This window comes from Phaenicophaeus curvirostris, chromosome 1 (assembly GCF_032191515.1).
Source record: "Phaenicophaeus curvirostris isolate KB17595 chromosome 1, BPBGC_Pcur_1.0, whole genome shotgun sequence".
Taxonomy (NCBI): domain Eukaryota; kingdom Metazoa; phylum Chordata; class Aves; order Cuculiformes; family Cuculidae; genus Phaenicophaeus; species Phaenicophaeus curvirostris.
In genome coordinates, this window is record NC_091392.1 from 85,968,750 (window position 1) to 86,540,755 (window position 572,006).

General features: G+C 45.2%; 10 protein-coding genes across 18 annotated transcripts; 7 read left to right on the forward strand and 3 right to left on the reverse strand.

Annotated features, from left to right (window-relative positions):
- The first annotated feature begins 15,695 nt into the window (after positions 1-15,695).
- FSTL1 (follistatin like 1) lies at positions 15,696-72,770 on the forward strand. The gene is made up of 11 exons (XM_069866865.1): positions 15,696-15,753; positions 15,859-15,918; positions 57,411-57,515; positions 58,714-58,843; positions 60,382-60,414; positions 61,820-61,950; positions 64,893-65,011; positions 65,781-65,893; positions 67,292-67,402; positions 69,108-69,205; positions 69,466-72,770. Exons 1-11 carry the CDS (start codon positions 15,751-15,753, stop codon positions 69,508-69,510), a joined length of 948 nt encoding a protein of 315 aa, XP_069722966.1. The 5' UTR covers positions 15,696-15,750; the 3' UTR covers positions 69,511-72,770.
- A 5,132-nt stretch (positions 72,771-77,902) lies between these two features.
- Positions 77,903-97,551, forward strand: LRRC58 (leucine rich repeat containing 58). Its single transcript, XM_069851686.1, has 5 exons — positions 77,903-77,935; positions 79,186-79,919; positions 90,059-90,187; positions 91,472-91,749; positions 93,223-97,551. Exons 1-5 carry the CDS (start codon positions 77,903-77,905, stop codon positions 93,429-93,431), a joined length of 1,383 nt encoding a protein of 460 aa, XP_069707787.1. The 3' UTR covers positions 93,432-97,551.
- A 25,687-nt stretch (positions 97,552-123,238) lies between these two features.
- On the forward strand, positions 123,239-141,501 carry GPR156 (G protein-coupled receptor 156). Its single transcript, XM_069866877.1, has 9 exons — positions 123,239-123,376; positions 125,901-126,037; positions 130,275-130,410; positions 131,304-131,414; positions 132,588-132,713; positions 133,262-133,357; positions 136,610-136,846; positions 138,695-138,853; positions 139,449-141,501. Exons 1-9 carry the CDS (start codon positions 123,272-123,274, stop codon positions 140,607-140,609), a joined length of 2,268 nt encoding a protein of 755 aa, XP_069722978.1. The 5' UTR covers positions 123,239-123,271; the 3' UTR covers positions 140,610-141,501.
- A 25,324-nt stretch (positions 141,502-166,825) lies between these two features.
- GSK3B (glycogen synthase kinase 3 beta) lies at positions 166,826-326,307 on the forward strand. 2 transcript variants are annotated; one of them, XM_069867089.1, is made up of 12 exons: positions 166,826-166,991; positions 227,148-227,341; positions 254,744-254,827; positions 271,669-271,779; positions 274,667-274,797; positions 276,616-276,722; positions 285,947-286,044; positions 297,081-297,176; positions 306,450-306,488; positions 308,829-309,015; positions 314,877-314,975; positions 321,082-326,307. In XM_069867089.1, exons 1-12 carry the CDS (start codon positions 166,904-166,906, stop codon positions 321,147-321,149), a joined length of 1,302 nt encoding a protein of 433 aa, XP_069723190.1. In that variant the 5' UTR covers positions 166,826-166,903; the 3' UTR covers positions 321,150-326,307. The 2 variants fall into 2 exon arrangements, with proteins under 2 accessions (XP_069723190.1, XP_069723199.1); XM_069867098.1 differs by lacking the exon at positions 306,450-306,488 and having other exon boundaries at positions 166,827-166,991.
- Positions 326,308-333,128: 6,821 nt separating this feature from the next.
- Positions 333,129-368,224, reverse strand: CFAP91 (cilia and flagella associated protein 91). The gene is made up of 18 exons (XM_069867253.1): positions 368,066-368,224; positions 366,219-366,289; positions 363,973-364,130; positions 361,219-361,302; positions 359,213-359,269; positions 358,678-358,862; positions 357,840-358,017; positions 357,341-357,498; positions 356,898-357,080; positions 356,648-356,784; positions 349,109-349,225; positions 346,014-346,085; positions 344,330-344,476; positions 341,918-342,139; positions 340,512-340,660; positions 339,215-339,306; positions 335,743-336,059; positions 333,129-333,269 (listed from the first exon to the last, which is right to left on the reverse strand). The coding sequence occupies exons 1-17, from the start codon at positions 368,184-368,186 to the stop codon at positions 335,758-335,760; spliced, it is 2,433 nt and encodes an 810-aa protein (XP_069723354.1). The 5' UTR covers positions 368,187-368,224; the 3' UTR covers positions 333,129-333,269; positions 335,743-335,757.
- Positions 368,225-381,707: 13,483 nt separating this feature from the next.
- Positions 381,708-384,441, forward strand: COX17 (cytochrome c oxidase copper chaperone COX17). Its single transcript, XM_069867268.1, has 3 exons — positions 381,708-381,893; positions 383,735-383,845; positions 384,233-384,441. The coding sequence occupies exons 1-2, from the start codon at positions 381,772-381,774 to the stop codon at positions 383,817-383,819; spliced, it is 207 nt and encodes a 68-aa protein (XP_069723369.1). The 5' UTR covers positions 381,708-381,771; the 3' UTR covers positions 383,820-383,845; positions 384,233-384,441.
- Positions 384,442-390,109: 5,668 nt separating this feature from the next.
- On the forward strand, positions 390,110-402,650 carry POPDC2 (popeye domain cAMP effector 2). 2 transcript variants are annotated; one of them, XM_069867137.1, is made up of 4 exons: positions 390,110-390,984; positions 393,296-393,404; positions 396,451-396,952; positions 402,187-402,650. In XM_069867137.1, exons 1-3 carry the CDS (start codon positions 390,440-390,442, stop codon positions 396,904-396,906), a joined length of 1,110 nt encoding a protein of 369 aa, XP_069723238.1. In that variant the 5' UTR covers positions 390,110-390,439; the 3' UTR covers positions 396,907-396,952; positions 402,187-402,650. The 2 variants fall into 2 exon arrangements, with proteins under 2 accessions (XP_069723238.1, XP_069723248.1); XM_069867147.1 differs by having other exon boundaries at positions 390,486-390,984; positions 396,451-396,814; positions 402,187-402,639.
- A 626-nt stretch (positions 402,651-403,276) lies between these two features.
- PLA1A (phospholipase A1 member A) lies at positions 403,277-426,837 on the reverse strand. Of its 4 annotated transcripts, none has more exons than XM_069867019.1 (12): positions 426,757-426,837; positions 420,225-420,312; positions 418,273-418,474; positions 416,828-417,005; positions 415,415-415,523; positions 412,799-412,900; positions 411,908-411,997; positions 410,881-411,048; positions 409,767-409,856; positions 409,194-409,302; positions 406,702-406,866; positions 403,277-405,372 (listed from the first exon to the last, which is right to left on the reverse strand). In XM_069867019.1, the coding sequence occupies exons 2-12, from the start codon at positions 420,295-420,297 to the stop codon at positions 405,288-405,290; spliced, it is 1,371 nt and encodes a 456-aa protein (XP_069723120.1). In that variant the 5' UTR covers positions 420,298-420,312; positions 426,757-426,837; the 3' UTR covers positions 403,277-405,287. The 4 variants fall into 4 exon arrangements, with proteins under 4 accessions (XP_069723120.1, XP_069723127.1, XP_069723136.1 ...); XM_069867026.1 differs by having other exon boundaries at positions 426,767-426,834; XM_069867035.1 differs by lacking the exon at positions 410,881-411,048.
- A 46-nt stretch (positions 426,838-426,883) lies between these two features.
- On the forward strand, positions 426,884-461,258 carry CD58 (CD58 molecule). Of its 4 annotated transcripts, none has more exons than XM_069867189.1 (7): positions 426,884-426,947; positions 439,023-439,322; positions 439,890-440,144; positions 442,105-442,200; positions 443,466-443,518; positions 443,734-443,790; positions 456,122-461,258. In XM_069867189.1, the coding sequence occupies exons 1-7, from the start codon at positions 426,905-426,907 to the stop codon at positions 456,263-456,265; spliced, it is 948 nt and encodes a 315-aa protein (XP_069723290.1). In that variant the 5' UTR covers positions 426,884-426,904; the 3' UTR covers positions 456,266-461,258. The 4 variants fall into 4 exon arrangements, with proteins under 4 accessions (XP_069723290.1, XP_069723307.1, XP_069723315.1 ...); XM_069867206.1 differs by lacking the exon at positions 426,884-426,947 and adding an exon at positions 434,952-435,033 and having other exon boundaries at positions 442,105-442,204; XM_069867214.1 differs by lacking the exons at positions 426,884-426,947; positions 442,105-442,200 and adding exons at positions 434,952-435,033; positions 451,034-451,103 and having other exon boundaries at positions 443,462-443,518; positions 456,122-456,240.
- A 45,607-nt stretch (positions 461,259-506,865) lies between these two features.
- On the reverse strand, positions 506,866-533,266 carry ATP1A1 (ATPase Na+/K+ transporting subunit alpha 1). Its single transcript, XM_069866960.1, has 23 exons — positions 533,065-533,266; positions 526,357-526,464; positions 524,483-524,542; positions 523,286-523,489; positions 522,812-522,925; positions 522,176-522,310; positions 521,861-521,978; positions 520,662-520,930; positions 519,418-519,616; positions 517,872-517,981; positions 516,364-516,498; positions 515,634-515,826; positions 514,966-515,141; positions 514,285-514,421; positions 512,317-512,467; positions 511,773-511,941; positions 511,203-511,357; positions 510,708-510,831; positions 509,782-509,927; positions 509,525-509,655; positions 508,868-508,969; positions 507,666-507,757; positions 506,866-507,207 (listed from the first exon to the last, which is right to left on the reverse strand). Exons 1-23 carry the CDS (start codon positions 533,074-533,076, stop codon positions 507,179-507,181), a joined length of 3,069 nt encoding a protein of 1,022 aa, XP_069723061.1. The 5' UTR covers positions 533,077-533,266; the 3' UTR covers positions 506,866-507,178.
- Positions 533,267-572,006: the final 38,740 nt, after the last annotated feature.

Genomic DNA, 572,006 nt, shown 5'->3' on the forward strand with positions numbered 1-572,006 from the left:
AGGAGCAGAAAGTGGCTCTGTGCAGTCAAATGCATATTTACCCAGCATTAATGAAAGAAATGCAAGTGGATGAATTTGTAGAAAAGGATTAATGTACGTAGTTATGTATTTCCAGACAGCATTTTAGTTATTTTTAGTTTTGTAGCAAGTTACAATACTAATGACTGAGTGCAAAACTATATAATGACCGTAACTCCTAATTTGGAGCCATAGTATAAATTCAAGCTAATTCCCTATGTCAAGTAGACTGTTGTGCCAGCATCTCCAGCAGTGACTCAGGTCACCTGTGGACAAGATATATCCAGGTGCAGGAGGTTTCTCAGATCAGTCAACAGCTCCATTTCAAGTTACTGATCTCCTACATATGGAAACTCCCTACAGACTTTGAGGAACCTCTGTCTCTGGGAACACAGGAGAAGGTGAAGCTAAGTTTAGGGAGAACAGGAAAACACTAAAGGCTTCACTGGGACAGTGGTGTGGCGCTGGAACAGGTGCCTACGGCAGTGGTAGAGTCTTTGTTTGCAGAGATTTTCAAGATTTGGCTAGAGAGAGGCATGGTCAAGCAAATGTGTGATGGTGAAAGCTCTGCTTATGAGAGAAGGCTGAACTACGTGACCACCAAGGTCTCTTTAAAGCCAGTATTTCTGTGATTCTGTGATCACCCTGGAGAGACCCAGCCTAGGAGACATCACATGTCCTTTACTTTGGTAGTCAGTTCAGCTCTGCAAACAGCTGTCTAAGAAGAGGTTGCTGCCCAACTTTTGCCATCTAATCAAGTGCTTGAAGTATTTACCTGGAGTTGGTGAGACATGCTGTTAGGCTTAGAGTGGCAAAAATAGAGAGACCAGGAATTTTCCAATACTTTTGTTGAAATCATGGAGCTTGTGAGTGAGAATAAGCCAGACAATATCAAGCCAGTTGGCATGAGGTCTGGGCCAGAAAGTAAGGATCATGAGCTCTGTTCTTGCAAGCCTAGCCTACGTGTGCTTTTTGCTTCATGGACTAGCCCAATAAATGCAAAATATGGGGAGTAGCATAGCTCTGACCTGACCTCCCTTGTCCCAGGGTAGCCATCGCTTGTGGAGCAATAAAACTCGATTCCTTTCTGGTTAGGGTGGCAAATCTTCGTGCAGCGACAGAACTTGTACTTCTTTTACAACTCTGCTGTAGCTTTATTTCAGTTCCTACAGTTGAGTTGGCTGGAAAGGGCCTTAAGTGTGTGCTATAGGGAACTTAATTTCATTTCTGGATGGTTCCCATCTAGTGGCTCCTTAACCTTCTTGCAAACATGAAATAAGGTACTGCAGACTTTCCTTCTAAAGGCAGATGAGAGCATGATGTTTGGAGAAATTTCAGCAGAAAATTCCAGGGGCAAGAATGACAAAGTTTTGTGAAGATGCAGAAAGAGGCTTCATGGGTTCTTCAGATGGGCTCTGAGCCTTTGGTGGCCTCCTCTGCAGCTGAGGTCAACAGTATGAGGAGTTTCCAGAGTGGAGCCTGGTGCCATTCCAGCAGCTGATTTCTGTTCGCAGGGAGTTGCTTGGGTCTGTGCAGTAAGCAGGTGGACCATAGAATCATGGAATCATAGAATAACCAGGTTGGAAGAGACCCACTGGATCATCGAGTCCAACCATTCCTATCAAACACTAAACCATGCCCCTTAGCACCTCGTCCACCCGTGCCTTAAACACCTCCAGGGAAGGTGAATCAACCACCTCCCTGGGCAGCCTGTTCCAGTGCCCAATGACCCTTTCTGTAAAGAATTTTTTCCTAATGTCCAGCCTAAACCTCCCCTGGCGGAGCTTGAGGCCATTCCCTCTAGTCCTGTCCCCTGTCACCTGGGAGAAGAGGCCAGCACCCTCCTCTCTACAACCTCCTTTCAGGTAGTTGTAGAGAGCAATGAGGTCTCCCCTCAGCCTCCTCTTCTCCAGGCTAAACAACCCCAGCTCTCTCAGCCACTCCTCATAAGGCCTGTTCTCCAGCCCCCTCACCAGCTTTGTTGCTCTTCTCTGGACTCGCTCCAGAGCCTCAACATCCTTCTTGTGGTGAGGGACCCAGACCTGAACACAGGATTCGAGGAGCAGTCTCACCAGTGCTGAGTACAGAGGGAGAATAACCTCCCTGGACCTGCTGGTCACGCCATTTCTGATACAAGCCAAGATGCCATTGGCCTTCTTGGCCACTTGGGCACACTGCTGGCTCATGTTCAGTCGCTGTCAATCAACACCCCCAGGTTCCTCTCCTTCAGGCAGCTTTCTAGACAAAAAAGCTTTCTAGCTTTTTTTCTCCTAGTCTGTAGCACCGCATAGGGTTGTTGTGCCCCAAGTGCAGGACCTGGCACTTGGCCTTGTTAAACCTCATCCCATTGGTCTCAGCCCAGCGGTCCAGCCTGTTCAGATCCCTTTACAGAGCCTCCCTACCCTCCAGCAGATCGACACTTCCACCCAGCTTAGTGTCATCCGCAAACTTGTTAAGGGTGCACTCGATGCCTTCATCCAGGTCATTGATAAAGACATTGAACAGGGCTGGACCCAGCACTGAGCCCTGGGGAACCCCGCTTGTCACTGGTCTCCAGCTGGATTTCACACCATTTACCCCCACTCTCTGGGCCCGGCCATCCAACCAGTTTTCCACGCAGGAGAGTGTGCGCCTGTCCAGCCCAGAGGCTGACAGTTTCTCAAGCAGAATGCTGTGAGAAACTGTGTCAAAGGCTTTACTGAAGTCCAGGAAGATACATCCACAGCCTTTCCCTCATCCAGCAGCCAAGTCACTTTGTCATAGAAGGCGATCAGGTTAGTCTGGCAAGACCTGCCTTTTGTGAACCCATGTTGACTGGGCCTGATCACCCGGTTCTCTTGCATGTGCTTCACGATAGCACTCAAGATCACCTGTTCCATGACTTTCCCTGCGACTGAGGTCAGACTGACAGGCCTGTAGTTCCCTGGATCCTCCCTGCGGCCCTTCTTGTAGATGGGAGCAGCGCCAAGCTCCATACATGTGGCTCTGCCCAGCAGAGGGTGATGCTTTGAGGGGGAAAAGAGGAATCCAAACAGAAAGCCTCACTCGAGTTTTCTTTCCCTTCCTTCAACCCCTTTTGGTAATTTTCTTCTACAGCAGTGTCAATTTGACCCCCAGACAGGGTGGGTCTCACAACATAGGGGTAAGTCTCAAGGGTGCAACACAAAGGCCCTTTATGCTGTACGCTGCAGAGTTAATCGTCAGTTGCAGTTGTCTCCCACCAGCCTCTACAGCCAATTTCACACAGTGTGATTATACCTTATGAAAGTTACTTTTCCAAGCTGTTTAAAGGGCTGTGCAGTAGAGCGAGCGTCCTCCCACCACAGCATCTTTCTCAGCTGCTCCCCCACTGAGGGTGAATCAGGCTGGGTGGTCCCAGCAACACCCTGCAGCATTTTTCAGTCTTGTCAGCAGCCTGGAATAGGGTCCTTTCTTCTGAGCTCTTGGCTTCATTTCCCCAGCCTGAGTTACAGGAGTCCTGTGGAAAATGACTTGGAGGACAAGAGACAGCTCTGATAATGGGAAACGTCTGTGAAAGATTGGAACGTTGGCTTGTAATCCCCAGACAAAACTGCCTCATTCAGAAAAAAAAAGGGGGGGGTGGGGAGGGAGCATGCAGAACAAAGATCTTATTTCACTTCATGAAACGAACACGTGATGTTTTCTCTGGAATGCCTCACTGACAAATGGGCCCAAATTTTCCAGGGCCTACAGCTTTTATTTAGGCTCAGACAAGGCCAAAAATGGCTGAAATGTGTGTACATTCACAGCTTATGTTAATTTGTCATTTCCATGCTCGATATTAACTCAGAGTCAGGCTAGTACCAGGTTTCTCTTTCCTGGGGAGTGGGATGGTGGGAGAGGCCTCTAACATCCCCGGTACCAGAACTTCTGGCCAGATCTTGTGTACATCATGCACACCTTCACAAGGGAACAGAGTTTCAAATTGTGTCTCCATCCAGACCTGCCTCTGTCACCTGCCTGTAGAACATCTCCCACCAAACTATATAATATATATATAAAACTATGTAATAGCACCAAACTTCTATTTAGCTGCACCTCTTGCTGCAGGAACTTGTGGACACACGTTTAAACAGAGTCAAAGGTTCAGATCTAGTGAACAAATCCATTTCTAAAGGTGGGAGTGCTCTAGTGCTAAAGTCAATGATCTTCTAAGTGTTTACTGTCCTGCTGGAATTTGAGAAGGAGATGCCACACTTCCACCATGAATCTGTTCCTTCTCTCAGCCTCCCAGCACCAGGCAGGGCCTTCTGAATCTGTGCTTTTCAGCTTGAACTTGCCTGTCCCCCTTTCCAGGACCTCTGATGGGACTTTCATCATTTCCTTTCACTCATGGCTAGCTTTGCTCACCTCTTTCAGTCTGTTGTTCTGCCAGAAAGGTGTCGTCTCTCACCTCCTTTGCGTTTCCATCTAATGTGGTTTAGTGGTCTCTGCAGCATTTCACCAGCATAGAACCAGAACAATATGACATCTGAGCTTGCCTGCCCTGTTCTTCCAGTTTCCATTCGCCTGAGATAACTTGCCCAGTTTGCAGTCACATCTTCTTATACATTTTGACTTCTGTCACTAACATTTGCAGTCCAAAAGCTTTATCTCAAACAGGTTGAAAGTAGTGACCTTTTTCTTTTGGATTGGCTTTGTTTACAGTTATTTATTGTCTCCTCACATGTAAAAGGTTTATCATAAATCCTGACCCATGAGGGCAGCTTGGTTGCAGCAATTAAAGGCCAGTATGCTCAGATATGGATGTCTAAGGTCAGACACTTTCTCCATATAGACAACTTCATGCAATAGCCTGATTTTCAGGTGTTCAGCAGCTGCACATGCCAGTCTCTCTGGTGGAACTGAGGGTGGAGAATCTCCTAGGAACAGCTCTGGTTGAAGACAGGCATTACACCTCTTTGCGGGGGAAATGTGAAACCCCTTGGTTTCCACTGCCTAGCCCAGGACTGGGAGGGGAATATATGATTTCATAGCATTGCTAAGGAATGACAAAAGCTAGTCTCTAGGGTGAGTTGTGTTTACTAACTCATTGCACATTTTCTTGCTTAAGAGCACATTTTCTCATTTTATGACAGTCCCTGAGCTAATGCTTGTTTCCTAGATCAGCAGTCCAAGGTTACCCTGCCAACTCCCAAGCTTTCTCATGGACCACCAGAACAGCCGTCCTGAATTTGTGTAGTGAACATTGCAACAGTCTGTAGTTAAAAATGGTTGTCTGCATCTCTCCTCCTGTTCTCACAGGTCCCCTGGTTACTCACAGAGCTGCTGTTCCACACCCAGCCCCCACTGACCCAGGCATGATGCACGCAACTCAAACACATTTTGGGCAGCAAAATTCCTACACACAAAATTCCAAGCATCTGCTGAGAGCTGAGACAAATAGCTCAGTGTGTTCTCTGCTAGCAGGTTGCTCATCCTTGGAGGATGAGAAATAGCCAGCAAAATTTCTCAGAGTGTGGGTGGGAGAACCCAGAGACTTCTGTTCTCTGAGCTATAGGCCTGACCTGCACAGTCCATGACAAGTTTTAGTATGAATAACGTGAGAGTAAGGAGTAGGTAGCTACAGGCCATGAGTTTGAGATGCACTCTGACAGTCCTGTAACAGTGATGAGAACAAGGGTCTGCTGTAGCAATTGTTTGAATGTATCCATTGTCGTACCAATGTGGACAGGTTATGCAGGTCAAGATACATCTCCAGGCAGAGCTGCTCTGCAAAGGGTCGCCCCAGAGGTCTCTGAGCTCCTGTCTGTAACAGATGGATTGCATGGTACTGAGGCATAAAAAAGCCTTTACACGAAATCCACCCACATGTCACCAGGTTCATTGGCTTTGTGTCAATGCCTTCCCTTCCCAAAAAGGGGCTGGCTCCACATACCGCAGTATCTCCTGTGACGCCTATGTTAACCCAGGAGCAACCCAGCCCTGGTGCCTCTGCTGTGAGAGATCTGACAGACCTTTATTGCCAGCATCCTTAGTTTGAAGAAGCTGATTTTCCCAACAAATCTGTTCTCACTAACACTTATTCAGCAGAATGCTCTGAAGAACCCTCCTTCAGGACCCCTTCCACAGCACCTCCTCTGCCCAGTGCTGGAACAACTCTTCAGCTTGGGCTGCAAGCAGAGCTTGAAGGAGACTTAAATGCTGTGGGAAAGGGAGAAGAGCACAACTGAGAGAATGTGGGAAGTGGCTTAATCAACACATCCCCTTCAAAGGCCCTCTGGCTTTTCTGGCACTTGGCTCCCTGACTTGGTAGTCAAGAGCTGTGGGTCCCACAGTCAAGCAGCAAGTGATGAGTGTTGGTTGCTGAAGAGAAAGAGCGAGAGAGAGTGACTGTTTCTTTACAGTAAGGTGGCAAGTGTTGGCATCCCTGTGAGGAATTTTGCTGGGTATTCCAGTTAAATACAGAGCTTGCCCCTGCATGACAGCAGCAATTGAGAGGTGAGACAAGTGAATGGCACATAGAACTCTTGTGTTCTGTTGCAGATTGTGATATAATTGATGGATTATAATGCCCGAACTCAAGACATCCTGGGTTGATTTCCTGCTACGCTCATGAGCACAGATCTCCTACTGTTTCAGAGAATGTAAAAAGTGCTCTTAATTGTATGAGTGGGATTTGCTGGTGGCAAATAAGCACTTGCTCTGCAGCAGTAGTGTGTTGGGGATGGGGTGCCTGAGCTCATTGCATGGGACACGGCAGAACTGAGTACATCGTGTAGCTTGATGCAGAAAGACGAAGCAGCCAGGGAAGTCCTCGGCTTGACTGTGTGCTCTGCCAGAAGCAACTTTGACAACTTCTCAGTGAACACGTCTGCAGAATGAGGGAGATAGTGAGGAATGAAGTAGAAAGCAGGGGTGATTGTTTCATCACTTTTGGAGAATAATGTCATATTTAACAGCAGGTGCTGTAAAATGCATGCAACATTTGCAGGTGTGGAGATGAGTTGGGACTCTACCTAGAAGCGTATCTCCATGGCAGTACGTACCTGCATGCTGGTTTGTGATGTAGTGTTACACACTAGGCAATCCATGTTGTGAACCGAATGGCACTGTTCAGCTGCCTGTACAGCAGATAACTTGCTTTACATTGATGCCAGTCCCAAGGTTTATTTTACCAGACTCCAGCAGCCGCCTGTCTGTATTATCAGACCTCTCTGAGAGGCTTCCTGAGGTCAAAGCCCAACAAGCTGTGGCGGTAGCACTTAGACTAGGACCCCACAAAATAACTGTGGCTACGGGTGACATGCTAGCACCTACCTCATTTGGATTGGATACGGTTCTTGCCTGCCTAAGCAGACAAGCCACATCTCTGCATCTGTGTAGACTGGGTGGACCAGTCTCTGACCAGCCAGCATCTACACAACGGTGGAGGCACACGCCTGGCTGCTGGGATAGCCTTAATTCCATGAGAGTCCTGTAGGTATCAGTAAGGGCAACAGGACCTCTCAAGAGCCCTTCTTTCTTCAGGCCAGCAAATGGGTGAGCTGTGTTCATTGTGGATGAGGAGTCATAGTAATCTTGACAGGACTGTATCCACAGAGCACGGGTAATGGATTTGCCAGTTCTGAGCTCTTGGCCATGGGGCGGTAGCATCCTAGGGGCTCCCTCAGGGTGTGGCATCAATCTGCTTCTGGTTGGCTTGGGCTTTCTTTGTGAGAGAGTCTGTAGCAAAATTACAGGACCAAGGAAGTTAATTGGACAATTCTGGCTGGAAGGGCCCTCAGGAAGTCTCTAATCCATCCTCCTGCCCCCAAAAGGATCTCTTCTCCAGGGGAAACAAGCCCAGTGTCCTCAGCCTCTTCACACAGGAACATGTACAGCAGCAGAGTCAAAAGCAGGAGCATTTCACTTCCCATGCTACATCATGACCCGGCAGCAGCTGAAGGACTGTTTCCATGCAGAGGTTTTGAGACAGGTTCTCCTTTCTTGCACCATGACTTGGACCTGAGTGTAGTTCAAGGCTATGAGTCACGGTGCATAGCGAGTTACACCTGGCCAGGCTGTGGCAAACACAAAGTGGGTATGGTTCTGCAGGCTGGACACGGGTGCAGTTCTGTGCTTTGGATTCTGCTGGTGGGCATGGCTTACATGGGTTGTTGCACCTACATGCAGGGGCTGGATAAAGTCTGTGAGGAAATGATGCCTTGGGAACTTGTCTTAGGTTAGAAAACCCAAAAATCTCATCTTGAAAAAGGGATACCAAAAGTAAAGCTCAAGGGCCAGGCTGTCAAAGGTATTTAGGCGTTTTACTGCTCTAGCTACTGGAATATCCAAAAGCTTCTCAAAAAGCATTAACCATTAGAGAATGCATTTTATACAAACCACATAGCCTGCTAGCGCCAGTCTTACATGCCCTTTAGTAGCAATGTCCCAAGCCAAACCTGTAAAATAAAGACATCTGCTAGTGGGGAAGGAGGGGGAAGCGTACAGCACTTCAATATCTCAGGTCTGAAACAGAGCTTTGAGCATCATGATTAGTACAAACGCTGCAGCAGGAGCAGGAGCAAGGAATGGAGAAACCATAGTGAGGAAGAAAATTACAAGAGCTGGGAAATGAAGCAAAAATGCAAAGATAGAAGAATAGAAGAAAATAAAAAAAGTCATGTCTAACAAAGTGCAAGCTGGAAGGTGGCTAACTACAGGAAACTGATATAGGCCCAACCTATTTCAACTTAAGAATTTGAATGTTGCACATAAAGTAAGAGGCTGGGATAATGAGAATCATCCAGCATTTTCCAAAAATTCAGGGTAGGAAGTTGCCTCCTTGATTGCACACCATTCACTTATCAGTACATGTTCAGAATAGTTTGGGTTGGAAGGGACATTAAACATCATCTAGTTGTAGATTCCCTTCTAACAACTTGCTACTCCTCACTCACAGGCTGAGAGCAAGGTCCTGGTAAAGCTCCTTGGGGAAGTCAGGACACAGCACACTCCGGGGGAGATGAGAAGTCATCACTACCAAGTCAGGGGGGTACCTGGACAAGGTTGCTGCAGCCCTGAGCTCTTACTCAAGGTGGCAGGGTGTCTGAGTGATTCATATGTGACAGCCCTGGGGGTGCTCACACCAACCTTATGGTCATCCCAGCAATCATTCAAGTCTGATGCCTGCACCTTTTCACGTGTAACCATGCTCCTGTTTCTGCTATGAAGCCCAGGTATCCCTTGGCCCTTCCTCAGGCTCTGGTGCAGAATGCCAGTCTGGTCCATGAGGAGTCACTGGTCACCTCGCTCAAGAAAATGAAGATGTCTCTGCTCCCACATGAGCTGAGCCTTTTATACTACAACCTTAGGCATAATCTGAGGTTTAACAAGGCCAAATGCCGGGTCCTGCACTTGGGGCACAACAACCCTATGCAGTGCTACAGACTAGGAGAAGTCTGTCTAGAAAGCTGCCTGGAGGAGAGGGACCTGGGGGTGTTGGTTGACAGCGACTGAACATGAGCCAGCAGTGTGCCCAGGTGGCCAAGAAGGCCAATGGCATCTTGGCTTGTATCAGAAACGGCGTGACCAGCAGGTCCAGGGAGGTTATTCTCCCTCTGTACTTAGCACTGGTGAGACCGCTCCTCGAATCCTGTGTTCAGTTCTGGGCCCCTCACCACAAGAAGGATGTTGAGGCTCTGGAGTGAGTCCAGAGAAGAGCAACAAAGCTGGTGAAGGGGCTGGAGAACAGGTCTTACGAGGAGTGGCTGAGAGAGCTGGGGTTGTTTAGCCTGGAGAAGAGGAGGCTGAGGGGTGACCTCATTGCTCTTTACAACTACCTGAAAGGAGGTTGTAGAGAGGAGGGTGCTGGCCTCTTCTCCCAGGTGACAGGGGACAGGACTAGAGGAAATGGCCTCAAGCTCCACCAGGGGAGGTTTAGGCTGGACATTAGGAAAAAATTCTTCACAGAAAGGGTCATTGGGCACTGGAACAGGCTGCCCAGGGAGGTGGTTGAGTCACCTTCCCTGGAGGTGTTTAAGGCACGGGTGGACGAGGTGCTAAGGGGCATGGTTTAGTGTTTGATAGGAATGGTTGGACTCGATGATCCAGTGGGTCTCTTCCAACCTGGTTATTCTATGATTCTATGATTCTATGATAATACCCTGCTTTCCAATTCCCCCAAATAATGCTGCTGCAAATTTCTCACTCTTCATTGGGATAGTTTTCTGCTCTACCATGATGGCCATTTGCCAAAAAACTTGTTTCATTGGATTGTGACCTAAAACGCAGCACAGAGAAGGCGGTTGCTGACTGAAGCACAACACTGCAAGCACAACGCCATCCCTTAGGGTTGATGTGTCATTTGTTTGGGGGGAAAGAAGACATGGTGGAGGATGTGAGTGGTGGACAAGAATGAGGTAATGTGGAGAGGATGATATAGTGGTATAGCCATAAGGGCTGGGTGAGGGCTTGAGAAGTAATTTATTTTCATGTGTTTAGCCTAGCGTCCCTAGGAAATGAGGCCCACACAGGCATTTTGGGTGTATATATGTGCACATGCTGTAATAAGGGAGAGACTGTGGCTTCAGACGAATCCTCGTGAGACACCAGAGAGTCCAGCGGAGTTATGTTGACAGTGCCCCAAGAAGGAAATAGGTTCAGTTGGAGTCTGCACTTCATTAAACACAGGAGATTGTATCCACCCATGAGACGTACACGTGCATGAGTCCAGGCTTCATTTGCTCTGCTCCTTAGGCAACAACTTGTTACTGAATTTCAGTTGCGTGGCCGCTTGGGCATACATGTGTATCTCAAAACTTGTGATCCCCTATGTATAACAAAATATTTGTTTTAGAAGTAGTGGTGTCTGGAAAGTAAGTGTCAGCAGAAATGAAATATTGATGTATGTAATAGAATAACATCTTCCCTGTAGAGCAATGATTCCCAATTTCTTTGGCCCAATGGAGCATTGCAACCTTCAAAATTTCAGGCGAGCATCGTTCACCCTTATAATGAAGCTTTTAGCTGAAACCGTTTTTATGATACTGCTTTGGTTTTGTAGCTAGCAATGATGAATTACCATATCCATTATGGCCACAGCTTGAAACCACAACTGTAAACGCATTTACTTTCCCCTTATTCTAGTGCTTCTGATTCAAGCTCCCTGTTACGAGTCCATCATGAAAGAGCAACGACTGCCAGCAGATTTATTTCATATGCACTTACGTAGTACACACTGCTCCTTTGCAGTTTTAAATGGTGAAAGTTTGGAATAAAAGTAAACAGCTTGTCAGACATCGTGTATTTGGTTACAAAAAGTGTTCCTTTGTACACAGCGTTAAGGCTCTGCTGTGTGTGTGCTGGGAGTGCTTTGTGCTGCCTGTTACAGAAGAGATAACACACCTTTTCCCTCCCTTGATAAGTTTCCTGACATAACCAACCTCCACACTCCATAAACACCTCCAGCTCTGTCACTGTCATCATCTTTGCAGCGAAGGCTGAAGCTGTTCCCCCCTGTCTACCAGAGACACTCAGGCTTTGTCTGCACACAAAAGTTTTTTCTGATTCAAAGGGGTAGCTGTACAAATGTCTGTCACCCCTCTAGGGCACCTCTCCTCCTGTAGTAACACTCTCTGATGCTAGAATTAGAGATGCTTTTAGGTTTTTACCTCTATCCATTTCCACATGATAAAACCTAACTCAAAGAAATACGCTTTCGTGTACCTGAACGGCAGCACAGAATGGAGGATTAATCCTTTACCTTGTGTTTTGTATTCAGTTCTTTGATTACATGGAAAAAAACCCTAACACTCATGGTGACCTATCTAATCCAGCACAATCGCTAATCACACTTACAGGAGGTGACTGCCCATGTTATCAGGGAAGGAGAGTGGGAGCCAGGAGACCCCTGCTACTGCTTTATTCCCAAGAGTGGCATGAATCACTTTTACCCTCTGAAAATAGAGAACCTCTTCCTTTAGCACCGTTTGCTTAGAGCCAGGGGTCAAGAGGCCAGAAATTCTGGGCTAGAATGAATCTTCTAAAATGTATTTATCATTTGCCACTCATTTTTTTTTCTTATTGTGGCACTTGCATCAGGGTGACTTAGGGTGAGCCTGTTCCTGCGATGCTTCTGGAAACAGAGACCAGCTGAGTACAGCCCTAACTCCGCTTGCACTCTGTCATGAGGCAAGGCAATCAGTGATTCCAGAACAAAGAGGCACATTGAGAAAGGTAAGGGGTTTAAAAAAACCAGCCCTGCAATGAAAATCACATTGTTCAGCATTAGCAGTGAAATAATTAGACATCTCTTCAGGATACACTTGTAGGCTAGTACCACTCATAGATTAATGCAGAACTTGCTAGCGAGAATGCTTTATAAATGCATTAGTAATAATAGTCCTAAAACCAAAACAGAGTGAGGAAGCAGAGCCTGAGGAAGCACAGAAAAATGGCACTGCTGCTGTGAACAGACCAGATGTGGGCTGAACCAGGGTAACGTTTCCTTAGAATTTGCTCCTTCCAGCAGGATGCTGGAATAATCTTTGATGTTAGTAACAATGAGGGGACACAGGCCAGCATCTCCCATGGCACCTGCTTGCACTGAGGGCACAGAATGAAGCATGGCAAGGAGACAGATGGCCTATGGGTATGTATGGTGACAGAGTGAGATGAGATTTCAAAAGCAGCGGTGTCATTTTTGGTTACAACCAACCTCAAAACTCGACAAAAAGCCCTTGACAACTAGTGTCATGTGGTTGCTTGCTGTAACAGGGATTTCTGTATGTGCATAGGACAATCAGTCTCTTTGTCTGAACCTATCTTCTAGCTACCAGAGGCTTCTGGAATTCAGAGAGGAAGAGATTAAACGATAGGATCACAGGTATTTATATGTAAATAAGCACCAACAGCATTGTTCAAGACCTGGTTGGATGAGGATTTGAGCAACCTGATCGAGTGGAAAGCTCCCTTCCCATGGCAGGGGAGGTAGAAGTGGATGACCTTTAAGGTCCCATCTGCCTGTTCTGCTCAGCCAATGCCATTTGGATTCTAGCACTTATGGGCTTGAAACCTTTATTTTTAAACCTTCTCGTATCCCAACAGAAATGACACCTCCAGCCATGGCCAGGATTTTGGCATAGTTTCCGGGCTGGAGCACAGGGGCTGTGGGTTTCTACTGTCCCCTGCCTGCTGAGAAGCCACCCTGTCACTAGTTTCCCCTGTTTTAGAATCACTGAATCATACAATGATTGAGCTTGGAAAAGACCTCTAAGATCATCGAGTCTAACCATCAGGCCAACACCACTGTGTCTACTAAACCATGTCCCAAAGTGACACGTCTACACGTTTTTTTTAACATCTCCAGGGATGGAGTCTCCACCACTTCCCTGGGCAGCCCGTTCCAATGCTTCACTGTTGTAACAACATGGGGGATGGCTGCAACCCCCTCAAAGGGGGGATGCCCCTGCTTTTCCTATGCCCTCAACCACTGCAGGGCTTGGGGGTCTTCCCAATGCCCATCTCCTCTCTGAGCTGCGTAGGGCGGCAAATTCTCTCTCCCACCTAGGCACTTGCTGGGCCTGGGGTCCTGAGATGGTCCCCTGGATAACCCTCAGCCTCCAGTGGCCTAAAAATGGTGGTTGAGAAGCTGGACATGAGCCAGCACTGTGCACTTGCAGCCCAGAAGGCCAACAGTGTCCTGGGCTGCATCAAAAGAAGTGTGACCAGCAGGATGAGGGTGGGGATTCTGCTCCTTAACTCTGCTGTCATTATACGACACCTGGAATACTGCAACCAGCTCTGGAGCCCTCAGCATAGGAGGGACATGGACCTGATGGAGTGGGTTTAGATGAGGCCACAAAAATGTTCAAAGGCATAGAACACCTCCCCTGTGGAGAGAGGCTGAGGGAGTTGGGTGTGTTCAGCTTGGAGAACAGAAGACTCTGGGGAGACCTTATTGCAGCCTTTAAGTACTTAAAGCGGATTTATAAGAAAGATCATAGAATCACAGAATGGTTTCTATCAGAAGGGACCTCAAAGCCCATCCAGCTCCACCCCACTGCCATGGGCAGGGACACCTCCCACCAGACCAGGCTGCTCAAAGCCTCATCCAACCTGGCCTTGAGCACCTCCAGAAATGAGGCATCCACAGCTTCCCTGGGCAACCTGTGCCAGTGACTCAGCACCCCCACTGTGGAGAATTCCTTCCTAATGTCTAATGTAAATCATCCCTCTTCAAATTTAAAGTCATGCCCTCTTTTCCTATCACTCCATGCCCTTGTAAATGGTCCTTCCCCAGGTTTTCTGTAGCCCTTTTCAGTACTGGAGGCTGCTATAAGGTCTCCCCAGAGCCTTCTCCAGGCTGAACAACTCCAACTCTCTCAGCCTGTTCTCATAGCAGAGGTGCTCCAGCCCTCTGATCATCCTTGTAGCCCTCCTCTGGACCCGTTCCAACAGCTCCATATCCTTCTTATGTCAGGGATTCCAGAACTGGACACAGTATTCCAGGTGGGAGTCTCACAAGGGTAGAGCAGAAGGGCAAAATCCCCTCCCTTGCTCTGCTGGCCTCTCTGGTTTCCATGCAGCCTGGCATACAGTTTAGCAGTGCTTGTGGCAACAGAAAAAGGGTCTATGGTTTTTGATGCCGTGAAAAGACCAAACTCAATAATCAATGCCAATTTGATTATTAAGCAGGTGTTTCTTAATGCGATGTCGGACGCACACGGGAAGTTATTTCACCTTATGTGTGTGTCCACTGAGGCTGGTTACAGGATTTTTATACTGGTTAAACATACATATTCATATAGGTTGTGGGAAATATTTGTTATGTATTCTGGGAAATATTGGTTAAACATACATAGAACTCATTATCACATGTTATCAGCCCCCCTGTATGTACATTACAGCTCCTTTGTGTTTTCAGAATCCTCTGATGCTCTTTATTTTATCTCCTTCCTCATTGTGTCCTCTTGGCAAGCTCAGGTTTGTTCTTTGTTTCGGTCTTTTCCTCAGCTTGGAGCATCAGTCGGAGATAAGTTTCTTTCGGACAGTACAAGAGGGAATGGCCTCAAGCTCCACCAGAGGAGGTTCAGGCTTGACATCAGGAAAAACTTTTTCATGGAAAGGGTCATTGGGCACTGGAACAGGTTGCCCAGGGCGGTGGTTAAGTCACCTCCAGTGGTTGAGTCACCTTCCCTGGAGGTGTTTAAAAGACAGGTGGATGAGGTGATGAGGGGCATGGTTTAGTGATTCATAGGAATGGTTGGACTCGATGATCTGGTGGGTCTTTTCCAACCTAGTGATTCTATGATCCTATGATTCTATGATTAAGATACACAATGCTTGATTTGTTGCTTGTTTCAACTAGTGAACAAGCTAAACTATTACAATCGCATCCTTTCTTACTGCAGGCTGGCCGAGATTCGATTCTTATTATTACTTAAGCTAATTCACTCCCTTAAACATCATGCTTTATTCCTTCCTTCGTTTCAAACTAAAAGAGTAGAGAGGTTTAGAGTAGAAATTAGGGAGAAGATCTCCCAGGGAGGTGGGGGACGCCCCATCCCTGGACACCCCGGGGCCAGCTGCGATGCTCCAGCCGGAGCCAAAGGGGCCTGCGGGGTCCGGGGCGGGGAGGAGGCGGCCCGGGGGTCGGCCCGGGGGTGGAGCCGCGGGGGCTGGCGGGTCGGGGTTTGGGGAGCCCTCCCCCTTTTCCTCTCCCTTCCCTTCCCGAGCGAAGGAGCGAAGCCGGAGCCGGGGAAAGGCGCCTCCCGCACCGCCCGCAGCATGGTGAGAGCCGGGGCGAGCAACTTCGGCTGCAGCCCCGCTCGCCCCCGGCCCCGCTCTCACCGCCTTTCCCACTCTCCCCCCTCATCTTCTTCCCTCTCTTTCCAGATCTGGAAAACTCTGCCGCTGCTCTGCGCCCTGCTGGCCGTCGCCCGCCTGCGGGCAGAGGTGGGAGCGGAGCCCGGGCGGGAGGGGAGGGGAGGGAGGATGGGGAAGGAGCTGGGGGGCCTTTCTGGCGTTTCCCAAAGCGGCGCCCCTTCTCCCGGCACACCCGGAGCCGCCGGGATGGAGGGAAAGTAGCAGTCGGGCCGGGAGGGAAGTTGCGGGGCCGCCGCCCCCCTCCACCCCGCGACTCCCGTCCTGCTCCCTTGGCATCCCTGTCCTCTCCTGCTCTTTCTTTCTCCCTCTCTCTTTTTACCACCTTCTCTCTTTCTTTTCCTTCCCTCTCTTTTCCCCCTTCTCTCTTCCCCCCTCTCTCTCTCTTCCCCCCTCTCTCTCTCTTCCCCCTCTCTCTCTCTTCCCTTCCCTCTTTTTTCCCTTCCCTCTTTTTTCCCTTCCCTCTTTTTCCCCTTCCCTCTCTCTTTTTCCCCTTCCCTCTCTCTTTTTCCCCTTCCCTCTCTATTTTTCCCCTTCCCTTTCTCTTTTCCCCTCCTTTCCTTTTTCCCCCCTTCCTTCTCTCTTTTTTCGCTCCTTCCCTATCTCTTTATCCCCCTCCCTCTCTCTTTTCCCCTCCTTCCCTCCCTCTTTTCCCCTCCTTCCCTCCCTCTTTTCCCCTCCTTCCCTCCCTCTTTTCCCCTCCTTCCCCCTCTCTTTTACCCTCCTTCCCTCCCTCCCTCCCTCCCTCTTTTTCCCTCCCTCTCTCTTTTTACCTTCCCCCCCTCTTCCCCCTCCTTCTCTCCTTTTCCCCTCTCTTTTTCCCCCCCTCTTTCTTCTACACTCTCTTCCCCCTCTCTTTTACCACCCTCTTTTATCCCTCCCTCTCTTTTACCCCCTCTCTGTTTTTCCTTCCTCCCTTGTTCCCCTCCCTCTCTTTTTTCCTCCCCCTCTGTTTCTGTTTTTCCCTCGCTCTTTTTTCCCTTCGCACTTTTTCCCTCTCTCCTTTTCCTGTCCTCTCTTGTTTCCCTTCCTCTCTTTTTTCCTCCTCTTTTTTCCTTCCCCCTCTTTCTCTCTTTTTTCCTCCTCTTTTTTCCTTCCCCCTCTTTCTCTCTTTTTTCCTCCTCTTTTTTCCTTCCCCTCTCTTTCTCTCTTTTTTCCTCCACTCTCTCTCTCTTCTTTCTCCCCTCTTTTTTTCCTCCCCTCTCTTTTTTTTTATCTTCCCTCTTTCTTTTTTTTCCTTTCCCTTCTTTTCCTGCAATGACATTGAAAGCCCCCAGCTCACCCCCCCACACACCATGAAAGCTCTGTTGACAGAAAATAAGCGGTGCCTGAATTCCCGCTTGTGGTGGCCTCCGTAAAAAAAGTGAGGTCAGAAACAAAATATTTGATCATTACGGCAGGGGAAATGTGGAAGTGATTTGAGGAAAATGAACTCAAGCTGGGCTGGGGAGGGAGGCCGAGCCTGCTTTTCAGAGGGAAGCAATCCCGCTTCAGGAGGCGGGGGGCAGCTCATCCTCCCCTCCTGCATTTTTTCTCCCTACATATTTCTCCCAGATGGCGAGCCCCACCCTCGAGCATTGCACGAAAAAATGCATAAAAACATCTGATTTCCCTCCATTCCCTCTTTTTCTGCCTCCCACTCATGGACCACACTGTCTGGGTTATGGCAGCGAAGTGGGGTTTAGAGTGAAGCCCATCACTATTGCTCTGTCCCCCGTAAGCAAAGCATTTTGGCAAACTCCCCATGACTGCCAGCTGCTTGCTGAAGGGGTGAACAATGCGAACGCCGGGGCACGTGAGGAGCAGAGGTGAGAGAAGGCGACTGTAAGCCAATAATGTCAAGCTAGTTCTAGTCATGGCTGTCATGACAGCTGAGGGGAGCAGGACTGAGCCTAGAGCGTGAGCTCGCTCTTCACATCTGCTTGTACATGATAATATTGTAATACACTTTCTTCCCAAAGCGTGACATACTTATGTAGTCAGCATTTCCATGCATGCTCTCCAGTGCTGTCCTGAAAAAGCCAGACTGGGTTTATTCATTTTCTTAGGAACCCTAAGTAAACCTTAACCACTTCTGGTCCTGAAAAAGCCAGACTGGGTTTATTCATTTTCTTAGGAACCCTAAGTAAACTTTAACCACTTCTGGTCGATGTACAGCAAAACCTCTCTTGGAAGGAAGTGCACAGCAGTGCATCCATAAAATGAATTACAGTAACAGCTAAATAGTGATCTGGCAGTGGTCTGAGTAAAGCATTTTGGAGTCAGTAACCAGGAGGAACATAGCCAAGATGTCTTTAGTCCTTGGTTTCTGATTTCACTGGTGCCACTAACATTATGTTGATGCAGTCGAAGTGCTCAATCCTGCTTTTTGCCTAACGTACTCTAATTTGGAGGACCTGGATGGCTTCCAAAGTGTAAGTACTGTCATGTCTCTCTGCCTCAGTGTCCCTATCTGCAAACTGAAAGTAAGAAGAATGTGCAGCTGAAATGTTCAAAACATGGTTTTAAAGGCCAGTTCATGCTTGAGTGGATAAATTAATCATTTGACTGTTTTTAGGGGTAGCTGTCCATGTGTCAAACCAGTGAACATTTTGGTTCAATTCAGTAAAATGTGAGAGTGATGAGTCAGGTTTGGGTCTGGTTACAGGGAAAACTGACACCTCAAACTACTTTTGTTTTGGAGTTCAGTTTGATTCCTTGCTGCTAGTAGCTGCCAAGTTGTGACCGTCAGTCCACTCACAGGCAGTATCTCACCCTCTGGGATATTTAGACCTTCTTGTTTTCTAGGGAATGGGCTGTGCCTGAAGGTGAGCTGCTTGCATTTCAGAGATGACTTTGATGGTTGCCCACTTGTAAACGTTTCTTGTTACTGTTCTCCAGCATCACTGGCATTTAGTAATATCAGTGTGTCATTTTCCTGTGTGGTTTTCCCTCTTCCAGATTTTGGAAGTGGTAACCTCTTTATTTCTTCTGTTTCTGCTGCTGTTTGCACTTTGTGCCATGCAGTATGTTTCGAATATTAACACTAAAGTCTTAAGCTTCCAATCCTTTCATCAGCAAAACTATATCTGAACGGTACTGGGCTTTTTGTACAACACTCATTTCTACAACATTGTTGGGTGCATAAGTAGAGTCTTTAAAGAGAGAAAGAAACTGCTTCAGTAAATGTTCCTGGCATGACTTTGTGCAGACTGGAAAATCTGAGACGTGCCAAAACTTGGGGAGCTTTTCTTGGCCCAGTTCAGTAATAGTCACAAGAGCAATAGACGGTGAACTGTACTCCTCGGATGGAAGCCAACTACCAGCTTCAGACAGCCCTTTTTATATCTTTCTTCCTGGGTCAAACTCTCAATGAGGCAGCCGTTCACTCATATTAACAGGGATGCTGGAGAGGTTCAGTTACTTATGTTCTCAGCTGGGGCTTTCCAAAGCAGATGGAGTGGGGATTGGGAAGCATCCATCACGATAAAGGAAAAGGGAGAGGCTCGAAATGTCTGATGAATATATTAAAAGTTAATCAGTTGTTCATAGCCTGCTGGAGTAAGTTACCTAGTTAGCGTGGAGAGGAGTCCAATTACTGTTTGATCATGTCCATGGCATCTGAAGGGTGGCATGCGGGAGCACTTCCACTGATGGTACCACTGTAATTATACCAGCATTGTTACAGGTCTCACCAGGATACTTATTTCAAAATACGACTGAGGCGTTTTTTTTGTTTTCATTTTGATTTAAACCTGATTGAGAATCATCATAAAAATTAGTTTCACCATGAATTGTAGCTGTTAGCAAAGAGGTTTACACCAGCAGTGAGTATATTACTGTGGACAGAAGTCTTTTTCTGAATCCTGCCTTGCCAAGAGGAGAGGTCACTGCCCTGGCCTGCCCTCTGCTCTTTGCCAGTTTTCTGGCTGTTCATATTAATCCCTGGGACCTGTAACTATTCTCTTAACCCATTTCTGGCCAAATGAGGCAGCCTCTGGAAAGAGTAATATAAAAAGTTTAATTTCATTTGTCTCATTTTGGCTAAAAAGGGCTAGAGGAGGAGGGCTAGAGGCTCTCCTCTTGCAAGGAGATCTACTGACAGATCTGAGGGGGCTGTAAACCCTGAGCAACACAGCGATGACAAGCATCTGGAGGCAGATTAATAACCTTTTCTAATAGCAGTATTTGCAGTGTCTACATCTGTTGTAACCCTGGGATTAATTTTTTTCACTGCATCTCCTTTTCCCTCTATAATTTTTCTGTGTGAAAAGCTGAAAAGGGATGCTATGGGGGGAAGAAAAGGCAAGGGATCCTCTTGATCCAACTTGACTGCTTATGCAGATAGCGAGGGCAACACTCAACCCCTTCTAAGTATGTCAACCAAAAGAGGAAGGTTAAAGAGAACATACCCCCATTGATGATTGGGAATGGTGACCTCATATCAACAGACGAAGAGAAGGCTGGGGTACTTAACAACTTTTTTGCCTCCGTCTTCACTGATAATCACTCTCCTCATCCCTCGTGGGTCATGGGACAGCAAGATGGTGACCAGGGGGGTTAAACCCCCTCCCACAGTAGAGGAGGATCAGGTTCTAGACCACCTGAGGAACCTGAACATATATAAGTCTATAGGACCTGAAGAGATGCATCCCAGAGTCCTCAGGGAATTGGCCAATGTGGTTGCCAAGCCACTCTCTGTGATATTTGAAAAGTCATCGCAATCAGGAGAAGTCTCTGGTGACTGGAAGAAGGGTAGCATTGTGCCCATTTTTTAAAAGGGTAAAAAAAGACGACCCTGGGAACTACCAGACTGACATCCTCCCCTCTGTGCCTGGGAAGATCATGGAAGAGATCCTCATAGAAGCTATGCTAGAGGACATAGAGGTGATTAATGGCAGCCGGCACGGCTTCACCAGGGGCAAATCCTTTATGACCAACTTAGTGGCTTTCTGTGATGGGGCAACCGCAGCAGTGGACACAGGTAAACCAATGGATGTGATCTATCTCGACTTCTGTAAAGCCTTTGACACAGTCCTCCACAACATCCTTCTCGCTAAATTGGAGAGATACGGGTTTGATGGGTGGATCATTTGGTGAATAAGAAAATGACTGGATGATCATATTCAGAGAGTAGTGGTCAGTGGCTCAAAGTCCAGATGGAGACTGTATGAACTGGAAAGGGAAGATTTATGCTTGATATAAGGAAGAATTTCTTCACCATGAGAGTGGTGAGACACTGGAACAGGTTGCCAAGGAAAGTTGTGGATGCCCCATCCCTGGAGGTGTTCAAGGCCAGGTTGGACGAGGCCTTGGGCAGCCTGATCTAGTGGGATGTCCCTGCCCATGGCAGGGGGGTTGGAACTAGGTGATCTTTAAGGTCCCTTCCAACCCGAACTATCCTATGATTCTAAGTCCTGTACCCTTTTTGTCAGCAGAGTGCTCATGTGCCCCAGGGCATATGAAGATGGAGCCAGGAGTTCAACTGATCTTCATAAAGCCTAGTGTACTTCCTCCCATTTGCCTGTTCACAGAGGCTGGCTGGCATCGTCAGCTTGCTTTGGATAGGTTGTTCCTACATTTCTGCAGTGGTGAGGAGTAAAAACTGCTGTCATAATAAATTAAATGGAATAAAAGAAAGTTGAGATCCTAATGTAATAGGATGTATTTGGCCTGGAAGCTATCATTTTAAGAGGAATCATTTGCCTTGGAAATTGAGCGATAAGAGATTTAGTGGATAGATCAGTCCTCCTACTGATAATTTGTCCAGGGCAGTGGAAAGAAAAGACATTGTGGTGCCGATCAGGTGATTAGCTCAGGCTGTTCTTAATATGCCCTGGCTTTGTGCAGTAAGACCCAGTAACCCACTAGTGTAATCAAACTAACTTTCCAGGTCTAATCTAGCAGGCACACCTTCAGCCTCTAGTGGAAGGAAAAAATCCATCCATTTTTCTCCTCAAGCTGTTTTGGGAGTAACAAACACCTTCATGTTTGAAATCCTGCCCTTGAGTGCCAGACCAGGCATTTCTGGAGTTGTGCCTCAAGGCAATAAGCATATGGTGAGGCAGGGAAAACGTGATTCTATCCAGGGCATGCAGCAAAGGCTCATCTATGCAAAGCCTGGGGTTTGAGGTGCATGCTGTGCCATCAGGCAGCTGCTGTGCTGGGGATCAGAGTCTGGGAGATGAACCAAGCAGTTCTGTCTGAGGCACCTCGTGTTGTGCTGAAGTTGCTGGCCAAATGCCCCGTGTAGGAGTGTTCAAGCACCACACCCCCCAGCTGTCTTGAAAGGACCATAACTTCTAAACAGCAGCATGCGTGGCATAAGCTCTGAAGCAGAAGCAATGTCACGTAGCACATACTTGTGTGTGGCACCCTGATGCTGCTTCTCAGATGGAGCTGCTGTCAGATCCGAGCTGCTTTGTGCAAATGCACTGTAGCTGAGAGAATGACTTTATCTGCCAGAGTGCAAATTCCTTGCCGGTAATTAACAGGGGGCTGCCTGAGAGGCAGCTCTGCTCCCAGCACAAGAGGAAAGGACTGGCTGAGAGTCTCCTGTTGCATTTTCCAGCTGCTGTTATTAGTACAGCTGCTTACCCATCAGGAGGCACTGGGGCACCTTTGATCTTTCTTGTGTGGTGTTACATGAGCTGGGGAATGTTTCTCTTTGTACAGAAGAGAGTTTGTCACAAATCTCAGCTAGATGTGTCTTTCCAGGTTCATGAGACTCCTATTAACTAGGCTGTGTTTTTGCCACATATCCTGTGAGTTAGATGAGATTGGTTCCCAGAAATGCCTTATTTAGTTGGGTTGCATCAGTCTTCTCAGGGGGGTCAGCTTCTGCTGTACTATGATGTCTAAGCTAACCTATGAAAAAATGGCATTCCTTCAAAGAGATTTGTCCCTCACAGCATTGTCTTCAAGTTCAGCAAAAGAAAAGAGCAGACTGCTGTTATGCTGTGAAGCATAGTTCCTTCCAAAGCTGCATCTGGGAGGCACGCATGAGTTTATATACATCTAGACTTTCCCAGAGGCTGTAGATTTTGCCACAGCTTGTATGCTAAGTTAGATGTGAGCTGGTTAGAACAGGGGCTTATTTGCTTTCATCTGCGGGGCTCTGACTGTAATTCCTAGGTATTTGCAGCAGTAAACAGACAAATGGCAGATAAACAGGCCTGAAGGCTTCTGTTCTATCGATATTAAAGCACAGATAACTGCAGCACAAGCAGCAATTGCATGATGTTTTCTTACTACTTTCTCTCAAGTGTGCTCCAGTTCTGATCTGGGCTGAAGACATCAGCCAACTGTAATGAGTGACTATGTCCATTCTCTGCTTTACAAACCAGCAGTGACGTTCCTAAAAGCTCCTATGAACTCTTACTACCTGTGCTATTCCTTAGCACTCTCCCTTTTCATGATGTACTTCTCGGTTTTGAGACTGGGCCTGTGGTTGCTTGGGGCAGTGGGTTTGATATAGATTGACAGTGAGAGATGATGATGGAAAACAAGACCCCCCCCAGTCTGCATATGTGGAACGTCTTGAAGCACCCACACCTTGTTTGGAGCACATTGAGGGGACTAGTTGGAACAATTTGGAGGCTCCTCTCAGACCAACATATTTGGAAGGACAAAGGGTCTGGGGTGGATGCCTATAGAGGGATTTGGTGTCTCCTTGGCTCAGCTATAGATAGATTCCACATTTGCGCTGTTTGCAGCTAAGCAAATATTTGGGCAGAAGAAACTTAACACCGCTTGAAAACTGGAATCTGTTTTTTGTCTCACTGGGAAGAGGATGCCAGTGCTTCCGAGGAAAATGCCCAGTGTACTAGGAAAACCGTGAGGTTGAAAGACTTGTTATAACCCGTCTCATTCACCTCTGTGTGGGCTCTGCAGGATGGCTCTCTGTGCAGTGTTTCCCTTGGCTGTATCCTGTCAACTGCTGTTGCGGAGATGGACCTCTAGCCACTTTCTCTAAATACTGTGACACTATGTAATGGATCCCATAGGAACCAACTTTTCTTGTTGTTACTTCTCCTTTATCCTTCCCTCATTTCATTCTGCAGCCCCATTACACAGCAGTAAAGCTGTAAGCATATGGATTTGGGTTTTTTCCCCTCTTGATTGTATCTCTGTGGAGAGCCTTGCAATGCAGAGAGCAACAAACCAGCCTGAAGGAGCCATGGAGAGAAATGGATTAAAACACCAAGGCAAAGCAGCTGGGTTTCATTGGTAGCAGGAGAAGATTTGCACATCTTATGCTCCATGCAAAGAAGGACCGATTGAATGGCTTTTAGTCACCAGCTGCTAGTTGTCCCTAGCCAGTACATGTTCCTCCTGATCCCATTCCTGTTCTTCACTCAGAGTCCTGAGACAGGATCAAGAGGCCTGGGGGATATGGATGCTTGGTGGAGCTTCCTATGCTTAATCGGCTTTTTCCCCGACATGAAAGTTTTCAAGAAACAGCAATAGCTTCAAAGATGCTCTATAGCCAGAAACAACTTCTTTGTTTCTCTGTCTGTAAGGGGACCTGGGGAGGTAATGGAAGGACTTGCTGCAGAGATACCTGTGGCAGGAGTAAGACTTAAGCCTGAAATGGTTGGGGGAGGCAAGAAGAGGATGTTAAAATCTTGGATAAGAAGGAAGCAAGAGTGGGATGACAAGGGTGGGCTGCCTTTGATGGGGAGATGTACTTGTCTTAACGCAGGAACTCGTGGGCTGCATTCCTCCTGCCATCAGAAACACTGCCCTTAGCCACTCTTTCCTCATCACTCCACTGCCGGGGCAAGGCATTTTTGGCACGAGCATCGGAGGGGCAGAACAAGGAGTTTCTGTCCATCTGCCAGGTCAGACGAGAGAGGAAGCGTTTGACAGGCCCTGGAGAGGTGCCAGATTGGCCTCTAGCACCATACTGTCCAGAGATGGTTTTGATGGTGGAGTCTGTTGCTGTTTTCCCAACGATGAATCGATCAGGAAGATGGTGCCTGGCAGGGTGCCATCTCCATGCTAGAGTGGCCCCTGCCATTTAAGTGCTGGTAGTTGTAGCCTGAAGCCAAGAGCTTTCCTGCTGCATGATGTAACTCCACATATATGCTCCTTGCTGCTCTGAGACTTTCTTTCCCTTCTTTGTTTTGGCCACTTCTTTGTGTTTGTGTCTGAGGAAGCTTAAGTATGAGGGGCTGGAATTGTTGTCTTGTTTCCTTAGAAAGAAGAATTCCTTAGAAAGAAGGGATTTCTTTAGGGAAATTTTGCTATGTCTGGATCATTTCATTGTCTGGGTGAGTAAAATTCCTCAGGGATAACTGAAAAGGTTGTGACCCAGCTCCAGTCTACAGCTTGCACATTCAAACCCAGGGCTCTGGAAGATTAAGGTGGCAGGGGACCAGGCATTCACATCAAAAGCATTGCCTTCAACTTGGCGGAAAAGCCACAGTATTCCAGTCTGAGGGCAGTGTATTTGCTCTGCTTGATGCAAGCTCTGGGGTATTATTCTAGACCTTAGACGATGAATGCTGTGTATTATCACCTAATCTTCTTCAGGCAACACTCCACTTCTCCAGTTGCCTAGTGAGCAGAGAGCAGAGAAGATGGAGCAACAGAGGCTCCATTTTTCATGGAGGTCCATTTCTTCTGTCTCCCGGACTGAGTTTCAGCCCTGCTGGAAGGGGATGGTGTGTAAGGGTAAGGAGGCAGTTATTTTCAAAATTTTTTTTACTTTAACTGCCTGATTTATACCCAGCATGCAGATAAAGAATAAACCTTGGCATCCAGGCTTGTACATGGGCTGAACTTTGCTCACAAAGTGGCATATTGCCCTTCCCATGACCAAGGCTGGGCAAGTGGCCTGTGCTGTCCCTGGCAAGGAGATTTCCCGTGTTTGACCTGCTGCAGGGTCAGGGCTGCAGTGTGGCCAGTGGCACACACTGGTGGCTGCTTGCAGTGCCTCTTTGGACACATTGACTGCCGAGCTACAGATGGGGCAGTGTGACCAGCCCTGCCCAGCTGAAAGGAGCACTTGCAGGAAGGTGAGAGACATTTCCTTAGGCCTTTGTTCACCTGAGAAGTATATGTGGGAAGACACACGCAAACTTGCAGGGTGATTCTCGCTACCCATGTGTTTCGCCAAGCTTTTCAGAGGGGTTAGTGGCAAATGAGATAATGCTTTTTGAGATATAATGCTTTTCCACACCTCAAATACTGTGTTCAATTCTGGGCCCCTCACTGCAAGAAGGATGTTGAGGCTCTGGAACATGTCCAGAGAAGAACAACGAAGCTGGTGAAGGGGCTGGAGAACGTCTTATGAGGAGCTGCTGAGAGAGCTGGGGTTGTTTAACCTTGAAAAGAGTAGGCTCAGGGGAGACCTTATTGCTCTCTACAACTACCTGAAAGGAAGTTGTGGAGGGCAGGGAGCTGGCCTCTTCTCCCAAGTGACAGGGGACAGGACAAGAGGGAATGGCCTCAAGCTCTGCCAGGGGAGGATCAGGCTGGACAAGAGAAAAAAAAATTTCACGGAAAGGGTCATTGGACACTGGCAGAGGCTGCCCAGGGAGGTGGTTGTGTCACCTTCCCTGGAGGTGTTTAAAAGACGAGTGGATGAGGTGCTCAGGGACATGGTTTAGTGTTTGATAGGAATGGTTGGACTTTGATGATCCTGGAGGTCTTTTCCAACCCAGTGGTTCTGTGAGATCATTCAAAGCATCTCCCTTTAGAAAAGAAAAACCTGTTTGTTCTACAAGGTATCACTGGATGCCCTGGGATTAGTAGCTGCTTGTACAAACCGTAACCATTAGTGTCTTGTCAAATCGAGTTTTACACATCCCTGATAAGTGATGCCCCCTTCCTGTTCTGTGAAAAATGATACCATGCTCTGGAATATCTCAAAGTCAGTGAGTTTATCTTCGTGGTCCTCTTGAATGAACAAATATAGCATTAATCTTCTCATTCTGTCCCAATGGTCCTTATTACGCTCCCAGATTCAATGCTAATCAGTGCCTTCCCTGCACGATTACCTCCATGTTGTGTGCGTTGCCAGTTTATGGGGCCACTCAGCAACATACTTAACTCACCTCTTTTTAATCTTGTAGTATCCTTCCTCCTGTCAAAGCAGAACATTTTTCCCTGGCTACCTAAAGAAATAGAGCTTTATGTGATCTTACTCTCTGTTTGTGGTGTATCCACAAATAACTTTTAAATCCAAAAGCCAGTTTCAGCCCCGTTTAGTGAAGTTTATTAATTTCCTACAAGTACTATGTTTCTCTAAAGTTTGTAAAAATAGACACTGTGGTGGAGTAGTTATTGCCCTACCTGAGGGAAAAGCTCCTGTGTGAGTTCAGCTTTTGCTACAGACCAGAGAAGCATTTTATGAGTATTCCTCTTTGATCAAAGTTCATACCTTCGTAGCCACCAAATATGATCAGCCTTGAGACAGGAACCTGTGGGAAGCAACTTGTAGAGCAGCTTGTTGTTGCTCGGCTTCGCGCTTTATGGTTTGTCCTTCCCTTCTTGCACTCAGAGCTGTGTGCAGTCCCCCAGGAGAGTGTTGTGGTGGAAAGTGAGCCAAAACATGCTTAATCATGGGGCACAAAATGTGGTTGGTTGTCCCTTATGTGCACATATAGGCACACACACAGAGCCACCATGCTCAGCCCTGTTACGGAGCATCTTGCTAGTAACTCCTGCAACCCAGACCTGGGATGGGGAAGCAGAAGGGAGTGCAGGAAAATGTGCAATCAATCTGGATTATTTGGAGATTTTGGATGCTACTGGGTGAGTGTTGAATCTCACTGTGGTATAGGAATAGCCAGAAACCACAGAGTGTCAGTGCAGTGCCTGGGCCACTTCTGACTTCGCACACTTGAAAACCAAAAGAGACGGGAGAACAGCTGGGCATTAATACTTCCTCACAAATCACTGCCAAGCTCTTGTACCGTGCAGCAGCACACATCCAGACGCTGGGGTGTTAGGTCATCCTGGAGGCAGATGCAAGGTCAACACTAGAACACCATTAAACAGAGATGACTGTTGCTTTGGGTATTTTTTCAGGTTTAGATTTATGTGCTGTGGGGTTTTGGCAGGGTGGAGGGACTAAAGGAGACTGAGCATTTGTGGTTCAAAGAATTCAGAGCCTGTAAGCATCAAGAAAATGCAAATAGATCTTCTCTCCAGACCTATTGTTCTCCCTCTTAGCTTCATGCCATGATGTATGTAGGCTTTGGGCAAAGCACCTAATTCCTCTAAGCTGCAGTTTCACATCTGTAAAACAAGGATAACGACAGTGCTGTGCCTCTCAGATGGGTTTGTGAAGATGAATGCATTCCTGCTAAGAAAAGTTTTTAAAAGCTCTTATATAGAAGGTGCAGCGGGCACTGCAGAGGGTCATTATCCTTATCAACATTGATAACAATAGTAAGGAAAATGGTGATAAAATGTGGGTCAAAATTGCTGTGTGATGCAGTAATTTCTTGCCAGGCAGTAAAGATGTGCAAAAAGAGCTTGTATGAGCCATGTTTAAGATGAAAGCCAACGGCCCACAGATGGGAAGAAAGTAATGGTTGAATGCTTTTGTGGAGCCAGAGAGAAGGGCATAAGATGGGAGAGCTGGGGTCTCACAGTGGGATTGCATTTCTGGAGTGTGTTTGTTCTTGGAGGGGAGCAGCAAGCATCTTCCCAGCATTTGTAGCTCACAGGAGACAAACTGGAGATGTGCTGTAATGGGAGCACTTGACATTGTGGCAGTGTAGATTTCCCTGTGAGCTGTGTGTTGTGGTTAAGTAGAGAATCTCACATGGGCCATAGTTGCTTGCTTTCCGTGATGGGTCTTCCAAAGGTTGACAAAGGAGAGAAGATGGGTTAGCAATTTTCCATTGGTTGTCATGGTAACTAATGGAAATTACTTTTTTTTTTGTCTGTCTGTCATGTATGAAGATGTTTGTTAAAACAACTAGAAGACATTCTCTCTCTCTCGGAGGTTTTTATGTTATTATTTAACATCTTAACTGCTGACTTCTAGGGAGGTTACACAGAGTTTTTGAGCGCTGTAAAATATGTACTGGGGATCAGCGTCTGGATTAGGCAGCTGGTGGGCAGCACTTCCCACCCTGAGACCTGAAAGGCTCCCCCGTGAATTTTTTCTCACTGAGAGGCCTCAAAATAGGTGCTTAAGATTACAGGTAGCCTGTTTCTCATGCAAATAGTAAGCAGATGATTAGCTACTCTGAAAAAGTTCAAGTTGGATGAAAGGAGGATGTTAATGCCAATTTATTAGCCAGTGGGTTGTCAGGCTTACTGACACAGTGACAGTAAAGAGCTTGGAGAACTTCAGATTAGAGGTGTGAGTGAAACACAATGTATTATTATTACTATTTCATGTAAACATGAGCATGACTCACTAAAAATAGGGCTGTCTACCAACTCCACTGACAATAAAAGGGGCAATTATCCCCACAGATTAGTAGATGGTGAGGCCAGAAGGAACTGTTGTGCTTCACTTCTTCTGCCATCTTGCATAATACAGCCCATATATCCAGCCCTTTGATTAATTCCATTTGTTCTGGACTCTAAAGCATGTCTTAAAAAACATCTAGTCTTGATTAAGTAATTACCAGTAATGGAAAATACTACAGCATTTGGTATGTTGCTGCAGTGTTTAATTACCCGCATGCTGTTACATCTCATTTCTGGCTTGCATTTGTCTAGTTTTGGTCTCCGAATGCTGAATCTTGAGTTTAATCCACTGAACAGGAGAGGCCTTTGGTACAGCATGTCTATTCTCCACCACTGTAACTGTGGTCTGCAATAACGACTGCTTCCAGTCTTGTCTTTGGCAACCGAGACTGTCTGAGCTCCTCAAACCGTCTCCTGTTAAGGTATGCCTCCTAATTCCTTGCTCGGTACTGGGTCTTCACACATTACAGCCCCTTTCCCGTTCTCTTAGCCCTCCCTTGCCCTGTGATGACAGAGCATCTCCATGTGCTGTTACAGGGAATCCGTGCAGCCTTGGGCAATAGAATTTGTAACAAGAAGAAAGACAAAACCAGTATGATCCCTAATTTAATATTAGGGAGTTCGTATACATTAACAAAAACAGCACTAACCATCAGGAAGCATAACTGGTGAGGTTTTCATAATAGCAGTCTTTCCACAGTACACAAATGCGCTGCTGTCTTTACCAGCTAAAGTCTGGGTTTGAGGTTTCCTTTAATATGTGTGTAAGTTAAAGCTCAATATTTAGAGTTTTCTCAGCCCTGAGACTTGACCGGGGTTGGAGGTTAGTGGAGAGTGTGCACTCAGCACGGTTCGTGCCCTGCAGCAGAAAAAGGGCTGTGTTGCATCTCTGAGGCTGCCTGAAGCCTGTCCTCTGGCAGGCAGCTCCTCATTTGAGCCCTGCTAGGGCTTGTACCCTGCCGGATCAGCACCCAGAGCACGGTGTCCTTGCTGTTGCAGGATCCTTTGCACCAAACCAATTGGCTGCCGTCCTCATGGGCCAGTTTGAGTGCACAGGTTCCTGGGGCAGGGAGAGCAGCTAACATAGTCTGCTAATGCAGTAGTGAGAAAAATACGTGGCCTCTTGCATTCCTGCACTTAAAATACCTAAGCCAAGCAGTGACAGTTTGCAAAACTGAGGCTTGAGAGCTGTTAAAGGCTGCGTGACTGACGTCAGTGAGCATGTCTCCATGCACAGTGAAGTCCCATGTGAGCACTGGCACATAATGCTGTTGCTCTGATTCCTACTGCTTTTCTCACGGCAGGGACTGGTGGATGAACAAGGCTTTGACAGGAGGGAGAGCTTTTTCTTAGATCAGAGTCTATTTCTAGGCATGACTTGGGTTGTTTTGCACACAGGTGTCTGTCCTGGGACCGAGGGGGACACAAAGAGCGTGCAGGCTGCCCCTCCATGCAGTACTCAAGCCATGATCCATGAGTCTGACCCACATTGGATATAGTTAGAGAGTTGCAGGCAGAGCCAAATTTCTTGCTATTCACTTCATCTTTCTCAAATGATCCATTTCTACCCCAAATAACAATACAGGAATCTTTTCCAAGAGCAAATCTTGCTTGCTTGCTGTCCCAGGGGCATGGACATGAGAGGTCTTTGTAGAGGGTTTGTCATTGACTGGGCTGGATCTTGGTTTGGATCTTGGGAAGTTTCTAAAAATACTTAATAAAGATTCAGGGGTTCTTAAAATACCCCTTTTTTGTTTCTCTTTCCATTTCCAATATTGTCTCTAAATATGGATGTCGGGGGGCAGGGAGGGTGTCCTCCTCTCAGAGAAAGTAGAAAGCTCTCTGCATTTCTTGTTCTCAGGTCCCTTACAGTTCAAACCTCAGGAAGACTGACTAGGCTAGGCTGAAGTTTTGTGCTTTCATAGCTTTAAGGCATCTTCCTGCAAGACAGCCTTTTAGTCAGTGATGAGAGGTGAAATGGGGTGGTTCCCTCTCCTGAGATTATGTTTTTACCCTGTGTTATGCTGCAAGCTGAAAAAACATTTTCTAATAAAAGCTTGGCATGAGGCAACAAAGCCCTGTGTTCCTTGGGGCTGTGAGTTTTGAACTTGAAGCCAAACTTCCTTGCAACCTGCACTTAAAAGAGTGATTTTGCAGCAGGTGCGAGCCACTTTGCCCATGAGCTGCCCTGGAGAAAGGTGAGCACCTCCCATGCTGCTCTCTTTGGGCTGCCCCTTCCTCCTCCTCTGCCCCTGTGCAGCTGAAAACTGAGCTTTGCCCCCAGAAAACTCCGGTTGATGAGGAGGAGGGGGAACATAGGTTTTCATTATTTATCTTTGCACAGGCACAAGAGAAAACATGGGAACACAGAGCACAGGGAGGAGAAAGGAGGTGCCTTCCTCTCTGCCCTGTCCCATTCACTGCCACCGGCCACAGACCCTGCAAGAGAGGCCTCTTTGCTGGCTGATTATTTTTTTGGATGCAGGAGAGTGTTGATACTTTCTCAGGGAAGCTGCAGTCTGTCCCCATCATTTGTCTCATACAAAACCTGTTGGAGTCACTGTGGGTCACTAGGACAGAGAAGCATGGTCAAGCAGACTTCTCCTGTACCCACCCTCCTTGCAAGGGAGTGTGGTGGGCTCAGGGAAACAGGCTTGGGAAGGTTTCAACAGCTTTGGCAGCTCTGATGACAGGGCCTGGCCAGCGGGTGCTGGGGTCTGGCAGGGCAGGCAAGGAGTGCGGCCAGTGTGGCCTAAAGCTGTGCTAGAGCTTGTGCTGGATGCAGCCCAGGGATTGCTCACCCATCGCTGCTGTGGTCAGCAGAGCAAGAGGCTGCCCAAGCCCTTGGCTGGGGCTGCAGCGAGGCCTCTCCTTCACAGCTTCCAGCAGCACACAGCAGCGGGAGGGTGCTTTCCACCTCCCCAAGTGGCTGTCTGTCCATGGGTGCTTTCCCTGCCTGGACAGGGGAATTACCAAGTGCTCGTTTATTGCAGAGATGGGACTCCAGAGAGCACTAGGTAGTGTACTCAAGGGCCCAGGGTACCGCGACTGAAGGATGGATGCTTCTGCATCCATCATCTTAGTTGTGCGTGAGGGAGGGAATTTGTGTCCTTGCTTGTACTCAAGCAGTGTGTGAGCAGGGTGTTTTCATGGACTGGCCACAGCTGTTGAGAAGGGGTGGAGATAAGCTTACCTGCCAGGACTTTGAAGGCCCAGTTTTGCTTCCCACAGACTTCCTGTGTGATACTGGAAAAGCCACTGAAACCCAGGGAGTTGAAGACAGATAATGTATCTAAGGTTTACAGGCAACAGGGGAGTTAATCTCTTAAATGGTAATATAGGTCTAGGCCCAGGTACTTCAATGTGGATGTTGTGTAAGACCCTGGTCCTACATCATGGATGAGATTCCTGAAGTAGAGCTTTTCACCTCATGACTGTGTTTGGGTGATAAACTGGTGCTGTTCATGCCTGTGCTCAGGAAGCAACTCTTCGATACAGCAGCTGAAGAACGTGTCTATGGCCATCTAAGCTTTCAGACCTAGGGCTGTTCCTTTAGCCAATAGTTGTTCATACATAAAAGCATATATAAAAGTGTCCAAGGCCAGGTTGGGTGAGGCCTTGAGCACCCTAGTATAGCGGCAGGTGTCCCCTGCCCATGGCAGAGGGGTTGGAATTAGATGATCTTTAAGATCCTTTCTAACCCACACCATTCTATGGTTCTGTGATTGGAAGAACCAGGAGTCTCCAATTTGTTCATTTCAGCCTCTGTCCCATCCAGCAGCATTATGCGTTCCTGAGAGGTTGTTGAAAGCAATAGGATGTCTTGGGGAGGACTGCCTCTATTTGCATCATTATTTTTGATAGGATTTAGCTGTTAAAAGCCAGGCACACAGCGTACTGCTGGCTGCTGTCCCAGTATTAGTGTAGTCTGATCTCTCTGCAATTGCATGGTTCCTGTTAGGGAAGGAGGGAAATTACAGTGTCTTGGCTCAGATGAAGTTGCAAAACCCAGGTAAGATGAAGAAACGCAGTGAAGTCCATGTAATGAGCATACAGACGTAAGGCATGTATCTCATGGCCTGTTGCTTAGTGTGTTTGGTGACATAAGAGAAGAGGAAGAAATGACAAGATTTAATGGGACATTGGTGTGGCTGAAGGAACAGGGTCCCCATGGCAGGGCTTTGCTGACATCCTGATGTTTCAGAAGATATGAAGCTCATTAAATTCTTGTGGTTTGCTGTAACAGAGGACATGGAGAGTAAAACTTGTGCCTTGTGACCATGGACATTGGTTCTACCCTTGCTCCATCTCATGCCAAGTATGTTCTGAATCACTTATTGCACAGGGAGCATTGACAACTGATCTTAAGTCTGCTTTACTGTGGTGGATGAACCAGTGAGCTGCAACGCTTCACAAACTGCTTCACAGTTGATTTGGATACCTTTGCTGTAGAGCAAGCATTCATTCCTAGAGGGGAGAAGCAAGCAGCAAAAAGCAGTGTCCCTTGTAGATACTTGATTTTCATCTGTATGCTGGACTTGATGTTGCTGACCACAACACTAAAGGCTGCTTGTATCACTGCTGGGACTAGGCTGTGTTTATGTACCAGTTTCACAGAGTCAAAAGTACCAACTGCAAAAAGCAAGTGATACTTGCACGAATAAGGATTTTGTGGTTCATACAGTAAGTGAGAATCAGTGTCAAGTCACCATGAGTGAAAAGCTCTTACAGATCAGCACAGATGTGGTAGGCACTCATGTTCACTATGAGATACTTAGCCTCTCTTTTGTCAAGGCTATTTTCTTCTGAGTTAACACACTGAAATGACTGAGGTCTTGTAAGTGCTAGAGCGCTTAGAATGCAAGGAGAGGCATACAGCCAGCAGCTGAATTTGCGTAAGCTGTGGTAAAGATGTTAGATGTTGTGATTCTAGTAAATCTTTCATTGCAGGCTAAGATTATTTACCTTATCTTGCTTTTGCCATAGGCTAAAGGAGCACACGCACACCATTCCTTCAGCTCAGTGAGGTAACTTCCTACAGCAACTGTCTTCTCTGTGCATCTGACCTGAAATCTCTACACCCTCACAGGGTTTGGGCATTTGGCAGGGAAAGACTGGGACAATTTTTGGAAGTTTTATCCTACGAGGGCTGTTAGACATGCATAAAGGAGCTTTGGAGGGTTCTTTGAGTAGTGGAGTTAGTTTCTTTCTTTCATTCTCGGGGGTTTTTAAAAAATCTATTTCAAAGTGAGCTCACCTAAATTATTAGGGAGACGAAAAGTAAGGTGTGTTTTCTTTGAAAACCAGACCAATAGGTTTATTCAGAAACTGAAGTGCAGTGTTGTATTACCACAGCTTTCATTGCACGATATTAGACTTGAAAAAACTGTAAAGCCTCAAGGTGGCTTGCAGCACCTTACATCTGTTTACTGTGGCTTAGTGTGTTGTTATAATATCACGTTATGTCTAAAATCATGTAGGGCGAAACAATTGTGTTATTTCCTACAGCCTGCACGTTTGTACAGGTAGCATTTAGTATGACTTTGTTCGGCTTGGCAACCATGACATCCAGTATGTGAGAATAATGCGTACACATACATGATGATACATACTTGAGCAATTTGTTCTCAGTATTCAAAAGGCTTCCACTGATTTCCTGGTGTGCTTGAGTCAAAGCCAGCTCTAGGAACACATTTTAATAAATGCTTTGGGTGTGTGAATTTCCTGGGCTTTCTTAAATCTTTGTTGAAAAAGAAAACCTATTGTCCTTTCTGAGTTCGCTATCTTAATTTCTTTCAACACACACCGTTTTACTGAAATCTCTCCTTTGCATAGGAGAACAGAGTCTGGTTACATTGGGATTGTGAAAATAGACTGCTGATATATTCAAGTGATATCATTACTGGAGCCAAGTCCTGGAGAGGGGAGGGCAGTGTCAGAAGTGCAGGCCTTGGGGACAGGACAGCTCTTGGCTTCGCTATACCTGGTTCTAGCTGGAGGTGATAGACAATGCTCCTGCTCTCACAGTGGGCTCTGGGCTAGTGGGACTGTGAGCAGTGGTAGTTCCTGCAGACTGGCTTTATCCTCTGCACTTACAGCTCCCCTCCCCTCGGGTGGGCAGCAGATAGCCACACCAGCCTTTCCAACAGCAAAGGATGCTGGTCAGGCATTGGAACAGGCTGCCCAGGGAAGTGATGGAGTCTCTTTCCCTGGAGGTGTTCAAAAAACATGTAGACGTGGCACTTCAGGCTTCAGGACGTGGTTTAGTGGGCACAGTGGTGTTGGGCTGACAGTTGGACTGTATAATCTTGGAGGTCTTTTCCAACCTTAATGACTCTATGATTCTAAGGCAGGGGCTTTCAAGTCCCTGCTAAGCCATTCACAGCTAGGGAGACATTTCGTTCTGTTCTTGTCTGCTCTTCCAATCCTTGGATGTAGTGCTGCGAGTCTGCAATCGTACTGAAAACCAGTGATCGTCAGCAGTTCAGTCTAGCACATGGGGCTGTGAGCTGTAGTGGCTGAGGCACAAGCATGTATTTCTTTCTGCTGACTTTATTAGAGGAGCAATAAATTCTGGCTGGCTGACAAGGTGGACAGCCAAGGCTGGCAGACAGCTGTGCAAGCTAATGTCTGCAGCTGGTTTTGCCAGAGGCTGTCTCTCGGAGTTCATTTTTTCCCCTCTGAAAATAACGGCAAAAACCTGCTTGTCTTCACTGGGTGCTGTGAGAAAACCTACCCTCCCAGAGAAGTATCTCCTCTCACCTCCCCAGCACAGCCGCGGCTGCAAAAGAACTGTTTAACTTTGCAGACAGACTTTGGTGTCCTGTGCTTAATTGAATCTGCAAAATAGCATGGCCTTCTTTTCAGTTACTTGCCACGTTCATTAAGTGGGAGATTTTCTCTCAAATACCAAAATTGTTTATACTGCATTGAGTGAAGGACACTTGCCCAATATTTTTTGCTTGTTTAAATTAAAATACATCCAACCCCAGTGTGCTCCCCCGACTTTGATTTGATTTTGACATAAAGCATGTAAAACACCAAGTTTCAGCCTGCCACAGATGTCTCTGTGGCGTCTATACAGTTCCAGTAACAAGGGGATTTTTAGAGAAACATGAACTCAGCCATTTCTACGAGTTGCTGCCAAAGGGAGTGCGTAGCCATCACCCTCTCTTTGCAGAGCTGAGCACCCTGGAAAAGAGAATATTTTCAGTCTGGTGCTGTGGGCTGGGTTTCCAGCAAGGCTGGAGGCTTTTGTTTCCCTTTCTTATCTTTCAAGTGTTTCCAGTGTCTTTGCACATCAAGCTGTTGGAGGGGGAAAACTGCCCTGGCAGAAGAACCAAAGTAGTTCTGATGTTTTTAATCTTCAAGGCAGGAGGTTAGAGGGAGGTGTGGGTACAAAAGGTAAGTAAGAGAATATTAGTCTTCTGTAATGTAGTACCCAAAAGGCTGGGAAGCCAACCTTTATGTGATCAGCGGGGTCACCTCCAGTTCAAGGAGGAGCAGTATGTTGTGGGAACTCCAGTTGCATTGGTAGGCTTTGGTAGGGTTGTGTTTGCAAATTGTATCAGAGACACTGTCTAATAGGCCCCATGCTCCCTGTTCCCAAGCTCCAGGGTGTAAATCCACTGAGCTGCAGCTCCAGCTGCCGTGAAAAATTAATTTCTGTTGAGAGATAGGTGCTGCTTGGGTCATCAGGGCAAACAGCACTTGGAGATGGTGCCTTGTGTGGGCAAGACCCGGCTGCCTATAAGGACCCTGGCCCCTGTAGGAGTGAGTATCGTAAAGAGGTGCTGTTCTGCATTCCTCAGGGCTGTTTGCCTCTGTGGTGCAGAGCATTTGTAATTGTATTTTGCTGTCTGCTGCACCATTTATCTTAGCCCATTAGAACATTTGCTGGTTAATTACTTAAGCTGCCATCTAACCTCTGTAAGCCAGGCTGTTGCTACATCTCTCTTGCAGCAGACAAAAACAAGCAAATGATGCCATCACCTTAGGAAGTAGTCGGGCTCTGTCTAGAGGTGTGACAGCAAGCGTTGACTCCATACTTCTAGGAGCACAGGGCTATGCTTGTCTTTCAATAAAATATAAAGAAAAAAACAGTGGACGGTCAGGGATGAGGTGTGAGCCACCTGCGTGCTTGGTTCTTGGATCCACAGTGCTTGCTTACCAAGTGACTGAGAGAAACAGCAGTTTCATCAGTGGAGCAGCAGTAGCTCAACCAGCTTCACAGGCAAAAGGTCTGCAGCACCTGTGCCTCATTTGTGCTGCTGTACATTCAGGCTCTGAGCTGGATCCCACCATGCAGCAGGCTTGATGAGTGAATATACAACACACACTGCGACCTACTGCCACAGGATCCAGGTCCCACATCAGTCTTTAGCTCCAGAAGATGGTCATGTCCTACCTCCCCTGTCCTCTTCTCTCTAGTCTCAGTTATATTCTGAGCCTGACTCTTCTATGCAAAACATCTGCTGACTTGGTTCTCCACCCTTGTACTCTTTGTCCTAAATTACTGTTTTCTTCTGGCGTCAGTCCTGCTGGCTGTGATGACTGGTGACCTGCAAGGGACATGTAGTCCTCTGCCTTTCAGTTCATCACTCTGTGCTGCACTCGAAGCAGCAGCTGCCTGTGAAATCCTGCGATCCAGAAGAGAGCTTGTTTGGTCATTGCGTTCAGCTCGCATTTGGGCGACGTGATTAGGATCTGTGACCTGAAAGGGGAAGGGCTGCTTTTAGCAGGGAGTGAAGTTTCAGAAGTAAAGTCATGAGACACTAGGAACGTCACTGACTGTGTTTAAACTGGTGATTTCCATACACATACACTCACATACACTTGCTACAGCCTCCGAGAGAAGTGGCTATGGTCCCACAAGAAAGAGGCACCAGGGTGAGTCTTCTACCAAACCGACCCCTTGCACCAAGGACTGTTCTGTGTTCTAAGCTCAACTTTAACAATTCCTCAAACACAAACAAAACAACTTAATCTAGTTCTCAGAAACCACTGACCTTTTTCTGTTGATACTTTAAAAAGGAAAAGTCAGCCTGAGGCAAACACATGGCGTGAAAAATTTCAACCTGAGCAGTTCAGTGCTGGCAAAGTTCTTGGCAGAAGAAATGATGGGAAGTGGCAGGCTGCTTTTAAGTGCTTTTGGGGTGCTACCTGTTCTACCCATAATACGGAGTGACACTTTGACTTCTGTGAATCAGCTGGCTTGTCTGCTCTCCATTTCTCTGAGGACCTTCAGAGGAGGTCAAGCCATGAAGTACAAACCCAAGTGAAGCTGGAGGTCGGTTAGAGCTGTTGTTTCAGTGTGCCTTTGTCTTTTCCAGCCAGAATAATGTCTTGCAAATACCAGAGGCATGGAAAACAATGCCCATGTCTTTGCCAATACTAGATATTCTATCATGGTGCTTGATGCTTCGCCAGATGCAGCTGAGATTCTGCCATGACTTTGTGGATATCTGCATTAATAAATTAAACGTGCACGGGGCTGTCTGCTGCCTGTGAGGCCGAGTGAGACAGAATGGCCCACATCTTAACACTGATAAACTGTCTTGTCTCCTAATGAGAATGCCTGCGTGTGAATTACCTGTTGGTTACTGGTGGTCTGTGCTAACCCATAAGCCTTGTCTAAGAACTTGCAGACCACACCAATGGTCCTGCTCATCCTTTGACTGCATGAACAAGCGAGCTCAGGTGCCTGGGGTTTTCCTGCTAGTGCCTGGCCCTGTTTAATTTCCCAGGCTCTCAGCCTCAGTGCTCTATGCCCATCCAAGAACCACCCAGTTCCCTTCATTTTCCCTTTCTGCCTGGTGTTCAGGAGAGGGTTGCTCTCAATCAACCATTCATGGTTTCTACTGCTGCCTGGGGTTATTGCTGTCACTGACTGAACTTCAAGCAGCTTTGCTGGTATTAACCTAGACATGGAGGATTACTGAAATATCCAAGATATCCACTATGAATTCACTTCCTTTCATGCTTCAGACTCTTCCTCCTTACTGCTGGATTAGTAGTCTTAGCTATTTCTAATGAGTTTGTTAGAAACACTGGTATGGAGGCGAACTGAAGCTGATGGATTGACACTGTTTGATGTATGCCATGGAGGAGTCTTCAGATGGTTATGATTTCTAGTTTTTGGTGACACGACTGCAAGTAACATAGAGGCAAAAGCTCATGTAACTTAGTTATCCAGTGTACAGGTTGTGTCCCCGCTACAAGATCTATTCTGTTTCTGACCAATGGAGTTCTATTCAGTAAAATACATCTCCAGTGAAAGCTCTTGTCCTCCTGTCTCTCCATGTAAAATTCCCTCACCAACAGTTTCAAGGACAATATTGCATTGCTGAGGCATTTTGGCACTGTAGTATTTGTCTTGAGAAAGAATATAATTGTATTTTTTCATAACAAAGCCATTATACTGTCAAAAGCTTAACTTTCTGTTGCATTAGCCAACAGCCAGCAAAGATTGCTGGGAAAAGAAAGCGCTTAGCTTAACCTAAATTTTTTACTAGCAGGAAAAATGGAATGAAAACAAAATGAATTTATAATGAAATGGATTTATTTCTGGGCTTTCCTATTGTGCTGTTGTTTGCTTTCGTTGAGGGCATTTAGAACTGATTAGCAGCCCTGGAGACAGAAGTCCATTATTTACACAAAGAACAGCCAGAAGAGGAGAGACAGCAGTGCAGCCTCCCTCCCTTTCTCTCTACTCCATCCTCTGTGTCCTTCCTGCATTCCCAAAACAAGCTTCAGGTTCGTCCTGAAGTGATCATTCCTCAGTGGGGAGAGGACAACTAAGTCTGTGGTCTGCTGCCTTTTGTCCGAGATGCCAGCAGAGACAGAGAGGATTTGCTGATGGCCTCAGGCTTCTCAGGGTCAGATCCCTGTGCTGTGGAGGAACATGGGGAGCCTTTGTGGACTGCAGGCTGCAAAAGTCTGTTGTGGGTGTCTGAACCCATCTTCGCTTAACCAGCCTTCTTGGAAGCAGCATCTCAAGAAATGAGGAGGATGAATATGTGATAACACTCAAGAGATTTTGCGAAAGGCTGCACAAAAAGGCTGCACATGTTTCTTCCCATGGGAGTTAAGGCTGGGGGAACAAAGTGGGAGAGCCAGATGTGAGCCAGTCTTTGGCACATTCCTACCCTCCTCCTCCTCCTCCTTTCAAGAAGTTCCAGAGCCCTCCGCACACTCCATCTAGGGGGGCACAGGCGCTTAGATGTGTGAAGAGACCCCAGGCCTCTGTGTAATTGTTGCCTGTGATATAGTGAGTTTAATTGCAGCATGCATAGTGATTAATAGAGAGTATGTAGGGAAAATGCTGCCTTTCTTTCTTTCAGCTGTCCATTGGGGTAGCAAGATTGGTTAATAACGGCTACCTGCTCCAAAACAGTAGGGCATTTGGTTCTTGGGGGAGCTGCTCCCTCTCTGAGAAACAGCTAGAGCTGCCTCATCTTAGGACCTGTTCATTCCTAGGCTAATGCAATCAGTAATGTAATCTGTCTTGTGCGCATATAGTATCTGTGCAGTTTATGCACTTACAGAGAAAGTGCATGCCAGTAATTCAGCCCACCTCTGAGTCATGACAGTGGAGGGAAATAGGGGAGTACTTGCTTCAAACCAGGTGATGCACAGAACCTGCAAGGATATTGCTTTTCAGAGCATGCACAGAAGGAGCAGGCCAGCCCCAGCAATGGGGGCTCCCTTGCACAAAGAAATGGGCATAGTGGCCAGCTAAGGGGATTCTGTGGTTTTTTGAAGCGATCCCTGCTCCGGGCCTGTTGGTGTGACTCTTCCGCTGGCAGGAAGCAGCAAGGGCATCAAGATCCTGCCATGGCAGGGGAAGTTTCACCTCTTATTTCAATAAGGTTGAGATTTTTCCATTTGTATCCAGCTGGTTTGGTGGTTTCTCTTCCATGTTCTCTGATGGTTTGGTTTTTTCTTTAACAGGAAAGTGTTTGTAATTCCTTATCTTAGTATGTGAAGTAGTGAGGGCTGCAACCACCAGCCAGGCTCTGAGCTTATCTCTGCCAGCAGCCTCTGCCTCAGGCCAGTGTGATCCTCAAAAGCCACCTTCAGCTCTCCTGAGCTGTGCCAGCTTCGCTCTGCCAGAGGAAAAGTATGGGTTTGGAGGGGCACAGGGACACCACTTGTCTGGCTGGTTAGGAGGGTTATGGCTGAGCTCCTTCACCGGTGCCAGAATTTAAGTGAGAGCCTCTGTTGGGCTGAAATGCTGCCAGACCACTGGCAGACTCTGCTTTTAACACTGTGATGGGGCTGAGCTCTATACTGAGACCAAGAGCAAGTTTCCCTCCAGTGTTTGGGGTCAGGAATCTGGTTTGGCTTGTGCTAGAGCTGGGTGGGGGAAATGGGGTGCACGCAGATGACTGAATTGCAGCCCCTCCTCCCCCTCCCCACCAAGCTCCTGTTGGCCTTTCCAGTATTGCTCACACCCTGCAGTTTCTGCCCAAAGACCTCAAGTGCTCTTTGAGTTTCCTCCCTATAGCACGTGTCACCCAGAGGTGGGCAGTGATGCTTCTCATGCTTGCTCTGTGACGTGCTCTGGGAGCTGTGGGAACAAGAGAAATGAGAAACACATGTTGTAATTAATCAGGTTTGCATGCTGATAGCATCACGCCCTCTACATTTTGCATTGTGTCTCCTTAAAGCCATCGTAGTCTCTAGGGGAGACAGGGGAGCTGCCTTGTTTTCTGCTGGGCTGGCTGGGGATCCTGGAGGGTCACTGCTGGCCCCAAAGCAGAGGGGGTTGTGCCAAGACCTTGTAGTGTACCTGGCAAGCATGGGTTTGCCAGCCGGCAGAGTGGTAGCCTTCTCTCTGGGCTGGAAGGCAGCTCCTCCTCCCCGGCAGTGTGACCGCAGCTGCTTCGAGGAAAGCCTGTGAGCCAGGAATGTGTAAGGATGCCGGCATCTGTGTGCACTGATGGCCTTTCATCTCTGAAATGCAGCCTGGCCAGGCCACAGGGCAGAAAGCAAAACATCCTGGGAAGAGCTCAAGAAGTATTAGAGAATACTTTGTGCTTTTGGAGGTGGTTCAAGCAGTGATCCCTCTTCTAGGAACACTGGCTGCAGGAGGCATGGAGAGCCTCAGTGTCACTAGCAGGGCTCAGAGCTCTCTCTCTCTCTAGCCCAGGGCAGTATGTAAGTTCATAGCAGGGGCCCTAATACCTCATTGCTGTCTCCAGAGAAGTGAGGAAAGAGGGATGGGCAAGCATTTGTGTCATGATCATGGAATCATTAAGGCTGGAAAAGACCTCAAGTCCAACTATCAGCCCACACCACCCTGCATACTAGACCGTGTCCCGAAGCACCACATCAATGTTTTTGAACACCACACTACAGTGACTCCACCAGTTTCCTGGGCAGCCTGTTCCAATGCTTGATGACTCTTTCAGTAAAGCAATTCTTATCAATCATTGCATCTGGCTGGCACTAGTGGCCTGCCTTCACTGGTCTGGGCTCAGATAGGCTACCAAAGTTCAGAAGCCCCATTTAAGGTGGCTGCAGTGATACATTCAAGTTGTTTTACCTCTCTGCAAGTTGGGTCACCTCTGAATGCCTGCATAGGTAACAACAGAGAGTGTCTTGAAGTTGCCCATCAGAGAACAAGAGATCTGTGACGAAGACCCAGGCACCCTGCTCCCCAGCCACAGGCAGTAAGTACCACATTGTCTCTGTGTAAGTTCTGGGCCCCCTCTGCTTCTCAAGGCGAGCCTGAGCATCTCCATACCATTCCACAGCTTCCCGTTTGAGCTTCTATATGCAAACCTCCTGATGGCCGTTATTGCGCTAGCTAGGTTTGTCTGATGCCAGCAAGAAGAATGATAATCTCCTCTGCTGAGAACCGCGCAGCTCAGCCCAGACATGAGCATAGGCTCCTCAAGGTCTGAAGGACAGGAGGTCATGGGACAGGACCGAGTGTTCAAGAGGGAGCTGGAGCAGAGCAGAGAGAGAAAGGTGTTTGCAGCCCTGGTACAATTTGGGTGGGGAGCTGCCTCAGAAATCACTTCTGTTTGCTTTGCTGGACTGACTCAGAGGAGAGGATGCTTTCCCTGAAGCAACATCTATTTGGGTTATCATAACAAGCAAATGGAGTCGCACTTTATTTTTCTGTTTGTTTGTTTTTTTTAAGTCAAGTCATGGGAGTCAGCATCAACAGTCTTCCCAACCAGACAGGAAAAAATTCCATGATTGCAGAGAGAGGGGGAGAGAGATGTCTGCAACAGTTCTTCGTTATTTCCAGACATGGTCACAACGAGCCAGATGGAAGGAGATGAAAGAGTGAGAATTGGTTGCTTTAGACACCAAATAACGATGCTTTAGGAATAAAGCCATGGGAATATTGTTTTTTAAGTTCCCTAGCTGAACCAGAGAGTCAAACCAAAGATTTTATTTCAGGTCAGCTGAAACTCATTTGTTATTCTCAACAGAAAAAAGGAACTGACCAAACAAAAAGTTGCTAAGTGTATCAAAACATGATTTTGTTTTGCTCTCTTTAACTTTTAAGTTGACATACAAGACTTCATCAAGTATATTTCAACGTTTAAAAGAGAAAATAGTTCACTTCATCTTAGAAATAATTTCAGAATCAAAGCTGTTCCCCAAACTAGGCACAAATTTCCACATAGTTTTGGTCAACCTCAAATTGCATTTTCCAGTGAATTAGCACTCTGTCTGAAAAATGTTGCCCAACCTTATTTAGGGATTATAGGAAATCAATAATTGCTTCTATTGTTTCTAAGTCACAGAATTGCTTTTGGGCTGCAAATGCTGATGAGTCTGTGCTGTCAGATTGGTTCAGAGGCCATGGGGTGATAAAGGGAGGTCTGCTCTGTGAGAAGTGGGGAGTAACTGAAACTACATATGTGTATATGGGGCATGCTGCTTCTCATGGGAGCAGCAGAGGTTATTCCCTACTCGATTACATTTACCCTTCACTTCCTGCAGTGCTCTGCTGCTGTGAGAGGGAACCTAGTTGTAATGAATATATCATGAGAGCAACAGTTTGTAAGCTAGTGGTTCAGGGAGGTATCGAGGAAGTACCATCCGTCTTCCTCACTGATAGCCCACACAACATAGTTTATCTCCTGTTCCCCTTCTTTCTATGCTAAGTTGACTCAGGAATAAGATGAGGGACCTACCAAGACACAAAAATATGAGCACAAGCAGCTTGCCTGAGAAAAAAACTGGGTGTTTGACCAAGCATCTTGGGCAAGAGGGAGGTTCAGCAAAAGCTGCAGGAGCAGTGCAGGGACAAAGAGGCTGCAGGTGGCTGCGGCATCTATAGCCCAGTGTGATACCCATCCTTGGGGGGCAATGGGAAGGCTGGAAACCCTCCGACTTTGGAAGTTTTCTTCTTTCCTGCTATCTGTGGCAGTTACCATAGTGACTGGATTTTATAGTGTATTTCACAGTGATGCTACCAACTTTATCATGGCCTTCTTGTCTTATTAGTTTTCTCTGGGCTGTCTCAGTAAAGAGGTTAGCCATTAAGCGCAAGTCAGAGACTTACAGTGCTCTCCCTGTTGCAGAGGGAAGCCTCTTCAGGACAGACATGAAATGGTGTTAGCTCTGCACAGGGATGGTTTCAGGTGCTGGTGCCTGTGCTGGAGGCTTTCTGGGGGATAATGAGGACAGCAGGAGTTGAAAAGAAGTAGCTGGTCCTAACTCAAGGGTCACTGTTCACATTGCTCTGGGTCCTGGATGGCCCAACACCGCTGCTCTGTGATCACACTGTGGGGCTGAGGGGTGACTACCCTTGCAGTTTAATGGGATTTGCTTGTTGTTGATGTTTCTGAGAGCAGACAAAAACACATACACATCTCTCCCTGTAGTTTTTATGCCTGTGCAGCCCCCCTTGTGTAGTTTTCACAGCAAGGATTTTCACTTAGTTTTTACAGCGGTGTTTTTCCTCTCCTCTTTCCAATATAAATGAATAGGCGCACACACCCTTCTGCCATTTGTAAGGTCTTCAGTAGTAAAAGCTGAGGTTAGAACCTAGAGAGCTTTCTTTGCATCCATCCACCTCCTAAAATCGTAGTTTGCATTTTGGAGGTTGTACTATGACGGGGCATTGGCAGACTTGCTTTCATCTCCCTTTGGCTACAGGGACACAGTTTAACCTTTGATAGAGCTGTGCCTTTTTGGCAAATGTACCACTGATAAGCAGACTCCAGGTTAGTTCCCTAACCTTCCAAACTGCTCCACTCTTGCTTGTTTGTTTTACCCAGCTTGTGTTTTCAGATTCTCCCATAGTTATCAAACTATTCCTGACTCTGTAGTTTCAGGAAGGGGATGCTTGGTCAAGACCTCAAGCCAAGAAAAGTTGCCTAAACAAAATAATGCCTAATAATGGGATTTATTCTGACCCTTCCTTACTGTTTCCACTATTCAAAGGGGATATCATGACTTTTTGTGTAGTAAAGAAGCTTCAAAGGAGAGAAGTGAATGTGGCTGAGATTACTGTCACCTGGGGATTCACTCTTGCAGAGCCATCTCCAGCAGAGCCAGTGAGTGGAGTGGCCCTAAAGCTGCTCAGCATTAACGGGTAGCTGAGCAAGTCCTTGACCAAGGATAGAAGATAAAAACTGGCTTATGTCCATTTCTGTTCTTACTCTCCCTCCCACGCTGAGGCTGACTCAGTATTTCCCTCCAATTGCACAGCAATTTTCATTGGGGTTTTTTTGCAATGTGGTGGTAGAAAGCGGGTAAAGGAGGACTAAGGCACAGAGCTGGGAGGAGGGATCATCAAATCCATTGCATTAGTGATGGGAAGGAATCTACTGAGGTCTGTTGCACAAGAAGCTGGAGGCTGCTGGTAAACCTCAGCATTTCCTGCACTCCATGTTCCTCTTGCATATCCAGTTACTTGAAGAGGTGAGGAGATGCCATAGGGTTGTAAATCCTAACTTGCCTCCAACTGCTCAGCTCGCTCTTCCATTCCCTCCATTGGAGCCAGGTGATGACTGAGAAATGTGCCATATTTGGATCCCGTACAGAAATAAATCATCCCAGCTGGCTGGAAAAAGAGGCAACACGACTTACTGGCAGGGCCAGTAAAATCTGCAGGGCTTCTGAGTGTGGGAAGTTAAAGAGATGAAGGATGGAAAAAAAGAGGGTCTGCTGTGACACAGAAAGAGCTGTGGGTTACCACCGATTTAGGCTGGAAGGGAACATCTGAGGCTGGATATGCCATGAGCAGCATCAGATTGGACAGCAAGGGTGGGGGACCCCAAAATGGGGAAGATTATCTCAAGTCTCTGCTGCTGGGCTCTGTGGTACTTGGAAGAAGAGAGGGGTGACGGAGTCTGTGTTTAATGGCTAGGAAGAGTCTGTGCTCCACAGCTCTGCTAAGGCCTGGAGGCTGAGACCTCTACCTGCCCTTACAAGGAACTCCTCATTCTCCTCCTTCACACCCTCACGTTGGGAAGGTCTTTCTCTGACCACTTCTAAGGTGCTGTGACTTGTCTCGTGCTCAATGGCCTCTCCTGTTGAAATTTAGGAATCAATGGTGGTTGTGGTTTTATTTTTGTTTTAAACAAAACAGGATGGATAATTGAGGTTCCCAGAGGTGTAGCCATGGCAATCAGGGTCTAGGAAGGGTGGTTGTACCCCAACAGGGAATATGACTTGTGTGTCAGATTGTGAGATGGATTTGGCTCTGGATCAGGGAGCAAAGGGAGCTGAGCTGCTGCTTTCTGGTAGTTCTTGTGCAAGTTGTCTCCCTTGGACATTCCTTTTGTGATCTGTCACATGAGAAGAATGAGACCAATCTTATCCTGCAGATCCTGTGGGACTGACTTAATTTAGGACCTTTCGTGTGCACCTCCCCAGTGCATGAGGGTTATTTTCTTAACAAAATACAAAGTGATTAAATGGATTCCCCCCGTGAGAAACCACAGTGCATAACTAGCACCTCCTCTCCTCCCATGGGACTCCCTCTGCCCTGCTCACAGCTGAAGCCTCTCCAGCTGGCTTGGCATGCACAAAGCAGTGTCTGATCTCCTGCCTCTGTGCCTTGCCGGGAGCCAGCATGAGCAAGAAAGTTTCTGGTGGCTGCAGAGGAGCTGGCATTTTCACCGCATGATGCGGCAGGACAGACTCCAACCTCTTCTTCCAGAAAGGCTGCAGGGATGGGTGGAGGGAAGAGTGCTAAGAGACATTGCGGTTTGGAGCCGTTACATTCTTGAGGCTATGAGTGCAAGCAGAGTTTTAGGCTGAGTGGCAGAGGAAGGCTGCAGCAAGTAGAGCGCTACCAGACACAGGCTCCCTTCCTTCTAGCAGCCATTTTCCAGACTAGTTTGAGGTAGAGATTTCCTCTTCCCCAGACTCTCATGTCATTGTTCCCCTTATGGGGCCTCACCGGTCATTGCCTTGTGGTGGAAAATATGAGGCTGTGAGGCCAGAGCACAGACATTCCTTCCAATTTAAAAGGGAAAACAGAGTCCTCACACAGTGGAGTCCCCGCGAGAGGCGTGCCTGACTCCGTAACTGTTAGCAGCATCACATTGTAAGAGAAATCAGCTGTTTGGCAGACACCTTTCTCCTTTTGATTAGGTTGTGGGGAGAAAAGCCTCCTTCCTCCCAGTTCCCGTATCCCTTTGCCTTGCAGGCACCAGCTTCTGCCTGCTTGCTGTGGGACATGAGAAAGCCATGGCTGGTGAGTTAGGGCTGCAGTCTCTGTTGGGGGGCCAGGACACTGGGGTCACTGAGGAGGTAGAGCTCCCTGTATCCATTATGCCAATCTCTGCAAAGCAATACTGCCAAAGCAGTGTTTCTTGTAGGAGTAAAAGCATCAGATATCTTCATCTCTCCAACAAAGACACAAACAAATACCCACAAGCAGGCTGCCACGGGCGACGTTGTTTTTCCATGGCTCTGTGCAGACATCACTGACCTCAAGGACTCCACTCATCCCAGAGGTCAGTTAGAGCCTCAGTGCTCGAATATGGTGGACACGGCTGGTTCATGGGTCACAGACTGATTAGCCCACGAGGGTCACACGCAAATCATAGAATCACTAGGTTGGAAAGGACCCAATGGATCATCGAGTCTAACCATTCCTATCAAACACTAAACCATACTCCTCAGCACCTCATCCACCCATCCCTTAAACACCTCCAGGGAAGGTGACTCAACCACCTCCCTGGGCAGCCTCGGCCAGTGCCCAATGACCCATTACGTGAAATATTTTTTCCTAATGTTAAGCCTGAACCTCCCCTGGCGGAGCTTGAGGCCATTCCCGCTTGTCCTGTCCCCTGTCACTTGGGAGAAGAGGCCAGCTCCCTGCTCTCCACAACCTCCTTTCAGGTAGTTATAGAGAGCAATGAGGTCTCCCCTCAGCCTCCTCTTCTCCAGGCTAAACAACCCCAGCTCTCTCAGCTGCTCCTCATAAGGCCTGTTCTCCAGCCCCTTCACCAGCTTTGTTGCTCTTCTCTGGACTCGCTCCAGAGCCTCAACATCCTTCTTGTGGTGAGAGGCCCAGAACTGAACACAGCATTCGAGGAGCGGTCTCACCAGTGCCGAGTACAGAGGGAGAATAACCTCCCTGGACCTGCTGGTCACGCTGTTTCTGATACAGGCCAAGATGCCATTGGCATCTTGGCACAGGGTTGTTGTGCCCCAGGTGCAGGACCCGGCATTTGGCTTTGTTAAACCTCATCCCATTGGACTCTGCCCAGTGGTCCAGCCTGTTCAGATCCCTTTGCAGAGCCTCCCTACCCTCCAGCAGGTTGACACTTCCACCCAGCTTAGTGTCATCCGCAAACTTGCTAAGGGTGCACTCGATGCCTTCATCCAGGTCATTGATAAAGACATTGAACAGGGCTGGACCCAGCACTGAGCCCTGGGGAACCCCACTTGTAACTGGCCTCCAGCTGGAGTTAACTCCATTTACCACCACTCTCTGGGTAAGGTACAGTTTTGCAGAGAAGGAACCTCCTCTGAGCTCTGGGAGTTGTGGGCCCTTTCCTCTCTTGTCTGCTTGTCTCTGAATCCAAGTTTTCTGGGAAAACACTCCAATTCCCAGCATGGGCAGAGATGTATGATCTGGCTTGTTTCCCATTAGCAAAAGTCAGCTGTCATTAAATATTCATATATTAAGCATTCAAAAGCCTTTCAGTGGTTGCATTTTGTTGTGTGATGTATTTAGTGAGCCAGTCCTGGATGTCAGCTGAGAATAGGAAGAGACACAGGGAAAGATTTGGTAAGTGGAGTGGTGACTGGGTTCTGGATTGGGACATATGCTTCTCTATGGCAGGCATCCCACAGCAAGTGCAGCAGCTCCTGGCACTGTGTCTGGGTGGCTGTTCACAGCCCTGGATTGCAGCTGGCTGAAGTGCCTCAGCGGTGAAAGCTCCAAGAGATGCATGAAAGCAGAAGAGACATGGAGAGTCCATCCTCCAACTCAAGGAAATGTTGGGGACGGAGCACAAGGGTCAGCATGGAGGAGACTGAAACAGGGCTGCAGGGATGGCGGAGGGGCTGGGCTGAGCCGGAGGAGTGCTTCATGGGCCTCTGCAAAGGAATTACAGCCTGGATCCCCAAGGAAACAAAGCTATGTCAGCGGGCTGTTTCTGCGTGACTGTCTCTTGCCTCCAGTGAGTCTTGAATCTATCAGCCTGTTTCCGCCGCAGCTGATAAGGTGGTGGAGGCCTCCAAGATAATGGGATCCAGCTGGTTTTGTGATTCTAGGTGACTGGCTTAATGAGAGGGGCCTGCAAAGAACCCCCATCCTGAGTCTATACACTGCCCTGTAAGTAGCTGGCAGACAGGCCATGCAGAGAGCTGTTGGAAACTGGGCTTCATTAGTTCTGCTGCTTGCAGAATGGCTTTAAGATTTAGGGGAGGAGGAATCTTGAAGTTTTAATGGCACTGGATCCCTTTGCATCCAGTGCAGACCTCATGCTGGCACCCTTCAAACAGAATATTGTTAGGGTTGGAAACATTGCACTGGTCCAGACTTTGCCTCACAAACATCTTTTCTTTCTCTTTTTAATTAACTAGCTTGGGGACAGCCTGTTTCGGTGCCTTCTGAGCTACCCATCAACACCTTTGCTAGTCTGAGCCACGGGACATGGACCATGTGCCTCCCGGAGGCAAAGCGAGGGGGAGCTCCTGACAGCAGTGGGGAGCTCCAGAGGGTGCCACTTCGGGACTGGATAACACCAGACCTGAGGATGAGTGCAGCTGGGTTTTGATGTGGCCCTTGCAACAGTATGTTCGGCAACCTCTGATGGCAGATTTCCTTCCCAAGTAGAGGATATGGATCACTCCACAGCCCGCTGTGCCGTCCTAATAGCAATGATGTCCTGGGAGGCAGGTTTTATTGCAGAGCTCAACCAGAAATCAGGCATGGTTCAATCCCCACATGCTGAGCTTATCTCCATTTTTTTTTTAACAACTGAAAATCAAACCTTCCAAGTCAGACTTTAAGGTTATTTGTGTGGGGTTTCTTCCAGAGTTTGCAGATGTCTTTAGGCAATAGCCCTAAGGAAAAGAAATTGCAGTGTTCACCTTACCTATCTATTTATGGAAAGCCCAGCACTGAGGGTGCCTGCTTGTTTCACACTAATCTGCTCACTTTACGCTGCTGCCAAATTTCCACCCCATCACACCAGAGTGTTAGAGGATCCAGGGAGCTGCCACAGGAACTAGGTCAGGTTGGTGGGGAGGGATGAGTGCTTTTCTTGTTGGTCACAAACCAGAACAACGGGACAAACATGCTGCCAGAGCTAGTGGCACAAATGGCCAGAGGTTACAGGCTCTGCCCGTGTGTGAACTCCTGCATATGTAGGATCCTGCAGGAGGGCCATGCTGGAGAGAAAGAGCTGTTTCACCCAGAGGCACACTTGGGGAGCCAAATGCTTTTTCAGTTCCATCACTGTACAGGAATTACTAAGTTTTCCTGACACCCCCCACCCCCAAGCTGCACCAATGCCCAGCCCTCTCTTTTTGGATATTGCAGCACAGTGCATTGTTGACCTAGTGTTTGTGCCTGCAAATATTTCTGTGTTAAGAAGAAATCACTGCCAAGACCACGACTGATGGAAGCGCTAGGTTTCGTGGCTGGATATTGAGTTAGTTTAGAAATCGTGCAGGCAACGTTGTTTACAGGTGAGACCTTGGCATGTTCAGAGACCACTTAAATCCCTACTCCTGTGTCAGTGGTGGCAGGGAACAGGAAGGAGTGTGGATGGGAAGACATAGGGAAGACTGGCTGAAAAGATAATGGTTGCAAAGCTCATTTCTCCCTGTCTGTGTGGAGGGAATCTATTGTAAATTGTACTGGTCATATCTGAAAACTCCCTCCCAGCTTTTGGGGCGTGAGAATATGTGTGAGTCCTGCAACCCCAGATATCGTTTTGCTGTCCTTTAGTTCTGCCTTATCTGTGTGGTACTAGAGTTTGTATAGTACATGGGATTGCCTCCCAGAGGAGCTTTCATTGCTACAGCACTTTGGTTTCCTTGTGCATCAGGCAGGGCAAAAATGCAAAGTTGTGATTTTACAGCAGACAGCACAGAGCATTGTGTGAGTGGTCAAGTCATTTTGTTGATTTCCACAAGTGATGGCAGAAATGCAGAAAGGCCTGCAGTCACTGTTAAAAGCAGAAAAGCTTTTTCCTTGTGTCAGTAGGAGCAGGACAGTGTGTAGCATTCCTCCAGTGCAGCATGGGCAGCTGAGAAAGAGTTTTGAGATCTCCAGAAGGAGATGTTGTATGGAAGGATGCTTAGAAAGCAAAAAGCAGTCTGAGGAGTTGTTTTTTTGAATACATTAACTCCTCATCTTGTAGCAGGGTGGTCTCTCTGCTTTTTTCTCAGAGCATGCCTGATGGCAGAAATCCCTGCTGCTCCCTTCAGGCATGGGGCACGGTTGATGTGTAGCTGTTTGCACAGCTCTTTGCAGGTGGAAGCTCATTCTTCCTTACAGAGGTGTTTTGTTGCAGAGCTGTAAATGGTTTCAGCTTTCACAGTCTGGTTAGGGAAGTCCCCGTTTCCACCAAGTGACAGCAGGCGGCTGTGGCTCAGCAGGGGCCAGGGGAGGGAGCAGGCAAGAGCAAGCTCCGGTGAGGAGGCTCCCTTGCAAAGCCAAGGAGCCACAATACCTCTTTTTCTTTGTGCATGTGGTCACTCGTATACCTTGCTGAAGATGTAGATGGGCTGTCAGATACAGGCACGGGTTTTGTGTTTGGGCAAGCCCTGAGGCACAAGGGCATGCAGACGATCTCTACCAGGTGCTCTATGTTCAGAGACAGTTGTGGGTGGACATACATGCATGGACATGTTCAACAAGAGAAAATGACGTCAAGTTGTGCCAAGGGAGGTTCAGATTAGACATGAGGAAAAATTCCTTCACTGGAATTATCAGGCAATGGAACTGGTTGCCCAGGGAGATGGTTGGGTCACCACCCCTGGAGGTGTTTAAAATACGAGGTAGACAGGTGATCAGGGATAGGTTTTAGTAGTGGACAGGTGTGGTTGGATTCAATGATCTCAAAGGTCTTTTCCAACCAAATGATTCTACGGTTCTATGCTGGTGAAGGCGTGCTGCACTGTTTTTTGGTGCAGTCCTGCCAGTGAGGAGTAGGCACGGTCACCTGCAGGACCTCGGTCCCCTGCACAGACCTGGGCTGCGCCACACACAGCACCGTGTGTCGACACATTGAGCTGCGCTCAGTCCCAGACATCTGGGCACAGGCAGGGTCTCGGAAATGCTCCCAGCACTGGTGCATACACTGTGTTGGGGGTCCAGCTCCTCAGCGCCAGTTGCTGCCAGAGATGAGAAACAGCCCTTCCTGCTGCCTAATTTTAGCTCTCCACCTTGAGGCCCCGCATTGCCGGTTGCCGTGGTGATCCCTCACCTCCGGCTCTGCCGCTGGCAAGAAAAAAGCCAGCGGGATCCTTGGAAATGTCTCCATTTTCCTCCTTCCTCCCCAGGAAGCAACAGCTGAGGCAGAAGCAGTGCATGTGGCTCACTGCATTGTCAGTTCAAGTCTTCTACTTGGCACTTGCCCGTTCACATGCAATAAGCTTTCATCCACAAGGTTATGCTTCCCAAGCCCCTGAAGGTGGGGTGGATCTCTGTTCCTGGTCAGTTTACAGCCTGGACTGTGCAAACATGTCATTGCCCAGCTGCCCTGGGTTTCTGGCCCATGAGCCCTTGGCAAGCAGCTTTCTCCATAGTCATTGTCTTAGAAGATGTCTGGGGAGGTTGTGCCCCTGTGGAGGCCACAGGGTGAAGAGTCAGGAGTGCCCCTATGCCATGGCAAATGCTCCAGAATCCAGGCACACCTGCTTTGGCTTCGTGCTCGCAGCTGTTACACCTTCCTGCTTGCTCTTTAGGCAAAGGAGTAATTAAACGCATTGCCCAAATGGAGAGAGCTTGGGCACATCACCTGAGGCAGGAGAGAGGAACTGCCTTGTCACGGCTTGCAGTGTAAATGCCACCATGCAGCAATTAATAACGACTCCCTGCCCTTTCCCTTCCGCCTGCCCAAGCAAGCTGTGCACAGAATGAATGACGCTTCCCAAGCCCATGGTGACAGAAGAGGGAATGGCAGCTCACAGGGAGGAAGCAGTGTAAAAAAAACATGATTCCAGCCCCCAAATCCTGAAATTAATTTATGGCAATGACATTGAAACACTGTGGATCCTTTTGTGTGTGTGACCTTTTATTTAAACCTTTGCAGTTCATATTTTCAAGCTTTTGCAGGGTAGGTGCAAGGACAAGCTATTTAATATAGAAGTGGCAGATGCCATCCCTGCTTACTCACATGACTCCAGCAGATGGTGACAATGTCCAAGGTAATATCAGAATATCTGTCACCAGAAACTGTTTTGGCTCATGGTATCTGGGAAGTTGCCAGAGAATCAAGAGTGAAAATTATAAAGCCTCATTTGCAGACCCCCACTGTACTCATCCAGTCATCCACAGATCTTTCCCAATTATGCACAGGGGTTTGAGGCATTTTCTAGGAACATGACTGGAAGCCCTAGAGAGAGCTCCCACCCTGCAGCATTCCATGACCTGTCTCTGAGCTGTGTGGCCGTACCAAGCAGTGGTGACAGCAAGTGCTAACTGCATGTGTGTGCGGCTGGCAGCAGAAAGTGGTGTCTGGCTCTTGAAGGAGTTGAAGGCAGGAGGAGCGCACTTGGACCTGCAAAGCAGGTGCACTGGGTCAGGTTGCAGGGTGGGGTAGATGTAAGGGTAGGAGAGGTGATATCTGGTGAAGGAAGGACATGAGGGTCTTGGGGATTTTGGGAGGAGGACATACAAGTAGAAGGGACTACTGTTTGTAGGTTGTAGATGGAGGATGTATGGTTTGTGAGGTGAGCATTGCAAGGATGGAGGACACAGGGGGCTGAGGGAACCAGGATGGAGGCCGAGAGCTGCTTTCACTAAAGGTGAAACAAGCACCCAGCTTGATAGCTCCTGCCGTGGCTACTGCTACCAGGAGGAAGGATGAGCAAGCTGGGTGTGAGAAATGCTGTGCCAGAGTGAGAGGGCAGGAAGGGAGGCAGAGCAGCTTGATTGATTTATTTCTCTGGCAAACCCCTGGGGTGAAGACAACCGTGCCGGGATGTGACAACCAGCTCCAAGCCACTGTCAGCTTAGGACAGCTTAAAATAACAACAAAGAAGCAACCACCAAACCATCTTGCTTTGATTAGTAAGAAGAATCAGAATAACATGGCTCTCTAGCCTGCAGGAGGCAGGTTGTCCTCAGAGGCTGTTCTGGTGGTGTCACCCTGCCACTCGTGATCTCAGTGGGAGAGCTGCAATCTGCCTCTTGGGCTCTGGTGCTACAGGGGAGGGAGCTGTGGCCAGGACAGCCATGTCACAGGCCTGATTTCCAATGAGCTGGGGAGGGTCAAGGAGCCTTGCAACCCACGCTCAGTCCTTGTGTACACCTGCTCAAGGCCAGCTGCTGTTGTTGCAGTGCCATCTTGGCCCAGGAGGCAAGAGACATCAGTGGGCATGGCCAAGAGTCTGCTGCTGGCAATCCTGCCTGGTCATGGGCAGGGAGAGGCAGAGTACTGCCATCTATTGCCAGATAACTGGATTACAGACCTCAGTGGATGGCAGTTCAAAGCCTTGTCTAGCTCTGTTTTTGCTGGTCTTTGGCTTGGGTGGTCTTTGAAGGGTGGGCATGTTGTTTGAAACCCTTTAGAGAGATCAACACTTAGATGCCTACAGTGCGTTTTAGGTGTGGGAGTGCCCTCGCCAGATTCCAACCTGGGAGAATTTGGGTTTTCTTTGTGCTTTTTGCAAAATGAGCTTTTATTCCTTTCCTGTCCTAAGTTGTGTGAGGTTGCTTTTTGTGGTGAAGCACTCATGTTGTTCCATCCTAACCCAGAAACTCCTAAATAATTTAGCCCAGCCTTCCATCAGAAGACAGCTAAGGAGAGGTGGGTGCAGCAGAAGGGGCAGTGTGTGTCATAGCTCATAAACAATATGTGAAAGGAGAGCAAAGAGGCAGAGGGAGAATAACAGACCCTCATCATGGGATGAGCAGGTCTGGGACACAGTGAACATTTCTGAACAGAGGCTGGTGTGTATGAATACTGTATTTTTATTTTACAGCATGAGCAGTGAGATAGGAACTGTTGCACAGAGTAGGAGAAGTGTCATGCTATGCAAACCTGGAGGGAATCCTGCAGCGCTTTGAAAAGCCCTTCTTTGGCTTGATGACTATGCAGTAGGCCAGCAGACAAAATATTCTGAAAGCCAGGGGAGGGTCATTCAGAAAATGACCTGGCTGTCACTGCGGACTGTTGAGTAAAGACAGCAACTCACTGTGGAATTGTGGTTTAAAAGCAAAACAAAACCAAAAAAAAAAAACCAAACAAACAAAAACTCCCTGAAAATTAGGGTAAAGAAGCAGCAGGAGAAAAAATGTGCTCAGCATTTGTCATTATTTGTAACAATAATGCGTGCTCCTCAGCAAGCTCTGTTCCTTTTTTGATCACCTACTTTCAAAAGTCTATTATGGAGGTACAAAGATTCCACAAATGACGTTAAGAATAATACTCAGGTGAGAAGATAAAAAAAACCCTTTGTGTATTAGAGAGAAGAGTCACAGTAGATGTGACAACCTATCCCACTGATTGTTTTACATTCCTCAATCTTCTATGTCTACAAAACTGTTGAGGAAGCCAGCTGGCTCGCCTGAACCCAAATACTTAACGAACAGACGGAAAATGTTAGATGAAATGAGAGTCACAAAGGAAACAAGCAGTGAAATAACCAGAGTTTCCAAAGTCTGAACTCCTGGCACCATCTTCTCTTTTAAAGATCTAAGAAGAAAAAGGCATTAGACTGATAAAGTTAATGGTAGGTTTATTGAAAACATGGTTAACCTGTGGAAATCTTCCCTGCTAGGTGTCACTGATTCGGTCCCAAAAAGAAGGATTTGACAGTTACATAAACAACAAGAATACTTGCGCTGACTTTGTCGAGGAGAAAACTTATAAAGCATATAAACTGTGCCGCAGGGCATAAGTCAGCTGCAGGCTGTCAGGTACCAGGAAGAAATTTTCTCTGTGAGAAGTTTACTATATAATTATCTCTGACAGTGAGATCTTCAGTGACTCTTTTGAAGAGTTTAATCTTGACCAGTGAAGGCAAGATAGGAAGTCATGACATTTTGTGAAGGTTTTTTGTGACAGGGGCATAATCTGGTGCCTGATGACGATTTCTTTGACCTGTTCAGTATCACACCTTTCTCAGGGTTATGTTCACCTTCTTAAATGTCTTGAGTAAAGACATTTCTGCTCCCTACCCTCCATGATAAAAATTTTGAAGACAGCAGTCCTTGACACTATTCTTGTCATTTGTGCTAGACTTCCCCTTGCTTGCGCTTGCTCCAGTTCTCCTAGGTGATTTTCCAGGAATAACCTCAAGGAAGTCCTATATTGCTGGGGCTGTAGCCCTAACTCTTGCATCTGCTCCTGGTTCTCTGAGCTGTCCCATCTATTACAGTTATGTCTCTCTTGTTCTGCAACCTGTGCCTAACCACCTTGGTGCTCTTTGGTCTAGCCTACAAGTTGCCTGTGTTATTTTTTTAAAGTTGTGTTGCTGCTCATCTGGGTAACCTGATGTGGTTTGTGTCTCTTTGTGTCTTGCAGGAAGAGCCAAGGAGCAAATCCAAGATCTGTGCCAATGTTTTCTGCGGAGCTGGGCGAGAGTGTGCAGTGACTGAGAAGAGAGAACCAACCTGCCTCTGCATTGAGGTACGAAGGAACCACAGGTTCTACATCAGGGACAGGTGTTACCACCATCACCCCCTGGCTAGGTTTCAGCTACTGGAAGGATCTCATGATGGGACAAGGCTAAGGCTTTTTTGGAGCAGCTGCAAATTCACAGTAGCCCTTCAAACAGCAGGGCCTTTCCCAGTGTGATGTGAACAAAGAGTTCTGTAGGGTAGATATTGTCTGGGGCTTGCAGCTGCACTACTCACACAACTGCCTACGATCTTTACACACACAGGAGACTTGGCTGGAGGTCTTTTGTTGTGAGAACCTGGTAGGGTATTGGTATGCATTTGGCTTTGGAGGGCACTGTAAGGAGTGCCTACAAGCTCCAGTGAAGCCTACCCTCACTGGTGTCTCATTGGAGGAGGTTACAAGCACCCTGCTAAAAATCAGCTTTTGTAAAATGGAAGTAATTGTGGCAGAGTGCTGTGAGGATGAATAGGTCCATCCAGCAGGGAGCCAGAGATGATTAGAAGAGCCTTTCCCAGCTGCAGAGACACAGTGTCTCCCCACTCCACTCTGCCTTGTGCTTTCAAACCATTCCTGCCTGGCTCCTGGGAATGGATATGTGGCTCTTTGTTCCCACTTCCCTCAACGCCTGCAATTCTGACGGAGCTAGCCTGGTTGTTGGAGAGTAAAATGCCCTGTTAGCAGGAAGAGTGTCTGTCACTCTGGGTAGTCTTGGCCAGTCTGAAAAGGACACGGGAAATAAGTCCACACCCTGAAGACTGTCACTGGTGAACCCTCCCTTCACTATAGGCTGTGCTGTCTGCTTGTTGCTGACGGCTTATTCTACATTCCGTTGCAGAAAGGTGGGGCAGAATCTTACAGAGAGATGTAAAAGAACTGAGCAAGCAGAGGTGAATAGAAGAGATTCATAGAAACACTTCTGGGCAGGCACGTCCGTGGCACACAAAGCAGTAGTTTTGCAAGATTACATTCAGTATTTATGTTGGGCACTGATTTCTATGCTGGGTTCTCCTGTGGTGGTGGACTTCAGACTTCTGTGCAGGTTTTTCTGGGGTAGTGATGGATGAGTTTGGCCTGCTCCAAACACCTTTTGGGCCAAGGAGGCTGTTCCACGAGCTTCTGTTGCTCCAGACTGATACTGGAACTTCTATTGATCCAGAACTGATTGCTGGCAGGTAAAATGATGTCTTCTCTGGATCTCTCACAGAAATGCAAACCTCACAAGAGGCCTGTGTGTGGTAGCAACGGTAAGACGTACCTGAACCACTGTGAGCTGCATCGTGATGCCTGCCTCACTGGCTCCAAGATCCAGGTGGATTACGATGGCCACTGTAAAGGTAACCCTGTGTCAGGGAGTGGTGAGGGCTGGCTACTCTCTAAGGGAGGAGAGCTGGGACCCAAACACAATAACAAGGCAAGGCAGAGGTCTCGCCAGCCAGGACCTTGTCCCAGATGCTGAGCGGTCTAGCAGGGCAAGCCTGGGAACAGAAGACAGGTTCAACCAAGATTCCAGAGCAAATTTGTGGTGATGAAGTTGGCCTGAGGTTGAGCCATGAAATTGAGTCAGGATCAGGCCCAGTAATCAATCCAGATCAGGCACAGCCCTTTAATTGCCAGACCAGTCCATAGTGATGCAGTCTGAGCAGTCTGAGGTGGGAAGACATTCTCTCAGGGCCTATATCAACAGGATCTATGGCAAATACAGGAATAGTTACAACAGAACTGGAGACAGGAATACCTACAACATAATCCCAGGCAAGGACTAGGGGCTGAGGCATCAGCTGAAATAGGATCATGGGTAGAGAGTGTGGATGAGGCCCTAGGTAAGGTTGGGAGGGCCGTTAAAGCCCTCATGAGTCCACTCAGGGCCCTGACAATTTGGCTGTGGTGGGATATTGGAACTATATTTTCTCACTGTGTTGGTGGGAGGGAGGCACTCAGGAGAACAAGGCAACTTCTTGCTCCTGCCTGCCTCTCTCTGAGCTCAGGAATTCAGCCCAGCAAGTCTGTCAGTCTACCTGCTTAGGAAAGGTCAGGCTCTCAGGATAAAGCCCCAAAGCCTGTACTACTGCCCAAGTTCATGAGGGACCTCAAGAACTTTAGAAGCAAGGATTTTGCCTCAACGGTGGGGCTGTTTAGCTCACCCCTACGCCTTGGGTCCTCGCCTTGCACATGCCCATCTCTCCTGAATGAGAGGAGCCTCTGTGAAAAGAACTGTTCCAAGAGTAAAAAGATGATAAGGGAAAAGTAGCGCAGGCTCAAACTGCCCAACCTCCTTTGCTGGTTGAGCAAACCCTCTGCCAGAACCTCATGTAGCCTGTTGCTCAGAATCACAAGATCGTTGATGTAGGAAGGGAGCTCCTCTCCTGATGTCATCTAATCCAAGCTCCCCACTCAAACAGGGTCACCTAGAGGAGGTTGCCCAGGACTGTATCCAGTCTAGGGTTTTGAGTATCTCCAAGGATGGAGACTCCGTAACCTTTTCAGCCAATCTGTTCCAGTGTTCAATGAGCCTCATGTTGAAAGAGTGTTTCTTTATGTTAAGACAGCATTTCCTGTGTTTAAATGTGTGCCCATTGCCTCTTGATCTGTCAGTGGACACTACAGAGAAGAGTTTGGCTTGATCTTCATTTCCTCACTCCAGATTCATAAACATTGATGGTACTGCCCCTGAGCCTTCTTTTCTTCCGGTTAAACAGTACCTAGCCTCTCCCAGGTGACTCGTGTTTCAGTCCCTTAGTTATACATGTATCCCTCCTGTTTCCAAAGTCTCCCAGCTTCCTCTCCTCTTGCCCAAGTGGCACCCGAAGTGGGAAGAGATTTGTATTGCTTCATAGTGTGTAAGAAATATCATCTTCTGTCTTTCCATTAACAGAGAAGAAGTCTGAGAGCCCAGCTGCAAGTCCAGGTGAGAAGCCATCCCCTTGCGTGGATGGGTCCTCTGCATGTACTTAGGAAGTGAGGTGGGGAGGAGGGTCTGCTGAGGGAGCACTTTTTCACAGCTCTGTGAAAAAGTGATGCCTCTGCACTGGCTGTTGCAATCTGAGGTGGCAGATCGGTTGAAATATGATTGTCCAGCATTTCACTGCTGGGTGACCACTCCTGGGTAACCTTTCAGAGCTCAAGCATCTCCTGGGCCTTTCACTGTGCTGGAATGTCTCAGGGACTCTGAGCATGAACAGGTGCAGTGAAACCCAATTTGCCCCCAGGGACACAGGCTGTATTCGTCACCCAGTCAGGGGGAAGAGATGCTTTTTTGCATAGTTCATTGGGAGTCTAAGACGTGATAACTGTGGGGTTGTTGTCCTCAACTCCAAGAGCACTCTTTTGAAAGGAGACTTTGCTTCAGGAGTGGTTAACTGATAGGTAGAACTACATAATGAATGTGGCATTGTCTGGGAGGTCAGGAGGTGTAGCTGAACCACCTCTCCCATCAGCTAACAAGTGCGTTTGATTCCCTGTGCCTGGTTTATCGCCTTATGCCTTGCCTTGTGTACTGAGACTGGATTATGGGGCCATGGTCTGTGCTTCATTATCTATCCATGGCCTCTAAGTGCTGGAGCTGTATAATTGTCAACTTTAGCTTAGGACAGATGAGAGCAAACTCTTGTACAGATTTAAGGGAAAGGACCATGATCTGGGCATGGCCACCACCTCAAAGCAGCGTCAAGAAAGTTCAACATTAAACATGCAGAAACCGTCCGTCCAGTTGTGATTGTAGTCACTGGATTCAGAAGGAGATCCTTAGTGTGTGTAAGCAACGCAAATGCACACTGATTCCCCTTCTGGCTCCATTGGCCTCTGGGCAGGCGTGACAACTCACAGAAGCCAGAAGATCTAGGCTTTCAATTTTGCTTCAAAATATATAGTTCAGTGTTAGCACACAAGGTGATATCCACCTACAGAAACCTGGGACTCTGGAGAGCACTGCAAACAAGCCCAACCTGTTCTGCGTGGCATCGGGAAGCTTGGGGACCCTGTCAGTCGCCTTCCTCCCGCAGTATGGGGACTCTTCACACCAAGATGAGTCAGGCCTGTGTGGCCCTTCCACAAGTTTCTGGGATGGGAAGGCAGAAGGGCGTTGGGAGGAGTGTTGTTTTCTGGCCTTGCCACATGGTGTCACCCACAGCCCATCCGCTCTTCAGCACATGGCATCTCTGCTTTGATCTGCCGTGCATCTCCAGAGATGAAGGAGCCTGCAAACTGCCATCAGGGCTGGCTGGCTGGTTTTATTTCCATTTGTCTCTGTGGTCTCCCTGCCAACATCATTTCTCTCATCCTTAATTCTCCTGCTACATCCTCTCTCATGACAGTTGTCTGCTACCAGTCAGACAGAGATGAGCTTCGTCGCCGTGTGATCCAATGGCTGGAAGCTGAGATTATTCCAGATGGCTGGTTTTCCAAGGGCAGCAACTACAGTGAAGTCCTGGACAAGTATTTCAAGGCAAGTAGAGCAGCACCTACCTCAGAGGCCAGAGGACATTTCTTGCCCTGTCCCTGCAAAGCAGCTGTTGCGCCGCAGCCCAAGAGGCTCCATTGTCTGACGGGCCCATGGAGCTGGGGACCAGAGAGGTCTGGTGTGTCCTACAGCGTGGTATGTTAGGGGCTGCCTGCAGCAGCTGCTGACAGCCACTGATGCAGCTATGTGACAGCCCAGACCTGGAGCATCTCTAGGGATCTGACCTGCGCTGGGGTAAGAGGAGGAGGACAGACAAGTGTAAAGAGTGAGAGCTGATCTCAGGGGACAAAAGATAGCCAGAGGAGAAAAGGTGGGTGAAAGCATTGGAAATGCAGGTGAAAGGAACAGGAAGCCTGGGCAGAGGCTGCTCATTCTTTGTTCCAGACAGTTCCAAGATCATGTTGATATGGGGGTAGGGGTACTTTAGTGTTTCAAGGGGAATATTTGCTTGCAAGGAGAATGTCTCAGTTGTGGCCAAGACCTGGCAGTTCCCTAGTGCTCTACAGGGAGAGAGGAGCCGCCAGTGACTGTCAGGTCCTGCAATAATCCCATTCCTCTTCCCTCCTCCCTGTCAGTCTGTGCCTCAGCGATCCCCACCCCTTTTGTAACCAGCAGATCACACACTTCCCCCATGCTCCTGCCACATGCACTGCTGCATCCCTCCCCCTCACTCCCAGCTCCTGATAAAGACTTCAAAGCATTCAGGATGGAGCTGGAGGAGCAGGTGGGGAAAGGAGGAGAGTCTTTAAATCATAAGCTGTTGACAGCGAGAGATTAATGGTGCCTGACAGGAGTTAGCGCTCCAAGCAAATTTGCCATGGCAATGGCACCCCCTGGTGAGACAGACGAGCAGGTCCCCACACTCCAGAGAGCATCTTTGTCTTTGTAGCCATTATTGCTGGTCTGTGGAAACCCTCTTGTGGCCCACTGCCTCAGGCACCCCTGCTGGCACTTGCAGGCACCCAAAAGCTGCAGCATCCTGTGGAGCGGAGCTGCTCAGTCCCTCTTCCTGCAAACGTGCTGTCCCCAGCCACCTTCACAGAGAGTCTCCCCAAGCCATGGGCTTTGTTGAAGTGCCTGAGCCAGCCACCAGCTTGCTCCAATGCTGTGGTACAGCTTGTTTTCCCCTGCCAGCCCCACATCTGTCAGGGTGCTCACAAAATACTGTGGCTGCAGCTCAGAGGCAGACTCATGTTCTTTTTTTTCTTTTTTGTCCCTTTTTTTCTGGAGCACTGGTCCCAGGCACAAGTGGGTGAAAGCTATACCTTTTCTCAAACCAAAGGGGGAATTTCCTTCTCTGTCACATGGTCATCCACCATATCAACAACCCTTAAACTTTGAGATACGGAATTCAGAGCTTGGAGCAACCTGGGACAAAGCTAAGCAAAGCAAACTAACTGGGTTCAAACACACACCAATTTGTTTCACCAGTGAGGGCAGGTTGTCACTGGAGGTATCCTATGGTGCCCAACCCTGGAGCTTGGCACTTCTGCCCTGCCGATGGCCTGATTCCTGTTCTGCAGGTAATAAACACTAGAGACAAAGATGACATGAAGCTTTTCCCTTTCCTTGATGGGGAGGTTGTAGATGTAACCTTAAGCTTTTTACCACCTGGAAGGCTGACTTGTGTGTATCACCGGGCTGTAGGTTGGTTGTTGAGCAGGCCATGACCTTGAAGGGTGTTCTTTCAAGAGGAGTGAAGTCTCTAGTGGGAAGCTGCTCTGTTTTGGAGGGTCTCTGGGGGAAGACATAAATGCATTGACAAGCAAGAATACTAGCTTAACTGAGTCTAGATCACTAAGGGAACTGCAGCCACTGTCATGAGAAATAGCAGGTCAAGAGGCTTCAAAGTCTAGTGGAAGTTGGAACGTGTTAGAGGAGCAGTTAAACATAGGCTATGGCACACAGAATAATTTTCCTAGCCCTACAGGCTTCTCCTTAATCACACAGAGGTAACAATAGGCAGTGTGTCTACCAGCATTCCTAGAAGCACTGCACAAAGAGACCCACTGACATGCCCATGTCACACAGCAAAAAATAACTGGCAGCAGTCTGTGCGCAGAGTTCATTTTCCCCTCACTGCAATGCAGCTGTCTCTTGAGAGGGCCCAGCAGTTCCTGCTGAGTGCCCAGCACAGTGATGTGACATCTCCAAAGAGGAAGGCAAAATGCAATTACTTCTTTGGCAGTGCAGCCAGGATTTCGGAGCTAAAAATCCTGCTCTTCAGTGGCAGGAGTCCTGTCAGGACCTTAAGAAGTTGGTAGCGAGACATTGTGCTGTTGCATCAAATTGTTCCTTCTTTGGGATCAGCAGAAAATTGCTTCCTGTTATTTTCCTTTTTGTCACAGTCCAGGCACAGCTTTGGATTTACATGTACTGGAAAGCTGACACCTCCTTGAACGCAGCTGGTCTGCTTTACTGCAGGAGGTATATAAGAAGGCTAAGAGCTGGCTGGAACAAAGAGAAGAAATGGGGTTAGAGCCATAAATCAAGCAGCAGGAGATGACTGAGAGGCAGTGTATCTTATCGGTGAGAACAAGGCTAGGGTCATGTCTCCCAGTTCTGTTGCTAACATGGGTGTGTTGCTGCTTTTCTCTGAGCCTCTGTTCTTTATGCAAAACAGGGACGATGAAGTTTGTTTCCCTAAAGCTTCAAAAATGTGAAGTACATATGAAGACAAAATGGCCTCAAGTTGTGCCAGGGGAGGTTTAGATTGGATATTACGAAAAATTTCTCCATGGAAAGGGTCATTAAGCACTAGAACAGGCTGCCCAGGGAAGTGGTTTAGTGGTAGACTTGGCAGTGTCAGTTTTGTGGTTGGACTCAATGATCTTAAAAGTCTTTTCCAACCGAAATGATTCTGTGAAGAGGGAGAAGGAAGGACTGATAAATCAGACCGTCTCACATCTTCCTGTATTTCTCTACAGAGCTTTGATGATGGTGATTCTCGCTTGGACTCCACTGAATTCCTGAAGTTTGTAGAGCAGAATGAGACTGCTGTCAACATCACCACCTATATGGACCAGGAGACCAACAAGCTGCTCAGGTGGGCAATGTACAAGAGAGACAGATGTGGTAGAAAGGGGTGTGAGAAACTAACTCATGAGAAATAACAGTTAGGGCTTGCACTAAGAAAGATAACTACGTGTGAAGTGGCTCCTCACTTAATTAGATGTGAATACCGCCAAAAGGAGCGGTCCCACCCCTACCCTTCACGTTAGTCCATGCATTCTAGACTTCATTTGCATTAAATTTAGTAGGTGTGCAGCTAGGAGATGAGTTGGGTGACAGAAAATCTGTTGTCTTTTTCATTTCCTGATAAATTAGCTTTCTGGTGGACTTTACTTATCTTTTACCTGGCAGCTAGATCCAGTGCAAGGAAGATGGTGGGAAAGCACAGCAGGTGGGCAGTCTGCAATAAGAGCTCGTGCAAGCATCACATGGAAATGTAGTCTGAGAGGTTTCCGGTTTTCTGTGCGTGTGCCACAGTGTGAGACAGTGAGGAGAACAGGCTGCTTTTGTGGTTGTGCTGTGCTTGCCTCTCTACTTGTGTGACAGCATGTTGATGTCAGTAGAGTCTTATTCCGTTGTTCTGAATATCTCTTCACTTCTCAGCCCTTTACCAGAAAGGTAGCATTTTGTGCCTGTTTTAGTTTTGACTATGTGGTGAGGTTCCTTGGAGAAGCCACTTCCGCCAGGCATCTTGGAGCCTTCCTAGTTACTACGGGGTTTAGTCATCTGTACCATGGAGCCAGTAGAGGAGGGACCTGCCTGGTACAGCCCCGCACAAAACTTGTCTCTCTGTTTCATTTCAGGGGACTCTGCGTAGATGCCCTGATCGAGCTGTCAGATGAAAATGCTGACTGGAAGCTCAGCTTCAATGAATTTCTCAAGTGCCTCAGCCCATCCTTCAACCCACCAGAGAAAAGTAGGAACTCCTCACTTATATTGGGGAATCTGAGGGTTCCTGGGAAGGGATGAAAGAAAAAAGAGAAATGCTTTGGGCCAGATGTCAAATGCTGTAACTCCACCCCCAATGATAGAATCATAGAATCATAGAATAACCAGGTTGGAAGAGACCCACCGGATCATCGAGTCCAACCATTCCTATCAAAACACTAAACCATTCCCCTTAGCACCTCATCCACCCGTCCCTTAAACACCTCCAGGGAAGGTGACTCAACCACCTCCCTGGGCAGCCTGTTCCAGTTCCCAATGACCCTTTCTGTGAAGAATTTTTTCCTGATGTCCAGCCTAAATCTCCCCTGGCGGAGCTTGAGGCCATAATGTTGATACACTCCTACCCTTTTTCCAGCAGCAACCAAAAGTATTAGTTTCTCTGTCCCAGACTTTTCACAGCTCTTGTAATGAAAAAGGTTTGGATTTTAGAAGGAAGGGTGTAGGTCAAATGGATATGGTATGCTTGGAAGGTCAAGGTGTGTATTTAACAGCGTGGAGGTAAATCACGTGAGGAGTTCATGTCCAGATAACTTAGGAAAGTCAAACCAGACCAAAGTTCTGCCATGCTCTGCCTTTCACACAGGGAGCCTCACTGATGAACCGATATCTCAAAGTTCACTATCCTTCCAAGTCCTTCTTAGTGCTACAGTTCACCTGGAAGCAGCTTAGTGTTCTGCTAACCAGGCATGCCCAGCCATTCACCTGATTGGCTCCTCAGGGAAAGCTGCTCCAAAGGTGCCAGGTTTACCGCTACATCCCACTGCAGTGGAACCAAGGAGCAGACAGAGGCTGTGTTTCTTGGGGATTACAGATTGAACTCTTTAAGTTACCATTTCAGTGGGAAGCTAGGAATGCTGCACCTCCTTCAGAAAACACCATCAACTGGTTTTCACTTAACACCATACAGGCCCTTGAATGCTCTTGAGGTCTCAACTTAAACATACAGTAGAGCTGCAAGAAGAAATGTGAGCTAAAATGAGAAATACAAAATACACCACCCATTTCCTCAAGTTGTCCCCACTTGAAACAGGAACTGTTTCAGAGTAACCAAAACTTTGGGGGTTCTCTTCTGTGAATAATGGATTAGGAAATTCAAAAAAATCTATTCTTGAGATTTCATTTGGAATTGAGAAATTGAAATGTGTTCTTTTAAGGAAGAAAGATGAAGTGTTTGACTTTTCCAAATTATTTTTTTGCTGATTTCACACACACAGAATGAATATTTTAGTCATTATGAAGCTCTTGGTGTTGGAAGAAAGGCCTTCTCCAAGACCTTGTAACTCCTCTCTCAAGGTTTCTCCAACACATATTGTCTTTAGCCTGCTTGTTATCTCACAACCACTGCCCTTGTTTTATGCCTCTCTAGGGTGTGCCCTGGAAGACGAAACCTATGAGGATGGAGCAGAGACCCAGGTGGAGTGCAACCGCTGCGTCTGTGCTTGTGGGAACTGGGTGTGCACTGCAATGACATGCGAGGGTCCGTATGCTCTCTACACAATTATTGTATTTGGTTTTGCACAAAAGGGATTTTTGCTTCCTGTCTTCCTGAGGGCACCAGCTATCCAGATTTCTTCTCTCTCCAGCTTTTCCTCAGCGTCTTTATGGGTGGCTTCTGCATCACCCTCCTGTGGTCGATGTTGGTCAAACCTAAGCTGATTCTGTTCTAGAGGTCAGAAACCACATAACTGGGGTGGAGGCAGTGCTGCTGGGGTTTGTAGTCTGGATTTGGTGTCATGAAAATTAAGGACCTAACCTCCCAGAACAGGGCTACTCTGCATCCAGCTGGCTTGGGGTGTGCACAGGCCAAGTAGGTCACTGTCTGCAACCATACGTGTAGGTGTGTGCAAGTCAGCTTTCCTGTATGTGTGTTGCTGTCCTCACTGTATCTGTATTTATGGTATCTGTAAGACAGGAGCTAGGGTCTTGTGTTCCCTCAAAAGGGAGATAGGAAATTTCATCCAGTAATGCCAAGAAGGCACTTTAGCTGCTTGCCATAAAAATTGTCGAAGTAGAATAAAATAATGACAATGAAGGTGAAGGGAGCTGGTGCCCACTGTGAGGCAGGGTTGTTGGTCCCTCTGGAAGGCCCTTTTTAAGCTTTCACGTCCATGTTACAATTGTAACCAGTCATGGTGTGGTTACAATCAATGACTCTCCCTTTTGCTTTCTCAGGATGGCCCAGGGCCAGTGGAAAGCCAACATTCCCCTGCCTTGGGAAATCTGCGGGTCCTTTTCAAGGAGCCATGCACTGTGCTGCTTTTTTTCTGCCTTTCTTCCCTAAAAAAACAAGTCTTTGCACGAGCTTTGTTTTCAGTGCTGAGTGGGAGCTGTCAGCCATACGTTAGTTCAGATGTGTAGCCAGTAGCTTGGGCAGAGTAGGAGCGAGGGGAACTGCAACAAGTACGTACAGAGTTTCTGTAATGTTTATCTGGGCTGCTGCAGCAGAGGCTTCGGGATCACTGCCGCTCAGACTTAGCTGTGGCAGCAGGAGCTCACCTCAGAAAAGATAATTGCATTACTGATAGCGCTGCCAGAGAAGCTGTGGGCAGGTGTCAGAGGTTAAGCAACCAAACGAGAGACATTTTGCTGCCTCCTCTGAAACAACTTTCAAAGTTGCTATGCAACACCCAGTCTTGCTGCCTGCTTTGTCCCTTGCATCCATGGCAGAAGCATGCCATGGGACAATAATTCTTTGACTTTCTGCCCATGTGAGAGCAGCAGAGGGGTTAGAAGCTATTGTTAGAGGGATAATGAAACCAAAGAGCCAGATCAGATATATCAGCAGGTTGCATCTCCACTGAGCAAAATTACCTCTTTGCAAGGCATCAGTTATTGTACTTGGTTAGTCCTGAGCTTCCATTTATTCCCTACAAGAGGCCAAGACGTTTGAACTAACTATAGGTGCTTCTTTTAAATAATATTCCGCCTCTTCCTTGTGTTTTTATTTTTTTTGTCACTTGGGAGGGAGAGTCTGGGACGCAGGGACAGCCTAGATACCCAGGTTTTGAAGTGCCAAGCAGCCACAAGGCCCATTTTCTTTCTAAAATGCCAACCTATACCTTCGTCCAGCAGAGCCTTGCTAAGCTTGAGATGTGCTGTGGCTGGCCTGCCTCTTTATATTCTACATGGTTCATCCTCTGAAACTTTTATCCCCTTGTGATAACACTGAACTCCATTTGCAGGGAAGAATGAGAATATGCCTGCTCACAGACAGCGACCTGATCAAGAGTTGACTGAGGAGGAGCTGGCAAGATATGTTCAGGAACTGCAGAAGCATCAGGTTAGCATGAGGCTGGGAGGGTCTGCTTGCACTAAGTCTCTTTGCTAGAGAGGTTCCCTCTGCTCCTGTCTCTTGGAGACTTCTGCTAGGAGGGGGAGCAGAGTAAAGGGGGATCTCTGTTGCCTGTGGGGACAAATATAGGTGTGGGGCTCTGAGGTATAAGCCAGTGTTGGCGTGGCTCGTGGATGAGCCAAAGGCTTCAGGGCACTGCCAGCTCCTGTGTCCCTGCAGAGCTTCACTGTTGTGCTTTCTTTTTCTAGGAGACGTCCGAGAAGACCAAGAGAATGAGCACCAAGGAGATGTAAGGGACCTCCACACCGGAGGAGCCCAGGAGGTTGGGCCCAGCCTGCTGCCCTGTCCTCCAGAACTGATCTCAGTATGCACAAGTGTCTGCTACAGTTGCCCAGTCACAGATATTTACATTGTATAGCGATGGGTTATTTGTTTTGTAATACACAGAGAATGGGGGCCGGGAAAGGGGAGCAGAGCCCACGTGTCCAGGGAGCTTCATTGCTGGGGCCTTGGAAGGCTGGGAGGGACTTAAAGCAGTCTCTGGGACCCTTTCCCAGATCAGACAGCTGCTTACTCCAAGAGCTAAAGGGATTTCTTGTTCCCCTGGGTCTGGGGAAAGGATGGAGGTCAGTGCTGGATAGAAAAGGGGGTCTGCAATTGATAAAATTGTCAGCACCAGCCTTGGCTGCAGAAATACAGGCCCGGCAGTTGTGTGGCTAAGCACATGCGCTGCAGGGCATCACTAGCCTTGCTTGCGCTCCCCTTTCATTCAAGCTCCTCAAAGCTGGTCAGCCTGGTGTGACATCTGGAAGTCATGGTGCCATGCTGCTGGCATGTGTCCAGCATATTCCTCCTTGCTTTCCATCGGACTGTCCCCAGCAGCTCCTCCAGTACATTGTGGGCTCCAACACAACATGGTTCCTTTTGACCTCATCTCACTCCTACTCTCCCTGCCCCCTCCTTAGAGGTGCTATCATATTTTTTTTCTTATCGCATTCACATGCTGACTCCCCCTTTTGTTTTGTTTGTTGGATTTTTTTATTACTTTATTTCCTATGGTAGTAATTCAGCTTTTGTATGTTTCGTAGCTCTAGATCTTTCCAGAAAACCCAGCCTGCAGGGTTTTGTTACTGACAGTGCTGTAATGCCCATGCACAGTTTGTATCACACTGCACTTAGCCACCGCAAACACCACAAGCAACTTGTGAGCCCTGCACTACAGGGTATTTCCCAACTGGGGATAGCAATATTCCTCATGGGAAGAAAAGCCAGGGCTGGATACAATTAGTTTCACCAGACACAGATTGATGCTGCAGCTTCCTAGCTCTTGCTCCCTTAGCAAGGATTGGCCATGTGCTTAAAGCCAGTGTTCGTGCCCCTCTATATTGCCCAGGGGAAAGTGCCAAGTAATCTAGGGACAGAGAGATCAGGCAATCCTGTTAGTAGGGTACTTTAAAATGCTTAACTACATTGAAGTCTAGACTGTTAGCCATTATCTTGGGCTTTCTGTCTTCCTCTGGGCTGAGGCAGCAGCATTATTCTTTGATTCCAGGTTTGGGTTTGGCGACAGGGCTGGAAGTCTCATTGCTGACATGTTTCACGGTGTCTCTGATCAAACCATCTCTGACTACCCTCACATCCCTTCATGGGTCATTTTCATCTGATCCGTTTAGCAGAGCATTGGTCCTAGATGTAAATGGAATGTTGTTTTGTTGTTTGTTGACAATCACCTCTGTAGCCTCAAGCCCAGCTGATTTTCTCCTGCAAGTTTCAAACATACTTCATACACTCACACACTTGAATATCCTGTTCCCACGTTCCCTTCATGCCCCTGATGTGCATCCCAAGCAGTTGCACATACCCTGAGTTTAGATGACTGCTTGTGATTTCCATCTTCCTGTTCTTCAGGAAGATTCTTGCATCTTCCTGATGATTCTTTCCATCTTCCCGCAACTTCAGCAGTTGTTGCCAGGTGTCTTGCAGTGCTTACTTAAGTGACACTCCACTTGCACCTGCAAAAGCATGTTCTGCTTGAGTGAAGATCAGCAGGACTTTGGTCCCAACCTTCCCCTTTTTGCATAGTGCTTTGCTGGGAGAGGAAGAACTAGCCAGTGCCTACCAAGTGTAGAAGAAGAAGAAAGCTTGGTCCCTCCTGTGGTCTCACCCATTAGACAGATTTGTTAAAGGCTGTCTGGTCTTTGAGCTGTTTTTCTGATGTGAACCTAGGACTTCTGCTGACTTTGGCATAGTGCCACATTTCCAGTGAAAATCATAACCTGCCCTGCCATGCTCGGAGGTTTTGGCATAATAAATACAGAAAGGGGCTGGTTCTTTTTTGATGGTAGTCTGGATTTGAGAAGCTCTCAGCTGTGGAGGTGAGGGGAGTCCACAGGAACTGAGCATAGTGTGGACAGTGCCACACTGGGAATCAGTCATTTGTGTTCTGGTGCCGCTGGAGAAAGTGGTTGGTGGAATAGGAGCACCCATCAGACACATCCTCGCTCCTCAGCAGTCTGAGCAAAACAGCTTCATGTGCTGCATCTGGAGTCACGGGAACATTGTTAGTAAATGTTTTGCTTCATTCTGACCCTGCTCTGAAATGAAAGCTGGTCCGTGTCTCCCAGCTCACTTCCTTCCAGCTTGAATCATGAAAGTGCCTTAGAGAAAACATAACAGCTTGCCTTAAAGGCTTTCCCTGGATGGGGGTAACATCTTATTGTCCTGTCACGAATACCTCCAGCTGGGAGAACCAGAGCATGTGAAGGAAGGGGAGGCTAATCATGATGAAGGGCTTCTGTAGGCTGCATTATGCGATACCTTCTCTAGTCCCTTTCCCGTCTATGTGTAGTCTATGAGGATGGCTGCTGGGGACAGCTGGCAAAGTGAGTGCTGGCAGTTGAGGTTTACAGAACCTGCACTTGCACTGAAAGCAGAGGGTTGGGCTGCTATCTCGGGCAAGGCAAGCTGATTGCTCTGACAAGCCATACCACATATCCTAGGATAGGCTGGGGCAGTGGGGTAGGGGGGCAGTGGGGTAGGAGTGCAGCGAGTATGCCTCCATGGAAAGGGCTGCCACATGCTGAACCTTCTCCTCCTCATGCCCTCAAAGGGAAATGCAACTGTGGAAAGTGATGCCGGTTCTAAGGGCTACGGTACCCAAAGGGGACTTGAAAATCTCGCCTCCCTACACTGAGGGGAAGGGCAACCATTTGGTGAGCTGTGCCCAGGCAGCGGGCTGACTTCTGCAGGGTGACTTGGCTGCTGGGGAAGGATGTGCTGAATTCCAGCCATTGCCCTCCAGGACAATTGCTGTAAGGACTGCAGGGGGCAGGGAAGGTTTGGTTTGTTTTTTTTCCCTTTCCAAAAAGCCAAATTTAAGCAACAAACAGAAAAAGTCCCACTCCTCCCTCTCTATTCCCTCCTGTACATGTGTGAAATTTATCAGTATTCTGTAGGTTTCCTTAGTGCACTTATTTTACTTGATTTTGTAATTTTTTTGAAGCGGGGGGGTTGGATATTACTGCCAAATAAATGGAACAAAATTTTAAAAGTAGCATGTATTTTGTTTTATTTCCCACAAGCCACATTCTTTGTTTTCCTCTTCCAAAAAAAAATATATATATATATATTAGCTGTCTGTTTGCACATTTATACACAGATCTCAATGTGATTAACAAACATGAGACATGGCTGTCTCTGGTTTATAGCTGGGGAAACTGAGGTTCAGTGGGAAGTTTCCAACCTAGTAATTATATGATCCTATGAAGTTGCAGTCATGTGGCGACCTAGCGGCAGAGATGCAGCTGGCAACCACGACTCCTGCCTCATAGCCACACTCCTTTAATGACAAGATTGCCTCACAATCCTTTCAGTATTCCCCATTCACTCCCTCAGCATGCGCTCCACCTGTGCCTCTGGGAAAGAAAACCTAGCAGCTCTCTGCTTGTGATGTGATCGCAAGATAAACAACAGTTGCACAGTTAAAGAAGATCACAATGTTTGTATTCAGGTGGACGCTGCTACCAAGAAGAACTTACCCATCTCACTCTGGCAGGTGGGACACTAGCTTTAGTTGCAGCAGTCAGCAGATCTAGATGAGACATCAAGGAATGCTTTTAAACACCAAGGTTAAGCAAAGAACTGGAAGATACTTCCTTGGTATTTCACAGGCTTCCTCCCTGTATGAATTATAAGAACAGGCTAGAGCAACAGCTATCAGGAATAGACCAAGCATAGCTGATCCTCCCCTGGGAGTACTCTCCTGAGGTCTTTTCTGATATGACTCCATGAAGACACAACTTGTGAATTGCTCGAGTCACCTTCACTGAACTGAGCAATGAAATAGCCTTTAATGGTGCCCTATAACAGGAAGGTTGCATCTTACTGTTCATCTCCCCCCATAACTGTAATGGATTTTGTGACTTCTACCCCTGTGAGCTCTTGTGTGCAAATGGCAGTCCAACAGAAGAGACTCAGTATGGCCTTCCAAAGCTGTTTCAAAAAAAAAACCTGTTGCCTCTGACACACTACTTTTCACACAAACTGGCCCCTTCAGCACCTGCTGCATGAGCAGTCTTGCCCGCAGTGTTTCCTGCCTGCTCACTGCTCAGCTGTCAACTGGGGCTGCTTTGTTACTTTAACTTCTACTGGTAGTATTTCCCAAGATTTTAGGAAGGAATAAGAGGAAACGTCAGCTACAAATTTAGCTAGATGGCACTATAAATACTTTGCTTTGTGCATCATGCATGTTTATTGAAGTGAAATGATTTTGGAGTGGGGGAGAGGAAGAGCAGGAAGGCTGTTGCCCACCTCAAGCAGAGCCCTGGCAAAAACTCTGACCTGTCTGTTTATGGAGTTAAACACATCTGAGTGCTAATAAGTTGCTGCACTGCATAGTTACATGGCCTTAATCACTTCACTACTTTCCAGCACTGTTAAGCTTTGAACTGAGACATATGCTATTCAAGTGGTTGATCAAGCCCCTGAACTGCATTTGTAAGGTACTTATTAACTTTAATTCTGAGAAGGGAACAAACTAATCTATCATAAGATCGGGTTCCTGAAAAAAAATGAAGTAGATCACAGGATACAACTTTGGGAGAGCACGGGCTTAAAGCACCACAGGAGACGAACAAAATCCAGATGACCTTACTCTTGTGCTTACAAAAACCTCCCACAAACTATCCTGATCCAGCTGAGAGAGCACAACCTTTACAGAGCAAGTGAAACTATATTGAAAAGAAACAACTATACTTGTAAAGCATCTGGTCTTATGCACTATCTCTGGTTTGCATCAGGGGTTGCATCCGTGAATCCATAGAGACGTATAAAACAAACGAAACAAGTGCAATGGAAGGTGACCTGTTTACCCTCACCCACTACAGCTCATCCTTTCTTGAAGGCTGGGTGCAGCCGTGACAGCTCCCTGCCCTTGGAACAGGAGCTATCACTTCAACATATTTTTAGTGGTAAAATCCAGACTTCACTGGAGTGCCAAAGGCAGGACAAGTGGATCATGGGTTTCACCCACAATATTCTGAACACCTTCAAACTCAGCATTTTTGCTGCTTCATGCATTCTTTTTAAACTCTTGGCTGGTACAAACCACTGTTTGTGTGCATTTCTTCTACTCGAAGAGGACAGAGACTTCTGTGTATGTAGTGGCTTAACCCCAGCTAGTGACTAAGTACCACACAGCCCCTCATTCACTCCCCCGTGCTGATATGGGGGAGGGAATCAGAAGGGTAAAAGTGAGAAAACTCATGGGCTGCCATAAAGGCAATTTAATAAGTAAAGCGAAAGCTGCGCATGCAAGCAAAACAAAACAAGGAACTCATTCACTGCTTCCTATCGGCAGGCAGGTGTTCAGCCATCTTCAGGAAAGCAGGGCTCCACCATGCATAACAGTTACTTGGGAAGATGAAACACCATGACCCTACACACCCCACCCCTTCCTTCTTCTTCCCACAGCTTTATATGCTGAGTGTGGCATCATACGGTGTGTAAAATCTTTTGGTCAGTCGGAGTCAGCTGTCCCTGCTGTGTCCCCTTCCAACTTCTTGTGCACCCCAGACTGGTGGAGTGGTGTGAGAAGCAGAAAAGGCCTTCACTCTGTGTAAGCACTGCTCAGCAATAAGGAAAACATCCTTGTATTATCAGCACTATTCCCAGCACAAATCCAAAACATAGCCCCATAGCTGCTAGTATGAAGAAAATTATCTCAGCCAAAACCACCACAGTCTATAAGAGATGGTATAAGCAGGTGGGAGATTGCTGCTCCCTTCTTTTTAATTCCTGCATGCATCACAAGGAAACAAGCCTGTTTCTTAAGCCTGAACTTCGTCAGGGCAAAAGTTCCCTTGGGTTGTGAATATTCTCATTGTCACCACACATTGCGGCCACTTCTAGTGGGCTATTACTGATTACACCACTGTTAAAATGTGTTCAAGGGGCGATGAATTGAAATCATGCATCTCGAGTTGCCTGTTCGCAGATAGTACAACCAGGGGCAGCTCCATATTAATTTGTAACCTGTATCAGGCCTCTTTGCCTGGCAGGCTTACATGTTGTGCATTAACTCCTGCTAATGTCCTATCTCAAGACTAAAGCTGTATTTTTTAATCCGTACAAGGGAATACACCAAGATCATAGAATCATAGAATCATAGAATAACAAGGTTGGAAGAGACCCACCAGATCATCGAGTCCAACCATTCCTATCAAACACTAAACCATGCCCCTTAGCACCTCATCCACCCGTGCCTTAAACACCTCCAGGGAAGGTGACTCAACCACCTCCCTGGGAAGCCTCGGCCAGTGCCCAATGACCCTTTCTGTGAAGAATTTTTTCCTAATGTCCAGCCTAAATCTCCCCTGGCGGAGCTTGAGGCCATTCCCTCTTGTCCTGTCCCCTGTCACTTGGGAGAAGAGGCCAGCACCCTACTCTCCACAACCTCCTTTCAGGTAGTTGTAGAGAGCAATGAGGTCTCCCCTCAGCCTCCTCTTCTCCAGGCTAAACAACCCCAGCTCCCTCAGCCGTTCCTCATAAGGCCTGTTCTCCAGCCCCCTCACCAGCTTTGTTGCTCTTCTCTGGACTCGCTCCAGAGCCTCAACATCCTTCTTGTGGTGAGGGGCCCAGAACTGAACACAGCATTCGAGGAGCGGTCTCACCAGTGCTGAGTACAGAGGGAGAATAACCTCCCTGGACCTGCTGGTCACACCGTTTCTGATACAAGCCAAGATGCCATTGGCCTTCTTGGCCACCTGGGCACACTGCTGGCTCATGTTCAGTCGCTGTCAACCAACACCCCCAGGTCTCTCTCCTCCAGGCAGCTTTCTAGACAGACTTCTCCTAGTCTGTAGCACTGCATAGGGTTGTTGTGCCCCAAGTGCAGGACCCGGCATTTGGCCTTGTTAAACCTCATCCCATTTGACTCTGCCCAGCAGTCCAGCCTGTTCAGATACCTCTGCGGAGGCACCTCTGGTCTAGTCTTCCACCAGCAGCAAGTCTGAAAGGACCAAAGCAGACAAATCCCGGACAAAAGGCTGAAACAGCTGGGGTTGTTCAGCCTAGAGAAGAGAAGGCTTGGGGAGACCTTAGAGCCGCCTTCCAGTACTGAAAGGGGCTACAAGAAACATGGGGAGGGGCTCTTTGTCAAGGACAGGAGGATGGGGAATGCTTTTAAGCTGAAAGAGGGGAGGTTTAGATTGGACACTAGGAGGAAATTTTTTCCTGTGATGGTGTTGAGGCACTGGCACCAGTTGCCCAGAGAAGTCATGGCTGCCCCATCCCTGGAGGTCTTCAAGGCCAGGTTAGATGAAGCTTTGAGCAACCTGCTCCAGTGGAAGATGTCCCTGTCCATGGCAGAGGGGTTGGAACTGTATGATTCTATGATTGTATGATCTTTAAGATCCCTTCCAACCCCAACCATTCTATGAGTCTAAAACACAAGCCAACCAACTGCAAGGTTGGCAAGGCCACAGGTCGAGCTCTGCCACCTACAATCAGGTCAGCAGGAGGCCTTGGGCACAGAGCATCCCGTTCCTCTGGGCTCTGAGGGAAAATCATAGAATCGTTTGCTTGGAAAAGACCTTTGAGATCATAGAGTCCAACCACACCTGTCCACTATTAAACCATATCTCTGAGCACCTTGTCTCCCCATCTTTTAATACCTCCAGCAATGATGACTTGCCCACATCCCTGCGCAACCTCTTCCAGGGCCTCATAACCCTTTTGGGGAAGAAGTTTTTTCTGATATCCAATATAACCCTCATCTGGCACAACCAGAAGTCATTTCCTCTTGTCCTATCACTTGTTACTTAGGAGAAGAGACCAACACCCACTTTGCTACAACCTCCTTTCAGGTAGCTGTAGAGAGCAATATGGTTTCCTCTCAGCCTCCTTTTCTCCAGGCTAAACAACCCTAGCTCCCTCAGCCGCTCCTCATAAGAATTTTGCTCTGGACTTGTCACCAGCTTTGTTGCCCTTCTCTGGACATGCTCCAGTGCCTCGATGTCTTTCTTGTAGTGAGGGGCCCAAAACTGAACACAGTGTTCAAGGTGCAAAGAAAGGACAGAAGGAAGGTTATTTTTCAGCTAAAGAGACTCAGAGCTTCAGCATCACCCGACCTCCATGAGCTTGGTTGGACAGGCTTTGAAGGGAGCGGGTGCCATTTCCAGGCTCTCCATGGGCACCCGGCACCTCTATGGCAGCCAGACGGTACGGCAGGCGATGATGGTGCCTGGGGGCTATAAGGGTGTCCTGGGAATGTAACGGTGCACAGGGCTGTATCGTATCCCAGGCTGTATTCGTTCCCAGGGTTCTATCAGTGCCCCAGGGCCATATTGGTGCCCCAGGGCTGTATCAGTGCCCCAATCTGTGTTAGTAATTGGGGCTGTATCAGTGCCCTGGGGCTACGAGGTTGCCCTGGGGCTGTGTGGTTGCTCCGGGGAGGAGTGACGGCACTCTGGAGCTGTAGCGGTGCTGTGGGGCTGCATTGGTGTCCTGGGGCTGTATCAGTGGCCAGAAGCAGTATTGGTGCTCTGGGGCTGTATCAGTGCCCTGGGGATTTATCCATGCTGTGGGACTGCATTGGTGTCCCAGCGCTGTATTGGTGCTCTTGGACTCTGTCAGTGCCCCAGGTCTGTATCAGTGCCCAGGTCTGTATCAGTGCCCTGGGGCTGTATCGGTGCCCAGGGCCATATCGGTGCTCTTGGGCTCTATTGGTGCCCAGGGCTGTGTGGTTGCCCTGAGGGGTGAGTGACTGTGCCCTGGGGCTGTATTGGTTCCCCAGGGCTGTATCGATACCCTGGGGCTATATCGATAACCTGGGGCTATATGGATAACCCGGGTCTATATCGATACCCTAGGGCTATATCGACACCTTGGGGCTGTATCGGTGCCCTGGAGCTGTATTGATAACCCGGGGCTGTATTGATTCCCTGGGGCTATATCAATTCCCCGTGGCTGTATCAGTGCCCTGGGGCTGTATCGATAACCTAGGACTGTTTCAATATCCCGGGCCTGTATTGATACCCCGGGGCTATATCAATACCCTGGGGCTCTACTGGTGCCTTGAGCCTATATCGATACCCTGGGGCTCTATTGGTGCCTTGAGCCTATATCGATACCCTGGGGCTCTATCGGTGCCTTGAGCCTATATTGATACCCTGGGGCTCTATTGGTGCCTTGAGCCTATATCGATACCCTGGGGCTCTACTGGTGCCTTGAGCCTATATTGATACCCTGGGGCTCTATTGGTGCCTTGAGCCTATATCAGTACCCTGGGTCTATATAGGTTCCCTGGGCTATATTGATACCCACGGGCTGTATTGATACCCTGGAGCTCTATCGGTGCCTTGGGGCTGTATTGATACCCTGGGGCTCTATTGGTGCCTTCAGCCTATATCGATACCCTGGGGCTCTATTGGTGCCTTCAGCCTATATTGATACCCTGGGGGTCTATATAGGTTCCCCGGGCTATATTGATATCCACGGGCTGTATCGATACCCCGGGGCTCTATCGGTTCCCCGGGGCTATATCGATACCCCGGGGCTATGAGACCGTCCCGGGGGCACTGACACCGCCCCGGGGCGGCGCCGCCGCCTCCCTCCCGCTCGCTCCGGGGCCGCGGCCGCCCCGCAAGCTGTATAAGCGGCGCGGGGCGGCGCTTCCTGCGGGCCGCGCGGGTTCCGGGGCGCGGGGCGGGATGGCGGCGGCGGCGGCGGCCGAGGAGGAGGAGGCGGCGGCGGCGGCGGCGGGGCCCGAGGCGGAGCGGAGCCCGGCGGAGGGCGCGGAGCTGTTGGCGGAGCTGCGGGCGCGGCGCAGCGCGGAGGCGCGGCGGCTGGTGCTGTCGCCGCGGCGGCTGCCGGGCTCGCTGCCCGCGGGGCTGGCGCGGTGGTTCCCGGCGCTGGAGGTGCTGGACGTGAGCGGGACGGGGCTGTCGGAGCTGGGCGAGGAGCTGCTGGCCCTGCCGCGCCTCCACACGCTGCTGGCTAAGAACAACCGGCTCGGGCCGCCGGGGTCGCTGCCCAAGGGGCTGGGCCGGGCGCCGCTCGGCCGCTCCCTCCGCGTCCTCAACCTCAGCGGGAACCGCTTCGCCGAGGTGCCGCCCGCCCTGCTGGCGCTGCGGGGGCTGCGCAGCCTCAGCCTCGGCGGGAACCGCCTGCACGGCATCCCGCCCGACATCCAGGAGCTCCGCAGGTGGGTGCGGGGAGAGAGGGGCGGCCCGGCCTGGCCCCGCCACGGGCAGCGCGGGGCAGAGACGCGGTAGCGGCCTGCGAGTGCCTGAGGGGGCTGCGGCGAAGCTGGAGAGGGGCTTGTGGCGGCGGGACGGGGGATAGTGAGTGTAAACTGGAGAGGGGAAGATTTAGACCAGACGTAAGAAAGAATCTCTTCACTATGAGCGTGGCGAGACACTGGCACAGGTTGCCCAGGGAAGCTGTGGCTGCCCCATCCCTGGAGGTGTTCAAGGCCAGGTTGGATGGGCAGCCTGGTCCAACGGAATGTGTCCCTGCCCATCGCAGAGGGCTTGGAACTAGTGCTCTTTAAGGTCCCCTTTCAACCCAAACTATTTATTCAGCACTGGTGAGACCGCACCTCGAATCCTGTGTTCAGTTCCGGGCCCCTCACCACAAGAAGGATCTTGAGGCTGGTGAGTCCAGAGAAGAGCAATGAAGCTGGTGAGGGGGCTGGAGAACAGGCCTTATGAGGAACGGCTGAGAGAGCTGGGGTTGTTTAGCCTGGAGAAGAGGAGGCTGAGGGGAGACCTCATTGCTCTCTACAACTACCTGAAAGGAGGTTGTAGAGAGCAGGGTGCTGGCCTCTTCTCCCAAGTGACAGGACAAGGAGGAATGGCCTCAATGTCCGCCCGGGAGGTTTAGGCTGCACATCAGGAAAAAAATTTTCATGGAAAGGGTCATTGGGCACTGGCCAAGGCTGCCCAGGGAGGTGGTTGAGTCACCTTCCCTGGAGGAGTTTAAGGCACGGGTGGATGAGGTGCTGAGGGGCATGGTTTAGTGTTTGATAGGAATGGTTGGACTCAATGATCCGGTGGGTCTTTTCCAACCTGGTGATTCTATGATTCTATGATATTCTATGATACTATGATTCATCAGGTTGAGTTACTCAAAGCCACTCTTCGGGCAGACAGCAGACTTTCCGCACTTGCTGAATGGACAACTATCAGCATTTCCCAGTCCTCAGGCTGCCTTGGCAGTAGGGAGGCTCTCCTGATGACACTGTGGTGGTTGACATGCAGAAGGCACACCATGGCTTTGCTTTAGTACAGGTCTCTAGGTGAGAGTAAGATTGTGTCAGGCTCCCGCTCAGGGACTCTGTTTTGTCCACCCTCAGATGTCTCCAGGCACCACTACGGCTAACCTGTCTGTTCATCAGGTTGAGTTACCCAAAGCCCCTCTTCAGGCAGACAACAGACCTTCCACACTTGCCAAAATGGGCGACTCTTTCAGGATTTCCCAGTCCTTGAGCTGTCTGAGTGGCAGGGAGGCTGTCCTGGTGGCAGTGTGGCTGATGTGAGTGTTGACGTGCAGAAGGCGCTCCATGGCTTTGCTTTAGTACAGGTGTCTAGGTGAGAGCAAAATTATGTCAAGTTCCCACTCAGGGACTCTGTTTTGTCCACCCTCAGATGTCTCCAGGCACTACTACAGCTAACCTGTCTCTTTATCAGGTCGAATTACCCAAAGGCACTCTTCAGGCAGACAGCGGATCTTCCACACTCACTAAATGGGTGACTCTTTCCTGAAATGTTGTGCTGATTGCAGTGTGGTTGGTGTGAGTGTTGACATGCAGAAGGCACTCCATGGCTTTGCTTTAGTACAGGTGTCTAGGTGAGAGCTAAATTATGTCTCCCATTCTGGGAGTCTGTTTTGTCTACCCTCAGGTGTCTCCAAGCACTGCTGCCGCTAACATCTCTCTTCATCAGATTCAGTTACTCAAAGCCACTCTTCAGGCAGAGAAACGGACCTTCTGCGCTCGCCAAATGGATGGCAGTCAGAATTTCCCAGTCCTTGGGCTGATTTGGTGGCAGGGAAGCACTGTGTGGCTTTGCTTTAGTACAGGTCTCTAGGTGACAGCAAAATGGTGTCTGGCTCCCACTCAGGGAGTCTGTTTTGTCCAGCCTCAGGTGTCTCCCAGCGCTGCTGCTGCTAACCTGTCTCTTCATCAGGTTGAGTTACTCAAAGCTGCTTCTCAGGCAGGCAGCAGGCTTTCTGCTCTTGCTGAAGGGGCAACTGTCAGGATTTCCCAGTCCTCGGGCTGCCTTGGCCGTAAGGAGGCTCTCCTGATGACACTGTGGTTGGTGTGAGTGTTGACATGCAGAAGGCACTCCGTGGCTCTGCTTTAGTACAGGTGTCTAGGGGAGAGCAAAATGAAACCCACTGTCTCATCCCACTCACAGCTGCACAATGGACAGTAAAGCTCTGGTTGTGGCTTTTACAAACAATAGGGCCTTTCTGCTGATATGGCTCCAGTCTCACCAGAGTTCTTGCTGGCATGGGTGGGTTTTTGTTGTATTTCTCCCCACCCATCCAGCTACGTAGATCTGACAGATCAGTTGATGGATCTTCTGAAGCATAGAGCCTGAGGCTGTGCTCGGGTGCACTGGTATGTCCAGCGCTGGGGCTGGATCAAACCATTGCAGGCTGGTGACTAGAAACCTGTGGCTGAATCATGGCTGTTAGGAGCATTGGTGGGGTGGGAATGGATCTTAGGTAGGACTGGGTATCAGCTGCCCACTTTGGCCTCGGTTAGGTACTTCTGAAGCCTGCCACCCTCCTGGGAAAGCTGGGGGCCATGTTCTGACTTGCACTTTACATGTGAGCACCTGAGTGTGTTCTGCTGGTTCCCCAAGAGTTCCTACATGGCTCTGTGCTAAGACTTTGGGTCTGAACTTTCTTCTCTCCAGTTCTTGCCAGGGAACTTGCCAATGGCAGCCTTTCTTACGCAGATTCCAGCAACCTTGAGCCTTGTAGCTGGATTCGACCTGATGCTCATCAGAGCTGCACCCAGTGAAAGCACAGGATGTTGTACATGGGATGTTGTCTTGCACGGTCCTAGGTTGGAGGTACCAGAACTGCTTGAGTGCTGGCGGGCAATGGTTTTGTCCTCTGCCATGTAATGCAGCGGGGTATAGGGCTTCTACCCAGATGGCGCAATGGGCACCTGTTGAGGATCTGGAGCAGTGCTGTGTTAAGCTAAGTTTGAGAGATGCTGTGAGGCATTTTGAGTGCTAAAGAATCCTAGGGCAGTTGTGCATGGGAGATGATCTGTGTTTCTTCCATAGCATGCTTGGTGGCGTAGTGTCTGATTGTTGTGCCCACCTCTAAGGCAGAGCCTCCCTGCTGCTGCTTATGTGCTGCCGTCTGTGGCTGTGGTTTCTCTCCCTCTTATTTCCTTTCCCCTAAAAAAACCCAAACCTTAGCCCTGCTTTTTGTTATGCTGCTGACCCCCGGAAGGTACCAGGCTATGCAGCACTGCATGTGGTACCCCAGTGGGCTCTGTGCTGCATTGCTATCCGATTACTGCATGGTTACTCTGCCTTGTTCTTCTGGCCTGCCCTGAAGCAGGGCTCCTGGTTTTCCTGTCCTGCAGCTTTTCTTGTGCTGGTCATGCTCGAACCCCAGAATGACAATTCTGAGAGGGCAAATGTGGACAAGGCTATTTAACTATCAGTTTATTGTTAAAAAATGATGTGTCAGGTAGGAAAACTAGACTAGACCCAGCTTGCGTCTGCTGCCCGCATGATCTCTGCTAACTCGTTGTACTCCTGCTAACGTGTCACCATAATATAATTGACCTTTAGCTTGTGATAGCGAATCCGTGATCCGCCAGGGCTGTTGGCTTCTTTACCACTATGCCATCCGTGACTCTGCTGTATCAGGGACTGCTTAAGTAATGAAAAGGAGCAGCACATTTGCATGCCAGAGCTGGGAGAAAGCAATACTTTATAGTTTTAATATTCCTCCAAAGGGAGCGCCAAATCTGCTTGTTGGGAGCCAGATAACTAGTGACCTGACGCCCTCGCCAAAAGGATAGCAAATATGTACTGGAGAGAAACTGATGCAAGACCCTCCCGGCTCCTGCCAACAGGAGGAGTGTTCATGTAGTGAGTGTGCGAAGTGTTGAGTGAGTAAAATGAGCCTGAACAAAGACAGAGCAGAGCCAGTTGTTGTAGCAGGACAACACAGAGCCATCTGTTCATTTCCAAACTCTGAGACGGGAAGGTGGGACCTGGTGTAGGTGTTGGGACTTCATTTAACCTCACAGCTGAAGTTTCAAGTGTCTGTCTTGCTGTTGCTGGTAAGCCAAGACTTTGAGCTGTTTTCCATGTGCAGCTGCCCATAAAGAAATTTTTCTCATGTCTCGTGGCCTCCGAGACCACAAAGGAATGCAGGCAGCCCTTTGACCAGACACGTTCCTCCTGCTGGTACTAGAGTTCCTGAGGCCAGTAGTTCTCTTCCTGTGACCCTGGTAGCCTCCCTTTTGCTCCAGTCACTGATTATAGAGCTTAGCAGAGTTGCAGAGACCTCAAAAGACTTCTTATGTTTCCAGAGAATGTCTGAGCTCTGCGATTTTTTAAAAAAAGTAATTCTTCTTAACTAAGCCTCATCTTTCCTCTGTGCCCCATACAGTTTCCTGTTGTAGCTTCTGAAGGAGCAGAATGTTGGTTTTAGTGAAGGCGAGGAATACAGCAGGTAAGGACTCTACATGGTGAAGTTGAAAGAATAAAAAGCTCTGATCTGCCAAAGAAGAAGGAATGTGCTGGCAACTACAAACCCAAAGGCCCTACAATGTGTGACGTGTGCCATGTGTTGTAACTTGCATGAAGATGATAAAGCCACAACTTTGCAGCAAGCTGGGGTCAGGCATTTTGTACAAAACCTTTTCACTAGCATGTTCCTAGGGATCTGGCAAGTTAATGAACAGCAGTAAGAACCACAGCCAGTCCTGCTGCTGTCTGTCTTTCTCCTTCCAGCTTCAGCCATCTGCCCCATCCTTGTCTACACAAATCTTTGTGTGCAGTGCAAGATCCTGCACGAAAAGTCAGTGCCTTTCCCCTGATTATTAGTTACCTCCTAGGCCACTGCAGAAGGACCAGCTGCAGATGTCCTGAGGCTTGAATCTTCCTTCATGTGGCTTCATAAGTAGATGATCTTGGTTGCTCTGGTGACGACAGCAGAGTGATGCTGATCATAGCATGCCAGCACCAAGGACGAATAGCCTTTGCTTCATGTTTTCCATTAGGAGAATGCAGTGCTCTTTTATCCTAATTCCACTATAAGTGTCTGTGGTGACCTGGGACAGCCTCTTACCTTTTTGAGAAGGATAAGTCTGGGCCCTGCTGAAAGCTTTTTTTTGTTCATTTTGAGGCTGTGCCAGCTGCTTCCGTATGCCCACCACCCCCAGTTACTGTTGGCCGGTGTGTCAGCACAGTGCAAGACCTGAATTGTAGCACTGGCTGTTGCTGTGAATTTTAAGTAGAAAACATGCCATCTGGGTGAGAGCATTGCTTACCTGTTTGTTGCCAGGTAGAAGATGACACTCTTGACTACCTAACCTAAGCTCATCTTTTCTGTAGTTTTCCTTCTATCATTTGACCTTGCTGTGTTTTCAGTGTGAGGTGTTGTGGTCAGTCACTCTCTCTCAGACTCGATTCACAGGAGCTCCTGAACTGTGATCTGTGTAGACATCTGGCTGCCGCATCGGGTGGTGTGTGTCCTCTCTCTGCTGATCCAGCTGGGGATGTGCTAAGGGGCATCATGTATTATAGCTGGAGCTAAAATGCAGTCATCTACTTGTGCCCATTTGGGATAAGAGTTGTTTGGGAAGTCTGGTAAAGTGCCATCTCTGTGGCCTTTGGCTTGAGGATACAATGAATTGCCCTCATCAGGGTGCACAGTTGGGGAATGTCTTGCAAGAATCCCATAAAGGGAAACAAGAGCTTAGTAAATGCAGTCGGCACCTTGAATCTCCTGAGATGAATTTTGAGTTTACTCTTACTCTTCTAGTTAATACTCTGATGCTCAGTAGAGCACCAGGAGCAGGTGGAAAGAGCTTGGAAAAAAGCCAGGCCCTTTCCAGGCATCTGCTGTGCATGCTCCTTTCCCGCTTGCTTGGATTCCACTAGTAAAGCCCAGTTATGCAAGGGCTGGGATCAAAGGCCTCAAATGCCTAACTAGATTGATCCAAGTTTTGCGTAAAGGCTTAGATGCCATGAAAACCAGAGTATTTGCTTTTATTCGCAGGTAGTATTAAGCGTGTTAGACAAGCATATGCTTAAGAAAGGCTGTTACAGTGTGGGAAAAATGGCAAGGGAGGCTTTGATAAAGAGACAGCATTAGGAAATCTGCTTGCTGCCTCCCTTTTTCTTCCCCTCTTCAAACGTTTTGCAAATAGTTTTCTGTCGACTGTTTGATCTCAAATTTGCGTGTCAGCAAAGGCTGTGCAGTTCTCTCAGGAATTAGCAAATCGTAGAACAGGGTTAACAGGAGCGCATTGTGGGCTGCTTTTAAATTCCTCCCTTGCATGAGCCTCAAAACTGCCCTGGAAATTTCTTGCTGGAAAGTTTATCTTAAAAAGACCTGGAGCTATTTCAGGCTCCATTGTTTCTTTCTAGATTACCTGTTTAGATGCATCTGTTTGATGTCAGCTGATAAATTTTATCCAAAGAAGCATCTGTGGGGAAACAGGGTGGATTGAAAATTTGAGTATCTTCTATGCCAGAAGACATTGTGTGTTTGAAACATGACTGTGGAAGTGTCGTGGTAATTGATACCAAAAATACTTCTAGTGCTCAGAGTGGGCTCTTATTTACTGAGTGTTTGGGGGCTTTTTGATTTGTTTTGCTGTATATTATGACCTGGAAACCTCAGACATGCTCAAACAAGAATGTACGTGGCATGTTAAAACTTTGCTGCCACCACCTGACTTGATTCATAGTTGTTTGAACATTTCCCCACTCCCTTTCTCTCTCTCTATATATATATAATATAAAAAAGGTTTCACTGCCACCCTTCAGCCTGGTGGTATGAAATCCCTGGCTGGAGAGAAGCGATGCACAATGAGCTTTGTGACGCATGACGGGCCTTGCATGCTGGCTGCTGCTTGGCAGCAATCGGTACTGCTCTGCTGAGAAAGGGGCCTGCTGGATATGAGGCTGAAAGGCCTTTTATTCGTGTATTTGTAAACATCACTTAAAGGTGGGAGAGAAAGCGTCCACCTCCCTTAGTTATCCTGTCAAATGGAGGGAGGTTTGGGTTTTTTTGAGATAGATTTTGTTAGTGGTTGCCCTCTCTTGAAACTTGTTCAGCCAGAGGTTGGAAGAACATCATTTATTCTAGTTTCAAAAATAGGAGCTGAGCTGACATTCGTTTGGGGCTGGTTGTTCTCTGGCTTTTTTGAGATCCTGGGCTGACTTTTGAAATTACAGAAAGATTCTAGCTCTCCCTCTGTGTACACAATGATGCACAAGGCCTCAGCTGGCTGGTCCGAATGACTATGCAGATTAATGATTGTCAGAAAACCTAGGTCTTAGTGTGAAAGGTTAGTTAGAAGTGTTCGCTAAGCTCAGTCCTGTCTCTGCTATGGTCCTCCTGTGACAAACTATGGTAAACGTTGTAGATGGCCTTGTTAGAGGGGCCTTTTTGTGAGGAGGGCAGAGCTTGGCAGTGCTCTTGCTTGTCTTAAAGAGCAGCAAATTGTCCCCCAGGTGGGATGGTTCAAGAGCCAGCAATGCCTTAATGTCTAGGTACAGGCTTAGTACAACACGAAAGTCTGACCAGGAGCAGGTGAGCTAGGAATGAACTGTGGCCCCAGTGGCGCGTGATCAGTGCTCATTACGAAAGGATTGCATCTCTTGAAAGATCTTGCCTGTGTTGCGATTAGCTTGGCTCAGACAGCTCTTGACACTTTCATTTGAGGCAGAAATGGCTGTTATTAATTCTTCCATCTTGCTCAACCAGGACTAGACTAGAGATCCTTCTTTCTAGCAAATTGTATTTGGGGTTTGGGAGTTAGGGATTCCTTTTGCCTGCTGAGCAGTATTTCAGTGGAAACTATAAGAATATCTTTGCTGTATTTGAAATAAGTTTCTTTACCATTTCAAAACCTCCTTCCTGTGCCTTTTAAATAAATTTACTAATTTGTATCTTAAGTCAATGTTGGAAATTGAATTTGATGTATTAGACTAGGCCCCGTTAGTCTGCTGACCTCTAAAAGGCTATTCAGAAGATAGGTGAAAAGAAAAGTTTTAAAGAAGTCCTTTGTTGCCAGTGAAGGAATTAACTTATTTAGTGGATTTTTAGTTAGTGGCAGTTTGAGGTCTGACATTGGGGCTTTATATCCTAGCTGGTATAACTGAGTGTTCTTGTGATGCATACTTTACGAAGAATGGATTTGAAAGCTGTGAGTAGTTTGTAGGCAGTGTTTCCCCACACTTAGTTTGTGCAATAAACTGATCTTGCACATTTCACACCTTGAAACGAATTTCAAAACCACTATTGACTATATATTTTGCTCCTCTCCTCCCCTCCCTGGTAGTATCTGTTTTATGCAATGTGGTTTTACAGGCATTATTGTCTTTAAACACAGGGGATGAAGAGTTAATTATTCAGTTGTCCTAGGAAATGGAGGTTTGTACTCATCTAAGCCTCATTTAAACATTGAAATCCACATTAATAGAATTCCCTTGCCCAACAGTTTTCAATGCAGGCTCCAGCAATGGCATGGAGTTAAAATATGCCTAGAAATTCTATGGTCAGCAGTTAAGTTCCCAATGACAGCCAAGCAGCCTAAATCCAACTTGGGAAACAGTGAAGGTTGGAGGAGGAATTTGGTTAGAACTCTGGGCTTTGTTAGGGGATCAAAATTTAATTTGAATTCATCTCCACTGGACATGGTCTCTGCACAGTAACCTTCCTCCCACCTCGCCCACTGGCTGGCTGTGGAAGAGAGGCTACTTTTGATCAACAGGGGTTTGGTGGTGGGTTTTTTTCCCTTGCATGTACTTTCTTGAATGTTCAAGATTTCCAAATATGCTGTCCTGCATTATCTCTCATCTGAAGCAAGTATACTTCCTTTCTTTCATATAGTCAATTCAGTTTAAATCTAAGGCTTAGAAATGGCTTAATTCTGTACCCACTTTTTCAAATCTCAGGTCTTTAGCTTTCCTCTGACCATAGTGCAAAAAGGTAAGTGAATCCAGGGGAAGTTAAGCTTCTCCTCACGTTGCAGTGGTTTTTTTGTTCTGGGCTTTGTTGATGGGCAGGTAAAACTCTGTGCTGTCTTCAGGCATGAGAATGTGTTGTCTAGATCGTGATGAACCATGATGTCTTTCCCCAGCGAGAAGTACCCAAACTGAACCTGCCTTTGCTCCTCTTCCTGACAACGTTTGAGAACAAGAGAGGAAAGCTGGTTTGAGTCTGTGAAAAAGGGACTCGGTGCTAATACGTTGAAGAGAAGTGCTTGCAAATTTTTCTTCCTGGAAGGGCAGAGATGCACAGCAAATACTGGATAGTCAACCTGGTAAAAGGGATCTAGAGCCCCTATCTCCCATCCAGTGAGTTTTCACAGAACACCCAGTGCATTTATTTATTTGTTGGTTGGTTGGTTTTGTTGTTTCTTTTGTAATTTAGGCCGAAACTGCAGTTAAGCCCAGGTAATGTTTTTGGTAGCTTTGAGCTCCATGACTTCAGTATTACTGAAATCAGTCTGCCTGACAAATTGCATGCATATACTTGTGTGATTTAGATGCACATTGTGCTGTTGCAGCTGTGGTATTGTCAATATGTGAATTGTATCAAAGCTCAACTGGATGCCTCCAACTTCTGCTGAAGGGTTGCAGTTAGTCACCAAGGAGTCAAAGGATACCATAAAGAGTAACTTGCACTTGTGCAGGGCCGTGGTTTTCAGGGAGGGCCACTGACCTCTTGCTTAGCTCCTGTTGAAACGGAGAGGTTCCACTGGCTTCACCAGGAGCTGGGTCAGTGCTGCTGGCCAGGTATGTGCAGGCTGTTCTTCCTTGGAAGATGAGCAAGAGCTTTGCATGTGGGGTTGATGTAGGAATGCTTAGTTGTCTGGTATCTACCTACAAATATAGTGGTGACTGGGAGGTAAATCTCAATGTTCTCTGTTGTGAAACAGCAGTTCTGTTATAATTCCTATGTGCAACTTGGCTTCTTCCCCACACTCCCCCCCAGCAAATTATCTTACGCATAGTCATCTAAGTTTTCTTTATGAAATGAAGGAGATGAAGAACCTAGCGCTAAATGAAACTGGAAATGAACTTAATGAAATAATGCAGTGTTTTCTCTTTCCTTTTTCAGTTTAGAGTTCCTGTACCTTGGAGGGAATTTCATTACTTCAATTCCACCTGAATTAGCAAACCTGCCTTCTCTAAGCTATCTAGTTCTGTGTGACAACAAGATCCAGAGCATTCCACCGCAGCTGGCACAGTGAGTGTTTACTGTCATCGGCCACTAGCTGTTGTGAACTCTTCGAACTTCTTCTGCATGTGTGGATAAAAGCACCAGGGAGGATCTGTTTCTCTTTGGTTTGTTAGTGTGACTAGACTTGAACAAGAAGATCCTAATCATGGTGCGCTGCAGGTAGACCATGAATATATAATATGGAAATCACAATCAAAGTGTTATGAGTGGAAAAAAAAAGGTGTCACAGTATACACTTTAAGGTGAATAGATTCATACAGGGAGCCCTGAGAAGTACCCTGGCAATTCAGAAAATATGAACTGCCATGCTGTCATATTTTTCAGTGATGAATGCTTGGTCTGTTTTATCTTTCACTCAAAGCCTTTTTGTGTGTGCTTTTGTGTTGCACCATCCCCTGTGTTCTCTTGGCACTTACTTCTCTAGGATCTCAGAATGTTTTACTGTTTATTAAATCCTACAACACAGCTCTAGAGGGCAAGTTACTGCAGGACACTGCAAACTTAGGGTAGCCTGAGATGGGAGGTGAAGAATTCAGTATATAGCTGAAACCCCAAAAGCAGCTGAATGGCAGCATGGCGTTTTCCGAGTTGGAATTTTATGGTGCGGTGGGATTATTCTTGACGTGCGATGTTTAGTGACTCCAGTTGTCTTGCAACTTGTACTGGTTTGAGAGCATCCCTGGATACTGTGCTGGAGCATTGCTTTGTGCTTCCTGAGAGAGGAGAACACCTCCTTCAACAGCCAAGAAGCTCCTTGTCACCTGTGCTGATGCTTGCCTGGCCTGACTTTGCTTAGCTTTCGAGATCAAGTAGTATCACAGCACAAGGTGACATAGCCACAAGCAATGAAAACATGGGGTTTTCCAGGGTTGGCTGCCTACCAGCAATCATCTTTAATGCATGAGTGAAAGCAGGTGACTTATTCAAAGCATTGCATGGAATCATTCTTGATGCATGTGCTGGGTACAGGGAAACATAATCTCCCCTGAAAACACTCAGTTTGTATGCTTTTGTTCTGTGCTACCTTTTTGGAGGTTTGTAAGGGGGGAATACTGAGAGGAACAGCAGCACATCTAAGACTGTGTTTCTTCAACAGGTATTCCAAAGTTGGGCCAAGTTTTTTAGAGCAATGTATGTGTAACAGCAGCTCTTTTAGCATGCATTTATGCTTTAAAAGGAAGAAAAGCCAAAGGAAAATGAATTGGTGGGAGAGAGGAGAGTAACCAGGTCTGTGTAATGTGGAATGATTTTGCTCGCGCATCTTGACTGAGTTTCCATCTCCATTCTCAGGCTGCATTCCCTGCGTTCCCTTAGCCTACACAATAACCTGCTGACTTACCTTCCTCGAGAGATCCTTAACCTGGTTCACCTGGAAGAGCTGAGCTTGCGTGGGAACCCACTGGTGGTTCGTTTTGTCCGTGACCTGACCTACAATCCCCCAAGCCTTCAGGAATTGGCTGGGCGCACAATTAAAACTCGCAACGTTCCCTACGCTCCCAGTGATCTCCCAGAGAACCTTGTCCGGTACCTGAGCTTGGCCAGCAACTGTCCCAATCCTAAGTGCGGGGGTAAGTTCACCTTGACTGCTCTGCATCCTCCTCTTACCTGATGGGTTTTCTTTTTGCTTTGACTTGCCACAAATTTAGTAGATCAGTCAGGTTAGATGTGTTGTTGTATCCCAATTCTACCTGTGTTCCATTGGCTTCAGGTCTCTTGTAAACTTGTCTTTTAAGGAACCATGTTCATTTAGGAGCAATGCTCAGAGTTGTAATGCTGATTTACAGTGTTTGCATGGGCATGTGAGACAGTGCTTCTGTCCAAGTATTTACAGCTTATCCCAGCGCTCCGCTATGCTTTTGTAGCCTGAAGTTTCCCGTCCGTCTGCCCTGAAGTAGCTCAAACTAGATAATGAACAGGGGAACTTTTAAAAGCACTCTTGCTGAACAGCAAGCTTCATTTCTGGATGGAAAAGAGGAGGGAGGCTGTAGTGCTTAGCAGTTGCCAAGAGCGACTTCTTTAACTCTTGCTTGGGACTACTAGTATGTAGTACCTGGAAGGAAAGGACTTGGTAGTAAAGCCTAGAATGCTTGGGCGTAATTTGGCTTAATACTTAATCTTTATCCAGAGTAAATGATCTGCACATTTAGCCTTTAGAAGATTAAGGAAAAAAATCATTAATTAGTATCTACCCTGCAGACATAATGCGGGCTGTTATCTTATCTCCTTATATGACTATGTCAAAGAATGCTCCATAAGCAAAGATGGAAGGGCTGGAACTTGTGTTGGGAGGGAAATAAATGTTTCCTTATTTAAGGTTTTGCACAGCTTGGATGACAGTGGATTGGTTTTGCTCTTTTTCACTTTTCCTTATGAACTAGCATAGTACTGCACGGTTGCTCTAGCACTGCAGGAGGAAAGCTTACTGTACGCCAGCTAGGACTTAAAACACCGCTGGAAACTTCTGAAAATGTCAGTGTCTAGAATCACTTGCTGTGACAGGAAGAGAACCTAATTATGTGCTACAGCAACACTGTTGCCATGGAAAGTAGCGTCCAAACTCGGTATGGTGACTTCATCAAGCAGAAGAAAAGTAGAGCTATGAAGGTCTATTTATGAATGCATTTTTGCTAGCTGGTAAGAGAGGTTTTACGAGTTTGAAGATAAAGTAGATGAATTAATTTGATGTTTAAGAAGTTTGCAAGTTCCCAGCCTGAGATTTCTCCCTAATGGTTAGAAGAAATTGCCAAATTAAAGAATGTAGAAGTAATTGCTCTATGTGTTTTCATGTAGAGGGTACCGTTCTGAATCACCTACCAAATACAGTTTTACAGGACTGGGGGCTTCTTTACTAACACAATAAGTTTCTCATTTCCATAGGCGTCCTGGATGCTTCTCTTCTTCCAGTATCCTTTGTCCTTTAGTCTCTGTGTCAATTAAATCCTAATTCGACGCATTTGCAGCAGGCACAACAACCTCTCAGAGCCTACAGATTACTCTGCACGGGGTCTCATGTGTCATTACTGTTCCCTCTGCCCTTACAGGTGTCTACTTTGACAGCTGCGTCAGACAAATCAAGTTCGTTGACTTCTGTGGGAAGTATCGCATCCCACTGATGCACTACCTGTGCTCCCCCGAGTGCTCGTCTCCATGCAGCTCTGCCTCCCAGAGCTCTACTTCCCAGAGCGAGTCTGACTCCGAGGACGAAGCCAGTGTCGCTGCGCGCAGGATGCAGAAAGTCCTTCTGGGATAACAGGGAGCGAGAGGGGAAGACTGGAAGGAAAACATATTTGGAAAAGCAATAATGGAACAGCAAAGCCTGAGCCTCTGGTGTGAAGGGCTCACGAGAAACTATCCTCAAGTCCATGTAAGGGGCAGAACATCTTAGCAAGCCTAGACTTGCTTGGTGTAGTGCTACTTAGAACTAACTCTGTGGCGTTACTGCCTGTAGGGTGCCTGGGGTTGTTAGAAATGTCTGCTCTCTGAGAGACCCCCCCCCCCTCCCTCACAGAGGCTGGGGAGGGGCCTTTGTTCTCACTGGCGGATTGAGAAGGGTTTTAATATATGACACTTCGCTGGACTTCAGTCATCCTGCAGAGCAAAGGATACTGTCCAGACCTTTTAACACTGTGGTAAATCAGAAACAGGCTGATGATGCCATGTGAGTACATATGGACCCCAATGTTTTATATAGCATTATGATTCTTTGCTGTCTCCTTTAATTTCAGTTACAGATTTTACACCCCTCCACTAAAAATGGGAGTTGTATTTTGTTGTTGTTCAGGAGTAGATCTTTCCAAACTCTGGTTGCTCTTCCTTTGCCTAAAGGTGTAGGGTCTCTGTGCTGTTACAGACGTTACAGCCATCGTAGAACTGAGCCACCTTTTTTTCTCATTTGTTAAACCAAGTTGCTCTTAGTGTTTCCTCCTAACTGTATTTCTTACTTTTCCTCCCTCTTCCTCTTCTCATTACACCTGGAGCGTTACTGTCTTTATGGTGCCTTCAGAAAATAGATGAGTTGTTCTATTGAGACTTGATATTACTTCAAACTTGTGGCCATACACACCTGCAAGGGACCAGATGTGATGCTATGTATCATGGTTTTGATCTCAGCTTACTGGAGCAAATCCACTTTTATATCTTGTGAGTTGCAGGAAAGGTCTCAATTGACATTTCTTGTTTCTAAACAACCACGTCCCCTACTGCAGCCAGCTCTGCTGTGCTTGGTACAGAGTTCCTTTCCATCTTTAAGGCTGTCTGCTTAAAGTTGGCAGCAGCTTACTGAATTGGAAGTACTGAGAGAAGTGCCGTGGAATATGCATTTTTTTTCTTATCTAATAATGAGAGGAAAAGCTGGTAGGGAGGCTAAGGTGTGTTGTCTGAGCATCTTGCACAAGGTGACTTTGAAACCTCTTTCCTATTTATTTGTTTGCATTTGCTCTCGTTATGATAGATTTGGCAGTCTGTTGGATTGTTCAAATAACACATTCAGTTATCTTGAGCTAGGTTTAAAGGAAAGCTGCAGAAATCGGCTCATAATTTTTAAGTATCAAAAGAAATAGCTTATAAAAATTAACATTATGAATTGTCAAGTATCTATAAATCTACTTTATGGGGCTGTTTTGTGTTTTGCACTGTGAGAGCTGCCCCTTTATTAATATTTAATGGAAGACAGTCCTTTTGATGCGGTTTCAGATAAAGCAAATCCAACTGTGCCTTTGAATGCATGAGCAGAGCAAATACGTTGTGTTAAGAAGCTAAATGAACAAGAAAGGCTTTTCTTTACCCGCTTTGTGGAAAATGAAAAACCTGTGCTCCTCTCCTGCATTCAGAAAATGCATACTCATATTTGAATATCTTATGGCAGTTCTGTGTTAATGGTCCTGTTTAATTATATTTGACACTTTAATATATTAAAGCACTTTGATAATTCTACACTTTGTAACTAGCTTTAGTGATTTTTTTTTTATTAGACTACAGGTTTTCCTTTAATGTGACCTGAAGAACAAGGTCTGTGAAACATTGTATGTTCCAGTCTGTCTTGGTGTGCAGGTTGAACTTCTTTCCTTGCATTTCCTTGACAGCACTTCTCTTTTCCCTGGTTTCCTTTGGAGAGAACTGGAATTTGAAAGAAATTATCGTATTGTAAAATAGCACCCTGTCCATTATTAATCATTGCAACTTAGGCTGAAGATTCCCTACATGCACAGATCCACAAGGAACTAAATTGCACATGCTCTGCACCTTTCCAAATAGTTTAAGTATATTTTTAGGACACGATAAGGTGTCTTTGCCTATATATGCAAGCAACTGGATGTCACTTTAGCAAGTTCTGTGAGGTTTGCTTGGCAAGAAGAACCTACGGATTTTGAGAGAAACCAACTGCATGCTGTTAGCTAAATTGGGATCAGCAAGTGGCCTGTGTTTTGTTCTTCATCTCCTCTTTCATATACTCCCTGTCCCAAGTCAATATCGTCATGCTATTGCTAAAGGACAGTAAACTGATTGCAGAGTCACAATTTTTAATTGGCTGCTAGTATAAAAGTAGTGAGCAACTGAGTGATCTAGAGCTTGGCTCCTCTGCCAGTGAAAGTGAGCCACGCAAGTTGAGATCTCAAGATCTTTTGAGCTCAGGGCCATGAGGTACCACCTTCTTTTTTTCTCTTGAGTAGCAGCTGTCTTAGTCATGCATTTTTTCTCTTCATGAACTTAGATTTCACCATGGTTACTGTTTGCGCAGTAGCACCTCTCTGTGTGACGGGCTAAGACCAGTGGTGGTTGGCTCTCTAATTTAGCTCCATCCTTAACTGCATTTTCTTTCCTGACTGAACAGGCATCCCATTTCTGCCCCAATTCTAATAGGGCTAGTAGTGTAATCGTTTTTAGAGCTTCTTCACTGTAGCCGGATCAAAACTTGACAGCTTATGCAGTTGATATCTCTATGCGTTTTTAGATTTGATAGAATGTCTTTTAAAAGAAGTTGATATATATTTCAGAATATAGCTACCAAGTTTTCTTTTTGCTGCTGGGCATTAAAGTGCAATTCAAGTAAGTCAGAATTTAAAACAATCAAGGACTTGTAAGGAAAACAAACGATTTGTTGGTTGGGTTTGGCTTTTTATTTCTCTCAGAGGTGTATTTGAGAGGACGTGGGATGCAGGTTTGTACTGTAGTGCTTCATGTACTGAGCCTCGAGGAGTGACGTTTTTCAGCAGTTGTCTTCCAAAGACTGGAAAATGTACTGGACAATAAAATAGGTAAGACACAACTTGAAAATATACTGATGGATGATAGGGACTAGTTCCTACCATCCCCTTCTCAGGGGCCCTGAGAAGTAGACAGTGGCCTTGCCAGCATTTTAGCTCTCTTTGTCAGTTTTAAATAGTGGATTTCGGTTCCTACAGATGTGTCCCCGAGTGAAGTCTTCAGTCAGTGTTTTGGTATCAGTCCTCTTGTTGCTACAGCAGCCCAGCACGTCCAGCTTTTGAAACTGTTCTTAAGTCAAGACACAAGTGTGTGAAGCAAAGTTGCACATTCCCTCTTCCCTGCAGGGCCTGGGGCCCTGCCTGCATTCATCCTCTGCCCCACCATCTCTCTGCCAAGGGGAGCTGCTGGTGTGTTTCTGAATGCAGGTACTTAACGTGAACAGTGGGGTCATGTTAAAAAGAAGCAAAATATCAATTTGACTGAAAGCAACTTATACTGTTGCCAATTCTTTTATGTTTCTCTTTCTTTAGTAAGAGGTGAGACTTGAGGAAGTCAGTAATGAATATTTAAACATACTCTAAAGTGGCCAGATGCAGTTTTTCATGGTCTTCTGTCCTGGTCATTTTAAGTCTTTGAAATCTTGTGCTGAATTATAATGGGAGTGAGGGGGAGGGAGGGGAGAACCAGCTCCTTTTTGTTCCTTACTCTTGTTGGCAATAATGAATGGAAGGAATTTAATCCAATGAAAGTAATGAAACTTAATCCCTGCAATGTGTCTTTGTTACCCAGTTCAAAGAACTATTTTAATGCATCTTATTCACACCATGCACTTCCTCCCCAACTGAACATACTTCAAATAGACTACTTCAGAATGCACACTAATACAGCAGTAACTCTATCTTGGAAAACTTTCTATTGATTATTTCATTTGCTTGCCTGACTAGAGAATCAATCTTTTACTGACCTGAACATTAAGGGTAGAAAGGTTTCTCATCCAGCCCTGTTGTTGAATTTTTATTATGAGCATTTGTTTTAGGAAATCTTAATGTGCCTTATGTTTTTAAAAGTGTATTTTGCTAGAAATGTATGAATGTAGAATATCTTTAACAGTATTTCTTTGAGCTGTAAAACAAATTGCAAACACTAAACCAAAAATGTTATTTCTGCACTTGTCTGTCTGTTATTTGTTGGCATCTCGATTCTGGTATTTCTGCAGGCAGAGCCCTTGCAGAATTGTAAACATTAAAAATGGGGTTACACGTGGTTGGGGAACAGATGGAATTTGACCTGCTCTGTGCAAAACCAAGAGTAGGTGAGACTCCCAAAGGGACTTCTGACACTCTTGGCTTTTGGGGCCCACTTGTGACAGACCAGGGTGTGTTACAGACCAGACCCTGTTCTGCATCTGGTACAGTGTTTCAGAAATTTGCTCCACAGTTTAAAGGTAGAAATAACTCATGGGCAAGATGAATGTATGAACAAGCGAAGGCAGTGTCATGGTGGAGTTTCCCAGCAGTATGAAACAGCAGTTCTAAACTTTTTGAATTGTTTCCCTTTTAATACGCCAACCCTGAAACCTGTAAATGACTTTAGTTAACTTTCTGATCATGTTAACTGGTTGATGTGTTCCCATTTCTTGTGTAATCCCATGTTTTCTCCTACATCCTGAAGAGTTTTTGTGATCTATTGCCAAAATGTTTTAGATCCTGCTGTGCAATTACCAGTCGTCAGTGCAGAAATGTTTATTGGAAAATGGGGCAGTAGAAAACAAGAGTTACTTTGTACTAACTTCATCAGGAACTATTTCAGAGATGGTTCAACTTCCTACGTAATATAAAACCTCTCGAATTATGTCACAGCTCCATTTCAAATAACACAAAATACTGAGGAATGTAGTGACTTTGCTGTAAGAACCAGGCTGTGAATATTTGTGCTTCTTTTTGTTAATTAATTTAAAGATACACTCTTCTGTTTCATCTTAATATCTTTCTTACATTCGGAAACAAAATCCTAGAAGTGGTGGTTCAAAGGAACCTCTGGGCATCTCTGCTCCAACCTCTTCATTTAAGCGGCACTATAGCCAGCATCAGTTCAGGTCACTGTGGGTTTGTCTAGCTGAGTCTTGGAAACCTCCAAGGATGAAGAGTCCACAGTCTCTCTGTCTCTGGTACTATAATCTTCTCCTAGTGCAGAAGTCTCTCCAATTGTCCAGTGTCTTCCTGACATTAGTTGCCTGTCTTCTATCTCAAGAAGCAAGTCTTGACTCTCAATTTCTTCTCTGCTTTTCACACTAATGCAGTGAGGAGGGCGTAAATGAAACGTGTAATTAAGATGCTGGAAGCAGATGCTTAAAATGTCAAATTGACATTTTAGGCTCTTGCAGAATTACACACATGTAAAAAGGAGTGTTATGAAGATTACTTCAAAAGCATCGACGTAGAGCTATACATATCCCACTCAAATGGGCTGCCTTAGGTCATCAAGACAGCTAGGGCTGAATCTGTGTACCTGTTCCTCTCTACTAAGGTTGTGAGTTGCAGTTGCCAACCTTTTTAAAAGTTATTGGAAGAAGGTTACTCCTAGTGTCACACTGAAGGCGGCCAGGTCCATCTGCACCTTTAGTTGCGATATGGAAATGGAATCCTGTGTCCAAGTGTCTCTTACTTTTCCAGTAGCCGCTGCTCTGACTTAATCAGAGGAGGGTTGAGAGCATCCATTCCTGTACTACAGCTTGCTGTGGTCTCCTCTCTCACCAGTCAGCAAAGGGGAGAGTTTTGAAAAGGAGGTTTAACAGCAGCCAAGGTCCTTTTAGGATGGAGGGGACCAGTAATCCATAACAGAGCCCAAGTCCTGTTTCCGACTGGTCTTTCGTGGTGAGGTTAGGATGCAGCTCATCTGGTGTCAGCTGAAGGACTGATCTGCCTTTTACACCTCTCTGAAGGTCATTGCTGCTGTGTTGGCAAATGACTGATTTCACTAAGCTTGTGTAAGGGAACGTGAAAGACCAGGAGCGTTACAAGATCCTTGCCTGCGCTGTGACACAGACGCTGATGAACTGGTAAGTTGGGAGGGCAAACAAACCCTTCATCTGGATGACAGTGTGGGTGCAGGCAGGGGGTCACAAGCTGAAGCTTCGCGGTTTGGCACATCACCCAGCAAGGACAGAATCCTCTACCTGTGGCGAAAAGAAAGACTCGCATGAGAGGTGTGGAGTTGTTTTGTTGGGGGGTTGTCTCTGAAAGAGTAAATTTCAGCCTTATGGCTTTGAAAATGCATAGGAAAGGAAAACACCATTCTGGAAAATATTTTTCCATAATTCCTGGGGGTCCTGGCATCCACAGTAAAAACGAACTTTTAACAAATGTGCGTAATATTGAGTAAACGTTGTCCTTTATGCCAGGCAACGTTATGTGGTTGCTCTCCAAAGCCTTGCTTTGCAAATGCTTTTTTATTAACTCTAGGGAGGGCAGCCTTGTTGTTCCTCAGCAACATGGTTGGTGTAGATGACTTAATGGATTCCACTGTGAGCAGGATGACGCTGAACAAGTCCTTCACCAAGCTGGCAGATCAGGGGGATGGGAGGAGTGTGGATGCAGAGCTGGTCACTAGAAATAAGGGACCTTGTATTTCCCTTAGCGATAACCCTCTGCTACAGACACACAGGGCATTTTTTTTTGGAGGTGGGAGAAGTCTGGCCTCTGGAGAATGTCCTTTGCCTCAGGTAAATGCTTCACTGAAACTCTGGCACCTCCTTGGCAGTGGATCCCTCTGAGCCGCTCAGGGTAGTGCTTTGTTTGTCCGTGTATTGCTCTGCCCTCAGAGGGCCCATGGGGCAACCTGAACTCAACTCCCTGCTTGTAAAACCTCCCCACAGGCGGAGGGGACTGGTGAAAGCATGGGCTGAACCCAGCACTTTGTTTCTGTTGTGTGTAGTGCTGCAGAAAGGGGCTTGCTGGAAGATTTTAAATCATCCCTCGCATTTATATAACCAAACACCCTTTATAAACTAAATCAGACCAGAGTGGTTTGCAACAGTGGTTTCTATCTTCAAATAAACACTGCAGTGTGTTTTCCAAAGTTGGGTTCCTTGCTTACTCCCTTCAGATATTTGGGGTTAAATTGCACTTTTTTTGTTTGTTTTTCTTTCTTTCTTTAAAGCAGCTGTGAGTCTTCTACAGAGAGATGTAATCATGAAAGGCCTTCCCGAAACCCCATGTGACTGGGCTCGTTGAAACACGTTTTGAAACGGTCCAGGAACATCTGAAACTTCATGTTGGTCTTTCCCAACTTACAGCCCCATCTGGCTGCCTTGCACTTTGAAAACCTGTTCGGAAATGACCCTTCAGTATGGTTTGTAGGGAAAGCCCACCCTGAAAGCCTGGGCGCCTGCCTACAGCTGGTCCCTGGTCCCAAGCACAGCCCTCCAAGCATCCTGCCTAGAAACCCTTTGTAGTGCTTTTAGGAAAGCAGAATTTGTTTGGTGTGTATGTAGAGGGGAGAAGTATTGCCTTAAGGAGACAAAAGCGCTCCTAGATCGAGTGCTGCCAGCTGGCATACGCCAGGCTTGTCGTAGCAGCACGTATTTTCATCCCTGAACTCTGATGTCTCTATGATTGTGGGCCTCAAGGAGGAAAACTGTTGTGGAGCACGTCCAGGAGCATCTTGTTCACTTCTCCTTCTCTTGATAAAGGTTTTGTGGGCACCTTACGCTGTTCACGTGAAGTTTAAAAGCGTGTCTCTGCTCTGGTTTGTTGCTATGTGTTTGGCCCAGGCTCGTAGTGACCAGCAAAGCCTTGATGGGGTGTATTCCTGCTTCTGTGTTCCTCACTTCAAGCGGGGGATTGTGGCTAGTGAATTTTCCCCCAGGAAAGAGGGCAAAGGCAGGCAGGGCGTCTCCCAGGGCCAGCGTGTTCCCGCAGCGAGGAGGAGCTGGAGCTTGTGCTTGTTTACCTGCACCAGTTGCATCTAAATGCCTCCACGCAATGCCCTTTGCACAGTAAGGGATTAGTGAAGTTTGTCTTCCATCAAGAAGCATGGAAAAATGCAGCGTGCAAGGGGAAAGGGGGAGTTATTACAATTACTGCTGACCGTATGGGCAGCTCTCCTGAGAGCTGACTGGGCTGCTAGCAAGGATGGTAAAAACACGCATCCCTACGTGGGCTGGGGGAGGCACAGCCCTGACTGAGCAGCGCACATGGAAACAAGAGAGGCTCATGTGAGGTGCCTCCCAGGCTTAGGAATTATGCAGCTGAGCACACAGAAGGTTGTTTCTCTTGAAGAAAGAGGTTCTCCAGTGGCTGCATCCTTCTGGATCCTTCCTTGTCACAGGGGCTCTGCTCCCACAGTCACGGATCTGCTCCTCCAAGGTGGCTGCCTTGGAGCGTATTGAAAATGGGTGACACTGCCATGTCACACTACTGGTTACCTAAGTTTGGTGGGGGTTCTGCTTATGGTTGAAGGTACGTAGACCCCAGGATAATTCTTCAAACCCAGTACCACGGATTTCCAGACAGAGAACACCTTCCAACAACTCTGTGGTCTTCTGGCAAAAGCACAACATGAGGTGGTGATCTGTGCCATTTGTCACAGGGGACAAAGAGTAGGAGGTGCCTTCTGTCATAGATGAGTGAGAACATCACCTTTAATGGGATTTTCTGAATTCCAGTCCCTTTTCAGGCAAGCTGTAGCTTTTCAACACATTTCTGGAATATGGCTTCTATACCATCTTGTACATCGTAAGTGCCTCATAAGTCTCATCTGATGCTGTTTTAAAACCACCATCGCATTGTCCCCAGCTTTCAAGGGTGAAGCCTAATGACACTTTGACATGACGAAACGAGGCATATCTGCTCTGGTCTGACATTTCTTAAATGGGAATAGTGGTGCAATAGAGGGCCTAGGGATAGGGGCAGAATGTACTTCATCATGTGTAAAGGTAACAGACTTTACATCCTCATCTGTGGAAAAAGCAGTGAGTTGGAGGTGTGGAAACATGCCTTACAAATAGTTATGTCACACTGATTAATGCGCTGACAGATTAATCCTCTAGTAATACCTGGGATGGTGAGACAGTTCGTGATTATCATGACCCAGCAAATCCTTAAGATGATGGCTGGTTCGTCATCAGTGGAAAACCTTTTCACCTTTCCAAAGGCTCTCCAGACAACTCTAACAGTTGTAGCCCTGGTCCAGACAACCACAGGAGGTGGGCTTGGCTCTGTGGAAACTTTGTTCATGCGGTGCATTATTTTCTGAAGTCCACAGTAATAGCCTGGTGACAGAAAGACTCAAATAGAAAAGACAGTTCCAGTCATCTTTTTCTACTGCTCTTGGCACCAGGATACTGTATTATCCCAAGCCTTCTTCCCAGAAAGGTAGTACACCCCTGGGTTTAACTAGACCATTGCAGAACCTGAGTTGGTGTTTTATGAGAAGGCGTCATTGCTGGCACTCCTGGCTAGAGTGATAAAAAATTCCTCCATTGCCCAGGTTTTCTCCTCGCAGAAACATGCCTAAACATCCCAGATTTGAGAGGTGTCCACCTGGCTATTGGGTTTTCTATGGAAGTCCAACCATTTCAGCAAAGAGTTTGTCTTCTCCTCTCCCTTCAGTTTACAGAAACAACCTTTTCAAACCTGAAAGTCCTGTTGCTTTTGTCGTCTACTCTTTTTTTTCATAATTCTCCAGGGGAAAAAAAAGCTGACAACTGTCTTGTCTTTATGATCTTTTATCCTGTAATAAGTGTCTTCTCTATGCAAATTTCATTGGTAAACATCTAGTCATAAACTTTTTCAAAGCCTCTTCTTTTTTTTGTAAGAAAAGAAAGGTGTGTTTCTTTTATTTTTAAAGCAGGCCACAATTAATCGTTTTCAAAGCCTTCAGAGAGACTGAGAAGTTCACAGTGTCAGGGCTGGTGTGTGTTGCTCTATGAAGTCTGTGATTATAGTGCTTTTAAATGACAGCAAGCAAAAACTGTCGTGGGTTGTAAAATGTTTTCCCATTTCAGATTCTAAAGGTTGTGGTAAAGCAATCTGCAGCCACCGCTTTGAATTTCTTGGTGGCAACAAAGTGGTAAGCTTATTTATCAAAGTGCTTCAAAGCTCGGTTGAAAATTCTGCTCTAGAGGTCTGTGATTTTTGAGGTGCACGTCCTTGACTCAGCCTTAAAGGCCATGGAAAAATCTATCATATGATTTGTATTTTAGGTGTAAAGTGGGCATTGATCTAAGTATGTCCACATCAAGAATAAGGTGTACTTAAGCAGTTGTTAAATAGTGTTGTGTATCCAACAAAAGCTGCTGCAAAGCCACATTTGAAATAACAAAAAACAAGAAAAAGTTTTTCTTTGAAAATGTATTTGTACTGGCTTCTACAAAGAGTAAGAAACAACTGGTTCCTTGCAAGCCAGGCTTGCATGTGCCTTGTTGTGTCACAGACATCAATCCTCCTGTTCCTGCTCTGCTTCCTCTGTTACCTTCAGCTGACAAACTTCTGGCTTCCAGCAGCATTGTGGCCTATCTTAAAGCATGCACCTTACAGCCCACGGTGTTTAATGTCATTCAGCTATTGTCACTCAAGTCCTATAGCTCAACCTCTTCTTTCTGTAGGATGTGCTTGTCCTACCCACCATGTAAGTTCATTGTCCAACATCTTGTGTTGATACAATAAATGAATATTATATCCTGGGCATGAAGGAACTCTGCAGCAACCCTCCCTTCAGCTGCCTTTCCCTCTCCAATGCTACTCACCACCTCTGCATTTGCTGCTCTTGGCACATACTGATCTTCTGACTTGGCAGATTTCTTAAAGATATTTGCTGCCAGGCTATGTGTCAGTTCCTTCAGAGATACTAGACCTCTTTTTACCTTCCCATGTGCCCCAGTTCCTTTCTTGGACTCAAGTTTATGAAATTATTTTTGATATTACTGATATCAAAATGTGGATGGTGGTAACTTCCATCTCCTGACTCTATTTCTCATAACCAGTTCTGCCTTTGACGTCAACAGCCCTGTCCTTGTGAAAGTCGAGGCTTCACATTGATTTAGCAGATTGATTCATCTTTTCAGCCTTACTGGCCTATTTTTACTCCCATTTGCCTCCACACAGCACTCCTTTCTTCTCTCATCGTTCTCTCTTTTGCATAAGGATTTTTCCATGACCCTATCATACTCCTGTTCCTTTCCATTCCTCCTGTTGCAGTCCCTTCTCTGGCAGCCAACACATACATCTGCTCTGCTAAGAATCCCCACTGGCATAGATGCACTTTTCCACAGCGCTCGTGTAAGTGGTTGGTGGCCTTTCTTTCTTCCTTCTGTCTTTACTTGCATCCTCTTCTGCCTCCTAGCAAACCAAGAAACACCTTCTTCCGCCTCTGACTCCCAGCGTGCCATAGGTGTCCCCGTGGGGATGGGTAAGGACACAGCCTGCCGGTCTCTACTCCAGGATCACCCATTCATCCAAGAGCCAGCTCTGATGGATATGGGAACCTCCTTGCTTGACATCCTCCCACCAGCCTTAGAAGCAAACACTGCACGGTGGACATCTCCCACCAACACCATATGCTCCACGTGGTTGCCAGCCTCAACTGAGACCACGGTCTTGGTCTTTGTCTCTAAGGACTGCAAGAGGCATGGGTTTTCCTTAACTGTGAGGATCTGAAAAAAAGGGACAAGCAGTCCTTGCCTGACAGCAGAGCACTTAGCAGCCTGGGAGAGGAGTCCTAGATGCCCACTGTGACAAGGAACCACCTCCAAAGGAAGGTGTTGGCCTGTCTTTCCAACTCTTATAAGGAAAATACTTGATATGTGGCAGCCAGAGCCAGAAACGAGGGATGCCTCTTTTGTGCATTGGATGTGCATTAGATTTGCCTGAATAGAAAGGGGTTTGTTTTTGTTTTTATTCTCTATTGTTAGAAAGAAAAACATCTTCACAGTGCCAGGTAGAAGAAAGAACATGGTGAACGACTGAGGTGAGATCATTATATGACTTCATGAGTAGTCACAAACTGCCACAATTGAAGGAAACTATCATTTACCACCTGTTATTTAGCAGACGGGCACAGCTGAAACTCAGCTCTACTGGAGACTTTATTGTTTCCCTGTCAAATCCTAAGAGGCTGTGATACCTCCCAGAAGACCACTAATCACTGCTGGGGTTGGGTGTTGCTGGTAAGCGAACCTTGAAAGGTTTGGTGGTTCAGATTAGCATCAAAGAGGCTGAATGCTTCCCCTGGGTTCCAGGTCATGCTAAGCCTTTAATAAAATTCCTCTACTGAGACTTGGGATGACAGGAAAGAGTGGGCAGGATTATTTGCTGCATTGGGCATGACCAGTCACTTAACTAAAATTAGTTAAACTCCTGGTATCCTGTGTCAGCATGCACTCGGGCTTGGGCAAACCCTGGCTAGTCCCTCAGGAGTTCTGTTCACCACAGTCACTCCAAAGTTTTGGGGTGGTACACACAGCATAGTCTTTCACTGAAGCGCCATCTAACTTTGAATGACAGTAGTCACTCGTTCACCAACAATGGGGACCGATAAAAACCAAACTTCCAAGGAAAAACACAAGTAAAAAAAGCAACAAGCAGAAAACTTTGTGGTTTATTGTTTTTTCCTCATTTTCGATGTTATGGTAAAGAAAAAGCATCATTGGGGGTGCCTCAGTCTTCCCACCAGCAGACCCTTTGGTTTTTTTATAAGGTGTGATTCTGCCTGCCTGATCACATCCCTTTGAGAGGGATTTGCTGATGTCTAATAAAAGCTGTGCATCATGTTCCTTCCCTACATGGGAGTGGGAGAAGGAACCATTCACCAGGTTTCTCTCTCCTCTGATCAGCCACTGGCAATTGCAGAAACCTGATAGCTTTGAGAATCCCAGCTCACTGTTAAATTTGTCGTAATTTGCCAGGTGGTTTAAAAGTTGTTGGTGAAGAATGGATGTTGGATAAACGTGTACTGAATAAGTCTTGTTCCCTTAGGATATCACTCTAAAAATGGGAATGGTCCTAACTGGTTGGAGAAGATCTTGTCAAAGATGAGGCAGTTGTTTGTCTTAGAGTCCTGGGACCAAATCTGCATGAACATCCCTGTTTGCCAGAACCAGAGAGGTGCTTGTTGCCTCCTCCATGAGAAAGTTCGGTCATAACCTCTCTCGGTTCCCTTTCACACCGGCTACACATTGCGGTGGATGGTCAGTCTGCTGCTTTCTCAGAACCCTGCTCTGGCTCCCTTTTCCTTGGCATGGCACCTAATTCATAACCTCATGTTTTACTCCTGATGCCATCCCAAAAAAATAATAATTAGACAGCGTGTGGGAAACCAACTTACAAAACACTGGCAACCTCTCTCCCACATCTGACAGAGGATTTATGTACTATCCAGCTGCCCTGCTCTCTCGGCAGATCCAGCCACCCTTCCCCATCGGCAGGTGGGCTGGTCCCCATCCAGCGTTACTACTGACAGGGTTCAGAAAGTCTTCATGGAGTTTTTAACACTCCATCTTTCTGCCTAAGGGCTGGTGCAGGAAAGACCAGGGAGAGCTAAAGTACAGCAGCCCCTTGGGGAGCAAGACAAGCAGTGGCTGGAAGACAGTCATGTCGCAAGTCCAAGCCTCCTGTGACTTTCTGACTCCCTGTCAGGTGGATTTCGGATTAGCTTTATTTTGCATAAGAGACAGGCGGGATGAGTAGTGTGTTGCTAGCAAACCAGTTTCCACTGGTGGGAGTGAGCTTGAGTTCTGAGCATCATGAAAACCATGCTGGAGCTGATGTTCCTGCATTAGATGTGTTCTAAGTGCCATACCTTTTGTTTATAAGAGGATGTTGACCTCATGCCCTTAGAAATTGCTTTTCTTTAACCACATTGCTAAAGATTTTCCTCAGATTCCTCTGGTTCTCCACACATTTTTCCTATTCCTGTTCTCACCTGGGTCACTCCTAAGTTCTTGGCTTGTCTACCAAGCAACAGTGGGGTCCACATCAATCATACAAGGCTTGTAAGATCATCTTTGTGAGAAATTATTTCAAATCTAGGAAGATGTGGGACCATGTGTTACAAAGAAACAGTTTTATTCCTTGCCCTGGATGGAGCAGCACCAACTGGCCAAGTAATTTGCTGTGGCAGGAGTGAATTACAAAATCATCCTAAAGCAGCTCATGGAAGCAAAGAAAATAACTTTGAAAGAGAACTTGAAGAGCTCCATACATCTATCCTCAGCTGTACCTAACTTGTTTAGCTTGGAGAAGAGGAGGCTGAGGGGAGACCTCATTGCTCTCTACAACTACCTGAACGGAGGTTGTGGAGAGTAGGGTGCTGGCCTCTTCTCCCAAGTGACAGGGGACAGGACAAGAGGGAATGGCCTCAAGCTCCGCCAGGGGAGGTTCAGGCTGGACATTAGGAAAGAATTTTTCATGGAAAGGGTCATTGGGAACTGGAAAAGGCTGCCCAGGGAGGTGGTTGAGTCACCTTCCCTGTAGATGTTTAAGGGATGGGTGGATGAGGTGCTAAGGGGCATGGTTTAGTGTTTGATAGGAATGGTTGGACTCGATGATCCGGTGGGTCTCTTCCAACCTGGTTATTCTATGGTTCTCCTGGCAGAGACGTGACCGTCTGAAAAGACAGTCTTCCAGGATGTATTGAGAGGAATGGAGCAAGCAGTGGTGAACCTCCCCAGGTGCAGCTTTTTGGCTATGTTTGCAAAAGTGGTCCACACATGTCCCTGGTTGCCTTAACAAGGCAAGGAATTACAATGAGCAGCTCCCTTTAAGGAGAATGAAGAGGAGTTAAGAAGAGATTGTCTAGAAAGAATCACAAAGCCAACGGGATGGTGTGGGAATAACAAGAGGTTTTTCGAGATTTCAGGAGCATCAGAAAAGAAGAAAATCCAAGTGGTCACCTCAAAGGTCCTATTCCTGTGAGCTGAAGAAGAGGACGGAAGCTCCTGGAGGTCAGACCAGTGACTGGTGTTTGCTGAGAGGCTGTGTTGCATGGGGTAACTCAGCTCTGGTCTGAGTACGGAGTGGTGCTACGGAGTGGCCTGCCTGTCCAAAGCAAAGCCCAGCAGCCAGCCTCACAGCCTGAAAAAGGCAGGATGTTTTCAACAAAACCTGCAAAGAGAATCCTCAAACGGGCAGAAGCTTCAACAATTGAAACTGAGGGGACCACAGACTGAGTAGGTACGTGAAATGAAGAAAACAATTATTTAAATTCCTGAATAAGAAATTTTGTCATTAAGAGGGAAAAGTGAGAAAAATCTCACTTATAAGAATAAATCAGATGAAACTGGTATTGGCTAAGCCTGGCCAGATGCTTTTTTTCAACAGAGATATTGTACCTACTGGCTACCGCAGGCTGAGAAAGGAGATAGCGAGAGAAAGAGATAAGGGTGGTGTTTTATGCTAACGGCAACATTACCTGTTTTAGAATGGAGGAGTAACTCAAAGGAGACTGTATGTAGATCAACATGGTAATTAGTAAAGCCCAAGAGGGAGTACTCTGTGCACGCCCGTGTGTATAACTGACTACCTCGTCAAACAAGGCCCAGGACGGATGCCTCTCTACAGGCTGATTTGCAATGTGTGAAAAGAAAACTATATTTGCATAGGGAACTTAATTCTAGGACGCATCTGTGGAGATTGCCTGCAGGCCACAGCTAAGTCTCATGAGAGTTTCTGAGTGTGCTGGATGGTAATTTCCCAGCAGAGGATATATCCATCCAGCACACGCTGTCTTCCTTTTAGATTTCACGGCGATGTGTAAAGAAGAATTCATGGTTGAGCTACTAGCAGTAAGTTGCCTGATTACAGTTCATGTGAGCAAAGTCAGAATGGTTGCAGGTGGTCATATAGGAATCTGGATTTTCAAAGAGTCTGATATTCCTCAAACTGAAGAAACTACAAATTGCAATTCATCATGAAGAAAACTTAAACAAGTTTAGTGAAATCTGTCTAGTGAGTTGCTTAACATGAATTCAGCAGATGAACAGAAGCTGTTTTTAAAATAGTTTTGGTGGTGTACTGTGTGACGCTCTGGTTGAGTGTGAACTCTTGAGGATGGACTATCACAGAATCTCTAGGTTGGAAAAGACCCACAGGATCATCGAGTCCAACCATTAAATGCACATGTGCTAAATGGTCTGAAAAACTGCTACTTGCCAGACCCCAGAAGAGAGATGTTACTGCTAACAACTGGTAAGGGTCTCAGGCCACAAAAATCATGTCAAGGCCCACATTTCTTGATAGGATACTTGTAGTAAAATATAATATCATTGTTGAATTAATTGAATCCTGTGGGTGTAACACATAAATAGCTCCGCGCAGGGAAGAAGGGTGAACATGGTGCTGGGAATGAAGAGCTAGAGGAGCTCTCAGCTGATGTTTTATTCTTCCTATTGAGCTGTGAGCTGGTGGTTTGTTCTTCCTACCAGGCAGTGTTGTGATGGCCACTGAACCCTCACGGGTAGCTCTGCAGTCTCCTGTTTCAACAAGGTTTTTGAAAAGAGTAGAGATTAAGCCGTGGAAAACAACAGGAAAAAAGGCACATCCAACCTCCTGTGGCAATTTCAACTGAGTTCAGCTTTTGCTTTCCCTTCCTTGGACCTGGACTCGGGCAGAGCCATGATGCTGCTGGGCTCCAGCTATACCCCAGCATGGGGTGATGTGTTTGCAGTGTGGGGTTACTCACTGCTCTCTAGATGCAGCAGCATCCTTTGGGATGAAAGAGCCTTCATCTCTGCAGAGATAACAACACAATTCACCTTAACTATAGGCTTTCTGCCCTCACTTGTGCCTCTGCAGACTACTGTTCCTCCCTGCCCACCTGCATGAACCCTCCCTTGGTGCGTACCTGTAGTGTAGGACACACTTTCCTGGCTCCAGACAAAACACACAGGTGTTTTCACAGTGTTCCTTACATCCCGGCTGCAGCCGTGTGCTGCTCAACAAGGCTGAATGACCATCGGAGAGGCACACCAGCCCTCAGATGGCTGCAGAGCTTGCCAGGACAAGGCTGCAGTCCCGCTTCTGCTGGGTGAGGTGACGCACGTGCAGTTGCTGCGGAAATGTCAATACCCCCAGAGCTTTGATTTTTTTTTTTTTTTTTTTCAGAGAGCCTAAACCCAGGAGCAAAACCGAAGCACACACAAAGCAGTAATTTCTTGTTATCGCTGTTTACAGGGAGCTAAGTAATAAGCATGAGTCAGCGGGACAACAAGCGCTTTCTGTTATCATTGGGAGGAACCAGAAATAAGGCACTTTAGGTCCTGTTTCTGTGTGAACAGTCAGGTAACAGCTTCTTTCCCCACTGTGAGTCATTTTGGATTATGATATAGAATTTACCAGATTGGTAAATCCAGTTTTAAAACCTGCATGTTTTAAAAGAGATTGAATTTCCAAGGGTATTGAGATATGAGGGACCTTCTTCACTGCCATTATGAGCTACAGATGCTCTGTGCCCCTACAAGCTGAGGTGCTGCTTCCCCTGCTAAAATACAGAATTAATTCATGTTAGGGCCTCCAGCTCTCAGGCCACTGTCTGCCAAGGCCGGGCCTTGGTCTTTTAAGGCTTTCCAAAAGACTTTTGAATTCTCCTTTGAAAGTGGCAGTAAGAAAGCTCCAAGCTCCTTCACCTGCTCCAGACATGACTCTCCAGCCTACCAGCAGCTCCAGGACTGACCCCCGACACATCTGCCATCATCACTCATCGGTGCCCAGGCTGGAAAATGCTTTCCAGAGAACAGTATGTTTGAATCCCTGAGGAAGGGCACATCCCTCCATTTCCCCTCAGAAAATGATGCGGAAAAGGGAGTGAAGTGCCCCTACTGCAGCTTCCCCAGGTTCTCATCTGAGATGTCAGTCAAATCTAGTAAAAGGGGGTGGGAGCTGCTGCCAGAACCAGTGGCCACAAACAAGATGCTTTCACCAGGCTGGGGAACAAGTGGGTCTGTGTGTTTCTGACAGTGCCACGTGGCACAGCGTGCCTAGCGGGGCTGCGTGAACCTCTCTGCTTCTGTTTGGACCAAGGCTGCATCTGGTCCTGAGAACAGGAAGGAGCGATAAATCAGTGCTGTTCATACCAAGGCCTGGCAGAGTTGGGTGATGAAGTAAACAGAAGCACATAAAGAGAGAAAAGGTGCACAGCTTCATGCCTTGCTGCAAACAACCCCTTCCTGCAGCACCTGGTGCTTCACTGCAGGCTAGGAGAGAAACTTTGGTGCTGGAACAGAGCTTTAGGCTTTCAGAGTCGGGGAAGAAAATCCTGTAAAACTGAGTGGATGTCTGGTGGGGAAAGAGCAAGAAGTTAATGAGGCCACGAGGGCTGTGGGAGGCAGGAGCGGGAAACGGTTGGCATGAGGATGCCAAGAGAAGCCGTGGGCCTGTCCACATGACACTGAGTGTTGCTCACACAGACATACCTATTGCAGTAGTCACGTTGGCTACCACTAGCCATGGGGCTGCACGAGCAGGTCGCAGAGCGCAGGTTGGCCGCACTCACCTTTACTCACCTTCTCCGGCTGGTTTTGCCACAAGACGTGGGTTTTTTGTGCTGCCTCAGCTACAGGCAGGGCCGGAGCGAGATGACTTATTGCTGGCCAGGCTGTGTTCTCGTCTTCAGCAGCGCTGCAGGGAGAGGAGACGGGCACGGCCGTGGGGTAGAAGGGTGGCCCGTGGGGCTAACGGGACAGGTCAGGTGGGCCCAGAGGGGAGGTGGGCTGTGCTGGGAGCCCCACTCTCCCTGGCTCTGGCATGGGGTGTGGTTTTGGGAGGGGAGGGGGTCCCCACACTCCTTGGTTCAGGCACAGGGGGTGTTCTGGGGACGGGTTGTGACTGCCTTTCTAAGAAGCAGGTGCAATCCCAGTTTAGGGAAGAAGGCGCTGGCGTGAAGCAGAGTCCAATGCTGCCAGCACAGCCCCAGCCCCCGGGTTTTTCCTTGTTGCTAACAAGTCTTGTCCTGGCTTAGAGGGAATTTTTACCTATTGCTGCCAAATCTTGTCCCAGGTCAGAGGGAATTTTCCTCATCGCTGGCATGTTTTGTCTCGGGTCAGAGGGAATTTTTCCCTATCATTGATACGTCTTGTCCTAGGTGGGAGGAACTCTTCCCTATTGCTGACACGTCCTGTCCCAGGTCAGATGGAATACTCCCCATTGCTGACAGGTTTTGTTCCCGGTCAGAGGGAAATCTTCCCTATGGTTGATACGTCTTGTCCTAGGTCAGGGGAATTTCTACCTATCGCTGACATGTTTTGTCCCTGGTCAGAGGGATTTGTTTCTCCTAATTGCTGACACCTCTTGTCCTGGCTCAGCGGGAATTCTCCCTATCACTGACATGTGACTGGTGAGACCGCTCCTCGAATCCTGTGTTCAGTTCTGGGCCCCTCACCACAAGAAGGATGTCAAGGCTCTGGAACGAGTCCAGAGAAGAGCAACGAAGCTGGTGAAGGGGCTGGAGAACAGGCCTTATGAGAAGCGGCTGAGAGAGCTGGGGTTGTTTAGCCTGGAGAAGAGGAGGCTGAGGGGAGACCTCATTGCTCTTTACAACTACCTGAAAGGAGGTTGTAGAGAGGAGGGTGCTGGCCTCTTCTCCCAAGTGACAGGGGACAGGACAAGAGGGAATGGCCTCAAGCTCCGCCAGGGGAGGTTTAGGCTGGACATTAGGAAAAAAATTCTTCACAGAAAGGGTCATTGGGCACTGGAACAGGCTGTGCAGGGAGGTGGTTGAGTCACCTTCCCTGGAGGTGTTTAAGGCACGGGTGGACGAGGTGCTGAGGGGCATGGTTTAGTGTTTGATAGGAATGGTTGGACTTGATGATCCCGTGGGTCTCTTCCAACCTGGTTATTCTATGATTCTATGTTTTGTCCCGGGTCAGAGGAAATTTTCCCTATTATTGACAAGTCTTGTCTCAGGTCAGAGGGAATTTTTCCCCATCATTGACACGTCCTGTCCCAGGCCGGAGGAACTTCTCCCTGTTGCTGACCCCTCTCGGCCCGGTTCGGGGGAGTTTCCCGGCCGCGGCCGAAGCGCTGTTCCCCGTCCCCCCGGCTCTCCAGGGGCTCCGCGGCCCCGGGGCAGCCGCTCCCGCCCCACCCCGGCCCGGGGAGGCTTCTCCCCGCCCCGTCCCGCCTCATCCCGGCCCGGGGAGGCTTCTCCCCGCCCCATCCCGGCCCGGGATCCCGCCCCATCCCGCCGCTGAGCCGCCAGCCTGGCCGGTTGCTGCCCGCGCCGAGCCCGCAGGTGGGTCGGGGGGACGGGGCGAGGGGGCTGGGGGGGGGGGGGGGGCGGCTTGTCTCCCGAGTTGCTTTTCTGCCAGGATGTTCCTTGCTTTGCAGCGTTTTGCTCCCCGTGCACCCTTCCCCGCCGTGGGTGCTCCCCGTGACCCGCCGTAAGTGCCGTGGGTGCTCCCCATTCCTCATTCCCTGCTATGGGTGCTCCCCGCACCCCGCTGTAAGCGCTCTGGGTGCTCTCTGAGTGCCAGTTGCCCCGCTGTGCGTGCTCCCCATGCCCACATCCCTGCCATGGGAGCTCCCTGTACCCCTTTCCCCACTATAAGCGCCGTGGATGCTCCCAATGCTCCCTTCCCTGCCGTGGGTGCTCCCCCTGCCCTGCTGTAAGCGCTGTGGGTGCTCCCCATGCCCCCTTTCCCACCGTAAGCACCATGGATGCTCCCCATTCCTCCTTCCCTGCTGTGGGTGCTCCCCGTGCCTTGCTGTAAGTACTGGGGGGGGCTCCCCGTGCCCCCTTGCCCGCTGCGGGTGCTCCCCGTGCCAATTTCCCTGCCATGGGTGCTCCCCGTGCCCCCTTTCCCACTGTAAGCGCTGTGGATGCCCCCCATTCTTCCTTCCCTGATGTAGGTGCTCCCTGTGCCCTGCTGTAGATGTTGCGGGTGCTCCCCATGCCCCCTTGCCCACTGTGGATGATCCCCATTCCTCCTTCCCTGCTGTGGGTGCTCCCCTTGCCCCCTTTCCCACTGTAAGCACCGTGGATGCTCCCCATGCCCCCCTTCCCCACCACGGGTGCTCCCCATGCCGACTTCCCTGCCATGAGTGCTCCCCATGCCCCCTTTCCCACCGTAAGCACCGTGGATGCTCCCCATTCCCCCTTCCCTGCTATGGGTGCTCCCCATGCCCCGCTGTAAGCGCTGTGGGTGCTCCCTGTGCCCCCTTTCCCACTGTAAGCTCTGTGGGTGCTCCCCATTCCTCCTTCCCTGCTATGGATGCTCCCCATGACCCCTTCCCCGCTGTGGGTGTTCCCCGTGGCAGTTCCCCACTGTAAGCGCTGTGGGAGCAGCCCTGTAAGACCCCCACATCAGCAGGGCGCTGGGGCTGGGCTGGCAGTTGCTGGAAGGCAAACATAGCAGTACCCCAAGGTATCCCACTCCGTGGTAGATGGGTGACAGTGGCCGGTAGGCCAGGTTTGGTGTCGTGTTTTGGACATGGAGCGCTCCTCTTTAGTTCGGTGATACCTAGGGTGCAGCCCTGAGCTCAAAGCGGTGGTGGATGTGTGCTGGTGTTTTGTAGCTCTCTGGAAAACACCGTCCCAAGCACTCCAAGCAGAACCACAGGAGGAGGCTGTGGGAGTGGGAATCTGCTGGCGCTTTGCATCCTGCAAGACGGCCCTTTTCTATCGCAAAGATGTGAAGTTGCGGCACAGGTTAGTTTATTCTAATGAAGTGCTGCTAGCTAGGCAAGCCACACATGTTGCAGAGTTTAATTTGGAGCGAGGAAACGTTGCAATCATCCCCACGGTGCAACTTGTCCCCTTGGGGGAGACTGAGAGACAGGAGCCTGTGTGTGTCCCTTTAGTTCTGGATCCATGGTCCTGCTCCTTCTTGCTACGGGTTAGAGCTTCTCAGGAAGCGTGTTTGCTTCTCCTCGGCTGCCGGAGCTGAGCATCATTCAGCACCCCAGGGCTTGGGCATGGCTTGGAAAGAGTGGCTCATGGAGCTCTCACCCAGACCTGGATTTTCCGCTGGCCCACAGATGCTCTGCAGCCTGAGAGGTGCAGAGGGTAGGTTAAAGAAATTGGATCGCTGGTAACCAGGAGCTGTCAGTGTTGAGTTGCAGCTGGCATTTGTTATGCATCCTTGATGTATCCGCCGCATCGTTCACCTGCCTGGTGCCGGGGCATTGTGTGCTCTTCTCTTGTTGCAGACCACTGTGTTTGCGCAGTTTACAAGTAGCACTTTCCATCCAGATTTGGTTGCATCTGCGATTCTGAAGCAGCACCTCTCAACACCTTAGCAAGCCTCGCCACCATCTGCAGAGAGCTGTGGCTAGCGGACCTCGTGGAAACCTTGATGTCCCTGTCCCTTGAAGGGGTGAGGGACCACTGGATGCAGCCTGACAGCCTGAGTACCTGGGAGGTGACATAAATGAGCTGTGGACATCTCCAGCTTTCAGAGCTTTGAATGAAAACTGACTCCTGGGAGGAACTATCCCCTGCTGCTTGGTTGGCAGGGGCAAGGCAAAAGAGCTGCCTCCTCTTTCGGGGACACAATATGTCACTTGATTTCCAAAATCCTCCAAATATAACAGGAAAAAAAGAAATTAAAAAGATGCTGAGCTTGTTAGGGTTAGCAGCTGTCCTCATGCTTGTGGCTCTCAGGCTTTGCAACCCAGCCATCCTAGCCCTGCATGTGAAAACATAGGCTGGTGCTTTGAAGGCTGCGAGGGGCTGGTGTCTGGTTGCATGAGCTGTGTCTGCCTGCCAGCTTGTGAAACAGGGAGCTCTTGAGGGCATAGGCTCTACCTGAAATGTAACTTTATGAAAATATCCCCTCTGTGGCCTTTTATGCTCTGCGTTTGAGAGCTCAGCAGCAAAAAGCTTCAGTGGAGGTGAGCCTCTGCTTCTTGATGAAGTCATGCACACCTCAACCACAAGGTAGATCTCTCTTGTACGTCAAAATGCTATATCATTAGGCTTTTTTGTTCATGATGGATCTCTAAAGATGGTACAGTTAAGAGAGGAAAAACAAGTGCAAGTTATCCTTTCCTGTAAAGCTGTTTAGCCTGTTGCATTTCATCAGGCTGGTGCAAGCACCCTGAAGGCAGAGGGAGCTCATAGTGTGAGGATGTTGGAGCTGCGTGTGGTTCTCGAGGCTGATCCGTGCGTCAAAGCAGAGCATCTGGGCGCCACACAAAGTGAGAAGCAGTGGCATTTGATAGGCATGAGCTAGGAAAAGGCAGTTTTTTGAAGGAGATTGTGTCTGTGGCTGGAGGGTAGCAGAGGAGGACCGCATAGGCAATGTGAATGGACAGGCTCTGAGCAGGGAGACCTGATGATGCTGTGCCTGAGATGCTGTCACCCTGTCTCAAGTTGCCGTCCCAATGGGGAAGTGCAACATCGCACTCAATGGGATGTTCAGTGCTTGGGCTGGTGACCCTCCTGGTCTGGGGCTTAGGGACAAATGGGGAGGTTGCCCCATTGGAAGCAGGACAGCACCTATAGGTGTGATCTCCCACTAATAATTAAACCATTGATGATGAAGCTGTTATGGAGTAATAAAACCCCAAGATTTTACCCCAAATGGGGTAAAATCCCAGAGGCTTGGGCATGGGAAAGGCTTGAGGAGCAGCACCTCATCTTCTCAGAGCTGTGTGTGGGGCATGTCCCTTGCCCCATTTCTGGTGGGGCATCTATGCTCACTTAGCCTGGGTAGTGAGGCTGCTGTCTTGCAGCAGAGATCCCACCGCCTCACTTATTTGCTGCACAAAGGTGGACTTCCACCTGAGAGTACCAATGCCATCACTTAAATTTGGCAGTGCTTTCTGAGGGGTTTCTGGCTTTTCCCTCTATGGCTGGGCATTGTGTGGTGCAACGGGCGATGGGGTCCCGACCTCTGGGCTCCCAGCCACTTCAGAAAGGCAGAAACCTGGAGGTTTACACTCATTTGGTCCATGTGTGGCTTGGCCACTGATACAGGCGGGCGTGTGGGAAGGCTCCAGTATTTGCATGGCTCAGCAACAGTTTCAGGCATTTGGCTCACCTCCCCATCAGCTCTGGTCGTGTCAGTATGGTGTGTGGCATGTTCCTCCTGGGCTCTCCGTATTGCCTCCCAATTTTTCTTTGGGCATCTCCATTCTAAAGGGCTGTTTGTCTATCTTTGTTGCATGCTTATTGTATAGCAATTAAGGTTAGAGAGTTAAAAGCCTTAACAGCTCCTTAGCGAGTGATTGGTAAGTTGGCTGCTTGCAGGACTGTGTGGTGGTTCAAAAGAAGTCAGGATTTTTTTTGAACGGAGGTTTCTTTAAATTCAAAACATAAGCCAGAGAAGTGAAAAGAGCCAGCTGGGTATTTAACTTGGATTCAAAAAGTTAAAAAGACCAGACATAGAGCTAAAAGTGCCAGCCTGGTTCCATCCTCCTGAGCTGAGGGACCTGCAGTGGACAGGCACAGAGTGTTGATGTGATCAATGAGATTGGAGTTAAGAAGTGATCTTGGGAGATGCTATCAGAAGTGGGTAGGAGACTTCAGAATTGCAACTAGCTTCAGTCAACGTGAAATTACAGGTTTCGGAGTCACCTGATGAGCTCCCTGGAGAGAGATGCACCTTAGAATCATAGAATCGTTAAGGTTGGAAAAGACCTCTAAGATCATCAAGTCCAACCATCAACACAATACCACCGTGCCTACTAAACCATGTCCCGAAGTGCCACATGTATATGCTTTTTGAACGCTTCCAGGGATGGTGACTCCACCACTTCCCTGGGCAGCGTGTTCTTCTCTTGCATGTCCTGCCTTTGCATGCAGCAAGGTCCTGCACCTCCTGTTGGCTATCACCCATGCCTTGGATGTGGGTCACAGAGCAGGGGACACTGCTTGTGTGGGAAGATGACCCCACTTGGGCCTGTGACACAGTGTGGTGATGCAATGAGTGAGATGTCTGTCTGCCAGGGACAGAGAAATCTGAGAGGTCTGGAGGTGCCTCTGGATATCCCAGAGATGGGAAGAGGATGGAGCAAGGGCATAGCATGATCCCTAAGAAGTAGAATGATTGCTTTGCAGCTCTGCTGTGTTCCTGGGGATTGAGCTTTGCATCCCAGGTTTTAGGATTATGTGATGAGCTGAATTTCTTGGCTTTCGTTGTTTTTTCTTTCTTGATTTGCAGGGGAAACTGTGAAAACTTAGGTGCTGAAGTTTTAAATATAAATTAAAAATAAGCTTCAGATATCCGTGTGCTTTAACTACCTCCGCTGGGGGGGGCATTGCATTAAGCCAACCTGTGATTTTTTTGATTGCCTTGAGATTGGCAATATTGCAGGTTTCTCAGGCCAAACGAGAAGTGATCTTGTTGGACGAGAAGAACAGAAAGAAAAGCTGGAGCCTGTCTGAGAAGCACCAGCATTTTCTGAATTGCAAAACCCCATCTCGTGTTGTTCATCTCACCGGAACAGTTATCCAGACAACTTGGCATTTTAAATGTGTGACCCTGACATCCTGTGTAGCTGGGGCTGGTTCCCACCAGCAGACCTCCATCTCCCATCAGCAGTGGTAGTCGCAGCACAGATCCACCATGGGTGAGCAGAGTCCTTCTGCTCCTCTCTTGAGACAACAAGAGTGACTTTGCTCTCTGCACATTGCTCCTTTCCCACTGTTCCACCTCTGATTGTTTTTCTCTCTCTCTCTGGCATGCAGAAAAGCTGTGGGTTGCAGCTGGCCCCACAGCCATCTTCCCAAGAGGTTTTTCCCAACAGGTGTGCTTCTCCAGGTGTGCTTTGCTCTTCCCATGCAGAGGTGTAGATGTACAATTTCTCTGTGAGGGCTGATTTGACTGGACAGGATTGCAGGGCTTAGGAAAACTGGCACATTTCTGAACGCAATTGTTCTGTTTCCTCTGATTTGACATCTTCAGTTTTCTACTTTTTGATTCACTGAGCCTTGACTTAGCCTTGTTCTTTGGGAAGAAGTCTCTCTTTCAATGCTAGATCAAAAGGAACTGGTTGGGGTGAAATGTTCATTCTACCTGCTCTGGGCCCATACAGGCTGCATCAATTTTTCAGCTTCTTTAAGGTTTTTTTTTTCTGCTTTTTCAGAAGCAAGGCTTTGAAGGGAAGAAGAAACTTAGAGAGAGTCAAGATGTGCATTTAGACGTTAGCAGCTGCATCTTTTTTGAGGGATATTTGTGTGTTATACAATGCTCAGCACTGGTAGATAAGTAATCTTGGGTCTCAAAGAATCTGAAGAAACAAGTTTTCCAGCCCTGCAGGTCTGCCACAGAGATGATTGCAAACTGCTTTTATCTGAATATCGTTTTCAATAGTCAGTGCTTCCTTTTTACATTAGAAGATAATGGTGTTGATACTTTTCACGTGGTCCAGTCACTTGCTTTCTATTAGCTTCAGGCTTTTGGGATCATGTCCATGTGCGTGCCTATTCTCAGCTACAGCCAAAGACTAGCCAGTATGACCCAACCAGCCAGCAGATGAACTACCACAGAGACCAAGGGAAGGAAGGGGGAGAACAAGGCAAGGAGAGACAGCAGGCTGAGCAAGGGCTTTACATCCCCTGGGACTTTGACTGCTTCCATGGGGCGTGTGGGCTGTTGGAAACTGCTCTTGTTGTGTTGCCTCACGTGTTGTTTGAGAATCAAATGGCAGTATATTCCACTTATAGTTGGCATCACTCTCTGGCTTCCCTTTTCCCTCTGTCATGTTCAGGCTTACAGGAGCACAAAGAGGTGTTAATGCTCTCAGCCTTTCCCTTCCTCTTTCTACAAGCTGGATTTTCTGCTGAAAGCACATCTGCTGTGAAGAAAGGCTGAGAGAGTTGGGGTTCAGCCTGGAGAAGAGAAGGCTCCAGGGAGACCTTACTGTGGCCTTTCAGTACTTAACGGAGGCTTATAAGAAAGATGGGGACAAATGTTTTAGCAGGGCCTGTAGCAACAGGATGAGGGGTAATGGTTTTAAACTAATGGAGGAGGAGTTTAGAAGTTTAGGAAAAAGTCTTTTTCAGTGAGAGTGGTGAAACACTGGAACAAGTGGCCTAGACTGGTGGTAGGCGCCCCATGCCTGGAAACATTCAAGGTTAGGTTGAACAGGGCTCTGAGCAACCTGTCCGAGTTGCTCATTGCAAAGGGTTTGGACTAGAGGACTTTTAAAGCTTCCTTCCAGTCCAAACTATTCTCTGATCTTTGAAAGTCCCTCCTAATACAAACCCTTCTGTGATTCTGCTCCAGAAGCGATCCACCAGAATTACTGGGCATTTTGGCCTTAAAAAAACGCCAACCAATACCCCAAACCTCTACCCTCAAGAGGGTCTCGCATTTTAAGGATATGTTTTCTTTACTGTGTTGCCACCTGTCACCCCGGCAACTATCACCCAGCCTCACCCTGAAGGGCAGTGGCCCCTGCAGCACCAGTCCCCTTCGGATGCTCTCCAGGCCATGGAGCAGCATTCCTGCTGGCTCTCAGGAGGTGCAGGAGCTGGCTGGGAATGCCTGTTGCCTTTCGGCAACAATCACACTATGCTTTACAATGCTTTGTTGCATACTGATGAGTGTTAATTGGCCTTGGCTTGTTATCAACTTATGTGGGAGCTGGATTTGGAATAGTGGGTTGGGGGCTGGGGAGACACCAAGGGGCTGCTGCCGTCTGCCAAGGGGGGGCTTCTCAGGAAGATGGGGGCTGAACATCACTTTGAGTCTACGTCTCCTTGTGGAAACATCTCCATTTGTGAGCCATTGTAGTGCCTACTGGCCTCATGCAAGCCTTGGCAGTGGTCCATGTGGCAGGTGGGCTTCCCCTCTGACATAATAGGAGGTTACAGGGAGTTATAGGTGTTTATAGGGAGACCCTTTGTCCTGAAACACACAAGAAGTCAAGCCCTCTGGGAGGCTGAGTAGCACTTGCCAGCAGATCTGTTTAGTACCGAAGATTCAGTACCTTTAGCCCTTCCATGAGCTCTCCGATTTACCAGTGTTATCCCTGAACTGTTCAGCTGCAGCCTGTCTCCTCCTCTCCAGTGCCCTCCTACTGTTGTTGCAATACCTGGTGTTCACAGCATCAGTGGGGTATCTCCTGCCGCTATACCCCTTGTCCTATCACTCAACCTGAGCAATGAAGAGGGTGGGCTTGCTATGGGGAAAACACCACCATGGTTTGCTACAAGCTAGAGAAAGAGGGAGACTTGATGGAACTGACTTGCAACTGGTGCTCTTGAAAAAAAAACCAATACTAACGTGTGTGAAATCATAAGTCTGATTAGTGTGTAATATCATGTTTGTAGGACGTGGCAAGCCAATCTTGGCACAGGCAGAACAGCATCTAGACCCACTGTACACTGGGGCTTCTACCAGTGAGAGAACTGTGGTTGTTACTTCAGAGGTGGCTCTACTAATTTTGGACAAGTGGCCCACTGACCCTGATGTTTTCGGGCTGGGACTTGTAAGTAACTTCTCCAAAGCTGAAAATGATGCCTGTAGCTGTTCTGGTGGTTGAATCCTGATTATACGTAATGAAGAACAGCAGGTTTCAGACTGTGTCCCAGTGACCATGCTTCATTATAATTTACTTTTCCTTAACTTGTGTAAAATGGGATTTATTCCAAAGAAAGGACTTTCTGGGGAGAGGGGATCAAGGTGAGGCACTGGAACAGGTTGCTCCATCTGTGGAAGTGTTCAAGGCTGGATTGGATGGGGCTTTGAGCAACCTGGTCTGGTGGAAGGTGTCCCTGCTTGTGACAGGGGAGGTGGAAGAGGTGATCTTTAAGGTCCTCTCTGACACAAACCATTCTGGTTCTATGTGCTTTTATGTGTTGGGAACAGTGGTAGAGAAGGGTGGAGTGCTGGTCAGGCGCTGGGTGTGAGTGCAGGGGATGCTTGACTGGAGAGCAGCCCCAAGGAGCACGGTGTGGATAATTGTTTTCCTTCCACGTGTTGTTAGGAGCAAATATAGAGCAAGCTATTGCACTTCCTCCCTAGGAGCTAGCGACGAGAGACTGCTTATGGTCGTGCGCTGGAAGCTAATTAAAACCAGTGACAATGCTAATTGAGTAAGGATGCTTAAGGATAAGTATGACCTCATGTCTAAAATGGTAATGAGGCCTATTAAAATCCCCACCAAAAAGAGAAATGAAAGAGGGAACAGAGGCAAAGGTGGTGCGAGGGGAACAGACACAGGCGGGGACAATACCTGGCAGCTAGAGTGCCAGGAGGGGCGGGGAGCACAGAGGTGCCAGGCTTTTAAATCTGCTTAATAAACAGCCTGCTCCTCAGCTAGCCAGGCTGCCACTTTAGCCAAACCAGTCGAAACATCTTGGTACACGCGTCATTCGAGCGTGTTCCTCTCCTACTCAACCAGGCCAGGGTTTAAGTCCCATTAAGTGATGACAACGCTTGTTGCTGTTTGTTGTTCTCATCACTTGCTGATTCTTTGCTGGAAGAAGGGACCACTTCAGGGAGCCGGCAGTGGCTGCTAGAGCGAGGCATCTGCAAAGATCCAACCTGGATTTGCACTGATGTGGGAAAATAGATTGGCAGAGGAAATCTGCAGCTTGGGGTGCAGCGGTGTCATTCTCTGGCTCAGTCCGACGTGGCACCCAGTTTCGGCTCTGCAACTGCTGTGTAGGGGCCACCATGACCCTGGTATGTGTTGGTTTGCAGGGTGGTGTAGCCAGGCCAGTATGACGCAGTGCTCTGGGGGGACCCATGCCCTGTGCTGACTCACTTCACTGCAGAGGACACGCCAAGGGATGCCAGGATTCTCCCCATCCTAGCTCTGAATGTGCGCTGCATCACTTTGGGTAAGCTCAGCCTCAGGCTTCCAGACCCACCCCTTCCCTACACCCTGATGACGGCAGAGAGGTCTGGCATATGCAAAGATTTCTTCTAGCTAGAGAAAGCCAACCCTCATCCTTCCATCAGGGACGAAACTGCAACTGGATGACGGCTGAGGATGTGCTATGGAGCCAGGGTTCAACTGCTCTGAGCTCTGTGATGGCAGCTTCAGTTTTGGCAGCCGGGAGCAGCAGCAGCGGGCACTGCAGGAGCTCTGCACTGTCACGGTGGTACGTATGGAGATGGGGGAGCATTCTGGGGCACAAGATTTGTTCTGCAGTAGATTTGGGTGGAGGGATGGAAAGAGGGGGGCACAGGGATGCAGCCACCAATCAATTCCAGTCCAGCCAAAGCCTATGTGCTGTCGCCTTCTGAGGTGGTCTCTGAAACAAGCCCTGCCTAGATGACACTGAGCAGTTAGGTAGAAGGCGAGGAAGCAGCCACAACAGCCATGTCATTTCAAGCAGCCCTTCCCATATATCACTTAGGAGTGGCTCGGGATGGCCTTCTCTGCCTTTGACCTTTTCCATCCCCTAGAACTTCAAAGTGCTTTTCAAATATGAATAGAGCAGGATTTAATTAAAAGTCATCATCTATAATAAATGGTACCTTCCCCCGCCCACTAAGCCAGTAGAAATGACACCAGGGTGTACTTAGTTGCAGTTGGCTCCACGTGAGGCCACTGGATGGACCAGCGAGGCTTGGCCTGCTCAGCTCTTCACCATGTTCTGCACAACCATGGGCCTTTAATTAGAGGACCTTAAGCTGTTTGGCTTTGGCATCTGCCTTACAATTAATATTCCCCCTGCTAGGGCCAGGATTTACTCCGCTCAGCAGCAAATGAAGCGCTCCATCAACTTCAAGTAGCATCAACATTTAGGGAAACAGCAGCTGTGGGGGAGGAGTGGGTTATGTTGGGAAAGGAAAGGTGGAGATCATGGGGGTGTTTCTGATCCCTGGGTGATTGCTGGGAAGAGAGTGCAGTAATGCTTCCAGCAGCAGCCAGAGGTGGATAATGGTAGTGGAGGCAGCTGGGAATGAAGCGTGAAAGCCCCAGGATGTAAGTCCACCCTGCTCACCTTCCTGGCAAAAAACATGTGTTACTTGACCAGGGCTTGACCAGGCAGAATGCAGAAATAGGATGGAGTTACAGCCTTGTACCAGCCCCAAGCAGCCTGATCAGCCCCTCTGAACTCCAGGCAAGTGGGAAAATGGCCCTGATCCATGCTGAATGATGCGGTTTTTGCACAGCCAGTCCTAGTGTGAGGGGAGGGAGACTGAACTGGCTGACCGTCTCCACTGTCTGGTGTGGTCTTCATTTCTGAGTCCGAAGACCTCCCAGGGGATGGGGAGATGGAAGGGGAGGTGGGGGACCAATTTGTGGGAGCGAGATTAATATCCTCCCTGGCATCCCTCCATGCTGCTGGAAAGCAGGGCTGAGTTGGGCATGCAGCTGTATCCCAGTACAGCGCAGCTCCATTGGCTCTTGGCTGGCTGTTGTCTCTCGGACTGGGGTTGTCCTTACCCAGCAGTTCTCCAGCGTGGCACCAGATGGTGAGCTGCCAGGAGCCCATGGATCAGCCATGCAGGTCACACATTTTTGTGTGAAGACCTTTGTGTCCAAGCTGTGCCTTGTTCTTGCTCCTCCAGAAGAGATGGAGCCTGGCTGGGGAAGAGGGAGATGAAGCATTGGCTCTCCCTGCAGATTTATTTCTAGCAAGGCTGGAAGCAGTAACAGCTCAGACCTTGAAAGAAAGATTGAGAGTTTGGGGCAGTGGCAAAAAATAGTCTTCTGCCATAGAAATTTCAGGCAGGTGCACTGAAATACTTGAGAAATGACTTAGCACCAGAGGAGTGCTAAGTAAAAGTCATGCTTTTTATAGAGGAAAAAAAAAAGTACCAGTATCATGCACACACAGTACGTGTGAACGAGCCCACATATGCACACTGTGGAATGTTGCTGAAGTATTTCAGATCTGCAGTGGTTTCTTGTTTCACATAGGCTCATTTTATCCATCCTGTGTTAATAGGGAAATAGCAGAGACTGTTTTCAAATGGAGAGTTAAACACAAAAGGCCACTTATGTGCAAGGAGAGAGGTGCCTCTATCGTACCCTCATTGGGAGTGTCCCTCAGCTAATGTTTTCCTGGGACCAAATGAGTTTCCAGCCAGCTGGAAGATGGGTGGAGCTGAGTTTGGTGTGTCACTACGTAACGCACCTGAAAAATGCTGTCCCACTCTCTTTTCTGCATTTTCTGCACTGACTGGCAGCTGGTTCCCAGTCACGTCAGCCAGCTGGTTGGCTACCTGCTGCGTGTCAGGGTAAGAGTGGGAGCCAAGGATGCCCTACCCAGCTTTCTGAAGAAGCATGCTGCAAACTGGGGTACCACAAGGCCTTTCTTCAGAGTATTCTTTCCAGAGAAGGGCAGTGTTTTCCCCTGTCCCGTAGCCAGGTCTGCTTGAGGTTTATGAGTCACTTGTACTGCTTCATTACATGTTTGGCTTGCTGGCCATAAGAAGAGGGCTCCTGTACTGCCCTCTCTTCCTGTGCACTCAGAAAGTGGCAGAGTATGCATTCTGTCTACATGTCTCCTTAGCCCTGAGAGCAGGTCTTGGTCTAGTGCTAGGGTGTCTGCTCATGAGGAGGTGTTTGGGAGATGTGATTTTGAGGCCTTTTTGGCTGAACAGGAGCACCTGTGGGACCAGCCATGCCAGCAACGTCCTCATCCTGCTCATCCCTTTTACCTCCCACAGACGTCATCTGACCACAGTGGGAAGAGCTCCCCATCCTTCTCCATTGCTCTCCTGGGAGTTGTGTGGACGTTGCTGACAGGAGGAGTCCTGCTAGCACTCTTCTTTCTTGTCTTCACAATCCGCTTCAGGAAAAACAGGTAAGGGCTTCTCTCTTCTGCTGTGAGAGCTCTCTTGAGCTGGGGCAGTGGGGTTGGGCTCCTTCAGGGCCAGGCTCTGAGCTCATGGCCAACTAAGGATCAGGAGGGTACAAGCATGAAGGGGCAGCTTAAGACAGGCAAGGGCAATGCCAGGGTTCTTGCAGATTTCTCCATCACATCCAGTGTTGATCATTGGTAGAAACAGTCTTGCTTGGTCTACTCCCTTCCTCCCCAAGCCAGACAGCTGCAAACGAGACAGAGCATGGATGCCCTCTGGCACAGCACAGGTAGCGGTGTATGGTCTTATCTTGAAGGTGCTATTCAATAAAACCATCAACAGGAGTGAGCAGCAAGAGAGCTGATCTTCTCCATTCCACAGCCTTGAGAGCATCGCTTTGAGCAGCATAGCTCCACAAGCAAAGCCATCACGCTTTCCACAGGTCACACATATCCTTCCTGCTGTTAAGCCACTCATAGATTGAAGATATTGCTAATCATTTTTGATGTTTTTGTCCATATTGGTGGGGAACATGATCTCCATTGGTGAGAGAAGCTGGTGGTGAAGTGCAGGCTTTCATTGGTGCTGTTCAGTGTGCACAAAGGATGTCCAAACTCCTGCTCCTCTGAATGCAGCATAAATCAAGTAAAATGCTTGTTGATTCCTCATAGTTCAAGCTGTCTCAGCCAGCACTGAGCTTTCCTCAGCCATTCTGGACATTTTACGTGCCTTCTTGCCACCTTCTCCTCAGCTTCATTGGTCCGTTGGTCTCTCAACTGCTTCTCCTACAGATATACATCTGTCTCCCAAGCTGCACCTGGCAAAGCCTTTTTGCTCCATGTGCCATTGTTTTGTAGAGAGGTCCATTGCTGGGACTCAGGAAAGAAAGGAGAGTTTACCACTTTTGGAAGAAGGGGCAGGCAACTCAAGAAGAGTACAGGGATCTCATTATGTCATGCAGAGATAAAATTAGAAATACAAAATCCCAGCTAGAGCTCAATCTGGCCACTGCTGGAAGAGATAACAGAAAATATTTTTACAAATACATTAACAACAAAAAGAGAGCCAAGGAGAATCTCCATCCTTTATTGGATGCAGGGGAAACATTGTCACCAACAATGAGGAAAAGCCTGAGGTACTTCATGCCTTCTTTGCCTCAGTCCTTAATAGTCAGAACAGTTATGCTGAGGGTATTCAGCCCCCTGCGCTGGAAGATAGGGACAGACAGCAGAATAAATTCCTCATAATCCAGGAGGAAGAACTTAATGACCTGCTATGCCACCTCAACACTCACAAGTCTATGGGGCTGGATGCAATCCACCAAAGAGTACTGAGAGAGCTGGCCGAGGAGCTCCCCAAGCCACTCATTTATCAGCAGTCCTGGTTAACGGTGGAGTTCCCAGATAACTGGGAGCATGCCAGTGTTCTCCCATCTACAAAAAGGATTGAAAGGAGGATCTGGGGGGACTACAGGCCTGTCTGCCTGACCTTGGTACCAGGGAAGATTTTGGAGTGGTTCGTCCTGAGTGCGCTCACCAGGTGTGTGCAGGGCAACCAGGGGATCAGGTGCAGCCAGCACAGGTTCATGAAGGGCAGGTCCTGCTGGACCTACCTGATCATCTTCTATAACCAGGTGACCCGCCTAGTGGATGAGAGAAACGCTGTAGATGTTATCTACCTCAGTTTCAGTAAAGCCTTTGACACTGCCTCCCACAGCGTTCTCCTGGAAAAACTGGCAGTTCATGATTTAGACAGGTGTACACTTTGCTGGGTAAAACACTGGTTGGATGGCCGGGCTCAAAGTTGTGGTGGATGGAGCTAAATCCAGTTGGTGGCTGGTCATAAGCAGCATTCCCCAGGGCTCAGTGTTGGGGCCAGTTCTTTTTAATATCTTTATCAATGATCTGGATGAGGGGATTGAGTGCTCCCTCAGTAAGTCTGCAGATGACACCAAATTGACACCTGCTGGAGGACAGGAAGGCTCTACGGAGGGACCTGGACAGGCTGGATCGATGGGTCGTTTGTATGGGTTTAACAAGACCAAGTGCCAGGTCCTGCACTTGAGTCACAACAACTCCGTGCAACTCTACATGGGGAAGAGCGGCTGGCAAACTGCCTGGTGGAAAAGGACCTGGAGGTTCTGGTTGACAGCCAGCTGAATGTGAGCCAACAGTGTGCTCAGGGTGGCCTAGAAGGCAAACAGCATCCTGGGTTGTACCAGAAGTAGTGTGACCAGCAGGATCAGGGAAGTGGTCGTGCTCCTGTATTCAGCACGGATGAGGCCACACCTCACATCCTGTGTCAGTTTTGGGCCCCTCACTGCAAGGACATTGAGGTGCTGGAGCGTGTCCAGAGAAGGGCAACGAAGCTGGTGAAGGGACTGGAGCACAAGTCTTAGGAGGAACAGACGAGGGAACTGGGGTTGGTTAACCTGGAGAAAAGGAGGCTGAGGGGAGAGCTTATCGCTCTCTACAGTTACCTGAAAGGAGGTTGTAGTGAGGTGGGTGCTGGTCTCTTCTCCCAATTAACAAGTGATAGGACAAGAGGAGATGGCCTCAAGTTGCAACAGGGGAGGTTTAGATTGGATATTGGGAAACATTTCTTTACTGAAAGAGTGGTGAAGCAGTGGCACAGGCTGCCCAGGGAAGTGGTGGAGTCTCCATCCCTGGAGATACTTGAAAGACATGTAGCTGTGGTGCCTTGGGACATGGTTTAGAGGGCATGGTGGGGTTGGGCTGACAGTTGGACTGGATGTTCTTAGAGGTCTTTTCCAACCTAAATGATTCTATGATCTGTATGCAGTCTGAGCTGCTGCTGTTCCAGTGCTCTGGTTGTGTTAACTCAGTGCTTCCAGTAACTGTTGTACAGTCAGGAGGGCCTTGCTTGCAAGGGTTTATTTTGAGCTCTGTGCCTGCTACGGTGCAGTAGCTGCACGACCTGCATCCCAGTCTCAAGCACTTGATTTACTGAAGCAGAGTGGCATCGAGTTCGTTGGCTACCTTAATTGATGACCAAATTATTTAGGCCTCCGAAGATATTTTCAGAGCGAATCTGTAATGAATGCATGTTATTTATTTGCACTGCGGCAAATAAATATGGGTTTGCCTACTGAACCTGGGAAGGCAAAGGAGACGTTTTCCAGCATGTGGCTTGGAGGGTGAGCTTTCCATGGAGGCTGAGGCTTGGCGAGGAAGGCAGGGAGGGAGAGGGCCAGGTTGAATCCCAGTCTGTGAGACAGCAAGCCAGGAAGGAGCTCAAGGGTAGAGAAATGCAGTGACTTTGCAGCAGATCAAAGGGACAGAGCTACACGGGCGGATGGCAGGAACTACAGCTTTTTCTTGATGGGCTTGCTGGAGAACAACAACAGGTTGGGAGAGATCTGTAGGCTGATTCTCCCCTCCCTGAATACAGTTGCAGGATTATGAGTGATGGGGTGAAATTACAGAGAGGGAAGCTGTAACATGAACATTGCTGGCTACTTCCTGAAGCTGAGACTGTGCTGAGGGTGGAGGTATCTCCTCAAAGGAAAGAACAGTGGAAAGAGCCTGTTCCTGGAGGCATTTGTGGCTGCTGTATGCAAAGCTTACTGCTGAGGACAGTCAGCCTGGGCTGTGCTGGTGAGGTTTTCTGCTTCTGCAGAGGACAGTGGAGGTAGATGTTGGTCTTGAACCTAGGGGACCGAGGTGGATGCTGTGCTGTGCTTCCCCGTGGCTCTGTGCCTGTGTGGGGATGGGTGGCTGGAGCTTGTGCTGGCACGGCTGCACAGCTCTGCATGCCTGGCACAGGCACTGGTACCAGAGAGACCTGGCTGTGGGTGACCCTGTCTTCTTTGCTGCTAAAAGCCCATGGCCCCCCACAGTTTTGTCTGTAGAGATGCCAGCTTGAAGCTGCCTCAGGGATGCTTTTCTGTCCTGCAGATCCATGCTGGATGTAGAAGTGCCATGAGGCAAACCTGGTACCCATCTGTTTTGGGGAGAAGGGATCTTGCTCTCCCACAGGAGTGTTGGGGTAGGGCAAAACAAATATTTTAAGGATAGTGAAGCACTCCAGCAGTATAGGGAAGAGGTTGGGGTGTGCACCATAGAGCAATGGCTGAGCTTTTGGAGGAGCTGTGAACATCAGGGGCTAGGGGTGGGACAGTGGCATTCCTTGTGGCCGTTATCATCCCTGTAAGGGGGCCTTGCCAGTGGTCATGACACTTAGTAACTGTCACCGCCTTCCCTGCTTTGTTTCCTGGAGGATCGTGAAGATGTCCAGCCCCAATCTCAACATTGTGACCTTGCTGGGCAGTGGCTTGACTTACACTAGTGCTTACCTCTTTGGGATTCAGGAGCAGAGCCTGTCATCTGGAGACTTGGTGGAAAAGCTTATTCAGGTGAGCAGGGGGCTTTGCTGGGATAAGTGCCGTCACACATACACATGTGTAAATATACGTGCATGTTTGTACCTGCTCTCTCTTAGCTGCAGCCTGTCACCACCTCATTGCTGGGCACATCAAGCCAGCTTGTGGTTTCCACATACACAAAATGCAACCAGATGCTTTCCATCTGAATGGCCTTCACTGTCTGTGCAAACCACAGCCACGCCCGGGGGGGGGACCGCAAGGCAGTTTCCCAGGGGAGAGAGGGCAGCGCCTGTAGCAGCTGCCCCAGGGTCAGGGAGCTGGCTGGGCTTGTGAAAGTGCAGTAGGGAGAGGGCAGCCTGAAGGGAGATGGAATCCTCTGCACAGCCACTGCCCAACATGGCAAAGGTGCTGTGAGGTTGCAAGCAAGTTTTTTGGCTGCAAAGCAGATCTTTATCAAAACAGTGACCAGCATGACGATCCCCTGTGTCCTGCCCCAGGGCAGCCACCCTGCCAGGCTGGAGACTGGACATGCAGCTGCGTGGGAGAGTGGGACATAGGAGAGAGCTCACCCTGCCCTCCTGCTCAGCTGCTGGGCTGAGGATAATTAGCAGAGGTGCCAGTGAGTGATTTATTGGTGCTGGGATCCTCCGTGCCCCTGCTGCTTCCAAGCTGCCTGCTCCTCCAATGAGGGCCCCTTGGGGTGGGGAGAAAAAGGCAGGCAGCAAGCATGCCGGCAGAGGAAAACACACCTTTTAATTTATTTCACCCTGTGCTCAGCTTTCTAGTATCCGATATGACCTACCAGTTGACCATGGACATTCCCACCCATAGTTATGGCATCCCTGGGTGGGAGGGAGGGTGCAGGGTGTCCCTGCAAGCCCCACAGGTGCTCATTCAGCTCCCTTGCTCTGTGCCCCTGGCAGGTGCGGCTCTGCCTGCTGTGTGTGGGGACCTCCCTGGTGTTTGGCCCTGTCCTGGGGAAAAGCTGGCGGCTTTACAAGGTGTTCACCCAGCGGGTGCCGGACAAGCGGGTGGTAAGTACACAGCACCTGGGGAGTAGGGGGCAAACTCCCCAAGGGGGACAAACACCAGCAAGCCCCAAACTGGTATGGAATAGCAGATAAAAGTGGCACATGACAGGAATGGGTGCCGCAATCATAGGTCTTGTTTCACACCTAACTGGGTATGGGCTCCTCATTTATTCCTGTGCAGTGAGGCAGGAGGTTTTCCATTCTACAGGCAAGTGGGTGCCCTCTCAGGGCTGCCTGTTCCCTGATGGAGTCCCAGCCACATCACCAACCAAGATCTTGTTCTTATTTTACCTTGGCCGCATGCCTTCATTATGCTACACACCAGTGTTTGTGTCCAGGTCTGGGCTGATTGGTAAATCAATAAAAAAAATAAAGCAGGTGTCCTCAAGGGCATTTAATGTCAGGTCATCCCCAGATGCATCTGATCCCCTTTTGAAAGGCAAGAGCACTGTGTACTCCTCTGCAGCACTGAAGGAAGGGGATACAGCAGCTGGGAGGAAGATGGGAGCCACATATATTAATTTGTGCATGTAACAGTGCACTTAACAGCTTTCAGTGGCCACTTCCCAGCAGCAAAATAGTAGGTCTCAGATGAAAAGTGAGATGAGAAGGTTTTCCGGGGAACAGGGTGCCAACGAGGACACCCATTCCTGAGGCGCTGTGTTAGGTATTTAAGGGACAGGTGGAGGTGTTTAAGGGACGGGTGGTTGAGGTGCTGAGGGGCATGGTTTAGTGATTGATAGGAATGGTTGGACTCAATGATCCGGTGGGTCTTTTCCAACCTGGTGATTCTGTGATTCTATAAACTTGCAAAATTATAAACCTACCAGCCTTTCCCCCTCATTTTTTGTCTTTGCTTGTGATGTATTATCATAAGGGATGATACTTTTGTTCTGGAAGAGCTGTTTTCTGTTACAGCATTTGCCAGATAGCTACACTGTTGGGGAGAGCTTATAGCTGACCCCATGCTTGATTAGGTCTCCAAGACTTTGGGAGCTGTAGACAGAGATCCTGTGGCCAGCTCAGGTGTAGGTGAACTGTTGGATTCCATATTGGAGAAAGTATTAGGATGGACGTCTCCCTTGGAAGAAACAACCAGAAAGAGACTGAAGGGAATGGAGGATATTGGTGTCCAGTTCCCCTCCATGGCCACACTTACTTCTTGCTTGCTTGCAGATTATCAAAGACCTCCAGTTGCTGGCAATGGTGTCAGCATTGGTGCTGGCAGATGCTGTGTTGCTCCTGACGTGGGTATTCTCTGATCCAGTCCAGTGTTTCCGAAGCCTCAGCGTCTCACTGCGGGTAAAAGGATGAGGAGGGGTTGTGGAACATTGCTCCATGTTCTGTCTGATCTCTGTCGACAAAGTTGGTGATGGTCAGGCATTTGAAGGTGCTGTTTAAAAAAAAAAAATAGAAAGGAAAAACAAGACAGAAAGTCCTCTGGGTGCTCCGGGTTGGGTTTATGTCTGGCCTATTGCAGGGATAAGGGTCCGCAGCAAAATTTTGACGTTTGTACACCCAGAGCTGGCAAGAAATAGCTACTTGCAGGGCTTTGGTTTGCCAAGCAGTGCAGTCTGGTGGATGGTCTTGACCAGCCCTTGCAGGTCACTTAGGTTGCACAGGGGAGAGGTCCATGGCATCTGCAGGTGCTTTAGAGAAAGGTTTAACTGGCCCTGTTGGCAACAAAGTGTCAGAATCTTCCTCACTTTGACCCTCTGTCCCCGGAAGCACCTGTTTTAGCCTTTTCTTTTAGAGAGGGAACACGCTGAGATGCATAGACCTGTCTGTCCATCAGTCTCTGCCTGCCCCTGGGCTGCAGCCTTCACTTCTACCTTCCCCTTGCCTTCTAGGTGACAGAGAAAGGCATGACCTGCTCAGTGAGCCGGGTGCAGTCCTGCGCATCGCTTTATTCTGATCTTTGGCTTGTTCTCATTTTAGGGTTTAAGGTACGTAACTTCTTTATTGATTCTTGTGTTATATCTTGCCTCCTCTTACAGCCCAAGCTGTTCAGCAGCATTTGTAATTTCACTGCCCTTCCAAGCTACATGCCTATTGCACAATCCAGCTACTCCTGTTCATCGTGCGGGCAGTCCACAGTCTCAGTACAGAGTGGGGGATGATGTGATTTTGAGAGTTGCCCTGCAGAGAAGTACTTGAGGGTGCTAATTGATAAGAAGCTTGACATGAGCTGGCAGTGTGTGCTCACAGCCCAGAAGGCCAACCATATCCTGGGCTGCATCAAAAGAAGCGTGGCCAGCAGGGTGAGGGAGGTGATTCTGACCCTCTATTCCTCTCTTGTGAGACCTCATCTGGAGTATTGTGTCCAATTCTGGAATCCTCAACATAAGGAGGATATGGAATTGTTGGAACAGGTCCAGAGGGGGGCTACAAAGATGATCAGGGGGCTGGAGCACCCTCCCATATGAGGATAGGCTGAGAGAGTTGGGCTTGTTCAGCCTGGAGAAGAGAAGGCTCCGAGGAGAGCTTATAGCAACCTTCCAGTACCTGAAAGGAGCCTACAAGAAAGCTGGAGAGGAACTTTTTACAAAGGCTTGTAGTGATAGGACAAGGGGCAATGGCTATAAGTTGGAGAGGGGAAGATTTAGACTAGACATAAGAGGAATTTCTTCACGGTGATGGTGGTGAGGCACTGGCACAGGTTACCCAGGGAAGTTGTGGATGCCCCGTCCTTGGAGGTGTTCACGGCCAGGTTGGACGGGGCCTTGGGCAGCCAGGTCTAGTGGGATGTGTCCCTGCCTGTGGCAGTGGGGGTCAGAACTAGATGATCTTCCCTTCCAACCCAAACCATTCTATACTTCTATGATCTTGCAAGCCCACCCATCTCCAATCCTTCCCAACTTGATGTTTTCTTTCATTCCCTTGTAAAAGCCCTTTTCCCCTGCATAGCCACCACTTTTACACACTCCATGCGCGTACTGTCTCTTCAGTTCTCTCCCTGCAACTCTCCACACACCATACATCTCCTTTCTTAAAAATTGTGTCTTACTGTCTTCTAAAGCCCTCTTTTTCCATAAAGCCTAAGGTGACCATCCACCGCAGTGATGCACTTGGCAGCTCAGTCCCTCAGTCCTCTGACTCCAAGTCAAGGAGGTGCTGATGACAAGTGCTTGGTGTCTGCCTTTACGGGATGTGTATCAGCTTAATTATACCACTGAGATACACTTTCACTGGTGTAGCCTTGCATGTGGCCGTTCTTATTGCAGCAGAGTTAGTTATTCTGATGTAACTATGTAGGTATAATTATCGCTGTAATTATCTGTGGTCTCATGTGTCGCTGGGCTGGCAGAGGCTGGACGCATTTCAGAAAGCTGATGTTGATGAAGCTTGTGAGATCACAGCCTTTCTTGAGGAATGGCTCCATCTCTGCGTGCAGTACAGGCAGTTCCTTTCTGACTCACCATGATATAATGCTCATTGACCACCTGCCTCAAGTCCTAGGAAAAAGAGCACAGCTAAGTCCTTCCCCCCTCCACACTTCATTTTAAAGACATTTTTCTAGCCTTTCCTTAAAAGTCTTTTGGCACTAGGGACTGTAGGCGTTCTGTGGGCTCAGTACTGTGTTTCCACCTCCAGTTTTGTCCACAGTTTGTCTTAGGGTTTAGACAGGTAGCTCTTTTGCCTATGGCTCCTACAGATTGCTTTTTGGAATAAAACATCCCCAATCCCAGGTAGTCTTCGTTAGAGTTGTGTTGAACCTGACCCTGATCCGATCTACCTACTGGTCACGGGGGTCGGGGAGTTATTTCTTTAGTAGTTTCTCTGGCGTTAATCTGGATTTACACTAATGTGAGAGTAGGCTCTATTTGTGCATGCACGTAGCACTTCTTATCTTCCACAGCATTAATGTGCTCAGCCCTATGTGAAGCCGCTCAATGTATTATCCCGATTTTACTGGCACAGAGCAATGAACAGGAATGTTTTGCCAAGGACATGCCTGGAACTAGGACCAAAGCCCTCTGCTCAAGATTAAAACAAATAAATAAACAAACAAAAAATATAGTTCTGTGTTTACTGAAAGTCCTAGTTTACTGGACAGCAGTGCTGTTGTCTGTATCCCAGAACAGATTATATGAATTTTAAATAGGACTTTAGTGCTGTTTTGTTCTTGCTCAATGCTTGGGAGTGGGCTTGCCTCTGGGCCATGTATTTGGAAGTGCCCCGTGGTGAACATGGTTATGATACAGTGCAGATCCTAAGAATCAGGATTGGGCATAAGTCTAGTTCCTAGCAAGGCAGGTCTCACTATTACGACCCGTTCTTCATGGTGCGCTGAAGCTGAGAGTCTCACCAAAATCACATTCCCTGTATTCAGGGTGCTTGCATGAGCAGGGATTTTATTAGATAGTGTTTCCAGGGGATCCTGAAGGTAGACCATGCCCTGTGCAACAGAGATGGGCAAAAAGCACTCAGTGTTTCCTGTCAGTGTGCCCCAAGAAAGGAGAGATTCAGCCTGCTGCTTAGTTTAATCCTGAGCACACTGGAAAGGTGCCTGTGAGACACTTGAGGGGTGGCATGGTGAGGAAGCCTGCTGTAAAACAACTGACCCCCTCTGGGGTGGCAGAAGATCTCTGTGTACAGAGCAGTCCTTTTTGCCCCCAGTAGAATCAGGTAGGAAACGGCAAAGGGAAGGGAGAATCACAGACAGTAGTTTCCTGGTTTTCTGTTTAAAGAGGCACCAAGTACATCCTCTTCCTTCCAGTCTAAACCTCCACTTCCGCCTTGGTTTTTCTTTCTGAATTGTCTTTGTGCTCCTTCAGAGTTATGTGTTGATGGCCCCTCACCGCCACATCCCTCCCCAGGTCTGTCCATCTTTGCTGTTCCTGCTCTAGGCTGTCCAAGGAAAGATTTTCACATCTTGTCTCTCCTGGCCATGCCCTGCTCTGTGGCATCACCTGCTGACCTGACCCTCAGCTCCCCATGCTCCTCAGCTGGGACCCCCGTGGGCCACCAGTGCCATCATTCCTGCCCTCCCAGCTCCACCTCTGACCAGCAGCAGCGTGCTGGGCATTTGCTGTGGCATCACCACTGCACACTGAAAGTTTGCATTATAGATCAAAGAGCATTAATTAGGATTGCACTGAGTGTATCTGAGCTCACCAGGCTTGGTACAAGGTGGGGGTTGATGCCATCAGGCTGTAATTTTCCACGCTCTGGAAACCTCTTTTTTCTGCTTCCAGAGTATCCTCCTACTGTATGGGACCTACTTGGCCGGTCTGACCGAAAATGTCAGCTCCCCGCCAGTCAACCAGTCTTTGACGCTCATTGTCGGGGTCAACCTCGTTTTCCTGGCTGCTGGCACTGTCTGCTTAGTCCACCGCTTCTTTCGCACTTGGGACAACTTGCTGTTTGGTTTTACCTCTGGAGGCATCTTTGTGTGTACAACAACGATCAATTGCTTCATCTTTGTCCCACAGGTATGTTGCCACCTCTGTCCCACCTGGAAGCAGGCACATTTTGGAGTTTAACAACAGCAGCTGAGTGGGCCAAAGCACTTATTTTCCTGCTTCTTTCCCGAAGTGTTTGGGCTTACTTGCAAGTCCTGATGGCTTTGCTTTCCCAAGCAAATCCCCTGAATTTCCAAGGAGCTCAGGCGCATTGTAGAAATGTTGCTCAGAAACCTTCCTGCAAGAGCATGCTCTGGATAGCAGCCACACAGGGGACGTGCATGGAGGCGAAGCAGTTGCTGCTTTCCTCCTCTTCCATATGGGTGATGGGATTGGTCCTTTGTGCAGTTGTCCTCATACTCTACACGCCTGCTCCCACTGAGGATTTCTGCCCATGACAGGGGTGGAGATGGGCTCTGGCAATCCAGATGGTCTTGCTAGGCACAGAGGCTTCAAATCCACCAGCAGGTTCCCAGGAGAGGCTGTCCTCCTCTGCACTCTTGGAGGAGGAAGCTGGACTTCTCTGCAGGCGAGGGGGAGGACATGGGGATGTTTTAAGGAAGTCTTTTGTGGTGAGTCAAGGCTCTTCTGCTTCCTGTGTCCTCCAAGAGTAGCCTGGTGTGCCTGGCCATGACATAGAAGGGAAAATGCTCCCATTGTTGCAAGGAGAGGAAACAGTTGTTTACTCAGTGTTATGTTTGGAGGGATGTTTGGGCTCAAGGAAATGAGGTGAGAAAGGGAGGAAGAGGTGAAGCTGAAGAAAGAGCAGATCTGGGCATAGAAGGCTCGGGGGAATCTCACCGATGTGTATAAATACCAGTGGGGGTGGAGTGGGGAAGGGGGAGCCAGGTTCTTCTCAGTGGTGTCCACTGACAGGACAGAGGACAATGAGGACAAACTGAAACACAGGAAATTCTTTTTAAACATCAGAAAAAGGGGATTTTTTTTTTCCCTGTGAAAATTGTAAAACACTGGAGCAGGTTGCCTGGAGAGGTTGGGCAGTCTTCATCTTTGGAGTTACTCAAAACCCAACCGGACACAGTCCTGGGCAGCCTGCTCCAGCTGATTCTGCTTAAGCGGCAGGGTTGCAATAGATGATCTCCAGAGATCCCTTCTTACCACAGTTGATGCGGTATAACTGCGGAGTCCCAACTCACTAGATGACCAGCCCTTGGGAGCAGGGACCAAACCTCCTCTGAAAAGAACCAAGTCTACTGGCGATGCTCTGCCAAGCACGAGGTCTGTTGGAGCGAGGGCAGAGGAGCTGGTTAGCTGTGCTTGCATTCTGCCTGTACTATTTTTCTGCTGAAGCCTCGGGGCCTTGAACATTTTATTTAAGTTAGATCTTTTAATTCATCAGCTTGTTTTTCCTAATGGGCTTGCCCTTCTATTGCTCATCTGAGATCGATGAGCAGCTGGAGCTGGGCTGCGCAAAGCTTCAACACAGACACAATATGAAAAAACGGATACTGAGCGTTGCTGGTTTTCAGCTTGTCACTGGTGATTCGGGAATAAGGAGGCATGTGTGACACTGTCTTTGTCTGTCACAGAGTCAGGGAGTGAGGAGAAGGGGGAAGGGGCTTTTACAGCTTGCTTAGAGGTTACAGCACAGGCAGCCACTGATTCTCCCTGCATTAAAAGCCAGAGGCAGGGACAGAGTAGGGCTCAGATAAGTGAGAGACTCCAAGAGACGCTGCAGCCCCTTGCCCCGCTGTCTCTTGCCGTCTGTCTCTGCTCCTCCATCACACCCTCCCTGCCTTTGTGTTCTTTCCATCCCTTTCCATCCCTTTGTCTCCTTCACGCTCGAGCTGTGCCTGCCTCCTGCCGCGTCGGCAGGGGCTGTGCATGCTGTGTGGATAACGCCCTCTTCTTCCCCAGCTCAAGCAGTGGAAAGCCTTTGAAGAAGAAAGCCAAACTATGAGCCACATGGCAAAATATTTCACCAGCCCAAGCAGGAGCTGCCGCTCTGTGTACAGCGAGGAGCAGCTCTACCAGCTGATAGGGGAGAAAAATGCCATGAAGCGACTGCTCACTGAGGTATGGGGCTCTACCAACCCCCTCGGCCATGCCGGCTTCTCCCTTTCCCTTTTGTGGGCTGAAGGCTTTGCAGGGTGGCAAGCCCTTCCTTACCCCGTGGTCCACAGTGGCTTTCCTCCTCTGGCTTCTCTCCGGAGGGAAAGAGCCACTTTGTTTTGTCACATCACTATGCCCCCCACAGTGCCAAAATTTAGGCATGATCCAGAGGGTTTCAAAAAAACATGGAGAGAGAAGAGCAGGAGAGCCTGGTTTCCACAGCCCAGTCATGGTTAATTTAGAGGGGAGATGCTCTGTCTCAGGAAATCCCCCAGCCTCCTGCTCCCTTGCCCGCTGTGCATGGACAGGAGAGCCTGGCTTACAGAGCCACCTGCTGTGGTGCCTTGCTTCCCACATCTGCATCTGGAGGGCTCTGGGGTGCTCCAGGGGAGAAAGAGGTCACACGCACTGCCAGTGTGGTTCTTGTGGGCCAAACCTGCAAACCTGTCTCCACGCTGCCTCAGAGCACCTCTCTGTGCCGAGAGGGGCTGTTTGTTTTGCTTCTCAGGCAGCAACGTTTTTGTACCCTGCACTTGACAAACCTATTTGTTTGATGCAGAAAAATGCCATGATCGAAAGCCTGCAGGAGCAAGTGAGCTGTGCCAAGGAGAAGCTGATGAGGCTGATGTCTGCGGAAGGCAGCTGCGACCCCCCCACGCTGACAGCAGTTCCCTGCAGCCAGAGCTCAGGGTGGTGCAGGGATGCGCCAGGGGACCACTGCCCCGCAAATCCAGAGCAGGATGGGTGGCAGCCTCCCCGCTTGCTGGCTACACCGCCTCCTTGCAGTGATGCTCAGGACCTCCAGAAACATGCAACCCATCAGCCTGTTTGCTCTCAGACGCTGCTTTTTGACATTGGGGACAGCCTTGAAAATAGCCCAAAAGACACTGAGGAGCACAGGACACCAGAGCAGCTACGGGGCCAGGACGTCTCAGCTGGCAAGGCTTGGGAGTCATCCCCCAAAGTCAGCTATGTCAGCAGTGAGAAGCTGCGGGAAATCTTGCAAGAGCTGAGTCTGGATGGCAAAATCTACAGCCCAGCCTTACGTGGGGGGCCCCCATGCAGCCAGGGCCCTCAAGGCGAGCAGAGAGGAACGTGGAGGGGCCAGGAGGGCTACCCATACATCCACACGCCCCTCAGTCCATACCTAGCGAGGCGGCGGCGAAGGAACCCACTGCCTCCTGCCTCCACCCGCTTCCCTGGGCATGTATCTCCTCACGCCGGCCGTGAGATGAAGGAAGCAAGCGGCTGGGGCTGTGGGGAGTCAGCACGTGCCTCCTTGGGGAGGGAAGGGGAGATGGCTGGTGGAGGGCTTCTTCACTCACCAGCATTGTCCCCTCCAGCCATCCCCGAGGAGGTCTGCCTCCAGCCAGAAGGTTGGTCAGAGTGGCCAGAGTCCCAGGGTGCTTCCCCGTGCCTCCCACAGGAGCAGCAGCGACGGCAAGGTGCTCCAAGGGGACCCATTGAGCCCTCCCTGCGCTCACTATACTATTACCCGGACTCTGACTCCAGCAGCAGCACCAGCTCTGAGGAGATGTTCCACGGCTGCCACCGGCCCTGCTGTGAGGTCTGCTTCCAGAGCCCACGTGGCTCCCTGGCCAGCAGTAGCACAGACACGGACACAGAGCCCAGCGAGTGCCTGGGCCATCGGACAGAGCACCACAGTGGGCTCCAGCCTGTGGTGAATTTTAAAGAAGATCTGAAACCCACCTTTGTGTGACTGCAAGCACACTCTTGCCCCAAACGCCCCCCTGCCCCTGAAAATGTTGCTTGTTTTCAGCAATGCTAGAGCCATGTGCCCCTCTGAGGGATGCATCTTGCTCTGGCATCTGGGGGTGAGAAATGAATCTTGCCCTGCTTTGGGTTGCTGTCAGCCCCAGCCCAGTCAGCAGTGACTGCGTTTGACTGAGAGGTGGTTGATATCACTCAGGGAGGATGGCAGTGGTTTTGTCTTGGCTGCTTCTGGCAGCTGCCTGTGCCCTGCAGGTACCATGTCTGTCCATCCCTGTGCCAGCAGTGGGAAGACTGGGGCTGGCTGGCCTATGAGAGCCCAAACTTCATTTCAAAGAGGTTCCTCTGCAAGCACTGGGTGATTTGCACTGGTGGGGAGAAGCACTGCATCTCAGAAACATGCAGCAGACAGGCAGACAGACAGAGGACTCCTTCCCCCAAGGTAGCCGATGCCAAGCCTCCCACCAGCATCCCACCCAGCAAGAAACTGGAGACAGCCAGATTCTAGGAATAGCTGCAGGCTCCCACTAACCTGGAGTACTGCTCCCTGGCAAAGCAAGGAGCTCAGAGTGGGGATGGGGAGGCCTTTGGGGGAGGGGGTTTTGGTAGTGTCTGAGTGAGAAAATGGTGCCATCCCTGGACGTGTCTTTGCGTTTTGTCTAATTCAGCTGCGTGGTCATGGGTGAGACTTGGGTCAGAAGGGAAAGGCAAGCTAGCACTTGTAAAAGAGGACCTGAAAAGGTTTTCCCTTTTTTGCCTTGATTTCCTGGGGCTTGTGCCCTTCTGTATGCCTTTGTAAGGATGATGTAGTCTGGAATGAGGTTTGTTTCAATTAATATTATTGTATTTTTGTCTTGGAAATATCAAGAACAGTAAATCCAGTGTGCTTGCTTTTGTTGGGATATTTGTGAGGGCGTTTCAGCATATCGTTGCTTCCACAGGAGAGGTTTGGGATGCTGAGATCCAACACCCAATACCTAAAACAACTTCTGGAGAAAGACTTTGTTGAAAGGGCAGGTGATAGAAATCCCACATTTGAACTATGTGTGTTAGCTCTGCCCTCTCTGTTACCCTTTATAATGGTGAAATCCCTCACTGCTGGGTCCTAACAATAGTCCCATAGCCTCTTTTCATTCCTAAAATGAAAATACCCCCGAGGGTGATCCCAATTTTCTTTTTGTCATCTTTAGCTAAGAAAACCCAGTTTCCTTCATCATTTTTTCTTTCATTCTCTCAGAGCTCCCTGAGCCCCTATGGCTTGGGGCTGCCTGGTAGGCTCTGGCCTGGGTGAGATGCATTGACTGGGTGTCTCCTGCTGCTGTGAGGCAAATCCCCAGTGGGGACCAGAGCCAGAGAAGCCCAGACAGGGGGTGGGAGCGTGGAAAGATGTAATCATGGAAAGTTGTCCGTGGTCCCAGCAGAATGGAAAGCTGCAAGCTCAGCCCTTGCTGGTGCAGAAGGATGCTGAATGGCTTTAAATTGTTAGGAGGAAGATTGCTCTCTACAACTACCTGAAAGGAGGTTGTGGAGAGGAGGGTGCTGGCCTCTTCTCCCAAGTGACAGGGGACAGGACAAGAGGGAATGGCCTCAAGCTTTGCTAGGGGAGGTTTAGGTTGAACGTTAGGAAAAAAATTTTCATGGAAAGGGTCATTGGGCACTGGCAGAGGCTGCCCAGGGAGGTGGTTGAGTCACCTTCCCTGGAGGTGTTTAAAAGATGGGTGGATGAGGTGCTAAGAGGCATGGTTTAGCATTTGATAGGAATGGTTGGACTCGATGATCCGGTGGGTCTCTTCCAACCTGGTGATTCTATGATTAGGAAGGAAATCTTCAGGAGGAGGGTTGCCCAGGGAAGCTGTGGCTGCTCCATCCCTGGAGGTGGATGGGGCCTTGGGCAGCCTGGTCTGGTGGGAGGTGTCCCTGCCCATGGCAGTGGGGTTGGAACTGGATGATCTTCAAGGTCCCTTCCAACCCAAATCATTCTATGGTAATAGGGAAGGGGTTAGGAAGGCATTCTGCAGCTTGCCCATCCCTACCACTTCCTCAGGCACCCCGAAAAATCAGATTTCATCTTCTCAACCCACCCTGTGCCGCGCAGAAAGCGCTCACGTGGAGCCAGAAAACGCTAAGCCTTGTCCCCTTGTCGCCCTCGCAGAGCAGCAGCGCTCTGCGAGGGCGCAGCCGGTGATTTATTTATAACCATCATTTATTCGAGAGGTCGGGGAAGGGGAGGAGGGGGAGGTTCGCGGGCCCCTTCCCCGCTGCAGCGCTGGGGAAAAGCCGCTGCAGTTTCGCAGCGCTCGCAGCAGGGGCTGCTGCTGCCCCAGCGGGTGCTGCGAGCTGCGGCTCCGGGAGGGGCGCGGGGCAAGGTCCTGCACCTGGGTTGGGGCAATCTCAAGCACAACTACAGGCTGGACGGGTTATTGATTAAGAGCAGCTCTGAAGAGAAGGACTCGGGGGTGTAGGTGGATGGGAAGCTCAACATGAGCCGCCAATGTGTGCTTGCAGCCCAGACAGCCGACCATATCCTGGGCTGCAGCTAAGGAAGTGTGAGCAGTAGGGTGAGAGAGGGGATTTTACCCCTCTGCTGTGCTCTGGTGAGGCCTCACCTGGAGTCCTGGCTTCAGTTCTGGAGTCCTCAGCACAGGAAGGACATGGAGCTGTTGGAGCAAGTGCAGAGGAGGGCTACAAAGATGATCAGAGGGCTGGAGCACCTCCCACGTGAGGACAGGCTGAGAGAGTTGGGCTTGTTCAGCCTGGAGAAGAGAAGGCTCCAGGGAGACCTTATAGCGACCCTCCAGTACTAAAAGGGGCTATAGGAAAGCTGGGGAGGGGCTCTTGATCAGGGAGTGCAGGGATGGGATAAGGTTTTAAGCCAAAAGAGGGCAGATTTAGATCAGACCTTAGGAAAAAAATGTTTTCCTGTGAGAGTCGTGAGTCCCTGGCACAGGTTGCCCACCTAAGTTGTGGATGCCCGACCCCTGGAGGTGTGGAAGGCCAAGCTGGATGAGGCTTTGAGCAACGGGATCCAGTGGGAGGTGTCCCTGCCCATGGCGGGTGGGGTTGGAACTGGCTGATATTTAAGGTCCCTTCCAACCCAAACCATTCTATACAATATGGGCCAAAGCCACTTTTCCAAACAGGCTGATTTCTCTCCAGGCCAAAGCATGTTTAGAAGTAGCACTTTGCTCTGGGGCTAGGAAATACTGCTGCATGGTCATAGGAAATGATCAACCATGAAGCCACCTGGAAGCACCTGATATAAAAATTAACTCAAAATCCACTAGCAAATGCAGAGAATTTCTCCAGAGGACTTTGAACCTATGGTTTGTTTGGAAACTCATTACTGGAATTTGTGGCTGTTACTTTTCTGTCTAGTGACCAGTAGTCTCCAACTGAAAAGCACACATTGTGTGGATGCATCTACTATGAAGGCCAAGAGCATCCTTGTTTATATCAGAAGTGGTGTGGTGAGCAGGACTTGGGAAGGGACTGTCCCCTTGTACTCAGCACTGGTGAGACTGCACCTCAAATCCTGTGTTCAGTTTTGAGCACTCACTACAAGACATTGAGCTGCTGAAGCGTGTCCAGAGAAGGTCAATGAAGCTGGTGAAGAGTCTTCAAAAGTCTTGGAGCGCAAATCTTATGAGGAATGGCCAAGGGAACTGGGGTTGTTTACTTTGGGGAAAAGAAGGTTGAGGGGAGAGCTTATCACTGTCTACAACTGCCTGAAAGAGGTTGTGGCGAGATAGGTGTTGATCTCTTTTCCCAAGTAACAAGTGATAGGAAAAGAGGAAATTGCCTCAAGTTCTGCCAGGGGAGGTTTAGAGTGGATATTAGGAAAAATGCCTTCACCAAAAAGGTTGTCAAGCACTGGCACAGGCTGCCCAGAGGGGTGGTTGAGTCACCATCCCTGGAGGTGTTTAAAAGACATGTAGATGTGGCACTTAGGGACACGGTTTAGCACTAGACTTGGTAGTGCTAGGTTTACGGTTGGACTCGATCTTAAGGGTCTTTTCCAACCTAAATGATTCTATGATTCTACTTTCTACATATATGTAGAAGTCTGATGCAGTTCATATGTGCTCATGCGTGTACACACAAAAAAACTCAGTGGTGCTTCTGTTGACTCCCAGCTCTGGCTTTCCACTGTATCTAGCAAGAAATATGTGTTTCATTCAGGTGGAGAAGAGTCAAAGCACCACGTGATAGATTGGGCTGCCCGCCCAGAGTGAGACAGTGGGCTGCATTTCATTTCCATTACTGTTACAGGATCTTTGCATCAGGCATTGCATTGGCGCTTAGAGAAGCCTTCATGCTGCTAACTTTAGACACCTGGCTTAGGCACCAAATTTGGCATTTGATTCCCCCACAGCTCTTCATTCAGTCTTTGGAGCAGCCTGCCTCTTCCCATTAAGCTAATCAAAGCATCCTAATTAAAGCTTTGCCCTGAATCCAAGGTTTCTGAGCAGCTGTAGGGGCAGCAGTGCATGTTCTGCGGAGGTGGAGAGGTAGGCTGGAAGAGCCAAGAAGGTGGCTTGTGGTAGCACGACTGGGAGTGCCCTGAATTATAATTATTTTTCTTGTCACTGATGATGGAGATAGCCTGAAGAGAGCCAACACTCTTCCAGGTGCCTGTAGTATAAATACCCCATGTGAGCAATCCCCTCTCTAATGTATCTGTTCTTCATAGGAAAGGCTGTGCCTCTTTGCAGTTCAAGGCAGAAACTTTCATCTTACAGAAACTGAAATGAAAGATAGTGACTGGAAGAATGTCCCCTGCCTGCTCCCAGATGAGCGCTGGACTTGCCACCCCTACAGATGTGCTTATGGCACTTCAGGGCATGTCAGAAACTCCTGTGACCCAGGAGGTACAGAGCAGCCCTTGGTCATCCTGTACACTTTATCCCAGCACGTTGTCCCTATCCATGTAGTATCTGCCACCAGAGGCATTTCCTTTTCCAATGACATATGGGGCAGCCAAAGCTCTTAATGCTGATGAGGCACTTTGAATATTTTTAGCCTCCTGAGCCACGTTTCCAAGTCATCCTTCCCCTGTTAGCAGTGGAACCCCACAGGCTCCACCTCCACAACTCTGTCTACAAACTGTAGGAAGAGGTGATGAGTCCACCTCAGCCAGAATCCCTGAGACCTGCTATGCATGGTGCGATAGGAGATGCTCCACTGAGCAGAGCCTTTCCCTGCCCATGGGCCTGTTTACAGATACCGCTCTTCTGTTTAAAAGCTCTGTGGCTTCTGCCTGCCCCCGCTGACCCCAGTGGTGCACCAACACCTCTGTGCCCTTTCCTTGCTGTCGGCTCTTTAGAAAGGGTTATGTCAGAGCCGGTATGAGATGTCTCTCTGTGCCGGCTCACTGGGCCTTGGCAAGAGCCAGGAAGGCAGGAAGCCTTGGGGCACTTGTGCCACAACCACCTGCCATTGCTCCGTCTGCCTCTGTTACCCTGTCAGCTTGCAACTAGGAAATAAAAAAATTGGTCTCAGTTGTGATTCAGCCACCTGGTTTGAAAAAAAAAAAAAGGGCGTGGGGGTAAAAACCTTGTTAACCATTGCAGAGGGGAATTAAGCCAAGGTTTCTGAGAGAAGAAGGCTGGTTGTTGGTAGGGAAGTTTGCCATTGCCTTCTGTTGGTGTTAACAACTGGGTTCTGCGGGGAACCTCTCGCTCTGAAGGGCAGTTATTAGAAATAATGGGTATTTGAAAGTACTGCAAGAGGGAAAACCCATACATCCACCTGGTTCAAAGTAACCAGACTGTGTGAGCCATGGAGATGGTAGCTTTACGATGGTGCCACAACTGTGCAAGGACATTCCTGTGGCAAAGTGGGGAGCAGGAGTGGAGGACCCTAGGTCTCCAAGCAGCCTGGGCTGCAAGTTTTGAGGAGGTTAGGGAACACCCATATCTGTACATGACCCCCACAAGTCCAGAAGAGGCTCCAGAAAAGTCTACAAGTTCAGCAGCCGTGAAGGTTGTGGAGACGGGCTCTCCTCCTGAGTAATGTTACTCTCCTGAGCCCAGAAACCAAGACTGTTCCTTATTCAGTGTTTCATGGGTGCCTTCTACTTGGCCTTTACCTCTAACTATGTACTACTGAAACTGCAGCTGCTGCTCTTACTCCAAGGTCTATTCTGAGATCCGGGGCAGCGGAGCTGTAGATGTCCACCTGTGAGGCACCAAACACATCAGTATAAGCTGCATCCTTATTGCTGGCCTTCTGCTGCAGAAAGCGATCTCATCCTGGGGGAACTCCTAGGAGACAGGAAGAAACACCATCAAATAATTGTGGATCTTGGAGTGGCACAAAAAATGTGGGTGTTTTAGCATTTGATGTTAATTGCAGGAAGTTTCCGCTATGTTATATGATCATGCCCAGTGGAAATCATCCCTGCATACACCTGATTGAGGAATTGCTTGGGATACCTCCACACAGTCCCAAGCACTGAGTTTCCTTCCCACACTTAACTTGTTTATAGAAGTTGCTGGAGCGCGTTCACCTCGGAGCATGTACCTCAGTGTTTACAGTGAGGTCTCTTGCTTTCATGCCGACACCACCACCTTTCTCCTGTGTAGAGGAGTCTATAGCTCAGTTCATTTTCTTCTAACTCATGGATCTGTAGCTTTAGGCTTTGTGCTGCCAGAGCACAATCATTCATGTAAGATTTTTTTTCTTTTTTTTTGTCCTGCTGGTGCTTGAAGACAGGATGGATGCAAGGGACATGGTCCTGCCAGGCAGCTATATAAAACACTCGGTGATTCAGCATTTACTGCACCCTACACAGATTCCTCTGTTGTCATACCAACAGGAATGCGGCACTAGAAGGGATCTCCTAGTCATCATCATATTCTCCAGCTATGACAAGTACTGAGTCATAAAGTCCCTCTTGTTAATTTATCACAGTCCATCTTAAGAGTCATTGGGAATTTTCTTGGCAGGCTATTCCAGAACCTCGCTCTGACAGAAGGAAACTTGTTTCTGATTTGCAGCCCACATTTTTTCATAGCCTATTTTTATCTACTTGTGCTCATGCCAGTGCTGTCTTCTAGTTAGTAGTTGTTCTTCCTTCTCATTCTCTAACCTACTGTCTCACATACCAATGAAGAACATGTCCTTTTCTTCCCAGAATCCCTGGTCTACTTGGAGAAGAGATTGTCTATTTTTAGTTCCCTCTAGCAGCTCACACCTGCCCCTCTTCCAGTCTGCAGGAAGGCGTTGGGGTAGAGCCCTGGTTTCATCGCTGCCAGGTCATGCTCTTCCCATTGCAGCCGAGTGAGGATGACTTTACACAGCTCCTTGCCTCCAGCTGCAGAGGAGCCTGTAAAGGGATTGACAAGATGCTAGAACACGATCACACCTTTTGAAAAGTGCATGAGAAGAAAGACTCATTGGTAGTTAGGACTTCAGAAAGGCAGGCCAGAAGCAGGCAAATGTCCTGTTGATCAGCAGGAACTTGACATTTTCTCTGCAAGTCTGCAATGGACACAGGGTTCCCAGCAGCCATGGGGTGCTAGGTTTACCAACAGTGTTTTAATGCACTCAGAGAGTAAGTCTTGTCCATCCATGTTTCCTCCCACCACAGCTTCCTCCCGGCAAGTGTCAAGAGGTGCACCTGTGCCTGACAAGTGCAGAAACCCTGAAGAGCTTTTGCTTCTTGAAGCTTCCCATGGATTAGAAAATCCACAAGGATTCCTTAGGAACCCCCTGGTACCTCTCAAGGGGCCCAAAGGAAGGGAAAATGAAGGCACACCCTGCACAGTGTCCTGGTGACACGATCTGACAGAGGAATGGCATGGACATTTTATTGGACAAGGTGAATATAACTAGCTGGGCACCCTTCTGGAGCTGACTGCTGGTTTCCAGGCAATTACATCTTGTATCTAACCCAAATGAGCCAGGTGATATTTCAAACCAAAGAGAACTGCAGGAATAAGATTAGCTGATGCAATCGCACCTTGAGTTTACACCAGTGCTAGGCAGCTCCATGAATGGTGGGATACTCTGTACACGATTACAGCAAATTCAAGCCCTTGTTTGAAAGAAGCTGGGTTTTGGTTGTCTTTTTTTAACAGTCCCCCAAACACAGGTGCTGGATAAAGACCTTTCCTCTGACAAGTGAATCTTCCATTTGATTGTGGATTACGCTTTTGCAAATATTGGCTCATTTTCTCTCTATTACAGTCTTTTTCATACTAGTAAAAAAAATCCACATTCAGTGCTCTCCTGCTTCTGCAATCCATTCTTCACAACTCTCCAGTGGCAAGTTTTTTTCCTAGTTCTCTTAATACCTGATATCAGCACGCTGCAGCCAGTGAAAGAGGCAGGTTCCCCCATTCCGGGAAATCTGGCATTACTGGGTATGTGCTGTGCTGCAGTTCAGCACCTTTGGGCTAAATTCCATTTTTTTTAAGGAAAAAAGGCTCTCAGCCCCTGCCGCCTTCAGCAACAGCTGCTTAAGTACGTTGGAACCTAGCCCTTAATGCAGGCAAACCCAACAACAACAAAGAGTACCTGAGGATGACATAAGGTCTAATTTACTCAAGGGAAAGACTTGAGAGTCAAGAGAGTCATCTCTTCTACTGACCATTGTGCTCATCTCAGGGAGAAAAAACACAGTCTATTTTCTCTCTCACTGGTACCTCTAATCCAAGGGATCACACAGCCACCTGCATCAAAGATGCATCAAAGCTTCTTCACTATATGTCTGTGAAAAAAAAGACTTTGGGTGCTTCACCAGGAAGGCCTGAGAGACAGGTTGACCGATTAAAGAACAGGAGAACAAGAGCTGATACTCCCAGCTGGGCTCTGGTTAACTTCCACAGCTAGTAAGTCTCGAACCCCAGTGAGAATCCCAAACATCCTCTGGAAAAAAAAAAAGTGAGAGGGGAGCCAGAGAAGGTGGGGAAGATGTTCAGGCAGAAAGCTGGGGTATCAACTGTGGAGACCAATGTTTTTGCTGTTGACTAATCAGCACTCGTTCTATGTGGATGGTTTGTTCACAACAGCTGGTTTTAATGAATCAGGCAATACATTACACAAAGGGGAAACATCCTAGTTTCTCAGGATCACCCCACCACCTGGATTAATTGGAATTTGACAATCGTAGATTAAAAAGAACCAAGAACCTTGCTTCACATCAGCAATTCAAGCATCTGCTGAAGTGAGTATGGGATTTTTACCACTTAGTGGAGATTTTTCTAGATAATGACAGCATTGGAAACAACCCCACAAACATGTGAGATACGTCTGGTAAAGAGCTTAAATAATAATTAAAGAAACCCTCTTGCAGTTTTCCCCCTGGGAAAAATGAGAGCCCTGCTATGCAATCAGACCCTGGGCTGCAGGGGGGCCACAGTCCTACAAGGAGAGAAGATGACTCTGTGCTGGACACAGCAGGGGGCTATTTATATTGCAGAACTGGGCTATCCACCCCCGGATCCAGACAGCATCAATCTTGCAGCAGCAGCAGGAGGTAAGGTAGGTTTTGCGCTGACCACCTATCTCCTGCTACAGCTGGAAATCTAGGAACGATATAGCTTCAAACATTATGCATCAGGTTTCAAGATGGGTGCCAAGCCCTGTGCAGCTAACAGCTGAGCAACCAAGTTTTCGTCTTTCCTTTTACAGAATTATTATGAAGTAATTTCCCTCCGTGACCAGTTTAGGCTGTTCTAATGCACAGTCATAAATGAGACACTGACTTCTAAAAATCTTCCTACCCTGAGGGTGGCAGATGAAAGAATAGGTCACAGCTTTGTTCTGCCGCAACATGTCTGGAAGTGTTGAGAGACATGCTTTCATTACAGGGAAATTTCCACTGTCTCATTGTTTTTTGCGAGTCTGCAGCCTACGTGTAGAGTATAAAGGAAACGCTAGGCTGACTGAAATAGAAGACATTGATCTGCTCATGCTGTTTAAGCAGCAATATCTGTCCTACTGACGGCTGTGTCTGTTGGAAAGAGCACAGTGACTTCCACCTGTAACATAAACCTTGTGGCACTTTTCAGCCACTCAGCAAGCATGTCCAAACCCAGGATAACATCAATTCATTTAATAAACCTGAATATCATCTTTGCAAAACAAAGCGATCAGTGTATGAGAAGGCCCTGACACTGTGCTGGGAAGGATGTTGCTCAGACTAATCCAGCTGCTCAAGCAGATTGCTCCTTTAACTCTGCCTATGACTTAAGTCCCCAGTGTAATACCGCTATTTTAATGTAAGCAATGGTATGAATTAATTCAGGGGACGTTCAGGATAATGAGGAGTTTGTCCTGCAGCAAAAAGGTCTCCAATGAAGAGTAAAATCTAAGAGGCCCAGAGTATGCAGCAATTAGCAGATTTTGGTAATAGGTGAGAATGGAAAGGAGAAAAACAGAACTGAAAGAAAGTGAAATACTTCATGATTGCATTATCTAACAGTTAAGATCCCTATGCTTGTGGATGCATAATATACCTCACATATCAAGGCCGCACAGCATTTCCCATGAATATATCTCGGATTCACCTGCTTATCATTTTCTTAAAGCTTACACATTATATGAAATTTTTCATGCTGAGTGTTCTAGGAAGTTAAAATGAAAGTGAGTCAGGTCATTTCAAAGAACAAGGCTAATAAGAATGCATTTTTCCCGATTTCAAGGATGTCTGTTAGTTTTTTGCCTGAGACATTTTGCCTCCCTCATGCCACACAAACCGGAACTCTAGCTTCTACGGTCATGACAAAATCCATCCAAACTGGGCCATACTTTATGACTTTGAAAAATCATAGGCCATGCAGATCCATGGATGTTTCTTAGCAGATAGTTGATGGAAAGCCATCCCTAAATCATCCCTGGGAACTCCACCCTAGCTGAGTACACTACGTCTCTCTGCAGCTGCTAAAGCACCCTGCACCTGGGCTGTCCTTAGGTGGTGACCAAGCCCATCCCACCTGTGAGTCATTGCAGTTATCACTGTCAGAGGGTGCACTGAGCTAAGAGCTAATTGGATTTTCTCTCATAAAGGTGATGACTACCATGCTGCTGAGGAAGCAGCATGGCAAAAGGAAGTATTCGTGCAAGTCAGTTGCGTGAGGAAAGTGGTAAATTTGGCTGTTGTGACTAGGGCTGGACTAGCTATGAGATGGGGCAGCAGAAGAGGGAAAGACGGTGTAAATGGGGTAGAGGATGGAAGATGGGGAGCTTCATTTTCTGATAAGGACAGAGAGGACGATTAAGCCACTGAGGATTCGGGGTCTGGGAGCAGCTGACAACCTCTGCCTACTGCCACCTTCACTTTCATTAGCTGGAGAGGGCACAGTTACCTATGTTGCCTCTGGCAGGCCCTGGAAGATGTCCTCACAGGGCTGTCAATGCACCTTGTAGATGTGCATATCGTGACATCCTTGCTAGGTCGAGTTGGCTTTAAAACAAACTGACCAGGATTGTAAAAATCAGTGCAGTGTGATCTGTGCCAAGACTCTGAAATAATGCATTCAGGAATTACAGAAGGCTGGAATTAAAATAATTTGCGCAAACCTAATTTGGCTTAGTTTTGGCATGTGTGACTTTATTGGAAAAAAGGCCTGAAAGGAACATCAAGGAGCCATGTGGAGATTCTAGTCCATCTCTTTGTCCCAAGGCAGAACAAATTATTCCTAGACCATTCTTGACAAATATTTCTCTAATGTTCTCTTGTGAGACAGACATTAATGACATGATTGCATACTTTCTCTCAAGGGGATCCTGCCTTGGTTCATAAAATACACCAGGACCAAGCTGTGAAGGAGACTGGGAACACAGCTGGAGAAAGGACAGGCAGCTGGTGGACTGCTGCCCTGGAGAACTGTCTCTGCTTCAGAGTTCCTGGGTGGGCATTTAAATCAGGCTTTTCCCAAGTGGTCATTAATTGTTTTCTGGATGCTCAGCTTGAAAATCAGCTCTGATTTATTTGTCCCTGCTTGGCACCCTGTTTTGCGGTGTTAGGGATTTAATTTTACCACCACCACACAAATGGCACAGCCAGTGTTGCGTTGCTTGTCAATGGAATATAAAACCAAAATTCTTATGCACTGTGCTCAGCACTGGCTGTCATTAGTCACTCATCTCTGACTTCTCATCTGACCCTGCCCTGCGCACTCTGTCAGCCTCCATCTCCCCACACTTTGCTTATTCTGCTGAAAGCACATGTACAGAGCTTCAGAGCCACGAATGATGGTTCCCAGTTCCTGTATTTTGTTTGTGGACAATTCCACTGACTATTTAAGTTCAGATCCCTCCATAACACTTCATCCTCAGAGGTATATCAATTTAATGTAATTAATTACACCAGTCTATAATTACCTCAAGAAAAAGTCAATTAAACTAATGAGAACTAGCAGCATATAGGATGACAGGAACTCCTGTAGCAGATCACAGGATTGTAGAGGGTGGAAGGGACCTCTGGAGATAATCTAGTCCAATCCTCTTGCTCAAAGATGGTCAGTTGGATGTGGCTACCCAGGACAGGTTTTGCATGTTTCCAGAGATGGAGACTTTGTAACTTCTCAGGTCAATCTGCTCTAGTCTTTAACCATTCCCACAGTAAAAAGAGTATTTTCTTGTGTTCAGGTGGTGTTTCATGTGTTTTAAGCAGTGCCTACCGCTTCTTGTCCTGTCAGTGGGCGCCACTGAGAAGAGCCCACCTCCCTCTTCTTAATTTCATCCCACCAGATATTTATACGTATTGATGAGATTCCCCCAAGCCTTCTCTTCTCTAGGTTGGACAGCCCTAACTCTCTGTGTCTTCCCTCACATGAGATATGCTCCACTCCCTTAATGATCTTTGTGGTGCTTTACTAGACTTGCTCCAGTAAGTCTGTCTTCCTTGTACTGGGGAGCCCAGAAGAGGGCACAGGATTCTAGATGTGGTCTCATCAGTGCTGAGTAGAGGCGGGAGACCACTTCTCTCGACCTGCTGAGACTGCTTTTCCTAATGCAGCCTAGGAGATTGTTGGCTGCCTTTGCTGCGAGAGCATGCTGCTGACTCATGGCCAGTTTGATGTCCACCAGAATCCCTCAGGCCCTGCTCTGCAGTGACCACCATGTTCTGTTGCATTGGGTTATCCCTCCCTGGGTGCAGGACTTTGCATTTGCCTTTGCTGAACTTTGTGAGATTCCTCCTTTCCCAATTCCCCAGCCCGACCAGGTTGCTCTGGGTGGTAGCACACTATCATCTGGTCTATCAGCTCCTCCCAGCTTTGTATAATCTGTAAATTTGCCAGAGATGTACTTGGTCCCATCATCCAGATCATTAATGAAGATGTTAAACAGTATAAGACCTCGTAACAGAATACACCACTAGTGACTGGCCCCTAGCTGGACTTTGTGCCACTGTGCACAGTGCTCTGCATCTGGCCATTCAGTCATTTTTTGACCCACCCCGCTGTTCACCTATCTAACTGATACTTTGTCAGCTTGTGTACGGGGATGTTATGGGAGACAGAGCTAAAATCCTTACTACAGTAAAGGGAAAAGGCATCCACTGCTCTCCGCTCACTCACCAAGCCAGTCATCTTTCTGTGGAAGGCTCTCAGGCTGGTTCAGCCAAATTTCCTTTTTGTAAACGCATGCTGAGCACATGTGACTACCTCCTTGTCCTTCATGTGTCTGGAAATGGTTTCCATGATTTCTTGCTCCACCACCTTTTCAAGGACTGAGGTGGGGCTGACTGGACTGTAGTTTCCCAGATCCTTCCTCCTGAAGACAGGAGTGACATTTGCTTTCTTTTGGGTCCCAGGAGCCTCTCCTAATTGCCATGACCTTTTAAAGACTGGCATTTCAATGATAATAGCCAGCTCCCTCAGCACTTTTGGGACCCCTGCTCAGGGGCCTGGAGTTGCTGGAGGCCACTCTTACCAGGAAGACCTCATTCTGGGCTGCCTTCCCATGCCTCCAGCTTTTGTACATTTCCTTTTTATGTCAGTTTAGTCACGAGAACCTTGTTCATCCACACACACCTCCTGCCAGCTTTGCTTAATTTTATCCTTATCAGGATGTACCACTCTCGAGCATGGAGAATATGATCCTTATGTATCAAACAGCTCAGCCTCTGGTTTCTAGTCTTGTTCCCGTTCCTGATCATGTGTCTTACAAGCCTTTCCATGCTTGGCAGGTGGCTATATATCCCCCCCTATAGAAACAGAGTGATTTGACTTCAGATAGCACGCTTCATAGCAAGAAAATAGGGTTTAGTATTGCCTACTTCAGTGGTCAGTATTAGCTGGCATTTGCCAATCAGTGATATCCTGCACCAGCGACTTTCAGAGTCCAGTTAGAAATACAATTATCTTCCTGTCACCTAGTGGGAGACTTCTTATTGCAGGCCTCCCTTACTAAGCAGGTATTTCTAGGATCCTTCCAGAAAAGAGAGGGTCCTCTAGGTGAAGTTTAAGAGCAAACCCACTTGAGAAGTAGAATCATCTCCTGGAGAACTCTCTCACCTTCCAGTGACTAGAAAAAAACTTCCTATTTTAACTGCCCAATATATGCAATAAGTACTTAATTTAAAAACACTTCCTTCTGCTGCTTTGAAAGTGCCACCTTTCCTGTTAATTGCATTGTCCCCTTGCTCCCGTGCTCTAAGGCAAAGATAATATCTCTTTGAACTCATAATGGCATCATCAGCTTGATATGGCTTAAATCCAGGCCAATAAAAAATAAATAAGTGTAGCACTTCCCTTAAGTCAGATGTCCTAAAATGACTCCTCTATAAAAAGGCGTTGTTAATGCTAACAGGCTTTTTCTGCATGTAGGCTCTTTTCTTACGTGTCTTTTGGAGTGACTGCTGGTTCAATCACTCTAACGTTGTGCAAGCTCACCCGTTTCCCTTCTGTGTCCTTACGTGTTACTGATTGTTGCCTGTTGAGTTCGGCTTTGCTCCTCCTGCTGGCTTGCAGCCTCTTGCAAATCTGAGGCAACTGCTCATCCAAGTCTTGCAGAACAGCATGTGAGCGATAGAGGCTGGGCAAGATCAGGAGATAAGCTTTGTTGACCACTAGCAAAACAATGGACTGTACGCTCGGTGCTGTTAAATACACAAAACAAACAAGAAGGGGAAAAAAATAGGTTGCTTGTAACAATCATGGTCACAAAATGTTCAGGAGGAAATGAGATTCTGGAAAAAAAAGATATATTTTTTAAGGAATGCAATTGTTTCCATTGATTTCTAGGGCTTTTTGGTGCTTTCATGCCCCTGGTTTCTTGTCTCCAGCTAGTTAGGTCTTGTTGCCTGATCCTGAATCGTGCCTTGTAAGAAAGGCTGTTGAATTATGTCTAATAGGCTGAAGCAAAGGCAACACGGGCTGCTAAACTGATCAAATTAGGAGGTGTACTCTGTTGTGCAGAATGTAAAAGATTGTGCCATGTCAAGCAGTCAACAGGGAATTAGGGGAAACAGGCATTTTTAATGGGAAACACCCAGGACTCTTGTTTTAAAGATGCAGCAGGGAGTCTTTTCTGTTCTGATTCCTGTGCCTACTTTTAAGCTTTGTGTTTGCAGACCCCCTAGCCTGTCCACATAGTTGCTAAATTTTTATATTTGACAACTCAGTTTCAATGCCACATTTTCCCAGATGTTTTAGAGGTCTGGGAGAGAGCTCTCCATTTAAAAGCAGCTGCCTCTCCATCTCAGGGCAAGGACAGCTGTCAACACCAGATGTACAATGCAAGATGCAGCAACAATTAGTAACCATTTGCAAGCCAAAGATGAAGGAAGTAGTGTGCGAGGGTGATTAGCGAGCAGCCAGGGACAGGGATCATTAAATCAATTAGACTACTTGGCACAAACTCAATGAAGGAAATTAAAATACTGTTACATTTTTGGCCACTTCATAATTAACTGTGCATTTTCTCCCAGGTTCTGAGGACAATCACCACCATTAACTCCTGGCTGCAAATTAAAGACATCCAGTTCACAGGTAAGACATACAGCAACAGTGCAAGTTCACTGCTGTGGCTGATGTATGTACAATGACCATGGCTGGCTGTATTCAACCATTTTGCTATATGTTGTATGCTGCAGAACAATCGTTCCTCTCTGCAGACGTGACTGTATTATACTCCCCGTAATTCGTCTTGTGGATATCAAGAATGCTTCCAATCCACCAAGCACTGTTGTTCCTTTTCCTCCCTAGGGAGCTGGCTGTCCTGGGCAGACCCGTACCAATGCAATTATTTTCAGCCAGGGTAAAAGCAGCTGCAACAGCAAGAGCTGGATGAGCATTTCATTGCAGCTAAAGATGGTAATTTTGGTCTGCAGGGAGCCCTTGCAGCAAGGACAGCAACCCAGGCAGGCTCCACTAGGCATTACGCTGCTTTCTTTGCTTCCTTGACAATGCAGATGTCTATTCCCAATGGCCCTTTCTCCTTCTGCTGGCACCTTGCACTGCATGCAATGCTTTCTTTCTGGAAACTATTTCAATAGGAACTAGTGAATCCTCTTCCTGTATTTATAAGAAGGAGTTATCCCCATCACCCTGGTGCAACATCCCCCAGCTGCCTGAAGGAGGAAGTGGAGAAAATTCTCTTCTGTTGGCTGTCGTAGGTCACTGTGACAGCGTGGAAAACACAGCCTGGGTCTTCTACCCTGCCCATGGCTCTCCCAAATATCTACCAAGGTCCAGCTAAAGAGAAGTCCTACTCCCCTGTCTCAAGTTAAGGCTTGCTACCCCTACAAGATTTTCTTGAAGGGACTGAAGACCTCAGGGATCAGGATAGTTTTAACTCTCTTTATTCTGAAAGTCTCCTCAACAGCCAGTTCAGAAATCAATTGGTGAGACAAGGACATAGAGAACATGGGATATTTAGGGGCCCTTGCACCAGCACTGCAGAACAGAGAGCCCCAGTAAACTCTGGGGAATGGGGTCATTTTAATTTCCTGCTGTAAGACTGACCCATTTGCTCCTTGGTATCCCCTTTTCAGAAACAGATAGACCTGCTGACAGCAGGGGAAAATACAAATAGAAAGCAAGTGGGCATCAATCTTGAGTTGCTTGACTGAACCTAATGCAATGGTACACACAGAGAAGCCCAATAATTTTCTAGTTTTGGACCTTTTCACATGTCTGAGGAAACAGACACAATTTTTGTTTTCCAGAAAACAGATCTCTGGAAAGAAAGCTGGGGAGGGTCTCTTTATCAGGATGTGCAGGGATAGGACGAGGGGTAATGGTTTTAAGCTGAAAGAGGGGAGACTGAGATTAGATATTAGGAAGAAATGTTTTCCTGTGAGGGTGGTGAGGCACTGGCACAAGCTTCCTAGAGAAGTCGTGGACACCTCATCCCTGGAGGTGTTCAAGGCCAGATTGGATGAGGCTTTGAGCAACTTGATGCAGTGGGAGGTGTCTCTGCTCATGGAATGGGAGGTTGGAACTGAGTGATCTTTGAGATGCCTTCAGACCCAAACTATTCTAACCATTCAACAATTCTATGAAGACTTGTAAAAGGCTCATCAGACTGAGAGAGCTTCTCTGGCTCTGTACATGGAAGTTTTCCAGAGTCATTTATGAAGAAGGTGTGGTCAGACAAATGCTGGAGCAAGGGAAACTGCCCAATTGAACAAGATGTTCTCCTGGCACAGTGAGAAATCTGATGCCTCTTTCAAGAGCCAGTGGATAAGATCAACCTTAAACCTGTGCAGAACATCAGTGAGGACTTCCTCAGAAGGATGCATTTATCTGCTTAGTGAGTCACTGATGTTTTCTGTGTGTTGTGATGGTGCCATGAACCTGTATTTGGTGTCCCTGCTTGTTCTGCTGTGCTGCAAAACTGGGAAACAGAAGTTGTCTGTAGCTCCTGTGACATAAAAATATCGGGACCACTTGGCTCTATTGGTTTTGGCAAGCTGCTTACCTGGAGTCTTGCACGGCCTGGGTGCACCCACGCACATCCAGATCAGCAAAACATCAGCTGTTCTCTGAAGCAATTGTTGGTGATGACATATTTTGTGACAGGAAATCATTGCAAAATGCTGGGTTCTCAGGATTAAAAACTTCTGTCCTGCTTAGAAAAACAAATGCAACTGGTATGTTCTAAACATGGATTCCCTCAGATTTTCTTCTGGGACAAAAATCAAAATCACTTCTCAGGATTTATTGTCTAATCGTTAATGCCTGAGCACTTTGTAAATTTGTTACTGTTTCAATCTCTGATTTCTGCTGGAAAAAAAAATGAGAAAAGTTAAAGTTCAACCATATCCGTTGAGTTTGCCCATGCCAATCAAACGAGAGACAAGCCATTACAACATCTCACTGAATTATTCCATGGATAATTCCCTTGGCAATATAAAGGAATTAGATGCAAGACTGATAGATCCATTAATAGAATTTTGATTCACCAGCATAACAATGCTCAAAACAACCTTGAATGATTGCATCCTTATCAGGCTACAGGAGGTAGCCCTCTCACTGTGAATTCTGGTGGAACAACCTCCCCATAAGAGCTGCAAGGTAAGCAAACAGAAAATGTTCCCACTGATCACCCGTGAAGGAAGCAATGGAGAAAGAAAAAACAGGAGTTCCCTGTGCAGGAAATTGTCTACTGCTGCATGTTGGAGCAGACCTATTCGGCATCTGGTTTAAGTGACTGGATGTGAAGTTTATGGTGATATGTGAAATGTAAACAGACAAATGAAAACCTCTAAAAAAACCAAACCCAAAAGCACCTCCCCCCCACCTTCTGAGTTCCTTAAAGCTTTGTTCTACCCAGAAAGAGTTCTGATTTTCCAATTCACTGCCACCTTATGGCATTTTAGAGAGACAACACTTCAGTGATTTCTACCGGATGCTTCGTATTTTCAGGCAGCCTCCGAGGGAACTTGGATACTGCAGAAACACAGCAGCAGTAAAACTGCCCCTTGCATCCAGATTTGGAACAATATTAACACTGGATTATATTTGCTTGTGAAAACTGATGATTAAAATGTCGATTCTATTTATATTTGCAGATTGTAAAGGGAGGTCACTTCATCAGCCAAGGGGCCAAAAATAAATAAGAACTTTGCAATTTTGTCAAAAGATACTCTTTCAGTCTGGAATAGCATCTAGCTCACTCACGATTCTCCAAAATGATTTTGTCAGTCCGTTTTTGAAATTGAGGATGAAAGCTTAACATATGCCCTTGTCACGTGTTTAGGGCTTGTTGGAGAGTAGTCTTAGCTAAAGAAAGATCTATGAAAAGATTAAGACATCAGAGATGCTTTATAGTTTCCCATCCCTTCTACTAAATAACAATCCTCCTCTAAGCACACTTGTGTGGTTTCCTGGTAGATGAGAAGACACTAGGACATGAATGGACAAGCTTTGGAGAGCAGATCGGTTAATTACTACTTGGAAATGTGGGCAGGATTGCCTAATAGGAAATAGAGCAGCTGGGATTTTTGTAGCGTGCGTTCCCCAACTGGATGGGTAGGCTGGGTATTCAGAAAATCGAGATTAGTGGTAACCGAAGTTTTGGGTATGATAGGGATTGTTTTCTTAGGGGGATTTTAGGGAAGGGCTATACCAATACGCAGGAGGACAAGCACAAGGCTGTTCTCCTGAGGTAGCCTTGCTCTTTCTAAGTGAATAAAAATGATTTCCCGCTTGTATTATCAAGTTGGTGACTCATTATAAAGCTTTAAGGGACGTTTCAAACAGATACCGTCAGTATAAATGATGCATTGATCTGATTTTTATTTACTACTATTACAAGTGACAACAACTGCTAAAACAAAGAGCTCACCCTTCTCCATCTGCTGTTTTTCAGACTGCCAACTCTTTCAAGTGACAAAGCTCAGTTGTCTCATGATAATTTCAAGCTGGAATGTCTTGCGGTGCATTTCAGGTGGAGAAGACCTGGACACTGCCTAGTTGCATCTTCACTTTGTCTTTTTTTTATGCAAGAACACTCTTTAGAGGACTAACCCAACCTGTAGCCCTAATTATTGACAACTAGTTGAGGCTGGAGTCAACAGCTCTACCAAAACAGGAGAGAAGTAATTTTTGTGATTGATGGCTTATTGAGACTGTGTCTCAGCAACATTTGAGCCAATGGTGTCTCAGAGGGGGGCTGGAATGATGAGCATGGTGGGGTGGTTTGGGGTGTCTGCAGTGCCACTTTGGTACTGTCATTTCAGACTGTCTCTTTTACTCTTTGTTAGGGCACACCACCCTTAACTGTCAGGTTTCCAGCTGTATGGAGCTGCACAGGTAGCTCATGATGAATCAAACTTAAACAATACCACATCCTTTGTAGTAACTGAAACCATTCATCATTTATCAGGCAGAGGAAGAAAGATTTCCAGCAAACTGGGCACCCTGGGGCGAGCAAAGTGCTGAACAGGACCATTTTGAGAGACTATGTTTGTTTTCTGCTTTGGAAAACAGCTCTTGTAAAGGATACATTTTAGCTGCCTTTGGCCAGGTCTTTGTTTGCTCACATAGAATGTCTTTCAGAATGAGACTGAAAAAAAAAAAAGTAGATCTGGCAATATTTTGATTCCTTGAAAAGAAAGCAGCAGCTCTTAGTTAGACTCTAATGCTGGCAAAAAAAAGAAAAAGAACCAAAAAAAAGAGAAGTGTTTCTGCTAGTCCAAGTTATTTTGTTTGTGTTACAAAATATTCTGGCAAGAACACTTTTTTTTCCCTTTTTAATGGCATAAGCAAGTGGTGCTCAGTTTTTGCTGAGATCTGACAAGTAATTTTACTGAAGTCACAGCAGGGAGCAGTGCTGCTGCTTCGCCAGGGCTGGGAACAGACGCCCCTGGGGATACTCTAGAGCCCTGAAATAAGGGCTCTTCCAAAACAGTGCCTGGGACTCTGGTCAGGCCCAAGCAAAATCCAGTCATGGTGGCATTGAAATGTGGAAACGAGGGCCACTTCAGTGGCTCTGATACAAACTGTGTTTCTGATAACACCTGAATTTGGAGACCTTTCTAAAAGTCTTGACCTTTTCCTGTTGCTTGCCTCAGTTTCTGCAAAAGAGGTTTACCATCGCTTCATGTGTAATCTCTGCGACTTCCAGCACACCACTGCCGTATTTTTTAACAAGTCGCCTCGCCGCTGCACTACCTTTTTCCCACAGCAGCTGAGTCATCCCATCCACTGCACCAAAGGCCTACAAACAGAATCACAGAGTGGTTGGGGTTGGAAGGGACCTCTGGAGATCACCCAGTCCAACAGCTCTGCTAAAGCAGGTTCATCTACAGCAGGTTGTAACTGGTCTGGTGAAGGGTCTGGAGCACAAATCTTATGATGAGCATCTAAGGGAGCTGGAATTGCTTAGCCTGGAGAAGAGGAGGCTGATGGGAGACCTTATCGCTGAACACGAGCCAGCAGTGTGCCCAGGTGGTCAAGAAAGCCAACAGCATCCTGTCTTGTATCAGAAATAGTGTAGCCAGCAAGACCACATCATGCCCCTGCTCTTGGCACTGCTGAGGCCACACCTAGAATCCTGTGTTCAGTTTTGGGACCCTCACTGCAAGAAGGATGTTGAGGTGCTGGAGTGTGTCCAAAGAAGAGCAATGAAGCTGGTGAAGGATCAGGAGCACAAGTCTTCTGAGGAGCAGCTGAGGGATCTGGGGTTGCTTAGCCTGGAGAAAAGAAGGCTGAGGGGAGATTTATAGCTCTTTACCACTACCTAAAAGGGGCTGTGATGAGGCGGGTGCTGCTCTCTTCTCCCAAGTAACAGGTGATAGGACAAGAGGAAACGGCCTCAAGTTGTGCGAGGGGAGATTTAGATTGGATATTAGAAAAAATGTCTTTACTGAAAGAATGGTTAAGCACTGGCACAGGCTACCCAGGGGAGTGGTGGAGTCTCCACCCCTGGAGGTGTTCAAAAGAGACACAGATGTGGCGCTTCGTGACATGGTTTAGTAGGTATGGTGGTGTTGGCCTGACGGTTGGACTGGATGATCTTAGATGCCTTTTCCAACCTAAATGGTTCTATGACTTCCACGATCATCTAGTCCATCCCCCATAGGTGGAAAGGGTGGCAGGTTCACCTACAGCAAGCTACACAGGAACACGTCCAGGTGTGTTTTGAATATCTGCCGAGAAGGAGACCACACAGCCTCCCGGGACAGCTTGTTCCAGTGCTCTGTCACCCTCACAGTAAACAAATTCTTCCTCATGTTCAGGTGGAGCTTCCTGCATTTCAGTTTGTGCCCATTGCCTCTTGAACACTGCATGCGCCAGCAACATCCAGTTCAATGTCTTTGCCTTTCCCAGCTTGACAAGGCACTGAGGGCAGGCCCACAGGAACACAGTTCCTGCTGGTTTTAGGCACAAATCCTGTGTCATGGTTTTAGCTCCAGCCTGGATAAATTTCGGTAGCTAAAACTGAGCAGTTGGGCTCCCAAATCCAACATCCCCGCCCCTGCCAAAGGAAAGGAGAAAGGGAAATGAGAGGGAAAAGACTTGCAGGTTGGAAACTAAACTACAGCTTTAATGAAATTATAACAATAATAATAATAATAAAAATAATTATAAACTAATAAAATATATACGAATACATGACTTTCACCCCCACCCCTTGATCACTCTGCATCACCAAAACCACTGCAGAGCAGACACAAGGGAATGGGTCCAAGGCTAGGAGGGAGCTGAGCTCAGGAAGTGGATTCAGGAACACACAGATCTGGGATCAGGAGCAAACAGACAGACCAGGTCCTCACTGGATGTCAGCCATCGCAGAAGAGGGTGAGACCCTTGCGCATACCAATGACCTGTGTTATCACTTTGGGAGAAGAACACTCAAAAACATGCAGTGAGCTTTCAGAGAATGAAGTTACTTAGAATGCCTGAGTTGGGAGTCAGAAGTTTATACCAAAAACACTGGCAAATAAACTCTCGAAGACTTGCTTTGGAGTTTTAGAAAGCAAGCATCCTTTATCAGGACTGAGCAACATGAGAAGCAGTCTGCATCAATCATGGACGGGAGCTGAGACAGAACAGATTTCCCAATTACATGCAGGTGGATAAATTTTCCCAGAAAAAAAATATGCATATTCTATTATGTTCCAAGGTCTAACTTTAATGTTATTATGAACTTCAGAACAGCCAAATCTCTTGTTCATTTGGAGCTTTGGAGCCAGCTCTGCCTGACCTTGTGTTTGAGATAGTGAAAGACTGCAAACAGAGGGGACTGCGGAGGAGGAAGAGACACTTGTTCAGCAACAGATCACACTGAGCACAAGGCATTGTCATCTGGAAAAACACTGCTTGGAAGAAAACATGCTATCAGAGGGACATTGTCTAACTTTCAGAAAATACAATTACTTAGATGATGGGGAGGAACTTTGTAAAAAGGCTTGTAGTGATAGGACAAGGGGCAATGGCTATAAGTTGGAGAGGGGAAGATTTAGACTAGACACAAGGAAGAATTTCTTCACCATGGGACTGGTGAGGCACTGGCACAGGTTGCCCAGGGAAATTGTGGCTGCCCCATCCCTGGAGGTGTTCAAGGCCGGGTTGGATGGGGCTTTGAGCAACCTGATCCAGTGGGAGGTATCCCTGCCCATGTCAGGGGGGATTGGAACTGGATGATCTTTAAGGTGCCTTCCAACCCAAACTATTCTGTGATTCAGTGATTCCACGAAACTTAACGCTGCTTTAGCTTAAATAAAAAATATTCCTCTTTTTGTAATAGTAACCACTTCTTGTCTCAAACCGACTCTAGTTCAGCTCAAAACACAACACCCTGTGGCTGAGACCCCACTCCTGGAGGGATATAAAAGGCAAGTCGATGAAATACTTAGGGATCTGGTTTCATAGCAGACAAGTACAGTTGGAATTGATGATCTCCAAGGTCTTTTCCAACCTGGCAAGTCTATTTCGGGGCACTCAGGCAGAGAAGGACTGGTGGATGCTGGTTGATGAGAAGCTTGACATGAGCTGGTAATGTGTGCTTGCAGCACAGGAGGCCAGCCGTATTCTGGGATGCATCAAAAGAAGCGTGGCCAGCAGGGAGAGGGAGGGGATTCTACCCCTTTATTCCTATCTTGTGGGACTTCATCTGGAGTACTGTGTCCAGCTCTGGAATCCTCAACATAAGAAGGATATGGAGCTGTTGGAACGGGTCCAGAGGAGGGCTACAAAGATGATCAGAGGGCTGGAGCACCTTCCACTGAGGACAGGCTGAGAGAGTTGGGCTTGTTCAGCCTAAAGAGAAGGTTCCGCAGCGATCTTACAGTGACCTTCCAGTACCTGAAGAGGCTACAAGAAACCTGGGGAGGGATTGTTCACAAAGGCTTGTAGTGATAGGACTGGGGGCAATGAGTATAAACTGGAAGGGGGCAGATTTGGACAAGACATAAGGAGGAACTTCTTCACTGTGAGGGTGGTGAGGCACTGGAAGTGGATGCCCAGGGAAGCTGTGGCTGCCCCATCTCTGGAGGTATTCAAGGCCAGGCTGGATGGGCCCTTGGGCAGCCTGATTCCGTGGGAGGTGTCCCTGCCCGTGGCGGGGTCTGGAACTCTACGTTCTTTAAGGTCCCTTCCAGCCCAAACCACTCTCTGCCTCTAGGCCGGGGGCGGTGCCGGGTCCCCCCGGGGGCGGGGGAGGCGCCGCGCGCCCCACGAGGTCACAAGGGCGAAGGGCCCCGCCCCGGGATGGGGGGGGGCGGGGGGTGAAGAGGACGGCGCGGATTGGCCCGCGGCGCGGGGCTGGCGCGCGGGCTCCGGGCCGCCTCACGGCCGCCAGCCAATCGCGGCCCCTCCCTTCCCCCCCCCGGCTCCCAGCGGCAGCCAATGGCAGCGCGGAGCCCGCCGCCCATTGGCTCCGGCCCTTCGGCTCTCTTCGGGTTGGCTCGGCCGTAGCCGGAAGAGAGGGGGGGGCTCCTTCCCATTGGCTCCCCCGCCGCGCTGCTAGGGCGGCGGCGGCGCCTTCCGATTGGGCCCCGGGTGGGGCTTCGGGAAGACTCGGCCGCGCCCGCCATTGGCTACGACCGCTTACGGGCGTTTCCGTACCGCCTCCGCCATTGGTCCCGAGGACACTCGGGTGTTTCCGTGCGGCCTCGGGCTGGGCCCGGGGTGGGGGTTGGCGAGTGCGCCGTTCGCTTCGGCTGGGTATTCACAGAGGGCGGTTAGGGCCGTTGCGCAGCGCAGGGCGGCGGCGCGCATAAGCGGCTGCGCGGCTTTGGCGCACGCAGAGCGCGCAGCGGCAGGAGCCCGGCACGCAGCGGAGGCGGCAGCGGGGACAAAGGGACCGCTCGGCAGGAACGGGGAGGGGGGCCCGGCGGGGACGCAGCCGGCGCCGGGAGCGAGCCGGCCAGGAGGCTTCAGCCCGACGGGCGAGTCCCACGTGCCTCGGACTCGCCGGGAAGCCGCAGCGGCGGCGGCAGCAAAACCAGCAGCAGCAGCAGCGACGACCGCCGCCGCCAGCGCTCTGAAAGCCGGCTTGAGGAGGAGGAGCCGCCGCCGCCATGGCCTGCGCCGCCGGCCGCCGCCCGCAGTGCAGCCCCGCCAGCCTGAGCCGCCGCCAGCTGCCCGCGCGGGCGCAATGAGGAGCCGCGCCGGAGCCGCCGCCTCAGCGCCGCCATAAAGAACGACGAGAAGCCTTGAGGAGAGGCCGCCCGGGCCGCTTCACCTCCTTCCACCGCCTCCCGCTGCGGATCCCGCCGCCCGCTGCCGGATCCCCTTGCGCTCGGCCGCCTCTGCTCGGCGGAGCCCCCGAGATCCCTCCGCGGGGGAAGGGAGGAGAGAGAGAGGGGGGGGTGGGAAAAAAAAAGAAAAAAAAATAGTCCGCCTGCCCGCCGCCTCCCTGAGCGGCGAGGAAGAGGGGGGGAGAGGTAGATAGAGGGGAGAAGGGGAGGAAGAATAAGAAGAGGAGATAAAAGGAGGGGGAAGAAAAGAGCCAGGCGGGGTCGGAGGGGCCGTGCCGAGCGCCTCCGCCCCATGTGACTGCGCGCGCGGGGGGGGGGGCACGGGGCTCGCACCCCGCCGGGAGCGGGGGGGGGGGCAGCGGGGCGGGAGCGGCGCTCGGACCCACCGGGAAGGGAGCGGGGATGCCACTGTGAACCGGGGCACCGAGAAGAGGCGGCCCGAGAGAGCAGAGAGAGAGAAAGGGGGCTTCCCCGGGGCGGGGGGGTCCCGGCGTTCCATGTGGCGCCGTTCCTCCCGCTGAGCCAGCCAGGAGGGAGCCGGGGGGGGGGTGGGAAAGGCAGGGAGAGCAGAGGAGGGGGGGGGGGAAAGGAAGGGGAAAAAAAGGAAAAAAAAAAAAAAAAAAGGTTGATCGGAGTTGAGGGGGCGTGGGGGCAGGAGCAAAAAGGAGGCAGAGACCATGTCCGGGCGGCCCAGGACCACCTCCTTCGCGGAGAGCTGCAAGCCCGTGCAGCAGCCCTCGGCCTTCGGCAGCATGAAAGTGAGCCGTGAGTATCCCTGCCGGCCTCCGCGGGGTGGGGAGGGCCGGGGGGGGGCGGCTGGCTCTCAGTCTGGCCTTGCCGGGGCTTCTCCTCCTTCCCTTCGCCCCGGCGAGGCAGATCCTTTTACCTTCACCCCCCCCCTTAACCTTGAATAGGCGCACGCTGCCGCCTGGGCTTGGGGCCTGTTGGACAAAAAATGCTGGTGGGTTTGTCCTCAGCCCTCTGATCGCTGCCAGGCCTCTCTGCTAATCGCCCCCCTCCTTTATTTTTTTGTTATTTTTTTCCTGTTTTTTTTTTCCTTTTTCTTTTTTTTTTTTTTAATTTTCTCACTCCTTCTCTTTATGAAACGCACTGAGAGCTCCATATTTCCTTCTTTCCCCCCTCGAAAGGTGGGAACACAGGTACAGCCGTGACATTCACATTCCTTGTGTGTTTTTTAAGCACGTCTGGCTCTGTAGGAGAGAGAGCGGCCTGTATTTCCTTTTTATTTCCCCTCTCGAAAGGTGGAAACGCAGCTCGGGCTGCGTTTTTTAAGCGCTTCTGGCTCTGAAGGAGAGAGAGAGCGTGCAAGCTTGGAAGGGTTTTTTTTCTGTGCACCCGTAGGTCGGGCGTGAGCACCTTAATTTAGTCCAGCCCATTAAAAAAAAAAAAAAAAGGAGGGGGAAGGAGGCTTACAAAAGGTGTCTGTCTAATATCCTCCAGGCTCTGGTAAAATGCTCAATAGCAGGCAGAAGAAAATGGTCATTTTGACATGTGAGCCTATGGAGTAGTTCTGTCGAGCTTGCTGTGCTTTTTCCAGTTTTCCGATCAGAGGAATATTTTTTCGAATGAGGCCTGTGATTTGTTCTGCACAGGCGTGTTGGAAATTGTGTTTAATATGTGCCCATCCTTTGGATTTTAGCTTGTGGGATTAGCAGGTTTATGTGAATAAAAAATATGTATTAAATCTGAACAAATGTACAGTGTGAATGGAAAAAGGCCCAGTTCTGAGTTGCTGAAGATTTGCTATAGGCTTACAATAGGGAATTTATTAACTCCTAATTTTAATATATTAACTACTAAATTGTTCTTCCAGATTCATGTTAGTAGCATAATTTTAAGAGATATTTTTCTTACAGAAATGCAGAGTGGTATCTTTATAGGATGAGGAATGCTTGATATGCTTTACCGTTCAATTGATCTCTTTGATACTTGCGTGCAGCCACACCTGACATGGCTCTCTGTGTGCATGCGTGCATCTGTATCGCATCGTTTTATGCTTTTCGTGCCAAAGCACTGTAAGATTGTGAGCTTTTTGGCAGATAAGAAATGCTGACTGTTTCCTGCACCGAAATATCTTCCACTGCGGGTGAAGCCTTGGAGAGAGCATTTGGTGTGGGGTCTAGTCTCCCTTCTATCTGTATGACTGCTGTGCCTGCAGCACTTCAGAAAACATGGGTGCAGTTAACCCATATTAGCAGCATAAAAGCATGTGTTTGCATCAGCATTTATTAAGGATTCTCAGTTTGTATGGGTAAGACCTGTGGGTGACTCCATTTTAATTTATTGGTTTACTTTATGCGTGTGGAATAGGAGGCAGGTCTCGTTGATTAGTATTTCTGCAGGTGGCTGTCTAAACCAAGTAAGACCTAGACCTTTAGCTGCTCAGCAGCTAAATTTGTCTTATTCAAGCTCTGCAGCTTGATTCTTGAAAGGTCATTGATGCTCCTTTCCCGTTTATTTGAGGTCAAAGACGAGACAGATGCTTGCCTGTGAAGAGGGTGCTAACTGATGCAGACTAACAAGTTTGCAAATACGATTCAATCCCAAGTGTATTACACGGAGGGAGAAACAAAGGCCGTAGCATAAAGCACACGCACTTGTGATAACCCCCACAGTCGCTCTAGTCATGTGCTCCTGGTCCTTCTGCTGTCTGGAAAAAAATGTCAGAACAAAGCAAGAGAGCCACATACAAGGACTCTGTGGGGAAATCCAGCTTATATTTTTGATTAATCCCTCCATGTAAGACAGTCCAGGAAGTTAACTTTTTTTTTTCTTTGCTTTGTAAGGGAGATGCATTCCTAAATGTCAAAAAGGGTTATATTTTTTTGGTTCTCATCAGTTGTGGTAGCATCTTGTGGCATGATGTAGCAAGTTATCTGTTACCAGTGTTGAGTGCCTGGTGGAAAAAAACAATTACTTGTGTGGTGAACAGAGATTGCTTGGCTCTTTCATTTTGCTGTTTATCGACTTAGTTACATTCTGAGCCGTCTCAAATGAAAGCTGGGACAAGAGAGTCCTTGTGAGGCAGGTGAAAATTGATGGATCAGTATCTTCTGAGTCTCTCGGACTTCATTAGAACCTCTGTCTGGGTTCAGGTCTCTTCCAAGTCATCAGGGAGCAAAACTACTCATGTGATGTCAACCTCCTTGCTTTTATTTGTAAGCCCAGAGTAGTGGTGAAATTAAATGATGAAGTCACTCTTAACTCTCGTGTTTCAGCAGCTACTGCTGAAACACTACTGCTCCTGGCTGAGCGCTGCAGCAGTTATTTAGGAAGGACAGATGAGGAAAGGATTGATAAAGTAATGGAGGAGGGCTCACGGATCCTTGTGTTACCTGGGAGAAGTACTAAAAGCATATGGCGATTGCTCTTCTCTCCGGGCTATACTGGGGAGAAAGAACAAGCAAGCATTTTTTATCTCTTGTCTAATAAATTACACAGACTTAATTTATTAAGATTTTGTTCTCAGGAGATGGTAAGAAAGCCTAAGCCTTGAATGAAAGGATAGGAGATTACCAACACCTTCTCTGGCTCTTGGGAAAGGTGGCGGGTCATGTTTGCTGCTTTCATTGATCTGTAATAGACATTACAAGGGTTTTTAACATCTCTTTGCAGGAGTAGGAAACCTGTGGCCTTGTATCTCTTTCAAGCTATACTAGCATGAAGAGCGCCTTCTGAAATCTGTGTTTCTTACCCCTCTATATTTTGGTGATCTTGAAAACAAACCACCATTCTTTCCACCACACAAACCCACCATTCTTTCCACCCTACCATATGGATTGCTACATTGAAGTCATTCTTGGATAGGTTATTCTTTGTGCTGGTCTGTAGGCTTTCCCTGCACCACAAAAAAAGTGTGTGTGCTCCTTGTGTTGAGCCTGCCACTCAACAGGAAGGAGAGCTGAGCCTCCAGTTTTCCACTTGCTGATACTATCAACCTGCTGGTTATAGTAAAAGAGAAGAGGTATGAGCTTGAAGCTTTCTTTTGTTCTTCACCTAGTTGTTCTTGCATTGCTTCCAGATGTACATTGTTTCCCAAAGGAGACAAAAATAATCCTGAAATATAAAGGGTAGTCATGCAACACATGACCAAAAATATCTGTATAAAAATAGAAGTCTCAAAGTTTGCAGTTTGAGTGTTTTCATCTAATGACTGTGGAATTGATTTTATTATTTTTTTTCCCCTTCCCCGAGCTTCTGGAAAATAAGTGTTTCGGGTAACACCAAGTCCTTGTAGGCAGCAGTACTTAATATAAGCGTAGCCAAATATCTGCAGTAAATAACGTCATGGCTGAGGCTTGCCTTGAAGAGTTTTTTGTTGCATGTGTGAATGTCGTGGTTCTGTAATTGGTTATGCAGGATTTGTTAACTTGGGAGGGTGGGGAAGGCAAATTTACTTGCTTTAGCTAATTCCAAGGTTGTACAGATACTCTTGGTGCAAAATCTAAAGGACAATCTTGTATTAATTCATTTTGGACTCTCTGGAAGAATGTTATAGTGGTGCCAGAGTTGTTTTTTGTTGAAGTTTTCTTTTCTTTGTTGATTTAATTTTTTTTTTTCTTTTGTCTTGTACACTCTCCTGAAAGCACAATAGCTTGGTAACCCTATACCGCAGTGTGCTGTTCTTGCATGGTACTGCTACTGGCATGTCAGCTTGATTCCTCTTTCATTTGTATAACGACTCTTTAAGAAGTGGTTCATGAAGGAATAAAATGTGGGAGTTTGCTCTGCTCAAAGCTGCTCCAGAAGCCAGGACATAAAAGTGACTTCTTTTAGGTAGCAGGTGGCATCTTGGTGACAGTTTAACTTAATACTGTGTCATGTCCAGGTGGGTGTGTACACAGAGCCTTGGAAAAAGAGCACCCTGGGCAACTTCAGCAGGAAGGAATGAGCGAGGCCGTTGAGCCTGGCAAAAAGATTGAGATAACACCACTTTCTGTTTCTCAACCCAGTTAGGGTAGGGCCCTCTCTATTGCTTTGATAGCAGTTTCTGCCTAATTGGTTTCTGAAACTGGAAGCCGCCCATCCTGCTCTCCTTGCTGGAGAGAGGAAGATCACTCCCTTCCAGGAGCCTGCTGAGCACTATGTGTCTGGCCGTTGCTGATTCCAGCCCTGTCCAGCTTTCTTACTGCTGCTGGGTGAATGGTTTTCCTCGTGCCTAAACTTGACAAAAAATGTTACGAATGGGGCCAGCTAGTGACCATGTGCGCTACAGCAAAAAGTGTCTCATGCTGTAGTGCCCCAAAGTCTGAAAAGGAAGAAAACAGCCATCTGCTGTCCTCAATTCTGACTGCCAAATGATTTTCTCTTTATTCATGTTGTTAGGCATAGTTGAGCAGAAAAATAACTAATAAAAAAGTGAGGCCTGCCAATGGACCTGTCAAATGATAATTTGATTAATTATTCTGCTGTGTCCCTCATGTCTTATTTCTGTGAGTTGGTAGTTTGGTTGTTTGTTTTCTTTTAAGGTGTATTGGCGTTTATCCTGACCCTTTTCTGTTTGTTCCATTGCTGTTAAGTACTTTTCCTCTTCCCTACACTGCTTCCCAGAGGTGATCCCCTCTTGTATTATTGCTCAATTCACCTTTTGCGTTTCTTAGCAGTACTTTAACTGCCTTGTTCACCTGTTTACACAGCTGTGGAACCCCATACGGCTTATGGAATATGTGCCATCCTGGCTCTGGGAGTCATTACATGGCTTCATCCCGTCGTTCCCCTTGATAGGGCTTTACAGATACCACAAAGCAGTGGTGGTTTATGTACTTTGATCTTTTTCTTGGAGGATAAGAGAAGCATTTTATTGGTATCCATTGCTGAAGACCACCCCATAGGTTGAAGAGTTTGCCTTTGCTGCCCTGAGAGTTCTTTAATTTTGATGTATTCTCTCTAAGTGCTATAACATGGAATATAAAGGATTTTCAAGTATTGATGTTGAGTTTACTTACTGCAGGTCTTCATAATGCTAGAAATCTGTGGGCTCTTGGCTATCGCTGTTCCATTACGTTATGCTCTTACTTGAACTGGATGGATGAGTGAGATGAAGATGGCCCTGAAAGCCTGTGGGGAAGAGGAGTCTATGTCTGCAAAAAACCCTGCAGTTAAAGCTTTGTGCTGTGACCAGCTCTAGCATGTTCTGAAATGAGTTATTGCCAAATCCCTTAGTTATTTGACCACAGTAGCCAGTAACATGCAAGGTAGTTGGAGAACACTTGCAACCTCTTGGTTTGAGCTGTTGGGGTCTCTGTTTTGGTGACTTGATGAGTCCCATTTTGAATTGGAAGGTCTGCTACCTTTGAATTTCCATAAATTTCTATAGACCTAAGACATGGACACTTTTCTGGAGTTCTTTCCCTTTTGTTTTTGTTGAAAAAAGTTTAACTTTACTCTGAGGACTTTTAGTCACCCATAGCTAGTGTGGGAAGTGCTAAAGTGGCTGTCTCCTGCAGAAGCTGTGTGGCTGGTGGAGTTAGTTGGCTGCTTTCTGAATTGAATGAGCATCAGCACAGTGCAGCCTTGAAAAACAGCTATGAAAAGAAGTTTATTGAAAATTTAAATGCCTCGTGGAACAGTTATAATTTTTCTTTGACCCAAGCAATATGTAATCCAAAATGTTACCTTCTTTGTAAGCTGCACAAGTAGATGCTTCTTTCTTTGTATTGAAAATAAGTGCTAATTACAGCTTTTACAATGTGACAAGGAAAGATATTCCCACAGACATAAAGGCTCAAACCCCCTCTATTTAGGTGCAAAACTAGGAACCTCCTTGGTGCTTCTTGTCTGATAGAGGTTGTTGCCAAGGTCCTGCATGCTGTCATTAGGGAAAACAAACTTAGAGAGGTGGTGGTCTATGACATTTTATGGTTTTTTAATTTATTTAAAATGTAGCCATATGTCAGGTGCCTTGCAGCAACTTAAAGTGAGAAAGACATGAGACATGGTAGCAAGATACACCTCTGTGCGACATGGTTACATCACAATCAGGCTCAGATGAGATGTTCCTGGCCAATGCTGCTGTATACTATTACAGAAGCCTGAAGTGAAGCTCTACCTGGAGCTTTTGTAAACTAGATTTGGATGACTACTGTAGATGGAAGAACTGCTTTCACCCAATCTTCATAATCCTTGCTGCCCCCAGTGGCACTAACTTACCATGCTGCAGAGAGAGGGTCAGTTGTCTAGGGGTAGTCCATGAGACAGGGCACGTTCAACGCAATCCTATATACTTTTTAACAGTCCTGCTGTGTGATGTTCTGTCTGGAGTAAGAGAGATGAGGTGATTTCAACAGAAGTCTGTTGGGGACTTTACTGAAAGCATTTCTGTATCACCCTCTGAGAACTGTCAAAAACGTGGATGCCCAGAAATCATACTGATGTGCCTCTAAAAGATATGGACAGGGATTTCTCTTGTATGATCAGTGCTATCAAAGAATCTTTTCATTAGGTGCTCTTGCACAGATGACTTGTCTGTTGTTCAGAAGGGGAAATGAAGCAAAGCAGTTCATTCTGTACTTTTATCTCTTGCAGACGGGAAGTAGATCTAAGCGTTTAAGGCAATTTGTGTTCTCACCCTAGTCTGTCTTATAATGGAAGAAATGAGAGTGGTAAGGTAGCTTGTCAGTGTCGAGCACTGTAGGCTTTTTTAAACAATAGCTGTACAACAACAGCTCCTTCAGAAGGGGTGGCACTAGTCTTTGTCAGGAGCATTGCTACTTCTCCATAGCAGTGCACCGAATATTTCCTGGCTTAGCCTTGTCAGCTGAGGGGCTGTAAACTTAGCAGCAGTACCAGTGCTTCCTGCACGTGCACTTGCCTAGTGAGTTAATATTAACTGGGTGAAAATGAGTTGCCACGTATCTTCCATGTGTTTGATTTCTTGTTGATTTGCTAGGTTTCTGCGTTAGTAACATGGAATCAATTCAGTTGAAGGAATAACGCTGTGCTGTTGTGGAGGGCCTTGGTGGCTGCCATTGGAAATGCACTTCAGCTTGCTTCTAAGCGAGGACTAACAGCTAAGAAAAATGTAGTTTCATAACTTTATTAGGTCTGAAGATGGCCAAATGTCTCTTCCTTTGTAGGTTATAATTACCAGTGTAGTTATGTTGAAAGTAGCGATTGGCTGTTATGCTGGTATTATGAGAAGGCCGAGTTGTATTATTTGGATAGCTGCTAGTATTTTTCCTTCCTTTAGGTAGCTTCTGCTGATTTTACTTCTGAATCTGGAAACCATCTCTTAAACATAATGTATCACAGGAATGTGTAGTGGTATTGTTACGTTGCTTGGTGTGTCTCTTCAGGCGGTTGGGTGGATGTGAAGAAAGCTGTTAGAAGTCCAAATGCCTGAGAGTAGATGATTGTAATAAGAGACCTGCTGTTCAGAAGAGAAAGGGAAGATGTTCCTCATTGATACCACTGGATAAGTAATGCTGTAGAGGTTGTACGGGGCTTGGGAATACTGTCCAGCTGTGCATGCATGAAGTGTTGGAGCGCAACTGCAAAAATTGCTGCAGGCCCTTGGGTCAGAGCACTTGGAGAGAAATTGGGTGTTGGCTCTGAAGTTCTACCCAGAAGGGAAGCAGCAACTGAATTTTTCCAACCGAGGCAGACTTCTTACAGCCACAACTGTAGAACGTGGTCTGTTTTGGCTTTTTTAGTAGGAATATAATTCTTGTAGACTACAAGCCCTGCAGTTCAAAGAAGTATCTTTTGCCAGGAATGCAGGCAATTGTTTAGTTTTCAGACAGGCCAAGAGTATGTTTTGCAGAAAGATAAACTAAAGTGTGGCGGTTGCTGCGAGGAAGAATTTGATTTTTTTTTTCTTGCAGTGTAGGAAGAGGAAAGATTATTTAGTTGCGGCTGATAGCACCAATCTGATTTTCTTGATTCACAGCCTGCTGCAGTTGCATAGAGCCTTCGTTATTATTTGTATCCAGTCTCATGTATTTCATTTAAGTATCTACGTAAAAAAAAGATTAACACAATAAATTGACCTGTATGAGTGGGTTTCCTTGAGGGAGGAAGGGGACATAAATTCGTCAGCCTAAACAGACAATATTTGGCTGTTGTCCAAGTAAACATGAATCATTTGGCACAGATCTGTATCCCCGTGAATGAAGTCCATAGCCATAAATGAATTTACCCACATTTGTGGGAGGTTGAGTATCAGCATCAGAAAGAATATTTTGTGTCTTGCTGAGAGAATAAAAGCGTTTTGGCAAGGTGTACATTTTGCAAGTGAATAGATGTGAGGCTTCTGGAATGTTTTTTTCTTTATATGTACAATTGCTCAATTAAAACCTAAAGAAGGAGAAAATAGTATTGTCCTTAAGAGATCTTATCTGTTCACCATTTCACTTGCATTCTTACTCATGATTGTACACACTGGCTGGGAAGCCACGGGATATGTACAGTGTAATATAGAATTAGCAGCCTTCCAGTACCTGAAGGGACTGCAGGAAAACTGGAGAGGGACTTTTTACAAGGGCGTGGAGTGATAAGACGAGGAGGAATTGCTTTAAGTTGGAAGGGGAAGATTTGGATTAGAGATTAGGAAGAAATTCTTCACGATGAGGGTGATGAGGCACTGGCACAGGTTGCCCGGGGGAGCTGTGGCTGCCCCATCCCTGGAGGTGTTCAAGGCCAGGCTGGATGGGGCCTTGGGCAGCCTGGGCTGGTGGGAGGTGTCCCTGCCCATGGCAGGGGTTGGTGCTGGCTTTAAGGTCCCTCCCAACCCAACTCAGTCTATGATTCTATGGCAGTGTAGTAGTTTTAAATTAATTTATTTTGTTCCTCAGAGAACAGAGAAGCCTTACTAACAAAACTTCAGTTTTAGAGTCTTTCAAATACACTTTCAGAAATTGTTAATTTTGGATTACATGTTTTGGTAAACACAACAGTCTGCAGAGTTGACTTGAGTCTTGGGAAATGCTTTAAAGGCCCATGGAAAGTTAGATTTTTTTTTTTTTTCCTGTTTGCCTGGTTTTGTTTTCTGGCAGGTCAAATAGTGAATGTGCTAGAGATAAAAGCATGAGGTTTATGCAGAGTGGGAGAACTTTACTATTCCAGAATATTCAGATGATACTCATCACTGGGAGGGCAGAGAGGGCTTTGATGGGAACTCTCAGGAGGGAAGGTGCTGCTGTTTTTAGATTGAGCTCAACTTTCAGCTTGCTGTTCCTTGATCAGTGTGGTAGGCATGAGTTAGTTTGGGGTTGTTTATAGGGTTTTAATATGCAGGCAACAAGGGGATGGTAGTTGAGTATGTTTTTTGGACTCTTCATGTGTCTGAGTAATAAAGTTCACCAGCAAAGTCTCTGAATGCTGTTCAGTTGGAGTTCTAGGAATGTAGTAGGCTTAATAGAAGATCTTTGTAGGGAAACGAATACTACCAAATCTGCAAGTCTCTTCTGTTTAATGATGGGCTTAAATTCAGTGGACTGAAGCTTCTCTTTGGCAGGAGTTACTGCCTTTTAGTGTCCATGGAAGCTGACAAGGGCATAACTGGGATCTGTGACAGTGAAAGAATGGTGGCTGTTTTCCCAGGTGGCACGCCTGAAATGCCTGTGGGATTTTGCAGGCAGGTATTGATATTCATGAGGCAACAAACAACATTTTCTGTGTGGTGTCAATGCTTTGGCTTTATGAAATATGTATTTTTTTATACAATACACCTGGTTATTTTTTCATTGGTAATATTTGAGCAGTTCATGAACAACCACAGATTTTTGTTATAGTGGACCAACTCTAAGAGTGGTGCAGAGGTGTTTGTGCTGTGTCCGTAATGTCATAAATACTTGCATTTCCAGCTATCTATTGAAAGCCTAATTGCCTTTCTTACCTGGTGGCATAATTACAAAGTGTAAATTTCTTCTGGAGTTAATTGGGAACATGCAGTAGCTACATATACCTTTTAATTTATTCTGACATTATGGGGGCATTGTTTCAGGTGAGGTATTTTGTCTATTTTGTGGTTGGTTGGGTTTTATTAAGGGGCAGCTGGAACTGGGAAAGGGTTCCCAGCAGCCCAGGTCAAATTCGGTAGATTCCAGATGAGAACAAATGATGATAAATTGTCCTCCAACAACGATTTTCACTGTTACTTTTTACATGTGTTTGTGGGTGTAGAGAGACATGCACATATGCATTGTCAGAAGTATGATGTGGAGCAGAGGAGATGGTATAGGCTTCTGAGATGTGGAATTTAAACCTAGACCATGTGTGAAGGCTTTGCTTTAGAGTTTCTACTTTAAAGCCTTTACAGACTGCTTTAAAGTGTTCTGCCAAATCTGGTTGACTAATTATATTTCTGCAGACCAAACTTGGGAGTTAATGTTTTGATACTTGAACAATAATTGTTTTGTCAGAAATAGCGAACCTGTTTCTCATTTGACTTCACATGATACATTCTGTGACATGGTAATGTCCTGTCCTGGTAGCATTAACATTTAATTCTGATGCTGCTAAGGGAGCTCTGAAAGGAGCTGTGTTGCAATCTAATGTGCTGTCTTCTATTGCTCTAAATGCCTTGTTTCCTTTGGTTGTGACTATCTGAGATTTCTTTCCTGTTTGTGGGTTTTGCATTTAAGTTGCCATCAAGCTTGTTTTTAAAAAACATATTGGTAAGGTAGGAGATGGGGTTTATTGAATTTGGTAAATTGTCAAGATTTTTGTGTGTATGTGGCTATAAAATTGAGCATTTTTAAAACTCTTAAGAGGTTAGTTTTGAAGTATGGACATAATCACTCTGTGACTTTACAAAAAGACTGCTATCGTATGATGACTTGAAAAGCTTTTGGTATGGGGAAGGCTTGAGGCACGCTTTGCAAGCCCTGTTTAGCGAGCTTATAACAATCTGTACTGAACACTAGGATTCAATACACATGGATTTTTCAGGATATTATTGCAAAAGCAAGAAAATCAAACACCAAAACGCCCAAATCAATTGTAACCTTACATATCTAGTAGGTGTATATCTGTCTTTTTTTAAAGGAGATTATAGTTTATCTGTCACTTTTTTTGACTAGGTGATTTAAGCATTACATTGAACCGTTCTTACTGTAGGATTGCTATGATTAATATATGGAAAAAGTATAGGGATTTGACAATGCTTTTGATATTTCAGACTAGGTTTATGCTAGTGTAGCATGTACTGTCATAGAAATGCTGCAAACCTGTAGACTTCTCCTGTTCTGAATTTTTGGATAGGTTGATTTTGCTTCTTAATGTACAAGTACCAAAGTTTATATTTACTTCCAAAGCTGCTCATGGTATTCTTGTTTAAGTATCTGAAGAGGCTGGTAACGTGTTGGTTTTAACTTGCTGATTTTGGCTGTTCACGTGTAACTGGGCAGCCTGCTGTCTTCTGTACTGTGGTGCTTTCACCTCTCTGTGTTCTTGTGTACTGCTGTGCTTTCTGTGAAGTCCCAAAGTCATGATGCACTGGGGTTTGGTGTATAGGCTCATCTGCAGGACTGCGCAGCCCTCGCCCGGTACTTTGCAGGTATGCTTTGAGTCTGTATGAATGGAATAAACAATTTTGACGGGGACTGGGTGGGGGGAAGGCTAGTAGGAGTGGCATCTCTGTGTGGTATGCTAGTAGGCCAAATAGTTTTCAGGAAAATGAGGAAGAAGCATATGAAAAATGTATTACTAGTCCGTTAAACAGTACAACTGGTGCAGGGTGTTTATGCAATAAGGAGACCAAAACATCTGCACTGAAGACGAGACTTTCTAAAAGACTGCTGTGCATAGGGTACTACAGTTTTGCTTTGAGACTATAGATGCAATTTTTTACGACTGTAGTATATTTGAAAGACCTTTCAAAGACCTTTATTTCTAAGTACAGCAGAGAACAAAGGCAAGAATTTCTAAAAATTCTTACAACGTCCAGGATTTTGTCAGGAAAAGCAGTTAATAAAGGGGTGGGGAATTGATGAAGAGGAATAATGAGCTTTCATCTGACATTGAAGAGAAGTAACTGAACTCCTGCAGATTTGTTTGTCGAAATCCCTTGAATTGCTCTGGGCATCTCTTGTGCTGTTTTACTTTGATTTCTCATTCTGTCTGTATTGATATGAAAGCCATTCATACTTAAAAAAACTGTGCAGTGTGTCAGGTAGTGATTATTTGACCATTGTTGTTTCTTACCACTTCTTACCCTACAGTATGGAATTATTTTGTGTATGGAATTATTCTGCGGATGGAATCAGCTCTGCTGTCACTTATTATGAGTTTGTATGCTTGCATGGAAAATAAGTCATTAAACATTAAATATACAACTACCTCATAGTACCCTTCCCCCATTTTTTAATGAGAATACAAAGAGCTAATGCAACAATGTTGGCATTCCACCAGATTTGGGAATTATATATGAAATATTCTCCTTTGTAAAATGTACCTCTTTGAATGTTCTGAGATATACATAATATAGTGCATAACTCTTCAAATAATGTGAAAAATGGAGCTGAACTGTAGTGATGTATTGGAATTTGGGCAATCTGACTTGAAACTTGGTGTAGCTACTGAAAGTTCAAGAGTGTGCTTTCTTCTGTAGAACACAGGAAGGTAGGCTGGTGCAGTTATGAATCACTTTTACTTCTTGGTGAAATATTAAGAAAAAAATAAATTCCTTTGTGCTACCAGAAGAGAAGTAGCTGAAATCCTTTAGAAGTTGTTTGAAACTGCTCTTTTGAAAAATAGGGCACTCTTCAGATTCTTACCAAGTGGCCCACCTTATGGCTGTTCTTTGAAGAAAAGGGTGCGTAGACCACCTAACTGAAACCTCTTAAAACTATATCTGCCATGGAAAGTGCTGGTAAATGGACTCAGCTGTGTGGTGTGAAAGTGCTTGTTGAAAAACACATATTCCACTAAAAACTTTAAATAAGTACAGGAATTTTTTTTGAATACTGTTGTTTTTTCCTCCAGTGACTCAGTCATAGCATAATTTTAATTTTTGTGTCTTTATGCAGCTGAGAGCTCTTTGTTCTCATAAACTAATGTTAGACATGGCCAGCAAGATGCAGTGCGGGAGTACAATTTAATTTCTTGTTAGTAAATCTACTGAATGTGGTTAAAATATAAACATGCGCCATATATATATATAATTTAAGGCATATATCTGTATGCATACCTCCTGTTAATTACTGTGATGTTATTCTTTGGGTGTTTGTTTATGGCTGCTCTTGAAGACAGGAGAGTGGATTAGGCAATGTCTTGATCTGACCTGGTATGTCTGTCCTTGCAAATGAAATGTCTTTATATTGTCTGTGCTCACTTCCACACTGTTAACTGTTTTACATCCCCTGGCAGAAATTTAGGCTTTTCTTTCTCTGAGAAAGGTCTGCAACTATTATAAAAGAAATGTTCCTTTGAAGTTAGTCAGGAGTTGTGGTCAGATTAGGAGGATGGGTCAAGGAAGTTTTGCAGGGTTTTCTTGGATGTAGTAGTAAGTTTTTTGCATGTGACCCGAGTAAACTTTCTAGAATTGAGATTTACATTCCCTTTAAAGGTCCTCCAAGGACTGAAGAACATGTGTTCAAAATGATCTTTGCAAAGCAGTGATACTGAAGTAGGATGAAATTTAGGCAGTGCAGATGTAGATAGTCTCTTACTCTTCAGTAAGAGTTGGCTGTGCAAATAACAAGGTAGAGGGTAACTGCAAAGGCAGGAGATCTGCAGAAAAGGATCTGGAATTAGCTGTTTGCACAGTGGCCATGAAGCAACTGATGTTGCAGAACTGGTTAATGGTTTAATGAATGTATTGACAGGAATATTGTGTAAAACCCACGATATTAGCTTTCTCACCTCTTGGCATGTTAATAAGCCTAAGTTGAAGTGCAGCATCTAGTTTTGGTATTACGTTAGGAGAAGAGTTGCAGGCAAAGGGGAATGGTCAGAGATCTAGAAAATGGGCTCCAAGGGAAAGCTGAAAGTGCTTTGGATGATTTCTTCTGCTGATGTTCTCAAATATGTTAAAGATAGCTGGAATGAAAAGACTAATCTGTTATCTTCTGCACTGGAGATGTAATTTTTTGTGGGCTTAAACTGCAGCAAACGTGCTTTAAAGTTAGTTGAGTCGACTTTTAAGAGCAAGAGAGCACTGGAATAGATTAGGAATGCTGTCAGGTTCCTGGCAGTGGATGTTTTAAGAATGAAGATGTTTGCCAGGTAATTTATGTGTAGAAATTTGGAGAGGTTTTAATTAAGACAGCCTGTGGTCCCTTATGGTCTTATTTTCTGTCATTCTGGTTATTTCTGCACAGTCTTGGGATGAATTTCAGTTATAGCACAGTTCTCCCCTTGGGATGAAGTAGCCTCGTGCTCCTGGCAGCTGGCTGGCATTGTATGTGAAGCTGAGGATCTGTGAAACTGGCCACAGCTTTAACACTTAAAGACTAGATAGGTTATCTTGGAGAGGTTAACTTCAGTCTGGGAATTTAGCATATGCAGTGGTTTGTCCTAGCCTTGACATTTAGCTCTACTTTGGAAAGAACTCCCTTAGTCTTAGAGTTGAGGTGAAAGGACTGTATTTTGAAAAGCTTAGTATGTTTGGGGAGTCTGTATTTTTAGTCAGAGTTTTAAATCAGCTCTGAATTTTGTTTTGTTTTGCCATAAGCGTTCAAATGAAAGCTTGCTCTGATTTGGTGCTGTACTGCAGCTGAGAACCACAGACTTTCTGTGGGGGATGTCTGGAGCTTGCTTTGTGTGGGTCCTGAGGAAAAACAAAGCTTTCCTTTGATTTTTTGGTCCTTTCGTTCTTACTTCAGCACAAGAGTTTAGTGCAGGTGAAGAACTGCTCAGAGCTTCAGGCCTAGACCAGCACCATGTTGCAGTAGCTGTGTAAGTACCAAGCTTATGATGGGAGATGTCTGTGCAAAAGAACTTACACCAAGAAAATTATTTTGTAGCAGAATGCCAGTGCATGAGGAATATTAATCTCTTAATAGACAACTGTCTGATGACAGTCACTTTATTTTTGGTTTAACAAATGGGCAAATGTCAGGAGATGGTATGTAGAAACCAGATGTTACATAGAGCGTTAAACAAGAAAATAAATTCTTGGAGCTGGCACATCTGTGGATTGTAGTTAGATATTTTTATTTTATTAGCACTCTGATTCAAATGTCTAAGATTTGATGTGAACCTTGCAAATGAAAGTGTGCCTTTTGTCACTTCTAGTCTCTAGATTGTTTAGGGATTTTAATTGACTTACATCTAGCTTTCTGACATACAAGTAAGAGGGATGCATGAAACCGTTAAACCTGGACTTCTTACGTGAGACACTATAAAGATACTTTAGACCAAAAATGATTCTCTATACAGATGTGCTGTTTCCCATTTGGTGTGGAAACTTTGACTAGAACTAAACACATGCTTCTTTAACTGTGACTCTCAAAACTACAGTCTTTTTTAACGTACGTATGAGGTTACTGTGGAAGGCTGGAATCCTGAACTACTGTTAATATAACTTCTTTTAAAATGATAATCTGGTTTTATAAAATTCTTTTGACGCCTTGCTTCCATATTCCAAGTGATTACAAATATATGAAAATAGATGTAAAATTATTTTATTTTCTTTATAATCTGCTCAAATGAGAAAGAAAAGAAATTATAACCCTGAAGCCTTATGCTGAAGTCTCCTAAGGTACAATAATAGCCCAGAATGCCTTTTATTCTTCGGCTGATGGAAGGATTACACCATTAGCTGCAAGATAGGCTCTTGCTGGAGACTGTTGTACTTCATTTCTAGGCAGCCCTTTGCTTAAGGCTGTGCTTAGTGTTTGTTCTGGCTTTGAAATGCACAAAACAGTCCATCTCTTGGATGACTTAGACTGTCTGGGCATACAGTTCTTTTTTTGTCTGCAGCTGTCATCATCTGAATGATGGAAGAGTTTACAGCTTAGATATCGTGGAAAACTTGTTCCTCTTCCCTGTTGATAGCTGTGAGAGACTGGTGTGCTCCTGTTGACGTTTTTCAACTTCAGTGCTATGGTGGTGACAAGAAGTCAACAGAATAACCTGGTTTCAGAAATAGCTGCTAGGAAAAGAAGTAAGGTAGAGGCTAACCAAGAGGTCTTTTTTGCTTATTGGGATCATTCCTTTTTGAGTCTTCAGAAAATGGATAAAGCTTTAAAATGAATAATAACAAGAATCCCTTCTCTTCCCTGAGCTTGTTTTTAAGTTCAGGATTTGTTAGTTGAGCATGAGACAGTTAGTATGCTAACTGAAATTGTAAGTTAGTGCAGTTGTTGTTATTGAAGTATCTGTCTCATGGAGAAGACAAATGAGAGAAGTACTCATTTCTCCTTTTCTATTTTTAGTATATTCTAGATATTTAGTATATTTAGCAAAAGTATTTAGTAAATATTTAGTCTCTTTGTGTATAAAGACTCTTCCGGTTTAAGTGGTTACATCTCAGTTTCTTGCTCCTTTGCCTCAGAGGTGGCTGGTATTTGTGCTTGTGACCACATGGAACCACAGTTCTTGAATGGAGTTCTCTGGGAAATGTTATGCTTATTGTTTGCAAAGCCAGAATTTAGCTGGTGTTACGCTTGAAAGGGTGAGGACTGGTGGTGATGTTTGTGGGTTTCAGTTATGCAAATATGTTTTACGAATATAAAGATGTGATTTTGAGGGAAAAGAGTAAGTGGAATGGCAAACTTGAAAATGGGTCAAGTTTAAAGAATGTGGTGGTGTACCTTGAGATTAAAACAGAAAGCAATGATAATGTAATGTTTCAGATTGTACTAATGTCTTAAATAAGTTTTTTTAGATGTTTCAGAACTTTTTTGGTACTGGCTTTCTGAGCTTTTTAGAAGTGGTGGTAGAAGCATATATGCATGGGCTAAGTTTCTGTATTTGGACTGAAATTGATGTACAGATCAGTGGATCCAGCTGGGAAGTTTTTAATTAAGCATGCTAATTAAACCATGCGGTGTGCCGAAAAGCACCGTTTGGTTATAGTGGAAAAGAACAGTTGCTTTGGATTGAGTGAAGGAGAACTTCTTCGTTGTACCACCCTTAAGACTCTTACAAATGGGAGTAGGATATGAAGTCAAAACTCATTCAAGAAAATCTGATTAATGGCAGTAAAACTTATATTCTTCTTATTTTGTTGCATCTTTCCTTTTCTGTTCTTAAACACTCTTTAACACGGGACAAATTCTTACTTTCACTAATATGAGAGTACAATAATGTACAGGAATACTTCAGTGGCCATGAATTCAGGTGACTTGGAAATAGCATGCTGTAACTTGGAGAGCTCATACGTTGAAAGCCCATCATTTGGAAACGTGCATGGACAAAGTTTTGCACAAGGGTGTTGGTATAATAGGGACATCTGAACAATACAGTTGTAAATGTTGTAACTGATTCTGGGTAGTGCATTCCAGTTGAGGCAGGGACCTGAGTAAAGTCATGGGGTACTGTGCATCCATCTGATCACTTGAGCTCCTCAGAAGAGGAATTCAGTCTAAAGCACAAGCCAGGATTGTCAGGGTGAACCTGGAAGTGAAACTCATGATATTTGTCTTAATTTTAGCAAAATAGTAGCCGGAGAGACTTTGATTTTAATACACTACCAACAAAACCCTCAAAACCCCAACTTCTTCAATGCTGAGGGGAATGTTTTGACATGTCATGGAGGTGTCCTCTGTTGTGGCTTGAAGAGATGCCGTAGTTGCTTTTGTTAGGGAACAGTTGTGTGCCTTCGTCCAGGCCACTGAAGTGGCAAGAATAAAGCTAAGATGAATAAATAGAGACATACTAATTTAGTTGTTTGCGAATGTGTATGGAACATTTCTTTGTGGCTAGTGGTAACTAGAGCAGCCATGTAACTTTATCAGATGTTGAGTTGTCTTGACTTGCAGTGGGTTTAGGAACTTTCTGTACCAGCAGACTTGTTTTCCAGCTTCTCTCCTGCTTAAGATTTGAGAGTGGGACAAAAAAAAGCTTTTTGTCTATATATGATAACATAATTTTTTTTCGTCAATGGTTTCTGCCAGGAAAAAAGTAGTAAAAGAAATTCTAAGCTGTATTGAATTTGTCTATGTTGTCCGCGTTTCAAACATTCTTTAAGAGGCATTAGTCATTTTTGTTGTTGCCTCTAGCATATTAGGAATGTTCACAGATTGTTTAGGTGAATCCCCTTGTCATTTTAAAGTCCATAACTACTGCTGTTCTGGTTGTAATGCAAGCGTAGGAACTGAATGACTATTATGCAATGAATTATGTCTGTCTTGAACTTAAAATTGCTTTTAGCCGTCACCATTTTTGGAGCCTGGTTTGAAGGTGGATTATTTGAGGAATGTTGGAAGTAGTATCCAGCATGAGAGAATATACTAGCTAGCACTACATGTTAGGATGTAGTGGAAAACTAGTTAATTTGAACGTACTGTCAACGTGCCTTACCTTCTGAAAATGAAGGTACAATTAAATTTTTGGAATTCTTGAGAGAAATGGGTCATACTGTTAGAACAGTCTTCTGTAAGCCATCAGTGTGGTAGTGTGGATACTTGAATTGAGTGTTTTACAGTATTCATAGATCAAGACAACATATTGGAGAAGAAAGTGGGAGAACTACTTCAATCGTGTTTAGTTGTTTGTTTTTCTTAAGAGGGACAAAGTATGTATCAGTCCTTGTGTAGAAGATCCTTAACCAAATCATAAGCCTTATAATGAAGGCAGCTGCATAAACTTCTTTAAGTTCTCTTTTAAGTGCTTTTTTACCTCTGTATCCAGCTGTTTTTTGGTTGTTTTTTTTTTTTAATAATAAGTTTAAGTACCTCTTTTTGCTTTTAGCAAAGCTATTGTATATCAGGTGTGGGTAGAAGAGTTCGTTCTCTGGTCCTCTTGGCCACTTCTTCTCAAACAATTTTATGGGGAAAAAAAAAAATTGGAAACTGATTTTGGTCAGACTGCCACACCTATTTCCACTTACTATTCTTGAGTCTCTGACCTACTAATAGTAAAAACTTTTCTTGAGTGCTTTTTATTTCAAGACGTTAGCCAAAAATCTTGAACAAGTTAAGACTGTTGATGGTTGAATGTGGTTTGATTGTGAAAATGTGTTTTCTGATGCTTCTGTAAGTGAGGAGGTTCAGCATTGTGTATGCCTGAACCAGGTCAAAACCCTTCATTTTGACGGGGAGTTAAATCTAAAACTTTAAGTACATTTTATGTTGTGTTTCCAAGCATAGGGAGCCTTGATGAGCTTTTATTTGGATCTTGACTTTCTACGCTTCTCTTTACTCCAAGTCCTGTTGGACTTTGATAAAAGTGCATGCAAGTGTCTGCTTATCATGGTTTATTTCTTTTTAATGTAATGTTGAGGTGTGCCAGTTTTTCTTAAAGTACCTTTCTCTCCCTGTTCACTTTCCCGCCAAGGTTCTTCTGCGTTGAACGTTTTTGCTAAACTCTTGTTTGTTAATTTATTTTCCCTCTAACTGATATCTCTTAAATCAATAAGCACAGCTTTAAAGGAAACATTACAGGGAATTTTTTCAGCGTTGCTGTTATGTTTCTTCAGTAGTGTGGAGTGTATTGTGCTTGGATAGTTGAGCCCTATGCCTTAACCGTCCCAGTGACATTGTTACTGGTTGCATACATGCCGCTGATCCTACAAGATGCTACTGGATCAACAGCGTTAGGAAAGACCTTCTGTCTTCAGTGTGAATTCTTCTGTCTTCAGTGTGCTGAATTCTTGCTGAAGGTGTATGTCTGTTCCATGAAAATAAAATGCTTGCTTGTTCCTATCAAGTAGTTCAGAGTGTGTGCGCACTGTGTGTGTAGCAGATAAAAAGAAAATGTGATACAGTAAGTACCAGTTTAATCTGCTCTTTGAGGGTGTTTCTGCTGCTCTTGGTTATTGTGAAGCTTTAATGCAGCGGGGGATGAAATTAATAGTATTTACGAAGTCCTTGGTCATGTGGAGTAGCTCCCTCAGTATTTGGTAGCTTGATCACTTCACAGTTTAGAAGTGTGATTAAGTCTTGGTGCAACTGTGCAACAACTTCTTGAAAGCCTGGCAAGTCGTGTCTTCTGGCTTTGAGATGTCAGCCTCTTCCAGTGCTGTCACATACGTACAGTTTATAACCGGATGTAAACAGGCTTGAACTTCTAAACTGTGGCTTAAAGACTTCTTTGTTGTGGTTTTCAATTTTTTTTTTTTTGTGAAACCAGCATACTTGTCCTTTTTGATGTAGGACCATCTGGTTTTGAACTTGAATATGAGATTGTTCACCAAGCCTGCAGGTGGAATCTGAGGTGCTGAGACATGTGAGTTGCTGCGTATGTCTGACGGTGATGTTCTGCCTTGTAGAGAGGCCATAAAATAACCACAGTTGTAACAAAGGTGTTAAACGTTGCATGTGAATTTTGCATGTGGCCAGCCATGGCTTTCCTTGGTTTCTTCTGACCGCTAGCACATTTCCTGCTGGTGGGTCCACAAAGAGGAATTGAGGTCATTTTATCTGTATCTGTCGTGAACATGTGAATTCAAATGAACAAATTCAAATGTTCATTAACACTATAGGCATGGAAATACTTGGTTTTACCTGGTTTTTGTGAGTATACTTTGCCGTTTATTTGCTGACAAATTGGATGTTCAATCAGATTTTTTAAATGTAAAAATTGTACTTAAACATGAACTCTAATATTATTGGTTGATATTTTGAAATAAAAAATATTAGCTAAACATTTTAATTTTTTTTTTAATAAAGCAATTAGCTCTTACTGCAAATTATCTTGGTTAGAAACAGTATGGAGCACATGGACTGTGTCCCTCTACCTCCAGATCTTGGCTTTCATGGTTCTCTGTGTGTGTTCAGACTCTTCTTCTTGCCTCCATACTTCCCCCAGCAAACACCCAGATTACAGTTGTTATTTTTGGCTGTGATCTAGGGCTCAGAATTTATTGTTTTGCAGAAAAATAACATTTTTCTGCACAGAATTCCTTGAGCTATAACGTGGCTGCCATCCATTGTTCTGAATGTGAGGCTGATGCTGCACTTGAATAAAAATGCCTGCTTTCAACATATTCCGTTTTCCTCTGTTCCCAAAGGAAGTACAGTTAGATTGCCATCACATACTACGTAATGGTCCTTGGCGTTCCTCTGCATGGTAGACTTTAATTTACTGGGAAAACAGGTCATTTTGAAAGTCAGTGATCTACAGAGTTCTCTTTGGAGAGTTTTTTTGTTTTAAATGTTGATGTCTATAATGATGGCTGTAATTAGTGCTCTGGGAGAGTTTCAGGTCTTTCAGCCTAACTAGGAAAGAACACAAGTATATTTGAACTCTACAAACTGTCCTAAACAGCCGAGATAGTTGGGACCTCTGGCTTATGTATGCTGTTAGGCTTTTTGAGGGCTCTCACAGGACTCTCCTACTTTCCACATGTATAATATATCCATTTAAAAATTCTCAGAACATACAGTGTGCTTAGGGAAAGCCACTGTTAATTTGTTGAGGCAACAGCAGCTTATTTACACAGCAGAGTGGTTGAATCCTTGCTTTAACAGTAAAAATTTGGCTATATACTTTACTTAAACGTGTGGAATAACCAATGTTGCTTCTCTGCGCTTTAAAAATATCTCCAGTATATTTAGCTTGTCCTTAGGAAGCTTTATTCCAGCAATAAACATGGTGAGTTTCTGTTACGCTTAGTATATTGAAATAATGACGCACTTAACTTTCTACTATGGAAAGAGTTGTGTAAGTATGAATTGCTTTTTAAGAGTTGTTTCTTGCGTTGTGGTAACAGCTCTAAAGATGTTGCCTTTGGAGTTGTCAGACTATTACACAATTTTCTTTGAGCCTTTGTATGGCAGCCTACTTAACCAAATCTAATGGTTGATAAAATCTTGACTTCCATTCAAGTTTCTGTCTTGTGATTTAGTTCTCTGTATATGGGAGATGGAGGTCAAAAGAAGGTAAAATACATAACTCTTCTTTAAAGAAGAGTTGATGAGTCTTTAATGCAAAACTTAGTTTTCATCTCTGGGGTTGCTGTACAGTAGCTGCAAGGCTTTGGGTGGCGCTTGAGCTGAATGTATTGCTCACTGCCATGGAGCTGGTGGGCATGACTCCCTTTTGGCAGAAGTTAGTGTTCCTTCTCTGTGGTAGTATGTATTTTGATGCTGAAAGGAGAGTTGGAAGCTGTGTAGGCAGCGAACACCTTATTCGTAAGTACTGGAAAGTATTCTTTGAAGAGGCTCTGGTCTCCTGATTTTTTTCCATGTAAACTTGCTTTCCTTCAACAGTGACAATGTTCTTTCATTTCAGTTGAGCCCTGCTACAGGCAGGAGAAATGTGGTTGGACCTGGAGATGCTTAGTTTAAACTAGTTGTTCCTGAATTTGGGTTGCTGGATGGATTGATCTGTGGTTACCAGGGTGCTGTGCACTGGGGAGGTCCCAGCTCCAGTAAACCTCTGCATGGTTAATAAATTTTTGCTTAGCAGTAGTGGGGGGAACCACTATCCAGTGTTTTGTCTGGGTTTGTGGTAAAATCGCCTTGTGGTCATTGTTTTGCCTTTTTATGGAAGGGGAACATTAGAGTTTTCATCTTCCCTGCCAGACCATATATGTTTCTAATAAGCTAAAGACAGCAAGGTATTCTAAAATGCTGTGTTTTGTGCTGTGTTTTTCTTGTCAGGTGGTGTACATTTTTGTATTGGTTTTGTATAAATGGTGTAAGAAAGAGGTGTGGTGTATATGCCTTATCCCAACCCCAAGGCGTACTGAAGTTGTTAAAATGGATGTTGAGAATGAAAGGATTATGTGATGGGCCTTTTTTCCTGCATTAATTAAACAAGGCTTACTTGACTTAAAACTGCAACATGTTGGGTAAAACTGCATCTTTATTTAAAAGCAGATGGTGGTTCCTCTTTTGGTTTATAATCAGTTTTTTTTCTCCATCTGTTCACATGTGCCTTCTATAAAACAGAAAATGATATTTTACCACCTTTTGGGTTGTTGAGGTTCCAAGTCCCTTGTTAGAAGTGTTCGTGTTCTGTAATGGGCAGCCCTGTGCATTTTCTCTAGCTGATGGGAAACCATGGTGGTGGAGTAACATAAATCTATCCTTTTTCTGAGACACTTAATGATATGGCGTGCACTGTGTAGTAGGTTCTTCTGAGAAGTCTTATATATGACACAGCTCAGTGACTAAATCAATTAAGACGGTTGGACTCGGTGATCCGGTGGGTCTCTTCCAACCTGGTTATTCTGTGACTTTGATTTGAAGAAGCTAGGCGGAGTTCTGTAACAATGTGTTTATGAAATGAGTAGTTGTTCTGATATGTTTAGACACTGTTGTGCTCAACAATTAAATTGAGGTAAGTTCTGTCTTCTAACTGTGATTTCTAAGTCAACATTTTCTTTATTGTGGAGGTAAGCAGTTGCATTGATCTTGGTTGATCAAGTCAAAATGTATTAAAGGTGAGTTGTGCATACCTGATTTGGAGCAAGAATAGCTGTGTGTAACGTGTCTCACTTTAATATTAGCTAATTTACTTTGTCCTCAGCCCTGTTTAGATAAGCCCTTAAGATGATTTTTGTTACGTTTTACTAGCTCAGGTAGCTTGCCAGGGTGTTAATACAGAGCAGGTACGAGTGGGACAGGCTTTCATATGTGTGGCATAGGAGCTCACAATGGAGGAATCCAGAACGAAGTCATTCAGGGTAAAATATGCAACACGTACGGAGGTTTTCAAGTTACCAAGTTGTTTGACAAAATGAGTATAGTAAGCTAAATTATTAGGCCTGTTGAGATAAGTCAGTGTTCAGTGCATGGTTTTACTAGAAGTTCAAAAATAGCAAAGAATTGAAGGTATTGTCAGATGTCTTATTAACCTAATTTCCTTAAAACATTGACATATTCCACCTCCCCCCTTTTCTGGTATTCCTTCTATCTACAGATTACCACTAGAGGTGGAAAAAGGACACTTTCACATTAATGAACTAACATTCAGCTGTAACCACATATTGCTGTAGCTGCCTTGAATTGACCTGGACCAGTGACGTTAGCATGTGCGAGTGAGCTCATAGGCAGCACCACGCACTTCTAAGAATGCACCACTGTAGAGTCATTCATAGTTCAGAGTCCTCTCTGAATTTCACATCCTCCTACAAAATGTTTACAGGCAGGAGCAGCAGGATAGGCAGACAGAAATAGAAAAACAAATTTGTCAGTTCTGTAGATCTCAAGCACTTTAAAATATGTTGGCTTCTGCCAACAGCAGTATGTTCTGTTCTCTTGATTAGGAGAGAGTGGTTTGGGTTTTGTTTGGTTTTTTTTTTTTTTTGAGATTCGTTGCTAAAGGTTTCCTTCTTTCCTTTACCGCCCTTTCCTGTCTAATGGTGTCCGAGCTGTATTGTGTGCGAATGGGAGTCTCCCAGGCTCTGTTTAGGTTGGCCCCTGCCTGTCTTTAAAGTACTTCTCCCAGAAAAGCGTGAGTAATGGTGGATTTGTGGCTTCACTGTTGAAGCCCGTGAAATGGCAGCAGCATGAAGAAAATTAAAGTAGTCAGCCCTTCACAGCTGAGTTTTGATTTCTCCGTAGGATATAGAATTGTGGTAGATTTATCACGTATCTTATGTTAATGTAGATAGATATAACTTAAGATGTTACCAGGTTGTTGCCAGTTTTTTTTAAAAGGCAAAGATAACTGTACCATGTTACAGGCTATGGCTTGGAAATAAATTCTCATGGTAGAATTACATTTAGCCTGCACCTTGGGCCTCCAGAACCGATATGCTGACCTTTAATAAGACTTCTAGGACTAACAGCTTTAGAAGGTTTTCCAATATTTTTATCTCTCCCTGCTTTGATATGGCCTTTCATGCATAAATTCTGTGTAGGTAATTGGTGGCAGAGATGCCCACTGGTGTAACAAAAGCACACATGGGTTGTGCTTATAATTCAGTTTACAGTCTGAATACTTATAGTACAAATAAAGTATCTACTTCACATACAAATACATAGATGTAAACACAGAGACATTACTCCAAAAGATGTAGCTTTTGCTATTACAAGTTTGCTAAGGTGTGTTCTCAAGATTTCTAAGCAGGTTGGGTGAGACAGGGTGGGTGAAGAAATGAGGTCAGATGTAGGTGGAAGCAGAGCTCTGGAATGCTTTAAAGTGAAGGTTGAGGAGTTTGTAGACACGTATGGCACAGACTTCTGAGCGGTGGAAGTAAGGATGCCTCCTTTCTTAGGGATTTGTCCAATTTTATTTATTTATATGCTGTAACTCATTGACCTTGGTTTTTTCCTTTCACAGGCAGACAAGGCATGGATTTTGGCTTGTCTGGAGCAGAGCATGTTTTTGCAGGTTATACGTGTGCTGATGAGTTAGCTTCCTGCCGCCAACCAGTGTAAAAGAGCTAGGGGAGCGCTATCTGGTTTGGCAGGAGGTCCAAAATGTCCCTGAGATTTCTCCTCTTTCAGACTAGACTGATAATGGTCAATGAGGTCCAGGTCATTCGCTAGTGAAGAGGAAAAACAGATGGGCAAAATAGTGACCACATAAGCCTTAACTAGCCCAGGGAACAAGCTTAAAAGCAGTGGTAACCAAGATAGAGAATGTGCAGAGGAAACAGTAGAATACAAACCAGAGAAAAGTAGAGATGAACGTTGCTTATAACTTGTCCCTTCAGGCAAAAGTTTAATTTTTTTAGCCAGCATATCAATTTGCAAGTCATGTTTTAATCCCTCATTACACTGAGTACCTTGTAAGCATTGCTTAATGAACAATCATGGAGCATTTCCTCCTAAGGAAACTGTCAGCCAGGGATACTTGTCCACTATATGAGGCTTTCACTTCAGTCCCCAGGCTTATGTCAGGTTTAGTCTTACTCTACTTTAGTCACAGGACACTTTTTCATAAAGACAACTGTCAGCCTGTTGCATTATTCCTGTACTATGATGCCTTGTGTGACAGATGGAAGTCTATAAACAAGTTATTGGTTGCAGAGCTTCCCTAACTTCCAGTTCTGTCAGTGGTGGGGAAGAGACTAAGCAGAACAGGGTGAAGAGCATCAGCAGTATCTTCCAGGTGAAGGAAATGTGGGAACTGGGAGGTTGGGGTTGAGTTGCCACCACCTGCTGCTGTCCTAAGACACTGAATAAGCTGCGTATGCCTGGCTGCCATCCTGCTGGCTCTGAGTTTTTAAGTAGTATTTATTCTGCTGAAAGCTTGGATGTGGTGGGATTGTGCCAGTGTAGAGAAACTTTGTATTATCACTTGCAGTTCTTATTCTGTGTGGAAGTAGCAATGAAAAAATGCCTTTATGACCTTGTTGCTGTGTTCACGATAGGGTGTTTACTGTTCTCTCAATTCTGCTGTCTCATGCATGCAGATATTGCTTTGTGCTGTGCCCCACCTCAAAAATGTGATTAATGTCCTTTTCCTATCTCAGCCAGATATTCTGAGCACAGTTGGAGATAATGAAGCCCTTGTGTATGACAGTAATAATGACCCAAGGCCCTAGACATGTGAACAGTCGTTGCAGGTCACTTGAGTGAAACTCTGCTTTCTGGTAGCTCTGTGTGTGTTCATTCAAAGCCTGTACAAGGAAAACAAACTACAGTGAAACCACCTTAGGGTGACTGCAGATGGAAAGCTGTAGCGCACTGATTATTCCATAGTAAGTTCAATTATGTATTTGCCATGCTGTGGCAAGTTTGCATGTCCATGTTCTGAGGGAGAGGGTCACGGTCCACCTGTTCCCTTGCAAGGCTTTGGGAAGGGAAGCGTAGCAATAGATTACGAATGTTTTATGCGTAAGGACTTAGTTTCAGTGGTAGCAAGTGTGGGGGAGGATAGGTTCTCTTGTATGTAGACAGGAAAAGGACATTTGCAGCACTGCTGATACCTCTTAGGCTACACCCGTTCCTGGGACTGTGCTCTGGTTCTTCCCCTTGCGTGCAGAGGTATTGGTTGCAACATGTATAGCTGTATAGGATTTTCTGCGTGCAGAGATATTGGTTGCAACATGTATAGCTGTATAGGATTTTCTGTACAGCCAAGGGGATGCTCTCAAGGGTTGCTTAAAATACGTACACATCTACTTTTTCTAGAGGTCATAATGTAACTGTCAAGTAGCTTATAAATAATATGAATGGGGTAATAAAGTTTTTTGGTTTGGTCTTTTTAATTAAGTACTGAGGCACGGTAATGCAATGTGCGTTGTCTCATACAAGTGTGAAGTAATTTAGGTAGGAAGAGGTAGGGCAGCTTCATCTCGGTACTTCTGGGAGGTAACGACTAAACATCCTCTTCCTCCCTGCTCCTGCATCCCTGCTGAGTACAATTACTTCATATTCTGTGCAGTCTCCTCCCCTCCTTTCTCCCACATTTGTTAGTTTTAATGTGTTTGTGGAAGGGAAGAAGTCTTTTGAGTGTTTCTGGGGCGTTTGGGTGATTTCCTTTCAAGCCAAAGGCCCTGCCTACTCAGATTTGCCAGTAGAAAGCATCTGAATTCACAGCTTGACTGCTCAGTCCCTTACATCTGATTTCCATTTTTTCAGTCTTGCCAAACATGATTTTTTTTTGTTTTTGAGGCAGGAAGGTGCTTTTTGGGATTGTGATGGCTTTGAACTGAGCATGCAAAGACAGTCAATAAAATGCTCCTAAAAAGATGAGATTGTAGAATTTTTGTCTGCCTGTTTTCACAAGGCCACCCACTTCCTTGTCTAAATGACCCTTTCTTACAAGTTGATTTGAAGTAATTTCATTTAAGCACTTTAAAGCTCTAGTGAAGGATGTGTCGTTTTATTTTCATCCTTTTGCTTTTGTAAGAATCTTTCAATTTTCCTTTTTGGCACATTTACTCACTTTGTTTTCCTTCATTGTTCTCTGCTGCCTTCCACGAAACATGGTCTTTCTTTTTTAGGGTGGATAACACATTCTTTTGCTCATAGAATCATAGAATAGACTCATAGAGTCATTAAGGTTGGAAAAGACATCTAAGATGAATAAGACCAACTGTCAGCCCAACACAACATGACACAACATGTCTATTAAACCATGTCCCTAAACACTATGTTTGCATGTATTTCAAATACTTATAGGGATGGAGACTCCACCACTCCTGTAGGCAGCCTGTTCCAATGCTTCACCACTCTTTCAGTAAAGAATTTTTTTCTGATATCCAGTCTAAACCTCTCCTGGTGCAACTTGAGGCTGTCTTGTCTTGTCCTATCACTTGTCGGTGTTGGTCTCTTCTCCCAATTAACCTCACACCAGCCTCCTTTCAGGCAGTTGATAAGGTCGCCCCTCAGCCTCCTCTTCTCCAGGATAAATAGCTCCAGTTCCCTCAGTCGCTCCTCTTAAGACTTGTGCTCCAGACCCTTCACCAGCTTCGTGACCCTCCTACTCAGTATCACTCTTCAGGTATTATCTACTTCTGTGGCGACTTTACTTTCCCATGTTTGTCATCTGCACATCAGGTTACATTGATAATAATGAAGTTTCCTTTCTTGTTTCCTTGTTTCTGCTTTGTAAAGTGTGTGGGATGCAGTTTCTTTCAGAGCACTCTGTTTTGCGATTCATTGGCTGTAATTTCTGTTTTTTCTGCTAGTTGTTTACCACTGCAAGTAAAGATTATGAGAAGTGGTGTCTATCCTGGCTTGAGGATGAGTCATGCTCACACTTAACAAAGACAGTTTTTCATCACATGAGCTAATGAATTTTGGTCATAATATCTGTAACAAAACAAGTGATGTGAAACTTCTGATGAAGTCGGTTTTGATGAGCCAGCTCCCACAGGAATCAGTGAATTGTAATGAAATAAGTTACAACAACAAAATAATTAGCTACTTCTCTTTGTCAGCACCTCACTCACAAGGCAGGAGAAAGCCAGCAGGTTATTGTTGTCAGCCTTTCTTTTTTTTGCAAAATGTTGACCAAATAAGCAGACACCCTCGAGAGGGTGTTGAAATTAGAAGGCTATTGCCTTAATTACTTAGAGTTCACACCTCCAGTGTGTCTTAGGCCTAGAAGTTACTTCTCTAGCAGAAGTACTCAGATCAGTGCTTATTTGAGTTAGCCTTTAAAAGTAAGTCTTCTAAATTAATGAAATTCTGTAACAGGTATTGCATGATCTTCCCTGTTTTCCGTTTGGTGATTCTTTATGAAAAACAAAGTATAGTAGCAGTAACTTGTATGTGTGGTCAAGAATTGCCCTTATGTGTTCTTTAGCCCTTTGAAGCAAATTACATGTTTTTAGATAGATATTATATATTATGCCCTTGTATAGTGTCAGTGCATACATCCATACATGGGTGTTTGGCAGGGCTTTAATTATTCCATGGAAGTTCTAGGTCCTACTCTTATTTGGTGCTTCTTTTGAATGTAATTCCTTTTAACGTAACCTTGGAGCACATTTGGCTGTTAGTTCAGCAAAATTGTCTTGTTGCTATCAAAGTGGCGTTCCACTACTGATCTCATTCCTACTACTTCCTGTATCTGGTCTCACTGGAGCTTATATGACCACTCAGTGAGCTGGTTGAACTTGAAAGTTGACTCAAGGTGAGAGTAAACAGTTCTCTGCTGGAGTAGTGAGTTAAATTGGCTTATTTTTGTAGTTATGATCACAAGGATAGGACTATGTGGCTGTGGGGTTTAGGGAGCAGAAAGGAGTGTCGCTTTTGATGGCAGAGAAGCACTAAGTATGAGGTCACTGTAACAGCTTTGTCTAACCACACCCACAACAGCGTAGTTAAAAGACTAAAGGCACTTGCATGTTTGTCGTGGACTGCTGGCAGACATCCTTCCTTGAGTAGCAGTTTCCTTCCTTAGATGGAAACCTGCAGTCAGATCTTGGGACACAGGACTGCCTGCAGATGACTGTCCTTGCAAGATGGAGAGATGAGGTTGAAACTTTGTGCTTAGCACTGAGATTTGTTGTGACAGTGACTGGAAACACAACTGGAACAGTTCTTCACTCTTGCATTCCTACTGATAATTGAAAAAACTTAAATACAGCAAAGGCTTCATTTTAGTTAACGGCACTTGCTTTTATTTTATACGCTTTTACCTTCCCTCACCTGTAGCAACAGACAAACAAAAAGCTGTGAAGGATGAGGTGCTTGTTTCAGTTACCTATGAAGCCTGTGCATGGATTGAAGATATAAGGAAGGGAGGGGGATGGAATTTGGGCGTACTTGTTAAAGATATATTGGAAATATCTAGAGGTCTCTGTTGGCCTCACCATTGCTTTTTAAGATAGTAGAATAGATAAACAAGCTTCAGACAAGCCCTGGTATGTGGGGAGCTCTAGTTGGCATGTTACATGTTCCTGGAGTTTTCTTGGAAGGAGAGCTATTCTGGTATACCAGTTGACTTGTTGAGCATAGAAACTTGTGCCCAGGCTCTTGTGTTTAGGGATTGTCGTAAATGCAGACACAATGTCTAGTCAGATACTGCTGTCTGTAATTGTGACGTGAGAAAAATGTGGTTGATATTTTGTGTGTTCTTGTGACTAGTTTAAAGGTGAAATTAACAGCATTTGGGTGTAGCAATATTAGTTCTTTTTATAACAGTGCAAATAATTCTTGAGTGATTTTTACGGAGGAAGTGGTTTTGGTGCTTGTAAGCGTTTCAGATTTTCAGCTGTTCCCTTGCACGGTGGGCGTCTAGCTTAGTGGAGATTAGTTGGAAGTTAGCATTTAGAGTAATTGTATGCACACAAGGGGTTCACCTCATCAGCTGAAACTTGTCCTTAAGAGGAGGAAACAGGAAGCCTACCTTTCTTAAACCTCAGCCAATCCTAGTAGTGTTCTTGTTTCTTGTAACTGTACTCAGCTTGGAAAAATCAGTTGAAAGAAGCTGATTTCTGAAATTAAACAAGTAGGTCCAAAAATTATGCACAATCAGTTCTGTTGTTTGCCATCATCGAAGTAAACAGCTTCTCTGTTCCAAATTGGCATTTGGAGATGTGGGAATCCAGTTAAAAATTGCAGAGCCGTCTTAGTTTAGAGGCAAGCATGAAAATTGTTTTTCTGTAAGTAGTTGTGTTTGTTCCATGCAAGCAGCTAGAAAGTAGAGAGTGTCAATGCAAGATCCTGCTGTAGCAGTTTCTTGATGCCGCCTGCATGAAAAATTCAGCATGAAATCAGTTGACTTGACTGAGGTCTCTGTCCTGCTTGGGCACAGGTCTGATCTTTCCTCTCAAACTGTGCTGATTTCTGTTTCCACACAAGTAGCTTAAAATACATTCTCCTAAGATTGTTAGGTGTGTAAAATGCATGTTTGTATATTTTACAGAGTGCTGAATGCTGTGATGAGTGGAAAGGAGATCCGCCGTTGTGATAGGAGTGTGGTGTTGGAGCCTGTTGTTTTCATAAAACTTGTCTGCATTACAGAGACGTTTTAAACAGCTGTGGGAGTTACAGGACAAAGTGAAAAGTGTGCATGGGTACAGAGGTACTTTAGGTAAACAGTTCTAGAATTTAGTATCCATTTTGGGAGAAGAGTCGTGTGTTTTGCTGTAGAAGACTAAGAAAAGTTTTGAGTTGCTTACAGTCTGCATCTTATGTAGAGGAATAGTTTACCCAGTACTTTCTAGTCCATCTTTTCAAAAAGCGTGTATGCTGAAAGCAATCAAAATAACATTTGAAAGCTACTCCAATTGCTTGCATAAACTTGGATTAAGCTTTTAAATGTCTTATGGGTTCTGGAAATTTTACAAGCACTTACTCAACCTCTGAAGGAAGAATATTATGTTGCAGAAACCACCGTTCTCTTGGGCAAACACATGGAAGTACCAAAGTGACGCAGTGGGTGATGTACCTTGAGATGCCACTGTCTGGAGAGGAGACCAGTCTCACAAGCATGAATGGGTTATTGGCTGTCAGGTGGTTTGCCTTCAGGGATTGTAAGCATCTTTTAAAAGGTAGCCAGAGGCTAAAATTGAGTCCAGTTCTTTTAATTGAGTTGACTCCGATTTGAGTGTGATGGCAGGTTAATAATTAGCTTTGTGAAAGCAGTTTCTGGCCTGTTAGCTGGTGGCCTTCTGTCCGGTCCTGGTATTAGGCAGGTTGCTGCAGGTATGGTCTCTTATCCGCGGCTTTTGTGTTTCAGGAGCACCAGACCAGGTGAGGGGGCTCGCACATGTGCGTGCGTGTGTGTGTGTGTGTGTGTTCAAGGCAGAGCTGTTATCAGGGTGGGGTGTGAGGCAGTTATTATCAGGGGTTGCTTAGCCAGATGGGATTACAAGTGCTCAGAGACTCTTCAGCCACCCTTTCATTTATTTCTTTGTAGTGCTCTGCAGTTTGGGAAGTGACTTTCCATATCCCAGCTTTTAGGTTGGTGTTGGTTCTTTCCTGGCCACTGGATAAATGGTGCCTAGACCTACATTTGGCTGTGTGTGTATCTGGGCAGTGATGATTTGTACACAAATTCAGCTTTGCTTTATTTGCAGGGAGGCTGTATAGCTGCAAGGAAGACTGAAGTGACACCAATGACTTTGTCACTCACCTCTTGAGACAGAATAGGTGGTTGGGTATGAGGAGAGATACTTCTCCTATTTGAGGGAATTGAAGGGGGCAAACTAGGGACTGCTACTCTAATTCCGAGATACAGACAAAGTAGAAGGAGGAGAAAAGCTGAAAGGAGCAGAATAGCTCCGAGGAGGCAGTTGGAGTAAATGGAGAAAAGATCTGGGAATACAAATTAGGGAAGAGGTGTAATGAAACTAGGTAAAATAAGGTTCTATCAGCTGGCAGTAACTGGTCTGGAACATTGTGCAAGTATGCTTGAAAAAATAATTTCAGTTTAAGTTCAGTAACTCTATCAGGTTTGTGAAGCCAACGTAGTGCAGTTTTTTAGGAATTTGAACTTGTGCTTGTCCTCCAAGTAAACCAAAATGTGCTGAGCTTGTTGGCTGTGTTTTGCATTAAAACAAACAAAAACTGCCTCTTTTACCTAGTTTTGTAATTGTCAAGTGTTCACAAACAGTGCTGCCCAGAATTACAACACCTTCCTAGCCTGAGATGGGAGAAAAAAGATCTTGTCTTTAGGGTTGTGCCTCTTCATATTCCCCAGGATTCCTGCTTAACCATGAGATGAGAATGAGATGAGATGAGACTTGCTTTTAAGGAGAGCTGAGTTTACTGTATGATTAAGTGACTCCAGACTCTCTGTATAAAGAATACTACCTATTCAAGATGGTAATAATAAACACATGGCTTGTAGCCTCTTTAACTTTGAGGGATTTTATCACCTTTTTTCCTTAGCTGTGTTAGTTAATTGGCAGAAACTCAGTTCCTGGTCATCTCTGTTGTCTCTGCCCAAAACAATGGTAAATAATTCTTACGGTTTTCCTTTCTATTTTTTTGCTGCTTTGATTTTTTTTTTTTTTTTTTGAAAAGCCCCCAGACTGCCAGTTCCAAAAGTTCCTGAAACAATATGGTAAACTTCTCTTAAATAAGGGTTCTATAGAGACACTGCCTCACAACTAAAACAACCATGGACACGCTTCCTTCCCAGCTACTCCAGCTGAATATGTGAAGATAAAGGTGGTGCAAAAATAGATTATCTTAGAATCATGGAAACATTTGGTTAGAAAAGGCCTTTGAGATTGAGTCCAACTGCTCCTGTCCACTGCTAAACGATATCCCTGCATACCTAGTTTGCCCGTGTTTGGAATACCTCCAGGGATGGTGACTCAAACACCTCCCTAGGCAGTCTGTTCCAGTGCTTGACAGTGCTTTCAGTGAAGAAATGTTTCCCAATATCCAATCTAAACCTCCTCTGGTGCAACTTCAGGCTGTTCCCTCTTATCCTATCACTTGTTACTTGGGAGAAGAGGCCAACACCCACCTCACCACAATCTCCTTTCAGGCAGTTGTAGAGAGTGATAAGGTCTCCCCTCAGCCTTCTTTTCCCCAGGCTAAACAACCCTATTTCCCTCAGCTGCTCCTCATAAAACTTGTTCTCCAGTCCCTTCACCAGCTTTGTTTTCCTTCTCTGGACTCGGTCCAGGGCCTCAGTGTCTTTTTTGTAGTGAGGAGCCCAAAACTGAGCACAAGATTCAAGGTGCAGCCTCACCAGGACTGAGTACAGGGGCACCATCACTTCTCTGGTCCTGCTGGCCACACCATTTCTGATATTTCTGATACTGCTTTCTGTTCTTTGGAAGAATGTTGCTTCATGTCATGGAACAAACTGCTGTTTCTATTTGAGCTGTAATATTTTATTTTTTATATTCAGAATCCATTTTTTTGAAAAAAAGCTTGTTTTAAGTGTTGGAGGTAATCAGAAAATGTACGCTGTTGAACCATTAAAGGGTGTGTGGTCAGGCATAAGATACACGAGACAAAATAAAATGAGCTGAAGTCATGCAAGCATAAGATGTAGATGGCTTCTTGGAAAGGGTTCAGTGACTTTAGAATCGTGATATTGTAAACATTTTCAGGAAACTGCTTACATTTTAGGAGCAAAAATGTTCAACAGGTATAGTAAAGTATTAACAAGTCTGCATTTAGTGTTAGTATGTGGAAAATTCTGTGCTGGTGTAGTACTGATAAAATGACTAGGATACACTGCGAATAACATGGTCTTAACATTGTTCTCAACGGTCATCCATCAACACACTGAGGTTTTTAACATCCTGTGAATCTGAAGAACTGCAAAACTTGTAGAGCAAACAAAAATGCATATTTTTTCATGGTGCTTTTATTGTGTTCATTGATACAAATTTGAATTGTATGCATTTAATGGCCATGCACTGGACTTTGAACAGTGAATTCTTTTCATTGTTGTCTCTGTAACATCATGATTCTGTCTGCATACTTGTAAAGGAGTTGGGAAGGATGGGTCCTGGTCTGCAAGACTCAATATGGCCAAAATTCTTTTTAGCCTTAAGATTTGAAATACTCTTCCAAAAAATCTATATTTTGCAGCAATATTGGGGACGTAACAAACAAAAGTGATACCACTTAGTGTATCTTAATTTTAGCAGAGCATCATTTATGACTTTTCTTCTAGAGGGCAAGGGTTTTTTTATTCTTAGTTTGGTTGTTGCTTTGTTGGTTATTTTTTTTTCTTTTTTTTCTAGCCCTCGTACAGGCCGAAGAAAGACATTTAAGAGTGTATTTGTCTTAGTTCTATGTAGTGCAATGTCTGAGAAGTGTTGACTTTTAAGATACTGTAGTTTCAATAGCTGGACAGAACCTGGCTACTAATTTTAAAAAAGTTGTCTTAAATTCACTTAAATCGGTTAGTAAAACAAAACTTGTTGCTTTTATACCTGTTTGTTGCAAGCTGTGTGGCTATGTTGTTAACTGCTTAAAGTGACAGCTGAAATGTTTGAAGCCATTGGTCTTTTTAGTGCTTTTGTAGTGCTTAAGAGTATTCACACTGCTGTACCATGGTTGATCAAGTGCCGTTGTGCGTAAATACACTTCAGGTGGTTCTTTGTGGTTATAGTGCTTCAGGCTGGGTTATTCTTTGTTCCCAATTAAATGGATTGTTTTCTTTCACTTGGATCTGAAGACATGGAAAAGCCCCAAATAATTTTTCTTATAGTTCCTCTGTTGTTGCCATGGATGCTGATTCCTCACAACCTGCAAATGGAATCAGAGAGGACACGGTCTTGCAGCAGGTTCTGCTGGTGGCCAGTTTGGTCTCCCCACATCCTCCAAGGGCCCTGAAAGGTTCTGCTGAGCCCCATCTGCAGTGAGGCTTGGGGTGCTGACCCAAGGCAAGAATTGCACTGGATCTCTTGATCCTACATGCACCACTGTTTCCACATCCAGCCTGAGTGATCAGAGCATAAACCAGTTCAGGGTCTGTTCATGTTGCCAGGTCTCAGCTTAGCCTGGTGCTCCTGAACCATGAACTGTGATTCAGACTACGAGCACTGGGTAGCAGGGTGCTATTCTCTGCAGCTCCTATCTTGAGGCAGGAAGAGATTGCGTGCTCCAGGCCTGTCTTACAAGTTGTTCATCTTATGTATTGTCAAAAGCTGTTTCCAGGCCATCTTGTAAGGAACAAGAGACCAAAACAATGTTAAGGTATATTCCCTGGATGTACTAGCTCTGCACCGAGACGCCCCTTCCACCTCTGCTGCCCACAGGCTCAGCCCAAGGAGGAGACAGTTCTGCCTGGCTGTGGAGGATCCAGTAATAAAGCCCATCTGACATCACCCTAAGATATTTTCTCAGGGATTGTGTCAGTCTCTGTACTTTGACAGCCTGCTTCTCTTCTGCCATCCCCTGTGGCAGGAGTAGGAAGCAGTGAAGAAGAGCAGGGGGCTGCTTTGATGAAAACACAGGAAGGAGATGTCACCTGTGTCTTAGGTAGTCAAGAGGCATGGGTCAGAAAAGCTGTCTGTAGAGCAGAAGTTAGAACAAGAGCTTCACTACCATCCTGCTTCTGTGCTGTTTCCAAGGCAGGGAGGAATACCAGTAAAACTGCTGTATTTGCTTGTATTTGAAACCAGCCACATACAAATGCTTAACATAGCCTCGTCTCTTTTGGAGAAACTTCTGTGGCTGAGATACTGGGCAGTGAGCCGGTTCTTCCAAGCCTGTTTTTCTGTCCCTTCTAATTTAAGATTTGCTTGGAGAGGATAGGTCTTCATGGAGAAATAGATGTTGCCTTTTAAAGGTGTGTTTTACTCCAGGTGGAATTCCCTTGAGATGACATCAAGGAAGGAACCGTAACTACACTTGGTCATGCAGCTGGTGGCAGGCAGCCCACTTTTAAACTGGTCTGCCTTTGCTGACATAGAAGCTTTCAGAGATGGTGCCTGTGGCACAGATGTGTGTACCTGATTTGGAAGCAAGCTCTTTTTGACTCTTAGGTGTCCAGAGTAATGTGTAGTTGAGATTGCTAAGCTTCTAGTCTTCCAGTTTATTTTTCTTCATCCTGAAAGCCAAGGTACTTGCCACTTCTAACTTAGCATCTCAACTTTTCTTTTCCAAAGTGGGTCTCTTTGTAAGACTATAATGGAAATCAGGTCATTAAATTGTATTTTAAGAATTTTTCCTGGTCTTAAGTTAGTTTGAAATATTTCACATTAACGTTTTCCTCTCCAGTTTTGATTTAGAAGGTAAGTACCACCATACTGGATCAGGTTACTACTTCTTGTAACCAAATAAGTGGTCTTCAACAGTGGCAATGACATTGCTATAAAGGGGGAACGTGTGAACATGGCCACTCTGTGATTCTTCGTCCTCCTATTGCTCTAGCATCCAATCATCAGATTATTGCATTAGAGGCTACATCCTTGTCTGTTCACTATGCTGAGGTAGCAAATTCCCAAAGTTCCTTGCTGGCAATGTTGATCTTGCCTACTGCCATCAGGTTTTTGTAAGCTCTGAGTATATTACACCCTCCTACCCCTCACCATCTTGCATCAAAATTGTCCTTCTCCTTCAGCTTTGCCTTCCTTGTATGCCATTCTTGTTTCCACATCTTGGTTCTTAAGATCACGGGGCACTACGTCTTTACATAGCAGCAATGTCTCCTCCCTCATTCTCAATTCCTTCCATTGATGTCCAACATTTAGATGGCATTTTCAGTGAATGTTGCACTCTGAGCCAGGAACTTGAGAGGAAGATTGTCGACGATGACTCCAAGGTCACTTTTTTGAGTTATAAAAATCAGCTGTTAGTTAATTCAGCGTGTGGTTTTTTGGGGTTTTATTTGTGGGTTGTTTTTTTTCTTGTACATATGGTCTTGGATCTGTCTGCATTGAAGCTCACCTACCACGTGTTGCTTATTCAGTTTAGTGAGGTCCTTCCGAACTCATAGTCGCTGCCATTGCAGCTGGCTGACCTGAAAAACCTTAGCTTTACTTGCAGACCTGGAGAGTTTTGCTCTGCACTTTTATAGAATCATAGAATAACCAGGTTGGAAGAGGCCCACTGGATTATCGAGTATGCAGGTCACTGAAGATGTTTGATAAAATGAGACTTTGCAGTGCTGCCAGGTCAGCTACACTATTGACTCTTCTCTGTAGTGGAAAGTTGATGATTGAGTCTTACCTTTGCGTCTTAGTCTTAAACCAGCTTTCTACCTATAAAGGGATGTTTCCTCTCTAACCAGGCAACTTGACTTCTTGCCATAGACTGTGAAAGAAGTTGCCTGGTCGCTTTGGAAGTCCAAGTATGTGTTCTCCTTGGATCCCTTTTAACCTCTTGGCTTGGAGTGCCAGCAGGGTTTCTCTTTGGAAAGGCCATATTGACCTTATTCCAGCAGGTTGTTTCCTATGCGCCCGTATTTCTGTAATCTTGCCATGGATTGAGATCACGTTTACCGTTCTATACCTCTTAAGATTCCCCCTGAAGTCCTTTTTTGGAGAGCGCACCAGGCCATTTATCAAAGAACTTGAAAGAAACCTACAAGAAAGAGAAGTTTCCTCTCCTGCCCATGTGTTGCCCAGAAGCACAGGTTTGGGTAGTAAGAAGTGAAATCTCAGTTATAATTAGAGCAGTTCTGCAGACTTTACTGTGTGATAAAGCGTATTAGACCCAAATTAGGCACATGGCTTCCTGTAAATCCTGGGTGACTTACAGATCTGGTAAATTAAGACTGCATAAATGCTTTTTTAATAATAAAAGTGAACACGAATCTGCTCCTAGCACTTGGGTTTAAGGTAAGAGTGTTCTTATAGCAGCTAGTTCCCTGTGTGAAGGCGTGAGTTTTCTTAGTTGTTGGGGCTGGTTTTATTTTCCTGCCTGACTCTGACCCTGGCCTGTTCAATCCCCTACACTAGTTTCTTCCACAGCTGGGCTGTGAACTGGATCAGTGGGGGATGATCCAGGCTTGCAAGTGTATGTTTTTTTAATAAAAAACATAGCTTGGTTTCCTTCCCAGATTAGAATCATAGAATAATCAGGTTGGAAGAGACCCATCGAGTCCAACCATTCCTATCAAACACTAAGCCATGCCCCTTGGCACCTCGTCCACCCGTGCCTTAAACACCTCCAGGGAAGGTGACTCAACCACCTCCCTGGGCAGCCTGTTCCAGTGCCCAATGACCCTTTCTGTGAAGAATTTTTTCCTAATGTCCAACCTGAACCTCCCCTGGCAGAGCTTGAGGCCATTTCCTCTTGTCCTGTCCCCTGTCACTTGGGAGAAGAGGCCAGCACCCTCCTCTCTACAACCTCCTTTCAGGTAGTTGTAGAGAGCAATGAGGTCTCCCCTCAGCCTCCTCTTCTCCAGGCTGAACAACCCCAGCTCTCTCAGTCGCTCCTCATAAGGCCTGTTCTCCAGCCCCCTCACCAGCTTTGTTGCTCTTCTCTGGACTCGCTCCAGAGCCTCAACATCCTTCTTGTGGTGAGGGGCCCAGAACTGAACACAGGATTCGAGGAGCGGTCTCACCAGTGCCGAGTACAGAGGGAGAATAACCTCCCTGGACCTGCTGGTCACGCTGTTTCTGATACAAGCCAAGATGCCATTGGCCTTCTTGGCCACCTGGGCACACTGCTGGCTCATGTTCAGTCAGCTGTCAACCAACTCCCCCAGGTCCCTCTCCTCTAGGCAGCTTTCTAAGACAGTCTTCTCCTAGTCTGTAGCACTGCATAGGGTTGTTGTGCCCCAAGTGCAGGATGTCGCACTTGGCCTTGTTAAACCTCATGCCATTGGTCTCAGCCCAGCAGTCCAACCTGTTCAGATCCCTTTGCAGAGCCTCCCTACCCTCCAGCAGATCAACACTTCCACCCAGCTTAGTGTCGTCTGCAAACTTGCTAAGGGTGCACTCAATGCCTTCATCCAGGTCATTGATAAAGAGATTGAACAGGGCTGGACCCAGCACTGAGCCCTGGGGAACCCCACTTGTCACTGCCCTCCAGCTGGATTTAACTCCATTTACCACTACTCTCTGGGCCCGGCCATCCAACCAGTTTTCCACCCAGGAGAGTGTGCGCCTGTCCAGGCCAGAGGCTGACAGTTTCCAAAGCAGAATGCTGTAAGAAACTGTGTCAAAGGCTTTGCTGAAGTCCAGGAAGATACATCCACAGCCTTTCCCTCATCCAGCAGCCGAGTGACTTTGTCATAGAAGGCGATCAGGTTAGTTTGGCAAGACCTGCCTTTTGTGAACCCATGTTGATCATGGGTCTGATCATGGGTCTGATCACCCGGTTCTCTTGCATGTGCTTCACGATAGCACTCAAGATCACCTGTTCCATGACTTTCCCTGGCACTGAGGTCAGACTGTCAGGCCTGTAGTTCCCTGGATCCTCCCTGCGACCCTTCTTGTAGATGGGCACAACATCAGCCAGCCTCCAGTCCAGTGGAACTTCCCCAGTCTTCCAGGACTGTTGGAAGATGATGGAAAGGGGCTTGGCCAGCACATCCGCCAGCTCCTTCAATACCCTTGGGTGAATCCCATCTGGCCCCATAGACTTGTGGGTGTCTAGTTGGGCAAGCAAGGCTCTGACCACCTCCTCTTGGATCATAGGAGGCTCATTCTGCTCCTCTAGCTCCTGGGTTTGTACACAGCCGGAATAACTTTCTTTACAATTGAAGACTGAGGCAAAGAAGGCATTAAGTACCTCAGCCTTTTTCTCATCCTCTGTCATTGTTCCTTCTGCGTCCAATAGGGACTGTATGGTCTCCCTAGTCCTCCTTTTATTATTTATATATTTATAGAAAGATTTTTTTGTTATTTTTCACAGACTTTGCCAATCTGGTTTCTAGTCGGGCCTTAGCCCTCCTGATTTTTTCTCTACACAATCTCACTTCCCTCCTGTAGTCCACCCAAGAGGCCTGTCCCCTCTTCCAGAGCCCATAAATGTTTCTCTTCTTCTTGATATCACTTAAGATCTCTCTGTTCAACCAAGCTGTTTTTTTCCCCTGCCGGCTCTTTTTCCGGAACATGGGGATGGCTTTCTCCTGAGCTGCTAGGATTTCCTTTTTGAAGAGCTCCCAGCCCTCATGGGCTCCCTTGCCCTTAAGTACTATCTCCCATTGCTTCATTGATGTTTATAGCATAGCCACACGGTTTCATTAGCATGATTTAGTGCGTGAGGAATTATGGTAGTAGGGTGAAGAATAAGCTGCCACCGTGTGTGGGAGACCTTTAATCTGATTTAGCTGCTAGAGAAAAGCAACGAGCAACTACACATTCAACTGTATCTAAAACCAGTAAGGTAGGAGTCCTAGCCTTATTTTTCATACAAAAATACTTCGCTGTTGTGGCTGCTGTGATGATTGTGATATTGCTTGCATGAAGCTCACTGATGCCTTTTTGGTGCAGTGTCATTGTTAAAGTGCAAGTATGTAAAATGCAGTAAATGTTGACTTCTGGCCATAGGGTATAATAGCAGAATATTGAACTCCTGCAGCATTGCTAAATCTAGAAAGACTTCTGTGGGTGACAGTAAGTCATTACTGAATCCTGATAGGAAATACGGAAGATAGCAAATTGCTTTTCTGCTTGATATGACCTTTATGTTACATTTAGATAGTTCCCATTGATGGTAAAACTGAAATAATGGGAAGTAAAGGAACGTGTGCTTATAAAACTGAAACGCGTCCAACCAGCTTGTTGTTACATACTTGCAAGGGAGTTTCTATTGCTGAAGCAGAGCCATCCCATTGGAAATGGGAATGATGGCTGTAAAACCCTGGAGCTCAACTTGGCTGTTAGAAGTTAAGAGCATCTTTATATTAAACAATTTGTGTTGTAAGTGAAAAATCCTGTTCAATCTTTTGTTTCCGTAATCGGACTGGCTTAGGGTATTTTTAGGTGGTTAGAGTGGGTGTTTTTTTTTTTTTTTTGAAAGATGGATTGACTGAGTTAATATTTTTTCTTGAATGTGGCTACAGGGTTTTTTTTTCTCTTAATCTGAGTACGTCTTGCAGATCACGTTACAGTGGCCTGTCCTGTATGGCTTTTGTGGGGACTTGTGTATGCAGTGGGGCAGATAGTAGGAGGATGGATTGTGAAATAGAAAGGAGTAAACTTACAGCTATTAAAAACCAGTCTGTACGTAGTCTGTTTCTTATGTTTAAAACCACCAGAGTGGTCAGGATGCCTTTTTTTCAGTTGTGTGAATACCTATTACTGCTGAACCTGTGAATTGTGGTAGCAGATATTTTAGCTAGTGATGTCTTTTAGATCTGAGTGAAGAGCTAGATGCTTTATGTTCACAGTCAGTTTGCAAGGCCTGTATTGAGGGAGCATCTTCTTAGCTGTAGATTTTTCTTTTTAAATATATAATGGAAATAATGAGCTTGGTTTTACGAAATGATAGTGTAGTTTATTTGCCAGTGCTCTTTTTCTTGCATAAGCAACTCTCTACTTTCAAGTCTTAAAGGCCACAGGTCCTTATACTGACTAAGAGCATTTTCTCCTCAGGATACTATTTCTAATGCTATAATAAAATGCCCTGGCTTTCCACTATTCAGGCATAATTTTGAGTCTAGATTCTTTAGTGCTGAAGAGACTTTCTGAAGTGCTTGGAATTATAGAGGAAACCAATCTGTATTCATCCTGTGCAAGTAAGGTGCCTCTCGCCCATTTCTTCATCTGATTATAGCTTTCTGGGGAATAGTCCAGCTGCCTTGGTGGATGAACTAAGGGTACAGGTGGATCAAGATCCTTCGTTGGGAGAGATGGCGATCAATCATTAAATTAAAAGACCTTTGTATAATTTTAGTATTGCAGTAATATTTGTTATTGGAAAAGGGATGAGTTTGAGTTTGAATATTTTCCAACCATCTAATTTTAATGAACTCACACATTAACCCCTTTGAGCAATATATAAAAAAAAAATCTAAAGCTTTTTCTTCTTTCCTTAATTTGTGATGCAGGCAGCACGCATTACTTTGAGTAGTTCCTGTCTGCTGTATCAGCTGTCAGACTCTTCAGATATGACAACTGAAAGGAGCAATAATTGGATTAAAAAGTAGATTGTATTTTCAGGTCATCTTGCAGAGGAAATAAGGCTTTCGAAAAAATAATCGCTAATTCCAAAATTGTGTACCAACTCAACTGCATTTCACACTACCAGAGAAAATACTGGGATAAGAGCTGTTTTTACTTGATTGCACACTATGTTATAGTGCTGCTTGATTTATCAAGGATCTAAAGTGGAATGCTAGATGTTTCCTTATATGCCAAATGCTAAGGAAAAGAGAATGCTGGGTTCAGTTCTTGGCAGATGAAGGACAATTACTGATTTGAGTGTTAGAAATACATGTTTATTCAGACAAATGTTTTTACTAAAAGAAGAAAAAAGGTGTGGTTTTTGTAATAGTTTTATCTAAACTGAAACATGAGCAAACTTTTCTGCCTTTTTTGTTGGTTTTTGGTATACTTTTTTAAGATGATGAGTCTCATCTTGCCTTTGCCAAAAACCTTCTGTGGTAAGTCTGATTTATGCATTCATTATCTCTGCTACAGTGCCGGGCTGTAACATCTTAATATAATTTCACTGAGGGTTTGTGGGTGCATAGCTGCTACTGTGGAAAATGACTTCTATTCAAGACTTTACTTCCTGTCTCAGCCAAAATGTGAGCATTCGGGTGTATTTTATGTGCACCTTTCCAGTCTGGCTCTAGTGAGGATAACTTTATTCTCAACCCTTTAAGTCAACACTACTTGATCTTTATCTTATTTTTTTGAGATCTTCTCCTCTTCCCAAACTCGCACTGAGTAATTCTGATCTTATTTTATTTAGTATGTTCAAAGACATCAGTCTCTTTTACCTTATATTGTTTCTGTCCAACCCCAAGATGAAAGGTGACTTTCTGAACAAGGTGAAGGCTAATCCTTCATAGCAAAAAGCACCTGGATGCTGCCTAGTATGCACATGCCTTAGTTGTCCTGGACTTGGAACAGAATTGCAACTACTTGCTGGTGTAGATGTTGAGATAAAATGTCAGCTTGCTCCTAGGTAGTTCTAACACTGATACGCTTTAGAGATGTCACTTCATATGCCTGTTCAGAAGTGGTTGGTTGGCTTATTGCATGTAGTATCTTCACATCTTGTGCTGGAATTGCAAAGTCAGGAAGAAAAATTCACAGGTATTGCCTCTGGCTTGGGAACTTCCCAAGCCACCCATAGCTGGGGGCTGGGAGAGTGTGCTGGGATAGCTGTCCCTGCAAGCTTGTCCTGTTTTGTACTGTTCCCTAAGCACTTATTGTTTGCTTCCATAAGAGATGGGTAAATGGGATAGGTAAACGGGTGCTTTGTCTCTTATGTGCTTCTTTATTGTGATAGGTATAATTTCTTAGTATCTTTTCTCTATCTGAACCTTTCTGATAAAGGAATTGTATTGTTCAAAATGCTTTGTTTGTTTGTTAGTCACTGTCTTCTGAGCTAGGTAAATAAAGCTTTGTCTGCAGAAGAATATTAGACTGCTCCTGTCTTTATTCTGAGTTGAGTGTATGCATTATCGTATCGAAAGTAACCTCCTTCCCTGGATCAAGAGAAAACGCCCATTATTCACCAGTGGTAGCAGCAGTAGAGAAATAATAGGCTCTATTATCTCCTTCTAGAATTGGAAATCTTTTGCTATACCTATGTTGGTTTCATAATGCCTGTTTTATCTTGCTTGAGATTCCTAAGGTGAGGGCATGTGTAAGAAATGAAGGAAGAGCTATCAGTATTGAGACCTCAGTCTATTTTCTCTTCCCTCAAAGACCATCAAGCTCCTAATTAAGAAAACTTGCTGCACTGCTGGCAAGAAAGCCTCAGTTGCTTTCAAAACCTACACAGATTTGGAACTGCAGCCCTTGAAAAGCCTCCATTTCTGCATAAGTATGCAACCTGTGCTGACATATATAACGTGTATGTATAATTTCTCAGAATTTGCTATTGTGAGTTTATCTTCTACTTTGTATCACTTATTTTTGTGCTTCATCAGGTCTTCTAAACTGGCATGGAAACTGGCAGGATTTGGGAAAGGTCTGGTTTTGCTAGTCAGTTATTTTTTTCCTTTCCTGCATAATTGAGAGGAAGTTTTGCTAAAACAGTGCTGCTGTCCTCTCCCTGTTTGCAGATACCTGTCTCTATTTTAGGACTTCCATCTCCAGCAGTCTTCCTTGACAAACAATTACAGGAACAGGCTTGAGAATTTCAGCTATATATGTAGAGATTGTCCGCGAAAGCCTCAGTGTGCTCATATGCTAGCAGAAGGGAATGAAATCCCCATATGTCTGGGTTTACTCTTATGAGGAGAAATATTCTTTTTGTTCATGTTTTTCCTTGTGGAGAAAACTGATTCCCATTTGTGTAGGATTTGTTTTAGTGGAATCTGCCTGTCGCAATCAAATATTTGGAAGCGTCTTGTGTAGTTTGAATTACATTATTGTTCTTTCACTGGGGGAAATAAGTCTTACTGAAGTAGGTATGTTTATATTTCCTCTCAGAAACAAACCTATTAATAGGTTTAAGAAGCCTTAGGAGAAAATAATATTTTTCTTAGCTAAAGTATGCATTTTAAGGCAGGATAGTTACTGTCCAGAATAAATGCCATTACTGGTGTAATGAAACACTATTTTTAACAGAGTTGATGAATTATTCAGTTGTTTAACAGCCTGAGCTTGTGTTTATATTTGACTAAACACTGAATGGCAGTGCCCAGGTGCTATCACTTTGGTTCGCCTGGGCCTGCACTGTGGTGACTACGTCAGCTTACCTTTGACTCAGGCTGTCATTACAAGGAATGGCTCTGGCTTTATTGCCTGCTTCTCTTTCCTTCTTCTTGCCAGCCCCAGCGCTTGCATTGCCATGGGGTGAACCAGAGCAGGGAGTTTGTCCATCCAGAAGCCATTCTGATACAGTTCACCCTTTGATAGCAGCTGTTGGATACATGGTACCAGAGCAAAGCAGTGTTAGGGCTCAAGGAGGGATAGAATGGCCAGCACTGCCCTTCTGAAGCAGCCTCTTTTGCTGGCTGCAGCTCTGTCATGGCTTTGAGTCAAAGGGTGTGGTTTTATGTTGCACTTAGTGTGGCTTATCTGGGAGTGCAGGCAGTAAGAAAGAGTCTCATTCTCCATTCTTCCCCTTTTCAGATCTAAAAACTGCCTGTCCTCAAGATGAGTTGGTTCAGCTTGCTGATTTGAGGCTTGTTTTAGTTTGGGATGGATTAGTTTGTAAGATCCTTAAGCTAAACTGATTTATCCTCAGGCTACAAGATTGCCAGATTTGCCGTGGCAGGAGCGTGAAGGTAGGAATAAAGACCATCCTTTTTGGTGGTAGCCCCCACTTTGATCAGGATATGTAGAATGTGAAAATAAGCTGTAGATTCTCTGGTTAACATAAAGAGCCTTAGAGATGTCCAATGCTTAATCCTCTTGCTCTTCTTGCCCTAATATTTTTATTACTTAAGAAAATAAAGAAAACAAGACTTGCTGATGGTGAAAAGCTTACACATCTAGCTTCTAAAATGCTGCCTCATCTGTAATAAGAATCCTTCACCAACATAGCTGTTCCTTTAATGGAGAATATCTGCATTGCACTGATGGCATGCCTACAGCTTCTTAATGTTAGTTGAGATAATGCTCTGCTTGAATTCAAAACCACCTTTAACCTAAACTGACTTGTTCCATTTCTATGCAGTTCTATAGCACAGTCTGAAGCAGTGACTTGGGACAGATGCAGAAGGTCTGCAGCATGAATCAAACACTGCAGAACAGCTCAGTTTTGCTCTCCATAGAAATGGCTGCAGTGCCCTTTTCACTCTTAGAATGGCGTTTAACCATCACAGGGATTCATATTAGCTACTGCTCACTTTTTGACTTCATTTTTCCACTGATTCCCACCCAAGGTGGATGTTGGTTCTGGACAGCTGGTGATTTTCTTACTCCTCCTCCAACTTTAAAAGGCATCAAATGAATTCATTTTCCTAACTAGCTTCATCTGTCTTTCTGTTTGGATTTTGGCTGCTATATCGGGTTCCAGGCAATCTGTTTCTCACTGTGATTTCACTCAGTCTCATTCACTTTCTAGGTTGGATTCTGTGTCTGTGATGCTGTTCCCTTGTCTTACAGAGAATAGCATGACAAATACATGCTGTATTTCTGTCCTGTGTTTGGTGAAGCTGCAGAGCAAGAAAACATATTAAGGCCTAGTAGGGCAGAAACTCATAGTGGAGTACTTAGCAGAAGGGAGAAAATGCGAAGCAAGAAGCAGAGTCCTATGATCTCCTGGAGAGTACAACAATGTATGAGAATGCAGGGTTCCAACTTGTGGGGGTGAGGTCAGTCATCTTCTTTCTAGAAAAATTCTGCAAGTTGAGCTGGGTGTTAACTGTTCATTGCACCTGGGTTTTCATGGCCACTTGTGTTACCGTTAGTTACAGAAATTGCTTTGTTTTTAGACAAAAAAGTGGAGGTTTGAGGGTGCAGCGTTGCAACAGGGGTCAGATGCTGTGGCTGGTAAGTGCAGTAGTGTAATAGAAGGGACCCTGCTAAGGAGAATCCAGCAGATGTGGAACCACATGCTCCTTGCCCTGCTCCTTCCTCCACAGCCCCACAGTCTGGCAGGGGTTACAGAGGCCACAGAGAACTACCCGGAGGCTCTGCTGGCCTGGGCTGCCTTCAGTGGTGATGACAGCAAGTGCTTCTCAAATGCTTGGTGCGCTTGGAGAACTCAGTTGGGGGCTCTGTGCATCCAGTGTTAATCTGATAATAGTCCTGCTCCAAATTATCTTCTCTCTTTCAGTCTCCTGCTTTTGCTTCTCTGTGCTTTTTTTCTGTTTAGTATGGTTCTGATGTTGTTCTTGAATTTGGGGTATTTTGGATGGGTTTCCCTTCGTCTTTGCTGTTCCTCACCTTTACTATTTTTTGGGTTTTTTTTAGCCTGTTTCATTGTAGTTATTTTCTTTCTTCATTCCTTCCTTTCTTCTCAAATAGCTGTGGCACTTGCATGAAACAGCAGGGCATTACACGGTTTCCTCTGTGGGCTGGGCTGTCTCAGCTAGGTCGGTCTGTCTGTCTGCTCTTTGGGCCGGGCTGCAGGCACAGCGGGGCAGGAGCTGGCTTTTCTTCCTGGTGTTGTGCCTAGCACAGTGGGATCCTATTCACTCTTGATACTTAAGCACTGCTGTAATAAACACAATTGAAAGATTTCTTGTTTAAACCCCAGTAGAAGAACGGAGACTCCCTTTGAGATGTATTAAGAAGTTCTTAATTCGTTCAAGTACGTAGGGAGGGTCTTGGCAATTTGCAGCTACTGCAGGTGGCTTTTCTATGGGCTTTGCTAAATGGTGCAGTCTTGTGCATTAGAAACCTTAGTGGTGGATGCAGAAAGAACGTAAAGGAAAAGAGGTGATAATCTCTGCTGTTAAGGATCAGAGATATACTTGGCTAGATGACATGTGTACATGGGACGTATGTACAGGAATGGGGTGCCATCCAGAGGGACCTTGACGAGCTGGAAGAGTGGACTTCCTCATGAGGGGAAACCCTCATGAGGTTCAGCAGGGTGAAATGCAAGGTCCTGCACCTGGGTCAGAGCAACCCTCAGTATCGATACAGGCTGGAGGATGAAGTGATTGAGAGCAGCCCTACGGAGAGGGACCTGGGAGTCCTGGTAGATGAGAAGCTGGACATGAACTGCCAATGTGTGCTTGCAGCCCAGAAGGCCAACCATATGCTGGGCCACATCCAAGGAAGCATGGCCAGCAGGATGAGGGAGGAGATTCTGCCTTTCCGCTCTTCTCTGGTGAGACCCCACCTGGAGTCCTGCAGTCAGTTCTGGAGTGTTCAGCACAGGAGGGCAACGGATCTGTTGGAGCAAGTCCAGAGGAGATGACAGAAATTATCAGAGGGCTGGAGCACCTCCCCTGTGAAGAGCGGCTGAGAGATTGCGGGTTGTTCTGTTTGGAGAAGAGAAGGATTGGAGGAGACCTTATTGCAGCCCTTCAGTACTTAAAGGGAGCTTGCAAGAAAGACGAGGAAAAACTTTTTAGCAGGGCCTGTAGCAATAGGACAAGGGGTAATGGTAGATATTAGGAACACTTTTTTTATACTGAGGGTGGTGAGGCACTGTCACAGGTTACTCGGAGAAGTCATGGCTGCCACGTCCCTGGCGGGTATTCAAGGCCAGGTTGGATAAGGCTCTCAACAGCCTCATTGAGTTTAAGATGTCCTTGCTCACTGCGGGGGATTTGGACTGGGTGACCTTTGTGGTCCATTCCAACACAAAGCATTGTATGATTCTATGGTTTAACTGGATTCAAAAGCTGTAACAAATGCAGTTAACGGATCAGAGAGGCCTCCAGCAAGCAGACAGCCTCCTACTTGAGCGGCTTACAAGAAGCTACTTGAAAGTGGAAAGTTTACAGGTCATGCCACATGTTTTGATGGGAAGATTGTAGGCCTTCTAGGAATTCCCCGAATGTACTGTTTATCATTGTTGGTCTTGGAGAGGAGGGAGCTTAGGAATCTCTGACAGTGCTCTTAAAGTAGGCATGTCATTAGGTGCCCAGTGATGGACTCGCTTGTATCGGCCTTACTACAAGATGCTGTTAAGGGTCGCTGAGGGTCAGCTGTTGAATGGCACGAACAAGTGGTTACATACGATCTGTTTGTAACTTGGGGTTCTCCAGTGCTCTGTCAGGGCTAGGTTACAGGGCTTTTATAAGTTATTATGTGTCAGCTGAACTGCTATAGTTGTCTTTGGCAACTGGTTGCTAAATCATGTTCCCTGATGATGTAAGAGGGAGGAACAACTAAAGGAAACTTCAAGTAAGAAGTCCTAGCACTGTGTAGGCTGAATTTCTCAGCTACCAGTTAACTTGGAGCTGTGCAGCAAAGGGGTACTATTGAAGCTGCAGTCTCGTGCTAAAATGATGTCGTCATGCTGTTTCCGCACACTTCCTATCTCTGTCCTTGTCTCTTGTGCTGTGTTTAGTCTGTAAGCTCTTTGGGGCAGGAATGACCTGACCTGACATTATAAAAACAAATGCTGTTATGATTGCTCCAGTAGTTGCCTCCTAATCTGTGGAATCACCTTATCTAAATTTAAAGTTGATTTCTATAGCTAAATAAGTTTCATGGGGTGGGTTTGTCCATGTGTGGGTGGGGAGAGAGGAGAACAGAAGGAGTACATACTAAAAATAACTTGTTAACTAGCATGAGACTACTTATGAAACCCCACTGGCAGCCAGTGTTTAGATTACCTTAATTGTATGTTTCTGTGTTTTTTTTCTAAAGCAGAAATTTTAAGTATAAGCATTCTGGTGGGTATTTTGTTTGGTGACATGAAAAAAAAATCTTTAAATGCTGCTCACTAAGGTGATAGGACAAGGTTCCTCCTCCCGACACACACATTGGGGTTAACTGCAGCTTAAGAATAAATTTGCTTGTGAATTTTCTGTGTTGGCTCATGTTTGCTGTGATGGAAAGAATACTCGAAGCAAGCTACCTGTTAGAGAGATGGTTAAGACATCTAAGCCTTGTGTCTCAGAAAGGCATAGGTACCACCTTATGCAGTGGTAGGTTTTAGTGAGATGAATCTAATCTTCTGGAACTGCAAGTAAACATCCCTTCTGGATTCAGGTGCTTGGCTTGTTAGCTAATGGGATGGTGACCTGCTGGATTTCGTGATGTGCTGATTTAAGCAGCTGGCTGCAGTTTGAATTTTATCTGCTGCAGCTGGATCCAGGGGAGGTCATCTGATGGCCAATGTGATAGACATCCGGGCTACATCAATAGGGCTCTTCCCATTCTTCTTCCTCTTGCGGGTTTGTGTTTTTGGCTTTTTTTTTTTTTTTTGTTTCTTTTTTAAAATTGTTCAGAGTAACGCTTAAGTGTTGGCAATGTTGTGCTGTGCCTGCTTTGGCTTCCTTAGTTAAGATCAAAAAACCTGTAGGAAGTCAGTGTTTTAGAGCTTCATGTGACCTTGTAGTGGACATTTTAACAAGCTTGTCATGTGAATGTTCTAGAATTGGCCAAGTACCCGGTTCATATTTTAAAAGCTTGTTTATAGGCTTTAGCTAAGCTTTTAAAGAGAGTGTGTTTAATGCCCCCTCCAAAAGACTATGATTACTTCTAAAGGGAGACTTAAATCTCCGGTGGCCTTAGGAATGACTAAACTGAGAGGCAAAAAATCTAGATACTGTTCCTTTAGTTAAATGTTAGGGTTATTTTTCCCAGCACAACAGTTCCTTGTATCCTGAGGTAATATTGTTTATTACATCAAATACAGGCATATGAGGCTCATAATTCCCCATGCCGCTTTCCTGGAAATATATTTAGTTTCTTTTTGCTTGTGACATACTGACCTCAAAAAGGCGTGAAGACAGAAGTCAATTGAGTTACACACCACTTCATGTTTATAATAAAGTTGTGTTACCTTTCTGATCTGTTACTGCTTATTTTGAAGTGATGGTATAGTTTGTTTTACTGGACAGAAGTCAGTCACTGCTACTATGTTTACTTTTTACTCCATTTTCCAGTTGTCTTCTGCATAAACTTAGCACTTAGTACTTTGAATTTGTATTGCAGAAGCAGTCAGGGAAATTGAAGAGATACCAATAGTTTTTGGAAGGTTTTGAAATGGGTTTTTATCTAAAAAGCATTATTATTCCTTAGTGCAAGTGGTTTGAATATTTTCTTTTTTAATTCCTTTTCTTGTGTCCAGTTAGAGGCAATGGCAGCTTTTATTTCAGAGTGGAGTGTTTTAAAAGCCTTCTACCTTAGTGGTCTTTGGCTTGGCAGTTGTGGCTGAAAATTGTCCTCATTATTTGTCACTGGATTGAACCAAATCAAAGTGAATTGATACATAATTGACTATCACTTGATCATTAACAATAAAGCAAAGAATGACTGCTTTACCTTTTCCTAATTTATCATTTCACTATGTTTTTGTTTAAAATGGATGCAGATTTTGACTGTTGTGGAAAGCAGCATGTTTAGTGTTTAATTATGACACCATTGCGTTAGTGCTGGGTAGAAAAAAATGGTTTATGTAGGTGTTGAACCATTCTGGCCCTCTCAAGACCTGGAGAACCATCTTGCCGATTGCATTCATTATTCCTTCTTTCAAACCTAGCAGTTGTGGTTCAGCTATATTATATGCGTGAGAAAAGGTTCCAATATAAAATAAAAATGTGTTGCAAAACTAACCTTATCTTTCAGAGATTTTTAGAAAAGAAAATTCCTTATTAATTTTGTGCACTGTCAGTTCTTTCCCAAACTTTTGTAATTTCTTGGTCATGTCCTAGTCATTATGTGCAATATCTTCACCTGTGGATCAAAGCTCTCTCCGAAATGTCTGTTCCTTAAATGGTTATCTTTTAGATATAATACTCCAGCTTTCTCTGTTTGACTTGAATTGTTTGAGCTCTTGAAGTCTCACTCAAAAGTAATGTATTTTTCTGACCATATAATATCTGTGACTTCTTTCTGAACCTAATGTTTTTGAATCATCCTTCCTGAATTTTAGCATTCACGAGCATGCACACTATTCCAGTAGCTGTTGCATGGATGCCAAATAGGAAAAAGAGCTATCTGTTTCCTGGCTGATGTTCCCCTGCTTATACATCGAAGAATTGCTTTAGGTCTCAGTAGCAATGTTGTGCTTAGGCACTACTGTCTGTGCCAGGATGCGTTGCAAGTCAGAGTTGACGACTCCACTCTTTGAGGTGACTTTACTTTTGATTTGGCTATATGGCACATCACCTTGGGTCCTGGATCACTCTGCTTAGCTGGTGCCTGGGTTACAAAGGGACCAGCTGCTGCTTTGTTGTTCTCTACCATGTGCATAACTCTCTAAATCTTGTGTCTAAGAACTTGATAGCTTTTCTTTCACACTGTTGATAAAAGCACTAAATGTTAGGCCAAAAATTAATGCTGGTGGGACTCCTACTGTTATGTTTTATGAGATCATGGATACGTTGAAACTTATGTGCTAGTGTAGTATGATTTGACTGATCATAGAATCATAGAATAACCAGGTTGGAAGAGACCCACCGGATCATCGAGTCCAACCATTCCTATCAAACACTAAACCATGCCCCTTAGCACCTCGTCCACCCATCCCTTAAACACCTCCAGGGAAGGTGACTCAACCACCTCCCTGGGCAGCCTGTTCCAGTGCCCAATGACCCTTTCTGTAAAGAATTCTTACCTAATGTCCAGCCTGAACCTCCCCTGGCGGAGCTTGAGGCCATTCCCACTTGTCCTGTCCCCTGTCACTTGGGAGAAGAGGCCAGCACCCTCCTCTCTACAACCTCCTTTCAGGTAGTTGTAGAGAGCAATGAGGTCTCCCCTCAGCCTCCTCTTCTCCAGGCTAAACAACCCCAGCTCTCTCAGCCGCTCCTCATAAGGCCTGTTCTCCAGCCCCTTCACCAGCTTTGTTGCTCTTCTCTGGACTCGCTCCAGAGCCTCAACATCCTTCTTGTGGTGAGGGGCCCAGAACTGAACACAGTATTCGAGGAGCGGTCTCGCCAGTGCCGAGTACAGAGGGAGAATAACTTCCCTGGACCTGCTGGTCACGCTGTTTCTGATCCAAGCCAAGATGCCATTGGCCTTCTTGGCCACCTGGGCACACTGGCGGCTCATGTTTAGTCATGTTCGTGTTCAGATAATCATGTTTCTTTCAGTATTTGTGTTTCTTCATTAATTTAGGGTGTGATAGCAAGTCACAGAAACCCTATAGAAGTTGATATTTTTGCTTTTATGCTTTATTCCCCTCTTTCCTTTCTTGCAATGAACCTGTAATCTCTTTAGCCATGTGGATTCCAACAGTACAATCTCCATACTACCTTACTGTTAATTATCATGGTAGCTAACGTGATACTTAATCTGGAGTTGTTGTCAAACTTACAGGATCATAAGGATCATCCCATCCACCTTTGAAGCTCTCTAAGTGTTCTGATTCCTTTCAAAAATCAGTATCACTTCTCAGATTTCTTTGCTAGCTCTTCCAAAATCCTTGGATGCATATCGTGAGATTCTTCTGATTGTAAGTAATGTCTGATGGTCACTCTTTTATTGCGGTATTCAGTTACAGTCAGTAAGTCAGATGACGTTTCCTGTGCTAAAATGAGTGTGTGTGGATATATATATTTATTGAATGCCTCTGTCTTCTCTGGGTGATGACTGGCACACTTACAGGTTTTTGTTCAATGTTTGATGCGAGCTATTTTTGAAATTTCAAGGACTTGTTTTGATTGGGGTAAATTTAAAAACCAAACCATGTTGCATTTTGTTAGACTCCTTTCTTGGAATCCCTGAGTTTTTCTGACTTGGTCCTTGAATGTTCATTTTTACTGCTGACCGTGTATTGCCTCAAGCATATTTTATTCATACTGAAGACTCTCAGAGCAGATGATGCCTGCCTTCCTTCATTGCCATGGACAGGTAGCCAAGAAACCAGGTGTTTTATTTCATAGCCTAATCTAATGGTCAGCATCAGCTCCTTGCAGATAATTTTTCTTGTGCTTTCTATTAAGACAATTCAGATATTTTGACCGTCTCAATTATCAATGACTGAAAAAAATAGCGCAGTTCTGAATGACTTTCATCTCCTCCTGGTCACTCATTTCTCTATAGATAGTTGTCAGCTGCTGGCTGCATCCTGTTCAAATTGGCAGAGGCTGGATTCAGCAGTGTAGGGTTTCCGCGGAAGTGGCTTGTTGACTGTGTTGAACACTGAGCAAATTAAGATGAAAGGGTCTGGAGAAGCCTTAGACTTTGGGAGATGTAGTCAACATTGACTTAATATTGAGCCATATCTTAATAGGGAGATGAGACTGAGAATTAAAACAGATCAATGAAGATTCTTTAATTAAGTGGAAGCAGACAGCTACATGTCATCAGACATTGTAGAGTGTGTTGTAAGTCTGAGGTTTAGGACTTAAAAGCAATCTAAGTAATATCTAATGGGAGGACCTTTGTATGTGCTAGCAAGGAGATGTGTAGCCATTGGTGGAGGGAAGCAAGAGGAGATAGGTAAAGTCAAAAGAAGGAGGAAAAGGAGGAGTTTGTGGACAGCACAAAGGATTCAGGTTGCATTTAAAGTAGGAAGAAAGCAGCTGTAAACATCCTACTGATTCATTGTTTCTTCCTTTCAACTTCAGAACATGTATAAGAAGCAGAAGAGGGCACATATGTAGTTGAAAGAAAAAAAGAATCATTGATCTCTAATTGTATGTGCAGTAACATGTGTTTGTACTGCTCAGCTGGAAGCTAAATAGCTGAAGCTAAACAGCAGACGTAATTTTGGACTTTCTGTGGACTAATTTGGTAGAAGGCATGGGGGAGTTTTGATCAGTCGCACAGGATGTCTTTCATAGTGTCTGAAGGCTGAAATGAATTATATTGACCGACAGCTACGTTTAGGCACTGGCAAGAAGTGTATGTGCAGTGTGCTTGTAGAGTGGTCCACTTTGAAGCAGTAGGAATCTGCAGTCAGTGGGGCGTTTGTGTGACAAAATGCTTGTCCAGTAGCAGAAACCCTTGTCTCACCTGGGTAAACATCTGCCACTGTTTGAGATGCATGCAGCTTGTTCCCTAACCGTACTAATATTTCATCAAAATAGTATTGGTCTATTTTCATTTTGGTTTAGTTGTTGTGCTGTATAAACAAAGGAATTGAATATATTCAACTTTTTGAATGTACAAAATTGAATTGATACTTGACTTGAAAGGATAAATGGCCATTGATATTAGGTAAAATGGTGACATGAGCCATTCTAAAGTACTGGGAAAAGAGTTAGAGCTTGTACTGGTGCTCTGATAAACTGTAGTCTTGTAAATGGAGTATCTTCCTTTCCCACAAACTGAGTCTCCTCTGCTTTCAAACTGCCAACTTCACCTAATGCTTGTCATTTGTCCCATATGGTCATCATGTGCTAAAGATGGAAAGTGAGCTAGAAAGAGCGGAGCCTTCGGTAATTAAAATGTCTGGATTTTGTTTTCAGTTGCAGATCAGACATATGGAATAATCTTTTCATAAAACTACACCCCCAAATAGCACACAACAGTGGTCTAGAGACCAGGAAGGATGGGTGAAGATGTTGCCCTCTGTATCAGGGAGTGGATAGAGTGTGACGAGCTGTCCCTGAAGAATAGCTGTGAGCAGTTTGAAAGCTTATGGGCTTTTTTATGAGTTGGGTTTGTTCAGCCTGGAGAAAGCTCTGGGGTAGACCTTATAGCAGCCTTCCAGTATCTTGAGGGGACTGCAGAAAAGCTGTGGAGGGACTTTCTACAAAGGCTTGGAGTGCCAGGATGAGGGGGAATGGATTTAAATTGGAAGGGGAAGATTTACGTTAGATCTTAGGAAGAAATTCTTTACAATGAGGATGGTGAGGCACTGGCACAGGTTGCCCAGAGAAGTTTTGGATGCCCCCTCCCTGGAAGTGTTCAGGGCCAGGTTGGATGGGGCCTTGAGCACCCTAGTGTGGTGGAAGGTGTCTGTGGTGTGGGGAAGCCTTTAGGAGTTTTCTTGAAATGTACCAAGTGCAAATACAAATGTGTTTCAGTGACAGCTATTTATTTTCACTCGTGCTTCTGTCCTGGATGTTATAAAGGAGGTTTGCCTAGATGAGTGTTGTAGTGGCGCTTGAATCTGCTTTTTTATTACAGTAAAAATAGATCCTATTACCATCAGCCCCAGAAAGCAGCTTCTTTGGTCAAATAATAGTGACTCTTCTGATGTGAGCTATACTGTAAGAGTTGTTTAGTAGTTTGTTGTTTGGTCCTTCCTTCCTTAGTTTTTCAATTTAGTTTTCTATTTCTATTGTAGACTTGCAATTGAAGATGTTGAGAGTATTGTGTGTTTGACAATGCCTGCTTATCCACTGGGGCCATTAAGTCTGACAGTCCAAACAAAATAAGAGGTGAAAGGGATGACATGAAAACCGTCTAGGTTTCTCATTAGACTTGCTGTGGTATAATGCTTCTTGGTGTTTGCTCTTAGGAGTCTCAATTTGGAGGTACTGAAGATTGCTGGAAAAGGGTGTTACCTCTCTGCTATCTTTCATCCTGTTGAGGCTAAAACCAGTATTTCCCAAAGCTCTTTAGTGAACTAATTCCTTTATATGCTGTTTGGCTGGCAAGTCAACTCTTGCTGTGCAGACAATAAAACCTGGGATAACCATTCTGAACTCCTGTCTTCAGAACAGTATGTACATCAATGTAGTGGAACAAGTGGAGAAACAGGTTTGGGGCCCATGGATGCTGCTATGGTACAGATGACTATTACTTGCGTACTTTGAAAAGCAATGAGATGTTTTCAGGATTGAAGCTGCCAAAAATGCAGCTGAATTTTACCCCTGCAGTCCCACAGATTCAACTGTTCTGTAATGGAATATAGCTGAAACTCATAACTGGCTTCTGTTTTGAAAGCTTAGAGTTCTTACGGTGTCTTTTGTGGATGGGTTAGCAAGAGCTGTTGCTTATTGAAAGAAGGAAACTGAAAGAAGCATATAGGAGGCTTAATGTCCCGTACCTTCTAGTAAAGAAGCAAAGTGTTTCTTGGTGTCCAGTTAAATGATGTGCTTACCCTTTAAAGCACTTAATACTTCAGCAAGTTTAGTTGGGAGCTGGTTTTCAGTGCCCTTAAAAGAAAGTGTGTAAAGCTAACTGGCTTCTCATTTGAGCTCTGGAGAAGTCAGCCACATTGCTGCAGTGCCACGTTGGGAAGAACACTTGATGTGGCCTGAGATTCAGGGTTTGCTCTTGCAGTTGTGGAGGTCCCCAGGCTGATTGCAGCTGTGGAGAGTGTGCTATGAGCAGATCTCTCCATACAAGGTACATAAAACCCCAACCAGTATTGCTCAGGACAAGGGTGGTTTTTTTCTGTTCAGGTAGTCTTGATTTGGAGAGGGCAAGGAATGAAACTCATTGACTGTAATCTTGATACTCTGGTCTTGTGACCAACGCCGATAAAAAACAATGCCAAAAAAGCAAGGAAGTGGGGGATTACCTTTTAAATGACTAGAACTGTCACAGTAAAGCATATGTCACCTATTTATATGTGCTGAGTTAGAATGCTAATCATAGAAGAGTCAAACAAATAAAAATGCAGAGCCTGTGTCAGAAGTACACTTTCAGCTTGTTTACCAAAAAAAAACGGTTGGTTTCTTTCCCTGGCTTTCTTCCATTTATTTTTTTAACAAAGAGGAGGGTGAGTTTCCAAGTTTTTGCAGAATGTTTAAGCAATCTCACAGGATTCACTGGTTTTCACTTATTTGTTAGATAAACTTCATGTAGCATCGTGAAATGGGTGTCCTTCTTGTGGTGACATTGTGCTTTGAGGATGTAAGAAGCTGGCAAGAGCGTTAAATAACCTTGGATGCAGTTCGGTCAGGGCAAATGGAGAATATTAGGCTTTGATAAGAGTAATCAAGTGTGTAAGTGGAAAGTGGGCCAGGATTGGACAGGTGGCAGCTCTGCAGAGGAGAGTTTGCTGCACAAAGTTACCATGAGTCAACCAGGTTACAGCATTGCACAAACTGCAAATATTGTGCTGGGCTGTACAAACAAGCATGTTGTAAGTTGGACACAAGAAGTCACCAGGAGGCTGAGTAGAGCTGAAATAAGCTTCCTCTGCAGGAGTTGAGTTTGGGTACCGTACCTGAGAGGTATTCAGCAGTGAGAGGAGAGATCCCCTGAAGATAAATAACTTCTTAGCCATAGTAAATTTTTGCAAGAGTCCCTCGCATATTTGAAAGAAGTAGTGGAGGAAAGAAGGCAGCGGGGAACTGTGCAATTTTTCCATGCTTGCTGGGAGTAGAACAAGGAGTGATTTGCCTAAACTGCGCTAAAGGTGGTCTGAGCAACCTGTTAGAAAAATCCTTCTAAATGTGTGAGTATCGAAGGACTGGAAGAGGGTCCTTGGGCAATTTGTGGAAGGAAGGTTTCTTAATAAGCAGATGTGACAAGCATCTCTTGAGGGCAGTTTCTGTAGAGTTGCAGAGTGACCACTGCGGAACAGCAGATTCTGTTTTTCCTTTTAGCCCTATTCAGTTCTGTAACCTGAGCCATTGTAACTGAAAGGCAATAAATGCCCAGGGTGTGCTTGCAAAATGTTGAAAACTTTGGTCCTATTACACACAAAACCAGACTTTGAACAAGGGGAAGCCCTGTTGGTGATAACAGTGGTACTAAGAGTAGGTAATAGTGGCTTTGTCTCTTGATGGGAAAGTGGCTGGGAAAGTGTGTGTGTCTTGTCTGTGCACTACTGAAAGCCGGAGCTGCTGCATCTGCACCAAAGCACATTCACCTGTGCAGCATCCACTGTGATCTTGCATCTTGAGTGTGTATCCCTGTCTGCTTTCTGTTTTGCGTTGAGATGTGAGCTAAGCGCGTTCCATTGCCATCCTTTTGCCACTTTCTCCCCCTGCCCCAGTGAGTGCCTCCCTTCTTTGCAAGGAAGTCTGGGCATGGCAGAAGAGAGGAGCAGGACTGTGTCATAAGATGCAGCCTAGGTTTCACTTCAGATGCACGCTGCCAGCTTGGTCAAAGGTTTTGCTTCCTAATGCATGCAAGCTGAGTTTTTACATATAGGTAGGTTTGTAACAAACTTTGTCAGTGCTTCTGGTTTTTGTTGCCTATAAAGGAGAGAATGCTGCTCTGCAGGCTATACTGTCAGTTTGATTTCTTCAGTTACAGGAAAAGATGGGGAAATGCTTCATTTTGGTAAAACAAACAACACTGTGTTTAATAACACATTAATCAGATGTACAAGTTCGTACTTACGTTTATCATACATCACATGTTGCTGAGGTATTGGCTCCTGGAAAAGCAAAATTTTTGTTAGCAATGATCTAGATGAGAAATTTTTGCCACTTAATATATTTCAGCAAAAAAAGGTAGGCTCAGTGTTTCTTTGTCTTATGTCAGGGATTTTTTTTTTTTTCTATAATATTGCAATCTGCGTGCTGGTTTTAAATCTTTGCCTTACCCTTTTCTGTTTCAGTCTTGTTGTTCATCTTGTTTACACGTGTATGTTGATTATTTATCTATCTCTTGCTTCCCAGGAGACAAAGACGGCAGCAAAGTGACTACAGTAGTGGCGACTCCTGGACAAGGTCCGGACCGACCACAGGAAGTTAGCTACACAGACACCAAGGTGATTGGAAATGGATCTTTTGGTGTTGTTTACCAAGCCAAACTCTGTGATTCAGGAGAGCTTGTGGCCATTAAGAAAGTCCTGCAGGATAAAAGATTCAAGGTGAGCCTATGCATAAGTTTATACTATTTACTTGAATGTTATCTCATTTTCCAGGTCTTTGATGGCAACGGTTTTGATTTTCTTTTGATTTGTTTTCATTGGAGCACATAAATGCACATAAAAATTTCCAGCACTAAAGATTAAACAGATGGTTTATGATAAAGGGATATAGTTTAACTTGAAAATGAGTGAGTCACTGTTATGATTATTTGGATTAGTGCAAAACAGGAAGCTAAAAATCCTGATTTGATGTTGTGGTGCTGTTCCACCACAGGGTTGCACGCTAGATTTTTCAGACAATGAGCTATGGAAACAAGGGAAAAACTTGTCTTACGCTTAATTTTTTTCTAGCATAAACTCTTTTCCAGTCATTAGTAATTAGGAAGGAACAGAAGCCTTTGGGCTTTGTTCTTGATTGTTGCACCTACAACATGGAAGGCGGTACTTGAGTAAATCAGTAAGTCCCCAGGCCGAGCAAGATAATAACAAATGAGCTCAGGGCATTTTGAACTGAAGGCAAGTTACTTCCCGTAGTTATGTGATTTATAAACGTGGTCTGTTGTGGTGTTTTTAATAGACTAGTGATTTTTTATTCTAAACAAGTAACTTTCCACAATGCTGTATTTATTTGGTGATATTTAAACAAAACAAAAGTTGAAGACCATCAGCAGTCTCATCATGCTGTTAGTCTTCTGCTTGGTTCTTGGTGTGGTTTGACTGCTTTTCCTTATAGTCACGTGGCTTGCAGCTAAACTTGTACAAGCAGTGAACGATGACAGACGTGCTGATTTTAACATCTGAAGTGAGTGCTGTGGGTTTTAACACCTGAAGGCCATGGCTTTTACTATGGAATCATAGAATGGTTTGGTTTGGAAGGGGCCTTAAAGACCACCCAGTTCCACCCCCCTGCCCGAGACCGGGCTGCCCGAGGCTCCATCCAGCCTGGCCTTGAACACCTCCAGGGATGGAACATGCCCAGCTTCCCTGGGCAGCCTGTTCCAGTGACTCACCACCCTTGTTGTGAAGAATTTCTTCCTAATATCTAGTCTAGATCTTCCCCTTACAATTTAAAAGCGTTCCCCCTTGTCCTCTAACTACATGCCCTTGTAAAAAGTCCCTCCCCAGCTTTCCTATAGCCCCCTTCAAGTACTAGAGGCTGCTGTAAGGTCTCCTTAGAGCCTTCTCTTTTCCAGGCTGAACAACGTCAACTGTCTCAGCCTGTCCTCATAGCAGAGGTTGAGAGAAGCATAAGGACAACATATAGAGAAAGTGCCAGAGATAATCCTGTTGATGTGGTCTAGATAGAAGAACTTCTGAGTTTAAAAATAAGAACTTGAAGCATATTTAAGAAAAATCAACCATCTGAAAGTTCTCCATTTTCTCAGTAACGCTTCATGCATGGCTAGCTTCACTGGTAGTGTTTGTAATTTGTGTCGTGTTTTGGTAGGAAAATTATTCTTTTGAAGTGTTTTGAAGGAACTGGTGTAGGCCTTTTTGAGTCTTGAAATTGATGCTGTCATCACCACAGGCATCAGCATATCACAGATGCATTAGATGAAGAATGGGGAAGGAAAGATGCTTAAATGAATGTAATCATGCAGTATTGTTTAACTTGTAATTGAGAAAGGCGTGTAAAACTCTTAGATTGTTCTTACATCTGAGTTATTTCTGGACTGTATGATGTGTTGAAGGCATCTTGTACTGGGAAGTGTGTAATGCGATGTAGGAGTGGATTATTTTAGAAGAAAAGATTAACAGAAGCTCTAAACCTAGTGATTCTTAAAAGAGCTTTTTTTGCGTTCTTACCACTGAATAGTTTTAGGAGAAAGGCCAGGACATTTCTTACCATGTCATGCTTGGTGGATATCAGCTAGTGCTTTAGGCCAAAATCTTTAATGTCTTCAGTCTCGTGACTTTGAGGTTGTGTAGGGTGTTAGAATGAAAACCTGGCCAAGCATTTAGTTCCTGCCCGTCAAGCACTAATAGTTTGTGGTGTCTTAAATTTTTTTTTAATAAATCTGTGGTGACTAAGTAGAAGAAAATGTAGGTCTTTGATGGTTTTTGTTTCGGTGTTTTTTTAGTGGTGTTTTTTTATCTGACTGTCTTTATTTTGGAACTTTTCTTCAAGTGATTTGAAAAAAAAAGACATCTTTTGAATATTAGCCCTCTTATTGGTTAAGGAAAAAAGCTAAAAAGCCAAGTAGGGTGTTTCTAGTTTGGACTCTGAGCTAATTCTCTACATATGATGACAGAAGCTGAGAATGTCCAGTACCTGAAGGCTTTAATACCCATAAACTATGTGGAATTAATGGTAAGTGCATGTGTAGATTTACAGATAGGTAGCATTAATTTTAAAATACTTCATGATTTGCATGGGTCACATCTGCAGTAGTACCCAAGTTATGGATTTTTTTTCATGTTCTTATTCCAAACTTGTATCTCAACTGCACAACATCATCTATCTTTGGTCTCAACTCTCTTGTTTTTCCTGTCATTCATCAGTTTAGTCCTCCCTTTCTTTTCACATTCCAGTCTGGAAGGGTATGTTCTTTTGGCAGGAGGTATAAATTCATGCAGGCTGGATGAAAGCATCTGCCTGCATGAATTGTGGAAGCTAGAGATGTACATTTTCAAGAATAGCATGCAATTACTTCAAGGTTTGCTGCTCTTTGGGAACACCTGATCTAGGTTGTAAATGCTGGACCAGATACTTTACCAGTTAAACAGGGAACTTTGAATGTCTGTTGACCAGACCAGATGGCAGCATAAAAGCAGACCAGCTCTTACACTCAGAGAGCTGTGCTGTGGTGTGCAGTTCAGCTGGGCTGTTGTCAGCCTTGCATGCCTACTCGAGACCGGATCCAGGCCCTGGTAAGTGGAGTTCCTTAAGAAATCTACCCCTTCTTCCCTCTCGTTAATGTGCGCCTCTGCTTTGGCAAGAGAGAAAACCCTATTCTAGATGGCCAAAGGTGGCAGTAGCTTGTTTGATCTAAATGACATTTATCACCTTCTGAAGGAAGAGAGAAATATGTCTTCACTGATTTCGGTGATGGGGAAGTAACGAGAGGACAGTAACACATAGAAGCTGCTTCCTGAAGTGTTGCTCATCAATTATATTTTCAGCTGTATGCTTCAAGGTGGTACCTATCTCTGTATCCTGGTAGATTTATCTGGGTATAATTCTTTTGTTGTGATTTATCTATTAAAAATGCTTTTAGAAAAGGCAGCAGGAAGTCTTGAAACTTAAAGGGCATGATTTGGGAACTTCAGCAAGTCCCAAGAGAGTACTAACTTCTAGGCTCCTCCTGTATATCGTGGATGTGGAGGGACCTGATTGTGAAGATGTGGAAAATGCCCCACAAATGCCAGTTTTTAGATCTGTGTTAAGAAGTTGAGATACGTTTATCCACATTTAAAGCTGGAATTACTGGAGGGAGGTTGTCTCTTTTCTTTTTTTCCTTTTCTATTACTGTGACAAGTTTCTCAGCACCCTCCACTGAACTGGAAGCAGCATTGGTCTATGCCAGAATGAAGCAAGTGTAAAAATCTTTGCTAAGGAGTTGAATATTACTGTTTCTGTGATGGTAAAATAGTTTGCAACGTCTCTACTTCTTTCTACTCCCTTGTTGTAGTTTAGTCGTTCTGCAGCTTGGCAGTGTGGTTTCTGCATAGCTGTGTTTTAAACAGAATCTCTGAAGCACTCTGGGGTTTAAAAGGAGTTTGTCCAGAGTTCAGCGTTACCTGGAGCAATATTATGAGGACACTAGGGGTAAAGACAAATGGCTGAGGGCAGTGAATTGATTGATTGAATCTTGATTGATTTTATCTTGATTGCTATTAAGCATGAGGAATTAAGCAGGAGTTTTGGACAATCACATGACATTTAGGTTTACTTCACAGACTACATTCTTCTGTGAGACCATTGCATTTGCCTCTAGTCAGTATGGAGAGTCATATTTTCTTGGGGTTTTTTTAAATTAAAAGTTTAACAAAGGTAGGAGAGCCATTTCTCAAATGGTGCGAGACAGCTGTTCACAAGCTTTTGGGGCCCAAAAACCATTCAGATGGCAAAGTTTTGAAGGCTGTGTCCCAGCTTTCACAGACCTGTGCTGTGTTTCTGTTTGTATCCCACAGATGCATAGGAGTAGGTCCTCATGCAAGGCATTGCTAAAGATACCTGCAGTTAAATGATTATATTTTCAGCTACTTTCATCCATGTGTCTGCAGAGCCCCCTGACACAGCCTAATTATGATGCTCAAAAAGAAGATACTGGTAGCATAAATTTTCTTGCACTGCTTTTGTTGGAACATTCGCTGGAATATTTTTCAGAATAAGCGCTGGTCACATTGCGGTCTCATTCTGCAAAAAGCAATAATAAGCAAGCAGATATGTTAGCACAAATAGGAAATTAGTTGAGTTTTTATTTCTATCATTCCAAGGCCATTCTGAAGGAATCTTATTGGAAGGAATGCATGAGTTGCTAGAAATATTTCTTGGCTGACTGAGAATAAATACTTGAATTCTTCATCTGAATTGCCATCCTTTAATTTTTCTGCTTTAGCACCAGGCTGTCACCATCTGAATGATGAAGAGAGTTCTTAATAATCCTGTACCTTCTTCAGACAATCTAGATTGGGCATTGCATTTCTTGTTAATGGCTTACATAGATCTGAAGTGTGCTGCAAGAGAAAGCCAAATGACAACTCTTCATGCCATCCAGTCTGTCAAAACATTCAGGGACTGACTAGGTTTAGCAGTCTTACTGTGTTAGCTCATGGCTTAGTTGCCTGAATTATTTAAATAGGCAGATCTTCTGGAGTGTGAGAGGTTGTCAGGCTTGGGCCCTGATTGCCCATAAACGTGGAGCCCTGCGTTGATAAGAGTGAGACCACTGAATAGTAGGCAATGCTCTGGCCTCTTTTTAGTTATGGGAGGCATATATGTTGTGACAATTTGCATGATTTGCATGTAAAATCTCGGTGTCAACCTAAGCCTTAAAAACCAATAAAGCAGCAGGATGGAAAAATACATCTATGTTGACATTGTTTTCTCTCTTTCTCTGCTGGATGAATGTGCTTTTGTGATCTGTTTGAAATGGTTCCGAAAGAGCCACAGCTTCCCTTCAGTTCCTGCCTCAAATATACCAAGCTGCTAAGTATAAAAAGATCTTTTTTTCAAACTAGCCCATATCCGCTGTTTGTGTTAACTTAATTACAGCAACTTTGTAGCAGTTCACATGAAAAATGTAAAACTGCAAGGAAGAGTTCCTGCTGGAAAATGACTAGGTGTTTAGGTTCTTGCCTTCTGTTACATTTTCAAGAGGCTTTTCAGCATTCAGCAATCTAAAGCTGACCCATCTTTTTAATATGTTGTGCATCTCTGTTTGTGGTTGAAGGTGGCATTCTGTAAACATGCATGTACAAAAAGTATGAACCTGCTGACTAATGAGATATGTATATTTTGCTTTCAGAATCTAGTAGTTAACAGACCACTTTGAGAGTCCTACTTCAAGTCAGGTTTAATTATTCCACTCTTTGCTGACCCTCCCTGGCTTGTTTCTTGGCTCTCAGTTATCCTTGGCCCTTAAAATACAGCAGATAGTAGCTTTATATTGAAAGAAGGCTGCATTTTCAGGGTGCATTAGTCCACTAAGGTCACTGTTAGTGTAGCTGATCTGTTTTGAGGAGGGATGTTACCTAGTAACCTGGTAGAAGAGTTAAAACAAGTCTTTCTTGCATTCTGTAAGCTTGTGCTACTCGTAATCATGTCTACAGGCTGCCAGACAAATGAGTTTGACGCTCAGCCTCTTAATATGTGTTGGGGAACCCTGCTGTAAAGCTTTAAGAGATAAAGTATTATGGTCTCTTCAGTGCAGGTTTGGTCTCCCTCTGCAAGGTTCAGACATGATGGAAGAAGCATCTTGCCTTTTAATATTGTAGCCAATCCATTTTTCAAGCTCCTCTTGCTGTGTTTTATAGCTTTGCCATGAGAATTTTAAATATACAGTTGAAGAGAAGCTATTGCTACTGCTGAAAATTGAGATACCACATAGAACTCTTGACTCCCTTTGACTGTATGTGCCTGAGCTGTAGTCTCTTCGAAGGGCACAGTGTCTAAAGTGGAATACTTTACCCCTTTCCAGGGAAGGAATTGGAAGTTGTCACAGAGGCTTATAATACACACTATCTTCATCTTATGTCAGCATTTTAAGTCTTGAATACAGTGTAAATGTTGGACCTGCTCTGCTGTATTCATGACCACCTTTCTCTGTGACCTCTTACTATCTGCACAGGTTTCCATTGAACTAAAAACTTCACTTGCTTTGTTAATTTAATGTCTGTGTGTGAGCTAGTTGAGCTCTCTCACATCTCCATCTAGGGATCCTTGAATATTCAGACGTTAGTCTGTAAGGCCATCCCTCAAAAGATTGTCTTGTTTTCTGTACCCTATCAGTTGAGTTGGAAGCACCCATGGGATAAAAAGTCTCAAAGGAAAGATGTGGCAATGAGAAATCATAACATTTAAGCACCTTTCTACTAAGTCTTTGAGGACTTGCACATCTTAGCTACTTTGAAGATCTGAGGAATAGCGAATCAGTGTTCACAAGACGATTATGGAGGTGGCACTCTTTAAAGGGTGCCTTAATATTATTGTTAAATAGGTAGAAAGAGACCACAGAACAACAGACCTGTCTTCTGACTACTTTAATCTGTGGCTTGTGTATCACAGGTGGGGAAGGAAGGCTGACAATATTTTCCAGTCACTTTGGCAAATATTACAAGCATTTGTAGAACTAGCAGAAGGAAGATTATTGAGCCCAACTCAAAGCCTTTTCAAAACTATTCCTCTCGTTCTACCTATCTCGTCTGTTGGGACGCAGTTCCTCTTAAAAACTGGGGCTATCAGATATAATTTGCAGAACGGGAGGTGCCTGGGCATGTGTTCAGGGTGTTTTTCCACCTTCTAAAGAGCTGGAGGACTGTGTTTGGTTCCAGAGAATTTATTCAAGTCTGTGCTTTGACTCTTGCACAGAGGCTGCATTTATAGGTCTGGTCCAACTTAGTTTAGCTAGATTATCAGAGAAGTTTATGAAGATAATAGCATTTCTTGTGCAGTACTTGATCTGCCTGTCTCCTGAAAGCCAGCTTATTGGAGCCAATTCTGTCATTTAGCTGTAATTGCAGTTGCAGTGCCTGTCTGTCCCTGGCACAGCGAAGAGGCTGAGTAGGTATCTGAATTCTCACAACCTTGTAATTCGTTCCACTTCCCAGTTTTCACCAACACTGAGTTTTGCTAGCGAACCATCAATTTGTTTGTACCCTTGCTTTTGGCAGTCTTTAAGCAGTGTACTGTTGGTTATATCAGCCAAAACCTCCCTCGACGTACTTTTGTGGCCTAGAAGAAATCTAAGAGGGCTAAGAAGCATCTATTAAGTTAAGATCTGTATTATAAAATTATTTGTAGCTGTGTTTTGTCTGTTTCTACAGATTTTTAATTTGATAAATTAATTGGATGCATAATAGGTGTTAATACAAAATAGGTCTCCACTTTGACACATGGAGATGGACTGGAGTCTGTATTAAGGGCATTGATTTCAGTTTTCTTTTTAAGCTGGGGATTTGGACTGAAAATTGCTACCCAGGGCATGCATTGTCATCCAGCTGCAGTTGGTTTGGGGAAGAGGAGAAAGTGCTCTTCATCTGCAGTTGTGACTGCATCTTTGTGTAGAAATGTGTTTCCACATGATGCCTGTCTCCTGAAACCCCACGTTAGTAGGGAAATACCTGCCATTAGGAATGTGTTCTTGCAAATCGGAGGAGTCAGAAGAGCCCTTGAAGGCTTTTTTCCCCCCTCTTCCCCTGTATGCTGGGGAGCGTTTGTGTAGATACATGCTGCAGTTCAAGTGGTGCATTACTTTTGGATTTTGAGCTTTTCTGTCCTTCTGTGGTACTTCCTACATTAGGCCCAAAGATAAGTTTTTAATTTTAGTCTCAAATGATGCACTAGAAGTGGATGAGAAGAGAGAAAGTTGGCTAAAATGAAGCTATCTTGTTTTACAATCCTGTCTGTCTTATGTGAATCTATTGACTTAACAGAAAGAACCTTCGGATATATTAAATTTATTAAAAGTTTTTTGCCACGCTGGTCTGGAGAATTCACGTAGCTGCTGTGATAATGCTTTGGTTTATTTCCTGCTGTATCTCATGTCTGCTATGGAGGTGAGTTCATATGTCTGCTCTTCATGAAATACAGGTATTTATATATGTTCCATGAAATATATATTCCTAAATTAAGATGGAGACTGCTTTGAGGCACAGATGTTAAATAACATTGTAGGGATGCTATTCTGAAATAAAGACATTCAGAGTGCAGTTCAAAAGAATTCCAAAACTACCAAGGTATGGAAACGTGTAGTTTAAAGCACATAAATAGCTGTAACTGCCACATGCCAAGAGCACACTGTAGCTTATGCAAGCGTAGCTAAAGTTGCTGCAGAATTCCTGATCCCTGTCAAATTAAGTTCCATTTTTAAAAGATAATTTTCCTTCCCTTTGACTCTTCGACTTTGCTGCCTAAATGTCTGAGAGACACTGACACAGAAAAATAACTCTGCATGCAGTAGTGATAACCTTTATATTGTTCACATGTGTAAGTCAGTTTTACTCTGGCTCACACCTTCTGCTCCTTCCAGGAGCCTTGTTTATGGCACTATTTGTATGTCTGTGTAACAGGTGAAAACTGACTTAACAGTCTTCATCCTTGGGGTGCTGTGTCAGTGTTCAAAAGAAGTTGTGAAAAGTGTGGATGTGGTGTTCTGTGGAAAGATCTGTGCTGGCCTTTCAGGAGAACCATGGAGACTGTTGCTTGCCTGAGAATACATCCTCAAGAGTGGATGTTCATCTGAGACTGGCAGATTACAGGCCAGTGGAGCAGGTTTCGCTGTTCTCATTTAAAAATGAAGTATTGAGTGACTGCCACTGGTACGCCCTTAGCGTGGCAATACAGTAGCCTTTCTAAGTGCGCAGCCAGTTAGAAGTGGAGAATCGAGGGCTGCTCTTTGTTTTGAGAATGCAGCCTGAACTCATTTACAAAGAGAGAAGTCTAAAATTTCTGAAGACCTCCTGAAGCTCAGGGATTTAGTGATAGACTGTGGTGTGAGGTCGTACATAAATTCTAAGCTGGAGTTATTTTTCTCTCATCTTGCAGTTCTAGCTAAGATGCACAGGCAGAGTGTAGGCACGTCTGATGCTCTGGAGAGCCAGGTAATGCTGCTGCTCTGTTGAGCTTGGGTATTAAAGTGGATATGGTGTCCCAGTGGGAACCTTCTACACCTGTTTCCCAGATAGAAGAGTATTGTGTAGGATATAAATAGAAGATTAGCTGATGCTTGTTGAGATAAAAATTGTGATTTTGAGACTACTTGGATGCTTGATGCATGCAGTTACTTAAAGACTTTTTGTTGTACCGTTGTGTATTCTCTTTTAGAAGTCCTACAGCATGAGATTGCTGGACTATGGAAGACTTGGCAGAAATGCTTATGTCTAGCAACATGTGGTGCCTGTGGCTCTTGCTTACTTCATACTTGCTCCATTAAATTATCTTCAGTGCAATGCACCCTTCTTAGAGTACGATTAAACTGTATTGTCAAATAATTTGGCTTCAATTTTTGCCAGTGAACACCAATTTTTATCATTTAAATCTTTAGCTGCTAAGTCAGGCAGTGGCAAACTGTGCGTGCTTTTTCAACTCAGTATTTGCTATTTATTCAAATATTCTGCAGTGGTAACTATACATGTGAAGGGAAAGAAGGGATAGCTGATCAAATGTGAGAGACAGGGAGGATAGAAGAGATCCACCTGCTGCTTGACAGAAGCTTCCTGCAGCAAAAAGAGGGGACAGATCTTTTTGTTCATGTGTCACCAAGACAGCTGTGCTGTGCCCTCTGGTGCTGTCTTGTAGCTCAGCCCTTTCAGCTTTGCTTAAAAACTTGTAAATTAGCTGCGTTTTTTATTCCCGGTTCCCCCTTGAAGAAGGGTAACACAAATACAGCAAGCAATGATGAAGGTCTAAGGGGATGTGAAAGTGGGAATAATTTTTTTATTGCCACTTTTTTTTTCCTTGAATAGACCTGACATTTTAGAACTGACTGTTGTGTTCCTTTTGGGAAGTTTTGAAAGCTTTGAGAGCCATGTAGTTGATGATTGTTTTGTCTGCTGCTAAAGGCAGTATGCACTGCCCGTTGCTGCTCTGAAAAGTAGTGCCAAGACGTGGGAAAGTAAGCTATTTTAAATGCTTCAGACTGTCAGGCGTATTCTGGAATTAGCAATGCTGCTGGTTTTTCCTGTGACTTGGATACTTCTTGGTCCCTGAGACGCCTGGAAAGGTGAGATGTGAGTGACCAACACAATTATTTTTGGCTTACACAGTACAAGGAATTACTTTTCTGCTGCTTTACACTGCACGCTTTTGAGAAAAGCTTGTTTGGCTTTGTGTCCCGCTTTGGTTTTCCCCTTGCATTTCTGTCTGCATTATGTAGTGAAATTTGGCATGTGGTGCCCAAGACTAAATTTAAGGTGATGGAGACAGTGAGGCTTTGTTGCATGACGTAGACTCCTGTATGATCTACTGCAGGAAGTAAAACTGCATCTGATTTTCTTTGAATGACTTTGTAAGAGTTGTTTCATGTAGTATCTCCAAATAAGAAACTTACTCCATTAAAGAAAATTCTAATTACAGCGCTCGATGGTTTCGTATTGTGCTGATATTTGTTTTAAAGTACAGGGAGCAATGTAAATGAAGAGGTGGTTGTGCCTTCATACTGTGTTTTTGGTTAGGAGCAAGGAAGGAATCCACTCCTCTTTAGGGTGAAATGTGAGGTGTGGTGTTTATCGTATTATTAAATATATGTTACAAACTTTTAACTAAGTAGAATGCAGTCTGCTTTCTTCAGGGTGGGTTTTTGTTTATGCAGTGCCTGGTATAGCAAACCGGGATGAGTAATTGAGGCTCCTGCATGTGTCATGATGCAAATACCCAGACTATATGTATCTACCTGTATTCTGTAGTTCTAAAATTTAAAGCCAAGTCTAATTCTTACAGGCCCCCAAGGGTGGGTACTCATTTCACCTCTTCATTTGTGATGTTGCTTTGAAAGCCCAGCCATGGTGATTAGAGTAGTCCCCAGCAAACTAGTCAAAATACAAACATCCAGTCTGAATCACTGAAGCATAACAATGCATGTGGAAAAGAACAACTGGATCTTCTTCTAATTTTTTTTTTAATTCAAGATACACTCTGTCACAGAGAGCTAGAGTGAATTGCCCTCCTTGTTTCCCTCCACAAATTTTATCAAATGAGAGTGAGGACAGAATATCTGACTTGATGTCTTTTAGAGAGTCATCTGTTTCTGTTTCTTCGTTTGAAGATTTGTCTGAGGAGTTGCTTATCAGACTGAGTTTGGAGGCCTTTGTGCATTCATCTTACTTTAATGTCACCAGACACATGAGTCATAAAGGTTGCAGCAAGTTTTTTGGGCTTGAGAACAGGCATCTCATTTATACCAGATGAGTGTAACAGTGCAAGCATGTTGATTGATTAGAAATGAAATCATTTGTTGTAGGCTACTTAGTCCCCAAAACGGGACAGTGCAACGTTTCTGGGTGTTGTGGTGGGGCGTGCATATTTATTCTGAAGCTTCTAGCTGTGCTGTCAACCAGTGGCATTGCTCTCTCTGCAAGTATACAGAAGAGGATTTTTTTCTTTTCTTTTTTTTTTCTCTTTAAAGTAAAAAGGTCACGGTGGATATTCATGCTTCCTATCTGACCCCCCTAAGGCGTCTTAGTGGAAAAGTTTGATTTTTCTGGTATATAATAGAGAAAAATTTTAAAAGATGTGTTGCTGACTAGCATGGGAATTAGTAGTAAGTGTGCAAATGTGGAAATGAGCTCTTTGGAGTCTACTGCCATAAAATGTAACGCGTGGGCTAGGGCCATTAGGAAGGTTCATTTCAGTGTTTTCCATGAATGCCCTTGCTTTGCTTTGTGACGTTGAGCAACTGTGAGAGCACATTTCAGATGAAGCCTGACAGGGAATAACAGGATGTAGAGAAGGAGATCATAGGTAAGCACAGTTTTTTGAAAAAATTCTAAAAATAAGGATAAATACTGTTTTTCTTTGTGTTGCTTTGCAGAATGTACTTTATAAATAGCGAGCAGTTCTGACTTACAAAATTAGAAGGTGGTAAGAGCTGATAGTTTTTAGTTGAGGCAATGATGCTAGAAGCTTGGTAGTTTTTAAAACCACAATGCTGTATTCTTTCTAGGTTAGATTGTTCTGTCAGTGCAACATCACAGTAACCTGTATGAGAATTGCCTGTCTGTGAGACCCAGGGCTGGGTTAACACTATTCGCTTGCCATTTAGATACCGGCAAAAGCAGCAGCATGAGGGCAAGTGAAATAGAAATGCTGTTTCTCCAGTGTGCACGAAACCTCAGTAGTTCATTGGAGTCAGCATATGAAGAGCCAGAGCGAATAGTCAAGTACTTGGTACAATGTATACTTTTCCTTATAATTTTTTTTTTTTCTGTAAAGTCAGCGTAACTTCGGAAAGGGTGAAAAAGGACATGGTGTGCAGGTAATATAGCAGATTTCCTTCCTGATAGGCAATGACTTTGCTTCTCTAACTGTGCATAACAGGCATAAACTTTTATCTGCTTTCACACAGGGCTAACATAACTAGTAGGACAAGAAAGCAGCATGAGACAGAGGAAAACTAGGGCATGTTGAGGGTTGCCTGGAGTGTTGAAGACATAACAGAGTAGACATACTCATTGAGCAATTTCTGTGGCAGCACGAAGGCCATCAATTAGCAGGAAGAATAAACAGCACAAGGACTTGTTTGGAGCTAACCTGATGCGTATCTCTTGGAAAGGGTCTACCTTGCTAGTGGAAGCAGTCTGTACCCAGCGCAAATGCAATGCACTGTGTGCAGGAGGTAATAGTGATAGAAAGTCCCTTCCTGGTGGAGCATTCAACCGTGGCATCCTGTCCTACTGGCTTGTCTGCATTGGATCTGCTTGTGGGTAATGAATCTGTAGGTGTTTTCTTGAGCAGATAGTGGGCTTTCAAAGGGAATTAAACTTGGCTGAAACCTTTCGTAATTCAACTGTCAACTAAACACTGTTGGAAGCTTTAGCTGATTCACCTTTAAAATTCATTTGAATTAAATTTTCCTGAAAGTAAATACAGCTCAAGATATGCTGGCTCCGTCTTAACCTAACCTAGAGTGTAGTAAATACTAGAATGTGTAGGGAGTGATACTGTCTTGCCTACATATGCAGGCAGTACCTTGTCCTCAGCAAGAAGTTAATTCTTCAATATTTCATGCTGTTGGGATTTTGAATGCAAAAGGGTCTGGGATCAGACCCTTGATTTCAACAAAATGTGAAAAAGCATTGTTGCCTAGTCAGTGGTGGAGCAAGGATGCGAATTCAATACAGAAGGCACAATCCTGTGGAAGTACAAGGCAGTTCATAGTATTTCTTTTGTGTTTTCACTGAGCATATTGCTACTTAGTGCTCCTGTCAGTAGCGACTGTCCTGAGAACTTCCCTCTAAAAGCTCTCTCTGCTCTGGCTACAAAGAGCAATAGCGTAAACCTTGCTTCTGTGAGTGTTGATCTTGATCCACATCTGAAGACTAGCGCTGCGTGGTTATAGAGATGAAACTGCCGGCATTCGATCCTTGGTCTCTTCACTTCAGATAACCAGGATCTCTTTTATAGCCTGCTATTTCTTGAGCAGTAACTTCTAGCAACTGCAGTTCGTATGACAATAACATACTGTCGAGCACAAGATTACCTTCAGTTGCTTAGAACTGGATTAAATTATTGCTTACTGGGATAACAGGTTTCATATCTTTCTTCCTTGCTTCTAAAATACACAATTATAAATAGTCCATGAAATATAATAAAACAAACCCTCAAAGGGGTATTGAGACCAGTTGCGTTTCTATTGGCTTGTACTCATTTTGGAGAAGGCAATTCTGTAATTTTTTTTCAATGTGAAGAGAAAATGTTCAGAATTGTATTTCAAAGTGTTCAGGCAGAATACACATAAAGCATTATGGAGAAATTTAGTTTTTCAAGCTCACAAAACTGGCAGTAGCAAGCATTCCATATAGAAATGTGTAGTAGAGCGGCTGTAGTTAATCTGTCTTTTTTTTTGTCAACACAAGAAAAATTTCAGTTTCTCAGAAATGGCCTAGAAACCATCTTGACTGACACATGTTTTGACCCACTGGGTTTGCCTTCTTGTGCAGCAGTCCTCCTTGGTCGTTGCTGTGGAATAAAGCTGTGCTCCTTCTGAGATGAGGAGGAGAATATAAGGAGAGGCAGTCTTGTGCAAGTTCCATCATTTCATCTGGAGAGGGAATTTAGGCTGCTTTTGAAGGCAGCTAGGTTTAGGAAAATGCTGAAACTTGTGACCTGTTTGGTGCTCTACTGCTTAGGAAAGCTGTGCCATGTTTTGTGTATCCAACAAAGACTTGCTATAGGCATGTAACTCGTGGGAGTTGCTGATACAAGTTGAATTCACTGCCTTTGCTGTGATCTTTCACTGAAATATCAAGTAACACTTAATCCCTCATTTTAAGATGTGCTGTGGAATAAGGTAGGCCTTAACTTCTAGTCCCATGAAGAGTGCTGTACTAATAAAGGTGAGAGGTAGTTCTTGTTTCTTCGGGGGGTCATAACTTAAATTTTGCTGTTACTGTTCTAAATGTTAATGCCTTGGTTGTTCTAATGTATGTTTCTCAAGAACCAAGCAGATGATGGGAACAGAGAGGGTTTGCTGATTTTCATACCCTCCAATATCAGGGCAGTAAAGAGGACATATCAAGCAGAGAATTAATGTGTTGAGGAAAAAGCTTTAGTGTAGAGATATACACTACTGTATTTGGGTCTGGAAACTGTTATTTGCAATTATCTTGATTGCTTTAGGTAGCAGTAGCTTGGTGGTTTAAAAACTTTGTGTTTAGTCTTTCAAGTTCCCCTCTTTGTGAATAAGTTCTGTCAAAAGATACACCTTAACACTGCTATGACAGCAAGGGCTTCCCTATGGGGTGAATCACTGTTCCTCTGTTGTGGAGTGTTGTGATCTCGAAGGTGGTATAAGAGTCCTTAAAAGGCTTTTGATTTCACTGGAAGCTACTAAGCGTTCAAGAGATACTTGATAATTTTTTCATAGGCTTAGTCAGGGTCCTTCAGAAAGTCATTGTGGGGGTAATTGTGGACCTAGCTTCTTTGGCAGCGGGATGTCACCGATTCCCATGTTCCTTGTACCTCTAATGTATCTAGGCTCTTGAACAGAGCAGCAATAGAGATTCAATACCAAATACTGAGACTGCGTTTTTCTTTATTTATCAAATTAAGAAAATCATCTATGATCATTTTCAAAATAGCTCCCTTCTGAGTTGACACACAGCTGCGTGCGATGATGCCAACATTCAAAGCTATTCCACAGATCATTTTCTGAAAGGCTTTGAGGATCTCTGTTACTTTTGCTTTCATATCTTCTACCAACAAAAAATGGGTTCCTTTGAGCACCAACTGGATCTTTTGGTAGAGGGAGGTAGATCTGGTGAATAGGGTGGGTGCTCAAGCACAGGGATTTTGTTATTAGCTAAATTAGCTACTTCTCAGACAAAGCATTGTGGGCAGTACACACTGACATTTTCTGACTGAGGGTAAGAAAACACCTCTGAACACACGTCCACTTGTACTGAGTGAAGCTATCAAGGTGAGCCTTGTCTTACTGTGACGGGTTAGAACTTGTTCTGTAGCCATCTTGTTATTTATCCCGTCGCACTCTTGGTTCCCGAGCTCTAGAGCTAGCTTTGGTTTTTTTGTATTGGACCTAATACTTCTTCCATGTAGTCAAATCTGCATGTTTTCCACCTCATTGTGCATAGCTTGAATTTGGCACAAATAAAATACCATGCTCAGGGAGGAGAAGCAGAGCACCTGGTGAGAAATAGGCTGGAAGGCAGGGGGCTCTTGGCTTGCTTGGACAAGCCAACCTCATCTCATTGCTGCTGATGTGTGCAAGATACCTTAGGCCAGGACAAGTCTGTCTTTCTTGGTCATCTCACATTCTGTCTCTTGAGGTGATTTCTAAAGTGCAGACATTGGGAATTTTAGTAATAGTGGATGTTTTAATGAAGTTACCTTACAAGAATCTCTTCTAGGACATTGTAGGTGAAACATCAAAAAATGTGTAGTCTATTGAAAAGGTGGCAGGTAATGTAGGAAACACTTCCTGATGTAATTCATGTGATTGACTTGCATGCTGTCTCACAAAGTCATCGGATCTTTCATGTTTTACAACCCTGTTTTTGAAAATAGCCAAGTGGTTCAGTGAGGGAGTTTAAATGTCCATATCTTCTGGTTTTAGGGTTCCAGATGACTCAGAACTAAGCTTTTTTTTTTTTTAACCCTTCCTTTGAAAACGTGGTGCTGCTGTTGAACTGCTGGGTGATGTGATGTCAAGATGATTGGTCTGATGAAGTTATCTTTGTTCCCTTAGTCCCTTGGTTTCACCAGTTCTTCTGTTGACTTGCCACGTGGTCATGTGCAAGTTCTCACTTTGTTGTGGAAGTGAGATGGAAGCCAGGATGCCTCTGAAGCTACCATGTCTTTTACAGTGGCACTGTCAGTACTGCCCAAGTTACCAACTGTAACTTCAGCTTTTTGCTTTTCCTCCCCTGAAAACTTGCTGGTCTAGCATCAACTCTGTAGTTGTGCTCAGATATCTGACAGTGAGGCTAGAGCCTGGACACTTGGAAGAGGTGAAGAGAGAGAACTTACGGATGGTGACAGATGCAATGGCTATTGCACTCGTCACCTCTGCAGCAAGATGGCTCTGAATTTAATCCTACCCTAGGGTAAATGTCACAACCAGTGTCTTAGGAGCATGTTGCAATGAGCGTCAGCCTCCAGGCCCCAATTCATTCACAGCAGCAGCTTAAACTCGCAGGGCAGGAGCAGCCCTCCTTACCCATCTGCCCACCCTGGCGTAGGCTTAGATTCAGAGCTGTCTTATTGCTGGCAGAAAAAGGAGAAACTGAGTCATTAATGTTCCTGTGTCTTCACAGATATTGGGGCAGAAGAGCTGAGATTCACAGGGGTCAGGTTGCCCTGCAGGGACCTGACCCTTGGGAAACTGAGCTTGGAAGCTGATAAGGTGGAAGTATAACCTTTTAAAATGTGGTTAATGTGTGCCATTACAAATTCATGGAGCTTTCCTGATGTATGAAATAAATTCTCGCTGCTCATTTATTTTGGAGATTCATATTACTTTTTAGTATGATTAAGTGGTGAATCTAACCATAATACTGTGTCTCTACTTTTAAAATCTGTCAGAAAATCATGCTTTACTGTGCAAATAATTACTAAAACTTACTCTTCTTCTCTATATTCTTTCATTTGGGGCAATTTAGGCTAGAAGTGAATGTGAAGATTTCCTGATCTTTTCCTTTCAGTGCTGTGTCACCCTTTAGCCTAAGGAAGTGATTTCTTGAAAAATGGGACAGTGTTTAAAAAGCACTGGTGCTGACTAAGGGAAAATCCTCAAGCAAGAAGTCTGATAACCTGTTTTATCAAACTTGAGCACTAACTCTTCTACTAACTTACAGAGCATTTGTACTTTGACATAGCTGGCTTTCTCTTTCAAGTATACAAGATATTTCCCTTTCAAGATACAAGATTTCTTGTGTCTAGCAAAGGTCAACTGGTAAAACTGTTTTGCAGCTACCGGAAGAATGTGCTGCTGTCTTTTAATATTAAGATATGTATCTGGGGAAGTTTGAATTGGTTTTATATACAAAACTGTGGAGAACAGGTGTTGAAATGTTCTTTTACGTGTGTCGCTATCATCTGAAATTTGGTGGGGTATTTATTATCTTAGACTTATCTCAGACCTAATATTCACATAATTAAGTTATGGTGGTAACTAATAAGCACTGGTATTTGCTCATGACAAACTGACCAAACCAGGGGGTGGGGAGTGAGCAGGAATTCAGGGAGAAGGTCTTATTGTATATGTGCTTAAGATAAGGATTGTGAGTCCCTATTTTAACTTCAGTGTTGGAGTTGAGAGCTGGGTTCTTCTCCAATTGCACCACCTGTAGAGGAGGAGCTCCCCAGTCTCCCTCTGAATTGAGCAGGGAATGCTTAACCTTTTAAAAGCTCGGTCATCTGGGAGCTCATTATTAAGACTCGTACTTGTAAGAGATTTAATTCTGCTTGGCAAATAATCATCTGCAGGCAGCTAATTCCACCTGCCAGTTCCACTCCCTCTTTGCTCCCTTCTCAGTCTTCACCTGTCGTTTCCCCTTTCTTGTGTCCCTGTAATTTGGATCCTTCCTCGAAGGTCTTAATGTTGAGTCAGAAATTTTCATTTGGCTTGAAATTAAAGCCCCTAATGACTTCTAGCACCAGACATCTTCATGTGGCGTAACAATAGTCCTGAGGCAAAGCAAAAATCAATGTTGGAGGCACCACTTACCTGTTCTCTGAATAAATAAATAAAATTTTTTTGGAGGGTGAGGAGAAATTATTTTCGTTTCACGAGTACTCTGAAATCTGTTTGCATGAAACATTTGCTGCATCATATGTGAGAAGAGAAGGTAAAGAGTTATGAAGCATTTCATTAATCTTTAATAACATAGTGATTAGCAACCCAGCAAATGTCTTATGCCTGTGGGAGATTGGAACTTATTTGATTAATAGATTAATTGCAACCTGTTCCAGTTGTGATTGCAGGTGTAAGTTTCTGTGGATGTTGCAGACTCCCTGAGGACTGACATTATAGGTGTACTTATACTTACTTTATTCTTCCTAGCTGAAGAGTTAAAAATCAAAACACGAGGAAAAATCCATCTGCTGTTTCTGTGAAAGGAAAATTATTTTTACTGTAAGAGGTTTTTCAACAGAGATCCTCTGTGCTACCTCTGAAAAGGAATGGCTGTTATCTCTGAAAGCACAGGGTTGCCTTTTAGCAAATACTTTTTCCTTTCAATTATTCTTCTTCCTGTGCTTTATTGCAGTGTTATAATGGACTTCATCTGTCTGAGTTTCAGACCTAGTTCTGGTTTTGTAACTTTTATCTTGGGTATACCGTAATTCCTGCTGCATCTGGACTCACCGCAGGCAGAGCCCAGTAGATGCTGTAGGACTGAAATTTAGAACGGAGCTGTTCATCAGCTCACAACATTTGAAACAACCGCTTGAAAATGGTATAGTGAATTTCAGGTTGTGGTCTAGAAGTGACCTGATGCTGGAAATCAATTTGTGTTCCAAGTTTAGTCTCGAGCTTCCTGAGCTGGCAGGAATTTAGAGATGGTATTAAGCCTGTGAGAGGCTCTCAAGCTCCACTTCCATTTGAAGAGGTAGCTACGAGCTAATGAAGAGTTGGGCTTCTACCATTCAACTAGCTGCTGAGATACAGGGAGGAAATGAAGAGAGTGTCGTAATTTTTTTCTGGTTTTGCAAGAGATTGAGGCTTGTATGTTCTCTTAATACCAATAAGCCATTTCTGTCACCAGTTATAGGAAGCTATATGTAATAGCTGTATGAAGCTCAAGTTTTCTGCTTAGGGACTGTGTCCTGCATAGGCAAGAGCAGGGTGGAAATGACATCATGTAACACTTATACTTGCTGACTGCCTAAGGGGAGAGTTAGGAATTCAGAGAACTTGGTTGAGTCACCTTCCCTGGAGGTGTTTAAGGGACAGGTGGATGAGGTGCTGAGGGGCATGGTTTAGTATTTGATAGGAATGGTTGGACTCATTGATCCAGTGGGTCTTTTCCAAGCTAGTGATTAAGGCTGGAAAAGTCCTCTAAGATCATCGAGTCCAACTGTCAGCCCAACACCAACGTGCCCACTAAACCATATTGTGAAGTGCCATGCCTACATCCTTTTTGAGCACCTCCACAGGTGGAGACTCCACCATTCCCCTGGGCAGCCTCTTCCAGTGCTTAGCCACTCTCTCATTAAAGAAATGTTTCCTAGTACCCAGTCTAAACCTCTCTTGGCAAAGTTCAAAGCATATGGTCCCTTTGCGAGAAGAGATGTAATGTCCCGGTTTATTAGTGGTATTAATACAATAAAAAGAATTAATGGGGTGGAAACAAGGTGTGTGGTGATATCTCGTGTTTTCATCCTGTATGCCTTTGTCAGCTCCCACATTATACCGTATGGTTGGTGTTCAAATTTGTCTAGTTCTTAAGGGGTTAATGAAGTCTAGCCCTCATTTTTGGTGGCCATGGAACTTTCTGCTTCACTCGTTATTCTAGACCTTTAGTTCTAAGCACGCTTTTTTCCTCTTACTGCCCCTGTCTGCTCTTCAGTTTCAGTCGAGCTGGAATAAATCACAGGTTTGCAAGCTGGGAGCTTGCTGGTGGGCCCATCTACGCTTGCCTGAACCCTGTGCCGTCGGCTCGCTCTGGCCTAGGCCCAGCTCTGGCCTAGGCCCAGCTCCAGCCCAGCACGCTCTGCCCATGGCCTCCTCACGCAGGTCCTGCCTGCTGCCGCGCTCAGAGGCGATACTTTTTACCCTAATCTGTACCCATGCCAGGGCTGAAGGTCGCTGTGCTCAGTAATAAGTTCTGGCTAGAATACAGCTGACGCACGCGTTTTGCGCCTCTGACTCTTTCTACATGTTCACAGGCCAGGGTTTCAGCAACCCTTTGCGGTGCAGCCCTGCTGTGTGTCTCCATTGTTTGTTGCTTCATGATCTTAATTATCAGATTTTTACTTGTGGACAAATAGTGGGAAGTTAGGCAGTGTTGTAGAACTTGGTAGTGGAATGAAGCTGGGCTTGGAGCCTTTGCATTGCTTTTAGTTATGTGGTAAAATGGAGCATGATGTAACTGCAGTTCACTGCGTTGTGCAGAAATGCAGGCATGAGCATTCTGTACTTTGGCCCCTCCATCAGCTTCCTCCATTTATCCTGATTGCGTGGCACAGTGCATGTGAACGCATCAGTCTCATGTTGTACAGGCACTTAACGTTGTGGTTTTCCCTTGTATGAGGACTGAGATTCTTATGAATGGCAGGCTGGAAGGGGTGGAGGATGCAAGCATTTAAAGCAGCAATTTTGTATTTGTACTATGAACTGCTGATGGCTATCGCGGATATATCTATCTAATTTTTTTTCCTTAGGGAAGCCCTAAATGTCAGCAACATATTAATTAGTATTGTATCTAGGCCTCCAGGACTTTTAGGGTGATAGAAGTCAAAGTGCTTTTACAAATGCTAACCCTCAAAGCTGCTGCTTTGCACATGCATTTGTTACACATTGGTAGAGGCTGGAGCAGGTTGCAGGGGTGTGTGGACTTTGTGACCAATGCGTTAGGCCTGTTGGGCTGTAAGTTTTTAACAGCTGCTGTGGGACCAGCTCCGACTGGGTGGTGATTGTTGTGGCATTATAGCTCTCATAGATACAGATGTTTAATAAACAGTATTCATTTATTGGCATTGGCCTGTGTTTCCAGATTAAAGGTCGGGATTGTGTGAGTTTGAGACTAACAGGTGTGCAAAAAATGGACACTTGCCCAACTTAGATATGCTGGTGTTGGAAGGCAGGAGAGGGAGACTGGGGCTTTGTCTTAATCCATGCCTCAAATGTAAATGAGGAAGACTGTGATCCCTGTTGACATTTATCTCTGCTTGAAATTGCTTGCCTACAAAACGGACTTTTCATGGGTGGCTGGCTGTTGATGACTGGCATGGGCAAATTCCCAGCCCAGGCCCCTGTAGTTAAGCTGCTTCTGTACTTTTATCTCTAAGCGCTGATTTATTTCAGAGATATAATAGCTTGGGGCAAGAATGTAGGAATTGGCCTTTATTCTGTAAAATGCCTGAATTATCATGTATCTGTGAAAGGCATTTAGTTCTGTGAGCCACAGAATAATTTCTGTAATACTTTTGGTGACAAGACAGTGTTAAAAGTAGCCTTACAATTAATGGTGTTTGAAATCCACCTGTGGGGGAATGGATCAGGGAGCTTCAGGTGTTTTTAGAGATTATGTTGTACAGCTTTTATTTTGTAGTCTGTCCTATTAAGCTTAGGATAAACCAGACATACTAGAATTGGAACTTTAGCGATGATTTTAGGGAAAACATGCTGATCGTGGTGATCCCACTACCCCTTGTTAACCTGTCAAGTGCTATTTCTGTACCAGAGGCAGCTTATGGTGAGTACAAGGGCTTCAGTTGTGGTCTGAAGCGTTTGTCTCTACGTTTTGCAAAGCTGAGCCTAGGAGGTACAGCTCAAATGTTGTGCAAGCAGCTATTGCTGCAAGACATTGAGTGTAGCTGGGTAGGGTGACATTGAAAGACCTTTGTCAGCATGTGTCTGCTGCCCTGTGCTTGGAGTCCAACTTCTTTCTTGTAGTAGGAGCTGCTCAGGGTAAAGAGTCATCTTCCTACTATGTGAAAATGCTTTGCATCTCTCACGGTCTAAGCCTGAGCCTATTTTCTGGGCAGTGCAGTGGGTGAAGATGAGTGGAGGTGACCAGTTGTTCAGGCTGTTTAAAGTGGAAGGAAGCAGGGAAGGAAAAGAAGAAAGCCCTGGTGCTTCATTACTGCCTTCATGCCTGCTGTGGGGAAGCAAGTTTCTTCCCCTGCTTTGCCTTTGACTCCCAGCTTCAGCTCTTCACTATGGGAAAAACCTTTACTGAAGAATAAGAAATGTGGTAAAATGGAGAAAATTATGATGGAAAATAGAGAAATGAGGAGACTGTAAACATGATGTGCAGGAGGAGGAGGATTGTGTGTGCTGGGAAACTAGACTCTGCCTGTGCTGCTTCTATCCACCCAGAGTTCCTGTAACAATTACCCTACATTTTCTGGGTTTGTTTTGAACCTGATAGAAGAATGAGACATACTGAGCTTCAGCTTTTGAAGACATCATCCAGAGAAGAGTAAAAATCAGTCCAGAAGTGCGAAAATGAGGGTTAACTTTAGTTACTGACCTTATTTGTTTTAAGCATAAAGATTACTGCTGAAGTTGCTTATTGAAATTGATTGGTAGTTTATCCCTGCCTTTCCATCAAAAAGAGTATTTCTCTTAAAAACAAGACATACGCAATCTTATCCATTCACAAGAACCAAGGCCTTTGTGTGACACAAGGCAAAAATGCAAATTTCTAATTTCTCCCATTTCATCTGCTTTGAACATAATCCTCAAAGAAGTTTGAGATTTTAAACAGGCATTTGGGAAGGAAAAGAAAAAAAAAAGAGTAAAACCTAGCATGCCCTTTAGCCAAGGAAATTCTAAGGAAGTCTCTTCTGAACTGGATCCAGGTGATAGTTCCACACTTTATTGGTTCAGTGTTGATACATGTCATGCTGACACAAGCTATACCAGACCTTCCACCTTCATTTGCTCTGGTCCTGTTAAGGAATTTGGAGGTCCATAAGGCATCATCTCTGATGATCCAGTCATTTTATCCCCTCTTGTTAAAAGATGGGGGAAAAGGAAAGGGGCAGAGAGGAAAGAAAGGGCAAAGACCCATGTTAAGGGTGATCAATGCAAACTGACATAGCTCTGTAAATCTCTGGATGGGGAGGAAAGGGAGTGTGTGGGGGGGGAATGTGATGGTTATCATATTCTGTAATAGCAGATTACAGTAGTGAGGCAGAAATGATCTTGCTTTGGTGGTTTTATTTCAACTGAAGCATTAGCACAGCTGTGAGGAACTGGGTTCTTAACTTTGGAAAGAAGGCATGAGACTTCATGCATGAGCTTTATTGGCTATGTTTTGAAGTTTTAAATACGATGTTGTCTTGGCAGTCTCTAACCAAATCTTTAACATAGATGAGCAACTAGATTTCTTCAATATGATGAACAGATATAGGCAGTCTGAGCTAGGAAAGTTGTCTTCAGAAGCGATGAACAGGGGTTTGTCACATGGGGTTTGCTTCAGTAGCTAGTGAAGGGCTCAAACACACTGCTTGTAGTGCAGTCTTCTAGAATTGTGTAGCAGCAGCCCCATGCCTTCTAAATAAATAAACCTATTTTAGATAAATCAACGTATTTTAGAAAAATCAAATTGCAACAGATAATTGCTGAGTAATTTGTTCATAGTCCTGTTGGTTTGTGGCTTTGTAAAGGAACATGTGCTGCAAGAGCCCTGCGTTTCAGTGTGAACAGAAATCTGCTGCGGCCTCTCTTTCTTCAGCATTTACCAGACCTGGTACTCTCATTCAGCAAGAAAACTACACCCTTCTCTTCGTGTGAATGGGTGGGAGGCTGGGAAAGAGTAACAATATCCTCTTTGAGTCTTTGACTTTATATCCATGTGTCTTGGAAGACAAAGATGAGTTAAGGATAAGCACGAGCTTGATGCTTTCATCCACCCTCTATTTTGTTCACGCACTGTCAGCCTTTCTCATCAACGTGTTTTGAAATGGTTTTAGTTTGCATTATATTTAGGCATGCGTTTTCTCTTGTACTTGATGTAGGACATCTCTCACTGTTCAGTAAAGGCTCTCTGCTTAAATCTGATCCACACGCCTCCACAGTGCATTTTGGACTGGTAATTAATAGCCCACATTACAATGTGGAAAGGCTGTTATTTATTTAAGATGTGTACATGAAATACGTGGTAAAGTGAGACAAGTTAAAGTATTCATCTGAGAAAAAAATGAGTTATTTAAAAAGTCAGTCTGTTATATGAACATCAGTAGCTGTTCTCCCACCACATCCAATTCAAGCTTTCCAACTGTTCGAGTGTTTCCAGCTTTATCTCCACCAGGGAGTAGTGATTACAAGTCAGCTTGGTTTTAAGATGACCGAGGTGACTATTTGACTAAGATGACAGTTTAAATCGGTTTCCTTCTGTCTGGTCACAGGATGCGAGATATAGGTTACTGTGTAACTGGCTTATGAGTTATCCCTGATATTAACACCTCTTAAAGCACTGGTTGTGCAGCTGCAGCAGATGGTCAGGATGAGAGCTGAAGGAGGTGGATCACAGTGGAAGGCATCAAAGTGGGCACGGACTGTGCTTGTGCTAGGATGAGATGCCACAGGATAGATATAACTTCAGCCTTGCATTAGAGTAACTTCTGCTGGGTTTTATTCCCAGTATACCCAGTCAGTATATAGGCACTATCTAAAGAACAGAAGCAATGACCCAACATGGAGTATGTGTGTATTTTAAGAAGCTAGTAGGTATTGCGAAAATAATATTTACACATTCATGTTCAGTGCATTCATATTTCTTCTAGTAATTCCATGAGATAAAATATATTCCCACCTCAGAGCCAGTGGGAGAAGGAAAGGAAGAAATTACTTGCCTTACCTTGTCCTGTGAGTTGGTGGTGGGATATGATTGAGATGCTGGAACTTGCAGTGTCAGATTCAGTTCTGTAGTAATACTGGTATGTGCTCTAAAAGCCAACTGGAGAAATAAATCTGTCATAATTAGTGTTGCAGTGACCGGTGGGATCTAGAGCCACCCTTACTTCAGGTCACTAGTTGAAATGTGCCCCAGGTTGTAAAGTCCATGGAGATAGCACTGAGCCAGCAGTGGCATGCAGATCGAACAAGACAAGGTGATGTAGCATTTGTGTCAGTCTGAAGTCTGAACTGTGCCATGCATCACAGGAATACCAGCCATGACTGTCAAAATTGACTACTTTTTGATAGCGTTTAATAAAGAATGAATAAGTGGGGAATATTTGAGCTCTTGTTCCTACCAGGAGAATGTTTTTCTCAGAGATGTGAGGCATGTTGAGGAGATTGTGAATGAAGCCTATATTCCTCTTTCACACACTCACCCTGTAGGATTTAAGTAGATACATGAAAGCCTCAAAGATCTCTCCCTGCTTTCTCTTACTTTCTCCCTTCAGCTTTCAGGGTAGAACAGGCCTGTCTTGGTGTGCACCTAACGGACTTAAGCTTTAATCTGTTCAGAAGCCAGGCAGGCACAGGGAGCTGGGTAATTGCCAACTGATAATTGTGTGAGATGTCACTCGTATTTGTAAAGAGCTGACTAATACTGAAGTATTTTTTCAGTCAGCAGGTGGTGGGGATGGTAGGATTAATGATACTGCATCCTGTGTGACGCCTCTCTTTTTAAGGCTACACGGCTTAGGGGAATTAAAAGTGGAGTTTGTAGCTGTGTTCACATTAGAAGCTCTGAGTGTTTCTTGCAGAGTACCTTAAGCTTTAATCGTAGTGGTAGACACTATGCGTGACCCTCCAACGCATAGAACATGAAATCATTATTTCAGCAACAGCTCCGTACAAAGAAGGTGCTAGCTTTTTGCATTGAAGTATGAAAATATGTGGTGACTAAAGAGTTTTCTTCCCAAATATTCCTGGATTTGGCCAGAGTTCATGATGCTCATGGAACCAGCATAGTAGTCTAGTGTAATGGTCCTAGCTAGTTAGGCTGCGTGATCAGCAACCCCCTGATCCCAGTAAAAATTTGAATGCCTTCTATTTTTGAAGCTGCAGATTGTGTAGTAATTGAGGAAGGAATAACAGTGATGTGTAGATGTGACCACACGAGAAAGGAGTTTTGTAGCAACGGCAGTGGAATGAAATGTAATAAACATAGCTATGCTAACTTTACTTGCCATTCTTTATACATACTTCCAATTCAGTATTTCACTCACTTATCTCTTAGACTAGAACATCCATCATTTGTTTAGGCTCGGTTACAATGGGTATTGCAGTGAAGTCCCCAGTTTATCGTACATGTAATGAACTGATTTTATTTTAACAGCTTTTTCAGGGTTGATATAAAACGGGAAAATAACACTATTATTCTGACTGCCTAAACCTGGTTAAACCTTGGTTGAACAAAGGTGGGAACTGAGTTGCCTACTCAATTTCAGATGCTTTTTGTTGGTATTGCAAAAAGAATGATATGGGAAATCATCTTCAATCACAAGCCTTCTTTGCAGTGTGCAGGAGTGTAGGTGGAAATGTTACATTTGCTTTTACAATTTGTTTCAGTTTTTTTACAATATGCAGGGGAATAGACTTCCAGTCATTCTGGCTGATACATTTTATTCCTGTAAGGTCAGAAAATACAATGTTTTCATGCTGTTTACCATTGAAATTTTGGTAATGTAAGTTAATAATTCTTGGATTTTGTGGACCTTTATTTTTAGAAGGAGAATGTGCTCAGAGATTTTGGTACTCTCAGTGATAAAGTAATTGGAAGAAAGACTAACAGATGTGTGAAAGCTGTTGCCTCTTTCCAACCTCAGTTGTTCTTCGGTTTTATCAGCTCTTGTAGCCGTGTATTAAGGTGGTCAATATAGTACTCAAACTTTGTGAGGAAAGAGATTACCTAATTGTTTGGTTTTCTCTTTTGTTTCAGAACCGAGAGCTACAGATTATGAGAAAGTTGGATCATTGTAACATCGTCCGATTGCGTTATTTCTTCTACTCCAGTGGAGAGAAGGTAAGAATGAAAAACAATGCAATGCTTCTTGCTAACCGTCTGGACTATAAGAACTGCTTGAATTCCTAGGGACAGGAGTGTGAAGATAGTTGACATAATTACAGCAAGAAAATGCAGTAGCAGCACACCGCGGATCACACTGGAGCAGCTCTTTTTTGGCATGGAAGTGTCTGTTCCATGCAGAGTAGTGTTACTAGTACAGCACAGCAATTTGAATAGGCACTGCTGCTTTTGAATTTAGTGGAGCACAGCTGGGCTTCAGTTGCACTTTGTAGCACTACCTTTCCATATCTGCAGATATGTTTTCTAGGATTCTAAGCACTCTAGATATAAAGTTCTTATGTGATTTTTCCCAGACCTTGTCTCCGTGTTTCTGTTCACCTTCCTTGTGTGTCTGTCCCACATACAGACAGAGTTTTAAAGCCCAGAGAAAAGAATAATGTATGATCATGTGATTGTAGCACTTGTCAGAATGCTTATGCTCCAGAACAAGGAGCAAAGAGCTGGATTTAATAAATCTCAAGTAGTAGATACTGGCACTTATGTTTCCTTTCAGTCTAGATATAAAAATTCCTTGGGTTTTTTAAGAGGGGGTCACAGAGTTTTCTTTTAATGTGAATTTATAATGAATTGCTTGCCTATGCATGTATCAGCATTTTGGGAATCGTAGGAGAATTCAGGGTGAAATGGACCTCAAGATGGCATCTGGTCCAACCTCACATTTAAAGCAGGGTCATCTAAGAAGCTGGGGGAAAAGTCTTTCTCACCCCCATGGGAGTTAATTCAGACTGTGAGGTGGGGGAATGGGCTGGATGACCTTTTGAGCTTTCTCTGATCATTTTATATATTTATATAGTTATAAATATTTATATAAACTAATTTAACTTTTATATGGAATAGTTTTTCATGTTTTTAAAGCAGATTGCATTTTGAGTTGTTTTCAGATGCCAGTACATGTTTGTCTACAATGCTGTAAAGCACTGTATACAAAAGCTGATAGCTACTGGAAGGCTGTTAACCACTTCATGGTCTTTGGAGCTAGAGGAGGAGCTGACATCTCTGGGCTAGTGGCATGTCACTGCAGTCTCATGCAGTGCACAGAGGGATAATTGGAGGAGCCTTGTCGTTATCTCTCCAAGAGGTGTTTGGAGGGGACCTGACCCTGTACCTTGCCTGTGCCTGAAGGCTTGCAAAACCATTTTGCAGGAATCAAGGAGAAACATGATTTAATTTTTTTTGGGGGTGGTGGTGTCAGCCCTTCCCTTTCTTTCCTTCCCTTTGCCTGATGATAGCAAGCATTTCCAGTGATACGTGGCTGTTGATGTTTTGTTGGTAGGACAGTGCAGTTTACTTAAACTATATTGTGCTCCTTTAGCATATAACCAGAAATTATTTGAGCAGCCTAAGTACTATAATAGAAATACTGTGAAGGAGGGCTTGGTTGGGGGTCGTCTTTGTTTCCTTTTTTAACTGCCTTGTAACTTGGCTAGAAGGAAGTAGAATTTTAGGAGACAAGCAGAAGACACCTGCCTTGTCTACTGGCTTTCAGAGTCCTCCCGCAAACAGTGGAAGTGTTCAGACTTCTGAAGAGAGTTTAAAGAGTTTTCCAGCAGCCTTTGTATAACAGTAACTTGAGTAAAACTCTTTTTGGAAATCTTTAACTTGGTGTTGAGCTCAAGACTGGATTTTCCACTTCGCTGTGTGGCTGATTGATTCTTGGCAAGGCTAGTTTTGTTTTTAAAAGTGCAATCTCTATCCGTGACCCACAAATTCTAATGCTTCAGTGAGGAGTTTTATTTCACGTTCCTTTCTGCTCATCTCTTTTCATACCACTGCTCTGTGCCTTTGAGATTTGCACTGCTGTCCTGTTGCAAAGTGGGATGAATGTGAAATAGTCCCTAGGACAGAGGTGCATCCAGCAGAACATCAGCAGTGGTGATGCTGCAGTTCAGGTTGTGAGGTTATTTTGCAGTTCAGCACAAAATAATACGTAAGTGGATTGCAAGTATTTCCATGTTGGTGTCAGCTGTGAAGATAACCACATGTGAATCTGTTGGCTGCAGTTTGGGAAGAGGTCTCACAAATAGCAAGTTAGTGTTCTGAAGCTCATCTGGGAAAGAAGAATGATGTTTCTTCTTGTGTGTTATGGCTGAGGGAGTTGAGGTTCTTCAGCCTGGAGAAGAGGAGGCTCTGGGGTGACCTTAGAGCAGCCTCCGGTACTTAAAGGGGCTACAGGAAAGCTGAGGAGGGACTTTTTATGACGGTGTGTTGTGATAGGATGAGGGGGAATGGCTTTAAATTGGAAGGGGGACTACTTAAAGTAGACCTTAGGAAGAAATTCTTCACAGTGAGGGTGGTGAGGCCCCTGGCCCAGGTTGCCCAGGGAAGTCATGGATGCCCCATCCCTGGAGGTGTTCAAGGCCAGGTTGGATGGGCCTTTGAACAACCTTATCCAATGGGAGGTGTTCCTACCTATGGCAGGGGGTTTGAAACTGGATGATCTTCAAGGTCCCTTCCAACCCAAACCATTCTCTGATTTTATATTTTTGTCCGTTTGGGAAGCAACAACATCTTTTCCTTCATATTACTCTCATAATAAACCTGGCTTTTTGGAGTGAGGAGGAAAAAGGAGAAAGGTCCCATCTGGTAACCAGGAAAGACATGTAGGAAACAGTTGCAGATTTAAATGCCAGGTACCCAGAACTTTAAAGCGATTCTTGATGCCAATTCCAGTGGGAAGTGTAGTGTACAAATCCAAGGAATGTATTGCAGAAAATGTAGTACCATAGTGATGAATTTGCAGTTGTTGTCTGTCTTCATGAAGAGTTTAGCATAAACACAGATTAATGGCAAGGGGCTATTAATTAACTCAAGTCTAGCAGCGATAGGAAAATTTCAAAGGTAACTATTATACTGATGATCCCTTAATGAAATGGTTCACTGGTGAACTTAAATTTGATACCTACATATCAAGCATTCACTTGCATAAAGGTTGCCATGATCGCTCCATGTGTTTGTTCCAGCTAGAGTATTCTTTGGATTTCTGCCTTCTTCCATGGTGCTTGATACTAGTTCCTCACAGCCCAGAGACTCTTCTTTCTTTGTTTCTTCTTGGCCAACATCTGAGAAGCTTAAATATGTCTTGATTTAGAGATACCTCAAAGGATTTCTCCAAACCCAGTCAGACTGGCACTCCTCAAAATCACTCTGCCTAATGGTCACTTTAGTTCATTTTAACCACCAGGAATTTTTAGACACTGGGCAACCTGAAAACAGACTTCATTCTAGCAAAACAGGAGGGTCAGTTCTTTATTAGAAAACTGGAAACAACAAAAAATAGTATGAAAGAGAAAAACAATTCTAAATAACACTTGCTAGCAATACAATTCCTTAGCTGCATCAGTCATAGCTAGTTTGTAGAGACTGAGGTCTCTTGTTTGCTTTTCTAGTGTCTATGCATGAAACTGGTTGAAGCATTAGAACTCCCTATCTTTTCATTTTCATTGTGATTAACTCTCCTTTTTGTTTCCCATTCACTTAAACTGCCTTCCTGCCTTTTGCCCAAAGTAAAACAGGCTTAACAGCATGGAAGTCTTGTATCAAATGTGGCTTTGACTGATTTCTTCTCCCTCATTCTCTGTGACTGGGTGACTCCCTCTTGTCTGAGGGGGTCTTTGAGTCTGTATTTCCTTCATATAGGTGTACCTTCTATAGAGGTGGGCTTGTGGGTATAATAAATATGCACATACATGTGCATACACACATAGATTTATGCTTCTGTGTGTATGTGTATATATCTAAAAGTAGTCAGTACTCAGAACCACACATTAATCACATTTGACTAATGATTTCTAGTTTGAGAGCTCAAAGAGAGCGTGTAATTAATATGTTTTAATATGACAGTTGGCAGGCTTGGCATTCAGGTTGCTTCTATAAACTATTTCCTCCTCAATTCTTTCTTTTTGTGATTTTACAGAGGTTTGTCAGACATGTTGGATAGGTCAGTTCTTTCAAAAGTCTCTTCCTTAGTGAATTTGCCAGAGTAGGTTCCAATTTCTTTGTTTTCTGAGGCTGTATAAAATCATAGAATAACCAGGTTGGAAGAGACCCACTGGATCATCAAGTCCAACCATTCCTATCAAACACTAAACCATGCCCCTTTGCACCTCGTCCACCCGTGCCTTAAACACCTCCAGGGAAGGTGACTCAACCACCTCCCTGGGCAGCCTGTTCCAGTGCCCAGTGACCCTTTCTGTGAAGAATTTTTTCCTAAGGTCCAGCCTAAACCTCCCGTGGCGGAGCTTGAGGCCATTCCCTCTTGTCCTGTCCCCTGTTACTTGGGAGAAGAGGCCAGCACCCTCCTCTCTACAACCTCCTTTCAGGTAGTTGTAAGAGAGCAATGAGGTCTCCCCTCAGCCTCCTCTTCTCCAGGCTAAACAACCCCAGCTCTCTCAGCCGCTCCTCGTAAGACCTGTTCTCCAGCCCCTCGACCAGCTTCGTCGCTCTTCTCTGGACTCTCTCCAGAGCCTCAACATCCTTCTTGTGGTGAGGGGCCCAGAACTGAACACAGGATTCGAGGAGCGGTCTCACCAGTGCCGAGTACAGAGGGAGAATAACCTCCCTGGACCTGCTGGTCACGCTGTTTCTGATCCAAGCCAAGATGCCATTGGCCTTCTTGGCCACCTGGGCACACTGCTGGCTCATATTCAGTCGGCTGTCAACCAACACCCCCAGGTCCCTCTCCTCCAGGCAGTGTGATATATCCGAGAGCAGGGCACTGACTTTTGTAGCTGTAATGTGCTTTTCAGTAGTCCAGAACCTGTAATTATTCGTGTTGGAATGAACCAGACAAGAAGGAAGAACAGCCAAGAAATGGTCGGAGTTGTATATGGAGGATTGTCTTGGTGGAACTAGTCACAAGTGTTTTCCATGCTGTATCCTTGTGATTTGTCGTTTTTTTAGGTAATCTTTGGAGAAAATGGGCAGAATTACAGGGCTGTCCAATGCTGCTGCGATTAATAGTTTTGGTGTTCTCTTTAGGATAAGGTCTCGAATGATGCCTGGTTTGCCTCTCGCCTTGTTGCTGAGACATCAAGCCATATTAGGAAGGCATATATTTCTGGTTTGATTGTTGCTACTTTTCCTTAATTTCAGGGACTGCCTTGTGTTTAACATGATGTATAAATGTAAATGTTGATTTACTGATGCAGGGCGAGATGGTCTTGCTGCCTGTCCTTCTTTTGCCTAGTTCTGCTGAGAACCTTTTGAGCTGCCCTCCAAGGGAGGGCTGGACATGAACACACAGAGTAATCCCTCTTGCTCCTTTGAGAGTATTCTCCAATGTTTTATAGCAAGACCAACTTCTTAAATCAGTGACCGCTGAGTAAAATTATTCAGCTGTGTAAAACCTGAAATAAGCTCCTAATCCTCTTTTATTCCCTTCTGTATTTCTGGTTTAGATCTTTCTTCAGGGTATCTCATAACTGTTGGGTTTTTTTGTGTGGATGTTTTTGAGAGTTTAGTAGTGTGATCGATCCATATCTGTGCCCAGAAGAGGAAGAGAAGTCACTGGAGAGATTTGTTCCTACATCAAATCTCATAAAAGTAAAGTAAATACAGTTTTTGTCGAGTAATTGCGTCTCTGGTTATGTAACTTGTTTCCTTCCTCTTTAAGGTGGTTTGCTGTTCAGAGAAGTCAAAGAGAGCATTTATGGAAGCACAGAGAGATCAAATAGGCAATATGCTGATTTGTTTTTGGAGACTGAGCTAGCCCTCGCGTATGCTGTAATTGATTTCTAGTCTTATTTAGCCTTAGCTCTAAGGGCATGCAGCCAAAAGTCCATGCAGACTCAGGATGGAAATTCACTCCTGTAGACTTAGAGTGAGGTTTAAAATAAATGTGAGGGGAGAGTGCACAGCAGCTTATAGATGTGGCTCAGCATGTATCTCACATGGGCTTTGGCAGCAGTGTATTAGAGTTCAGTCAGAAAATCTGGAAGAAGTAAGCAACCGTCTGATTTGCAGGTTTTGGGCTTTGCTAAGGAGTTGGTGTTTCTCCAGGTTCATATCCCTTTTAGGAAGAGTTATATCCTCCTTAGTTATGGTATCCTCCCAGCAGAAAGCAATGCCCTATGCGCCCACCAGAATGCATGTGGCAACCCAGGCAAAGCTCCCACGAAAACATGCAGCCATTCGGGTCTCCAGCTGCATGGGGTGCCAGAGTCTTTCACTGGTGATGGGTGGCAGTCGTGAGACCAGCTATGTGAGCTGTGACCAGGTGGATGATCTACTCAGCCTGGTGTTGGAGCTACGAGAGGAAATAGAAATGTTAAGGAGCATCAGTGAGTCTGAGAATGAGACTTGTGGAGCCAGGCTCTGCCCTCTCTGCAACAGAAGCAGGAACAGTTACCAGAAAAAAAAACAACATCAAGGGGATCCTGTATTCCTTCCCCAGCAGAGTGAAAGCAGCACCATGGAGGACGAAAGTGAATGGAGTTGAGGCCACGCTCAGGTCAGCAGGCAAACCCTCTCCTTTCCCACCTCACCTTTCCAGGTGTCTCTGAACAATAGGCATGAGGCTCTGGATGTCAAAGGCCAGTCAATGGATGATGTAGATGAAGGTCCATCTACACCAGAGGTGTTGCCAGGGTTAGAAATGCCTAACCCCCTTGTCATGATCACCTCTAAGAGGAAGTAAAGATGGGTTATAGCTGTAGGTGACTCCCTTCTGAGGGGAACAGAGGGCCTAATATTCTGGATAGATGCTCCTCGTAGGGAAGTCTGCTGCCTCTCTGGGGCCTGGGTCAAGGACGTTGCTAGGAAACTTCCTAGCCTGGTACAAGCCTTGGACTATTACCTGTTACTGCTCTTCCATGTGGGCAGTGATGAAGCTGTAGCGCATAGTCCAAGGGTGGTCAAAATAGACTTCAGGGACTTGGACAGTTGGTGAAGTAATCTATAGCACAGGTTATTTTTTCCCTATCCCCTTCCAGTTGTGGGCCGTGACACTAGAACAGACAGACCCAGTCTAATAATAATTGGTTCTGTAGCTGCTGTCACTACCACAATTTGGTTTTTTTTTATATTAGGTGGCCTCTGTGGTACCAGTCTTTGCTGGCATCAGATAGGATTTACCTTTTTCAAAGTCAGTTAGTGGGACTCATTGACAGAGGTTTAAAGTAGGCTTAAAGAAGGGGAAGAGGGGGACATATCGGGCTTTCCTGTGACAAGCTGTGGGATGACATGCCAAGGATAGAAGGACAGGATGCTAGCAAGGGCCCTCAGCCTGTGTCTCCAAGACACACTGGCAGTGGAGATGAGCCAGGGGTTCCTGAGGTAATAGGAGCCAAGAGGGAAATGCCAGTGAAATGCCTCAAAGGAATTAAGGGGTGTGAAATGACTGACAGCCCAGCTGAAGTGCCTCAGCACCAGTGCACACAGCATGGGCAACAAACAGGAGGAGCTCAAAGCCACTGTGCTGCTAGAAAATCATGACCTGATTGCCATTACTGAAACTTGCTGGAACAAATCCCGTGACTGAATTGTCTGTTGATGGCTGAAGGCTGGTCAGAAGGGGCAGACAAAGAAGAAGACAGAGGCATTGCCCTCTATGTCAGGAAACAGTGAAGAGCTGTCTCTGAATAGCCCTGAGCAGGTTGAAAGTTTATGGATAAGAACCGGAGACCAACGCAACAAAGGGAATCTTGTGGTTGGTGGCTGCTTATAGGCCACCTGATCAGCAGGGGCCTATTTACGAAGGCTTCTTACTCCAGCTGCAGGAGGCATTGCACTTGCAGGCTCTCATCCTGCTGGGAGCCTTCAGTCACCCTGGCATCTGCTGGAAAAGTAGCATGGCAAGCTGTAGGCGATCCAGGAGACTCCTGGAAAGCATTGAGGATAACTTCTTAAGCCAAGTAACAGACAGCTCTACCAGAGGGGAAGGAATGCTGGACCTGATGGTCACCAATGCAAGTGAGGTAATCCATGACGTCAAGGTTGGAGGCAGTGATCGCGCACTGGGGGATTTTGCAGTCCTGAGGGATATGGGACAGGCAAAGAGTAAAGTCAGGACCCCAAATTTAGAAAAGCAAGCATCCATCTCTTTAAGGAGTTAGTTAATAGGACCTCCCTGGGAAACTGCCGTTAAGGACAAGGGAGCAGAATAGAGCTGGCAGATCTTCAGGATGCTTTCCATAGAGCACAAGAGTGCTCAGTCCCCACGTGTAGGAAATTAGAAACAGAAAGCAGGGGACTAGTGTGGCTCAGTTGAAACCTGCTGGTCAAACTGAAGGGCAGGGAAGAAATGCATAGGCAGTGGAAGAAGGGAAGAGAAGATCAGGTTTGTGACAAGATGCATCCCAGAGTCCTGAGGGAATTTGCTGATGTGGTGGTCAAGCCACTCTCCATTACATTTGAGAAGTCATAGCAGTAAAGGGAAGGCCCTGGTGGCTGCAAAAAAGGAAACATTGCACCCATTTTTAAAAAATCATGGAAAGGATGACCCTGGGAACTGCTGACCTGCCAACCTCACCTCTGTGCCTGGGAGGATCATGGAACAGATCCTCCTAGAAGCTGTGCTAATGCACACAGAGGACAGGGAGGGAGGTGGTTTGAGACAGCCAGCGTGGCTTCACCAGGGGCAAGTCCTACCTGACTGTCCTAGTGGCCCTCTATGGTGGAGTGACTGCATCAGTGGACAAGGGAAGAGCTGTGTGTGTCATCTATCTAGGCTTCTGTAAGATCTTTGACACGGTACCCCACAACATCCTTCTCTCTAGATTGTAGAGGTGTGAATGTTATTGGTGGATGAATAATTGGTTGGATGGTCCTGAGGGATCTGAACAGATTGGACTGTTGGGTGGAGACCACTGGCATGAGGTTCAACAAGGCCAAATGCTGGGTCCTGCACTTGGGGCACAACAACCCTGTGCAGTGCTACAGACTAGGAGAAGTCTGGCTAGAAAGCTGCCTGGAGGAGAAAGACCTGGGGATGTTGGTTGACATCCAACTGAACATGAGCCAGCAGTGTGCCCAGGTGGCCAAGAAGGCCAATGGCATCTTGGCTTGGATCAGAAACAGCATGACCAGCAGGTCCAGGGAGGTTATTCTCCCTCTGTACTCGGCACTGGTGAGACTGCACCTCGAATACTGTTCAGCTCTGGGCCCCTCACCACAAGAAGGATGTTGAGGCTCTGGAGCGAGTCCAGAGAAGAGCAACAAAGCTGGTGAAGGGGCTGGAGAACAAGTCTTATGAGGAGCGGCTGAGAGAGCTGGGGTTGTTTAGCCTGGAGAAGAGGAGGCTGAGGGGAGACCTTATTGCTCTCTACAACTACCTGAAAGGAGATTGTAGAGAGGAGGGAGCTGGCCTCTTCTCCCAAGTGACAGGGGACAGGACAAGAGGGAATGGCCTCAAGCTCCACCAGGGGAGGTTCAGGCTGGACATCAGAAAAAAATTTTTCACAGAAAGGGTCATTGGGCACTGGCAGAGGCTGCCCAGGGAGGTGGTTGAGTCACCATCCCTGGAGGTATTTAAGAGACTGGTGTACAAGGTGCTAAGGGGCATGGTTTAGTGTTTGATAGGAATGGTTGGACTCGATGATCCTATGGGTCTTTTCCAACCTAGTGATTTTGTGATTCAGAGGGTATTGGTGAACAGCTCAATGTCCAGATGGAGATCAGTGATTATACAGCGCATAAAAGAAACAATCAGATGGAATTCCCAAATTCTCTTCAAGAGTGACCTTCTTTTCTATAGTCTCTCTTCAGAGGGGAAAACTGACACTTTTTTTTTCTTTTTTTTAAATGAAGGGGAGAAGCTTAGTGCATCACCTAAAAATTGAGACTCTTTTAGTGATCAAAGATAGAGACTGCAAACCAACTGTCTTAGAACAAGACCCAGGAGAGTTCTTAAATCTGAATTCTGTTGGGAGGGTTGAGTTCTACCCTTATGCTACATCACAGCTGACCAAGTTGGCAATTCCTACTTCAGTCTGTGTTATGCTGGAGAGTAACAAGCATCACGGAACTATTTGAGAAGTTTTGATAAGTAGGTATAGAAACAGAAGTCTTGGGACAGATCTCAGTTTTCAAGCTCAGTCATGAACAGTGAGGGAATAGCAAAAGTGATTTTCTACCTAACATTTGCAGTACTAATAGAAAGTATTGGTCTCTTTCCAAACACTGAAGTTGAGTCTTTGACTGCTTTTATCTCCCTGGAGTTACCTGTGTGAAACTGGAGCTATGCATCAAGGCTTACAGTTCCTTTACTTTGATGGCAATCACAGCTCTGTTTTGAAATAGATGTGGCTGTAAACTGCAAGTAAAAACAGGCACATGTGGCCACTGGATGTCACCATTCCTTCACACAAATAAGGTCAGCTACAACATTTTTTTGAATTTTCAGATTTTTTCCAGTGTATCATGGCCACTCAGTAGTGGTTGGAGTAGGAAGGCTATGATTTCTCTCTTATTCTTTGCAAGAGGTTCCAAAGTCTTTGTATCTTTAACATGCCATGTCAGCCTTCTAGATAAGAGAAGGAAGGTGGGTCTCTCATGATACTTGATAAGGGTTATGCGTGCTGGTTGTAGCATTAAGAAAAAGTAAAACAACCTTTTTTGAATCTAGGATAAAACCGTGTGACTTTGAACCTTGAATGTTGTCTAAATCTAGATGGCTAAGGCAGGGTGAAGGGCATATCATACCTCATGCTCATGTTCAAATCATGTTCAAACAATGCACTCTGAAAGAAGGTGTAATCCATGTGAAATGCTAAAATTCGTTTTCTTACTTTTCAACTTGGAGTTATCCTTCCGTGGTTTTTGACAGGACCCTTGTGTAGCCACCATGCTGTCAGTAACAGCTCTCTGTGTAGCATCTACCTACAGAACATCGTCGGTGGGGTGCTGTCATACGGGAAAGAAAACATGATCCCCTTCAGTAAACTGCCTGGCTTACTTACCTTGCATAGCCCCAATACTGACGCCTTGGGATGGCTTCAGTAAGTGCATTCTGGAGGCAGTATTCCTTAATTTTAGGTTTATTGTTTATCTGGATGCTTTTAGCTTGAGTAGGCAGGTAAAGCAGGTTTCTTCATAGTGCATTTCCTCATTTATTTCTCCAGAGACAAAGTTAGTTTAAGAAACTCCTGTGTTGTTCATCTCCTCTCAGTTGTGTTTATACAGCTGATCACATGCAGTCCATTTGAAAACTAGCTCAGTTAAATTATCTGGGATTAAAACTCCCATATATATATAAAAGCAAAAGCCACCCATGAGGCACACCAGAACCACCCCTGCGTTGTTACTGGGCTGTCAGGAGATGGAAGCTGAAACAAGCTTGTTCATCACTCTTTCCAAATGCTGACTGGTAAATTTAGTCACCCTGGAAGAAAAAGTGCTCTGAGTAGTTTAACTTCTTGTATCCCATTTCTTGATGCTCAGAGAAACTTTCCTTAGAATCCAGGTGGGACTGGCAGTTCAGGAGAATTTCTAACATCTTACTACATGCTGTTGTATTCTTCAGAATATGCCCTGTGGTTTTTGCTTTTGCCCTTGGTGGGGCATTTGGCATGTATGATCTCCATGTCATCTATAGTTATGTTGGTGGTAAACAGGGGAAACAGCTGGGCTGCGGGTGACTGATGTTGATGGCAGTGTTACACGTGCATATTGTGAATGTAATGTGTGCAATATATGAAAAAAGTTAATGAAAGATGGTAGAAACCACCCAGGATTGATTAACTTGGAGTTTGTTGAGGCAGGACGTTCACAGAAAAGGAATATTTCTATTTTTCTTGCAAGGAACAATCCAGAAGAGTGAGGCTTTGAATTCAGTAGTTGTTGCTTTATATTGGCCGCAGTGAAGCCCCACTGGAGGGTCCTTATAACAGATTGCTTCTGTGGATTGAAGGACAGAAGAGTTTTAAAAGTGGAGTTTTAAACCTCCATGCAGCCTTTTCTATGTCAGTAGGGTAATGGTTTCAGTTTCACTCAAGTCTTCAGCCACGTAATGTGCAGTGCTTGTGTGCTAGAGTAGTTTTATTTGCAGGCTGTTTTATTGGCAATTTCTGATACAAAGGAAAAGATTAATTGCTAGAATGTGTTTTGGCTCTTGTGTCCTAAGCTTTCTCATGCGTCTTCTTGTGGTGTAGTCTGTGTTAGTATTTACTTACATGAAATGTTTCCAACCAAAGTGAAGTGGTGCCTAAATTGTTGGTTCTTGAGAAGCATAGAGCAGTGCCATGACAAAGTCATTAGTATTATGCTGTGGCTTGTTTTGAAGCAGTGTTTGTCAACTGAGGATTTGTCTGCCACAAAAAGTAGTTTCTAACCTTTGAGGGGATTGCAGGTACATGAACTGCTTTAAGTCAAAATCCTAATGGAATACATTGATCCTGCATGTCAGAATCTGGCTTCCTGCCCTCCCTTTTTTTCCTTTTAAAATGTACATGGTCATAACCTTAGCAGCAAGGTCAGGAGAACAGGATGCATATAAACATTAGACCTGATGAGGAAAGCTAATAATCTATTCAATCCCAAGGTCTGTAAGCAAGAGTGAGCTATTTAATGGCACCTTGTGCCTGTTTTCTGTCGTTTCTACGATGCAATCTCCCCTGGACGTTTCTGTTCTCCGTAGGGCTGTGTTAGACGTGTTCCTGATGATTAAGCTACCTTGTTTGGTTCCCAGCCCAGCAATTCTGAAACAGCAGTGTGGAAACAAGTCAGTTGTGGAATATGTAGTAAGGTTTGAAAAAGGCTTCCTGTAATGGGAAGATAAGCCTTGATCCTCCCGCTTTATCCTCAAGCAGTTGCCTTCATTTGGCAAGTTCTTTGAGCTACCCCTGTTTCCTATTGCAATATATCTGGGTCACTGGAAAAGTATGTGTTTAGGAGGAATGCATGAGGTAGTCAAACCAGGTTACATTATCCTGAGAGCTTGTCAGGCCGTGACTGCTTTCTAGCTTGTCCTGAATCTTGTTCAGGGGAATTCAGGTAACTTGGGCATTGTTTTCATCCAGCTCATGCTCGCAGAGAAGAATGAGGGCTCTTGAAAAACGTATTCTGAGCGTTTATCAGATTTGTGCCAGGTTACATCAGGAAGATGTGGGTCAGAACACTTGAATCATCTTTAATTCATGAAAGTAGTCATTTAGGGCACTTGTGAAGTGTTAGTTGCTTATGGTTGGAGTGGAGTATGCTGCTACTTATATAGCAATCACCATAAGACTTGCCATTGTAGTTCATAGAATAGTTTGGGTTGGAGGGGACCTTAAAGATCTAGTTCCGCCCCCTGCCATGGGCAGGGACACCTCCCACTAGATCAGGCTGCCCAAGGCCCCATCCAGCCTGGCCTTGAGCACCTCCAGGGATGGGGCATCCACAATTTCCCTGGGCAACATGTTCCAGTGCCTCACCACCCTCATGGTGAAGAAATTCTTCCTTATGTCTAGTTGTATAGTAAAGTTCTAGGTACAGCAAATGGTACATCAAAACTTGTTTGTAAGTTAGGGGAAAGGTGTTTGTTTGCCTTCGCATCTTCAAGGTGATAGTGTGCCATACATATTTGCTCAGGAGCTGTTGTATGAGATTCAACAAAGCTAAGTGCAGAATCCTACACCTGGGTCACAACAACCCCATGCAACGCTAAAGGCTTGAGGAAGGGTGGTTGGAAAGCTGCCTGGTGGAAAAGGACTTGGAGGTGTTGGTTGACAGCCAGGTGAATGTGAGCCAGCAGCGTGCCCAGCTGGCCAAGAAGCCAACAGCATCCTGGCTTGTATGAGAAATGGCGAGTAGTAGTGGGGAAGCGATCATGCCCCTGCACACTGCATCGGTGAGGCTACACCTTGAATCGTGTGTTCAGTTTTGGGCACCTCAGTACAAGGAGGACATTGAGGTGCCAGAGCACAAGTCTTATGAGGAGCAGCTGAGGGAACTAGGATTGTTTAGCCTGGAGAAGAGGAGGCTGAGGGAAGACCTTATTGCTCTCTACAACTGCCTGAAAGGAAGTTGTAGTGAGGTAAGTGTTGGAAAGAAAGAAGTGATAGGAAATGAGGAAATGGCCTCAAGCTGCGCCAGGAGGGGTATTGATTGGATATTAGGAAGTCTTCACCGAAAGAGTTGCCAAGCATTGGAACAGGCTGCCCAGGGTGGTGTAGATGTAGCATTTGGGGACATGGTTTAGTGGTGGGCTTGGCAGTGCTAGGTTAAGGGTCCAACTTAATGATTTTAGAGGTCTTTTCCACCCTAAGTGATTCTGTGAATGCTATGCAAAACCCATGTAGTTTGTTCAAGTACTGTGAGTAGCATAAAAACTCAATGATTGGTGGGTAGGTGCAAAACTTTCCTCTCTTCAATTTGGACGCATTGATCTTTCTGAGCTTGTCATGCCATGCCGTTGAATTAGTCCCGTTTCCAACAGAACATAACATAAATAAAGATCAAAATGGAGGAGAGAAAAGTAAAAAAGTGTTGTGAACTAAATAGAGGCCTATAATTCTCAAAACTCACTGTTGTGAAGTAGCATAGATGGGTGTTAGATCACACGTATTTTATCATGTTTATCATATTTTATCAGGTTTGTGTGTCGTCTTTTACTTGTAGTGTGAGAGGAGAAGGAAATTGCTGTCACTCCATTGCTACTCGTTTTTCTGTTTCTCTAGTGTCTTGTATAAATCTTTTTGATAACTGGAATGTGAATCCTCTGAATTGAAAGTAATTTACCTCAGTAATGGAGTACCCTCTGCAGTGACTTGTTACTAATGAGACTTGTCCATTCTCTAAGAGCAAACATTCATCGTTCATCAAGTTGTATCCACACTGAATCAAACAGAATTCATATTCATGAGACTGATTTTCTCTTGGTATAGAGAGGTTGCCTTACCAGACATAAGTTAACTTTGATTTCTTCAGGACGTTTATTTTCTGTATTTTATAATTAATAGCTTGAAAGCTCTGACCTAAGAAGTAGCAGTGGAATTTTATTGGCTTGAAGTGAGAGTCATGGAAAGAACTCCTCTTGTTGCAAAAGGGAAAGTGCTAAAATACAAGTGTATTGTTTCCTTGAATAACATTTGCACATCCATGGAGTTCCTGACCTGTCTGCTATTTTCTCTGCACTGCTAGTAGTTTTCCCTCCTCATCCATTTCAAATTTTTTTCTTCAGCCTGGTTCCTGGGTTCTTTCATGTTGTTACCCAGTTCCTGGGATAGCACTGGGAAAGTTACCAGCTAGGAATGTTTTCAGAGACTGCTGCTCCTTGCCTATGTTGCAGAATTACCATAAGAGCAGCTACAAGGTAGTGTGCTGTTGCTGGTGCTGTTACCACTGTCATTTAAGCAGTGATATTTAAAAAGGAGCATCTTTTTGTGGGGAATAGTGATGTAGGCAGGACCTTGTAAGGTTACTTGGCCCACTAGTAAGTATTGGTGAGAGCTATTAATATGTCCTGAAAATACGAGCATTTATTGAATTCTGGGCCTTAAACAACACACAAAACCATCATTTCTTTGCATATTGTATATTCAAGTTTTGTACATTTCTGTACATTTCATTTGTACATTTCATGTACATTTCTGTACTCGTTGGAAGCTGCTGCTCTTTGCTGAGGCAAGTGAGGAAAGCAGCACTGAGAGTAGCACACCACAGTCCACGCTCAAAGTGACATGTTAAGTCACAGTAGTATTATTAAATTGCTAAAAAAGGTTTGGGTAATAAGATGCATAGCCAGTGGACTGGCTGATGAGGGACCCCAACGCCCGCGTGGGCTGTACTGTTTCCATCCATTCTCTGCATTGTCTTTCTCTGTAGAAAGATCTAGCTGTTAATGCAGCAAGCACAGAGAAGTTACTTCTGGTTAATTCACCTAGCTTTCAAAAATAATTTTTTAGGTTGATATAGTTAAATATAAACCCACCCACCCCCAACATCAAATGTATTCACAGCCCTGAGAGGATTTGCACAGAAGACTGCGTTAAAGTATCAGAAGACTTATTAAGACCTGTTTTACTGCTGAAATTTCTCAGTTTCACAATTTGGCACTATGCGATTATAGTACTTTGACATTTAATTCCTGTTTGTTCCTTCTTTCCTTTGCTAATGCGTTCTGTAACAAATCACCTTATTCTAAAGCTACTTCTGTTGTTTCTCTGTTGTGTTGACACAGACCTCTAACCTGATCCTAGATATTAACAGTCATACATGAATCTTTGTTGTTGTCTTTTTCTATTTTGCCATGAATATGTTGGTTTAAGTTGGAGATAACTGGGACATGAAAATACGTGTTAACAAAATGGTTACGTAAAAATGTCAACACTGCCTTACTTTGTACAGATGGTTAATATATATTATTAATCCATTAATAATTAGGAATTTAACAAGATCAAAGTAACGTTTGTAAAAGATGCAAGGATTTGAGGCTTTTTGATGTGTAGCTGTGGGGGGTGAGTTTGGGACTTGTAAATTTGAACTTTTTGAGTTTTGGCAGGTAAGGGACTAGTGGGTTAATAGAGTGCTTTAAGTAATGATGCAGATGTCACCTTGAGATACTGCCTAATGAGAATACTTAATGGGCAGAACAGTTATATCCTTGTCCATGTTTATAACCAGAGGAATGCCTTATGTTGGAGACCATGTTAATTATTGTAACCTTAAACATAAGTTTGACTTGGGTATTAGTGCACAAGGGCAAAGCCTAAAGGAAAAAGGTTGCTGGCAGCTCACACGCCCACTAGAGAAAGACGCTTAAATGTCCACAGCTTTCTCCTCCTGTTGGCATCTCCAGGTGCTTTAGTTGTACTTCATGCTTCGAATCTGTTGATGATTTTTTTCTTGTGTTTTTCTTTCAGAAAGATGAGGTGTACCTCAACTTGGTGCTGGACTATGTTCCTGAAACAGTATACAGAGTTGCCAGACATTATAGTCGGGCCAAACAGACACTCCCTATGATTTATGTCAAGGTAGGTAACTGATAGATGGGGTTGGATGTAGAAGGATGCTATAGGGATAGATTCCGTGGATGCCTCTTCTGGTGCTTCAAGGAGTGCATATATCTTGAGGCAAGAAAAAAATATTAGAATGATTATTTGATATGCCGAAGGAACAGTAGAGGCAAGAGGCTTAAAGCAAGCACTCCCCATTTTTTGCTTTATAAAAATATTGGAATGGGTGGGGGAGACAGTGCGAGGGGAGTGGTTTGGATTTTAAGCGGTTTAGAGAGTGACAGCAGCCACATTAGCAGCTTCAGTTTCCTAATGTGATGAAGTTCCTAAGGTCAGGAACTCCAAGAGGATGTCAGAAAGAGTTGTGTCCTCATATCTGTTATTTTCTCCGTTTTCCTGGCATGTGACTAAGAGTTCATATGCTCCTGTTATGGGCATAAAAGGCATCTTTTTTCCCCACTTGGAGCTCACTGACTCTTGCCTTGAAGACCTGCATGGAGTAAGGTGTTTGTATGCACGTTGTAGCCTCAAAACCTCACTTCAGTTGCCTGCATCTGTTGTCATCTTTTGCAGAGCAGTTAAACTGATAGAACTTAATTTTTTTTTTCATTGTCAAACATGGGACTCATTTGGATCTTGTGTTCCCATATTGTGGTGACCACAGTCCAAATGCTAGTCAGTGTTTTCACGTGCCATTAACTTGTTACAATGCCATCCAGGTAACTTTAAATGGAAAATAGCAACAGATACTCCTGATTTGGCCTTGATTTCTCCACACTCCTCTCTAAAAGTATAGTGCTTAACATGAAGTGAGCTTAAGAAAAAACTTCTAATTTGATTGAAAAGATGAAAGCTGCAAATAGTAAATATTTCGGTAACGAAGTGTTGTGCCAGAACTGTATATGCATAACTATATATGCCACGTGTCTGCAATAGACAACACTGGTGCCTGGTTTTAAGAAAGCACAGAATCTTATCATCCAACGGTAAGAATTTCTGCTACAAGGTCACTGTTTTGTCTGTTGGTTGAACAGGGTGTCTTCAGGTTATATCATCTCCCCAAATTGTTAGCTTAGCTTTTGATAAATTGTTGGTATATTTTTTTTTCAGTATTCTTGCCCTAATTGCTCATCATTATGGGGACTTGGGAAAAAATTGTCCTTACTTATATTTTGAGAGAAAATTCTTCTTCAGCTCTTTGGTCTTGCTGGATACTTGGGACTTCACATTCCAGGTAGCCTAGAAGGCTGTTCTTATTTTTCCGGTGGTCCAAGCCTTTCTCATAATGCTGCATTTAAAAAGATCACATTACCTTGATGCTATTAAAACTTTTGCAATTTTCCAGACATCTTGGCTACACACAGGTCAGGTCATACCTATTTGTTTACTTCTGATTGATACCTAGGCAACAAGGAAACTGTTAAAGAACCCCAGGAAAGCTTTTCTAGTAATCCCGTTGTTAATTTTTGTTTGTAACTTCCAACATGCTGTAAGAAATTCTTGGAAATTTGGGGTTTGCTGCATGGAGATAAAAGGCATACTTTCTAAATCCCGCATGTGTTGACTCCTCAAATTGGAGCAATCTTTTGGATTATTTTGCAATACACTTGCACAACGCATACTTAGCATGTCTAGAACAGGCAATTCAGAAAACACGTTTGTTTGCTTTTCTTTGTGCAGAGTTGTGGTTTTGAGAAACAAATACTAAAACTGAAGAGCTAGAGCCAAAATTCAGGCAATTCTCCTCCCACTCTTGCCTTCCACCACAAACGAACAACAGAAAACAAGAGAGAGAGTGTAAAGACAAAGATAGTGATGAAAGTGAAGAAAACATGACCTGATACCAATATCTAGTAATTGCACCCAGTTTTACAGAATGTTAAAGGTGAACTGTGGGGAGCGTGCTTAGGAAAGCAGGGTGATGCATCTCCTGTACAACGTCCTGCCTGTAGCTTGATTTTAGATGGAAATTTGTAAGGGACGCAACAAAGATAACAAATAACCCTGCAGCTTCTTGTCAGCATTGAAACAGTACTTCCCATGTCTTTATGACTGTTATGCTATAAAGCCCTAATTGTATCCAGCAGCTCTTTATTCTCCCTAGCCAAATGGGTGTTGCTCCAGCAGCTGGACATCCTCCCCTTGCCCTGCAAAGCTCTTGGCTTCATAACATCTCCCATTGCTGTGTATCTCCTTACTAAGGGGTTAGCCAGCCTTGGAAAGGGGCTGGAGAAAACTCTCCCTCAGCATACTTGTTTGCTGTTCCTTGCATAAAATTGTTCTGAACGGTTGTTTCCATTTGCCTTCTCTTTTTGCCCAGAGATTTGCAATTAAAATGAGTCTGTCCCCTCACCGACAGAAACTGGGAGATTCACTCAAGTGACAGGCTGAAGCACTACCAGACTCCTTGGGCAGCATTTAATATGTGGTTAATAACCTCATCAACAAAAGGAATTTCTCGGGAAGGGGGGGCAGGGTTTTTAGTAGTTTGGGGTTGGGTTTGTTTTTTTTTTTGATTTTTTTAATAACCTGGAATACTTTTTTTCTATTAAGAAGCTGATTTATAAAGTGAACTGCTGGCTTTATTTTATTTTATTTCTGGTTTTTTTTGACTACCATTATTTATAAATGTTGGAAAGCTGACACAACTCTTTTTTCAATTGTGCTCATTTTTGAAAGGGCAAATGAACAAAGTTGAACTGCGCTTGTGGATACGTGGCAGAGGGCAGGTGGGCTTGGTACACAAATACCTTGCCCATCTTCATAGCACTGATATGCATTTGGTAGGGTCTTTTTTGAGTCCTGCTGTTTTTCTACTAATAAGAGTTTGAGTTTGTGCTAAGTTGATTGTTCACTTTTATTTTTTCTTGGAAAGCGTGCCTTATGCAGTGTTTCTGTGTTCCAGTTGTACATGTATCAGCTGTTCCGGAGTTTAGCCTATATCCATTCCTTTGGGATCTGCCACCGGGATATAAAACCACAGAACCTCTTGCTGGACCCTGATACAGCTGTTCTAAAACTCTGTGACTTCGGAAGGTAAGTAGATCTTTGGCTTGAAATCTGGTGAAAAACAGCTTCCTTCATAGTGAAACTGGCTGCAACTTTGCAAGGAAATCCTGTGTGTTCCTGAGAAGGTCTTCATTGGTAGTTTTGAGAGAGGAATTACTGATCTTCTGTTTTCCTTTTGAAATAAGCTCATATGAGAAGGGTGGAAAAAAGACCTCAAAAAGTATACCAAGAGAGAGAGAATTGAAGTTCAAGCCTGTTATATATGCAGATATTAGAAAAATAAAATAAATATGCAATCAGATGGGGAAAATACTGTGTAGTGGAAAACCGTAACCAAATATTAGGCTGAAATGTGTTAGGGGAAGAGAGGACAGGCACAGTTGCATAGTAGCCTAAAAAGGCTAATGTCACATTTATTAGTTTACTTTTATGTCCACCAGTTCACTTAAGATTTCAAATACTGATTTCAAGATCAGAAGCGAAACTTCCGGCTCTTAAGTAATGGTCATTTGTGTCCTAGTTTGCAATGGCGCTTTTATTTCCAGTATCCATTCAAGTGAATCACTTTTAGAGCCCAGCCGGCATCTTAAAACTGGTACAGAAATTCTGGGAATATGCACTCAGACAAGAGACAGATTTCTCTCCAGGAAAGTTCAGTCTTTAGATTGTGCTTTAACTTTACAGGCTAAAATAGTTAGGACATATATACAAGAGGTCACAGAAGCTGCTGTTGCTAAATTTGCTTGCCTGTAGTGAGTGGAAATGTCAGATGATAGCTATTCAAGTAGTGCATCATGCCTGCTGGCTAGGGAATCTCCTCAGCTCTACCTCACCAGTGTTGAGCCAAGACAGGAATCATACTGAAACTCAAAGCAGCAATGCTTAAAAAGGTGGTACTTCTCTGTGTTAACAATGAGGAATTAATTGTAGTTTCTATATATTAAAAAAACCCAAAACCTGAGACTTTTTAAAACAAACTAAATGGGTGATGGGAATCCTTCTTCCCTGAAGGCTTAGAAGAGATTTTGGATTTGGCTTTTTTGCCACTGTAACTGGGTCTGGTGCTGCTTTGTTGAATGCCCTCTTCCTGAAAGGGCAGTTTTGTCTTCCAGCTCCTTTCCATCTAACACTTAGTGTTAATTAAGACAAAAGTGTCTGTTCATAGACTCATGTTCCAAAAGTATCACACTCTTGTGTTCCTTTATTATCTTTGATTATTCCAAAGGTAGTGTTTAGCACAGTACTATAGGTCAGATTCTTTGCGGCTGATCTCTTGCATTGGAAGTGAAGCCTTCATGTTAATCATGGGCCATTGACATGTGACATCAATGGCAAAGTTTGTTTCCCGTTGTCTCCTTGTGCCGCTTATGCTTCCTTGTGTCCTTTTGTCTCATACCATGCTCCCTTAAGTAGAAAAGAGCCAGAATATTCTAATTGAAATTTAAAAAATAAACAAAAAAACATCCCAAATCTCACAGTTCTGGTGAGAATCCGGAGCATTTGTACCTTAAAAGGTAACAACATTTGACTGCACCATATTCTCTCCACTTTTTCTTTGTAAACAAACCTTTCTACCTGACAAAAGACTGCTAGACAAAACTCTGACCCCATTTATCACTTAGATTGTAGTCAGAACTTCCTTTGCTTTGTCCAGTATAAGGTAGTTGCTTGATTCAATGCTAAACCATTGTGTCTGTGGGTTCCATCAGCTGAGAAGAACATGGTACTACAGCATTTAGAAATTGGGAGTGGGTAAGAGTGAGTGACAAAGCTTAATGTTGGTCTGAGATGCAGTATTTTAAAACTATTCATTGTTGAAAGGTAATTCTTTTGTTTCCTTTGCAGTGCAAAACAACTGGTTCGTGGAGAACCTAATGTCTCATACATCTGCTCTCGGTACTACAGGGCACCAGAGTTGATCTTTGGAGCCACCGATTATACCTCCAGTATAGGTATGTGTGTGTATTTGTTGGAATCTAAACCAACTGCTTGAGTTTTTATTCTGTAGTTAAAGGTAAAGGTTTCCAGACATCCTGGATGTAACCTCCAGAGTCAGAATTTTATTGCAAATTGTGAGGTGCCACTTCTAAACAAAATATACACACTTTATAGATGGCTGCTGTGATTTCTATACTTTTTGAGATATCGGTGTCAGTTACATTAGGAAAGGGGCATTTTTAATGAACGTAGGGAGATCTGATTTCAGTCAAAAAAAATCAAATAATTTTGCTGTGTAGTTTAGAAGGAGGCATGAGATCTCAAGCCAGAAAAGCATTGTAACGACTTGAAATAACTGTAGAAACATCAACTGCTGCTTCTGATATGCTGTGGTTTAGAAACAAAAAATTGTGTAACTTGTTTACTTGGCTTTTAGTAAAGCATTTTTACTAGGAATGAAAATGTGGCCTAATCATTGGCTTTAAACTCTCCTTACGTTTTTAATGAATTGTGTGTGGCAGTCATTCTGGATTGACTTATTCTGTTACCTTTTCCTGTCCTTCAGTCATGAATTTTGAACACAAAGAAGACTTCCTTCTAACACCTAGCACGTAACTGTGTCATGGAAATGTTAGGGAAGCTGGAGACCAGGGAGTAGCAGGATTTTCTTATAGTGGAGTTCTAAATATGAACAAGCAAATGAAAAATCATAAAAATAAACTGCAGTGTGTTGGCTTGTTGTGGGTATCATCTCTTTTTTTTTTTTTTTTTTTTTTGTCAAGGTATTCCCTGGGCTCCTCTGGAGCACTAGTGCTAAAGAGACAAGATTTGGGTCTTGGGCTCCCCAGTATTGTGCTAAGCTTTTGCCTTGTTTATGGAGTTGAGCCACGTAAGCAAGGTTTAATATGTTCAAAAGGATTTGGAGACCATGACCAGATCTTGGCAGAATATGTTCATAACCAGTTAAAGTATGTTTAAAGTTGGTATGGTAGTATTGCTCAGGGACATGGTTTAGTGGCAGATAGGAATGGTTGGACTCAATGACGTGATTCTATATTCTACCTAGTGTTAATGGATGGATGGCTTGTTTCATCTCTGCAGTTCTTTGAAAAAAGAAGTGCTTCTGGATACTTGCCTGCTCTTGCTGGTTTTTTTTTCTATTGGTTATTCATTGGTATGTGTTGTAGCAACACTTGCATGTCTCCTCAGTAGAAAAAAGGAGGCAGAACCATAAGTCTGGGGAAAGTAATGGCATGATAAAGATAAAAAGGCAAAACTTATTTAACAGGTAGCTGCTTTCAAAAGTGGCAGCCCTAGCCCTACTTTCTTGCCCCAGATCCCCTGGATCTCATGGTGTACTACACCAATTCAGCTTCAGTTGACACAAGACTTTTATTTTGGTTGGGTTAACTTTATGCTGTGTCACTGAGCTAGATCAACATTACTGTGTAGTCTGATAAGCAGCAGAGCCCAGGTGAAAGCAAAATGGCAGGAGCTCATGTGTGAGAGGAAGGCAGCTGATCCTGCTTGACATCTTTTTGCCAGCTGAAAGCTAATAGATTGGCTCAGCTGCGTTATCACAGCACTCTGAGACAACTTGTTCCAGAGGATAACTGCATAAAACAAGTATTTTAGGTGTCACCAGAGGAGACTGCTTTATAGATAAGCCTGTGAAATGTCTCTTGCTCCAACTATATAATGACTTCAGTCTTGCACTTTTCTGCAGAAAACCTTTTTAAAGTTGCTCTTTCCACTTTTGTTTTCTTATCTGCTGGTCTCTAAAATAGTTCTAATAAAAATACCATTCCGAAGTGAGGAGTCCATTTTCCGTTTGCCAAAAACCGTCATGAATTTCAGTTGTTGCCATTCAGACTTTATCATGCCCCCCCTCAAAAAAACCCTGTCCCCCAGAGTCCCTTCTCTGAAATTTGCACAGAATAGCTTGAAAACGAAGCTTGGCAAATATTCCTTCCTTCCTGTCTTTTCCCCCCTCCAGTTGCAACAAAATCTTTTCGTTTGGCAGCTAAGAAATAATAAAATGCTTTTACAAACTGACTTTGCAGTTCCCAGTGTTCTGCAATATGTTAGAAATTCTAGGGGTTTAATTTTGTGATGCTGCTGTTCCCCGCAGTGGTAAATACCAGGATATTCCTTAGTTCTTGCTGTATAGGCAGCAACAGCGCTCTTCTGTTTTGCATAGGATTGCTCATCCAAATTCAACCAGCATTGGTTGTACACCAGCCAAAAAGCACAAATAAATTTCTTTAAAAGAAGGGGAGAGGAAGGAATGCTTAATTGTCAGTACTTTATCCGTAGCTTAAAATATAGGGAACTGTTAAACGATTTAGCATTGTAATCCTGCATTTTAAACATTCTGTTTGTAATGTGGACATGCCTGTGTTTTCTAGTTCTTACTTTCTTCTGAATTGTTAGCACAACAGCCTTTCTCAGCTATAGAGTCTTTTTCTGTATGTAATAATCTACTTATGTGAGTGTGTGTGCGTGTGTATGTGTCTGGTAACAACAACTGAGCTTAAATGTAGGGTAGCGATCTTCTCTCTTCTGTTTAAATATACTATCTTAAAACTGCATTAAAAATAAAATCAGTGAAGCATATGAACCCACTAAGTTCTAAGTAGAACTTTTGTGTATATTATCTGAGACATCCAGCTGTTTTCCCAAGGTTTTTTGTAGTTTGCTAATGTTACTGCAGGGCTTATGATTGTTACACACTGCAGTATAGTAATTATTGGAAGTATTTCTGAGCTAGAAGTGCTTTTTAGGCCTAGACAGTGACTCTGTGGTGGCCCAAGACCAACAGTGCAGCCAGCCTGGATCATGGCCGTTGCAGTAGTTAGTCATCTTGTTTAGCATAACCAGGAGTTGCATCAGGCTGTCTGGCTTCATCTGTGTTGTCTTTTAACACATTTGTCCTTGCAACAATACTTGCTCTTCAATGTACAAGAAACTAAAGTTGGTTCCTGGATGTGTCTTTTCATCCTGGATGTCACAACAGAATTTTCAACTGGCTTTTAACTTCTAGATTCTTGATGGTTTCATCAAATTATGTGGCATAAATTCTGACCCAAAAGGTCCCTTGAAAAATAACTCACAGCAGAGGGTAGCATTTGCTACGCTTTTGTAAAGTATTGCGTTAGTGCTGTAAATAAATATATATGATGGTAAGGGTAGCAGCAAAACACACTTACTGCAGTTAATGCCTCTATGCGTGTCATCAGCAGACCTAGAATATTATTTAAAACTATGACCAGGGAAATAACCTATTCAAGTTTTTAAATAATCCTTGTTGCCGAATAGTTACAAATCCTGTCCCGAATTAGCTCTGTCATCTGCTTACATTACAGCTTTAAGTGATTTTTCAGTGGTAGAGCCCAAGCATTCCTGTTGCTTGGTTGCCTTCATAGCTTATATTATTTGGGCCTTCATGCACCTTTGACTGTGAATTCTGCAAGTGTGTACTTGTTCCTAAGGCTTGCTGGGAATGGCATGTAGTTTTGTTCCTGCAGCTGATCTGCAGGAAACCTTTTGCAAACCAAGCCCTTCAGCTATCCCTTGATAGTGTTTTGGCTGAAGCTTCTTCCTTGAAGGTCTGTGTGTATTACACCATCCCATTGTATGTTGCTAGCATGTCGCTGGCTGCGCTGGTCATCTGGGTGCTGCTGCCTGGTCAAAACCCCTGGGACAGCTGCCCACATTCCCCTGCAACATCCTGGGACAAAGAGAGGCGCTGGAGCAGGGATATGCAGATATTCCTGTTGCCATGTGATCCTCTAGTGTGGAAAAAAGTTGTGCAGTTAAACTTTACCCTCAGAACATGCATTTTTTTAGTAGGTTATGTAATAGGCCAGTGAAGGGCTCACCAGAACGTGGTGGTGCTTCTGGATAACAAGGGTTTGCTGCTCCCTGTGTGTTTACTCTGTCACAGTGTTGGCAGGAATTGAGAGTGTTCCAGAGGGAACATTTATAGCCACTGGCAGGGAAAGATTGATCTGTATGGCTGTACTGCTGGCTTCTCTTGGGGTGTCCAAAAATAAGTATCACTTCCCTAGCGGGTGCTAAGATGGAGGGGGAGAGCATTTAATCTCAGCAGTCTCGAGCAGAATCTCTTCTGGAGGTGTGCGTAGACAGGTTGTCTGAGTTTTTGGGTAAGAACCATCATGAGGTGTATCTCAAACCTGTTGCCAAACAGTGAGAAGTATTTGCCTCTATATTGGATGCCAACTTCCAATGCTGAAAATAAGCACAGGCGTTAATTTACTGAAGTATTCTATCACCTGTCATTGTAGTTTCATCTCTTTGTTGCAGAATAATATATGTTTTAGTTTTGTTCCAAGTCATGGCTTTCCAAGCATTCCAGGTTTCAGCCTTACTTTGCCTCCATAATACGTGGATAAGTGGTGGGTTGATGTGCAAAACTTGTACCAACACAGGCACACGTGCCCATAATCCAGAATGTTGCTCCCATTCTGACATCCCCAAAAAAGTTCTGAACAAGCAGCAATGAAGAACACTTTGTGCTCTGGCATTTGGCAACTAGAAGCTGCTGATTTTACAACTTCCTAGACCTGCTTTTCTGACTCCTGGTTTCTTCCCTGCTAGATAGTTTCCACAGTTTCCAGAGCAGCAGGTTTCAGCAGTCACCTCCAATGTGGAGGAAGTCCATCAAGATCAACGTATAGTGGGGCAGAGATGAGTAGAAAGAGGCAGGAAGGTGTCCCAGAAAGGTCAGATAAGGGAAAGTTCTTAATTTGTGCTAAATGGATGAGAGCAGGCTCAATCTTTGGTTTTTAATTCATGTCCACCAAATAACAAGTTAGAGGAGCTAGGATACAATGGGTGGTGCTTATGCTGTGAAGAAGAAGGCCAGCTTCTGGCCTTCTTCAACTCAACTGGCCTCTCAAACTCATGCAGAGTTTGAGATTACAAAAATGAAATTGGTCAACAGGTTATCCTGTCACAGACAACTGGAAGTGGCAATTGCCCACTTGTAGAACTAAAACTGAGGGGTGTATTTTGTGGGTTCTCCTGCCAGATGGCTCTTCCCGTACTAAGGAGAAATTTTCCTTTTTTGCCTTCTCTAATGCTGAAATGGCATTCAAAAGCAAGGGAATTATACAATGATATTATTAAGTGACTTAATGCCCACCTGACAACTGTGAAGATCAATAAAGTAACAAACTTAATTTAAGAGAAGTTTTGTAGTATAAGAGGCTGTTTAAATATTTGCATGCTTAAATTAGTGCAGGTAGTTCACTTGATGATGAAAATTGTCTTAAGGGTTCTTCAGTCTACAAAAGATATGGCTTTAGCTACTATTATAACGTGTGACAGCTGCCTGAAATAAGCTTGTTTGAAGGTTGCTTTTGGCTGGCAGTTGCATTTACTGCCCATATTGTTTAGACTGCATTTCACCAAAGGTATGAAGAAAGCAGCCTTGCCTACTTTCTGCTACATAAAAATAACAGCATTCAGTATTTTCTCCTAAAGTTTCACTTTGTCCAATTAGTTTGGCATAAGAATGGTTTGTTGACTTGATTCTTGTTTTCTGTTAAGGTTCTTCCTTAGCTTGTTTATTAACTAGTTTAAAGCGTGTGAGTGATAGTTGTATTTTCCCTTAATTAAATCACACATATTAAAAAGAAATAGTTCAGAAAATGCTTCTCCTTCCATCCGGACAGTAACACTGCAAGCTTGCTCGGAAGGATTATTAAACTATTATAGTTAGCTGTGACTGTGCTAAGGCAGAAAATGGTCTGGGAAGGAGCTATCAAAAACTAATACTAACTGCCTTATCACTTCTATAAAATAATGTCTTTAAATCCAGAATTTAGTACATTGTTACTTCAGGCTTGAGAAAAACATTACCATCCAGATTTTGGAGACAAAATGCTAGATTCAAAGAGGGAGGGAAGGGAAACCATCTTGGAGCCAAATTTTAGCCCAGTTAAAATTGATGGCATAAAGTCCATAGAGTTTCAGCAGAGCTGAAATTTCCCAGTTTCTTCCTTATTGTACGTAGCTTACCAGAGCTGTGTAAACACCGATGTAAATCGTGTTTTGTTGCCATCCCTGCTTGGAGCTGCTGAAGTTAGCCTCTGCTTTCTGGAATTCACTGAGGATGTTTCCGAGGTTCGTTCACTTCTTTACCCTGGGAACGTTGCCCAGGTCCTCGTTTGTAAGTCGGTAAAATTGTGCTCCTGGAAAAAAAAAATTGGGGATTTTGGAATGCCTGTAGCTTATTTCAGCGTGTGTTTAAAACATTAGCAAGGAAAAGTTAAGTAGACTTTTAACAAGGCATTGAATCACCCTACTAGGAAGATTTCACTGCACGAAGAACAGCTACATAGGTTTCCAATGGGTTTATTGTATGATTGACAGATTAAACCCGTTTTGAATACAGCAAGTATTCCTCAGACTTCCTCAGCTATTTCCTCATAACCTATGCCCTTTGTTTTTCTCCTCTCTTCCCCCGTGATGCCCTCAGTTTTGTCTTGTATCTTCTGCTGTTTCTGCTTTGCTTTCTGGCTTGAGCAAGGACCTGCACATCCTTCAACTCATTTGCAGCTGCAATTTAGTGGGATGGGGGCAAGGTCAGAGCATCCTGCGGGGACTGAGCCCTCCACTCCTCAGCAGCAACACAGATGCATGCTCTTCCCACTGTTTTTACAAAATTTCTGCAATGTATTTGGTACTTCTGCCTTTCAGACTTGTCTGGAATTGGCTGATGGAGTGCAGATGCACTTAGGGAGACTGGGAAAACAGCACAAAGCCAACTTCATGGAGAAGCCAGACCAGAAGGTTATTTAAAACAGTTTTAAAGAACCGCAGTCTAATTTGGAAAAAAAATTGTGCTAGTGTAGTTTTAAAATCTTAAAAGGAAGTAAGTTGTGATTGCTGACCTCTCTCATGTCAGCTTTTGGTTTGTTTATATTCAGTCAAATGCTTTTCCTCGCTGTAAACTGTTTCTTTTTCAGTGCAAAATAACAATTGAAGTTGTAAATAATGATTATAGCTTTAGGATACCAATACTCTGTGTAAAGGACTTGGCCTTTTCCAAACCCTTTAAGGTGCCTTCAAATAGACTTTTAAGTTACTGTTCTCTGAATGTATAGTACATTTAATCTTTCTTCAATAGTTAATATGAAATCTGTGTTCTCTGTTAAACTGGTGTGTAATTTCCTATAAACCCAGTATGCATGGGATGACATAAAAGCGATTCTTTTTATCATCCTTTTGTTGTGTGTGGTTTGGTCCAGCAACAGGAACTGTCAGAGAGACATTGTTTAGCAGTTGGAAGCAATTAGATGTTCTTTATGTGATGCCTTCTTCGTTTGTTGTCCAAAAGAGATCTCAGCACCTTGATGGCTATATAAGCTTTTATTAAATATGATTAAAAGAACAAAAAGCATAATCTAGTTTGTTTGCTTGTTGGAATTCAGGACTCAAACTTTAGATTATTTCTTGTTGCTGCTTGCATTGTAAGTAGTTACTTTTTAGGGTAAACCCTGATGCAATGTTTGTACTGAGGTATTATGTAAAAATGCACCCATTTGACTTAGAGATGAGTGATTTTGAAGCTGCAGTAATGAGCAGTGCTTTGTGTCCACTGTATGCTACAATTGAACCATGTCTTTCTTCAGAAGAGGAGGATTTGTTTTTGCATATCCCATGGGGAAAGGAAAAGTCTGTTCTTACATGCAGATTATTATCAATCTTGAATCCTTTCCTGAAAGGTTTTTAGTTTTTTTTTAATTGTTTGTTTTGCATCACTCTCTAGAGGTTGTAACAACATGGTAATAGGCTGTTTAGAGAACTGTTAGAGGCATTTTCCTTACACAGACCTTTAGCCATGACTGACGCTGTGTGTGCATGCTGCTTCCCAGTGGTATAGTTCAAATACAGGAAGGGAATAAGGATCTCTGTCGCAGTATGGATTGTCTTGGGTTGAAACAGACTTGAGGTAAATTCTGTCTGGGTTTTTGTGGTGGTGTTGTTTTTGTGGTGGGAGGTTAGTTCATAAAAGTAGATGAGAATTCAAAGAAAGATGAGTGGGAAGGGACTGCCCCCCTTTGGGGGGCATTATCGTATCACAGGCTTTTCAAATCTTCCATTGCTCATTGCATGTTTGAGGTTAAATCTTAGTGTAAGGTTTCAGATATGCATTGAGCAAATGATAACTTCCTAGAAAACCTTACAGTCAGTGTATTTTTTCAGAGAAACAGTTATCTTTGCGTCTAGGTGTAGTACTTCCAGTATGTTGAGCAGCTTAAACTTCAATATTTGGTGTGCAGTTACATTAAACTCTCACAACCTTCTGCAATGCAGTATTTACTGCATTTGTTTTGTTAGGTTTTTTGTTCAGATGAACTTGCATTTAAAAAATAATATGCTGTTACATATTCTGTAGTATACTCTGATATGTTCTTAAGTTGCTGTTGTAGTATTGAATGGTGTTGTTTATGTGTGAGAAGACAGACCTTTAACAGATTGTGAAAACTGTCTTCATGTAGAGTAGTAGCTACTAGTGACTCCTTGTGTCTTTTGGTATAGGTATGATAATTAGTTGATGGCTTCTTTGATGAATGCCGTTATGCCATTGACCTGATCTATGACTTGCAGTTCTGTTGTCCAGCCGAGCTTGCAGATGAAATTGGGATAAAGATAAGGTCTTGATGTGACTGTGCGAGAGGGGCTGTCTCCAGATCCCTTCACCATCGTGTACTGTAGGATACAAGTAATACTTGCAGTACTAGTACATCTTGCTTTAAATACATGCTTGAAAAATTGAGTCTATTCAGTCTTCAGAAACAGTAAAGATATCAGCTGTTGTGGTAGACGATACCTATGCATAGTCCATGATCAGTGTGATTTTGAAAACAGCACAGGGTTTGGGGAAATCCTTGATTTTTAGGTGCAAATGTTCTCAGATCTTTTCCCTACCTGTATAGGTTTTAATGTCAATATGTTATGGTCTTTAATGTTATTTTCCAGTTCATCTTGTCTCGCGGTTTGACTTTTGTTTGCCCGCTGTTGCTTTATGCCATGTATCTGTGCTTTCTAGATAATGGTTTTAGATGTATGTTGTCTTATTTTTAGTTGTGTTATATACAATGTTATGGCAAAAAAAGAAAGTAAGTATCGTAAAACTGCTGTATTTTATGTTAATGGCCGAGTATGTACTTTTTGCTGATAACTTTCCCTGTCCTCCACTTTTTAGATGTGTGGTCAGCAGGCTGTGTTTTGGCTGAACTGTTACTAGGACAACCAATCTTTCCAGGTGACAGTGGTGTGGATCAGTTGGTGGAAATAATCAAGGTATGGAATTTTAAGTGGTTTTATTGACTTCATTATATTTTCGGAATCAGCATGAAAATGTGCATAACCTCGTCAGCATATGTATCCTGTCACCATTGTACAGGGTGCTGCATATAAACTGTGTTTGAAAAAAACATGCTTTTCTGAGAGCCTTATGGTCTTTATGCCCCTTTTGCAGTCATGCTTAACACTATATCATTTTGTAATTATATAGGGTTTTTTCCCCTCTTAGAGGATTGTGCTTTCAGCGTGCTTGGAAATAGTGCTTGCATACTGAGCCAATATTTATTAATGTGTGGTTCTTAATCTTTAAGAATCTGGCTCTTTTTCCTTTGTTGCATGCAATTAGCACTTGGCTTTGAAAACAGTGTTATTAAATATCCTTCTGCCAGATTCTTCTCATATGTAGCCACCTTCTCTTCCTTTTTTTCCAGCTCTTTGAGGTGAAAGGTTAGAAAGGGCACTCCTTTTTGCAGATGCAGAATGAACAAATGTAGGGTAAAGATATCTTCCACCTGAAGAGTCTTGTTTTTTCAAGTGAAAAAGACCCAATGTTTCAGCATATCTAACATTTATATATCACTTATGTTCAAACACTTCTTGATTGATTTCATTTGGTAAGCTGTGAATATTATGTGATTCTCAAATTGGAGGCATGGAAATATGATTCATAGCTTAAAAGATTGGTGTCTGACTTCTCAGCACCCTAGTCTCCCCTGCCTCCTTCAACTTCTGCAATGAAGGAAGCCAGATTTGTAGAGAGATCAGTATGATGGGAGTATTACAGAAGATAAGATTTGTGTGCATACAGCTTGGCTTTATTGATTTCGTCTCCACGAGGAATTTATTAAAATAATTTCCTCCTTGTTTCTGCCACTTAACTGCTGCCGTGTTACGTGTATGTTTGTGTGGTATGCATGTGAAAGCCCCCTCAAAACCAAAATGTGTGGGTGAAAGAGTGGAGCTTCCTACTTGCATCTCTTATTCACTAGCAGAGCTGTTGATGTCTCTGTCCCTCTCCTAACAGAGTTTATGGCACCAACCAGCACTGGGTTGTCTCTCTCCTCTGTGAAGTACATGGGCTGGGGAGGCTCAGCATTTCTGTGGCCTGCTCTATGGCCTCAGTGGGGAGCACTCTGACCTTTCCAGGCTTTGACCATGTAAACCTAGCCTATGATATGGTGGGTTTTTGTCTGTCCTCTGGGGGCTTCTTGTCTTGTACCTACTTCTCCTCTGACATTCTTGGTTTTTTATTATTGCCTCTCTGCCCAGTGTATTTCAAACTGAGCATGTCCAGGGCGGGTCAGTTTACGTATGAAACAACGATGGAAAACCAGAGTGGTTGTCAGAACTAGGGCTGAAGATGGCACAAGTTTTCTCCTTTTGAGAAGTGTCTTGGAGCGCTGCACTGCTTTCCCCTGCACTGCTTTTGTGAGGTGTGAGGGGTTCACAGGGACCACTTCAAATGGTCAGAGTTGCTCAAGAGTTTGTGCAGTAAATTTTTGTTTGCCTTTGGGTGTTTTTTCAAGAAGGCCTGTTTTGTTTCTTGATCGATGTCTGCAGTCCTGAGAAACTGCACCTAATGAGTTTTTGTAGATACAAAACGTTGATATTACGATGATAGTCCTGCAAGTCCTTCTGTGCTCAATCAGAAATCTGAGAGTAGAGAGGCCTTATCAGCAAAGCCATAGTGCTCTGCCTTACCATTGCTTTGATTTTCATTATGTGGAAATAAAATAAAATAATCAGGGGGTAGGTGTCCTGACGTTATTGACATGCTTTGTAGTTCAAAGTTTGCTAGAAGCTGTTATCGGTTGGATGTTTTCAGTTCTGTAGTATTGGAAGTAAACATCTGTGAACTGATAACTTTATAGTCCATATGTGTCCTAATTGGGAGGATTCTCTTTTGTTTACACTTGAGTTAAATTGTATTGTAGCAGAGGAGTACCTTAATAATATTGCTGATAACCTATGTGCCATCTGTGGTTTCTTTATATGCCCCTAGCCATGGTATTGGTGTGATAACTTTCATGGACCAATTCATAGCTGAGTACATAGTACCAGCAAACTAATGTTATTACTCATGACAGCCAAAGAAGTATCCAGTGTAAAGGCTGGAACCTCAATAAATTATAGCTTGAGATGACAATTATTGCTTCTGCAGAAACAAATTTCTGAATCATCTCTTTAAATGTGGAAAGGATGCTAGATCATCCACACTTGTGTTTTGTTGGGCTTTTCTCACATTTTGTTCAAGGTGTAGCACCCTAAGCACAGAAACTAAGTGAAACTACTGAAGTATAGGGATAACTCAATTTTATAGTAAGCCTGGCTTCTTCAGTTAAAAGGTTACGGTACTGAGACAGCATGTTATAGGGAAGTCTGAGAGAACAAATGCCATAGAACCTACAGTAGTAGTCAAAAAAAAATGCTCACAGAATCCATAAGGAAATACGGAAAATAGGAGCCTGAATGGGTGGGTGCCATGAATATTTTTCTGTTCATATATTTGTTACTGATGCAGTGTGTATTCTCAAGGCAGCACTGGAAGAGAAAATGAGTGCAAACTGCCAAAGTGGACTGTTTTTTATGCCTTTGTCTAAGAAATCTTATGTTGTGAAATTTTGTCAACTATTCAGATAAGTGCTGGCAGAAGGCTAAAGTGAGAAAACAGTTGTGATTGAGAATATTGCTTTCAAAATCAACAGCCATGAGAGAAATCATCTAGAAAAGTGCAAGAACTGGGCAATAAGATGCTTCCCTTGTAGTGCCATACTGACCCACAGGTGCTGGGAGAAGGAGGAGAGCAGCACATGTACCTCAGATTTCAAGTAATTTTTCCTTGCTTCTTGAGAATGAGGAAAAAGGAAGTGAGGTCCTCGATTTTCCATTCTGCCAGCTGTCACAAAACATTCTGTTCTTCTCCGCTCCCTGCATGATGCTCAAATTCAGATTAAATTTGAAGGATTAGCATAAAACCTGCAACCTGTGTTTACTGAGCGAGTTTGGGTTCTGTAGCATAAAAATGACCAGACATGTTAAGTCTTGAGAGCAACATGTAAAACTGCCCAGGGAGGTGGTTGAGTCAACATCCTTGGAGGCATTTAAAAGACAGGTAGACAAGGTGCTCAGGGATAGCGTTTAGTAATGGGCGGGTACAGTTGGACTCCATGATCCTACCTGGCTGTAGGAGAAGCAGAGTTGTGAGATCTGCCAGTTGTAGCACGGCAGCAAACTTTGTGGAAGGTTGCAGGGTGAACTTCTGTTGGACTGTTTAGGAGTCATGCTTTTCAGGTAGCTTCCTTGGCTACAAAGATGATCAGAGGGCTGGAGCATCTCCCATGCCAAGACAGCCTGAGAGAGTTGGGGTTGTTTAACCTGGAGAAGAGAAGGCTCCGAGGAGGACTTATAGCGACCTTCCCTGAAAGGAACTACAAGAAAGCTGGAGAGGGACTGTTCACAAAAGCTTGTAGTGGTAGGACTAGGGACAATAGGTGTAAACTAGAGAGGGGCAGATTTAGACTAGACATAAGGGAGAATTTCTTAACTATGAGGGTGGTGAGGCACTGGCACAGGTTGCCCAGGGAAGCTGTGGCTGCCCCATCCCTGGAGGTGTTCAAGGCCAGGTTGGATGGGGCCTTGGCAGCCTGATCCTGTGGGAAGTGTCCCTGCCCATGGCAGGAGGGCTGGAACTAGATGATCTTTAAGGTCCTTTCCAACCCAAACTATTCCATGATTCTATTTTAAACTGCCAGAAAGGGCGATAGTGAAAAAAATATTTAGCCCCACACTTGGAAATGGATCCAACTTTCATCCCTTAGGTTTAGTGGATTGCACTGCAAGAGAGATCAGCACAGAAACTTCTCTGGTTCCTGTCAATTCAGGATGACTAAGAGTCACAGTCACTCTTTCGTAGCATTTCTGGAGCCAAGATCAATTTTTCAGTTGTCTCTTCAGTTGCTTACTTGGCTTTGATTATTCAAGAGTTCATTTCACAACACAGCAATTGGATCCTACACCTGGGTATGAATTTTTTGCATTAGGCTGGAAAATGACTTCAAAATGCCATCACATTAAACTAGTCCTCCTTTCTCATGCAGTTCTTGATGACATCCTCTCAGTAGCTGTGTTTCTGAAGATAGAATTTCTGTGATAATGTCAGTCCAGCACAACTTGTCCTTCCTGCAGGCTGCTTGCCCAGCATCCTCAGCCCCTTGCTGCATCAGAAGCATTTCTTACTCTTGTCAGATTTGGATTCACGTGGTTTCATTTCAAGCAGTCTTGCAAGATCTTCTCCAAGCAGTTGCACTTGGAGATTCTCCAGGCCTGTTGCAAAGTGCTCTGAAGAACTGTGCCCCTCTAGGGCCACAGGATACGTTCATGTGAATCAAAGATGATCCCCTTTTTTAGCTTCTTTTTCGCTTGTTGCTATTTCTTTAAAGACAGTCTTTCCAGATGTTCCCAAATCTGGCTGGAAGAGAGATCTTTGACCGCTTACCCCTGACAAAATGATATTCGATATGGGGGAATGCTGTCTTGGAACTCAGTCTGAAGAAATAATTCAGCCCAAGTACATTCCGCTTGAATACTGTGTGCTGTGCTTTTCCCAAAGTTTGATTTTTTGAATGGTGATTCTCCCTCCTTATTTTGGCTCTTGCTAGCTATTCCAAATGTCAGTTTATCCCTTCTCTGGGGATCTCTGAAGTAGGTAACCTGATACATTCAGTAAAATTCATGCCCCTACTGGGTTTTGAATGACATCTTCAGATTGATTTCTGAAGTAGGCACAGTGGCAGCAGGGGTTTCATGAGTGGTCACATAAAGAAATTACTCGCGAGCAAGCATTACCCCTCAAGGAGCAGTCATACAGTCCCATCCCTGATGGAAGGGTGAACCCCCTGCTCCTTCCAGCAGCCCAAGAGTGTTGCAGTTGCCAATTTCCTAGTTAAAATCCACCATGCAAGTGGGAAAGCACTGACTACAGCTCAAAAGAAGCAGCCTTCAGACCACAGGAGGAATTGAGATACAATTAGGATGGACTCCATAAATCCTTGAGCACGTGGCTTGCAGTGCAGCAGTGGTGTCTTCAGGACTGCCGTGTCCCCTGCAAAAGCCTAGAAGGTGGGGGATACCTGCCTCCCCTCCAGCTCTGCAGTGTCCCAAAACTGTCAACGGAAAACCAGTCAGTATATCCCCCCACCAAACTAAAACATCTTCAACCACAATTCCCACAGACAGTGATTACTTTTTATTCCCTGTGCAAAACGGGAATCTCAGAAATGTAATTGTTTTAATGTAGTAATTATCCTCTGAAAGGTTCTGTTTAATGCCTTCCACCTATGCCCCTCAGAAATGGAAAAACAAAGAGTCATCTCCATCAGAAGAATGAAGCAGCAATAATTGTCTGAGCAGCTCTGGGACACGAGAGGGCCAGCATCTGCCAGTTTGCTTTGTGTTGTCTTTACCAGAAATATTTTTTCCATATGCTACAATCTAGAGTATGAGATGCATCAACTAACTTATGGAAACTGTAGGAAAGGGTGATGGAGAGTCTTTTGTTTGATTGGTCTGGTTCCTGCTGGACTGTGTGATTGTTCCTTGCACCAAAACTAGCATTTCATGGTGATTTAGCAGAAACAAAATCTTCCCATAGTTCTCTGGGTTAGGAATGAGACAAGGGGAAAAAATGTGTTAAAAGACAAGCTCTATAGTATCAGAAATCCTATCCATGTGTAACTTTTTGGTCTCTGACAGTTTTACTGAGCCAAATGCTAAGTATAGACTGCAATTATAATATATGGCTCATGCTCAAATGTCAAGGTACTATTCTGGGCTCAGTTTTTGGAATAAAATAAATTCAGCCGCAGTAGTTAAAGGGGAGAGTGGAGCCGTCTCTTCCGGGAGAATAAACAGTAGGAGAGTGTGTTGCATTTTATTGGATGTGGTCCTGTGCTGAGGACCTGCCTTCATCTGACGTGGCCTTTCATGTGGGTCTTCTCTCCTCGCCCCTAAGGGAAGTCTGCTGGCATTTTTTTTCCTGATGTCTCCCCCACCCCCCATCACAACTTGGCTGAGCAATTATATTCATGTCAGTGGTGATAATGGGTTTCTTCCTATTCCTGATGTATAGCTGCTCTTGTGTTTACTAATAGAAGAAATCTCTATATTTAGTTTGTTTTCAGTTTGTTTGACATGAGTGTGGTTTTCAAAGGAAGTGTATATAAAATGGGCAAGTTCATTTTATTTTCTACCACTGACTTCTTGAAGTATTATTTCAAAGCTGACCCATGTTTACTGCTTGAGATGCCTGCACCATGAACTTTTTAAATAACTCTTCGGCACGCCTCTTGCAACTTTCTGAAGAGGTGCAGAAATGTTTGCAGAAAACTAATTGTGCCATCTGGTAAGCCATACGCACCAGACTTTCTGGAGCACGTTTCCTCGTAAACTTGCTGTTTTCCTGGGGAAGACACTACTGCCATAACCATGGCTTTCTAGAGGTTTCTGATTTAAATAACCAGTTCTCCTCTCTCTATTTCAGCCGTTACTAGCTGGAACTACTGAACACTTGGGGTTCCCATGCTTCTAATTGATTTTACATTTTGGCAAAGATTTAGCAGTAACAATGGTTGTCGGAAAGGGTCTTTGTTCCTCTGAGATTTGTTGAGACCCTTGCAGCTGCCTTTTCCTCTGGTGTGCCACAGTGTGGTTTTGATCATGAATAGCTGCACAGTGAAGCCAGGTGTGCACAGCACCTGTCTTCACTATTGGGATGTAACAGAGGTATCTTTTGGAGCTGAATATCATCTGTCTTCTGCTCCTATGAAAACTGAGTTACAAGGATGTAAAATGAAGATCTTCAGCTGTTTGTAATCAAATGCAAGGTTTATTCCACATTTGAAAATCATTCTCATGTTTAAGGGTGATGTTATTTGGAGCCTGTAGCTTTTCTTTAATTGCTTGAGATATCTAGGCTTACCCTACATTCACAAAACCTGTTCCTGCAATAAACTTTTATTTGGGAATCTTCATCTGTTACAGATAATTAAGGAAAAACTTTCCAGAAAATACTTGTGAAACTTGTGTTCAGTTTTTGTCCTAAGAGAATAAGAACAGTCTGACTTCTCACCAAGTATATTCTTTAGTTAATCTTAGTAGATAAAGTTTCTTTTTAGTTATTTTTATTTAAGAGATGATGGTGGTAATTGGGAGTGAAGAGCAAGGCTAGTTGATCTGTTGTCTTCACTTGCAGGAAGATCCCTTGTACTCTCACACAGACCCCTTCATTCATTCAGAAGTTTAGTCTTCATTTCAGATACAGTTGGTTCCATCAGACAACGACATTATTATTATACTATTTACTCTGCTTTTGGTTCTTTTTTTTTTTTTTAAAAAAAAGGGGAAAAAAAACCCCAGAAACTTTTCCTTAGTAATAGGACCTTTCATAAGACGGTCCCCAAGAAGTAGAGTAGTATGTGCTAATCTGCATAGTTAAGTATTGGACCCTTAGCAAGATCAGAGGGGATCATATCAGTGTATGGAATTATCTGAAAAGAATGTGCAAAGAAAGAGAGAGCCAGGCTCCTTCCTCTGATGACCCGTGACAGAACAAGAGGCAGTGGGCATGACTCAAAACACATAAAATGCAATCTGAACGGAAGTAAACAGTCTTTATTGTGAGTGCGATCAAACAGTGGAACATGTCCAGAAACACTGTGGAGTTGCTGTCCTTGGAGATATTCAAAAGCTGTCTGAACATGGTCTTGGGCAACCAGTACTTGCTAGCCCTGCTTGAGCAGGGGGATTGGACTAGATGACTTCCAAAGGTCCCTTCCATTCCGTGAAGAAACCTCTGTCTCCAGTGAGCATCTGTATCATAGTATTTTCAGATTGGTGTAGAGAGAACAGCTGTTCCCTGGAGTAATTCCACCAAAAATGTACAAAGTAATATATGCTTCTCGTCTGCCTTTCAAATGAAAGAGCAGTCGCAGACCGGACTTATTTTAGGAAGAGGTTTGCCCAATTTTTGGAATAGGTTAGATGATTGCTGTTACTCACCAAGGTTACTCGATTGTATTCCTAATACACTGAAAACTGGCTGTGAGTCAGTGAGGTACAATTTCAAAATCATGTAGGAAATGGTGTTGAGGCATTGAGGGATGGGGGGAGTCTGCTACAGGACCTCTTCCAGATATGTCAACTGCTGGTACAATTTTATAGTTTATTGTTGTATTCACCGCACATTTCTGCATTGTGATCTGAATTTGAGTCTTAAAACTTCCATTCTTCTTCCTGTCTACTTCCCTTTCCATTTTTGGGGGTTTTTTTTTTGGCATTAATCTGCCTTCAGTACAAATGGAAAGTGCAGTCTGGCTTTTACAGTCAAGAGAGAACAAGGTCAACACACTGAATGGCTAATATAAGTTACTTTCCCCTTTGTACAGTTATTTTGTGTGTCCAAGGCTGCTGTGTAACTGAATGGTCAGGCAATCCCTTCTTTCAGTTGACATAATCCCTCTTCAGTACCTTCTTTTTTAAGGATTCGTGAGGTCTCACACGCTGTTGCTTAGATGCCTGTGCTTGACCTTAGAAGTTGCTCATTCCCGTCATCTGCAGTTACAGCTGTGCTTTTAGTGAAATGTCTGGATAGGCATTGTACATGGGTCTTTCCACGAAATTGCCCTTGTCTACCTCATCTGAATTCCCTTTGATGCTATACACAGTTTATTTAAAGTTATTCGCCTTGTGAAGGCTCCTGTTCTGAGCAGCCTTGGGAACGGAGCCAGTTTCCCAAATTTTGGCTATAGAAAAAAAATCTAGGCCTTTCCTTCTCTTAGGATGTCTATTAAAGGAATTTTTTGAGTGGGAGGAGGGGAAAGAAGGTAAATGTACTTCTAAACAAGGCCTGTTTATACTAGGGAGGCCTGAAAACTTATCCTGTAGAAATGGTAGCATAGTAATACAAGTTATCTGTAATTTTTCAGGAAGCTAATTTAACTAATCCAGGAAACTGCTAAGGTTTTGAAAATTACTTTTATCCTAAATTGGGACAAAAATAATATCTGCAGGTGTGAAATTCCCTCGTCTTTTAGAACCGGAAAGCTTTGAGAGTGGCGGTCATCAAAGCTTTGAGAGTGACACCATCCTGGCAGCTGGGTGGGCAGTGCTCTGGGGGAGCCAAACAGAAAAGCAGCAGGGAAAGGGCATGTTTCCTCTCAAGTATTTTTTTCTTTGAAAGTTGAGCTAAATGTATGGAATCCTGCCAACACTATCTTTCACCACCTGAGCAAAACTAGCATTTTCAGACATGCACAATAAAATCTTCTGTTGACTCTGAAGATATCCCTTTGCTTTTAAAGCAGGTGATATTTAAATTCTGGTTAGCAGTGGGAACGTAGGAGCTGCGCAGTCATTCATTTTGTACAACTTGTCAGTTAAATCTGTTATCCAAGAAGCAACTGTTTGAACAAGTTAGAGGATTTATTTCCTCTGCTGCTCGTGTTTATTTAAAAGATTGCTTTTGGGTAGGTATTTTAGTTTTGTCCTTCAGCTTATATTTTAAATAGTAGAGAAGCAAAGTTCCTTTCGTAATAGCTGATGATAGTTTCTCTATTGCACAAATGAATTAGCAATTAATTTGCTATCTTACCTCTTTACCTGACTCTTTAGAGTCTATTTGTGTAATTTCCACTCTTCTAACAGAATTAAAACATTATGTAGATACCGGAATACATAACCAAATATTTCTTTATCAAGCAGTAAGGTAGAGTGCTAACGTCATGTTGTAGATCACTTGTTTCCTGATGTTGACGGTGCAGTCTAATGAGATGAAGTGATAACATTATGCTAGTCCTTGTGGCAAGAGATTTGTCACGGAGTGAGAATGGTGTGGCTACAGGGTTCCTCCTCTGCCTTTTGCCCTCTCCAGTTCTCTGCAGAACGAAAGGATACCCAGCAACTGGGTGCAAACGGAGAACCGGATTCCTTGAACAGACCTTCCAGTTTTTTATGTCGGTAGAAGGCAATGTCTCTCATGCTTGGTCCTAATTGAACAGAAAGCACTAGTGCCATATTGTCTGGCTTATTCCCTGAGGGGATTTCTGAAATCCTTTCAAAATCTATCCGCCCCTACAAAGAGATATGCGATTGTGTGTTATTTCTCATACAAGTACTAATTTGCATGTATAAATAACATTGTGCACATTCTGGGAATGAGAAATATAAATTTGTGAGAGTAAACTGGGGGTGGTGTGCATTTCAGATGCTTCCAGGTTAGATTTAAACTAAGTTTATCTTCCATGTAGAAATACAGAGGTGTGAAAACACCTCCATAACCCACACAATTCCTGGTAGGAGGATGACCTGTCTGGCTCCCTTCAGCAGTAACTGGCTTGTCCTTGAAGCTTGCCAGAGGGCTGCTGTTCATGACTTGTAAAATGCATTCTGTGCTACTGGTCTGATCATTAATAGCCATATGCAGTGAGCTGCAATCCCTGACTGTGTTTGGCCAAAGTGTTCTGTAACAGTCTAATTAGAGGGAATGCTCTCCCTCATTGAAATGTCACTAAGTTTGAGGAAGTTGCTTTGATTTTATGAAAAACTGTAGGAGGTAATTAGGTTTTTTTACACTGGGCTTGGACCTTGAACTGGATTGCTAGTAAGAGGCTACGGAAGTCAGAGGAAGGGCTGCAAAGATGATTAATGGATTGGAGCATCTGTCATATGAGGAGAGGTTGCTCATAGAGGTTGTGAAGCCTTCGTTTGTGGAGATGCTAAACACCTAGGTGGATATGGTCTTGGGCAACCTGTTCCAGCTGACTCTGCTTGAGCAGGGGGTTTGGGTCAAAAACTCCCAGGAGAGGGAGGTCACTTCCAACTTAAATGGTACTGCAGAAGTTTGGGTTTCTTCTCCACACTATATTGATTTACTAGTTACACAGACTTCAGTTGCCTCAGTATGTGATACTGTGCTCTTCAGTAGCATATGAATACAAAGCATATCGAAACAATTTGCCTTTTATCTCTTTCCCTTCTAGGTTCTGGGAACGCCTACAAGGGAGCAAATCAGAGAAATGAATCCAAACTATACTGAATTCAAATTCCCTCAGATTAAGGCACATCCGTGGACTAAGGTGAGTCTATATGAACTGAATAATAAAGACATGGGCTGGAAGTAAAAGTTCAAGAGATCACCTTGTTCAGTGGCTTGGTGGTTTTCAGTCTAAACTGGGGACCTGGTAACTTTTCATGTATATAAGCAGAAGGTGGCATTGAAGCAGTGCACTGTAATACCTGTTTATCTCGGGGAGGGGGAGGGTGGGTGAGGTTGCGTACAGGTGGGTTTTTATTTCACAATGGTGCGTTTGTTCAAAGCAAGTTGCAATATATCTAAATCCTGCCACGCTATAAATTGATAGTCACAAGTCACCTACGAATAGGGATGTGTTCCAGTGATACGTGTGACACTTTTGTGATGCTGTTACATAATGTGATGAGGACCGACAGTCTCTTTCTTAACTGGTTCTCTCATAGATATTATATTAGTGCTCCTAGATGTGTACTGTTGAAGGGGATTGTTTTTTCTTGGAGTTACTTCATAAAGGCCTATTATCTAGCTTCCACAAGGAGACACTATTGCAGTACCTGCAGACAATATTATAACCTCCATGATCAAAGAGGAAACTGCTAGCATGGAATCAAATACTTTGCTGCACAATTAAGCTGTCTTCCATATATCAAGGAGTGATGGATGTTTGTCTCGGGTCAGGGTAACAATTAATCATTTAATTAGCCTCTTGAGTGTGGAGTAAGTTAAAGATTGAGCCTTAAGCAATTGAAACCTGGGTAGTTAACATTTTCTTTTTGCTGCTTGAGAAGCATCTGAATACAGTTGCAATATACTCTCATAATATCTTAACGGCTCAGGTTTCCTTCTGCCAAGAAAGAAGTGTGTATGTCTGGAAGAGTTGGATTCCTAGCTGAGCAAATGTCCAGATCAGACTCCTTTGAACCAAATACTCTGTAGTGGTAGAAATTCTGGATAAACTAATCAGAGCTCATTGATAGCAGGCCATGTACCTGATTGGTATGTGTCAGGCCAGGTACTGCAAGTCACTATCTTTGTGATAAATTTTCCATGGAATTACGCACCACTTTAATTCCACATTTCCTCACTAATCCCTGGTTTGCATCTCCATATCAGAGTTTCTTTCTGTGTGTTAGTTAAGTGATTTGTAATAGTATGAGAGCTCAGTAAATCCAAGCGAGGGTTTTTAATACTTTATGTTAACAGCAAACACGGCAAATAAAGTCACTGGGAGTGATCTCTTCAGTTTTGAATTGCATTATAGTAAAAGTTGTGAGAGTAAGTCCAAAAGCCTTATAGCCCAGAGTATTAGGGTTACACCTGAATTCCTGCAGTGAAGGTGTTTGTCTTAGGGAGGGTTAAATTAACATGCAATGGAATAGGAGTGCAGCAGTATACTGTAGGACACACAGTTAAGCATCTAAGTTTAACTAATCTGATGCAACTCATCTTCTGCCTGAATGGTCTTAAGAATAGTCTGCACGCACTTAATGGTCTGTGAGACCACAGAAGAGATCTGGCAAATGGAAGCTTCAAGGAAAAACTGAGACTTCCTTCTATTTATGTGAATGTGTTTTCAGTTATTCTAAAGGATGACAAGTGAAACTTAAGTCAGTTACAAAGAATTGAGAAGAGCTTGCCAGAAGATCAAATCTCCATTCTCCATTAGGGCAGAGTTAGTTTTGGAGAGCCGTGCTTGCAACAGAGCTTCTCATTCTCCAGTCATTCTGCACACAACTCTTCTTGACAGAGTAGCATTTAAACCAGTTTATTGGAATTTGGTTAGAAGATGTTTCATTTACAATATCTTTTCTTACTATACAAATGCTAAATTAACAAAATGGATTATGCAACGTGGTGTTGGTAATGATGCTCATTCTCTCAATGTAAGACTTCTAAAGATTTTTTATTTTTTTTTATTATTTTGGGCATGTTGAGCCATGGAAGATTTAAGCAGTAGTATTATGTAGAATTGGTTTTCCTTACCCAACTGTATTGGTGCGACATCTAATGGCACGGCAGTGAGCATGTGCATTTTCTTGGAGCTTCTGCATGTTAGAACTGAAAAGTGTGGAAGAAACAGCACTGGTGAACTCTAGACGTCTGTTGAGTAGAAAAGAAATGACTGAAGAAGTGAAGGTGGAAATGTGGTTTTGATGTCACTATGGATGTAACTAGAGTGCTTACAGGTAACTGCCAGCAGGAACCAAACTTCAAGTTTCAACCTCAAAAGTACAAACCTTTGTCATTTAAGCCAAAGAATTACTGAAGATTACAGCAGTTAGAAGGTTGTTATTTTTGTGGGCTAGTTATGACCAGAGGACTCTGCAGACAGAAGTTTAAGGGTTTTTCGTGTGGAAGAACTTAAAGGCAGCTAGTTTTCAGCATGTTTGAGAGAGATTTACTGAGAATATACTCACTCCCTGCTATAAGTTCTTTGACACAAGGGCTTTCTCCTTGTTGCTTTGTGGTGTTTAATACAACATGGGTGTTTTTCAAAGTTGAGGGATTTGTAGGTCATTTTCATGCAGTGGAGATGCCGAGTGAAAATGTGCATGTTTAATTACTGTGTAGATGTTTAACCTCTTCTATGCTGTCTGGAATTGCTTGGATCCAGACCAGTAACCTATACAAAAGGAAGGTCCGTGATTTGCTCTTGTTCTCAGGGAACTTTCTTGGTTTGCAAAAGTGTGTGTAGATGGCAATTAGAAATTTTCTTCAGAAGCTGTAGTACCTGTAGGTTGCATCTGAAATTCTGTGATGCTGACTTATGTTGGATGTACCTGGTTCTGGTCTGCTTTCTAGGTGTTTCTGGCAGGCAAAGACATTACTTTCCTATTCAGTCTTGCTGTGGCAGTATAATCTGCTACATTTACTGTTACCTACTAGGGAAGGAAGAATGGTGGCTGATGCTGTAGCAGAATGAAATAAGTTCTGTTCTTTGTTTTATTTAAAGAACTGGAGAAGTTGTTTGAGACTTGGAGTAGACATGAGCCTGTGAAGGAATCTTGTTTCTCAGCTTCATTCAGTTTCAGGCTTAAATTGGAATTTTGAGCACAAGTTTAATGGAAATTAGAAGTCTGCCTTCATAGATCTGTCTGAGACTTTTCAGTAGAAATGGATTGGCATGATCTGAATACAGTATTGATATTCCAGGGACAGTGGGGTGGCTGACTAAAGGCCTAAATGTATGCTTCATAACTGTGTGTTAGATGGGACCATGGTAAGCTACACCTATTACAGTTGGCCTTTATGCTAGCGTTACTCAGATGCTATCTTCAGATCTCTGATCCTTTGGGTTATGAGAAACAAATGCTGTGATTATTTCTGGAAAAGTGAAAAATGGCTGTGGCAGCCCACCATTCCCCTTGCATCCAGCTAGGAAAGGTTTTAATTCAAGTAAGATTGTAGTAACTGTAGTATAATTATATAGTTTAGGCCTCGTATGCGTGAGGGACGTGACTCCTCTGGAGTGCTTTTCCCTACCCAAGGATATTTGCAGATGTTCACCAGTAATGGCAACATAATGAGCTGACTTAGATGCTGAGCTACAGGCATGCCCATGGTTTGTGATGGCAGAACAATGGAAGAGGTTATATCAGCAAAGGCTGTTTTCTTTAGTCCATATATAGCTTCTGCTTAGTTTCCATCGTATAGACATGGAAACAGTTTACACTTCAGGCAGCTTTTTAAAATGGACAGTGCTGAGGTTTAGTGACCTTTGTTTCGCTTATTCTAAAGATGCATGAACAATCTTGCAAGTACCTAAGCACTTTTTAAATCTACAATTGGTGGGATAGGTTTGAGGGTACTCATTTGGGAATGGCTTCTTTCACCATCCCCAGATCTATAGGTAGCTGGTGTCTGAATCATAATTTCCAAGTCAGCACTGAGGTGGATAAAGGCAGGAGTCATTTATTTAACACTGGAAGATAGAAGGAAAAACTGTCATGCCCAGACTTGTCTTGAGCATCTCTGCACTTCCACAGTCCACTCTTGTGGATGAATATGTGAGAACTTGTTTCTGCAGCACTGCCATCACAATAAAGTTGGAGCAGATTAGAGCAAGGTCCCTCCCTACTTCATAACTGCTTCCTTTTTTATTTTTTTTTCCTTATTTATACTGTTCAGAGTGCTCTTCTGTCTGTGTCTTCAAGCCAAATTATTATAGCAGAGGAAGACAGTGTCTAAGGTGAAACTTCAGGCTCTAGTTCATCCCTTCCATCTCTTTTCCAAAGTAATTAGCCACTCCGGGCTGCAGCTGAAGTTGTGCAGAACTACAGTTGGTTGTATTGGATATTGACTTTAGGATCCGTATTTCTGCCTATATTCTGAAATAAATTCTGCTAATATTGTAAAATACTGGGCAAATATTTTAGCCTTGGTATCCTCTGCATATGTATGTGTATTCTTTGTATACATTTTGCCCTGTTAGTCACTTTACCCTGAATGGTGAATTTTTCTGTGCTTGTAGCAGGCAATCCTGTCATCTCCCCCGCTCTCTGGGACTGGGATGTAGAGTCTGGTCTCTCTCATGAACATGTTTTTCCACCCTCCAGAATCAGTTTCATGTCTTCATCCTGTCCTACCCCTGCTCTTCTGGTTCTTGTCTTGTTTTTAAGCAGATTGTTTTGCTTGTAATGCTTCCAAAGTGACTGCTCATAATGTAGATCTGAGGAAGAATAGCAGCACTAAAATGGATAAATAGACAGCTCGTTTTGTCACTGCTAATTATAACTGATGGCAAAAGAAAGCAAAAATTCTTTTGTCAGAAATGTTGTAAAGTGGGCTTGCATTTGAATTAAAGCTGAAAATGCAGACTCTTCCAAGATTGGGGTCTGATCTTTTGAGAGCTACAAAGGTACAGTGGAGATGATGTTTCTTGGGTGCAGTTTCATAATTAATTTAAGCTCATCATAGGGCAGGGTAGGTTCTCTGCCTCCCACCTGCATATTCCCGATTCCTCCCTTCTGCATTGTTTGTGTAATAGCAAAACCCTTTTGAATAACACGAATGTTCAGGGTTTGGATCATCTTTCTTACCTGACTGACACTTCAGCTCTGACTGCAAGTGTTAGGACAAGGTAACAAGGCAGACCTGCGCAGCCAGGAGAAGAGCAGGACTGTCTTTTCCAGCTTGAACTGCGGGTGGTTTGTACCTGTTGTGAAAGTGTCCTCACCTCTTCCTGAAGAGTACAATTCTGTTTTTCACTTGATGTGTGATGACTTTCCAAACAAAGAGTGAAAACAACTCTGCTGGAGATGAAGTTAATAGAAAAAAACAAGTTTTTCTGGCAAGTTCATGTTTCCCAGCTTCTTTTGTAGGAGCAATGTTTTTTGACAGCATAAATCTCCATCTAAAGTCTAAGAAAAGAAGCCAGGTTTGTTGGGTGGTAAATTACCCTGCCTCTGCCCAATTTGTATGCAGTAAAGAAAGTGCTGCTTAACAATAAATGAGTGAGCACTAATGTGATGTTAAGACGTGATTTGCATTAGTGCAACTACGGAAACCAAATGTGAAGTTTATCATGTCTTCTGCAATGTACCACCTGTTTAGCTGTCCCATTGCGACACATCTGTCTAGGCTGTTTATAGCAGCTGTCCCATCAAGGCTGAGAGCACTTAGAGGTATATTTTTGAGGGTCCTCTCTGAGACGCAGAGGAGCTGTTTTGTTCTGCTTGGCTTTGTTGCTTCACTTTAGAGCTTGATAGAAGCAGAGCACATGCACTGGGTAATAAACACAAGCTCATACTGCCTCTGCCGAGTCCTCAGTAGAAGGAGCCCCATAACAAACAAGTGTGTGGTCTCAACAAGAAGTAGCTCTGGAGACAGGTTCCTGGTCCTGTTCCCAGTTCTGTGTTGGCTCATTTGCGATCCACTTAACCCTTCTCTCTTTACTTCCTTTTCCTCTATCTGTGTAAATGCCATCAGACAGGGATTCTTGACTAGTTAAGGCATTTGCTATTTCTGAGCTGCTTTCTAGGAAAAAAAAAAAACATAGAGAGTTTAATTGGAGAAGGAAGTTGAAGGGGCTTATAGATATTTTGAAATATCTTCCCAACACTAGTGCCTCTTTGGTGGACTTCTTTCACCCTTCATTTGTATCGTGTGAGTTTTATGCACTTCAAAGTAGACAAATGGCGCGTTTCAGAAACCTCATCCTGATATTCTCAGGCCCTTGGAAAAAGACAGGTCCCAAGGGCAGAGCTTCAGTTACTGCTTTGGATTTCTTTGTCAGATGGAGCTCAGGGCATACGTTGTTGTCTTGTATGTGTCTCTTCCCTCTCCTTTTGTGTTTGTGAACATTTCATGTTTATCATAAGCCTTATTATGTTAAACTTACGTGATCAAAATACAGCTTCATATTGTAAAGCCATGACATTTGTATGTGTGATTGTATTTTTTGAGAAGTTGATTTGAGGGTCATGTCCTACATTTGATGACTTCGCTTGTAAACAGTACAAACCTTTGGTTGAAGGGAGGAGCTTCCTGTCTTACCTAATGTTCATGTGCCATCAAAAATGTGCTTACAAACCAAAAGGAGATGTGCTCAGGCTGTCAGCCTGAATCCGTGGTGTGGGTGGTTCTTGGCAAAGTGTATGAGTCTCTGAAGCTGGTGAGGAAATTTTTAACCGTGGTGTCACAAACTTGATGCGTTAGCAACAGATGTCATTTTCATAAGGCTCTGCTCTCTTTGGGAGCACAGTGTGAGAGCGATATTCACAATCTGCATGCAAAACGCACAGTGGTTGATGGCATGAAGTCATGTCTTTTAATACACGCTGGCTAGAAGATCACCTTGGTGTAACATTGTGAAGCTTTGGCTTTGGGGCTTAATTAGACCAAGACGACGGAGCTTCGTGTTGTGCATGGAAAGTCTGTTTGAAGAATGTCAATGAACTGAAAGGCAGAGCAACCATTTTGTTAGAACAATACTTAACTCTTGCTCCATGTAGTTTTATTTGAGAGCTGAATGCTGATGTGAGTGAAGTGAAACAGGAGAATCCTGTGCTTTTCATCCTTTTCCTTTTGTCTTTCCATGTGTGCAAAAAATAAAAATAAAATTCAGAAAGGGCATGAACTCCGCTACACTAGTAGGCGCTATTTCATATTAGTAAGATAAAATATGACCGTTCTGCTAGTGCACAAAGACTTCATCTAAATTTAAGTCACTTGGGGGTGAGCGCTGCATTGTGCACCAGGGGCGTTTAAGCCTGGCACTCATTTTTGAAATGTCAAAGAAGGTGATAGTTCCATAAAAATGAAAGAGGAGTAACAGAAAAAAAAAAAATTGTATTGGTAGCAATGTAACCTAGAAAGGAGAGAGGAGCGTATCTGGCCTTGCTGTCTAGCTGTTACAGTCTGTCAGCATTTGAGCATCCACCAGCATGCCTGAACAAAGAAAGAACTTGCACTGGTCCCTCAGCTTTTTGGTGAAGTATAGATTTATTGGGATCTGAAAGGTGGGGGAACAACAAAACAAAATAAAACAAATAAAGGGAAAAAAAAGGCACCAAAAGCTGTGATTTGGATGAGTCAGCATTTCCATTTGACCTGATTGTTCAGAAATTTTTTTGTAACTCATCCAAAAACGAAAACACAACCAAACAAAAAAAAGTGACCTGGTTCTTAGCCTGAAATTCATTCGCTTTGCAGAAACAAGAGGTTTTGAGTTATACAAGTGCAAATCTTCCTTGAAGAATATTGTATGTAAAGCCTTTCTTTTGCATTTGTTTATCTCCAAAACAGGTTCATTTTTTAAAATGAAAACTTGAGCCTTCGGTCCCTCCTGTGGACAAATAGCCTTACACGAGGTCTTGTTTCATTTTAGAAAAATGAATTGCTGCGCCGGTGGGGTAGTATTTGATTGCTTTAAAAGTTCCTGTCAGTGTTTTATTTTTGTTTTTTGTTTGTGGACTTGCTGTGCCTTTTGCCCGGCCATATTTAGTCTGCATACTAAATGTTAGTCTGCCCAAACACTTTACTTTGTGCACTTAGCTTTTCCTGTTTTTTTCCTTTCTCCTTTTTTTCTTTCTTTTTGTTTTTTTTTTAATTTTTTTTTCTTATGCTTTCACCCAGACGTATTTTAGACAGAGAGAGACTTTGCTCCGATGGGCCGGATTTTAGTCCGTGCACTAAATTTTAGTCCGCAGACTAAAAATAATCCGCGGATTATTTACTAAATCGATTCCCTCACTGAGAACTACAGAGATGTTGAACTCCTGCTGAGCTGTACGCAGTAGGGGCTTCACAGCTCCCAGGTCCCACCGTCTGTCCGTCCTCCCACCCCTTCCCACCACAGAGCACCGGCCCGGCATTGTTTTGGTGTCGGTGCCCCGTGGCATGGAAGTGCTGGTGTACCCGTTGTCACGGGCGGCAGCTGCTCGTGTAGTTCTCGGTGGGCGAATTGGGCAGCTTTCCCGGTGGAACTGTGTTGAATGGGAAGAGCTCAAAGACCGCAGAGTATTTTGCTTTTATTTCTTAGGGCGTTATTCAAAAGGGAGGTGGGAGGGGACAAATTGAGGGGAAAAAAAAAATCCTTATGTAACAGGTGCGACGGGTATGAGGGGGAATAAACCCGCAATAGAGAGAAATTCAGTCCATACCCGCACTCCTGAGGTGGTACGTCCAGTTCCTGAAGAATCCTAAAGAGATAACGCCAGCAAACAAAATCCTATGGCGGGGGAAGTCAATCCAATATGGAGAATAATCCGCGGCGGCCTGAGGCACTCGTAGCTCACACAAATTAAAAGCATCCAAATTCAAAGTATAGATCTTGGATTTTCACTCTCTTCAGCACAAATTATAAATTGCTAGGGGCTTGGGGTTTTTGGAAAAAAACAAAACCAAAACAACCCAGAAATTTACATTGTATCTCTGGGACAGATTTACAAGTGGGATGCACCTTTGGGGACAAACTAATCTGGCCCCATTGTCTGTGGATATTTATAACCAGGACCAAGGACTGAAAATTCTTTATGATGGGAACTTAAATTACCCTTTTAGTTCGAGTTGGAGTTTTGATTTCGATTTTTTTTATTTTTTTAGTAAATGCACTGGCATTGGAACATAAATTTAATATAGAAATGTTTCTATACTATGCCTCACCATTGCACAATCGATTTTTTTGGCATACACTGTGGTGAAGTTGGACTTGCTGCTATGGAGACTGATGTTTAAAGTTTCTAATTGTATAAACATTTTCTGTCCCCCACACCATGGATTTCTTATAATATTGGCTATATTTTTCCTTGCTGGACTATTCTCTTTTGGATTGACTCCCCCTGTTTGGATTATTTCACTGCATTATCATCTTTAGGACTCGTCAGGAACAGGACATTTCACCTCAGGAGTACGGGTATGTACTTAAAACATTTTTTCAAATTACTAGGCCTAGCCTTGAAAGAAAAAAAATTAAAGGGAGAGAAGAGCTAGAAGAGTATTTCAGTTCAAACCGCATCCTTGAAACAGTAGGCAGGCAAATGTAACGCAAGGTGAGACAGATGAGATGGGCATGGACCTGTAATTCACTTCATGTGTTAAGTCACCACTCGTTGCAGAGGGAGGCCATGTGAGGCCACCTAGTTTAATTTTTTTCCTTCCCTGCTTTGAAGCAGTTAGGACAGACTTTGGGAACTGCCTACCTCAGGTAACTTATTTCTGATCCAAAGGCAGGCTGAGCAGTCCTCAACAGGGTTTAGGAGACAGATATTAGAGCTTCACTGACTTGAAAATGAGAAGTTTAAGAGTGGACAGTGAGAGTACTCCTCTTACAGATGGCAGATTTGTGGCTGTCTGCCTACTAATTTGCTCAGCATAAGGGCTTGTCATCTGTGCCTTAGGGAATTTTTTTTTTCTTTCTTTTTAAAATCTGTATAGTGGCTGATAGGTGAGCTGTCCTGAGGTGAAAACACAGCTAAGACTAAAGTACTTAATTTTCAGGCTGTGCTAAATCAAGCCTGTTAAAACATCAGCGTGAAGGTGCATGAGGGAGACCTCTGTAGCTTTACCTCATGCTAAATACCAAGTGACTTTGCTTCTGTGGATTTACCTCAAGACACGTTCATTTGTGCTACTTAGCATGGCGTAAAAGAAAAAAAAAAAGTTGTTTTTTCTTTTTTCCCTTAATTGGCAAGTCTTTTTGTTCGGGTCAGGACGTGACTTGGGAGTGATATGTGGTCAGCAATCTGAACTCTGCAGGCAGCAGGTGCAAAGCAGTTTCTGCTGCCCCTCCATGAGACTGCGCATTAATGGCACGGTGGTCAGCAGAAGTTCTCTGCCAGCAGCATTAAGCTAAAGCCTTTCCTTTCATAATTAGGCGTCTTGTATGAAAACTTTTTTGGTTTGTTTTGCAGTAAGCCAGTACTAGAAATAAATTCTGTTCTTTCAGTACCTGGCTTTTGGACTCCCCGAGTCAGGTTTCCCTGCCACACGAGTTAGTACAGCATGCACTGCAGCAAACCCGGGTGCTCCTGAGCCAGCTGGGCACCAAGGGGATAAAATTTCAGTTCCCAGGGAATTTAGCATTTGTGTTTGGTTCTCATTCATGAGAACATGTGTCTTTGGTTTTAAACCAATTTAAGGAGTGCCTGTGCAAGTTCTTCATCTGCAATTAATTAGTGTGTCATGTACTGGGTTTTTTTTGTTTGTGGGTTTTTTTCGCTCTGTGATGCTGTGTGGCTTGGGTTCCCCTGCACTGGTGCAAAAAGTGTTTTGGATTACCTCAGTTTTTAACAAAAATGCTGGCATCAGAACGTAACACTCGCATCCACCCCACTCCCTTTTCCCCAGCCTGTGTATCACCTGCAACATAGCAAGAAACAAGTGCTTGAGGAGGCAGTCCAGGTCACGTACAGTAACTCGTTTTGCTTTTGATGTAATGAGAAAGGAGGATGGGGATGTGATTAGTGGTGGGTAGAACTGTTCATACAGGTTTAAAGTAAAGCTGTAGTAAAGAACTCCTTTTTGTAATCAGTCAAGGTAAAAATTTATTAAGAGTAAAATAGTTAGTTCTCTTGATGCAACTGTCAGCTGTTCTTACAAATACCAAATGTGCAGGAATTATCCCAATAAACTTACGGGAATGACTTGCCAGAATAAGGTCATGGGAGGACTAACTTCCAAATTAGAGCTAGACATTTCCTGCACGCAACCCGTGCTTTCCTTGTTGTTCTCCAAAGTTGAACAGCAGCCTCCATAGCAACAATCTGACCTGCCTGTCTGCAAAAGTCCCATGTTAATAAGAGTTCATTCACTAGCCAAAAAAACCCCAACCCAAAACTGTAGCAGGGCCTTATTCAATTTTACATTCCGTGAATCCTGCTCATTTGAACCCTCCTCCTCACCTTTACTCCACCCCATGTGCATGGCTGGTAGCACCTGTGTGTGTTTGTCATGATTTTTGAATGAGTTTCCCCTTCATTCTTAAAGTTGTTTTTCTGAGTGCGCTCTCATGAAGTCTCTTGCTGGCATTGCACCTTCACTCTAGTGCAAGATGTTGCAATTAACCCTTTCTCAACCCCAGAAACTGGATTTTCTCATCCTTACTGGAGGACTTTGATTAGCACATTCCACGAGTTTGTTCCAGCTTGTTGGGCAATGAGAGGTTTAATTGCTCTGACTTGCTTCTGGTCAACAAAGAAAAGAAACACATACCCAGACAACCTGTTTCTCCTTGCTTGGCTTTTTGTTTTTTCAGGTCTTCCGGCCCCGCACTCCACCAGAAGCAATTGCGCTATGTAGCCGTCTGTTGGAGTACACCCCCACTGCCCGCCTGACTCCCCTGGAGGCCTGCGCGCACTCTTTCTTCGATGAACTACGGGACCCAAATGTCAAGTTACCAAATGGGCGAGAGAAACCTGCACTCTTCAATTTCACCACTCAAGGTACACTGTGAGAGTTGAAGGGTCCTTCCTTCAGGAAGGGGCGTGGGGATGGATGTTCACCGTAATGCAGATTTCACTCCCTCAGAAGTAAAAAAAAAAATCTCCTGAGCAGGACTAAGGTTATTAAGTGGTTGTCTGAGCAGCTGTCTAGCTCAAAAAGAGAGGAAAGGGGCTTGAGAGAAATGGGTTACAGGATTTTCAGATGTCTGGTGCCTTTGACTCAAATTCAATGCAGGGGACCAAGAGTTGTTACTGTTGGGTTGTGTTGAGAAGGCCTACATTTGCAGTTCAGTGTCAGCAATGTAGCTGATAGTTTTGCGGGAAATATCACAGTTATATCACAGACTGTGGAGATTAGATTATTGTTTTGAAGATGCTCCTGCTTCTTCATACCTGAAACTCCATAGCAAGGAGTAATGCATATTAGGTTTGGCAGGGAGGTTTGTAGTGTTGGTGCCCCTTTTGGTTCTGGATGCAAGATAAATGCAGAGGCATTAGTATAGATTTTATGTGCTGTACAGTTCACCTGGAATCACATCAACTCAGTCATTTAGAAACTCTGAAAATAATGGACAACTGCCTTTTTTGTTAGAAGCCAGACTGGTATCAAATTTTAAAAATCATTCATGTGGTTTTTTTCACAGAAGTCAGGATTATAAAACTGATATCCCCTGTAGAAGAGTTTTGCCTGCCATAAGAAGTGTGGCATACAAATATGCTAGTAATAATTTTGCAGCAGTTTTTTTCTTTTAAAGTGATTAGCTGCCAATTCTCACCTTTTGAGCAGAATAGGTCTGTGTGTGTTTTCACTTGAAAGTCTGAAACACCTTTTGGCTCAGCATCAATGTAATTTTCCAGATTCTCTAGTGCACATAATGCCCGTCTGCCAAAAAGTGAAGCAGAGCCCTCTCCTTGAACATGTGGAAACTTTTTTTTTTTTTTTTTAAAAGGGCAGGAGGAGAGGGGCAAAAGGCTTTGTGTCTGCACAAAGCAATATTTTAGGTTGCCTGGATATAAATATTTAACTTGTTTTGGGTGATTGCCTTACAGAATGTAGATACATTGAATATACTTAAACATTTCCAAAGTATGAACATCCTGAGGTGTTCAAGAAAATAGCTTGTGCTTCCCGGTCACTCATCCTCTGTGCCGATTCATGCATTTTTTGTTATAAATTTAGTGGTTACGATACCGGTCCTTACTTGTTATAGTGTTCATGGATTGTCTTTTCTTCACACTCTAAGGCCATCTTCAGTTGCTAAGATAGTTTTGATACCACTGTCTTTAATATAGCTTCACTCCTGGGGGTTTTTGAATGCCTTATTAATTGTTTTTTAGTGATGTTACGATTGGGCCTACATAAACCAAGGATTTTTAAAAGGATTGAAAAGCTCTGTAGTGTGTCTTTTTAAAAATCCGTAGGGCAAAAATAAATGTATGTATTGAGAATATGTCTGTTTTCCTCACAGGCGTTGTAGGAGCTTGTGTTTAAGATCAAGCAAATTTAAAGCTCCTCTTTCGCTATCTAAGATAGCTGATGTGCTCTCCTCTTGCATTCTGATTCATGGGAATGACAAGATAAATCAATTTCAATGGTGCAATTTTCTTAAGGTTCAAAAAACCAGGTGTCTGTCATCAGCAAGTGCCAGAGTTACCATCTAAAAAGGGAAGGCAGGACAGAGACTGGTCACTAATGCGTTTCCAAATAAGCTCTGCTGCAGGCGGCCAGCCAAACTCAAAAATACCCCAGAGTTTTTTAAAATAATAAAATAAATTGCTAGTTCCATAGTTTTAAGACCTTTGTAATTAATAAATCTTCAGTAGTAAGTCTCATGTAGCAGCAGTCCTGATCATGACCTCAAGAAGCTTTTGCTTCTGCAGTGACCACTGTGCAGTCATTGGTCTTCAGCTAGACTGTGCAAGGTCCTGTCGAATTGGCTAGTCCAGAGCAGAAATCCCAACTGGGAAACTTGAAATGAAAGGATGATTCATGTTAAGTCACCTTTGGTAATTGAAAAAGTAATGAAAGGCATCCTGTTGTTTCGAATGGTGTTTGTTTTCAGCAGGAAATACTAAGTTTTCAAAGTGTTTTATTTGGCTCTGTGCAGTTGCCTGAAACCCATGGAGTAGGTAGTAGCCGCAGAAGGATTGTAGGAAAAACTGTTAGAAATAACAATGCCATTAATGCCTTGGATTGATTTCCAGAAAGAACTTGAGCGTCATACAGAATCTGCTGAGCACTGATGCTGCTCAATTATAGTCTAGGAAAAAACGTAGTGGGAGGATATGGAAGATAAAGGTCATGGTCATCGGCTGCCAGCAGTAGTTGAGGGGCACGTAGGTGCTTACTTTATTGTAAAGATGAGATCTGTTGGAGAGACCTTAATCTGGTCATTCTTTAATGTCTTGACTGTAAGTTTCTCATAGTATTTAAACAAATGCTACATGCTGATTGGCGTTTGAAAAATTGTTTTGGCCAAGGAAGTACCTCCACTAGCCACAGAGCTGCAGTTCTACGAGTTTTAAATATGAAAGATAAAAAGCATTTTTCTTCTTAGAATCTGGATTTTCAAACTAACCGTGAAATGACTGCCATCTCCTGAACTTCTTGTAACATGTTGGTGATTGTGCTGGTGAAAACTATAAAATTCTTATGTGATTCAGCACTTGGGAATGATTATAGTGCTTGTCAATGACAAATGATTTTTTTGCTAAAGTGGGAGCAGAGGAAGTGTTATGGTTTGTTTGTTTTTTTTAATCTGGTATGTGGCCTTTGTAAAAAAGATCTGTTTCAATATGAGCAGAATCCTTAGTGTGATTATTTGAGTTCCATCTAGTTTTTTTTAGACAGACAGTTTTTTTCTGCTCAGGGCATGTGGAGAGGGGAAGAAAAGGAAAAGGATAAAACTTGGGTTGCTTCCAGCTTCTGTAGATTGAGGAGAAACTGCTGGATTAACTTCTGTTACATGGAAAGTTTGTTACTGTGACAAAGTAAACGTGGTACAAAACTAATTTTTTCCAGGGGATTCTGGAAGTATTGATATGTCAAACCTAACCATACTGAAAAAGAACACTGCACTGTTTTATTGTGTTTGGGGAATGAAGATGATCTGATGTTCTAGTAAAAATGGACATCTTCATTCCTGTTCTTTGGAGATGTGAACTGGCTGCAGATGGAATTATTTGATCAGGAGAATGCCAGAGTTGCTCTCCCAGCTGATGTGAATTGAGTTGGCTCTCAGAAGTGAATTGGGATAACTGCTCTTCTCACGTCATAGTATTGAAAACTGTCTGGGTTGCCTTGATCATAATGCCTTCTTGCAGCAGTATTGGTTGCAAGTAACCCAACTCTGAATCACAAGTTTGATTTGGATAAGCAGGCTACAGTTCAATGGCTTGTCCAGATATTATGTTGGAAATCACTGGGAGCAGTGTTTCTTAACACTTTGTAGACTGTAGATACCACAGTTCAAGGTTTTTCCTTAGTATTGACATGTTTCATGCTTGCAGACTGGATAGCTGCAAAATCACAGTAGAACAAAAATTCAAACAAATTCTCCAGCAAAGCTGCTTCATCCAGAAGAGTTCAAGTTACATTATTTCTTGTCTGAATTGACCTGCTCTTCCAAGTGAAGCGTCAAGACATTCAGAGCATGCTGAATTTAAGGCACTTCATATCAAGAAAGATAATGTAGAGTTTGAGAAGAATGGAACAAGCTTGATCTTGTAGTCTCTGTGCAAGTGTTTTAAGATAGCTTCAGAGAAATGGCTGCACTTGCCTTAAGAACAACAAAACCCAGTACATTTGCCCATTTGCCAAAATTGGTGTTGTGAAAGGTGTTCTGATAGCATTAGATGAACATATAGGGGGAGTGAGGACAGGGTCGAAGTGCTGTTGGAATGTTGTTCTGTCAGATCAGCTGGTTCTTCGGCTACAGTGATGCAGGCAGTCTATAGCCGCATCCTGGAGGCTCTGCTTCCCACCAGAACGTAGCAAATGGCATTTGGTTTCCTTGAGGTTTTAGCTCTGCTTTTGTTTCGGTAACAGTTTAGTATTGCTGTCAGTGACAAAGAAAATAAGTTGGGTATCATAGAAACTTTCAAAAAGCAAGGTTAACAGTAGATTCCTAGTAAAAACAGATTTGAGAAATAGCTTTGGAAAAATTCTAAAGGAGCAACAATTTCTAGCATGGAGCAGCTAATACCCAAGATAGTATTCAAGTATAGGCTTAACGTAGCATTAAAACATAGTTTTATCACTGGTGTTTAGCTTTGACGCTTGGGGATTCATCTTTCTTCAGTTTATTTTTGCATTTAAAATGGAGATGTTTGAATTCTGAATTATATTATGTATATTTGAATTCTGAATTATTCCCATATTAATTTTAGAATTAGTATTTGTACACATGCTGTGAGTATTAAGGCTCTGTAGAAGGACCAGCTTGGTCTGCTTAGATGTGAATGGAGCATTGCAAGATAGGTTGAATAGGTTGCAGGTAGCGTAGCAACTTCAGTTTGATTCTAGACTGGAGCATGTGTTTTTAAGTGCTGAAAGTTAGTCTCAAAATAAGTAGTAATGAGAGGCTTGTAAGCAGATGAGTCTTCTGCATCTTGCCCTCCTAGCAATAAAGAAATAACAAAACTTAATGAAGAAAAAAAAAAAAGGCCAGGTAGAAGACTGATCCCTTTAGGGCCCGGTGTTTAAAGCTTGCATTAAAGAAAAACAATGGGCTCTTGAAAATGAGCCTGAATAGTTTAAGGCTGTGTACAAAACCACCTTACAGAACCTATGACGTGATTTGGACTGGTTTCTCTACAGCCCTTGCTATCTGGAGGTCTTATGTAAAAAGCTGTCTATTCTCATTTCTCCTCCAGATGACCTCCTGGAGCTCCAAAAGTCATCAGTCTCCTTCTGTGAGGTGACTGTTCACATCCTTTTCACTGGATGTTGCTTTCTCAAGAGACAGTCACTCCTGTTTCTGAAGCAAACAGGACCTGTCTTGTCTCTGCTCAGTCCCACCTTCTGTGAGGCTCTAAATTCTCTTGAAAGGATGCCAGGAGATTGTCATCTGTTGGCAATGTGTTGCCTTTAATGCTCCCACAGTTGTGGCTGCAAGATGCCTATTTCTCATTCTGATACATACTGAAACTATATTAGATTTGATGTATAAAACACATAGCTATTTTTTCCTTCATTAATGTCTTCAGAAAGAATGGTTGCGTCATTGTGTTGTCCATTTAAACTGCCCAGCAAATCAACTCCCTTTGCTTTTCCCCCTGCTTTTGAAGGAGATGTTACCTCTTCTTGGCCTCGCTCAAGGAGACTGCTGTGAGAGATTGGGTTTGGGTTCCCGGGTCCTTGAGAAAGTGACGCTTGAGTGAGCCAAAGAACTGAATCCCTGAAGCTCTTGGAGTAACTGTGGTAGCTGCTTGCTTGCTGAACCAGTGCCCAAAGCAGCGCCACTGTTATCTGTCTTCACCTTGAGACTGATTGCAAGTGGGTTTGTGAAGGGAATCCTTCCAGCACTCAGAGGGAAACAGCGTTATTGAGCCCAATTGATAAGGAACAGGCTTGGTTGGTTCTTTGCTAACTCCCAAGCCACTATCTTTCTCTAAAAAATAATTCCCTTGCACCACTACTTGTAGTTTTGACAGTCTTGCTCTGGAGACTGTCTTGCTGAATATTGCTGTGGTTTCCTCTCGCTGGTCAGCAAGATAGAAAACGTAACACAACCTTTGGCTGCAAGGGCATGCGTTTTGCCTGAGGTTGCTGTTACAGAGGGAAACCCAAGGAGCTGAGCCTGCATGCGGGGCTCTTTGTGGATGATGAGCTAACTCTGTCTGTTCCACCTCCCCTCCAGAACTGTCAAGTAACCCATCTCTGGCTTCGATCCTCATCCCTGCTCATGCCCGGAACCAAGCAGCTGCTTCAACCCCTACAAACGCTACAGCAGCCTCAGGTGAGAACATGGGCCTGCCTGCCTCCCTCCCCACTTTCGCTCCCACTTCCCAGGCACTAACCCTCTGCCTTGGCCCTTGGGGTGAAGGGGGAGGAAGAGTTTGTTCCAGCATCACCTGAAACTGTGCCTTGGTTAGGTGGTCATTTGGGTGCTAGCTGTGGTCACCAGCCCAAATCCTAACCCAGAGTACTTAAACTCTCTGATTGTTTAATTTGTTGGTCATTCTCATTCTGACATCCACTATTAAAAAATCATTATCTCACCTGGCTTTTAGCAACCCTTGTGGATTGGTTTACATCTAATTTCTGAGCTCTCAGCCAGTCTGAAATGTATAGTGACTTGGAGCATGAGTTTGATGCCTAGGAAGAGAAGAAACAGCCAAGCTTAGTACACAATGGCCTGCATGGAGCATGGATGGAGAGGACTTTTCCCGAAAGGCATTAGCACTTAAAATCTGATTAGGGAGTTCAGTCAGCATGCTCACTGCCTTATCTAAATAGTTGCAGTTGTTTTTTACCGAGTCCGCTTGTGTCATCTTTGTTCATGAGGCAGATGCTATTGGGTTTTGGCCAGCACTGAGTTAATTTCTTTTTTGCTTCCCTCACGCTCTCCCAAGCTTCTGTCAGAAATCTTCTAAAAGCTCACTGTTGGTCTGTTGCCACCCCATATTGTATTCTGTCTCCAGTGAAAGCTTTAAAAGCTGGGTAATATCGGTTGGGAGACACCCAAAGAAAATCCTGCAGGATGTGGCAGAGGTGATTCAGCACACAGCACTCTTCCGCTGTGTCAGCACTGAGTCAGCGCACCGACTGTGTCAGGGCTTGGCCAATGAAATGCAGGCTGCAAAATGGGTGTGCTTCCATACGTATCCTGTGTGCACGTCAGTCCCATTTGGCAAAGGCTATGACCCTCTTTTGAGGTGCGAGGCATTTACTCGGTGTAAGATAGCTGATAAGGAGAAGCCCTAATTACAAAGGTATTCTTGAAATATGCAGGAAAATGGTTGTCGTTGCATTTGCTAGCCGTTACCTGATAGCTGACACACTTAGTCCAGCCACTGCCATACAGAAAGTGTTTTCATACTGCAGGACAGACAGATGCAAGGTTTGAAATATGAGGTTTCCCTCCAAAAGTGTAGTAGCAGTAGGTAAAACCTACAGCCTGTACAATTTGTGCTCTGAATTTAGGAGAAAGCATAATTGCTATTTGCAAATCAACTATGTCTGTTCCATACATTTGGCAGTATTTTGCCAATAGTTGTGTTTTGTTTCCCTTTTATGTGCATCTGTTGCTCAACGAGTGATAAAAAAAATAGCTAATAGAGTTGTAAAAGTGATTGAAAAACTAAAAAAAGTAGAAAATTACTTTAAACCCTTCTAAAAAATCCTGTTACATTTAATGTCCCTTTCATGCCTTTTAAGGGGTTCTCTTTGCTAAGATACAGGTCTTGAGAAATTAATGGGGCTAAGAAGTCTGTTTTCACCTGGTACATTGCAAGAGTTCATGGGGGGGAAATGCATTGAGCTGAGTCCTACATGTGAAAAGTATACTGGAAGAAACAAAGCAAAACCAAGCCCACCTTATTGATGTCAACATCTTTTAACCTCCAGTTCGCAAGCACTGCTGAGTTGGGACAGGACAGAAACCAAAAAAAAATTATCCATGCAGCTTGGAAAGAAATTCTGAACTTTTGTTCAGTATTGGGTAACACACAGCTTGGGATTTCTGTAGCACTGCTGGTCGCACGTTGTTGCAGCCCAGGTTTGCATTTTGGGCTGCAAGCCCATATTGCTGGCTCATGTTGAGCTTCTCATCTACCAGCAGCCCCAAGTCTCTCCTCTTCAGAGCTGCTCTCAATCCATTCTGCACCCAGCCTGTATTCGTGCCTGGGATTGCCCTGACCCAGGTGCAGTACCCTGCACTTGACCTTGGTCAACTTCATGAGGTTTGCACAGGCCCACCACTCATGCCTGTCCAGGTCCTTCTGGATGTCAGCATCGACGTAGCTGGAGGAGAATGGTTTTCATAGAATCATAGAATAACCAGGTTGGAAGAGACCCACCGGATCATCGAGTCCAACCATTCCTATCAAACACTAAACCATGCCCCTTAAAACCTCGTCCACCCGTGCCTTAAACACCTCCAGGGAAGGTGAATCAACCACCTCCCTGGGCAGCCTCTGCCAGTGCCCAGTGACCCTTTCTGTGAAGAATTTTTTCCTAATGTCCAGCCTGAACCTTGCCTGGCGGAGCTTGAGGCCATTCCCTCTTGTCCTATCCCCTGTCACTTGGCAGAAGAGGCCAGCACCCTCCTCTCTACAACCTCCTTTCAGGTAGTTGTAGAGAGCAATGAGGTCTCCCCTCAGCCTCCTCTTCTCCAGGCTAAACAACCCCAGCTCTCTCAGCCGTTCCTCATAAGGCCTGTTTTGTATCCTTGCAGCCACAGCATATGAAGGCAGCATGCACACCAAGATGAAAGCGTTACCCGCTTGTGTGACTACGTATTTTTCTTCCTGAATCAGCCATCAGCAGTAGTTACCTGTTTGTTAGTCAGTGTTAAGATGGGAAGAGCGTAATTCCCATCTGCAGGGCAGTTGTGCCAGCAGGGATACTGGGGTCATTGTCTTCGGCATCCTGCTGTGTTGATCCTGTGTAATCCTAAATAAAAGCTTGAAATTTCAGCAACAAAACAGATCAGAGCTGGTGTTACCTGCCCATGTGTGGCAGTTAAAAAAGGCCACAGTGCTCCATCAAATAAGATTTAGCACATTTATGGTGCTCCCACTGAGGGAATTTTGGAAAACTTTTAATTCTTCAACCATGAGAAGAGGGGCAAGCAATTTATGCAGCACACAGATGAGTCCATGACAGTTAAGAGGAGTAAAACTTGCACGTTTGGGGCTCACCAGTTTTGCTCTGAGCCCTGGATTTCTACATCCATAGGCAGGCACAATAGGAAAACCAGGCTTTTGTTCTCCTTCCACTTGACATCTCGGCTGTCCTGCGAGGACCCCCAGGCTAGTGGTAGTTTTGTTTCTGTAGCTTTGCAGATGGGCAGCACAGTGTGTCAGCTTTACCAATACAGCCAGCTAATGCTGTCATTAGTGCTAATGGACTTTCTCAGACTGAGTTGGTATTTCTGTCTTTCTCTGAACCGGAGCCCCATCTTTCCTTTCCGGGAGGTCCCTGAGGATTGCCACGTGCCCTCCAAGAAAGCTGAGGTATTCCTCAGAGGGAGAAGCTGAATTGGAGGAGGTGCTCTACATTAATGAGAGATACTTCTGCCCACAGTTTGGAAAAAGCTTTGGAGGCAGCTGCCACTTAAGCCCCTTATGTGGTTTCTTTGCCCACACAGGCAGAGGTGGGTGGTTTAGGGCAGAGGCTACCCTGACCTCAAGCTGTGTAGTCATCTGTCCCGTACCAGAAAGCTGCCTGTTGGCTCCTGGCTTCACTCTCCATCAGGGCTTCCACGGTGGCACAGGCCACTGCTTGGCAAAGCAGATGTTCACACAACAGCGCTGAAGGCCTAGATTTTCTTCTCCAAATACTGTGTTCTTGTCATGAGGAATAAGTGAACGTCCAGAGAACCTCATACTCCAGTTCTACTCTTTCTGGTGTTTCAACAAATGGATGTTGGAAGAAGCCCCTCTTTATTCCCCAGATGTCCTGTCAGTGCAGACAAAGAACAAGCTGGAGTGTCAAAATACTGCATTTTCTTGCAGGTTTAGATCAAGTACAGCCTTGCGCAGGCTCTGTGCTCTGCACTCTGCCCCAGCCTGGGTAGGCTTGTAAATATTGTTGTGAAATGCTCCACATAAACAGTCTTGGGCTACATCGCCTGGTTTATTTCTTTTTAACATGTGCATATATATTTGTTAGGAACTCCCCCATTAGCATGATGGTAGAGAAGGAGCATACGTTACATGAAGTAGCTCCATCCCCTTATCTCTTCTATTTATCTCTGCTCACTAGCAGTCTAATGATAATGATTGCAGCCTCTGCTGTCTTCAGGAATAGAAGATCAAAGGGCACGTTTAATTTCAGCAAATTAAATACAAGCACTTTTTGTACACGTACAGAGAAATCCTCTGCCAGCAGTACAGACTCCAGCTGGACTGCTTGCATCAGGCACAGCCGATGCTGCATTCACCGGAGTTTATCCATACCTGAAAGTCTAATCTAGAACAGGCACACTGAGAGTTTAAAGCGTGGAAGCTGTTAACTGTCTGAGTCACTTTGATTTCCATGGTCATTGTTGGTCTGAACGCATGTGTGATTTGGGAATTCTCCTTCAGGCTAATTCCCCACATAGGAGGGAGTCTCTCATGTGCCAGACTAGCTTTCCAACTAACGTTGGTGCTGTTGTGATGCTGCCTTGCTGCTTTTATTGCATGGACTTTTTTTATCTGGGTGGTCATTCCTGCGTGAAGGAGGGATCGCAATTAATTTGAGGTGAAAGGAAAGGCAACTGGAAACTCCCAGAGCAGTTGTCAGGCATACTCTGCCCACAGGAAGATTTTCCTTTCTTCCCACATGCTTCTTGCAGCATTCCCTTTTCAAATAGGCTTCATCTTTTCTTCCCACTTGTCCCTTGTATTCCTGCATGCTGCTGTTAGTTTGATTTCCTATTTTCATTGCCTTCCTCTGTGTACCTTACTTGATTCGTCACTCAGCGTGTGCTGCCCATCTCTAGACCCTCACTCATTTCGTTTTATTGCCTTTGCTCATGGCTGCGCTTTCAGCTGTGGTCACGTCAGTGTGGCAGGAGAGGAGAGGGGTTTCGTTACCAGGTGAAGTTAGAGCATTGCCTGGCTGTGTTGCCTTGTGAGCTCTTCTGTGCTAGAGCAGTACTGCACCCCCACCACCCACCCATTGTATTTTGCTGTGTCTGTTATTTATGCTAGTCATACTGTCCTTCAGTCTGAGGTCAGTCAGTCTGCTCTTTCTTTTTATGAGTCCTTTTACTTGTGTCTTTTCGAAGGCACTGTTTGCCCAGTCTGCCCTCTTCTGTACTGAGATAATAAGTCTTTTTTTTCTCCTGTTGCAGTGTTGATAGCTTTGCAGTTCACCTTACTTCAGTGAAGCGGGAGAAATGCATGACTGTCTCTTGTAGAAAATCTCACTTAGCATATCTTTTCCCCATCCCATATTTGTTGTCTTGAGTATTTTGTGTTCAACCATTCATCCACCTATCTTCCTGTGACCATGCTAATTATTTACAGAGTAGGATGGTTCCAGAAGAAATCGGGGCATTGTTTTTCCTCTGCTGCCTCCTCCAATACCAAGAACAATTTTTTTAGAGAAAATACCTGATGTGGTGGTCTGTGAAAACACAGTTACAGTGAACACTTGCCCACAATGCTGTGACTTGTCTGCCTGCGGGGCGCTGTCCCTCCCAAAGAATCAAAGAGAAGGTGTTGGAGACCACTTGCTGCAGAGACCGGGTCCTCTGACAATGTCATGCGCTTGTGTAGATCTCATGACTGGCTTCAGGCCTTGGTGTTCATCTGCTTCAGCAGTTCTGATGGGGACAGATCTGACTCTGGTTGAGCAACAGAGAATAAACCAGTAGACTTGAAAGATGTTTTCCAAGACAACAAGCGCATGAATTGTGCCTTTTCTGTTAGGGAAGCAGGCTCCTTCCCTTCATTGTCTGTGCTGTACAAACAATTAACAGGTGCCTTTGTTACAAGAAAGCCTAACAATGTGAAACTTCAGTGAAACCTTGTAGTGGCCACAGATACTTGATAGGTTGGCTTTGGTGATGCTAGTGTGCCTTGTCTTGCAATTATTGTCACCACGTGAGCTGTGTCATGTCCTGCAAAATCTGCTAGAGCCCAGCTGGGTGTTTGTGTGCTGGTCTACAACCCTCAGCCTTGAGGTTGCCTTCATTCTGCTTAAAGACAGTCTTACTGCCTGCTTCCCAGACTGAACTGTTCCATCCACAACCCCTAAAATCAGAAGAGGATCCTGACCAAACCTCGGTGGGAGTTCTCGGTGTCCCTGTGCGGAGAAAATGTCATAGCTATTGTTTCAATTGTGTGTGTATTTTGGAGGTAATACTGGTTGTTTTTCTCTCTTCTCTTCCTCTTGCCTGTCATTTGCAGATGTTAACGCAGGAGAACGAGTTCAGACCAATAGTGTAGCTACAGCATCAGCCTCCAACTCCACCTGAACCGGTACCAAGCAGCCAGCTGCACAGGAAAAATCACCAGTAATTTGAGTCTTGCTCAGCAACACTGGTCACATTTGGAAAGAAAATTAAAAAGAGGAGAAAAAAAAAAACAAAAACAAAAAAAACAACAAACCAACCAACCTGTTCATTTTAGTGTTCAATTTTTTATTATTATTATTGTTGTTCTTATTTAACCTTGTAAAATATCTATAAATACAAACCAGTTTCATTGTACTCTCACTCTGCAGGGTGTCCGGGGCAGGGGACTAGGTGGGGGGAGGAGGGAAAGCGGAGCAATACAACACACCAATGTCTCTCCCCTCGACAATCTCTTCATGTTAGAAGTTTGCTGTTGTATACTTCAGAACCAGGACTCTTGCCTCATGTCCCTTCCACAACAGAAAGAAGGAAAAAAAAAAAAAAAAAAAAAAAACAAAACCCCCAAACCTCATTCTCTGCTGAAGTTTGTTTGGTTTTTTTTTTTAACCTCTTTTTTTATTTTCTTTTTAAGTGAAGTTTCGGACTTTGATGTAGTGCACAGCTTGAATTTGGTTGGGAGCTTAGCAGGGGTCGTTCAACAGAGCTCAGCGTTTCTTCTCAGCGAATCCATATCCCAGGTTGTCTGAAGAACTGCCCCGTCTCAGTACGGGGAGTGGGCGATGTGTTAGGAAAATAGGTTGCCGTGGGGTTGGGGGGAGGGTTTGCCGTGTGTTTATAAGGCTTGTACCGCTAGCGGAAGCCTTTCCTTTTAAAAATCAACGCTAGTGATGAAGAAACCTGCAACTTCCTTATTGGGAAAAGTCTTACCCAAGCGGGTCGTATATAATATAATACACACACATGCACCGACACAACCGGTTAGCTTTGCCGAAGCAGCTCCTCTGCCCAGCCGGAGCTCCTGCCCTCCGCCTGCGTGGCGGGCTGGGGCAGGGCAAACCGGCCGATGGAGGCAGCTGGTCAGCTCCCGTCTTCAGCAGAGAAGAGCGGACGAACAAAATCCTTGGAGGGGGCGGGGGCCCAGCCAGGGATGTTAAGGGACTTTTTGGAAAGTGGCCGCTGTGAAAGCTTGGTTGTTCGGGCTTTTTTTTTTTTTCCCCACCCCAGGCTCTCAATTTGAACAGGCTTCCCTTTCCCGAGGTGTGTACAGGAAAAGGACACCAGGGTTTGTAATGTGAACTGTAATAGTCTACTGGGTTATTCTGTAATGGTTTTTTTAACTGCAGTTTTAACTCGCAGGATGCCACATTCTATGATGGTTCTGATTTTAAATCCACAGCTAGAACCTGTATTTAATTTCATATTTTTTTTTTAACCTCTTGCTTTTTTTTGATCTCTATTTATTGATGCGCCTTGCCACGTCGCCATTATGTTTTTACATTGGTAGAATATTAATAAAATACACATCTGAGTGCTCTCGACAGTAATTTGTACCTGCTGACGTGTAGGAAAGCTGACTTTATATGAGTGTGTGTGTATATATATTATATAAATACATACATGTATACATAGATACAATACTGCTTTTTTTTATTCTGTCTGTGATCTCGAAACAGTCTGACTGAAGTGTGAGGTGAATGCTTGTTCCAGTCCCATCTGTTCAGGGTCCGGGTTTCCTCCCTGCGACAGCGCGTGGTGCGAGCATCCCTATCTCTCTTCCTGAAGTCAAAGCAATATTCCTCGGGCAAGGGTCAGGTGAGCGGCCGAGTGCAGCTGCAGCGTAGAAACAAGACTTTTTGAGACCCAATCTTGTTGTAGGCTTGCGGTTGGTGTCCGCTCGGGCCTTATCCTCCTTCAGAGAAACTGTAGTCGCCTTTGGTGCTTATCGAGCTGTTATTTCAACCTGCAGATCTCTAAGGCAAGCAGTTGCTTTTCGGGAATGTGCGGACCTTTGGGTCACCCGGGGGTAGGCAGCAGTAGCAGCTTCAGCAAGCTTAGCTGCCACAGGGGCAGCAGGGGTTTTGCTCATGAGCTCGACGCGTTTCCTCTTCTACCTTTTATCCTGTTGTTGTGCGATTTGGTTTTTTTGGAAACTGTCCTAGCAGCCCCAGAGCTGATAAAAATCCCTGCGCTCTCCCTCCTGCCTGACACATAGGGATTTCAGGGAGGCAGGAGCTGTTTCAAGAGGTGAGTGACCACCTACGGTGAAACTGCTAAACCCTTGTGTTCCACCCCTCGGCGATTTTCTGTCGGGCACACACAAAAGAAGTGGTTTTAAAGCTTTTAGCTGGTATTGAATTCTGGCTGGCTGCAAAGGAAAGCACGCCCACGGTTAGAAACAAGGCTTTCCAAATCCTTACGTGCATCTTTAATAGAAAGGGCTGAAGAGCATCTTAATACGAGAGCTCGGCTAGTCAGTGTCCCAAAAGGTAAGTGAAGGGGCTTGGTTGACCCAGTGATCCAAATGGATGCAGGAGACTCAAAAAGTAGGACAGTGACAGGGTATGGATCTTGCTGTATAGGCTGCTGATGCATTGGCCACAGATGCTGTTGTTTGGAGGCAGCAAATTACCAAGTCTCTAAAAAAAAAAAAAAGTAATAAAAATAATGAAGAAAACTTGCTGCTTCTGCCAGGAAATGTGGCTTTTCTTCTTTTCACTTTTGTGTTTTTGTTTTGGACTGGCGGAGGGGAGTTCAGAGCTTTTCTCTCTGGTTTTGTGACTGTGCCGGCGTCCGTTGTGTGTCTTGTGTGTGTGTTAGGCTGGGGGAGGGTCGGGGGCGCCCCTCTGGTTTTATTTCTTTTTTCCTTTTTTTTCTTTTTTTTTTTTTTTTCCAAGGATCACGGCAGGATCACACGCTCTTTTATACAGGTTAGATCCAGGTCTTTGAATAACCTTTTTTTGTAAATAATAAGAAAAAAATCACAAAAAAATAATACCAACAACAACAAAAACAAAGCTCCTCACCAAATTCAAGCTTGTACATTATTATTATTTTTGGTTGTTTTTTGAATTTTGAGTTTTATTGTTTTGTATGTAAATATGTGGACCCAGGAACTGTTATTAATGAGCAAAAAGTTACCGTTCAGGGCAGTGATTCTGTTTAATAATCAGACAAAATGTAGACGAGCTTTTTAAAGCCATATAGTTTTAACTCTGTACAGTAGGTACCGGCCTGTATTATTGTAACAATAACTCTAGCGATGTATAGTGTATCTATATAGTTTGGAGTGCCTTCGCTTCCATGATTTTTTGGATTTTATTTCCCCCTTTTTCTCCCCCTCCCTCCTTTATTAACGATGTCTCCGCCCCCCCAGCCCCGCATCTTTGCTCCCCCCTACTCTTTCTAACTCTTTTGAGTGCTGTAAGGTTTCGGTGATAACCCTGCTCAGTAGCAGAGCGAAAAGAAACCATCTCCACCATCGTTCATTTCATTGGAGCCGCGGCTTTGTTCTGGATGTCTCCAAGTTGCCCACCCTGCCCTCCTTCTCCCGCTAGCAGCGACCGGTTTCGTTCAGACACTTGCCCTAGCAGCTCATTTAGACTTTGCTCGTCTTTCCCCAAATCCTGCACCCCAGAAGCCATCTGGGTGGCGGCAGCTTCCAGCAGGCACGGCCTTTCCACCCTCCGGGGGACAGAAAGGACCCTCAGGGAGGGACCCCCTGCGCCCCACTTGGAGCTGAGCGGCCACAGTAGGAGCAGGGACATCGCTGTAGGAGACCGCGGTGGGTTTTTCCACGGGGGGGACTTTCTGTTCCCTTACTCTTCTCCTTGGTTTTCCCCCCGCACCCCTCCCCAAAGTCACTTCTTGTTTTCTTGAGATAAGTTTATCATGACTCTTGATTTCTTGTGCCCAGCACGAAGGCCTTGTTTCTAAAACTAGTTTGCTTGTGTTCCACTACCTTGTTAGTATTCCACATAAGATTGTCTTGAATGGGAAAACACTTAACTCTTTTACCAAACCAAAGGTTGCTGTTTTATTTCGAAGCATCTCGTGTTCATTCCAGTGAAGCAGAGGCTGCACTTTCTTTCTGGTGACACAAAGGTCAGTGATGCCAAGCTGTTGGCGACAGTCCGCTCAGAGCTGTCCCTCTTTTTCTTTTAACTCTCTTCCGGGCTTGTTTTTAACCCAGTCTGGTCTTGATCTGTCCTTTACGTCAGCCCTGCTGTGGCGTGGGTCTCTGAGCCGGATTCGATCACGGTCTGTCTCCCCCAATGGACACCCAGTCAAGATGCTGGTGTTTCGTAGTATTAAACTTCATCTACCTTGCTAGGGAAAAAAAAAAAACAAACAACAAAACACAAAAACAAGTGACCTTGGCTGGTAGAAGATCCCTGAACACTTTGTCCCCTTATTTCGAAGCCAAGCTTTACCTGAAATAACAGCAGGTGCCCGCGACTTCCAACTTCAAATTCCCCCCCTGGTTTTCAGTACTTAGAAAAGTTGAAGCCAAGCAGCCTGTCAGACTCGTACTCCTGTACTAGGAACCTCAGCCACCACACAGAAAAAAAAAAAAAATGGAAAAGCCGATAAGGAAAAGCACAGTAAGGGTGTTTGGTCCGGGCTCTGCCAGCAGGTACCCCTGGGGGGTGGCAGCTGATTTCCACGGGGCTCTCAGCCGGTTCTGGTCGTAGTTGGCTTCGTTTTGCAACACTGCAATAACGGCAAAACGACAGGAAAGGAAAACAGTACCTAAAGGGGTTTAGCTCGAGAAAAGTAGCTTCCTTGTGTTGGTCTCAATTTATTTTTAATATATATATATAATATATTTATATATATATAATTTGCTTGCCTGTAAAATTTGCGTTCATTACTGTGTTGCTGATGGATCACTTGGGCCTGTACACACCGATTAGCGTGACCACTTCCATCTTAAAAACAGAAATCTAAAAATATATATATATATATTAAGGACTGTGGGTTGTATACAAACTATTGCATACACTTGTGCAAATCTGTCTTGATTTAAAGGAGAAGCAAAACCTGTATAACATTATTACTACTTGAATGCCTCTGTGACTGATTTTTTTTTTTTTTCATTTTAAATATAAACTTTTTTTGTGGAAAGTATGCTTAATGTTTTATTATTTCCCCCTCCTCCGCCCCGTTCCCCTTGTAAATACGTTTTGTTCTGTGTGACTCGGTTCGGAAATAGTTAACTGGTACTGTAATTTGCATTAAATAAAAAGTAGGTTAGCCTGGAAATGAAATTTAAAAAATACCAAGTGTGTGGTCTTTATTTCAAAATCTTGCCCCTTTCTTTCCTCCTCCTTCTCCTCTCCCTCCTCCACCCCTTGTTCCTTGCCCTCATGCCTCTTTCCACTCGGCAAGAATAGGTGGACGTGAATCTTTGTAATAATGATAATTAAAAGAAAAACCACAAGAAATAAGCATGTTTTCTTAAATGAGCTGTGTTATTCCATGCTGTTAATCAAGAGATGCCAGCTTGTCTATGATACCGTTTGATTTGATGGAGAGAGGAACCCTGGGACACTAAATATTTCAAATCAAAACCAACCGATCTTCCTTTACCGTCCACCTATTGATATGAAACTTAAGAACCTGTGTAAACTGCTGGCTTTGGATCCTGCACTCATGGTTGTTTGGGTTTGTTATTTTTTTTTTCTTTCCAATCATTCGAATCCCATTAGTAATGTTATTTGGTGGTGATCTGTAAAGTTTGTCGAGACCACGTCCAGTGGACCGTTCCTCCAGCAAATCAGCACGTAGCTATCTCTGAGTTGGGTTTCCGGTACTGGATAATGTATGTATTAAACATGACATGTCTATTAGCGAAAAAAATCTAAAAAAAAAAAAAAAAAGAAAAAAAAAAAGAAAAAATAATAATAAATCCTTTTTTGGGCTGGCTGACCTGGCCGAATCCATTCTGTCGCTATCCTAAAGGCTAGATGCGAGGTCATGTGACTGCTGCTTCAATAAAAACAAATTTATATTGCAAAGAGGCTCCTCTCGGTCTGTTCGTTTGCTGCGAGCCGCGGTTATCTCTGCAGAACCTCCTCTGCTGGACCCTGGGCTGGAGCCTCTGCTCCAGAGCTGCTCCAAGAGAGGGAGGAGCAGGGTGGGAAGGGTTATCCCGGCCATGCCGAGGTTTGGGGTGCAGGGAAAGCTCATGTGAGATGGTTGAGAACCCTTGGGTCAGTAGAACTGTGCCTGAACTTGGCTGGGACTGGAGAAGAGGCTGCTGGTACCAAACTGGTGGGTGTGTGAAAGGACTAAGTGGGTGAAGCCTGAGATGTCCCACTGAGCAAGGAGACCTGTGCTTCTGGACTGCGCAGTCAGGACGGTTAATGCCCTTCATGGCTCCATACCATAAGAGTTGCATTAGGCTCCCTCCATCTGCTGGCTGCTACATGCTGGCTCCCCCCAGCTAAGCCATTATCATAGAATCATAGAAGCACCAGGTTGGAAAAGACCTCTTGGGCCACCAAGTCCAACCTCAACATCTTTCTTGTGGTGAGGGGCCCAGAACTGAACACAGGATTCGAGGAGCGGTCTCACCAGTGCTGAGTACAGAGGGAGAATAACCTCCCTGGACCTGCTGGTCACGCCATTTCTGATACAAGCCAGGATGCCATTGGCCTTCTTGGCCACCTGGGCACACTGCTGGCTCATGTTCAGTCACTGTCAACCAACACCCCCAGGTCCTTCTCCTCCAGGGAGCTTTCTAGACAGTCTTCTCCTAGTCTGTAGCTGCACAGGGTTGTTGTGCCCCAAGTGCAGGACCCGGCATTTGGCCTTGTTAAACCTCATCCCATTGGTCTCAGCCCAGTGATCCAGCCTGTTCAGATGCCTTTGCAGCCTCCCCACCCTCCAGCAGATCGACACTTCCACCCAGCTCAGTGTCACCCGCAAACTTACTAAACTTTTTGGGGGGTTCTTGCCCTTCCTGGGTGCTGAAGCCCCTCCAAGCAGGTGCCACTTGGTTCCAGCTCACCAATGGGCCACGGGGCTTGTTGTGCTCAGTTTCTGCCCCTCTGGCAGGTGCTGCAATACCAGGGTGACAGGGCCAGGCAGCTCCCTACAGCCTGGCTGCTCCAGAAGGGACACCCGTGACTGCTGTCCCCTCACTGACATCAGTTCCACAGCATCACCAGGATTCGGGCTGCATCTGACCTGTGTGCCGAGACTAGGGCTGATCTGCTCAACCCATCCAGCCCCGGGCATCAAGGGGGCCGGTTACACCAGCGAAGGCATCGCTGCCTGAACCACAGCACCTCACCAGGTGAGTTTATTAATTTCCAGTTTGACACTGGTGGGGAGTTTGTCACAACCCTCTGTGATTTGGGATGGTGGTTAATTACCCTTGAGAACTTGTCTTTTCTAGACACACACGTGCACTGGGGCCTTCTGTCTCTTCTTAACTTCTCTCACTGTGGATGTGAACTTGGACTCTCTTTCTGTGCAGTCTTTGCGCAGGAACCCTCTGCTCCAGCCTCTTCTGAACATCACAGCCTTGTGACTGGGACCCAGTCACTTCATAACTTCTTGCTAAGGTGACTGGAAGGGGCTCTTCAGCTCCTTCATGTCTTTCTAATCTTTGTAATTGTATCTTCTTTATAATTGTTTTCAAACCTCCTCAAGCAGTGGGTACAAAAACCAGCCAGAGGTTTCCTACATCCATCTCCTGACGAGGGGATTAAGACACGGACTTCAATCTGATGGATCGAAGACCCTTTATTGAGTTAGCTGTTTCTTTTTATACTCTTTTGGGTTACATAACAGGCTGTCCACGAGGGTATCTACAGTCTATTATTGGCTAAAGGTGGCTGTCCATAAGGCTATTACTAACATATTATTGGCTAAACTACCGCTCATGCTAAAATAAACAAGTTACACTAAAATTAACTATGCTGATATTTTCCTTCTTTTGTTTTTCTCTCAGTTGGTACTTGTTCCCACCCAAATGGCTCTTGTTTTCCTCTCAGCTCTCTGTTTCAAGGTCTTGTCAGAGTTGCTTGGTATCAACAAGGCCGACAGCATCGAGTCCTTCTTCCCTGTAAAATGTCTCCCCAAACTCCCCAATGCCAAATACAGAAGCTAGAGAGCGTCTTGCAGCTGGTGCCTCTCTGTCTCCTTCCCAGAGGAAGGCATTTGTCCTTCTGTGTGGAGGCTGCAGTTGTCCAGCCTACCCGTCACTCCCTCCCACTGTAATCTCTGCAAACATTATCAATAAGACTTTCACCTTTTCATCCCAGCCACTGTTTAAAAAGAAATAATGAAACGCTTTAGCATCAAGAGCCAGTCACTGCACAGCCTCACTGGGAACAGCCGTTCTGTCACCATTCCCAATGGGAAAAGACCTTTTGAGACCTGCCTGTAAACCAGGTTGCTGATGCCTTTGAATGATTAAAATGCTAATAAAATGCAAAGCAGCACCGAGCTGAATGCGGTGCAAAAGTCTGTTCCACTGACATGCTCTGTCTTTATCAACCAAACTTCCAGCCATCTGGGTTGGAATTAAAAGTCAGCATTAAAGCTACTGGTTTGTTACCTGGGAGGCGGCAGCTTTTGGGCTGCTGGTGGCAAGGTCCAAGTGGCTTTCTCTTTCTGTGGGAGAAGAATAAGAGCCACAAAGGAGAAGGGAAGAGCAGGAGCACTGTGGTCTGTCTGAAGCGCTGAGTCCAGTTGCTTAGAGACAGTGAGCCCAGCAGATGGTACACAACCTCATTAGCCAGCCTTGAACCTCACTGCCCTCCCTTGGCTCTGGGAAGGGCTCGGCTGGGTCGTGGACCTGTTTTTTGCTAAACCAGCCATGCCCAAAGGCTGCAGGCTCAGACCTGACTAGCTGCCTAAGCCGAGCTCTGGCGGGAAAGGAAGGTGTGGAGGTAGCAACACTGCATGTGGCCCAGCAGGTTCACTTCTTGGTATGAATGTCATACAACTGCTGAGGCTTAGGAGCAGAGACTGGTCCCCAAAACTAAGCCCTGCTGGTGCACATCGCAGGAGACCATGCAGGTGACAGCGATCAGGGCTACAAGGGAGACCTGGACTTTCACAACAAACACATGCCTTTGGTCCATGCTGGAATACGGTCCTGGATCTTGCTGTGTGCCCAGTTAACTCCCGATGATCTGGCAGAGACGTTTTCTTCTTGGTATGTCCTCCTGTCCTCTGAGAGTCTGCATTCAGCTGGGTCGGACTCCCATGTTGTCAGTGGAGTTAAAGCCTTCTCTTTCAGGGATTCCCTGCTCTCTACATCACCTCTCTCTGCTTGTGCTCTCCAGGGTAAGGCTTGGTCCTCCAGGACGAGATAGGTGGAGAACAACCAACCTCTTCCCTTGTGGAAACTGAGTAGCTGCACCGGGGGCCTCTGTTAGGAGAGCCACCTGCCTGAGTCCAGGGCTTCCCGCAGAGCCCCCTCACTCGCTGCAGAGTGAGAATATGTGGCTGTGGGCAAACAAAACTTCATCCCCAGGCAGAGCTGCTTGGCTGAGCAGAGCTCCTTCCAAGCAGAGGAGCCAGGGCCCTGTGTACAGTGGCAGGGCCCTGGGGGCATCGTGCTTTCAGAAACAAAGAGATGGAAGGATTGGGGTTGGGTTTTTTTCCCCTAAGTGAAATTTTTAAAAACTAGTTGAATCCAAGAGTTAGAGCAGGACCCTTCATCTTGGCTTGCTGTTTGAACGCTCTGTGCTTTACACCATCTCTGCATGGTAAGCATCCACAGGTCCAGGTGCAGCTGCCGACACAGGAAAGCGTGGCAGGTCTTGTCAGAGGAAGGCCAAGATGCACAGTGGGAGCAGCAGGGAGGGAGGATCAGACGCACAGCAGGAACGGCACGTGAGTTTGGGAAGAAGCAAGACGTGTTTGCCCTCCTGACTCACCAGCCCATTGTCACCCTGCGTTTCCTGCAGGCGTGTCCTCCTCCCTTCTGCATCTCATTCCTGTAAGAAAGTCCTTTGCCAGGCAAGAGTGGAGCTGGCTTGTTTGAGGGTATTTTTGCTCATGGAGATCGATGACATTGTTTGAGATGCTGCCATTTGTCCGCAGTCTCAGGAAATAAAGGGGGCTTCCCAGCTGGGGTGTCTTTGTTACACCTCACTTCTCTTTCAAGACTTTTGTTCCATGGCACCAGGCCTAGAAATGGGCTGGACAATGGAAGCTTGTTCCGCTGATGACGATGAATTTGGGGCCTGCACAGCAATGAAAAATGGTTTGCGTTTGTCTTGAAGTGGAAACATTCCATGGGCAGAGGAAGAAAGGCTTCGATAGGTAAGGAACCAACACGGTGTTTGCAAGAGGCTTTAAGGGGAAGGGCTGGCTCTTCCTGGCTCATAAATAGGAGGGAGATTGGAATCAGTCTTGCAGCAGCTGAAGGAGGGGAGCAAATGCAGCTTTTCGGTCTCAATAACACTGGTGGGAGCTGCTGCTTTCCAAACACTGGTGATGTGAAATGGTGAGTGAGAAGATGCTGGCTGAGAGGGATATTTAGGGGAGGGTTAAGTGCTCTTTCAGTGCAGGGGCTACGTAAGAGCATGGGTTAAATATTTCTGGCTTCTTGCTGCATCTGTATTCAGAGCGCTGGTGTTGTTCACACTCAGTGCTGACGTTGTCACCAAGAGCAACAGCATCAGGTCCTGGCTGCGCAGCTGCAACAGGCTCAGTGCAACTGGCACTCCAGGTAGCACCTCACACTCCCAATTCCTACCCCAAGGATGAGGTTGAACATTCCCACACCCAGCACTGACTGAGGAGCTCCAGGGTGGGCAAGGAGTGCAGGTTACTACGAAAGCTCCTCAAGCTCCCCGTTCAGGGAACGAGATGTAATAAATCTCTGGCAGCTGGGCATGAGCTGGGTTGTGCAACAGGTCCAACCTGTTGCGTGGATTAATGGGCAGCCGCGATGGGAGTTTTTGCAGGGGCAGTCACAGCTTCTCAGGTCTGCAGGGGACGGTGTGCCAAGCCAGGCTGGCCAGGGAGGCCTCTGGCCCTGAGGAACAAGTGGATACAGGTGAGCAGCCCAGGAAGTAAACGGGAATGGAACATCCTTTCTGAGTGCCATGTGAAGGACTGGCCTTTGGCAGATGGGAATAGGCCAAGGGAAGTGGTCTGGATGCCAGCCACAGGAGGTGGAAGAAGAGGTGCATGGGGTTGACATAGTGTGTGGGAGAAAAGGAGGAACAAGAGGGACTGATATGATCAAAACAGAGCCAGAGCTGCCTCTCCTCCCTGGGCCTGCTGGGATTTTCTCTCTCCTGCAAACACCGTCTGTTGAAATCTTCCCTTGCAAGGTCTGCTCCTGGCAGTGGCTGTGAGCAGAGGGGGGGACCTTGGTCCAGGGTGATTCCAGAAAAAATGAGTTTACTAGTCCAGGTGTATGCGCTGACGTCTCAGGGACTTAGCAGTTTTATCAGATGTTCAAAACAATTCCTGCCTCTCTAGTGGGGTGGAAGGCAGCTCCTCTTCCCAGCCCAGGCCAGACTGTACAGGGCGCGGAGGAGAGGAGGCTGATAGACACCGAGAAGATACTGACTCACCACTTGGAAAAGCGCAGGGAGAGCTGCGTGAACAGAATTTGGTGGAAGCAGGAGGACAGGACTGGGAAGAGGTGAAGTTTGTATCAGCGCAATTGGACCTCTTTGCTAGAAGCCTTTGGCATGTGAAGACCCATCGTTATTCTCCCCCCACCCACGCGTGTAACGTCTGAATTGAGCCCAACAAAGCAGCAGGCAGATCCGGCGCCTGCGAGACCAGGAGCAAGGAAAACAGCAGCGCTCAGGAAGTGGCATGAGCTCTTTGAACAGCGTTACAGCCAGGCCTATAGAAGCAACTTCTGTGATGGTCATGTTGCTTTTAAGGGAGGCAGGAGAGATGGGAGAGCACACGTTTGTGGTGTTTTTATGCCACCAAAAACGTAGATATAGTAAGAGTCTGGGATAACGGTGCGTTGGCTTCCAGTTGTCCTACCAGCAGCCCATTTTGCTGCTCTGAATTGCAGTTATCATGACAAGATTTCCTCCTTGTACACTGTAAAAGCCGTATCGGCAGGGAAGACCTGAGACAAATCACATTCATTCATTCATTTACTGCAAAGAGGCTGATTTTTCACCCTTCTTATAGCACAGTGACCCCAGAGGCTCATTTGGTTCAGCCAGTCTCCCCCATCTGTCAGGATGCAGAAGCCGGCAGAGCAGCTCAGGCAGGCTCCCTCCTAGCTGGCAGCTGCTGAAAGAAAAGAGGGACAAGCAGAAGTTCCCCAGTGTTTCCACTGTATTGGTGCAGCCTTGGAGGCATCTGCAGTGTTTGTTTCGGGTACGGGCTCCTCCCTAGGGTTGTTCTGGCTCCTGCTAGAAGCAGGAATGGTGCATTCTTGTGCTGTTGATTTATGATCCCAATTCCCTCTCACTGTGCTCATTTTCTTTCTCAAAGCACATTCTGCAAAGCTTGAAAAAAACCCAACCCTGCACGTGACAATTGAAAGCAGTTTCTCGAGCAGAGTTTCCTGCAGGAATCCTGCTGTGGCCTTCAGTTTACATGCAGGAAATGTCATGTGGAAAAGATGGCTTTACCCTGATGGTGTCCCTTAAATCATAACAGAAGCCAAGACATTTATAGTCCAGCGTGTGCATAGCATCTGGAGTCCCCTGCTCCCTTGTTGCCGTGCAGGGTGCGGAAGAACAGGGCACTGCAACCAACCTCTGTTCCCACACCTGTTAGAATTCTTCTTATCTTCTTAAAACCATGTCAAATTGTACAACGAGCCACATGGAGAATGTTCATTTTGACACGCCATCTCAGAAATACAGTGAATACCTGATTTTCCAGTTCTGCTCTCCTGCTGCATCAAGTTTTCCATGTCTCCCTTATTCAACTGGATCCTGTGATTCACGTTATCCCCCCTCTTTCAACCAGACTGTATTTGTCTAGGGTGGCCTGAGGCAGAAGAGCCGAGCCCTGTCCAGCTTCTCCTCTCACACTGTGGAGAGTGTTTCTGGTTTTGCATTTGCTACCTTCCCTTTTACCGACTGGCTATGTGCACTATAAGAACGTTCCCAAACCCTAAGGGACCATCCTCAAAGACTCTCGACCAAAGCTCATCACCCACCTCTGACTCCTGCTGGATTCTGCAGTACTTGCAGGGCTGCCTGACCCCAACAGCCACCTGGTGCCCCTGTTTCAGTCACCTGGAGGCCAGCAGGGCTTTCTTAGTGCAGCTCTCTGTTTCCCTTCTCCGGTTCTTATTCATAGTTCAGTGGAATACAGGGGTATTCAGACTTTTTTTTCCCCTCCTCTATCTCTCAATCCTCCCTGACATCACCCCTCCCCAGAAAAAAACCCTAAACCCAGAAACCTGATGTAAAATTTTTCTAGGAATGCACTAATGAGCCTGAATTTTTGACAGATGCTGGCTTGTGGTTTTCAAGGAGCAGCGCTATGTTCAGTATTAGTTCGCTGGACTGTACCCATGGCTCTACAGACCCAGCACAAAGAATTGGGTCATCAGTTATGGAGAAACAATGGAAGTACAGAGAGATCAGCTCATAATCACATTAGTGCTGAGAGCTATCACTGCCGTTTATTGCACAAGTTGTAGCTTCCCTGAGTAAAGCATTTTGGGTGTGATGTTTGGGCTGTGCCTGCTCCTCCAGTAGCTGCTGTGTTTGAAGTTGGTGTAAATGTACCTTTCAGATGCTAAACCCCCAGGCCTCAGGAATTTTGACAGGTGACTGCTGGAGAGCAGAGCAAGTCCCTGACAGCTCTCTGATCAGAGGCGCTGTGCCTGTCTGCAGCTCGCTGCTTTCTGGCACCGTAAGCTGGAGCACCCCCATGCCTGTAAACAAGGCAAAGCCAGCATCCTTTCTGCATAGTCCCCTGGAGCTGGAAAGCCAGAGTGACTAATGCTGTTCTAAGACAAAATAAGATTCTTTCCAGAACTGTTATCCTTTGGGATGATAAAAAAGCAAGAGTTCAGCCCAGAGGGTAACACTTTCTGGAAAATCCATAAGCACTGGTTAACGGCTTCTTTTACAAGTGACGTCAGCCCCACCACACTGTTCTGCTGTCACCTGCCCTTAGTTATTAGCACCAGATGCTGCCTGGTTGGTAGGATCTGCTCTGCTGAGGTCAAGGGCTCCTTTCCTCTATGTGAGGACTAATTACGTGAAAAGGTGATGCAAGATCAATTTCAACGCTTTATTAACAGCAGTGGTAATAATGCAGAAAGCCACTCCTCACTTTACCCCACTAAGTAAATCAGTGGGACACACTTAATAAAAGACTCTGTGCACAGTCTGAACTCAAACCTTCCCACTGCTTGAATAGTTTTTCATTTCATCTTATTAATACAGGGAAATGCCGTTAAAAATCCAGGTGTGGGTCTTTATTGGTCTGTGCCAGGGAAACAAACAAGGAATGCTACCACTGCTTTCTTAATCAAGCTTCTCGTAATATTTAGAAGAGGAAAATTAGCTAATGAGGTCTAAGGCTAGTTGGGGAGGAGGTGGAAGAAGCTGGACTGGGGCTGCCACATCAAAATGCACAAAGAGTAATTCTAGGACAACATTGCTACCAGGCAGCAGGAGGGACAACCCAAGGGAGACAGAGGATTTTCCATTCTGGGTGCCCTGAAAAAAGTAAATATAATATGCTTGCTTCTTCCTCACCATGCTCTGAGCTTCCGAGGGGAAGGGAAACTCACCTGTCTCATCTGTCTCTAGGAGACTGTAGGATCCTTGTCTGATCCATCAGAAGGGTCCACTGCTGTCTCTCCTGGGCTTTCTTTGCATTGAAGTTTAGCTAGTTCATGTGCAGCTGGGGCAGAGGAAGTGCTGTCAGCTGCACTTGGTCCAGCAGCTGTCCCGCTCAAAGCAGCACTTGCTGTCCCAGCAGGAGGATCTCCCTTTATCTTGCTGGCAGATGTCTCCTGATGTAGTGCCAGATCAGCAAGTACCCTCTCTGTGCCACTGTGGACGATCTGATGAGCAGCATAGATGTGTTTTCTCTGGGACTGCCTCACTGTGAATTGTAAAAAGGTAAAGCTTTTACTTGGAAATGTACAGCAAAGTGTTCTCTGCAGGGTAGAAGGGAGGGATTGCTTTTAGCCTTCCCGCAGCTGTGGAAAACCCTATCCTGGGAAAAAAAAAATCACGCCCTTCTAACTTTGGCTGAAAGTGTTCTACTGCCACCTAATAGCAGCAACCAACTTTGCATTTCACTTTGAAGACCAGCCCCCACAGTGGGAAGCACAGCCAAAGTCTTTTCCTTTCCAGCTTAGATGTAACTGCCCAGGATACATAATTAGGCTTTAAAATAACTTCTATCTCAGTGTCTGTTAATTGCAGCAGGTCTCTGGAAAACTGGAGCTGAAATCCCCCTCTCCTGTGTTAGGATTTTGCCTGCACCAAGAAGCTCTTATTGAGTTCAAATTCGGAGACAGTATAGATGCATTTAAGTTGCCTACCTTATCATTTCCCTTTTGCTACTGCAGGATTATTCTTGAATGTGTTTTACAGTTTTCTCATTTGTATAGCTTTCTAGCCCAGCTCTCGGGGAAAGATCACTCAAGCCAAATAATTCACCCTACAATTCTCTTTGTTGCTTTTCCCTCTTCCCTATTCCCTCTTTCTTTCTCTAGGATGCTGGTAAACCATCACAGGGACTGAAATACTGTGTGCTTGCAAGCAGGGGGTGGGGAATGTTAGAGGAATGAGGCTCTCCTTGTATTACTTCACTGCAAAAGCCCACGACTTGCTTGTGGCTTTGGTCTGTTTATTTTGTAAGGTTGAGCTGCACTTTTTGACTGTGAATCTGAACCACGGTTGTCTTGCATGCTATCATACTGCATACTATCACTGACTCAGTCGCTCAACGTTACCAACCCACCCTGTTTATGTTTATCCATCTCCCAGGTCCATTTTGTTGACAATGAGTGCAACGGGATCTTGAAAAGCTGATCTCCACCAGACAGCTCTCAGTTCCCAGGAAAGCTTGTTCTACCCAAGGCATTTTGCCTTCAATCCTGTCTGCTTGAACTGCATCAATTATACCAGGAATACTCTCCTAGTATTGTTGCAGTCTAGCTTTCCTTCCTCCATCCACAGTGAACAACATCTAAAAGAAAGTGAGTTCAAATCCTTTTAAAAGTAAATTCTTTTTCATATTGGCATATTGACTTCTACTACCAGTGAGGGAGAAGTGAGGTGTAGAGGGGTTTCAGGGTGAGCCAGTATTGGATAATTTCTTCTTTTATGCATAGGAACACAATAAAAAGAGGAAGAAAAAAAATTAAGAGAAGAATAGGTAATGGCAAAATAGAGATGTTTAAGGGGAAGCTAAAGTGTAGGCAAAGACTGAATGGGCAGGCCCTCAGCTCTTTGTTCTACAAATGGATTTCCTCCTCTGGCAAGCCAGACAAGTGTGATCTCAGATCGCTTCCTGCTAGTTTCAAGGAAGGTGTATGCTCAAGCATGTGACAGGTTGCTAAAACACAGTTTCATGATGAATAACCTGGCTCACTTTAGGGAAAGCTTTAAAAGCTGTCACAGAAATGCAATACACTGGCGAGCTTGTGAGACCTAATGCCATTCTTTGATACTATTTCCTTTGGGTTTACATGGAATAGTTACTAATTTTGCTTCCTTGAATGGCAGGGTGTCTTCACTCGAGTGTAAATTTGGTAGAATTCAGCTCTCTCTTAAGCGTATCGAATCCCCTTCACCCCATGCTGCAACACCAGAAGAGAGGATGATCCGGGTCTCTTCCTGACACTTGATGGCTGCTTTCGCAAGAATACTGTGGTAAATTTCACCTGACTGCATTTGAAGGCGCTCTTGTACTTTTACCACTTACTGCTCTAGCTCTTCCTCCAGCATCCACTTGCGTTTTTGCCTAGATCTAGCTCCGCCTTCCAGGCAAACCCACTGTAGCTATCACATCACAAATCACATCACAAATCGTAAGATTTTGAAGATTTGGTTTTCCTCCATCAAAGAGTACTTCTGAGGTGCTTTGTTCATCACCTGCTGTTGCATTTAAGCCCAGTACATGTTTTCTTCCTTGCTGGTACTTCTTTATGTCCAGAAATCTAGGCAATCTCCAGGTCTTCTCCTTCTGTTCTCCTTTCTGAGACAGGCTAACCTGCTTGTGTTACTGCCTGAGCTGCAGGCTCCACTGACTAAAATGACATCACCTGCTTTGGCAGGCTTGCAGAAGGAAGGCTAAGGAGGGAAGGGAGCTGGTTTCAGCTTATGCAGAATTGCCAGCTACTGAATAGACGCTGTTGTTGTGACAAATACACAAACTAGGAAGAAAAAGTATGCACAATGCAGAGACCACAAATGTATTTGCAGGGTTTGTGTGTTCATTCACATAGCAACAAAAAAAGCAATGAATTAAGTGCTTTTGGTCTCAAGCCAGAGAAGTACACTGCAGCAAGGGCTGCTCCAGACTCTATTGTGATACAATTACTTTTCTCATGTTATATCTACTTTCTGTGGGTGACTGGTTTAGTCATGGTCTTCTGAGTGTGCTGGTCAGTGGAAACATCCCACTTAAAAGCAGCCATTTATTTATGATATTAATGTAATGTACAGGGTTCCAGTGTATTCCTCTCTGCATTTTGATGGTTACTATTCCACTTGGCTAACCAGAAGCATCCTTTACAACTGCAAGATTATCTACTCAAAATATGACGCCACTGCAGCCAACTCTAAACTTTATCTTCACTTCTAGCTCTCAACCAGCTGGGGGGTAGAAGGAAAGCATAGGAAAGCATATAATCTTTCCACATATGGCATATATTTAGGTAATCTTCCTGTTAAAGACTTTTACAGTTTTAAAAAATTGCCATACAATAGACTATTCCCATCCATGATACTTGAAGACTCTTCCCAGGGCTTCTTTGAAGGTGCAGTGGGCTGCAGCTTCTCATGTAGTTTTGTGGTTGCAGATACGCCAAATTCACATCAGGTCTGAATTCAGGCCAGTGTTTTAAAAGACTAAAGCTCATGAGAAATTGATGAAAAAGGGTCAGAGGACTTAACTTTCTACCCGAAGAATGCAAAAGAGGACCTTCAGAGAACTGAGACAGTTCTTGGCACTGCATCTTTCCTTTCAGTGAGTTGAGCAAGAAGGGTGAACCAGTTCACAAAGATCATAAAGTTACTCCTTACCTTTTTCTCTGACAGACATTTTCTCAGCTTCTGGAATCAGGAAACTATAAACCAGCTCTGCTACAATCTCTTCTGACTGTAGGCGAGTTCGACTACAGAACAAGTGAAGAGTGGTATTAGTATTTTATTTTTCTTTCCATATCGCCTCTGCAAATACAATATTTTCACTATTTTCAAGGGAGTGTATTGTCATAGCAGTAGCTGTCAGCTGAGTCCCTCTCAATCCTACAAACAAGTGTCAGTGTGACTATTCCCCTTTGCACTGCACTGCTGATGTGTTTGATACTGCACTGGAAAGCAGTATTTCCAGGGAGAAAATCACCCTAGACTCGTTATCCTTAAAGGTATTTAAGAGCCCACTTCTCACTGACAACAAACTGAGTTAGACACACAGATACCTCTGAGGATTTGTGTCTTTGTCAATTCAGTCTTTGACCCATTGCTGAGTTTGCTAAATTCTTCCCTTTTGTGACTCTGCATTTGGCTGATCCCCATGCTCTTCTCCATGCCAGTGTTTGATGGGATCTGAAGTGGCCCAAGGGCTGCACGCATTATCTATGCTTCATTCTCCCCAAGGGTTTCAACATTCTGCTTGTATTCATCTAGTTACAAAATACACAGCTGCTGTACCGTAGGAGAGTCACTGTGTCACTGGGATTTTTATGGATCAATTCCAAGAAAAGGGAGCATAGAAACTGAACTGGAGGTTTGGCAGATCCTAAAAAGTATTCATTGCTGATGCCCCAGCCAAACACAAGACTGTGGTGTTCTCAACAACTTACTCTACTCAAAGTGCCTTGTCAGGCAGCCATCAGGATGAGTGACCCCCATGGAAACTGGCAGTTTCTTAAAGAACAGCCACCCCAGAATGAAAAGCTGCTGTATAGTTGTATCTTTTAGCATCTCTTTCAAACTGGTTTTCTGTAGTAGTGTAAATAAATGAAAAGACTGGTATGAATGGGAATTGCTTTAGGCAGTTCCCAGATTCACTTTAAGCTCAGTCACAGCATCACATTGGCATGGAGAAGTCTGTGAATCACCCTTTTAGATCCCACAAGTGATTTGCAAAGGGAATCTGGCACATGCTGTATAGAAATAAGGCTCTGATGGATTTATATGCGTGTAACAGGTAGTAGCGGAGTGGTTCCCATACAGCAGTCACACTAATGAAGCGATCATGAAAAGCATTGCTCTGCCCTTCCCCTGTCTTAGATTATATACGTAACCACAGATGCAGATGGTCAGGCAGGTTCTAAAATGCTGTGAACAGCCACTAATGTGCCATTTAATAACATACCGACTTTCCATTTCATAAGCAATGTCATTGATTTCTACAGCCATTCTCTGAACCTCTTCCCTGGCTTGTTCTTCAGCTGTGTTTTCCATGCTACTCAGGATAATGTCTTCCAAGTAGGAGTCAATAGAAGTCTGGTGCACTTTCACCACCTGGAACAAAACACCAAGATGTTGTTCCTTTGCCTATTGTTGTGCCAGGAGCATGGTGGAAGAAGATTTCCAAAAAAAGCAAGAACAGATTTTTCACCAGACTCTTAATTTCACACAGACCAGCCTGAATTTTGGTTTCAGAGGTGCTTTTTGAGAGGAATAGCTTGTGAAACATCTTTTTTTTTTTCCTAATAACTGTTTCTGAGAACCAATTGAACAGAAACAAGTGCAGGGATGAACGACATGTGAAAGAAAAACTTATCTGCAGGTCCAATTATGCTGCAGCAGGTTAGTTCTGTGAATGCAATGGCAACTGCTCCCTCAGTTCTCATGGTCCCCTGACCAACAACTGCCAAATAATCATCAGTACTGGCTTCAGTAAATTAATTGGCTTTCATTCAAGCAAATCCTGAAGGAAAAGGTTCCATCAAACCCATCAAAGCAACATGGACAATACCAAGATAAAATTATTGGTTTCCTTACAATGGTTGTAGGGCAGAGATTCTAGAAAAGTGTGTTTGCCTTCTGCTAGTGAGAATGGGATAACTCATGGCACTTTGACCCTCTTTGCTTCCCACTCAGAGATACAGAAAAGATAAGAGAAGAAGCTAAAATTAAAAGAAAAACAAACACAGTGCCAGACTCTCTTGGAATTAACCTCCTCCCACAAAGTTCGAAAATTATTGGCTCCTACTCATTCCTTTCAACTGGGAGAAACATGCTTCATGCAGTCAGGAGCTAGGGAATAGGAAGAGGGCTATGGAATAGTCATGGAATACAGCAAATCAGGATCTTTGTTCCTGGATTTCAAGGTTTGTGTTATCCATTATCATTACTTCAAAATAATGTTTGTGCCTCTTATTAAACTGCAGTCCACTTCTGGGGGTGTAAAATATTTCCAAAACATTGCGTAAAGGCATCATTCCTGGCACAGCACCAGGAATGTTGGATAGACCAAGTGCTGACAAAATTTTATGATCTAGGTATGTCTGTTCTCCTTAGGTCTTTGTTGTGGAAATTCAGAAACCTACATCTGTTCATGAGGCCTAACAAGACTGTCTGGAGGAGTATTCAGATCACACAATTTAATGGGCATGACTCTTTAAGAAAAGAATCACCCACTCTTCACTAAGCCTCAATTTTAAAACTAAACCATCACCAAAGTCAGAGCTGAAGCACCTCCCTTCCACATGGACTTTCCCACAAGGAGGCACTTCCTACCAAATGCCCACAGCCCCACCAGTCTCCCTCCCTTGCCTGTCTGAAAATCTCATCTTCTTCCTGACGCTGCCTCTCTTCCACCTGACGACGTCCACTTTCCTCCGCTTCCCGCATCCGCCTCTGCCTCTCAGCCAGCATGACAAAAGCATGGATCTTCCGTTCTTCTTGCAGCCTCACCAGCTCTTTGGACAGGAAATCAAATATGTTTGCCAGTACTCTTCCTTCTTCCCTGGCCAAGTGTTTTTCCACTGATGACAGCTTTAAAAAAAAAATGCAAGGAATTGCATTACAAACCCCAGGAATGCTGTTGGAAGTCCCAGGACTACCACAGGCATGTGAAATAGCTCTGCAACATCCACTCAGACCTGCCATGGGACAACCCTAGGAGTTTTGCATTCTTTTTGTTTTACATGTGTTGGCCTGGATTCTGCATAATGTAATGTTCCTGTATATAGGCTCTGATGGCATAAAGAGGCTAAAAGATGGCAAAACTAGTTATCACAGCTGGAATAGTCCTGATACTGTCACACTACGACAAGCAGTTCCTATGCTTGGGTGAATGGGAGGAGATAAGACACTAGATGCGCTGTATTCCAGGTATAATCAACTGCTTTTGTGGCTGTGAGTACAACCACAATAGTCACTGAAGCCATCTGCGTGTTACTGGGGAATGCTCCACTGCCCAAACCGAGAAAGGGGAGGCCTAAGGGTGACAGTGCTGCATTCCTCTATCTTTCTATGCTAAGCTTAGCTAGAACAGAACAGAAAAATAGAATCAAAAGGTGCAAATGAAGCTTCTTTGTAGCATTTGGAGAGTAAACCCTCAATCCTTATGAGCTGGAAGCTTGAGTAAAGGTTTAGTAAACTGTGCAATTGTGAGTACAACCACAGAACAGAAATTTCTTGGAAAATATCTCTTTTTTTACACTAGCAAGGTAAAAGAAAAAAAACATGAAAAAATCTGTGACCATCAACACCTGTGAGTCATCACTGAATTTCTAAAATAGCCACACGTATAGAAAATTCCTGCACATGCATTCCAGATTTTTAAAGAGTTCAAAATGTTTGAAGATCTGAGCCTCGGACTCTGTACCTTCAGAAACATCGTAAAAAATGCAGGAAAGAAAAAATGAAGAGGGGGTAGATACCAGCAGAGGGGGATAGTGGCTCTCTCAGAAGGAAATTCTGAGCTCAGAGGTCAGCATCTTTACCATTTCCTCTCTCTCCTTCTCTGTGAATGTCATTCTTGTGTCTGAACTGCTATCTTCTTCACTGTCACCTGGGCTTCCAGAAGGGAAGGAGCATTTCAAGCTCCTAACGCTTAAGGCTTTTATTTTTCTCTCTCTTTTATTTTCCTCAATAGAAAAAATCTGTATTCCTTCTTTCCACACCTGGGCTCCCTGTGTATAAGGGAGCATCTGGAAATAATAAGCAGTAAAACACAGTCACCCAGTTCAGATTTTACTGAGATCTGAGGGAAAATTTTGTTGCTGCCTACTCAGCAGGAAGCACTGGTCTGGCTTCTCCTCCACCAGGCCAGCTGGCCAGTGGATGCTGTTATCATAATCTGGAACCTCCAGAATAGACTCACAGCTAGTGACTGAAAAAAAACCAGGAGAGTAGTAAAACCAGAAATGTTGGAGATACTGTATATCTGAGATGCAGTGAATTCTGGACAAAAGTTCTTTGTGATCCATTTCAGACCAGCATCTGCTATTTGACTCATTTTACTCTGGAAGCTTGTGGCCCTAAAAGGAAATAGGATGGGAACTTGCATCCCCAGCTCTTACTAAGCTCCTGGCAGAGGATGGAGCCTAAAATTTCAGCGCTCTCCACAACAGTAGCAAGTACAACAATATGGCACATTGCTAAAGTCCTAGAGGTCTTGAGCCCAGCAAGACTTAAGAGCACAACCCAGCTTTTGCTTCTTTTGTGATATTTTATGCCTGAGGAGGAGCCTGCGAAGGTGTCAAGCTAGAAAAGGAACAGGGAAATGACAGAGCAGTAACAAACATTCAGTAAAACATCTGACAGATGTGAGTGACAAGCATGTATTGTGATGCCAGGTCACAACACCAGTCAAATGGACTGAAATGTGGGAAAACTGAGGTTTGTCTGACAAAGCAGTTTGTTCAAAGCCCTGTAAATATAAATAAGTGCTCTGTCTGCAAACAAAGCAAGTGCAGCCTGGGTAGCAGCTGGTCAGGGTGCCTCAGTCTGTTTCTGAGATTCCCCAGAGCCCCCACAACAGTGAGAGAGCAATTTTAGCCCCTCGGGCATTCAATGCTTGGCCTATGCAAGGAAAGCATTTTTGTTATTTGAGGTGCTTTCTGTGCTGTGGATAATAGCAAACATAAATTAAATGCAAGAGTGTTGCTACTACTACAAGCACAGAGTGCCCGGTCAGAACAACATTGTTAATCAGCCTTCCCATCTATGCAGACGAACCTTGTGCATTTGCAACTCATGCTGCTGCTGTAGAGCCAGTGTCATTTGCTTCTCCGCCTTCAAGAGCAGCTGTTTATCCTCCTGGAGTGCATGAGTGGTGCGCAGCTCTCGGATCAGATCCAGTCTCTTCTCCTTCCCTGCAAACATCTTTAAAATAAAGTTAAACAACCAAGCAGATTAAATGGGGAACACAGATCAACATATTTTGCCCACAGACCACATGGGGCCGCAAGGTCAGCCGTTTCCAAGACCTATTTCGCTGTAACGGATTCGTGGCCACTTTTAGGCAAACACTACAGCTGCCAGGTAAATCTTGCCTAAACTCTCCCACATAGAAGGTAAAAGTTGAGACTTTCTGCTATGGAGCATAGATGATCCCTTGCTGCCTTATTATGAAATAATTATTCTTTTTAATTCTGTTTGGTTTCACCTAGAACTCAAACGACTGGAATGCGGAACAGCAACACCAACGTCAAGTGAAAAGGGCAATAGCCTTCTGGATATCCTGTTATATCAGCCTCAATGTCAAAGCATTGCCCCTTTTCCCCAGTCCAGGGTTAGATGTCTCCTGTCTCATAATTTACTTACTGTTCTCTGACCTTCATTTTGAGATAGTCCAGCAACAGCTTAAAGCAATAAATTGGTGGGGAGGTTGTTGAGACTACTGTTGTCGTTATGAGGTTATGTGGCCCAGCCCTTCCCTGACATTATCTTATTTTCATTCTCCCTCACTTCCAAAAGGACTTCTATCATCAATGATGGATTAGTCAACCCTGCTGACATCATTCTCCAAGTCATGTATTTCTCATCCAGTAGTAGCTGGAAGGAGATTGCTAAAATGATGGGACATTTCACAATGGGAAAGTCAACAGTCCTGCAATGGCACCAAACATCCTTCTCATAGATCACCACAGACTGAAGACGACTTGGGAAGTCTATGTTCCACCTCAAGCCACTTCCACAGCATTGCATTGTTGGTTAAAGCTCAGGTCTGGGTCTCACATGGGAATACGTCACAAACATTAAATAGTTAGTGCAAGACAGAATATCAAATATATTCCCAGCAGGCATGAAAAGAAACCTTCTGGACTGGTCTGATCAAATGTGATAGACTTGCTTAATATAAAGCTCATGAGGCATGGCTACTCAATTAATTTTTATCAAGATCAGCTTCTGCTCCACTGAAAGCAAAATGATGGGCCCTACCCTTGCTGGAAATTACGGTGGTATTCTTTAGTTGCTCCTCATCTAATACTCAGCTCACCATCACAGGAAACTGCAAAGCTGGTATGAAATATAAGCGGCTCTGCTGGGATGTGGGAGGCTTCTTGTGCCTGCAGTCTTGGCATGATCAAGGCAAAATGTACTCATGGTCCAGATCTAGTCTAGAATTTGCCATTTGACTAATATGCTATGAAGCATCTAATTAAACAGCTCAGTGTAGAGCATGGCAGGAACAGGGAGACATGCACAAACACCTGTAGGAACCTAGAAGTTTCTGTAAGGAATTATGTCTGGAGAGCAAAACCTTCAGCCTTGAAGGTCTCTAAATAACATACAGGAGGATATGCTGTAGAAGCCTCATAATCCTTGATTAATGCTGTGGAAGAAAGATTGCAAACACACTTTCAATCATTCCCACCATTGTTCTGAAGACAGACATAAACAGGGAGACACAGAATACCATGTTCTGAATAGCCCTGCCTCGGAGCAACTTCTGCAGACAGATCACTGCCAGTTCTTTTTCCTCTTCCTCCTGCCAAAATACAACAAATATCCACACAATAATCAATTATTTCCTTGGAAACTGAGATTACTATAGATTATCCAGCTAAATATCAAAAAACGTATCGTATCCAACTTTTTCTCAGTTGTCCCTGAACACTACTCTTCTTATTTCTAGGGAAAGGAAGGTGAGTCATTATAATATGTACCTCCATGTTTTACAAGAGACGGGGCTGAAAAGCTGTATAATTAGATTCTATTTGAGATTTTAGAGGGTGTCTAGAGATGAGTACCTAAAGATAAGGAGATGTTGATGGATAAAATTACTGTATGCATTAGAAGTACTATTTGTAGCTTGATTGAATCGGAGTTTGCAAAATGAGTGTCAGCTACATCAATTTAACAGGTCAAGACACTGAGGGGATAGAATTATTATTGAAGGAGGTGCAAGAGAGCTGTTAGCCATAAATAAAGGGATTAAATTAAAAGGGAACATATAAAATTTTCTTTTGATATTTATTCCAGTGGTGACCTTTATCAGAGTAGCTCAGTAAATTTATGACTCAGAAAGTGATAGTTTAGAGGTAACATTAATTACATTATATTGTGATTTGTCTCTTTGGACTTTGCTGGCCTACCATGGTGTGACTGATACAAGCTTGGAGGAATGATGGAGCATAGCGTGAAATGGAACATGACCATACGAGGGGAAAATTTTACTTTAAAAAGAGGAAGCACAGCTGGCAGCATTTTTTTCTTGCTGAAGGGTCTTTTAGTCTAGAGTTGACAGTAGCAGAAGGGAAAAGCGCATTGGGTGCCTGGGAAAGACAGTCTAAAAATTGCATGGACGTTTTTTTAATAAAGAGCTTATGAGGTCTGCATTGAAATGTGATATTTTAGAAGTGCTGTATAACAGGGTAGGGTGTGGGATGAGACAAGTGGTGTGGGCTTGCATCTTAGTATCTGTTTTTTCTTGTGTGTAGAAGATTAAGTTTTTCAAAAGCAAAAGAAAGCATTCCTGCCTTTCCACATCAGTATCCAGGAGAAGCAAAGCAGAACTAGTCAAAGAACTGCCTTATGCTTTGGTATGTTCTTTTTTTCTGGAAAGAATGGATGAATTTCCAGTCCAGTTAGCAAGCTAAACTGTATCACGTCACCTGGCTACAGTGTGATATCCCTTCAGGACAGAATTTTGGAAATGGACATGGCACATATATTGGACAGGTAAACAAAACTGCTTGGTCTGAGATAAACTATGATTTGGCTTAAATTCTTTGTGGGATGCATTCTTCTGCACTTCCGTTGTTCAGGGCTGGAAATGATGCCTTAGTATGTGCAATTATCAACTTCTCAATCTCTCTGCTACAGAGCAGCAGGAAAGAATAAAGGAAGATGCAAAGCTCTTGCCTTCGAGTTAAAAAAAATTGAATTAGAGATATAGAAGGATCTGGGAGCAGGCTGAAAACTAGAGGGAGAACACGATAAACCAGTGAAAGAGTACAAAGGTGTTCTGTGAGCTTACTGTGGCCAGTAAGTGCGTAAGGAATGACTTGGGGAAAGGAGTTGAGGAGGCCTGCAGTACCACCTCCATTCTTTGCACTTTCTTTTATATCCCTTGCATCCATGTCACCTGCCTGCCACTCTGGCATGTTTCCCTTTTTTGATCCTCAACTCAACAGGGAAGAGGCTGGTACACTTAACAGTTGGTACTTGTATCTGCATACAGCAGGAAGAGAAGCATTAACAACAGAGAAGAGCCTTGCTTTCAGTGCTCCTCACAGCCAGCTGGTAGGAGAAACCTTACATAAATTCTGCAGGGCAGATGTTAGCGCTGCTCTTCAGTGGCTGAAGTGGCCTGATTTTACAGATGGAGCTTCACTGGAAAGCTGCACTCTTCTATATGTTCACACATAAAGATACTTGAAAATGATATGAATGTTGATAATGAATATTGACAGAATTAATTTAGGTGGAATTCTATCATATTTGAACTCCTTAAATGTAAACATGCTCAAGAATGCCTACAACTAGTAGATAAATCTTTCTAATTTCTTTCCATGTTAGCTGGAAATGCTTAAATACCTGCTAAACTGGTAAATCTAAACAATGTAGATCTACCACTGCAATACAGTATCTAATACCTAGGAGTTAGTAAGTAGTGGAAAGCTCTTCCTGAGGACATATTCTTGAATTCAGTCATCTTAAAATAGACTGTATAAAACACAGGACATCATACTGCACAAAGGAAGACAGCATGGATGATCTAATAAGACTTTCTCTCTCCCAGTTTCATGGTTGTGTGACTCTTAAATATAAAAATTTAAATGGTAATTGTGTCTGATTCTTACTACATCATGAAAATGGGGCTAATAAGACAAAGCAATCCACTGGGGCAAGCACCTCTTAAGTACATTACTTTAAGAAAAGAAAAGAGGTTGCAGCTCTCTAAAAAGTTGGTTTTTTTCCTACAGCATATCACATCCCCCATGACACATCATTACTGCTATTTCAGTCTCTGCATAAGAACCATCTTCTGTGAACTGGAGCATGCTCATCAAAGACTGTATCCTGCATGATGATAAGAGCTTCACGCCAGCAAATTAATGAAGTGCATGCTCAGTGCTAAAAACCCAAAGTCTCACTGACTTCAACGGGACTAAACTTAATTGCTCTACTGGATTATGATAGTGTTGTCAGATCAGGAGATTGGAAGACATTGAATAATAATAATAATAATAATAATGATTCTGCCTTTTAGTTAACCCAGAACAAAGGAATAATATGTCTACTGATTTACGTCTCTAAATAATAAAGTTTAGTTAAAGATTTGGTGAACAGATTTCATAAAAGACTTTCAATTCTTTGGCTGCTAGTATCTTTATTGAATAGAGAATAAGAGAGACTGAAGAAATGGTGATGGCTATTTCTAACATGAATACACATTAAAAAGATAAAGACCACTTCTTTCCTTCTCTGGGCATTCCTTTAACAATTGTCTAGGAAACAATCAGGGATCAAAAGAAAAAAAAAAAGGGCTAAAACCAGCCCACTTACAATTGATATTTTTTCCAGGATTGGAGTGGGTGGACGAGGAACAGGCTTTTCTACTTTTTCAAAGATATGGATGGGCTTCTTTGGCTCCTCGACTTTATTCTTCTTCTCCAGTAGTGCCTGGAATAGACACACAATTTAATCAGAACTGGGCTAGATAGAACAACACAATAAGGCCAGTATCTAGATAGTGATGCAATCTCTGTAGATGACAACTGTTGCCAATTGTACTGACTACAGGGAGATGAGAGTATTTTGCACTTTGCAGGCTTGTAGCTTCCGTTTCTCACTGCAAATCAACTGATAAACTGAATATGATCGGTAGATGAAGCTATTAGTTGGTCAGAAGATACTGATGGGAACTTCAACATCATAAATAAGAAGGAAACAAGAGTTGCAATTGCATAGGGTGAGTCAACTAAAATTAACCTAAAACTGGTAAGAACATAATCTTTAATATAATATTTTTTTAAGTAAAAGCATATTTCAGATTTATTTTTCTCATTTTAAAATAGGAATCTCATTGAACCAATTAAACACTGACCCATATGCAAGCAGAGGCAGCTGTGAGTGTGTTACTTACCTTATGCAATGACAAGAACATTAATTACTTTCCTATAAAATACAGGTAAGATTCTTTCAAAATATGAAAAATGGGTAAGATTATCACAATTTTAATTACAATTTACATATCACCACAGGATGGTCATTAATTCTTTGCCTTTAACTATAGGTATAATGCTTGTTATTGTGGGTTAGGAATGTTATGAGGTCAGGAGATTTCATGAAGAGGGTCACTTGAAGAGAGTATTGTCACTGTTCCATGACCCTTTCTCAATGAAATGTCTTCACATGATACACTGATACTGTGCTGGGTTCAACCAAATGACCCAGAGCCCCTTCTCTGCAAAATATTTTGAAACTCTTCTCTGTTCATCTGCAACTGCCCGGTAGCCCAGCAGCACCCACAACAACTGCACAGTGGACTAAGGGCAAAAGGGTAACTAGTGTGCTTGAGAATTTCTTCCTACCAAGAAAATCCACACGCCCATTAAGCGTGGGGTTTATCTTGCTTGCAGCTGTTTGGTAGCAAATGCCAAACCTTGTCAATCTAAGTAGGCTAGGAGTGGAAATGCACCACAGCTTCAACTCTTTCAAGACAATTTCAAACTGTTTAGAGAGCCAAAGTCCTGACAAATGCCCATCGCAAGCTACCTAGAACAAGATATCCAGATAATAATTTCCAACGGCATGACAATGCTTGCTTGCTGTAGGACATCACACTTCCACTTGCAAATAAAAGGGAAGAGAGTATGTACATTTAAAGCTCCTTCAAAATTATAATCCCACTACTCTATGGGTTGGATCTGTAGTCTTTATTGTTGAAAGAACAGATATATTCCAGCACGGAAAAGTGTGCTTTTTTCTTTTCTTGATCTCTCTCTTTCAAATGTTCAAATACAGTATTTCACTAGGGAGCGAAACCAAATTAAAACTTGAAAAAAGAGTCCCATGCTGAATTTCTGTCTCCAGTAACAAGAAATTCATGGCACTTGTGCAGAATTCAATGGTGAAATTAATCAAATTTTGAAACTCTAGTGGTCATTGTACAAAACTCTTCTTGCATATTGGATCTGACCTTTCAGGCCAGGATAATTAATTACTCCAGAAACGAAGATTTCTAGGTGGAGGGAATCGAATGCTTTATTATTGAAAATTTCTGAAATGAACCATGCTAATGATGCAAGAATCCAAGCCTATAAACTGCTTATAAGCCACGTTATAGCTAAAAAATGTTGAGATTTTCTGAACTGTTTTCTGTACTTGATGACCTTAGAGCTCTCTGGTGTGAAGATTATAACAGTGCTTGCTATGATTTATAAGGTGTGTTGCAGGATGGGGAATGGGGGGCTGGAATTGAAAGAAAAAGAAGCTGCTGTAATTGTGACTGCTTAGAAAACAATGGCTTCTAAGTTTATTAGTACCCTGTTGCATTCATAGGCATTCCTCTCATAAAATCTTAGCCTCCAAAACCATTTCTTTCTAACCAGAATAAGAAAATACAATCAGAATATCAGCTTTTAAAGACAGAAGAATCTATGAGTACTTCTGACAAGAGGGAATTCTTATTAACGTAGATTTGAGAAATACTGCACTTCCCACAAGTGCTTTTATGTTTTCAAGTCAGTACGGTCTAATGCCTGCTTTGCTATCTTTACTAAGTCAGAAACACTTACCATTTGCATTCTCTAATCTGAGATTTTAAGTTATTTTAAGACTTTAATGTAAGAAAAGAAAAAGAAAATGTTTTTTTGCATTAACTCACTCTGCCTAACTTAAAAAGATACCATTTCTCAAAACAAGGAGCCCAGGGCCCAAGAATCACAGTAAAATTCTTTCTTTAAAAAGAAAAAAGTGCTAAATTTCTGAACAACATACTTAAATGTTACTGCCTACATATCGCAATCTAATTTTTCTGAGCTAGACTACATTACTTTTTTCAGGTAGTAGGTTCAGAGTCATGATATAATCTGGTTGGATCAGACAACGAAGGACCACCCAGTTCACCTCCTTTTCATTTTCCTGGCAAATGCAGTGAATAGCAAATGGCACCCATGTTTTTGACCATATACTTGAGCTTCTCTGTTAGCTTCTGACAGAAGTCTTGACAGTATAGTAGCTTGAGAAACAAGTCTAGAGAAACAACACTTCGCTCACAGACATAATCCTTTCCGTTCCTTCCTTATCTCCTCTGTGATCTTCTCCTTTTCACAAGACACTAGGTGTATTTTATTTTCATGTGCATCACAGAGTATACACTTAAGTTTCTCTTTCTTCCTTTCTGCCTACAAAAGAAGGTGGTGAGACTATCAAGGACAGACTGACTACCTACACTGCAATGCAGCACGGCCGCTGCATCTTGGCTGATCAAGGCTGACACAATAGCTCTTACAGCTTGTCTGACCATAAGCCAACTAACACTGTGTTGGAAATCCATTCTTGATGAAATAACTGCTTGAACAGGTTTTCCTATGCTTTGAACTTGGCCGAGATTTTCTCCAGAGACGTTCTTGGCCCCTCTGCTTCTCCACCTTTTCCCAGCAACCGGATAAAGGAAAACAGGCATGATGAGAGTTGCACTTACTGATGAGGTGAGAGATTCTTTGTTCTGACATCATCTTGATCCAGCACTTTGAAACTATCTCACACTTCACTCCTTGAGTCACCAGAGCACACAGGGTCTCTCTACATTCACACATTGCTTTGCACTGGGATTTCTTCTAGCAGCTTCTCCATTCCTCAGAATATTCAGTGACTTAGTTGCATTTCTTTCCTATAGCAATTAGCTATATCAGTATGCTATCTCCTTAATGCTTTGGATTTTCACACAAGGCTGTCTACAATGGATTACTTACATTCCTCAAAGTACTAACATCTGCTCTGACTGGGAACTAGTTTTCCTTGTCCTTTTACAGATCCAGCTTAAGACACAGATCATTGTTCTTACTGTAAATCTTGGGCCACTCCTGTTTCTGCCATGTTCTCTTATTTTAGAGAATTATTCAAAGAATACTGAGGATACATAACACGCCTGCAAAAGGCTTCAGGATACTCCTCAAGAAATCTGCTTCTAAAATTACTTCTTATTGGCTTAGTTTCAAGTCTGGAAAAAGCTGTTCTTATTCCCAGGAGGAAACAGATCCTTTCTGTAGTTCCTTGGATAATTGCTTGTCCCTTCTTACAAGCTTTAAGTTTAGGAAAGCCCTCAGTATGGCAAACCAAGAGGAACATAATGAGGAGGACTAGTCCATCTTGCCACAGGTTTGGACAGAGAAGCAAGCCTTGGAAACTTCCTTTATTAAAATTAACAATGTATGAGGGCAAAATCTAGCATTCCTCCTCAGTTTCCCACCTCCTTCAACAGATTATCCAGGGAAAAAGAAACAAACTTATTCTAGAGCTAGATCACTATAAACTCTGGATTTTCTAGTTCTGCTTGTTTTCTAAGATTATGTGAGAAAATTTTTAGACTAAGTGTGCTAGGACAGCACTAAGAGGCTTTTGAAGAGAATACTGGTGTGGCTGCTCAGCCAGAGAAGTAACACAAAGCAACACAGTGCCCTTCTGAGATGATTCCTAATTGCCTGCTTTAAACCTCTTTCGTACTGCGTGTGATGGAGATTGTTTGCATGACTGGGACTGCTTATGCCAAGTGGTCAGACAGCTGTCCTCTCAAGTGCTAAATTCTGTTAACTGAAGTAGTCTGCACCTTTTACTGCCTTCTTCTGGACAGCTCCAGTAGCTGTATGTGGTGGACGTGTCAGATAGGCTCTGCTAAGTCAGAACACGTTACAGCCACCAAGCAAGAAGCAAAAGCCTCAGATGGGAGAAGTGACCAGTAACAGCACCAAAGTGCTCAAGTGTGAATTAGGGCAGTAATTTGTTGTTGCTCTGAACAGAAAGTTTAAATCTAACAGTGGCTGAAGCAGTTTCACAGTGTCAGTATTAGGCACTGAAAAAAGGACGTGGAGGTGATAATGGCAGCCAGCACGGCTTCACCAGGGGCAAACCCTGTATAACCAACTTAGTGGCTTTCTGTGATGGGGTAACCACAGCAGTAGACACGGGTAAACTGACTAGCTAGATTTCTGTAAAGCCTTTGACATGGTCCCCCACAACATCCTTCCCTCTAAACTGGAGAGATATGGATTTGATGGGTGGACCATTTGGTGGATAAGAAACTGGTTGGATGGTCGTATGCAAAGAGTAGTGGTCAATGGCTCCAAGTCCTGACGGAGATCCGTGACAAGTGGTGTCCCTCAGGGGTTTGTACAGGGACCGGTGTTGTTTAGTATCTTCATCAATGATACTGACAGCAAGACTGAGTGCACCCTGAGCAAGTTTGCAGATGACACCAAGCTGAGTGGTGTAGTTACCACACCAAATGATGGTATGTCATCCAGAGGGACCTGGACAGGCTGGAGAAGTGGGCCTGTGAGAACCTCATGATGTTGAACAAAGCCACGTGCAAGGTCCTACAATCGGGTTGGGGCAATCCCCGATTTCAGTACATGATGGGGGATGATGTGATTGAAAGCAGCCCTGCAGAGAAGTACTTGGGGGTGCTGGTCGATGAGAAGCTCAACATGAGCTAGCAATGTGCGCTTGCAGCCTAGAAGGTCAACCATATCCTGGGCTGCTGTGGCCAGCAGGTTGAGGGAGGTGATTCTGCCCCTCTATTCCTCTCCTGCGAGACCTCATCTCATGTACTGTGTCCAGTTCTGGAATCCTCAACAGAAGAAGGATATGGAGCTGTTGGAATGGGTCCAGAGGAGGGCTACAAAGGTGACCCAGAGGAGGGTCCAGAGGAGGGCTACAAAGGTGACCCAGAGGAGGGCTACAAAGACAATCAGAGGGCTGGAGCACCTTCCATATGAGGACAGGTTGAGAGAATTTGGCTTGTTCAGCCTGGAGAAGAGAAGGCTCCGAGGAGATCTTATAGCGAACTTCTAGTACCAGAAAGAGGCCTACAATAAAGCTGGAGAGGGACTATTCATAAAGGCTTGTGGTGATAGAATGAGGGGGAACGGGTATAAACTGGGGAGGGGCAGATTTAGGCTTGACATAAGGAAGAATTTCTTCACCATGAGAGTGGTGAGACACTGGAACAGATTGCCCAAGGAAGTTGTGGATGCCCCATCCCTGGAGGTGTTCAAGGCCAGGTTGGATGGGGCCTTGGGCAGCCTGATCTAGTGGGATGTCCCTGCCCATGGCAGGGGGTTTGGAACTAGATGTTCTTTAAGGTCCCTTCCAACTCAAAACTATTCTATGATTCTATTTTTTTGTTTGTCTGGACCAACCAGTCTGGTGTCTGCTTCTGTATATCTAAAAGAAGCAGTTAAATTTTGCATAGTGGATTTTTCATCTTTGCCTGCAAAGCAAATAATTTGTAATTTTAAAAGAACATATATTTTGCCTTTCTGGGGCGGGGAAATGAGTATCAGTTATGTTAGCCCCTCACTTGGTATAAACCAACTTAGACCAAGTGATCTACATTGTTTTAAGAAAGAAAATATGCAGAATTATCTGATTTTGTTCTGCATTCTGTCTCCTCTTAGCCACCAATTTTTCTCTGAAAACACATTCTTGTGTGAGCAGCAGGAATCAGGGCATACTTCTTTGAAACTATAGTTGAGGTACTACACTGTAGTCTTTCAAACCACTAGAAGTATTTTAAACAAACAGAATATCATCACTATAATTGGAACTCAGCTCTGAAAGCTTGGGCTAACATTCTGCTGCCTATGAGAACTGTGTTATGATCCAAATTATACATGGAGAATTTTATGCAGAAAGCACCCAAATACAACCCCTTCAATACTGCTGTGTTTTCTTCTCTAAAACTGTAGTGAATTAATGTCCTTAGCTCTTGAACATCTCCCTTGGCACTCAAGATTTTAATTGAATATTTTCTTTCTGAATAATAATCAGATACAATGTTTCATCTTTCACAAGAGCCAGTGGAATTTGAGATAATACGTTTGATTTTTCAGAAAAGAATTTCAACATAAAATTCATTAGTAGAAACTTACTATCTGTAACTTGAGAGTGTTATTAAACTACATTGAAACAAGAAAGCTATACACGTAATTTCCAACTATGAAATATTTCTTCCCTAAATAAAGTGTAAGTGAAATTTGCCAAGTTTTACAAATTAAATTAAATATTTTTCAGAGATAGAGCAGCCAGCAAAGAATACACCCAATTTTAAATAAAGGTAACTCTCAACAGCATCACAAGAAGAGGACTTAAGTGTATGTGTAATCTGCAAATATTGTGACTGTAGATGCAAAAGAGACAATTTTTTCCTCAATGGTTAATTGCATATATGGACACCTCATCTGCATGAACAGTAGTGACAAATTAAGTTATGCAAAACACTATTAGGATGTTTACAAATCAGATGCAGTTGTTAGAGAACAACAGTGATGTGCATCCACCGTTCTGATCTGATTTTATGAGTCAGGTCATTTTAGTCACGCTTTGCTGCAGCTGTTTTTACAATATGTACTTAAAGCGTATATTCTTCTAAAAATCTGTATACTTTTTAGAATATTAATCCAGATTTTATTTATTTAACTATTAGCAGTTTGACAGTGTAACCAGTAGGCTTGCCACATGTGCGTTATAAATGTAAGGGAGAAATGAGTAAATGGCAGAAGAGGATTTCTAAATCACATAATATATTCTGATCCAAATACCCGATCTCTAGGAAGACAGAAGCAGCTCTGTTTATTTTCTACAGGGTTGGAGCTGATGCACAAATGGTAGAGTACTAATGGACTGAGATTCAGAGCAGTACTGGTTGTGCCTAACAATAATCTGAATGTCTGATCCATTCTGTTCTTGAAGTTGTCTTGCAGAAAATAGGAATTTAACACAGGAAATTGGGAGAAAGCTTACATGTGTGTCTTCCCAATTGCATTTCTGAGCAGTTCAACCCTAAGAGGAGCTGACAAGCTGCTGGATGCAGCTTCATACCTGGTGAACCTGTGCCAGCTCCACCTCTAACCTTGCTGATCTTCTAATATATCCTGTGGTAGCATACTTAGGTACTGGTGCTTTAATGTTGACCTGGGTGACAGAATCTGGAAGAGATGCTTCCAGTTCACACAGCCCTAAGGAAAACAAGCAGCAATTAAGTAATGGAGTGGTGGGGAGACAATTTTGAGTTTTTGTTAATATTTTAAGTAAATATTTCATACAGACTATATATTCCCAAATGCCTTACCTGCAAAGGTGTTAAGATAAAAATTTTTTACCACATAGCGTTCAGAATGGTTGTCTGGGAAAAACCCAATTCTTGACAAAGGCGCATATGTTTGTGACGAATGGTCAGCGTACTCTTTGATGATATCTCTTCTCTCCAGCTTCCCCATCACATTCTTCCTCCTAGCTATCAGTTTCCTGAGCACTGAAAAGGAAATACAAACATGAGAAGGTTCTTCACACAAATAGTTCTAAACATGCCATATCTTTGGAAGCTCACAAGAACTTTTGCTGGTTAATATAAAAACACAACCTGTTTGACCAGAACAAATGCTGGCCATGCGTATCTATATTGTGGGTGCAACCTATTTCATCTTGAATAAAGACTGCAATCTTGTGGAAATAGAACGCCTTGTCTGAAAACTAAGTCTTGTACTGCTCTCCCTCCATGTCTTTCAAACTTACTCAATGCACAGTCATGCTGAATCTTTTTAAATTTCTCTTCTTTAGTCTTCTGATGATTTTGCCAGTGGTCATCCAAGCGCTTGGTATCCAGCTCATTCTGATTTTTCTGCCACCTCTGCAGCAGCTTCATTAAGACTTTCAGTCGAACCTCCTGCAACCTGCAAGGAAAGAAAAGGCCAGGTATGACCTACTGTACTCTGCAGTGTTCTGTGCAATGCTGTCATCATCAAATCCTACATACAGGCTGGCCACTTTACACATAGCTCATATTGCATATCTTGTGTCTAGTCTTTCATTTAAAAAAATGAGTTTAGCAGTGGTGAAAAGTATTGTGGTAGCAATCTTTTACATTAAATTTAATAAAAATATCTCCTCCCCAAATCAGGGAATTTTCATAGAACTAAAGGCTTGTACCCTTCAGCCATTCCCCTAAACCTTCTTGTTCCTTCTCTATTCAGCTAATAATTAAATGAAATAAAGAATATAATTGCACTCCTACTTTTCTATTTCCTGTTCTCTAAAGGCCCACTCCTTTCTCTCCATAGCTTCCATCATTTTCCTCCTCTTCTTGATTTGTGAGGTATCATTCATGTCTGGAAGAGTTGCTTCCCATGCACGTTTTTCCCGGGCACGTTCAATCATCTCGACCTCGGCTAGTCCTGCTGGTAGGCCCCGACCTTACAGGGACAAGAAGCAGTAGCTCTTTAGGACAATGGTGAATCCAGCAAATAACCACCACGAGAAAAGTATTAGAGGGATGGATGGGCACAAGCCCATGGGTGAAACACAAGCAGAACTGTCAACAGGCAGAAGTAAATACCTCTAAGGTCACTAAAATTCTACAGTAAAAGGAATGGTAGGACCTGCGGTTGCTAAAGCAGGATGCAAACAAGGAAAAACTTCCAAGAAGACACTTACTGAGAATGAGCACTTTCTTTGACATGTCCACTGTCCATCACTATTGCAGGGGTGACACTAGGAGATTAAGATCATAGTTGTACTCTGGGGCAGTGGTGCTCATAATGTTTGGGGGTTTTTTTATACTGATATCTAACTCAGAACAGCTGAAGAAACAGCAGGTAAATGGAAAAACTGTTACTGGTTCATATTTGTAAAACATATGACCTTTTTCTACTGAATGATTTCAAAACTCTTCATGAAATGCCCCAGAACAGTGCTATCAAATAGGTAAATATCATACTCATTTTAGAAACAGATAAAATTACATGCTCCAATGGAGGACAGCAAAGGTCTATGAATAGACTTGAAACCTAACAAACTAAGAACCTCCTATTAAAGAGGGAATTATTACAATTTATCTTGATTTCACACCTTACCCCATGTGAGAGTAGCAAGCGTCAGAAGTTCATGGAATGAGCCACCAAGAACTACATATTCAGGAGAATAGGGGTCCGTCTGGGCTTCACCATCTCTGTAATCTGTCTGTGTGCCCACAGTTCGTAACTCGGGACCAAAGACCTCGCTGTCACTTGCATCATCTGAATAGACATAGGGCTCTAGTCTAAAAAGAGATTTAAGATGGAAGAACATTTGAGGTTTTCTAACAAGTATTAGAGAAACTTCTTTGCATCGCTTCTAGGATTCAGAGACATTCAGCTTTGTTTCAGGCTTCATAATCATAACACTCTTGAGGCATATGGCCTTCACGTGCAAAGCACTACTTGTATACTGCAAGCAAATTCTGAAACAGTTAATCACCTGTTTCCTCAGGAATTCTCAATGGTGAACAAACCCTTACCTCTTAAAGAGTTTTTTCCTGCCAGTTCATTATGAAAAATAGTTACCCAATCTTCTTCTGATGAGATGTGAACTATTACAACAATAATCACAGTTCCAGCAGTCACTACTTACGCTGCCATTGCATAAGCAATATCTAGTGGAAGCAGCTTCTTAGAAGATACGAGAGGTCTGAAAAGAGAGAACGCAGATGTAAGACATTTACCATAAGCATAATAAAAAAGATCATTATCGTTTAGAAATACTGCAGTCCACTCTAGCAGAGTTACACTGCTTTTCCACAACTCAGGTTCTGTAGTTGCATGTTTAAAAATTATGTCTGAATATTAAATTATTCTTTCATAGCAAATGAGCAACAGACAAAACTTCACCATGTCCTCGCTTTGGCCGAGACAGACTTAGTTTTCTTCCCAGTAGCTGCTGTGTTTTGCATGTAGTACGAGAATAATGTAGATAATGTATTGTTTTAGTTGTTGCTAGGTAGTGCTTATTTTCAGCTAGGTAGATCTAATTTTCTTCCCAGCAGCTGCTAGTTTTCAGATGTAGTATGAGAAAAACGTCGATAATACACTGATGTTTTTAATTGTTGCTAAGAAATCAAAGATTTTTTCAGTTTCCCATGTTTTGCAAGTGTACAGGGGCCCAAGAAGATGGGAGAGGCAGAGCCAGACAGCTGACCAAATCTGGACAAAGAGATATTCAATGCCATATAACATCAAGGTGAGTGCACAAATGCGAGATTGCCTGGGAGTCAGAGCTCATTGATTCATGATTGCTGCTCAGGACAGGCAGTGTGGTTGGTCATCAGGTCATTAAGTGGTGAGAGACTGCATTGCATTGTGCATAATTTGTTTTGTATGTTCGTTATTATTGTTGTTGTTATTGTTACTTTCTCCTCCTCTGTTGTCCTATTAAAGTGTCTATCCCAACCCTTGCTGCACTTTACTTCACAGTTCTCCTCCCCATCGCACCAGGGATTCAGGGAGCAAGTGAGCAGCTGCATGATACTCAACTGCTGGTTGGAGCTAAACCAACACACACCAGTAGGAATAAGTCTTTTGTCAAAGCACAAAGTGGAATTGTAAAACAAGACAGTAACTAAAAGAAGTTAGTTTTAAGTGTGCTCACAACATTTTGTGTATGTTTCACTAATTAGTTTACTTCTTTCACTTCGAGATTTTGAGAGTTCTTTTTTAATAACTTGAAATCTTGAAGTTAATTCCTACAATCAGGTGGTAATGTAAGCTGACTTGGACTTACCTAATTTGATTGTTCCCTTTTCCATGGCATTTTATAAAGTACGTTGAAAGTGATATGGGTTCTACAACACTCTAATACCTCCTTCTTAGACATTCTTATAGTTTGCATGCTGCAGTTTACTATCAATTTCCCTTAGCCTTAGACAGACTTTAAATCTTATTTTCAAACTCCAGAAGATCTCATCACTTTTGTCCGTTTTTTGTTGTTGTTAAAGGAACCATAAAGAACTTCAATTTATTAAACTTGGCAATTTTTTTTTAGATTTAAAGTGGAAATATTGGCCAATAGCTGCTGATTAAAGCAGTCAATGTAAGCCCATGTATACGTGACTAAGTTAAGAATGTTTGTACGTTAGGTATTGGTTCAGATCTTGAGTCTGTTGCTGACCCGCTGTGTCACTGTGGAAGGAGCAGCATAGTCCTGCAGTAGGACATTGATGAAAAGTTAATCAAGGATTCCCTTAGTTCCCTTTCTGCTCTTGGCAGAAACTGGGAGTTAGAGGTTTCCTCCTTATGAAGGCACCGTCCTAGGAGTCTGGAGAACCACAATGGCATTGGGAGCATTTTCTTCCTTTGTGTACTGATCCACAGCCCAAAGCTTTCTATAAATAATTATTAGGTACAGAATGCCTGGTACATTTGCTTATGTGGTAACTCAATTCCTGAAAAATCTGCCATAGTTTGAATTTTAAAAGACGTTGTAATTTAAGATTTGGTTAATATTTAGGTTTTCTATATCAGTGATCAAAGAACCAACAGAAAATACACAAAAAAAATAAGGCTCTGGCATGTATTTAGGTGCTCTTTAAACTGCACAAAAGCAAGCTTCTGAATGCTGTTTCAAATCAGTTCTTCCCTTACCGTGCAAAATATTTGTAGCGATTCCTTCCACTCACTTCAGGATCTTCATACACAACTTGAGGTACTTGAAGAGAAGGTCGAGGTCTAAAAGCCAAAATACAAGATTCTTCTACTATCATTTAAGTAGAGTCATAGAACGTCCAGAATTGGAAGGGACCCACAAGGATCATCGAGTTCCTGCACATCATAACTCCAAAATTTACACCATGGAACCATGTAACCATGTACATCATGAAGTACATTCAGAACAGTTCTGATCTTTTTTTCTTATGCCGTTTGTTTTTTTCTTATCTCTTTACTTCTCTGGTTGCACAATCAAACATACACATTACAAAATCCCGAAAATCCCCTTACTTCTACAAGCAACTATATTTTGCTTTTTAAATACTAACCTACATAGTAAGACAGCTTGATGTTGTATGTATATTCTCCACTATCAGTGGGCTAGAAATGGTAATTTGCTGCCTTATGTGCCTGCCATGTACAAAACTGGCCACTTGTAGATGCTTGACCTTGTAAAGTAAACAACTTTTACTGGGAGGCTGAGGGAACTGGGGTTGTTTAGCCTTATGAAGAGGAGCCTAAGGGGAGACCTTATTGCTCTCTACAACTACCTGAAAGGAGGTTGTGGAGAGGAGGGAGCTGGCATCTTCTCCCAGGTGACAGGGGACAGGACAAGGGGCGATAGCCTCGAGCTGTGCCAGCGGAGGTTCAGGCTGGACATCAGAAAAAAATCTTTCACAGAAAGCGTCACTGGGCACTGGCAGAGGCTGCCCAGGGAGGTGGTTGAGTCACCATCTCTGGAGGTGTTTAAAAGATGGGTGGACGAGGCGCTGAGGGGCATGGTTTAGTGATTGATGGGAATGGTTGGACTCAATGATCCTAGAGGTCTTTTCCAACCTAGTGATTCTATGATTCCATGCCAGTAAGGTAAATAATTTCCTTAAGCTATATATATGGACAGTCCTGAAACTCATGTTTTTTCATAAGAACACTTTTGGCAACTTGTATGAATCCTGACCTCGGTTGAATGGGATTGTTGGTCCTGGAGTTGGTGGGTGCTGCCTGTTTTTAAATACAGAGGTATGGTTAACAATACACACATGGCTTGACAACTGGGATCAAAACAAAGGCTTGCATGCTGAGATCAGTTGTCTTCAGAGACCCCATCTACGCCCTGCGCCCTGCGAGGTGTGCTCTGGGACTCAGGGAGTCACAGTATGGCTACCCACTACAGAAAAGCCTATAGAGAGATGCTTCATTAACCTCCTGTGACATAATTTACTGCAAAGGTATCTCTTCCCAGTGCTTTCAGTCATATCACATAACAAAAGAGAGGGGAAGGTTTTGAGATGCAGTGCAGTAACCTGAGATACTTGCTCAGCACTAATCAACCTATTATTGTGAAGTTGTCTTTGTAATTCAAATGAGTTCATTGAGCTAGTTCCCCCAGCTGATTCTTCACATATCTGACTCTTGCTCCATCCAGATGGATTTGTGTTTCATTCAGCACAGGTGGGCACTTATTCTTATGATCTAACTTTATTAGCATAAGCTGTTCATCCTATTATGATATAGTTATAGGCACAATGGGAACCCAGTGAAATTGCCCCTTTTATTCCACAGATTCTGCCTCTTGCATGTCCTTGACTTATATTTGCTGACTTTGCTGAAATAAACGAGCATTTATTCCTGGTAACCTTGCAGAGGCAATGCAACTACTGAAGAGACAGCTGGGAAACAGACTGTCTTCTGTATCAGCAACACTGTCAATCAGTGCAGGTTGAAACAGAGAGGATGCCTTTCTCCTTTTTTTTTTAATTGCAAGACTCTCTGCAAATACATGTTGTTGAAATGTAAATCAATTTTAAAGCCGCACAGGCGTCAAATAAGTTCTTGTTACAGAATTACAGGCAAAATGTAAGAAATCACAGAGGTTTTCACGGGCTGAGGACGGTCTGAACTGAAAATAGGAAGGTAAAAAAAAGGCTCAAAAATTCTTATTTTAATGTGGAAATGAGAAGAATATGCTTTCAAAACTGAATAAAACCAGGTGTGAAATCTGCTGTATCACTCTTAAACATCTTTGACTGTCTGGCATGTGGCAGAACTCAGTTACCAGCAATTCCAGAGCATGCATCACTGAAAAGCCCATGCTCTGAAGTAAGCTTGTTAATGCAGCAAAAACCTCTGAAAACAACCTAGGCCAATGCCTGCAGTCCTGAATACAACTAATAAGGACTCAAAAAACTTCATGGTGTGGCAAAACACATAAGTACTTTTTAAAATATATACTGAATCAGCAGCTCAAATTGTGATGCCAGGAGAACATTCAGCTATGAAACCCCTGCACTAAAAATGTGGTGGCTTTGTTCAGGTTCCATACAGCCTTGAAAGGGCAGCAAAAGCAATCTAACCAGCTGCAACTGTACAGGAGTAAAACCGAACAGTTCCCACTGAAGTAACACACATGAGTCACTGAAATCCTCATAACTTATCTGATCTATAAGAGATTGAAATAACTCACTTTCCCAGCAACCGCGGCAAAGCAGATAGCACAGGGATGAAGGAATGTGCAACATCCACCCTGTAAGAAACAGATGGGCAACCACACTCCACAACAGCTGCAATCTCTCAGTTTCAAGGGAAATATAAGTAGGAGCAAATTGCAGGCATCTCCACTTCAGTGTGCATGGGTTTTTGTTGGTTTTGTTTGTATGTTTGCTTTAAATTATCCAACCATAGAACACTTACACAGCAAGTTGCTGAAGAGCTTCCAGGCACTGCTGAGTGCTCCCTCCCCATCTTCGGTCAATAAACAGAGGCACTGGATCTTTGCCCTCCAAGCAAAGACTGTAGCCCTGGAAACCGGTCAAGCTAGTAGGCATACTTCCGAACATTGATGTCTTTACCTAATGTTTATGTGGACACAAAGAAGAGAGGCAGAAATTTGATTTCAAATAGCATTAAAGAGATCAGAATTTCAGCTTGCTGTGATTTACATACAGGCCTGCACATTTGGGATGGGGAAAAAAGGTGGCATACATATGCTAATAGTGTCAGCTGGCTAGATGGTACTTCTCAAGATGTGGAGCATACCAGACTAGCAGCAGATGTACAGATATGTCTTCTGGCTGTTTTCCAGTGTCTAAACTTATACTTAAAATCAAAGGGTGTAACAGTTCGTTACATAAAGAAGTTAGTGTGCAGTAACTGTGAATGTGCAGCAATGTGAACTTCTAGCACATCACCCTATGTAACACCCTCCTATTTCATGTGCTCTAGAAATGAAGTAACATATTCCACTTACAGAGTAAAGTTACATTAATTTATGCTGCAACAGTTCTAGCATGTGTTAAAAATATCTGGACTGGAGTTATCACACAAAATTGATCACATTTAAAGCCCACACCCTTCCTTGTAAGCACTGATTTCCCAGGGTAGATATACTCCAAATCTCTACATTTATGGTTGCCAATACACTTTTGCAATCGTGACACAAGTATAAATGATGTAGCTACATAGGCTTGAGCTTCTGTAATGCCTGAAATCAGATCTGAATTGTGAATCATTCCTCTAATTTCCGTGGGTGCTAGCTCAGGTGCATATATTGTAGTGGTGACATTTCAAGTACACTAACTCACCAGAGTTTCAGATGATGAAGATCTAGACAACCTCTGCTTGCTGTGCTTTAGACTGAATTTTTGTTTCATTTATTTTTCAAAGAAAATCCAGCTTTCAAGGAGTTTTGCAAAACCCTGTAAACCAATATTATCACAGCCCCTACCCCCCCCTTTTTGGAATGCTACAGACTAAGAATTCCAAGTAATATTGTTTTGTATTGCAAATTACGCACTTGTTGATTCATATGCTTAAAACTTTTGTGCAAGTCAGAGTCTGTCAGCACACCCATCTGCAACGTTACACCTATGACATGACACCATTACGATACACCTGCTTACTTTGCCTGGTCTGAATTGTTAACACAGCTGTATCGTCGCAAGGATCTCTATGGTTTCCAGCTCCACATGTATTCCTCTCTACAGAGAGGCAGACAAACACACATGTTTATTCATGTAGATATAAGAAAGAGTCTGAGATAATGGGGTAAGAGGCATCCAGAAACATGTTTTAAAAAAATGTTTTGTGATCCACTGTTGAAAGCTGCTCAGGGATTTTCTCCTCACTGTACACCAATGGAGCTTCAGAGTTCAGCATATCTGCCCTGCAGGCTCAGTCAAGTGCACAGCTTCAGGAGGACTCTGTTTAAAACCCAGTTAATTGTGCAGTTGTACCAAGTCTGTTCTTTGGAATTTTACCTGTATGTAGACTGTCCAGCCATCAATCACTGCTGTCCAAAGGAGGACTGCAACTCCCACAGACATTTCCTAGCTGGCTTTAAACTAGCTAGGGTGAATACCGATAGCAGGGGAGCAAATGCAGTAGGGAGCTAAGCATGGACTAAGTACTCAAGGGCTTAGCGAGGAAGTTAAATTGCGCTAACCTAGTGTGAAGAATCAGGATGGCTTTATAATCTTTACGGGCTGCTTAGCTGTTGCTATCTAGTTCATTTTAAACTAAGTAGGCTACCTTGAGCTGTAGTCTATGTATACTCCACAATACGTGTGAAATAACACATTTTAACAGCTCTGCTCAATAAACAGCCCAACTCTCCAGTTCTTTTATTAGATCTTAATAACATACACAAGCTACTGTTAAAAGCACTTTGAGATAATTCTATTAAAAATACTGACAACCAATTCAGGAAATTACTCTGGACATGAAACTGGGCATTTCTAGGTCACTGCTACAGGGTACCCTAGGCCAGCAATCATGGTTACTCCCTGTATTAAGTCTCATTTTAGTACAACGCTTCCTTTGCTTTGTATTTTGCAGTTTCAAGCAAGCAGCTTCTAAATGAGACAGAATTTCTACCCACATGTATGTATACACACATAAATACAAGGTGCACACTTGAGCTACCTTTGGCCAACACCCACCACTTTATCACTGACAAGCTGGACACTTGACTTTGAATGTTTCTTCTCAGTTGATAGTGTGTACAAAGGGTCTGAAAGGTAAGTGAATAAATGAAACTGGTTACGTATTTGAGGAATCAGCATAAATAATCAGTCAGACTCCACCTCTCTCTTTAAATAATCTGTCTGTAAGAGAGTCTAAAACAAACTAGGAAAGAAAAAATCCTGAAAGACATGTCTCCACATTAAAGAAACTCCACCATCATGCCGTGGGGAGGATGAGGGGTGGGGTAGGGTTGTTACTGGATGACCTTTAAGGTCCCTTCCAACCTAAATCATTCTATGATTCTATGACCATCACACAAATGGGCCTCAACACTGAAACACTACTGTGCTATGGAACACACACATGACTGAAGAAAAAACTTCCTTTGGAAGCACTGCCAATTTACACAGAAATCAAAGAGAAAAAAAGAAAGCATGGTGCAATGGTAACCAGTGTAAATCCCTTACTGTACATGATGCTTCTCTTTGGGATATTGAGCTACTACTGGCTTTCCTCCAGCCTGCAAATGTTTCATAGAATCATACAATGGTTTGGGTTGAAAGGGACCTTAAAGATCATCCAGTTCCAAACTCTCAGCCATGGGCAGGGGCACCTCCCACTAGATGAGGCTGCTTACTCCTAGTCCCAAGCTCCTCCTCACTACTGCTGCAGGTCTTAAGTGCTTCAAAACTGTGTGGCTTTATCCTGACCCTGGGGTGGCACCACCCATCTTCCAGGCTCCAGACCTGCTTTCCCTGCCCAGTGAGCTGCTGGTCGCTTTGTGCCAGCCCCTTGGCTGGCTGTGGCCATGCATGACCTCTTGCACGTCCCCTTGCACTCTCTTCATAGAATGGTTTGGGTTGGAAGGGACCTTAAAGATCATACAGTTCCAACAGCCGGACACCTCCCACTTGACCAACCTGCTCAAGGCCCCATCCAACATGACCTTGAACACTTCCAGGGAGGGGGCAGCCACAGCTTCCACAACCTATTCCGGCGCCTCACCACCCTGATAGTGAAGAATTTCTTCCTAATGTCCAATCCGAATCTTCCCCCTTCCAATTTAAAGCCATTCCTCCTTGCCCTGTCACTACACACCCTTGTAAAGAGGCCCTCCCCAGATTTCCTGTAGCCCCCTTTTAAGTACTGGAAGGTTGATCTAAGGTTTGCCGGGAGCCTTCTCTGCTCCAGGCTGAACAACCCCAACTCTCTCAGCCTGTCCTTATAGCAGAGGAGCTCCAGCCCTCTGATCATCTTCATAGCCTCCTCTGGACCCGTTCCAAATCCTTCTTATGTTGGGGATTCCAGAACTGGACACTACATTCCAGGCAGGGGTCTCACAAGAGCGGAGCAGAGGGGCCCCCGGCGCCTCCTCTTCTCCAGGCTGAACAACCCCAACTCTCTCAGCCTGTCCTCATATAGGGGGTGCTCCAACCCTTGGATCATCCTCGTAGACCACTCCCAAATCCCCCTTATGTCGAGGATTCTAGAACTGGACACTATACCCCAGCTGGAAGTATATACTTCCAGGGAGGGAGCCCGCTTCTCCCAGCTCCTCCAGGGTCCCCCTGGATGCCACCCCATCCCTCGGGGGTGCCAACCTCCCCACTCCGCTCGGTGTCACCCCCGTAACGCGCTCTGGGTCCCGTGGCGCAGATGAAGCCACAAAACCCCCTGGGGGGCAGCTCAGAGCCCCGGGGACACCTTGGGGACACCCTGGGGACACCCTGGGGACGCCTTTCCCCCCTCAGTCCTGCCCTCACTTGGCGGGGGTGGGGGGGAGGGGGGGAGGTTGTGGGGAAGGCGCTGCCGGTCCCGGTACCATAAAGGCAGTCGAAGGTCCTGCCGGGAGCCGCGTGTGCGCGGCGGGCGGCCCCGGGGAGCGGGGACAGAGCCCCCCCGGTCACGGACAGCTTCATGGCGACCGGGGCTGCCGTTTCCATAGCGACCGGGGCGGCGCGGGCGGGGACCGGGGCACCGCGCTCCGCCCCGCCCCCCCCGCCCCCTCCCGGTCTCGGCGATGGGATGGGGGGATGCGGGGTTGCGGGGCTTTTCCCGGGAGCAGATGGGCTTATTCTGCTGTTTCCTGCAAATCCCCGCGGGAAAGAGTTGCCTCTCCTCCCCCTCCACCCCCGATTTGGATTCAGCTTATAGAATCACAGAGCGATTTGGGGTGGAAGCGACCTTGAAGGTCATTCGGTGCCACCCCCCTGCAGTGAGCAGGGGCATCTTCAACTCAGAATCACAGAGTCACTAGGTTGGAAAAGACCCACTGGATCATCGGGGCCACCCATTCCTATCAATCACTAAACCATGCCCCTCAGCACCTCATCCACCCGTCTTTTAAAAATCCTTCTCTGTTGTTCTCCATCAGGTCGCTCAAAGCCCCATCCAACCTGGTCTTGGGACGGGGAATCTACCACCTCTCTGGGCAACCTCTCCTGATACAGAAAATACCGGCAAATTAAACTGTCCAAGACTTGCTTTAGAGTTTTAGAAAGCGAGCATCCTTATCAAGGCTGGGCAACACCATGAGCGATCCCCATCAGTTGTGCGCAGCGAGACTGGAGCTGGAACAGAACAGATTTCCCACTCACATGCATATGGATAAATTTTCCCAGAGATCTTATGCATGGAATCATAGAATCACGGAATCATAGAATCATAGAATCATAGAATGGATTGGGTTGGAAGGGACCTTAAAGAACATCTAGTTCCAACCCCCCTGCCATGGGCAAGCACATGTTCCACTAGACCAGGCTGCCCAAGGCCCCATCCAACCTGGCCTTGAACACTTCCAGGGATGGGGCAGCCACACCTTCCCTGGGCATATTCTATCACTTTCCAAGGTCTAATTTTAATGTTGTAAAACTTCGCAACAATCAAAACTCTTGATAACTTGGAGATGGCTCCAGGTCTCTGCTTGACATTCACTTTGAGATAGAGACTCCAAACAGAGATGATGACAGAAGAAGAGCCATTTATTCAGCACATGTGATATTGCACAGAAGACATTATCATCTTCAAAGAATGAACAAAGTCTGGAAAACGCTGTCTAAAATCTGCTCTCAGAGAAAGAAAATATGCCATCACAGGGACATTCTGTCTAACTTTCAAAAAACCCACAACTGCTTAGACGCAGCTTTACTTTAGTTTAAATCAAAATACTCCACTTTTGGTAATAGTAACTACTTCTTCTATCACTCCCACCCTCAGCATAAAACATGTCTTCCTAATTTCTAGTCTAAACTTCTCTTCTTTTAGTTTAAAACCATTACCCCTTGCCCTATTCATAGAATCAAAATCATTTGGTTGGCAAAGACCTTTGAGATCATTAAGTCCAACCGCACCTGTCCACTATTAAACCATATCCCTTGCTACAGGCCCTGCTAAAAAGCTTTTCCCCATCTTCCTTATGAGTCCATTTTAAGTACTGAAAGGCCACGATAAGGTATTCCCATAGTCTTCCCTTCTCCAGGCTGGACAATACCAACTCTCTCAGCCTCTCTTCATATGGGAGGTGCTCCAGCCCTCTATCATCTTCATGTCCCTCCTCTGGACTTGCTCTAACAGATCCGTGTCCTACCTGTGCTGAGAGCTCCAGAACTGAATGCAGGACTCCAGCTGGGGTCTCACCAGAGCAGAGTAGAGAGGCAGACTCATCTCCCTTGCCCTGCTGGTCACACTTCTTGCGATACAGACCAGGACAGAGTTGGCCTTTGGGGCTGCAAGCGCCTATTGCTGGCTCACATTCAGCTTGTCATCCACCTGCACCCCCAGGTCCTTCTCCACAGGGCTGCTCTCAATTTCTTCATCCCTCAGACTGTATTGGTACTGAGAGTTGCCCGACCCAGATGCAGGACCTTGCACTTCACCTTGTTGAACCTCATGAGATTTTTCACAAGCTTGTTCTCCAGCTTGTCAGGGTCCTTCTGGATGGCATCCCTTCCCTCAGGTGTGTCAACCTCACCACTCAGCTTTGTGTCATCTGCAAATTTATTGAGGGTGCGCTTGATCCCATTGTCTATGTCATTGATGAAGATATTAAACAACACTGATCCCAGAACAGATCCCTGATGGACACCACTCATCACTGTCTTCCCAGAGAGCCCTGAGGCATGTGAGTCTTGCCTATGTCCAGCTGGGGCCACCTGCCTAGTGGGCAGCGGCGGTGGCATGGGTGAGAAGTTGGAGTGGTGATGGGGCCCAGACATGAGACGTACGCAGGTTCTTTGTCATTCCCCACTGCCACCTTTGGGCCCCATGTGCAGGGGGGCAGGACAACCCCAGGCTCAGCTCCGCTCCTTTCCTGCTGGTGACTGCTCTCTCCGAAGTACAGATCTGTGGAGAGCCTGGGCGCAGCCCTGGGCTGCGCCCTGAAACAAGAGTAAGGGTGACTTGTCTGCAGTTTGAGGAGGACTCGGGGGTGGCTGGGCCTAGGTGTCTTTGCTTTTCAACTGCCCTTGCTCAAATTGTTCTCTGTGATGTCCTCTTGTTCCCCTGCATCCTCAAACTTAAGAAAACTTAACAATTACAGTGGGGGACTGGATTCAAGCATGGATTATCTTATTCCTGGCTCTGCTTGCTACTGCTTAGGACTTCTGCTGCCATAAAGGGGTGGAAATACCCTTGGTACCTAGCTCCCAGGCAGGATCCAGGTATTTTTGCATTTGTAAAGCATCTGAGGAGACCCGCTCAAAGAATTACAAACAAACATTATGCTGTTATTAAGATGCGTTGCTGGGTTTGCAAGGAGGACACTGAAGTTGGAAGCTTCTTTGTGCTGTTAAACAAGAAGGGCCAAGCTTTTGTTACCCTAAGGGGATTTGGAATCAATATTGTCGAGACCTTAACAGGAATAGGACAAAAAAAGCAGTGAAATTGCAAACGGGCTCTCTCCTCTACCTACAATCCTGAAGCAGGTGCCTCGTGTTAGTTATTTTGTATATAAAACCATTTATATAGAACTACTCCTAGTATAGAACTACTCCTAGTTCACCATGTCTCATAAAATTTTAGCCCATGAATGCTTGATCATTGGAGAGCAACATTAAAATTGTGGGTCCAAATTCCTTGGCTCTGCCAATTTGCACATAGATATTTAGTTCAACTTCGAATGCTGGTTTATTTTCTTAAAGGCCCATCACTTGTTTGAAGCAACAGGTTCGTTCTTAGGGTAGTTAATCAAAATGGGTCAGTGAAGACTTGGATGTGGGTCTGAACTAAGAAATGCCATGACAGCTCTATTGTCGATTGACATCTATAGGATCATACTTTCCACAAGGGATTGCTCCATGCCCTAGAGATACCCAGCAGGCTGTAAAGATCCTCATTTTACTAAATAGCTTTACAAAGTGAAGCATTGGTATTATTGACAAGGGCAGTGAAAGTCACTTGTTAACAGAGTTGCCCAACATTTCTCATGATTATGTTCGGTTTTCATTTTTTGTAATTCCTTTCAATAGAACTTCATGATTTCCATGGTGAAATTTTCCATGCTAGACATCTGCCTTGAGGTAATGAGGTGTGTAAACTGTATGTTGGCCAAAAAGATATTCTTTGTCAGCTCTACCCTCTCACGTGTTTCCACTTTAAGGTTTTCAGAGATGACTGGATACAGGTGGCCTCCTGGATTTCTGCTTTTCTGATGAGGAAAGGAGTCAGATGGAAACTAGGAGGAGAAGGAGCAATGGAACAGTTACATGAGTTCTTGACAGAGTACAACAAAATGCCAGGGCACAGCCTAACAGATGAGCACTCTCTGGAGTTGTGGAAGATCAAAAAGGTGCAGTCTTGCTATTAACTTTAGCCGTGTTAAATCGGATTGAGTGTAAAGTGTTACCACCTTCTTTGTTCACCATGAGCTGCCTGGCCGACTGCCTGTGATCTGACGGTGTTGACAGCTGAAAGACTATGTGGGGAACCATCTCAGGTGACTGATGTGGCTGAAACCTAACCCGTCAGAAAATAAAAGTTTTCAGGTCACTGCATAGCTGCCTGAAGACTAATACTTGCTCATGGGAGGTGACAGGTATATGTGGCTGAGCTAAAAATCTCAAGGTTCAGGTTCATAAAGCTTGTTTAGATTAGATTGGAGGGTATGTGTGAAATATTGGCTTATTTTTAAGTAGAATTTCTGAGAAATCCCTGTGAATTACAGATGTGGACAGTGAAGAGCCTTGCAAGTGTTGAAAGATGTATTGATTATTACTGTCTTGAATGTTCTTTGCCTGAAGTCTTCATATTCCTGTGGACCTGCAGCTAGGGTGAAACCTGGCCAGGGCTCCTGGCATGCTGGTGTGTGCTGTGGAATCCACTGAAATGGCAAAGTGATGAGGTTGGGTCTGAGTTGGTCTTTTTTTTTTTTAATGCCAATCAGCCATTTCCAGAGAAAGAGATTCCAAAACACAAAAGGCTCTGAGAAGATGTTTGATCTCAGGCAGTAAACTCTGGCAAGCTTGTCTCACCACCACTTTGGAAAGGGGACTCAAAACTTACCTGGTGGGTCTGTCTGTTCGTGTTGTCAAGGACATACCCAGTGACTCTGGTGAAAGTGAGCTGAAGACAACTAATTTGCAATCAATCAAAAAAGACTCCTGCATCTTAGGCACAGTTTTCAAAAAGCTCAGCTGTTGGGCTTTCTCCTCAGAGCTGTGGGCTCTGGCATGATTTTGGCATTTTTTTTTTTACCCCATTAATAGCTTATCCACAACAAGACTGTAGCTGAGCTGGGGTGCTGTCTATCATGATTTTTTTTTGTTTGTATTATAGACACTTGGCTCTGAGAGAGGACACCAGGTGCTCAGGTGTATGAGTACACTTTCCACACCTTTGTAAGTTACTGTGCAGTGACTAAGGGGACAAACTCTGTGCCAGTGCTTAAAATGTTGCAAAATTGTGGCTAAGTATGCTGTTTTAGTTGTCCATGAAAGAGGCTGAGCCAAATGTATTTTACCTCACATAAACCTTGAGACAAGATAGTGTAATTTGCTGCAAGATGAATTACTGCTACTCTGTTGATGGACTTGTTATGCTGTGATGACTTGGTGATGTATTTGAACTGTAAAATCAAAGAGAAGTGGAAAATTTAGATAAGGTGGGCAGGATTAGGTATTAGTAGAGAACAGAATAGTAGCTGAACAAATAAGATGGATTGGATGTGAAAGTAGGGTTTTAGAGGAGAAACTTGGCTACCTGAGCAAAGAATAATTAGTGAGAGAGTGGTGTGGTAAAGAACCACTGTGCAGGGAGAGGAGGTGGAGACAGGGTGAGCAGCCAGTGGAGCAGAACTGAAGTGGTCTGGACAAGAAAACAGGAAACCTAGATGAAAAGCTGAAAAAGTGGGGAAGGGTGTGGAGAGGCAGTACTCTGGGGAAGAAGGCAAAGAAGTTTAGCTAAAGAGATGAGTGTCTGTATTCTGTCTTCCTTGGGTCCTCCAAAGCCTTGGAGAGAACTGGTTTTCTTGAATGTGTCTTTTCCTCTGCTATTCACGTGGAGCTGTGAAACCCCTGGCAAGATATCATCCCTCTGGCTTTAAGCTTAATTATGTAGATGCTCCTCTTCTGCTCTCTGTTAGCAGCTATCAAATGATGGCACTGTTGTGTTGCTCGTGCATGTGATGTTTCATGGTGGCTTTTTCTTATTAAAAAATCTAAGTTATAGGCAACAAAATTATAGCATTAAAAACTGTTGAGGCTTTGATGGCAAGAAATACCCAAATCGAAGCAATCCATTTACAATTAGTAAGCGTTAGCATGCCTTCTCCCACTCTTGCCACAGGATGTCACCATTTCTCCAGATATGGTCCATCTCAGTCTCTAACCTGGGTGGTGCCAGTTCAGCACTTACATGAAATGTGTAATGATATAAAACTAATTTGGTCCTTGGACCCATCCATGGTAAGCCCTAATTTCCATTCCCTGTCCAATCTCCACATGGTTTACTAACTGTGTATAATAAACACCTCTTTCAGCTGTGTGAGTCAGAACAATCAGGAAAGCAGCAGCACAAGGCTGCAGTCAATGTGGTTGCTAGGCTTTTAATCCAGAAGAAGACGGTCTGCCTCCAAGCCCACACAGAGACATGACGAAGGAGAGTGAGGAAAAGAGGAAGAGGAGAAAGATGTGGTCACTATTACCAGCTGGAAGCAGAAGTAAGTCTCAAAAAGATGTGAGAAGGCAGATGCTGTGAAATCTAATGTTACGTGGATGGAGATCTTGTCTTTCTACAGGCTTTGGGGTATAGTAAGGCATTATGTCCATTATGGAATATCTCACTTGTAACTTGTGATATCTTTTGTAAAAATGACCTTGAAATACTGATTGTGGTTAATGGAACTTCAACGAGGTGAAGTCTTTGGTTTCTTTGTGCTGTTTTTACTAAGAACTCTGTTAAGAGAGGCATCTTGAGACACAGCTCCTGAAATAGCAAAACCAGATGAAAGTCTTTATAGAAGAGCTGTTATCTCTTGCCTTTCGTTCCTTGCTAGGACTGTTAGCACATTTCCCATACTAAAAGCAATCTGCAGATTAGGATAGCCTAAAAAGTCAAAAGTTCAAAGGAAATGAAATAGTAATACTTAGCAATCACAGATAAAGTACTCACTTCAAAGCCTCCTGGAAGAGTTATGCAATGGTTTTAATTAGCACTTCAAGAAAAAAAAAAAAAGATGGTGGAATTAAAGGCATTTTCAGCTCGTGGTTCAGAAAAGTCAAATTTGTGACAAAACCCCAAGTTCACCAGTACTTCAGGCAGCCTCTGAAGGACATTCATGCACTTAATTTCAGTTGGACTGGGTGAGCTTTGGATGAGATTCTTAATGAACAGGGATGACATCTGGATGATTTGCTGGGCTGAAGGCGGAAATGTTGCCTCACTCCAGTAGGAAAAGGATCTTGGATTGAACTCCTTAGGGAACTAGTGAATTCTTAGCGTTCTCAGTCCTCCCATGCAATACTCGGAGGAGTAAATGGCAATGCCCACATGTTAGCTTGCAGCTTTCAAGTTCCAGTGTGTTAAGACATTTCTTTCTAAAATTAAGCCTTAGATTCCCTCTGTTCCTTGCTTCACCAATCAGTCGCTGAATGAACAGAGGAGATGCTACATCCTAGTCAGAGCACAAAAGGAAAGAGAACAACTGAAGGAACAATTTGATGGAAGAGAAATATTACATTGACTTAACAGACAGGATTTCATCCCATGTTTCTGGTTTAGAAGTTGGTGTAAGCTTGTATCTTCAAAGTAATACAACTACTTCTGGCTTCTGGAGACCTGGAGGTGAAATGTGATTATAGCTGGTTTATGACTGGATTCCACATCTGCATTTCATGAGGGTTTGGGCGCAGCCTTATCCTCTGTCTATTTAAAAAGTAAATAAATTAGCAACTGTATTTGCTGGTAGCTGCCTGTTGAGCTGGGGGGAAGAGAGAAACCCCACTGATTGGGGAAAGGGAGTGCAGGTGCAGGCAGGAAGGGAAGGAAGGCAGGCAAGAGGCAGCTGTAACTAGAAGGGGCCTTAGGAGGGATGAAAGATGTTTCAGGGAGTGAAAGGGGTTCCAGCCACCACTGACTTCTTGCTCTTGTGATATCCATTTCTGTTGGCTCCATGCTAAGCTGATAGAGGACAGTTCTTTCTTTACAAGGGCAATCCTAAAAAACATTTGGAGCCTGTTGATATGGGAAGTTTGGACGGGAAGATGTGAGTTACTCTATTTTTACTCAGCCAAGCCTGAGGGGAGGCCCTTCTGAAGTACTGGTCTCCCTAACACTTGATTGGCAAGTGTCCATGCAGCCTGCAGGAATGCTGGGAGGGTGTTGTCAGCAGCAAGGACTATCCTGGCCTGGCCATCAATCATACTTCCTGACCGCTCCTCCCCAGACTAGGCATGGGGCTGGCATGACTAAGAGGGTTGCTGAGTCCCTAAAAATGTCAAGGGCTGTAAAGAGAAGGTTGTCTCCTTGAGCCAAAGAGATCTCTACTCAGGAGCTCTATAGCTAGATTTTTACTGGCTGCTTGATGGATGGTTTATACTAAGGCCCGGAGTAGTGCAGGGTAGCTTAAGCAGTTCAGCAGACAGGGAGACACATAGTATGTATTTATCTGAAGTGTCAAAGACTATGAAATGGAGTACTTCGCCGACCTCTGCAGCATTTCTGCTCTTCTTGCTCTTTCTTCTATTGTTTGCCATGGGGCCTGGACAAGTCTGGCTTCCAACTAGCTGGAAAACTTTTCCAACGAGTGAATGTTTGTTGCTTGAGCAACAGGGACTGTTGATTTTCTGTGACCATTTTAGCTGCTCTCTTAATGGGAATTAAAAAGCTGGACAGAGGTGCTATGGAGAGTAATTTCAGCTTGTTGTTATAACACAGTATAACTCTTCTATACATTATGCTTTTATTTCTTCTTAAATAATTAGTGCAACATGACCTTAATTCTGTCTAGTAAACGTTTCATAAAAAATATTTACTTATCATTCTTTACTTGCAATCTACTTAATGGAGGTCAGCTGAGGTCTAGCACATACCCAAGGGCCCAGGGGAGGCATACCAGAAATAAAAGGGTAAGACAGCAGTGACAGGACACGCAGGCCATGGAAAAGAAAAAAGCCAGAACTGGATGGGGGGCTGCGCAAAGCCCTTTCCAAGGGTTTGGGGAGAATGCTTAAGTATTTCTTCCCTTGTTTAAGAAAATACAGCCTATGTTCTCTTCAGTCCTTAAAATTCCTCTGTCTTTCCCCTCTGTCTTTGCCTGCACCCACATAGCCCCTCCCACATCACTTCCCAGTCTCAGATGGTAGAGACAGAACAGAATGTGGTACAGGATCTAGAGCACGTCATCGTCATCACTGGTGTCTTGACATATCAACTGTGCAAGCACAATAAGAACTCAGCATCTAGTGTGTTGATCTGGAAATATACAGCATACTGAAAACTAGGGCAAAGTAGTCAAGATATGCGCTTCAGCTGAATGTTTGGATGAAATCTCCTGCCAGGATAAGTTTTGTTCCCATGTCACTTTCAAAAATAATTGTACTCCAGCTACATAATGTATTCAGGAAGATGTCAATGTAAACAGGTTTTCTTGAGAATTCCCCCACCTATACATGGGGATGCCCTAGTGCTTCTGCCCCTTAAGTATCTGATAGTCAAGTCCAATTGATTTTTGGTGGAAATCAAGATTCTAAAGGTGCCAATAATGATCATTAGACTTACTCAGAAATTCTTCTCCTGGATCAATGAGAAGAAAACTAGTGCAAATAAACTAGGTGTTCAAAATTGAAACCTAACTTGGCCACTGATGTGAAAGAAATGGCTTAAGCGCAAATGAACTTTCTACATTATTTTGTAACATTGCAAGTAACAGCTGTGAGACTTCTACATGGATTCAGAAGATACATAGCTGCAGGCTCTTCACAAGCAGCTTGCAGCACTGTACAGCATATGTCTCAGTGCAGTATTTAAAAGGAGTGAGATGCTGGGATGCGAATACATGGAAGTATGCAGCTGCAATCAGTGACATCTCAAAAATTGAATGACTCATGTATTTGTAAATACTAATGATTCCTTCCAGGCCTCCAGTTAGCTCCCACATTTTGTTGTGAATGTTAAACCATTTGCTATAGTGGAGCTTCACATTTCATAAAATATGATCAAGAGAGTCTTGAACAACAAGAGGGTTGCTGTCTTCATTACTGTGGAAGTCTAAGCCACAGAGTCCTTCTCCCAGCATGAGACTACAGAATTCAGGGGATGCTGTGGGCCGAGCCCTGCAACGTCAGAGACAGAAGTTCTCATTTTAAAGTGAAAAGTGACTGCAATCTAGCAAACTGCCTTCAGGTCAGCTGAATTTCTGGCAAGAGATGATCTGCTACAGTACAAGCTTGTAGGGCATTCTAAGAGAGAGAAATACCTTAACTTAATCTTGATTCTTGTTTCTTTAAGGGCTTGCTTGCCATAATGGAAGGAGACTCCCTCCATACAGGGATCTCCCAGAAGGGAATGGCTCAGTTCTATAGTACAGCATCCCTGCATACAGAATTCATGGTGTAGTCCTGAAATGTGGGCATTTGCCTCTTCAGCCTGGGAATCATCTTCTTGAAGTGATTTTAGCCTAGTGAACAACTTGCCTAAATATGGAGTTTGAAGCTTAGAGGGGATGTAATTAATCACCTTAGAGTCTCTCTAGTGCAAGACCAGAGCAAAGGTTCTTCTATCTCAGCATACATTCTCTTTCAGGTCACACTACCGAACTGATAGCATTTGGGACTTGAAGTTTTGCAACTCTGATCAAAAAGAGGAACTCCATCATGTACTTGGGCAGTTAATACAAAAGGCAACGGGGCCCTGGCAAGTCATCTTGCTTCTTTTTTCTGCTGTGTGTATCTAAGCATTGATTAAAACCACAGACATCTTCTTTGACAATCAAACACAGCGTATGGTTGACTGGGCTGCCAGAGCAGTGGCTGTCTCATGTTTATACTAAGTCAAACCCAAAAATATTTCTCTAGGCCAATATTAAACAAGTTTCTTTTTTCAAGATGTTAGAGGGTTAGTGGTTCCCAGAATAGGCACTATGTGGAAAATATCAAAATACCTTCAGCTCTGTTTCACCACATAGCTATATTTCTCTTCTATCATATCTATCAAAAGACCGGGAAACCCCGGACTACCCCAGAGCGCTAATTTCAACCGACATCGATAAGGGGTTTTACCTTATCTAACGGTAACAATGAAAGTAAAAGTATTTTTGAGGTTCCTTGAAAAACCTGTTCATTTGACTCTCTCTAACAGGCAAATACTTCTTTATTTTTCAGACGATTCTTTTAGTGGGCTGAAACTGAAGACTCAAGAAGCCAACAATGACTGCAGTGCCACTGCTGTTACGTTCTTTAATTCTCATAAAGGGCTGTACAGAGAAAAGAATTTGGAACCTCATGGCAACTGGGCAGTCTCCCCCTATTTCACCCATTACTTCTCTAAACAGAACTGTAAATGTCCAGTGCTGTAGTCCTTGCACACTCACATGTGCCATCAAGCCTGCCAAGTGACATGGTAGACTGAAGGAGGGGTTCTTTCAGAGACTCTGAGATTTTAATTGGATTTCCTTTCCTGGGTACTAGATCTAACAATTTTCCAGCTGTTCCTCTTTGACTGATAAATTAATCTGTTCATCCTGACAGGTAATCTTTACTACAATTCTTCTGCCACTGTCAGCAGGCAGAACACATACGGAAAACAAAATGCACCAAGTTAACAATCAATCCTTATGTACAATCTAATCTCAGAAGAGAAAAAAGGCTGTAATCTCCCCATTGCACTGTACTCCAAATTGGTATAATCAGTATGAAAACATGTTAACTGTGCTTTAATGGCAATTCCCTTCCTTCTCCTCCCTTCCAGCCCCTGCCTCTTCATCTCGCCAAGAAGTGATTCATTCTTCCAGAGTGATTCTGTTACAAACTATTACTGTGGGGGCAGCACGGCCAAAATAACAGTGCTCCTCCTTAATCTATTTGGAGAGCTGCTAGAGTTAAAATGGAGTGCCACTCGTGGGATGTTTAGTCTCCACAGGCCATACCTTTATCCAGACCATTTTGAAGCTTTCTCCCAAGATGACTAAACTTTAACCTCCCTTTGCCCTTGGTCTTCTGTAACTCTGACAGGAGTATAAATTGTGTTTTGCTTGGTCTTTTTCTGGTTTTCGCAGGACAAAGAAATACCATTCAAACTCTTCTTTTTTGAAAAGTACAAGATGTGGTTAAGTAAAAGATACTGTTCACTCGCAGACTAGGGAAACCCCTTTTGAGTTTTTTTACCACAGGCTTTCCCTCACAGTTTGTGTGGCTATCAGCAGCTCCATCAGCCTTTCAGTGGTGGCCAGCAGATGAAGCTTTAGGAAGAAGACAAAACTAGTTAATTTGAAAGGAAAGCATGCTTAATATGTTAAAAAAAAACCCTTAATAACAAGGCACTGCTTTGGAGACTTGATGCATCCTTTTGGTAGGTAGTTCAATCTCAGCTCCATCTTGCAGGTTGTTTGCATGGAATTGGGAAAAGCATATTCTGGTCAACATATGCAACATTTACATCGTCCAGTTCATCACGCCTGGCTCCAAGGCCTCACAACACATGCATGCTGAACCACAAAGCTGCATGGGTGTAGGTCAGTCTGAGCTGAGATCCATGGATAATTAAGTATGTGGTTGATTAGGCAAGTAAGTGTTATGATGCTGTGAAAAGACAGACTCAATAATCAATGTCAATTTGATTATTAAGTAAGGTATCCTCTAATGTGACACCGGGCATGCTGAGGGTAGCTCCACCTAATTTGAGAGCAACTTCCAGCACAATTCATTAAGGCTATGTACAGTCAAAGCATACATATTCATCACTTTTCCTGAACAGGTGTGTCTATTATAATCAGTTCCCGGAATTTATTTACACTAAGTTTCCTCTCCTTGATGCTCATGCTCTGCACTTTGGGGGTCTTCTTCAGGGGTCTCTGGATGAAGGCTGTAGATCTTCCTCACAGCTGAACTTTTCAACTTGCCTTCTTGCACATGCTCTTAGACTCCTTAGGCACCTCTTCAAGGTTGCATCTGGTCCTAGCTGGTTCTTCTTTTTCTTATCATTGCACTAGTCCCTGTTATCTGGCTTAATTAGATAAAGTCACATTTTCCCCACTCTTTCTAACTTCAGCGTTGTTAAAATTCCTTATGTCTGCGTAAGTATCTGGGCACAGGCTAGCTAAAGGTTATTATTCAAGCGAATCCTATATTTTAGTTCTAAAATCACAAAAACTATAGATAATATTAAAATATATAATAGGTTAGTGATTTATAACAAATAACCTCTTCCTGCAGTTACATGACACTATTTCAGAGGCAGGATGGCAATGCATAGACGATCTCCTCAGGTGCCTGCATTTCAAGGAGTCACGTTGTCGGGGTGACACAGAGGTGCCTCCATGGTGAAAACAGGAGAGCCTCATCTACCTAACGAAACACGGAGCTTTGGACTTCTAGAAAAGAGCTAGGTTCTACTTCTTGCCTCTCTTTATGAGACTGAGCGGACAAAAAAGGATCCTCTCCTCTAATTTATTCATTCAGGCAGCACAAGCCGGTATTGGAAGGTTGATCTAAGGTTTGCCAGGAGCCTTCCCTTCTCCAGGCTGAACAAACCCAACTCTCTCAGCCTACACTCGTATGGGAGGTGCTCCAGCCCTCTGATCATCTTCGTGGCCCTCCTCTGGACCCGTTCCAAGAGTTCTGCATCCATCTTATGCTGGGACGCAGACACAGGAGTAGGACGAGGCTTGGAGGGGGAGGACGTGTAGGCAAAAGGAAGGCTTCTGAACTACATCTCCCGGCATGCCGCGGGGCGCACGCGCAGGCTATGGGGTGTGTCAGGGTTGTGAACTACATCTCCCGGCATGCCGCGGGGCGCCCTAACAGGAAGTAGCTCCCTCTGCTTCCGGGTGGCCGCCTCCCGCGTCCCCGCGCAGGCCGAGGTTGAGGCGGAGCCGCAGCCATGTCGACGGCCGCCGCCGCCAGCTGTGACGCCAAGGTGGCGGGGGAGGCGCGGGAAGGGGAGAAGAAGCCGCTGAAGCCCTGCTGCGCCTGCCCCGAGACCAAGAAAGCGCGGGACGCGTGGTGAGCGCGGGCTCCGCTGGGCCTCGTCCCCCGGCCCGGCCCTCTCGGTGCTGCCCCTGCCAGAGTGGTCTGGGAGACTCTCCTGCCCAGAGAGTGCTGGAGCATCCGGGAGGGGTGGGAGAGGGAGGACGGAGAGTGTACAGCAGGAGGAGGAGGAGAAAATAACTTGAAAGGATACGTTAGAAATCATAGAATGGTTTTGTCTGGAAGGGGCTTTAAAGATCATCCAGTTCCAACCCTCCTGCCAATGGCAGAGATGCCTCCCGCGGGATGTTGCTGCTCAAAGCCTCATCCACCCTCTCCTTGAACACCTCCAGCCACGACTTCCCTGGGCAACCTGTGCCAGCGCCTCACCACCCACCCAGGAAAAAAAAAAAATGTTCCCTATATTTAATCTCCGTTTTCCCTCTTTCAGCTTGAAAATGTTCCCCGTCACCCTATCCCTATAGTCCATGACGAAGTGCCCCTCCCCATCCTTCCTCTAGACCCTTTTAAGTACTGTGAGGGTGCTATAAATGAAGAGATTGATTTATCATAGCTCTGAGGTTTCAGAGATTAGTTTTTATGCTGCTTGCAAGTCTTTACTACTGTTGGCTGTCTGCAACAGCAGGTACCAGCAGGCAGTAATTTTTTTATTGCTTAATTGATTTTAAACACTGTTCTCTTTTAAATAATATACTTCGTTTCATAGGTTTCACAGGAAGATGTTTCTCACAGAGGTACAAAATTGGACAGTGATGTATATAGCTGAATTCATAATTATTGGCTTTGTCACGATTATAGGACCTATCAAGTAGCATGAAATGCACCCTCACAATAGAGTTCCTTTCTCTATAATCCTTAAAGCTTAAAAAGCCTTAATCTGGCAACTAAATTGTTTTTTTTTTTACCTGACAGGTGTTACAGCTATTTTTCAATAGATGACATAGTATTGGGGGTGCATGTCTCGTTACAAGATAGAGTGAAGGTGAATCCAGGACCTCCTAAGAAAATGGGGGTAGGATCCAAGTCCTGGGTGAGATGCAGTTGCCTTGGGTGGCCAGTAGACCTGTCCATTCTTCTTGCAATAAAATGATTAATAAGATATTTTGGTTGTGTACAATTTGGTAGTTTTGTCCTTTGGCAGCAAGATTAGCATAATTGGGAGGTGAGGGTTGATCAGAGCTGTGACCCGCGCTCTGCAGAGCAGTGGAATCCCCACCTCTGGGGACAGAAAATGGTCTGCCAAGCAGAAAAGAGCAAGTTTGAACTGCTTTTGCAGTGTTTACGATGTACCAATGATGGTAGGCTCTTACTACTATTTGAATATGTATTACGCTTGGAAGGATGAGTAACATCAAAGTTAATGTTTGTGGGAAGTAATTTTTTAAGAGTATCGAGACATTTTTTTTCTTACTTCAGGTTTCCTAAATACTGACTGAAGCGCCATTTACTGGTCAGCCTATTCTGAATTGTCTCTTGCTGGAGAAATCGTGTTTCCATACTAAATGATTTTAAACTAATTGCTGACGGGATCAGCGTACTTGATGAAGTTATTCAGCTGCCTTGTGTTGCATAACAAATCCTTGTCTAGGCTTGCCCAGAATAGATACTCATGTAGTAATAGGAAATTCTGTTACATGTTTCATCAAAGTTTTACGTGCGTAGCTGCAGGCTTGGTCATCTTTTTGGGATAAAATTCTGCTTTCCAGAACAGGGCTACTCTGGACAGGATAGAAAAAACATCTCTGGAGCGTAATAGGGATTTTCGGTTGTTCCCAACAGCTTGTCAGTTCTGTGGTTTTGACTAAGAGCAAGCAAGCATTTTGTTGTTGAACCTTGGAAATCTTTTTGTTTTGCAGCATCATTGAGAAGGGAGAAGAAAATTGTGGGCACCTAATTGAAGCTCACAAAGAGTGTATGAGAGCTCTGGGCTTCAAGATATGAGTGAGATGAGCAGGACTCTGAATGTGGTGAGTTTAGCCGTCAGGACCTCTGTCTCTGAAGTGCCCTGGCATCCCAGCTGGTGCCACTGGAAGGAGCAGAGTACTGTTTGTGGTGGCAAGTGTCTAGGGAGGGCAAAGTAATCCTCACTGACACTAGAGTAAATGCTGCTGTCCTCAGGAGGGTGGTGAAGCCGTCTTGTAGTACCTTCTGGCAGCGTGCAGAGTAGCTACTTTCTGAGTAGCTCTTCAGCAGCAGAGGATGGCTCTGCTTCTGTTGTCTTCTGATAGATTTGAACTTCAACTTTGATTTCTAATGCTAGGGCTCTGTGGGGTTTTTTTATTGATTGATGAACTGTCCCTCAATGTCCAGTGGAAATCCATGTTTTGTGAAACTGTCCTTCCTTTCTCTTCTAGGTGATGTCTGTTGCGTGACTGTGTTCTGGAAAGCTGCAAAATAAATTATTTCTGCAATTTACTTCAAAGAACAAATACAAACAAAGAATCTATTTATAAAGAGTCTTTAATGATAGACTGTACATCACATCTGTGGTTTTTCCGCTGTTAGCTTTTGATCGTTGCTATAGAGAATATATTTTTCCTCTTAATAAAAGGTTTGAAAATGACCCCTGTTCCTGGCTTCTGTTTTGTGTTTTTTTATGTAAAGAAATGACTGTGCCCTCCTTATTGAAAGCAATGTGCTGTTGGAGTGGAGAGATTGAGAACATTCATTACTCTGGTGGTGTGGTTGAACAGATGGGCCTTCCGTGGGTTTTCCCACTGATGCAAGTTGAGAAATCATGCTGGTAACGCTGCCCTGTTACTGCTTTCAGCAAAGTCATGCTGAAGCTTGCAGTGCCATTTGTGGCAGTAGATGTAACTGTATTTATACAAAGATGAGCACAGCCTTATGAAATGAACTTTCTTTAGAGTCAAAACTGGATTTTGCTTTCCCCCGTTAAAATTCTCCCAACTTTTTTAAAATAGCTTTATTCTAGGGTTCAAGCTTTGATCTTTATAATCAAGTACTTCCCATGCCAAACTCGAATTCCTGAGCCAGGAGTTTTTCAAGGGGAAGGGAGCAGAAGATTGCAGTTGTATGTACATGTCGCTTGCTTTAAATAAAAGATTTTTTCTTGTTTTTATGTCCAGGTTTTGTTGTGTTCTTATGCTAGGTGTTCATGGCCTTTTATTTTCTGTTTTTTTTCCTCACTTGTGTGACATGACAGTGGGAAGGTGGTTGTGGCCTTTGATCCCTTAGACTCCAGAGCAAACAAAGTGCCATTGGTAGTTTGTTACATGTAGGACTTCCCTCGTTTCATACTGTGTTGCCATGCAATTGGTGAGTTAACTTTGCTTCATCAATCACTTCCTTTCCTCTTGCTGAGGTTTGTTGGTTTTTTTTTTCAAAAATGAAGATAGGAGCTCTGTACTTTCTTTATTCTCCTGGCTTTAAAGCTGTTGGAGGGATGGGTGCAGTCATTATTTCTCTGCCTGCTGAGCCCACGTATTCTGAGCTAGCGATAAATAGGCTGGGAATGTTTGTATGGGTCACTTGGTCTGGTGAGACCCACAAGCTGTGTGAGGGGAGTTCAGACTCCGCATCTGGTTATGTTTTCTTCAAGGTCCTGGAGTCTAAGGAAATGTAAACGGACTCTCAAATGCTTGCAGGGGACAAACCAGGCTGTTAGACTTGGCTCTGCACTGCTCATCCTCTCTCCTGTCCTGAGGTTAAGAGTTGTGCCCATGTTAGCTTCCAGCCTAAGGGAAGGGAAGCAGTTGTAACTCTGGGGGAAAAAAGCGTTCAAAGCTGCCTGTGGTGCTGTAGCTGGCGGGAGAGCAGGACCTGGTACTCCTGGCATTTACTGTCTGGAGGTAAAAACTTGAAGAAAGTAATTCGTTGAATCAACGTGTGTCAGAGCTTAAACGGAAGAGAGCATTAAAAGGCAGATGAGCAGCCTTGTGGTAGCATGTCCAGCCTGGGTAAACTGTGGAAATGGGGCCACAGAGTAAAGCGCAGGGCAGGGGTTGGTGGTGGTCATGTGAGAGTGGAGTGCTATTTAAATGAGGCCAAGAAAAGTTAAAAATAGATCCTTGTATGATTTTACACAAATACTCTAAACTTAAAAAGGGAGCATCTAGGCCTACATGAAGCTATAAGCATGCTAGATACTTTAGAAAGTTTTTGGAGGGAAGATGAGGAGTAGGATGCTGCGGTACCTGTGTGCAACAGGTACAGAAAGGATGCCAGACAACTCCATAATTAAAGCAATGACAGAAAGACCTTGTTCAAATCACATGTCTTGCTGAGTGGCTTCATTTGTTACTACAGGATTCCTATGGAGTGGATTCAGGGCTTGATTCGGGGAATGGGAGCTGTTGGCCCTATGTTACTTCGTGTTCAGCGCGCCTGTGAGGAAGGGTATGAAACGTGGCAGCAGCAGGAAACCTGACTGAACTCTATAGGAGTACAACTAAATACAGTATGTACCATCTTTGTTCCTTCGTGATTCACAATGAGCTAGAGGAGGCTTTGCACCTTTCACAACAGTTGTAAATAGAATTTCTGTATCAGGAACAGCATGGTCAGCAGGACCAGGGAAGTGATCATCCACTGGTACTTGGTGCTGGTTGCAGCTTGAATCCTGTGTTTGGTTTTGCCCCCCTCCACTAAAATAAAGACATTGAGCTGCAGGAACATGTGCAGAGGAAGGCGACAAAGCTGGTGAAGGATATGGAGTCTTAGGAAGAGCAGCTGAGAGAACGGGGGTTGTTTAGGCTGGAGAAGAGGAGGCTGAGGGGAGACCTTATTGCTCTCTAAAACTGCCTGAAAGGAGGTTGTAGCAAGGTGGGTGCTGGTCTCTTCTTCCAAGTGACAGGTGATAGGACGAGAGGAAATGTCCTCAGGTTGTGCCAGCAGAGTTTTAAACTAGATATTAGAAAATATTACTTCACCAAAAGAATTACCAGGCACTGGAATGGGCTGCTCAGGGAGGTGGTTGAGCCTCCATCCCTGGAGGTGCTTGAAGGAGATGCAGATGCACTTAGGGACATGGTTTAGCGGTGGGCTTGGCAGTGCTAGGTTTACAGTTGGACTTAATGATCTTAAAGGTCTTTTACAACCTAATTTATTCTGTGAATGTGACTTGAAACACTAGGCAGGTATTTTGGAGCTACACGGTTTATTAGTGTATACCTAACAGTTGCAGACTAATGCCAGCCATGCACTATATAATAAATCAAAAAGGAGATGTCTGATTATGTCCTCTCTGACCAAAGTCTTTATGTCCTAAATGCAGGTGACTGATCTAGTTGTCAGCTTATGGGATCAGTAGTGAACCTGTAAGACTTTCTAAGGATAGGCAAAATAGCCAGTTGTTTAGCTGCTGTAAGATTTGGGACTGATAATCTCTCAGTGTGGTGCTGCTCTCAAGGACAGGGGATTTATTTACCAAACATAGTGCAGGCTGCACCTGGGTTGCACCATCACATGGGGCTAAATATTAAGTGCTACTGATTGAATTAATTAAGTGGGGAAATTGATGGAGTACCTATTTACACACTGCCAGTTTCAGTGCTGGAAAGCTTGACATGTCTATTTTTCTTCTTCACAGACTCATTTTGTTGTAGTGCCTATGTGCCTTCTCCCAGGAAAGAGTCTTAATGCTGCTCAGGTCTTTTCTATGCACTTGCTCTCCTTATTCCAAAGTGTTTTGGGCCTTGGCATCTCCCTTTTAATACTTGCGTGGCTTTCCCCTTGAATCAGTATCGACTTCTGAGCACACATCTCGGGTGAACCCCAGCATCCATGAATGGAAGGTGTGTATTCTAATTCAAGGTAAAGCATGAAAATAACATTTCTCTTTGGAAAATTAGTAAAGCTTTGTGAACTCTTGGTGGGTGGAAAATTGAAGATGCTGTGAAGACAGTCTGCATGGTCATGGTACTCTCAAGGGAGAAAGGAAGATTTGAGCCTTGGTGGTTCAACCATTTTGCAAATCTTCCTTTTGAAAAACTGGGCCTGGATTAAATACTAGCATGCCTGAGAGATCTGCCTTTTGAAAGGCTGTTATTCTCTCTACAATGTTATATTCAGTCCCAGCAGAAAAGCTATATAGTTTCTAATGAGAGCTTTGTGTTGTCAGTGCTGTGGATTTAAAGCTTCCTATCTGTGTTCTGCACAGAAGTCACAACGGGCCATCCTCGTGGCACTGGCCCCAGCTGCACTGCAGCCCCAGCATATGCCTCTGGGGTTACTGCAATGCCACTGTCTGAGTTCTGGGAGATGCCAGAGGAAGCGCCTTCTTTGTTCTAATGAGTTGTTAGCATTGTGTTCCAGAGTATTTTGACTTGGTAATTTGCCTATCTGAGGAGTGAAATTAATAACCTCCTGAGTTTTTTTTGTCACTTTCTTTGATGTTGCTGCAAAAGATTTTTTGTAGTACTGAAAGGCGGGAGAAATTTCATTGTTGCTTCCTCTAATGTAGTTCTACATTGCTATTCATAGCAGTTCAGTTTGTCTCACAGATCTTATGTAAAGTATCTTTCTTATAAGTGTTCGCAATCTTGATATCCCAACTCACTGTTACATCTAATGTCGGCCTGTCTTGGAAAGAGGGGCTCTCTTTTCTTGCAGGGGCCTAATGGTAGACAAGTTGTTGTTGGGATCACCTAGAAAGTACATGGCAGTGGTATGAAAAACAGAACTTGGCTCCAGAGATTTTTAGTGTAGTGCTTTTGCTATAAGATCATCCTTCCCTCTTTGCAGAGAAGATCAAGAGAAAATAAGTTCTTCATTTCCCCATACTTATTGCAGCTGAGCCTTGTTCTGTTTCAGTCCATACGATTTATTTCTTCACTTAAATAAGGGACCAGTGGAGAGAAGTTTCCCCATTTCATTTAATCTGTAACAGAAAGCATCTTTCTGAGTGGATTGTACTCAAACCCTGTGCAAAGTTTGATTTGTTTTGTTTTCTTCCTACGTGGTAAACTGTCAAGATGGCACAGCCTTTGCTGCTCTTAGGAGTTGTACCAATCCGTGTTGCATGTGTGTAGAGTCCAAGACCATCATAAATTCTGTAAGGTTGTAATAAAAGTGTTGCTTCAGCCTCGCCCAGTAGATGGTGTTGTTCCAGAGCACTATTTGTACAAGAGGTGATTAGTATGTCTTTAAGCGAATGGTGCCAAAGGGAATGGCATGTTAGGCAGGGCAGCTGCATGAAACACGACCACGCTTGAAACCCTATCGCTACTGCACTGCCCCATGCAGGCTGACTTCACACTGCTGACTGACCATGCAGGTTGCGTCAATGCCTGAAATGTAACTGCTTGCTGGCAGCAGGGCAGACCCTGCCTGTGTGACTGATAACCTGTTACTCGAAGCAGGGGAGAAATGGCAGTTAGGCATCTTTTCTGTAGTCAACCATGGAAAACTGAGCTTGTTGGATCCTTCTTGTATCTGTGTCCTGGGTTAACCAAATGGAAAGCGTTTGCTTTCCTCTTTGTGCTAAATGAATGTCTGGGGCAGTTCCAAAAAGCTATAAAAAATTAAAATGTGAAATGATGTTTCCCAAGGATGCTTCCTGACAGAGTCTGTTATCTATGAGGTGGGAGAATTTTCCTTCAACTAGGATTTCCCTGCAAAATGCACTACCAAGTGTTATAGTCCCAAAGTTTTAGGCAGGATAGTCTCCAGTCTCCCCTTCATGACGGATGAAGTTGGATCCCAAAATCTCATTTATTCTAGCTTTACCTCTTGCAATTACAACTGTTTGTCTGTGCAGAGAGCTTGACCTTGTGATCTAAAATGCCCTCGTGTAATGGAGCTCCCTGGAGCAAGGGGAGGCCGTGCTGCAGCGCCTGGGAAGTGTTTCTTGAGAACCAGCCTCTCGTTTTGCCAAGTCCCTACCACTGCTATGAACGAGAGCAGGAGAGAGGAGTGACCTTTTTCCTTTTTTTGTGCTGGGTGAAAGTCACTCTTTTGCAGGACTGCAGAGTGGTGCAGAGCCCCACATGTGGCTGGAGCTCGCAGCGATAAGCTGGTTATTTTCCCTTCTCCTTTTTCCTCCTCACACTGCACTGGGTTTATCTGGGCGCCTGAGTTATGTTAAGTAGCGTGTGCATGCTTGCTCTCTGTTCTCCTCGCTGCTTTCGCTCCTTGGATTTCAATTCCAAACATGGTTATCCATTTGGGGTCTCTCTGCTTTCCACTGCCAAGTGATACACATTCCACACTCAACACCAGCTCCCTCCGCTGATCTCTCACGGTCGCTATTTCCATTTGCTGGAGGGCAGGCGAGAGAGGCAGCGCAAAGAGATCTCTGTTCTGTCTACGAGTTTTCCAGCTAATGGCCTCTACTCTTACTTTGATTGAGCTCTTTTGGCCTTACATTTACCAGCTCCTTTTCTCACTGGTGTGGCTAAGGAGGGGGCCAGCTGCTGGTTTGTGAGCCAGAAAGAGGAGAAACAAGCCTTTTTGGGATTTTTTCGGTGCAGAAACATTTGGTGACCCTTTAACATGTCACTCTGAGGCGCACTGCTGTGGGACCAGCCTGCACTCAAGAGGAGGAGGAGGAACAGCTACCCAGCAGCTCTGATTTCAGACCTCTGCATCACCTTTTGTGTATGACAATTGAATCTGAGCGCGGGATGGCTGGGGAGGGTGGGGAGTTGGAAAGGATGAGTGCAAGCAGCCTCTCTTGGGACCAGGCTCTTCTCCAGCCTCCGGTGTGTGATGCTTGGAAGGAGATTACGGAGGGAGCAGCCTACCAGCTGGCCAGCTGCATCGTCTTCCTGGGTTACATGGGGGGAAGTGGCGTCTTTGGGTCCCTCTATATCTTTGGCCTCCTGGCCCCAGGCTACTTCTGCTATGCTCTGTGGGGCTGGCTGAGCGCCTGTGGGCTGGATATCTTCGTCTGGAACATCCTGCTTGTCCTTGCCTGCTTGCTTCAGTTAGCTCACCTGGCTTACCGGCTCCGTAGAAACACCATCCCAGAAGAGTTTGACCTCCTCTACAAGACCATGTACCTGCCCTTGCAGGTGCCTCTGGAAGTCTACAAAGAAATTGTGAAGTGCTGTGAAGAGCAAGTCCAGTTGCTAGTCAGAGACCAGAATTATGCGGTGGAGGGGAAGACACCCATTGACCGCCTCTCGTTGCTGCTGTCTGGCAGGTAAAGGCTCTCCTGTTTCTTAACAAAGTCTGACAGAAAAGTGCTGTGGCTTATTGTTGTATTTTCATCCTCCATAGAAATTGGAATGAGGGTAGTTTCCTTTTTCTGAAAGGGCTTAGAGATACACACCTGTTTATTGGGAGGGTGATACCTTGCTTTTGGTGTCTGTTTTTGATACTTTTTTTTCCTAAATTAGAATATTTTGGGGAATGGTTTGCAGAATGAAGCTGTGTGCAGTGAAGCAGCCGGCACAGCTTTGCCTATGATACTGTTGGCGAATCCTTAACTCCTTCTGTGACACTTTAAAGTGATCTTGTTCCTGGTGGTGGCAGATTGGCTAGGAGCGTGTTAGTCAAGACAGGAAGGCAGTGTGTCTTGACCTGTGGCCTCTGGGGGTTCCAGGCTCACCTCTGTCATGTGAACAGCTGCAAACTGAGTATGCCGAGTCCTCGGTTCACCTGCTACCCCTGGCCAGCGGTGTTCAGGGGTAGGTTCCACTCCTGTTCCCAGCACATCAGCCCTCAAGGCTCTGAAATTTTTCACTTTGAGGGTCATTTTATCTAAAGAGAAAGCACTCCCCTGATGCGGATGCTGCCTCATCAGGCCTTTTTCTTTCCCCATGCTGTCATGCATACGTGATGTTCCTTCCTCTGGAGCACCAAGGAGGACCCCAGGGACCTCTAGATAGTCACACTGGGGATATGATTATTGAGTGATCTCTGCTGATTAAGTACTGGCATATATTCACCTGAGATCTTGTGGCATGCTTTTATGAGCATATCTCTTAATGATCTGCAAATTCCAAATGCATAGGAATAGTGAAGGTATTGGCTTCCCAGCTGCTGCCACACACTTGGCACTAATGTTAAGTGAGAGTGCGAAAGGACTGAGACCTGTGAACGGGAGCAGTGCTGAGCTGTAGGAGGTTTGTCCCACAAGGATTTTCCTTTAATAAGACAAATGCAGCATCACCTGGGGCTTGTATTTTACTGCAGTGGTCCATCCCTCTGGTGAGGGTGTGTGTAAAGAAGGGCTGTCCTTCCTTTTCTTGAAGTTTGGTGCTTTTCTAGGATGTGTTGAGAGCATCCTGGGACCACTGACCAGTGCTGAATGGCAAGGCACTGAGAGGAAATTGGGTATATGTGATTCCTTTAGGTGTCTTTCCTTTTACCAAATGTCTGTGCTGAGCACCTTGCTCTGAAGTTTACCAGATCTGCAAATAACATTACTGAGGAGGAGTCTGTGCTGTCTTGCCCTACACTCTGATGCTGCTCTGTGAGCATGAAAGTGCTGCAATGGACAGTAAGCCCGTGCTGTAGGAGCAGTTGTTCTGCTCTCTTTTGCAGTGGGAAGTCCGTATCTTAAATGTTATAGGATGCTACATGGAGACAGGTTTGGAATTGCATTTCCTGCTACCCACTCTATTGCCTTGTGAGGTCCTTGCTGACCCAGCAAAGCATTGCTGCTATTATGGTGCCTGCTCTTAAATTGAACAATAGCAAGGCAAGGGGTCTTGGAAATGCAGAATGTGCCCCGGTCTGGAAACCTGCCTTGTGATCCCTGACCCTCCCAGGCAGAAGTTCTGGCTGACTGGAAGCCAACAGTGAACTGAGCCTTATAACTCCTGAGAGTAAGAATTGCCTTTATGCATTGGCCAACGGGGGAACACATTGACAGGGAGACAAGAGGCCCCAAATCTGGTGGTGCAGAGCTATGAACTGAGCTCCAGATTGCCCTGTCTGTGCAGCTCTCTCTGCTCCCACAGGAGAGCTGGGTACAAATTCAACCTTGACATTGCTAGGCAATTGTAGCAAAAGTAGGGGAAATGGATACCTGGGAGGTCAAACTATAAGCTTGCAGTGTCGTATGTCAGGAATGATGACCAATGCGATTTTGGGGACTTCTGGGTGTAACAGCTTACCAGCATTGAGGCAGCCCTGAAGACAGGAAGAAGATGCAAGTGCAGGGAGTCACAGGCTGGGCTTAGAAGTACCTGAAAATCAACAGCAGTTTTGCGGGCTGAGAAGTCCTGGTTTAGGTCCAAACATTGCACCTGTAGGGGTTGGCTTTGTAGCAGGAAACAGAAAGCAAGCGGGATATGGGGAAGTGGCAGAAAATATTTCCCACAGAGGAAGAAGGGACAGCCCCACAGACTGGAGCAGCTGTCCCAGAGAGGGTGTGAGACACGTGAGATGAGAAATCCTTTTCCCCCTGGCGGGACTGGCTGCTTGCACATTGCATGAGCTGATCAGGTTTGTTAGATGTTTATTTTGTGGCCTAAGCCTGTGTGCTTCACCCATCCTCTCTGCAGGATACGAGTGAGTCAGGATGGACAATTCCTTCACTACATCTTTCCATACCAGTTCCTGGACTCTCCAGAATGGGAGTCACTGCGACCCTCTGAGGAAGGAACTTTCCAGGTAACCTCACATGGCCCCGCAGCAACCCAGCTTCACTCCTTGCTGCTTCATTGCATGTCTGAGAAGGGGAAAGAGTGGGCTCATTATGCCATTCAGATAACTGGGAATACTTTCTTCCCCTTCCTCATGGTTTAGCCAGCACAGGATGATATGGTCAGCTGTGTTTACCTTTTTTCTACCTTCCTCTGAAGACCTCAGTGCATGCTTTTAGTATCGGCTTATAGCAGGGAGAATGGAGCATGGTGCTCCTTCCAGTTTAGCAGGAAGATGAGGTATCGGATTACTGGCACTCTTCCATTACAGCATTCCCTGTATTGATGCATTTGCCCTGCACGCTGCTAGCAGGGTGCATCCTTCCAGTATCAGGATGGCACCCATGGCAATATGCAGCGGTGATGTAAATCCATAAATATCCTGTTCCTCACAGAAGTTTCTGTGATGATGGTGATGTGCTTGGGGTGCAGAAGCGGAAAGGATGATTCACACCCCAATATGGTTCTATCTGAGCAGAAGAATCCCTCGCTAAGAGGCCGGACCAATTCTTATTTGCAGCAACTGAAGGGATTTTGCTCTTGCTGTCAACACCCCACAGTACTTGTTTGGCTTTTCTTCTGGAGGAGGTTACTTAACGCCACATCTCTCTGTCTTTAGCTCACATCCCAGGACAGGCTGATCCCTCTCAGGATGTCAGTCTAGAATATGTCAGTGAGGGCATATGAGGAAGTATTTTGCTAATCCCTTGGGAGCCTTGAGAGTGTCATAAGGGAATGATGATGCTTTCTTCTGAGGGCAGACACATTCAGACTTGTTTAAACGAGGGCAGCTTTCCAAATCTGTTTTCCTAGGCCTGAATTTGGCCCATGCATGAAAGGGTCATGGTGGTCACTCCCAGAAGCTGTGCCATTGCCAGTGATTGTGGTCTTGCAAGAGGAACAGTTGCAGGAGAGAGCCGAGTGTGTGATTGTGGCACAGGGCTACAGCTTGTGAGTAGAAATAAGGATGTCAGGCCAAGATAATGGGGTACAGAGGGCAAAACCAGCACAGCTGTGCTAGGCATGGGGCTATCTCACACTCTACATAAAGTTGCATTCCAGCAGCAGATCGCTGCTAGCTCCTGGAATGTATTTACCTAAGAGTTGAGCAGGGAGAATGGCAGCTGCTCGGTGCTCCTAGGCAGGAAAATGGCTGTCTGGATGGCATGCAACCTGCAAAGACATCTGCAGTGTTTTCTGAGCTAGCCTCTGTGGAACTGAATGTTCCCAGGCATCCTGAGTGTCTTTATCTGTGGTGTGTGGGACAGATCGGGAGCAAACTGATGCCAGGCTGTACCAGCCCTGCCAGCACCACAGTCTTGGCCCCTCTCCTGTTCTGGTCAGGAGGGCCAGCTGTACCTGGTACCAGGATGGGGAGATAGAATCCTAGGTGGAGAAAGGCTGGAGCCATGTGCTGGAAATGCCTGAAACCCACATCTGCTTACTGAGGAGCACGAAGAGGTAGTAGCCTGTGTGAGACCAGCATTCGACAGGTGAGATTTGACCAGTCCATGTTCCTGGCAGGACATTACTTTCAATGGCCGTGCTTAGCCACGGTGATGTGCCTCTTGTGGCAGCTGTTTAACCCACTAGTCCTTCTTACCTGATTAGTTAATAAAACTCTGAGGTATGTTAAGCTTATTCCTGGCATCACAATCATTTGGTTCAAAAAGTGCATGTTTGACCCTGGGGCTTTGCTGGAGGAGGTCGTGGAAAGTTTTTCTTGCCCAAATTTTCCCTATGGTTCTTGTATTGAGCAGTTTCAGTCCTGAGCCCACTGAATACTGGCAGAAGCACTACTCAGTCTACAAGGAGAGCCAGTTTCCTTTGGCTGTGTCTTCTGCCCACAGGACTACTGACTCCCTATGCCTGAAGGAGTTGGGTTTCAGGGCTGGCACTTTCCCCCAGAAAGCTGAATTATGGGCTCTGCTGATGCTGGAGCACTTGTGTCAGAGGGGATTAAGGAATGAAATCTGTCCTGCTGTCCTGTTTAGGAGGCAGGTTTTCTTATTACAGCTCACTTAATCTGCCATGAGAAGTGAAGGCTTTCAATTGCTGTGCCAGAAGTTGGTTAGGAAAATGAGATTCTGGTCATTTCAATTTACATGTGACCGGTCCTCTTGCTTCCCTCAGCCTAGGAAAGTTCTCAGGTTTTATCTCCTATATTTCTTTCATAAGGCAGCTGCTTGCATGGCAGTGGCATTAAATATCAAACTCAAGGACACGCACAGGCAGCCAAGCCCTGTTCAGCTTCCCAGTGGCCCTCTGCCATGGTGGCTGGCCAAGGAGACCCCTGGATAGAGAGTGAAAGGGAGCCCCCAGGATATTTTGGCTCTGGCACTTGTTCACATGCCAGTGTTTCCATTACACTCGGATGTTCTTCTTTGGTCTAAGGCTGTTTGACCCTTCCTGTGTTCCTTATCTTTTATTATCATTATTATTAAACCCCTTTTATTGCCTTTTTCACTGAGCTGTGCCACATGTCCCTCAAGGCCATTTGTCCCTACAGTGTCCAGCAGAGCTGGTGAGACAGGATGTCCCTCTGGTGCATGGTGACCAGGCAAGCCTTCCAGGTAGCCCTTCCCCACAGCCAGGGCCTTCTTGGAGCAGGAGTTGTATGACCCAGCTGCAGCCTATCACAGAGCTACCTGCTGGTGATTTGGACTGTCTGGGCATGCAGAAATGCCCCCTCTGTAACGTTTCTGTAGAGGGGACAAAGACATTTCTGCTCCCCTGCTCATTTCAGCTACATCAGTTGGGTGAGCATCATCTGAAAGTGAGAGAATGCCACTATTGCATAGGAAAACCTGATCTCCGGCTCCTTACGGGGAGGAAACGGAGGGAGGTAAGTATTTATCCAATAGTTCAGCTTGGATGATCTGGCTCTCCAGCCCCTCCATCTCCAAGGAGAGCAGGCATCAAAGAGGCTGGGGGCTGGAGAGAAGCATGGAGCCCCAAGGTGGGTGCCCTCGCCCTGGCGGTGGGGGTTACTCTGCTCCCTCCCTGCCCCACAGGTAACGCTGACAGCCGAGACTGACTGCAGCTTCATCACCTGGCCAAGGAAGAAGCTGTATCTCCTCCTGAGGAAGGATCGCTACATTGCCCGGCTCTTCTCATCCCACCTGGGCTATGACATCTCGGAGAAGCTCTACTCCCTCAATGAGAAGCTCTTCGCCAAGTTTGGCCTCCGCTTCGACATCCGCTTGCCCAGCCTCTACCATGTTCTCAGGCCAGCCTCCTCTGAGGAGGAGCCGGAGGACTGCGAAGAGCCATTGCCTGACTCTGGCCAGGCTGATGCCTCTGAGCCCCCTCCACAGCCACCACCGCCACCACCAGCTCCACGCCCCCGGGCATCCCGGCCTGACAGTGACTTGCTGGGTGAGGACTCCACCAGTCTTGTCTTGGAAGATTTTGCTGAGTTGCCGGGGTCTTTTATGGACTATGTGAGCGAAGGGGAGTATATGAAGTGAGGGCACTCCTAGCATGAGCAAGCCTCACCCTGTGTGGGACCCCCGCGTAAGTACGCACTTGTGGAAGCAAGTCCTTCCCGTGATGCAACTGCCTGGGCAGAGTGGCAGCCCCCAGCCTCTCACTGTTGCTTGCCGTGGGTTTGCTCTTCTGCAGCGCTTTTCTTTGCCTGCAGCCCCAAGTAATCCCAGGAGGTGGGCTTGTGCTGTGTGGTTTTCTTAAGGAGAAGTAGCAGGGTGAAGGTTCGACTCCAGGCACCAGCTGCACTGTGGTGGGGGAAAGGATGGTAACCCGGCCGTAGGAAGCTCTTCTTGCCCCATCCTCTCTCCATCCCTCAGGGGAGGCAGAGAACTGGTGTCCAGACTGGTGGGTGGTACATGAATGCCTGAGGAGAGACCACAGGGCTTGACCTGGTTCGTTTTGAGGTAGAGCTGTACCTGGAGATGCTGCAGGATTGAGCTGAGGAAGATGTTGGCAGGTGAGAGAACAGACAACCCAGGAGGTGCTGACAGGGGCAGAAACAGCTCCAGGCTTTACAGCACATTGATAGATGGGAGTTGCTGCAACCCCTGCAAGTGCTCAGTCTGAGCAGGAGGAGAAAATTTTGACTCCTTCCTCCCCATGCCTGCCACAGCTCATCTTGGCACTTGCTCTGCCCTCCCTGTTTCTGCTAAGCTTCAATTCAGTATGCAGCCTGCACTGTGTGGTATAGCTCTTGCTTCCAATCACCATGGCTGGGTTGATGGGCTAAATATTGTTTTAACATGCCCCAAAACTCTGCTTTCCGGTGAGTGGGAATGAGATACTTTCTTCTGAAATGCCAGTTCCTTACTCTGCAAGGGAAAAGTTCCCAGGCTTGGTGGAATGTTGGGGCAGAGGAGCAACACAGGCAAACAGAAATAGATGGGAGGCTGGCTCGTGCTTGAAATTCAGCTCCAAGTAGCCAAGAGAGAAATTCCATACTGAGCTACATTTAGCCAGCGGCTGCATGCCAGCTGCTGCACGCCAGCTGCAAACCCTGAAATGTGCATTCCTGCCACTGTCCTGTAATAGCTGCTTTCTGGCATCCATTTGCCAGACACCAAGCCTGGGACTGGGATTTCTATCCTAGAAGTGACCACTGCATGTGTCCCAGTTGGGTCTGTGTGGCAGCGAGGAAAATGCAGGGCTGAACTGTAGCTAGGGAGACTGTCTTCCAGCGAGGATCCTTTAACGCAGTGCACCATCGCACCCTGGTCTTCCCTGCACCCTGCTTCTGGGCTGCAAATGCTTGGGCTGTGGGCTCGCTGGCTGGGAGCATGAAGCAGGACACAGTCACTCCTGGAACGAACCTTCCCTGCCCTGCAGTGCTTGTGCACAAGCTTCACCCCTGTGATGGCAAGGGGGCTGTCTTTCCTAGGCCCTCTAAATGAAAAGGCTGTCTGGGTCAAACAGCACTTGCTATTTGCAGGTCTCTGGTGGAAGAGGCCGTTTTTGCTCTTTTGTCCAGTTGCTGTTCTTAGTTTTTTGAAAACTGCACTTTTCTCTCTGGGGACTAATGATAGGACTGAAGGAAATGACAGGAAGATGTGCCAAGGGAGATTTAGGTTGGGCATTAGGAAAAGGTTCTTCACTCAGAGGGTGGTGGAACACTGGAACAGCTCTCCAGGGAAGCAGTCGTGGTGCCAAGCCTGACAATATTGATGAAGCATTTGGACAACACCCTCAGGGACATGGTGTGAATTTTGGAGTTGTCCTATATAGGGACAGGAGACTCAATGATCCTTGTGGGTCCCTTCCAACTCAGGACATTCCGTAATTCTATGTTTTGTACTGCTTTGACTTGAGTCACGTGCCTGTTCCTGTACTTCTTCCATGCCTTCACACTTAAAATCAGCCACAACTTCCCTGGGCAACCTGTTTCAGTGCCTCACCGCTCTCATTGTGAATAATTTCCTCCTTATGTGTACTCTAAATCTGCCCTCTCCCATTTGTAGCCATTGCCCCCCCCAGTCCTATCACTACAATACTTTGTAGAAAGTCCCTTCCCAGCTTTCTTGTAGGCCCCCTTGAAGTACTGAACAATCACTATACGGTCTCTTATGAGACCTTACAGTTGGAAGATGGCAGCTTTTGTCTTTCTAGACCATGAATAAGGCAGCATCAAGGTGTCCTCATACTTGCATTAGAGACGTGTGATAAAAGCCCAGGGTTTCAGAGACAAGTATTCAGCGTGGGAAAGAAGGATGATCCTCCTTGTCTGTCAGCCTGGAGATAATAGTCAGTGTGGTATTTTAATTTCTAAAACTTAGATGAGGAAACACAAACTCTGTTTGGTGTGTCCGTAACAGTGGAACAAGCACTTCCTTGTTACTTCGATCAGCACTTGGATGTCCTAATCACATCATGTCCCAGCAGCAGAACAGCAGTTGTCACATCTGTACAGTATTCCATAGTGACTTGAGAGCCTAACCACAAAAATTAGCGATACAGAGGGACTGCAGTTTTCCCTTCTGGCCAGGTACTCATCACAGCTCCATAGATTTCCCTGGTCTGCCATGGCCCAGGGAAAGCAATTTCATAATTTTTCCCTTAGAAGTGGTGGAAAATTCCTTATTAAATGGAAACATTCCCTGTAGTGTCATCGTTCAAAGTAAAGATAGCTGCGATCCCAGAGATCAGAGCTCCCCTGAGGTGTTCCCCAGGTCTGTGCTCTCATCTCCTTTCCCAACAGCTTCCAACCTGGGTAATCAACCTCTAGCACTCTAAATTCCCTGTGCTGAAGTGCTTCTGTAGATCACACTGCTTTTCATTTTCTGTCTGCAATGGCCACCGTCTAGTCACAGTGCAGGAGGGCAATTCTCAAATGTCCAAAGTGCTGGAAAGATCACGTAGAAGAAAATATTCCTGGGAGATATATTGGTCAACTAGTTTCATCATCTACTTCCTTGAAAAAGGTTTTAGTCTGCTTACAATCAAGACAGACTGTGATATCCTACTGACGAGCACTTTCTTCCTCTGAGGAGGAGAGATCAGAGAATCATAGAATCATAGCATAGTTAGGGTTGGAAGGGACCTTAAAGATCATCTAGTTCCACCCCCCGTCATGGGCAGGGACATCTCACTAAATCAGGCTACCCAAAGCCCCATCCAACCTGGCCCTAAACACGTCCGGGGATGGGGCATCCACAACTTCCCGTGGCAACCTGTTCCAGTGTCTCACCTCTCTCGTGGTGAAGAAATTCTTCCTAACGTCTAGTCCAAATCTGCCCTTCTCCAGTTTATACCCATTCCCCCTCATCCTATCATCACAAGCCTTTATGAATGGTCCCTCTCTAGCTTTCTTGTAGGCTCCTTTCTGGTACTGGAAGATCACTGTAAGTTCTCCTCAGAGCCTTCTCTTCTCCAGGCTGAACAAGCCCAACTCTGTCAGCTTGTCCTTGCATGGAAGGTGCTCCAGCCCTCTGATCATCTTTGTAGCCCTCCTCTGGACCCATTCCAACAGCTCCATATCCTTCTTACATTGAGCACTCCAGAACTGGACACAATACTCCAGATGAGGTCTCACAAGAGAGGAATAGAGGGGCAGAATCACCTTCCTTGACCTGCTGGCCACACTTCTTTTGATGCAGCCCAGGATATGGTTGGCCTTCTGGGCTGTGAGCACAAGTTGTTGGCTCATGTTGAGCTTCTCATCAGCCAGCACCCCCAAGTCCTTCTCTGCAGGGACACTCTCAATCACATCATCCCCCATTGTGCACTGAAATTGAGGATTGGCCTGACCCAGGTGCAGGACTTCGCACTTGGCCCTTTTGAACCTCATGAGGTTCTCACAGCCCCACTTCTCCACCCTGTCCAGGTCCCTCTGGATGACATCCTGTCCTTCCCGTGTGGCAACTGCACCACTCAGCTTGGTGTCATCTACGAACTTGCTGAGGATGCACTCAATCTTGCTGTCAATATCATTGATGAAGGTATTAAACAGCACTGGTCCCAGTACAGACCCCTGAGGGACACCACTTGTCATAGATCTCCATCTGGACTTCGAGCCATTGACCACTACTCTTTGAATAAGACCATCCAAACATTTTCTTATCCATTGTACTGTGCACCCATCAAATCCATATCTCTCCAATTTAGAGAGGAGGATGTTGTGGGGGACCATGTCAAAGGCTTTACAGAAATCTAGATAGATCACATCCATCAGTTTACACATGTCCACTGCTGTAGTTACCCCGTCATAGAAAGCCACTAAATTGGTCATAAAGCATTTGCCCCTGGTGAGGCCGTGCTAGCTGCCATTAATCACCTACATGTCCTCCATGTGGTTTAGCATAGCTTCTAGGAGGATCTGTTCCATGATCTTCCCAGGCACAGAGGGGAGGCTGACAGGTTAGTAGTTCTCAGGGTCGTCTTTTCTGCCCTTTTTAAAAATGGGCACAATGTTACCCTTCTTCCAGTCACCAGGGACTTCTCCTGATTTCAATGACTTTTTAAGTATCATGGAGAGTAGCTTGGCCACCACATCTGCCAATTCCCTCAGGACTCTGGGATGCATCTCATCAGGTCCCATAGACTTACATATGTTCAGGCTCCTCAGGTGGTCACAAACCTGATCCTCCTCTACTGTGGGAGGGGGTTTAACCCCCTGGTCACCATTGCTGTCCCAGATATTTCAGTAACTTACAGGCTGCCTGTTTAAAAGAGGATTGTTCAAAGGTTCTGTTCAAAACCTGCTTTAAAATTGTACTGCTATATAGCTCAATGCTCCACAGCAAACTAAGCTGTATTCCTTGCATGAAAATTCAAACAACAAAAAGCCACTTGCTTTTTCACCTTTTCATATCACAATTTCTGTAATTTGTTGCTATCAAGGGCTTGCAAGATGTGGAGCTGCTGCTACTTAGTTTTGCAGTCACCTCTGGGGGGCTGGCTTTCTGTCTGGTGGGGGAGGCGGGTGGATGGACGCTTGATGGCATGTAGCTTGGTATCTACGTGAGCAGGAACTGGCCTATTCCACAATGAGGACAAAATCAAAGGAGCTGTGTGCTTTTAACTTTGTTTTAGCTGCCACAGGATGGGTGGGTAACTCCATTTATTGAATAACTACATTGAACGATTGCGTAATTTTGCATGCTAATTTAGGAGGGGAGAAGTACAGGTAACAGTGGGATCCATGAGGTTTATGTCTTGGAAAGGTTTAAGAGTAAGAATTATTCTTGTGATAATAATGGTGTTCTCTCTCTCTCCTTCCCTCTTCCTACTCTCATTTTCCTCTCCCCTCCACTGCTTTCCTTCTGCAGCCTCGGGAAACCTGCTCCGGAGTTCCCCCCACTCTCTCTGCAAAGAACGAGCCCCTCTGGCTCCCACTCAGACTCCCGAACTCTAGGGAACAGCAGGCTGTTTTGGTCCTGAAGCCCCACTGAGGGAGCATAAGCTCACATAAGTTTCTGACCAGAGAGACGCTCTTTAGCAAGCAAGCACTGAGACGTCTGCCTGCAGACATTGTATACTCGGGAGCACATCACGAAGCACACGTGTGAGACTGCAGTGTGACACTCCAGCACCTCCCACTCCACAGTTGTTACCCAGAGCTGCCTGTCCCAGTGCACCTCCCCAGTTTGTTTTCTAGTCCTGCCTCTCTGAGGTGCGTCAGCAGCTCTGACACCAAGATACACCGATATCGCTGCAAGCAATCCCAGCCTGTTCACAGAATCTGTGTTCCCTTTGATTTAATGGTTCCCATTAAAGTCAGAGATGAAACTACTGGTGTTTGAGGAGTTAAAGTGGAAGGTAATGCCATTTGAAAGGCTTGAGGTGATCTCAAGGCATGGAGGGGAACTGATGAGGGAAAATGGGCTGTCTGACAACTTTAGCAATGGGCCTGCAATGGAGAGCATGATATGGAGATTTGATATCATGCATCTCACTCTGCATCCATTCTGGTAAGACCAGAAGTTTTTTTTTCCAGGGGTTAGGACTTCTCATTTATGATAAGCATTGCTTTTCGAAGAAGTTACCGACTTGTGGTGAAAGGTTAGTTGTTTGAGTTGATTCATTTGGAATCAGAAAGGAGAGGAATTTGGATGGGGGGCAGGTGTAGGCAAGGAGAGCCTGAATCCTTTTTTTGTGTTCAGTGGAGAATGACCTTGGGGCGCACACACCGAGTGAAGAAAAGAGCAAGTACAAAACCTTTCTGGGGAGAGCGGGCAATGGTAGAGAGAAGTGCGATAAAGTACAATACCTTAGCTGAAAACAGTGTGGAGATGGAAGGCCTCTTGCAGGTTTAGCTGCAACAGACTTTGGTTGACGAGCTTTCCCAGCCATTTCCTCTGTCAGAGATCAAGAGGCAGCAATACTGGTAGAGGAATCCTTTGTCCCACAGAGCCTGGTGCAACCAGGTGGTGGTTGAGTAGAAGCTTGGTGGTGAGAGTAGAAGCCTCTCCAGAGCAGATATCCAGGGAAGGAGGGAGGAATATGAGTCCCTCCATCAGCAGGCACAGCGCAGCGTGTTCTTTAATGCCTCTTGGCACAGACACGCAGAAGCATGGCTCTACATCAGCCCCAGGCTGGTGGAGACAGCTCTACCTGCCTCTTGCTGCTTACACAGGGGCTGTGGCCCAGAGACAAGTTTGGTGTGTCTTGCAAGTCTCATCTGAGTAAGATCTGTGCCCTTGGGATCTGGCACTCTTGTTGAGGTCTGGAGAGGCCTTTGAAGTGGTGATTACGTGGGATCCATGGGGTACACTGCTCCTCACATTTCTTGCCTTTGCTGTCACCCCAGGGAAGAAGAATGGGGCTGCCCCAGGCCTGGAGGTCATCCTGCTAATGGTTGTCGCCATGCTCTGTTGCTGCATCCTAGCTTCAGCCTCACCTCTTTGCCTTTCACAGCTAGGAAATGTCTCCAACAAATTAACATAAGAGCTGCTGGGGTCCCTTTTGCAAAGAAACTGAAATGCACAATGAAACTGTGTCTGTTGTGGTGCTTTATATACCTCCCCAAAGTAGTGGACCAGGTTGGGCTGAATTACACGCTGTCCTTCAGAGGTGTCTGCTGAGGTTATAGTCCAGTCTTTAACAAGAAGCTCTCTGGAAACTCTTCAGTCATGGCACCAACTAACCTGGATCTCTGTCAGGGTGTCAGAATCCAGCTCTAACCCTCTCCCAAGTATATGCTTGAGATAGTGTTTGTTAGCTGGCCATCCAGCCAGCCTCACGGCAGGGCCCAAAGGTTTGGACATAAGCTGAAAGAAGGAGCTAACTCTGCACTAACACGTCTGAGTGGAGCAGTAGTGACAGCTTTTGCCAAAAGACTGAAACTTCCTCACAGCAGAAATGCCTTTAGCATGTCCGTCTCTCCAAACCACAGTGTTTCTGGTGCACTTCTGTATCACCCAGAGAAGCCAGTCCAGGGAACCAGAGAAAATGGTCTACAGAAGATGTGGTTTGTGTGCAAAAATGACATAAGACTTGTCTCTTCTTTAATTTGCATATGCCTCAAGGTGGTAGGAAAGGCATGGGTGGCTGAGGCCTGTTTCTATTTATGTCTTCCCCATATTGTAATCTTCAACCAGATCTTTCCAGACCTCAGCTTCTTTTCCAAGCCTGAAGGGCTGTCCTGAGTTCCTAGCGATAATTTTTGTTAGGTTGCCCTGTAGCTACGATGCTCCGTTCTCCTCCTGTTACCTTCTATTCTAGGCAGTTGTTCCAAGCAGTGCAAAATTGGATGCAAGAGCACTGCTGTGCTCCTGGTGTCTGTTTCACTTCATGTGAGCTTCAAAGAGAACAAGCCAGCAGCCGGAAAAGCTGTTCCAGTCCTGTCACACGAAGGACATTCATTCTGATTATTCAGCAGGAGCACTAACATGAAATCAATAGGATCTCACTCTGAAAATGTTTTTAGGTATGATTACAATGAGTTTTTCATGAGTTGGCTAAGAATGACTCCTTCCTGTGCCAAATCTTAACCACATAGTTTCTTCTTGATGAGGAAAAATAATACTTCTCACCTTTAATATGAAGTTCTCAGGACACTTTAATATAAACCACAAATTAATCATTCCAATACTCCCATTGTAGGAAGAGTGATATTATCTTCTTTTTTTCATACATACCTGAACACTGAGATTACACTACTTGCCTATCTCATTTTCAGATCTGGGTACAGGATGCGTAAGACGAAAGTTGCAATCCAGTCTTTTAACTCAGCGCTCTTGCTGTAACCAGTCAACCTTGTAGTCTATAACCCGCCACACACTTCTTTTCCTTGATATCTTGTCCCTAATGCAGGAAATAAGTAACCCATCCAGTTTTATGGTGAAAGTATCATCTGCAACCAGAGCCCAGCAACAGGTTTAGGGCTCCCTTCTGGCTTTGGGTGAGCCTGCACGTTCTGAAGGTGGTGCTAGGCACAAGCAGCAGGCAGCACATAGGAGATGTCTGTGTTGCTGGGGAGAGTCAGGTTCCAGGGCAGGCATGACATTGTCCTGCTGTGGGAAGAACACAGGGAAGTCAGACTACACATTAACAAGTGGAGTTTGCTATTCTAACGCAGAGAAAAGCAAGCTGTTGGTGGACCCTGTGCTGCTTTGCAAGTATATGATGAACAGGGTGATGTGCCCTGGCTGGGATGAATTGGCTGGAGAAGCATATATGGAGTTGTCCCCTTCACCTTCCTGCTGCCTCCTCCTAGCAATGCCATTGTAGCTCTGAGTGCTCCCAGTTTAGTGATAAGAGCATAATAGTGAACCGGTGCAACTCTACAGATTTCTACCTGAACCACAGCCAAGCCCAGTGCTTCCTGAGGTGTGGGTTAACACACCTTTAAGGCAATGTGCCACGCTGTCCCATTCACAAAAAGCCATGTTATCTGCATATCCCAATTATGCAGTAATTTGCTCTGCAAAGCACACCAGTAAGGAATGATCTTTATGCTTAATGGAGTACCTGGTATTTCCATAGGAATGCCTCTTTTTTTTCCCCCTTACCTGGTCCTATTGAATGCATTCTTACTGCCTTGTGCTCAAATCTCCTCACTGCTCATCAGAACAGTTTGCCTTCTGCTTCTGGTTTTCCCCTCTTTGGAGTGCCCACTAACCTGCTTCAGCCTGGAGCCAGCATAAAAGTCAATTCGGAAGCAACGTGGACAAGAGTTCAATGTGTCAGTATAGACTCAGCTATTTTGTCCTGCCTGCAAGAACTTTGGATCTGCAAAACTCTTGGCAAAAATATTGTGTTATGAAGACCTCTGTCTCTCTCAGGAAGAGAAAGACTTGGCCACTTCTAGTCCAGGTAGGGTGATGACTGAAGGCATATACTCTACAATACCTAGCCCAGAAAATGGTTCTCTTTAGCCTCAGTGCTTTATAAACCTCTGCAGTATAAGAAGCAGAAATGTATTGGTCGTCTTCTGTGGTCTTGTCCTGAAAAACGTGTCTCTCTTGTGTTTCAAATGAAGGCCAATTGTAGGCAGGAGGAAAATGGAGAGGGCAAGCAAGGACAAAAGGAACAAATTCTAGTTAATACAAGCTTTTGCCGTGGTTTGTGACTTAAGCATCTTCAAGGTGATCTGAGTCACAGCCACTTTCCTTTCATGGCACAACATTTTTATCCTGAGGGGAAAATCATAGAAAACTCCTAGAAGACTACCTTGCAAGATTTCTCTCTCACAGGGAGAAAATTATTTCCGTATGGACACAGAGGGGATGGGAGAGACCTCTTTACATGTTTATCTAAACAGGAGAGAGAATGCATTGCTTCACACCACAGGCTGTCTCGATATGGTCAGTGGATCTCGGTAAGATTTTTCTGTGACTTACTTGGTGTTGAGAGGCAGTGAGGCTGCACAGAACTTGCCAACAATGGATGACTCATCCTTCCGCCAAAATTGATTCTTGGGGACATACTTCAATGTCACACTGTTTATCTGGCAGAGAGGAACTCTGTGGGCCAGCAGCCGTTTGCCCACCTCCTCATGCTTAGGTCTGCAAGACAGGGTGACAGATGTGAGGGAGAACATTCAGTCAACCTGCAGGCACAAGCCATGCACAGATGTGTTCAAACATCAGAGGAAACTGAGGTGTTATTGTGAAGCCCTCGCATAATAAAATGGAGCCTCATCTGTCAAAACAGGGCATTGCATGAGATTCTTATTGGCTGTCTCTCCATGTTTTATCTCTGTAGTCAGGAATATCTCAGTATAAATCTCCCTTCATTCACACAATTACAACAATTCTTCTTGCCATTGCATGTAGATCGAAACACTGCCCAGATTGCTACAGAGAGGTAAGTGGTAGATGGATGCAGGCCTATAGCTGACTTCAGAAATACATCTTCTTGGCTATGGGGGATTGTCGTGTGATGTGTAAGCAATAACAATGCACCTGGGAAGTGTGGTGTGTAACAAGCTCATTACTCTGTCAGTGCCACGGCACTCTGAGCAATGTGTTGGGGGGTAACAGCATCCCAAGGAGTGAGATTGGAATTGATGAGAGAGCACAGAAGAGCACTGTGAGGCAAGACACAACCTTGTGAGTCACTTGCTGAAGCTATGAGACTGGCTGAACACTCCCAGGTCCCTGTGCACTTCTGAGAAACCACAGGATGACAGGCAATTCAGATCACCTGAAACAAGTCAGTGATCGGTCAGTGCCTGAACAGCGATGTGAGAATCTACGTTTCAATGCAAATTTGACACTCTGAGCTTGACTGCACTGGTGGGCTGAGCTTTGCCTAGAGTGGGGAAGCTTCTCTGTTCTTTGCTGCAGCGTGAATTAAAAGGGATATCTTCATGTACACTCTCTAATCTATAGGTTTATTGCTGTAAGCAAATATTTTTGGTTTAACCTTGTGCTTCTTAAGAAGGCATTTAAATGAAACACAGCTGCTCTTCTCCCAGGGTAAGGGTATCTCTAGTCAGGCTACCCTGCTAGAACTCTACTGTTTCATCAAAACTTGAGAGTACTGTAAAGCCTCGGGATTGCCTGCCTGTCTCACTCCCCCATGCAGCCTTTACCCTCTAGTACTCACACGCCTCCTGCTGGACACCTATCAAACCCTGTGTCCAACACTGCAAAAGGAAGTGCTGCACATCAAGGAGGGGTTGAACAGACTCAGCTCGACTGGACTGGAGTATAAACTCCAAATAGCAGTGCCTGGCTGGAAACCTGTGACCAAGCAGCTATGTCACACTGGGGAGCACCCTGGAATGTGGCTTCCTTTTTCCTGGCTCTCACGTCTACCTCCTGGTGCCCAGGGCTGAAGCAACAACACAATTAGCTTCAGGTCACAATGTATTGGTTTAGCAGTGAGAACGGTGTGGGAGTCAGTGCTGACACCCCTCTGATCCTAAGAGATCCTGGGGCTCTTCAGCAGCCTGTTTTCCAGCTTCTGGATGCAACCAGCAGCATGTGCTAGCTGCATGTCTACATTGTGGTTTCCAGCTCACAGCGGTGGGCAGGAAGGTGTAGGAAGAAGTGAGGAAGACTTTTGGGGAACTTCTCTGTGGTGGGGAGATCCCCCTGTGGCAAGGGCTGTGGAATGGGAGTCTGAGCCTGGTCCTTTAGTTCAGATACGGTCTGGATGAAAGTGGTGCTTTCAGGAGAGAACTGTCTGTCTACACATGTCGTCTTGGTCCCCTGCCCCCTGGACTTTCCCAACAATAGGATCCTGAGAGCTTTGCTGCACTACTGCAGAGGCAACAAGCTACTGAACGCATTCCTGATTATGCAGAGATGCGCTTGTCTCCTCTGTACAGCTGCTGCCCTAACAGGCATCAAGAGAAATGTCTAAGCCACTGAGTCCATCAGTCTGGAACCTCTGGTGGATAGGGTCTTGCTGTAGTCATCTCTGCCTGGCAGAGAATAGCTCGTAACTATCTCACAGTGACTGTAGTTTGAATTGGCACCTGGCTAGTGTATGGTGTAGAAAAGGAACCAATGTAGCAATGTATGCAAATTTGGAGATCCTGGAGTATACCTACTGCTTTGTGCACTCAGGGGAGAGGTGGACCTAGCCAGGGTTATCAAGTAATGACAGCACATGCCTAATTCTTGAGAGCATTTAAGGTAATTATGGAAGGACTCAAGAAGACTGTAGTACAGCACTCAGGAAGGTACACTATTGTGCCTTTCCTGGACTGGGCGGCTTGGTCTAGTGGGATGTGTCCCCGTCCATGGCAGGGAGGTTGGAACTAGATGATTTTTAAGGTCCCATCCAACCCAAACTATTCTATGACTCTATGACTGGGATAAACATCCTTATTCATGGAGCTGGGGAAAAGAAAATGCTGGAAGCATGCACTCTCACTCACATGGTGATCTTGGCAGTCTCCTTGGTGCTGTTGCTGGAGAAAGTGATCTCAATGCTGGTGACTACGTTTCTTTTCTTCTGCAAGTGGAACTCAACCAAGCTGTGATGGACTGAGCAAGAGGCAAAGTACATGGGACTGAAGGCAGGTACTACAGTTTGGACCTACCCATGCCAAAAGAAGGCCTCTGGCACACATTCCCTGGCCCCACCAGCAGAAAGAAGATTAAATGGGCATAAGAAAGAAACTGGTCTCTGTGGCAAGAGAAGCACAGTGGGGAGGTCTGCACAGTCCAGTGTAAACAGACAAGCATTTCTCACTACCCATTACTTCAGTCCTGAAGCCATGTGGCTGTGTTAATCCAGAGCTGTGCCCACACTAATAAATCCATTGGAAAGAGCTTTATGGAGGAGATGTACAGGGTTATGGCTCTTCAGCTGCGTGTCTCAAGACTGTCTGGGCCACAGCAACTGGTTCTGATGGGGATGGTGGGTTGTAACTAGCTGGCCTCCTCAGAGAATCTGTCTCATTTGATCAACCCCCTTCTGTCTCATTTTTCCTTCTCATGTTACTTACCACAGAAAGGAGCTGAGTGACTAGTCATTAAATAAACTTTCACTTCCTTGGGCAGCTTTCCCATGTTGACACCTGCCTGCTCCAGCAGGCCTGCAGGAAGAAATAAAACCAGTACAGTAAAAGCCATGAATGACCCAGAACAGAAATATAATTGGTCCCAATTCACTTCCATTCACCCCACCCAACTCCACTGTCTTGGAGGATGGACCCTTTCTTTATACTAGTGCAAATCAGAACAAGTACAGGTTTGTGATGTCTGTTTGTGGGGTTAACATCCCCTCAGAAAACCTATTCCAGCTACTCCAGGTAATCACCATCAGAGTACCTCTCTGTGGCTTTGTTTCATTCCTCTGCTAACATACTGTGTCATTGTTTACTTCTGTGCAAAATGAGTAAGAGTCAAGACTACCAAGTCAGGAAACTTAGAGCAGATATAAAATGACAATTCAAACACAAGGTGCTGGGATATTGAATTTCTTGGTCATAGCTTGAGGACTGCACCACTGACTAGCTGACAATGTGACTTGGTGAGGCAAGGAAGGGGTGGCTGATCTAAGAACACCAAAAGAAGCCTTTCCTTATATTCCTCTATTACAGGACTGCAAACAGCACCAGAGCAGAATGCCTCTCCTCATACCACAGCCCAGCTTCAGAATCCTTGAAGAGGCAACTATTACCTTCTCACAGTTCAGTGAGTTCATCTTTGGGGTAGCCATGGTCGGAATTTACAAGAAGATGACACAGTAACACTGAGTGATTGGTGGAAGAATGGGAGTTCAGGCTTGCAGCTGCTTCTCTAAACAAGACGTGTTTTGAGCTAATTGCCCATTTGTTAGCAGGTGATTCTGGAGACTCTCTTTGAACCCATTTGTGGTCCCTATGAAACTTTTAAAGATCAGAAACATTCAAGATTTTGGTGTTCTACATCAGGCGATGCATGAATTTTTAGAGCATCTCTATAGAATCCTGAAAACAAAAGAGCTTCTCACTATCTCAAAGAGATCCAAAGCAAATCCTGCCCAGAGAAATCTGAACTGCATACTGTGCTCTGCACTGACACCCATCAGGAATATATCACCATCTGCTCCAGGAAGGTCTCATGCTGGTACTGTACCTATTCTGGGACAGGAGGACAGGAAGGGGTCAACACAGTCCAGGCAATGTCCATTTAAAAAATCTTGATGACTTGCACAAGGGAACGCCACAAGTGGACACGAATGTTTCAAGGCACTGACATAGAGATGTACTGCCCTCATGTGATCGCAGATCAGATACTTGTAGCCTGCAAGAAAAAATGCACCCAGAGAAAAGAAGCCACAAGCCCTTCCATTGGTTTCAGTCTTTCTGCATGTTCCCAAAGAACTGAGAGTCAAGAAATACTCTTACTCATTCTGCAGCCATCCCCCTCGCATTAATAACATTTTGCAGAGCATCTCTGTGGCTACAAGCCCAGATCCTACTGCAAGAGAAGTTACTCAGGAATTTAGTAGTGTATCTCCCAGACAAAGAGTCCCTCAGAAGACGGGGATCATGGGGCTGCCATGTCTCCATCAGTGTATCATCTATGAAGGCCCCAAGCTCCCATTTGCACTGGGACCACAGCTGTGGGAAGTGAGGTACCATAGGTGTCCCCTGTAACCTGACCCTCAATGCACCTGGCTCACCTAGAACATATTTGAATATTTATCCATACTATTAACCATGTAAAGCCCCATTCTCTAGAAGGAAAGAGCAGTAATTGTACAAGCTTTCTCTCCAAGAATAGAGACAGCTTGCAACAGAAAACGAAAAGAATTTTTGCTAGTAGTACCTAAGAGCCTTTCTAGTAAAAATGTTTGTTGATACAAACTCTACTGATGCTAGGATTTCGGCTCAAACAGAATCGTCAGTAAAATCACCTCTCTTGACAGCAGTGCTGCAAAGACATTTGACCTGTTTGTAATTTTAATTTCAACTGCTTGTCGTACTGTTGAGAGGAGATGTGGGCCATGAATCACTGCTGCTACTTGTCTTTACAAATACATATTTTGTCTCACTTTGATATCTACCCTGACTGTAGCAGGAGCTGATGGCTAAACAGCATTTTCATAGGCCGCTAAATGGCCATAAAAGCCCTTTGCTTGGCCATGGAGTGTTCTCACCTGCAGAGATGAATCGGGGGCATCCTGGCTGATCTTTGCCTCCGTTGACGAAATAATCAATGTGGCCTACAGGAATCCGGATCCCGAAATCTGAAAGGAGGTGAAATGCCACTTCATTCTTACACTTGGCTCTTCTATAGGCTTTACTCTACATTTTACATAAAAGGCCCCAGTAACTGGTTGAACATTAGTAGCACCAGACCCATCTCCAAGTGCTGGAGACAGCAAGGATAGATTTTATGTTCCTATATGACTCTGTTGTGCAAATCTGCTGCAGTCACCACCTCTGTGACTCAGGTTCCTGGTTCTGTACAAAGGAGAACTAAACTGACCAGATTATGAGATTATGAGGCATGACTGAGAGTTGCGTTGGTAGACATTTTCAGGATCTCCAGGAAAGAGGTGTGACTTAAAGGCACCTCATTATTCTTGAGCACATGTTCTGCCTATATGGACCCTAAGTGCTTTAGAAAAATTATTCTGTTGTTGCACCAGCTGTTGGTTTGACTCTGTTGCTTTCCACTGACATTAGCAGTGGCACTTTTCATATGTCTGGTGGGAAAAAGTAAAGTGAGACTAGACATGTAAATTCCTTCCAAGTGGTAAAAGCCATGCTGAGCTGGTTCTGCGTAAAGTCACTGCTGTAGCAGGGTTAAGGAAGAAACATTGCTAGATTTCTGTCTGTTTAACCTCTGCCCACCTGTTGCTGCGAAGTACTCTAGGATATGGAGATCTGCCAATAAATTAATCATTAAAGTCTATCTAATCAAGAAACATGCTCAGACTGAACCTGAGTTTATGGTAATCTAGTGTACAAGGGATGAAAACCCATGTAATAATGACAGCAGGAGGAACAGAAGCACAAGCCAGAGAAGATGGAAGCTAGCTTACTGTCACTATCAGTATGAATTGCTTCGACAAAGAGGGCATCCCCAGGGTCCAGACGTTCCTCTGGGCTGGCTCTGGTGTACTTGGGGCCTGCAGGATCCAGGCCTGTAACAAAATCAAATGCTTCAACAAGTGCAAGACGCTCTCTTTCTTATATTTGGACCAGCTATTTTATCCAAAACTTCAAAAACATTGCTAGGCAGAAGATATAAATTATTCCCAGGTCACACTGATTATGCGCCAGAACGGTTTCTGACTCTGCTAACTTCCACTACAGCTTCCTTACCTTGTCCTCCATCATTCCCCTCCCCTACAGCAGTTTTCTACCTCAAGTCTCCAGGCTGTAAAGCCATGACTGAGCTTCAAATAACTCTGACAGAGTTGGTGCAGAGTGTGTTTGGATTTTTGATGAAAGGCAATCAAACTCTTAACACCTTCCCTAATTGTTCTGTCATTGGTATTAGCACTATAGTCTGAGAAATGTCACTGAAAATCATCAATTTGGTGAAGAATTCAGCATCACTGCCATGTAAAGCACAGCCACTTAGACCCGATGGGAGATGATCCCATCCACACGAACACAGCTGTCTGCTGGCTGGTCTGCATCGTGCAGTGCCGAACAATAGGAGAGCATGCACTGCACCAGAGCACGGGGGCAAGATGAAAAATCCTGACTTTCAAATACATGAGGCCACAATCTGGAGCAGTACGGAGGCCTATGAGAAGCCCAATGTAGCCTTCTGCTGTGTGTATGAATGTGTATGAGGAGGCAGGAGATGAGATCAGACATATCTCGGGTCTAATTCCACTTGTCTTCAGGCTCCTAAATATGAATTGCAACCTACAATGCCCAGTGTGCCTATGAAATCATAGGGCAATCAGGAGTGTAAAAAAAGGGGCTGTCTTCTAGCAGAGCTAAAAATTAATACCATAAATAAACCTACAGAGCTTTTATTACATGTAGACAACATAAATGGGAAGAGTCTCTAGCTATGAAGTTAATTACCATGGTTTCCTGGGAAAGTGTGTGCTTCTGCTTATCCGAAGACGTTACTGACCATAAAATCCTGGTGCAGGAGAGTGGTTACTCCAGGCCCTCCTAAGCCTGGCATGAAACTCAGCTCCTGGTAAGAAATGCCTGTATTTCTTGCTGTGTGGGTAGCTGTGACGTGAAGGCTGAACCAACATTCCTCTGTACTGCTCTGCTAAGGATCACCTCTGTGAGGTTAACCAGCATGGGTTGAGGCCGATTGGGAGCTGTGGTCATTCTACTGGTGCCTTTGCATCTGTTCCTTCCTAGTGACGTTTTTCTTCCTGTCAAAATGAATCTCCATCCCTGGGGATTCCACAACTTGACAAGATCCTTGAAAACCTGATCTGACTTAGAAGGCAGCTCTGCTTTGAGGGGGAGGATGTACTAGAGACCTTCCAAAGTCTCTTCTCACCTAAATAATCCTGTGACTCTATTCAAACTCCACATCTAAATGTTGACAAAGGTCTGAGTGAACCAAATCCCTCTAAATGCTATGATCAGCCTATAACCATCTTTCTCTGTAATTCCTCCACTGCACCCTCCTCCTCACACTCAGGAGTCCGTCTGTCTGGGTTAAAGGTCAGCTCTGATTCGGTATGACTGGGTGATCTTAGAGTGTGAAAAAAGATGACTTGTGCAAGAGAACAGCAAGAAGTCTAATTTCAGCATCCCCCACCCTTCCGCCCAATCTGGCTCAGGCTCTTGCTTTTGGTACTTGCCTGCTTTGCTCTTCTTAGAATCATAGAATAGTTTGGGTTGGAAGGGACCTTAAAGATCATCTAGTTCCAACCCCCCTGCCATGGGCAGGAACTCTACCCACTGGATCAAGTTGCCCAAGGCCCTGTCGAACCTGGCCTTGAACACCTCCAGGGACGGGGCACCCACAGCTTCCCTGGGCAATGTGCACCACTGCCTCACCACTATCATAGTGAAGAAATTCTTTCTTGTGTCTAGTCCAAATTTGCCCCTCTCCAGTTTATAACCATTGCCCCTATTCCTGTCACTACAAGCCTTTGTAAACAGTCCCTCCCCTGCTTTCTTGTAGCCCCTCCAGGTACTGGAAGGTCACTTCTTGCCCAGATACAAGGGACTGCATCCCTTGTCAGTGACACCATTGCCCCTGCCTACCTTGCTGTCACCCTTGGCTCCCAGCTTACCTTTTCCTGCAGCGCGGTTCACTCTTGCTGCTCCCCCACAAGAACATGCATTGTGGGCTTTAATTTTAAGAACCACAAAGGTACACTTGCTCTAAAGTGGAAGCAAAGCACATGAGTGTTGTGGGTTTTCATTAGTCATGAGGGCCCGTGTTCTTGGTACAAATTTCAAGAGTGGAGCAGAGGTGGAAGGATCCTTTTGCAAAAACATGCATTCTTATGGTGCAAAAACATGCATTCTTATGGTGGCGTGGAGGGGACTGATAGTGGGAAAGGCATTGTCAGGCTCTTCTTAAGCTAGGAAGAAGCCCACAATCTTCACTTTAATGACCCTTTATACAATGAAAAGATCATAATGGATGCCTCTCCTTCCTTACTTTTTCATTCTCTCCTTTGTAGAGCAGGTGAAGACCCAAGACAGTTTTATGATACCTGTTATCCGTCCCAGCTGACCACCATGGAATTGCCCCACCAGGCCCCCAACATGTGCACCAAGGCTGACCCCAATGATGTGGATTGATGTGCCTGAGACTCCCAGGGCCTGCAGATTGACAATAATATAAATTAATGTTGTGGCAGCAGAAAGGTGAAATACACTGTCCCAGCCTACTCAGCAGCTCTGTAATTCTTCTAATACGGGATTGATATATTACTAATACAGGAAACAGATGCAGGAACAATGGGGTTTGCCCCTTCTGTTTTGCAGAGGCTTTCTTGAGGTCCACAAGTGCAAACCCAACCCTAACTAAGATGGTCAGATGCTCCTGTTCATAACCACACCTGTAGCTTCTCTTTCCACAGCTTGCTTCAGACTGAATTTCTCCCTCTCGGCTAAGTGATCCATGTTCACCACATGAACAATCATTTTATCAGTAAAGCAGAGGATTTTTTTTTTCACTTTTATACTATCATTGCACCATTATCCTGATTATTTAAGTTTGTATTTTCAGATATTAAGAATGTGTCTATGGGCTGAACTGCCATGTAAAGCACAGCCACTTAGACCTGATGGGAGATGATCCCATCCACACAAACACAGCTGTCTGCTGGCTGGTCTGCATTGTGCAGTGCCGAACAATAGGAGAGCATGCACTGCACCAGAGCATGGGGGCAAGATTAAAAATCCTGACTTTGAAATACATGAGGCCACAATCTGGAGCAGTACGGAGGCCTATGAGAAGCCCAACGTAGCCTTCTGCTGTGTAGTGTCCCAGGAGAGGCAGGATAGAAAACATCCTTAAGTGGCTGGACTAGAGCTCAGCACAGACATGGAATCAGTGGTGGGGATGGTGTCCAGCTCAGTCATTTGTTCACTATGTGACCTACTCAGTTATGAGGAGTGACAGTCGTCCCCCTCCTGCCCAAATCACCTAATCCTAATGACAGAGCAGCTCCAAGAGAATGAACTGAGATCCATCAGGGCATACCCATCAGGTATATCTCAAGCCCAAAGCAAATATAAAATAGCCTTAAATCCCCCTGCTTCCAGCTCCCTGGCCAGAATTTCCAGGCAGAAGAAGATGACCATCCAGTGAAGCATGGACCTGAGAAAACCCAAGGCATCCTTGAGGTTTGTCCCAGGCTGGAGAGGCAGCTGATAACTGGGATGTTTTTCCAGAAAATGTTGAAACTCAAGAGAAAGAATAAAACCATTGTCATGCTCAAGCCTGGACTGAGAGAGACAGAGAGAAAAATCTCAATAGTGATTCACAGTGCTCACTTTGGAATAAAGAGCCTGCTTGTCCACTTGCTGGACATAGCATGCTGGATGTGACTCTCTGGATTGTTTGCATGAATGATGTTCTCTGGCAGTGCTCCCTCCACTGAAAATGCACAGTAGCTTACCAGGAGCTTGTTGATGAATCGTGAGATGGAGAGAGCAAGCTGTGTGACGTTTTCCACCGCAGAGGGATAGGCTGCTGTAGATCCATAAACCCAGTCTACTGCGATCACGTTCACCGGGCTTACGCGCAGTATGGCATGGACAAGCCCTTCAACCCAGGAAGGTTTAGTACCCAAAGCCCTGTGGAGCCATCAGGAACAAGTATGTTAGGTGCCTTCCAAAGACTGGCACACGTCACTATGTTGTTCACTGGTGCTGGAGCTTCACATGTCTCAAAGAACACTGCCAGACAGTTGCTGTCTGGTGCCAGACACCCACACCTGCACTTCTTTGTGGTGGTGTAACAACACTTTCCAGAATGGGCTGATTCAGAAGGGAAGCAGGTATTTTAATGAATGAGATAACATTTGCAGGGCTCAGGCTGAGGTCTCGGTCTTGCTGTGGTGCCTCAATTAGTCACCACAGAGACCATCTGGAGTAAGTGAGCCGACCAGAAACACCTGGATCCTGCTTTGCTACCAAAGGAAAGTCCTTGATCAAATCACCAGCACTTCATAATTTTTAAACAACTGAAAAAGAAAAACTCTGTACCTAAGAATTCAAGGAAAACCAAGGAGGCTGTTTGCTACCCACTTCCCCACATACCAACCTGGGGAGGGAGTAGTGTGCTATGCCACATGAGGGCAATAACTGGTTTTCTGAAAAGACCCTGAAACATCTTCTGTGTTTTCATGCTGCTTTTCCATGCACTTTTATTCAGGCTTTTGGGCTCAAACCTAAAAATGTTATATGGTCATATGTGGCTGAGATATGTGGCACAGTCAAATAACCTGGAAGAATGGTGGAGGCTTAAAAAAACACAGCTCAAATCCCTACAGTTTCAAGAACAGAAGTATATTGTGTCCTGCAGGGTTCCTAAGTGGCTAACCCAGGCTGTTGATAAACCAGGACATAAGCAACAAGGAGACAATAATCTTGAATAGAAGACTTCTTATGTAGAAAGGTTGAAAGAAGGAAAGAAAAGCAAGAAGTTAAAGGACGAGAGAGTGAGAGAACAAGCAAGAGAGTGAGAAAGACTGAGAGAGTGAGACCAAGAAAGGTGATAATTTTCTAACATTTTTTAGGCTCCAAAAAATGTGAAACACATGCAAAATAGGCAGCTGGTCACAAACTAAAGGACATCAAGTTGTGTTTTTACATGGATTGTCAGCAGCATTGTCCATGTGTCTGGCCTTGGCCCACCAACAGTCTCCCAGACAAACTCCTAGGTCCACTTTGAGGCTGAGTACTTCAGACTGTTCTTAGCTGGTGTTTTGTACCCAGCCACTTTGCTGGGGTGACTAAGAAGCTTAGATAAACAGGGACATTCCATGCCAGCCCCACCCAGTGCTTGGGAATGCCCAATTTAGCAGTAAAAACTTAGTCATGATGCTCTTCTTTTTCTTACCTGAAGCCATGGATTATGATCTTTGTTTCCAGGCTGCTGTTGAAGCTGGAGTTCTTGATGCCATCATCAGCTAAAATCAGCTCACCACAGCTGGGACTTGAGGATGTGAACAGAAGAAACTGGACCTTAAGTTTACTGCCCCGTAGGAAATTTGCCGTCTGGAAGTCAGTGCAATTACGCCTTGAGACTCTGTCTGTATTCCCTGCAATGAGAGGGATGAATAGCATGTTTAGACTGTGTTTGTGAAATGGAAAAAACATCTAATTCATTAGGAAAATGAAGGTAGCAATCTTGTTTCTATACAAGAAAGATTAAAAGGATTTCTATCCATAAATTGAAATCAGCCTATTTCTGTAAACTTCATCTGTCTGATAAAGTTGTTTCTCTCCTTTAATGAAATTCCAGCACTGGCTGGGAAGATAACTGTAGATGTCATGAGAGGTTTGTTTTCTGAGAGCTGTTTTACTGAGACATGGATGACATTCTGGTGGTTTGGTTTGTTTGTTTTTCGAATTGGCTATGGAGGTCAGCTAGTAAGTACATGTATAAGCTGGCTGTTAGATCTTTAAAAAAACGGTTGTCAGCAGACATTCACCACTGAATGGGGATATTTCCCTTCAAATTCTGGTAGGCTTAGTAGAAAGTACAAGTCTAATTGACAATTGTATCAAAACATCAAGAAATAAATACAAGAATGCTGATGACAAAATCTGTCAATGGTAATTTCCTGATTGATTCATTTATTGGATTAAAATGCTCTATGGAAAGGAAACGCCAGCTACTGGAAGGTACTTCAATCTAGACAGCAAGAAAAAAAATCTCAAAACTGCAGCTAGTAAAAAAAAAAAGAGCCAATTTAGGCTAGAAAGCAAGCATGTAGACTTAGCAGTATGTATGGCCATCAGTATGTATAACTAGGTTACCCACCGAAGAGCTGGATTCTCTATCTTTTGTCATTTCAGAGGACTGGCTGCTATTTTGGAAGGCTTTTTGTAGGTAAATTGATAGATTTACTGAAGGACTAATGGGGTGAAATTTATGATGAGCAGGAATCCAAATGATTCAATGATCCTTCTGACCTAAAATGTTGCTTTATGAACTAGCATAGTTGCAACCTGCTGCAAAGACAATGCATGCACCTTCCCTTTTCTGGACTGGAGGAAGCGGAACAGCCTTGAATCTGCATGTACAATAAAATTAAAATTAAAAAAAAAAAATCAAACAACCAATTTCCTAATTGTTGTCTCTTCCCATAGAAGACACTTTAGCTGCTAGGCAGAACACAGCCAAAGGGTCAGCACAAATAAGTGAGATTCAACATTCAGATTACCCCTTGTGGGATGTGATTGTCCCTTACTGTGGTTTATTTTTGGTCTTCCTGTGTACTGAAAGCAAGAGAGAGAGGGTTGTTCTCTGAGACCAGTTCAGGAAAAATGCAGCTCATGAGCCAGCTTAACAAGGAAGGGTGGGTCCAGTACAAGCATTTCACCGTCAGAAGTTGCAGGAGGAGGGGTCATGAGTAAAAGTAAAGCAGGAGGTGCACTGCTAGGCAGCTGCAGATGATGTGGGACTGTAGTGATGGTCACAAAAGCAGTTTTTTCATTGACAGTAAAACCAAAGAACGAAATGGAGGTGTGGTGTCTATTTTCTTTCAGCTCTGGCAGATTACACTTGCTAAGCTTTCAAAGCAGGAGATGCCAGTGCCAGAGGTCTTCTGCTTCCTTTCACTGCAGGGTAAAACCAGGTCATTCTTTTAAATCAGGCTACTGGAATTAAATCACTAAGACTGATTGAATCAAAGCATGGGAGAAGGATGAACCATTCTTGCGCTACCCTTTCTCCTGGCATCTAACCAAGGACCTCTCGATTCACAGGTTGTTCAGGGAGAATTGAATTTAGATTCTTCTATGTAAAAACTTCAATCCCTTGTCAGGCACTCATGTTTTTCTTACCTGCTTGTGCTGAGCTGAGCAGCAAGAGGACAGCAAGAACAATGAGCAGCTTTCTCTTCGAACCCTCAACCATGTTCCTGGCAGTCCACTAAAAGTACAAAGATTATACAAGAGAAAATAGCTGTAGTGGGTTGCTCGATAAGCTTAGCTCTGTTAATAATAAACCAGCCTGTGGTCTTTTGGGAAAAAAAAGTAGGGGCAATCACCTCTACTTGTTTGACCATCAGGTAAAGTCTGTGTCAGCAGAAGGCTTCACTGACTTTTTGGTTTAAAAAGATACTGATATTCCTATCCTGCCTACCTTCCTTCCCTCAAAGCAAACATCTCAATTCAGGTAGTGAAACAAGCAACAGAATTACGGTGCTTTATCCTTGCCACCTAGGCCTGTTTGCCAAATTCTGACCAGGGAAACTGATTTCTCACAAGGCTTCATAGAAAATCCATGCCAGGAAGGTTCTTACCAGCCTTGCACCTGTATATTTTGCTATTTCATTACTGTCTCTTTCCTGTTTCCACTTTTGGTCAGTTTGCTGTAATTACCAAAGAAGGCAAAGCAACATATTGCTTCTGAAATGGAGGGAAAAGGTTAAAGCGTAGTGGCCATACAAGGGCCATATTGCTGTGATAAGCTCAGGCTGTACATTTCTTAGGGTAGGGATACTCTTCCTTTGGGGAGTGGATTTCAGATACTACAGGAAATAAAGGGATGATGTCAATAACGCAGCAGCATCATAAACATGCAAATAGTTCAAACAGATCTTTGAATAAAAACATGTACTGCTTTGGTGTAAATAGAAGGCAAGCATAAGTACACAATCAAATATGTATCTAGGAGTTCCACCACACGACATTCATGAGATGGCAGTACCATCTCACTGGCTGTGTTCGACTTTCAGGTAAGGGCACACACCCACTTCCTAAGTCTCATCAGTGCATGTTGGTCCTTCTTGCAGAAGAACAAGGCAACATTGCCCTCGACTGCGTTAAATGGTAAAGAACTGTAAAGCGCAGAGGAGCATTCACTGTACAGGCACTATACTACAGCTGCTTTATTTGAACACCAAAATGAAGAAATTCATAGAATCATAGAATAACCAGGTTGGAAGAGACCCACTGGATCATCAAGTCCAACCATTCCTATCAAACACTAAACCATGCCCCTCAGCACCTCATCCACCCGTGCCTTAAACACCTCCAGGGAAGGTGACTCAACCACCTCCCTGGGCAGCCTGTTCCAGTGCCCAATGACCCTTTCCGTGAAAATTTTTTTCCTAATGTTTAGCTTAAACCTCCCATGGCGGAGCTTGAGGCTGTTCCCTCTTGTCCTGTCCCCTGTCACTTGGGAGAAGAGGCCAGCACCCTCCTCTCTACAACCTCCTTTCAGGTAGTTGTAGAGAGCAATGAGGTCTCCCCTCAGCCTCCTCTTCTCCAGGCTAAACAACCCCAGCTCTCTCAGCCGCTCCTCATAAGGCCTGTTCTCCAGCCCCTTCACCAGCTTTGTTGCTCTTCTCTGGACTCGCTCCAGAGCCTCAACATCCTTCTTGTGGTGAGGGGCCCAGAACTGAACACAGGATTCAACGAACGGTCTCACCAGTGCCAAGCACAGAGGGAGAATAACCTCCCTAGACCTGCTGGTCAAACCGTTTCTGATACAAGCCAAGATGCCATTGGCCTTCTTGGCCACCTGGGCACACTGCTGGCTCATGTTCAGTCGGCTGTCAAACCAACACTCCCAGGTCCCTCTCCTCCAGGCAGCTTTCCAGCCAGACTTCTCCTAGTCTGTAGCACTGCACAGGGTTGTTGTGCCCCAAGTGCAGGACCCGGCACTTGGCCTTGTTAAACCTCATGCCATTGGACTCAGCTCAGTGGTCCAGCCTGTTCAGATCCCTTTGCAGAGCCTCCCTACCCTCCAGCAGATCGACACTTCCACCCAGCTTAGTGTCGTCCGCAAACTTGCTAAGGGTGCACTCAATGCCTTCATCCAGGTCATTGATAAAGACATTGAACAGGGCTGGACCCAGCACTGAGCCCTGGGGAACCCCACTTGTCACTGGCCTCCAGCTGGATTTCACACCATTTACCACCACTCTCTGGGCCCGGTCATTCAACTAGTTTTCCACCCAGGAGAGTGTGCGCCTGTCCAGGCCAGAGGCTGACAGTTTCCTAAGCAGAATGCTGCGAGAAACTGTGTCAAAGGCTTTACTGAAGTCCAGGAAGACCACATCCACAGTCTTTCCCTCATCCAGCAGCCGAGTCACTTTGTCATAGAAGGCGATCAGGTTAGCTTGGCAAGACCTGCCTTTTGTGAACCCATGTTGACTGGGCCTGATCACCCGGTTCTCTTGCATGTGCTTCATGATAACACTCAAGATCACCTGTTCCATGACTTTCCCTGGTCCTGAGGTGAGACTGATGGGCCTGTAGTTTCCTGGATCCTCCCTGCGACCCTTCTTGTAGATGGGCACAACATCAGCCAGCCTCCAGTCCAGTGGAACTTCCCCAGTCTTCCAGGACTGTTGGAAGATGATGGAAAGGGGTTTGGCCAGCACATCTGCCAGCTCCTTCAATACCCTTGGGTGAATCCCATCTGGCCCCATGGACTTCTGGGTGTCTAGTCGGGCTAGCAAGGCTCTGACCACCTCCTCTTGGATCATGGGAACCTCATTTTGCTCCTCTAACTCCTGGGTTTGTACACAGATGGAACAACTTTCTTTACAATTAAAGACTGAGGCAAAGAAGGCATTAAGTACCTCAGCCTTTTCCTCATCCCTTGTCACTGTTGTTCCCTCTGCGTCCAATAGGGACTGTATGGTCTCCCTAGTCCTCCTTTTATTATTTATATATTTATAGAAAGATTTTTTGTTACCTTTCACAGACTTTGCCAACCTGATTTCTAGTTGGGCCTTAGCCCTCCTCATTTTTTCCCTGCATAATCTCACTTCCCTCCTGTAGTCCACCCAAGAGGCCTGTCCCCTCTTCCAGAGCCCATAAACGTTTCTCTTCTTCTTGATATCACTGAAGATCTCTTGCCTTGTATGGAAATGTCTCTGCCTATTGGTATGATTTTTATTTAGCATTACAGCAATAAGGTCTACTCTTTGTAGCAGGATGCAACTGTTACTCATTGCCAAGTTCTAAGGAAATTTTGAAATGCCATGTGCTATAAGGCAGGCACTGGTGTTACAGCCTTAGAGTAAAACAAACCTGCAGTCAAAATGCACAGACCTTAGTTTTGCACTGCTATGTGTATTTGCAGAGCTGTTAAACAACATCCTGGTATGCTAAAAAAAAAAAACCAACTACATGAAATTGAAAATTTTGTTTCCTGAGTAGGTTTTTTTCTGAAATCTCACATTTAGCAATACCAAGAAATTTTTGTTTGTATCAGCACACTGTTGTGGCAAAAGCCACTCAGTTCCTCTGTGCTTCAAATTCTTTTACCAGTAAAACTATTTTGGTATGAAGGGTTTTCTCTTTTTTCATTTGTGAATGAACTCAGTAACTACAAGTATATTAGTTCAGTAGCTTAATGTTGGTGCCACGTATTTTAATTTCTATTGGGAGTGATTATATTGGCAATGGGAACACTGTTGCAAAGACTTCCAAACCACATTAGATGTCTTTTAACAGCTCCCTGCAGCATACAATTATGAAGCACAATGTGATTTGCTTGAGAATGAAAACAAACAGAAGTGATCTTATGCATAAATTCTTCTCACTGACAAAACAGAAAAGTCATGCTGGCTGCACATTACAGAAAATGCTGAAAGTGCCCAACTCGGCTGAAAACGTTATCTGTGAGACTAATAGCCGGCAGAGGCATATAAGCACTGCAAATACCCAGTAGCCAAGTGGAAATCTGATCACAGGAAAATTCACTTAGACAAGAAAACGGTTCATTGATACTGGAAACAATGCAGTTGGGGTAGCAGTGAGGGACCTTGGGGGAAAACCAAGTATGAGCTAAGTAAATGATGACTAAACCCACTCCCTGTGGTCTTTGCATTTGAGGGAGGGCATGAAATACATGCAGAGCTTAGCTCACTGTACATTAAGGAATAGATCCACTTGACTGCTGGAATACTTGATATCACAGCTTCTGTATTTTCTTCCCTTTGCCTGTGAAGTAGAAACAATGTCTTTATGTTAAGCACCTAGACTCTTATGTATTATTCCCAGGATTGACAGAGGAACTGGATTTAGTTCTCACCTCAAAGTGATTCACATGCCTGGCTTTCAAGAGTATCTTAAGTATGAGACAGTAGGGAAAAACCATTAAAGATTGACTTGGCGACAAAGAAAAGGGAAAACATGGGCAAGTCAGATTGGATGCTCAGTCAGGAAAGGAAGAAAACCAGTCATTTTTTCGAGTCTTTCTTGACTAATTTATAGTACCGCATATCATAGAATCATAGAATGATTAGGTTGGAAAAGACCTTTGTGATCATCAGCTCCAACTGTACCTGTTTACTACTAAATCATGTCCCCAGGCACCTCATCTACCCACGTTTTAAACACCTCCAGGGATGGTGACTCAATCACCTCCCTGGGCAGCCTGTCCCAGTGCTTGACAACCCTTTTGGAGAAGAAATTTTTCATAATGTTCAATCTAAACCTCCCCTGGCACAACATGAGGACATTTCCTCTTGTCCTATCACTTCTTACTTGGGAGAAGAGACCAACACCAACCTCACCACAACCTCCTTTCAGCCAGCTGTAGAGAGTGATAAGCTCTCCACTCAGCCTCCTCTTCTCCAGGCTAAACAACCCTAGTTCCCTCAGTTGTTTCTTGTAAGACTTGTTCCCCAGCCCCTTCACCAGCTTTGTTGCTCTTCTCTGGACATGCTGCAGGAGGGGCCCAAAACTGAACACAGTATTTGAGGTGTGGCCTCACCAGGGCTGAATTAGTGTTTGATGGGAACGGTTGGACTCGATGATCCGGTGGGTCTCTTCCAACCTGGTTATTCTGTGATTCTGTGATTCTGTGAATACAGGGGGATGATCACTTCCCTACTCCTGCTAGCCTGGAGCGCTGCATGGGGTTATTGTGCCCTAAGTGCAGGACTTTGCACTTGGCCTTGTTAAACCTCATCCCATTGGCCTCAGCCCATCGATCCTTTCTTCCTCAAAATCACAGTGTCCTAGTCAAGAGGCCACTCACCCACAAAAGGGAATGCAAGTTTGTTTTAGCTTTTTGAATGGGCTGCTGAGCAGCTGGTATCAAAGTAAACACCTAGAAGTGAGAGACGTTTTCTGTTGTATGTTTTCCCTTAACTTAGAAGGGTCAGAGAATCATAGAAAGGTATGGGTTGGAAGGCACCTTAAAGATCATCCATTTCCAAGCCCCCGCCATGGTTAGGGACACCTTTCACTGGATCGGGTTGCTTATAGCCTCATCCAGCCTGGCCTTGAACATCTCTAGGGATGGAGCTTTCATGACTTCTCTGGGCAACCAGCTTCAATGCCTCACCACCCTCAAAGGAAAACATTTCTTCCTAATACCTCATTTAAATCTCACCTCTTTCAGCTTGAAATCATCCCCTCTCATCCTATCCTTGCAGTCCTCGATACAAAGCCCCTCTCCAGCTTTCTTGTAGCCCCCTTTCCAGTACTGGAAAGCTGCTCTAAGGTCTCCCTGGAGCCTTCCCTTCTCCAGGCTGAACAACCCTGACTCTCTCAGCCTGTCCTCGTACAGGAGGTGCTCCAGCCCTCTGATCATCTTCATGGCCCTCCTCAGGACTTGCTCTAACAGATCCGTGTCCTTTCTTTGCTGAGGGCTGCAGAACTGACGAAGGACTCCAGGAAAGGTCTCACGAGAGCAGACTAGAGGGGCAGAGAGGTTACCCCCACAGAAGCCAACCCAGCCTTGGCTGTCACGATCAAGCACGGCCAGGCTCAGCCTCAAGCCCACCCTTCATACAGAGATGTTGCCAGGTGTCCCCCAAAGAAAACAGTGGGCATTTTGGGGAGCATCAGTGTCAAACACCAATTTGACACAGACTGGGTTTAGCTGACCATCATTTTTTGAGGCGGTGAACTGTGCATTACCTGCAAAACCACTGAGAACTGAGCATTTTTTGCTTGAGCAAGAAGTAATACAGAATACAAAATACATAGCATTTTCATACACAGGGATGAATAGAATACTTTCCCTACAAATGCTAGTTTCCTAAACTCCCTGACACCTCAGGAGCCCTGGAAGATACTTGCTTTGAAAGTACAAGGCTCCCCTCCTGCAGGATGGTCCCCAAAGAAAACAGTGGGCATTTTGGGGAGCATTGGCGTCAAACACCAATTTGCTATCGACTGCGTTTAGCTGTCCATCATTTTCTGAGGCGGTGAGCCGCGTGTTACCAGCTGAAACACCTTCTCCTCTCCCCCCATCACCCGCGGGGCTCCCACTCCGCATCAAATCGATTTCAACCCATCTCTCCGCGATGCGCAGAGCTGCGCCCCCTGGACCAGAACCCCCTCCCCACCCCGCGCCCCTTTCCCCTCGCACCTCGGCTCCTCCCCGGCAGCCGCAACCCACCTAGAGTCACCTCCAAGCCTGAAAAACCTCGCTCTTATCGGATTCTCGGGGTTTCCCGAAGAACCGCGGCTTGATTACTCAGACGGAGTGGGCGGGGAGCGCTCCCCTTTCCCTTCCTCCGACTGCATTTGCGCGGGGCGCGGCCGGAATGGCTCCTGTGTGGTGGCTCTTGTGCCTTGTGCCCCTCCTAGGTAAGTTCTAACGGGGGGCAGAGGGGACCGAGCTCTCTGCTTTTCCCTCTCCCGACTCCTCTTGCCGGCGCCGGAGCGGAGGGAGCGGCGCGGGGTCGCAGGGGGATGGAATCGGGCATCCCTGCGCCGTCCGTCCTCCCCCACCCGGGCATGAGCCTCTCCGGGTCCTGCCTGCGTGCGTTCTGCCCTTCCTTATAGCAGCAGGGAGAACCATAGAGCCATCGGATGGTTTGGGGTGGAAGGGACCTTAAATCGGCTGAGGGAGCTGGGGTTGTTTAGCCTGGAGAAGAGGAGGCTGAGGGGAGACCTCATTGCTCTCTTTAACTACCTGAAAGGAGGTTGTAGAGTGGAGGGTGCTGGCCTCTTCTCCCAAATGACAGGGGACAGGAGGAGAGGGAACGGTCTCAAGCTCCGCCATGGGAGGTTTAAGCTAAACATTAAGAAAAAAATTTTCACGGAAAGAGTCATTGGGCACTGGCAGAGGCTGCCCAGGGCAGTGGTTGAGTCATGTTTTGGTCTGGGAGGGACCTTAGATCACAGATTCGTTGAATAGTTTGGGTTGGAAGGGACCTTTAGATCATAGAATCGAGTAGTTTGGGGTGGAAGACATCTTAAAGCCCATCCAGTTCCAAACCCCAGCCATGGGCAGGGGCAACTCCCACCAGACCAAGCTGCTCAAAGCCTCATCCAACCTGGCCTTGTACACTTCCAGGGAGGGGGTATCCACAGCTTCCCTGGGAAACCTGTGCCTGTGTCTCACCACTCTCATTGTGAAGAATTTCTTCCTAATGTCTAGTCTAAATCTTCCCCCTTTCAATTTAAAGCCACCCCACCTCTTCCCATTACTCCATGCCCAAGTCCCTCGCCAGCTTTCCTGTAGTTTCTGTGTGTTAGAGGGAGAGTAGAACGTGTTTCAGTTGGTAACACACAGCTCACCACCAAAGAAAATGACAGTCAGCTAAACGCAGTCTGTGTCAAACCTGATGTTTGACACTGATGCTCCCCAAAATGCCCACTATGTTCTTTGGCGGTCATCCTACAGGAAGGGAACCTTGTACTTCTAAAGGAAGTTTTCCCCTGGCTCCTGAGGTGTTAGAGGGTTTAGGAAACTCCTGTTCATTGGGAAATTATTCTTGTCATCCCAGTGTTTGAAAATGCTATTTATTTTGTATTCTGTATTACTCCTTGCTCAAGCAAAAATGCTCAGTTCTCAGTGGGTTTGCTTTGTGTTTGGGATTTAGTTTGTTTGTTTGTTTTTTAACACATAGAATGGTTTGGGTTGGAAGGGACCTTAAAGTCCCAACCTCCCTGCAGTATGTAGGTACACCTGGATCATGTTGCTCAAAGCCTCATCCAGCCTGGCCTTGAACACTTCCAGGGATGGGTTATCCACAAAATGGGTGGAACTTTCTCATTGTCATCAGAAGTAGGTGCTGTTCTTAGATAGGTCAGGCAGCATAGCTTGCTAAATATAGACTTTCTTATTCTTCTAGTCTATGGCATTTCTTGCTGACTTTTTTTTTTGTTGCTTTGGGAGGTTCCCAGATGTGCCTAAAATAGGACCTATTGTATTGCCTTTTAAGAAATGAAGTCTCTTCTTGGTTTTCCTGAAGTCTTTAAGCAGCTGGGTGTTTAAAACAACTCCCTGAGATTTCCTCCCATAATGTTCCAGAAGTCTTCAGCTTGTTTTATTTAATTAAGATTGTGAGATTCTGTTCTGCAGCAAAGACTGTAAGAGAGAGTTGGGACCAGATGTGCAAGGAGGACCAGTGGAGAAGCTAGGACGCTGTGTACCCATGGGGGTCAGTCTGCCTGTGTTCAATAGCAGGATCTCATCTTTAGGTGTTATCCCTTAGTTTCTTCATCTGACCTGCAGCACTTTACAGGAACTTCTAAAATATGTGTTAGTAATGCATGATTAATTGAGTATTCTCTTCTACATTTTTTGTGTGTGTGAAGGCACTTTGGTACCTTGCATTACATAAGTTGGTGTGCTGCAGGTACTCTGAGCATCTGGGTCCAGGTGCTGCAGACTTATCCAAGAAACAAGATTCCAGGTTCCAAAGAACATGCAGTTGAGAGTCAGAGATGATGGTAATAGGGCAAATGGAGAGGGTAGTTGCGGCTGCAAGTATCATAACGTCCTCCCTTAACAAAAACAAAAACATGAACAAAAAAAAACCTAGTTCTGTTGTCTTTGTCTCTCAATAAAACTTTTGATTCTGCAGTGGTTGGTTAGGGTAGGAAATCAGGAATGAAAATACAGACTCTTTACTGTTGTTCACTAAACTAAATCAGCAAGGTTTCATACCCTCTTTTTGTTTTATGCTTGCATTATTGCTACTATGTGTGTTGTTGCCTGTGTATAAATGTTCCTATGTTAATTTTATCAAGGTCATTGCTATATGAGAAAATAGAGACTCTGAAAGTTAGACTGATCTGCCCAAGTGCATGAAGTAGCAGTTTGACTCGGCATGCAAGTCTCTAGCCTTGCAAATGCGTGTTGTAAACACCAGGGTCCTGTTAGTAGATCCTCATCCTCTCTCTCCTGAATCCCTCCCTTCCCAGCGTCCCCACTTTTCCACACAAATTCAAAGCAGTGCCCCTGTCCCAGTGTCATGTCACTGAACATCTGGAAATGGCAAAGGGGAGAGAAGCACACAGGATAATCCATCCTGAAGGCATGCTTCTTCATTCTCCTGTGGAAACCTGTGACACAGAGAAGCTGCAGTGCGACTTTGGCATCTTCAGAATCCCTATGCACCACATAAGGATTACTGCTTTTCACAGCGCTCTGCTAGGTCAAATTGTTGTTTGATAAAACATCAGACATGCAAATGCAGTGCTTGGGGTGTAAAGTTCACATTAAGGCTATGAAGGACTTGCACTTTAGACCTGCAAAGACTTCCCTCATTGGAAAATCAAGTCTTAAAAGTGTTCAGTTTGAGGATCATCGAGATTGTATGTGAGTGGGGAAAGAAGTCAATGTTCTTGCCTATGATCCAGTTTCCTGAAGGTACCTGCAGGGAGATCTTTGCAACCTCCCTGTATGAGGCATATAAACTGTTGGATGCCACAGCAGCAAGAAGATTGCAGTGCCAGCCACATCAGTGGGGACGTTCTGCTATACTGCAGGTGGCAGCCACACTTTAGTTGTGACTTCAGCAGTGTCAGGACTCTACCCTAAAAGCAGAGGGGATATGGGAGGTAAGCCAGATAGCTGAACTAGAGCACCTAGAAGCATTCTGTATCTGTAGTGAGGCTCATCTGAAAGCCAGGGAACCCTTTCAGTGTTTTGAGCATCAATTAATTTTAAGCAGTATTGCTGGCTTCTAGATCTTGCATATTTTGTTGGGTTCCTTAATGCTTCATTACCCAATTCAATCATAAAAACTGAGTTAAGAGAACACAACCTGACTCACCTAAGAACATAAATTACTGTATAGAATGTTGAGCAGGGGATGAAAGATATTTGACAGCAATTCTCATGTTCTCTTTCTGACTTCTGAAAGGGACCATCACAGACACCAAATTTATGTTAAATGTAGCTTTTTGTTTCTTTCCCATTAGGCAAATTAACAGCTTTGGGGTGAATTTTGTTTTAGAATTTCCTCTCTTTTTTTCTCTATGCAAACAAATATATGTTCCTTTCCCTGCTTTCATTGATCATAAAAATACCAAAATTGCTCAGTGTTTTTTCCTAAGCCTTTCTCCTCCATAGGAGATGTCATGGAAACTGTATCACAAGGCATTAGGATGAATTGGTGGAGATCTGGACTCCTAAAAAAAATCAGGTCACTTGTAGAATATGTTCAGTTTGGTGGGTTGCTAGTAGAAATGTTAAACACAGTTTAAAACTGTGTGAATGGGAAAATCATTTCTAGTCATCAGCTATATGAAGCTGACACATGATTTTGTGTCCTGTTACCTTACTCTTGAATCTTCCTGAATAAACAGAGGAAGTTCTGTATCCCTCACAAGGGGTTCAAACACTGCAGCCTGCTCTTGTGTGTGACCAGAAGAGCTTCCTTGGTTATGTTCTAGGTAGGAGAACTAGCTAAATCTAGATTGCTTTGAAGTGCAGACAGTAAGTCTACTGCATTGACCCTTCTGAAGCTGGAGTTAAGTGACTAGGTTATCCTAAATTTGTGTGCGCAGAGCATGTCCTGCTACAACTACAGAACATACTAACATGATTTATGTGCTCTCTTCCTGTCAGTGCCCCATGTAGTGCCTCTCACAACAAACGAAGGTTTGTAAACTATGGTCTTGCAGTAATCCCTCCTCTATGTGGCGAGTTCCCTGGAGTACTGCTCTGTTAGTGGACTTAAAATTCCACATAATAGGTAAAGTTTCCCTACTCTACAATGGCATGTAAGAAAGAATCTTTTAAGGCAGGGATCAATCTTCTTTTTTCATCCTAGAGAATGTCTTGCTCTTCCATTATCTTTTATGGGTTTAATCAGTGATCAGAATGATTGTGACAGAATAATTATTAATTAATTATTAATTATTAATTGTTGGCTTGGGGAAGAGTGGCAGGAAAGCTGCCTGTCAGAAAACGACCTGGGACAATTGGTCTACAGCCAGCTGAATGTGAGCCAGTAGTGTGCCTAGGTGGCCAAGAAGGTCAATAGCATCCTGGCTTGTATCAGAAACAGCGTGACCAGCGGGAGTAGAGAAGTGATCATCCCCCTGTATTCAGCCCTGGTGAGGCCACACCTCAAATACTGTGTTCAGTTTTGGGCCCCTCACTGTCAGGAAGACATTGAGGTCCTGCAGCATGTCCAGAGAAGAGCAACAAAGCTGGTGAAGGGGCTGGGGAACAAGTCTTACAAGAAACAACTGAGGGAACTAGGGTTGTTTAGCCTGGAGAAGCGGAGGCTGAGTGGAGAGCTTATCACTCTCTACAGCTGGCTGAAAGGAGGTTGTGGTGAGGTTGGTGTTGGTCTCTTCTCCCAAGTAAGAAGTGATAGGACAAGAGGAAATGTCCTCATGTTGTGCCAGGGGAGGTTTAGATTGAACATTATGAAAAATTTCTTCTCCAAAAGGGTTGTCAAGCACTGGGACAGGCTGCCCAGGGAGGTGATTGAGTCACCATCCCTGGAAGTAATTAAAAAACATGTAGGCGTGGCACTTAGGGACATAGTTTAGTGGTGAGCTTGGCAGTGCTAGGTTTACAATTGGACTTTCTTAAAGGACTTTTCCAGCCTAAATAATTCTATGATTCTAATAAAGTCTTAATGCTGCTCAGAGGTAATTTCCAGGGACTGAGCTTGGGAGGGAAGGTTCATACAAAACTAAAATCCTTGGATTGTAACACTATATTACTATCTGAGTGAGCAGAATGATGGAAGTGAAGTCAGGTTTGTGCTAGATGGGTAGTAAGAAGCAGTGTGACAACTGCATGCAGAAGTGAAAACTCTACTTAATCCAGAGTGATGAGTATGTGACATCTATAAATAGTGTATCTAGGCTGTTACATCAGGAATTTCCCCTTGCTGTTAGTGGAGCGTGACACAACCAAGTATGAGAGGTGTGAATTCAGGCTGACCGACGTGTTAGCCACTGTACCATGGTATGTAAAAGGCTGAGGTGCTACGCTAGCTGAAATACCAGTAACTCTGAAGCTTTTTCTCTTGCTGCTATCTTTAGTGTGGCCCTGGTAACACTGTACACATACCTTTATTATGGTGTATGAACAGGCAGACTTGCTAGAAATGGAGTATTTTTGTCAAAATTTTAGTTTAAAATTTAATAAACTTGTCTAGAACTAACCTAAGGCAATGCTTTCACAAAAAGCAAATGCCCAGATTAATAAGGTGCAACAAAAATAAGAGCCCACGTGTTTGCATTCAGAGAGAGGAGTGTCCTTTCTAACTTGGAAACAGAAGCCAGTGCATACTTTTAACATGAAGTTTCTTTAGAGGAATCTTCCTCAGAGTTGCTTTTATATCAAGACCCAAACTTTTAAAAGTTAAGAAAGTTTGCCAGACCTACACAAATGGCACCCATATTGAGATGTGCACCGCTCTGTGCTCAGGGTTTCCATTTTGGATCTTTGAAGAAACAGGCTTGAGCTCCAAAATTTTGGATTGGACAGATTCTGTCTTTGATTGAAAGGTAAAGACACTAGGATTCCAGGTACACTGTTGTGAATCGGATCCTGTTGGGTTACAGGAGAGTTAAAAGTGGATAGAGATCTGGAAACAAGTTGTGAAGCCCAACCCACCCACTCGCTCACCCCACCTCAGCAGAGTGGGATAGAGAATCAGGAACGCAAAAGCAAGGAAAACTTGTGGGTTGGGATAAAGACAAATTAATAAGTGAAGGGGAAAACAAAGGGTGGGTGGAAGCAAGTAATTGTAAAGGCAGTCACTTACCTCTTCCCATTGCTGTACTTCTTTGAGCAATGGCTGCTTTAGAAAAAATTCCATTCCCCCTTTTGATTGTTGCGCATGACGGGGAATATCACTTTGGTCAGTTGGGGTCAGCTGTCATGGCTGCATCACCTCCCAACTTCTCACTTGTCCCCAGCCTACTTCTAGGGTTGTTCAGAGTGAGAAAGAAAGAGGGTCTTGATGCTGTGCAAGCACTGTTCAGCAATAGCTAAAATGTTGATGTGTAATGAACACTGTTTTGGCCTCAGCACATTCTGGGCTGCTGTGAAGATAATTAACTCTATCCCAGGTAGACCTGTTACAGGAGTGCATGGTAGCAGTGAACATGGCAAGCAGCAGGAAGAATAGGACTGGGCAAGTAATCAGAGGACAAGGGGAGTGGAAGAAGCCTGGGCAGGAAGCAGGCTGGTGGGAGCTAGAGAGCTCTGCAAGGTTCAGTAAACAGAAGAAAAGTCTATGTGGAAACAGGATGGAGAACCTGAAAATTCTGACTGTTGTATAAAAAAAGAAATCTTTGGAACTAATCTTACAGAAGGTGTTGGAGATTTACACCTTTCTGTCAATGCTAGTGTCTGGTCCTGGTGGCACCTTTATTCCTGTGGAGCTGATATTTTGGTCCTCTGTTTTCCCCATTCCTCAACTTCTTTACCTGGAAGTAGCTAGGATTGCCTTGTCCTTGTCATATCCAAGTTTTTTTGTGTCTTGCTTGGACCTAAGCTCTACTGGTATCCACTGAGTCCTCCTGAGAGTCACACACCAAGGCTTTTAAAACCCTACCACAGGCTTCCCTGAGCTGTGCAGTGGAGTGTGCTTTTTCTTCCTCCTCTTCAGGAGGAATGATAGTGCAACTGGCCCCAAGAGGTTCTGGTCTAGTCAAGACACCAGTGAGAAGTTTTTAGGCTCTTCTTCAGTTGACTGTGCATTTTATCTCTTTAACACAGGGAAATGTCTTGAATATGTGATTTGAGTAGTGAGTTACTGGGGAAAAGGGAGGTGGCGTCTCAGTCTCCAACAGCATTTTGGAAGGCTTTACGTCTGTCCTAGGAAGGTTTAGGACTGTGAACCCGCAGTGAAGAGAGGCAAGTACCCTGTGTGGGTAAACGCAAGGCATTGGATTTATGATGCAGCTCAATCTTCCTATTTCCTAGTAGCTATTTTAAGAAGTCTGCCTTGCGGTGTGGGTGTTGTCACTATGCTGCTGGGCAAAGGGAAAGTCTTAGTCGTGTTCTCCCTAGTCCCTTGCCTTTGCTCCATCCCATGCACAAGCACTGGTGGTCCCACAACAAGTCACATTGAGGAATTACAAACCATCTGTGGGTTTTTTTTCTTTGGAGTGGGAGTGCATGCCAAGTTAACTTTCAGTGAATTGTATGCTCTTCATTGTGGGAACAGGCAGACAAAAACAAAGGAGAGGAAGGAATGGGTAGGTCATTCCCATCCTTCCGGTTAGCAGCACAGGTTTTAAAATGACTGCACCTTTGCACGGGGGTGCGGCCTGTTAAGCCTGTGCTGAGGGGTGTAACTGAACATATGGATTTTGTGGTGGGGAGGGACCCAGGCTTGTTGGTGGGTGCCACCCTTAGTTCCTGCCTTTGCTGATGTGTATAGATCTCTGTACATGCAGGCAGCCCCATATTGTCCAGGAGAAGCAACACATACCTCTGTGAACTTGCAGCTGTATGCAGGTGAAAAACTCTGCTTTTGATGTTAATGTAAGATTTACAATCATTCCTGCATGAATCTGATTTTCTCTTGCCTGGGACACTGCTATATCTTACTGCCATTGATGTTCTCTTTTTTCTGACTGTAGCTTTTGCCTGCACTTTTGAGGAAGACAACTTCCTCACACAGCTGGTGAGTGAACCGACAAGGGAAGGTGCCCTCCTGGACCTGCTGTTTGTGAACAGAGAAGGCCTTGTGGGGGATGTGGTGGTAGGAGGACACCTGGGACAAAGCGATCATGAGATGATAGGGTTTTCAGCTCTAGGTGAGATGAAGAGTGGGGTTAGCTGGACAGTCACATTAAACTTCCAGAGGGCAGACTTTGGACTGTTCAGAAGGCTGGTTGGCAAAGTCCCATGGGAGACAGTACTTAAGGGCAAGGGAGCCCACGAGGGCTGGGCGCTCTTCAAAAAGGAAATCCTAGCAGCTCAGGAGAAAGCCATCCCCATGTTCCGGAAAAAGAGGTGGTGGGGGAAAAAACAGATTGTTTGAGTAGGGAGATCTTGAGAGATATCAAAAAGAAGAGAAATGTCTATCAGCTTTGGAAAAAGGGGCAGGCGTCTTGGATGGACTACAGGGAGGAAATGAGATCCTGCAGGGAAAAAGTGAGAAGGGCTAAGGCCCAACTAGAAATCAGATTGGCAAAGTCTGTGAAAGATAATAAAAAAATCTTTCTATAAATACATTAACAATAAAAGGAGGACTAGGGAGACCATACAGTCCCTATTGGACGCAGAGGGAATAACAGTGACAAGGGATGAGGACAAGGCTGAGGTACTTAATGCCTTCTTTGCCTCAGTCTTTAATAGTAAGGAAAGTTGTTCCCTCTGTATACAAACCCAGGAGCTAGAGGAGCAAAATGAGGTTCCCATGATCCAAGAGGAGGTGGTTAGAGACTTGCTTGCCCAGCTAGACACCCACAAGTCTATGGGGCCAGATGGGATCCACCCAAGGGTATTGAAGGAGCTGGCAGATGTGCTGGCCAAACCCCTTTCTATCATCTTCCAGCAGTCCTGGATGACTGGGGATGTTCCACTGGACTGGAGGCTGGCTGATGTTGTGCCCATCTACAAGAAGGGTCTCGGGGAGGATCCAGGGAACTACAGGCCCATCAGTCTGACCTCAGTGCCAGGGACAGTCATGGAACAGGTGATCTTGAGTGTTATCATGAAGCACATGCAAGAGAACTGGGTGATCAGGCCCAGTCAACACAGGTTCATGAAAGGGTCCAGCCCTGTTCAATGTCTTTATCAATGACCTGGATGAAGGCATTGAGTGAACCCTTCGCAAGTTTGCATATGACACTAAGCTGCGTGGAAGCGCTAATCTGCTGGAGGGTAGGGAGGCTCTGCAAAGGGATCTGAACAGGCTGGACCGCTGGGCTGAGACTAATGGCATGAGGTTTAACAAGGCCAAATGCCGGGTCCTGCACTTGGGGCACAACAACCCTATGCAGTGCTACAGTCTGGCTGGAAAGCTGCCTGGAGGAGAAAGACCCTGGGGGGTGTTGATTGACAGTGACTGAATATGAGCCAGCAGTGTGCCCAGGTGGCCAAGAAGGCCAATGGCATCTTGGCTTGTATCAGAAACGGCGTGATCAGCAGGTCCAGGGAGGTTATTCTCCCTCTGTGCTTGGCACTGGTGAGACCGCTCCTTGAATCCTGTGTTCAGTTCTGGGCCCCTCACCACAAGAAGGATGTTGAGGCTCTGGAGCGAGTCCAGAGAAGAGCAACAAAGCTGGTGAAGGGGCTGGAGAACAGGCCTTATGAGGAGCGGCTGAGAGAGCTGGGGTTGTTTAGTCTGGAGAAGAGGAGGCTGAGGGGAGACCTTATTGCTCTCTACAACTACCTGAAAGGAGAGGAGGGTGTAGAGAGAGGGTTGTAGAGAGGAGGGTGCTGGCCTCTTCTCCCAAGTGACAGGGGACAGGACAAGAGGGAATGGCCTCAAGCTCCGCGAGGGGAGGTTTAGGCTGGACATTAGGAAAAAATTCTTCACAGAAAGGGTCATTGGGCACTGGAACAGGCTGCCCAGAGAGGTGGTTGATTCACCTTCCCTGGAGGTGTTTAAGGCAGGGGTGGACGAGGTGCTAAGGGGCATGGTTTAGTGTTTGATAGGAATGGTTGGACTTGATGATCCAGTGGGTCTTTTCCAACCTAGTGATTCTATGATTCTGTGATTTATACCATGGGTCTAAGGGCTTTCTTACTGGAGTTGGGGAAGTGGGTTGTGTTTGTGGCCTGTGGAGGACTGTGAGTGAATATACTGACAGTCCTTGTGGACTGAACGTCTGTTTCAGGGTTATCTGCAACTGGTGGTTCTGAGGGTTAGGGTAGAATGTAGCGCTCTGATGCTGGCAGCTGCTGGGGGAATTCACGATTTTTTTTTTTTTTTAAAAAAAAAGGAGTAGTTGGGAAGTTGCAAAAAATAGAACGAAAATCCACTACTTAAAAAACCTAGTTCCTGAGGCAGACAGTTCCTTACTATAAGTTAATCAGTAAGGACTTTTCCACACAGTTTAGCAGGTGGAATGTTGATGTCTTATTGGTAATGCTGGAGCCTGACTGCTGCTTTTATAAACCAAATAGGGGAGATTTAGGCTGGACATTGGGAAAAAATTTTTCACAGAAAGGGTCACTGGGCACTGGCAGAGGCTGCCCAGGGAGGTGGTTGATTCACCTTCCCTGGAGGTGTTTAAGGCATGGGTGGACGAGGTGCTAAGGGGCATGGTTTAGTGTTTGATAGGAATGGTTGGACTTGATGATCTGGTGGGTCTCTTCCAACCTGGTTATTCTATAATTCTATATAAACATTTCAAATAGATACCTGAGACCAAAAAAAGATGGTAATGATAGCATTAAAAATAAAAAAGGAATTAGCATACAGAAGTTCTCTAGGATAATTAAGCCTTACATCAGCTCCAAGAAAAGTGTGAAGTGATGAAGATCAAGTCAGGTAGACAAATATAGCAATGAAGCATTTATTGCTGATAAATGCAATATTAAATTCCACTCAGTCTGAACAGAACATGTGGATGCATTTAGCCTGCTTTAATATTTAAGGTATCAGAATTAGTTATTAAAACTTGAGTATAGCACATTAGGTTGTATGGGTGACCTGTTACTCCATAAGTGAAGGACTGTGCCTTGTCTTACACAGGTTGCAATCCAAGCTCTGCATTCTAACACTGATTTGGTTAGCATGGAGTTCCAGGTTATGTGCATTAGCTGAGTTGTTGTCAAACATGAGAAAATGTGAAATGTGTACTGCAAACCAGACTAAGATTCATGGCTTGCTCTTTACTGCTGTCTTAATCTGTGCACTCATGCTGTTGTCATGATTCAACTGATGTGTGGTAGGCAGAACACTTCCCGGTGGCTCTGAGTTCTGAGTGGGATGAGAAGGTTGCGTAGGCAAAGATATCTGGCTGCTGGAGAAGTGGAAACAGATGCTATAGATGAAATGAGGTGGTGGATTTGCAGAGGAGGCTTTGCTTGCACAGTGTTAGCTTCGTACTGAAGAAAATCACAGGTTTTTTCCCCTCAGCAGGAGCTTCAGTCTGGCCATTCTGCATCAAAATGTTGAGATATATTTTGCTGGTGACAACAATTCTTTATTTAATCTTTTCCCCAGACTATGGGCAGGAGGCCTAACTCAAGTGAAGAGCAGGAAAGTACTGAGGATAGAGTAGCTTAGGGCAGGGAAGAAGATCAGGACAGTGATTCTACCTGGGACCAGAAAATAGAAACGGATTTCCTTTGTGATACCTGTGATATGATTGTGTAGACAGGCTGGGTTTGGATAATTCTTGACTGACACATGTCTTAATTTGCAACATTGTGGTGTGCTTCTGACTTAAATGTAAATGTTCCCCATAGTGCAAACAGCATTAGTCAAGCAATAGTTGATAAAACAATTGGTAAAGTAACTTTTGTTTCTTCTTTTCCCCTTATAGCACGCATCCACTGTGATGAGGTGTTTGGCATCATGGGAGAAAATTTTACTTTTCCAGTAAAATCGGCCCAAAACATAACAGAAATTATTTGGACGAAAAACAAGGATAAAGTGGCTGAATGGGAAGGGCAAAATGAACCTACGTATTATACTTCTCTTCGTGATAGAGGCTTGCTTAACGAGAAGAATGGGTACTTGACTATATATAACTTGGAGAACAGTGATGCTGGCACATACGAGCTAATCTACCTTGATTGGGTGAAAGAAAATTATGCCTTTACCTTCGTGCTTTCTGTGTTACGTAAGTAGTGGAAGAACTGTGTAAAGTATTTGCACCATTTTATTCACTTTAAGGTGGGAAGGGGGGTTGTTTACTTGTCAGGGAGACAGGCAGAAACAGATGGGGGCTGTTCTTTGGCTCTCTTTGTCACGTTGCTTAGGTACTTGAAGCAGATTTTCAAAGGTGGCATCTGATTTGTGCCCATTATTACCAAGTTATTCCAGGCACTATTTATCTACTAAAGTTGCTCCTGCAGGCGTATTATATGCGCTTGAATATCTGTAGCATCATCCTGTGCAGATCTATACAGCTTCACAAGTAGTCTTTGGGAAATATATTTGATCGGTGGGTATATTAGTCCTGTTGACAATGAACCATGAATAGACTCAAACTATACACTGAAGAACCACAAACAGGGACACTTTTAGAAATACATTTCGTATGTGCCTGCATGGGCACACGTGTGCATGCACACACATTTTATCTCTGCACTCTCCTGCTGTATTTGTTGCTCCAGCCCTTTTCCTGTGCTAAAATTCAAGGCAATGTATAACCAAAGTTAATACAGAATGTTTTCTCTCCTTTCAGCTCCCCCTTCTGAACCTGAAATAAGTTGCGATATCAGTGATGATGACCTTGTTTTAAACTGTATAGCAGATTTCCCGAAGCCTCTGAATTACTCTTGGAAGTTAGATAACACATCAGTCCCTCACCACACCTCGAAAATAGTCATCCCTAAGAAGAACCTTGATGCTTCCCAGAAAGCTGTATGTTTAATTAAATTCTCTCAAACGGAAAGGAGCTCTGAAATCTCTTTGAGTAAATGCTTTCCAGATGAAAAAGGTAATGAATGGGTCAGGTTGTATGTGTGAGTCTGAGAGTCTGTTTGGGAAAGCAGCATGGACTATGACTGTAAGATTTCTGCTGACTTCTTAGGAAGTTGAATTTAAAGAGTAAAAGGCATCAGAAGTCTGCTAAGTGTGCTAAAGGTATGAGGCTGACGGTTTGATCCCTCCCGAAAGCCAGTTTCTGCAGAGATCTCAACAGAATAAAATCTTGAGCTGTGACTTGAAATAAGTAATAATAAAGAGGGAGACACACACAGAAGATCTCTTCTGAACTTTCTGACCTTGTGTAATTAGTCGTAATGACTGTTCCGCTCTTTGTACTGCTTCCCATTAACTGGCATCAAACTGTTCAGTCATTTCAAGTGAGTCATCTAGCAGCTATGCATGAGTCAATGAAAATACATCTTCTCCTCCTGTGAAGACTTAAATATTTTTTTTCTTTTTTTTTTTTAAACATAGGATGAGAACATGTTTGGAGCCCTCTGGTTTGTAAGGTGTGCAATGCAGTTCATAACTCACAAAATTTCCCACTTAGATGCAAAAGTAATGTTCATGGTTTACTAGTGTAGAATTCTTCCACCTTCACTGGAATTGTGTCAGAGATTTGTTAGAAATGAGACATGTGGTGTGTTGACCTTGGTTGGCTTCCAGGTGGCCATCCAGCCACTCTTATCACTCCTCCTCCTCAATGGGACAGAGAAGGGATGAGATAAGGACAGGGAGATCACTCAGCAATTACCATCACAAGCAGAATAGACTTGACTTGGGGAAAATTAATTTAATTTATTGCCAATCAAAATCTGATTAGGATAGTGAGAAACAAGAACAAATCTAAAACACCTTTCCCTCCCACTCCCCTCTTCCCAAACTCAACTTCACTCCCAGTTTTTCTACCTCTTCCCTCCAGGCAGTGCATGTGAATGGGGAAGAAGGGTTGCAGTCAGCTCAGTACACATTGTCTCTGCTGCTCCTTCCTCCTCATGTTCTTCCCCTGCTCCAAGTGTGGAGTCCCAACTGTGGGAGACAGTCCTCCACAAACTTCTCCAATGTGAGTCCTTCCTATAGGCTGCAGTTCTTCAAGAACTGCTCCAGCATGAGTCCTTTCCAAGGGATGTAGTCCTTCAGAAACTGATGACTGCAGCATGGGTCCCCCATGGGATCATGAGTCCTGCCAGAAAATCTGCTTCAGTGTTGGACCCCTTCTCCATGGGTCCACAGGTCCTGCCAGGAGCCTTCTCCAGCATGGGGTCACAGCCTCCTTTGGGTGTATCCACCCGCTCTAGTGTGCAGTCCTCCATGGGCTGCAGAGGAATAACCTGCCTCACCATGGTCTGCACCACAGGCTGCAGGGGAATCTTTACTCTGATCCCTGGAGCTCCTCCTTGACCTCCTTCACTGACCTTGGTGTTTGCAGGGCCATTTCTCATATATTTTCACTCCTCACTCTCTCTGCTGTTACCCAGCAGCTTTTTCCCCTTCTTAAATGTGTTATCACAGAGACACTAGCACTGTTGCTGATGGCCTCAGCCTTGCCAATGGCAGGGTCCATCTTGGAGCACTGGGTCTGTCTGGGGGCAGCCTCTGACATCTTCTCGCAGAAGCCACCCCTGCAGCCTCCCTGCTATCCAAACCTTGCCATGCAAACCCCACACAAGATATTCGCTGAAACTTCATTTAGCTGAGATCTGGCTTGAGCTTTCATAGGCCAAAGAGTGGAATAGCTATTGCCTTTCAAGTAGTGATGTGCCTTTACTTAACTGAAGTATTTACCATGTAACTTTTCTGGAGCTGGCTCAGAGTTTTGCTAGTAACTGACTATGGTGCATTTATTTCTTGGGTTTTGCTTTTTTAAGAACAAATAGCTATAAAACATACTGAGAGCTGTATTTCTACTGAAGTAGTATTGCATAGTTGCTTTTTAACTAACCAATCATTGTTTATTTTATTTTTTAAAGGAGACAGCTATCAAAAAAGAAGCAGAGATGCTCTTTGGGGGGCTTCTGTTTTCTTCCTTCTGCTTGTAGGAATAACAGTATTCCTATACATAAAAGGCACGTGTAGCATTTCCTAACTGAGCTAAAAATACTTCAAGATGATGCTGATGTAAGGTTCTGAAGGTTCTGTAGCATATATAGAAGTTTTTGACCATGGGATGTGTTGTAAATACAGTAGTAGAAACATGTACAACTTAGGTAAAGGCTAATAGGTGTGAAGGAAATGATGCCAAATTTTCCTGCACTCAGACACTGGGCTCTGTGTGGTGGGAAACACTGTAACTTGCATTTGAAATTTCTCCTTCAGAATGAGTGTTTCCTTTACTGTATGTTTCCACTTACCAAGTATCTATGGCTTCTGACATGCCAGTCTGAGTGTGCTTTCACTGCCTTTTTTGCGACCATCATAAGGCTGCCCTCAAGATCCGCTTTACTGTTGGGGCAGGCTTGTACCAAAGCCTGTTGTATACCTTATGCTGAGTCTAATCTAACAACTGAGTATACTCAACTGATACATAGAGGACTTCTTGTGTCTGTTGTCAGCATGTATTGTCGTTATCTTGGAGTGCTAGATTTGTTTCTTGATCCATTCCTACACTGAATTCAAGTATATTTTTGTAAATCTGACAATTTATTTGGAAAAAAAAGCCTGTACTGCTCTGTGGGGTGGCTTCGGGAGGTACAGGACGTTGTCTTTGAACATCACGTCTTTTGTGCCAGCACATTCATCCAGGTTATTGAAGTCCCGCTGAGTGACAGCCCTGCCCTCCAGCATGTCCCATACTCTCCATTGTTTGATGTCATCTGCAGGCTTTCTGAAGGTCCCTGCTGTGCCATTGCCCATGTTGGTGATGTTTAGCAAGAGTGTGCTTGGTATCAACACATGAAAAATGTCATCGTAACTGGCCATCAGTTAGGCTTGAAACAACTCATCTACTCCCCTTGAAACAGTAAAGGTCTGACCATGAAAAAATAAACCTGTTGTACCTCAATAGGATAAACACTGCAAAGGTATAATCAAACAGAAGATGTGATTTCCTGATTTAAGTACGAGACTGAGTCATGAACTACTCAGCTGTGCTTTGGAAGTTGTTGTTGCAGGAGGCCCATTTTGTTGATCTCTTGCTGACTGTTTTTGCCCCCAAACAATGTTTCTCTGTTTCTTCTTTTCCCAAGTTAAGTGTTCAGTTGCACATCCTCAGTGATTTTTTTTATTATTATTATTATTTGGATTGGAGGAGTGGGGAATGGATAGAGGCTGTCATAAAACGTTATTTCTGAAGTAATTTCTCCAGCTACTTTGTTTGTTTTGGTGCAGCTAGAAGTAAACTTGAAACAGGAAGAGCTCCTCAGAAGAGTCCAGTGCATCACTCAGGTAAGAGATCTAGAGTGCCATAGATGTGTGGAAATTAGACTAGTGTTTTAATTTGGTCTAGGCTTGTAATTTTTGTTTTCTCTGTGGCAGTATAGTCTTTCATTGGAGAGGTAAAGGAGTAGGTTTTTATTCAGGCCTTAGTTATTTTGCCGAGTGCAGTTATTTTTTCCAGGTCATTAATACATGCTTTCTAATGTAAATGAATTTTATTACAGGAGAACACACGCCACTTTATTCTGTGGAGAACCAAGAACAGTTTCATCCAGACAGAAGTAAGAAAATTGTTTGGTTATATGTGTTTCTAAGCATCTGCTATTGGTGGAAGAAATTAGTCTGATCTGCTCTTCCCTTTTTTGCAGTGTGTAAGCTTTTGAGTTGATTTCAATGTGTGTATACAAGGCCACAGTCTCAACTGAAGTCCATTATTGGATAATCATAGGGACTGACATTTAGTAGAGCTGGCGGAATTACTGACAATGAATGGCCTGGGATTTTGCTTTTGATAACAGAGAATAGGGGCTGGCCTCATGATGAGGGCTGGAAAAGGGCACACTATAGGGTAATCTGTCAGCTGGAGAACTTACTCTCTACATGTTTGTTTAAGGTTGGTTCACGAGATAAATGAGATGAATATTTCTTCCGTCTTTTTTAATCTTACTTGCCTGTTTCATTTATATAAACTTCTTTCAGAAATTTGATTGATTATTTTTCTAAACCCAGTATTCATATCAAATGCTTAGGTCTGAGCATGAGTGTGACACATTGCTCTCTTCCACTGTTCTCCAGGAAAATTTCTTGCTGGCCTATTTTGGAAATTGGGCAGCTAGCCTTTTTCTCTGTGCACTGAATTTGACTTGGGGAGCTGGGGGTTGGTGCTGTGCATGTAGCAGTAGATGTAATGATGACCTTGAAGGTATTGTCACATCAGATTGGCAGGACTTTGCTTTAGTTTACCTTGGTTACATCTTGTCAGTCCATGCAAGGACCAGTGAAGACAGGCATGTTGCTAGTCTGGTGTGTAGAACTATTGTCGTTGCTTTTCATGCATGATTTTGGTTCATGTTTGCATCCTGTGGAGCAAGTTGCAATTGTCTCCTTTTCTTTCTCTAACCCCTTTCAGTTGTTTTTGGGAAAATCCATTAGCAGAAACTTTCTATTCATGCTTACTCCATTTTGCAGGCCTGTCTTCTCACTGTAACAGCCCAGATGAGGGAACGAGACAGTGGAATAACTTCTCACCTCTTTCCATTAGTTACGTGGCAGCCCAACCATGAATTCTTTACAAAATGGCCTTCTACAGGCAGTACAGATTCTCAGGTTTTTCTGTCTTCCTGTTTTCCTGTTCAGATCTCTGCTTGTGCTTCTGTTGTCCCTTCTAATACTGCTTTGTTTTCTATTTTTCATTGCCTTTTTTAATTTGCAGCAAGATTTCTTGGTTTTCTGTCTTGTGGGCCTGTGTGTTGGGATCCAGGAATCACCGTATATGGTGAGCAAGTAAAAAAAGGGACAGCTTTTAGTCGGCCCTCCTTTCATAAGGGTAAATGAAGCTAATGTGTTTCAGCGTTAACTTGTATGGATCTTGTTGCCAGGATCACTGTGATCTGTTCTTTATGAATCAAGCAAAATCAGCCCCTAGGCAGTCAAGCAGATTAGGGAGAGCTGTGGAAGATTCTTTAAAAATACAGACCAAGTACGGTTTAGATGGGGAATGACCAGAGCTCCCACCATCAGATACAAACACACTGCCCTGTTGGAGTGTTCTGGTATCGAACTGTTGGTGGCTTCATGTGAGATACTCTGTCTGGTATCTTGCAGGAACTGTTGGAGTTGGCATAAGGCAGGAGCAGGATGTTTTTGAGCTATTGTGTCACCTTTGCAGAGACTTACTGAATGTTTAATTTCTTATGTTGCTCTTTAAGGAATTTCAGAAGTCAAATTAATGGGTTTGGAGGTTAAAAGGGTCCTTAAGTGGTTGCCGGAGTGAGGTTGAAGTTGAAATTAATTGTGAGTCCTTCAATAAAGTGGGATAGCATACAGTTCTCAGGAGTATCTGCCAGAAGTGTTACAATGAAACTGTCTAAGGCTGAGTTGCATTTTGCAGACTGTGCTACTTCCATCATCACAAGCTGTTAATCGTGATAATGAAGAGCCTGAAGCAGGTAACAAGTGAGATGGTGCCCTAAACTAGGGGAACATGAAGAGAGGCATTAATTTTGCAGTCCACAACATATTAGCATGTCCTCAGTGCAGAAATTACCATTCCCCTGTTGGCCTAGAAAGAGATGTTGCCTTAGGAGCAGTAGGTATTGGTGAGTAGATCACTAGATGAGAAGTCAAAAGGACCTGAATCAATGTTTCTGTTGAACAGCACTGAGCAAATACCTTCTTGGAGCTTCAGCTTCCCTTTTGATATGATGAGAATGATGCTGCATTGTGTGTTTGCACAACACTTCATGACTAAGCATGTATGACAGAACCCCTTTTTATAGTAAATGAGAAAATTGCCCTTTTGTCTAGTGCTTCCTTTTATTTGCATGCAAAAGAGTGCAAGGATGCTTTTATAGTATGTTGTCACGCATAGGGGATCTTTACTTTCTGCTAGAAGAAACGCTCAAGCAGGACCTAAGATAATGAAATGCTGTGGCTTCAAAGCTTTGTTTGTGTTGATGGGAAAGAGATCTGAGTCTCAACACACTGATTTAGAGACGGGATGCTTACAAGCTTTCAAAATGCTACTCTGGGAGATGGAGCAGGTTTCTTTCCTTAAAGAAGCAACATTTCTGGATCTGATATTTTTGACGTGCTTTACGCTATAGAAAAGTTTTTTTGGCTGCATTTGTCGGGCAGCTAAGCAAAACCTCAGTTTTGTTTCCTTAGTACAACCAGTGTAAGGGAAATTAAAGGGAATTCTGGGACCTGTATTTTTTTCCTAGAAGTTGTTTTTACTCCAGAGGTATAGTGAAATAGGAACTTTGTAGTTCAAGTCAGGAAAAAAAAAAAGTTTTTATTCCCCAGGCTGTTGCACTGATCATTCATTCCCTAACTCTTCCACCATTTTCTACAAGTAGCTTCTTATTAGGGGATTGGAGAAAGCAGAGTGTTTTCCTCATTAAGGGAAAAATCACTAATCGTGACAATAAGGAAAAGGAAACCTAGAAGCCCTTGGGTTTTGCTGCTTAGAGCAGCTTTCCTCATCTGAAGAAAAAGAGGTTGTGTAGCTGCTGGCAAAGGTATGTTGTAACTATTTCCACATGCATAGACATGAATACAGGAAAAGGAGGTTTATTGCATACCAGACTTATGGAAGAAATGAGGGAAACATGCAGTTCAGATCAAAGGCAGTCAAGTCCATAGATAAAGATTGTTCGATTGGATACTAGAGGAACAAACCGAAATACTTTGTTTTGCTGCTGGCAAAGGTGTGGTGGCTGGACCTTTCCTTGTCTTATCACTTGTTTTTACTATTTACTTTGTTTTGTTGCAATATAAAGTGGGAACACCAAGTAAAGGAGTTGGTGCCCCCTTGTACAGTACACCCTGCAGCACCTCAGCAGCAGGCAGTCACTGCTGTAGAGGTGGGAAACAAGAGGCAAGGCTATGATGTTTGCTGAAATGTGTGTACAAAGCAATTCTAAATACAGCTGCTGCTGGTAGCCCAGCAGTACATAACAATTGCAGATGAAAAGGAGAGCTGCTGAGCACAGCCTACCAGATGTGCCAGCAAGGGCTCATGTGCAGCTGTATCTGCTGCTCCCTAACAGAGAACTGTATGGCAATGTGGTCACAAGTGGCTGCCTTGGCTGAGATCCTGAGAGGGCTGAGGAAGGTAAGCATCGGAGTACAGGCTCGATGCTTTCAGAGAGCAGATTTCCACTTATTCAGGAAGATGGTGAGCGGCATCTCATAAGAGGCAGTTCCAAAAGTTCAGAAGAGCAATGGAGCTCAAGAGAGTCATCAGGCCTTTAAGGAGGACTTTCTCCAAGCAAGAGCACAGGTCATCCTGATGGTCAGGAGAACAGGCAGGCAAATCAGAGGATGAGCTTGGTTAAGCAGGGAGCTCTTGACAGGGCTCCGGTGTAGACCTTGCTTCTACTACATGTGGAGGCAGGGGAAGGAACATTGCCCAGGCAGGTAAGGATGGTGTCAGGAAGGCCAAGGCTCAGGAAGGTGTTAAACCGCTGTGAGGTGACCAGGACAATGAGAGCAGCTACTGCTGCTATGTTATCTATAAAAGAGTAAAGGAGGAAGATGGGGCTTGTTGCTGAACAGGGGATTGATTTAGTGGTATCTCATGCCAGTGAATATAGGATAGATGAGTGGACGGTGAGGTGAGGTGAGGTGAGGTGAGGTGAGGTGAGGTGAGGTGAGGTGAGGTGAGGTGAGGTGAAAGCCGGCTGAATGTCTGAGATCAGAGAGTTGTGATTATTGGTATGAGTTCTAGTTGGAGGCCAGTATGTAGTGGTGTACCTCAGGGGTCAATATTGGGTCCACTCCTCTTTAACATCTTCATTAATTATCTTAACGATGGGGCAAAGTATGCCTTCAGCAAGTTTGCTGATGATACAGAACGGAGAGGAGTGGCTAACACACGTAAGGGGTGTGTTGCCATCCAGAGGGACCTCAACAAGCTGGAGAAACGTGCTGGCAGGAACCCCATGCAGTGCAACAAAAGGAAATTCAAAATCCTTTGCCTGTGAAGAAAAACCCCCATGCACCTATATATGCTGGGGGCCAGTCAGCTGGAAAAGCAGCTTATCAGTAAAGAACCTGAGGATACTGGAGGACCAGAAGATGAGCCAACAGGACAAGAAGCTTGAGCCAACAAAAGGGTATCAGTGTCCCAGGCTGTATTAGGAGGGAGGTGATCTTCTTACTTGGCACTGGTAAGGCCACATCTGGAGTCCTGTTCTGGACTCCCTAGTACAAGGGAGATGCAGAGCTACTGGAGAGAATTCAGCAAAGAGCCACAAAGATGATTAAGAGACTGGATGTGGTCCGGGGCAGCCTGATGTAGTTGAGCCTGCTTGAACAGGGACATGGGATGACTTCTAAGGTTCGCTTCCAACTTCAGTCATTGTGTGATTCTGTGATACCATCCGTCTTATGAGGAAAGGCTGAGAGACCTGGCACTGTTCAGTCTGGAGAAGAGAAGACTTGGTATGGGATCTCATCAATGTGTATAAATACTTGATGGGAGCAAATGAAGAAGAGGGAGCCAGGCTCTTCTCAGTGGGTGCCCAGTGACAAGACAAGAGGCAAAGGACACCATAATCTGGCAGATATCATTGCAAGGCTGTTATTTATCACCTTCAAAAATCATGTTAGGGAAGATCTGTTGACAACTGGAAGATGGGAAGCATTGAAGTTATTTTCCAAATAGGCTAACGGGTCCATCAGTGAAACTACAGGTCAGTCAGGCTCACTTTCATCCCTGGGAGAATGATGGGGTAAGTCTTTTTGGAACACATTTCTAGTCACAGGAGAAAGATGGTGATTAGGAGTAAGTGTAAATCACAGTTGACCAAGTTAATGTTTATTTGATGAAATTACTAGATCTGCGAATGAGGGAGGGTGATGGGTGCCATATACCTTGACTTTAGCAAGGCCTTTTATGCAGTGTCCTTCAGCATTGCTGGAGTCCTAGGTTGGGATGTCCTAGTCTGGAAGAATGTCTATCTACTGCTAGATTGTCAAGCCTGCAGCTAATAATGAGTTGTAGTCCACATGGATGCCAATGCCAACTGGAGTACTGAAGAGGTTTGGGGTTTTTTTGGTGACCTGAACAAGGGAAAGAAGATGGTGTCATTGAATTTGTAGATGACAACAAAATGTGGGGTGCAGTCAATCAGTACGAGGTCAGGATTGTCATTCAGAGGAAGCTGGAGAGGTAGAGGCCTGCATGAACCTGATCCAGTGGGAGGTGTCCCTCCCCATGGCAGGGGGGATTGGTACTGGATGATCTTTAGGTCCCATCCAACCCAAAGCATTTTATGATTCTGTGAACGTCATGAAATTGTGCCGGGACAATGCGGGGTCCTACACCTGAATGGACCAACACCCTGCCCTCATGCAGGCTGGGGACTGTCTGGCAGGGGAGCAGCTCTGCTAAAAGGTACCTGATAGTCCTTATGAAGGAGTCAACAGTGCATCCTGGCAACAAAAAGGCTGGTAGCATCCTAAGCTGTTTTTAGGAGTGCTTAAGCCAGTGGATTGAAGGAAGTGGTTGTTTGCCATTACTTGTTAGGTGGCTTGATGGCACTTGTTAGGTGGTACGTAGACTATTACATATTACATACATGTTATGGCCCACCCATTGTTGGAAAAGTACTAATAAATTTGAGCAAATTCAGCAGAGTGCCACCAACATGATCAGGGCTCAGTTCCTCTGAAGAGAGATTCAAGAAATAGGACTTGCTCTGCCCCAGAGAAGAGCAGGCTTTCAGGGTACCTCACAGCAGCTGCCTATACCTATGGGATATCAATAAGAAAGCAATTTATAGAGATGAATTAGTGGAATATCAAGGTGATGGTCCTAAATTGTAGCAGGGGAGATTATGTTTGAGTATGAAGAAAAAGCTTTCTGCCTCTAATCATAGCTAATCATTAAGACAGGCTGCATGGAGTCATCCTCCCTTGGAGGTTTTTAAGACCTGACTGGAGTCAATCCTAAGCAGCTTATGTAGAACTGAGTATAGACATTTCTTTGAGGATGGTCTAGGGTTAAACATCTCCTGGTCTCTGTGCTCAAGTGAACAGAGTGATTCTGTGCCTTAAGAATTGTAGCTGATGACTTATCACAGTTATACCACTGTGAAGTTAAGCAGTGGGATAAACCCTGAAGGGCTGTAGCTCTCCAGTCATCTCTTTTCAAACCTCTACCATGCAGAACAGCACATTTACATCCAAGTGTGTCTTTGACCATGGTGTAACTGAGGGAGGTGAGTGCCCGTTCTGTGGCAGGGAGCTATCCTAGGGGAGAAGTGTTGGCTTTCTGGTGTCAGCTGATTATGTTGGTAACATGTTGAGTTGTAGCTAGTAACTCACTCTTATGGAATAGCCAGTACCTTGAAGCTGAGCAAGGCGGGGGACTGTAGCTGTCTTCTGATCTCTCTTCAGACATCTTTAAGAAGAACAGCAACTTGCTGGCAAAACATCCAGATGACCATGATGTGAATGAAAGAAGTAATTGCCTGTGCCGTGGAGCAGTCTTTGTTTGTTGTGACTTTTGCCTAACACTTCTTGATTTGAAGTTATGGTTGGTGTTGTGGGTGCTGAGTATCTTCTGTGCTTGGCCTTTGCAGGGTCTAGAAGAGATAATGTGTGGAGTTGGGTATGGAGGAGAGAGGGGAAGTGTTGTATGACAGCCCCATCGGGGCAGGGGATGTCGTTCAGCCGTGTTATTGATGCCAAACAAATGGCCCAATTTTCAGTCAGATTACTCTTGTTTCATCTGGGATGGAGAGGGGGAAGTGTTGTGAGCTCCAGGATTGACTCAGTATTGCCTGTTCCTTGCAGAAGTGACCCAGGATGCAGAAGATGGAAATGGGGAACGCCCTGAGGAACAATCCCAGCTGCAGTAAAGGAGGTATAGAATCATAGAATAATAGAATCACAAGGTTGGAAGAGACCCACCAGATCATCGAGTCCAACCATTCCCACCAACCTCTAAACTATGCCCCTCTGTACCTCATCCACCCGCACCTTAAACACCTCCAGGGAAGGTGACTCAACCACCTCCCTGGGCAGCCTGTTCCAGTGCCCAATGACTCTTTCAGTGAAGAATTTTTTCCTTATGTTGAGCCTGAACTTCCCCTGGCGGAGCCTGAGGCCATTCCCTCTTGTCCTGTCCCCTGTCACTTGGGAGTCGAGGCCAGCTCCCTCCTCTCCAGAGCCTCCCTTCAGGTAGTTGTAGAGAGCAATGAGGTCTCCCCTCAGCCTCCTCTTCTCAAGGCTAAACAACCCCAGCTCTCTGTTGCTCCTCATAAGGCCTGTTCTCCAGCCGCTTCACCAGCTTTGTTGCTCTTCTCTGGACTCGCTCCAGAGCCTCAACATCCTTCTTGTGGTGAAGGGCCCAGAACTGAACACAGGATTCGAGGAGCGGTCTCACCAGTGCCGAGTACAGTGGGAGAATAACCTCCCTGGACCTGCTGGTCACGCCGTTTCTGATACAAGCCAAGATGCCATTGGCCTTCTTGGCCACCTGGGCACACTGCTGGCTCATGTTCAGTCGCTGTCAACCAACACCCCCAGGTCCTTCTCCTCCAGGCAGCTTTCCAGCCAGGCTTCTCCCAGTGTGTAGTACTGCACAGAGTTGTTGTGCCCCAAGTGCAGGACCCAGCACTTGGCCTTGTTAAACCTCATGCCATTGGTCTCAGCCCAGTGATCCAGCCTGTTCAGATCCCTTTGCAGAGCCTCCCTACCCTCCAGCAGGTTGACACTTCCACCCAGCTTAGTGTCGTCCGCAAACTTGCTAAGGGTGCACTCAATGCCTTCAACCAGGTCATTGATAAAGACATTGAATAGGGCTGGACCCAGCACTGAGCCCTGGGGAATCCCACTTGTCACTGGCCTCCAGCTGGAGTAAACTCCATTTACCACCACTCTCTGGGCCCGGCCATCCAACCAGTTTTCCACCCAGGAGAGTGTTCGCCTGTCCAGGCCAGAGGCTGACAGTTTCCTAAGCAGAACGCTGTGAGAAACTGTATCAAAGGCTTTACTAAAGTCCAAGAAGACTACATCCAAAGCCTTCCCTTACGAAGGCCTTTCCCTCACGAAGCACTTGCAAGAGAGCCGGGTGATCAGGCCCAGTCAACATGGGTTCACGAAAGGCAGGTCTTCCCAAACTAACCTGATCTCCTTCAATGACCAAGTGACTGGACTCTTGGATGAGGGAACGTATGTGAAGGTGAAGCTCCCTGTGCCTCAGAAGAGTGTGGGGACTGGCACAGAGGCAGAGAGTGGTAGTGCTGGGCCAGGCTTTGTGTGACCCTGACCCCTGTTTGCTCAAGTAGAAAACAGCGAAAATTATTACAATGGAAGGGGCATGCGTGTGGTGAGCACACACGTGTGTGATGTGTACTGGGGAATCACGTTTGTGATGGAAGTGTTCAGAAGAGTGGCCACTTCAGACAGTTTAAAACTGTAGAATTAAATATTAACGTTCATTAATAACACATCTCTTGTTCGCGCTTGTACTTTTACTTTATTCCATGCCTTAACAAGTGATAAAGGCTTATAGTGGTTGAGGCGTCGGTAAGACAGTATGTTTTTGTGTCAGCAGATGTCCTTGTTAATTATGAATGCTGTTGAACATCATATCAAAGTAGAGAGATATTGTATAACACTGTGGTTTATCTTTATTGCTTAGCTATGTTTTCTTTGGACACAAAGAACAGAGTTTACTTAATTTGCGTTTTTCTTGTGGTTTGTTGTTTTAAAACCTATACAGACATGGTCGGAAAGCTCTTCTCAGTGGGCTTGAGGGCTGACACATGGAATGAGAAAACTGATGATTATCCTGTGTGGGAGAACAGTTGATTGACACTACATCTAATGGATATTAGTGACATTCAGGCTGCAAAGATGCAAGGTTTTGCAATAGTTGTTTCATATTCTGTGAATTAGTTAGAACCTTTCTTCAGTCATCAGTTCTGCATGCTGCACTTACTGTGGGGGCATGTCAGGCCTCCATTTTTGTATCTCCAAAGATGTTTTGCCCTCTCAGTGTGTTTTATATGGTATATGTGCAGACCAGAGCATCTGTGGGGTCACACAGCTGCTTCTTGGAGTACATCAGCACGAAGAATGTGAAAATTCAGGTTAGTCCTGTCCCAGATCTGACAACAAAAGGGTGTAGAGTCTGTCCTTTAACTAACTGCACAGACAAGGGCTTACATCCAGACCAAAATACTGTTTCTTCAGAATTTTTCTAAAGTAAAAAAAGCCTATGAAATGCTAACTGGTTTCAATCCTGTTACTAATTAGTTTCACACTGTGATTCCCAAGAAGTATTAAAGATCATAGGTTTGGAGCTGTATTGACTTTTAGTTTATAGTGAAAAGTCTTACTGAAACACCTACATCTGGCAAAGAACATGAAAAGGTCAAGCCCTTGCCAAGACAGCAATGACTACACTATAGATTTGGCTTCCAAAGCACCTGGTATTCTTGCAGAAAATCCTACTGAACATACATCTGTAGAAAATCCAAAATTCCTATCTGTGCAACATGAAGGTTCCAGACAGGATATTTGAAGCTGTATCTCAAAAGTCTTTGGTCTTTGTGACAGCCAAATGGTGGAGATAGAAGAAATTTTCCCAACCTAGCAAATTCAGTGGCAGCATGGAGAAGTGAAATCACCTGCCAGCAATAAGCATGAATTTCTTGATGCCAAAGGGATATACTTGAACGGTTTACAAATTGACTGAAAACAATTTTCCTTTCCTCAAAAGAAAAGGAGAAATGTTGTTTTGTCTGTCATATAGCCCTTAGTTAAGTGGTATAATTACGGGCATTTCTTACTGGTTTCTTCTTTTTGTGTTGTAGGTTAATGGTCTCCAAATTTTTTTGATTGTGCAGCCCATCAGTAAAATATTTGGGACATACATGCCGAATTTATGTGCATTTATTTATAAGTTATATATGTATGCTACCATACTCAAATATTATGTACAGTATTAAACATGCACAAAAGTGGAAGCCAAAAAAGGATGAGATAAGGATGAAATAAATATTATTTTATATTTTTAATGTAATTAGCGGTGCAAAAATATTTTTCTTTCTGCACCACAATGGATTGCCTTACACACCCCCCACTTTGGAGACCACTGATGCAGATAATTTGTTTAGAGATTCTCAAAAGGCACAGGAAGGTGGAAGCTAGTGGCATCTGACTGCTGTGGAGTTTTCAGTTCTGCCAGGTTTGATTCTCCTACTGAATTACAAACTAAGCAATCACATTCAGATATTCACTGAAAATGATGTTGAAAAGAAGAAAAAAAATCTCTGAATGTGAGAAAATATGGATGAGTAGAAAGGTGGGAAGCAGTTAAGACCGAGTATAAAAAAAAAAACAGCTCTGTGATGCAGAAGAAACTGCCAAAGAAACAGTTATGAAACAAGGAAATAGACTTGAAAAAAAGGGCTGTGTAGCTGGAGAGGAAGCTGTGGTGTCTTGTCATGACTGAGTCAGATCCTGTTAGTGCCAAGGAGTAATACCGAAGACCAAATGAAGTACGTTAGTGTGTTATTCATGACCTACGTGATGTGCTGCTTTGCAAGGGCTACTTGCTTGGCTAAACTGTGTTCCTATGTCATGTTTAAAGGTTTAGCATCTGAAATAGTTATGTTAGTTGGACTTGATGATCCGGTGGGTCTCTTCCAATCTGGTTATTCTATGATTCTAAATAGTTATGTTGTTACATTATGTCAAGACGTCAGATGTAGCTGTGCTTTCTTTGGTGTTGTTTGTGACCTGTGTGGGGACAGAACATTTTGCATGTTCTACGGGGAGCGTGAAACCTGATGCTTATCAGCACAGCTGTAAAATAAGAGAACACTCATGTCACATTCAGGCCCTCTCACTGCATAGACACAAGCAAATAGCACACCCCCACTACCCCACTGGCTCCTGGATCACATCAGCCATAGGTAAAGCAGTAAACCTGCTTGAATTTTAAGGATGCAGATCATAAATACTTCAGGCTTGTCCAGGAACCTTGTGAGAACCAGAATGGGACATGTTTCTTTTTCTAATTGTCTACAGAGATGAGTGCCATGTGTCACCATATGCTGCTCTCCTAGACCATCTTCTGGCATCTTATCCCAGATTAGAGTGATACTGAGCTAGAGACTAGTGGAAGGGAGGGATAGTAATCAAAACAGGAGCAAGGACTGAATGACACAGTGCAGTTGGTTCCGCTTATCCTGTTGGTCTGTGTGCACCAAGATGGGCTCATTGATGTAAGTGAGCCTTGTCTATGCTTTGCTGGAAATCAGCCTGGTTAGAGGTTGGTGCATGTTGCATGGAGTTAGGTTGGGCACGTAGTCTTGAACTTGCTGGATTCTAACTTCCTCCACTGTAACTTCCCTTTGCCTCTAGTTTCTTTTGCTTGTCAAAGAAGAGGTCTATTTGTAATCCTCAAGACAGGAAACTCCAAAAGCACCTGGGATTACCGTGGGGAAGAAACAGCAGCAGCGTCACATGCATGTGTGGTACACAGTTGATACTAAGATTATAGACCTGAACCTTTGCATGAAAGTGGTATCTTAAGTGCCTATTCGTGCAATCCAAAGTAGTGGCATCAGAACATCCTCACAGGTCACCAGCTGCTTAGCAGGTGGCTGGCAGTAAGCGATACGTGTTCTTAACCTGTTCCAGTTGCAGGGGCACATATCTAACCATAAACATATAATTTGGGTAAAATGGCTAGTGGCCATCAGATACAATGAGTCACATAGCTGTAACTGGATTGGTTTGGATCATGTGACAATGTCTTAATTAAATCTTCACACCTTGTTAGTATTTAGCCTGCATTATTCTTGTGTAACTAGAAGAGAAGACATAATGATTTACCTGTCTGCTTTTCCTTTTCTTTTGCTTCAGATCTTAAATCGTAATCAAATAACTGCATTGTGGATCAAACGACAATGGAAGACAAGTGCTAGAATTCAACAGGGATGGAACTGCTATCTTTTCTCATGGAGGTTTTCCAGCAGTACTGAACTCATCCATAAAGAAGGGCTTTGAAGATCAGCTGAGCTGTTCCCCGTGGCTGTTTTTCTTTTCTCAGAAGAGATGGCCTCCTTTTCTAGTGTTAACTCATGAAGAGAAGTAGGCCAAATCAGGGACAGTCTTTTATATTGTATCATGTCCAGTTTTAACAAACATTGCTCTACTAACACGAAATGCAATAACTAAGGCGTTTTTTATAATTGATATTTTAGAGGTTAATAATCATATCCATTTGCATGAATGTGGACAAACCAAAAACTAACCAGCTTTCTCTGCAATTTTGGTATCAGTACCTTTTTATGGTGAGAAGAAAGACAGTTCATCCTTCAGCAGTTCCAGATGGGTGGATGTTTGCATTTGCTAGTCTTGGTTCTCCAGCAGGAACTCGGTGCTCAAGACAAATATTCTCCATGATAGCTATCTCCTGGAGTTGGCAGAAGACTGGCAAACTGATGGTCCGCTGTTGGTGGTTGACTTTGTGATAAAGCTACAGTTCAGTTTGTTGTTGCACTGGAACAAACCCGCTTGGCAAGACTGTACCTTATCCCCTTCTCCAGGTCACTGATGGAGATGTTAACTGGGACTAGTTCCTGCGTAGACCCTTTTAGTACTCCACTTGTCTCTGTCATCCAGGTAGCGTACAACCTGTTAGCCACTACCATCTGAGCCCAGTCATCCAACTGGTTCTTTACCTATCTGTAGAATCACATAGAATGGTTTGGGTTGGAAGGGACCTTTAAAGATCATCTAGCCCGATCTTCCTGCTGTGGGCAGGAGCATCTTTCATTAGACCAGGTTGCTCAAAGCTCAGTCCAACCTGACCTCGAATGCTCTACAACTTCTCTGTGAGAGCCTGTTCCAGTGTCTCATCATCCTTATCATACAAAATGTCATCTTATGTCCAACTTAAATCTACCCTCTTTCAGTTTAAAAGCATTGCCCCTTGTCCTGTTGCTATATGCCTTAGTAAAAAGGCTTTCTCCATCTTTCTTATAAGCCCCCCATTATGTATTGAAAGGCCACAATAAGGTCTCAATGAAGCCTTCTTTTCTTCAGGCTCAACAACCCAAACTTTCTCAGCCTTTCTTCATAGGAGAGGCCTTCCAACCTTCTGATTGTCTTCATGGCTCTCCTCTGGACCCACTACAACAAATCCATGTATTTCTTCTGCTGGGAACAATACTCCGGTTGGAGTCTCACAAGAGCAGGGTTGAAGAAGACAATCACCTGTTGGTCATGCTTCTCTTCATGCAGCCCAGGATACAATTGGTTTTCTGGGCTGCAAATGCACATTGTTGGCTCATATCTAATTTTTTGTCCAACAGTATATCCGAGTCCTTCTTGAACATTATAAGATGCAGGAAAAGCCTTTCCTTTCCCATCATCATCCTTACCTGCCTGGGCAGTGTTCCTCAATTCCTCCATCGCAGCCTGCTCCCACATCTAGTAGAAGCAAGTTTTGCACTGGAGCCCTGTCAAGAGCTCCCTGCTTAACCAAGCTCATCTTCTGATTTGCCTGCCTGTTTTCCTGACCATCAGGATGACCTGTGCTCATGCTTGGAGAAAGTCCTCCTTAAAGGCCTGATGACTCTCTTGAGCTCCATTGCTCTTTGGAACTTTTGGAACTGTATCCCATGAGATGCTGCTCACCATCTTCCTGAATAAGTGGAAATCTGCTCTCTGAAAGCATTGAGCCTGTACTCTGATGCTGTTATGCTTGCTTTCCTCACCCCTGTCAGGGTCTGGAGCTACTTTTCAGTCATGCGGTCATTCTGTTAGGGAGCAGCAGATACAGCTGCACATCAGCTCTTGCTGGTGCATCTGGTAAGCTGTGCGAAGAAGTTGTCCCTGATGCTGCCCAGAAATCCTCCTCACTGCTTGCATTGCTGCATTGCCTTTCAAGCAGATGTCAGAGGTTCCTCTGTATGTGCCAGAGGCTGTGAGTCGGAGACTGTTGCTGTTTAGGCAAGCCTTTATCTCCTTCCTTACCCTGATCTGGTGCCTGTAGCATTCTCCAACCATGTCATCATCCCTAATGGCCTTTTCTGGGATCCTGACCCATAAGCTCTCAGCCAGCCTGTCACCTGCTCTGTATCAGAGCTCCATACATTCAAGTCACTCTTTGAGAGGGCACCCTCTCTTCTCTTCCCTCCTTGTAGAGCTTTAGCACATCCACTGCAGTGCTGCAGTCATGCAAGCTGGCTCACCATGTCCCAGTTACTCCAACAATGTTGTGGTTTTGTGAACCAGTGGAGAAGTACAATTCTTCATGCTTGCTTCCATTGCTGAATGCATTTGTGCATTACCAGTATAATTTTGTGCTTCTCCTGCCAGTTTTTTTTGTTTCTGAGGTCTGTTTTGTTCCTGTCACCCTGTACCCTTCATTCAGTAGTGGTGGACAGGGATCCAAAACTCTGGGTTGTGATCTCTCGTCCCATCATTCCTACTCCAGAGCTTTCCTCATGATGTTGCTGCTGACAAAAAGTTTACAATGGCGACTCTGTAGGACATATAGGCCACCCCTATGGGCTTTTTCAGGTAGTGAAAACCTAACTAATGTTTACTAACAGTGTGAGAAGGATCACAGGTAACTTATGCCAATGCCCTGTTCTATTGTAGGAACTGTGGATCCTGCAGAAAAGTTGAAATCTTTCCTTATTGCTATACATGTCATTTAGGTGTTCAGCTGCATCCAGACAATATCTGCTCTTACAGCTGCACTGCAGGAATGTTCAACAGGACTTTTGTAAGAGCCAGACCATCTTGCTCCTACTGCTTCCTGTAAATGCTTGTTCATTGAATCATAGAATAGGTTGAATTGGAAGGGACGTTAAAGATCATCCAGTTCCAACAGCCCTGCCATGGGCAGGGACAACTCCCACTAGATCAGGCTGCTCAAGGCCTCATCCAACCAGACCTTGAACACTTCCAGAGATGGGGCATCCACAACTTCCCTGGGCAACCTGTTCCAGTATTTCACCAGCCTCACCGTGAAGAATTTCCTCCTTATGTCTAATCTAAATCTTCTCCTCTCCAATTTATAGCCATTCCCCCTAGTCCTGTCACTACAAGCCTTTGTAAAAAGTCCCTATCCTGCTTTCTTGTAGGCTCCTTTCTGGTGCTAGAAGGTCATTATAAAATATGTCCTTCTTATGTTGAGGATTCCAGAACTGAACACTACTCCAGATGATGTCTCACAAGAGAGGAATAGAGGGACAGAATCACCTTCCTCGACCTGCTGGCCACGCTTCTTCTGATGCAGCCCAGGATACGGTTGGCCTTCTGGGCTACTAGCGCACGTTGCCGGCTCATGCTGAGTTTCTCATCAACCAGCACCCCCAAGTCCTTCTCTGCAGGGACACTCTCAATTACATCATCCGCCATCCTGCATTGAAACTGTGGATTGCTCCAACCCAGGTGAAGGACCTTGCACTTGGCTTTGTTGAACCTCATGATGCTCTCACAGGCCCACTTCTCCAGCCTGTCCAGGTCCCTCTGGATGACATCCTGTTCTTCCACTGTGGCAACTGCACCACTCAGTTTGGTGTCATCTGCAAACTTGCTGAGGGTGCACTGGATCTTGCTGTCAATATCATTGATGAAGATTTTAAACAGCACCGGTCCCAGTACAGACCCCTGAGGGACACCACTTGTCATAGATCTCCATCTGGACTTGGAGCCATTGACCACTACTCTTTGAATATGACCATACAACCATTTTCTTATCCACCGTACTGTGCACCCATCAAATCCATATCTCTCCAATTTAGAGAGGAGGATGTTGTGGGGGACTGTGTCAAAGGCTTTACAGAAGTCCAGATTGATCATGTCCATCGGTTTTCCCATGTCCACTGCTGTGGTTACCCCATCATAGAAAGACACTAGGTTGGTCAGACAGGACTTGCCCTTGGTGAAGCCGTGCTGGCTGTCACTGATCACCTCCCTGTCCTCCCTGTGCTTCAGCATGTCTTCTAGGAGGATCTGTTCCATGATCTTCCCAGGCACAGATGTAAGGCTGACAGGTCAGTAGTTCTCAGGGTCATCTTTTCTATCCTTTTTAAAAAAGGGGATAATGTAACCCTTCTTCCAGTCACCAGGGACTTCTCCTTTCAAATATCAGGGAGAGTAGTTCATAATTTATTAAACAGAAGTTGTAAAACACTTAGCCATATCTTTTTCTAATATATACTTCTGTTTTTTATTTAACCTTAGAGTGATTAAATACCAAACAGCATGCGAAAGTCTCACATGAGGGTTGGTTTTGAAAATTCCTAGACCCACAATATAGTAGATTACCAAAGCAAAAATGCAACAGCCTTCAAAAATAGTAAGCAGCTGTGTTTAGTTAACCACAATTGCTGGAAGATTTCAGCATAATTCATGGAGTTTTGGAGCTTTATCAGAAGCAGAAAAAGCCATTTATGTGCCAGGCTGATGTAAGACCAAGAACTACAGACTTGTTGGTATTGTTGTTTATTTGGTTTTTATGATTGGTAGATTTTTTTTTTCCAGAGGGATGTGAAGCCAGACATTTGAGAGAATAAATTGACCTGACTTCCTACCAGTTTTGGTCACAGCACTCCGCTTGTCTTTGTCTTCAACTGTCTTTTGTATATTAACTAAAGAAGAATAAACATATTTTTCTGTGAAAAAATTGTGTCCTGTGTTACCTTGCAGTGAATGCAAAAATAGAGAGTTTTCAATAGCAAACACTAGAAGTTCAGTCAAGATACAGTAATTCTGGCTCATGTATGACTTGAGTCCAGGAAATGTTGACTCTATTCCGGGAAGTGAGCCTGCCCTCTGCGACCCCGGAGTCCAAGTTCATGCTGATGTTGAGACCTGATTGTTGCCAATAACAGAAACTCACAGTGATTAGAAGCTGCTGCTAAGTACTTGTGCTTGCAGACACATACCAATTGATTCCTTGGTCTTGACTCTTCTTTACACTAGCTTTAACCTATGGAAACAGGGCATGCAGGAGATGTGGCTCCTTATTTATCCCAGGAAAAAAGTATAATCAGAACTTCAGTGCTGGTATAGAACTGGTTTTATCGATTTGGGGAATCAAACTCAAACCACAGTTGTCAAGGCAGGGCAGCTTTGCGTTGTGCTGATGTGCACAGGCTTTTGGTTGTTTGCAAACACCTTGTCCGGGATCTAGCTAGATTGAAAGGTTACACCATTCTCATTTCATCATTGGCTGTGCAGCTTTTGGGAACACACTGACATTAGAGTGTGAAAGCAGTCACAGGGGTTGAAAGAGCCTTCATTGGTGCCTAAGACCCAACTTCAGAAGGCGATTCACATGCAAATTTGTGAGGACTGTCCTCCGGGAGCAGGAGTGCAGCAAAAGCTAGGAGCAGTAGGAAGACCAAAATGTGACATGGTTGTCTTTTGAGCAGACTTGTATGTACACTTTAAAACCAGGTGCTGGCAATACCTGCCAGGCTTGGAGGAGGTGATGCACACGTTATGTGGCACATTGCTGCTGGAACACAGCGCTCTTCAAGCAGTAGCAGGATGGTTTACTAACACCCAAAGCAGCAAAGGGGAGAGAGCTTGTGTGCTTCCACTGTTTCTGGGTGCAGTCTGAACTGTGACATAGAGATAAAAGGACATGAAACATTTCTATGAACCCCAATGAGCATGTGAACAAAATCCTGAGGAGCTTTGCTTTGCAGTTGACCTCAAGGGGACTTTCCTCCATAAAAGGTGGCTGAAGTGACCACGGGGCACTGTGTGGGCCATTGTGGCTTAACTAGTGCAGTCATTGGTGAAATAAGTGTATCCTATACCCAAGGATGCGTATAATTTTCTACATTGTCAAGTTTTATATGACCCAAATATAAAACTTATGTATAATGTAGCTTCTGTGTCATCCCTGTTGGCCACCTGAGCACAGACGTGAGAGTCCCCAAACTTGCCCATTTTTTTCTAGCAGTTAAAGAGTCAAACTATGTCTCTCTACTTAGGAAAATTCATGCCTAGTCTTAAAAGTCTCAAGTTTCTTTCCCATTTAGGCTGTGTATTCCTCTTCTATAATTTCTAATTGTGTTTGTTTGACATTCCTCTCATTAGGGGATTCAGTGTTCTTTGAATATGCGTATTTCATCCTTGTCTGGTTCCTGTGGGAGAGGTGTGGGAAAGAGTGAAGGGTTGGACCAGGAAGATGAAACAGAGGGAGCCTGAGTGATGAATGGTAGGTGGAGGTAAGTGTAAATAATGTCCAGGAATTCTGTGTACAGCACTGCAAAATGGAGTGGTTTTTTAGGGCTCCAGGGATAACTTCATTTCAGAATCATCTCTTGACATGTTTGTCTTATTCTGCAATAGGCTGTCTTGTAGTCCTGGCAACAGAAGAGTCATGCCTTTCCATTGATATCAGCATTTCCCTGTTAGCTCTAGTTGAGAATTACATACTCAAAAGTTTCACTTCCAGTTGTGAGTTCCCAGTTTTAAGTGAATGTTAAGCTAACCTAAATAACTAATTTAACTAAACTAATCAAGGAAGGTCCTTGGTGGTGATAGTGCCTGTCACTCCAGACAGAGACAGTCCCAGGTAGATAACATCTGAAAGGGAGGCAAGAAGCTTCAGGGGGCAGCATGGCAGTCTGAAGCTCTGTGTATCCCCGTGGTGTTGCTGTGTTGGGGCAGGACATGGCAGTATCAGGGGTTTTCCCAGGTTCCCTCTGTGATGCAGAGAGGAAGGATTTCTAGGGAAGGCCATTCACCTAGGGGAAGAGAAAAGGGCTCCTGAAGATGGATTAGCTGTTTTGCAGTAAAAGCTGTAGGAGGCAGGTTGCTGCCCACTTCCTCAGACCAACAGCATTTGGTAGAGGGTAGCTTACCTTGTGGGATGGTTTGTTGCAGATGTTTTCAAGGGCCAGCAATTTTTTTTTTTTTTGCATCTAGAAGAATTAGAAATTGGTAAAGACATGCAATGTTCATTATTATGCTTAGAACATCGGAAAGAAGGGCCTAGAGCCTTTGGAGGAATAATCTCATTCATCATGATTTAGAGTATTGCAAGACCACCAGACAGGATGCACCAAATTTGGGGTTTAAGGAGAAGAACACTGACTACAGAACTTTAAGCTGAACGCCTTTATGGCTGAGGGCCAGTCCATGGGGGTGGGGAACTTGTTCCTTGTTAAAAGGTGTTGCCCACGAGGATGCTGTGGATCACATTTCCCGTAGCCTGTAGACCTCTAGTGTGCTGTGCTTGTGTATTTGGCTCTCTGGGGACCATTCCACTTCCCATCTCCACCACTTGTTTTTTTTCCACCTCAATAGCAAGAGGGGAAGAAATATTTTACCAGGGCAGCAGAGTTTTACCATTGAGGAGTGGAGCAGGTTCCATGCAGAATTTTATTGCTCAATGTCTTTGCAAAGTTGCTAAATCACATCTGCTCTGAAGTGCACCCGTGTCCCGCAAAAGAAGTTTCACTGGCTTCCTGTGGGTGTGGACCTGATTGGTTCCTGTGGCCAACCTAGCAGATTAAAAGGTCACAGGAAATACTACTTAACTTGCTACCACTGTTATATGATCTCCAAATATGTTGGTGCATGGATCGCAGCCAGACTATTTACTGGTGTTTGATTCTGTCACGGCTCTGAATAAAGAGTTTTGCTCAACTGCGCTGGTTAAATATCAAAGTCCTCTCTTTCAACTCCGCTGTTTATCAACTGAAACCAATTTAACAGGCTTTTCCTAATCACTATGGTATCACTGTGGTAATAAGTATATGGTGAATTGAAACATTGTGATCATAAGTAATATGCTTCATATTTGGGGCATGGTTTAGTGGTTGATAGGAATGGGTTGACTCGATGATCCTGGGGGTCTTTTCCAACCTAGTGATTCTGTGATATTAATAATTCTTTATTATCTTTCTTTCTCTATTTCCGGAGCCAAATAAATTATGACAGAAATTCATTGTAATGGCTAAATTGAACACTGAAAGATTAGAGAATGCTGAATTCAAGATTTTCCGTACAGTTTTCTCTTATTGCCCCTGTACTTAAAGCATTCTGCAAATGACTGGTATTTTCAACAGGTTCCTCTTGCAGGTATTAAATGGAACCTGCTTCAGCATCTAATTTTATATGTTTGCGTTAACTTTCTGTAACCCTCTGCCTCTCTCATTTAGGAATAATGCAAGATGTACTTCTAAGTAATGCACTTTCTTTCAGATGTTTTTGAGTTATAATGTTCATACAATAGTAGCTGACCATTTCACAAACAAGCTTTCTGCCTTTTAAGGCAGATGATGGTAAGGTCCCCCTTACAGATGGGAAAACACAGTAAAATTACGACCAAGTCTGTCAGACATGTTCACTGATTAGGGCGCATACATGACTAAGTCTTGTCTTTCCTGCATGCTTATGTGGTCTTGGGGACTTCATATGATTAAGGGAGAGCTCTGTTCTCCTTCAGCTGCAGCTACAACCTACTAACCTACTTTCACTGCATACCTAGGGAAACAGGGAATGCACAGACAGCTTCAGCATGGGAATCCATGTATGAATTCTGTTTGAGAGAAATTCTGTGTGTTTAGGCAGCAGTGAAAATGAAGTTCTTTGTGCTTTTGCCCCCCTCTTGTGTAGAAAAAGAAAAAGTGCATTCAAGAGAAGAGTTGTTCATAAATGAGCTGTACAAGCTGATGCTTTAACTTGTTAAGTAAAGACCAATGATGTCTGGAAATCTTCTGTTTCATGTGTGTGCAGATGTTTATGCTCTGTATATGTACGTGAATCTATGCATATCTGTGTGCTGTGTACTGCTTGTAGAGAGGAGAGGAGTACACTGAAGTAAATTATTAGCCTCTTAGTGTGCTGGAGCTTTTAGAATAGAAAGGGTTTAAGTTACTGCAGCATTTGCCAGTAGATTGGAGCCTGTGCTGGGCTATGAGCTGTTTGATGTCCTTTTCCCTAGATGTAGCAGTCTCCACTGATTTGTGCTGGAGTGGTGTCGGGAAAGGGGTGGTTTCTTCTGCTGAAACAGTAGGAGGATTAAAATCTGTGCAGCTGCTGGCCCAATGCAGACATTTGGCCAGTGTCTACCTTAAATATGTATTCAACTGAATGTTTTGGTTTATGTACAGCGTGGGGGAGCTCAAATAACTGTACAGATAATATCCAGTTCTTCAGAAAGGCATTTAACAGCCTTATGTTGGTTTTGTCTGCCTGCTCACCTCCCACCTACATCTGCCTTGTTTATGCTGAGGATGTAAAATGTCAGCCTGACAGTTCAAGTGTAGAAAAATAGCAAACAAATGTGAATAATGGGAAGTCTTTATCTGAGGCTGCCTAAAGTGGCACCACCTACCATCAGCAAGAACAAATGGATCTGTGAATGTTCAAGAGAGAGTTTGCTGTCGTGTTTCAGCCCTTTGAAAACCCATGAAGTTGGAAGCATCCCTCTGCTGTTGCCAGTCTTATAGATTTTAAACTCCTGTCTTAGGAGCAGGGCTTTGTGTGTGTGTGTGTAGGTAGGTGTATGTTGTTACTTAGAAGAACTGTGAAGTCAGGGGGACATTATCTAGCTCTTCTGATAGAAGTCTTATTTTATTTCATACTGTAAATTCAGGGACTATATGATGCACTACCTATTTTTTTTTGTTCAGATCTAAATAGTCTCCAGATCCTCAAGCTGAGGACAAACTCCAGTATAAAATGTTGTTATACACCTGTGGAAGTGGCATGAGTGCATTATATCTCTGAAGATAATTCCTTTGGGATTTCAACTTTTTTTTCTAGTTACCATTTTGTCAGCATCCAAGACACTGCCTCTGTGATGACTGCTGTTTTCTCCATAAGCATCATTTCTCTCTCCCAGCACATCATAAGGACAGTAAAAGACAATGGTTTTGGCACCTGTTCTATCTGCTTTACATACTAGTGTCATTATTGGCATTTTTTGAGCATACTTCTTTATGTAAAAGGTATTTAAAGTGTCAGACCTTTCAAAAGCTCTCAGTGATTTGAGGTGCCTTACGTTGTTAGCACCCAACATTAGACAGGTTAAGGAGCTTGCTGAGATGACACCATCCAGAATCTGAACTGTAACGCAAGACAAGAAACGGTGTGGGCCTGGAGGTCCAGTAGAAACAAATACCAGATTGATTCACAAAACTGGGGCATCTTGATTGCTCTTAGTGGATACCAACATTCCAGCAGAAACACGGCAGAGCTATACACACAGCCCTTAGCTAGAAACGCTCTCTTGAACTTGACTGAAAGTTTGTTCTCTGTGGAAATATTTGCAAATGCTTCTGATACGACTGGCCAGCAGGCACCGCTCTAGCATTAGCAATTGTTTGGCTGCTGTGGCATCAGCAAACTCGGTGCCTTCCAGCTCCCTGGAAAAGGAAAGGTGTGGCTGTAGCCCAAGGCACCAGTTTGGCCTGAGGGGGCTGTGAGCTGGGCAAAGAGTGTGTTTACCCGCCTCCTGACACAGGGAAAGGGTTTCCACAAGGTTTCTGCTTGGTTACTGCAGGCTATTCTTGGGCTTCACCTGGGTTGCAGTACACCTAGATGTAGCAATGAAGTGTTACTGGTAGGTAGGTAGTCAGGAAGGAGGTACTTTTAACAGATCGTTATTATCATACCTCTGTGCTTCGAGGTTTCCAGAGGAGCTACCAGAGTGGATTTTCAAAGAAGTGGGAAAACAGATTTCCTAAGGAAAGGCTTTTGCATACTGCACTGGATTTTAGCCCTCGGGGTACCCACAGACTTGCAACCAAGTGCCCTTGTAAAAACACGGTTTGCATACCCCCAGCCGCATCCAGACACGACCTCTTCTTGTGCACTTCTTCCAATATAGCTGCAACCCCCCCCTGCCCCTTCCTTCCACCCTCTAGTCATACAGGTTTTGATACCAGACTATTAAAGTAGTGCAAAGCGTGCATGTTGCAGACTAGCTGTAATTAAATTTCCCAGCTGCAGGAGTAGTTTAAACAGGTACAGCTGGAACTGACTGAATTTTTTCTTTGCTGCCTTCTGGGTTTAGTCCAGAGTGGGGGCCCTGCTGCCTCCTTGAAACAGGTAGAGGAGGGAGCTGTAGGACGTAGTGGCTGATAGGAATGGTTGGACTCGATGATCCTGGGGGTCTTATCCAACCTAATGGTTCTGTGATTTTTTTTCTGTGAAAAGGACAGAGAAATTTGTCAGCTAGAAACGATTTGCGTGACCTTTCTGCTCTCTGGACTGAAGTGGGACAATTTCCTCTGTGGGCTCATATTTGCTCCAGCCCTGTTCTTCTGCTGCTTTCTCCACCTCCGCTTCACTTCGTAATTGCCTTTTGTTTTATTGGTATACCCCACCCATCCCCATGCTCCTTCCCTTCAGCATCTCCTCTCCAGGGATTCCTCTGCATGAACCTGGCCAACACAGGAGGCATAAAAAGGACAGACATTGCTTTTGTTGCCCAGTCCTTCCCGTTCCTGCAGGCTGGGTCTGTCTTATTTGAGATCTCATGCCATTTACAGCTTCTAATTGAGAACAAGCAGAAGTTATGAGCATCCTTTTCTTTTTTAACTTTTCTTCTTCCTGTGCAGATCTCCTGGGATATTCAGAGTTTAACCTCTGTGTATTCTCACACCGTGGCTGGAGCTACAGGAGAGTCAACTCTCAAACAGAACTACATTTCTCACTGATACTTGGTGCATCATTGTGTTACTGTGTTTATGCAACTGTTGCTTGCAAACAGTTACTTGCGAGTTTGACTCCATTTCCCCTTCCCTCTTCTCTGCCCTGTTCTCACTCTCTTGTCTTTCATTAATCCTGGTTTTGTCATGAGCTAGGCTAAGAAGACTGGAGACTTTTAGGCTCCCAAAGACATTCATTTCTAATGTCAGAAAACAAGCAGAAAACCACTTAACTTTTTCCCTTGGACTGAAATCCTACGGGCTCCTTAATCTATTACAAAGGCACATAAAGGGTGTAGGTGGCATTTCTTTTCCATCATCTTTAATAGGAGGGGGAGTGTGTGTGGAGGAAAGACAATTCAGTTGATAAAATAAGAAACTAAGAGGTAGTATTCCTGATTTTTGTTTTTGAAATCTTCTGCCACTTGTCTGTCTCACTCAGAGCTTGTCACTTCAATTTTGTGTCAAAACTTACCTAACTGTTAAAGAGTAGCTGTTGCTACATTTTTCTCAGGTGCTTGCCTGTAGGGGGTGATTATGGAAAAAGGTACCATTTCTCTTACACAGTCGATTTAATTTGCAATTTGTTATGAAATGGTAGATATTGTTTTACTTTCCTTCATCCCCAGGTTTAGCGAACGGCACAGTGAGTTCCAGAGATAAATGGTGAGAGAAATAATTGCACGCCTGGCTTATAGGGGTGGCTTGAGGATTAATGGCTTTTTGTACAGCACTTGGAGATCCTTAGCTGAAATGTGCATTTAACTCTGGGGCGCTGTGAACTGCAGGTGGTGGGTAACCCTGGGCTCTGGCAGAGGTCAGCACTGGGAGGATATCAGATCTTTTGAAGCAGAGATGCAGCTCTGGGGATGTGGCTGGCCAAACACAAGGGAAAGTTTATGTTAGACGTGGAAACTGCTCCTATGTAGGATGGGAAGGTGAGAGACTATCCCTTGAGGCTTTTAAACAAATGTGTCTGCATGGAAAAGAGACCTGAGGAATAATACATCCAGTGATTTTTTCTCTAGCCATCATTCTATCAATCAGTGGTGTCCCAGCTGGTAAGAAGAAGTCAGTGCACATCTGCCATGAATATAAGAGGAAAACAGCTGGAATTGCCTTCTGATGCCAGCCAGAGCCTCCTTGGTCTTTTTCTCTCAGGGAAAAATGCGTGACCTCCACAGGTGGTAGGTTAAACCAGAGCACCGCGTTTCAGGTGTTTTGCAGCTAAAATGCCACAAAACCCCACAACTCGTCTAGGCAGGTACATTGACTGTCATGATCACAAGTTAGGAAACTTTTCTGGCAGGTGCCTGCACAATGTCGGAGTCCCAGCCTGGCATTTTCAGCCCTAGAAGGAAGTGCTGAGTGCATTGCTTTCTAATCTTGCCAGGGAGTTTTTCAGAGGGGAGGCTGTGCTGTGGGAAACAGTGCAAGATACAGATGGATCCAGCCAGTTCGCACTTGTTTGAATACACAAGCAGCTGCCAAAGGCCAGGCACTTGGGGAAAATTCTCCTTGTCCTATGGAGGATCAAGTGCATTTATAAAGATCCTTGAGTGCAGCAGCCATGGGTGGTGCAGGAGGGGAGAATTTCTCTCTGGGTCTCTGGAGTCCTTCGGGGTGGTGCAGGGAGCAGTCCAATGAACCCAGTATCGTCCTAAGCAGCAGTTGGTGGTACTGTGTGACAAGGCTCTCCTGGCACTGAGGTACAAGGACTCTCAAAAGACTGAGTATGGCAGCAGCTGCAGTGACCATGAGGAAACAGGACAGCTGAAGTTGTGGCTGGGGAGTCTGCACTGTACAGATGGAGTGAGTCCATCCCATATCCTTTGCTACTCACCCCATGCTGTGGGGGAAGGGAGAACAGTTTGTCTCCTTCCCTCTGCATGACAAGGTTTCAGGAGAACATCCAGCACCTCTGAGGTACAGAACAACCTCCTTTTTTAATGTTGTCTTCCTGCAGCAGGTGTGTTCTAATGTTTTATCCAATCAGTGCTTAGCCTACCATGCAGCAGCTGCATGCATACGCCCTTCATCTGGTAGGACTGCATTGCTTGAGATAAATGTCCCCTCCTTAGTATCTTCAACCCCGCTTTTGGTTTGGAGGTGCCATCAATCCATGCCATAAGTTCCTAACTTGCTAAATTCTCTTTTCAGTATGTCCAACATCTTACTGCTAAAAAGCCTTCTAAAATGCCTGCTGGTAGCCAGAGACCTCACCTATTGTCCATCTAGTTGTGGAGCAGCCCTGTCATCTGATCTTTGTTGCTTCTTTTTTTTATTCCTGGTTATGGGTGATGTGGATAAAAGTGGCCATGCCCACCACCCGTGCCTCTGGAGAGCAATACACTGAAGGGGAATGAAAGACATATGGGAACGCAAAGCATCATTTTGTTATTATGACCTCTAAAGAGGTAGTGGGAGGACAGAGGAGGAACACAAGGAAGACACTAAGACAAGGCCACACAGACAGTGCTTAAGAGGGGAAGGCAAACCCAAAACGAATTCAAGAGAAAAATAGATGGAAGGGGAGGAAGAGAGATGGAAGCAGGAGACTGGGCAAGACAGGCAAGGAACGGCAGAGCCCCCTTCTTCCAGTTTATCCAGGAGCAGGCCTGGGGCTCTCTGTCCATGAAAAAAACAGCCTCCTGTACACTGTTCTCCCATTCTCCTGAAATCTCTACTTTTGCTCCTCCAGGCAACCATTAATCTAATATTAAGCCCCTTAACCTCTCTAATTGTTCCCTTTCAGTGTCAGCTGGTTTCCTATTAACCTTTCAATCTCTCAGTAATGCAGTTACTTCTGACTCTAGCCAGCCCCGGCTCCAGAGCTTTACCTCCGGCAGTGAATTTTCCAAGCTTTCACTTTTCTCTCTCTCTCTTTTTTTTTTTTTCCTTTCCCTGTAATGATTATTACTGCTGTTAAGGAGCCAGTTTGAACTAGCCTTTAAATGCACAGGGTTGAACAAGTCGAGGTCTATAAATAGCCCTTCACTAACCTTGCGCCTTATTTCATTAAGTTGATTGGCTTCTCTCTCTCCACTTTATTGCATCTCTGTCTCTCTCTCCCCTCTCCATTATTGATGCTGGTTCTTTTGTTGCTATCTGAGACACTTGTGGATAGCATGGCTGGTCAGTCCTAGGCTTTTCTCTCCTGAACAAGATAGGGCTGTTGCTGGGGAAGCACCGCTAGAGTTTCATAACAATGGGAAAGCAGAGGGTGAGGCAGGCTTGAAACAGCAAGTGAGAAAATGCCCACACCATGCAATAGGAAATTGCCTAGCTGAGGACCAGTTTTAGGGACAGAATTTGCCACCTATAGGCTGGATTTCTCCTGTAGCACTCAATATGATTATATTCAAATGTAGACTCCTGTGCAAATCCCATTGTGGAATATCAAAGCCAAAGTGTCTGCTCACAGACAAATGGCACTGCAATACAAATAGAGAGTCCTGGCCTAAAGCAAACATATGGACCGCAGAACTCAATGTGAATTGTCTGCTGCATCTGAGACAGGTCCTTTTGTGACTTCAATGTCATTAATCAATATACTACTGCTTCTTGACCCTGTAAACTGGCAGAGCGTAGTTTGCTTCCCTGGCCGTCACCAAGTAGCAGCTCAACAGTGTCTTTGTGCTGTGCCTCCTCTAGCTCGCCTGTTCCTTTCAGTGCTGATGCAGTTCCAGAGCTCTGCTCAAGCCTGGTACCTCTCCTCAGGGACTGCAAACCACTCCTTTTTTTTTTTTTAATTTAAAAATGCCATGTTTGTAGTGAAGACTGAGTTGGAGCAGTTGCATGAGGTGAAATCTGTGGAGACAGTGTAAATCATAGCTCAACATTATGAGACTGGGTTTCAGTTGCACTTGCAAACCACTTGTGTGCAGCAATGCAGTGTGGCCAAGCATCTGCCGGTGCTTCACAAGTCTTGGGAGGGCTTTCACAGTACCACAACAGGTTTTTTTTTTTGATGGACCTTGCAACAGCAATGGCTTCCACAGGTGGGGAAGCACCACCTCATGACAGAATATCTGGATCAGGGATCCAGGCATGCCTCTGTTTTGCCGCATGCTGAGAGGCAAGTTCTTTCCCCATGGAGCCTCATTTTCCCCTGAAGAACAGAGACTTAGAAGAACCTTTTTCAGTTCACGCTTAGGCTGATGTTTACAGCTTTTTGCTTCAGCTCAGAAGGAGGATTTGTGCATCTAAAAGCTCCTCTGTTTTTTCTAGCTGTATCATTTGTCTAACACCAGCTGTTACCTTTCCCTGAGAGTCCTGCCTCAAAGTCAACAGCGACTTACCAAAATAATAGAAGCTATTCTCTTCTGCTCTCTGTGTGGCTCTGTGTGTCCCTACTTGCCAACTTACTGCTATTCCTTGTTGTTGGAGGGCAGATTCTGGCAGCAACGAGCCTTTGTCTTATTTTCTGGCAAACGACCTCAGTCTGCAATAAGACAGGAAAGACAAACAGCACAGAAATGAGAGTGGGTAAAACTGTGGTTAAAAGAGAAGATTAACTTCTTGTGGTCTCTTTTTTTAACCACCAAGTTTGACAGTGGGGAAATGTTTGTAAAAATGCTACTTGTGTGGAAAGCTGCCCCCTCCCAGGGCATCTGGCAGCTGGTACTTCTGCCTGTTTAACAGTACAGGTTCTCCTGGATGGCTGTTTTCCATCATGCACAGATTCCTTGCCTTCATTTTTATCCTTTTAAATAATCAGGCTTTGTCTTCAATCCCATGGTTTTTGGGCATCCTGGACCCACTGGCATGGGGGAGGACTCTGGGTGCCCCAAGGCAGCCACTGAGGCAGCTCCTCCCTCCCAACTGCCCCCCAGCCTTCCTGGCTATTGTTTTGGCTTCTGTTAACTATGAATGGAGCTCAGGAAACTCTTCAAGTCACGGCTCTGGGCACTTCATGGGGAGCTGGCTAAGCTGCCCTGGCCATGCTTATGAAGAGCTGGGTTCAAGCCTGGGCTATTGCCCCATCTTTTAGGAGTGAAAGTGGGGTCCAGAGGCCAAACTGTGGAGCAGTGGAGGAGTATGGGGCTCTCCTTCCTCCTCCTGGGCCTGCCAACAGCTGCCGTCTCAGAGCAGGTTCCATCTTGGAGTGCTCCCCTCGATGCCAAGATGATGCCTCAATGGGTTATCAGGAGGCCCAACAGGAAAGGGAGGGCAGAGTCACCACTGCCCCATACCCATGGGACTTCACACAAATGAGCATTTACTTTAGCACAGCTTGTTTCCTCTCCACCTGCATTTTGCAGAGGGAAGGGTCAGGGTGTGTGGCTGGTGCTGCTCCTCACCCTGTGCTGCTGCCATGCTGGCAGGTTTTGGGGGCTGTTCCGAGCTTCTGCAAAGCTTCGTGGTCTGCCTGCCCTTCAGAGAGGGTGCCACAGTGCCTGTGGGAAAGTCAAAGCCCATGGAGAACCCACTAGACTCTCTGATGAGCGTGCTGCCCTTCTGCAGTGGGCACCGTGCTGTCCCCAGCAGGAGAAGGAGCGGGGCTGGCCAGTAGAAGGGAGCAGGGCTGGCCAATGCTGGCAAGGCCAGGAGGAGTGGTGCCATGTGGTTGCAGAGTGACAGGGGCTGCCTTGACATCTCCTTGTCCTGCTGGCCAAAAATACTCCCTCGCGGTGAAGGTGATCCAGAGTCTGGGTCAGTGGTATAGAACACATGTTCAGTGGGGAAGCTGATGGGAAATATTATTCCAAGCAAAGCTGCTCCTGCCTTTTTTGATCTGCATTAAAACAAGCAAATGGTATCAGACCACCCTCTAGGTGCACCCCAAATGCCCATTTTCCCTGGCTGCTATGGTCTGTCCCATCTGCTCCCCTTCCCTGGGAAGCTTCCTAATTATTTATCCCAATGGTCAATCATATGACTTCACTGTGCCAATGTGATACAGCTTTAGCTGTGCTAATCAGCTTAGCTTGGGCCCCTGACTCCTGTCATCTTATTTTAGGGAAAAACTTTGCACAGTGCCTGGCAAGGGTTGCTCAGTCCAGAGGATTTAAATGCAAAGTGAAAAACAGCAACACAGACTTTTGCTTTTTTATTTTGTAGCCAGAATTGAGTTTAGAGTTACAGCTTCAGATTTGTCATTTCTCTAGGAGGAGTTAAGCTTTGGATAACACACAAAGGTTTCAATTACATGGTAAAATATTTGACTCTTTAATTGTCCACAAAAAAATACCTCAAACAGTAAATGTCGAGTGCTTTCACTGAAACACTTAAGAGATGCTCAGTCATCCAAATGGACTTAGGCACTGCGTCACTACCCTCCTTTCTCCTCCCAACTTTAGATGACGCCCTTTCAAGCGAAATAGGCTCCAGAGAAAAGGATAATACTTTTTGTAGGGGACGCAAAACACTTTTACCTTGAACCTCAGGGAGTTCCATAGTGGAGACACCAGAGAACACATGGGCCTAGAGACAAACACATGCTTGGAGTGACTTTTTTCTCCATAGAGAAACATCTCTATACTGAAACATCAGGAAAAATCAGAGCTAGGCTGAGGTGAACAGGCAACACCCTGGTCCATCAGCTGCTGAGCCAGTGGTGTAGGTGAGAGAAAGTGTGCTGATCCCTATGTCTCTGTCCAAAGCTGCCAGGGTTGTAGTGCCAGCCTTATAGGCATTATGAGCAAATATAAACTTCATTGTGTCTGGAGAAACTTGTCATATTATAGAGCTGAGTGCTAGCAACCTTCTCCCCACTGCCTAATCTCTGAAGTGAACAAGAGGGAGAGGCAGATGAGGGCAAATTAACTATACTTGGGTAAAAGAATAACTGGAAATGTATTGTTGTGAAGGAGCAAATATATTGCTGTGTCTGGCAGAAACTGACCACCTTCCAAAGCCTGAAAACTACTTCCAGTGGCAATTTCTGCCATCAGCCCTGCAGGTGAACACCAATGAGCTGCTAGACAAGGAACTACCTCCAGAGCTGCCTATGGGCTTGCCCAGCGCAGTCGCTGCAGCAGCCTCTGCTCTCAGGCTTCTGAAACACCTCCTGGACACAACAGGAAGATCTTCAAACTCCCTGTTCACCACATCTCCAGCCCTTCCCTCTCTCTACAAGGCATGTCCTTGAGTGAGTTAATCATCCTGCTTTCTCAGCAGGTGAAAATATCCTCCTTTTTAGCGTCCTATGGGAGACATGGCAACTGTCCAGGCGTAGTAGAAGACTTTGAACATCCTCAAGGCTTTGAACTTGTATTGTCCTCTTGACACCCATAACTTGAATACAGCCTGGAACTGATTAACTTGGCTTCTTCGATCTCTGGAAGAGAATGTTCTTTGGGTAGTTAAATATTTACTCATCATTGCACATGGACCAGACGTTATAGAGGTTAGGGCTGCATTTGCATTTTCCCCCCATGGACTGAAAGAGAAAGGAGCATCCTCCAGTATTTCAGTGCTGCCACTTCCATCCTTCATGGTAGTCCAGTGGAGCTCAGTTCAACCTGGCTATCCTGCCAGCTTCAGCAGTATTCCCAGACTCTACAGCCATGAGATTTGTAGCTTATACAATGGGGAGCCCACACTGCACACCCAACAAATACTTGGTTCCAAAGTACATCCTCAGACAACAGTACGAATCATGTTTCTGAAAATCACGTGTATGGTACTTTCAAATGCTTTCACATGACATTACTTTGGGAGAGGTAGAGCTCCCACCTTCTCCAGTCTTCCACCAGCAGAAGGACTTTCATGGTAAAATTAATTTCTATCTTAGGCAGCACCACAGTGAAGTGGTTAAAACGAGAAAATCTAAAGCATCACTATGGGCTTTTTGAAACACTGTAGTATCTCCCTTTTCCCTCCTGCTCCTACCTGCTGTCATTGCTGATGTGCATGCCTTTAACATACTGATACAGCCAACAGGTATCTACAAACTCCCTCCACTGCTGCTCAGCATCAGACTGGGTCTCAGGGATTTTTACTGCGTTCATAGGAAGAATAGGCTGGGCTGCTGTGGCTGTTCTGGGGCTCCATCTCCTTCCCTGCAAGCAGATAAAAACATGAAGAGCACGTGGAGGAAGTAACTGAGCTTTGCAGAGCACCCCCCACAGCCCTGTCCCTGAGGACCAGTCTCCTGTCTGCTCTGTCCTGACTGGCAGGACAAAGAGAGCTGCTTGCCAGCCCCAGGACTAGATCTGGCCCCCAGGACACCAGCTGCTACTGGGTCCATGGCGGGGAGACGAGACTGGCCAGGAGACGTTTTGCATCTGTGCAGGGCTGAGCAAACACAGCAGCTTTTGCCTGAGAACAGGTGCAGTCCCTGGCCACAGCAGTGACGTCCCTGCTGCTGCTCCTGGCAGCCAGAGTCTCCTGTTTCCTTTTGCTCAGGCAGGGACTTGTTTTTTTTCCGATCTCTGTGGCACCCACCTGTTAGCTTGCCATTTCAGACATCAATGACAGCAACCAAAAAAGTAATTCCACTGTAGTCAGTTAATCCATAGGAAAATAACACATCGGCACACAAAAGGTGGAGGCAATGTTCACGCATATTCCCCTAAGGGCCTTGGGCAATGGAATTTTTCTCAAGCTCCATTCATTAACGAAATAGACGAACAGTTATGTAAGGTCACTGTGAGGGAAGTGGTTGGGCTTTGGTCAATGAAAGAGTTAGTCACACACCATCAAGCTCGATGAGCCCGGGAGGAGATGTGGAGCCACTCTTTGCTTGTTCAAGGACTGAAAAAGGAGAATTTTTACCATAAATCCTTATTACCCCCTGAGCTTGGGCACCACCTTTACAGATTAGGGATTGCAGAAGGCATGTGCTGGTGCCAGGCAAAACAGATGGTTGAGATCTGTTGAGATCATCCCCCACCTTCCCCCTCCCAGACCACTCAATCCTGGTATGAAGGACTTAAGCAACCAGCTGATGACTTTGGGGTGCAATTGTGCTGTTGTGTGCCCCTCCAGCCAGTCTGCACTGGAAGCACTTAGGGGTAAGTAAAGGAACGTACTATGATTCAATGGCCTCAGTGCAGATAAAATCTCAGGAATCACTGAGATCAGTGAATCAGGACATTATAGGACATTAGGTTGGGGAGGATTTTCAAGGATCTCTTTGAAACTTTGCTATTACCAAGGTTTGTTCCTGGTCTGGACTGTTGTCTCTTCCACTTCAAATCAAAGACAATGATAGTGCACAGAATTTCTGTGGGACTGACCCATAGGAAAGCAGAGAAGACAAAGCGCTGATTGGGATCCACACTTCGCTACACAGTTAGATGTGGCCTGGAATAATATGCTCCCTCTTCTCACTGACTCCCACCCTCTCCCCTGAGAACCCAAACAGAAGTCTGCATTTAGGTTGTCTTGGCCTTTGCCTCTCCTCAGCTTCTGCTTTAGGGCTTGCAGACTTGACTTTTAGACAATGATGTCTTGTAGAAGACGATGAAACCCGCTTTGCTTTTTCTTATTTGCTCTAATCCCTGAATGCTGAATAACTATCTTCAAACTGCTTGTGTGCTTTCACCTTGCAGCCAGTCTCTTGAAGGTCATTTCAGACCGTTGGACTAGCAGGGCAGCGACGCTTGGCTGGCAGCCTCCGCAGGATGTGGAATAGCAGCCACCTGGCACAAGTGATCAGCAGGACTCGTGGAATGATGAGTGCAGAGGATGGGAGAGGCCTGGAAAGGGAACTCATGTGGGACAGGTAGGGAAGATGTGGGTATCAAGGTATATCTGAAGTGTAGTTTGATGCCTGAGGACTGGGAATTAGTTGTAAATGTGTAAACCAAAGTCCCTCCCATACTTGCTGATCTGTCCCAGGCACTGAGGTTGTGAAACCCTGGAAACATGCTATGAGGACTGACATGACTTCTTGGGGCATCCTAACACACCCAGGAGGGGCTGCATTGCAGGGTGTGAATTTAGCCCTCGGTAAAAACCCAGCTGGCTTCTTGAGCAGATGGTTTCCAGAAGTAGTCAGATTCCTGACCGTTAGGAGCTGAAATGACTGTGTATGGGATATTGAAAGAGACAGATATAGGAACAGAGTTCGTGTCCAATGCAGTGTGGACTTGCTGGCATCTCAGGCATTTGCACTGGAAGGGAAGTGCTGCTAAAAATGCAGCTACTTCAGCCTTGACTGCGAGTGTCACTGGTAGTCCTAGGGTCATCTTCACTCAAGTAAAGGATTCTGGTTGAGATTTTTTTTTCTCGTACAAATTCCTTTCTGTTTTATTGTTTTCTCCTTTTTAAAAAGCCAAACTGAGTAGAAAAGAGAGTCCTCCTCTCCCAGAAGTTCAAAGTATTGAGGAAAAAATGTCTTGAAATGGAGGGGGGAGTTAAAAACTAACTTTTCAAAGAATTTTTATTTTTCTAGGAAAAAGAACATCCTTTTGACATAATTTACTTCAGTAAATTTAAAATGTGGTTTTTGTGGTTTTTGACAAGTAAGCGTTGTAAATCTTTAGTGATTTTTTCTTTTTTTTTGGCTTTAAAAATGTCTAGAAATTATGACACTTAGAGACTTAGAGAAGGGATCTCCACAGCAGTATTTCAAGCTGAGAAGTTCTTTGAAAGCAGCTTGTCTCTGGAAATCATTTGGTTGTGAGCAACTGGTATTAAAATTTGAGAAAAGTTTGGTGAAAAGTTTCCACCACATTCTCCTGAAACCTGTAACTTTGAGCTGTAAAGCTGTTCTTAGTCATTTGCAAATGAAGCAGTGATGGGTTGCAAGACAGAGCTTCAAGATGGCAGCTGGAGAATTCAAGGAGATTAATTTCTCTTAGCTTCCTTTCTTATTCTTGTGACATAGTTCGGTGTTGTCATACACCCCGTTGAAATTATACACTGCAGTGTCAGTTGTTTCTGTAAAATACATACAGTGTGCAGACTCTGCAGAGTTCAAAGCGCTATTGGGACAGTCCTGCAGGTAGGAAGACCCAAGCACTGGCAGGTCAGGGCACAACACGAAAGGGAGGAGGTCTTGCTTGACTCACCTGATCTCCTTCTATGACAAAGCAACCCATTTAGTAGAGGAGGGAAAGCCTATGGATGTTGTGTCCCTAGACTTCAGTAAATCCTTTGACACCACTTCTAACAGCATTTTCCTGGAGAAACTGGCTGCTCATAGCTTGGATGGACATAATGTTTGCTGGGTAAAATCTGTCTGGATGGCCAGGCTCAATGAGTTGTAGTGAATGGAGTTAAATCTGGCTGTTGGCTGCTCGCAAGAGGTATTTCCCAGGGCTCAGTGTTGGGGCTTGTTCTGCAATTTGGATGAGGGGGTTGAGTGCACCCTTAGTAAGTTTGCAGATGACACCAAGTTAGGTGGGAGTGTTGATCTGCTTGAGGGTAAGAAGGTCCTACAGAGAAATCTAGACTGGCTGGATCAATGGGCTGAGGCCAATTGTATGAGGCTCAACAAGGCTACAAGTTAGGTCCTGCAACTGGGCCACAACAACCCCACGCAATGCTACAGACTTGCAAAGTGTGGCTGGAAATCTGCCTGGCTGAAAAGGACCTGGGGATACTGGTCGACAGCCAATTGTATGTGAGCCAGGAGTGTGCCCAAGTGGCCAAGAAGACCAGTAGTATCCTGGTTTGTATCAGAAATGGTGTAGTCAGCAGGAGTAGGGGAGTGGTCATGCCCTGTACTTGGCGCTAGGGAGGCTACACCTCAAATACTGTGTTCAGTTTTGGCCTCTCACTACAAGAAAGACATTGAGGTTCTGGAGCATGTCCAGAGAGGGGCAAAGAAGCTGATGAGGGTCTAGAGCACAAGTCTTATTAGGAGTGGCTGAGGGAACTGGGGCTATTTAGCTTAGAGAACAGGAGACCAAGGAGAGACCTTATCACTGTCTACAATTATCTGAAGGGAGGTTGTAGCAAGGTAGGTTCTGGTTTCTTCTCCCAAATGACAGGTAATTGGATGAGAGGAAATGGCCTCAAGTTGTGTCAGAGGAGATTTAGAGTGGATATTTGGATAAAATATTATCAAGCACTGGAACAGGCTTCCCAGGGAAGCCTGGAGATATTTAAAAGCTGTGTAGATGCCCCTAGTGACTGGAAGAAGGGTAACATTGTGCCCGTTTTTAAAAAGGATAGAAAAGATGACCCTAAGAGCTACCGACCTGTCAGCCTCACATCTGTGCCTGGGAAGATCATAGAACAGATCCTCCTAGAAGACATGCTGAAGCACAAGGAGGACAGGGAGGTGATTAGTGGCAGCCAGCAAGACTTCACCAGGGGCAAGTCCTGTCTGACCAACCTTGTGGCTTTCTATGATGAAGTAACCACAGCAGTGGACATGGGAAAACCAAGGGATGTGAACTATCTGGACTTCTGTAAAGCCTTTGACACCGTCCCCCACAACATCCTCCTCTCTAAATTGGAGATTCATGGATTTGATGGGTGGACAGTATGGTGGATAAGAAAATGGTTGGATGGTTGTATTCAGAGAGTAGTGGTCAATGGCTCCAAGTCCAGATGGAGATCTGTGACAAGCAGTGTCCCTCAGGGGACTGTACTGGGACTGGTGCTGTTTAAAATCTTCATCAATGATATTGACAGCAAGATCCAGTGCACCCTCAGCAAGTTTGCAGATGACACCGAGCTTAGTGGTGCAGTTGCCACAGTGGAAGGACAGGATGTCATCCAGAGGGACCTGGACAGACTGGAGAAGTGGGCCTGTGAGAGCATCATGAGGTTCAACAAAGCCAAGTGCAAGGTCCTTCATCTGGGTCGGAGCAATCCACGGTTTCAATGCAGGATGGAGGACGATGTGATTGAGAGTGTCCCTGCAGAGATGGACTTGGGGGTGCTGGTTGATGAGAAGCTCAGCATGAGCCGGCAATGTGCGCTCGTAGCCCAGAAGGCCAACCGTATCCTGGGCTGCATCAGAAGAAGCGTGGCCAGCAGGTCGAGGGAGGTGATTCTGTCCCTCTATTCCTCTCTTGTGAGACATCATCTGGAGTACTGTGTTCAGTTCTGGAAGCCTCAATATAAGAAGGATATGGAACTGTTGGAACGGCTCCAGAGAAGGGCTACAAAGATGATCAGAGGGCTAGAGCACCTGCCATATGAGGTCAGGCTGAGAGAGTTGGGGTTGTTTAGCCCAGAGAAGAGAAGGCTCTGAGGAGATCTTATAGCAACCTTCCATTACCTGAAGTTCCTCACTGGTCTCATGGTGAAGAAATTCTTCCTTATGTCTAGTCTAAATCTGCCCGTCTCCAGTTTATATTCATTGACCCTAGTCCTATCACTACAAGCCTTTGTAAACAGTCCCTCCCCTGCCTTCTTGTAGGCCCCTTTCAGGTACGGGTTGCCCAGGGAAGTCATGGATGCCTCATCCCTGGAGGTGTTCAAGGCCAGGCTGAATGGGGCCTTGGGCAGCCTGATGTAGCGCGACATGTCCCTCCCCATGGCAGGGGGGTTGGAACTGGATGATCTTTAAGGTCCCTTTCGACTCAAACTATTCTATGATTCTATGTAGCATTTAGGGATGTGGTTTAGTGGTGGGTTTGGCAGTGCTAGGTTTGCAGCTGGACTTGATCTTAAAGGTCTTTTCCAAACTAAACAGTCCTATAATTTTATCATTCTGTGAATGAATAGAAGGAGAAATCAGTTTTTCCTTGGTGCCCACCTCATACTTAGTTCTCCTGCTGGCACAACCTATCTGCTGGATCGTGTGGCACCAGGAGACTGCATGAGTTAATTATTAAACAAAGTGGAGTCATTATTTCCTGTGCCACCACTGTTTCTCACATAAATCTGCTGCATGGTAGGAAAATGATCCTGTGCACTGAGAAAAAAGAAACCTTTTCAGGATGAGCAGGCTTTCGTCTGCTGAAGAGTTGTTCCTGTCTCACCTCCCTGGGGCTGGAGAGTGATGCATTTGGTATCCATGAAGGGTTTGGGAAAGACAGATGAAAGTGATATAGAAACTAGTGGCACTGATTTCCATGAAAAATCTCCTCCGCTGTTAGCTTGGGTCTAGAGCCATTTCCTTATCAGAGAATACATTGCTACTAGCAACATTTCAGAGTCCAGAAGGAAATATTTCAAAGTTACCTTTGGCATTTCAAGGCTAGCACAATTTCCACCTAGCTTCTCTGGACCTCTAGATAAAATATTAACTCCTGGACAAGGTGCAGAGGCTCCAGCCACCTGTCAAGCAGCAGTAGAAATCAGGGAACACACTCTGTGACAGAGACAGTGAGATAGCTTCCAGTACTTTAAAATCCTTCTGTGACTATTTTCACATGACAGACACACAGGAAAAAAAAAAAAAGAAGGCTTCCAGGCGAGCTCCACAGACGCCAGTGACCCAAGAAAGTGTCTCCTTTGCTGAAATAGATGGTTACATTAGCCCAGGGAGGGGAGAGCAGATAGCCCATCTGATTTCTCTGATGTGAAGCCTCTCTGAAGTTCCTTTTCTCACACAGAGGAGGAAAGTTCTCTCCTCTGAGGCTGCTAAACATGGCAAGTGCGGGAAGTCTGGGGAGGGCATATGCTAGGGAAGGAAGGGTACATGGGCATGGTACATCCCTGCAGAGCTCCAGCGTGCACCCGGGCTGCAGGAAGGCCCCTGGCAGAAGGGGTGAGTCAGGTCAAGGGACTCAGATGCTTCTTAGGTGTTTGCCTTGTGTCCATATTGTGGTATTCAAAGCGTTAAACTACCATGTAGACAGATATCTGAGCCTCTGCCTTTCACCACCAGTCAGAGCATCGCTGGGTGGCTGGAAGGAAACAGATGGGCAACACCGACTATCTCCCTGGGGATTTAATTCCTGAAGATCTGTGCTCCAAGCACTTTTGCAGGCATCTTCTGTACGTGATGCAGACATTCCACTCTCCCTGTCTTCGCTGGCTGATGCCAAGCCAATTGGTCCTTTGCTGCTCTTCTCAAAGAGGGCAGATGTCTTGTGGATGGAGCCTTCTTCCTTTGCCACATGCTATAATAGCATGAAAACAGAAACACAAAGGTCCTGTGGCCTAGGCAAAGCCAAAAAAGCTAGGTGATGGGCAAGGCTGGCCATAAGACCCAGGACTCTTATAAGCTACTGGCTTGTATCGCTCCCCTGGATGTTGTTTAAAGGGACAACACTGGGTATATGCTTGCTCCTGCTGGGCTCAGCTGAGTGTGTTTGTTGCGGCTCTTGCTTTTCCTCAGGCACTTACCTTGACTCTTTCCCTACTGATTCACTGGCACCCTGTAAAAGGGCTGCAGTGACCCATGTTTTGCCCTGGGTGCAGGAGTGTCCAGAGCAGACTGAGGGAATCAAGAAATGTGCCCACTCTGGGGCTGGCTACAGGCTGGTTAGCTGTGTTTGCCGGCCTGCTAATACCCAGCCACAGCTGAATGAGAGGCACACAACGAGGTTCTGTCTGACTCTTTGCGTGTATTACACACCTTAGCAGCACAGGGCTGTGGCCGCTTTTCTTGCCCGTGACCCCATGGGCTGCAGATGGCTGCCTAGCCTGCACTATAGCCTCTTGGCTGTGATGCTGGGCATCATCCGCTGTTTGTTAGTGGCTATCGCTGCATGCACGGTGCAGCTCCTTTGATGAGACACCTGCTTCACTGACTGCTCTTGCTGCCAGCCCCACCTGGCCATACACTGCCTCTGCTTCAGGGTCACAGATGCTGCCTGAGAGGTCTGTGGTAACTTGGCAGAAGATATTCAGCAGGCTGCTAAATGAAAGGAAAGCTGGTGAGAAAAGGAGGTGGCACCTGGCACTCCAGGGCTGTGTTGTCCATTTCATCACCAACTCTCCTTCACTCTGCGCCCCCATCCCATTCTCCAGACAGCACCACACATAGACAGTGTGAAGGGGCCCATATCTACAAAGACTGTGGAAAGCTTGGATCTGAGTAAAAGCTGAAAAGCTGATCTGCTTCAAGGACATTGCACTGCTTTGTCTCCCACTGAAGCAAGCAAGGGCACATCTCCATGGTGAGGTGGGGTCCAAAGCCCATCTCTTCGCCTGTACTCTGAGCTGTCTGGATGCAAAATAGCTCCAGTTCAGGGCAGACATAGGTGCATGAGACTCGTGGCTGAGTTGTTGTACCTGACCTTTTGGTTTATGCAGTCTGCATGCTTTCCACTTCCATGTGTTTACTGCTGGCATGAGCCACAAGGGAACCTTCCTCTCTTTTTCCTCTCTATCTCTCTCTGAGCAGCTCGGAGGCTGAGTGAAACCAACTGTCTCTGGACAGGAGCTAACTTCAAATGTATTAAATGAACATTTGGCCTCTATTTCCAAAATCAACTGACCCGTAAGGCTGAAAGTACACATGGCAAAGTCATCCCTTCTGGTGCCTGCCCCAAGTTCAGCTAACTGACAATACAGGGGTGGGCTGGTTTCTCTCAGGTCATTCTGGACTGATTCACCATGACCTCCTGAGCTGCACCTCTCTCCTCTCCTCCTGCCTGTTTGCTTGTCAGAGTCCTAGTCTAACCCTTGCAGATGAATGAGCACCACTCTGTAACTGGAAAGCCTGTCCTGCCTACCTAGGACCATGATCTTGCAACTTAATGCTTTGTGGACTCTCAACATCTCCACTACGTGGGCAACAGATGTGCAAGCAGCTTCCCAGGACAGCTCTGCATAAAATATTTGGTGTCCCAGCAGGGGCGAGAGGACACTAGTATGTGTCATACCACTTAGGTTCAGCTTAAACATAAGTCATTGTTTACAGATTGATTTTGTTTACTTAGAAATGTGAGGGAATCTGTTTCCAAGACAGTCAAGTTACAAAGACAGTGTGTAAATGTCATGGAGAATTAGGATTACCCTCAGCAGAAAGAAGTATCTTCAGTTGCTTCAGCCTCTTGGCTAACTCGTGATGTTTACTATTCTGTGCTCTAAACCAGGACTGAAATGCTGAAAGAGGCCTTAGAACTTCTTCTTTCCTGCCTCTGGTGACTGTGGAGATACCAAGGCTCTGGATACTGGCTCTGGGCAGCCATCATCACCTTCTTTTACCTGAAGGGGAACAGACTAGCCTTCTTCACTTGCCCCTTGCAAACCTTACCTTCCTTATCCATTGTGATGGAAAAACACAGGGAATTAAGTAATTTTTATTTCACTCCTTCCCAAAGAGCCTTTATTTATTGTTTCTGCTTTACACCTTGACTAGACATTATTCCTGAATTTGGATGTTAAAGTGTTTTTCCCATACCTGCAGCCTCCCTGTAATTGTACAAGCTACAGATTAGGAAATACGTGTCGTAGCGGGGGATCCAGCACAGTGTGCGTCTTTCTTCCTTTGCTTAGAAAGAGCAGGAACAAATATTAGTTTGAGATGAAAGTGAATGTCTTCACTTTGTTAAGAACAGGACACTGATAATGACTCTGCCTCACATGCTTGGCTAGCCTTGTGCCATGCTCTGGGAAGCTGCCAAATTTGCATTCAGCTGATCCCTCGCTATCTGCAAGGGAAGGCAGAGCCAATGCCCATTCAACGGGACTTTGTCCTCTTGATGGCAGGCAGTTTATGAAACGTCAGCCTTTGCGTGTGCTGGCATGTCAGAAAGGCTCTGGCACTCACAATAACAGTGTTCTCTGTAGTCTCACTGGGAAAGGCTAGCACAAAGTTAAACCTGAGCACAGGCAGGCTTAGAGTGCTTATCAGCAAGATCTCATCAGTTACAAGCTCTACCCGAGGCAATGACTGCGGGTTGGATGGGCTTTCCACATCATGAGTATGTGAACTATGGTGTATACATGCACTTACTTATGTCTATACTTGCATGTATTTTCTGTACATGTAGATTAAAAGCCACAGACGTTAAAAGCTGTTAATAACTACCCACCATTTTCATATATTCTGAGCACAGGGAACAGGGCAGTGGAGGAGACTGGTCCTGTCTTATGGAGGACCATACTATCCAGACACTATGCCCCAGGCTGTTGCTTTCACAGCGCTCTGTGTGTCACTTCTACAGACTCTGTTTGCATGGAGCATATCTTTGTCATGCAATTAAGTATTTCCTGCACAGAGATGCTTTCAAACTGTGAGAAAATCCTGTTCTGACTTCTGCAGTCATTTCAAAGGACAGTTTCATCTGTTGCATTGATGGCTTTGTGCTTGGATCCGCTGCCGGCAGGACCAGGTGCATCTTCTGAGCATGCATTGGCCCTATGGCTGTTTATAAGTAAGGGTTAATGAGGAGGTAGGTCTCTAAAAGAGCACAGCCCTGCTCCTGCCAGGGTCTGAACTGGGAGACTTGCCTCTGAGCATACTTTGCCATAAGTGCTCCCAGAGGGAGCTCTGCCTGCGACCTGATTGCGAGAGCAGGACAGGGTGCCTAAGGGAGCTCTCTAGCTAGTAGGAAGGTAATTCTCTGGCATGGCTGCGGTTTCCAAAGTAATCTGACCTTTTATTGGAAATAAAACTAGCTGACACAGGCAAGGGGAAATGTTTGTTCAGTTTGAGATCAGAGGCTTTTGTTTTGAAAGCTCAGTTTTATCTTCCATCCTAACTTCTCTCCACACAGCATTAATCACTGGTCTGGGAACTGAGGATTTGAACTGTCTCCAGAGCTATACAAGCAGATTTTGGTGGCTCTCAGTAGTGCTCTGTAAATAAGTCCCAGCAGGCAGCTGTGTAAGTAAACAGCTTCTTTGCGAGCCCTAGTGCTTTTCTCTGCAGGTTTCTTAGTCTGGCAGAGGGTGAAACGGGAGGGCTTTGCTAGCTTCTGCAGGGACAGCCTAAGCACCACATACCACAGGCAGGGAAAAGCTGCAACTACCAGCTGACAGTTCTACCCCCTGCTTCGCTGCAACTCAGCAAGAGCAAGACTTGTACCAGGGAGCCAGGAAAACAGCTGTGCTGGAGAAACAGCTGTGCCGTGACATCATCTTTGTCCCTCGGTGCTTATGTGTTTCAACACAGGCTTTACTTACATGAACTCACCTTACCTACAGGGCCAGCTTTCTTACAAAGCCTGCTGGAGCAAAGGCATGGCCTTAGGATGAATGAGTCACAATTTCTCTTTTAATGCTTCATGATAGACTTGTAGAGTAGAGCATTGTGGCGCGACTGAGAGTAATACATGCCCTGAGACCTTGCCAAAATTGTTTTGAGTATTTGCCTAAGAAAATGACAATTTTTGACCGTTCATTTCAGGAATTCGTTCGCACAGAATATTTCAGAAATTCTTTATGAACATGTAGAGAAAAGGAATGCATTTGCATTTTTAAGTGTTCATTTCCATTAAAAGGCTATTTTTCTCTTAAGTAATAGCTGTTCTGTTTTTTTTTTCCAGCTAGACAGTATTGCCTAGCCCTGGAGGCCTGATGCTATCAGGCAAGACTCAAATTATTGAACCACCAGGGATATAAATAAATGCCACTAAATGGTTTAGCTCAATGTCCTTTGCCCTTCCTGGGGAATGGAGCTCATCTTCCATCAATATGATTTGCAGAGGAGATTGTGTATTGATTAATTGTCCAGACTCATTTCTCATTAGCTGGCAGTAGCCTGTGATGCATAACCTTTTCCACTGAAGTAAAAGAAGCATATGCTACTCCCCAGAGGCTGGGCGCTCAAATCCCTCAAGCTCTCAAGGGCCCATTCTGTCTCAATGAGGGTAAACCAGTCCTCAGCCTTCTTCAGGGTGCATCTGGTGCAGAGCTGAAGCTGCCTGGGTGGGAGCAAAATGCCCTGCTACTTTTTTTTGTCTCTCTGGGGGGAACCAGACCTTTGCAGAAAAAGAAGCACAAAATGCAGCCTGAAGTGTAGGTGTAGACCACGGCGCACACAATGCTCATGCGTTGGCCAGTGCGTTGCTGAATGGGCTGCTTGATCTCGCCGCCTGGGCATTGTCCATAAATTGATGTTTTCCAGCCAGGGCTGGAGCACAGTCAGCTAGGCGTTGCTGCTTTCCCGTGGAGGAACTTGCAGTTCCACGGGCAAGGGAGTGCTGGTGCAGCTGGATGGGGCCCCCAGTATTTCCAGCACAGTGTGTCCTCAGGCCTCCAGCCTCCAGAGCTGGCACCTCACGCTGCCTATTGTGTGTGTGGCTGGGGGGTTCAGTGTGAGTGTTAACCTGTTTTTGAGGTTCAAAACAGCACCTGGGCATTGCTACTGCATTTGGATGGATATTGCTTTTTCCCAGCACAGACTGTCCCTGTGACAAGAGGGATAAGAAAATGGCATTTGCGAGCTCTACATATTCCTGTTGCTGCCACGTGGCATGACCTTGAGCAAGGCCAATGGGAGGCAAGAAGAGACAGTCCCGTGATGCTGCCACTGTCCTTTGCTGTACTGTGGCAGTTTACTTCTCAGCCCAGCAAGGGGGAGCATTGTGTCACTCACCCCAGACAATGCAGCCCTGTCTGGGATCTGTACTTAATGGAGGAAAAACAAGTGCTCCACCTGAGCGATGTTACCCAGCAGCGCTGTGCTAAACACTGTGGTACACAAGCAAGAGAGGCAGGGGAGCTGTGGGAAGGACTGTTGTTCAAGAGTTAGCAGAGGAGAGTGGAAGATGCAACCCATGGACTAGGGTGCTTGAAGATGTGTCCATTGTTTCTGCCTCTGCCTGAGTTAATTGTCTAGGACCAGGGTGTCTAGGCAGTGTGGCCAGGTGGAGATACCTACAACAGAGACATATAATCTGAATCCCTCACCCCACTGGCAGCAGCTTCTGTCACCGTGATGTACAACACATGTAGCAGTAGCTACCTCCAAGGGAAGTGAGATTCCCAACTCAAAGTTGTGATGGGAATTGCTGCCTTGAGGTAAATATTCTAGCCTTGTACTGCTGCGGTCCACTCCTGCAGCTTTAAGTCAGCGGGTCACTCCAAGGTGGACTCTGGGCAAGGCTAAATTAGGATTACAGCTTCTGTGCTGAGGAAATTTCACAGCCCTTTTCAGGAGTTCAGGTTTTCAGTATAGAGAGGCGTGCCCATGGGTCATCCCTACCATATCTTCTGAGCAAACATCAGAGCAGAGCTTATTAGGCACATTAGCAAGTTCTTCCCTGATGGCTGTATCATTTGAAGTTCAAGAAAAACCTTGTGGACAGCAACAGTGGAGGAAAAGCAACGAGGAGAAAGGGAGAAACTAAATCCAGCAGAGAATGAAAAGAGGAGATAGGGACAGCTTGGGGTCATGCAAAGGAGGAAAGTCTGCAGAAGGAGCTGCAAAGGGCAAGGGGAAAGGACAAAATGAAACTGAAGACCTCGGGAGCAGGACTTGGGATTTTGTGTGGGCTTTTTAGTTGGGACTTGTGTGGTTTCCATGCTGGCTTTTGATGAGTAGTTGAAGGAAGAGCACAGATACAGTAATAACTAAAGGAATATATGAGAGCAGGAGCGTAACAGTAATTTGAGCAGGAAACTGATACTCCATCCAAGATTATAAAGCCTATAGATATATATATATATATGGGAAACTGGGAGAAAAATTGGAAGGGCCTGAACAGTAAGACAAGGAGCTCATGAGCCATATGCAGAACTAGGGTAGGAAACTGTGCATGCCAGGGCTTTCAGAGGCAGGATGGGCAGCTACCACAGTAGGTCCACTGAAACAGAAAGATTTGTGCTGGTCAGAAGAGCAGAGAAAAGTGGTATGTGTGATAGCGTTGTCCCTGTATGGTATTGTTGTATGTGAAGAAACAAGCAGTAGCAGAGGTGATAAAACAGAATCTACTGGGGTTCAAATGACCTTGAGGAAAGACAGCTGTAGTTCTGCTGCTCTTAATCAAGGTTGTATTGGGATATTGATGGTGGTCTCTAAAGTTTTAGAGCAATAGGCAGTATCGGAGGTTGTCATCGCTATAGGCTTTAACTTCTTATGTGGAGAAAAATTGCTGCTAGCATAGGCTGGGCCCAGATATTCCTGGATGCACCAGCTGACGTATTTCTTCATCAAAGTAGCAGCAATCTAATTAAAGCTGCTGTTGTGTTTGACCTGGTCTTGGTAACCAGTGAGACATTACAGAACAATGTGGCAGAAGATAACTTTCAACCTTGCCTGTGCATAGGCTGATTCTATTTAAATTACATGGAAGAGTAAATACCATGGGGCCACAGCAAAGATTTTTCAGCCTCAAAACAGGAATGGTCAGAGGAGCTCTGGAACTGAAGTGATGAAGCAGTTTGAGTTAAAAATCTCAAGCAGTTGAATGTGGAAGGCATTCAGATTCAGCATGGCAAAAACTAACTTGCCTTTCTGAACCAATGAGTGGAGTGAGATCATATAGAAAATGCATTTCTGGTGAGAAAATTTCTTCAGTGAAAGACAGGAGTGGTCAGCAAAGAAACCTATATTGCAGAGGTCACAAAGTTCAGGAAAAAAGATGTGTCTGTTGGCAGAAATCAAGGTGAGATAGGCTTGGAAGTGTGGCTAGAAGTTCTTTGTAAATGTAAGAAGAACAAGACAAGGTATCAGACTCCTGCACAGTGCAGAGAAGATCAAAGTATGCCTCAGAAACCAAAAGTTTTGCCTCAGTTTCAAGGAAAGACAGCGTAGAAGAAGGCCATTACAAGTTGCTGGCTAAAAGTGTCTGGAAATAGAAGCAATCCCATCAGAGATCAAAGCAAAACTCTCAAGGTTCGTTCAGATCAGAAGGTTCCCAGAGATGCATCAATTAGTAAATCCAATAGCATCAATGTTCAATCAACCTGTTTGACTGAAGGCTGGATGGGTACCACACAGTTGCATAATTTCAAGGATTTTACCTAAATTTAATTAAGGAACAAAAAAGGACATGGTTACTTACAGACGCAAGAGCTTAGAACAACTTTTCTTTTTATTCTAGAACAAAGTAAGAATAATTAAAGATAATGAAGTGCATAGACAATGGGGAAAAAATTAACATGGCTGTATGAAAGATAAAGTATTTTTTATCATTTTTATGTTTAGGGGGCAGAATAGATAAATTTTTTTTAAATTGGTAATGTGATGCATGAAATGTAGCTGGGTTTCACAGAAGGTGGTTGGGAAGTTGTGAAAGCAGGGGGATTCGTACTTGAACCGAAAAGTGGGTAATGAATTGCTTAAAGACCGAAAAGACCGTAAAACATAAAGTAGTAGGCAACTGCTACTGAAATTCCTCTGGGACTGGTTTTGGCAACAATTAATTTCACATCTTCACTGATGACCTTGGAGAAAAAATGTAAATATTAGCTGAAAAGACAAAACAAGGAGACAATACCAGTGCTGAGGAGGATAAAAGTACCTTCTAGAAAAGCTAGAAAAGAAGAAAGAAATTTGTAACAAGTGCAAAGAATGGCACTAGAGTGATCTGGGGGAAAAGAGAGAGATGATAGTAGGAGTCTAGACAGTCTTTGCTTTTTTTAGCCTAGCAAAAGGAATGTTAAGAGGGCATATGATTGCTGCCTATTAATACATCAGATGGGTAAATCCCAGGGAAAGAGAACTGCTATTTCAGCTAAAAGACTGAAGAGTATTGGCATGAGAACACACATGCATCACCTACTGAAAATAGACCCTAGATACTAAGAGGTCATTTTAACCACAATAATGTAGAGGCTTCCTTCTAACCACGTGTAAACTGTTTTCAGATGCTTGCCATAAAAAACAGCTCTGGAGACAAACTCTAGCTCTCCCTTGGCCAAGCTCAAATAAACTAAAGCCCTTCTCCCTGCTTTGTTAGGGGGGAGAGTTAGCTAAGCCATGCTGGAGGTAACTCCTAATTCCTGCTGTAGAAGTTCAATCCCCCAAATGTCATAGATTCAAGGGCGTGTATTTTTGCTTAGCTTCACATGAGCTATGAAGTACAGTCTTTAGTCTCATTTCTCCTGGGATTTGGGCGCGTGGGTGGCTGCTATTAGCATAAAGAATAAAATTCATGACTGGCCTCCCCAAAATGTGCATATTTGGAGCAGCTTTTGCTGTTGCAGTCTCTGATATGAATGGACATGTTACCACAGCTCTTCATGGGGCTCTGGACAGTAGCCCATGAGGTAAGGGAAATAAAGACATGTGGGTTAAACAAGATGTCTTGCACCGCAAAGCATCTTTTATCTTCCCTTTTCATTGTTCTCCTGAAATTACCCTACATATACATGGAGTCAATTGGCCCATCCCTGCTCTAAAAACACAATGATCCAGGACCCAAATTCCAGAGGGAGTCTGAGCTGTGTCTCTGGGCTGCTTGTGGAGGCCTCAGGACAAGGGAAGGTCTGTCCTCATGTGTGTGTGCCAGTGGCTGCTAGGCTTCACGTGAGTCATCATGCCTGGCATCAGACATAGGAAAAGTTAGGTCCCAAGGAAGTGTAAGGAGAGAGGAGGAGAACATTAGTCACAAACCCCTTATTTTGACTGATGTGGTCAGCTTCACCTATTTAACTGCCATACAGAAATGTTTATCTTTTGTTCAAGGAAGGCCATTCCTTGCAGTTGCACTGCCATGTACAAATGTGACCTGAAGACACAACTTCCAAAGATAGATTTGGGATTGCTTGACAGCAGGCATCTCCCAGTGGTGTGACCTCTGTGCAGACATGATGTTCCCGCTGAGGTTTTCATACGTCAAAACCATAGTGAAGGCTATGGCACCTATCTTAGCTCCTCCTTATGCTGCTGTTTGCTGCTCTCAGAGGTTAAAAAATTATTTCCCTGTTTTCTGAAAGGGAGACACTGAAACATCACCTTCAAATCAAATGTACTATGCTGCCTTTGTCAGATTACCTTTGGGGACAATGACTCTTAGGCTATCTTGTAGAACACTAGAAGATATCTGTCTGTCTGTTATTATCTCCGTGTATTGTTCTGCTTGTCCATGCAAGATCCTTATTTTGCAAATGATCTGTCTCTGCATGTGCCTCCAAATGTATCTTCTTTTATGTTATAACCTGTGTGCATCAGAGCATGGGCCCTGTTTTGTGTCTCTGTATGTCTCTCTGGAGGTTCATCCCTTTGTACCAAGAAGACAACAAATGTAATGAAGGTGAAATCCTTATGCTGCCAAGTTAAAGAGCACTAGAAATATGTTTGGAATAATCCTGCCACCCTGACAGCTTGGATTAGTGCAGGTGCACTCTCAAGTCTTCAGATATTGTCCCACTGTGCAGATGCCATAAGGGAAGACCTTCGCTGCCTGGCAGTGGGGTGGCAAGAGGGACCACAAGTCAGAGGATAGCTGAACGTGGGAAATGTGTCTTCCAGCCAAGTCCCTTATCTGCCACCCACCACAATGCCTTGCAGACTCTCTCCCTCTGTCATACGCTAGGCACAGCTGCTTGCCAAAGATTACCAGCTGAGAGGTTACCTCTTCTTGGAAAAGCATGCACCACAGGCTGGGATTACATGAGCAGCAGTAACTTGCCCCTTCTCAGGTGCTGGCAAAGGCTTCTGAAGTCTTTTCTTCCATGCAGGGAGGAGAAAGAGGTTGCCCTGATGGGTGCCAGCTAGGACTCACCAACATCACTTCCCTTTCCCCTGCACTCATCTGCTAGGAGAGGCAGGAAAGCAGACTGCCCAAATGACAAGGCTAGGAGGTGATGAGGGCAACCAGAGAGGTTAACCAGAAAGTGATAGAAGCACAGTGTACATTCCTGGTATCCTGCAGACCTGTCGGCTCAAGGCTTGTGGTCTTCCCATGGTTGTGTTTAGTACCAACAGGCATGTGCCTCCACCATGCGATATGGAGATGAACCTTTGCCTATAGCCTCCATGGAGGGTACAGGTTCACGAGAGGAGGATCTCCCAACGGACAGGGGTAGCAGAGGTTCCTTATGGGAGCAAGGCAACCACCTATAGCCAATATAGTCTCAAAACATGCACTCTTCTAACACGCCTACGAATAACTTGAGGGAGGTAAAGGAAAGAAGGGAGCCCTTTGTCACCGCTCTGGGAACAAAGGCCAGTCTGTGAGACTGAGAGTAACACTGACCCAACCAGCATCAGCTGCCGTTGTTTCTTCCGTCATGCTGACAATACACAGTTGCAGGGCTTCTTTCCCTGCGAGGAGAATGGGACTTAGTGATAACATAAGTTAGTCAAAGAGCAGCCAAGATACCAATTCAAGTCCTGTTCAATGGATGCAGCATTTGCTTTGTGTTGTTTTTCTCCCACTTCCTGTATTTTGCATCAAGACTCATTTCCTCTCTCTCTTTCTTTGTAGCACGAGCACTACAAATGCGCACACACTTTCACTCCTCTCCATTCCATTTACCTCCTGTTTTGGAGGAAGCAGCTGTGCATTTGTATTGCTAGGGAGACCAGATGTTTCTGCCAAAATGGCCCTCAGAGAAGCAAACAATGTTAACCACTGAATTCAGCATCGGTGTGCAGCAGTGGTATCATGTGCATCCAAATGAGTGGGACAATTCACTTCACTCTTTCAAGCTGTCTTCACCAGGGTCTTAGATAAACATTGGACCAAGGTCTTCCGAGTGAGTTTCCTCTGGGGTTGGGAGAGAGGCCACAGCAGCTCCCTGCCAAAGGCTGGCGTCTGGATAGAGAACACAGGCAAGGAAGCAAGACTGTGACATTGGATGCAGGACATGCAGACAGTAAATGGATCTCAAGTGACGTAGCTTGGCTGCTGACTGGTGACCTTGCGTTGCCGTTAGATAACAAGAGCTTGCCAGGAGCTCTGGGTGCAGCAACTAGCCCCGGCAAGCTGTCCCTGCCTTCACCACCCATTTGCTGTTGTTGAAAGGACGCCTTCCCCGTCTGCTGAAAAAGGCAGTCCTGACCATGTGGTTCCCACCAGGCACTCACAGGGCCCTGTGCAGTTGTTGGGTTGAAGTAGAGAGGGAATAGGGCCATCTGACATCCTTCAAAGCTTGTGGCAACTGTAGCAGATCACACTTGATGCTCAGAAGCAAGTGCTGTGCTGTAGCTTCCCTTTTCTCTTGAGTGGTGATCCAGGTGCAAAGAGCACTCTCTAAATTTCCTTCTCCATCATATATGTTCTTACTGCCTGCATGGTTGCGAGGAAGGCATGCAGTCTGGCTAGATTTTCTTTCTGTTTGCAAGCCACTTGCTCAACTGCTCTCCATTGCTGCATATTCCTGTAAAATCAGGACAGTTCTGGCTGACTATCTGAAGTGCTAGAGATTGGCCACAGATAGAAAGACCAGCTGATATGTGTTCAGGTTGAACTAAGAAGCCTCTCAAGGGTATCCCTGGTGCATCTTGTTTATGTATTCAAGGATAAATCAGCATCCAGATCAAAGTCATGAAAACATCTTTGTCCTGGTCACATATGGAAGAATTGTGGGGATATGATTTGGTCCCTTTGGATTTCACCTGACAGATCCAGTCATGCTATTCCAAGGAGCTGGGAACTGCCCTGTGGCTTCCAAGCTTTTATATTGAAGGCTTTCCATCAGTTGTAAGTGCTTGAAAGCATTTCTCGGGACAGAGAAAGGAAAGAGTTTGAATGTAATAAACAGAAAGGCAACTCCTTATTGACTACAGGCAGGCCCCGGTCCTACAAATTAATACCTGAATCATGGATCAGTCTCTGATGATCGCATAGTGCCAGGCATACAGAGAAAACATCAGAGCAGAAGAACAGGGCATTTAAAACTGCACTGTAGCTCTGAGGCCATGGGAAGCAGCAGAGCAAGGTCGAAGACTGTTTCACTTTGTGCCTGTACAAGGTGCAAAGAAATAAAAAGGCCTTGAGAAATAGCCTTTAGTTCTTACACTGACTGGCTCTGATGTGATTGCTAGATTTGGTAGTTTTAGGGGAGGAGGAAGGAAAAGATGATCATGGCCAGATTGCTTAGAGGAGACCAGCCCATGGATGGAAGTGAAAACAAGAAGGACTGCTGGAGAGCCAGAACTAACCCAGGCTATGCCAAGCAATACAGTGCATCCCCTCCAAAAGCATGGCTACAGCTGGGTGAATAGGGCCCTGAAACAGTTTGTAGAGCTACGAATACACAGCAACACAAGAAAAGGCACTGGGACCTGTAGAACAAGGTGTGTAGGCCAAGGACAATTGTATACAGACTTACTGGCCCTAGGCAAGCCATGAAAGCCACAAAAATATGAACATGGCTCGATATAGCTGGTATCTGATGCTGTGATATGATAATGTGTGAGACTGGCTACAATTCAGTGGGTCTGTGGCAGAGCAGCCTGCACAGAAGAGATTCACACTGGTGGCTGCTGATGCCTATCATTAGCAATACAACGGAGGAACAAACAAAATGGAAAATAATTCTGCTTATTTTGAAAAAGACCAAAAGAAGGGCCTAGATTGGCTGAAAAACTTGCCATGGAGCCCATCTCCCAGATATCCTGCTATCACAGTTACAAGAACACTTCTTTTGCAAAGTGCTGCAGAGCAACTAGTAATGTATGAGTATAGTGTCATGTGTGTAAATACAAACACAGATGATGGAGATATATGTATGCCTGTGCATACACATGTGTGTTTGCATATGTATGGATATACACACACAGGCAATGTACCTATAGAGTATATGTATTTTCTAAGTTATAATATATATAGTATACGTTGCAACAGAGCAGTTATTGAAGAATGGACTTCTGCCTGCTGACATCACCTTCAACAGAAACCTGAAGAGAAAGACCCTGGTGCCCAACACTTGGGGGATTTGTATCTATTCAAAGAGACAAGGAAGGTGCAAAACCAAATACTTGCTCCTGGTGGCAATTTCTAATTTCCCAAGTGACCCCAGGATAACACCTAGAGAGGTGCCCTCCTCTGCCCAGCCCCTGCAGGCTCCTTCCTCCCCAAGAGCAGAGCCACCCAGAGTATGTTGAAGTCAGAGCTTACTGGCCAAAATTAACACACTCCTTGTTGCCTAATCTGTGAGGAACCATTCCAGGGAGCCCTGAAAAGGCACAAGCTGTTATACGCAGGGGCGGAGGGCAGGGCAGCAACTTGCTTGCGTCAACAGTACCATGTGTTACCCTAGGCAAGGGTGTGCTTTTGTCACCATTATCACTGGGGTGTGATCACTTACTGGAAAGCTTTCGTATACCAAAGAACAGAATCTAAGGGAAAGCAATTGGATTTCATCCCTGTCTCCCCTGGCTTCAGCACATATAACTGAGTTCCCCAAATATTGCTCTAACAGAGAGTTGGACACAAAACAGAACAAGGAGGGTGTCTCTCTTGCACAGTGCAGTGACACCAAGCCCAGTTTCATGTAGTTCAGCATAAAGGAAGAAGAGCACCAAAAGTATCCCCGAGACATGGCCAAAATCTGCTCAGGAGGGAGCTTCAGGTGTCAATTCTGCTGGGAGGTCAGGCTGGCGTGTGTAAGGACAGAGCCCTGTCAGAGGTGGCTCCAGTTGCTGTGAAGTGATCCCTGCATTAAATCTGAAATGGTGGGGGGGGCACCTGGTGCACCTCCACCTTGGCCAGCATTGCCAGGATAGCATACACAGAGTCCTCACGGAGACTATAGAGCTGGCAGCATCCTGAAGTATGGGAGTGGTTTTCCTCAGCAGCGAGGGCGAACATCCTCCTGCCATGGAGATTCAGGGGCCCTGGAGCGAGGCACAGCCTCTCCCCACTGTTGTGCAGATGCTTGATGGCAGCTCTGTTCTTACTGTGTCCTCCTGCCCCCACTTTGAGCCTACAACACTGGACATGCTGGCCCTGCAATTTAAATTTGGCTTGACCAGCACAGAACAATCAAGGAGTGTATTCAGACTTAAAGGAAAGTGGAAGTGAATCTTGTTTGTTTGTGGAAGAAGAGGTCAGACTGGACCAGGAGGGTGGAGGAAAGATCTGGTATGAGGTTCCTCATCTTCATGCAAATCAGCGTGGGTCAGAGCCATAAATGTGCAGGACAGGAAAGAGATTAAGTGAAGAAGGGTGGAAAAGGTAAAGCCACAAATACCCCCATATGAAGGAACATTGTGCTTAGCTGCCTAGGACAGAGGTTTATGATTTTTCCTATATGGTTCAACAGTGTTATGCACTGTGAGAAATCATTGGCCGTGAAAATATCTGATAAGAACTGAGCTGGCATCAGTTGGAAGAACAAAATGTCAAGAATGCATTGGGCTGCACCCCCACTTTTACCAGCAGGCAGGACATTGGGCTGGGAACAACATGTTGCTTGCCCTTATCTCTAATTGTGCTGCCTGCTTAGCTTCTTTACTGCTTCTTAATGAGTGCAAATACAATGTTTTGAGATTTGATCTTCTCCTAAGAACCCCTTCTCCTCCTACATCTCACTGTTCCCCAATGCATGACCTTGTCTGGTGATGGGAAATCTAGGGAGTTGGGAACAATGTGAGTACAGAGGAATACTTTTTTGGCTATCTCTGCACTCCAAGGCCAAGGGTGACATAGTTTTTGCCACAGAGAAGCAAATGTCTGTCATTTACAGCAAAAGCTGTCTGCTTTGACAATAAAGGAAAGCAAAAATCTCCTTTCTCACTTTTTCTTTTTTTTTTGAGAAAGGGGATAGGAGCAATGGGGTCTGAACAGCCTCATCCTACACCACAGCTGCCAAGGTTGCACTGGAGACATCCCACCAGATGTCAAGAAGTGTCAGGCAGAGAAACAGCTTCAAGGGGAACCAGAGGGCCATGCACTCACTTACACAGCTGCTGAGAGGCCCAAGGGCTTTTGTTCTCCTGCCCATGCCACATCCCCTTTGATCAAATGTGCCTCTCTGGTTATACCCTTTTGGGAGCATGTGTTTCCTACCTCATCTCTGAGGGACTGGAGGTTTGTGACCCTACTGTACTCGAGGAGCACAGAAACTCATCCCACAGGCCTATGAAGAGCTGTTTGTCTCCCTGTAACAACACACATGGACTCTGAAAACACTTGTTCCTCAGCAGGGTAGGACAAGCACTCTTAGAGTTGGATCACAGATGTTGGCCTGAAATTCAGAGAGGGATTGACCTCCCTTTTCTTTGCTCAAGGCTTGGCATAAGTGAAAGAAAAGGCTTTTCTGTACTTCCTATTTCCTCAAGCCTGACTCAAGCAGGGTGCTGTTCTCAAACCCAGTTTGGGAGAGTTTGCTTTACCCAATCCCTTTTGAGCCATCACATACTTACAGCTGCACAAGGCACATCCTAAACTGCTCCCCGGGGCTGCTGGCAGTTCAGTTAATTTTCATAAAACCTTGGGCAAAATACCTGCCCCCCCCCCCCGATTTCTGAGCAGAGGGTACAAGCCCTGTCTCTAGGGACTGCTGCCCCCTTCTCAGAATGCTACTGGAGGTTATCCAGAGCCAGCTCTCTTCTTCTCCTTTAGGGCATGGCTGGGATTCTCCACTGCTGAGAGTCAAGCCCCGCTGATACCCTAGGAGCAGCATCATTGCTGTGCTCTCCCTAGATACTGGGACGAGCCTATTCAGGCCTGAAAGGTTGTCAGGCAGAAGAGTATGTAGCTGTATTTAAACAGCTGTAGCTGTAAGTCATCCATGGTCATGTATTTAAACAACTATAACACCTGAGTGCTCAGGTGTTAATATTCTGCTGATGTGAGTGAAGAAAGGGTAATCCTTAATGATAATATAAACTGAAATGCCTTTTTGTAGCATAGTTATTACATACAATATGTGTGTGTTGGGGAGGTGGGTTCATGTGTGTTGGCTGATTATTCAGCAACCATGTGTATGAAACAGTGTGAGTGGAGAGCTTCACGTGAGGGGCTAACGCAAGGGTGAGGCACAGAGAAGAGGAAGGGATGCTTAATCCTTCTTCCACATTTGGCAGTCATTTGGGGATTTCACACAACCTCATTGATAAAATGAAACCGTCTATGTCATGAGGGCATGAAAAAGGACTCTGCTAACATCAGTGCAAGTTCCTTGGTGCCAGTAATTATGCATGGGGTTTAAATTGATGAGTTCAGACAGCTGATTACAAAAATACACTGAAATCCAGAATGAAAAAGAGGAAGGCTCAGACAAACTATAGCTATCTGGCTGTGAGTATCCTGCCTTGACTGCTATGTCTGTGACCAAAAATAGATTTTCCCCGGCAGATCATGAGGGTGCTCATCGTGGTATTAAGTTTTCTTTCCTATCATACCTTAATATTTCCAGGTGATCACACTGTTTCCACCAGCTTGCACTGGATGCCAGCAGTGCAGCTAAGCTGTTCCCGACCCTTGGGCTACAGTAATGAGAAGAGTTTTCTTGAAGTCTGTGAGTGGTAGCTGTTGCTTTGGGAGTAATACATCCAAGACAGTTACCTTTCACCAAGAAGGAGAAAAAAGGTCTCTCAAAAATATTCTTCTCTCCAAGGAAAAACTCTCTTTGTTTCTATTTTAACCTCTCTGGGATGAATCTCCTTCTAAGATAAAGAGGAGAGCATAGAAATCAGAGCATTTGGGCAAGCATGTGTGAGAAAGAGGAGACTGGGGACAGCCAGATTTCAAACTGCCTGTTTCACTGATTTGCTTTTAGAAAGTATATTTTTAAAGGAAGAAATAAAAGAAATGGGGGGAAAAAAGTGCCTGGATGATTAGCTGTAGTTACAACTGAAAACAACAAGGGAAAATTGCCAAATGAGGGAAAAGAAAATCCAGCTGCCTGCTAAGCCTCTTCGCCTGTTTTCTGCCCATGGGCCCAACTTTGGGCATCGGGACAGCACAGAGCTGCAGAGAAAGTCTTCCCAGTCATTTCAGGTTGTAGCTTGATGATGTGGTGAACTTGTTTCCCGACATCAGATTGAACACACTCCAGCCATGCCATACACAGGGCAGATGAGTATAAATTTGCTAGTTCAAAATCTTTTAGAATTTTTTTTTGAGACAATAATGCCTGTATGTCTGGGACTCATGGCTGTGCTGCTCTTTTGTTCCTGGATCAGATGCATCCTGTCCTCCTGCATGTGGGATGAAGCCATCACTAGTGCCATGAGGATGCTCTGGCTCATTTAACAGAAATGCAGTCCTGTTACTGTGCCTCAGCCAGATCAGATTTATAGGGATGGGTAATGCAGGCAGGTATTGGTTAGATATGAATGATCAAATCACAGAATCACAGAATCACTAGGTTGGAAAAGACCCACAGGATCATCGAGTCCAACCATTCCGATTAATCACTAAGCCATGCCCCTCAGCACCTCATCCACCCATCTTTTAAATACCTCCAGGGAAGGTGACTCAACCACGTCCCTGGGCAGCCTGTGCCAGTGCCCAATGACCCTTTCCATGAAATTTTTTTTTCTGATGTCCAGCCTGAGCCTCTCCTCGCAGAGCTTGAGGCCATTCCCTCTTGTCCTGTCCCCTGTCACTTGGGAGAAGAGGCCAGCACCCTCCTCTCCACAACCTCCTTTCAGGTAGTTGTAGAGAGCAATAAGGTCACCATCCTCACCATCTAATACACATCACCAAATATATGTATGGGTAGACAGGTAGGTGATATACAAATGAAGGGTTTCAGGGAGTTATTTGAAAGCCAGGTTCACTGAGTGGTATCACAAACTAGCTGGGTCAGTTTATCTGGGCAAGAGTCCACAGCCAGAAGGTCCTTTGGCCCATGCTGTTGCTGAGAAGAAGCCGTGTGAAGCTGCATCCTCCATAATGGCATTTCTACTTCTTGGCTGTTTCCCCATCAGGCCCAGATCTATTTAGTTGTGAAAACTGAGAGTAGTATCCTATGTCCAGCAGTATGAAGACCAAGGTAAGTAACCCTCAATAGAAACCACACTTGTTAGGGAGAGAATGCGTGTTAGATTTCATAATTCACCTTGAGACTCATTCACCAAAGGCTGCTCGAGCCCATTAGTACAAATGTCTATTTTTAACCCTGGTTCCAGTCAGCTGTGGGTCTCAGTAAATGCACATCACATGCTGTCAGGAATATTTTTTTTTTCTCCTTTATAAAAATTACTGTGATTTTTTTTTTTTTCTGCTAGCTTTTCAACCTCCTTGCTGAAGCAGTATGGGGAGGATCTGAGCTGCTCTGCATTGCAAAAAGCTTTCCCATTTTTTATGGCCAATGGTTTTCAAACCATCTCTCGCTTTCTGGCTTGTTTTTGCCCATCGTGGATCCAGTTTGGCAAGCACAGTGGACATGGAGGAACCCTGTGCTCCTTAGGAAGCACAGCTTTTTTCCAGCTATAGTAGGAAATTTCCCCTGGCATTTCACTGGAGAGAGTTTTCGGTATCTTCCTCTCAATCAGATCTCCCCTCTGGGCTGTTTGAGCTGGCTGTTTGCCAGACAGCAGCACGAGCCTCCTAGAGACAGAGGGAATGTTTTCTGTATTGTGCAGGAAATTTGGGGCCTTTTAAAGTGAAGGGAAGCATAGGAATGTAAGATCCCATTGTTGCTCTTGCCAGAGCTGGTCAAACTGTCCATATTCACTTTCCAGCCTTTTGAAAAGTCAGAAGGTTCAAAGGTTCATTCAGGTAAAGATGCTACTGTGTTTGGGAAGCCAAATGAAAGAAGCAGGGAAACAGATGATTTCATGGGAGGAAAGATGAATGTGATGAGAGGGACAGGGAGAGAAGTAAAACTTCCAGTACGTACAGGCCCCCCACCACGCTGTTCATCAGCAAATCCCAGAGGACCAGAGGCTCTTAGGGTGGCATGTGGAATAATAAGGGGAGAGAAGGAGGAGGACTACTGAGGTTGGAGAGGAGAGGAAGTTAGCAACATCTGAAGCAAACGCAAGTAGGGTCTGAGCAAGCCTGCAGCAGGGAGCTCCGAGAGAGCACAGAAGGCGCCCCAAGCATTGTTACTGTTTGGAAGCTGTTGAAGTATGAAGTTGAGTAGGAGCTATAGGAGCTTCCTGGGAGGTGTATTTGAAGCCAGGCTCCTGGGGAGCCTATCCCAAAGGCTTTACTGAATGTTTGTTTATACATTTCCACCTAATTGGGGTTAATCTGCTTTGTGTTTTGGCTAATCAGCTGTTCCAGAGATTTAATAGGTTGGAGTGGAGTGTTTTCCCTTCCTCCTGTTTTCAGGCCGTGAAGTCAGGGGAGAGCAACTGCTGTAGAGGGGCTCAGAGCTGCCTGCTGTCAAGCCTGGCAGAAAAGTGCTTTATCTCTTGAGGAACGGTGCTAGACAGCAGGTCCCTGGTAGGGAACTAGTGTTTTTTTTCCTTGCTAATTGGTGAGTCTCATGAAAATGAAGGATTACTGGGGATAAAAAGCCCATCTTAGTGGGAGTCTGGCACTAAGAGAGGTAATTGCTCCATAGGGGTCTGCTGAGGCTCCCAAATCCTACTGGGCTCCATCCTTCTCTGGCCCCATGCCCTGCCCTCAACCCTTCTTGCCTCAGGACACCACCTTGATCAAAGGAGGTGCATGGGTCAGGCACATGCCCCTGCTGTCCCTCTGTCCCCTGTGAACTTTGTCTTCAGGGAGCCTGTCTGCATCCACCCGCTCAGTGACTCTGGCTATTTCAGGGGGCTGAGTCACAGGCATCTCATGCAAAGTCTTCCTTGTCACTTTGGGTTAAAGGAGATGCTGTTGCCAGCAGAAGCACATCCCACCCATTGAGGGTGGAAAAAGTCAGGAGGATGAGCTCAGCCATGTGGCAAGACCCCACTAAGGGGAAGCTGCTATAAATGCTGCCCCTCCTGCCAGACCCACACATAATGTGCTTTTTGTGAAGGCTGTGGCATAGGTATTGGACATACCAGTGTGGCTGTTCCACCACTTTAGAGCTCCTGAGCTCAAGGCTTGCCAAACGGATGTTTGTTCTAATACCTTTGTGCCTGCAAGGTCGAGGATGGGTCTGACCTCTTTGGCATGCCCCATGAGCTGGTTTCAAAAACAGTTCTTAAAAAACCCCTTCATTCCCCTAGAAAGTCCCCACACTGCTCATCCTGCAAGTCTCAACATGTAGAAGGTCTCAGAAAGCTCTCAGGTCCTGGGCAGTAGCCTTATTCAGAGTCCAGAAGTTGCACAAAGAGGAGGCGGATCAAAATCAGGGCTGCCTTCAGGGACAGCTGCATGTCCTCTCCCCAGCAAGGTGACAAAACCACAGGCAAAACAATGCCAGCAGAGCAACAGGGCCCAGCTGACTGGTGACAGACACTCAAGATCTGGTGGTGGTTAATCCTGGCAGATGCAACCTTCCTGTTACTCAAAACCATCCTTGCCCCACCTCACCCCCCAGCCACCACAGCCAGCCCACAGCCCATGACTCAGACTTCCTGAGGGGCTGCGTAGAGACACAGTCGGGGGGCCTGTAGAGGTTTGCTGACTTCCCTGGATATCAGTGCTTGTGTGTCCACTTCTTGCAAAAAGGGCTGCCCTTGAAGCGGGAACATGGTGCTGAAGCCAAGGGCAGGGGAGCAAAGCAGCTCCAGCTTTTCCCCTGTACTGTTTATGCAAGGCGCCTGCTGCTCATGCTTGGCGCTGCTGCCAAGCCCACAGGGCAGTGATTAAATATCCATGCCTGGCACTCGTGCAGCAAATTCAGGTGGTTTCCAGTTTGGTTTTTTTTTAATCTTCCTTCTGGCAGGGAAGGCAGAGCATGCCCCTGCCACAGATGTGGCTGGCCCTGCCATCTCCACATGTCATGGAAAAGCCGAATTGCCTCCCACCCAAAAAGCAGGAGAGCTGCAAGGATTGAGAGATTTGCAGAGAATGCAAAGAGAGATGTGCAGCAGTTTTGTCAGGGGCACACAGGACACAGGTGACCAGGCACTGCCAGTGCCCTGAAGACATCTGGAGGTTGGCGAACCCTTCTTCGATCATGGGCTGCTGAGGCAAAGTCCTGTCTCAGCACCAGTGAAGCAGAAATACCCTCTGGCAGAGGCCAGCTGACATCGCATCCCCTGCTGCTCCAAGTCCAGTAGCAGGGGTGGTGGTAGAGAGCAGCTTGGTCCAGCCACGAGCATGGTGTAAGTGGTGGGGATGGTGCAGCTCCCACTTCCACAGGACTGAATACCCAAAGCACCCCACATGCCTTCCCTAACTCACTGCTCTTGCTTCTGTATCTGGATTTCAAGCCATAAGCAAGCACAACACCCAGGTGCTCTCCAAGCTGCGTCCAGTGTCCTGAGGTGCCACCCAAGCTCATCATCTTTATGATCATAAGAGCAGCTGATGGTTTGTGTCTGCTGCTCCAGCTGGGACCAGGCTCTGGCCAGACCCCACTCTGTCCACATCAGCCACATCATGGCAGCAGCTACACAGTCCCAGGCAGCTGATGCTGACTATATAAATATGAGCAAAATAGAGCAAGTACTGTTACCACAGTGGTCTCAGCACTGAGGAAACTCCCGAAATGAACATGCGTTCTAACAGTCATCCTACTTCTGCACCATGACAGGAAGAGGGAAGGAAGAGTTTGGCCTGGCCTTGCTCACACAGTTTCGTGACCTCCCAAAATCAGAACTCCAAAGCAGTACAACAAACATGTTTAGGTCAGTCATCATAAAGACCTGTCACTGTTTTAGCACAAACCTTATTACTCCACCCTTGGTGACACTGAATAATTTCAGTCTCTAATCATCACATATTGCTTGGCTTGTAAATATCAACCAACAGCTGGAACCAATGTAATACATCTTACATTGCCTTCACCAGGTTACCTGCTCCTTTCCCCAAGCATTGGAGGCCCATTTGCCCCAGTTCCTTATCCAGGCAAGGATGTTAAAGCAGTCAGAGCAAGGTGAAACTTTAATATTAACCAGTACTTGCTCCAGGCTTGGTTTTGGAGTAGCTTTCTTTGGGGAAATTGCAATTAGACTGAAAAGTGATAGTACAAAATGCAAGAGAGACTTCTGGACTGGTGTGAGATTGCCAGGTGAGGCGTTACTCCTAGCAGCATGCATGGCCAAGAATCATTCCTGGTAGACATGGCACAGAACTGGCTGCAGAGGAGCTTGAGCTACACTACAGCTCACAGACAGCCTAGCAAGGAACCATGTGAGCTAGCAGCTGCAGGTTCAGCTCTGGCACAGGCACTCAGTAAGTACAAGACCCCTGTTCATACCACCTTCTCCCTTCCCAGCTAGGATCACCTTAAGCTCAGTTGCATCAATTTAGCTGTTAGCACGATCAGACTCCAACAAGTGCAAGATTTTTAATGGTCTCCAACATTAGCGTCCAAGACAAGTTAAAACAGTTGCCACGCTCAGACTCTCATTTTTCTCCTCCCTTGCGTTTGTTGTTCAGTTCACAAAAGAAGCAACCTGACTTTTAAAATAACACCTTAAAATAAATAATGAGGAAGGAGGGATGACAATGGAGATTTAACCACAGATACTTGGCAGAGATAAACATGTCTGACAGAGCAGCAGTTCAGGACCAAGCATCTTCAGGTAGCTTTAACACAATAGCACCAGAAACATAGAGTCAGAACTTCACGGTGAGTATCCACATACAGAAGGCCAGCTCTCCCACTGGCATCTCAAAAGTGAGCCACAACCATTAAAACAGTAAATCAAAACATATGGAAAATAGCTAGATGTTCAGAGGGAAGCAGCATGACCCAATCCAGGCCACAGAGCCAACTAGAGGCCTAGACAGTGATGCCTTCCTTAAAAGTGGAAGATGCAGGATCCCATACCCATCATCAGCCTCTGCTCTCACTCCACTGCTGGCACAAGCCAGGTTGGAACAAATGCCATGCTGGAACAGGTGTTTGCATGCACAGAGGACATCAGGAAACATTATCCCTTACTTGGCAAAGCAAGCAGGAAAATCAATGTCAGAATTTTGACAACAAGGCTGCTTAGATCCAAGTGCCATTCAGCAGAAGCCTGTTCTCATGCTGAACCCAGCAAGCAAGTCACAGCCTCTTAAAGCAGACCAGGCTAGATATCCAGCCACTACTCTCCACTCAACACCACAGTTGCAAAAAGTATCCAAGATGAGCAGATAGAAGCCACCAAGAGTCCTGAGCTTCAGGCTTTGAAATGCAAGTGCCTGCAAATAGTTTGTCACATTAAGCACTGAGCTACACAGGGAGATGCACCATGGCTCTTAAAAACTGCATATGCTGTCGTCTCTAGGTCAAACAGCTCTGCTTCCCTGCTACAAAGATGAGATGCTAGGGACTAACCTGTGCTGTCAGCACCACACACTAAAGGAGAAGAGGCTGCCCTGAACCAGTTTTTGCCTAGAGAAAGACATCCACCTAAGACCATTTGGGGGCATCCTCTTATAATCCATCTTTATTTGTAAAAATCCACATATAAAATCTTCAGTTTCCTTTTACAAAAACAAAAAGGCACATAAAACTACTCAAAGCCGCAACCCCATGGACTGATGGTCAGACACTCCCTCCCCACCCCAACCTCCCCCTTGCTTTCTCCTCCAGTCCATGTTTCTTCACGTTTCCTTTAGTTTCAGCTCACTCCTGCCCAGGCACAGTTCTGTGCTTGCAAAGATGAAGTACGCACACAGGGGAGATGGTGGAGAGTGGCATGGGCTGTGTGGAATGTTTTACAGGTGCTTTTTTAGTAGTAGGTCTCTTTTTCCACCCAACCTAAAGGAAAAGGGAGAAAGCAGAGTTAGTCTTAAGGCAGACCAAGTATGAGGTTCATGAGAGCTCCTTTTGGGCTCTAGAAATTTGCACTGTAGCACCTGAGCTAGTAAGTAATCCATCACAATGGAAAAAGTCTTGCTGAACTGTTAATATACTGCAGCTTTCAGGCCCTTTTCCAGTTTTCTAGATCTATTGAAGCATTGATCAGTCTTTTCCATTTACGTCAGTCTTTTCCATTTACTTCAGTGCATTGGCACTTTCATACACTGTGGGAGATTGCAGGGAAAGGTGCAAATAAAGTCCTTAATTTGAAGTAACTGCATTACTAATGTCAAGGAAAGGACAACACAGCAAAATACACCCCTGCATAGTGCTTGGCACTGGAGGTCCCTGAGCACTGTCAGAGCTCTTACAGAGCTTGGCAGCATCAAGACATGGAAAAGGAAACAGATTCTTACCACCAGGGTTACGTCTGATAATGAGCTTTCTGACTTCATCATACAGGAATATGAGGAGGGAGTATGGGAACGCACAGAACCACCAAGTTGGCCTGTTTGGGAGAAAAGAAAGTGAGAATACAGGCAGCAGAGATGCTTGTTGCCTAGCAAAGCTCTGACTTGACAGCACAGAAGATTGCAGGAAGGCTGGCATGTCTCAGCTTGCCAGCGTGCCAGCTCCCACAAGACAGTAGTTCAGCCAAGAATCCTCCAAGCCAAAGATTATCACAACTTTTTCTGCTGCAATAGGTTAATCCATTTTTAGATATTAATTCAAATGAGGTGTGTCACAGCATCTTTGTTAATCTCTGTACCAGCACCCCCCCACCTATTAATCTAGTACTATTTCCTCAAAGTGTACATAACCTTTGTGCCCATATCACTGCTCGCCTAAACTGCATTAGTTTCTCCCACGATTTACACATGCTACCATATAGCTGCTACAGACATTAGGCAGATACCAGTCTTGTTAGGAAGTGCTCACGCTTCTGCACCAAACACCAATAAAACTTTAGAATGTAACATGAAGGTTTTTTTCGTCTGCCATGAAAATTTCATGGCACTTAGGCCAGAGGACTGTTCAAAGTTTGAGACTAAACCCTGCCATGAAGTGTTGCAATGCTGTTGGGCAATGCTCCAGATGTTGGCATCCTCCCAACTGTTACAAAAGTTACTATGCACCAAGTGGTCAGCTACACCTACACAGCATCTTTCAAAAGCCTTTATTACTTGTGCTATTTCTTCAATAGGTAGAAAGAGGCACAAGATATCATCATCAGTTCCTCAGTAAAATAAGGTGACCTATGTTTTAGTGTAATTCAACACAGCTTTCTCTGGAGGTGCTGTCCTCTATCCGTAAAAACACCCAATGCAAGTAAGTACAAGAGCCATTGCACTACCGCACACTGGCACTGCTGAAATGGTGTCGCTGATTTTCAGTAGAGCACTGAACAATAGACTCCCCATAAAGATGCCCACAGGCAGTAAATCGAAGCAAGACCCAGGTGTGCAAAGGACCACTTACTCCTTCCTAGCCTGAAATCTTTAGAGTTAAGATCAGATTTTATGCCTGATAAGCTCACAACTATTCATATTCATCTTCCCACCCAAGCACTATTGTTCTCTGGTACAGCCTGCTCCACAAAAAACATAACACAACTTACTTGAGAGGGTACATCCTTAGAGCAACATCCATCCCAGGGCAGTAGGAAAGGAAGGCAGCCAGAGCAGTCTCCTCAAAGAGACCAAATATTAAGATCTTGTTCCTAGTAGAAACAGTGAAGCAGTCAGTGAAGCACTCTCACATAAGATACCACAAAACCACCTAGTAGCCATATAGTAGTGAATGAAAGCAGTCCAGCCCGGAAGTCCATCAGATGAGGATCATCAGGACACCCAAACACAGTTGCAAGGGCTTTATACTTCTAGACAAAGATATTCCAGTTCACAACTACGTCAACTAGCAATTGCTTCTACTGCAAATTCAAAAGGCAGCTAAGGTTCATGCCACTAGATCGACACGCCAGCTGTTATGCTGCACAAGGCTGCATGCTGGACTACATCACTGTACTGTGAGGTGGGCAAGCTACCACAGACAATGACAGCAAAAATCAGCATTGCATTTTGTCTCAGCCTAACAACTGCAGCAGGTACTACAAGAAAGAGCACCCAGCTCCTCTTTTATCCAGTACCAAGGCACCAGATCGTTCAAGACTTATGCCAAGATGCCCAGACACTGCTGGGACGAAGAACTAGAATGCCAATGCCGTGGAGAATTCTTGGAGTCCAAATCAAAATCCTCCATGGACAGCCTGACTTACTTCATCCCCTGCTGGAAGACAGAGTTTCTTCGGGTCTTACAAATGATCAAGTCTGCCCACTGCACAACCACAATGCTGACAAAGAAGGCTGTATGGCAAGTGAATTCCACTATTTTCCTTTGTTCGTAGGTCTAGGAAGCAGATAAAGCAGAGAGCATTCGTTCAGACAAGCTGCCTTTGCTCTCTGGTGCTCACACCAAGTTCATCAGGCATTAGTATTTCAGCTAGCAGCCTGTAAGCTGTGCCTCAAAACTTACCCATTGCTGCCCATAACTGTCTTCCACATCATTAACCCATCGGTCATCCCACTGAATTCTGATCCCTAGCAAGCCAGAAGGCCAAAACCCATTCTCTGCCATGATTACAAAATAGGTGAAGAAACCGCCAAGGGCTTGGATCATACCTGAGCAGATAAGAAAGGATGATAAAACTTATGAAGCTACTGTGCATTGCAATTATAACAAAGCAGTTTGCAGGAGATACCAGACACCTAAAAAAAATTACACCTTGTGGGGCTATTTCCCAAGTAGCAGCTATAGAAAAAGTTCACACTAACGAACTTGGCTGCAACCCTTTTATCGAGCAGCTTCTGCTCCCAACTTTGTACAGTTACTTCCGTTCTACCCTAGGCTGTGATGGCACAGTACTCAAGGACACAAGATAAAACTCCCTTTGTTTTCCCATTAAGCCTTAGCCTTGCCCACCCTCAATGCTTGCAAAACATGGTTAAGAAGGTTCCCAAGGTCTGCTGCAATTAAGCATGAGCTCCCATCCTGTGAAGGGGGCACATCTCTAAATGCCTTTAATCAAGGCTCTTAATACTGTATGTTTAGGGATATGCTGGAGAGAATCCTTTACTTCTAATTAAACTAACAATGGGATCTATGTTCTTGCTGAACAAGTTTGAACCAGAGGAGAGCTGGTTGTCAGCCAGTTCCATTACAGTGCTATGCAATTAAACAAAATTACTGTGAAAGCGATTCAATGGATCAAGCTGCACAAGACACCGCTATGTGCCATGGGGGTAGAATCATGGCAAGTTCTTAACAGCCCAAGGTTCTGGTTTACACATCCCAAACCTCAAGCCTAATAAAATAAGTAGAACAGTCACTGACTCAAGATTGTGTATAACCCCTGCTACTACTGAGTTCAAATCTGTGCCAGAGAAAACAGACCAGCTTACCAATCTGCCCATAGGCCATGCTGATCAGCCGTTCATTCACCAGCTTGTCCGTTTTGGGATTTCTAGGCTGTCTCTTCATGATGTCACTCTCTGCTTGCTCATATGCCAGGGAGATAGCAGGAACCTTTGGAGGTGGCAGGACTACTGTTAGAACCACTTCAATTTTCCACAGTATATACACACATACACATGCCTTTCCCACTCCATACTTTCAGCCTAAGAAATAGCACTGCCCAAAAGCCCTAGCTGTAGTGTTCAGGAAGGACCTAACCCCCACCCCCAAACTCAGCCTGGCCTTCCACGGAACTGAAGGATCCTCGGTCTTTGAAAGCCATGAGATAAGAGTGTGGATTAAGGGAGTATCAAACGGTCACTTATTTTAAATCATAACACCAGAGAAAACTGTATTTAAGCATTTTCCTTGTCCCTGTTCTTTCTTTAAGGTACCTAAGAACATCCATATTTCTTCTTGAGATAAAACCAAACAATATTCACCATGTCAGTGCCCAAGTCAATGCAGAGGATGGTGACTGTTCCCAGTGGAAGGGGTATGTTTGCAACAATGAAGATCAGGAATGGTGTGATTTCTGGGATGTTACTGGTCAAGGTGTAAGCAATAGACTTCTTCAGGTTATCAAAGATCAGACGCCCTGGAGCAAAGAAGAGAGAATATTATGTTTGGTCACAAAAATCAGGGTTCATTACATATAGCAGTAAGATACTAAGCACTGGTTTCTGAAAATCAAGAGCCCCTGGAAGTACCCTCTGTTCTGCTCCTGCTTGAGAGCTATTGCTCCATTAGGGAGGACTCAGTTGGCAAAGATAACTAGGATCAGCGTTAGATAAAAAAAGAAAGTAGCTTTTGTTACTCAGCTGATTCCTACTATTACCCATCCCAAAGGGTCATGACGGTCCTATGGAAAGGGAAAAGACTGAAGGGAGTGGTAAAGCGCTGCCCTCCTTGGAAACACTTCTCATGGAGAAAAGCTCAAGTGTGAGTGCCCTCTGACATCTCTACTTTAGAGGGAAATCGCTGCACCACCACTGCACAAGTTATAAACTCACCTTCTTCAACCCCAGTAACAATGGAGGCAAAGTTATCATCCAAGAGAATCATGTCAGCTGCCTGCTTGGAGACATCTGAACCAGCAATACCCATAGCAACACCAATGTCAGCTTTCTTCAAGGCTGGGGAATCATTCACACCATCACCTGTGACTGCTACAATGGCACCCTAGTCAAAGAGAGGGACAGAAGAACTGAGATCATCATACAAGTTGTTCTGGGCAGAAAAGCAACACAGCACACAAACTATTTCACTTGCAACACTGGAACACTTAGGAACTGTAGAAAAACAGCCTAGGATCAGAAGAGCCTCAGCACAAACTGAAGATGTTTTCCAGCAAGACCTTTATATTTACATATTGTAGAGCAGTCTGATATGAGCAGCTGAAAGCTGCTGACAGACCAAGATCTAGTCTAGCCCTTTACTCAAGGGCACTGAGGAGATTAAGTCCTACCAATTCAGAAGGCAGCACTGGCTGATAGTTCATATATACAAATCTGTGGATTTTCTCAGATACAAAATCCTTGGATTCCCTCTCTTTACCTGTCGCTGACAGCCTTCCACAATTATAAGCTTCTGCTGAGGAGATGTCCTGGCAAAGACAATTTCTGTATGGTGCATCAGGATATCATCCAGTTGCTCACTAGTCATGTCCTTCAAATCTGAGCCATGAACAACACAAGCTTTGGCATCCCTGCAATCAAGAGACAATATAATGTTTTACGTCTCAAGTTAAACTAGGTATTTCATTAATGGTCTTCACCCCATGAAGCTATGGCTCTTCCATGCTCTACAGAAAGACCAGCTCCTGCTGTGAATAAACACTAATCCAGGCAGCATCTGCTCCAAGTTTAAAGGTAAGAATGGGGAGCACAAAGACCAAGACAAGACAGTGCCAAGCAACAGACAAAAAGCCCTAGGAGCAGACTAATTCTTACTACAGCTTTTTAAGATGCATCAAGGCGAGGACTAGTTATTTCCACAGCTCTTCGCCTTTCTGCAAGAGAGGAACTTCTGGCTCAGGCAGTTAGCTTTCAACATCACTAGAGATGCAGTGGCCTTCTGCAGGTGATCCTTCTTGCAACAGACTGAATATCTACATGTGGCACTTCATAAGAGAGCTTACATGATGCCAGTTCAGACTATTTTACACTCTTCATCAACAAAAGCATGCAATGTTATATTTAGACTGGTTTGGTACCCTGCATGCTACAGTGAAATACCACCTCTCTAACCCAGCATACCATCCCTTATAGGTCTAGGACACTATCCATGCAGCTCATGACATCACCCAGTTTAGACAGGGAAATTCCTTCCCCACCCTTACAGCCAGTCACACAGCCCAGTGATCTGCGTTGCTAGGTGGTTAAGTTACTCTCAAAAGGAAAAGGAGAGGAATTCAGCCACAATACTCATCTTCCCCAAGCAATTCATTCTACAGGGTGTCTCGTTCACATTTCATAAGCTACATGGCTATCCTCCAGCCTAAACACAGGCTGGGTCAAGCTAAGCAATGCAGACAGCCCAGCCATTCTGCTAACAGCCCATTTATGCCAAAGCACATTTTCTGAGGATGCCTCAGCTCTGCACTAGGCTATGAAGACAAATATTAACCCCTAAGGGGAAGGAACTCCATTTTCACATTTATTCTGCTTGTAGCAACTGACTAGTGACAATTGCTCTACCCACCCAAGTCCTGCTCCCTTTGTCTACCTGCAATCAGGCCCAGAAGAGAATCTGAGAGCAAGATGGGCAGAACTAGGCTTCGAGTGATCCACTTTATAGGCAGCATTTCAGCTCTTTTCCCTAAAGAGTTTAAGACAGTGAAACAGTTTCCTTTTGGTAGCCCAGTCTCATTTGTGATTGACCATAGGCATTTTTTTTAGCAGAATTTTCTCATGAACCTGTAAGTTATCTTACTGAATACAGCTTTTCTAAGTAAATGTTTTGGGGCAAAGCTAGACATAGCCTCTATTTAAAGACCTGGAGTACATGTGCAGCAACATTGCTCAAAAGTCCCTAAACAGCCATCTCCCTCTCCCATACCACTTCAGATTTTTTCCTGTCTGGTACACGGTCCAGTACATGTTGCTCATGCAGTGAGACAAACCAGGCAGAGCAAATGCTCAGCTTGGCAGGGAGGGGGTAGGGTGGGGAGTCAATCCCAAAAAGTTTCCAGCCAGCCAACTGTTTGTTTCACCTGACATGGAGACAGATCATCAGGACTGGCAGCTACAGGGCAAAGAAAGGATAGACAAAATTGCCCACTGCCCAAGTTTCTTTTTTAGGACTTACTCCTAACTACTCCCCACACACAAGAGACATGCAAATTGAAGAGAGCCTCGTGCATTCTCCACAACTCATGATGCCCACTAAAAAGTCAAAACATGCTGAGCTAAGCAGATGTCAAGTTTCTCATGCCTAGGGAGAGATGCTGATAGATTATCCAAGCCAAGGAGAGAAGCAGATGCTTAAATCCTTGAAGAGTTTTGGCATTCCCCACGTTAGTACCTAGGGTTGACCTGGCTGACAGGAATGTTGAGTCGAGCAGCAATATCTTCTACTGTTTCATTGCCCTCAGAGATGATGCCGACACCTTTGGCAATGGCTTTGGCTGTGATCGGATGGTCGCCAGTAACCATGATAACCTGAAATACAAACAGACTGCTCTGAAAGCTTTGCCTGTACTGCAAAGCAACACCACACAAGATGCAGGGTCTCTTGAGACCGAAAAGGCCACGTGGCTTTTGTTCTACCAGTGAGCTCTGGCACAGAGCAAGCCCAAAGCAAAAGGTAGGAACTTGTTGCCAGTATGCAAAGGATTGAGATGGATAGAAGACAAAGAAAATTGTTAATCCCGAGTCAACAGACCCAGTTGTTTCCACCATGTGCTTTGCTCTCTCAGTCAGTACTGGGGCACATGCAGAACATACCTCAGCTAAATCACGTGCTTTCTAACACCATGCCATCACTGCCTGCCAGTGCCCTGGCATTTGGAATCTAACTCATTTTTCATTCCACTAACAAACAATCATTTGTATTTAACTCTGAAATGAAGTCTGAAGTGGTATTAGTTAAATCTTGACTAATACTACTTTTACTCACTCACATTACAGCAACATTTCGAGTAAGGGAAGACCTATACATCCACATGTATAGAGCAAGGTAATTTTCAACCCAGGGATAAACTACCTTGATCCCAGCGCTTCTGCACTTGCCAACAGCGTCGGGCACAGCAGCACGAGGAGGGTCAATCATAGACATCAATCCTACAAAGCAGAGTTTGTCTACAGGAAAGTTCAAGTCATCTGTATCGAACTGGAAGCCTTCAGGGAACTGATCGTCAGGCAGAGCCAAGTGACAGAATCCTGTAACACAAACCCATATTTAGTCTGTTCCTACATATCAGGAGGCAAAGAACGCAAACGTTGATTGCTTCTGCAAACAGCTATGCAAGAATAACACGGTGGTGTCAGAGGTTTAGCCAGGACTATTGAGGCAGGAGTTGTACTCATGTTCTGATAACTGATGGCTGTTGCTAGGTGCTTAGACACAGCTTGGTTCACATGCAGCAGAGCAAATCTAATACTATGTGGCCCCATGGAGACAAAAGGTCCTAAATGCCTCACTTCATTTTGATCTGGGCAACCCAAGCTGCTGGGCAAGACAAGACCCCGCAGGCTGTCTTTTACATTAAAGGCTAACAGCAGGACTGTTCCTATATGAAATGCTGAAGTGACCTTCACACAACACTATGGTTACTCTGTTCCTGCGGTGTACAACCCTCCACTAATCTGTGGGGACTCTGCACAGGAGGATGAGGGACAAATCTTTTCCAGTTTAAGGCTGCTTTTCCTTACCCAACACTCTCTCCCCAAGGCCTCCCAACTCAAGGTAGGCATTCTGAAAAGCATCTTTCATTTCCTCATCCAGTGGTTGCTCTTTGCCATGAATAAGAATGGTGCTGCAGCGATCCAAGATCCTCTCTGGAGCTCCTTTCATCACCAGCAAGTAACGAGATTCTGATGGATTTGCATTTTTGTGGATAGACAACTAGGGTGGAAGAAATGAAACCGTTTTATAGATGTGTACTGTGAAGGTCATACATAATCACCATTACTCAGTAATTTGTGAATACAGTAGCTCACCAAAATTTGTGATATTCTGCTCCAGTTTTCATTTACCTGCACCTTAAATAGGTTCACAAACTAAGGGGAATACTATTTATTCTTTAACATACGATAATGTTGCAATGGCCTGTTTTGTATCCAGGTTCCACCTTTTAAGGTAATTTCCCAGCAGTGTATTCCTGTTCCCAGATTTGAGATTCTCCGTGCACTATGGCTACACAAGCAGATAAGGAAGCGTGCCTACCCTTTTCTCAGCAGCTGACACCTTAGTGTCAAGGCGTCTCCAGAAGCTCTTACACAGCGTAATTAAGTATGGTCCATTAAATTAGTCATGAGCAGTCTACAAGCAAGTAATGGCTAGACAAGATTTTGGTGCCAAAACAAGTTCTGAGGCACATTGCATGCAAATATACACAAGTGCTTCGCATAGTGTCTCTCTCTCAAGAGGGCACATGCTTACCTGGTACTTGTTGGTAGAGTTAAATGGTATTTCCACCACCTTGGGATATCTATCTCTCATGTCCTTGACAGAACCACAGCACAATTCAATGCATTTCAGAAGTGCAGACTCAGAGGCGTCTCCTGCCACTGCTCTCTGAGGACAGAGACAACTATCAAAAAGTGTACATCCCAGTGGATTCACCATAGACGACCATATATTTAAAACAAACAAGAAAATCCCCAGTCTACACAACATATGAGAGCAAAGAACAAATGATGCTATTATCTAGTACTAACAAATACTGCATTTCAGAATTTCATGCTCTCCAGCCTAAGAGTGCAGCAGCCTTCTGGTGCCAAAGTCAAGAAGTCCCTTTAAAGGGCGGAGAAAGTTGGATAATCAGGTGCAGTCAGAGAAAGAGAGGCTGGATGGTAAACTTTGAGACAAACTGCTGTAAGCTACTTGCCACAAAGGATAGCAAATGTGAGATGAAGACTGATGACATACACATAGAAACACTTGTATGTGTTCTCCCACCCCAGTATAAGATAATCTTATCAAGCCTTTGGCACAGAAGATTTAAGATGCCCACACCTTCTCTCCCACTAAGGTTAGCACTGGTAGAGACTGCAGATGGGTTTCTCAGCACTGGAGATTTGAGCTCAACCTACTTGTTTCCTGTGCAGCAATTTAAATCAAATATTTCTTGCTGTTCTGGTTTCTTAATCTGCAAGATTTTTTTCTTCATTTTTATACTGCTTTTTTGGTATCTAAAGACTTTTCAAAACTCTCTCCTCCCAAGCCTTTCTTAGACAGGAACAACTCCATCTCTTTATCTTGGGTCTACAAAACATGACCTGACATTAGAGTCAGACGGGTTCTTGGGAAAAAAAATTGTTCCATCATTTGTTACCACAGCATCAGAGCACCCTTGGGAAGATATTTACTAAGCAACACAACTAATACTTCACAGCTTGTAAGAACTGTACAATTAATTTCTGTCCTGGGTGGGTCACAATTCAGAAGCAGGAATCTGAATTGACATTGCACCAGCATCTGCACCAGCAAAAGCTTAAAAAGCCAAGACTTGCCAGTGAGAACAGACTGATTAGAGAGTCTCCCACAACTGCTGCTTCCCCAGCACTAGGGCCTACTCCTCCAAGCTCCCAGAACTGGGTGTTTGTAGATGTTAAGTGTTCAAATGCCAGAAATAGCCGTTCTTGGAACAGACAGACAATGGGAAATGCCTCGGAAAGCTTCTGGTCTTTCCTAGGCCTAACTGAAGCATCTGATCTCCCAAACAGACTGTAGAAGCTAGTCGATGGCAAGGAGTCTACCGTGGCAAATAAGCCTTCCCCATCCTATCCGCCCACATCACTTCTACAAGAGTGCTAGACTGCAGAAAAGATTAAGAGTGGCAGATACCTCTACTTTGCAGGTTCCTGTGACCAACAGGATGTAATCTCACTACCATTATGGGAGAGCAGTAGTGTGGAACAAGACAAACATTTCTTTTATGATCTCACCTTAAGAATTGGTACATTTTCCTGGCCAGCTTGAAACACAGCACGGTTGCAGAGACCTGCAACTCTGGACAAAGCAGTCCAAGTAGCTGAGCTCTTGTCAAAGGAAGCACCTGAAAGCAGAGGAAGACTGTCAAAAAACCGCACCAAAAAGGGAAAAAAGTGAATAATGCTTAAAAAAAGTAGAAATCACGTAAGCATCAAATCCCACAGGCTTAAGAGCAAGAAGCCTTTACCTCAGAAACAGGAGGTATTTAGAGCCTGTTAACACACTACATCTCCTTCAATCCTCCTCCCTTCCCAGGTACTTGATGAGCAGCTGACTATTTTGATTATTTTAAGGCCCAAGCGTGAAATAGCAACAGTACAATAGAACACTGCTGCTTTCCAGATTCCTGGAACTGCTACATCCAGCAGCAGTCAGCATGGCCTCTGCAAGGCCAAGGAATTCTGGACAGATAACATTCTTTCAGCGGGCTTAAGGGATGCTGGGTTTCAGCTCCAAGTTGTCTCACTTTATCCATCATCCAGGAACTGGATGAAATGGCTCCCAAAAGGAACAATGCTTAAATAAAGAGAAACATTGCTTCTCCCATACTGGCTCCTAAGCTAGCTTCAAAGAGGAACAGACAACTGAGAAGCTAATGTACTTTCCATGAAGTGAAATCTTCTAGGCTTATTTCTACTGCAGCCAAGCTAACTGTTGCCAGGCCAAAACCAAGTGCTTCCAAGTAACACTATTTATAGCTTGTTACTTTGCTGTAGCACTGAAGACCAAGAACAGTAAAGCAGCTTTTTAAAGTGGTTCAGGCAAGTGTCACGCTTTGGAGTGGTTGGAAGCAGGGGCAGGGTGGAGCAACATCACTGCAAAAATGCTTATGCTAATAATGAGTTGCAATCACATTTCACAAGGTAGTGATAGCTAGGAAACTCCTGAATTTGGTTGTGATAAAACAATTCTGAAGAGTTGAGTAGAGCATGCTGAGATTTCAGATTCTTATCAACATCTAGAAGAAACTTCCTGCTGAAGTCTTACAGTCACTTCATTCATTGCTATCACTCTGCAAACACAACCGGGATGTTCTAGGGAAACCCCCTATTCAATAGCAGCCATCTAGTACAACACTGGAAATTTCTATGTTCAGTCTCAAATAATTTGTTACTGGTGTCAACATCTCTGCTGTCCACCTTTTCAGCAGACTGAAGATGAAGTAATTTCAACAAACATTTTGGCAAAAAGAATCAAGTACTTCGAAGTTCAGAACAAACGTAACTGATTGAACATTCCAGATGCCAAATTCCAAAGGAACAATTAAAAGCTAAAGCAGCCTATAGGAAGTTTATGGATTAAACAGCATTGTGGTACAGTACAAAGCTCTCTATGCATCACCTCAAGTCTTTTAATAGTCATTGTTGATCATATACTAGAAGTCCTTGCACTGTGAACTTCACTTGGACTGGAGAGTCAGAAACACTGTTTCTTAGAGTAAAGGAAGCCTCAGAAAAAGCCATTTTTTAATAAGATGCCTCAAGCACAAGATGGTCTTACCAGTCTGGTTCTCTGTAGTATCAGCCTCATGAATCTGATTGTCAAACCACATGTGTGCAACCGTCATGCGATTCTGTGTCAGCGTGCCTGTCTTGTCAGAACAGATAGTGGATGTGGAGCCCAGGGTTTCCACAGCTTCCAGGTTCTTCACCAAGCAGTTCTTACGAGCCATACGCTTGGCTGTTAGTGTCAGACATACCTGGAGACAAATAAGACAACAGGTTAGATGTGTTTGGGCACTAGTAACACTGCTACCCAACCCACTGTGGGCATGGAATGACAACCAACTTATGTGCCCTGCATTAATTCCCCAACTTCACGCTCACCCTGCCAGTTTAAGATAAGCAGCAACATTTAGGTCCAGGTGCTACATTTAAATGGCAATTTCCTCAACACCAAGTCTCCAAAGGAAGACTCCCCAAGGTTTGTCTCCTACTTCTCAGTGCACTAAGGAAGAAATAACATGCCCTAGACTAAAACTTTAGGTGAAGTTGCACTGCCCTAATCCCAGGAGCTCTTAAAGTGGGTGGAGGCAGGCCACATACAAGAAGGTCCAAAACAGCTCTGGTGACAGCAATGCAACTTTCTGGAGCAGGAAGTGAGCTGCCCCAGCTACCTTTCTTCACCAGAGGCTTTATCTGGTTCCAGCTCTCAGCTGTTCATTCCCTGACTCAGTTGCTGCTCTGCTTCCCAAGGCTGCATGGCAGCCTCCAGCCCCATCCACCACCCAGCTCTCCTCACTAAGCACCCCTGACCCTCCCATCATCTCTTTGGGAAAATAAACTTACAGGGCTCTTTTTCAGGTCCCAGACCAAAAGCTGGAACTAGAGTGAAGCTTGCTGGATGCTCTGCCAGCCCTTTAGAGCTGGAGGGGCTGGTGTGCACATGGGTGTATAAAGCCTGTACAGTTCTAAAAGGAAACCTCCTTCTTGCCACAGAAGAAGGCAAGATACATCCAGACCTTGTCTTGCTCACTTCAGCACTATGATGGCAAGCCTCTGTGCAGGTCTACCTTAGGCACCCAGCTTCATTAGAAAAAAAAAAACCAGCTGCAGAACTCAACATTGATTTGGACAACTAGTCTGAATACTCTGAATTATAAAGACCAGCTACGCACTCACCAACAGGCCTTCCCTTACTTTAATGTTTACCTTTGTGAACACACACTAAACATGAAACCCTCCACACTTCCGTAAGAACCATAAATATAACCTATCCAATCTTTTTTTCCCAACTTCACTCACTGTAACAGTTGCAAGCAGCCCCTCAGGGACATTGGCAACAATGATCCCGATGAGGAAGATTACAGCCTCCAGCCATGTGTACTTAAGGATGAGTGAAAGGATGAAAAAGGTGACACCCAGGAACACAGCCACTCCAGTGATGAGGTGAATAAAGTGCTCGATCTCCATGGCAATTGGAGTTTTTCCCCCTTCCAGTCCAGAAGCTAGACTAGCAATACGGCCCATCACAGTGCGATCCCCAGTGCTAATGACAATGCCACGGGCAGTACCTAGAAGAGACAGGTTTTAGAAAATAAAAATTCTTCCCAAAACACACTAAACAGTTTGTTCAGCCTGTCCTGGAGTTCAGTAAGCTTTGACCAAGATAACACAGGAAGGCATTCCAATAGCCAAACTCTCCCACCACAGCTTTTTTCTCTAGTAGCACAAGAAATAAATGGAGATAAGGATTCCCACATGATTTACCAAGCTGTATGTCCACTCCCTTCTACCCCAGGGAATCAAGTGCCAATTGCCTAGGGAACTGGAGGAAGCTATCTTCAAGAAGTAGACAGTGTCCTCTTCCTTTCTTTAAGGGAAGGCTCATTTTCTCTCCCTGAGGCCCTTGAGAAAGATCAAAAATCTCACTACTGCAGTTCTCTTTGGAGGGGAGGAAAGGGCAGGGTGCAGTTTGCTGCTCAGAATCTGTCAGGAAAGGACACAATAGGATTCAGGTAGACTTCACCATTGCTGAACACCTACAAACCCTGTGGGTATGGAAAAGATGCTCTGGACTTCAGCACAAAGAGTACCTACAACCACACTCTGAGCTGCAACAGGAAGCGCTGCTGGAGATGTTTGAAATTCCTGCTTTCTGCAGCAGCTTTATTATTTCTTATAGATCTGCCTAACCATCTTGGTTCACATTATATTATCTGCACTTTGATAATGCTGCAATAAGGCAGTTGTGTTCAAAGACAGGAGCAAGAAAGAAAAAAAAAACAATGGAAAGAAACAAAACCAAAGTGAGTCTTCTTTGTTTGTTGTATAGTATTGTGTCTGGAACAGGCAAAGCCCTTGCTGGGAACTTCCAGCCTGCTCTCATATGGTAGGAGTAGGTTACCAACTAATACAGTAAACTCACACAGCGCTTGCATGGCTCACCTATGCAGTTCAATCCCTATCATTGTTAATGCTTTAGGTTAGTAGGAGTCACATACCTTCCACACAGTTCGTGGAAAAGAATGCAATATTCCTGGTCTCCAGTGGGTTCTCATTGGAGAAGTCTGGAGACCTGGTCTGAGGCTCTGATTCACCAGTAAGCGAGGAGTTGTCCACCTACATGGAAGGGAGTACTTTGTCATACAAAAGCAGACAGAACCCTTCAGCAATAAAAGCAGATAAAACACTAGGCACAAACCTCATCCTTCTCTTTCACTCCACCACCCACTCACAGCATACAAAACGTTCTCTGAAACCAGTGTAATTCATCACCCTTCATAACGAAGTTTTCAGACAGCATATCTCTGCTGTACCTTGCAACCATGTGCAGATATGATCCGAAGGTCAGCTGGAATTCTGTCTCCTCCCTTCACCTCCACTAGATCTCCAACTACAACACCTTCAGCATTTATGCTCATCTTCTCACCATTTCTGATTACAAGAGCTTGCTGAAAAATAATAAAGGAACAACCTGCATCAAAAGCAACTCCTAAGAGAAGCACATAGTTGTGCTATGGTTCTACAAGGTTTCTACTTTTACTAAGATATTTACCTCTCATACGCATGTTATTTAAGAAAAATAGCTATTTTTTGTTTTCTTGATATTAATGTTTCATATTGCCAAGATGACAGTAAGATGGCTAGGTACAATACAGTCTCTGTCCATGAAGGAATCCAATTTTTAGTGCTTATTACACCAGTTAGTGAACTCCCGAGAATCTCAAGAAAGCATCCTATTAATGTTAAAATGCTGGTGGAACTCACATGATGCCAGGAACTGCTCTGGACAGTTGCTTGGAGCATAAAGGAGTCCCACAGACCACTCAATATTAAGAGTTAGCAACCAATGCTAATAGCCAGGCCTTTTGCAATTGAAGCCGATGTTTGAAACTGTTAAGCTTGAGTAAACCACAGCCTGGCAGATCTCAACAAAATGAGGTATTCCATACCTGAGGCACCATGTTCTTGAAGGACTCCATGATCTTGGAACTTTTTGCTTCTTGATAGTAAGAGAAGCAGCCAGTAATGATAACCACAGCTGCCAACACAACACCCAGGTATAGCTAGAAGAAGCAGAGAAAGTTGAGTCAGGAGAAGAATCTGCCTGAAGGGTTCCCAGTTTGTCCAGATAAATTGCTTCGTATTCAATTGCACCGTTACTACAAAGCATGGAGGTACTTGCAGTCTCTGTACATTTTGTACACAAAAGCTGTGCACTAGTTAGTGCTGTTAACAAAACATGAAGGAAGTCGGCTGTTCATTTCATTATGTGGAAGCACTCCAAGACATGTTAAGCTCACCCACTGAATTTCCCGTGCTTATGGGAAAAGCTTCTGGACTGAATGTTTAGAGGAAATTAATCTGATTTGAGCCAAACAGGCTGTTCAGTCTGTCTTTGAGGTAAAGCAGACACTGTTACTTACGTTATCATTGTTGCCCCCGCCCTCTGACAGACTTTCTATGCCGTATGCCATGAAACATAGAATAGCACCAATCCACAAGAGTAGCGAGAATCCTCCAAAGAGCTGCCGACAGAACTTGACCCATTCAGGAGTGGTTGGTGGGGGCGTGAGGGAATTCGGGCCATCACGAGCCAAAATCTCAGCTGCACGTGCTGAAGTCAAACCCTAGAAGAGAGGTTCCTTTTATAGGCATGACTGGCTGGGGAAGGTGGCTCTAAATCTGTTCATATTCTGCTGAAAAGGGCAGGCAGAGTTCTGCCACAGCAATAAGGAAATACCAACAGGTAACGAGATCTCTGCAGCTGCCAGGGCTCTGCAACACAAGTGCAGGATGTGAAACATAGATGACAAAAGAGGATCTACAGGACATTGGATGTTACTTGAGGGGCCTGCAGGCTATGAGGCTACAAGAGCAGCATGACAAGGCTACAGCAGCAGACTTTGAGCTCCGTGGAACAGCCTAGTACAAAATCCATTCTATCAGATTATGGAGGAAGTGAAAGCTGGGGGCCATAAAGATGACGACACTTTGGACTGGCCTTCCAGGAAGTTCAGCTTTCAGAAACCAAGGTCTTTAACAGAAATATGCAATTCCCTCTGCCGTCACAGAGTAAGAGCAGACTTGTTGCTATATGCAATCATGCAAAAAATGCATTAACCAAAGCAAGCGAGCAAAGGTGCAAAGCCACTGCAGTGGACTTTGAGGTTAGTAAGAACACTTGCACACCTCTTACTATAAAAAGGTAAAATTTTAACTGCTACTAGCCATCATTAAGTCTCCAGGCATGTGCTAGCTCACTAGACTACATCTGCAATATAACAAACATTTGCTTTTATTACAAGTTCCTCAGGGGAAAAAAATAAATCTAAGAATCAACTTGACCTTGGAACAATTCAGAGGCTGATAACAGTGACTTTGTTGGAAACAAAGTCACTAAGTATAGCAGCCAGGCTGTACAGTGGGAGGATGAAGAGAAGTATTTGTGAACTCAACTATTCTCCCAAAGCCTGGGAAACTTAATTGGAGGAGGGGAGATTAAACAAAAAAGGGAAAGAAAAAAAAAACCAACAGAGACCACCCAGATCTCCCTTTGTGAAGTGCTCTGAGCTGAGACTGCTCCTTGTGACAAAGAGGGAAGGAAAACAAAGTCTACCTACCCGACTCAAGTCTGTTCCATATTTACGATGAAGTTCATCAAGGCTCAGCTTGTGGTCATCCTGAAAGGCAAGAAATAGTTTGGGGAAAAGATCACAATTCCTGACCAGCAAGAGCTCAGCAATTCCACCTTCCATACCAGGATTCCTATCTGTAACAGTTTGGTGAGACAGCAAGGCTCTGGCTTATCTTCACTGTGAAGAGAATCTCATTCCCATTTCACAACTAAAGTTATCTCATCTTTAGCATTCTTCTGACTATCTGTGTATGACATAACAGCTTTTTACACAACCTAACCATATCTCAGTCTTTATGCTCCCAGAAAATTGGGGAGGGGGGGGGAAGCTGCTCAAGCAGTGTGTTTCCCCCAGAAGAGGGAAGTACATGCTTTAAGTTAGTATTGCTACTGCACAAAACCTCATCTTGGAGCAACCTTTAGTAGTACCTCTCCCTAAAAAGGGGGTTAAAAACATAAGAGCTCAATCTCAAATCCACAGGACATAAAAATACCAGAATCAATAGCAAGGAGAGCATAGCTAAACTGGATGATGCCCATAGACACATGTATCATCCAGCATTCACAGATAGGGACGGGAGACACCCCACACAGCCTCTGCAAAGGGATCTGAACAGGCTGGACCACCGGGCAGAGTCCAATGGCATGAGGTTTAACAAGGCCAAATGCCGGGTTCTGCACTTGGGGCACAACAACCCTGTGCAGTGCTACAGACTAGAAGTCTGGCTAGAAAGCTGCCTGGAGGAGAGGGACCTGGACGTGTTGGTTGACAGCCGACTGAATATGAGCCAGCAGTGTGCCCAGGTGGCCAAGAAGGCCAATGGCATCTTGGCTTGTATCAGAAACAGCGTGACCAGCAGGTCTAGGGAGGTTATTCTCCCTCTGTACTCAGCACTGGTGAGACCGCTCCTCGAATCCTGTGTTCAGTTCTGGGCCCCTCACCACAAGAAGGATGTTGAGGCTCTGGAGCAAGTCCAGAGAAGAGCAACAAAGCTGGTGAGGGGGCTGGAGAACAGGTCTTATGAGGAGCAGCTGAGAGAGCTAGGGTTGTTTAGCCTAGAGAAGAGAAAGCTGAGGGGAGACTTCACTGCTCTCTACAACTACCTGAAAGGAGGTTGTAGAGTGGAGGGTGCTGGCCTCTTCTCCCAAGTGACAGGGAACAGGACAAGAGGGAATGGCCTCAAGCTCCGCCAGGGGAGGTTTAGGCTGGACATTAGGAAAAAATTCTTCACAGAAAGGGTCACTGGGCACTGGCAGAGGCTGCCCAGGGAGGTGGTTGAGTCACCTTCCCTGGAGGTGTTTAAGGCACGGGTGGATGAGGTGCTAAGGGGCATGGTTTAGTGTTTGATAGGAATGGTTGGACTTGATGATCCGGTGGGTCTCTTCCAACCTGGTTATTCTATGATTCTATGAAACATGATTAGAAGGAGCAATAATACTGAGGTCAGTCCGAACAGAGGCCAGCAGTAAATGGAGCTGTACAGACTCAACTCCTCAGCTGAAATAAAAACAGCCGTCTTGCTCAAATGACAATGCTGCTATCCAGACAGCACTTGCCTAGGTGAGGAAATGCAGCTACACTGTGCTATGGGCAATGCAGGCAAACAAGAGACTTGGGTTCCGTAAGAAGTGGAACTTTTGAGAAGTGAGTTTTTCAGACTCTACTGCATGGTCACCCTGATGCTGAAACACTTGCATCACATCTGGCTTGGAGATGGAGGGGACTAGGAGGGAGATTGGTGCCTTCAGTCAGACCATGCTGTCAGCACACCAGCTCCCTTTTCCTTCAGTCACGAGGCACAGAGTTTTGGGGGTAGTGAGCATTCTTAGAGCTGCTCTTTCCATGCCCTACATTCTCACCATTGACACTTCCTTTTTAAGCTCCTCCATGTCCCTCTCCTTCTTCCCCTTTTTCTTCTTTGCGCCATGCTCTGATGTAGCAGTGGGCTCATACTTGTCTCTTCCAGCCTGCAAAAGAAGACACTACTGTAAGAAACACCTTACACCAAACTCCTACAGCCACAGACATGGACTATGCAGATGAGACTGCCAGCCAGACAAAATTATTATGGTTTACTAAAGTTATGCCGCTTCAATAAATAAAATGAGCTAGTGAAAAGACTTGTCTGCTCAACAGCATCCCTGATGCACAGATTACAGCCAGACATTGTACAAGTCTAGCTAGGAGGAAAGCAAGCTACAGGGTATCATGTCAGTTTTGATGTGCAAGCCCCAGCTCAAGTCAAAAAGTGATAAAAAGCAGAAGAAATTGATTTCTGAGTGCATATGTATGCTCTGTTCAAGGTATTAACTCCTCCTCCCCGCTCCGTCTTCCAAGTCCTCTGGCAAAGAGCTGCCCAGCAACTGAAGATAAATAAGAGGTGGTATCCCTAACTGGTCGAATATGGGGCATAAGCTCCAACACTTTCCTTCTCAGTTTAGCACTCTAGTCAAGTGGTTACACAACAGAAATCTGCTTTCAATTATGGCAGCTTGACCAGAGAGAATGGTACACAAAGCAGTAGCACGCTTTTGCAGATTCAGTCTGTGCTCAGTCCTGCATATACTTCACCAGAGCAGATGATTCACTTAAAGTCTCTTTATTCAGATGGTTTTTCATTATGACTGATTCTACATGAAATCATGCAGAGATTTAGATCTTGACATGATGCAGAAAACAAGCATCTAAAGACAAAGAAATAATGATGTAGCACATACAAACATCATTTAAAAGACTAAAGAAAAGCACAAAAGTTACAGGCAGAAATAATCTTGAACTGCAAGTAGCCTCGACACCCTGGAAGGTACAAGAAGCAGGCATCAGTACGGCCTCACAGTGCACTTCCTCCATACATTTCCATATTCTCACAAGCCGCCAACAGTAGCTTTGCCCTCCCTTCTCTTCTGCGTAGGACCTATTGCATCCCTGCCAGCTTTTATGCAATGAGATTTGCATCCAATAAGATCCCTGAGAACTATTTCAAGGTGAAACAGCAGTTAACAGCACCAGAGCCAAACCGTTAAAAAGATTAAGAAATGGTTTCAAAGGCATCGCCTTGCTTGATCTTTACACGAGCGCCTCAGAACACATACTGGATTCCTGACAGTGATTTGGACACAAACTATTGTTAGGATTCACAAAATATCCTGTTGAGCAACAGGCACAGGAAATTTTTATTATTTTCTGCAAGAGAAGTAGAAACCAAAACCAAAAGTGAAACTATATGGGGAAAAAAAGGAAAAAAAAAAAAGCCCATAACTTTTAGAAAAGAACCCATTTGTCACATCTACACAGAAGTTTTTGCTGTTCTGAGAAAGCTCCATGCACACCACTTTGCAGCCACATTCATATTTCACACACACACACAGAAGCCTTGCTTGCCCTGCTGAGTAAAGGCAGGTTTTGCACCCCCACATCCTTGCATGCAGCTACAGAGCTGTGCAGTGGAAATTGGCTTTAATAAGCAGAGCTGAGACAAGCTGTTTGCCTCCCCTCATCCAGGAAGAGGACACAGAACTACAGACTGCCGGCATTCTTGACATTCTCTTCCCTGAACCTAAACACTCATTTCACTTGTTAAAAAAGTGAAAGCCACAGACCTTAAACTAGCACAGTCCTTACTTTCCAGCATTGCAAGAATTTGCCACAGGGCAACTCAAAGAGTCACCATGAAGTGTCTCTCCCTCCTTCTGTCTCCAAAGGAAACAGCTTTGATTTCTGCTAGAGCTCTAGCAGACAAGTCCAAACGTGGTCCTGTACAAAACACGTTTCTTGATTACTGCTCGAGATGAGAAATGATTTCTAGCAAAGGAGCTGGTCCTTTGACTAGCAGTCCACCAGCTGCAGCTTCACCTCTTCCCTCAAGAAAAGCTTGGCAATACCTTGCAGGTGATCTAAAAATCTATCCCAGTTCTTTGAAACTTCCACAAGTACAGTTACTTACCTTATTTGGGGCAGCAGTGAACAGCCCAAGAATATAAAAGCATTTAGCTCCTTCAGCTGTAGAGATAACTTACGAGTGGGCAAACATGAAAAGGCTCACTGCCCTCGTTCAAGCATGATTTGCTTAGAAAAACTGAACAAAACACACAGCCATCAGCTGCAGTCAGGACAAAAAGCAGCTAGAGTTACTGATTTAAGCATCCAAGTATTTCAGTCTTAAGAGTCCACCTTAACAAGATGCTCAGTGTTATTCAGTTTTGTTTCTATTAAAAAAACCCAAACCATAGAATATCTTTCCTTCTGTTGCTTTAGTACCGATCCTTCTAGTACAGAAAAGGTAAGTCAGCAGCATCAGTTTCAGGTTTTGCTACCAGGATCATTTAATGTAGAGTCTTAATATCCCACTCCACCATTCAAATCTGGACTTGACAGAGACCACAAAGTCCTGCTCCAATTCTCTGCCTTCAGGGCCATTGCGTCTCCTCTGTTCAAAGGCTTGTTCTAGCTGGGCTGCAAGGAGACAAGTTCATCCCATCCCTCAGCACTATAGGACTTCCCTATTTTCCCCTCCTTTTCCTGCCATACAATAAGAAGGCAGCCTATCATACTCCAGACCCACATCTTAACGAGAATTAATCACATGGCCTGAACACAAAGGAAGGTCTGTCTAATCAGAAATGTCAACTCCGTTACTTGACTTAGCCTAGGAACTCTGACTCATCAAAACTGCCACAGAAAAAACAACTTTTTTTTTTTTCCATGCAAGATTTTTTTTCCATTGGCTTAAGCACAACATTCGTATGCACCAGTGTAAGGAGTTTCACACAGCCCCTAGAAAATCCTATTGTCTTTCAGATACAGCTTATGTTTTTCCGCTCTGGGCTAATTAAGCCATTCATGGCTGACATTCTCAATACAAACCATGATTGAGCAGGAAACAGGAGGGGTGCAAATCAGCAGACGAGTTCAGAAGTACCGTATTCTAACATCACCTAATCCAACAAGAAACGTCCAGGGAGAGCCAAAACAAATTACGCAGTCTCTGGAGGCCTGTCCTGTTCTAGTACTTATGTCATTATAATCAACTGCGCAGAGAAAACAGAAAAGTTACTGTCCTGCTGCCTCACGAGACTACCTTCAGTAAATATATTAACCAGATGAGTCATGATACAGACTATGCCTATCGGACTGGAAACACCACTCCATGATCCTAAGTGATTTTAACAATGGATACAAATGCCTTCTCTGGATCCTGATTACTCCCTCCGAAGAGCTACATTCAATTTCCAATCTTTAACTGAAAGTCTAATCAACTGCATCAACTGATGGGACTTCTGGCATCTAGGACATTAAGAAGTAGCTTTTCCTCAACAGCTAGTAATTGCTCATTGAGAACAGACTACATCTCCTCCCAGTACTCCCTAAATCTTGCAATGGTTTTCATCACCAGGATCAAAATGCAACCACCCACACACTTTAAGTCTTCTCTGGATATTAGGACAAACATCTCTACTCCTTCTGGAGCCACCTGAAGATGCACATGCAGAGCCAGCTTTCCAAATGCCACTGCTGAACAGCTAAGCAGCCCTTCCCAGTTTCAGTGCTGTGTCAACTACAGAGTGTCATCTCCCACAATTCTTTGCCTGTGGATCTTTACCATCAATCCAGAAATCTCTAGTAGTTGTCAAGCACATGATGAATGGACCAGACAAAGGCCCTCCCCTAGAGAGGCTGGTGACTTCAGCTACTCCTTGAAAATGCCTGGGTGAAGCATGACCTTCTGCAGTCCTTAAGAGATCAGATTCCTGCTGGGTTGTGGGACTGCAATCCACAAGCACCAGCCACTTGCAGAGACCCTTCATCCTATTATACTGCTTATGCAAAAGCATGCATTGACCAGGCTCAGAGTTTTCTTTGGCAAAAGGAATATCCTCTAGCCATAGTAAAAAGAAGCAGGAATGAAAAAGACAGGGAAGGGGGTAGAGTAATATATTAAGAGCTCTTAATTGCACCAGATAAGAATTGCTTTGATTTGCATAATTTCCCCTTAGCTGGTCCATTATGCAATAGGCTTTCCCAGTTTCTGACAAGGAAAACACCTTAACTGGGGTTCAGGCATTAGCACTGACCTCTAGAAGAGACTTAAAGCACCCACTAACAACTACGCCATGTGCCAGTGAAACGCCGGTTCCCATAGACAGCTTCTAGGCAGTTCTGAACAGAAATTAAATCCTCTGTCTGCTTTCCACCACTACGCATACTCCCTTGGATAATCTGCTTTTTGGCCTGGACAACATACCCAGGCAGCTCTCGGCTCTCCCTACATCCTACTAAAGGAAAACAGACACTCTGCTCCACTTCTCACAGCCACAGGGATAAGGAGCTTGTTCTCTCACACTTACACTCTTACTCTTCCATTCCATGGTCACCATGGGTAAGAGGTTTCCTCTTCAAGCACCTTAACACAAGGCAGGTGCATGCTATTCAGTGACACAACCACACCCTGTCCTTTTCACAGCTCTGCTCTCTAACATCTCTTATTTTCCCAGGAATCCCCAGCTAAGCACACGCTTCCTCACTGCTGAAGGAAAAAATCTTGTGACCTACTACCAGAAAGCCTGAGGCACCTGTACACTGCTAGATTACTCCTCACATTGGTGCTTCAGTTTCAGGCCAATTACTTTATTATCCATGCAACCTATGAAATCTGAAATAGAAGCAAGACAGCTAAAAGCCTTCTACATTAGAAAGCACTTTCGCCTCCAATTAGTCCAGTCTAGTCAGCCTAAGCCCCCAAAGCCTTCTGTACTGCAGTCACACATACACACACAGTACTCTAAGGATTCAGTATTTTAAAGCATCCAGAAGACTGCAACAATCTCCAACCCTCCCCTACCTCTTCGATGACCTTTTATCATGCATGCATGCCTGTTGCCTGCTAGGCTGAAAAACATCAGGTTGGGCTGCCAAGCATCAAAAGGACTTCAAGGAGATAAAAACCTACAAATAAATACCCCCAAACCGTACCTCACATATTCCTCAACCTCTTTTTTTTTCCAAGGAAATTGGTTTTAGCCACATCTTGCAGCTCCCCATGCAGTTATGTCACCATTGTACTGTACAATGAGGACAATGCAAAGTCAAGCCCACGTTTGAACAGCGGCTTGGGAAGCACAGAACACCTGGAAGCTGGGACAACACTACCACCTCTGTGTCTCCAGGCCCCACACCATCACATTGTCATCAGGAGTGGAGGAATTTGGGTATTTTCCAGGAATAAGCCTAAACTAAAACTACTATACAAGATACACACGGAAGTACTTAAAGGGAAAAAACAAACATCCAAACAATAAACCCCAGAAATCGGTCTTCACTTTTTCAACACAAAATCAGAGTAACCCAAGGTTTTTTTCTGCTCCACAGATGGGCGTTTGACCACAACACCCAGCCGTAACAGTCTTCATGTCTGCTTTCAAAGACATTTTTGTGTTTTTTATCTAAAGATATGATTGGAACTAAGGCGCTCTCCTTGTGGGCCGCGGGGCAAGCAGGCAGGGCCGGCCCTGGGGAAAAAAAACGCTGCAATGGCTTTCTGGGAGGCTTTTATCACCTCAGGCAAGAGGGCAGAGGCAGGGGCTATCTCCTCCCTCCTGCCACCAGCTGCCACCATGCCCTGACGGCTACCCAGAGGCGAATGAGCCCGAATAACGCCCAATAACCCTGACAACGCCCCTTGCCCGCCTCCCCCTCTCGTTTCAAGGAGTCTAAAGTACTCCTTAGGAGGCCGGGAAGCAGCCCGGCTCCGTTTCAAAAGGGCATCAGATAACGCCTAGCGGCAGCGCTCGCCCGAGGTGTGTGTGTGGGGGGGTCTTTCGGGGAGGGAATAAGGAGTAAAAGCAGCCGGGTTTGGGCCACCCCACAGCTCCACCGGCACGACATCCTCCCCCCCCCCCCACCCCCCGCCATGCTGTGCCCTGGGTCGGGACTTCCTCTCCCGGGGCACTCACTCGCTCACACACACACCGTGGCTGTGCCCACCCCGAGCACGGAGAGAGCCGAGCTCTGCCCGCCCCAGCCGGAGAGGGAAGCGGGGGGAACCTCCCAGCCACCATCCAGCTCCTTGAATTTCCCACTCCCGACCACGCGCTCCGCCCCGGCGTGGCCGCCACCGCCCCCCCCCCCCCCCCCTCCGCCAAGCACAGACAAAGCTGAGCCCTCCCCTCCCAGCCGGAGAGGGGGGACGGAGCCCAGGCACCACTCGTCTCCTGGAGTTTCCCACTCGTGGCCACGCGCTCCACACACACACACAATGTGGCTGCTCCTCCCCTCCCCAAGCACAGACAAAAGCTGAGCTCAGAGGGGAAGGAGGACCCCAGCCACAACCTGGCTCCTTCAATTTCTCACCCCCGGCCACGCGCTCCTTCCCGAGCCGGAGGAGGGTAGGGGGACCCCAGCCACAACCCCCCTCCCCGCGTTTCCCACTCCTGACACTCCCCTCCCCGGAGCGCTAACAAAGCTTAGCCCACTCCCCCCACTCCTCCACGAGCCGGAGAAAGGAAGGGGGGACCCCGAGCTGCAATCCACCTCCCCGAATCGCCCCCTCCGGCCCCGCCCCGGCCGCTCACCCCCTTCCCCATGGTGCCGGGCGGCTGCGAGCGGCGGGGTGCGAGGAGCGGGGCTCAAAGCGGCGCCACGTGTCGCCGCCGGCGGCGGCAGGTGCGGAACAACAGCAGCCGCCGCTCGCCTTTCCTCCTCGGGCTCCTCTCCTCCGCCCCGCCGGGGTCCGCTCCTCTCTCCTCACCGCAGCCGCCCGAGACTCCCAGAGCCGCCGCTTCCCGCTGCATAAAGAGCCCTCGGCCGCCCCGCCCCGCCGCCTCCGCCCCTCCCGGCGCTGGCGGGGAGGGGAGGGGCGGCGCTGCCTGCGGGCTCGGGGCGCCTTCCGCCGCGGGGGGAGCTGCCCGCCCCGGGAACTGCGCTGCCGCCTGCCCCGCCGCTGCCCCCGGGAAGGGTCTGGGGGCTTGTCCCTCCTGGCACTCCCTCTGATCAGGGTCTGGGGGATTGTCCCTCCTGGCGCTCCCTCTGATCAGGGTTTGGAGGTTTGTCCCTCCTGACTGCCCCCAGTCAAGGTTTGGTGTTTTTCCCTCTTATCTGCCCCCCTCCTCCGATCAGGGTCTGGGGGTTTATCCCTCCTGACTGCCCCCCACCCCACCCCCGATCAGTGTTTGGAGGTTTAAACGCTCCTGATTGCCCCCTGAGTGAAGGGTTGGGGGTTTATTTCTCCTGATTGCCCTGCTGATCAGCATTTGACGTTTTATGCCTCCTGACTGTCTCCCCGATCAGGATTTGGAGGTTTATTCTTCCTAATTGTCACCCTGGCTGAAAGTTTGGGGGTTTATCCCTCCGGTCTGCCCCCCATGATCAAGGTTTGGCGGGTTATCCCTCTGGATTGCCCTCCTGATCAGAGTTTGGGGGTTATCACTCCTGATTGCCCCCCTGACTGAAGGTTCAGGGGTTTATCCTTCCTGACTGCCCCCCTTGATCAGGGTTTGGGGCTTTGTGCCTCCTGACTGCCTGCCCCAATCAGGGTTTGGGCTTTTATCCCTCCTGACTGCCCCCAGTCAAGGTTTGGGGGTTTATCCCTCCTGGCTGCCCCCCTGACTGAAAGTTTGAGGGTTTACCCCTGAGTCTGGGGGTTATCTCTCTGGTCTGCCTCCCTGGTGAGGGCTCTGGGGTTTACCCCTCCTCACTGCCCCCCATTCAGGTTTTGGGGGGTATCCCTCCTAATTGCCTCCCTGATCAGGATCTGGGGGTTTTAACCCTCCTGATTGTCCCTTTGACTGAAGGTTTGGGGGTTTATCTCTCCTGACTGCTGCCCACCACCATGGCAGCAGCCCGCTCTATCAAGCCCTGGAGTGCCTCGTGGGTTTCCTGCAGGTCTTGCAGGCACTGCTGACCCTCACAGAGGGGGCACAAGACCTCTGGAGGGGCCTTCCCATCCCAACCTGCCATCCAGAGGGACACGGACAAACTTGAGATGTGAGCCTGTGTGAACCTCATGGAGTTCAGCAAGGCCAAGTGCAAGGTCCTGCACCTGGGTTGGGGCAATCTCAAGCACAACTACAGGCTGGGTGGGTTATTGATTAAGAGCAGCTCTGAAGAGAAGGACTCGGGGGTGTAGGTGGATGGGAAGCTCAACATGAGCCGCCAATGTGTGCTTGCAGCCCAGACAGCCGACCATATCCTGGGCTGCAGCTAAGGAAGTGTGACCAGTAGGGTGAGAGAGGGGATTTTACCCTTCTGCTGTGCTCTGGTGAGGCCTCACCTGGAGTCCTGGCTTCAGTTCTGGAGTCCTCAGCACAGGAAGGACATGGATCTTTTGGAGCAAGTCCAGAGGAGGGCCGTGAAGATGATCAGAGGGCTGGAGCACCTCCCGTATGAGGACAGGCTGAGAGAGTTGGAGGCCTTATAGCTGCCTTCCCATACTGAAAGGGGGCTACAGGAAAGCTGGGGAGAGGCTCTTTAGCAGGGAGCACAGGGGTAGGATGAGGGGTTATAGATTTAAGCTGAAAGAGGGGAGATTTAGATTAGATCTTAGGAAAAAATGTTTTCCTGTGAGGGTGGTGAGGTCGTGGCCCATGTCACTCCGAGAAGCCTTTGATGCCCCATCCCTGGAGGTGTTCAAGGCCAGGCTGGATGGGGCTTTGAGCAACCTGATCCAGTGGGAGGTATCCCTGCCCATGGCAAGGGGGTTGGAACTGGATGATCTTTAAGGTCCCTTCCAAAACACTCTATGCTTCTATGATTCTGTGAAACTGAGCCTGTGGCACAGCGTAGGTGGCTGCATGGTGAGCTGTGAAGGGCAGACATGGGTTGCATGGTGCCTGCCATGCTTCAGACCTTCCAAAACTAAAACTCACTCTGTACACTGGGAGATGCCTTGCCAGAAACTGCTTTATAGTGTGGTGGTTGCTACACTTCGTGACCAAGGATTTGGTTTAGAGCTACAGGGTGTCTTTCTGTGCCCTCTGCTGTTCAGGGAGCCTGGCTAGGGCACCATCATCCTTTATGCTTTGAAGTCTGGGAAAGACAGACACAGAAGTTGTGACTCTGTTGGATCACTTTGCTTTTTGCTTCTTTGACAAAGAAAATCAGGTCCTGCTCTTTTCCCTTCTTGACCACTTGTAAGAATCTCCTGGACCCTATATGAGCTCGGAAATGAGAAAATGTTTCAGCAGTCTCCTCCCCATGGGATGCCTCACTTGCTGAGGACCCCCAAAATGAGGTGTGAGAGTGCTAGGAAAGTTCTTGCTCCATAAGAACACACTTCCCTGGTGTTGAAACTCCCCTCAGCTGGGGAAGAGAACTCAATTCAGACCTTAAGCACCCTGCAGAAGATGCTTGCTCATTGTACTGTCACAGACCCATGTATGTAAGGAGAAGGGATGCCACAACAGCCATCACTGTCCTTTAAAAGGTGGCAGAGGCATCACAGTGTTGGTGAAGTGTGGTCATGCCACTGTGCCCTAGACCTGTTTTTAGAGCTTTGGTGGATCTGGCTCATATGGACATACAGAATGCTTCATCTCTGTGATTCCAGCAGGGCTTAAAATGGCTTGACCTGCTCAGTCCAAGGTGCACCTGGGACTGAGTGTAGTGAACTTTAAAGTAAAAACTAACAGTAAGATCAAGTGCAATTTTAGATGACAGGCCAGCATTTCAGAGACATTTTTCCAGTCTTCTGCCTAAGCTCTATTTTATGCCTCTGATAGTCTTTATTGGATCTGGCACTGTTGACAGACTTGAAGATTGAAGCTTTCAGTTTACCTAGAAAATAATATGACACCTGGACAGCCATCTCCCTTCCAAGCTGAACCATCTTGACCCTAAGGCAGTGCTGTCATTTAGCTTTCATTACTCATCTTTGTGGTTTTCTTTCAAGACTTCCTGTGAAAAGCCGGTCTCTTGCCAGTGGGTGGGGAGAAGGGTGCAGGCATTACGAACTGGGTAGAAATTTCTGAGCCTGAAATGACCTATTCATTTAAATTTCACTCCCTAACAGCATTTCACTTCTTAAGCGCAATTCACCATGCTGGACTTAGGTTTCTCTCAATGTGGCAGTGAAGTGCCATCAATGGGACACTAAAAGAGGACCTCTGGACAAATTCTGAGCCATGTTTCCCCTTGAAGTGCCACCTAACCAGTGTAGTTGATTTGGCACACTATCAGTTTAATCCATCTTTTGCCTTGGGATGGTTGACACCTTGCCATTTCTTCACAATGTGGAACTGTAATGTGCAATTATGGTGTTGTAAACTCAGACCTAGTGTCTCTTGCAGGAAAAAAATGCATCCCAGTTCTGTTACTGGCAGTAGTTTAAACAGAGAGCAAATCCATACGGGTCAAAGGAAATTTTATTATATTAAAACAGGCAGGGAGGGTAGAGTACTTGTGTTTTTCTCCCATAATAGGCATCACTATCTGCAAGTAATTACAAACTCTTTTTTGATACCTTGGCCGGGCAACTGAGGAAAGTAGAGATAACATACACAGTACTTCACTCTTGCCAGCAGGTCAGATCCAAATCAGGTCTTAATACCTAAAAATTCCTGTTCTTTGGCTTGTACGTACCCACGCCAGGAGTAACTGTGAATTGTTATTTTGCAGATTTGCAGCAATACATCATTTTTTCCCTTTGGACTGCTCACTGTTTGTGATGTGTTGTCGGCTGCTGAACAGCAGTTGAATTCCAGGGATTGGTAGCATGGGATGTGATGAAAGGAGAAGGGTGGGCCTTAGGTAAACAGTGCAGGGTGTTATGTCAGTGCCTGCTGCTCTGGACATCACACAGTCCTTCTGCAGTGTTTTTTACTTTGAGAAGCGGAGAGTTTTTTACAGCAGGAAGTTTTATTATGACCACTTTAGGAATGGGAGAACGAAGTCACAGAAGGGAAAGCAGGCATGCAGAAAAGCTTTAGCAGGTTCTAGTTAAGAGTCCAAGGGTCTGAAAGCCCTTTGCTCTTGCTGCTAGATACGTCAGCTTCTGCTCAGGCATATTCCTGTTTCCAGTAACAGACTGCACTTAGCGTGACACAGAGAAACAAATCTTTCTCCCTTTGCAAATGCCACAGCCCAGGGCTGCATTTGCTGGGAAAGCTAGGATTCCTGCAGTGAATACCACCCAGAACAGGAAAGAATGTCATCTCCTACCTGTTTTGTTTTCTGTGACATCTCCTGTGTTTACCAGCATTTTCCACATGTTGCCACGAGAGCCACACTTTGGCCTTCACATTGAAAACCACATCTTCATCTTCAGTGGCAACTAATACGTACATGCTGGGGGCAGTTTGCCTATATGTGGTGCAGTGCTCTCCCCAGCAGCAAAGAAAAGCTTCTGCAGTTCCCACTTACTCAGCAAAAAAAAGGAGTGGAGCTGGACCCAAATAAACTACTTTCCCTCATCGACTTGTGCTTTATCTCAAGAGTCTCCAGCGGATGGGGTTACATACAGCAGACTAAAGTAGGCAACAAAAGCAGCAGTAGTGCTGACAAAGCTCCACCGTGAGGTCTCTGTAAGTGGTTCAGAAAGGCAGTCAAGAGATTCATGCTTTTTTAAGGGAAACACCCTTAAGAGGAGACCCAGAGAAGACACTGTGATTGTATGTAATTGTATTTCTGTCGACCTTCCCTCTGTACTTACAGGTCCCACAGCCCCCGCTGTCTTGTCCCCTGCCTTTAATGAGATCCCTTCAAGAAATAAGACTGCAACTCCATTAAGATGATGGGACACGCATACACACACATGTGCACATGTGCACAGATATTCTCTCTCTCTCTCTCTAACGATGGGGTGAGCAAAGACCAAAATGCACTACACCCAGTCAGGCTTGGCTGAGCTTCTTCATGTCTTTTTTTCCTCCCCTCCTGGCTGATGGATGTAAACATTTTGCATTTTTGACAGTACTTTGCATTTTTCTGAAGCCTTCCAAATCAGTCATTCAAATATTGTTGCAAAAAAATCATGACAAAGGCTCCTCAAAGGCCTTGGGAAAATTAGGGCTCTGGCCTTTGCCAATGTATATAAATGCTTTTACCTTCCTTTGAAGCGATAGCATCATGGGCTGCAGAGGCGAAGGGCAGAAATATGCTGCATTCCTGTCATTTCAAGTGCCTCAGTGCTATGTCTGTACAAAATTCCTGGGCACTTGGCACTTCCGTAGGTGGGAACGTTGGCTGCTCAGCCTTTCTCAAGAGTAAGCTCAAAGTGCCTCAGCCTGATAACTTAAAAACTGTGGGGGTTTTATATTTTACCAGAGAGAAGGTGGAGGATTACTAAAGTCATGATCAATGTGTGGGATTTAGGAGAGTGTGGATTCTGTCTGATTGCCAGGAGGCAGATTTTTACTACTGGTTCGCAAATCCCCCAAAACTATTTGGAGGGGAAGATGCTGTGAGAGCAAGAAAACAATGCCCTTGCCCATAGATTCAAATACAAAATTCAAGGATTTGCATTTCCCCAGGAAAAATGTTTTGAAGTCCACAAATCAAAAAAGGTTAAACTCTTGCTCTGGACAAAGCTGTAACATGCATTTAAGTGACACTTCTTTTTTTAAAGCTCATAACCATAATCTATCATTCCATTTTTAGTTACCAATGCTGTTTTTAATTCACCGTTCTTTGCCAGTGAGTTATCTGGGAGATAAAGCAGCTTTGAAATCCCTAGACACCCTGGAACCACAGCATATATCTGTGTGTGCACTCGGCCATTCCAGAGCAGATAAACTGAGTGCCATGTAACTTATGCCTTTTCTGCAAATCCTTTGAGCCCTAGTAGCTGTACAGGAATATATCTAAAAGAGCAAAGAATGCTTGCATGTAGTCTTTTTATTTTCCTTTCCCCTGCATTTACACCCGCATGTATTTAATGGCAGGGAACTGATTGCATAGAAGTGTATACAAGCTGGTGTAAAGATGCCAGATTTCTTTTTTTTTTTCATCAATACTTCCACTGTTTTTTTGCCTAGCTGAGAGGGAAAGTGGGTATGTTATTGATAAGTAAAATGGAGTTGACGATTGTTGCTCTAGAATGGACAAGGAAAGAGAATAAATCATATTAAAAAAAGGTAATTCTTTTTGGCATTTTACTGTGCTACAGATATTTTTTAAGCTTATAAAAGATACTGATAGATTTCCATTAAAAACTGCGCTAGAAAAATACAATATTTCCAAGAGAAACACCCCAAAGTCAGGATGCCAAAGTCCAGCCTCTGCTCTCTCGACCTGTCTGCAGGCACTGTAGTGCAGCCTGCAGTTACAACTCACTAATATATCCAGCATTTGAACATGAAACACTGAGAGGAAGCTAGCTTTTATGACTGAGGTTTATCTCCACCTGCCATAATGCTTCATTTTTTGAGATTAATGTTCTCTGAGTTCAAAAGCCCCTTTCAGCAGGATGGCCAGAGATGTTACAGAGAAGTGAGCAGGGACCCTCATTGGCTGCAAGCTCAGAGGCAGAGGCCAAGTAAGGGTGATAGCAGGATCCTGAAACCTGTCTAGTGGTGCTCCACCAAGTTGATCATACCTTCCATGTGGCCTACAGGAGGTTGTGCGTCACTTCCCTATGCCTTACACAGCCAATAAGGGGTACCAAAGCTGGGTGTTCCTGGTAGGAAAATAAAGGATATGGCTGAAACTTGTTAATATGAAATAACCCAAATGTGCTGAGGTTTTAGGCAAGCTACATAAGCCATCAAATTAACAGGGTGCTGCAGGAGGGCTGAGAATATTCTTCCCAGCATGACATGGATGGTTTTTCTGGAGGTGGCTGCTTCTGTTCCCATACAAATGATTACTTCAATACAATAAAAAAGAACAATATGAGTTTGGGCACCTACAGCCTTAAATAGCCACGTCTTTAATTTTCATTTAAGTCTGCATCCATCAATAAAATGTTTGATAATGTTCGCTAGACAGCCGAGTTCTGCACAAGATGTTCAGTCTGGCCCTGGTTCATCAAAACACTTAAGCGCTTTGCTGAATCAGGGACTTCTCATCACAGCAGGCATTTTTTATTCAAGGAAGGAGAGAGCATGGTGCAACTTTACCTCACTGTGTGGGCTTTCTTGGCAAGCACAGCACACAGCAACAGGTCATGGATTAGAACTCTCACTCTGGGTCTTCCACCAGACACATTTTTCAACTGGTAGTTATCAAACTAGCACGGGAGCACTTGAGCTTTGGAAAGGAACTAGTTGTAGGTTAGAAGTGGTACTGATTTTTTTTTCTCCCCTTGAAACAGGGAAATTCTTCTCTAAGGCCTCAGAATTGCAGAGAAAATGGTGAAGGTCCCAGGCTCAATCATTGCGCAGAGTCACTTTTGGCATAATCCAGCCCTTATGAAGATTTTTGCAAAAAGCTACAAAACCAGGTATTGGGATAAGACAAGTGCTACAGAGCAGACATTTTAGTAGTTCCTCTCTGTGATTGTCTAAAAAGCAGAGTGTTCAGAAGGTACAGACCGGGAAGGAGGGGTGGAGGCGTTGACCTCTATATCAGGAAATGGATAGAGTGTGGAGAGCTGTCTTTGAAGAGTAGCCACGAACAGTTTGAAAGCCTGTGGGTCAGAATAAAAGACTGAGGCAGCAAAAGGAAACTTGTGGATGGTATATATTATAGGCCACCTGATCAAGCAGAGCCTACCAATGAAGCCTTCTTCCTCCAGCTACAGGAAGCTTCATGTTCACAAGCTCTCATCATACTGGGGGGGCTTCAATCATGCTGACATCTGCTGGAAAAGTATCACAGTGAGCTGTGGGCAATCCAGGAGACTCCTAGAGTGCATCAAAGATGATTTCTTAACCCAGCTAATAGACACACCCACCTGAGTGGATGCAATACTGGACCTGATGATCACCAATACAAGTGAGCTCACCAGTGAATCCAAGACTGGGGGCAGCCTGGGCTGCAGTGATCACACACACACTGGTGGAGTTCAGTGTCCTGAGGGATGTGGGACAGGCAGGGAATATAGCCAGGACACTAAATTGCAGGAAAGCAGACTTCCAGCTCTTCAAGGAGTTAGTCAGTAGGACCCCCTGGGACATGGCCCTCAGGGAAAAGGGAGCAGAACAGAGCTGGCAAATATATATGGATGCTTTCAATAAAGCACAAGATTACTCAGTCCCCAGATGTAGGAAATCAGGCAGGGAAGGGAAGAGACCAGCGTGGCTGAATCGAGGCCTGCTGGTCAAACTGAAGAGCAAGAGGGAGTTGCACAGGCAGTGCAAGCAGGGATGAGTAACCTGGGATGAGTGTAGGGACACTGCTCAGTTGTGTAGGGATGGGGTCATGAAGGCCAAGGTGCACCTGGAGCTGAACTTGACTAATAAGAAGGGCTTCTACAGGTACATCAAACAGAAGAGGAAGGTTAAAGAGAGTGTACCCCCACTGATGGATGAAAATGGTGACCTCATACCATAAGATGAGGAGAAGGCTGAGGTACTCAACAATTTTTTTGCCTCAGTCTTCACTGACAACCACCCTCCTAACCCCTCCTGGGTTAATGGACAGCAAGATGGAGGCCAGGGGGTTAAAGCCCCTCCCACTGTAGACACGGATCAGGTTCATGACCATCTGAGGAACCTGAACACATATAAGCCTATGGGACCTGACGAGACACATCCCAGAGTCCTGAGGGAGTTGGCCAATGTGGTTGTCAAGCCTCTCTCCATGATATTTGAAAAGTCATGGCAGTCAGGAGAAGTCTTTGGTGATTGGAAGAAGGGTAACATTGTCCCCATTTTTAAAAAAGGTAGAAAAGATGACCCTGAGAACTACTGACCTGTCAGCCTCACCTCTGCCTGGGAAGATAATGGAACAGATCATGGAACAGATCCTCTTAGAAGACATGCAAAGGAGGACAGGGAGGTGATTAGTGGCAGCCAGAATGGCTTCACCAAGGGCAAGTCCTGTCTGACCAACCTCGTGGCTTTCTATGATGGGGTAACCACAGCAGTGGACATGGGAAAACCAACGGATGTAGTCTATCTGGACCTCTGTAAAGCATTTGACATGGGCCCCCACAACATCCTTCTCTCTAAATTGGGGAGATATGGATTTGATGGGTGGACTGTACGGTGGATGAGAAACTGGTTGGATGGTCGTATTCAGAGAGTAGTGGTCAATGGCACACAGTCTCAATGGAGATCTGTGACAAGTGGTGTCCCTCAGGGGTCCATACTGGGAACAGTGCTGCTTACTATCCGCATCAATAATACAAACAGCGAGATTGAGTGCACCCTCAGTATGTTTGCAGATGACACCAAGCTGAGTGGTGCAGTTGCCACAGTGGAGGGACAGGATATCATCTAGAGGGACCTGGATAAGCTGCAGAAGTTGGCCTGTGTGAATCTCATGAGGTTCAACAAGGCCAAGTGCAAGGTCCTGCACCTGGATAGGGTTCATATCCCTGATGCTGAGAAATGCTCCTGATTCCTTCAGTTTACAGGCAGACTGTTTGCTTTTCTGCTTAGCTGAGACACACAAGAAGTCTAGAAAAGAGCAAAGATTTCAACTATATCAGTTGCAGCCAGCCGGCCTGGTTGCCAGAAGGTGCAGGCTCACAGTAGTTCTCCTAAACTGTCTTTGTAGAGGAAGTTTTGTACCCTGGGAAACATGAAGCACATATGCATGATTGGTGTTGCTATACAGGGCTATTTCAGGACAATGTAACTGCTGGGAAAAAGGATGATTAAAAAAAAGGATTTAAAATTGACAAGATAGCTCCATAAAATTCTCCACTGCCTGAGACACAAAGCCAGCAAAAATAAGCTTCACCAATAAATACAATTCATTCCAGCTCTTGTGGTAGAGAAATAAAACAAGAGAAATGCCAGAACAGTGGGTTGCAGTTCATGGCATGAGTACATCTGTATCATTATAGCCTTGAGATGAGCAGTTAGCTTTAGTGAGAAATGCACATTCAGCAGCAAAATTGGTCTATGCAGATGGGCTAGAGCCCAAGGATTTGTTATATTCTCAGAGTGTTTACTGCCCAGAGCAACTCAATAGGCATGAGCAAGCAAAGTGCTGACCAGCTATAGATTTTTGCTCCAAGTTTATAAGTCTTCCATATCTCCAACAGAATTTTAATTCAGTAACAAGTTCTGTTTGCCAAACATCTTTCTTTTCAAGGATTTAAAAACCTACCTGTTTGCACTGATCACTGTTCTGGGGCAAAAGAGAAGAACTGCTTATCAACACTCTGTAATATTACCCCATGGAAAAAGTAAGGAAATTAATTACAAGAAGGGAATTGATGAGAGAGAGAGAACTCGGATAACAGGCATCATCAACAAGGTTGCTGGCTTTTACAAAAACATAGTTTTACAAATTTTCTTTGTATATGTTCAGAACCCACACAAGACAGCCTAAAAAGCAGCCTCATCTAGTAGTAATTGAGATCTTGAGATGGCTTCCTTTGCATGAGGGAAAGATATAGCAACTCTTTAAAAGCAAATACTTAAAAATCTATTCTGTCCTTTGTCACAAGAGCTTAGCCTAATCCCCTCTCCATCAATGGTGTTACTTGGGATTTCTGGTGTTCACAAGGGCAAGTGGTAGCCCACAGGGTTTCAAAGAAATGCATGCATGTATGTTTGCTTATTTTTTTAAATAAGCTGGGGATGGCTGCTTACTACGATAGGAAGGACAAGATGTAGTTCCCCTTTGGTTTCAGTGAGAACCTGCATAAACCTGCAGTTTTACCTTTACTGTGAATGAATTTCTTTAGATCTGGGAAAATGAGAGTGAAGTTCTAGCGAGTGTTGTCTGTATTGCTTCTTGCTCTGTGTAAAGACCAGAGATCATGGAGGCTCTCACACTTTGATCAGCCTCAGCATGTATTGTAAAGAAGGAGTTTGAATGGGCATGGACACAGGGCATGGACACAGGAGCGTGTCTGGACACTGTCAGCCTAGCACCTCTGTGTGACCATGTGCTGAGCATAGCTGCACTCTGACTGCAAACCAGAACAGCGAGGAGCTCATCGTCTTTCTGAAAGTTAGTGCAGAGCAGTGGTGCCTCAGACTCAAACAGGTCTTCTGTTGTCTTCTCTAGGTGTGCAAGTCACACAGTCGTTGTTGCTAAGGCAGAGCCAGCCACCGAGAAGAAACTCTGGGGAGGAGGCATCTCCGTTTCTTCCTCCACCCTCTCTGACCCTGGGACTCTGCAGGGTGAGGGGATTTGCTCTGAGATGGCCAAAAGGCTGCTCTGAATTATCTGTCAAGATGTGCTTCTGAGTTATAACCTTTGGGCTGCCCCAGGCACTTCCCTGTACCAGCAAGACACCTTGGTGGTCCCTACATGCTGCTGAGGGGATGAGGGTGGCAAAGTCCTTTCTTCCCAATGGGGGCCTCCCATCTCCAGCCAGTTGTACCAAAGCAGACTGTCATGCAGCTATCACATTCTTGGGCAGTGCTTCTGTCTGCCCTGGATAAAAGAGTCGCCCATCCACCAGAAGCTGTAATAGGCTCTGTCTGAGGGATTACACATAGATTAAGAAAAAGTTGTCCAGGATTTAATCAAATTATAAAATGTCTGGCAGCCGACAGCAGCACAGACCATGCACATGGGAACACACTGTTGCTGGGGAAGATCAAATGGATTTTAAATGCATCAGTTCCCTTGGCTGCCTGAGGCAATGCCTACTGAAGAGAGGATGCTGTCCATTTGCCCTAACAAGAGGCATGCATGGTACACCCTTCTGAGAGCTCACTTATGCCCTCATAGCCACTTTGATGCACTGCATGAGTTACTTGTGGATTTACACAGCTGGCAAACTATATCTCCTAGTCCCACTACAAAAGCCTCATTGTGCCACTATTTGCACTGCACAGGAGACTGAAAGAAGCACGGCGCAGAGGGCAACGGTAAGATTCATGTTGTTTCCATACTCCCTAGAAAGCACCTCTCAAAAGACCAATTGTCTACCAACATCTGCCACGGAACCTAGTGAGGTGAGTCACTCTGGAAGTTCCCACATTTCTCCACAGATTTTGGCAGCAAATTGCACCAAAAACTGTCTTGCCTGAGCTTCTCTCAAAGTTCATAGCAAAGCTAAGAACTGCCCATATTCTGTTTGGGATCCCAGTTCCAGGCTGACCGAAAAGCCCATTTTCTGCTTAGGTGGATACCAGCTCTTCATCAGGACACCAGCTGGTTTTGGGCAAATGCAGCTTTACTTTCATGCAATACATACTGGTAACAGGACTGTAATGAAATTTTAGCAGTGCTTGAAATTATGGTAAATTTGCTGACTTGGAGCTTGGGTTTTTCTCCTCAATGAAAAGCAAGGTGCCTACCGCTGTTTTTTGCTCCTGGGCCTCTCCCAGTGGCTCCCTTTGTTCTTTCCCACAGGCTCCTAAAAAAGCAGCATTCCCTGGGGCCATAGTGTTAACATCTAGCACTCCAAGAGGCAGTTACAGTGGAAACAGTAGACTAAGGGAGCAGCCTGAAGGAATAGCATGGACAAGGAGAACGCACTCTGTTCCTCCAGTGACATTGCTCTGTACAGTGCGCCGGTATCTGCCAAGTACATGCAGTACAGCAGTCCAGCTCCCTATCCCCTAGTGTGTTTTTTGTAATGATTACACAGTGTTTAGATACCTTTAGACCTTGGCCTGCCAGCACACAGCTATTGTCTGCATGGGCATGTCCTCGAGGAACAATGCAGAGAGCCCATTATGGTTAGTGATAGACCTGAGCTGTATAATTGAGATCCACCCTTAAGCCTCAAGATGTTCTGATCTAATGCTGAAATCCAGCAGATTCCTCTGTTGCAGATCAAAGCAAGACACACCAGACCTGCCATTTCCAGAGCTGAATTTTCCCAGTTCTAAAGAGCCTGAGGGTTTTATTTTGGTTTGAGAGCTCAGTGTCAGAGTTCTGATCTTGTTCCCATATATGAGCGTTTAGGACGACTGCTGGATGCACTAGCTTGTTTCAAGCCTGGACTCCTGTTACATTAGAAGTGTTCAGTGGGGAGAGGCTAATCAAGAATTGAGTGAATACCTGTGAAAATTAATTTTAAGGTAGGTTTGTAAAAGTCTTTTTTCATGCCAGAATAGCAATATTGTTAAGAAACTTCCTTCTCCTCTGTTTCTTTCTTGAGTTGTTTGGGGGTTTTTTTGTTGGTTTTTTTTTTTTGGCAGAGAAGCTGAAATTTCCATTTTGTCAAAAACTTTAGTGCAAATGCTGTTGAATCCACTCCTAAGTCTCTTTGCCAATATATAGACATTTTTATTTCACTTACTGAAATCAGCTAAACTAACAGGACTCTCTTGTGACAGTACAAGCAGTATTCCCACAAAGAAGATCTGCTTGGATCAGGAATAATTACAGCTGGAAATTAATATATTATATAATAAATTAATAATAAGACCATGCTGAAGTAAATGTATATAAATATACATATATAAATAAATATATACTGTGAAGAGGTAGTAAGGAAAACAGCATGAGTCATCTCCAGCCTATCCTAATGGACAGATGAGAAAGCTTTGTCTTGCTTCCATTTCCTACATAAACAGTAGGAGCTTCCTCTCTGTTGTTTATGTCCCAATGACTAGGAAGATGCCAGTAACAAACACCACCAGCCTTGTCTTCATTCTTAACAGCTTATTAACTCTCACAGTGTGCACACGAGCCTCTCCAAGGGCATTGCCAAACTCACCAGACAGTCTCCCCGAGGTATGTTCTGAAGAGCTAATGCATGTTACGCCCATGCAATCTTCTTTTCCTGCATCTCCAGGCAAGGGCACGCACTGCCCATAAAAGCATGCAAATTATTCCCCAAGTATCGTACCAACATGTAAAAGAAAGTATTTCCTTGCCCTGAGGAAGTCACTGGCAATGAAGAGACTGGGAAAGAACTGGAAGGGGTCAGCCTGTCCCTAGCGGAAATTATTAGGGGGCTGCAACAAGCTGGATGATGGAGAAGTTAGAACGGCTATGCTGGCCAGCAGGACTGGGGAGTGGAGAAGAGAATTTCCCTCTTGGCTCAGCGTAGCCCAGGCTGATGAGTTGCAGGGGCTCTTCGGTGGGCTCAGGATACTGCTGGTCTGGCAGGACCAGGGTGGCTTAGGTGCTGCACCAGGCCAGGACCTGCCACCCAGCCTGAGCTAGCATGGCTCTCTTGGCCAACATCGAAGGACTTTATCCAGCCAAGGGGCAGCTGCCCTTGGCCAAGGCCACCAGCTTGGAGCTGGTGACTTCTGGAGCCTGACTTAATGCTCGGGGCATATTATTTCAGCTGACTGACAAGGAGCTGATTTGGGCATGGAGAGGACTGCTTGCAAGTGATTGATGCTCTGCTACTGGCCTTTACATGTTGGAGCTATTGCAGAAAGGACCTCTTGAACTTTACAGGTATTTTTTATCTTGCTTAACAGCTTGAAGAAATATCCTTTTTCCTCTTCCTTCATTATAGGGACAACATTTCCCAGGTAAACTTCCAAACTCAAAACATAGGCTTCCTGATGCAAGCTGAGTGTATTGAGCAAGAAGCTGGCATTACTAAATTGGAGCGGTACCATCTTCTCCTGGAGAACAACAGCGGAGGAAACAGAAGGTTTTGCAAACCTAATCAACTAGTCCTATGGGAAGTCACAAGACCAGCTCCTCTCAAGCCAAAGCACTGAATGCTTAAACAACAAACTAAGATGTTGATTAAAAGGAAAAGCCTTTAAAATACATATTGACCAATGCAGTTCAGAAGGAAGGTTTATTGTTCTATGTGTATATACTATAAATAAGGGGGTTATTTGATGTTCTGAGAGTTGCGCAACAGACTGGTTCATGCGATCTTTCAAGAAATGGCTGTAGCGTGAGTGAGGTGGGTGGTTCTCTTAGGTATTCGATTTCATTAATATCCTGAGGCTTTTGAGGGAGCTTCCGACCTAAGAAAGATGGACCTGTCATGTTGGGTTTTCTGCCTCTCCCAGATGACAGAGAACAGACAGAGTGATAAAAGGGCATAACCCCCTGAGAAAAAGGGAAGGGGGAAGGGAAGGGGGAAGGGAAGGGGGAAGGGAAGGGGGAAGGGAAGGGGGAAGGGAAGGGGGAAGGGAAGGGGGAAGGACTAAAGAAAGGATAGCTTAAAAGTAAAAATACTTTTTGTCCATGTTGCCAATACGGGCAGCAGTGTATCAGTGGTCAGCTAGATTCTAGCAGTGCTTCCAAGTCCTTGACAACAAAACACAGGTGCCATGTAGCAATCCTGAAGTCACCTTATAAGATGGCAAGGAGGAAAAAAAAGAGAAAAGAAATCACAGTGCAACAAGGTGCATAATCAGAGATGGAGGCTCCAGGTAGGGTGTCATGAGGCAGCTGTGGCAAGCTGGAGCACTGTGAAAAGACAGCTCCCCTTCTTCACCTGAAGACCTTTAGGACTGCAGAGGGACCTGGGCATAACTGGTACTTCACCTCATGCTGTTAGTTTTTAAATTTCCACTCTCCTGTTATGTCTTGTGGAGCCTCATTTCCTATGCTCAGGAACAGTGGAGTAGATTGCAAAAGGTTTCTTGCACGTGCAACGCCATTGGCAAATGCAATGGTCAGAGAAGGCTGAGCTGGAAAACAACTGTGCGAGCGAATGCAGGTTACACCTCCAGTTCCTGCTGGCAAGTACTGCTTTGCACTTCTGTTGATGCAGGATTTTTTATTTGTTTGTTTGATGTGGTTTGGGCAGGAAAGTCAAGCTCCTTGCTGTCAGTCCACCCAAGCTAATGAATATAAACTGGGTCATTGCCACTATAAAAAGGAATGCCTTGAAGGAAGATTGCAGTGCAATAAAAAAGGTAATCCTAGTACTGTACCTAACTTTGTGCTTAGCGCTGTGTAGCTGAAATGTTACTCACTCTTACTAGACCTTGACACCAGTCTGACTGTGAGACTAGATTTTTACCCTAAATCCAAAAGAGAAGTTTCATTCAAAGAGTAGGGTTTAGAGCTGAACTATGAAGATCAAAATGTAAGATTCACTGCATGTATATCACTCTGCTTCCAGACATATTTAAGTCTAAATACCATGTACTAATTGCTGAGGATTCACCATGGAGCCTGGGAAACTCCAGCTAAATCCTAAACGGAAAACTGTAATTCTCCACTGGGCCATGCACCTGTATACAAGATGCCCCTATGCTTTCTCTTCTAGTAGCACGGTGGAGAGAACTCTGGCTCTCATCACCCAGACCTTCATAGCTAAAGGAATGAGATGCTGACTGAATTCATACCCAAAAAGCTGCCTTCTTCCAAGGGAAAAAGGCCATGGGCTGTACCCGATTGCCTCACCGATTAGCTCATGCTGGTCTACCTCACCCATTGCTCTGAGACAGGATCATGGATATCCACCCCATCCTGTCCAAACTGCAGAGACATTCAGGAACTGATGGGTGGTAGCCCAGCGGCAGAGGCTGTGGGTACTTATTGGAGAAACAGCAACACTTAAACACTTGAAAATATTTCCCCAATGCCTACCATAAATCATCCTCATTGTAAATCAAGCCTGGCTTGCCTTGCCTGTGTGGACATGGAGAATAATGCACTGCAATTTTTAGAAAAGGGCAGGATTTCTGCTGCCTCCCCAGTTGTTGTGTTTGGAGGAAAACATGCCAGACCATCACATGTTCCTCAGATGCTGTGTTTTCTGAGCCCTCTGCCCAGCTTGCTGCTTTCTCTTAGTTTTTGCTCGCCTCTCCAAGTCTTTAACCTGATATAATGCAAACTTAGCCTGAATTCTGACCCCAACATACAATTCCCTGTGGCCCTAAGTGAACAATTTCTTTGGAGAGGTAATAGAAACAAAACTGAAACATGGGTCCTATCTACCCATGAGGATACTTGTCCCTGGGTCATAATATTATAAGGCTTAGCCAAAATCTTGCCTTTAGCCACCTCCAAACTCTGGATAAGCTTACACTTTAAATAAGCACATGGGCCCCTAAGCAGAGTCTGACCCACATTAATTCCTAGGCAAAACATTAATACTGCAGGAGAACTAGAAACTTGGGACACACAGCTTGATTTACCAGAGAGGTCATGCCCGTGGATTGAGTTGCAGGTCTTAGCACAGAGGCTTGCATGAATCCTCCTTGGCAGCAGAGGTGGAGGAGCCTTTGCAGGTGGCTTTCCTCCTTGCTCTTCCTCAGGTGTGAGTGGCAGAAGGCATGGTGTGCATTACTGGTCTGGATTTCAGTACATCTATATGTGGTAACCAGAGAAGCAGTAGCAGAGCCATGAGGAAGGCAAGCTGAAATAGATCCAAGAAACATGCAGTCCATCAGATATCCTGTTGCAAATCCCACAGAGAGGATGTCAATACAGCAACACTGGAGATTATTGAAGAATAGTCTTTTCACATTTTATGGACATAAAAAGCAAAATTAATGGAAACCAAACAAGTTTGCAGCTTATGTGTCCCCATCTCCAAGAGACCATGTTTAGGAAAGTAATGGCAATAGAGCTGAATCTCACGGGTATCAGCTTGATTTCTGAAACTTAACATCCAGGAGGAAGAACAGACACATCTAGAGTGCCAGGTGATATATATAAGAAGGCCACCCCTGTCAAGCCAGCAGTCTGAGTCTCAGTTGCATGGAAGCTCTGCCTGGCATGACTGCATCTGTGCATTTAACTCTTGGGACAGAAAGGAAGGAGTTAACAGTCTTATAGCTATCTACTACAGCCTGAAGGCACGGTACAAGCACAGACAGAGAGGAGGAGCAGATTGATGGGGCCCTCAGGCTGCTTAGGGAAAGTTGCAGGGTGATGCCCTGGTGCTCCACACAGCAGCACTGGTGTAGCTGCATTTTGTGGCAGTGTGTCAAACACACCCCAGTCCCCAGGCAAAGCAGGCTGGGCTGGTAAAGCTCAGAGAAAGCCATACCTGCCAGGCACTCTGCTTGCCCAAGTTCTGCGTGTCCTTCCACCTCTGGCTGTGCTGGCGAGGGGCACAAAAATACCAGCAACACCTGATACTCTGCAGCCCTGCACCTGCCCCAGGAGCTGGAGCATCTGGTGCTTCACCCAGCACGTAGATGGCTGCATCAGCCTCAGATAGGTTCTGGTCAGCCTGCCACATCCATATGTGGGCTTGCCTCCCTCCTCCAGAGCTGAGGATGCCTCAGACCTTGTACAGGGTTCACGGAAACCACATCTCTGCATTCATCTACCTTTCCCACTATATTACAGGGCCAGCAGAAGATTTGCCCCCAGCACTAGGGCTTATCTGTAATTCTCAATGTCTCTCAGCTGTGTCCCATTAATCAGAAAAAGGCAGCATGCTTGGATAGAGTCCGCTGCCAGGGCTACCCTGGCACTGCTGGGGACCATCCCATGCATGACTTTGCCTGGTGGAGAGGGGAAGGTGGACCCTGATCAGTGATCTGACTAGGGGTGAGGGGCTGCCCCTCATTATTTGCTGGCACTGAGATTTCACTGCGTGGCTGCTCTGTTTGTAAAAACCATCACTGGCAGAACTGCTCTGGAAGCTGTGGGTTTCCAATTGCGTGTCAAAGGGTCCTCTCAAATCATGCTTCTTGTCCCTTTTCACAACACACTAGAGAAATGAGATGAGAAACAGATAAGGTGAACACTCCTTCAGGTCCTGGTTTACTAGAAAAGCAATACCCATATAACAACCCTTGTTGTTGAGATGGGATTTTTCTGGCCGACTTTTGCGGGACTCGTTCTCATTCTCCTCTGCTTTACCTGTTCTCTGCCTCTTCAAATGACAAGTGTTAATGTTCTTAGTTTTCCTAAGCTGAGCAAACATCCAGCTGAAGGAGAAAGGATGTGGGATTGTTAGCAGCCTTAGAACAATATATGAGAAATTGTGGGCTTTAACCACTGCTCAACTCCCTCACAAAGACTTGGACAGAGATAATAAGTCTTACCAAATCTGTTGCTGGGAGAAAGTTTGCTATTGCTCATTAAGCCCTTGTTAGACTTGTTCGAATGACATGAGGTCTATCACCTGGCTGGAAGGCACTCTGCAACTTGAAATACAACTGCCATTTGCAGGGGGGAGGATCATAAGTTCCACAGGGCATCAGATAAACCAGAGGAGGTGAAAAGATAAAGGGGCAGCTGAAGTTTCAAATCCTTTTCCTCTCAACCCCCTGCATCCTTTGTCAAACCTATGCCATGCCAACACAATACCAGCGTGACAGCCCTCTCCATCTCTTCTTGGGGCAAAAGCATCATGTGGTTATGCTGCTCCAGGTCCTGCTCCTCATGGACCAGATTTCTCCTTCATCCCTTTTCCTCCTCCTTGGTCAGCAGATGGACAGCCAAAACAGCTTCTCTCCCAGGAAAACAAAAAGAGGAATGGTGGTGGAGAGGGGGAGGAGGATCGCAGTATAGGGCAGGGGGAAAAGCTGGAGCTGAGCAGAAAGAGAAAGCGAAGATCTTGGGATAAAAGAGGGAAGAGGAGAAAGGAGTACAGACACTCACAAAAGAAAGGCAATGGGTGGAAGTATGAAGTATGGCCTGGTGATGGGTGCTGGTGTTGCATACATTTCCTGGCAAATGGGCAAACAGAGCAGAGATGAGAGGTCACACAGAGCCTCCTTCCCAGCAGAAGGATCTCTTGGCAGGTGCCTTGCATATGCGGGAGGTAGCACTGATGTACACATTTAGCAACCGTCTTCACCTGCCACTGCTAGTTTTTGGACTAGATCGGAGATCCACAGAAGTAACACCACCTTCATTTGGTGCAAGCAGTGCTCACTTCAGCCAGCTCCAGCCCTGACTCTGCCTTCCAGGCTGTGGGGTGGTGATCAGTCAGTGGTGACCCGACTTGTTCTACTGCTTTGGTTGGACGACAGGTAACAGTCACAGGAGCCTGGAGAGTTCCTGTGAGGGTGAAGACAAGGAAAACAAGGCTGCGCATTAAAGTGTTACCAGTGTAACAATTTTGTAAGGGGGCTGAGAAGAGGAGGGAACACAGCACTTTGTCAGAGAAGTAATAACCCAAGGGTAGGTACAGTTATGCAGCAAAAGAACACTTTTACAAGTAAAGCTTATTTCACCTTGAAATTCCCGCAAACAACATCAACAACTGCTTTGTATGGAGTAGCATGTATACAAGAGCCTAGATATGCCCCCAGGTTACTACAGAACAACAGACTCCTGCTTATTAGCTGCATGCTGCCCGGGAAGGAATATCTGAGTTCACAACATGTGCAGGGTCATTGAACATAGACAAAACAATCATTATTTATTCGTAGTTCATTATTATCAATTCCTTGACTGTGTGTCTAAGCTCTAAAATGTGTGCTATGCAAGGAAAATAGGGGAGGAGGCCATATACAACTTCGGGAATAGAGTAATACTGACAAACCTCTTCGGTGAAGAGAAAGGGTTCACCCCTTGTTTTTCATTGCACAGAGGAACAGCCACAGTAGCTCTGCAGAAAAAGCTGTGTGAGCACTGCTGGGAGACTTCTCTGCTACAGCTTCCCATGACAGGTACAGCCTCAGCAAGGGAACAAAGCTAGAGGCTACAAGAGCTAGATTGACTGACTTCAGCCTGGCTCTTCAATGCTCTTGGACTCACCTCCAACTCTCCCTCATCCAGAAACATTAACTCCAAACCCTCACTGACTGAATCTGTTTTTCACAAGTGATGCACACTCAGGCTTGGAAAAACACAGACCATTAATGGATCCTACAGTGACAGATGGGGACCTCAGGCAACCCACAGCCCGAGGGCTGGGAACTGCATTCCCTCAAATGAAGGGGAAAAGAATTTGCCTCTTTGTTTTAGGTATTCTTCTCCCCAGCCCTAAGCACAAGCTGAATATTCATGAACCCCCTATATGAATTAGTTATCTTCTAAAAGCAAACACAAAGTCCCCATTCTGCATGAGGTGCCCAGGAACCAGGCAAAGCCAAGCGTCTGCTCTAATAGTGGGTTTCCCAGGGACTCTGCATGCTGCCTTAAACCAGTTACTCTTGCCTATTAAAGCAGGATCAAAACTGAACAAAGATCCTTCCAGAGCTGTTCAAGGCAGCTGCGGCTAGTTCAGACTTCTACATCTCTTGACCTAACATGACTCCCAGGCTGCCACATTGTCTGGATGGGAAGCCAGAAGGGAAGCTAACGTGATTTTTATTGTAAGTGCTGCTCACCTGTGCAGTCAGTCTAGTTTATGTTCAGAGTTCAGGTTGCTAAGTAGCTTGCCTGTTCAGAGGTTCAGATTCACATTCGAGCTGTATTTATGGTAGGGACAAATGGGTGTGTATGAGCACAAATGTGTATAATGGTTCATTTGCAGGTGTTCATGGTGGTGTGCATGAGGGAAATCGGCATCTCTGAGTGGGAGCACTCCTGAGGTTGTTGAGAACATCAGAGAATGGCTTTTTGCATACATGATGGAGCTGAGGAGATGGCATTCAATAAGTGGGTGTCACTGAGGAGGCAAATTCAGGTCCAAGTGAGATGGCAAGAGAGGGCAAAAAAACAGGTGAGCAATTGCACATATGTATAAAAGAGACAAGACGTGCCTGTTGTCTGTACTGGGTCTGTTTGGGATGGAGTTAGGAAGATAACTTTCTTGACAGCTGTCCATATGGTGCTGTGCTTTGCATTTGTGGCTAAAACAGGATTGATAACACACCAGTGTTTTGGCTACTGCTGAACAATGCTTGCGCATTGTAAAAGCATCAAGGCTTTGACTCTCTCCTCCCTGCACCCCACAAGTAAGTAGGCAGGGGGTGAACAAGAGGTTGGAAGGGGACATCCGAACAGCTAACCAAAACTGGCCAAAGAGATATTCTATATACATGGTCAGCAATAAAAGCTCAGGAAAAGGAGGAAGGAGAGGTATTCACGGTTATGGTGTTTGTCTTTCCAAGTCACCACTATATGTACTGAGGTCCTGCTTCCCAGGACACGGCTGGACATGTGCTTGCTGATAGGAAGAAGTGAATGAATTCACCTTTATGCTTTGTTTCTGTGTGCAGCATTTGCTGTTCTTGTCAAACTGTCACTTTCTTGATGAGGAGGGTTTTTTTTCCATCTTAATTCCTTCCCTTGTCCTGTTGAGGTGGGGTTAGTGAGAGAGCAGCTGAGTGGGTGGCCTGTTTCCCCCCTGAGCCCTTGTGCGGAACGCAGGGATTGTTAGAGACACTTAGGAGGCTGATAAGCAATTCAGAGGGTCTATGTGGAGAACTGCCTGGGGTTGGGGAATAGGAAGAATTACTAGGGTCAGACTGAACTTGTGTCTTTATGCTTGCAAACAAAGTGTCATTGCCCCTAAAACCACCACCAAAGTGCAAGTGTACCCCGCTACAGCAAGTGCTTCTGGCCTGGACTTGCCAGGCTGAACCTTCTGAATCGCCAGCAACCCCCTGTCTCTCTGTGCAGCGAGGCAAGGGGGCTTGTGCTGAAACCTGGGCTTCTAGGTTCTGCTCATGGCATGTGCTGAAGAGTGTTCCTCATCACCCACCAGACCTGGTGCACATGGAGACTGTCCGGTCACCTACATGGCAATCTCCCCTCCCCACATCAGTGGGCCCAAAAGCACTGGCCACATGGGTCCCTTTGCTTGTGCTCTGTGCCATCCCCGGAGACACCAGCTCCACAGTCTGCCCAGACCTGCTTCTGCCACTGATTTCTTTCCAGCCCAGAGTGAACATCTTAGAGCAACCAGATCTCCTGTAACCATCAGGGGGCAGAGGGGGGTGTCCTTGGTGAGTGCCTACTGTATATCCTCCACCTCTTGTGTACACATCACAGAAAGACCCTAGTGCTCCAGAGGACAATCCTGGCAGGTGTCACCAAAATCAGAGGCTTTCCAGACTACAAGTGGTTGAACTCCATTTGCTTCCTTTTCCTGACCTCTAAATGGAGTCAGCCCTTACCCTCAGAAGATGTTGGACACTAGCAGAACTGCTTGCGCCATCAGCCAGCTTCACACCCTCCAGCAGCAGCAGGCACAAGCATAGTCACGGCGTGATTCATGGGGTCTTCAAATCACAAATCCTTTTTGTGATATAAGAGAGACCCTGGCACACAAGCACCTAGCATGGCCCAGACCCTCTCCCAGCTCCTCCAAGGCCAAATGTTTTTTCTCCCCACCTTTTTACTTGCATCTCCCCACCTGTGGCCCCACCGTGCATCATGTCAGAAGACCTAGGCAGCCTCCTTTTGGCCCTGATCAACCTGACCACCTGCAGACCCAGGAGGATGAAGAGGGAAGAACTACAGCGACTGTTTCTCTCACCATGCTTTGGATGCTAAAAGGGAGAGGTGGGCACAAATGGTGGGGCTCTGCTCTGCATCCCCTTGCACTCTCAACCTCATCCTTTTTGTCCCATTAATTGTCCCCATTTCTGCTGGTTTTCTTTATGCCTCCTCATCCCAAGAGCTCTATGTTTTAGTTAGGATCAGCTGACACCCAGTCCAAGGGGTAGGGTTTTCCCCAGCACTCCTTGGCCATTGGCCACATGATTAAAAGCAGCAGGAGAGCAGTGATGGGAACCCAATCTGGCATTAATGAGAATGAGAGGTTGTTGCATGACTGGCTGAGCAGCAGGAGCCTGGCCAAACAGCAGCATAACAAATGGTGCCGTGTGTAGCAAAGCTCCTTGTTAGCATAACACGGATCTCAGTTACACTGAGTGCTCAGCCTCCCAGATTTGCTCTTTCCTAACCAACCCTCTCACATAAGGGAATATAGAATACCAGAGTCTACTCGATCCTTTCAGCAAAAAAAGAGATGTTTTGCATTTCCACTTTAATCGCCTTTGTGTCTTGCCCTTTTCTGGAGCTGATGGTGCCCAAATAGAGCTGGTCAGGCGAAGTGACTTGGAACTAAGCATTGTGGAAGAGGGCCACCCTGCTTCTCTTTGTTGGGAGCCTGATTCCCTCATTGGCTGGCAAGGTGTCCATGGGCCCAGTATACCAGCAGGACATGGAGAGTTGTTAGGTGCACTTTGCTGTCAAGCATCTCCCTGCATGGGTATGAACTCTGCTTGGACTTCACAGAACTTGATTGCTTTGGGATCTGCATCTGCTGCCCTTGAGACCACAAACGCCTTATTTTTTCTTCGTGCAGGTACTTTGGTGAGGCTGATTGCAAGCTGCTGGCTGCAAAACTCTCTTGGCTGGCCACTCTGTCTCACAAGGTGTTAAGAAACTCCTTCTCAAGGTAGCTCGCTGCTATATTGTACAGCAAAGCACACATGGCTTTATGCTAACTACGAGTTGTGGTTTACTTCAACTCCTCGATGTACAAGACAGCAGAGACTTTCTGACACTGCTTAGTAAGGAAAAGTTCACGCTTCTTCACAGTCTTAACTGATAATGGCTCCAGTGAAGGCCTGGTCCTAGAGTCCCTGATATGAATGTGATCAGAAGTAATTATACAGTTAACTATTACTCTACCCCTGCACAAAACAGTGGCCCTCAGTTGGAAGCTTGGAGGCAGTCCATAACCTTTGTGCAACCTTGGGAACTGATTGCAGTCTGAGGAAGCCGCTGTCTACGCAGGCCAGAGACATCAAAACAGGGTATTGCCCACAACATGTTCTTTGCACATTATTGTTAGCTAAGGAATGACATATAATATGTGGTCATATCTATCATCTGTTTAACTACACCAGCATAATTCATACAGTCAAAGAAGTTATGTCAGTATAATTTCCCAAGTGGGCAAGCCTCATCATGGTTTTCTCACAACCACATAAAACAGTATTTTCACACTGCTCATAGCAGCTAAGGCATGAGACCTGACTTTCAGTGTAAGAAACCCTCCAAACAAAAGCAGCGTGTTAAAGGGTAGGCTGTCATCAAAGCTTTTCTGCCTCTTCTGGAATAAGGAAATGCATGAACATTTTCTGCCCTTTTGGAACATGAATTCAGAATAAATTTTGCCAGAGACTTCAAAAATTGTCATTTGGAGATAGAAATCCTTAAAGACATGCAGTGTTTGGTCTGTATGCATTGGGAGAGTTTGTATTGGCAACTGAATTTCTGCAGTAGAGATCAGACTCACTCAGACCCCAGCAGACTGGCACAGGAGTTTGCACAGAGCATGTCTGTTTGCACAGATCGATATCCACTGCAAAACTCTCATCTCAGGGCAGGGACTCCCAGTTGTGCTCTCAATAGAAGTAATACGTGATCATTTATGGTTCCAAGGATGTTTCTGTTCCATGCAAACTGAGTTGGGGGGACCTGTGAGGTCAACCAAATTTCCAAGGCCAGTGAAACACCTGCTCTGGGGCTGGAGGCAAAGCTGTTCAGCTCTGAGCACAGAGAGGCTGAACTGTCAGAGGCATTGCTGTGCTGGTTGCTACGGACAAGTTGTGGGCCCCACATTTGTCAGTGACCAACCAAAAACTGCCATTGGGAGGGGGCACCCAACCACCAACATCAAGTACACCCGAATTTGCAGCATGCAATTGCTCTGTTTGCAAAAAGCATTTACTTGCTCTTGAAAGCCTGTACAAGTACACACTAGGGGAAATTAAAAGGTTTGCTGTGCAATGACAACTGTATCCCAGCAGAAGTTCCACTGTGGGGGCATCATACTGGCTTTGGGGGCATCATACTGGCTTTGCAGAGGCTTCTACAGGCAGGACTTCCCCAGCAGCAGCACTCCCATGCTAGCATGAATGCCATATCTAGCAGCGAAATCTCTTCTGGTAGAGGCAAGGAACACCTGGAAGAGAGAAGCCTATAGAAGCCTGGCCATTTCCCAGGCCACCTGCATGACCAAACCCACCATTTCGCTACCACACCACTAATGGGTCAGAGGCTCCTGTTTCTGAGTGCATGAAGAGGATGATACCAGTACAAGCATGTGTAGGTGATACAGGCCACAGTCCTGGCCACAGGAGATGTGCAAGGCATTCCATTAGGTATGTCTGTGTGTTTGCAGAAAGGATGCTGTGATGCTGCACTGCAGCTAGGAGAAAACCTGTGGAGGATAGGGCCACAGTGTAAGATTCTGTCAGCAATCCCAAATGAAGCTATCTGCACTTAGTCAAATACTTTAAACATGCCCCATGCTTCATCCTGGCTAAAGAGAGCTGTTGAAATGCTATATGATTGCATCTTGCTGAATACAGTGAGACAGTATTGCACCCCACTGCAATATTGACTGGGTAACACTGGGTCTTAAGCGTGGGAAGGTTAGACAATAACATGAAAGATAGAAAGTGTGTCTGTGCAGTAGGTTAGACATGGAGCAATGTCCTGTCACAAACAAAGTCTGACCTCATCTACGTAGAATGGATCAGCCTAGGTTTACCATATCACAGCCTTGCCGAAACCATGAGCCAAATCCTGACATTTCATTAGCTTTAAGACTGGTGCCAACTCAGAAAATAATTAAACGAAGTTTTAGTTCTCTGTGGATGAAAAGGATTGGTTTTACTGTAACATGATAAGCAGCACTGTACCTGGCTGCTTCAGGGCTGTGGTATTTGCAAAGGGGATGGGACTTTGGCAGGCCAAGGAGTAGGAGGCAAAAACAAGCCACGAGCTGTACGCGTGAGGCCACAACAACAGGTGGGGCTGGAGGCAAACCATCCCAATGGAAATTGTCCCTGGGTGAAACAAAGACCTGCTTGCAAAAACCTCTGTCTGAACCTGCCCACGCAGAGCGGGTGTTTAAGTCTCAGTACAAGCCTCCCTGCAAGCTCAGTGGTGTAACAGTTAAGAGTCAGAGCAGAAGAGATCACAGGGTTCATGAGAGTTGAGGGTATAGACCAGGTAACAGAGTCCAAATCCAGCAGCTCCTTTATCCTGTGACTCATGAGGACAAGGAGAGTTTTGCAGAATCATAGCTTCAGGCCTTTGGATGGTTTGCAAAAAAGGCATCTTGGTGCTGATGCACGTGAATTGCTCTCAGCTGAGCTCTGTGAGTACAGAGCATGGGTGGCATTTGACCTATTCTAGTTTTACCCACTATGTCTGTATCATACCCATCATAGACAGTGGAAGAATTGTACAAAGGGTTGCCCAGCTGCTTTCCCATCAGTCCCTCCCAGCCATGATGGGAGGTCTAGAAAGTATGGCTTGTTTTCATCCAGTCTACACGAGACTGAGAGGAGCCACAGTAACAGGCTTCAAACATGTGAAAGGGCACTGCAGAAGGGAATAACCTGTTTTCTTTCCCACCAGGGAAAAGTCAAACTCACGTGCCTAAAACACAGTGAGAAGATCCAGGTCAATATCATGAACCATCTCAAAATAATAAGGTGAGTGAATCATTTCCTGAGTAGGCTGGAGGGCTTTTAAAGGTATGGCAGAAAAACATATCAAGCACGGGCTAGGTTTAGTTGATCCTGCCTTGGAGAGGAGGATAGGTTAGCTAATTTCAACGTCCTTTCCTATGCTGTGTTCAGTGATCTCACCAATCCTCATAGAACACAGGGAACAAATGCAACTATTAAAACGTTTGTAAGATTTCTAATGTCTTGTATTTCTTCCATTAAAAAGAGACACACACCCCCAAACCCTGAAAATGACAAAACAACAGACTCACCCATAGTTTATTTGGGAAGGAAACAGATACTCAGGGAAGGAAAACATCCTCCATTTACTCCATTGCCAATGCTAAACGGAGGACCTTGAGAGGAACTGGGTCCTGCAGTGCTTTCTAAAAGCAGGAAAACTCCTTCAGAAGCAAAAAGATACACCCCAGGCAGAACAACCATCTCTCCCGTAAGTGCCTCCAGTTTCTTGGACTGGTGGCCTTCAACATTTCTGTTAATAGATCTTTATGAGATTTTCTCCCTTTGAAGATATAGGTGCCATACCAGTGAATTTATAAACCAACCAGCAAAAGGCTTTCTCTCCTTTCATGGACCTTTCATGGAACTTTCAGAAACAGGGAATCTGCAGACCACAGGCCAAAGGTCACTTTGCTGATGAGATTTCAAATTTCATCTCTCTAAACCAAGTGCAAGGAGTCAGACATCTGAATGTGATATTGCCTAGGTCTCTACCCTGGATTACACTCCCAGGGAGTAGTTTGTATTTTAAAGCTCTTCTTCAGGATAGACCAAAAAGGACTGTGGACAGGCGGAGGGAAAAAAAAATAATTTTGATTAACAACGACAGACTTGTCTATAAATCCCCTGGGGCTTGTCAACAGCCTCATTATAATGGCCACGCCATTTCTCACGCACTCAGAGATGTAGCTGGCTGTTTGCTCACATGTTGGATGTGGTGTCTTCCTTGGCCATTTGCAACCCTCACAAAGTACCCTAACATGCATATCCTGGACACTGACACCCCACAGCTTCAGACTCAGGGTAAAAGCTTTATGGCAAGTTCCTTACTGCTACATTTCCCAGGGGGCTGCCAGGAGTTTTTGTTTCAGCTCATGCCCCAAAGGGCTGGAGCGTGCTGTCGTGCAGCATGGAGCACTGTTAGCAGAGACTGAAATGGGTTGTGCTTGGCAAGTGCAGTGGAAAGGAAAAAGAGGGTGACCTAGGAGCACTGCTGTTCTCACTTCATTTTTCCATTGCATTCACTGCTTTTTTTTTTTTTTTTTTCTATCAAGCCCAAAGGGAGAAAGGGAACAGAAATGAAATATAAATGGGTTCTCTCACCATAAGTAACACAGGAGGGAAGCACTGTCAGAGAGAGGAAAACAAGAAGGCCCAGGTTACAGTCTCCACTCTTGCACTCATCCCCTCTTCTTTCATCCCCCTGGTCTCACTTGCTCTCCAGCATCTCATCGCTGCTGCCAGTCAGGGTACTGAGCTGACCTTTGCAGTGGTGCCTCAACAGAACACGCGCAGCCTGGCTCTGAAAAGACAATTTTGGAAGCACCTCAGCTCTCCCTGCAGCATATTGTCGGCAGATACAATGGCTCAACTATGACAGCAATTGAAGGCAACATGAATGCTATTGTTGTCTGTGCTGCTGGGAGCAGCTTCTGGAGGCTCAGAGGGGCCAGATGTCTTTGTGAAGCATTGACAAGCCTATTGCTGAAAGCACAAACCAGATAGGAACTGCTCATCTCCTGCAGCACCACCTCCAAACCATCTTTTTCGGAAGCTGAATGTCGTTGGAGTCTACCTCTCCTATAGAAATACAGGCATTGGCAACTGGTCCGGTGTGCCCCGTTTTCTGGCTGGCTCAGCTGAATGGCTAAGGAGCGAATGGCCCAGACAGGCCCTGTCCTGCGACGGAACACACATGCAGGAAGGGTTGCTTTGCCACCACCTGGGCCATGCCCTACCTTCCCAAGGGCTATGCATGCAGTGTGGGATTCAGGAATACGATGTTTCCATCCAGAGACTCGCTTTGCCCTTCCCTACCTACAGCTGTCCCGCACCACCTGCCTCCCTCCATCCCCGTGCAGCAGGAGAGCTACGACACACGGGTTATCCATCCTCCACGCCAACAGTCTGGCAACTCCAACTGCCCATTTCCATGACAGTGTCACGGTCTGCAGAGGACACAATGCCAGGAAAGTGTCTGGAGAGGTCTATTTGGAGAAGGTTCCCTTTTGAGCCAGAATCCCACCCACGGGACCCATGATGACCCATCCACCCTAGAACTGGATCCAGGAAAAAGGCATTTAGCTTTCTGTAGCTGACTGGCAATGTTACCGTTCTAGCCACGGGCGCGAGGCAGACCCCTGAACTGGGCTCCTCCTTCGCTGGCAGAGCTGCAGGGGCTGAGGGAATTCGCAGCTCTCAGAAGCCTCAGAGCAATCATGTGCTTGCTTGCCAGTGAGGTCTTGAAGCTGAAGAACCCTTTACTCAGATCTGGAAGCAGAAAAGCCAACGTTTCTTCCTCCATAGCATAGCTTTGAGGAAAAAAAGTCGCCACAAATTGCCTTGAAACTGGACTGCAGCCAAAAGCACACGGGTCCTACAGCTGGGGAGGAGACTGTGTTTTTTCCCTGCTGCTGCCTGTAACCTCAGGCAGGTCACTGCCTCCATTGCCTGCACCTCAGATCTGCTAAAAGTATCTTTTGGGGATCTTGCTTTCACTCTCCAAGAACGTGGATTCCCCTGCAAGCCCAGCACATCACACCTGTCTTTACCTTTAGCTGACAGTTTTGCTGTTGTGTGGCTACAGGCAGACCATCTGTGGCTGTGCCTGTGCCCCTTTAAATGCTGCTCCTTTATTTCAAATAGCTCTTGCAATCCTCCTGTAACCTGAGCAGCCAAAATTGGTGCTGGCACTGGAAGGCGGTTACACAACTTTCAGGAGGTGAAACCTTTTTGGAAAGGAGATAGAGGTGGGAGGTTCCGATCACTGATGCAAACACCCATACATCCTGTGAGGAGCCCAGGAGCTCTGAGGAGATGGATGAATCCACTGTCTTCCCTCCTGGTTGTTCTGCTGAACCACCTCTGCCATGAAGCATGGATAGATATGGATAATCAGATGATGGCACAGCCAGGAACTGGGACAAGCCAGACCTGTCCAAGTTTGAAAAGCCACCAGACAGGAGACCTGCACAGATACTGTCCATTCTGCACCTCCTGATGCCACCTGAGCTGTGGGGATGTGCAAATGCAGGGGTACCCTGAGGCAGAGTGAGGAAGGCGCTTGGCAATGGGTAGTCTGCAAACCTCACCATTTACCACTCCAGAAAACATACCATGCTTTGCCATGGAGCTGGCTCCTCCGCCAGCCAGAGTTCCACTGCTCCCAAGAGCGGGGTTTGGCTGCGAAGGCTGGCTCTGGCACGTGTGAGCAGCAGAGCGTGTGTCCTGTTTCTTTGCACCAGCTTGCCAGCATGTGCATCACTGTGCGCTCCAGCCATGCCACCTCCTTGAGGCTGGTTCCGCCCCTGTTGCCGCAGGAATTGCTCCGACCTGTAACAACAGGATTTTGCCCACAGCATCATTTTTCTCTAGCCATACAAATTAATTTGCTGGTAACTAAGGAGCATGATCTAACTGGTACTCTGCACCATCTACATGTTTGAGCTGCTGGGATGCCAGTCCTCCTTTTCTTCCTGCTCAAAGTCCTGAGCTGCCAGCTCCACATAGCTGCTAGGAGAGACCCAGCTTTCCACCTTGACAGCTCATCAGCTCCTGTGTGAGCCATAAAAAAAAATTGCGTTTTGGCTGCAGAAAGCCACGCACGCTGCTTCTTTCTAGCCCTTACACAGAAGCTGCCATGCTTTTCCTACTGGGTTGAGCACATTCCTTCCTCCCTCCCCACTTTGCTCTGCCCTGCAGCAATTTCCAAAGCATTTTTGTGGCATCCGAGACTTGGAGACAAATTCATGAGATGTGGAGATGTGGTTTTTGTCACGTGCCATTAGCCCTGGGTCCTCGTTAGTGTGGGGGGCTGTGGGTCTGCAGGGGCCACACCGGGCATGGGCACCAGCTGTGGTCCTCTCCGGAGGGTCGAGGTGTACTGACTGTTTCACATCTGGGTCCTTCTAAGTGAAATTAATTTGCTCTCTATGAGCTGATAGGGAAAATAGCGTGTCTGTGCTCTCTCTCCCAGGTTCCTGACAGTCAAAATAGTAATTATGTGGCCTGGGAAACAATGATTCTTACCCATAAGCCTGGGAACTGCTGTTGCTATTCAGCTTTATGGGAATCCATACAGCTCCCATGGAAGGGGATTATTTACCTAGGCCCTGAGAAAAAGCTGAGGAGCCCACGTGCTCCTTCTGGCTATTGTATTGCTGAGTCCCACGGTGGCGCAGCCTGAGAGCAGCTTCCTCTAGCTGTCATTAATCCTTGCGTACTTGACTGCCTCAGCACGCGGCATCCTTTAGGTCACCAACCACTGGGAAGCCAGGCCATTGTTTTTGGGATTTCTGTTCCAGACGGAGGGCTTGCAGGACCTGAGGAACCTAGCTTTTCAGGCATTGCACAGTCACAAAGTGACTGGCTCACAGCCAGACAATTGCTCAGGCCCTTCCCAGCACTGCTGCTGGGAAGCCAACTGGATTCAGACCCATTTGACAAGGATGTAGGAAGGACTGGCCCCAGGGTTCTGTCAGCCAGTGCTGACCCCATGTGAGTGAGCTTCCCTGCATGCCTGAGGCTGCAAGGGAGTGGCTCTACTGCAGTCCCAGGGATGGGGCAACACACCTGGAACTCCCCTTTCCTCTTGATTCCTAATTCCAAGTCTGGTCTAATAGTCTCCCAGGGCAGAAGCAGGAAGACCCAGTTTCAATTCAACGCATGAGCCGAAGCAAAGGAGATGTTCTCTTCCTCTAGGATCTATAAGGAAGGCTTTCGGAGGAGTTTTTTCAGGTATGGTGCCCATGGCATGCATGTGTACACATGTGCATGAAAGGAGTCAGAGCTTGTAAGGAAACCCAAACAGTCCCTTCATTCCTCACTGTGGGCTTGTGGAGCCCTTTGTGTTTTTTCTTTCTCCAAAACATGCAGTAGCCTTCAGGAGGTGGGAAAGAAAGAGGAAGATGTGGGAGATCAGTATCAGTGAGTGATTCAGACACCATCAGACCATCGCTATCTTGCACTAAACAAGTGGGCACTCAACAACACTTGAGAGCAAGCCTGCAATAATAAACCTGCACCTACAGGTCAGCTGTCTGCAAGATCTCAAGCCGCCCTGCAATAACCAGGCAGTACATCTTCTCCCAGACACCATCAGACCAACCCACTGCTTCCCTGGCTAAGTCAGAGAAAGAGGGCTGGGGCTTAGGAAGGGCCCCAGCTTAACAAAGCACAGCAACAACACTCGAGCGGTTAAAATTCCCATACCATTTTACAGCCCCGAGCGAATGATTGTTACAGTGTGAACCTTAGGGGAAGGAAGAAAAAAAACCTGAGTGTTTTCCAAATTGAGGTTTGAAGGGAGTTTATATCTCTGATGGGAATGTCTCTTTTCAAGGTTGCCTCAGCACAAACAACACTTTAGGGACAGCTCAGAAGGAAGCAAGTTGTGATTTCTTCCGTGTGGTGATGGCAGGCAACGCACCAGCAAGCATGGAAAGAGCTGCCTTTTCTTTCTCTAGGTGAGACATACAGCTGGGAACATCTGCATCTGGGCAAGTCCTCACATCACTCCCAATTCCAGTCCCCTCCCAGGGCGGCTGCAAGGCCATGGAGCAAAAAAGACAGCCCCTGCTGCCCACCCAGTGTGGGTCTCCTTCCTCCTGCCCTCTTCAGGGATATTGGGTGCAGGTTTGCAAGTCACAGCAATATTATTTTGATGCTGCATTCACACCTTTGCAGTAACTCATTGCTTTGTGAGGTGCTAATGAATGAGGAGAGGGCTCAAAAGAGCCATCTTTTATACCAGCCCCGCAGTGATGTCAGAAACACAGCCAGGGTCTGGAGGTCTGTCTGATGGCCCCCAAGAAGTGGAGCTGTGCTGCTGTCCCATCCACTGCCACCCAAGCAAAGGACACAGGGAAAGTCTGTGGGTCCCTCCACCCCACAGAGCATGGGGCTGCCTCAGAGACCCCCGAGCTAGTGGATCTCATGTCCCTGTGTGTGGTGCTAGTTTGGGGGCTGGGGCATGACAGCGTGTGTCCTGGCTCCCTTGCTGTGCAGCGGGCTCAGGCAGCCTCAATGCCTTGCAGGAATCACAAAGCACCAGCATGGCCCAAGGGACCTGACGGAGATCTGCAGCAGAGCGAAGGTCCAAGCTCCAACCCAGCCAGTGCCTGGCAAATGCAGAGCCATCCTCATCCCTGCAAAGCGGTGCTACCCTTCACGGCACACAGGGAGCAGGGTGACATCGGTCTCAGGCTTTAGTCCTTCTGTCTTCTCCCTGATTTTGCTCAGTGAGCAGTGTGCAGGGATGCAGAGGGATGCCCTTCCCCTCCCATGTGCTTGGTGGATGCAGAGCGTGGTGGCAGCCGGACAGAGACGCTTTCTCCAGCACAGTGCCACTATTGTCTGGCCAGGCTCTGGGGCCGCACAAGGCGCCTCTCATCCCCACCAGGCAGGCAGGGTTGGGACCTCCACGGCTCAGCAGCACAGATGACAAGGTGAAGGGGGTGGAGGCAAGCCTCGGGAGCGGGCAACCCACCTTTGCACCTCTCTCGTGCAGCCCCACTGTCTTCTGGACTTTTGTGAAAAGACAGTGTAATAGAGGACACTAGGGTGGGGGATAAGAAAAGGGAAAATCTGAGTGAAGAGGAGGGGGAAAGGAGAGGAGACGACACTGAGATGCAAGGGGCGAGATAGAGCTGGCAAGGCAGGCCTGGGCCAGGAGCCAGAGAGGAAAAGCTGTGAGCCCCATGGGAACTGGGCTGTGGGAAGAGACAATGTGATGGAGGGGAAGGAGCCAGCTCCCGCTCTGGGACACTCGAGCCCTGCACAAGACTGCAATTAGAGAGAGGAGACAGAGTGTCTACCCATTCTGGGAAGTCTTTCTGCCATGGACACAGGCTCGTGCAGGGGCTGGTGCAGAAACATGTCACCTTCTCTGTGCCCCTCTGCACAGCCCCCCTTCAACTCAGACCCTGAGGGGGTCAAAAGCACCAAGGGAAGGTACTGGCTGTACCCATGGAGAATTACCCTACGGCGCAGTGGGCTTTGCTCTCCAACGCCAGGATGAGGTGTCTGGTGGTGCTTTCTGCCACCACTGCACCTGCACGACTGCACCAGAGTCCCTTCCCCAGGTCAGTCCTCTTCTGACTGCCCTGCTCAGCTCCTTCCTGCCTCACAAAAAAGCTGCTGAAATACCAACATCCTCAAGGCAAGCAGGTTGTTCAACTGCCCGCTCCTCATAGCAAGCAATGCACCCTTCACGGGCTTTGGGGATTTTCCCAAATGAGGGATGCTACAGACATAAGACTCCTGAGCACAGACTCTGCTTTTAGTGTCCTCCTCTGCACTGCAATTATCCAGCCCCCAATGGAAAATTCAAGTTTGTTTGGAAAGAGTCCTGGGTTTGGCATGGAAAGGCTCAAAAAATACCGCACAAGGGTCACAAACTTTTAACATGAACTGTGTTTGGCCAGGGCTATAAAACAGCAGGGAGGTGGAGAAGGAACAAGAGCACACACGTTTTTTACTACCGCAAAGCTTGGATGGGAAACTCTTTGTCTTTCACTCTCTCTGGACACAGAAGTCCAAGCAAAGAGTTAGATGCTCTAAAAAGAAAGCAAACAAGGAGCATAGCCAGAGCAGAGCAACTGATTTCCAAATTTGCTTTCTACAGTTCATTTTCAACACCCAGACAAGAGATGGATGAAGCAGAGCTCCTGTGACCTTCCACTGGAGTGGCAGCAAGGGCAGATGTTTGAAAAAAACCAGCAACTCATGGCAGGAAAAGAAGAAAGAGGAAAGCCCTAGTGGGACAACAGTGAGTTTTTCAAAATATAAAATTATACACTTCAGACTTGCGGTGGTTTTTGCTTCCTGCTTAACAGTTTTAAAACAACACAACTACTTTCTTCTTTTCCTGGTCATTTTAAGTTTGGTTTTCTCGGAGGGGAAAATAAAAACATGGTGTGAGAGAAGACCTGCTGCTTTCCTTGCCCTTCTCACCTGCATGGGAGTGGCAGTGTCCCTGAGTTATAAGGCAGCACAGTTGCCAGAGAGAGACGGTGGAAGACTACTGCAGTGTATTTAGAGCTGTGCAGCAATAACAGCTAATTTGTTTTTGCTTAAAGAGCAGTTACAGTTGGTTTTGTTTCATTTTAAATAAAGACGTTTGGACTCGAAAGGTCATTTCCGTGGAATAACAATGCTTCTTTCAGTAAGGGGCACCAGCAGGGTCTCCGGTACACCCAGTATGCCCGGTCTGGTTTGAAAGCCGAGTGGCTGCGCAGGTGAGTGAGTGTCCCTGGGCTGCCATACACAGTGCAGCAGCTGGCCATCCCAGCACCCCTGCCACCAAAAGCACAGGAGCTCAGGAAACAGTTATGGTTTCTCTGCTGGGATGTTTGGAAGCACCCAGTATCTATTTGTCAGTAAAATGAGGATGTGGCCCATCCCATCTTCCCCCTCAACCCAACCTCAGCTAGACTACTCTGTCTCCTAGGAGCACCAGCAGAGGATGGTGCATCCCCAGCAGGCAATGAATGATCATGCATTTCCCTCATCCTCATCTAGTATGGCACAAGGATCAAATGTGACCAAAAATACTGATTTTTAAATAGTCAGCAGTGTGTGAAGGTTTTCCAGGTGCTGCTGACTTTAAACAGAAGGTGAATGTGCCTCACTGACTCCAGTGAAGTTGGTACCATGATCTGTATCCATGCAGGTACGTTGAAGCAATGTGGTATAGCCAGCCCATGAAGGGAGCTTTCAGCAGAGCTGGGAGAAAAATCAGGCGTTTCCATTCCTTCCTTCAGTTAGATTACATATTTCTTTTGCTGTATGCTTTGTAAGTAGCTACTCACTCAGGCTTTCAGGAGGAAAAATGTGATGGGGCTGTGAAAAAGAAAACTTGAGGCTTAGGTTATTCTATGTCTTTCAGGCATGTATTGCTACAAATTTTCTCTCTATTGCCGTGCAGCTCCCTGCGTCACTTCTTGTGAGTTAAACGGTCTTCAAGTTTCATGTCACTTTGCTTTAAAAGGAAATTATCTTTTACGCTGTATGGGGAAAGAATCTGCAGAAAGAAAAAGCCTTTGGATTAAAAAAAAGCTCCCCTCCTTAGCAAACACTGCTATTTGTCACCCTCTTGGAAATTTGTAAACTCTTTTCTCTGTATTTATCTAACTTTACTATTTTTGGATTTGCCATAGCTGTCTGCGCCAAGACGTGTGTTTGGAGGGGAGAGAGTCTGTGCTGCTTGGCTATTTTTGGCCAGTGTATCAGTCATTAGCAGCAGTGTGGGTACCACAGGAAGGTGCAGAAGAGAGTCCTGATGTCCTCATCCCTCTGCCTCCTCTTCCTCCTCAGGGAGCAGTGCTGTCCTGCCTGCCAACCCACAGCAGCTCAGCGGTCCCCGGCTGAGATGGCCTGTGTAGATGCTACTGGAAGTGCAGAGTACTGGATGAGAGTGGAGACAGGGGCCAGATCAGATGGCACAATTGGCTGCAGTGGCAATATCTGGGCTTCTCCTCACCCCAGCTCTCTTGTCACTGCAGGAAGGCTCGTTGTGGCAGCAGGAGGTCTGCAGAATTTTACCTCCCATGGGCATGGCAGAACCGTGATGGTCCATAGAAGAAGGCAGTTTCCAACTCTGCTTTTCCCAGAGCTGCCCAGGTGACTCTCAGACAGCCATCTTCAATGTGGGAAAGAGCAGCACAGGACAAATGCAGCCACCACGCACAGAAAAGAAGGGGCTGCATCAACCCACACCCCTCCACAGGGAGGTGCAAGTGTATACATGTTGTGTGTATACATGTGTTTGTATGTACCTTAATAGCCTACAGCTTACAAGACAATTATAATTTTATTATTATTGTCTTGCCAGGGGTGTTTCCAAAACAGCTCCAGCTGTGACTAACCTGGTCTGCCCTATGCTGTGGCAGGCAGTGGGCGGCATGGGGAAAGAAGGTGCTGCCACCATGAGAACGTCACCTCCAGCCCTTCATTCACAACTGGGGACACCCCAGCAGCACGTGAACAGATTCCCCCGTATCTCCTAAACAGCATCAGTGCATGTTTACTTCTGAGATTGGGGATGAATCCCAGCACCAGGCAGCAATTCACTCCCATCCTCCCAGGCAGTAATGCCACAACAAGGAGTGGCCGCTGTGGCTCTCCTGTGCCTTCAACAGAAAGATCTGTCCTGCCCCAATCAGAGTCCTGGTCAAAGACACTGTACGTGTGCTAATCACACACAATGCTCTTCCTGATTTCTTGGAGGCTTGTGGGAGCAATTCTTTTCAGCTGTGGAGTTTTGATTAGGGTTTGTATTCCAGTAGCCAGGAGGTCAAAGTGTCTGCATAGATCGCAACCTGGACATCTGCATCCTATTACACAGCAGGGTGATTATTTTTCAACATTCTCTACGTCTTCTAGCACTGACAGTCATGATTAAAGCCTGGAGTGGATTCCTGAGTAACGTTTCAACTTCCTTTACTTTTGCATCCTGACCGTAAACAGGAGAAGAGGGCTTTCCTTGGGCACTGGGTCAGGAAGCCCATGTGCCTTATGGTGATACTGATGTACTGATGAAAGCCCGGAGATGTCAACTGGTACAAAGCAGCTGAGCAAACCTGCCAAGGGGTGCCAACAATAGCAGGATGTCACTGCAGCTTGCAGGGAGGATGTTTCCATTCATTGATTTGGCTTTCATGCCAAAAGCTGTCCACTGGTACAAGGAATAAAGCCAGTGTCTCCAGGAAGTGACCATGAGCAGATCCTGGTGGCTCAGATCCACAGAGCAAGAGCAGCAAGAGGAGGAGATATGCAAGGTGAACTCTGGGCAGGGCACCTCTGGGCAGCCCCATTCACATCTGTCATGGAGTCTGGATCTCCTGTGGCAAGGGGGCTCCATAAGCCTTCTTGTTGGAGACTGGGACTTGATCTTTCTCTTTCCTGGAGGAGCAAGAGGAGATTGGATGAGGAGATCAAGGCGCCAAGAGGAAAAGGATGAGTAGGGTCAAGTATATAGCAAGAGGCTGAAGCTGCCAAGCAAGTACTCCAGGCAGGAGATAGCCTCAAAATTTCCCTATCGA

What these genes read in the sequence shown, in the direction of transcription:
- FSTL1 (XM_069866865.1), top strand. An exon ending in CAACCTGCCTCTGCATTGAG is followed by an intron (nt 57,516 to 58,713) that starts GTACGAAGGAAC and finishes GATCTCTCACAG; the next exon opens with AAATGCAAACCTCACAAGAG. An exon ending in GAGCCCAGCTGCAAGTCCAG is followed by an intron (nt 60,415 to 61,819) that starts GTGAGAAGCCAT and finishes CTCTCATGACAG; the next exon opens with TTGTCTGCTACCAGTCAGAC.
- GPR156 (XM_069866877.1), top strand. Translation starts at nt 123,272, where the DNA reads ATGGAGCCAGGGTTCAACTGCTCTGAGCTCTGTGATGGCAGCTTCAGT. An exon ending in ATCCGCTTCAGGAAAAACAG is followed by an intron (nt 126,038 to 130,274) that starts GTAAGGGCTTCT and finishes TGTTTCCTGGAG; the next exon opens with GATCGTGAAGATGTCCAGCC. An exon ending in GCCTCAGCGTCTCACTGCGG is followed by an intron (nt 132,714 to 133,261) that starts GTAAAAGGATGA and finishes CTTGCCTTCTAG; the next exon opens with GTGACAGAGAAAGGCATGAC.
- PLA1A (XM_069867019.1), bottom strand. Translation starts at nt 420,297, where the DNA reads ATGGTTGAGGGTTCGAAGAGAAAGCTGCTCATTGTTCTTGCTGTCCTC. An exon ending in GCTCAGCTCAGCACAAGCAG is followed by an intron (nt 418,475 to 420,224) that starts GTAAGAAAAACA and finishes CTCTCATTGCAG; the next exon opens with GGAATACAGACAGAGTCTCA. An exon ending in TCAGCTGGGACGGATAACAG is followed by an intron (nt 412,901 to 415,414) that starts GTATCATAAAAC and finishes ATTTTGTTACAG; the next exon opens with GCCTGGATCCTGCAGGCCCC.
- ATP1A1 (XM_069866960.1), bottom strand. An exon ending in ATGGAACAGACTTGAGTCGG is followed by an intron (nt 523,490 to 524,482) that starts GTAGGTAGACTT and finishes CCTCTCTTCTAG; the next exon opens with GGTTTGACTTCAGCACGTGC. An exon ending in ACAGTTATGGGCAGCAATGG is followed by an intron (nt 509,656 to 509,781) that starts GTAAGTTTTGAG and finishes TCTGCTTCCTAG; the next exon opens with ACCTACGAACAAAGGAAAAT.
- LRRC58 (XM_069851686.1), top strand. Translation starts at nt 77,903, where the DNA reads ATGGGCACCCGGCACCTCTATGGCAGCCAGACG. An exon ending in GACATCCAGGAGCTCCGCAG is followed by an intron (nt 79,920 to 90,058) that starts GTGGGTGCGGGG and finishes TTCCTTTTTCAG; the next exon opens with TTTAGAGTTCCTGTACCTTG. An exon ending in TCCCAATCCTAAGTGCGGGG is followed by an intron (nt 91,750 to 93,222) that starts GTAAGTTCACCT and finishes CTGCCCTTACAG; the next exon opens with GTGTCTACTTTGACAGCTGC.
- POPDC2 (XM_069867137.1), top strand. Translation starts at nt 390,440, where the DNA reads ATGACAATTGAATCTGAGCGCGGGATGGCTGGGGAGGGTGGGGAGTTG. An exon ending in TCGTTGCTGCTGTCTGGCAG is followed by an intron (nt 390,985 to 393,295) that starts GTAAAGGCTCTC and finishes TCCTCTCTGCAG; the next exon opens with GATACGAGTGAGTCAGGATG. An exon ending in CTGAGGAAGGAACTTTCCAG is followed by an intron (nt 393,405 to 396,450) that starts GTAACCTCACAT and finishes CCTGCCCCACAG; the next exon opens with GTAACGCTGACAGCCGAGAC.
- COX17 (XM_069867268.1), top strand. Translation starts at nt 381,772, where the DNA reads ATGTCGACGGCCGCCGCCGCCAGCTGTGACGCCAAGGTGGCGGGGGAG. An exon ending in AAGAAAGCGCGGGACGCGTG is followed by an intron (nt 381,894 to 383,734) that starts GTGAGCGCGGGC and finishes TTTGTTTTGCAG; the next exon opens with CATCATTGAGAAGGGAGAAG.
- CD58 (XM_069867189.1), top strand. Translation starts at nt 426,905, where the DNA reads ATGGCTCCTGTGTGGTGGCTCTTGTGCCTTGTGCCCCTCCTAG. An exon ending in GTGCCTTGTGCCCCTCCTAG is followed by an intron (nt 426,948 to 439,022) that starts GTAAGTTCTAAC and finishes TTCCCCTTATAG; the next exon opens with CACGCATCCACTGTGATGAG. An exon ending in CTTCGTGCTTTCTGTGTTAC is followed by an intron (nt 439,323 to 439,889) that starts GTAAGTAGTGGA and finishes CTCTCCTTTCAG; the next exon opens with CTCCCCCTTCTGAACCTGAA.
- CFAP91 (XM_069867253.1), bottom strand. Translation starts at nt 368,186, where the DNA reads ATGGAAACGGCAGCCCCGGTCGCCATGAAGCTGTCCGTGACCGGGGGG. An exon ending in ATTGCTTATGCAATGGCAGC is followed by an intron (nt 358,863 to 359,212) that starts GTAAGTAGTGAC and finishes ATCTCTTTTTAG; the next exon opens with ACTAGAGCCCTATGTCTATT. An exon ending in AGCTGGCACAGGTTCACCAG is followed by an intron (nt 349,226 to 356,647) that starts GTATGAAGCTGC and finishes TGTCTATTCCAG; the next exon opens with GCACTACTGGAGAAGAAGAA.
- GSK3B (XM_069867089.1), top strand. Translation starts at nt 166,904, where the DNA reads ATGTCCGGGCGGCCCAGGACCACCTCCTTCGCGGAGAGCTGCAAGCCC. An exon ending in AAACTCTGTGACTTCGGAAG is followed by an intron (nt 274,798 to 276,615) that starts GTAAGTAGATCT and finishes TTTCCTTTGCAG; the next exon opens with TGCAAAACAACTGGTTCGTG. An exon ending in ATTTCACCTCAGGAGTACGG is followed by an intron (nt 306,489 to 308,828) that starts GTATGTACTTAA and finishes TTGTTTTTTCAG; the next exon opens with GTCTTCCGGCCCCGCACTCC.